The sequence below is a fragment of the Sus scrofa genome, chromosome 10, assembly GCF_054392235.1.
Source record: "Sus scrofa isolate SSC_HxYL_T2T_F1_AM1 chromosome 10, Sscrofa_HxYL_maternal_Yorkshire_Landrace_v2.0, whole genome shotgun sequence".
Lineage (NCBI taxonomy): Eukaryota > Metazoa > Chordata > Mammalia > Artiodactyla > Suidae > Sus > Sus scrofa.
The window spans coordinates 26,459,746-26,913,130 of NC_139392.1; the positions used below are offsets into that span (position 1 = coordinate 26,459,746).

Here is a 453,385-nt window from a genome sequence, read left to right on the forward strand (position 1 = left end):
GGGACGTCAGGAGTGGACAGCAGGTGGCCTCAGGCTCAGGCCATCCACTTCTTACCTGCTTTGTTCTCCCCTCCAGGAAATCGCCAGGCGCTGTCCTCTTTGAGGGGCCAGCCCCCAGAGCCCCCGCTTTGACAGGGGTTGGGGTGCGGGGGCGGGTACTCTGCAGCCCCCTCGGGGAGCTGGCATCCCAAGGAGCAAAGGAAGCTGGCATGTGCATTAGAAAAGGGGATTCTCAGGTGTGGACAGACCCAGTCTTGGGCACATTGATTCTGAGGGAATTCCGCTCTGGCGGGGAGGGGTGGGGGGGGCTGCCCAGGAGAAACTTATGCCTCAGGATAATTGCCAGAAAAGCCCTGAGCTGCCAGCGTCAACGTGTGGCCTGGGGAACGCCCCCTCCCCACTCCCCATCAGAGTCCTTTCTGCTAAACCGAGGGGACGTGCAGGGTCCCTTCCAGGTCCGCCCCCCTGTGCTGGCCTCCGATTCTCTCTGCCTCTCTGTCCCCCTGCCCCCAGGGTTCAGGATGGGGCCAGGCCCACAGCCACTCCCTCCCGCCTCAGCCCCCCAGCTCTGCCATGAAGAAGCCGGTGAGTCAGGCTCTGAGACTGGCCCTGCCAGCTCCGTCTCCTCTAACGACATCGTCAGCAAAAGCCCAGGCCGGGCTCTGCCTAGAACCTCCCCCAGCACCACACACCCTCCAGTGGGCAGGACAGAGCGCCTAGGGAGCAGGACTGTCCTCCACCCCCGGGGGGGGCACAACCCCTTTTGACAACTGCCTGCTCCCAGGAGGGTTTGGGAAGACACCCAGCTGGGTGTGTGCTTTGGCCGCAGTGACACTTCCCTGGTGAAAGAAACAGGACATGGGCTCAGTTTCTGGGGAAAATCCCTGTCTCACTGTGGGGTGACTCTGAGGGCCCATCCCTCAGGCAGCAGAGTCCTTGTCCTCCCAGGCCCGCCTGGGGGCCCGGGGGTGATGCTGGAGGAAACCGTATGAGGCGGAGCTGGGGAGTGGATCAGAACCTGTGCATTGAAGACAAAGCCACCTGCGGGGCACTTTCGCCCGGTGATTCTGCACCACCAGCTCTTGGACCCATCTCTCCGTCTCCATCACCTCTGCTCAGGTTGCTAGCGTCCCCGCCGTTGCCATGGTAACAGCCTCCCGCCTGGTCTCCCCATGTGCCGCCTGGCAGCTCCACAGCCAAAATGATCTTATTGAAACGTAAACCAAAGTCTGTCCTACTGCCTAAAACCCTCCACGACTTCCTCGCACTGAGTAAAATCCCTCCCTCACTTCCGCCCCCAGGGCCTTGCCCTCCCCCTGACTCATCCCCCTCCCACTCCCGCTCCCCTCCCCTAGCTCTTTCAGCCCCTGGGTCACCCCCGGCTCCTTGCCTTACCCTCTGTCTGCTCTCAACATCTCCGATCTCCCGGTCCACAGACACCTGTAAACGGGGCTCCAACACAGTCATGGCTTCCACAGTCCATGTGTGTCTGTGTGCAGGTGAGCATGTGCCTGGGTGGGTCTGTGGGTGCGTGTGTGTCCTTCTACTGGATAGTTCTCTCTATCTATCCATTGGCTTCCTGTCTGCTTCATTTCTCCTCCTGGTCTGTGAAGATCTGGAGCATCCTGTCCTGCTGCCAGCTATGGCCCTGACAACAGCCAGCGCCTGCCCTGGGCTCATGGAAGGACAGAATTGGTGAATGAATCTGCCCCCCTCATGACAGAAACACTGGTGACCAAGCAGACCCCATGCTCACACTTGTATCACGTGTGTGAGGTGGACATCTCAACCTTTTGAAATCAAATCATTCTTTTTCTAGTTTGCATTTTTTTTTTTTTTGTCTTTTGTCTTTTTAGGGCCGCACCCATAGCATATGGAGGTTCCCAGGCTAGGGGTCAAATCGGAGCTGTAGCTGCCAGCCACAGCAATGCCAGATCCGAGCCACATCTGCAACCCACACCATAGCTCATGGCAACACCGGATCCTTAACGCATGGACCAAGGCCAGAGATGGAACCTGCAACCTCATGGTTCCTAATTGGAACCACTGAGCCACGACGGGAACTCCAAGTTTGCAGTATTTTGTGTTGATTCGGTGCTTTGACAACCGTACAGGACGCTATGGCTGTAAGGGGATGGTTTTGCCCTGTTTTCCCTCCCTATCGGTATTAGATACACACATGATCAAATCCTGTGCCAGATCCCTGGATGTGCCAGATCCATTCACCATAAATGGCGAATCCACAGATGAACAAGCCAGAGCCCCAGGGAGCACCCAGTTTAGACAGAGAGAGGAGGAAACCGAGCAACAGCTGAGTGCCATGATGCCGACGTGAATCAGCGAATCATTCTTTTTTTTTTTTTTTTTTTTTTTTTTTTTGTCTTTTGAGGGCTGCACCCACGGCATATGGAAGTTCCCAGGCTAGGGGTTGCATTGGAGCTGTAGCCGCCAGCCTGTGTCACAGCCACAGCAACACCAGATCCAAGCTGCGTCTGCGACCTACGTCACAACTCATGGCAACACAGGATCCTTAACCCACTGAGTGAGGCCAGGGATCGACCCACATCCTCATGGATACTAGTCGCCTTCATTAACCACTGAGTCATGACAGGAATTCCTCCACAAGTCATTCTCTCTGAGTAGAGATGGCAGTCAGACTTCACATTCGCCTCCCAGACTGCCCAGGCCAAGTGTCCAGAGAGCCATCAAAAGTTGCAACAGACACCCGATTTGGTAGACAGCATACCCTGCAAGTAATTTAAAAATCATAAGCAAAACAAGAAGGAGGCTTGGAGTTTCCGCTGTGGCTCAATGGGTTATGAATCCAACCGACATGGTATCTGTGAGGCTGCAGGTTCCATCCCTGGCCTCGCTCAGTGGGTCAAGTATCCGCCGTTGCTGTGAGCTGTGGTGTAGGTTGCAGATGCACCTCGGGTCCCGTGTTGCTGTGGCTGTGGTGTAGGCTGGCAGCTGTGGCTCCAATTCGACCCCTAGCCTGGGAACCTCCATGTGCCACGGGTGTGGCTCTAAAAAGAAAAAAATAAAAATAAAAACAGGCTCCTGCCCTGTATGGATGATCACCCAAACTTCTCTGAGTCTGGGTGCCTGGTGTAAAGTGGGGTTACTGATGCAGCGCTGGCTCCGTGTGGAAGGACTGAGCCTGTGCATAGCAAATAACTCACGTGGAGCTTAACAGCGCTTGTTAGCGCGATCGGGGAGCTGGCGTGTAAGTTATGTCCAGTCTCCCCCAGCAGAGCCCACTGCTCCCCACCTCCCCTGGGCCCCAGCAGGGAAGAGACACACAGACACAGCCTGTGCGCGCGCACACACACACACACACACACACACACACACACACACACGTGGACTATGGGAGCCAGGGCTTCGCTGAAGCCTACAGTGAACAGGGGTCCGTACACGGTGAGAACAGAGAAGTTAGAAGCAGAGGGAGGGCAGGGCAAGGAGCTGGGTGACCCAGGGGCTGCAAGCACCAAGTGAGGGCTCTTGGCATGGACGGGTATGCAGGTCAAGTTCAGAGGGGAAGCTGCGGTCCACTACTGCCCAGCAGATACGAAGTGACCCCTCCCTGCATTCTATCCTTTGGGGAACTGGTGGGAGCAGGGTGGGGAGAGGGCAGGGGTGAGGCAGCTCGAGCTAAAAGGCTCTCCCTGGCCCACCCTCTGCCAGCCCAGCACAATCCCAGCCCCATCTCAGCACGTCTCCAAGGGAGCGTCCCGGGAGTCGCCCCCTGGCCCTGCCCACCGCCCCCTGCGGGGTGGCAGCGCCCAGGCCTGACTTTGCAGGGAAACTGCTGTGGGACTGGGGCTCCCTGAAGGTGTGGCCACGTGGTCAGGTCTGTGGGAGTGCCGGGCTGCAGGGTGGGGCTGCCTGCCCCCCCCACCCTCGGGCCTGGGCGCTTTTCCTGGAAGCAGTTTTCTCCTGAGTCTTCAGTTGAGAGCAATTTAAATTCCTGTCCCTGTTGGGGTGGGGGCTGAAACAGGGAGGAGCAGGTGGGTGGGGCTGAGGCTCCAGGGAGGGGGCCAAGGAGGGGGCTGGGCGCCCAGACCTGGGCTCTGAATCACAGGCCAAGGAGAGGGGGGTGTTGGCCAGGAAGCCACGTGAGCTCAGTCTTCCCCCCCAGGACTGCCTTGCTCTGGGGGGAAATAGCGACTCAAGCCCCCAGGGATGGGGAGAAGACAGAAGGCAGGGGCCATCTAGGGGCAGGGAAGAGCCTTGGGGAGGTGGGAGAGTTTGGGACATTTGGGGAAACAGCAGGGCTTGCTCCATCTGGCTGGACAGAGGGCTGCCAGGGCTGCAAAGTGTCCCTGAGGCATCCCCCTCAGCCACCCCAGCAACAGAGGGCATCTAGGCCCAGCCCCCCCACCGCTGCCAGCCGGGGTCCATCTCTGTACAGTGGGTGACCCAGCAGCAAAGCAATGACAAGTGCTTGCCAATTCCTCCCATGGGTTACAAGATGTGCTGTGGTCACCTCAGGAAGGGGAGCCATGGCCGGTGCCCTCCCAAGCAGGGCAAAGCCCCCTCGAAGGTCCCGTCTGCTGCTCCTTCCAGAGGCCCCCCAAGGCCATCCTCCACGCCGAACATGGTACATCCCCAGGCTCCCAAGGGGACAGAGAGGCTGCCAGGAGGGGCTGCTGTTTCTGGGTGGGCAGGGGGAGGGAACAGAGCACGCCTGCCCTGGGTGGACCCTGGGACACCCCAGCCGGGTGGCAGAGCCTCTGCCATGAGGCCACATGCTGGGCAGTCATGACTCTGGAGCCAGAGACCTGGTTCAAGCCCCAGCTTTGCACCGACTGAGTGAAGAGCCCTCACACGCTGCCTGAACCAGGGAACCTTGGTTTCCTCGTCAACAGGGGACGTGGCCTTGGGACTGCAACTTAGGGACCACGGGGGTCTGGCGGGATAGAACACACAGAAAGCAGCCAGCACAGGCCCGCACAGGGACAGAGTGAGAAACAGCGAGAGCAGGAGGGGATGGGTCTGTCTCCACTCGGGCGTTTCTCCAGCTCACACGGTCTCCCCGCCGTGTCCCCCAGGGTCGGACTGATGGGCAGGCTGGACATTAGGTGGGAAACAAACCCACAGCCACGCCTGCAGCACAGACCCCAGCGGGGGGCCACCCTGCACATCTGGCCCTACCCCCACTTGGGTCTACCCCAGGCTGGCCAGGAGGAGCCCCACCCCCCCACCGGCCAGGCGGGTCCTGCCCCACCCTTTCCAGAAACCAGGCTGCAGTGTCAGGGGTGGGGCCCCACCTGGGAGCCAGTTCTGCCACCTCCATCGCAGGCCGGCCCCAGGGAGGAACAGTCAGCACCTGCAGGCTTGAGCCACCCCTGTCCCCAGCGGTCTCTCAGGGAGAAGGCCTGACCAGAAACCCAGAGAGAAGAGGGGCTTCTGGGGGCTCCGTAGACCCCACACACGGAGGGCCAGCCAGGACCCAGCACCACTGACCTGGCCTCCCTAGACCATGAGCCCTAAAAGGGGCTGGTGACAGGTTACAACCAAAACAGCAGGAACAGCGGCCAACACTCATCATGCACCCTGTGTGCCATGAGCACCGTGCTGGTCACTGCACAGAGGTGTCCCCGTTTTTTGGGGTTTTTTTTTGTTTTTTGTTTTTTGGTTTTTGGTTTTTTTTTTGGTCTTTTTGCCTTTTCTAGGGCCGCTCCCGCAGCATATGGAGGTTCCCAGGCTAGGGGTTGAATCAGAGCTGTAGCCACCGGCCTACACCAGAGTCACAGCAATGCCAGATCTGAGCCACGTCTGCAAACTTCACCACAGCTCATGCACGGCAACACCGGGTCCTTAACCCACTGAGCAAGGCCGGGGATCGAACCTGCAACCTCATGGTTCCTAGTCAGATTCCTTAACCACTGTGCCACAATGGGAACTCCCCCATTTTTCAGATAAGGGAACTCAAGCACAGCCAAGGCCAGTAACCTGCCCAAAGCTGCAGAGCTGGGATGGGTAGGGCCGGCCTTTGCTGGGAGAATGATTCAGAACCAGGCGTCTCCAGCTGGAAGCGCTGCTGGGTTCAAAGCAAGCAGACCCTGGAGAAGCCACCGTTCTCTCTTGGCTTTTCCTCCTCTGAAGTGGGCTTGAGATGGATCCAGCTCTACTCGGGACATGTGCTGGTGTGGACAGGTCCACTCAGACCCAGGGCTGCGGGGCCTGGAGGTTATCTTCCCTGAGCACGTGGTGCACAGGGACCCCACAGGTCCTTGAGTTAGGGGTGAGCCCAAGGCAGGGTGAGGAGGAGGGGGCCACAGGGGACGTTAGTGCAGTTGGGAGTAGCTGCTCAGGACGCCCAGGCCCCCTTGGCCTTCAGGGTCTGGTTCTGCTCCTGCTGTGTGGACAGCACAGGGTGAGAGCAGGCACGGAGAGCTGAGGGGAGGCAGGTGTGCCCCTGGCACCTCCTGGTCCTGAATCCATCTGAGGGTTTCTGTGCACATGTCACAGTCCCCCCGCCACCCCCCACCCCCCTGCTACGGCCACCCCCTCCGCTCCCCCCAGGGAAGGTCACAGGGAGAGCGCCGCCCTTGTCTTTGGGCTTGGAAGGGCCCCTGGACTCTGAGTCGAACCCTCTTTGCTGAGTTCACCTGCCCAGACTCTCCACTTCGGAAGGGCTCTGGGCTCCGTGCACATGGGCATCTGCTGGCCTCAGATCAGAGGCAACCCTGGGGTCACGATGCCAGGATGGGACCCTAGACTGCCTGCTGCAGTCAGAGCACAGCTGGCACTGCATGAGGACCTGAGCACAAGGTGACCCAGCCTCAGGGAGGCTCAGAGTCAGCCAGCCAGGCTGCCCTCCGCGTCCGCCCCTGCATGGGCTTTTCAAAGGTGAGACTACGTCCACTAGGGCAGAAGGATTGTCCCCAGGCCCTGTCACGGGAGAAGATGAAGGCCACAGGCCCCGAGACCACAAAGTGCTCCCCTCCTGCTGCTCCAGGGAGATGCTGAGACCCAGGAGGCAGGGCCCTGTGGGGGCTTGGTGGGGGTGGGAAAGTTCTGGCATCCGTTCTGGCCCCACACCCCTCTCTCTGGTTGGCAGGCGAGGGAGGGGCTGCAGTGCCCATCATGGGGGAGGGGCTGGGGCACTGATCCACTGCCACCTGGGAGCTCCCATGGTGAGAGCCCTCGGTGTCCTGAGGCCCTGCTTCTGCCTCCCTGCCTTTTGGGGCTAAGCAGGGGGCCCCCTGTACCCACCACGAGCCCTTGGGCTCCAGGAACACCTAGGCTGGTCTTTGGGGCCCCTTCCCTTCCCGCCCCCCACCCTGACTTTCTCCTCCTCCCTCTCTGTGGCCTGATGAGGACACTTGCCTCCAAAAAGCCCTCCTGCCTGCCAGCCCCAGGGAGTTGAGACCTTCTGTGGCTGCTGCGAGCTCCTGAGGGTGAGGCAGGGCTGTGGCATCAGAGACCCCATCCAGCCAGCCAGCCCCTGGCGTATATCTACTGAACTGAATGAATGTATGAGGACGAGGCCAAGTCGCCAGGCTCCGCTCTCCCAGCTCTCCCAGGCATCTGGGGACAGTATCCCCTTCCCTCGGCGTCACCAGCATCCACCGCAGGGCATGGCATGTGCACAGGATATAAAGTCCAGACCATTTCTCGAGTGTGCAGGGGTGACGCCCAAGGTCACTGCCGAGCAGCAGGAGGTGGAGTGACAGTGACTAGGGTTGCACAGGTCCAGGCTGCACACAGCAGGGAGCAAAGAATTGGCTCTGCCTGGAAAAGTGGGAGGCCCCCAGCCCAGTGTTCAAGCAGCCCCTTTGGGTGGACAGAGAATGGCACTTTGAGCGCCAGTCTGGAGGAGAAAGGAAGGCCAGGCACAGAGGCCACCTTGTTCCCGGGAGTGACTCATGCAGGGACCCTGCTCCTGAGAGCCCTCCCCTGGGGGTCGCAAGCTGCTGCCCGGGGCTCCCGTCATGGTCCCTCTGCTCTGAGGCCAGGCGGGTCCAGGGGCCTGAGCCCCCGGAAGGACAGGGTGTCTCTCTTTCTCTCCCTCTAAAGAGAAGTGACAGAGGCGCCATGGGTGTGTGCGTGGTGTCCTTTATTGCTGGTTGGGGCGGGCGTGTGGGGTCAGGCATGAAGGCGGTTTCCAGCTGGGCCAGCTCCTGTCTGCAGAGGCAGTCAGCCTCTGGTGGCCGGAGGACCCCAGGAGGGAGCAGGGGCTGGGGGGTGCAGGGCAGGACCCTGCAGGAAGAGGTTCAGCCTCCAAGGAGGCCACCTCTACTTCCAACGTCCAGTGACTTTGGCCTTTCCGCGGGTCTTGGAGCTGCAGGAAAATCAGGGCCCCGTCAGACAGGCTGGAGCAGGGCAGTGGGCATCCATGGTGGGGAAGCGGGGGCGCTGAGGGCCGAGGGGGGCCCCTGGACCGGTCTCCAGAGGCTGAGTAGGGCAGTAGCCTCAGGCAGGTGAGAACTCCCAGCCCCCAGGGGACAGGGGAAAGGGTGCAAGGGCTGGGGGACCGGAGGGGCAGGGGAGGGAGGGAGTTGGGTACTCACACTTTCTGGTTATCATTGATCCTGTTTCGGAGAACGTTGATCTGCAAGAAAACAGGGAAAGACAGAGCATCACTGGCATCGGCTGCCCTCGGGGCCCAGGTGGCTCCAAGTGGCCTAGAGGGGGAGGAGGGCACTCAGCAGAGGCCCTGGGGGCGCACAGGACAGCACTGAGCCAGTCCCTTTGTATCTCTGCTGCTGGCACCCCTACTGCTCCTAGGACCCCGCCCAGTTGCGCCCGCATGGTGTTGGAGGGGAGTGAAGTGGCTGCAATGCCCATGAGCACCCCCCGCACTGGAGGCCTGGCGTGTGAGTCCTGGCCCTCCCATCCGGCTCAGTACAGCTGAGCTGTTGCCCAGAGGCCGCAAGCTGGGGAGACCCCAGAGCTGGAACCCCAGGAAAGTAACCCCCAGGCTCCAGAAGCATCAGCCTGTGCGGGGCACTGAGCTGGTCAGGGGAGGCACAGGGAAGAGGGGCTGGATAGGGTGGTGGGTGACAGGGGCACAGGGCAGCCACAGTGTGGGGTCGTGGGGGAGAGGCAGGGTAGGGGCTGCGGCTGGCTCACCTCGTATTTCTGCTGCTTGAACTTCTCCTGCAGGTCAAACTTCTCCGCCTCCAGGTTGTAGATGCTTTGCCACAGCTCCTTGGCCTTCTCCCTTTACAGGCCGGGGGGTTCAGTAAGGAAAGACCCTCATCTGCCTCCTTCTGATTCTGACCCAGCTGGCAGGCCGGCCCTTCTCCTGCCTTGGTGCCCAGGACAGAGGAGGGGGCACCAGTGCTGCCAGGACAAAGTCTGGGGAACTCGGGGAAGGGGAAGCCCCAGGTGAGCCTCCCCCTCAATCCCCCCTACTTCCCCGTGCGTGGGGTGGGAAGGGGACATGGGTTCCACCTCTGCATCCTCGCAACCAGCCTGGCGCCCGTCCCTCCAGCGGCAGAGGGAAAAGCGGGGCCGCAGCGCCCCCTGGTGGCCCGTGTGAGCCATGCCCTTGGCCTGACTCCCCTCGCCGCGCGCAGGTGCAGCCCCAGCACCGGCCCCACCTGAGCTGGTCTTCGTTCAGGTGGTCGATGGCCAGCACCTTCCTCCTCTCGGCCAGAATCTTCTTCTTCTTCTCCCGCTCCGTCTGCCTCTTTCCACTCTTACGCTCCGTCTGGGGGGCGAGAAGGCGGGGATGGGCCCCTATACCTCCCATCCCAAACCCAGGGAGGAGAGCAGGCGGCAGGCAGGAGGACCCACTCCTCATCCTCTTCCCACCTCAGCACCCACAATATCTGCCACCTGGGCTCCAAGAAGCAGACCTCCCCACGCCTTCCCCCCAGCCCGGCCCCTTCCCCTCCCGGGTTCCCCCCACAACGCAGAGGGGGCTGTGAGGACTGGTACCCACCTGAGCCTGCAGAACCAGGCCACCGCGTGAGGAAGATGGGGAGAAAGAGAGATGGAGACCGCGACAGACACAGAGAAGGCAGGACGGACAGAGGCAAGAGACAGGGAAGGAGAGGGCCTTTCAGACACGTGTGGGGGCGAACTCGGTTATTGGACGTGTGTCCACATGTGGCGGGGGCTGTTGGACAGCAGGGCCCTGCTGGTACAGTCACCGTGGGGCAGAGGCTGGGGGGCTGGCCCAGTGCTGAGCTGGGGCCTTGGAAATCTAAGAAAAGGCTCTGATGCATTTACCGCACGGAGAACATCGGTTTCCCATGGCCCCTTCCTGGGGATGGAGTAGTGGGCGTGGGCACAAGTGAGCAGTCAGCCCATCTACGCATGCTCAGAGGCTCTCCAGGGCAGCTGACTGAGCCCCGCAAAGCAGGCAGGCAGGCACTGCCATCCCGCCTGACAGATGAGAGGGATGAGGCTCCGGGGTTGCCCGGGGCCACACATGGTGCTTCTGACCAGGGCACAGGGCCTGCCAGCTGCACCCAGCCACCATGGACCAGGGGTGGGAGAGACAGTGGTGTTTTGGGCTCTGCCCGAAGGTCCCCCACCCCAGCTGGCCCCTACCAGGGAAAGCCAGTGGGCTGAGAGCCAGCTTAGGGTCTGGGCAGGAGAAATGAGCCTCCCAATAGCGGCTGGGGCCATCCCTGGATGCCCCTGCAGCCCCGTGCGCTGCAGTGGACACCCCGCTCCTCACAACACCAGGAGCCCAGACAGCCCCCACCTTCTGGATGTAGCCTCCAAAATGCATCATGTTGGACAGAGCCTTCTTCTTCCGGGCCTCGTCCTCAGCCTTCCTCCGGTTCTCCTCCTCCTCCCGGCGGGCCCTCTCCTCCTGGTTTCCAGAGAGTGCGTTAGAGCTGGAAACCCTGCCTGGAGCGCAGGATGGGGCTATGGGACCCTGGTTCCCAGGGGGGCCGCTCTGGGGAGGGATGAGGCTGGGGAGCCTTCGAAAACGCTAGGAGCATCTGTGCACTTAGAACTGCAGCACTGTGACCGAGTCCTGTCTGCGAATAGAGAGGGGCCTGAGCCCCAGGGTCACTCACAGCCAGGCGGGTCTGCCGCTCCTTCTCCCGCTCTGTCCGGATGCGCTGCTGCTCCGCCCGCTCCGCCCGGCGCTTCTCCTGCAGAGGGAGTGCGTGCAGATGGGTCTCGGGGGGCAGGGCCCTGGGAAAGAGGTCACCGGGCAGCCCCAGGGCCTCTCCTCTGCCCTCCCTCCAAGGGCTTCTGCCCACAGCCAGTCCCGCGGGCGGCCAGCACAGAGGAGTGGCCCGGCCACAGAGGGGGGTCCACGCCAGGCTGCTCAGATGACCCATATCAAGCAATATTCGATGTCGGATGGACCTCAACATCTGAGAAAGTCAGGCAGGCCTCTCCCTGTCCCATGAGTGCCCCCCCACCCCCACTCTGTCCTGGCCACTGCCCTGTGCTGGAGAGAGAGGCCAAGTCCTGCTGCCACCAGAGCCCAGGGGGTGGGGGAGGAGAGAATAGGAACCCTAGTGACCTCCCAGCTCCAGTAGAGTGGTCTGGGATTCTGGGGGTCGCTGTGTCTCCCCTTCATTGGGGGGGTGCCTGGTGGGAGGGGCAGGGGTGATGACAGCTCCAGCCCTCTGTGGGGGAGAGGGGCCCTTGGGGGCTCTTGCTGGACCCTCCCCCAACTGCCCCGAGGCCTCGACACCCACGATCCTGTCTTTGAGAGAGACCAGCTCCTCCTCCTCCTTCTTGCGGTTCTCGAAATGCGCCTCGATCAGCGTCTGCAGCTCGTTCAGGTCCTTTTCCATGCGCTTCCGGTGGATGTCCTGGGGGTGGGGAGGGGGCGAGTCAGAGGGAGGGGCAGCTGGGGCACTGAACCCTGGACGCTGGAGATGCTGTGCGCCCCATCGCCCATGACCTTCCCCCAGCCCCAAAGTCGTGAGGTCCCTCCCGTGGGGGCCTGCTCTCCCGGAAGCCCCCACTCACATCGAAGTCCACTCTCTCTCCATCGGGGATCTTGGGTGGCACCAGGTTGGGCATAAACAGCCTGATGAACAGAAGGAGGCGTGAGCACCGAGCCCTCCCTGGGCCCAGGGCGTCAGTACCCGGGCAGGCACTGCCCTTTCCTCCCTGCAGAAACCTGGCCGCCACCACCACCTGCCCGGTGACATCAGCATGGTGTCCACCCAGGCATCCTCACACCCCTCAGCACACCCCTCAGCACCCCACGGTGCCCACACCTGTCCTTGCACCTCACCCTCACAATTCCCCATGGAGCGGGACCCGCTGATCTCACTCAAGAAAACCAAGGCGCAAAGTCACACAGCCAGGAAGTAGAGAGGCTGTGACAGCTGGTGAGCTTGGCTGACCCACGGCACCTCCCCCAGGGGCCCCAGAGTCCGTGGTTTGGCCCTCGCCCCTCACACACACTCGCGGTGCAACTCCAGTCCCCGGGCACTGGGCCTTGGTTTCCCGTCTGCTGGCATCATGTGGGGCAGACACTGCCATGCCACCTCACAGGACAGGGACGGGATGGATTGGTGGGCTGTTCAGGTTTCAGATGGTCCCACTGAAGCGGGGAAATGCCTGCATGTGCTGAAGCGCCCTCTGCTGGTGGGGTTGGCGCTCCCCAAAGGAAACCCCTCCTGCCCTGCCCAACACCCACAGCTCCCAGGTGGTGTCACCAGTGTGGCCCTTTGTGACGCTGAAGCCACATGCCTCAGCTGACAGACACCTCTCACTGCTTGGCCCCCTTGAATTTTCTTCCCTCTTCCCCAGGTCCCACCTCAGCCACAAGGAGGGTGTTCTAGCTCTCCTGTGGGGCGGGAGAGGATATCTGCCCAGGGCTGTGACCTGTCCATCCTTCTCTTGCAGATGACACAGTGCTGACCAGGCACAGTTAGGGATGGAGGGCGTGGGGGCACTTACGCCCCCACACCCTCCACCCACCCAACTGGGCATTGACTTGTGCAGTACACAACCTGTACAACCGCACATGGTGGTCTGTGCCTGCCATGTCCCCAGCCATGCCCACTGTGCCACAGGGCACTTCGGTCCTGTTCCAATAGCCCTCCCTCTTGGGCCCTCTGCTCCAGGGTTCCCACTCACCTGGGCTTGGGTTTGGACTCCTCCATCGGGCCATCTGGAGAGGAGAGACGCACAGGACACAGGGTCAGCCCTGGGTCTGGTCCCTCTCTGCCCTGAGGACTGGACCCCCCCCCCAGCCAGTCCCCCCAGTGCCTGCTGCAAGAGCATCCAAGGAGCCAATTCACGGGGCTGCAAACCCCACACCCTCTCAGCTGCTCCCGGGGACATGCTCAGCCCTCTTATTCACCAGTGCTGGCCTCACAGCAAGGAGGGTCCCTGCCCCAGTTCCCTCCCTGGACTCTGCCACCACTATTGTCCCTGGGCCTCCAGAGCCCAGGACCAGGAAGCCAATGCTATGACCCCAAGCCCCCTGTCTGCCTTCCTCTGGAGGCATGATCAGGACCGCCTGGGACCCCAGTGGTGACCACAGCAGGAACCCCCCCCCCCACAGTCCATCTCATCCCCCAACCCCCCACCCTCAAGTGGGTCCCCCGAACTCCAGGAGCTGTGTGTGCAGACGTGACTTGTGGCTGCTGTCCTGCCCAGTCTGGGCCCCTGGATGTCCGCCCCTCTGCCCCCCCACCCCACCGAGTGCCCCTAAACACACATGGTCACCGAGTTCTGTCCTCCCTCCCCAAGTCCCCGTGTCTCCCCACAGCTGCTGGAGGGGCTCCAGGCCTGACGCCCAGTGGTTCTCACCTTCAGCCTCTCTCCCATCCTCTTCCTGCCCAGCTTCTAAACAGAACATGAGAAATCAAGAAAGGTTTTCTATCCGACTCAAAGCCCTGCCAAGAGCCCCCTCCAGGCATCCTCCGCCACGCGTTGCCCTAAGGGGTCTGGGGTCTGGGGTCCCAAGCTGTCTGTCCCCACGCCCACCCCTGAGCCCAAGTCTGCCAGGCTGAGAGATGCACGTGGTCAGCCTTTATTGAGAGGACGCCTGAGGGCTGAGCCCCAACACAGACAGGACGTACAGATGTCCAGGCTGCAAAGCACCATCCAGGTGGATTTCTCGCTGCCCTAGGGGTGGCGCTGGGGTTCTCGCCACCCGAGCCCCAGGACAGAGCCCTCATACCCTCACCCCAGGCAGAGCCTCACCTTCGGCGTTGGCCTCCTCAGCCTCAGCCTCGCCTCCAGCCTCTTCTTCCACTGCCTCCTCCTGCTCTGGAGAAGGGAACCAGACACAGTGAACACCCAGGCCCGCTTGCACTGGCAGGCAGAGCCCAGGGTAGAGAGGTGTGGAGAGGGACCAGCAGCATCCAGGTTCCAGATGAATCTGGGGGGTGACTGATGTGATTTAAACCAGAACTATGGCCCAAGGGCCCAAGCTGGCCCCCAGACTGCTTCTATAAATAAAGTTTTATTGAAACACAGCCGCAAGCACTCAATCCCTATGGCCCAGGCTGCTTTCGTGCTGCCAGAGTTAAGTCACTACAATGGGAACTGTGGCCCCAAAGCCTAAAGCATGCACTCTCTGCTCCTTCATAAAGTCTGCTGGCCATCAGGAACATGACAGAAGCGCAGGGCTGTGATGGGTCCTGTTTGCAACTTGCCTCTCTGGGGTCTGGAGGCCTGCCCTGTACCTGGAGGCTGCTGGGAGGGCGAGAGCTCGCTGTCAGAGAGTGTTTTCTAAAGTTCAGCCCAGCTGCCCCTTGCCCTGGGCCAGCCTGCCCACCCCCCACCTCAGCCCCACAGCAGGCTGACGTCATGTCCCTTCTGCTCTATTTCCAGCCCCCAGCTGCTCTTCCGATGACTCTGTCTCCAGGCCCCTCACACCCTGGTGGCCGGGCCGAAGCGCTGTCCACGCAGAGGGCAGGGCCACCCAGAGCGCTGGGTGCGCCCTGGCAGGGGCGGCGGGGGTGGCGGGGGCAGACATCCGTCCCCTCTGGAGCCTGGATTTGGAGCCGGACGGGGATGGGCTAGCCTGGGTCCCTCCCACCGCCCAACCCAGGGGACAGCCGGGGAAGCCAGGAAAGGAGTGGCGGCCCCTCCCCTTCCCTCCACCCCCGCCCCCACTCCAGCCCAGACAATGGGGGGGGGGGGGTCACAGGGACAGGCAAAGCTGCACTACCGTCTCCATCCTGTCTCCAGGCTTCCTCTTCTGAGGTCAGGGGGGAGCAGCAGCCGCGAAGGGAGAAGCAAGACAGTTAGTCTGGACGCAGGGGGAGGCCAGAGCGGGCAGCCGTGGTGGCTTGGGTGTGGGTGGCGGAGCCCCGGGCCCTGACCCCTCTCCTCCTGGCAACTTGGGAGACCCACTGGCTCCAGAAGCTTCTCTGAGCCTCAGGGGCCTCGTCAGCAAAGCGTAAATAACCACCCCTTCTCCGCATTATCCGTGTGCCTGGCCACAGCTCACTGGATAGTGGTAACCGCCTGTCCGGCCTCTAGCCCACAGGGCCGGCCCCTCCCTCGGGGACAGAGGCCCCAGACAGCAGAGTGGGACCCCTGTGCTCCCATCTAGCCCCTCCACGTTCCTGCCCCAAGGACTCTCTCAGGGACCCGCGAAAGATCTCGATTCCAGGCGCACCGGGCGCAGGGCTGATGTGAAGGAAGCCACTGTCTAAGGCAGGCCCAGCGCGTCCCGGCCCCAGGGACACAGGCTGCATCTGGAACCGGTCTCTCCCGGAGGAAACAGAGACCCTGGGCGGGGGGGGCCCTCCCGAAGGCTTAGACCTGCTCTCTCGGTCCTGGGCAGCCGGGAACTTTGCTCCGTGGGGGCAGGTGTGGCCTGTTCATCACAAGCCATGCAGTCACTGCAGGGCCAAAACCCCCATCCCAGCAGAGAGTTCCTTTGCTAAGTCTCAGCTCAATCCTGCTGTGCATAGCAGGCTCATTGGCCCCTAATCCAGAGTCTTCGGCTCAAACCTCACCCCCCAAAACCCCTTGTCACAATCTGACAAACTCCCCAAAGTGATGGAAAACCCCTGTGCAGGAATCTCTGCAGGAAAAGTGGTACCGGCTAGATTTTTGACTCAAAAAATAGCCTCTGAGGTATTTGGTGTTTCTTGAGAATGGACTCCTGCCCCCTCACCCGCCCCCCAGGTTCTCCTGTGTCTCTGTGTCCCCTCTTTGCCAGGCATCCATGAAACAGCCTCGAATGTGCAAGAGGCCCCCACTCTCCCAGAAGACACGGGAACGAGGCAGCAGTTCCCAGCCACCCGGTTCTCCGCAACCTGGGACCCTCCTAACGTGCACACCCACATGCGGAGGTGGTATTTCTGAGAATCTGCTGAGCCTCTAAGGGTTGGGGTCCACCCTGCGCGGGATGCAGAAGCCTGAGGGCTCCAAGGGCCATGCTGGGCCGGGGGAGGCGTGGGGACAGAGCCAGGCCCCTTGACTTCCTCCATATGAGGAGCACTTCATTCATGGGAAGATGAAGAGAAGGGCTCGTCCTCTCCGGGAGAAGGGGCGCGACACTGCAGAGAGGTCGTGGTAATGATCAGAGTAGGAAGGACGAAGATCCGAGGGTCAGAGTGGACCCTCGCAAGATAAATGTCTTCACATTGACGTGAAACGTCTCAGATACCCGAACATAATCTCATTTGAAAAAGCATGAGATTGAACATTTTTAGGTGTGAACAAGGGATTATGATTTTAGAAAAGTCTTTTTTTTTTTTTTTTGTCTTTTTGCCTTTTCTAGGGTCGCTCCGTGGCATATGGAGGTTCCCAGGCTAGGGGTCTAATTGGAGCTGTAGCTGTTGGCCTACACCACAGCCACAGCAACGCAGGATCCGAGCCGAGTCTGCGACCTACACCACAGCTCACGGCAATGCTGGATCCTTAACCCACTGAGTAAGGCCAGGGATCAAACCCACAACCTCATGGTTCCTAGTCGGATTCGTTAACCACTGAGCCACAACGGGAACTCCAGAGGAGTCTTATTTTTAATTCCTACTGAATGATGTGAGCATGAGATGCTATGATGTCTTGGAATGACTTTGCTCAAAATTCCAGGCAGAGAGGGAGCTGAGGTGAGAAAAGCTGGGCCATAAGTTGATGATTGTTAAGCTGGATGACGGGTGCATTGGCGGGGAGGGAGCACATGATTTAATTTTTGCTACCTTTACATGCATTTAAAACTTTACATGGTAAAAAAGAACTAGAGAAAAAAAATAATAATTCACTGGGGAGTTCCTGTTGTGGCGCAGCAGAAACGAATCCGACTAGGAGCCATGAGGTTGTGGGTTCGATCCCTGGCCTCACTCAGTGGGTTAAGGATCCGGCATTGCCATGAGCTGTGGTGTAGGTCGCAGACGCAGCTTGGATCCTGCATTGCTGTGGCTATGGTGTAGGCCAGTGGCTACAGCTCCAATTAGACCCCTAGCCTGGGAACCTCCATATGCTGCAGGTACGACCCTAAAAAGACAAAAATACCAAAAAAAAAAGTTCATTGGAAATTAGTAATTAATTGGACTTTGCGTGAACAAGCAGGTGCACAGTAGAGACATTTAAATCTTTCACGCAAATTCCTGAGCACGAGGGTTTGGGCTGATCCCACTTAGGAGCTTCTATCAGTGGAGGGTCCTTGCTCAGCTGAGAGGGAGGGGTGGGGACAGACCATGTGTCCCCCATCCTTCCACCCAGCCACCTGCCCAAGCCCCTACCTTCTGCAGCTCCTTCTGCTCCAGGAGGAGGTGCAGCCGCAAGGGAGAAGAGAAGAGACGGTCAGTTTCAAGCCAGGTTGTCCCTCCGCCCAGTGAGTGACAGGTGAGCGCTTACCTTCCTGCTCCCTGCCAGGTGAGGGGACACGTTGTCAAGAGCACTGCACCCACATATATGCCACACACACACACACACACACACACACATGCCTTCTCCCAAAGATGACCCCCTCACTGTGTCCTGGAGCCCGCCCACAAGGCCTGGCCCGGACCAACCTCTGGTCCACGAGGCCACCCACTGTCCCAGGAGACCTGGCTCAGCCCCTGGTCCCCTGCGCTCTGCCCGCTTCTCCCCTCCCCCGCCTCCCAGCTCCCCCACTGCAGCTCCCCAGCCCCCTCCCCCTCCATGCCTGCAGGGAGGTCTCTGGGGACTCTGTCCCCCCTGGGACTCCTTCCCCTACGATATGACTGGGTGGCTGATACCGTGTCCCCACCCGCTCCCAGCCCTCAGGACAGGGCAGCGCAAGGACAGTGGCTTCCCAGGGCAGTGATGACAAGGCTCTGTGGACTTGGGGTCATCATAGAACCTCTCCGGACCATTCTGGGAGGCCCAGCTCCTGGCTCCGAGCCCTCGGCCGCTCCTCGTCCCGCAGGAGCATGGTTTTCACTGCCAATCCCCACCCAGGGCTGGAAGCAAAGGGGTGCAGCTGCCCCCAGGTCCCCTGACGTACACGGCCCCTGGGCCAGGAGGGGACGCAGCCCCGGGACCCCGGTACTCACTCCTCGTACTCGTCCACCGTCTCCTCCACGTCCGACATGGTCTCCGCTTCCCTCTGCAAGAGGAACAGTCAGGGTGGGGTGCGGTCCCCCAGCTCCGCCAGAAGAGCTGGGCCTCTGCCCACCCCCCGGGGACCCTACCGCTGTCCCTCATCAGTCAGTGACCCCAGGGATCCCTCTTCTGGGGGCAGTGCAACCACTTCCAAACACCATCACTCTCCCACCGGCTGTAAACTTAGCCCTTCCGCCTGGCCCAGCAGCCGCCACCAAGAAGCGCTGCCCGTCCGCCCCATCCACGCAGTCTCCCCGGGGAGCGACACCAGATGGCATGGAACAAACCGGGGGTGTGCCTGACACCCCGACACCCCAGACAGATGAGTCTACAGGGAACTGCTCTCAGGGAGGCAGAAAAACCAGTTCCCTTGGTGCCATTTATGACACTCTTAGAACGACGACGCTGCAGAATGGAGAGTAGGAGTTTTGGGGGGCAGGGTGCTGGTGAGAAAGGGCAACGGGGAGGCTGGCGGGGGCTCTAGAGCCCTCAGTGTCCTGACTGCCTGCACATGGGCTAAGGGGGAGAAGGTCACACACACATACACACACACCACACACTCCATATACACACACATACACACACGTGCGCAGGTGCACATACCATACACACTCACTCACACCATACACACACACTGTACACACCATATACACACACACCACACATACCATATACATACACTCACACCTTACACACCACACACCCACCATACTCACACACACACACACAGAATGCAGGCAGAACGGGGAATCCTAGTAGATGGTGGATGGTCCCCCCCACCCCCATCCCAGGGTGGCTTGGGGACCACATCACTCTCACAGCTGCATGTTAATCTGCCACCAGCTCAATAGAAATCGCACCTAATGGAATCTCTCGGGGGAGGGAGTGCACATTCTGAGACACTCGCCCCACAGGACCAGACACGGAGCCGCTGGCCCTCGTACACGGCCCAGGGAGGACGGGTCTTCCAGTGCCCTTCCTCTGTCCTAAGGAGATAGGCCTGGTCCCTGATGCCCGCCCTGGGCTCTCTGAGGACCAGGCTGTCACCTCCTGCCCCGACCAGGAGAAGAGGGAGACAGCTGGCTCCTCCAGCATTTGCCTATGACCTTGGAGAGGTCACTGACCCCCTACACATGGCTTCCCTCCTCCCCGAGGGGAGCAGGCGAGGGGTGATGTGCGGCCACCCCTGCCTCTGCCCTGCTGGCACCCAGCGCTGCAGCCACCAACTTCTGACTCTGGCTGCAGTGACAGCGGCCTGGACAGTGGTGGTCACTGCCCTCACACCTGTGCCTGCACAGCCTACTGTCATGGCCAAACCGACCCCAGGCACCCATCCGTGGGCATCCAGTGAGCCCCAGTCCTGGCTGCTGGTGTGATGTCCGCCACCAGGCAGCCCCTTTGAGGTGGAGGGGCTCTGAAGGACTTCTGCCCTGGACCCCTGTTGGGGAGACCTCTTGAGACCCAGTGCCACTGCAGCCTCAGACTGGCTGCCCTTTTGAACCTGCTCTAGGTCATCCTGTCCTACCGGGTCATTGGAGCAGGCCCGCCCCAGCCCCCACACTGGAGTCGGGGAGAAGGTGGCAGCAAGGGAGGGGCTGGCCACAGGGATCTTTGGGCTCCCCTGTGTGGGGGTGGGGGTGAGGAGAGATGTCAGGTGTGTAAGGTGTCCTGAAAAGATGTACCCCAGAGGGTCTCCAAATGGGGCCTCGGGGGAGACTGGCAGGGGACAGCCTCCGGCCCCAGGTGGGTGGAAGTCTGGCAGACAAGCACTGCCCAGAGCCCCAGTGAGTAGCCAGAACCCGTGGCCTGTTGGAATCTGTCGGAATCTGTCACCTCGAGGTGGGGGAGGTTTCCCAGGGATTGTGTGAGGCCAGCCTGAGGCCGGGGCGGATGGGGGGTGTCCTCACCACTCAGAGCCACCCGCACAGCCCTGGAGACCTCCCCCTGTTCCTGCCAGCCCCATCCATCTGGCCCCTAAAAATAGCCTGCCGACCACAAGGCTAGGGGAGGGCTTTCAGCAGACAGGACCAGCTGAGACAATGGTCCAGGGAACTGAGGAAGGGAGGGCTGGGCTGAGGCTGGACAACCAAGAGCCCTGCGGGCACGGTACCACCATCCTCTCCCTCCCCACAGACTGCTTTCTAGCCGGGCTTCCTCACACCCAAGCAATCAGGGTCACCTTCCTTGGGAAGTAAAGCAAAAACCATAGAAGGCAGAAAGAATACTTGCTATGCGGTCAGTAGATCTGGGTTTAAACCCAATTTTTAAAATGAAAAAAAGAAAGGAGTTCCTGTTGTGGCTCAGTGATAATGAACCCGACTGGGAACCATGAGGTTGCGGGTTCGATCCCTGGCCTTGCTCAGTGGGTTATAGATCCAGCATTACTGTGAGCTGTGTGTAGGCTGGCAGCTGCAGCTTCGATTCGACCTCTAGCCTGGAAACTTCCATAAGCTGCAGGTGCGGCCCTACAAAGCAACAAACAAACAAAAAACACAGTTTTTGCTGTGTGACCTTACTAAGCCACTTAACCTCTCTGATCCTCGGCTTGCCTATCTATAAAACAGAGGAGCTTCCAGTTCTGGTTTGGCAAAAATAATCTCTGAGTTTGTAAGGAATGGCGGTCCCATTCCTGGCCCTCATCCCCAGGCATTCAGCTGGACCCTTCCTAAGCCTGCAGCTGTTAGCCCACTGGCAGAGCTCAGGGACAGGGTACGGGGGAGCAGGTGTTAGGGTGGGACGGAGGGGCAGCGGGCCACTTGAGCCTCTCAGATGCGTCACCTGTCCTGAGAGAAGGAGGCCTCAGGCTGTAAGAGCCAGGTCAGAGGAGGAATCCTGGAGGTCAGAGCCCCCAGCAGCAGGGGGACAGGAATGTGCCCTCAAAGTCCCCGCACTCCTGCCACCCCTTCCCCAGCATTTCTTCCCAGAAGAGGGACTGCTTCTCTCCCCACAGGGCATGTTGGGTGGGGCAAGGGTCACACTCGCAGGGCCCCAGGAGGGGACAGCTAGACTCAGGGTCAACCCTCTAACCCTGTGAGCTGGGGTCACACCCCATGAAAGTGCCCCCAAGGGGCTGCCCCCTTGCTCAGCCCATGGCCTGTCTGGAGAGGGGCACAGTGCTGGGTCTGGGGGTGGTGGGATGAACTCCATGTCTGCATGGGGCAGGGGGTGGGGGAGGGCTCTAGGGGGTCCCTGCCGCCCCTGGACGTGCGGCCTTTCTCAGGCTCCCGACACCTCCTGATTTCTGGGAGAAGAGCATTTGGCCGCAAGGACTGTCCTGAGTGATGTACCCACAGCCTCACTCTGCTCTCTGAGGATAAGAGGACCCACTTGGGGAACCCCCACCTGGAGGGGGAAATGGGGGCCCTGCGGGTCCAGCATCACTGGATTTGATCCACCCATTCTACCAACGGGGAAACTGAGGCCCAGGGAGGAGCTGCTCACCCAAGGCTTCACCAGCACACGGTGCATTCAGGGGCAGAGCCAGGCCTCCAGCCTCTACCTGAGGGCTCTGGGGCATCCGCAATGCCTCCCCTGCAGCCTCTTCCAGCCCTGATGCCCACTCAGAGGAAACACGGGGACTCGGGACAAAGGAGCCAGGTCCCAGGACACCACCGTGCTGTCCAGAGTCTGTCCATCTTACCTGAGAACGGGGGCTGCAGCCGATCCTGTGGTGTCCGTGCCGTCTGGGGACTGGCCGAGGGCAGGGATGCAGAGGGCTTTAAGCAGGCACGCGGGACCAAGCCCTGCCGAGGGAGGAATGTGGGGCAGGAGACTCGCTGGGGGCGGGGGGGGGGGCGCAGGGGTGTGTCGGCTGCTATTTTGGCAGGTGCTGAGACAGGGCTAAAGGAACATGTCCCCCACGCCATATAAGCCCATGTGGTTGTCCGGCTGCTCAGATAAGCTATTTAAAACCAGGGCAGATAGGCAGGGGACAGGAGGGAGCAGCGTGGGACATAAACCAGCTGTCCCTCCTGAGAATCCCGATAAAGCAGATGCCAGCAGGCTGGGAAGGCAGGCTGGTAGTGGGGCAGGGGCAGAAGGTGCTCCTCGTGTCTGGGGGGCGGGGGCACACGGGTGGGGCCACAGCTCGAGCAAAGTGACACCGTGGGTCAGGACGCCATCCGGGCTGCTGGATGCTTCCAGCAGGTGAGGCGGCCTTGGGTGGGAGGCAGGCTCTGCTGGCCTCAGTGAGCACAGTGGGTCTTCACCTGGACCCCTGAGCTCGTGCCAGCTTCCTCGCTGGGCAGGGACTCAACCCACTACAGGACATCAGACACAAGGGAGAACTTCCAGCCAAGAATAAGGATTCGCCTCTGCAAAGCAGGCAGGGAGGGCGGCTAACATTCATGCTACCACGGCTTCCAAACAATGTGAGACCATGACCTCCTAGACCCCCTAGGTTATAGGGACTGCAACCTGCTAGACCTGCTAAACCCACTGAGTTATAGGGACCGTGACCTCCTAGACCCACTGGTTACAGGGACTGTGACCTCCTAGACCCGCTGGGTTATAGGGACCGTGACCTCCTAGACCCACTGGTTACAGGGACCGCGACCTCCTAGACCCACTGGTTATAGAGACTGAGACCTGCTAGACCCACTGGCTACAGGGACCGCGACCTGCTAGACCTGCTGGGTTATAGGGACCGCGACCTCCAGACCCGCTGGGTTATAGGGACCACGACCTCCTAGATCCACTGGGTTATAGGGACCGTGATCTCCTAGACCCCCTGGGTTATAGAGACTGCGACCTGCTAGACCCACTGGGTTATAGGGTCCACAAGGCCAACCTGTAGTTTGGGGGTTTGCTTGTGTGTCCACCACCCCTAGCACAGCACCCAGACATCTTAAGGCCACAGTATGGGGTGAAAGCAAAGGAGGAGGATGCGAGTCCAACTCCTCCTCCACTTCCTTGACCCTTGAAGGCCCCCATCCCACCTGACTCGCAAGAGGGCACGCCCCTCCTCTAGCCCAGCCCGCTCCTCCCCATGAGCCCCTGAACCCTGAACCCCAGATCCTGTCCGTTGGTGGTCCCCACTCTTTGTGGGCAGAGAAAGCGAGTCCACCCACCCCGCTGCATCTCCTCTCACCCAAGCCCAGCCCTCCCCCTCCCCACCAGGAACCACATGCAGGGTCCCCCACCAATGTCCTTGAAAGCGTCCCGCACTTGCTCCTCACTCTCTGGCCCTGCCACTCAGCTGAAATCATCCCTTCCATGGTCCCCAGCGGCCTCTGAGCCCAGTGGCCTGATTCCCACCTCCAGGCTTATCCCCAATCATGTGGCCCCTTCTGGCCGCCAGCAGATCCGGGGCAGGGCAGGCTGAAGCCACATGCCTGCAGCCAGCACCCTGGGGGAGGGGGAGACCCTGGGGGGCAGGGGGAGGGGGAAGGGTGAGCAACTGTCCAGAAACAGGGGGCCCCAGCTCCTGCTCTCCTACTCCCACCCCCGGGCCCAGCCTCACTTTGTGGGCCTGGAATCTCCTGGCATTTAGGAATGGCTTTTCCTAAGCCCTCCCTTAACTGGGTGACGTCGCCTGAAAGCCCAGCCGGCCTTTAAATGGGTCTCATCTGCTTGCATGAGCCTGGGAGGTTCTGGGCATCCGTGGACCAACTGTGAGCCTTTCACTGGCCGCTCAAAGGCGGGGACTGGATTCGGAGAGCGGGTGGCAGTCACTCGGCCAGGGAGTCTAGCCACCCTCAGGCAGCCACACATAGTTGTACTGTCCCCTTGAGGGGAGGGGAGAGAAAACAGATGGTGCTTGGCCAGAATGTTACTGGAAGAAGCAGATGCAAGGATGCTGCTTGCCGATTTGAGCACCCACAGGAGGACAGGCCGCTTGTGAGGTCTGGGGCCTCCAGGCAGGAAGGCGGGCAGGCAGGGCCCAGAGGGTGGGGAACCTATTCTGTCTCTGGAGGGAGCGCAGTGTCACCTCCTGGAGAGGCCTTCTCGCCCACCTTCCCACCCAGTCACTCCCAGGCCACACGCTGTCCTCACACCTGTCACCTGCTGAAATCATCCTGGGCAGGCCTCCATCTTCTGGTTTGCAGCCTGTCTCCATGACAAGAGGGCAGGACCCTCATGGGGCGGGGCAGATCATGAGTGCAAGGGAGTGGGAGTCACGGGGGCTCCCCCCACACCCTGCCCAGCAGTCATCCCTCGGAGGGCACCCCAGCGTGGCTACATGGGGGCACAAAGGGCTCCTCTGTCCGAGGGCAGCAGCTGCCAGGTCCCAGAACCTCAGACCCCCCAGGACCAGGTGGGTCCCCTCGGAGGTCCCCATGCTGGAGGGAAGGTTCCAGGGCACAGCTGTGCCTGCTGGACAAATTCACCTACCAGACTTTCCCAAGTTTAGAAGATTTCGTTGCTGGTTTGAACCCTGAGTTCCTGGCAGGGCCAGAGCCACGCAGCCCCTGTCTCTGGGTGGTGCTCGCCCCACCCCAGCTTCGTCCTCGAACCCTGGAGTGGACCCTCGTTAAAGCTTCAGCCCCGGTAGTTGGTGGGCCCCCTCTACCTCTACCATGGGGCCGGCCACAGGAGACCCATCAGCTGGAGATGGGCCAACCCGGGGTCACTGACGGGGCCCCAAAAGCCTTCTGTCCCCTGAGCCCCAGGATCCAAGACAGGAACCCTCAGACTCACATGGGCCGGATGAGGCTGGCCCTTCTGCCCGCAGGCTCGGGGGCCTGGTGATCCCCTCGGGCTGAGTTCTGAGGAGCCCAGGGGTTCCCAGGGAGCCTGGCTGGGGGCAAAGGGGACTGGGCTCTGTACCTGTGCTCCTGCAGCTGGCCCTAGGGAGCTCCCAGCTGCCACTTGGGACCAGAACTCTTAACTTCATTCTGATGATGCAAAGAAAATGTGTGCACGTGTGTGTGTATCTGTTTACAAGTGTATACACTTGTGCACACGCACAAATACCCCCAACACACACACACACATGAATCCCCACCCACACAAAGCGCTCTGACTGTCACCACACTGATGGTGAGTTCAGCTTGTCTTAGATTCTGGGTGGGCTCAGCATCCTCCTCGGTCACACCAGCCATGATGTGGGGGAGAGGATTTGGGGAGCACTGTTTGGGTGTGTGGCAGCAGGCCTGACACTGTATATGGCAGTTCTGCCCCAAGGGTCACCATGCTAGGACACCTGGGGAGCCACCCCCGAAGTGTGAGGAAGAGAAGGGGCCGCCGGGACAGGGATGATGCCCCCCACACTGCAGATGGTGCCATGAAAAAGCAAGCGTTCAGGAAGGAATCCATTTGAAGGTATTATTAGTCACTTCCACCTGAGAGTGAATGAGTTTATCAGCTCTTTCCTGAGAACAGAGGGAGGGGCACAGGAAGGCACCCAGGGCTTGGCCGGAGCAGCAGGTCAGGGTCGTGCGGGAGAACAAAGCAGGGATGAGGCCCGAGGATGACAGTGTGACGCCTCCAGCCCCGGAGAGCTGGGAGTGGCCCAGGGACGGAGGGGGTGGACCGGCCTCCGAGAGGTACATATACACCAAGACACCTGCTGGGCGCAGACCACACAAGTGACCCTGGGCTTCCCGGGGGACGGCGCCACCCTGACCCTGGAAGGGAGCCAGGAGCAGGAGCATCTCTGGACAGGACGACGTGGATGAGAGCTGTGCTATGCCCAGGCTCCACCATGCCTGCAGCAGGACAAGATCCGGGCACACCGTCCAAGGGTCCCAGGGTCCCTGGTCCCAGGTCCAGAGGCAGAAGGGGAGCAGGGCGATGAGATAGGGGTGCAGCTGCAGGGCCCTGAGCCCAGGCTCCTCACACCTGCGGGGAAGAGGGCTGTGAGAACAAGAGGGGCTCCTGGGCTGAACAGGAGGGCAGCTGTCTCCCCCAGATCTGGCTGAAGGCGGGTGGGGCGCTCACACAGCCAGGGGGAGCAGCCAGCAGAAGGTGCGGCCAGTGTTCTGGAGGTTGGGGCAAGCCTGCCTGAGAGCAGGGCTGTGCAAACGCAGGCCAGGTGGGGTGCAGGGGTGTGCGTGGGCATCTCCCCAAGGCAGCCCCCCCGCCCCGCACCTGGGCATCCAGGGAGGGATCTGTTTTCTTTCTCCACTGGGTCCTCCTGGCAGCGGCCGACTCTTTCTGTACCTCCTGGTTGTGGGCATTTGGGCAGAGACCAAGGGCTCAGGCCGACAGTGACAGGCGAGGGACTCGGGACCCCCAGGCCCCTCCCCTTCCTGGGGGAGGACCCCAGACCCTCCTCTCTGCTGCCTCCTGACCCTCAGGCTTCTCCACAGCCATCCCCACTCCCAGAATGGCTCCTCTGCCGTGATCACTCTGCCACCAAGGGCCCGTGGAGAGAGACCTCGGGAGGGACAGGGTACCTGGGGGTCCCGATCCCCAGACTCCTGGGTCCTGCTGATCCACAGGTTGAGCCTTGATGTCACAACCCCCGAGAGCTTCAAGTCTTCCTGAAAAGAGAGGTTCCATCTCTGGGTCGGACCTCAACCTCACCCACATCCAACAGCTCAGGCCACAGGGGCCAGGAAGGCCCTGCCATCCCCCAAAGCTGAGCGCACAGCTAAGAGCACCAGGCTCAGGAACAGGAGTGGTGGGGAACTCAAGGGAGCAGCAGCTTCTGCCAACATCGATGCCTGAACATACAGAGCTGCCGGCGGCAGCCATGGCCAAGGCCAGGTCCACAGCTTGGGGTTCGCAGACCCCCAGCCTCAGAGGTCTGAAGTCCTGGGTGGCCTGAGCCACTCACCTTCCGGCTGGACGTGGGTTCTTCTCGTCCCTGGCCCGCCAGCTCCTTCTCAAAGAGGTGGCGCTTTCTGGCCACATCCACGGGAGCCACCAGGAACTCAGTGCGGGTGGAGCCGGGATACTTGACAGATTCTGACCGCTGGGAGCAGAGAGCACAGGGTGCTGATCCTCCAGCACTCTGGCCATGGCCCCGCCCACCACTCTGGCCATGGCCCCGCCCCCAGCAAGGCCCGCTGCCCACCTGTATAGCTGTGTGGTATCTTTCCAGCTTCTGGCCTAAACTGACCGAACTGGCTGGGAGCCTCATGCTGGCACTGCGGGGCGGGGAGACAGGGCAAGATACATCAGGAGAGACCCCCTCCACCCCCTAGGGAGACCAGGCCTGCCCCCTCCTCACCGCACCCCTTTGGCAGAGAACATGGCCTCAATCACTGAATGAGACTAAAGTGACTTGGCCAAGGTACAGACACGCCAGGGTCTCCCTGTCATCTCTCGAGCAGCCTATCCACTAGGATGTCCCCAGGAGCAGAAGCAGCTACCCCTCCCTCCCCACCTTCCCCACCCCCACACCACACTCCAGACCAACCCCATCCTGTCCTCAGGCCACAGGACAGTGTACATATGAGATGGCCTGGTCCTGCCTGCCCTGACACCTGTGTCCCCCTTCCCGCACTGACCACCAGCCAGTGGGACACCATGCGTATCACACCCAGAGCCCTTCCACATGCTGTTCCTTCCATTCTGATGCATCCCCAGACTTCCCCCTGGAACCCTCCCTCTAGGTCAAGTCCCTGGATGGGCATCGCTGTGACCTAGCCCCCAGCTCCCGTGGGCCGAGCGGCCGCAGCCACGCAGCTCCAGCCCTCCCTCCACATTCCAACCCAGCAGCTCTGAGCAGAGGGGCTCTCACATGTCTACTGTCCAGTGTGAGCTGCGTGAGGGCAGCACACATGTGTTACCCACCCTGCCCCCGCCCCCAGCTCCACCCCAGGCCTCGCCTGGGACAGGAGGCCTCAGAGGAAGTTCAGGGGCAGATGGACGCAACATGAGGGCGTGAAATCCCCGACGGGTAAGCACCACTGCATCTCAGATCCTGTTTCAGTTCTTATAAAAAACGCACAGTCCCCCAACCACATCCACACTCCGGGGTGTAGGATGCTCGCTAAACATGCAGGCTCCCAGGCACCCGCACCCCGCCCGCCAGAGCAGAGGTGTCCCCTCCCCCCACCGCCTCCTCTGCCTCCAGAGCTCCCCCCAAGTCCCATGTGCTCCAAGCATCTCCTCTGGCCACCCCCCACCGGTCCACGTATCGGGCCTCAGCTCCTTGTGTTGACCCCTGACCTGCGGGTCAAGGCTGCCTCTGAGATGTCTCTCTTGGGGCTCATCTGAAATGAGAAGGAAGGTGCTGATGAGGGGGGGACCCCCAGGGCCCATGGCACCCTCACCCAGCTCTCAGAACACATCCTCCTGCTGAAACCACCCCCATCTCTCTCAGCCCCCAACCGACCCCCATCAAAGGCCCACCCCCACCAGGCCGGGTCAGCAGCTTCTCCTCAAACCCATAGCTCTTCTTGGGGTACCTGCAACCCCCTGCCTCCCGTCTGGCTCCCCACTGGCCCGAGCCCTGTAAGCGGGGACTGGCACTGCCATGAGCAGGCCTCCAGCCTCCCACCAGGGCTTCACACGCACAGTCCATCAAAAACACGAGTGGATGACCCAGTAAGCACGGGAACGGGGAGTGAGTTCCAGAATAAAGTGAGATGACCAGCCTGGGTCCATGGGCGAGGAGGGGCTCTCACCGCAGTCCCCCTGCACCCCTCCTGCAGCCTGGCCTTGGCCCCTGTCCACCTGATCCCACCTCATCTCCTCCTGCACCTGCGGGCATCTGAGGCCCCCTCTCTGCAGACAACCCACCCCAGCATCTAGCCCAGGTCCAAGCTGTAACGGAGGCTGGGTTCCTCCAGGGCCTCACCCGAAAGGAGATAGTCCTGGGGCTGGAGCGGCGGAGGGAGCTGCTGTAGGTGGCCCCGGTGGGCGAGGATGTGTCCACCTCATCCTCCCTGCTGGGGATCTTCACCTGGATGGGGCAGGGGAGTGTCACGCGGGAGGTCTGGGTCGCCCTGAGCCTGAGCTGCTGTAGGGGCCCCCCAGCCTGATCTGCCAAGGGCTGCAGGCAGGACGGTCCAGGCCCCCATCCACTGCCTCTTGCCCATCTGCCTCTGCCGTGGGGTTGGTGGACCAGTCCCAGGCCCCCAGGCAGGGCTTTCCAGGGGAACTTCTAGAAGGATCTGAGGCTTCCCAAGGTCTGCAGGAAGGATGAGGATGTGCTGTGGGTACCAGGTGCTCCCCATGGCACCTGGGTCCCCCATCCAACAGCAGTGGAGCAGGTAAGGATGGAAGGACTGGCCAAGGCCGGCCTAGAGGTAGGAGGACAGAAGACAGGGAGAGGGAGCCAGAGACCACCCAGGAGCAGGGAGTGGGGGCAGGGGCACCGCCCACCTGGAGAGTGATGGGTGGGAGGCGGCCAGCTACAGCCCGGGGCTCCGAGGCGGGGGATGCGGGCTGCTCCTCAGGGCGGGCCCTCCTCTGCCCCTGGGTGATGGACGGGCTCTTCCCGGAGGCTGGCTGCTCCTGGGCCTGCCCCGAGGCTGCTGCCCTGGTGGGGGCCGGCTCTGGCCCCGAGGCCAGGGGCTTCTCAAAGACCTCCGCCTTCTCAGACACGAGTCTCTTCTCCGAGCCCCGCGTCTTCCCTGGGGCGGGCAGCTTCTCTGAGATGCTTGCTTTTTCTGAGAGGGATCTCTTTCCTGAGACGGTTCTTTTCTCCAACACGGCGATCTTCTCCAACACAGACACTTTCTCAGGGCCTGGGGACCTCTCGGAGACGGAGACTTCCTCGGAGTCTGGGCTCCTTTCGGGGCACGTCTTCCCTGGAGCAGCGGGCTTCTCCGAGCCCCACTTCCTGCCGCCCGATGGCTCCTTGCCCGCGCTCTCCTCCTCCCGGGCCCCGGAGCCCCACCGCTCCCGGCTCAGTGTCCGGTGAGGCGGCAGCTCCACCTCCTTCCTGGGCACCAGGGGCCGCTGCCCGGCCTGCCCAGCGCCCTCGCTGTCCCCCTGCTCTGCCTCCAGCTGCTCCCGGACGGGAGCCTGTGCTGCTTCCACCAGCCGCTGCCTCTGTCTCCGCTCTTGCCGCGTCCTAACGACAGTGCGCACGTCCTCGTTCTCATCCTTGGAGTCTGGGGGGGGCGGCTGCTGGGGTATCTCCGCCTCCTCCACACTCGGCAGTCTGAGTCGGAAGGTGGGAGATGAGGTGAGAGCCAGTCAGAGGCCATCAGAGAAGGGAGTGACCCTGGGGTGCCCCCAACCCAGGGAAGATGCCCCTGGGGCCGCCCTCCCGGGAGGGGTCAACGAGAGAACCATGGCCTCCCCCCACCACCTTTTATCTGCTTTACATATGGGGCTTCAAAGGCTTCCTGGGGTCCATCAGGGACCCAGGACAGGGGTGCCCCCCCTCAGCACCTCTCCGGGGCCGGTGGGTCTGCATCCAGGGCCGGTGGGGCTGCCTCGTCGTCGGTGGTGGAGCTCAGGTTGCGGTGCCGCCGCCTCCGCTCCCGCTCTTGCTCCTCCTCATCCTCCAGGGTCCATTGCCTGGCCAGGCTGGAGGGGGAGGGCAGGGGGTGGTCAGTGCGGCATAGCAGAGCCCCAGCCCCCACGGCTAGGACAATCAAGACTGGTTCCCACATGGCCAATGTCCCCCCCACGGGGGGAGGACACTGGGCTGGACTTCTCCTTGGACCCCAGTATGGGATGTGGGGCCCCCTCCGAGTGGGGGAGGGATGTGGGGCCCACTCCCTGGGAGTGGGGAGGGGCAGGGACATGGGAGGGGGGCCGCTGTCCTACATGACGGAGGTGGGTGAACTTGACAAGGCCCCTTCTCTGGTCAGGGTACTCGACAGCCCTCGCAGAAATGCTGGCAGTTACTCAGGTCCCCACAGGAATTCCTAGCTCCCAAACCAGACCAGTTACACCTGGAAGCGAATCCAGCGTCACCCTCCCTCACCCCCCAGGAGCTCCTCAAGCCAATGTTGCCTTCGAGGACCAGCTCTCATGTGCCCAGGACCAAGGGGCACACCCTTCTTTGGGCTCTGCCCCCCCCCCACCTTCATCTACAGGACCCGCTGGGCACTCACAGCCCCCATCAGGCCCCCAGCCACTTCCTTCAGCATCACCCACCCAGCCACCTCCCATACAGGCACCCCTCCTGGTCACCCCCACTTCCCCGTCCACCTCCAGCTGTCCTCATCCACCTATCCTGCCACCCCCAACCCCCTTCCTGCATCCGCCTACCATCCCAACCAAAGAGCAAATGTGCTGAGGACTGGGCTGGGCCAACACCCCCCCACCACTGGGAACTGTGGGTTCACAGGCCAAGGCAGGGCCCCCGCCTGGGGCACCTGGCATCTAGCAAGAAAGAGAAGCGCGTCCCCCGGGAACCTCCCGCCAGAGCTTGGTGGTGGCCCTGCACGGGGAGGGATGGTCACTGCCAGCCAGGAGCATCAGGAGGTCCCAAAAGAGGCTGAACCTGGGCCAGACCTCGGGACAGGTGATGAGAGCGGCTGGAAGAAGCCGGCGGTGAAGAAGGAGGTTGGGGAGACGAGCAAGCCTAGAGGTCAGAGGTAGGGCTAGTTGGGGTAGAGCACAGGAGAAGCTCTGGGCTGCAAGGGGGGGGGGGGGTCCCTGGGCCTCCTGCGAACCGCCCCCCTCCCCCTCCGAACACCAGTGCTGTCTGGGGCCCAAGGCCAAAGGGTCTGGAAAAAGCCGCCTTCTCCTGTTGCTGAATCTCAGCAGGGGCTGTAAGGCCCCTCAACCCCCGCAGGGGCCAAACTTGCTGCCCAACACTATCCCTCCCACAGGGACGCACAGGCAACCCAGCCTCAGTCACCTCCTCCCCCCTCAGTTTCCTTTCCTAAAAGGAAAGGAGGAGCCACACAATGGCCCTGAGACCATTCTTCTCCCCCAGGTCCAGCATCGCATCCCCTGGCCCGATACTCACTAACACACATTTTGGAGCACGTCTCTGGCATGCAGCGCAAAGGACACCCACAAGGTGTTGGGGTAGGGGGATCAGACAGGGAGCAAGGAACCCGCAGTGAACAAACGTCAGGAATGGACAGAAGACAAGACAGGGCTGTGCTGGGGGAGGGGAGACAGAGCAGAGGCCTGGGGACCAGGGAAAGCAGGTGGGTTGTACTGCACTTGTGGGGAGTCCCTGGAGCCGCACATGGGTTATTGCATTGATAGGAGCTATTGCACTGAAACCTCTAGGCTGCAGTATAAAGAACTGCGGGGCAGGGGACAGGGGTCGGCGGTGTCAGGAGGCTCCCGCAGTTTCCCAGGTGGGAGCTAAGGCAACATGAACTGGGGTGGTGACAGACGGATGGATTCAGGACACATCGTGAAGAAAGAGCCAGCAGGGTTTGCTGCTGGGCTGGATGGGGATGAGGGGCGAGGAAACAGGAAATCAAGGAAACCTAGATTTGGGGGGTTGAGTGATTCCTGGTGCTGCTCTTGGGGGGATGGGGGCAATCAGGAAGGAACTGAGAGGTCGGGGACAGTGGGAGGGGAAGGAGGAAAGGGGAGTGAGGGGGGCACGCGGACCCCCACCAGGCCAGGGAGCTGCAAAGGCGCAGGAGGGGTTGACCCGGAGGAGGAGTTGGTCCGTCCACACCACTGGGAGGGCAGGGCCACCAGGAGGCACTTCCGGAAGGGATCAGACAAGAAAGGGGCCCTGCTGACAAGCAGCAACTGTGCTGAGAAGGCTTAGGGGGAAGAGCTGCTAAGATGGGACAGTGCCTGAGGATGACGGGGACGGGGACGCAAAGACTCTGCTTTTACAACCGGATGTAATTTACAGATAAGGAACACACGGACCTTAAGTCAGGTTTTCTTCTTAAAGAGGAGCAGAGAGGGTAAGAGAGAAGTGAAAAGAAAGTGAAGGAGTTGCCCTGCAGGGAGAGAAAAGACTCCGGACCAGGGCGCCCCCACACCCCAGAATGCACGCACACACACGCATGTGCACCCTCGGAGGGCAGGGCCCCGTGGAGTTGCCAGGTCTGTGCCTGGATAAGTCGGGGAGCCAAGGGGGAGCAGACCCTAGGCCCCCACAATGCAATCTGCCCATCGTCCATGGAAGGCAACCTCGAGGCACCTCCCACGCCGAGCCTCAGGGTGGCTCTGCGGGGGTGCGGGGAGGGACCTCAGTGCTGCCTGCTTCGCTCAGGTCCTCTCCCATCTTGGGGCGGAGGCCCCACTCCAGGGCCCCTGGTCTCGACCACAGATTTAAACCAGATTCCCTGGGACCTTCGTAACCCCTCCCTCCCTCCCACTCCACCCCTACACAATCCCTGCATAGGCGAGAGGCCCCCAGACACACCCGCAGCCGGCTGGGCCGGGGCCTCTGGGATTCCTTGGGCCTGAGCAAGCCCGTTCCCACACCGGGCACTCAGCCCTCAGGGGAGCTGCTGCTTTGTTCCCGGGACCTGCGACGTCCTGCATGGCGTGTGATCTGTCAGCACCCCAGTCTCCTGGAAGTGACTCACTCCTAGGCAGGTCCGCGCCCTGAGGGGTCTCAGGGCCAGGGCGCAGGAAGTGGGACCCCGGTATCCTGGAGTGTCCCCCAGCTTGGCACCAAGACCCCAGCACTCCCCCGAGTGATGTGGTCACCCTCCCCCACACACACCCCCAGAAAACTGTCATCTCCATCAGCCAAGAGCTGTTCTGCTCAAGATGAGGAAACGGATGGACGGATGGACAGGAAGGAGGGGCAAGGGTCGGGCTCCTGGGGAGGCAGCGAAGCCCCAGGAAGAAACAGACGATAATCAAGCATCCAAACCTGCTTACCATTCAGGAGCTCAACACACAATATTTGCTGAACATGGTGAGCAGTAAATGAATGAATAAAGGGACAAAGGAAGAAAGGAGAAATGAAGGCTTCAGCCTGTGCTTAGGACTAGGCTGGGTGCTGTTCCAAGCAGGGCACAAAACCCTTGACAAGAGGTCCTGACAAACTTTGGGGGGGGAAGGAGGGGTTATCCCCGTTCTGCAGATGAGGGCTCTGAGCCCTGTAATATGTTCCCCAGATAGAAGCTGATTGAAAAAAGGAACTACAATCCCAGGTCAGCCTCTGGAGAGCCCTTAACCACAGGCCCAAATGCTGGAAGCCCGCAGCTGAATAGAGGGAGGAAGAGGGAAGTTTGAGGGGGCCTCGGAAGATGTGCAGGCCCCCCCCAGCACAGGCCTGAGCTCATGGTACAGCCCAGGAAGAAGGTGTGGGGAGCCCCAGGGCCAGGCCAGGGGGACCCTGTAGGTCCCAGGCCCCCAGGAGCCCCAGCCACTCTCACCAGGTGATGCTGCAACCTTGGGCGGCTGCCCCACCCCCTCCCTCTCCACCACCCTTCCCTCCACATCCTGGCCCCGCTCTGGGGACACACACCCCTCCCTTTGCCTCCATGCAGGACGACCCACCTCCCCCCAAGATCCGGCCCTCACCAGCTCCATCTTCAGAAGAAGGGCCCTCCTCCTCCCTGAAAGTTCTGGAAGGCCGTCAGCCCTCTGCTCCGAGGAGAGCTGGTTCCGCCCCCTCCCACGGGCATCCTTCCTGCTGGTCCTTCCTTCTGCAGCAGCTAAGGGTAGGCTCACCCGGAGAAGTTTCCTTCCCCAGTGAAACCACGCAGTGCAGCTACTATCTATGTAGAGACCAAAGCTCAGCCGCCCTTTAAAGCAGGAAAGGTGTGAAGGCTGCCCCCTAGCGTCCTCGGAGCCCTGGGGCTCAAAGAGCAAATCTGCCAAGTTTGGAAGGAGAGAAAAAAAGCCAGCTCCAGAAAAGTGGCTCAGAAAAGCCACCGGGCTAGGAGTTGCAGCTCTGACTGGCCACCTGACCCTGGGCCAGTCTGCAGCCCCTGAGGGGGGACAGGCCTTCTGCATGACGATGGGTCACAGTGGGTGTCGGCAAGGTCCCTTCCAGCCCTGATGGTCCAGGGTAAGGTGTCAGGGAGAACCAACAGCTCGGGAGGCGGGAGAGCAGGGCAATGATTAACCCCTGTCCGCTTGGCCTGGGCGCTCCAGAGCCACCCTCACCCCCCGCAGACAGGCCCGCCCGGCCTCACCCGTCATCAGCCGGCCCAGGGAGGAGAGGGCAAGGCCGCTGAGCAGGGCACCGGGCCAGCCAGCTCACCACCGCCCCCAACCCTGGGGGCTGGAGCCCTGAATTCCTACTTGGTGCCAAGGATGGGCTGCAGGCTGGCCCTCAGCTGCCCACCCGGACCCTGTCTGGGGCCGCCCTCCTCAGCCTCCCAGGCAGGGTTGACAGTGATTCACAGCCCTGCCCTGCTGCCAGCTGAGGCTTGTTCCCCGGGATCAGGGAGGGAGGGAGAGTCCGCTCCAGGTGCCTCATCGGGGTGACTCTTGGCAACAGCTGTGTCTGCCTACAGGGCTGGGCAGGGCTGGGGCCCGAAGGGAGGCCGGGGCTCTGCGGCAGGGCTGGTCCTCCCTCGCTGCCCCAGCTGCACCCCTGCAGCCACAGGGACCCAGACCATCGGGGCAGAGGACCAGCTAAGACCAGCCCAGTTGCCACTCAGCACATACCACCTACTTGCAACCAGGCACATCTCAGACACAGAGTCACACACACCCCAGCAGACGGTGGGCTCCCGACTCAGTTGTGCCTGCTTTGTGCGTTTAACCCGATGCCCTGCATGGTGGTCTTCAATGGACTTCCAAGGCTCAGACCCCGTGTCAGAACCTTCCGCCCACCAACACAGGGCCCGCACATGCGTGCACGCACACGCACAGCCCGAACAGACACTCCTGCCTCAACCCTGGCACAATGACCCACACACAGAGTCCAAGGCCTTGACCCCAGCCCCACCCTCAGCACAGACCCTCCCTGGGTGTGTCCAGCCTCTGCCCAGCCCCAGTCCAGAGCACCAGGCTCCTCCTTTCCTGGGGGGGGGGGGCTTTCCCCTTTCTAGCACCCCCTGCCCTGGGCTCCTGAGCATGGGGGTGACTAGGTGACTATGCTTCAGAGCAGTGAGCTCTGAGGGTCCAGGGAAGACAGGGCCTGGAGACTGAACTGAGCTGCCATGGGGAGGCCAGGCGTCAGAGCCTGGGGAAGCTTTGGAGCCCTGGGGAGGGAGGGAGCAGGAGAGCGAGAGCACCTGCACCTGGACGGGGAAGGCCTTTGAGGGGCTGGTCCACAGCAGCAGAGGGGCCCGGCCTCACCAAAGACCCCAAGATTGAGCGCCACCTGAAAGGGGCCCAGGCAGTTTCTACCTGGCAGGAGCCTTCAGGGTCAAAGGAGTGGGGACCCAGCTCGATCCATCTACTGTGTGAGCCTTGGTCTCCTGAGAGCCAGTGGGGGTGGGGGAGTGGGGGGGACCCGAGGTGATAATGCTTGCTTGTGGGGGCCCCACCCGCAGGAGGGGTGCTACCTCCCAGACACCCCCCTTCTCTGACCCTGACAGGAGTCCACTGGGCAGGGATTAGACCCCCAGTCCCTGGACCCTTTGAAAGACCAGCTCACAAGTAAGGACAAGTAAGCCCAGAGGGGGACAGCAACTCTCCTGAAGTCACCCAGCCCAGACAGCACCCCAAAAGGCCACACTCGGAACCTGAGCTTCATCCGTGGGCTCTGGTCCTATTCTGCTGACCCTCCAAGGCCACGGCTGCCTGGCACTGCGCCTCCCTCCTCCTGGCCAAGGGGGCCACTCACAACTCTGGGCAGGACAGCCCTCCCCAGGCACCCTGCTTGCGTCTCAGTCCCCAAGAGAAGGCAGGAAGCGATGGGGTTGCCAGCACCCCTGGGGGGCCCCAGTTTGGCCCCCCACTCTGTCGCCCCCGAGGGCGGCCAGGGCCCCCCGAGGTCGGGAGAGGCCGAGGGCTCACCTGGACAGCGTAGCCCAGCTCTTCCTGCTGCCGGACATGCCGCCGGAGCCCGCGCCCGCCGCGTGCGTCGTGTCCGCTCGGCGCCGCCCCGTGCGCGCCCCGCCCGCCGCCGCCACCGCCGCCGCCGCCGCGGATCAGGTAGGCTCACCTGGCCTCTTATCCCACCGGCCGCGCCCCGCGCAGCCGCGCGCCGCCAGCCGCCCGGGATTGGCCTGTGGGTGGGGGCGTCGCAGATGAAGCCGCCCCGGTCCCCGCCCCGGCCGCGCGCCCAGGACCGGCCGCCGCACCGATGGACCGACCGACGGACGGATCGGCGCCCCAGCCGCGCGGGGCGGAGGCGGGGACTTCCTGCTTGGAACCAGTCGGACCAGCCCGCCAGGCCGCCCCCTCCCGCAGGTGCCACGGCCCCGGGCTGTAGCCCCGGGTCAGGCCCGCTCTCCGCCCGCAAACTGGCTTGGCCCCGGGAAGCCCGGGCGAGAAGCGGGCGGGGAGGTGGAAGCCTGGCTCAGGGCGGGACCGACCCCGGCCCACAGCCCCAGGTCCGGGGAGAAAGCAGGGCGCGCTTCCTCTGTGCTGCGCGCAAAACTGCTGGCACGCCCCGTGCAAAGCCCGCCCCTCCGCAACGGGAGCTTCGGCTGGGTCCTGCAAACACTGGAGTGCCCGCGGCTCTGTAAACGCAAAAGCGCTCTCGCTGGCTGGTCTGGACTTTGCGCTGGAGGGGCCCGGGTGTGGACCCGGCGGAGGAGGCGCGGCTTTTCCCGGAAGGGAGCAGCGAGCAGAGAGCTAGCCCTAGAGTTTTGGAGCAAGTGAGCCAGCATCAGGGACACCCCCTGGCTCCCTTGAAGGGCCGATGGGTGCCCATGCTTCCTGTCCGGGAGCTGGCCTCAGGAGGACCAGGCAGGGTCAGCAGCTGAGCAGGGAGAATCTTATCTTTCCGATGCATCAGAACTACAAGGTCAGCAGCCACGGCTCCCTGTCCCAGAGGAATGAGATGCAGCCCAGGCACCAGGAGGAGAAGCTGGGGGCGGGGAGCCGGTCTGCCAGCTTCCTGCTGGGCCTTGCTGGCCAGCCTGGCCTCCTTGTGGCAGTGAAATCTCCCAATGAAGGCCAAGCTGGCTGCTGAGTAGAGCCCAGGACACAAGCGCACACACGCACACACAAACCTAGCCTGCTAAGGCATCTCCTTCCCCAAACGCCCCCTCCTCCAGAGAGCCTTCCTTCTTGGCCAAAGGAGATGAGTGAGGTTTTATTGTTTTGGGGGTTTTTTTGTTTTGTTTTGTTTTTCTTTTTAGGGCCTCACCTGCAGCATAGGGAGGTTCCCGGGCTAGGGGTCTAATCAGAGCTGTAGCCACGGGCCTACACCACAGCCACAGCAACACTGGATCTGAGCCACATCTGCAACCTACACCACAGCTCATGGCAATGCCGGATCCTTAACCCACTGAGCAAGGCCAGGGATCGAACCTGCAACCTCATGGTTCCTAGTCGGATTCGCTAACCACTGAGCCACGATGGGAACTCCAGGAGTGAGGTTTAAGGAATGAGAGCGGACTGGGGGCCGGGAGATCACGCTTTGAGCTCTGCCATGTGTGAACCACATGACTTGGGGCAAATGACCTTCATCTGCGTAGTGGAAATAATGAGACTTTGTCCAGCTTCCTGCCAGGCTGTGGGGATCAACTGAGTCTGATGGTGAGTGTTGGTGACACTGGGGTAGGCAGTGAGACGGCTGACAAAGGCCCTGCAAAGGCCAAGGCAGGCTGTGAGCCCTTGGCTCTTCCAGGGAAAGAGAAAAAGGCAGTGGCAATAATGCATGTCCCTGGATGCTGGGCTTCTGGGCACTTCCTGGGGGACTGCTGTCACTGGGGACCAAGACAATGTTCTTCCCGTGGTTTGTCAGTGGTGACATCTCAACTGAGAAAGGAACCAGCCTAGTCCTTTGAAGCCTGGCCCCTCTAGGGACATTTCCAGAGGCCAGTGGACAATAAGGACTGTCTCTAAAACCCCAGCCTCCAAGAGATCCCGTCATGACGCAGCAGAAACGAGTCTGACGCAGAACCATGGGATTGCAGGTTCGATCCCTGGCCTCGCTCAGTGGGTTAAAGATCGGCATTGCCGTGAGCTGTGGTGTAGGTTGCAGATGCAGCTCGGATCTGGCGTTGCTGTGGCTGTGGTGTAGGCCAGTGGCTACAGCTCCGATTAGACCCCTAGCCTGGGAACCTCCGCATGCCATGGGTGCAGCCCTAAAAGACAAAAAGACAAAAAATAAAAAATAAATTAAAAAAAATAAAACCCCAGCCTCCAGCACCCTCTCCATGGCTGTAACCCCAAAGACAGGGAAGGCTGACGTGCAGATGATCTGGAAGTGAGGGAAGCATGTGGTGTTAGGACCCCAAAGTTCAAGGGCAGGCCTTGTGCACTTACTGGGCACTTTTCAGGTGCCAGGCACTGTGCTTGGTGCTGTAGGGCCACAGTTTCCTGAGGCTGCGGTAGCAAAGTCACAAACTGTGTGGCCTGAAACAACAGATTTTCTCACCGTTCTGGAGGCTGGAAGTCTGTCGGCAGAGCCATGCTCCCCCCGGAGGCTCAGAGTAGGACCTTCCTCGCAACCTCCTAGCTGCTGGTGGCGGCCAGCAGTGCTGGCATCCCCTGGCCTGCAGCTGCACTACTGCAACATCAGCCTTTGGTCCTAGGGACCCCTCCCTGTATCTCTGTGCCCTTGTCCAAAGATCCCTCTCCTTGAAAGAGCTCAGTCTTTTTTTTTTTTTTTTTTTTGGTCTTCTTGCCTTTTCTAGGGCCACACCTGCGGCATATGGAGGTTCCCAGGCTAGGAGTCAAATTGGAGCTGTAGCCGCTGGCCTACACCAGAGCCACAGCAACGCGGGATCCAAGCCACGTTTTCAACCTACACCATAGCTCACGGCAACACCAGATCCTTAACCCACTGAGCAAGGCCAGGGATCGAACCCGCAACCTCGTGGTTCCTAGTCGGATTCGTTAGCCACTGAGCCACGACGAGAGCTCCAAAAGAGCTCAGTCTTGAGCTCATCCAGTGCCACCTCATTTAACTTGATCCCGTCTGCAAAGCCCCAATTCCCCAGCAAGGACCCATTCACAGGGACCCAGGGTTAGGAATCAACCATCCCTTTGTGGGGGAACTAATTCTCCCCATGACACTTGGCATTGGCTTTCAATGACTCAGAGATCTGAGGACTCGGTTTCTGTCCCCGAGACGTCCCCATTCTGGCCGTGGAGATGCACATGTGTTGGTGCACATACACGTGTGCTCCTAATCACACGAACACACACACACACCGTGTGTAAGAGTGTGTATACAAACACTCCTAACCATACACACCCCCAAGCAGCAGCCAAGGCAGACCATGATAAAAATGGAAGTTGTGGAGTTCCCGTCATGGTGCAGCAGAAACAAATCCAACTAGGAACCATGAGGATGTGGGTTCGATCCCTGGCCTCACTCAGTGGGTTGGGGATCCGGCGTTGCCCTGAGCTGTCTTGTAGGTCGAAGACGTGGCTCAGATCTGGCATTGCTGTGGCTGTGGCGTGGGCTGGTGGCTACAGCTCCGATTAGACCCCTAGCCTGGGGACCTCCATATGCCGCGGGAGCGGCCCAAGAAATAGCAACAACAACAACAAACAACAAAAAGACAAAAAGACAAAAAAAAAAAAAAAAAAAACTAAGGGGCTACCTTTAAGTCCATAAAAGAAAGAAGGGGCTTGAGCATGGCAGCCAGGAGGGGGAGGGGCGACAGCTGGATCTCTGGGGACCAGTGGTCCAGCAGGGTGCAGGAGGGGACGGCAGAGTGACTTCCACTCTACCTTGAAGGGCCAAAGTCAGGGGGTGGAGGTCACCTTAGACGGAGGGGACTGAGCCTCAGCTGACACCTGCGGCCTGGCAGTTCTTGGGGCCGCCCGAGAGGCGGCCAGCAGGCTCCCTGGCCCCAACTCTAGAATGAGAGGGCCCGGAAGGCACGGGGGAGCTGTCCAGCAGATGCCAGATGGTGTGGTGGGAGCTCAGGGGACAGCGGGGCAGGCGGAAGAGGGGGGCTCACGAGGGCAGGGGTGCTTTTCATGGCATCCATGTGTCTCATGGCATCTCGAGGAGGGAAGGGGTGTTGTGTTCACCCCAGTCTCCCTGGCGGCGAGCGGTGTAGGTCTGGAGAAATGCACTAACTTGCTCTGGGAAGAACGGGAAACCCCAGCCAGCCCGAGCCCCACCCCAGTGTCGCCTGGGGGGCTGAGGGCTCCCAGCCTGCAGGACCCTTGTTCTCCAGGATCTGGGCCACCCTGAGGGTAGTTGCTGTGAGAGTGTATGTGGTCAACCAGCTGGTGCTGAGCAGGCGCCTTGCCCGCTGGGAGCCACAGGGAGCCCAGAGCAGCGCGAGTTCTGGCTGCCAAACCCAGAAACCACCCAGAGGGTCTCTCCAGGGAAGACAGGAGCATGAATGCTGCTATTTCCTCATTTCGTTATTTCTCAGACTAATGTCTCAACCGGGCTGAACTTTCCAACCTTCGCCTCTAACACACTTCAACGCAGAAAGCATACCTTCATGCCACGTTGACAAAAAGCTGCAAACGTAAGCGAGGCATTGTTTCTGGAGCCGTGAACACATGGTTACATTATGCAGAGAGCCAGGAGAACAAACACACAAGACTGAAGATGACTTTATCCTTTGTGGAGAGGAGCGCGCAGGGGAGGCTTTTTTTTAAAATTGATCGGAGTTCCCATCGTGGCACAGTGGTTAACGAATCCGACTAAGAACCGTGAGGTTTCTGGTTCGATCCCTGACCTTGCTCAGTGGGTTACGGATCCGGCATTGCCGTGAACTGTGGTGTAGGTCTCAGACGCGGCTCAGATCCTGCAGCTGTAGCTCCGATTGGACCCCTAGCCTGGGAACCTCCATATGCTGCAGGAGCAGCCCTGGAAAAGGCAAAAAAAAAAAAAGACAAGAAAAATAAATAAATAAATAAATAAAAAGTAAATTGAAGTGTAGGTGATTTACAATATTGTGTTAGTTTCAGGCATGCAGCACAGTAATTCAGTTCTATATATGTATGTATGAATATACACATAGGTATATGCAAATTATTATGAATAATTTATATGACATATGAATAGTTGTTATAAATAATTATAAAATAACTTATAAAATAAATATAAAATTAAATCAAGTATTTATTTATTTCCAGAATTATTTTCCACTGCAGGTTATTACCAAGATAATTGACTTGCAATGCCCTAGTTCTTAAAATCAGTGGTTGGGAATTCCCGTCATGGCTTAGGGGAAACAAATCTGACTAGCATCTATGAGGACGCAGGTTTGATCCTTAGCCTCTGCTCAGTGGGTTAAGGATCCAGCATTGCTGTGAGCTGTGGTATAGGTCACAGACGCGGCTTGGATCTGGCGTGGCTGTGGCTATGGCGTAGGCCAGTGACAGCAGCTCCTGATTCGACCCCTCGCCTGGGAATCTCCAAATTCCGCTGTGCAGCCCTAAAAAAATAAAATAAAATACATCAGTGGTTGGTGCAGTACTGTTCTTTGTATAGTTCTTTAGACGGGGCATTAAAAACTGTGAGCCTGTGCTGGTCACTTCCTCCGGGGAGAACCCACGAAGACGGGGCTTGTGACACCGGGATTCCCCTGGACAAGGACAGGTGTTTTTGAGACTCCGCAGCCAGTGCAGGAGGGAACCACCTCTCTCTTCCCTCCCCAGGAAGATGGCAGCTCTGGACTCCCCCCTGCCCCCGCTGCACAGCACAGAGGCAGCCAGCGTGGGGATCGGACATCCCTGGCCCCAGGCCAGTGGGGCTGGAAGTCACAGACTGACCTCAGTTCCTTTCCACTGCGAGGTGATAAGACCTACACCCTAAAGGATCCGAGGCAGCGGCTTTGGCTTTTCACAAACAAATAATGTTGTTAAAGATATGAATACCCAAACCGTGTTGCCACCAGTTTGTTTTTTGAAGTAAGCACGTCAAAAAAAAAAAAAAAAAAAAAAAAGCCATTAGGAGCTCCCGCTGTGGCGTCTCTGGAGCCCTGGGACGGCCCAGCACAGGGGGTTAAGGATCCGGTGTTGCCACATCTGCCACATAGATCACAGCCGTGGGTGGGATCTGATCCCTGGCCTGGGAACTCCATGTGCTGCAGGGCAGCCAAAAAAGCAAAAACAACAACAAAAACAATTACTGCCTCCTGCCCCTCCCCCACCTGGTAAGTGCAGGGTATTTTAACACTGAAATAATAAAAGGAAGACCTGCATCCTTGAACAAAGAGAAGCCTTTTCACCGAGTATGTGTGCTTTATCAAAATGTCACCACAGTGGCCCTGGTTTCCTCAGAGATCCAAGCAGGGGAATGGCATCTAGAAAATTCTAACATGAAGGACGCATGGGCATCCGTCACCCTCACAGGCAGGCAGCCCCCGCCCTGTGTGCTGTCATGGTCACACGGGAACTCCGCAGGCTCACCCTCTCCTGGATGACCCAGAGCACGTACACACACACACACACACACACACACACACACACACACACACACACAAAATGCACACCCTGCTCCTGGGTGAGGTCATTCTCCCCTGAGCCCACCCTGTGCCAACAAGTGGAACCAGGTGGGTGCCACGTCAAGGCTACAGGTGGGCCCCCTGCTCAGGCCCCCAGGCTGCTGCCTCCAGCCGGGAGACCCAAACTCTGCTCGCATCCTTTCTCAGCAGACCAGGAGTCTGCGGTTTCAGCCCCTGGCTAGGCCTGTGACCTTGAGCAAGGCACTGTCCCTCTCTGAGCTGCCAGATGCCAGCTGCAGCCCTGAGTGCCTGAGCCACTGGCTGGTGGGGGCTCGAGCTGCTGTGGTCCAGCCTGCAGGCCAGCTTGGGGGTGTGTCCGGGGAGTGGAAACCCCGCCCTCATCTCGGGTGAAGGCCACCGGCAAGCTTCAGACTTGAGAGAGCCCCAAGGGGCCAGGGGAGCAGGCTGCCACCCCCACGTGGCCCAGTGGCCTGTCCCAGGCTTCGGCAGCTTGGTCACCCACCTGGAACGGCAACTGGCCAGCGTGGAGCCCGCGGGGAGTCTGACTCACTTCGCGGGGGGCCATCAGGGCTAATGTTTAACGGGCTCCCTCCTCAGAGGGCACTCCAGTCCCTGTAGCCCTGGTCCTGGCCCTGCCCTGACCATCCTGCTGCAAGGCAGGCTCGGCCCCCCACCCTGTGGAGGTCAGGGTGGGGGGGCAGGCGGGGTGGGAGCAGGTGACAACGCTGCCCTGGCCATTGCAGGAGCACCAGGCCCCTCTCCAGCCGCTCACCCCGCTGTTGCTGAGCATTGGTTTGCGGTTTAGGGCAAACAGACGTTACCTCAGAGCCCCGTCCTGCTATTGGAGGAAAACCTCCCCTTTACCCATTGGGTCCATTTGCATCTTATTTGAATACCGTCCCCTCTGTAGGGACAGGTAAACTCCAAGGTGCCTTAGACGCTTGATCTTTGGCTGTGTCCCTTCTGGAAAGTGGGCAGGTTGGGCCCCGAGGAGGCAAGTCTGATCCCAGAAAAGGGGAACCCCCAGGGCAGGCTGAGCAGGTCCCAACTTCCAGCCTGCAGCCATCAGCCCTGTCACCCCTCCAGGACCCCACCTCCTGTGTGGATCTGGCATGACCGGCCTGTTTCCTAGGTTTTGGTGAAAGAGTATGATGTCATTCGGATCAAGCGTGTGATTAAGCAGTGATGAAGACTCTGGGCTCTGACAGACTGGCTGGGTGAGATCCCAGCCCCTTCGTTTACTCGCTGTGTGACCATGGGACAGCCACAGCCTCTGTGTGCCTCAGTGCTCCCACCTAGAAAATGGGGATGTCGTGAAGCTTAGATGAGTTCATTATGGTGAGTCGAGTGGTGCCTGGTCTAGAGTCGGCGCTGTGGATGCTGGCAGAACCCTTCGGCAGGAGTCCAGCTCGCAGCCCTGCCCTGCTCGTGTCCAGGAGGGGGTGCTGGCCCACCGTGAGGAGTGGGGAATGGGTGGGCCATGCCCCCCATCGGGGCCCTGCTGGTGGCCACAGCTAAGCCAGCCCCCCTCCGCCAGGACACGAGAACCCCTGCCCATCATCCCGCAGGACTCTGTCCGCACAGGGGGCTAGGTCTCGGCCTGCCAGGAACAGGAGGGATGGGACGTGCTGATGGAGGCCCTTGGGTGGCCTGGGCACCTTCCTAGGGGGCTGTCTTCCTGCAGGCTCTATGCCCCAGGCATTGCTCTGAGTCAAGCCCCGAGCTGGTCCCTGCCTGGGTCGGCCAGGGCGGAGCCCCCATCTGCTGGGCCCAGGTCAATAGTCAGCTGGCAGGACGGGAGCTACCTTTGCAGCTCGGGGCCAGGATCTCTCCAGTGGAGGGGGCCGAGCAGGGAGGCCACTCCTCAACCAGGGCTGGGTAGAAGAGGCCAGGATTCTGCGGCCGCCTTGGCACAAAGCCCATGCCCAAGCCCTGTGGTGTGCGGTCCTTCAGCCTTGTGCATGCTCTCACTTGCATTGGGGGGTGGTGGGGGGAGACTGTGTGTATGTATCTGTGTGCGTGTGTGTGTGTGTGTGTGTGTTGCTGTTTGTGTGGCCGTGTGTGTGGCTGTGTGAATGTGTGTGTTTGTGGCTCCGTGTGTGTGCGCATGTGTGCATGGGGCTGTGTGGCTGTGTGTGTGTGGCTGTGTGGCTGTGGCTGTGTGTGTGTGGCTGTGTGTGTGCCTGAGTCTCTGTTTGATAGGAGTTGTTTTCTTCCCACAGGTCTGCCCTTCTGCTCGCTGAGCTGTCTGGAGCAAGGCCCTGGGCAGAGCGCTGCCTCCACTAACACATCCCGAGGTGCTGGTCCCCAGGGAGCTGCCGGCACTGCTCTTTGCACCCAGCTTCTGGCATTTGTGGCATATAATGCACTGGGTGCAGGGGGCAGGACAGGGACTCACAGGCAGGTGGAAGGAGCTCTTCACGCAGCTCAGCCTCTCCTGGGCTAGACGGCCAAAGGGCCAAGGGCCAGGCCTGGGAGCAGCCACTTCCTTGTAGGCTTATCTCAGGAGTCACGTGATACTGCCCGGGACCACCAGGCCACACTCTGGCCCAGACATTGGTCTCTGCTTCACAGGAGCCGGAGTCCTCCGAGCTGTTGAGGGGGCCCCCAGGCCCCCCCCATTCCACCCCAGCAGGCTTGCATCCATCTCAGGCATGGCCCAGATGTCAGGGGGATATAGAAGGACTTGACCTAGAGGACAGACCACCGACCACCCACCTCGGGACAGAATCCACCCTGAAAGCAGTGGCCTTTTGGGAGCATGGAGGTGGATAAAGGCAGACAGGGCCAGCTCGGAACTGCCCATCGTGAGGAAGAAGCTGCCTGGTGGCCAGGCCTAGTACTGCAGGGTGTCCCCAGACAGTCAGGAATGCCAGCACCCCCACACCGGGGACAGGTGAGCCGGCTCTGCGAAGGAGGGGTATTGGGAGAGCAGCAGCTGGGCTGGGAAGGGAGAGGCCCCCTTGACGGCCGAAGCTCAGGCTGCTGAGCCGAGCGTTTGGGGTGAGCCTGTGCTGTGTGACGTCACTGGACTGGACACAAGGGGTACCCTGCACTCTGAGCCGAGCTCCTGCCCACAGCCCAGCACAGCCTCCCTCGCACACTCCCTGTCCCCCTCGGGTGCTCACAGCCAGAGCTGCAGAAACGACCAGGACACTGCTTTAATGGAGAGGCTGTGACGCCCTCAGGCACGCGACATGCTGAGTGGAGGGGGCAGCCCCTCCCGGGGCCTGGCTGCCCCACAGCGGCCAGGAGCCCCAGGGATCCCTCCCGCCAGGCGAGGTCTTGGCACACCGCTGTTCTTCCTCAGGAGTCTGTTATCTCAGCCCCGCAGGAGAGCGCTCAGGCTGGAGGGGAGACGGGGAGCAGAGCGGGACCCTCTGAAACGCAGGGGGAGATGCTGAGATGCGGGTGAGCGGGGCTGGAGGAAGAAGCGTGCAGGGAGCCCAGAGCACAGCTCGGCCAGTGGCCTGTAGGGACAGAGGGACAGACACCATCAGCTTCCCATGGCCTGAGCCCCTCACCCACGGCACACACAGCCGGGCCTTCTCAGGGCCCCCGGGGGGGCCACTGTCCTATTGGTTCCCATGAGCCTTAGCTCGCGGGGGGGGGGGGGGCCAAGACCCCTCCCACATGGTACCTCCCCAGCGGGGACTTCTCGCACCAGCCCAGGCGTCCACTCCACCTCTGAGCCCAGGCACGCCCTCCTTGCCCCTGCCACCACATGGCAGTGCTCAGCCCTTCAGAAGGCTTCCCTGACGGGCGGGGCCATCGGACAGACCCCTGGCCCTTGCATGTCCCCTCAGCATGCCCACTGAGGGCTCTCTGAGGCCTAACTTTGCCGCTCTCTCCAGCAGTTTCCTCAGAGAGAGGGTGGTCTTATGTCCTCGAATGGAAGCCCTGGTCCGGGCACTTTGCAGGATCCTGCAGGAAGCAACTAAAATGCTTCGACTTTGAAAAATCAGGGCTGGAGGTCCCTGGGGGTCGTGGAATCCAGGGTTCTAAGCTCTTGCATCAGAGTCACCAGGGACCGGCCCCACCCCAGAGTTTCAGATCCAGTGCCCCAGGGAGGGCCCAGACCCTCTGCACCCAGGTCTGATACCACCACTGATCTGATGCCACCCCAACACCCCGGAAGCAGGCATGACGAGTCCATGGCATTGGTGGAGGGAGAGCAAGACCAAGCCCCCAAGAGAGCCCCCCTCCCGGGACCACACGGCTCACCACCTCCCCACTGCCCTCTAGACTGGCAGCCCTAGGAGTGCCTGGCAGGCGCTGGTACCTCTACTGAGACGTTGGGGACTTGGCGGCATCAAACATTTTCTTCCGGCCCTCCATCCCAGACATGGCCTCGACGTTCTTTCTCCAGTCACCCACCTCCACGGGCCGCTCCTGCGGGGGCCACCCACATCAGAGACTTAGCGTGGGGTGGGGGCAGCCCAGCCTCCATGCGCAAGAGGCACTGGTAAGAGGAGGTCAGCCTCTCCCACAGTGGGACCCCTGTCTTTCTTCTCCAAGATCAGGACCCTTAGGCCTCCCCCAGGCTCCCAGGGGTTCTGGAACCTTCTGCCTGCTGGCTGGGCTCCGGGGGGGGGGCGGGCATTGCTGAGGCTGCATGGGGTGAAGTCAGGGTCTGACCTTCTCCGTATCCTCCTTCTTCACGGACTTGAGGTTGGCACGCAGGTCCATGGACACCTTGTGTTTAGAGCCCAGCAGGGCACGCAGCATGGCATCAGCCGAGACGCGGACACGCCGCAGGGGAGGGCGCTTGAACTTCCCGCGCAGATCCAGCACCTTGAGCTTCAGGTCCTTGATCTGCAGGGAGGGGGCGACTCAAGGCTCCAGGTCTCAGCCAGAGCCCCCAGTTCTCCAAGCTCCAGGCCAGACTCCCAGGGCCACCCAGACCCACCATCACCTCGCAAGCAGCGCCCTCTATTCTATTCTACCGGTGCGGGCTGAGTGCAACCCGGGCAGGGAGGCCGTGAGCTGTGACGGTGATGGCCGTGGAGGGAAAGGCAGAAGGGTTCACTTCCTCTTATTCCTGCTTCTAACCACTCCCTTCCCAGGGAGCCTTCCAGCAGCTCCCTGAGGGCACGGCCCTGGTCCAGCAGGTGGACAAAGCCCCAGGTCCAAGGCCCTGGGGGATTTCAGGGACCACTTCTGGAGGGAATTCTGGGGAGACCAGTGACCCCACAGACCATCATTCCTGTGGGGAAAGGCGGAAGGAGGGCCGTGGCCCTGGTCCCCGCCCCCATCCCCCTCTGCTTGAATAGGCGCCTGGGCACTGCCCGCTCCAGCAGCAGGAGCCCTGCCCACCGCGTTCCACCCACTGCTCTAAGACGGTCTGGGTGGGGTCGGTGGCCCCGTGTCCCACACCAAGGGAGCGCTGAGCACTGAAGTCGGACTCAGAGACCACATTGGTGCCTGGACCTCCTCTGTGTGACCCAAGCTGAGTTGCTCAGCCTCTCTGAACTTCAGTGTCCTTATCTGTCAGGTGCAGATGAAAGCACCCACTTGGTCCCCAGGCGTGCAGGGCAGATTAAAGATAAAACGCACATGGAAGCCTTTCGCAAGGCAAGAGGTGGTTACCAGGCGTACAACTGTCTTCCTGGGTAAGTGGGGCCGCTGCTTTCCCACTGAAGAGTCCAGGCAGGTGGGGGGGAGTCTGTACTGTCACCCTGTCTCTGCCCATCCCCCACCCTGGGGCCAGAGTGAGGGGCCCAGAGCATCCTGTTAAGGAGGAGGAGGGGACCTAGCCCACAGCTGCCACATCACTACCCACCGGACCTCCTAAACATCCCCCCACCCAGCCTGCTGTACCCCTTCCCCCAGACATTCCCCCTACCTAGCCTGCTGTGCCCCCTCCCCCAGCCTGCCGTGCCCCCCGCCCCCCGGGCTCACCTCCCTGGTGTTGTGCAGGCATTTGGCCTCAATGTCATATCTCTCCTCATCCACTACCTCCACCTTGGCGTGAAGTTCCCGGCACAGGTCCTGGGGAGAAGGGGGGTCAGAAAGGGAGAGGAGGGAGCCACTCAGACCCCAGGTTCCCTCTTCTGCCTCAAAGCTGGAGGTCCAGCTTCTCTCAACTCTGAGCAAAATCTGGAAGGGCTGATGGAGCCCTTCACTGGAGGGGAAGCCCTTGGTTTTCCTTTCTTTCTGTTCTTTTCTTGCTTTTTTTTTTTTTCTTTTTTTTTTTTTTGGTTTTTAGGGCCTCACCTATGCCATATGGAGGTTCCGAGGCTAGGGGTCTAATCGGAGCTGTAGCTGTCAGCCTACACCACAGCCACAGCCACAGCAATGCAGGGTCCAAGCCATGCCTGCCACCTACACCACAGCTCATGGCAAAGCCGGATCCTTAACCCACTGAGCAAGGCCAGGGATCGAACCCACAACCCCATGGACACCATATTGGGTTCTTAACCTGCTGAACCACAATCAGAGAACTCCAGAAGTTTGAGTTTTGATCTTTCCAGGACTAGTGCCCCGGCCGCAGCTCCTGGGCAGCCCCGTGCTGACCCACCAACACGCTTAGAACTTTCTGTACCAGACAGTCCCTTGTCTTCACTAATTACAGGAGGTACTCAGCACTTTATTATCAAATGGGTTTGTGGAGGTTGATTTTGCCCAACTGTAGGCTAAGGCACGAGTTGTGCACATGTGTAAGGCGGGAGAGGCTGAACTGGTGTGTGTGGCAGGTTAAGTATATTCAATTCACTTTCAACCTATGATAGTTTCACCCTATGGTGGGGGTATCCAGAGGCAGCCCCTTCATAAGTCAAAGATCTGAATTTCCTTCAGCCTCTACTCTGCAGTCACTGGCATTTAAACTCTTGTCAATGTTTTAAAAACATTAAAAGGAGTTCCCACTGTGATGCAGTGGGTTAAGGATCAGACCGCAGCAGCTCAGGTTGCCCGGGAGGCAAGGGTTTGACCCTTGGTGTGGTGCAGTGGACTAAGGCTCCAGCAGCTGTGGTGAGGTTGCAGCGGTGGCTGGGATTCAATCCCTGGCCGGGGAACTTCCATAGGCCATGGGTACCATAGAAAAGGAAAAATACAAGTTCCCATCCTGGCTCAGTGGAAACAAATCTGACCAGTATCCATGAGGACACAGGTTTGATCCCTGGCCTCGCTCAGTGGGATAAGGATCCAACATTGCCGTGAGCTCTGCTATAGGTCCCAGACACAGCTCGAATCCTGATTGCTATGGCTGTGGCGTAGGTGTAGCTCCGATTCGACCCCCGGCCTGGGAACCTCCATATGCCACAGGTGCAGCCTTAAAAAGACAAAAATTAAAAATTAAAACATTTTAAAAATAAAAACAAAAAATGAAAACATTAAAGACCTATGGTCAGCGGAGGACGGCCAAGCCCACCCACCTCCCTGCCCTGTACCATCTTGCTGGTCTGACTGGGCCCCATCCAGCTCAGCCCCACCCCAAGCAAGCCCCTTCTCCCCTGCAGCTCCCTCCCCACCTGTAAGAAGGGATCCAGTGGCCCCAACCCTCAGGGCTTGATGGGACCAGGTAAGGGAGGATAGAGCTTTGAGCCAAGTCAGGGCCCCTGCCAGCTGGTCCCCCCCCATCCCCCACCTGCAGCCCCACCCCCACACGCCCCCACACACCCACCTGCAGGGCGCTGAGGGACAGGCCTCGGGTCTGCAGCGTAGGGATGCGCTCAGCCAGGTAGCGAGCCTTCTCAGCCTCTCGCTCCTCGTGTTCCTGCTCCCAGCACTCCTTGGCCTTGGCCAGCATCAGGCTCTGGATGGGACAGAGCCAGGTGAGGGGGCCAGCCCGCAGGAAAGGCAGAGCCCAGCTGGACCGAGCTGGCCTCAGTCTTCCTCTTTCTCTCCTGTCCGTCAATCTCCTACCACTCTCTTTGCGCCCCCAGAGCTTCAAAGACTCTTAGCAAAATAAAGCTCTTCTCCCAGGCTCCCACTGGGAGATTGGGAGATTGGGAGATCGGGAGATGGGGGATTGTGCCCTGAAGCTGGTCCTGCCTCCTCCCAGGCTTTGGCCCCCTGTCACCCTCCCATGACCCTTCCCCCAACCCCCAAGGCTGCCCTGTGCCCCTCTGCCTCCCCTGGACATCTCCCCAAAACCAGGACCCAGCACACCTTCAGCAGGAGTTTGCGGGAGGCAGTGATCTTGGGTTTTCTCTGAGGGGGAAAGAAGAGGAATTGAATAAGGCAGAGGCTGCGGAACCAGAAACCCAGGCCAGGACAGAACGGTACCGGCCAGGTCACCCGCATTACCCAGAATCCTTGCCTCAGGTCCCTTCAAAGCTCATCTGGTGATTTAACCCCTCAGATTCAGACAGGCTGCCATCAGCTCCTGTGACCAAGGGGCCAAATCCTGCAAGACCCTGGGTGGTTTCACAGCCCCTGGCACCCCTTTCTTGCCAGTGAATGGGGCTGAGACCCACCTTACTGGGTCCCAAAGTGACTACAGACAGATCAGGCGAGACGGAGGATGTGCACAGGCTTCCAGAAGCAGGGACACAGTGCCCGGCTCAGCGCTCTGGGTGGCAGTGTTGTATCATGTCAGAGAAACAACCCGTGAGTTCCCTCAGGAAAGAAGCTTAGGAGTTCCCGTCATGGTGCAGCGGAAATGAACCCAACTAGTATCCATGAGGACGTGGGTTCGACCCCTGGTCCCGCTCAGTGGGTTAAGGATCCGGCATTGCCACAAGCTGACCTGGGAAATTCCATATGCCACAGGTGTGGCCACAAAAAGAAAAAAATAAAAATAAAACCTTTTTTAAGGATCTGGCGTTGCCATGAGCTGTGGTGTGGGTCACAGACGCGGCTCAGATCCCAAATTGCTGTGTCTCTGGCATAGCCGGTGGCTACAGCTCCAATTAGACCCCTAGCCTGGGAACCTTCATATGCCATGGGTATAGCCCTAGAAAAGACAAAAATAAAATAAAATAAAAACAATAAGGAGTTCCCATCGTGGCGCAGCAGAAACAAATCCGACTAGGAACCATGAGATTGCAGGTTCGATCCCTGACCTCGCTCAGTGGGTTAAGGATCCGGTGTTGCTGTGAGCTGTGGTATAGTTTGTAGATGCAGCTCGGATCTGGCGTTGCTGTGGCTGTGGTGTAGGCCGGTGGCTCCAGCTCTGATTAGACCCCTAGCCTGGGAACCTCCATATGCTGCAGGTGTGGCCCCAAAAAGACCAAAACAAAAACAAAACCCAAAAAACCAATAATAATAAAAAATAAATAATTTTTTTAAATTAAAAATTAAAAAAACTTTTTTGATGTTGACATCATCTATATAAATTATTCTCAGATATTAAAACTATTTTCTCTTCTTATTAAAAATCCTTGACATCTCTTCCTGAGTAGGTACCAGCAGGTCTTAGTCCCACGGCAGTGTCCCCAAGGGAAGCAAAGAGGGACAGCTCCACCCCTCACTCTGAGCTTGTGTGTCTCCTCCTGGACATAGGCAGTCACTTCTCGTGCCACAGGCCAGCCACCACCTGCAGCTACAGTGCTAAGCACTGGCCTGGGGCCTAGTTTGTTATTACTTTACTTTTTTATTTTTTATTTTATTTTATTTTTTGTCTCTTAGGGCTGTACCTGCAGCATATGGAGATTCCCAGGCTAGAGGTCCAATCGGAGCTACACTGCCGGCCTACGCCAGAGCCACAGCAACGCGGGATCCAAGCCACGTCTGCGACTTACACCACAACTCATAGCAATGCCAGATCCTTAACCCACTGAGCGAGGCCAGGGATCGAACCTGCGTGCTCATGGATGCCAGTCAGATTCGTTTCCGCTGAGCCACGAAGGGAACTCCGGGTCTGGTTTGTTATTCTTGTGTGTAAAGTCAAACGGATACACTTTGAGCGATTCTCATGGGAGAAAATGAATGCGCTTTAGCGCTTGGCACATGCCTCCCAGCCCACTGTGCCTGGGGTCTGTCTCTTCCTCGCCAAAAGCCTCGGGGTTTGCCATGTGTCTGTTCAGCATGATGGTGAGGAAGTGGCCTGTCACTGTAATTGTGGTCAGCCGTGTCGTGCACCCGTAGAAGTGCTTCCTTGTGGCATGGGGAGCTTTGGGGCCGGCTCTTCTGCCCAACAATCACAGGGACTCCCTTTCATGTCAGTCTCCATGCAACTTAGAAATGCATGCAGCTACTGAAAAACAGTTTACTTGACGCTTGCTAAGAATCTCTTCCAAGTGCCCCCACCATCCCTCCATCCGTGCGGCTAATACCCACCCAGACAGCCCTGGGTCCCCCACTCCCCGCCTGCAGGCCCCTACCCCAGGCCAGGCACATGGAGGCTGTGTCTACAGCAGCCTCAACAAACCTGGACGGCTCTGGGGCCAGGGCTATGCGGGGCATGGGGGCAAGGACCCTCTTGCTCCTCCCTCGATGTGCGGGTGTGGGCCCCAGGGGTAAAACAACCCAAAGACACCCCCCATCACCCTGAAAGTGTGGCTTTGCCCAGGTCCACCAGCAGCCCCAGGGCTGAACCAGCTCTCAGACCCTCGGGGAAAACTTGCTCAAGGATCAGCACAGGAGCAGCGTCCCGCCAGCTCGGCCTGGTCCTAGCCCAGGACCACCTTCCGGGGACATCATGCACCCCCCAACCTGGGCCTTGAGGGGCCCCACTTCTTGAATCTCCCCCCCCAGGTTTCTATTCTCCTGGGAGTTTGCTCAGCCCCAGGGCCCCTCCCTCAAACGCCCCCCACAATGTCACTGTCTGAAAACTTCACCAGGGAGTTCCCATCGTGGCTCAGTGGTCAACGAATCCGACTAGGAACCATGAGGTTGCGGGTTCGATCCCTGGCCTTGCTCAGTGGTTAAGGATCCGGTGCTGCTATGAACTGTGGTGTAGGTCGCAGACACGGCTCAGATCTGGTGTTGCTGTGGCTCTGGTGTAGGCCGGTGGCTACAGCTCCGATTCGACCCCTAGTCTGGGAACCTCCATATGCCGCGAGTGTGGCCCCAGAAAAGGCAAAAAGACAAAAAAAAAAAAAAAAGAATAAAAATGAAAACATCACCAGGACAGATTCCCCTTCTCGCTTACCTCACTGCAGGCGTCCATCACAGCAGGCACGGGGCAGGGAAGAGCAGAAAACAGAGTGGGTGTGAACAGTGCAGAGCATACAAGCAGCCGCGCAAAGAAATCAAGCATTACAAAAAAAAGAAAAGAAAAAAAAGAAATCAAGCCTCATGCAGTAGGAATGGGGGGGTCGCATCAGAGGACCAGCAGAATAGAATGAAACCCATAGCCCCGTGGGCTCCTGGAGGCCCTTGGTGGGGACCATCGCACACTACGGGGGGGGGGTGGGGGGGGCTGTGCAAGCTTCTGGCCCCGGGCGCGTAGGTCCCTCCCCAAAGCTTGGCTCATCTACTGGGCAGCGTTAAATCGTGGCCTCGGACGTGTGATCCACTCGATCCGAGCAGACACACTGAAGCACAGGCCAAAGGGGGCTTCCCGCTCCAAGGCTGGAAGGATGCCTGGGGACCCTGGGGAGCTCGGGGAGCCCGCACTCAACTGTCCCTGTTTAAGGATCTAGTCTCCTCCTTGGGAACTGCTTCAGGGACAGAACAGACAGGGTGAAATCTGCAGCAAAGTGTCACTCCCTCCTGGAGCCCCAGGCGGGTGGGAATTACTTACACTTCCGGCATGGTTGTCGGGGGGCGGCACCTGGGGGGCAGAAGGAAGCTTCTGTGAGGGAGGGTCACCGTTCCTGCCCCCCACACACCTGGCAGCCCAGCCAAAAAGCAGGGAGTTCCCATTGTGGCATAGCAGAAATGACGCCTTAAGGATTCGTATCCATGGAAACGTATCCTCATGGAACCTCATGGAAACCATATCTGTGAGGAGGCGGGTTCGATCCCTGGTCTCGCTCAGTGGGTTGGAGGTCTGGTGTTACCGTGAGCTCTGGTGTAGGTTGAAGACACAGCTTGGATCCCGTGTTGCTGTGGCTGTGGCCGTGGCTGTGGCCGTGACCGGCAGTTGTAGCTCTGATTCAGCCCCTGGCCTGGGAAGCTCCATGTGCCATGAGTGTGGCCCGAAGAAACAAAGGCAAAGGCAAAGAAGGCTTTTAGAATTCAAAAGCGGGGAGTTCCCTGGTGGCTCAGCAGGTTAAGGATCCGCTGTTGTCCCTGTCGTGGCTCAAGTAGCTGCTACGGCCCAGGTTTGATCCCTGGCCCTGGAACTTCCAGATGCCACAGGCAAGGCCAAAAAAAAAAAAAAAAAAAAAAAAGCAAAAATGGTCCTGCTGGGTGGACAGGTGCATAGGACACCAAAGATCTGCAAACTACAGTCCAGGGGCCAGAAATGGCCTGTTTTGGCTTAAACAATTGTAAAACAAAAAAGAATATGCAAGAGAATCTTAGGTAACCTGTAAAGCCTAGAACATTTCCTATCTGGGCCTTTCTAGAGAAAGGCAGCCGACGCCTGTGGGGAGCAGAATGGAGCCACACAGGTGTGTTTGGAGGGTGGGGGTGGGGCTCACTCTTGGGACTTTGACCTTGACCCACAGGCTGTGAACAATGGGTGGTCTTGGCAGGTCTCAGGGGTGGGGGCAGGAAGTGACTGCAGAACGGCACAACTCCAGGGGGCGCCGTTCATGTGGACAACCATGAGACCCCGCTGGGCAGTGAGGGGTCCCAGCATCAGGCAGGGATATGGGTGGGTTAAGCCAGGAGGCGGGCAAACCTATGGTCCACTCGAATTTCTCCTGACCCCCTCAGCCGGCTTTGCTCTCTGTAAAATGATGCTGGGATAACTTGTTTTCTACTTAATACTTGGCTCTTGAGGCCTTTGTTCAAACCAGATCCAGTCAGCAGAGCCTGGCCCTGGTGGCGGGGACTTAGCCCCCGGGCCCGTGTCTGCCGTGAGGACCTCTGCCTCCAGTTGGAAGCCCCCTGACTGGTGATCCTGGGGCTCCTTTTAGCCAGACACGCTGGCACCCAGACCAAGGAGAGGGTCCTGGGGCTGTGAGGGTGAGGCCTGACCCCCATCTGGCCCCGGCTGGACCAAGGGGGCGGGGCTTGTGCCAAAGATATGGGGGAGCGGGTGTGGGGCATGCAGGAGAGGGGGGCAGGTGTGCAAGGCAGGCTGGGAGCCCTGAGCTGGGTCATGAAGTGGAGGGGATGGGGTGGGGGCTGAGCGCAGGGCCCAGGAGCTTGGATTGGGTCCAGAGCCTGGCCTGGAGTGGGGGAGGGCAGACTCCACAGGACTCACCAGGGAGGCCACAGTCCCCTCCCGCCAGAGCCACCTGCCCCTGCCTCATCTCTCCCCTTCCCCGCTGTGCCCTGGAAGCCTGGGTGGGCCTTGGCCGCCCCTCCCGAACCTCCCATCAGAAACCACCCCCTCCTGGGCCAGGGAAGGGTGAGGCCTGGGAGGGGGGAGGGAAAGGGAGCGTGACCCGGAGCCTCAGCTGTCACCCTGGGGCACAGTGGGGAGGTGGAAGCCACGTACATTCCCGAGATGCTTGGCTGGAATTAGATTTTATCGCCAGCTGTTTATTCGAGGGCTGCTCCCCTCTGGAGACGTGGGGGAGGCCCAAAGAGGAAGGGTGGTTGGGAAGACCCACCCCAGGCCCCTGTCCCATCATCAACCCTGCCATGCCCGGCCCCCGGGGGCCCAGAGCTCGCCCTCGGTAAGGGCTGCATCCACGCCTCCTTGGAGAGCCCCCTGCCCATGCAGCTAGCCTGGGTCCCAGCCACGCTCAGATCCCTCCCCCTCAGACGAGGCCCCTCAACACATCCCCTGGAAGACAAGGGGGAACCAGATAAGAACTCAACTGCAGAGAAGGCAGCTCAGCGGGCCGCCCGCCCCCTGCCCCCAGCAGCCAGAAGGTGATAACCTAATGGGAACCACAGTGGAGGGGGGGGTCACTGGATTGCGCCTCCCCCCGAAGCCCCGAGTGAGTGTGTGTGAGAGTGTGAGTGTGTATGCCCATGGGTGTGAGTGTGTGCTCGGGTGAGTGTGGGGGGTGTGTGTATGTGATCATGTGTGAGCAGGGAGAGGACCTGTTGTCTTTGCACACCTGACTCTCAGGCAAGCGAATTTCCTCCCCCTGTTCCCATTCCCCGACCTTGGGCCCCACTTCAAGGGCATCCGAGTCCTCCCTTGTCTGACAGGCTTGTGCTCCCAAGGCTGAGGCTGAGGGGTCCACCCCTAACCCTGAGCACAGAATAAGCAGGCCCCCCAAGTGCTGGGGACAGTCTCACAGCCAGTAGCAGGGCTGCCTCCAGCTCCCCCCGCCATGCCCCCACCTCACTTGTGGGTTCCGGGCTTGCCTCCAACCCTGATGCTGTGCCCTCCTACCTTCCCCCCAGAGCCCCCACCTTCCCCCCCGGGACCAGGAGTGTAGGGGGGCACAGGGGGGTGGACACAGGGCTGGCGCTCTGCCAGCACCAGCTCCGTCGTCTACAAGGGTGCCAAGTGAGTCCCTCGGAAACAAAGAACAAAGAGGCAGGACGATGTCCGCGGGGGGTGGTAGGGGTGCAGCCTTCCAGCCCCCCAGGCCTGCCCCTACCTCTTTCCTTCTCCTCCACCCCAGGGGTCACTCCCCGCCCTGCTCACCAGGCTCCCCTCAACGTGCAGCTGTAACCCCTCTGCCCCCTCTGGTCCCCAGGGCACTCCTCTCCCTCCTGGGACCAGCTGGGTGGCCAGGGTAGAAACAGTCCCCTGGCTCCACCCTGGGGTTCCTGGGGCAGCAGGTGGAAAAGCCCCCTCTGGGCTCCAGCTTTTAAATGGGTTTGGGGCGGGGGGTTCCCCTCCAGCCACCTTTACAGGGGATGCTGTCCTGCAGCACAAAATGATGCAGGGCTGTCTTAGGACTGCTCGCCCCAAACCCAATCGCACAGGCAAGAGCCCTCGTCTTCCACGTCCAAGCCCTGCTCCATCCTGAACCTAGAGCCCAGCTCATCTGCCCAGGCTGCGGACACTCACCGTGCTCAGTCTCTGTGGGTCAGGCTGGCCTCGGCTCGCTGTGGACTGCAGACTGTGGGGGGCAGAGTGGTGGGGAGGCTTTGAAAACTCCAGCCCTCGGCAACTGGCTGGTAAAAATAGAACAGACCCGCCGCCCCTCCCCCGCCCCTGCCCACCACACACACACCTCATGGAGGGGACAGGGCAGCACACAGAGCGGCCAACAGGCTTGAAGACACACATGCATGTACCAGGCTCAGAAGGACGCACAGAGCCTGGGCACACAGTGGCCACCCTCCAGGAGACTGGAGCCCTGGGAATGGGGGGGACAGATAAGCAGATCAGACGGGGCTCTGAGCAGGGGTGGGGCTGGGGCACCCGGAGGCCCAGGGACAGCAGGGCTGGTGGAGGGGGGCCATCTCCCTCACCCTCCTTCTCTCACAAGGAAGCATCTGGACCCGACCCCTCAGTCTACGCTCCAAGTAGGCAAAGTCTTGCTGTGCAGGCATCTTCTGAGGCTCTGGACCTCTTGAGCCCAGACGATGCCTGGACCTGAGTGGTGACATAAAGAGTGTCACGCGGGGTCCAGGGAGGGTACTGGGGCTGAGCTGCCCTTCAAGCCCGTGGCATCTGAGGGTCCACAGATGCTCAGCGCCCTCTCCCGGTGGGTTTCGGGGGTTCCAGCGACACCCAGCCCTGTGCCAGGAACCTGGCAAGACTAACTTCCCCTCCCCCGCCCCGTCCCATCCTCTGTGTCCAGCCACAGGCCAGCGGCGCCCAGGGGCTGGTGCACCTGTCTTCTGGCTATTTTTAGGACAGTGGGTGAACACCTAATACCCACCCTGTGCTCAGAGGAAGACAATGCCTGCTATGTTAATCCAGTGGCTATTATTGTTGGTCATCTCATGGGCCAGGAGCCCAGGCTGGGGCAGGACAATCAGGACGCTGACCCCTCTCGGAAGCCAGGAGAGGCCCTGCCAGGGGCAAATGGTTGGGGAGCGCTAGCTGTGCTCCGGTCCAGTGGGAGCAGAGCTGGTCGTGGGGTGTCCTCAGGAGGTACCCAAGTGCCATGGAGGGGAAGGCCCTGCCCTCTAGACCAACAGAGGTTGCTCTAATTTGGCTCCGGTCAGGTACCTTTGGGGAACCTCCAGGTGGGGAGGAAGAACAGGGTCTGGGGGTGTGCAGGTTGGGGCACAGGATTCTGGGTGAAGAGGCTGGGATGGAAAACAGAGGCGGACGCCCGCCAAGGAGCAGCTGGGGATCAGAGGAGGACTCTGGGGGCGGGGGTGAGTCTGCTGGAGTTTATTGCCTGGGTCTATCATGTTTACAATTTACAATAGACTAGATCTGTCTTACAAAATCTTTTTTTTTTTTGTCTTTTTGTCCTTTTTTCAGACCGTACCTGCGGCATATGGAGGATCCCAGGCTAGGGATCTAATCGGAGCCATAGCCACTGGCCTACACCACAGCCACAGCAACTTGGGATCCGAGCCACGTCTGCAACCTACAACACAGCTCACGGCAACGCTGGATCCTTAACCCACTGAGGGAGGCCAGGGCTCGAACCCACAACCTCATGGTTCCTAGTTGGATTTGTTTCCGCTGTACCATGAGAGGAACTCCTGTCTTACAAAATCTTAATATGCACAAAACCAAAATGAATTTTTTGCATAGATTACCCTGCTTTGTTTTGTTTTGTTTGTCTTTTTGCCTTTTCTAGGGCCGCACCCGCAGCATGTGGAGGTTCCCAGGCTGGGGGTCTAATTGGAGTTGTAGCTGCCAGTCTACGCCACAGCCGCAGCAATGCCGGATCCGAGCCACATCTGCGACCTACACCACAGCTCACGGCAACGCTGGATCCTTAACCCACTGAGTGAGGCCAGGGATCGAACCCGCAACCTCATAGTTCTTAGTCGGATTCATTAACCACTGAGCCATGACGGGAACTCCCTACCCTGCTTTTTGAAAAGGAAAAAAACAAAGAGGTCAAGACTGACAAATAGCAGAGTGAACGATGGTCAAAACAACCCAGAAAGTAGGGGACCACACGATCCCAATCCACACGGCAAACCCTTCCCTCCAAAGGGACCAAGAGGAATCCTGGCCTCAGGGGGACTGATTCATCTTCAGCCTTCGTGGGGACCCTCGTTCCAGCCCTAGAGTCCCAACTCCGCCCACACCATCCCTCGCCCCCCGTGTTTCCGGTGTCTGGCCATCCACACCAAGGGCCCCGGGCCCGCCAGGCCCCCTGGACATGAAGGGAAGGGAAGCCTTGGCCCTCATGCCTGGGCCTCTCCAGCCTCCCCAGCTCTGTGCCCAAAGGGGCCTCACAAATAGGGCTGTTGGGCCCTGCCATCTTGGCACCTGCCCCAGCCTCCTCTCAGCTGGCCCTGGACCAGCCGATGGGCTTCAGACGGGGGGTGGGGAAAGGGAGCGTGGCGGGGCCTATGGGCCGTCACTGAGCAGTGCCCCCAGAGCAGGAAGGCAGACAGGCTGGGCCTGGTCTCTTGCCAATTTGAGCTCCTCTGCGTTGCAGACCAGAGCCTTCCCAGAGCCCCGGCTGACAGGTGTCAGCCACTGAGGGGAGGCCCTGACCCCGAACACGGCCTCCCCAGACTTAGCGCCCCTTGTCAGATACTTCCTTCCACACCCTGGGCTGGGAGCAGGAGCGACACTGGAAGCCAGTGGCCCCAGGGTGCCCTCCTGCCCCACCCCCGTGAGCCAGGTCCAGACTGCCCAGCCAAGGACTGCCCTGGCCATTTCCTGCCTTTGCCTCAATCTCTGAACCTGAACTTTAGGGGTCCCCACACACTCCGCCATCGTTTGTTCATTTCTTTTTTCAGCCACACGTGAGAGAGGCCCCACGTCCCAGGGGCTGACACAGGCCATGGTGAGCCAGGCCTGGGATCCACGGTGAGTCTGGGCCTAGGACCCATGGTGAGTCTGGGCCTGGGGATCCATGGTGAGCCGGGGCTGGGAGGGTGGTCCGGGCCCATGGACCCAGCCCCTCATACATCCTGACCCTCCCTCTCGCTCTCACGCTGGTCCCCCTCCCCAGCTGCAGACACCAAGGGGCAGAAATGATGTTTGTCCTTGTCAAAGGAACGAACCCAGTCCCAGGACAGAATCCCAGCCTGCCTGGCACCAAATCTGTGTCACCCCCCACTACCACCCTGGCATCAGTTCTGTGTGCCCAGCAACTGGTTCCACACGCCCCTCGGGCCAGCCCCCCTCTGGTGACCATGGCACAGAAAATGGCACAGCCACACCCAAGCACCAAACCAGAAACCCGGGGCCCACCCCCCCGCTATGGTCAGCTGAGCCCCAAGCTCTACCCTGCTCCTGCCCTCTCTGCTCAGGCCACCCCACCTTGCCAGCTTCATCACAGCCACTGCGGGCCCCCTTGGCTGCCTGACCATCCTCCTAAAATGAGGAGGAGGTCACTTCCCGTTTCCCCCAGCAGGGGCCTCAGGACGAAGTGCAAACCCCACAGAGGAGCCACAGCCCTTGTGACCCCCACCCCCAGCCTCCGGCCTCCACCCGCCCTCAGCTCTGGCCCCGCAATCGCAAGAGCCCGCGTCTCCCGCTCCAAGGATCTGCAGTATCTCTCCTCCTCCAGGAAGCCCGCCCTGACCACCCCGACTGCATTGGGAGCCCTGCTCCAGGCCCTGAAGTCCCCTGCGGACCTCCGTCCCTGTACTTGACCCACGGCGTGGACGCCTAGTTACTCGTCCGGAGATACCTGAATGCAGGCTCCACATCGGATCCTGTGTATTCCTCGGCGCCTCCCACAGTGCCCGACACACAGTAGGTGCTTAATCAATGCTCATGGAACAAATGAACGAACCAACAGAAACATGGAGAGGTGCTTCTGACCAAAGACAGGGCAGGACATCACCTCTCGGGGCTCAGGAGGGACCCTGTCTGTTCCTGGGGTCCTGGAATAAGGGTGGGGAGCCCACGGCCAGGGCACAAGGAAAGGGCTGGCCCAGAAGCTTCTTGTTCAAGCTCGAAGTGCCCAGGTGCCAGCTGCCTCCTCCCCCAGGGAGGTGCAGTCCCAGCCTCTCGCTGACTTTGGTATAGGTGATGAGCGGCTCTCCCCTCCAACAATGAGCTCAGATGGACACAGGAACAGCAGCTGGGCCTTTGCTCATGTGAAACTGAGCCCCTCAGAGGTCACCGTGAGCTGTGACCACACCCCCACTTCACCCCGTGTCCAGGCCGCGGCAGGAACACAGGGAGGCAGGTGCAAAGGCAGACAGAGCCCAGCCTGGGGTCCAGTGAGGGCCCGGCCCCCCACTTGCTCACTTGGCCCCACACCTCCGCCCCCTCTCCCCCCACCACTCTCAGCCCGGACCACCAGAAAACTCTAAAGAATGAGAGTTTCTTTTGGAGTTCCTACGTAGTTAAGAGAACACTAGTCTCCGTGAAAATGTGGGTTTGATCCCGGGCCTTGCTCAGGGGGTTAAGGATCCCATGTCGCTGTGGCTGTGGCACAGGATGGCAGCTGCAGCTTCCGATTGGATCCCTAGCCTGGGAACCTCCACATGATGTATATGGGCCCTAAAAAGGAAAAAAATAAAGAAGAATGCGATTTTTTTTTCTTTTTCAGCAGCCAGGGATCAAACCTACGCCACAGCAGTGTCAATGCCGAGTCCTTAACCACTACGCCACCAGGGAACTCCTATAACATTATATTTACCAAAAATATTTTATTTCTGTTATGTAGGCTTATTATATAAACCTATCTGGGCTTACATAATATGATGTAAGAAGGGCTTATAATTATGAAATAAATTAATCAATATTAAATTTTTTCCATTTCCATTTCTAAGATGGTAAATAAAAGTAATTACGGCCACCTTGCAAAAGCTTTATAGACTCCTCGGTAAAGTGTGTAAGGGGGTCCTGAGCCCCCAAAGTGTGCGAACGAGTATTCTGCTTTTAGTAAATTATTATTGTCATTATCCTGATTTATTTATTTTACCTATAACATAAAGGTTTCAAAATTATCAGTCAAAGTGAAGTATGATTTTTAATCCTGTCAAATGGCAGCCGGAAACAGGAAAAATGAAGAAATTCATTTCAGATATTAATTGGATATTAATCCAAATTATTGAGTGTGGATTGGCCATTGCTAATCTAGGAATTTTGTGGCTTTGGTGTCTCACAAAATGTCCCCGAAGTGACAAGTCAGGGAGATTTTGATAAGAAGCTGCCTGAAAGATGCGGCTTTACGTCTGTCCGTCCTTCTGGGCGACAAAACTGCACAAATTAGTTCTCAAAGCTGTAGGCGAAGTTCCGCCGATAGCCACCAGAGGGCGCTTCGGGAGCGTGAGTGTGACAGCGGTGACCCTCGGCTCTCACGTCGGCGAGGTGCTTTATGTCCCCTTTCTCCCCTTCACCCCTCCCTACCCCCGCCCCGCTGACACACAGGTGTCCCCGGTAGGGTCAGAATCCGTGGCGCCTTCCCCTCACCGGTGCCTGTCCACACAGGTGAGCGGGCTGGATCCTGGCGCTCAGGCTTAGAGAGCAGCAAACAGCCCACCTAGTAGAGACCTTGCTCTGCAGTCCTCGCGCCTCCTGGTGGCTGCTTTGACAGGGTTTTACCCTCCTTAAAGGAAGGGTCCCTGCGTCTGAAAGTCCCCCTGAGAACCTAAGAGGCTACAGGGCTTGGACCTTCCTTTGGAAACTTGAAACCCTTAACACTCACGCCCGTCATTTAGAAGTCACCCGCTTTCACACCGAGGCAGGGGAGCTCCGAGACCCTAAGAAACCCATTCAAGGGTACGCTGGGGGGGTGTTTCTGAACCAGTGTGTCCACGACTGTCCCCGAGGAGCACCTGCGGCCCCTGCTCCTCTCTGGGGTGACCCGGCGATGCTGAGACACTAGAGGGCAGTGCTGAGCAAGGCTGCAGGGGGGCCGTTCCTGTCGCCCACAAGGCAGAGGTTGAAGGAAACTCCTCCTGCTTCTGCGCTAAGGGTGTTAAGGTTCAAAAAAAAAAAAAAAAAAAAAAAAAACTAACTGGAGTTCCCATCGTGGCATAGTGGTTAACGAATCCGACTAGGAACTATGAGGTTGCAGGTTCCATCCCTGCCCTTGCTTAGTGGGTTAAGGATCCGTCATTGCCATGAGCTGTGGTGTAGGTCGCAGACGCGGCTCAAATCCCAAGTTGCTGTGGCTCTGGCGTAGGCCATTGGCTACATCTCCGATTGGACCCCTAGCCTGGGAACCTCCATATGCTGCAGGAGCGGCCCTAGAAAAGAAAAAAAAAAAAAAAAGAAGATTCCAGGTGCCTCGTGGACACCAGGTGGCCAGGCTATTTCACAGCCTGAGACAAAATAGTATTCTTTCTCACCAACACCCACCTCCGTGGACAATCACCTCACAGTAGTTCAGGGGCTCCCACCTGGGGTGAGTGGCACACGCTCCACCTCTCTGTCCCCCTCTTCCCAACCTTGATAAGTGTGAGTTCTTTGTGATTCAGACTCAGATCTACACAGATGGGAAGCCTTCAGCTCCTGCTTTGTGAATATATGAAAACGCCCGAAACAATTGTAATTAACATGGAATCACATGTGTTTTACTGTTTGCTGACATAATGTGATGGGACTTTATAGAAGCTTCATGGAAGAGGTAGCCCCTGAGCTCGTTTTTTTAGGAAATACAGAGGTCATCAGGCAACCAAGGAGAAAGGACATTAGAGACCCAAGGAGGTCCCAGCAGATGCAGCGTGGAAAATGCCTGCAGGTGGGGGAAACCTAGGCAGTTTGCTCTCACTAGAGTGTGAATGACTACCCTGGGGAGAACAGGGGGAAGTGAGCTGGGAGTGGGTGCAGCCTTGTGACGAGTCACAAAGCCTGGTCTGCACACCAGGTGCCAAGGATTCTGGGCTCCTGCATTTCACAGAGATCTGTTTAGAGGGCTGTTGGAGTTTGCATCATGGCTCAGAATTAATGAACCTGTCTGGTATCCAAGAGGACATGGGTTTGATCCCTGGCCTCATTCAGCAGGTTAAGGATCCAGCATTGCTGTGGCTATGGTGTGAGCTGGCAGCGGCTGCTCGGATTTAGCCCCTAGCCTGGGAACTTCCATATACGGCAGGTGCAGCCCTAAAAAGGCAATAAAATAAAATTAAATTAAATTAAATTAAAATAAAATAAAATAGAAAGGGCTATAAACCAGGGTAATGCAGGAAGACGTAAATTTTTTTTTCCCACACCCGTGGCACACAGAAATTCCCGGACCGGGGATTGAACCTGTGCCACAGCAGTGACCCGAGCCACAGCAGAGACATCACTGGGCCCTTAACCCGCTGGGCCTCCAGGGCATCCAGGAAGATGTGAGTTTTTAAAAGTTCATGCAGCTTGCAGAATAAAAGCTGGATCAGAGGGTGGGAGAATTGGAGAGCAAGGGATTGGTTCAGAGGCCAGAACAAAATGACAATAAATAAATAAAGCAAAATTTACACATAAATAATATAAACAACAACAACAACATAAGAAGAAGAAGGAGTGACTGCTGAGGAGGACCTGAAATCAGGCAGTGGCAGTGGCCTGGAGCAGAGGAGACGTCAATGGAAGAAAAACACACAGCCTGCGAGTTGGGAGTTATGTGTTATTTGGGGACCTTACTGAAAACTACAGTCCTGACACATCCTCTCAGCAGCTCGGAGGAACTGTTTCAGAGAAGTAGGTGGGGGTCAGAATGTACAGGAATTTATGGAGTTCCCGTCATGGAGCAGTGGTTAACGAATCCGACTAGGAACCACGAGGTTGCGGGTTTGATCCCTGGCCTTGCTCAGTGGATTAAGGATCTGGCGTTGCTGTGAGCTGTGGTGTAGGTCACAGACGTGGCTCGGATCCCGCGTTGCTGTGGCTCTGGTATAGGCCAGTGGCTATAGCTCCAATTAGACCCCTAGCCTGGGAACCTCCATATGCCCCGGGAGCGGCCCAAGAAACGGCAAAAAGACAAAAAAAAAAAAAAAAAAAAAAAGGAATGTACAGGTATTTTCATGGAAAAAAAAGCAAACTAGTAGTTAAACGTCCAAAGTGTGTCCTGCTGGTCACAAAAAAGCAGATACCTCCCGTTAATGATTTTAGTGCTTTTTATGTACGTAACAATGCAAGCATCTGGGCTCACTGAAATTATTCCTCAGATAGGCGTCTTCACCACCTAGGGCCAGTATCCTGTTTTCCTCCTTCCTGAGTCCCCTCAGGGCGCATCAGTGGCTTCAGCAGCCATTGGCTTCAGGGAGGAAATATTTGCTCATCGTAGGCAATATTCGCTGATTTGTCCATAAGGCAGAACCAACAGGCAATTGTGAGGCCATCTCCATACCTGCGGACTGAGTGGAGCGTGTTGGAGTGTGGGGCAGCAGCAGAGGCACTGAAGGAAAGAATCTAGAATGATCCTCCGTCTTCGCCGACGGGGCGGGCGTGGCACATACTTTGAAAGTAGAGGCGTGGTGCAGGGGGAAGAGCTGGTGTGGGATGAAGCTGCTGAGTTCCGAGCTGAGTAGATGGAACCTAGATGCTCAGGGGACAGACCAGTGGCAGCTGGGGGGGCTGGCTGTCCTGGGGGGGCTGGCTGTCCTGGTGCAGCGCTCGGGAGGACACAGTGCCTGGAAGGGCAGACTGGGACCCACCAGTCAATGGCAGGAGTGGCAAGGATAGCTGGGTGTGGGGTCCGGAGGAAAGGGGGGAGAGTTCCCTGGTGGCTCATCAGGTTAAGGACCTGGTGTCACTGCAGCAGCTCAGGTGGCTGCTGTGGCTCAGGTTTGATCCCTGGCCCAGGAAATTTCGCCTGCCGAGGGTGCAGCCAAAGAAGAAGAAGGAGAAAAGGGGGAGGGGAAGGAAGGATTCAGAGGAGGAGAGAAAGAGCACAGCGGGAGAGCCAGAGGAAGAGAAGACAGGGTCCTGGGAGAAGGGGACCGGCAGAGTCAATGACACCAGGCAGTAGGCACAGCAGGGGACTCAGGCATGCCACTGAGAGCAAGAGGCCTGAGGAAGGTTCCCAGATGGAGGGGACAGACATACCATCCCCCACATTTGCTCCAGAAACACTGGTGGCCAGGCTCGCACGCCCCGGCAGGAGATGGGAGATCCTGATCCAGGAAAACTGACCGTCCCGAGGAGGCATTGACATCCGGGGGCCAAGCGGGACCCAGCTTGACCATCTCGCTGTGAGGCTGGTCCCACCTGGAGTTTCCCATCAGCCTTTGAGGGCCTCCAACTCCTGCATGTAAATGGACACTGAGGAATGGCTGGATATTTCGGAACACCTCTAACTAGAAAGAGACCTCAGACATGAAAAAGGAAGCTGGAGATGGAGTTCCCCGCTTTGGTGCCTTGGGTTAAGAAGCCAACTGCAGCGGCTGCAGCTAGGATTCAATTCCTGGCCCGGAAATTTCCGCATGCCACAGGTGCGGCCATTAAAAGAAAAATAATAATAAGGTAGACAAAACACAAAATGCAAGGAACAGAACAAAACTTTATTTTATTTATTTATTTATTTATTTATTTATTGTCTTTTTGCATTTCTTGGGCCACTTCCATGGCATATGGAGGTTCCCAGGTCGAATCGGAGCTACAGCCACCGGCCTACACCAGAGCCACAGCAACATGGGATCCAAGCCCTGTCTGTGACCTACACCACAGCTCACGGTAACACCAGATCCTTAACCCACTGAGCAAAGCCAGGGATCGAACCCGCAACCTCAGGGTTCTTAGTTGGATTCGTTAACCACCGAGCCACGCACCATGGGAACTCCGGAACAGAACAAAACTTTAAAAACTGAAAGTGGCTCAGTGGAAACAAATCTGACTAGGAACCATGAGGACACAGGTTCGATCCCCAGCCTCACTCAGTGGGTTAAGTATCCGTCATTGCCGGGAGCTGAGGTGTATGTTGCAGATGCGGCTCAGATCTGGCGTTGCCGTGGCTGTGATGTAGGCTGGTGGCTACAGCTCCCATTTGACCCCTTGCCTGGGAACCGCCATATGCTGCAGGTGCAGCCCTAAAAAGACAAAAAAATAAACACAGCTTCTTAGTATATATGATTGATCCATTCACATGGGAGTCAGGGCCAACAGCCCTGGAACTGATGCCTGATGGAAGCTCATCTGACACAAATGTCTCCATGAGACGCAGGAGTGCTCAGGACACCAGGCAGCACTGCAGCCCCCACTTGGGGGCCCGTTTTGCTGAAATGACCCACAAAAAGCCCCCAAATATGCAAACAACATGGCACTAAATAGATGATGAAAAGAGGGCTGAACAGCACAAGCCTGAAACCAAATTGCAGGTGTCGCCCTGCTCAGCCTCAGCTGGGAGCAGATTTTTCACCCCCTGCACGTGTCTGCAAATAACCACCAAGACCCCACGAGTAGTGACCTGGGCGAGGGGCTTACAAATATATTTCCTCACGTGAACTGATTTGCAAATACAGATTCTGAAGATAATGAGGAGTGACTCTTTTTAAGCCCATTTTACAGAGTGAGAAACTGAGGCTCATCAGAGCAAACAGCTGCCACTCGACCAGCAAGGGGCAGAGCCCAGATTCAGGCCCCACTCACTGCAGCACCCTGTGCTCTGTCCCCAGCCTCTCATTTACAGCAAAGCACCGCCCCCTCCCCGCCCCCCGAGGTCCAGAGAGGTTGCTGAGCCACTTACACAGATAGATGTCAGGGGCAGTTTGGGGCTGAACCTTGGCCCTGGCCCAGGGCACTGTCCTGACTACCTGTATCGTGGGTTCTCCCCTCCCGTGGGGAGCAGGGACCAGGGTCTGAAGATGCCTTCTGGCAGCTGGCACTGCTCAGCTCCACACCACCATGGGTGCGTGCAGACTGGGACGGCAGGGGGCGCCCTGCCCCCAGCCCCGGGAACAATGGGGTGATTGATGCAGTGCACCCTGAAAGACAGATTGTTCCTGTCAACTGCATTCCTGGCTCCCGCCAAACACCCAGAGTGTGTGGAATTTCAAGGCAAAGCTGAGTAAATCCAGGCTGTCAGCTGGGACCCCGTGCCCTGTCCCGGGACGTCAGGCACAGCCTGGGCCCCCAGATCCCAGACCTGATTGAAGGTGGGCTCCTCTAGGGAACCAGCTCCTGGGCCCCCGGCCCCCTGAGATGGCCTCTGGCTCCCCCAGACTCTTGGACTCAACCCCAGTTCCTGTCACCTCGCCGGCACTAGGGCAAATCCCAGAGCTTCCTCTTATGCCTCTCTGAACTGTTTTCTCATCTGTAAAGTGGCAATTGTTACCCCTCCTGTTTGCGCCCAAGGCCAGCATCTCCCTCCTTTCTGGTCAAAGGAGCTTCCCCGCCCCAGCTGCACAAGGAGCCAGCGCCGCCCCCCAGTCCCCCCACCGCTGGCTCCCCAGACCTCCAGGGACCCAGGCCAGCCTCCTCCACCGCCACCACAAGGCTCTGAACTTCCGACCACCCCACAAGGCTAGGGAAGGAGGGGCCGGGTCTGGGCTGAGGGCACACAAGGGTCCCTTGTCCTGCTGGGCAGGCTGGCACCGCCTGTCCTGTGCCCAGGAGGAGTCTTCTGGGACTATTATCTTTCTGTTGTGGCTGGGGTGGCGGGGAGGAGGGTGTTTGGGGTGGCGAGATGCGGGCCGGGGCCCAGGGGCCAGCCCCAGTGGCCTCACACACCCCAGGCCACCTCCTGTGCTGGGCTAGGTTTCCGTGCCCTCCCAGCCCTAGGGTGCAGGCAGCCTGAGGGTGGAAGCACTCAGGATCCCCAGGGGGCCCCACCCCCACCCCCTGAAAACCTCAGCTCCTACCCCGTCTTCACAGGCTCCATTGCCCCCCACCCCTGCCCCGTTCCTCTGCTGCTTTATTGGGAAACTTACTGACAGTTTTTACAATGCAGGCAGCAGAGCTCCAGCCACAAGAGCCTGCAATACAATGTAGCTCTAACCTTGTCCCCCGTCACCCAGGCAACCACGTAACACTCCAGCTAAAACTACAGGTGAAAAGCCCAGACCTTGTCTCTGGACCCACCTGGCTGTGTCCCTTACTGTCCTGCCTGCTGCCCGGCCAGTTCTCAGCCCACAGACCTGGGTTCTGACCCAACATCGGAAAAACATTGTGTGATTTCGAGCAAATTACCAGAATTCTCTGGATTCTCAGTTCCTTTATCCGCCAAGTGAGGGGGGGCTCATCTCTGTTTCTGGAAGGTCACCGGGGAAGCCTGTGAAACTTGATTTCCAGCCCCAGGGCCCAGGGGTTCTCACGCTGCCTTGTGCCAATGGACGGGCTTGCCACCCCGAGAGGACAGACCTGCCACCCCCAGAGAATGGGCTTGCCACCCCCAAGAGGATGGACTTGCCACCCCCAAGAGGATGTGCTGGTCCAGCTCCTCGGTGACCGGAGACAGACAGTGATGGCCCCAAGGACATGTGATGGCCAAACTTCCCGAAGTTTCTCACACCTTGGAGCCATTGTAACTTGCCCAGTGGAACCAGCGTCAGAGAGAGGGAGGGACAGCTGGAAACCTTCAGTCATCTGGTCACCTGGGCAGGACTTAACTATCTGCCAAAGATAAACATGGCCCTGCTCCCTGGACACACGTGGCTTGATGAGAAGGGAGCCGAATACACAGAGCTTGCAGCCGCTCGGGGGGAAGTGGGCATTGCCAGCTGGTCCCCGGCTCAGGCTAGAGCCTGGCAGAGTTCAGCTCTGAACAAAGGCCTTTTGGAGGCTGCTGATGACCAAAGAGGAGGTGCATGCGCCCCAGGCGACACCCTTCCCACCAGGGCCCTCGCCAGCCACACGCGGCCCCTTCCTGGCTTCTGGCGGGATGGGCAGCTTTAGGTCCCTCAATAACCAGGGCTGGGCTGTTTTCCAGCAGAGACCCAGGCCCAGGGAGCAGCCAGCAGGCCTAGAAAGGGTTAAGTCCATAGGTTGGGCTTGGGGACCCAGCTGTTCCCATGCGTGGGTGGCATGGGCTGTTGCGTGGGGGGGGGTTACAGCCCCCACCCCACCCCCACCCTGGCTGTGGGGCCACCAGCCCTGGGAGGGGTGCTGTTTTCGGAGAAGGAAAGGAAGAGCCCGACTCTTGTGGCCAGATGCTCTGTCACGCAGCCCTGGCCTCCCACGCCGGCGCCAGGGGAGGTGGGGGGCGCCAGGAGACAGACGCCAGGATGGGCAAAGGCGGAGCTGGCCCTGTCTGTCCTGGAACTCCCCTGGGGTGGGGACTGCCCAGCAGGGAGCAGGGAGGTCAGCCTGGGAGTTCAGACCAGGATATGTGTGCCGCAGTCTCTCCCTCTGGGCTCGTGCCCTGCAGGGGGGCCTAAGGACCACCCCCCAGAACCCCAGAAGGTCCACGCTCTCCCCCTGCAACTTGTGAATATCATCTCACATGGCAAAGATGGCAAGTGAGACCACAGGAGGGCGCTTCAGGCGGGGAGATGACCCTGGGCTATGGGGGGGCGGCAGCGGGGCCGGGGGGCGGGGGGGCGTCAACATTGTCACCTGAGAAGAGATAGAGGGTTGCAGACAGAAGAGGGGCTGAGGCGACCTCAGAGGGAGTGGCCACAAGCCCAGGGAGACCCGGAGCCCCAGAAGCCAGGAGGGGCAGGACCCAGCCCAGAGGCTTGTGGGGGAGCAGCCCTGTTCCCCCCCTCTGCCGGATTTCAGCTGGAGACAGATGTGGGGCTTCTGGCCCCCAGAGATGTGAAAGGAGGGGTTTCTGATGCCTCACGTCCCCTGGATGTGTCATTTGTCCCAGCAGTCCGAGGGGGCCCTTGCTAGCTGCCTTGCCCCGCCTCCCCCCAACTCCGGGTGTCTGGTCCTGTCTCCCTGCCAAGTCTCCTTGCTTCTTCTCCCTGCTGTCTTCTCTACTCTGCTGGAGAATTTCTTTTTCATCTTGCCCGCCACAGGGAGAGAGGGCTTTTAACTGGCAGGGACGTCACTCTACCTGGGAAACCTGACAGGACACCAGAGACAATGTTTTGGCCAGGAGGCCCCACCTCCTCTGCCCCAGGGTTCCTCCCACAAGCTGAGCTGGGACCACCTGCCGGCCCCTCCCTCAGCCCAGCGCACACAGACTGCTTCCTCTATGGGCCACTTTCTGAAAAGGCAAACTCTGGGGGGCGGTGGGGGACAGGGGAGGGGGAGAGCTCCCGGCATCGCAGCCCTTGGCAGACGCCAGGCACAGAGCAGCACCCAAGATGAAAGGTAAGGGGGACATGGTGCCACCCAGAGAGAGGGACACACAAGCAGACAAGGCTTGCAGCGGTGAGTGTAAGGGGCTGAGCCTGGCCTGAGCTGGGGGCCAGGGGTGGGGGGCGATCCTGGCCCCCAGGGGGAGGGAAGAGAGTCCGAAAGGCGGTTGTCTGCTTCATTACCTATGCCGAGTGAAAAACCACCACAAACTCTCAGTGTAGACAACACACCTGCCCCATCTCACAAGTTCTAAGCATCAGGGATCCAGGCAGGCCGCCTGGACCCTCCACTTCAGGGTCTCAAAAGGCCGCAGGTCAAGATGTGGGTCGGGGGGTGGGGGGGTCTCGTCTGGAAGCTTGACGAGGAGGGACCTGCTTCCAAACTCACCTGGTTATCAGTGGGACCCAGGTCCCCAGAAGCCACCCTCAGTTCCTGCCATGTGGGCCTGTTCAACACGGCAGTTTCCTTCATCCAAAGGAGCAGGGAGAGGAGCTCCCTGGTGGCTCAGGGGGTTAAGGACCTGGCATTGTCACTGCTGTGTTGTGGGGTTGTTTTTTTTTTCCTACCGCACCCTCAGCACACGGAAGTTCCCAGGCCAGAGACTGACTCTGAGCTGCAGCTGTGATCTCTGCCACAGCTGCAGTGATACCAGATCCTAAACCCACTGAGCTGGGCTGGCGATGGAACCCGCAGCAGTCAGAGCCACTGCAGTGGAATTCTTTCTTTTTTTTTTTTTTTTTCCAGGGCCACACCTACTGCATATGGAAGTTCCCAGGCTAGGGGTCGAATCAAAGCTACAGCTACCGGCCTGTGCCCACACCACAGCCACAACAACACAGGATCTGAGCCTCATTTGCGACCTACACCCCAATGCCGGATCCTTAATCACTGAGTAAAGGCCGTGAACAAGGCCACCGAGCGCATCCACATGAATACTAGGCAGGTTCATTACCACTGAGCAGCCATGGGAACTCCTGTGGTGCAGGTTTGATTCCTGGCCTGAGAATTTCTGCATGCTGCAGGTGTGGCCAAAAAGAAAAAGAAAAAAAAAGGGAGCCAAGGAGACAGCCAGAAGGAGAGAGATAGACATGGAAATCTTACGTAGCCTTGTCACCAGGCCAGCCGGCGCTCTCTTGGGGCAGGCTCTACACAAGCCCTGCAGGGGGCTGACAACTTTGGGGGCCTGCTTAGGGTCTGCCTGCCACCGGGTCTCCCAAACTGAGCCCCAAAGGAACAGTGGGGACAGAGCAGGTCAGGCGGGAGCAGGGTTCAGGAAGGATGTGGGGTCGACTAGGGAACCGGAGCAGAGGGGCAGCCGGGCAGAGAGCAGATCTGGGGGGGACCACACGCAGCCTGCGTGCAGCTGGCGTTTAACTTTACTTGATGCCCACTTGTGTGTCCTTCTGACCTTATATTTATTTGCACAGCATTCCCGGACAGAGGGAGGACTGTGGTTCTCAGCCTCCACTTGTGAAAATCGAGACCAGGCAGCATGTGCGTGGACACGGTCCCTTGCCACGCGCTCCCTCTCCACGGAATACTTGATGAGGGCAGAATCTGACAATGAAAATCACCAGACAGGCTCCAGTCTGTGGAAGGCACGGGGACGGTGGAACGAGGTTGACCTCGTTGCCAGGATCTTGGCCTCTAGGCTCAGGGAACGCACAGATGCTCACGGTGTGTGTGTGTGTGTGTGTGTGTGTGTGTGTGTGTGCGCGCGCGCGCGCGTGCATGAAACCATTCAGCAGGCTCCACTCACCGAATCTCCCGCAGGCACCGGGGCCCCAAAGCCCAGGGCCAGCCCAGCAGCCCTGCACCCTAGAGCCTTCTTATCCCCGGCCAGGGCTGCCCACGTGCTCCTTCAGGAAGGATTCCATGCCTTTCCCAACATCACAGCAAGACACCCCCTGCAGGGGCTTTGGGAGTCAGAGCCCCAGGTGGAAACATGGGGGGGGGGGAGCACAGAGTTTAGAGGATGGAAAAGTGACGGTGGGGCGGTGGGGAGGGGGCATCTTCCAGAGCCCTCGTGGGGAGGGGGCTTGCTGGAGAAATAGGCCTTCCTGGCTGGACCTGCGGGGGCCACCCAGGCGGCGGGGAACGTCTTGGCAGGTGTTTTGGAAGTGGGATAAGCATAAACTCTGATGCCTCCACCTGGGCAAAGAGCTGAAAGCTCCCAATACCCCTTCCAGTATAAGGCGTAGGGGCCATCAGAGCCGCTTTCTGGTTCTGTTTGTCCAGCTGCGCCATCTGGATTAGCACAGAGGCCCACCTCCCTCGCTGGCCCAGGCCCTGCTCCTTGGTCCTCCTCGGGGCTGGGCTGGTAGCAGGCTCTGAGAACACAGACATGCTGTGTAACTCGCCCTTCTTTCGTGTGCGTGCATGTGCACGTGCATCCCTGGAACCTGTGACGCAGAGCAGCTCAATCTGATGACAAGGAATCTTGCCGGAGGCCCCGTGCTCCCTCTGTCCTGGCTTTGAACCAAGGGGACACCGGAAGGCAATGGGAAGAGCCTGGGCCCCTGCAGTCACCCTCTGAGCACACGGCCATCATCTGGGACTGAGGACATGGCCTAAGAGGAGGTGGGTCCAGCAGAGTCTGTCTGCAGTTTAGACCGGAGCCCCTCCCTGCAGGCGCAATACCAGTCCTGGGAACCAGCACCCTAAGTGTCACTCATCAAACGCGTTGACTACGCGCAGTTTCCTGAACAGGGGTCAGGCAGGCAAGGTCGCTTTGAGGGTTATTCCGTGGCTGGACGCACAGATACCCATAGGTCCATCGATCTCTCCCGACGGCTACCCTCAGAAGCACGCCGTCATCGTCTCCATAGTAACAGGGAGCCAGGGAGCACAGCCAGGGATTCACGCCATTGACTGAAAAAAAAAAAAAAAAAAGGCACAACCTGGAAAGTTGGGAGTGATGTTTTATTCAGCGGACATTCTGAGGACTTCAAGCCCGGGTCGCAGCATCTCAGATAACGCTGGGGAACTGTATCCAAAGAGGCAAGGGAGAGACAGTATAGATGAATTTTTGCAACAATGACCAAGGAGTAGGAACACTGTTTTTGTTTTATTTGTTTGTTTTTCTTTTTACAGCCACACCCACGGCATACGGAGGTTCCCAGGCTAAGGGTCGAATCAGAGCTACAGCTGTCAGCCTACACCACAGCCACAGCAATGTGGGATCTGAGCCGCATCTGTGATCTACACCACAGCTCACGGCAATGTGGGATCCTTAACCCACTGAGTGAGGTCAGGGATGGAACCCGCGTCCTCACAGACACTGTGTCGGGTTCTTAGCCATGACGGGAACTCCAAAAGTTTACTGTTAATAAGGGAAGACTGGACATTCCACGTTAAGGAATTCAGTGCTCTTCTCTGTGTGGGGAGATGCCAGGCCTGGGCTCACTGACGTCATTTCTTTGCTCTGCACCTCACTCTCTGGGGCCAGCGTCCTGTGCTCTCAGGTCCTGAGTCCCTGAGGGCTCACTGTCCAGGCAGTGGCAACAGGATGGCTTGATGGCTGCAACATCCTTCGGTTACGGATGTGGTGGCAATATTTTATTTTATTTATTTTATTTTATTTTATTTTATTTTATTTTATTTTATTTTATTTTATTTTATTTTATTTTATTTTATTTTATTTTTGTCTTTTTGCCTTCTCTAGGGCCGCTCCCGCGGCATATGGAGGTTCCCAGGCTAGGGGTCTCATTGGAGCTGTAGCCGCCGGCCTGCACCAGAAGTGGTGGCAATATTTTAGTTGACAACACTCATAACTGTGATTAGGGCTTAGGTTTGCAATGGCTACCTGCCAACCTGCTTGTGGGTGACACAAGGGACTGAAGCGTCTGCCCACGGTGGGCATTTCTAACCAGCTGGGTCTCACGGCCAGGTCCCTCCTCTCTCCCATGGCTCCCCAGGGCCTCTTACCTCCCCGCCCCCATCTCCCTGCCCCCAGGTCTCCCTCCTCTGTGACCACCGGCCCTTCTAAGCCAGCACACCTGCGCCTCCCCTGCTCTCCAGCGGGCCTAGCCAGGCAGCTTGAAGAATCCTCCCAAAGAACACACATAGGAGTTTCTGCCCTGACTCAGCAGAAATGAATCTGACTAGCAAAAGTTCCTGTTGTGGCTCAGCAGGTTAAGAACCTGACTAGCATCCATGAAGATGCCAGTTCGATCCCTGGCCTTGCTCAGTGGGTTAAGGATCCGGTGTTGCCGGGAGCCCTGCTGTAGGTTGTAGACTCGGCTCGGATCTGGGGTTGCTGTGGCCGTGGTGTAGGCCAGCAGCTGCAGTTCCAATTCGACCCCTTACCTGGGAATTTCCATAGGCCACAAGTACGGCCCTTAAAAGCAAAATAAAGTGAAATAAAATGCAATTTAGAAAGAAAGCAAATTAAAAAAGAAAGATACAGAGACACAGAGTTTCAAGAGCCCAGTGTTCGCTGCAACCTTAAGTACAACAGAGAAGAAACTCACAGAACATGGGGATGCAACTCATGAGGGCTGGGTTTGTCAAATAAATAATAGTCAACAGAATAACAGAGGCATGAACATATGGAATGACACGGCCTCATAGCACAACAGATGAATACATTAAAAAAATCAAAATATTGGTGTTCCCATTGTGGCTAAGTGGTTAACAAATCCGACTGGAAAACACGAGGTTGCGGGTTCGATCCCTGGCCTTGCTCAGTGGGTTAAGGATCCGGCGTTGCTGTGAGCTGGGGTGTAGGTTGTAGATGCGACTTGGATCCCGTGTTGCTGTGGCTCTGGCGTAGGCCAGAGGCTACAGCTCCGATGAGACCCCTAGCCTGGGAACCTCCATATGCTGCAGTAGCGGACCCAAGACATGGCAAAAAGACAAAAAAAAAAAAAATCGAAATATCATCGAATACACACAGTATGACCCCAAGTGTGAAAAGAATTACCTATCACGTAGAATCATTATGCATTACATACATATTTGCATAGGAATAAATGCAAAAAGACAACACCAAAATGCAACAAAGGTTATCTATTTTTTTTTTTTTTTTGTCTTTTTGTCTTTTCTAGGGCCACTCCTTGGCACATGGAGGTTCCCAGGCTAGGGGTCAAATCGGAGCTGTAGCTGCCGGCCTTCACCACAGCCACAGCAGCTCGAGATCTGAGCCGCATCTGTGACCTACACCACCGCTCACGGCAACGCCAGATCCTTAACCCACTGAGCAAGGCCAGGGATCAAACCCACAACCTCATGGTTCCGCGTCAGATTCGTTAACCACTGAGCCACAACGGGAACTCCAAAGATTATCTCTGAAAGTCGAACATGAAGGTGGTATTTTTCTCCTTCTTTCTATTTCTCTGTCCATTCACATTTTTCTTTAGTGTAATAACATAAAGGGCTGCGTGTGAGCAGCAGCTTGGCAATGGTGCCCACTGCCTAAGGAAAGAAGAGGGACCGCAGCCCATGGCTCCAGAGCAGCCTCCTCCTAGGGCTGACTTTGGCACCCCAGGGCTCTGGGCCACCTCGCCTTTTCAGCCCAGGCACCTCTGCCCAGGCCATGCCCTCCGCTGCATGGTCCCTGCTTTCTGATAGAACCCTAGCCTCCTCTGGAAGGACCTCCTACGATGTCCCGCATCTGGCCCCACCCACCCCCCCAGCTCTGTCCCCAGCACACGGCCCCTCTGTCCCCGTAGCCAACAGTGGTGCTGGGCACAGCTGCGCAGACAGAAAGCCACAAAGCCAGGAGGGGCTGACTGGGGAGCCCTGAGGGTTCTCCATCCCGTGGGCCCTGCCTCTCCCCTAAAGATGGCAGGACACTCCACTGGTGCCCCTGGGCCATGGCACCGCAGCTCCCAGCCTGGACGCTGAGAGCTGACCGGTGAGATGGGAAGGGTGAGAGAGCCAAGCCTTCTGACCCTGGGCACCATTTTCAGTGCTTAAACATTGGGAGTCCCAGCAAAGGGGGTGATTGGTCACCCGGGGGTGGGGGCACTGCCACATGGGGTCACACCTGCGGAATCCACAGCCTTGTGCTTGCGCCCAGGTCATGAGACAGACAGCATCCAGCCAGCCTAGGACCGGCATTCTGAGCGACCCACCCCACCACCTGCCACCACATCATTCCCACCGCCCCTCCCCACACATAATGGGGAGGGGGGTCCCTCCAGCCTGGGGACACTTTCCTCCCTGTGGTTAGATAGATCCACCCCTGTTTCAAGGCCTGGCTGCCATCCCCTTGCTCCAGGAAGCCTCCTCCACTGAGCCCAGAGGAGGCCCCTCCTCCACCCCACGTGCCCCCCTCACTCCCTCCTCCCCGAGAAATCATGGGACACTCAGTCACTCACTCACTCACCCAGTGAGAGGTTTGATGTGGGGTCAGGAGCACCCGCCTGGAGGGGCACAGCCAGGTTGAATCCCCGCTCCACCATCGGTTAGCTGCTGTGTGATTTCAAACACGTCACATGACCTCTCTGGGCCTCAGTTTCTTTTTTTTCTTTTTTTTTTTTTTTTGTCTTTTTGTCTTTTTTGTTGTTGTTGTTGTTGCTATTTCTTGGGCCGCTCCCGCGGCATATGGAGGTTCCCAGGCTAGGGGTCCAATCAGAGCTGTAGCCACCGGCCTATGCCAGAGCCACAGCAATGGGTGATCCCAGCCGCGTCTGCAACCTACACCACAGCTCACGGCAACGCCGGATCCTTAACCCACTGAGCAAGGCCAGGGATCGAACCCGCAACCTCATGGTTCCTAGTCGGATTCGTTAACCACTGCGCCACAACGGGAACTCCCCTCAGTTTCTTAATGTAAAATCTAACCAACGACCTCCGTGGCTGCGTACGTGATCCTGTGTGCTGACCGTGCGTCAGGCTATCGCAGTGAGCCTGCTGACCATTTGCTATCAGGCCTGTGAGGAGCCAGCCGTGTCCCAGAAACTCAGGGGCGGCAGAAACAGAGAAGGTGGCTGTCACCAGAGAGTGCGGCAATAGGAGAGCCATGGCCAAGGACAGAGAGCAGTTCCTCAGCCTGCACAGAGTGCAGAGGCTCCGCGGTGGCGGGGGGGGGGGGGGCAGCAGGGCACAAAGGCTTCTGCCAGTCCAGGACCAGGCACTTAGCGTGCAGGGGCCCCACAGGGACCGGGGTGGGGACTGTGGGGACAGATGCTGGAAAGAGCCCTGGCTTCGGAGGACTCACTAGGAGCTGAACTTCCTCCTGGGCAGCAGGGAAGCCACAAGAGGTTTTTGGTTCTTTGGCTGCACTTGAGTCATATGGAAGTTCCCCGGGCCAGCGTGCAGTATGCCACAACTGTGGCAACACCGGATTCTGAACCCCCTGTGCCAGGCCGAGGATGGAACCAATGCCTGCACAGCAACTGAAGCTGCTGCTGAGACAGTGACGGATCTTAGCCCACTGCACCACAGCGGGAACTCCTAGTGGGAGGCTTGTTTTTTGTGTTTTTTTTTTTTTGTCTTTTTTTTAGGGCTGCACCTGCAGTCTATGGAAGTTCCCAGGTGAGAGGTCAAACTGGAGCTACAGCTGCCACCCTACGCCACAGCCACAGCAACACGAGATCTGAGCTGCATCTGTGACTTACACCACAGCTCACAGCAACACTGGATCCTTAACCCACTGAGCGAGGCCAGGGATCAAACCCGTGTCCTCATGGATTTTAGTCAGACTCATTATAGCTGAGCCACAACGGGAACTCCCCGTGGGATGTTTTAATGGGGAGGATGGACGGCATCCCAAACAGACATTCGGGTGGATGGAGGCGGCTGGACCTCGCACGTGCATGGCCTCCCAGCAGCTTGGCACACAGCGAGGGCTCTGCACCCTGGGCCTGATGGGACCACTGCCAAGGTGCCTCTGCACCCCAACTTCTGGGAAAGGCCAGACCCCAGGTTCACAGACCATGGCGCCCCTCCCTCCCACTGTAGTCCCAGCTCTCAGGCTCGGCTTCTGGCTCTTTGCACTCGACTCATTGTCTGCAACACCCTGCGACGAGCTGGCTCTTGCCAAAGCTTGGGCTCCCAACCCCAGCTCACCTGAGCAGTGCCAGCCCAGCCCCCACCCGCAACCCAGCCTCAGTGGACTCCCAGGCTGCCGGGCTGGGACCTGCCCTGCTCTGCTTTCCCAGCAATGACTCAGGGAGCAGGCAGGGGTGAGGCCTGGCAACAGCCCCTCCCTGGCCTCACCGCGTCCTCAGACCCAACTGAGCAAAGTTTTTCCATCTCGTGAGTGTCTGCTGGCTGGCAGGGGCCTTTCCATGCTCTCGAGAAGGCCGTGACCCTGCTCTGTGGTCCAGCCCAGCCCTCTCGGGTGAGGCCCTGCTCCCACCTCCCAACTCAGCTAGGGTGGGAGGACAGTGTCCCCAGAAAGCAGGGCGTCCCCTTCCCCAGCAGAGACACAAAGATGCCCCAGAGGCCACGTTGCTCTTAAAAAATGAAACTCAGTGTGAGCCCCAATCCTGGCGCCCTAAGGAAGCTATAGGGCTCTTACAAATGGCAACTAGTGACAGTCCCTCTTCTAACCATGCCACTTGCAGGGTGTCCACTGAGAGCTGGCTACATCTAGTGTCCGTGCTGGGGGCTCCTCCACCCTGCAGAGGGGCTGGGACGCTCTGCGTGAGGGGAACAGCTGAAGCTGGGGAAGCATACCTGGAACCCACAGAACTGGGTGGACCCCAAAGCAGGGGTGCCAGAAGCTGGAGCCCGCCTCCCCCTACATGCCATGCCCCATGCCAGCTGTGCCCCCACTGCCCTGGCAGCCTTGCTTCTGAGACAACCCCTCTAGACGGGCCAGGACAGCACGGTGCCAGGCCAGAGCCATGCCAGCACCCTTATGCAGCTCATGCACTATGGGCACGGCGGGCACTTCCTCTCCCCTCCAGACCATGGGCTCAGGTCAGGTGTTTCTTTCTCTTGCGTCCCCAGTGCTGGCGCAGCGCTGGCTGAAAAAGGCATTCGCGTGTGTGCTGAAGGACCGTGTCCTGGGTCCCACTTCCACTTGGTCACAAACACACTCCCACTTCTGGGTCCGGACGCCTCCCCGGATTCCCACCATCAGCATCAAAGTCACCTTTGGGTCTGATGGAAGGGCAAGGAGTCTATTTGAGGCACGATGGAAAATGTAGAGCAGGGTGGAGACCCCAAGCCTCATGGAGCTCGAGCCAAGGAACCAGTGGCGGACCCCAGCCTCTCTCCACCTCCCCCACCCATGTAGAAATCAGTGCTGTCCCCCTCCACCTTCATCCCCAAAGCTCATGGCAGACACCACCAACTGATCACAGCACGCCGGGTAGGCACTAACCAGAGCTGGCACGGAAGCTGAGGCTTATGTGCCATCTTCGGGCTGGGGGTGCAACAGCCTGGGGAAATCATAAATGAGGTGTCTGGGAGTTCCCATCATGGTGCAGTGGTTGACGAATCCGACTAGGAACCATGAGGTTGCGGGTTCGGTCCCTGCCCTTGCTCAGTGGGTTAACGATCCGGCGTTGCCGTGAGCTGTGGTGTAGGTTGCAGACGCGGCTGGGATCACCCATTGCTGTGGCTCTGGCATAGGCCGGTGGCTACAGCTCTGATTGGACCCCTAGCCTGGGAACCTCCATATGCCATGGGAAGCAGCCCTCGAAAAGACAAAAATTAAATTAAATTAAAAAATAAAATAATATAAATAAATAAATGAGGTGTCTGTATAAATGCCTTTGTAATTTCTAAGTTCTTATTCAATCATGAGATACAGTTCCCTTGGGGACAAGGGACCGACGGGATGTGACTGGAGCGGAGGAGGATGCTGATGGGAAACGAACACGGTGGAAGCACTGAGACTCCAAACCATGGCAGGGGACACCCAGCCTCCCTGCTCCTGCCGGACTCGGAAGCAGCCCACCGCTACACCGGGCAGCAGGGGAGGCTGGACGTAGCTTACCCGATTAGTTGTCTCTATGTCACTCAGGGCAGCTATGTCACTGGTTTCCCCTGTGCTGAAGTTATTCCCTTTAAACCATCCAGTAAGGAAAACACAGTGTTTATTTTTAGGCCACACCCACAGCATGCGAAAGTTCCTGGGGCCGGAGATAGAACTGCACCACTGCCGTGATAACCCTGGATCCTTCACCACTAGGCCACCAGGGAACTCCAAGACTTACTGCATTCATGCACAAAGCCCAAGTGTGCAAATGGCAAAGAGATAAGCCCTGGCCAGCAAGCAGAGCTGCCTCCAGGAGCGCAGGCCGAAGGGGCATCTCTCTGGGATGTCCTGCTGTGGCTAGCAGGTTAAGGACCCGGCATAGGGTCCATGAGGATGCAGGTTTGATCCCTGGCCTCGCTCAGTGGATTAAGGATCCCGTGTTGCCTAAGTCACAGATGTGGCTCGGATCCCATGTTGCCATGGCTGCGCTGTAGGCTGGCAGCTGCAGCCACGGCTCTGATTCGACCCCTGGCTGGGGAACTTCCATGTGCTGCAGGTGCAGCCATAAAAAAACAAAAGGGGCATCTCTGGAGACTGAGCTGGCCAGGGCAACACCTCCCGTCCCGGTCTCATAGTCTCTCCCTCCTAGGACCTCTGAGGTCCTGTCCCCTGGGCTCCAGGGTCTCTCCCTCCCCAGCCTGGAAGTTTAGGGGTGGGATGCAGACTGGGAAAGTGGGGGTGAGGAAACAGATGTTCCAAACACCAGGTCTTTGTGGGCAAAGAATTTCATTCAGTGAACAGTGTGAGCGCTGCCTTTGCAGGCAGAGCGGCTGCGGGTTGGGATAGGCATGAAATGGTAATGAAATGGTAATGGCTGAACCCCCGACCACCCCCACCACCTCCAGGCCTAGCACTGCAGTGGGGAGAAGATGGGCAGGAGGGGGAAGAACTGTGCAAAGAGAGGCCTGAATGGGTGGGGGTCCCAGAAGGACCCAAGCAGCAGACGACCCCAAAGCGTGGGCCGCAGGCCCATCAGTGACCCCCGCCAAAGTGAATCCAGAGGGGAGTTGGGGTGGGGAGTTTCCTCTTCTGAGCGTCAGGCTGGCCTCCTGAGTCCTGAGGCGCTGGCTGAGCGCCCCCGGGGGTCTGCCTTCCTCCAGGCATGGCCCAAGCCCGGGGACCAAGAGTAGTCTGCAGGACAGATGGCAGGGCATGGCGGGAGGGGTCTGTGATGCCAGCTCCCGTCACCATCTCGGAGGCCAGGCAGGTGGCTGCAAGGTCTGAGCTGGTCCATCCCGAGAGTCTGCATCTACAAGGGCTGAATCTTCATCCTCAGCCCCACGTGGCCATCTGCCCTCCTCCCAGGCCCGGCAAGGCTTAGGTTCCCACGCCTCTTCCACGCGTCCATGGCTTCCACCCTGCCCGATGGGGCAGTCGGCCCGCAAAAGCTGGAGAGGCAGGGGGCTGGTGAGAAAGAACAGCAATTAGGGCAGCAGACATGAGACGGGGCGATGAGCAGCCATAGGAGCTGTTTTACACTAGAGCTGCCCTACCCGACAGCAACCACACAACACCCTGGACCAAGGGTCCCTGAGGCCTGGGGGATCCAGAGGATCAGTTCCCAGGATGTAGGTCTGCTCCCGCCGGGCCTCAGCCTCCTGCCACTGCTCCAAAGAGGAGGGACCAGGAGGGTCAATGGGTGGGCAGCACCAACCAGCAGGTGCCTAGGCTTGCAGGGGGTCCACCTGGTAAGGTGAGAGGCTGCAATACGAGGGCGGTGGGGGGAGGGGAGGGGGCAGAGGGGCAGGAGATATAGGTTTTCAGTGACAGCCAGATCCTTCCCCAACCCTGCTCCTGGTTCCCACAGGAGGGAGCAGCATCTGGGGAAGAGGGCACAGGGCCGGGAGCCAGGGCTTCTGGGTTCTATTCCTGGTTCCTCCCCTCCGGCTTTCTGACCACAAACCCGCCCCCACCCCCTGCCCTACTGCCCAAGGAGGATTAAGACATCACAAATACCTCACCGTGAGGCCATCCCCCCACCCCCTCCTCGGTCCAGAACTCAGGGGCGCTCAGGGGCAGGTGGACAGGGCCACCCCTCTAGGCATCAGTGGCCTGGCCCGCCCATCCACCACATCCCCTGGGTTTCCCAACAGCTCAGCCCTGGGACCCAAAGCTCACAGTCAAGAGTGGGCAGTGAAGCTCCCAGGCCCGGCCTAGCCAAGCCCCCACCAGGAACCCACTTTGGGAGCTAGGACTCCCCCTTCTGGTCCCAACCTGGTGGGACCCTACTAGTTGAGGGCAGCTGTCCTCCTGCATCAATTCCTCGCTCACCCTCCCAACCAGCGCCATGCCAGCAGAAGGGGCGGGGCCAGTCCATGCCCCCTCTGCCCGCCCCTGGCCCCAGAAAGCCACAGCCCAGGAGCCCTGCCCTGGTGGGTAGGGGCCAGCAGCCTGCGGAGTTGTCCTGGCCTCCTCCACCTGAGTCAGGGCAGAACCAACCTGGGGAAGGCCCCTCCTGCCCACCTTCCTCAGAAGCAGGGGTCACTTTCAGGTCCCCACGCCTGGTGCCAGGGGAAAGTCAGGCTCTCCGCCCCAGGCCCAGCCCTTCCGGGCTCGGTGGCCCTTAGGAGGGTCCAGCTGTGAGGTGGCACGCGGGTGGGAGGCCCCCATTTTCTCCGCTGAGGAAAGGAAACGGGAGGGAAGAGAGAAGGGGACCTCGGACCCCAAGGCTCACCTGACACCACCTCCGCGCTGCGTCAATGGGCCGCGTGGAGCGGAGACGTCCGTCCGCGGCTTAAGACACCAGGGTCCCGGCCCCCAGGCTCTGCCGCGCGCGCACCGTCTGGATAGCCTGCTGGTTCTTGAACTTGACCAGGCCCAGGGTGATCTGCGCGTTCCAGCCGGGGTCCTCGAGCGGGCAGCGGAAGTCGATCTCGCCGCCGCCCTCGGTCACCAGCGTGAAGTAGATGTGGCGCCCCGTGCTCTCCACGCACTCCACCGCCTTGATGCGGGCGAAACTCAGCTCCTTGGGACGGCCGCCCGCGCCCTTGGCCTCGAAGAGCTGCAGCCCGCGCTCGGTGAGCACGCAACGCTTGCGCTTCCACAACTGCAGCAGCCCGCCACTGCGCTTCTCCAGCACGCCCTCCCGGAGCACGGCCGCCGTCATGGGCGCGGGCGCGGGCGCGGGGCCGGGCCGGGCCGCCCCGCCGGTTCTCCGCACGAGCTCCCCGCCGCTGCTCCGCGCCGACCCCGCCCCGGGCCCAAGAGCCCCGGCCGCGCGCTCACCCGATCGCTGGCCCGCTCGCTCCGCCGGCCGTCTGCGCGCTGGGCGGCCGCTCCGGGGATGTGCCCTCACATGTCCCGGGCCCGCCTCCTGCGCGGCGCATTCCTGCCCGGAGGGGGGCGGGCCTGCCCTCCCTCCCCTCCCTCCCCTCCCCTCCCTCCCCCTCCCCTCCTCTCCCTTGCGCAGCCTGGCCGGCCTGGGGGCGGGGCGCGGTCATCCTGCGGGCCCTGGACGCCGGGCAAGGGGCGCAGGGACCGAGAGAGCTGCTGACCCACGGCCGGAGCCCTGGGGCCTCGCATCTGCCGCTCCTGGGACCACAGCTCCTCCAGATCTTGGACTCCGGGGGTCGCTGCTTGGGAGGAGGGGTTGCTCCGCGGTGGCACTGGTTGGGACTCGCACGGGGAGGGGTGGGGGCGCGCGCCAGACAGCTGCTGGATGCTTCCCAAACCCCCGTCCCTGCCCCCTTTCCCATCTTGGCCAGCTCCTGCCTGGCATTGCGAAATCAGAAAAATGAGGAAGATCCTGGGGTTGGGATGGGGGAAGGGGCTGGGAATCAAGCCCAAACTGGGTTCCGCCCCCAGGGGCAGATTTCTCAGTGCAGGGGCCCAAAGAGGCTGCCCGCAGCTGTCTCTGCTCCACGCCCACCCTCTTACTCCTGCCCCCATCCCAGTGCCAGCCTGGGACTGAGGAGTCTTGAGGTCCCTCAGCCTCCCTGCGGTGGAGGAGGGGGAGGAGGGACACACCCCCCCACCACCACCCACACACACACACTGGTGACCTGGCTAAGTCATTGCTGCATCCTCTTCGTCACATGGAGGGGGCCCTGGCTCAGCCCGCATAGATGTTGAGGGGCCGGGCCCAGCCCACATAGACTCCGCACCGGTGGAGTCAGCCCCAGGCCTGTGCTATTCCCCTTTGCAGATTCAGTGCTGCTCCCCCGAGCCCAGCCCCCTGGATACTGAGCTGAAGAGGGAGGGGGGAGGTAGGAAGAAGCCCCCTCCCCCATTTCTGGCTGGAGAGTATGGTGTGAAGGCCTGAGCTCTTCAGGTTTCAAATCTCAACTCTTCCTCCTGGGGGGGCCATGTCCAGCCCACCTTGGGCAACTTTTTTTTTTTTTTTTTTGGTCTTTTGTCTTTTGTCCTTTTAGGGCCGCACCCACAGCATATGGAGGTTCCCAGGCTAGGGGTCCAATCGGAGCTACAGTTGCCGGCCTACACCACAGCCACGCCAGATCGGAGCCTTGTCTGCAACCCACAGCTCACAGCAACGCTGGATCCTTAACCCACAGAGTGAGGCCAGGGATTGAACTCGAGACCTCATGGTTCCTAGTTGGATTCATTTCCGCTGCCCCACAACAGGACCTCCGGCAACTTCTTTATCCTCCAGTTTCCTCCTCCATCAGATGGGAAGATGCATTGATTCTTACATCACCGATCTCTAGGGATTAAGTTAGATAACATCGGTGAAAGGCCTAGGACACCTGCCCCCACTTTTACCGACTGTGGAGGATGGAGACAAGGCACCGGCAGATGGCCGTCCCCGGTCCTCGCCTGCCCCCGGCTCAGTCAGCTCCTGAAGGACTACCCATTTCTTGGGGACCTATTCATAGACATGCTAATAATAGATGCTGATGGGAATAATGATTTGTAATAACGATAGTAATGAGACCTCTTTGTACCCACACCCTGTGTTTCCAGCCTCCTGCCTGGTTGACATAGAGCCTAACGGGCGCTGGGAGAGCCAGGGTGGAGGGAGCGGTGCCCTCCCCACAGCAGCCAAGTCAGGAGCTGGCGGTTTCCCACCCACCACTCTGTTGCAAGACACACACACACAGACACACATGCGGCCACCTCCCTAGCTCTCAGAACACCCCTCTGGAGAGGGAGTGGTCAAGCCCTGAGAGAAGAGAGGCAGCCTCTGCAGAGGAGCGCAAAAGAGGGAGCTCCAGGGGCCACAGCCCCACCTTAGGGACCCCCAGGATCTCGCCCAGCTTCCAGCCTTGCCCTCCTCTGGCTCCTCCTCCAGCCCCAGCCCTGCCCCCACCCTTCCCTCCGTGGAGTCTCCCCAGTGCACCTGACCAGCCCCAGCCCCACCTGATCCAAAGCTGAGGAATCGGCTCCAGGGCAGCCCAGTTCCTGACCCTTTTATCCCTATCGCTTCCTCCTGCCCCGGGGCCAGGGACACACTGGTGCGTTCTCCTATTCCAGGCAAATTCACAAATGTACAGGCTTTGCAAGTGGACAGAGCGCTCTCGCATGCTTTTAGGTCTCATGACTGATAGGCATTATCATGATTATTGTGCTCATTTCCCCGATGAGAATGATGAGATCAGAGAGGTCAAGCAACCCAGATGAAGTCACACAGCTTTGTAAATGGCCAAGCAGGGATGAGAACAAATGATGCCTCAGAAGACCCAGGATTCTTTGTTGACACCACACCACCTCTGCGTAAGCATTTGGGTACACAGGGCTCATTTTGTTGGTGTTGGTGTTGTTGTTTTGTCTTTTTTGTCTTTATAGGGCCACACCCGTGGCATATGGAGGTTCCCAGGCTAGGGGTCGAATCAGAGCTACACCACAGCCTACAGCAAGGCCAGATCCAAGCCGTGTCTGTGACCTACACCATAGCTCACAGCAATGCCGGATCCTTAACCCACTGAGCAAGGCCAGGGATCGAACCCGCATCCTCATGGTTCCTAGTGGGATTCGTTTCCACTGCGCCACAACAGGAACTCCATAGGGTTCATTTTAGACATCAGCCAGCCACCCACCAGATGGAGGGATGCCAGAATTTGGGACACAGGACAATGGGCTGAACACAGAAGCACTGGTAGCAAGTGTATGTGGGAAACAGGGATTCCATGGGAGGAAATTCAGCTGGGCGTGCTCTCTTGCTGGAAAGGTCATCTCCAACTAAACATCCGGTTCCCAGCACACATCTCCTTCCGTCCTGTTTAGGTTCTGGAACCTAAGCGTTCTGTCCTCCAGCCTCATGATCTCCTGGGACAAGGGGAGACGGCTCCTTCTAAACATCTCCTCAGAACTGGTGTCTGCTGGTTACCCTCGTCTGGGAGAGGCTCGGACCCAAGTTGAATTACTTGAGCCTCAGAAGCATCCAGAGGGGCGGGGTGCTGGGGGCTAGTGCTGGTGCTCCCTCCCTGCCAGGGCCTCTGTGCCCACTCCTGGGAACAAGGCCCCTGGGTACATGGCTCCTGGGTACACGGCCCCAGGACCAGAGCTCACACTTAGCCTCCGGGGCTTGGCTGGGGGCAGTGCTGGGTCCCAGAGACACTCATTCAGTTCTTACGGATTTGTTGACCTCACCTGGCACTGCTGGACAGAGGTCCCCTGGTACGGCCCAGGGCTGGCCCCTCCCTCTGCTCCCCAACCCCTTGTAGGACGGTCTGTACTGTCGGTCCCTCTGGGACCAGCTGGAATGGGAAGAGTCCAAATGGCCCCCGGGGGGGAGCGAAGTGGAGATGCTCTGAGCCTCTGGGGGGAGGAGGGTGCCATGGCCACTCCCAGGGGGTGCCCGGGACAGGGGGCAGAAGAAGAAGGAAACAAGATGGAGAGAGGCAAGAACGGGGTCCAGGAAGGGAAGAAGTAAAATCTCTTTTGTCCTCTACAATATTCACTTCATCCCTTTTTTTTTTTTTTTTTTTGTCTTTTTGCCATTTCTTGGGCCACTCCCATGGCACATGGGGGTTCCCAGGCTAGGGGTCTAATTGGAGCTGTAGCCACTGGCCTACGCCAGAGCCACAGCAACACGGGATCCAAGCCACATCTGCGACCTACACCACAGCTCACGGCAACGCTGGATCCTTAACCCACTGAGCAAGGCCAGGGATCGAACCTGCAACCTCATGGTTCCTAGTCGGATTCATTTCTGCTGTGCCATGACGGCAACACCCTTATCTGTTTTCTTTATCCCTGTAATTACAGCACCTAGAGTGTTGCCCTGCACAGAGTAGGGCCTCAGAAAATACTCAAGGGAGTGGGTGCGATGGAAATGGAGCTGACCAATATTGGGAAGAAGGAAAGGGATAATACAAGAGATTCCCCTTCTCTCCTTGTCAGGAGTTTGTAAATGCTGCCTGGACAGAAGGAACGGATAAGGCGAGGCCTAGGTATGTTGTTTAAAATGATCATAATAGGAGTTCCCGTCGTGGTTCAGCGGTAATGAACCTGACTAGGATCCATGAGGATGCAGGTTCGATCCCTGGCCTCACTCAATAGGTTAAGGATCCAGCATCACCTATGGCTCAGATCTGTGGTTGCTGTGGCTGTGGTGTAGGCTAGCAGCTATAGCTCCAATTTGACCCCTAGCCTGGGAACTTCCATATGCTGCGGTGCAGTCTTGAAAAGACCAAAGACTGGAAAAAAAAAAAAAGAATAAAATAAAATAAAATGATCCTAATAACCACAGACGACCACAGGAGATTTTTAGGGCCATGAGGCTATCCCCTGTGACCCTGCAATGGTGGCTACACCATGTTAAATACAATGTATTACATATATTGTTTAAAATAAAATTAAGGAGTTCCCGTTGTGGCGCAGTGGTTAACGAATCCGACTAGGAACCATGAGGTTGCCGGCTCGGTCCCTGCCCTTGCTCAGTGGGTTAAGGATCCGGCGTTGCTATGAGCTGTGGTGTAGGTCGCAGATGCGGCTCGGATCCCTCATTGCTGTGGCTCTGGCGTAGGCCGGTGGCTATAGCTCCGATTCGACCCCTAGCCTGGGAACCTCTATATGTAGCAGGAACGGCCCAAGAAATAGCAAAGAGACCAAAAAAAAAAAAAAAAAAAAAAAAAAAGAAAATTAAAACAGGGCCTGGCTAGAAAGCTGGCCTCAGGATCCCCTAGGGTGGGCACCACAGCAGAGGAGCCCCTGGGAAACTAGGGAGGCACAGGCTCCCCCCATGGCCCTGGAAAGCAGGATTGGAAGCTCTTCCTGGCTGTTTGGAAGTGACTCCAGGAAGTTAGAGGCCCGTGGTATAGACAGTACCTCTCAGACTGCAAGGTCACCTTGGGGATCTTCTGAAAGCAGATTCTGATCCAGTCTAGGGTGGGGCCTGAGATTCTGCTTTTCTGGAACCTTCCACGGGACATACTTGAATAGCAAGGGTCTAGAGCGGCATTCTCAAGTGTGGCAGCAGCCTGCTAGAAAGGCAGGTGGCAGCTCCACCCCCGACCTTCCAAGCCGGAACTCCAGGTTTGGGGGCTGGCAATGTGTGTTTTAAGGAGCCTCCAGGTGATTTCAATGCACCTGAAAGTGTGGAACCACTGGTGTAGACAGAGGGAGACAGGGCACCTAGTCCAGTCCCGCCCCATCTCAGAGGCTGTCCAACTGGACAGGATTTGTCAGAATGTCTGCCAAGCTTTAGGGGCTCAGGTCTGCGTCCCTTGCAGCTAAGACAAGGGCTGTCTCCTCAGTCTGCTCCACTCTCCCGGGTCCCCCAGGTCACCTGGATGGGGCAGGAACGTGGGGCTGCTCACAGGCAGCCCTGCCAGCCCCCTTAGTCCTCAGGTCCCTCCCACCTCTCCTGGGAGGACCCCCCCGCCCCCGCTGACCTCTGCCCACGCCCCTAGGCTGTAAAGCGCTCTGTTCTAGGGCTTTGGGGTTCCTTCCAGCTCTGTTTTGCTGAAAGGAAACAGAAAACATGGATCAAGGTGTCAAGTCTCTAAGGATCTGGGGTTTCCGGGCACCATTGCGACAGAACTCAAGGGGGCAGCGGCCCTGCCGCCTCCCGCCCAGGCTTGCTCCCGGGCTGGGCGCTGGCGGTGCAAATCCCCTCCCACGCTCAGCCCTTTAATCACTTTCCAGCCCAGTAACTTTCCTGATTCACCAGGGATCCTTTTGGTCTTGAGAGCGCCTGCTGCCCCTTCTCCGTTGGGGCTGAGTCTGGGCTTGAAGGCATTTGATCCCAGCTTGGGTCTGGCAGAGGCTGGACTGTGGGCTCTGGGGTCAGGTTGGGGCCTGCAGAATTTTCCCTTTTCCCACGTCATCCTGTCGATGGGGTGCCCCTGTGCTGGGAGCAAAGGGGCTGCCCTGGCATGACCCTCGTCTTTGGGGACACTGGGACAAGGGCAAGGACATTGGAAAAAGCCTGGCCTCTGCCCAGGAACTAACTGGGGCCTCAGCCAACCTGCTCAGTGCCTGGGCAGACTGCTTCCTCCTTCCGAGCTCAACTTTCCACATAACAATGGGCTTCGAGTGCAAGTAATACTCAAATGCATTTCTGCTCAAAGAGTTCAAGACAAGAGAGTATCTTTTTTTTTTTTTTTTGTCTTTTGTCTTTTTAGGGCCGCACCCATGGCCTAAGGAGGTTCCCAGGCTAGGGGTCCAATCAGAGCTGCAGCTACACCACAGCTCATGGCCACACCGGATCCTTAACCCACTGAGTGAGGCCAGGGATCAAACCCGGGTCCTCATGGTTCCTAGTCGGGGGTTCGTTAACCACTGAGTCACAATGGGAACTTTGTCCCTTTTTTTTTTTTTTTTTTTTTTTTTAAGAGTATCTTTTGAGCACCCCTCCAGTGCCCCAACCTAGGGACAAGGCGACTTAGCCTGGTGTCTTGGCTTGAAGGCCTTTGCACCTAGACTAGAATCAGTCAGGGGTCCCCATGGCTCCTAGGAGGGACTTGGCCGAGTCCCCTCCCAGCTCTGACATTTCCTGGCTTGGGGTCGCTCGCTCCTCTTCTGCTAAAGGGCAGCCGTTCCCAGGACCTCATTCAAGTCACGTGGTGGGGGCGGGGGGGTTGCTGCAGAGAGGAAAAAGGATGGAAAACAGTGTCCCCAGCAGGTCTTCTACGTGAGGGGACCCTGCGTGAAGTCTTCCCTGCTGGCCTTTGACTTGCTGCTGTGGATCGTGTGCGCCCGTGTGTATTTTTCTGATAACTGGGACATTCCTATGCAGCGCCATTGTCAGGATCAGGCCGAGAAGCCTGTGTGCTGTCTGGCCTGGGGCTGGAGTCAAGGAGAAATTGAGGGATGGCTGAGGGCAGAGGGCTGAGGGGAGGGAGGGTAGCTCCCAGCAGAACCTTGAATCCGATCCGCAGGGAGATTCGTGGAAAGGAACATCAGAGGAAGCCCTGCTGGCTGTGGTTCACTGTCCCACCTCGAGGCAAGGAGAAGCACCCCGAGTGGCCGGCCCGAGCCCTTGACTCCCCTAGAGGAGTCAGGCTGAGATCACAGAGCCGAAGTGTCCACAGCCCAGGGGCAGGGGCCTGGCCAGGAAGGGAAAATGCCCACTAAGAGTGTTATTCGCCATTACCTCTTCTGGACTTTTCACAGCCTCTGCGACGAGTCTTCCCAGGCCCATAAATGCAGGATATCAGAGCTGGGCGGGGGCGCTGGAGCCCTGATGCGCGAGTGTGTTCTGGGTTCTGCAGCATCAGCACCTCCCCCTGGGAGCCCGCGATGGGTGCCGGGTCTCAGGCCCCACCCAGCCGCTGAACTGGAATCCACGCCTTCACCAGATTCCCCAGGAGATCCTCACGCTGAGAAGCACTTCTCTGGAATTAAATTAGGCCAGTATCTCCATTCACAAGAGAGGCTGACGCCCAGAGGGGAGGAGGCAGGCCCAGAGTCACACGGCCGGTTCCGATCTTGGCCCCGCCGCCTGTCAGTGACTTTGAATAAGTCACTTAAATATTCTCTGCATCGGAGTTCCTGTCGTGGCGCAGTGGTCGACGAATCCGAATGTGAACCATGAGGTTGGGGGTTGGATCCTTGGCCTTGCTCAGTGGGTTAAGGATCCGATGTTGCCATGAGCTGTGGTGTAGGTTGCAGACGCGGCTCGGATCCTGCATTGCTGTGGCTCTGGCATAGGCTGGTGGCTACAGCTCTGATTAGACCCCTAGCCTGGGAATCTCCATATGCCTCGGGAGCGGCCCAAGAAATAGCAAAAAGACAAAAAAAAAAAAAAAAAAAAAAAAAATTCTCTGCATCCCAGTTTCCTCTTCTAGGATAAAGACATAATATGAACTTGGTGCTGATGGAGGGGTCAAATCAGACAACACCCAGTGGGTGCCAGGTACGAAGCCTGTGCCGGGGAGTGCTGGCTACTGCTACGGCCCCAGCACAACCTTCCTGACCCACGGCAGGTTCTGCTTATGAGTGTCAGCTACATGGTGCAGGGAGCGGGGCCTGGCCCTGGCTGCCTACGTTTCTACCATGCTCTGCCATTTGACCTTGAGCCAGTTCCTAAGCTGCTCTTTGGTTCTTGGCTTTGGTTTGATCCTCTGTAAATGGCAGTGATGACAGCGCCTGCCTCAAACGCTCTTGTGAGGATTAGATGAGTTAGTGCATTTAGGGTCTTCAGAGAGGCTGGAATGAAACCTCCCAAGTGCCCAAAAGAGGGAGGGGAGGAGGGAGGGGTCGGGGAGGAAGAAAGAGGGAGGGGTCTACTCTAGGGGGCTGCTTCTGCTTTGCCGGTGACCCAGGGCAAGCCCCCAGTCTGCCCTCCCACAGGGACAGCCCCACCCCGTGAGTCCCTCTGAGAACAAGCTGGCCTGGCTGGGTCCCCTGGTGCCTCCATCCAGAACTGCTGGGAGGCAGGGCTGTCTGTCCCCCTGCTATCACTACTCCCAGCAGACTCAGGTTCTCTGAGGGATTGCCCTGGAGAGGGAGGGGCCTGTTCTGGGTGACTCTAGGGGACAGAAACAGGATGTTCCAGGAGGCTCTAGAACTGTGCAGAGTGACACCAGCTGGTGGGGTGCAGAGCTCACGGCTGGGTGGGTGGAGGTGGGCACTGGCCCCAGCCTAGCTGCCCCCTCTGGCATCAGAATCACCCAAGGGGCTTTGCAAATACAGATTCCCAGGCTCCTCCCGTCACTCTTTAGGGGTGGGGCTGAATATGCAAAGTAACACCTCCCCCTGCAGTTCCCAAGGTTAGGAGAGAAGGGGTTAGCCTGGGTGGGAGGGCAGAGGAGGGGAGAGGGGAGGGGAGAGAGGGGAGGGGGCAGGGGAGGGGGGAAGGGCAGGGGCAGGAATCACCCAGTAGCTGTGCCTGGCGGCCCCTCACTGGGTTTCCCCCTCCCCACCTCCCGGATCTGGGCCAGGAACTGCCCTGGCTCAGTTTCAGCCCATCCCAGAGGACTTCTGGGCCTCATTGGGGGGCTGCGCCCACAGCTACCTGCAGTCCTCACACCCCCTTTCCCTCTCCCTGTCCTCACCCTCACCTGGCAGTGCCCAGGGCTGGCAGAGGAGGGGGTCCCAGGGCTGGGCCTGGCCCCCGTCAGAAGGGGCTTCCCATTCCCATCCTTCCCCGAGAGCCCACAGCATGCCCCCCCTTCCCCCACAAACCGGGCTTCACTTCCCAGGTGCATCTCGTGAGGGCTCAGTGCTCACAGAGGTGAGAAGAGATCCTGGACCTCGGCCCCTCTTCCTTTGGGTCCTTTGGGTCCTTTGTTTGTCTGGCAGACAACAGGGTCCTCTAAGCATGCAGACCCTGCAAAGGAGAAATTGTCACCTGGAGTCAGAGGCAAGGACCCCTGCGCAGGAAGTGGGGTGCTGGGACCCCAGGATCAGGGTTGGGGGAGGCGGCACCCACTTCTCAGCCTTCCACAAGGTTCTGCCACCTGCCTCACCTTATCCAAGGTGCTCCCTGCCCACAGCGCCCTCGCCCCAGCCAGGCACCACTTCCTCTGGGGTCCCCCGTTACCCAGCAAGGGCTGATGCGCCCACAGCACTGAGCGTCCAAATCTGACAGCCGGTGTTTGCAGCCAAGTAGGGTTTATTTGCAGGATGCCAGGCTAGGTGGACGGGCAGCTCCCGCTCAGAAAGGTGAAGGCAGTCAGGGGAGGGTTTTTATTTACTTTTATTTTTATTTTTTATTTCTTTATTTATTTTTGTCTTTTTGCCTTTTTCTAGGGCCGCTCCTGTGGCATATGGAGGTTCCCAGGCTAGGGGTCCAATCGGAGCTACAGCTGCCGGCCCACACCATAGCTCACGGCAACGTGGGATCCTTAACCCACTGAGCAAGGCCAGGGATCAAACCCACAACCTCAAGGTTCGTAGTCGGATTCGTTAACCACTGAGCCACGTCGGGAACTCCAGGGGAGGGTTTCTAAAGGCAGAGTCAGGGGATAGGGTTAGAGGAAATCTGATCGGTTCCTGGACCTTCTGATTGGCTTGCGGTGAGGGTGAAATTTCTGGAACCTTAATCATCAACCTCTGGCTCCAGCCAGTCTGGGGTTTATGCGCTCATGGTCAGTGTGTAGCCACCATCCCCAGCGGGTGGGGGTCTTAGGTTCTGCAGAACAACTTGGATATAAGGACCGGATTGTAATCTACACCCCTTCCGGGGGCTCTGGGAGCCTATGATCTTGTCCTAATTATTAACTGCCTGAGCCTGCTCTTGGGCTCAGGGGAGGCCCGGGAGACCAGAATTTTCTCTGCAGACCAAGAAATGGGGGACACGGAGGGGCTGGAACCTGGGAAGGCCCCATGGGGTCCTGCTCGGCTGCAATCTCACCTTTTCCTTTCCTATTCTATTCTATTCTGGTCTATTCTATTCTATTCTATTCCATTCCATTCCATTCTATTCCCTCTCTCTCTCCTCTCTCTTTCTCTTCTTTTCTCCGTGTGCATGTCTTTTTAGGGCCACACCTGCAGCATATGAAAGTCCCCAGGTCAGGGGTCAGACTGGAGTTGCAGCTGGCAGCCTACATCACAGCCACAGAAATGAGGGATCCTTAACCCATTGAGTGAGGCCAGGGATCGAACCCACGTCCTCATGGATACTAGTCAGTTTTGTTACCACTGAGCCACAACAGGCACTCCCGCCCACCGTTTCTTTGATATACCTCAATCCTGAGGGGAATAGGACAGGACAAGACAGGGGATACAGCTGTGGATAGAGAGGTTAATCTTGAACTGGGCAGTGGAACTCAGTTCTAGGGGGACCCGTTTCCACGCCCTGCAGGCAGACTTCCTCTCTGCTCCTGCCCATGCTGCCCAACCCCGATGCCCTTAGGGTGCTTCTTGGCCAGCCGCCAACATCTGGGTGCAGCCTTTACCCAGTTTCACTCTCAGGAGGTGCATCTGGCCCCCTTGGCAACATGGATGCTCTGGAAAACGGTGGTCCTGAGCTTTACAGCTTGTGTAGGAGGCTGGGGGATGGCCTTGTGCTTGGGCGCCAGAGACCCCCTGAGCCACCAGCAGAGGGCAGCCTGTTTCCAGCTTTGGGGCCCAGATGTTCCATCCTGGCCACTCCCGGGGGGCGGGGAGTTCCCAGAGCAGCTGGGGGGTCCAAAAACCCTCCATCCATCTTTCTACCCATCCATCCATCCTTCCATCCATCCACCCTTCCATCCACCCATCCTTCCATCCTTCCATCCGCCCATCCTTCCATCCATCCATCCATCCATCCATCCATCCATCCTCCCATCCTTCCATCCATCCACCCATCCTTCCATCCATCCTTCCATCCTTCCATCCATCCACCCATCCATCCATCCATCCATCCACCCATCCATCCATCCATCCATCCATCCTTCCATCCATCCATCCATCCATCCTCCCATCCTTCCATCCATCCACCCATCCTTCCATCCATCCTTCCATCCTTCCATCCATCCACCCATCCATCCATCCATCCATCCATCCTTCCATCCATCCACCCATCCTTCCATCCATCCATCCATCCATCCATCTATCCACCCATCCTTCCATCCATCCATCCATCTATCTGCCCATCCTTCCATCCATCCATCCTCCCATCCTTCCATCCATCCATACATCCTTCCATCCTCCCCAGTGCACAAATTTCTGGGAGAACATCCGATTGGCCACATCCTGGGCTGGACGTATAGACATTATCAAGATGATGGAACCCATGCCCGCCGGGAGCTCAAAGCCCTGGATGTCACCTTGCCCCTCCCTACTGCTCTTCAGCACTTCTGTATATGTAGGGCCGGTTCCCAGAGTCAGGGAGGGGGGCCCCCCATCAAGGCCACGGTTGGATCTGGTCCTAAGGACACAATGCACAGACTTACCATTAAAGCATCTACTTATTGTTTTGTAAATTCACAGTGAGGGCAGAGAAGCCCAGCCCCCAAGCATCAGGCAGGCTCCTTCAGATGAAAGACACTGCCAACCATCGGATAAGCTCGATTACAAGAGGCTCCCCCTTCCATGGAGTTGGCTGAGGTGACCTGGCAGAGACTAAACCTTTGTGTCCCCCCAGAATACACCCATTGGAATCCTAACCCCCAGGGGTTTTAGGAGGTGGAGCCTTTGGGAGGTGATCAGGCCTTTAGGGAGGAATCCTCAGGAATGGGACAAGTGTCCTTGGAAAAGAAGCCAGAGGAGTTCCCGTAGTGGCTCAGTGGTCAACGAATCCGACTAGGAACCATGAGGTTGCGGGTTCGATCCCTGGCCTTGCTCAGTGGGTTAAGGATCAGGGATTGCTGTGAGCTGTGGTGTAGGTTGCAGACGTGGCTTGGATCCCATGTTGCTGTGGCTCTGGTGTAGGCCAGTGACTACAGCTCTGATTAGACCCCTAGCCCGGGAACCTCCACATGCCGCAGAAGCGGCTCAAGAAATGGCAAAAAGACAAAAAAGAAAAAAGAAAAGAAGCCAGAGAGCTCACTCACCTCCTTGGGCAGACACATGTGAGGACACTGCATCTGTGAACCTAGAGCCCGGCCCTCGCCAGACACAGAATCCACCAGCACCTTGATCTTGGACTCTGGCCTCCAGAACCATAAGAAATTCATGTCTGGTTTTTAGCTTTGTTTTGTTTTTGTCTTTCTATGGTCACACCCTAGGCGAGGGGTGGGATCAGAGCTGTAGCCACTGTCCTACACCACAGCCACAGCAACACCAGATCCGAGCCGCATCTGCAACCTACACCACAGCTCTTGGCAATGCTGGATCCTTAACCCAATGAGCAAGGCCAGGGATCGAACCTGCGTCTTCCTGGATGCTAGTCAGATTTGTTTCTGCTGAGCCACAACAGGAATTCCCCATGTCTGTTGTTTATAAGCCACTCAACTTAATGGTATTTTGTTGTAGCAGCCAGAACTGACCAAGACTTTCTGGTGCCAAGACTTTCTGGTGCCAAGAAGTGGGGGAGTTGCTGTAACAAATACCTAAAAATGTGGAAGTGGCTTTGGAACTGGGGGATAGGCAGAGGCTGAGGAGTTTTGAGATGTCTGCTAGAAAAACCCATGTTGTCGTGAACAGACCTTTCAAGGAGAGTCCCTTCTGCTAAGAGCTCAGGAAGAAGAGCTGGAGAGAAAGCCTGGTTGTCTTAGGGGAAAAGGAGGAAGAAATTCTGAGCAGACTATAGAAATATGTGTAGCCAAGGCCATTCTGAGGGCGGAAATGAGGACCACATTATTGGAAAGGAGGCAAGGGGACCCACGTTATAAAGTAGCAAAAGGGGCTCCCGTTGCGGCTCAGTCTTTTGGGGGGATTTTTTTTTGTGTGTTTTTTTTTGTTTTTTTTTTTTTTTTTTTTTTGTCTTTTTAGGGCTGCACGTGCTGCACATGGAGGTTCCCAGGCTAGGGGTCCAATAGGAGCTACAGCTGCCAGCCTACCCCACAGCCACAGCAACTCGGGATCCGAGCCACGTCTGTGACCTACACCACAGCTCACGGCAACACTGGATCCTTAACCCACTGAGCAAGGCCAGGGATCGAACCCTTGTTCTCATGGATACTATGTCCTCATAGATACTAATCAGGTTTGTTAACTGCTAAGCCACGACAAGAACTCCATTTTTTAATTAAAAAAATTTGTTTCGCCTTTTTTTTTTTTTAGGACCGTGCCTACGGCATATGGAGGTTCCCAGGCTAGGGGTCCAATCAGAGCTGTAGCTGCTGACCTACACCACAGCCACAGCGATGTCAGATCCTTAACCCACTGAGCAAGGCTAGGGATTAAACCTGAGTCCTCATGGATCCTAGTCGGGTTGTTAAGATGGGAACACCCCCTTGTGGCTCAATTGGTTAAGGTCTGATGTTATCTCTGTGAGGGTGTGGGTTCGATCCCTGGCCTCACTCAGTGGGTTAAGGATCCGGGGTTGCTGCAAGCTGCAATGTAAGTCACAGATGCAGCTCAGATCTGGAGTTACAGTGGCTGTGGCTGTGGTGTCGGCAGGCAGCTGTAGCTCCCAATCAACTGGTAGCCTGGGACCTTCCATATGTGGCAAACATGGCCCTAAAAGGATTTTTTTTTTTTAAGTAGCAAAGAACGGGAGTTCCCGTTGTGGCTCAGTGGTTAACGAATCCAACTAGGAACCGTGAGGTTGAGGGTTCGATCCCTGGCCTTGCTCAGTGGGTTAAGGATCTGGCATGGCCATGAGCTGTGGTGTACTGCAGATGCGGCTCGGATCCCGCGTTGCTCTGGCTCTGGTGTAGGCCAGTGTCTACAGCTCCAATTGGACCCCTAGCCTGGGAACCTCCATATGCCGTGGGTGCAGCCCTAGAAAAGGCAAAAAAAAAAACAAAACAAACAAAAAAAAAAGTAGCAAAGAACGAGCTGGAGTGTGTCCAGACTGGGGTGTCTCGTGAAAGGTATTTAGCTGAGATCTCTGAGCAGTGTGGAAGGAGCAGCTTGGCTCCTCCTGGCTGCCGACTGTGACACTTGAGGAGGAGGAAGTGGCCTCAGTGGAGCCAACCGGAAGCAGAACGAAATGATCTGGAAAAGTCCCAGCCTGTCCCACTGCAAAGAGAATTCAGGTGCGGTCGAGTGACCTCTGATAAGATGAGTGTAGGTCAACCGCTAAGGCAGCACCTCTTCTGTTCTCCAAGACAATGAAGGGGTGGCCAGAGGGTGACTCACACCAGGGACTCCACGCCCATCACAGGGAGCACAAGGGCCGCCTCCGCCCAGGCTTCTGACTAGGAGCTGCCACCAGGTGGCGCTGGTAGAGTGGGGGCGGCACCTGCCAGGTCGTGGGGGTGGTGGTGGGTGTGCGGGGGCACGAGGCCACGCCCATGGGTCCAGAAAGTGCAGAATCCAAATCTAGCTCTGTGGGCTGGGGATCTGCCTGGTCCTGGGCTTCCTCCAAGCTGTCACTCCTTTCCCACCTCTCCCTCCGGGGACAGGAATGTCTAGCCTAGGTGGGTCCTACTTTCATATTTTAAAAGCACAGACCGTGTTTGTTTGTATGTTTTCACAGATTCACAGCTGGAGAGGAGTTTGCCTCAGGATGCGCCAGACCTGGGGTCTGTCCTGTGGCAGATGTGGCTCACACCTCCTGAGCCCTTAAAGTAGATGCTGGATGGAGAGCTAAGACTTGGGCTGCTGGGATGGAGTGAATGAATTTCGCATGTGAAAAGGACATGAACTGGGGTGTGGGGGGCGAATGCCACCGGCTGAATGTTTCTGTTCCCCCAGATTCACATGTTGAAACCTATGCCCCCAGGGTGCGGGCATCTGGAGGTGACACCTCTGGGAGGTGATCAGGTTGTGATGGTGGAGCACCCTGGAAACCCTCTCCCCACTCTTACCATGAGGACACGTGGAGAAGCAGCAGGCCCTACCAGACACTGACCTTGGACTTGAGTTCCAGCCCCGGACTCAGAAGTAAAACTTCATGTCCACCCCCCACCGCCCGCCCCGCAGAAGTGAGCTTCCTGGATGTGATACAGAAGTTCCTCGGCTGAATTTCCCTCTCACTCTGGGGTTTTCCAAGCTGGGCAACGTGTGGGGGGGCTTGATGAGCCCCTCGAGTTCCCAGCCCTAGTTCCCACCCCAGATGTGGGAGTCGACAGGGCAGGGCAGCAGGATCAGGCCCCCCTGGGCAGTGGGCTGGGCTGGAACAGACACCAGGGGGGAAGCAGTCACTTTCTTTCCACCAAACCTCCTCTCACGGGCTGTTCCCGACAAGTCTGCTGCAGCCGGGGGGTGGCAGTGCCCCCACAGAACAGGACAGCATGGGCTTCTCTTCTGACAGCTTTATTGACGGGGCGGGGGGTCAGCTTGAGTACAGGCCACGCTGCAGCCCCCAGGCCAGGTGGCAGCGGTCCTTCCAGCCCCTGGGGCGGCCGGGCCTGGCTCCTCCCTGTCCTCCTGCTGCTCTTGACCTGGGGGACCTGGAAGGGGTGGGTGGGGTGGGGTGGCCAGAGAGGGGTCCCTGCTGCACAGTGGGGTGGCAGGGACAGGGGTGTCCAGACAAAGGCTGCATGTGCCTCCCTCCACTGCTGATGGCCAGCAGGCGTGCTAAGGACAGAGCCTGGGCCTGGCCTGCGCCCAGCCGAGCAGGAGCTGCCCGCTAGCTCAGGGCCCAGGCCTCACACCAGTGTCGCTGGGCTGTTTCATCATCAAGGCCCCCCTCAAACAGGGAGCTCGACGCCTGGGAAGGCCAGACCACATCCTGATATCAGAAGGCCCCCCTCCCCATGGAGGAGCACAGTCCTCCCAGCCCACCCCCCACTGGGACCTGCTCCCTCCCTGCTCCCCTCCTCCTGGGCCCCACTGATGACAGACACCCAGCCCAAGAGGCTGAGGACTCTCCTGGGGGGGGGGGGGTGTTGGGGGGACAAAAGTCCTGAGGCCTCCTGCTGGTCCCAGGCAAGGGGGGAGTGCCTTCGAGGAGTGGGGCCTCCAGCAGACCCCCAGATCGAGGGAAGCCAGACACCCAAGTTCAAGTCCTTAGTGATGTGTGCAGGGCTGAAGGGATGAATCCTGGAGGTGGCGAGGCTGCCGGGCGGGGGATGGTGATGAGAAGCGTGGGCATGGGCAGCGGGGCAGGTAGGGCTCACTCAGAGTGGACCAGGGCCCCGGCCCCTTGTCCAAAGCCAAAGCCCTTGGGCCCGAAGTTTTTAGCGTAGCATCCTGCAGAAAGAGGAGCAGGTGAGAACGCCACACCCCCGGCCCTCCCACACAGCTCCTCCCCGCTCCCCCCAAGGCAGGGCCTCTGGAGCAGCAAGCCCACCAGCACCCCCACCCCAATACCAAGCCCAGCAGTGAGGAGTTTCCTGGCCCCAGAGTGGAGCCAAGTACCTCCCTGTCCCAAGAGAAGCGTCAACATGTCAGAGCTTAGAACTGGGAGCGGGGAGCCTGGGCTCCACCCATCCTGCCCAGATCTGCCCCCCCGTAACTCTGGTAACACTTTCCCCCTCTGGCTGTCTCCCCAGCTGTCACACGAAAGGATCTTGCTCGATGCTCTGGAACGGATGGAGGCCCCGGAACTGGTCGACAGCTAAAGGGCGTGACTGCTTGGGCCTGGGGCCCATCAGACCTCCTGGGAACAACACCACCCACCTTTGCAGTAAATCTCGCCATCCTTGTCGGCCAGGGTGGTGGACTCCAGGCCTTTACCGCACTTGGCGCATCGGAAGCAGGACTTATGCCAGGACTGGAAGGGAAGGAAACAGCTAACGCTGCTGCCCCCAGTCCCACCCCCCTGACAATGAAGATACCTCTGGGGCCGCAGAGGAGGGAGCAGCCAGTGACCACCTCCCACCTGGGAAGGTCCTGCAGGAAGCTGACGAGCTATGGGGCAGCTGCACCACCAGGGGCAGGTGGGAGTTGGGACCACCGCCAGGGCAGCTGTTCCCCCGAGTTCGGGCCGGGCCAGGCTTGTCCTGACCTCGCTGCCCGGGTCCAGGGGGTGTGGGCATGGGCTCAGAGCCGACCTGGCAGCACTGCTCTCAGCTCTCTGCCTCCTCCCTTCCTCCCCAGAAGACCCCTGCCTCCCTGGCAGCTGGTTGTGAGGATGGGACAGATAACCACGTGCCTGGCCTGGGGGCACCTTTCATGATCAGCAGCCAGTGTCCTGTCTGCCCGAAGGCTGTCACCTGGAGAGGGCTGGCGCTGTCTCCCTCATGGGGAGCTGCGGAGGGTGTGGCAGGGGCCTGGTACACAGAGGGGCCGGCACTCTGGGGAGGAGAAAGGGCGGGGAGAAGCCTGCAGAAGCCCTTCTGGCTCTTAAGAGGCTCGTGGCACGGCCCACACCCCTGCCCTTCTCATGGAGAAGCCGGCGGGCCTGCACACGTGGTAGGACCCAGCGCAGGCCCTGGGCTCGGCGGCAGCTCCCAGCAGCACCGCGTGTGCAGACAGTCCTGCCAAACCAGGAAGGCGGGAGGCTGAGGCAGCAGGGACAAAACAAGGCCTTTTAAGGACAAAGAGACTCCCTCGCACAGGCCGGTGCCTGGGCTCGAGGGTGAGAAAGGAAACTGCAGCTCCTTAGGTTTCCTGGCAGCCAGACCGGCGCGTGTCGGCTCCCGCCTGGGGCTCCAGGGACCTCGGAATCCAGAGCGCTGAGACGGGGCCAGACCCCCACACTTCGCCTGGCACCCCCAGCAGACATCAGCTGTGGCTCCATCCTCTGTGCAGCTTGGCTGCTGCCCCGTCTCCGGGCAGGAGAAGCGACCACCGCCGCCCTCCCTCCAAACACGCTCTGGCTTCCGCTGGTGAATTTCATCTAATGTGCCCCTGCTCCTCTTACGCCTTATTCCACGGCCCCGGCCATGGATGGGGCTTCTCCTCCCTCTTCTGCCTGAAAACACCCTCTCATCCTTCACCTTAGATCCCGCCTACAGGATGGAAATACTGACTCAGGGGGTTTCTGGTAATTTCCTGTGCTCAGAGGGAGACACAGCAGCAAAAACACCAACTTCATAATATTAACAGATGTCTCCTATTTTCACATCAGGGAATCCAGGGCGAGGGTCCTCCTTTTGCTCTCACAACAACCGAATGACAACACAGCTGACTTGGGTCGACCACACCGCAGGTGCTGCGTTGGGTGTCCAGCGTTATCTCACTTAAACTCACGTGCGACATTCTAGAGGCAGCACGAGGCTCAGAGAGGGACGTGATGAGCCCAGGGCCACACAACTAGCAACCGGGTTGTCCCTGTGCAGAGTCACGACCCCCTCCCCCCAGACAGCTGTGGACATGGGCTCAGAGACGGGAAACGGCCCAAAGTCCAGTAAACACAGTGAGAGCGAGGTTTTGGGAGCCAAGCCAACGGGGCTTGACCCAGAGCCTCGCTGTTCCCGCCGGAAGATCTGGCAAATGACTCAATACTCTGGAACCTTGGCTTTTCCATCTCTAAAGCAGGGTACCAGGTCCATCTCCAGCATGAGTGAGGGCCGGTCAGAGACTCTGCTGCAGCTAAGCTCAACCCCCATGCGTTCCCCACCCTCCCCAGCCCTTCCTGGAGGCTGAAAGCCTTAGAGGCCAAGACGAATGCAGGCCCAGAAAAGCTGCAGACGGGCTCCAGGCCCCGCTGCTCCCTGGCTGGCCACGTGCCCCTCAGTCGGGCTTCACGTGAAGATCCAAAACCCTCCTCCAGCCACGCATCCTGAAGAGGCCTGTTCTGTAGCTCCCGGACTGCTGGTCTGAGGCCACAAAGCCCGGGGCACCAGCTCTCCACCCCTCCCTGCAGCCTCGGGGGTGGGGGCACTAGCCGAACATACAGGGAAGGGCAGGGGAGGCAGTTAGAAAAAGCTTGCGGAGTTCCCATCGTGGCACAGTGGTTAACGAATCCGACTAGGAACCATGAGGTTGCGGGTTCGATCCCTGGCCTTGCTCAGTGGGTTAAGGATCCGGCGTTGCCATGAGCTGTGGTGTAGTTCGCAGACATGGCTCGGATCCTGCATTACTGTGGCTCTGGCGTGGGCTGGTGGCTACAGCTCCGATTAGACCCCTAGCCTGGGAATCTCCATATGCCAAAGGAGCAGCCCTAGAAAAAGGCAAAAAGACAAAAAAAGAAAAAAGAAAAAGCTTGCAAAAACCCCCCAGGAGGCCGTGATAGGCCCCGAACCCTGGGAAGCCCTGCCCTGGGGGTACATGGGTGGGTTTCTGAGTCCATATCCTATGAAACAGAATGCACGCAGACTTTTGGTGGTTCCTAACGTGTTGGATCACAAATCCTTTTAAAAACGTGATGAATGCTAAGGATTTTCTTTCTGAAGAGACGCGATGGCACAGAACCATAGAGATGCATTGCAGGAGCCCCCAGAGGTCTGTGGGCCCCACCCCAGCAGCTCCCTACACATCGCCTGTCAGTTCCGTCGGTGGCAAGGCTGTCAGGACTGTGAGTGGCTGAGCTCCCTGGAGACCGGGTGTCCAGGGACAAGCAACGTGGGGACACACAGTTCCTTGCTCACTGTGGGCTTTGAAACGACAGGGGAGTAAAGCCCAGGGCCCATCTCCTCTGAGCAGAGCTGGGGTCCCACTTGCAAAGGTCAGACCCTGCCCTTCCCTGCCCACCAAGCAGCTGCCTTACCTTCCCGGCACCAATCACCTTCTCGGCTGCGTAGACGGCCTGGCTGCACCGCGGGCAGCGCTCGGAGCCCCCGATCTTCTGGGCAAACTTGGATGCGTTGGGGTTGGTGGTGGGCCGGTGGCCCGGGGTCCTGCTCGGGGAAGGGCGTGGAGTGAGGTGACACACACGGAGCAAAGCATGGTGTGGGCAGGACCCCACCTTCATCCCACTCAGCCAGTTACAGGGCCTAGGGGGCCTCTAGGGTCACCTCCCACTTTACAGAAGGACACACCAAAGTCAGCACAAGGTCACTTTCACTGGCACATCAGCCCTCCCTCAGCCCCCATTAGGACGTGGGAATCACGTAGCACCTCATTTGCTAAGAACTGTCATCCCGGACCCCTCACCCCTGCAGCCTCTTCTTATTCATCTATTATTAGTCTTTCCAGGAGAAATCTGCTGACTAATCACTCCCTCTGGGGCAATTACTTTGGCTGCATCCTGGGACCTCATCCTCACTTCTGTCCACCACCCCCTTCACCGGCCGGGCTGTGGGCCAAGGAGCTGGCCAGGCTGACTGCCACCACCCAGCTCCCAGCAGGCCAGCAGCCAGAGGTGCTGTGGACCAGTGACACCCTGTGTGTCTCCAGGGAAGGAAACCCACTTCCCGAGCAGGGCTGAGAGGTGGTCCAGCTCCGACACTCCCGGGCCGGGGGCGGGGGGTGCAGCAAGTCGCTGATGCTGGCTGGGTTTTCTCATCTTCGAAAGAAGAGTTGGGACCCTGGAATTCTTGGGGCCCCTCCCAGCTGTGACACCCACGAAAACACAGGCTGCACCTCCATAGCGGGAAGAGCCTGGCCAGTTTCATTCCCCCGCACCCCACTCTTCCCACGGGCCTGACCCACAGCGCATGGTCTGAGCTGCTACATGGGGGGGGGGGGCTGTACTCACTCCTCGTGCTTGATGCCCAGCGACTCCCCCTTGTCCATGCTCAGTGTGCCCGCGCCCTGTCCGTAGCCGTAGCCCTTGGGTCCATACTTCTTGCCATAACAGGACTTGCAGTAGATCTCCTCGCCGTGCACGGCTACGGTGGTACTGTCCAAATTCTTCTTACAGACCACTGTGGGGGGAAGAGGTGGGTCACAGGGAGCCCCCCCAGTGAAGCCCTCTGGGACGTGGCCGACGTGACACCCTGATCTTCCAGGAGCTGGGAATAGTGGCCAGGAAAGCAGGGAGCTGGGAGGAGGGGAGGGGTCTGGGGGATGCTGGCTGAGGCCCCGCCCCCAGGAGCCCTCAGAGCTCCTGGGTTTATGCAAGCCCCGCAGCCTAGGCTGACCCCAAGCCACAGGGAGCCTGTGGGGCCTTTACTCTGCCCTTGACAAAGAGAAAAGAGAAAGGAAGGATGAAAGTAGGGCAAGGGTTTCCTGCTGCCAGCAGTGGGATGGATCCAGAAGGGACCCCTGCTGTGAGCTTGCGGGGTTTACGGGCAAAGCAATGCGCCCGGGAAAGTCAGTATTCATTCGGTGCCCAGCTCGCAGATTGAAATGATACAGGTCTTGCTTGTCACAAGATCCGAAGCTTCTGGAGTTCCTGTGGTGGTGCAGTGGTTAACGAATCCGACTAGGAACCATGAGGTTGCAGGTTGGATCCCTGCCCTTGCTCAGTGGGTTAAGGATCCAGCATTGCCGTGAGCTGTGGTGTAGGTTGCAGATGCAGCTCGGATCCCACATTGCTGTGGCTCTGGTGTAGGCCAGTGGCTACAGCTCCGATTCGACCCCTAGCCTTGGAACCTCCATATGCCACAGGAGCGGCCCAAGAAAAGGCAAAAAGACAAAACAAAACAAAAAAAAAACAAGATCTGAAGCTTCTAACCGCAGAAATCACTCTGCCAGGAGCACTGGCGTCAGACGCCAGGAAGGCTCTCCTGCCTCCAGGACCAAGAGAGTTTGGAATGGGATAAAGCAGAAAGCCTGGGGACCTCGTGGCTCTTCCACTGATCGCAGAGGGGACTGTGCCCAGCCAGCCAGAGCAAGAAAGTTCAGAGCCCAGGGTCTCGCAGAGTCAGGCTGCAGAGCCGCGTCCCACTGCCCCCTTTCCAGCGTGCGACCCTGGGCCGGTTACGTAGCAACCAGCCCATGTCCTTACTGGAGGATGCACGTGACAGAGCTGACCCCAAAGGTGGCTATGAGACCTTACATGGGAAGTACTCAGACTGTACCCTGCTCCTGTCAGTGCCCTGGGCACACGGGGGCGGGGCAGGCTCAGAAGATCCCTCGCTTCCAACACTGGAGTATTTCTCCCAAGAGACCCGACATTCCTTTTAGGTCTCGGCCTGTAACGCTAGTTTAGTCCCTATATGGGATTCCATGTGTCCCCCCCGGACCACGTCCTCAAACACATCCTCTTGAAGGTGGACTGCTGGAGAACCCCCAGGAGGAAGTGCTCAGCTCGGCTCTGTGCAATCTGCCAGGCCCTTGCCTTTAAAAGTCAGCTGTCTCCCCCGGGGGCCCAGGCTGGAGACTTCAGACTAAATAAGGACCCTCTGGTCCTGCCCCCGAGAGCCCCACCTCTTTGCAGCACCCCATGGCCCAAATATGGACCTTCCCATTGCCTCCCCAGGGCTTGGCTCCTGGGTGGAGGGAGTGGGAACAGCAGGCTGAGGCTCCAACATTCCCTTCTAGGGTGGGAAGTCGGGAGATGACCTGGAATTGCTTCCCGCGAGACCCAAGTTGAACTGGAAATTCCAAGACCAGAGGAGAAACACAAAGTGAGACAGAGCGGCCAGGGCTCCGGGGCGGGACGACTGAGGGCTCCTTGCACTGACCCCTCCTGCAGGAAGCCAGGAGCTCAGCCCAGAGGAGAGTCTATCGCGGACACGTCCAGATGCTGCCTGCCTCGCTGCCTGAGCGGACGCAGAGACCTCTCTGTGGCTTCTGCTCTGCCTTGCTCCTCAGTGGCCCACCCTGGACCCCCTGCCTGGCCTCCACCTCCACCTCCGTCCAGCCTGCAGTCTGGGTACCTGGAGGCTCCTCCAGGAAGAGGAATTTTGAATGAAGGCCTAGGAGTTCCCTTAGTGGCTCAGTGGTTAACGAATCCAACTAGGAACCATGACGTTGTGGGTTCAATCCCTGGCCTCGCTCAGTGGGTTGAGGATCCAGTGTTGCCGTGAGCTGTGGTGTAGGTCGCAGACACGGCTCGGATCCTTTGTTGCTATGGCTGTGGCGTAGGCCGGCGGCTGCAGCTCCAATTGGACCCCTAGCCTGGGAACCTCCATATGCCACAGGTACGGCCCTAGAAAAGACAAAAAGAAAAAAAAATGAACCATTGAATGAAGGCTTAGGCAAGTTTCTACCAAATCACGCTAAGCAAAGTCCAAAAAAAAAACAAGGTGATAGATTAGCGATGTGCGTTTGTGGGGAACATGCACTCCAGAAGCACAGAAAAGAGGGGCCCCAGGGGAGGCCAGTGCCCCCTCAATCCACCCCAAGACAGAGAGCGATTCGCTGCTTCTGGAAGAAAAACCAAGGCCCATCAACAAAGGCCCCAGCTCACAGAACTGGCCAGAGCCCAGCCTGACCTCCAGCCAGGTTCTTTTCTGCCAGCCAGGCACCCCTTTCAGGTGAGACAATCATGAGACCAGGAAGGTGACAGGATGCTGGTGGGGGGTCTCCGGGGCTCTTGGGAACAGCCCCCGTCCAGCAGCCACCCCCTGGGGTGAGGCCAGACCAGCTCTGTTTCCCACAGGGCTGAGCTGCCCCAGGACAGCTGTTGCAGCTCCAAGACGGCACGTGGCCTCAGGGCAGGTCCCCAAGAGCTGAGCCCTCCTGCGTGCTGATGGGGACCGGCTGGCCCTTCTTGGGTGAGCCCAGGGCAGGGACTGCTCCCCCACTGTCTATGGCAGCAGCATCCTGGGCAACCAGGGCCCCAGAGAAGGGACACGGGTGCCAAGCTGAGCAGGACCCAGAGCCAAGCACCAGAGTGGTCAGCAGACCTTCTCTTGGGGACTCACCCGGGCCTGGCCAGCAGGGAGCTAAGGTCCCTAAAGGCACCCCGGCCCAACCCTACTGGCCTTTCTCCTCCTTAGGACGGAAGGTCCAAACTCAGGGGGACTCCGAACTCCAGCTGGACGCCAAACCCACTTCACTGAGAGAAGCCACCTCCCTCTACACATAAACAAATCTGCATGTCCAAGGCTGTGCTGGGCCCTGGGGGTCCCCAGGTTTCTAGATGCTCAGACCCTGACATGGTCTAGGCCTGGTGCCCAGAAGCCACGGGGACCCCGAGAAGCAGGACACTGTCCTACAGCCCCATCTCATCTTCTATAACTGTTTCTGATCATCCACACCCCGCCACCCCACGGTCCCAGGCCTGCTATTCCTTCCCGTGCTTTCCCTGCACACAAGTGGGGCTGCAGGCCTCCAGGCCCAGCTGGCCCCTTCCAGTCCCTGATCAAAGCAACGCTGGAGAGCACAGAGGGGTCCTTAGGGCCAGCAGCCAGTCTGGGCCTCTCCCCAGCCAGTGCCAAGCCCTTTATTCTCCCTGGAAAAATAAACAGCTTGATAATTCCTGAGTGTGGTGAACTGCTGACTACATGACGCTGCTGCTCAGCCTCTGCTGCGGGCCGGACGCCAAAGGCTCCACCAAAGCTCACTGACCACCCGCGCAGCAGACGCGGCCCTTGGTCTGTCTCCGGGGTGGACAGCAGGTTGTGGGCCCTGGCTGCTGGCGCTGGGCGGTGGCTCCCAGTGGTCACCCAGCAGCAGGTAGATCTGGCAAACATCCCAGAGCAGGTGGCCCCGCTGCCCGGATCCTGCTCTGGAGCACGATCTCCTGGAAACAGCACAGCCGGGCTCTCCCAACGCTGCGCATGTGAAGCAGGGTGGATGGGCCGATTCCCAGGCCCCCGATGGGCCAGCTGTCAGCCCGTGAGTGTCCCCTGAGCCACGCCAACTAGCTATGCATCTGTCGGCGCCGTGTGTGTGTGTGTGTGTGTGTGTGTGTGTGTGTGTGTGTGGAGGGGCTATGTTACTGAGCACTCGCAGCTGCTCTGAGCACTTGGTCTGCTGTCCGAACCCCTCTCAGGTTAATTCTCACGCCCCTGTCCCTGTGTGGTGGGCGCTGTTATCTCCCTATAACACTAGAAAATTGCCCATCATCACACAGATAAAAACAGACTCACATTCAAACCCTGACCCACTGGTTCTAAAGCCTGGGGCTAAACACATTCCCTGCCCCCGACTCTGCTGGCTCCAGGAAAACACAGCCAGACCCGGGCTCTGTCCCAGTGACCCCATCATTCAGGAATCTAGGGGGGGGCCCCTCTGGCCAGCACTTCCTGGGTGCCCTGAACACCCGCGCAGGCCAGGCAGCAGCCAGCGCAGCCTTTCCGCCTCTGCGTTCCTGGGCTGCCTGGTGCCTGGGATCCAGACTGTGACTGGAGCAGGTCACGCCCTGGGTTGTCAGGATGCTGGCAGAGATTTTCCCGCTCACCATCCTCTCACCTGGGAAGTGAGAAAGCAGATGGCTGGCCGCAGGGAGGAGGGATGGAGGGACCGAGGGTCAGGGACTCGGCTTCCCCGTGAGGCCCCTGCCTCTGCTGCCTAAAATTTTTTTAAAAAAATTTTAAATAGCGGATGTACAATATTATACAAGCTCAGGTGTACAATTCGCTATTTTTAAAGGTTACACTTCACTTATAATTATTATACAATACTGGCTCTATTCTCTGTGCTGGACAGTATGTCTTGGTGGCTGATTTACATATTTATAGGTGGTCCTGTGTACTCCTTAATCCCCTCCCCCACCCCCCCTTTCCCTCCCCGCTCCCCACGGGTAACCACTACTTTGTCCTCTGCATCTGTGATTCCTGCTGAGATTTATTTTATTTATTTATTTATTTATTTATTTTTATTTTTTGGCTTTTTAGGGCCGCACCTGCGGCATATGGAGGTTCCCACGCTAGGGGTCGAATCAGAGCTACAGCTGCCAGCCTACACCACAGCCACAGCAATGCAGGATCTGAGCCATGTCTGCGACCTACACCACAGCTCACAGCAGGGCCAGATCCTTAATCCACTGAGCAAGGCCAGGGATCGAACCCACAATCTCATGGTTCCTAGTCAGATTCATTTCCACTGCACCACGATGGGAACGCCCCTGCTGCGATTTAAACATGGGATAAGAAGCTGAAACTCTGAGCTACAAGCGTCTTCCTCTTCAGTGATGGGACTGTGGCAGAGAGAGCAGAGAAAGTGAGTGGAAAGTTTTCCTCCCGGCGTTTTCAGGGCTTGGCCCTGTGCGTCCATCCCCTCCCACCAGCTCGGGCCAGATCACCCTGTTAGAAAACAAGCTTCTGAGGGAACAAAGAGGTCCTTAAGTGTTTTCCTACCCAGCTGCACTTCAGCCAAATGTCAAGCTGTTTATATCCCACAGGGCCAGTTCTCAGGGGGTGTTGACAGGCCCGTCTGGTCCCCATGACAACAGCCGGGGCAGGGCGGGGCGGGGCGGGGACTACTCACTGCACAGGAAGCAGGATTTGTGGAAGCTGCTGCCTTCGCACTGAACCTCTTCGGCAAAGTACACCGTCTTCTGGCACACCCCACACCTCTTGCCTCCTCCCCAGTTCGGCATTCTGAAACCGGACACAGAGATGACAATGAATATTGCAGGGAGACAGATGCACAGACCACCCAGAAACGGAGCGCCAGGGACACAGGCGGAGGAGACCGCTGCGGGGGGTGGGCGGGGGCAGAGCTGGGGGCACCACCTCCTCCAACCACGACGTTCACGGAGCAACAGCGGTGGAGCCCAGCGCCAGGCACACACATAAAGGATGCGAAAGACCTATAAGATTCAGGCCTCAGCGGCACTCGCATCCACACGCACGCATCTCGCAAAGATGAACGTGGGGCAAAAGAAGCAGAGAAGCTAGAACTCCTAAAACGAAAAGTATTTGTGTCGGGTCCACAAGCAGCCAACATTTCATTTATTTTTTGCTTTTGTCTTTTTAGGGCCACACCTGCGGCATATGGAGGCTCCCAGGCTAGGGGTCAAATCAAGAGCTGTAGCCGATGGTCTATAACACAGCCACAGCAACGCCAGGTCAGAGCCGCATCTGTGACCTACACCACAGCTCACAGCAATGCCAGATCCTTAACCCACTGAGCGAGGCCAGGGATCGAACCCACACCCTCATGGACACTAGTTGGGTTTAACTGCGGAGCCACGATGGGAATTCCCAGAATTTATTATGTCAAGGGATGAACACATGGGCAGAAATGTCATAAAGAAAAGCAAGGGAACGATAACCACCAACCATTGTCTTAGATCCGTCACCTCGGAGAGAGAAAAAGTGTGGGGGCTGCCAGGGCACCGGCAAGGTATGGGCACCATGCGGGGTTCCCTTTCTAACTAGTCTTTAAACTACATACGGCGGTTTTATACACTCTTCTGGATATAACACAGAGCTCACCAAAGCATGTTATAAAGCGGAAGGCAGGCACACAGGGCACAGTTCTCAAGCTTTAAGGTCCGTTACAATGAGGGGGCATGGGGTGCTTTTGCAAAGTCAGATTTGCCAGCATCACCCAGACCCAGTGAATCATGACCTACAAGGATGAAGTTCAAGAACGTGAATTTATTTTCCTTTTTACAGCTGCACCTGCAGCATATGGAAGTTCCCAGGCTAGGGGTAGCATCAGAGCTGCCATCTGCAACCCCCTGACTCTCTAGCTGCCGGCACAACCCTGACCCCAGGAGGGTGGGCTCTGGAGCCTGTCCTAGTGTCCAGCATTTCCAAGACTTGTGCCCTGGGGTGTGGGCATCTCCTGCAGCCACAGCCCTTGCCCCCCGCTTCCCCACACCCCAAGCCCTCCTGTACTGGCCATACAGCCTGTCCCATGGACACGTGCCCTTGAACTTTGAATTTTCTCCTGTTCCTCTGACTCAGGTCAACTCAGCTCTTTTCCAGCCAGAAGAGCCACAAGCGTGGGGGGAATTTCCTCCTCCCGACCGTGGACATGGGCTCAAGAAGAGGATCCAGCCCAAGACCTGTGTGCACCTGTCTACAGGTGTTCACACAGGTGTTCCATAAATCCGATACTTTGGTGCTGAGAGCCACAGTGGGGCTGCGCCCTCCATCTCTGCAGAGCCCGGGACTAGCAGGACCCTCGGGGGTGGGGGGGTGGGCTCCAAGGGGTCTCCCATGGCTGGACTATCCCCGAGACTACAGAGATCTCCAGCATGGCTTTGTCAGGAGGAGAACTTCCCTCCTTCTGCTGTCCTCCCACGTCCTGAAACTGGGGTTCCCTCTGGCCGCACCCCAGTCCTTCTCTTCCCCCCAGTCTCCTGAGGTCCCACTGCACCTATGGTCCCTGCTGCTGAGCACGTCCATTCCTCCATCACTGACCTGAACCCCTCGTCGGAGCCCAGACTCGTGTCTCCCATTTCAGGGGAGCATCTCCACCTGGATGGCCCGTGAGCACCTGACTGCAACACCTGAACCCATTACCTTTCTCTCCAGCTTGTTCCGTCTCCTGACTTGTCCATTTCTGCTGCGGGAGCCACCGCCACTCTCTCCATCACGAAAGACTCTTACCCCAGACCTAGAACGGGGAGATACTTCCTCTCCCTCAGCGGCACCTGCTCTGCACTCCCCTTTACTGCTCCCCCCAAGCCCAGAGGAGCACCCCCAACACCCTCTGCTCCCCCCACGTCCCACCACCTGATCCGGCCTCACCAGCACCTCCACCCAGCCGGCCCCCAACAGCCCCCTTGAAGGGGGCGCCACGCTCCAGTTCCTTCTCCTCGGTAACCACCCCAGTGTTCAGCCAGGGCACAGGGCCTGGACCAAAGCCGGCCAGCCAAGGTTACAGCTCGGGAACGGGCCAGCTACGTATTTCAGGCCAACGAGACAGAAAGGAGTTCTGGGGGCTCTGGAGGAAAAAAAAAAAAAAATCCTGATCTTTGGAGAGAACATCCCGGAAGCAAGCCCCCCTCTCCTGAGTGAGGAGGGGGCACAGTGGGCCGCGGGTGGTTGTTCCAAAGGGGACAGACGTCCCAGGGTGAAGGCCAGGGCCAGGAAGACAGGGTCAGGGGAAGAAGCGGGAGAGTGGCCGTGACATCACTGAGCCCCAGGACAAGGTCAACCCCATAGCAGATGAGCCTCTGGGCTCTCCAGGTAAACAAGCCAAAAAACCAGCCAAACAAAAAACCAGCCAAAACAAACAAAAAAAAAACAAACAACAACAAAAAAAACAAGCCAAACAAAACAAGCCAAAAAAAACCCAAAAAAGTAAAAAAAATCCAAGGTAAATGTTTAGGCCAGTATTTTACACCTGCTTGTGTCATGTCCTCCTAAGCCCCCACCCTCCAGGCCTCTCCTGCTTGAAGACCCCCAGTGACTCCGGGCTCCCAGGGCTCGGTCAGGCTCACACTCTGGGGGTCTCCACAGCGGCCCCACGAACCTCAGTGCCAGCTCCCGCCACCATCCATCAGGCTTCCTCAGGGTTGGTGATTTAACCACTCCAGCCCGGGCCTGGAGCATGGAAGCTCTAGGTAGAAGCCTATGCCCAGGTGGCAGAGGGGCACTGGACGGGGCAGAGGCTGGGGCCACCGTCCTCCCCCATGGGGGTCTGGACCGTCCCCAGCTCCTCGAGCCTCTGCCCATCCCAGCCCCACCCCTGCAGACAGGACTTCTTCTCTAACTGTGCGGGGGCCCCTCTCTGCATCACCCCCTGGCGCCAGCCCCCATCCCCAGCCTCTGATGCCCTGTTACCCAGCGCCACTGCCCTGCGGAGCCAGAATCAGGATGGCAAAGCCACAGACTGAGAAGGACAGTGGCGGGGGGGTTGGGGTGGGGGGGTGCCGTCTGCCTTGCCGTCAGCCCCTCCCCTTCCTCATTGCAGAAGATTCCACTGAGCAGCCACCACTCCACCAGGTGACACAGGGGAGGTGCTCAGGGCGGGGCCAGACACCTAAGCTACCCTGAGGATTCCTATCCCCTGAGGGGGACGCTTCAGAGACAGGAGCTGCTGGGGGTGGGGTGGGGTGGGGGGGTGGAAAGAGCACTGGGGAACGTCCTGGTCACACACAGCCACACAGGGCGATGAAGTAAGTAGACGGGACCCCCGGAGCCCCTGCCCATGGCATCCAGCAGACAGCCTGCCTGCGCCTGCGGGACTCCTGTGTGCAGGACACGCGACACACCCCATCCCCCTTCTCCTGGCCTCTGGGACACACCCACGGCACAGATGAGGAAACAGGGCCGGCCGGTCACCTGCGGTCACGGGGCTGGAGGAGGCGGAACTGGGCTCCGGCCAGGTCGGCCCCCTCAGCCTCCACGCTGTTCCCACTGCATCCAGGGGGATGTCCCAGACGCCAAAGCCCCCTCCTGGCCTCGCTTTCCACCCCTGAGCCTGCCAGGGACATCCTCCAGCCCCTAGGACCTCCCCACAAGGGAGGAGGCTCCCGGAGCACGTGGTGGGGAGCCGTGCCCAGCAGTGTGTGTTTCCAGACACAAAAGACCCCTCCTCCTGGAACAGCCACCCTTGTCCCTCCTGGCTCCGCGGCGGGGACACATCCAGCAGGGACCCGGGAAACAGGAGCAGGCAGAGGATCTCCTGAGCCAGGCCGTCGGGGAGCGTGGGAGTGGGGGGGAAGGAGGGGGGGTCCTCCCTTCAGGAGCCCCAGGAAGGGACACAGGCAAGGCCTGGGGGCGAAGAGCAGCGACAGTATTCATGGACTTCACGGAGGGGAAGGTCTCAGGCAGCCCTGTGGAGGGCTCCCCCACCCCCCAAGTAAGGACCCCTCTGGGGGGCATTATGGCGGGGGGGGGGGTCAGCTGGGGGGGCCTGGCCAGCTCCTTCCCAAGGGCAGGCCTCAGCCCAGCCCCCCTTTTCATCAGGCAGATTCCAGCCAACGGGAGGCCGAACTGCCTTAAAAGGAAACCTGTCTCTCAGATCTGGACCGCCCTTGGGGACACAGGCAGAGAGAGTTCTCCGGGTCAGAGTTCAGGCGGGTCAGTTCAGAGGTCAGGGAACGGGACTCATCCCCTGCCCCAAGGGTCCCGGGCACCTGCTCGTCTTTAACCGGACCATTCACTGACTCCAAGTGGTGGATCGGAGGATGAGAGGTGTTAGGAGGTGATGGCTCAGGGTCTGGTGTGCTGGAAGGGCCACTCTCGCCCTCCTCCCCAGCCAGGCCCATCCCGAGGAGCCAAGCTTGAGAAGCAGCAGGACAAACAGGGCCCAGAACCCCTAACTTCTCCATCAGCCCAGAGAACGAGTGGGACCACAGACGTGGCATTCTTTGGGGTTTAGCCCCCGGGGACCCCGGGACGCAAGCAGACACCTGTCTTAACATCGAATGCTTCTGAGCTCTGCTCAGGGCAGCTGAGAGGCACTGCCGGCCCCCGTAGCCACATCACCACCTGAGGTGGGGTCCCTTCAGAGATCTGGGAGGTCCCACTGCACTCTGTCAATGATCTCAACAGAGAACAGGGCCTGAATTTCCTGCACAAGAGCTGGAAACCCCGGATGAGCTCTTTCCCAGGAATGTCAGGCTTCTCGGGGCTGGCTGGAAGCTAGAAGCCCAGCACCGGTCTTTTCTGACCCGCAACCAGCTCAGTCTCCGGTCCCACTTCCTGTCCAGCTGTCCCACGGGAGCCATACCCAGATCCTGTCCTGAGAGCAGAGGCCCAGCTCGGGCCCTCGGGAGCAGAGTGAGGAGCAGACACAGGGCAGAGCCCTCACGTTCACCCCATACCTTGAGAATGTTGGGCTGAGGTGGCAGGTCCCCTGGGGTCACATTTAAAGTTGAAGAGGCCAACAGGGAAGTGTTCAAACCTCCCTGCTGGCCACCAGCTCTGAAAGAGAGCATCCCCTCCTCAACAGTGCTGAGACCTGGCCATCCACCCCATCTTTATTTCTCCCATGCAAAGACCCCACATCTCCCACTCCAAAGGCTCTTGTCCCTGGAGCCAGAGAGCGACTTCCAGGCGCCGAGCTCAGGTCTCCACCCACTCAGTTCAGCAGAGACAGTCAGGTAGGTGTTTGTCTGCCTGGAATCACCTGGCTGTGTGGCACCTGGCCAGGTATCCAGGGCAGCTGTCATCCTTCCCAGCCCGTGGCTCAGCCCCCTGCTCCATGCCCCTGCGTCAGCCACAGAGAGGGACAAGGGGGACCCCCGCTCAGGGCTCTGGAGGTGACAACTGAGAGCCCAGGAAACAGTCCTTCTCTGAAGGAAGGGTCCCTGCTGGGGGATGGAGGGCCGACACGGGGGTACTGCCTCGGCCTCAGCGTCACACGATTTCTTCGGACCCTGTGTGTGACTCAGTCTCCGAGGAGCTGGCCAGCGTCACTGCACCGTGAGCCCTCCAGACCCCACGATGCCCAGAAGCTGAGGTCACTCTGGCTTCCTCTCTCCCTCTCTGTTCAAGTCCAGGTGCAGGCCCTTGTGGGACAGTGGGCTGAGCAGGTGTCGCTGACCCCTACCACCTATGACAGCAGGACACGCCACCCTCGGAGTGCAGAAATCCGATGATCAAAGAAGGTAGAAGTTGGGGTCTAGGATTTAAGTATTTCAAAACAATTATAGGAAATCCTATAGTCTCGCAAGCTTCATAGACTGACCAACAGGTCAAGTTTCTTTGCTTTTATCTGGAACCACTTCGAGGGTCACAACTGGCCATTCCACGCGGAAAGGGTCTGAAGGATTTTTCCTGGATTTTTTTGTTTGTTTGTTTGTTTGTTTTTGTTTTGTCTTTTTGCCTTTTCTAGGGCCGCTCCTGTGGCATATGGAGGTTCCCAGGCTAGGGGTCGAATCAGAGCTGTAGATGCCAGCCTACGCTAGAGCCACAGCAACGCGGGATCCGAGCCGCATCTGCAACCTACACCCCAGCTCACGGCAACACCGGATTCTTCACCCACTGAGCAAGATCAGGGAACAAATCTGCAACCTCATGGTTCCTAGTGAGATTCATTAATCACCGAGCCACAACGGGTTTTGAAAAGCAAAACCCAAACCCATGAGTACGGAGACCTTATAAAGACCGCTTTGCAGCTGCCGTCTAGGGAGGCTCCAGGCCACAGGGGCCCCCTACAGAGATGGCTGGGGGGGCGCGGCCTCGCTGGAGAGGGGGCGCTACTGCCAGGCGGGAGTGGTGCAGTGATCCTTTGTACAAGTCATACAAGTCAAGAGGCTGCCTTCTGGCCCTGGGAAGCCCGGGAGAGGCCTCCGGATCCATGCTCTTTACCATACATGGGAATTACCCAGGGCTGACGTCAGACAAATTCCTGGGTACTGAAGCCCCATCGTTGCCACAGAAACTCCTCACAACTGCAAGCCGCCAGCCACGCTGCTCCTGCTGACTTCCAGCACCTCCCCCGTCTAGCCACAGCTTGCTCTGTGTGTGTGTGTGTGTGTGTGTGTGTGTGTGTGTCTTTTCCTCAAGCGGGCTCTCTTTCAGACTTCCTTTACTTGCAAACCTGACACCAAAATTCAGACGCATGTCAGACGTGGTGAAAGCCTCTTCCCTGGGACCCCACCCCCACCCCCGGCCACGCAGCAGAAGAAAGACCTAGAAGTCGTTGGGTCTAACCTGACTCCATCCCCATTCCCACTGGCAAAGCCACATCTTCCTTAAGTAGTTTATTTATTTACTTATTTTTGTCTTTTGTCCTTTTAGGGCCGCACCCGCAGTATATGGAGGTTCCCAGGCGAGGGGTCAAATGAGAGCTGCAGCCACAGCTCACAGCCACGCCAGATCTGAGCAGAATCTGCAACCGACACCACAGCTCACAGCCACACCAGGTCCTTAACCCACCGAGCAAGGCCAGGGATCGAACCCACAACCTCATGGATCCTAGTCGGATTCGTTTCCGCTGCGCCACAACGGGAACTCCATCTTAAGTAGTTTATAAGCCTCAGTAAAGCGCTTTCATAAGTGGCGGATATTTCCTTAGCAAGTTGCCTCTGAAATAGGAAACGCAGAGGAGCGTGATAACATGGTAACTGAGTGTGGCTTTTGGAAGGTGTTTGCCTGGGTCTGAATGGCAGCTGAAACCTCTGAGCCTCAGTTTCTTTGTCTGTGAAATGGGGAGTACCCATCCCCACCCCGTACAGATAACATGAGAAGGAAGCAGGCCAGACCCTGGGGCACAGCTGGTGCGGACACCTGCCACTGTTCTCCCGGGGAAGGGCAGCTCTAACGCTGCCCAGTTTTCTGTCTCCTTCCTTATCTGCCAACAGGTCTGAGTAGTGGCAAAGGGCAACCTTTCTTCTCTCGAGCGCCTCAAAATATTTAATGCAAGATCCCTCTGTCTTCTTTAAGTCAACTTTTCATAAGAGGCCGGCTTACAAAAATATTTCAACTTTGGCAGCCTCTCAAGAAAGCCTCCCCAGTTTGCCTTCCCACCAGGAGACCCACGGTAAATAGAAAGGGTGTCACTTTTCCCCCACCTGGTCCTCAATCCCACTCACAGGGAGCAACCAGCGAGTAACCCTTGCCAGATTCACTGGCATGCATGGCAGTTCAGCCCAGAGCCCAGCCCCATCTTGTCCATTCACCAAATTTGTACGGATCACCCACCAAGTGCCAGCACACAGCCCCTGGGGCCAGGGAGGGCTCCCAAGCTCCTGAAGGGCAGATGTTTGCCATGAGAAAACACCCAGGCTGGAAGGCAGGTGCTCCTGCAGCCAGAGCCCAGCCCGGGGGGCACTGCTGGCTCCCACCCAGAAGCAGAGGAGGTGGGCCCACCCTTCAGTTTCTCCCTTGTGTCTCCCAGGACCCTCTACGGGCAGCGCTGCCCGCCCACAACACACCCTCTGCGGGATAAACTTCCTTCTCTGCCTGCCTGTCCCCCCTCCCCCCGGATTTCCTCCCTGAGGCACAAGGTCACTCCCTGGGAGACCAAGAGCGGCCACAAGGATAGTCTCTCTCGCAAGAAGTGACCCTGCCGCCCCTGCCCCCCCACCCCCGCACGCGCTTCAGCCCACCATGAACATCTGGAGGCCAGAGGTGAGCGCAGCAGTGAACACTCAGCACCTGGTCCCCAAATCCCTCAGGGAAGAAATTCCAGCCTGCCCTGAGAGGACAGCACCTCCAGCCTGCTGAGCTTCTGGGAGCAGTGGGGAGGCATGGGGTGGGGGGCTGGGGGGAGGCCAAGGAGAAGGGAGCCACTGTCCCCACTGGGTTCCACGTCTGTGCAAGGCTCTCCCAGTACCAACCCTACAGGAACTGAGCGTGAGAGGGAGGCGACCTGTTCAAGGCCACGGGTTCAGGATCAGGATCAGTTCCCCTTCCAACAACCTCTCACCGAGTGGGTTGCCGTGTTCACCAGAGCCGGGTGTACGGACCTCTGGGGGTAGGAGCCCAGGTGACGCCCTCTCAGCTGGGTGGGCCTAACCATCCACTCACGCCCAGGGGCAGGGGTGCCCCCCCTTCCGGGGAGCTGAGCCACCCAGCCTCCTGCCTAGACCCAGATTTGATTAGATCACAACTGTTTGCAGAATTTGCACAACACTCTGGGGCCTGTGAGAGCAGATAAAACGCCTGCCTCGTGGTTGCTGGTGGGGCAATGGACTGCAACTTTCTCTAAGTGTGTTCCCCACTTCAGGGACTGAGGCCACCAAGCACTGTGGCTCCCTTCAGGCTCTGCGATGGTCCCCACTCCTTTAGACGAGCCGGCGGGGGCGGGAGTGAATGGGGCGCGCGCAGTGGGAGGTGGGGGGTAACTCCATCTAGTCTTTTGAAAAGAGTGAAACCAGCACCTGCGCTGCGCAGGGCAGGGCGCAGCTGCCACGGGCGGGCCCCCGAGGCCCGACGGTCCCCACCCTGCCCGCGGGCGCGTTCCCCCAGGGCAGAAGGGCGGGGGCTGCAAGAGGCTCCCACCCCCGCCGGACAACAAGCGTCAGTGCGCGCAGAATGGCCCATTGTTCCGCCTCGGGACCCGCAGGCGGTGGGGAGCGCCGGGCCGTCCCGGGACAGGGGCACGTGGGGGCCCTTTGTGTCCGGGGAACCCGGAGCGGGGAGGAGCCCCGCGCCTCCTGGAAAGAAACCCGCGCGGCCACTTGGCCCCACTCCTCGGCCTGCGCGGGCCCCGGCCGCCCGGTGTCGCGTCTACCCTCCCCTGCAGCCTCCCGAGAGGTGGCGGGACAAGAAGGCCGGGGGCGTCCAGCGCGCGCGGAGCCGGGGCGCGCAGAGGAGCCAGGGCGCTCGGGGGTAGGGGCGGAGGTTGCAGCGGAGCCCAGCGGGGTGGCCCAGAGGGGCTCGGCGAGACCCCGCGCACTCACCTGGCGGCGGTGGTGGCTGGGCGTTCGGTAGTGGCAGCGACGGCGGGCGGCGCTCTGGAAGCGGGGCTGGGCTCGTCCGGCCCGCGCGCCGTTTTGTTCCGCTCCCGGGGGGCGTGTCCCGGCCACGCCAACCAGTGGGCTTTGCACACTGCACCACACCAGCGCCGATGTCACCACACCGGGGCTGATGTCACCGCATCGGCGCTAAGGTCTTGGCGCAACCCCCCAACCCCCCAGCGGGGTCCCCAGGCCCGGGGCGACCCGGCTGCGCCCTGGGGGACCCCCTGTGCCCCCCGCCACGGAGGAAGCCGCGTCTCGCACGTGCCCGGAACTTCTCAGGGTTTCCTGGCGGCCGGATGCGAGAGGGTGGAGACACAAGTCTGAGAGCTAAGACTTCTGATAAAACCTGCGCCACAAGAGAAGGGGCGGGCGTGGATGGCGGTGGGGACGGTGGTGGGGTCTCACTTGTTCTGGCGGCAGGGTGGCAAGGACACATCTGAGCACCAGGGTAAGAGAGGCCTGAGTTCGGATCCCGCCCCTTCCGTGTACTAGCTGTTGCCCTGGCCTAGATTCCAAATCACCCCCCACCCCCGCCCACAGGCTCCGCATCTGTGAAGGAGCTGTAATCCACAGGGAAGGGGTGTGTTTTGGGGGGGAGACGGGGCAGATCTTCTAAGCCTTCTACGCCCTCAGCAGTAGCCCTCGGTGAGTGTAACGCCCTCCTCCAGCAGCTCTTCCTTCTGGGCTTCCCCAATCTCCCCTGCTCTCCAAAGGAGGCTGCCCCACCCCTCCCCCAGAACAGCAGCTCTGAAAAGTGGGTGCCGCCCTCAGCAGCTCCCAGCCCTTCCTGTGCCTGCAGCAGCGGGCATCTCAGAGGTCAGAGCCGCCCGCTCCCTGCAGAGCTGTTCCTGGATCAGGATAGAACCTCCACCTCTGTCCTGGGCAGAACAGCCCAGAAACCTGGGGCTCTGGAGGGAGAGGGAGTCACCCCCTGGCAGAGGGGTCCTGGTGGGGGGCAGAGCGAGCCCAGCTCTAAAGGAAGGTGCCAGAGTTCCCCTCGTGGCTCAGTGGTTAACAAATCCAACTAGGAACCATGAGGTGGCAGGTTCGATCCCTGGCCTTGCTCAGTGGGTTAAGGATCTGGCATTGCCGTGAGCTGTGGTGTGGGTAGCAGACGTGGCTCAGATCCCGCGTGGCTGTGGCTCTGGTGTAGGCCAGTGGCTACAGCTCCAATGAGACCCCTAGCCTGGGAAACTCCATATGCCACGGGAGTGGCCCTAGAAATGGCAAAAAGACGAGGAAAAAAAAAAAAGAAAAGAAAAAAATAAAAGAAGGTGCCATCTGCTCCCCCAAGTCCTGTTCGGAGGAACACGGAGACCTGAGAGAGACTGAGAACTTAGGGAGACAAAGCACTTCTTTGGGTCCGCGGTGTCGTAGCTCATTCACTGCATTTCCAGGTCGAATGGCACCCTTTGCACTGGGAGCACACAGAGTGGGGTGCAAACCACACTCAGACCTCGGCGCACATTTCGCTGTGCTGTGCCTGCTCCCCGGGTGCCCTGCTGTTTGCCCTCATGGGCTCCAGTGTCTCTGAGAAGGAAGCCTCCTCCCGCCCATGGCTGTGGCCCCGGGGGCAGGTCTTGGAGGGCTGCTGGGCAGCTGGTGGCCCTTCCTCCGGGTCGCGCACAGGTGCAGCTGCCACATCTTCCAGCCTGGACAGGTGTCGAGGCCTCAGACCCTCACAGGCCTCATTTACAGCCCCAGGTGGCCGAATCATCTCTCCTCCAGGAATAAAATCAAGCATCTTAGAATCCAGAAAATGAGGTGTTTATCTGGGCTTTTCTGACTTCCTGGCCTAAGAAACAGCTTTCTTTGGGCCAGGCCCGTCATGCAAACAGGGCCTCCAAGGAGTTCCCGTCGTGACGCAGCAGAAGCGAATCCAACTAGGAACTATAAGGTTATGGGTTCGATCCCTGGCCTCGCTCAGTGGGTTGAGGATCCGGCGTTGCCGTGAGCTGTGGTGTAGATCGCAGATGCAGCTCGGATCTGGTGTTGCTATGGCTGTGGGGTAGGCCAGCAGCCGTAGCTCCGATGAGACCCCTAGCCTGGGAACCTCCATATGTCATGGGTGTGGCCCCCAAAAGACAAAAACAAACAAATAGGGCCTCCAAGATTGGGATCACTGACCGACCAGGATTTCTTGCAGATTCGGCGGTTCTCCTCTGAGCCAAGTGAGAACTAGGGGCAGAAACCAGGGGAAGTTCTGGTCCTCCGTGCGCTGAGCCAGCAGTAGATAAACAGGCACATTAAACTGTAGGACTTCGTCAGGTCAAAGGCCAGGGGCTCGCTGCCCAAAGAGGGTGGGCTCACAGGATCATCCTGCCTCCCGTCAGTTCACCGGATCCTGAGCTGGGAGCTTTGGAGTCTTGCCCAAACCTTTACAAAAGGGCAAACTCCTGCCTCTCCTTCTTGGGTCTGGGCTGGTCCTGTCTGGGTGGTGGGACTGCCGACGGAGTTCTGCAGTGAGGACAGCCAGCCTGCGCTGTGAAACAGCCTTCAGGGAGGTCCAGGAAACCGAGGTCACCCCTGGAATCTCCGGGAGGCTCTCCAGCACCTCGCTCTGAAATGCAGTGGCTGGGGACCCGTCGCGCAGCCTAAAAGGCTGCTGAGAGTGGCTGGCTCAGTGATGGTATTCGTGCAACACTAAGGCAGCAGGACCGTCCCAGACAAACCAGGCTTTGTAATCGCCTTGCGGGCTTCATTCCTCTCCCCGGTGGGGAGCACAGGGTCAGGGAATTTGCACAGAGAAAGTGAGCACCTGCAGGGCTGGGGTTCTGTGGGGAGCTGCCTGGGCGCACAGGGAACGTGCTTAGAGGAACACGCTGCCCACCGGCCCTGGGACGGTTATAGCCATTTCTCAGCTGAGATGAACCCAGGAGAGCCAGGCCCTTGGATCCCCAGAGCCATGACGCCCTGAAGGGGCTGAACTTGCGCTGTGAGCCCCAGCTCCGCCATCGAGCATGGGACACATTCTTGGCAGAGCTTCCTAGTGGCTCAGTGAGTTAAGGATCTGGCATGGTCACACCTTCGGCGTAGGTTCAAACCCTGGCTCTGGAACTTCCACATGCCTCGGGTGCGGCCCAACAATACATAAAGAAAATAAAATATATTCGTGACCCCTAGACCCGTCACAGGGAGAATTTTGTGATGCAGTTATCACATCCCTGTGTTGTGTACCAGGACCTAACTTTGTGAGTTGTGTTGTAGGTCAATTATATTTCAAACTTGTAGAAAAAGAGATCAGATTTGTGGTTAGCAGAGGAGGTGGGGAGGGGAGGGGAGAAATTGGATGAAGATAGTTAAAAGATACCAACCTCCAGTTAGATGATAATAAGTATGAGGGTTGAAATGCGTCAGTAAATCTGAGAGTTCTCAATCCATGGGAAAAAACAGGTTGGTGGGTTTTTTTTTTTTTTGTCTTTTTGCCTTTTCTAGGGCCGCTCCCGCGGTATATGGAGGTTCCCAGGCTAGGGGTCCAATTGGAGCCATAGCCACCAGCCTACGCCAGAGCCACAGCAACGCAGGATCCAAGCCACATCTGCAATCCACACCACAGCTCACCGCAACGCCGGATCCTCAACCCACTGAGCAAGGCCAGGGATCGAACCCGCAACCCCATGGTCCCCTGTTGGACTCGTTAACCACTGCACCGCGATCAGAACTCCTTGTTGTTGTTTTTTTCAATGAAGTATTTCTTTTTTTGTGTGTCTTTTTGCCTTTTCTAGGGCTGCTCCCACGGCGTATGGAAGTTCCCAGGCTAGGGGTCCAATCAGAGCTGTAGCCACCGGCCTTACACCAGAACCACAGCAACGTGGGATCCGAGCCACGTCTGCAACCTACACCACAGCTCCCCGGCAACGCCAGATCCTTAACCCACTGAGCAAGGCCAGGGACCGAACCCTCAACCTCATGGTTCCTAGTCAGATTTGTTAACCACTGCGCCTCGACAGGAACTCCAGTGATGTATTTCTATGAGAGGATGGATGCTCCCTAAACTTATTGCAATGATCATTTCATGATGTGTGTGAGTCAGATCATTATGCCGGATACCTTAAGCCCGCACAGGCTGGGTGTCAGTTACATCCCAATAAAACTGGGACTACATGATGTGAATACTGAAAAGTAACTGCTGAGCTCTGTCTGCACCGTGGGCTTAACAGTGACTCTTCTCCCCCCCCCCCCCCGCCCCTGTGACTGAAGGTTGTAGGACTGTTTTTACCCCCTCTTTTGTAGGGGAGGTGACTGCTGGGTGGTAACCGGCTTAGTGACGCATGACCATGGCTCCGGTTTTCCTCATGTGTGAAACGCTCATAAAGGTTCCCACGGAGGGTCCCAGATAGCAGAGAGGGGATACGCCCCCCTCACACACAGAGCCCCGAGGCTCCCAGGGCTCTGAAGTCTTAGGTTTTATTGCAAAAATGTAAGGTTTGCCTCCTCCTTCACAAGTACCTGAAAATCATTTACAATAAGAGAAATGGGGGTTCTGAGAAAGTGTATCTTGCCGACCTTTGTGGATCCCGGGCTATGATGGGCCCAGTGTGGGGCCTGGGGTGGTTCCAGGCCCGGATCTCCCCGCATCTCCCCGCATCTCCCAGGATCTCCCTGCATCTCCCCAGATCTCCCTGCCTCTTCCCAGATCTTCCTGCATCTCCCAGGATCTCCCTGCCTCTTCCCAGATCTCCCTGCCTCTTCCCAGATCTTCCTGCATCTCCCAGGATCTCCCTGCATCTCCCTGGATCTCCCTGCATCTCCCAGGATCTCCCTGCATCTTCCCGGATCTCCCTGCATCTTCCAGGATCTCCTTTCATCTTCCTGCTATCTCCCCAGATCCCCTTCATCTTTCTGCATCTCCCCGGATCTCCCTGCATCTCCCCGGATCTCTTCAGATCTCCCCAGATCTCCCCGGATCTGGCTCTGCCCTTCTGAGGCTGTGACAAGGGGGTGGTGGCCTGGGCCTGCACTCCTCCCTGGGGACCCCCATCCCACTGTTCCTGTCTCTGAGGAGGAGGAGTCCCAGGGCCTCTCCAGGTCTGCAGGAGAAACAAACTGGAGGGTCCCAGGCAAGAAAGGGCAGAAGGGTCCCTGTAAACGTCATGCACATAAGACACTTGGAGATGAGAGAGGGGGAGCCCAATTGGAGGCTACGGGGGGGCCCCCTGATCAGGAAACCAGTTCCCATCCTCAAGCCGCCCCTTACACTGAAGCACAGAGAATGTCCCAGGGACAGAAAATTGCTTCAGAAACCCCCGGGGAGGCCCTGGCTTGGCCCTCAGGGTGCTGCGGAGCAGGCTGAGTAACTTGGAAATGGCCACTTCCCCTTCCCCACCCCCGCCCTATAGTGGTCGAGTCACTTCCCCTGTGCCCTCTGCAGCCTCTGGCCAGCCCCTTAGAGGTGTCACTTGAGGTCCTTGTGGCCAGGCAGCTCTGGGGAGCAGGGTAGTGGGGAGGTCCCTTCAGCCTTCAGCTCCAGCCTCCCATGCACCTGATCTGCTTGCTTCCTTCTTGCTTTAAAACGTCTCCAGTCGAGGACCCTCCAACCTTCTCCACTGTCACCTGGCCAGACAGCAGATGGGTAAGCCACGACATAGACTGAAAATAACCAGGCTTTTGGCAAGACCTTGATGCCTCTGTTCCATCCGGATGGACAGAAGGAAATGAGACTCCAAGATAAAGATGAGCTCGACACAGCTTTTACACAGCGCTCACTTAACAGGAAGGCCCTGGGGGCCTGGGCTCCGAATCCTCTGTAGCTCACACCTGCCTTGCCTGGAGATGTGCTTGGTCTTAGGTTTTTTTTTTTTTTATGTTTATGTTTTCCTTTTCCTTTTTTTTTTTTTTTTTTTTTTTTTTTTTTTTTTTTTGCTTTTCAGGGCCACAGTTGTGGCATATGGACATTTCCAGGCTAGGAGTCCAATCAGATCTGAGCTGTCAGCCTATATACCACAGCCACAGCAACTCCAGATCCGAACGGCCTCTGCAACCTACACCAAAGCTCAGGGCAACGCCAGGTCCTTAACCCACTGAGCGAGGCCGGGGATCGAACCCATATCCTCGTGGATATTAGTCAGGTTTGCAACCTGCTAAGCCACAACAGGAACTCCTAATTTTCTTTTTAATGTTTTATGTGTTTGAGCACCAGAAAGTTCATTTGTTTGGTGAGCACTGGGAGCGAGGCCGCCACCTGCTGGTGAATTTGTGAATCACACTCAGGGGCCTCCCAGCCTAGGCGGACCTTCATTCCGTAACGTAGGAAAAACCCGATTTAGACAATCCCTTTTTCACTAGGATCACTTGATTCTTTAAATTCTCTTGACTCTCCCTGGAGACATCCTAGGTTCCTAGCAGAGAAGCCCAAAGTCCTGGGACACGGCTCAGAGAAAAAGGCTTTGAAGCAGGTGGAAGCTTGTTTGGCTCAGGATCCTCTTCTCTGCACCTGCGAATGATCTCTTCCCAGGACCTCCTTCCCTACCTGCCAGGCAGCGCCCACTATGCACCAGACACTGGGTGTCACAATCGGGGGTCCCCAGAGAGAGGGGGGATGTGTGCACAGGTATGGTGCAGGAGGACAGAGCCCTGGGCGTGAGGGGCTCAGGAGGGGAGCCTCCTGGCAGGAATCGGAACAGGGTTTGTGTGAGCGGTTACACGCACTAATGAGCTGGGCCGTGTGGAAGCGGAAGGAATTCCTGTTACCTGCTGCTGTGTAACCTGTCACCCAAACGCAGTAGCTTATAACCACAGTCACTTGTTTTTCTCTCTTGTGGTTCTGGGCTTACAAGCTCAGCAGGACCGGTCTTGCTCAGGGCTCCCATATGATGCAATCAGGTGACAGCTGGCTGAAGTCATCATGGAGTGATCTCTTGTCCCGTGGCAGATGCTGGCTGGCAGCTGGGACCGTGTGCAGGAACCCCAGAATGTAAGCATTCCAGGAGGCCAGGCTGGGCTACGAGGGCAAGCATCCCAGGCTGGACCTGGAGGAAGCTGCCTGGCCTTTCCCAAACCAGCCTGGGAAGGGGGGGTTAGAACTGCCCTTGCGCGCCGCTGACAGTCACAAACCCCACCCAGGTTCAGAGAAAGCAGACGCAGACCCTGCCTCTTGCTGTGCGCGTGTCGAGGTTCTAGAAGTTCTAGAGGCTTAAGGGCTAGAAATATCATTGCAGCCCTTTTTGCAAAAGACAGTTTGCCAGAAGCAGGAAGGTCACTGCGGGTGGGTCCCTTCAGCCCTGGTGCCTTCAGAGATGTGTTTCCTAAGAAAGAAAGCAGTTTACAGATGGGGCTAAGAGAACACAGGAGGCACTGAGCTGACTTCACTAAGACTTGCGAAAACATTTCTTTGAAAAGGAGGCCTCAAGAAAGGCGTGGGTGCAGGCTGCAACCCTGAGGGGGCGGCGGGAGGCTGTGGCTGTCAGCCAGAGCACTGGCCAAGGCAATGGAGCAGTGGCCACGGAGGGAGCCGGTCAAGCGAGGTCCTGCCAGGAGGGACATCCAGAGGGGGAAGAATCGGGCTGGTGTCACGGCAGCCAGTGGCCAGAGACTCTGCCCCCTCTGAGTGTAGGAGCAGCAGTGTGCTGGGCCCAGAGCAGGATGCAGGAAGCAGGAGAAGCTGTGGGGCAGCAGGAGAGACAAGCTGCATGCACTCATGTGGTAGCCCCTGGTCTGGAGTCCCTGCACAGAAGTGGAAAATGTCCTCCTGCACAGCAAGAGCGGGAGAGAAGACATTGCCCACGCAGAGAAGGCAGGTTGGCAGCATGACGGGCACGGAGGGAGATGGAGGACCACGCCAGAGCGTCAGGGCCCATGGCCTTGTGGGAGCAGGTCTGGGATGCCCAGGACCCTCCGTGTCCCCCCACCAACCTTTTGGGAAGTACGGGTGAGCGTGGGTCAGAGGCTGGACAAGCTGGGGACGGCGAGGTGAAGCCTGGCTGTGGGGGGCTGCCCCCTCAGTGGTCTCCCCTTTGGTGGCTGCCCAGCATCTTGGAATCTTCCAGAGACACCACATCCACCCCGAAACTGAAGGGAAAGAGCCAAGGTTGCTCTCTCCACGGAGTCCGGGATGCAGCCTGCGGAGGACAAGAGCAGCCCTCTCTCCAGGATGCAGGGTGTTAAACCCCATCGCCCATGTTTCCCACTTGTTTTTGAGCACTGGGGGGCCACCCTGAGCCCCCTGCTGTGGCGTGATTTACTTGAAGGAGATTACGCCGATTCTTTGTAGCCTGGGATGCATAGACCTGGTACCAATGAAAGCTTCTTTGCTGCAAAGGGTTAAAGAGAAGCATGAAGTTGTGACTTGTTTCTCTTGGGGAACTTCTTCGATCCAGTGCCTAGGATAGCGTCTGGTCATAGGAAGTGAGAAAAAAGGAAGGAAAAAAATAAAAAGGAAGGAAGGAAGAACAGTTAGATAATTTTTTAAAAAGCGTGCCTGGACGTTCCCATTGTGGTGCAGTAGAATTGACTCCAAATAGTATCCACGAGGGTGCAGGTTTGATCCCTGGCCTCGCTCAGTGGGTTAAGGATCCAGCGTTGCCATGAGCTGTGGTGTGGGTCACATATATGGCTTGGATCTGGCTTGGCTGTGTCTGTGGTATAGGCTGGCAGCTATAGTTCTGATTCGACCCCTAGCCTGGGAACCTCCATATGCCGCAGGTGTGGCCCTAAAAAGCAAAAAAAAAAAAAAAAAGCAAAAAAAAAAAAAAAAAAAAAAAAAAAAAGCTGTGCCTGGTTTCCTAGTCAACCTGATCTGGTCACTCCAGGAGAACCGGGGGGCATTACCTATAGACATAAGGTATACACTTCTTTCTTTTTTCTTCTTTTTACAGCCACACCTGCAACACAGGGACATTCCCAGGCTAGAGGTTGAATGGGAGTCATAGGTGAGACCTACACCACGGCCACAGCAACATGGGATCCTTAACCCACTGAACGAGGCCAGGGATTGAACTTGCACCCTCACAGAGACAACGTTAGGTCCTTAACCCACGGAGCCACAGTGGGAACTCCTGAGATCATTTCTTTAATTGAAAAAGTCAGCTTTCGAGAGATATAATTTGCCTACCATATAATTTGCCCATTTCAAATGTACCTTCCAATGGTTTTGAATAGATTTTTAGCATAAGCAGTTTTGCAACCAACACCGCAAGCCATGTTAGATCATTTTGTCAACCCAGTAAGAAACCCCATACCCTTTGGGGGTCACTCCCTGTTCTCACCAAGCTCCCCAGGCTCAGGCAACCACTAATCTACTTTCGGTTTGACTTGTCTGTTCTGAACATTTCATAGGAATGGTGTCATGTAACATGTGGCCTTTTGTGTCTGGCTTCCTTCACGGAACACGTGTTTCCAGGGTTTATCCACGTTGTAGCCCATGTCAGCACTCTGTTCCTTCTTACTCCTGAATCACATGGATAGATGTGCTATTTTTTTTTTTTTTGTCTTTTTTGCTATTTCTTGGGCTGCTCCCGTGGCATATGGAGGTCCCCAGGCTAGGGGTCCAATCGGAGCTGTAGCCTCCGGCCTACGCCAGAGCCACAGCAACGCGTGATCTGAGGTTCGTCTGCGACCTACACCACAGCTCACGGCAACGCCGGATCCTTAACCCATGGAGCAAGGCCAGGGATCGAACCCGCAACCTCATGGTTCCTAGTCGGATCATTAACCACTGCGCCATGATGGACACTCCATGGATAGATGTGCTATTAATCCACGCATGACTTACAGCATTTCAGGTGTTTCCATTGCTTAGTGTTTTCCCCGATGCTGCTACCGTGTTGGGTATAAGTTTTTGTGTGAATACATAGTTTTTTTCTTTTTTCATTTTTGGTGGCTCTGTGGCACATGGACTCCCCAGGCCAGGAATCAGAGCCAATAGGACCTGAGATTGATTGCAAATGGGTTAGAGGGGTGGCGTTTGTGTGCTGGAAAATGGGTGTGGATTGATTGATTGACTGATTGATATTGATTGCAAAAGGGTGGTGTTTGTGTGCTGGAAATGTTCTAAAACTGACTGTGGTTCAGAAGTTCCTGTTGTGGCTTAGCAGTAATGAGCCCGACTAATATCCGTGAGGACAAGGGTTCGATCCCTGGCCTCGCTCAGTGGGTTAAAGGATCCGGCATTGCCATGAGCTGTGGCGTGGGTCACAGACATGGCTTAGATCCTCCTTTGCTGTGGCTGTGGTGTAGGCTGGCAGCTGTAGCTCTGATTCGACCCCTAGCCTGGGCACTTCCGTATGCCATGGCGCAGCCCTAAAAAGCAAAAACAAACCAAAAATCCCACAAAGAAAACCCGGACTGTGGTGATGGTTGTATAGCTCCTTATTTTTATTATTTTTTTCTTTTTCAGCCACACCCACAGCATATGGACATTCCTGGGCCGGGGATTGAATCCAAGCAGTAGCTGCGACTTGCACCACAGCAATGCTGGATCCTTAACCCACTGCACCAGGCTGGGGATAAAGATACATGAAAAGCATATAACTGAAAAAAAATTTAGCCTCAATATATAAATGTATATATTTAAATATTTATATATTTGTATAAATATATACAAATCGAAGGAAAAAGTTGAACCATACACATGGGAAAAGATTAGGAGGCATGCCTAGAAGGCAACCCTGATGACCAAAAGACACATGAAAAGATGCTCAACCTTATTCACGGTTGGTGAAACGCAAATTAAAATGGCAATGACCGAAGTTCCCGGCATGGCTCAGCGGTTAACGAACCCGACTAAGATCCATGAGGATGAGGGGTCCATCCCTGGCCTCGCTCAGTGACTTAAGGATCCGGTGTTGCCGTGAGCTGTAGTGTAGGTCGCAGACTCGGTTCGGATCTGGCATTGCCGTGGCTGTGGCAGAAGCAGCTCGGATTTGACCCCCAGCCTAGGAATCTCCATATGTTGCAGGTGCAGCTCTAAAAAGACAAAAGATAAAAATAAATAAATAAATAAAATTTCAATGACCTACAATCTCACATCCGACAGTCTGGTTGCCAAAAAAAAAAAAAAAAAAAAAAGATCTGGCAACCCCAAGTGTTAGCATGGGTGTGGTAATGGGTCCCAGCTTTATAAGCACCAGTATCACCCCCTCAAGACACACACATGCACAATCACAGAAAGATGTGTACAGGAGGTTCCATGGCAGTGAAATTGCCGCAGCAGCAAAACGCTGAAACCATAGAATAGCTCAGCTACAGTGGAATATTACACAGCAATGAAAATGAATAAACTAAAAAACTACATTCATCAACACGGAAGATGCTGACAAATATAAAGTTATGTCAAAAAAAAGAAAGCTGTAGGGAGTTCCCATTGTGGCGCAGTGGTTAACAAATCCGACTAAGAACCATGAGGTTGCGGGTTCGGTCCCTGCCCTTGCTCAATGGGTTAATGATCTGGCATTGCCGTGAGCTGCGGTGTAGGTTGTAGACGCGACTCGGATCCCGTGTTGCTGTGGCTCTGGCGTGGGCCGGTGGCTACAGCTCCGATTCGACCCCTAGCTGGGAACCTCCATATGCCGTGGGAGTGGCCCAAAGAAATAGCAAAAAGACAAAAAAAAAAAAAATAAGAAAGAACGAAAGAAAGAACTAACGAACGAACGAACGAACGAAAGAAAGAAAGCTGTAGAAGATCATATGTGGTTAAACTAGCCTATGTGTATATAGTATATAACAGATCATGGGAATGGCTCACACCAAGGTCAGAATCATATTCCCTGCGTGGGGAGGGGAGAAATTCAGGAGGGGAGGACCTCAAACTATTCTCCCACTGCTTCACTTCTTACACTGTATGGTGTTCATAGGTGTGGTGGTTAAAATGTGTATGTTAGCTTGACTGGACCATGAAGTGCCCAGATATTTGGCCAGAGTTATTCTGGGAGGGTATTTTTGGGTTTTTTTGTTTGTTTGTTTGTTTGTTTGTTTTGTCTTTTGCCATTTTTATGGGATGCTCCCGCAGCATATGGAGGCTCCCAGGCTAGGGGTCTAATTGGAGCTACAGCTGCCGGCCTACACCAGAGCCACAGCAACTCGGGATCCGAGCCGCATCTGCAACCTACACCACAGCTCGTGGCAATGCCAGATCGTTAACCCACTGAGCAAGGGCAGGGATCGAACCCACAACCTCGTGGTTCCTAGTTGGATTCGTTAACCACTGCGCCATGACGGGAACTCCTGGGAGGGTATTTTTGGATGAGATGAACATTCAAATTAGTAGACCAAATTTAAATTAGTAAACCAAACTTCTCCCCCTGGGGTTGGTGAGCTTCATCCAATCAGTTGAAGACTCGAATAGAACAAAGAGGCAACCCTCCCCCCCAAATAGGAGTTCCCACTGTGGCCTCACTACGTTGGGTTCCCTGTAGTTAAGAATCAGACATAGGAGTTCCCGTCATGGCTCAGTGGTTAACAAATCCCACTAGGAACCATGAGGGTTCGGGTTCGATCCCTGACCTCGCTCAGTGGCTTAAGGATCCACTGTTGCCATGAGCTGTGGTGTAAGTTGCAAACGTGGCTTGGATCCTGTGTTGCTGTGGCTCTGGCGTAGGGTGGCGGCTACAGTTCCAATTGGACCCCTAGCCTGGGAACCTGCATATGCCCTGGTGCAGCCCTAAAAACAAAACAAACAAACAAGCAAACAAAAAAAACAACCTGACATAGTGTCCACAAGGATGCAGGTTTGATCCCTGGCCTTACTCAGTGGGCTAAGGGTCCAGTGCTGCTGCAAACTGTGGTATAGGTCAAAGATGAAGCTCATGTCTGGTGTTGCCATGGCTGTGGTATAGACCACAGCTGCAGCTCTGATTCAGCCCCTCGACTGGGAACTTCCATATGCCTCAGGTTCGGCCCTAAAATGAAAAAGAGAGAGAGAGAAAGCACCCCTCCTGTCTGCTGCCTTCACACTGGGACATGGGCTTCTTCCTGGGTCTCAGGCCTGCTGGCCCTCAGAGCAAAGCTCCACCACCAGCTCACTGGTCCCCAGGCCTTCAGACTCAGTCTGGAACGAGACCATTGGCTCTTCTGGGGCTGCAGCCTGCCAGCCCCCTCGGTGGGTCTCAGGGCCAGTCTGGTGTGCCTTTGATCCCTGGGGGCCATCCCAGCAAAGACCTGGAAGACTTCAATTGCCTCCCTGGGGTGTACAAAATGATGTTCAAAGTATCTAACCCCCAGATGCAAATGCTCCGGGTGCCAGCTTCTGAGAGCCACACACCAGTTTCTCATGGAAAAGGAGAGAGTAAAGCCATAATTACACATTGGTTCCCATCCAAGGGTGCGTCAGACCCACAGTAAATTGAGCTGAAAGTTCATTTTTTCCTTTCTTTCTTTTTTTGGTTGAGTGATTGAACTTGGCTGGTGGAGTGTTGCTAATGGTTCCAGGCGATCAGCATCCCTCCTCCCAGAAACTCAGTCTGGGTTTTATTCTAATTTCTTCTTGTCTCATCGCAGCAGCCCGGCTGGGGGGGCACTGAGCCGAGCCATTTCTTCCCGCCCTTCCCAGAAGGATTGCCAGCTCCCCCCCACACCCCTCCCCTTCTCCTGGGGTTTGGCCAGGTGGCGACAGGGACAAAAGCGCCAGCAGGGGTCAGCAGCGACTCACATCTGCCTGGCTCCCCCGCCCTGGCCTTCCGGCCCGCTGGTCCAGGTCCCCGGAGGCTGGAGTTTAACCTCCAAGGGGCCCTGCATCTCTGAGCATCGCCTGCCCAAGACTCCTCTCCCAAGTGGAGAGCGGAGAGTGGGGGTAGGTTCACTCAGAGTCTGGCTGACGTGGGAGGGGGCATGTGGTCAGACCTCAGGGAGGCCTGTTCACTGCCCAGTTCCACCCCCTACCCCGGGAGGCTTTGCCGTGTAATCAGATGTGTGATGCCATGCGGGGGTCGGATGTCAGAAACATCCAAGACATGGGTCGCGGATCTGCGTGGCTGAGCTTTGCTCAGAGACCCAGGACTCCTGGCTGGGCTGGGTACCCAGGCTCTCCGTGTCGGCGGTGCTCCCACCGCTGCTCGTGCTCCGGGGCGGGGGGGGGGGGGGGCAGAGGGGGGATGGGGATGGGGGGGCGGCCTCGTTCACGCCCACGCACTTGTTTGGGAATGGAATTCTCTTCTCCTCGGGAGCATCTAAGAACCACGTCTCCGTCTGCAAAGCCACACAGAGCGAGCTCTGCCCTTGTTTGCAGGCACATCCCTCATGCCGGGCCCACTGCCCATCTTCCAGCGCTGGTTCCCTATGGCCCCTCCCGTCCACATGGCTGTTTCACCCCTCCGGGCCCCTGACTTTCCTGCTTCTCCCTGGCATGGTCGGGGGAGCACCCAGGGAAGCAACCAACGGGGGGCAGGCCAGGAGGGGGGTGGTGGCTGTGGGACAGCTGTCCAGCTGGAAACAGCTCTGGGCTGGAAGAGGGTCCAGTCTGTGCTGAGACTCTGGGCCCAACACCCTCCAGGAGGCCTCCCCCACTGCCCCGCTTATGGGTAGAGGCCCTGCCTCCCGCCTGCCTGTGCAAGGGGACTTGGGCCAAGCCTGGGCACCTGGCCTGCTTTCCCAGGAATAGAGTTACAGCAGCTGATCCAGGCAGCAGGTGTGGGCTGGCGTTCCAGCTGCCGCGGGGCACATCTGTACCCAGTGAGAAGGCTGCAGCAGCTGCTCCCGCCAGTTGTACACTCGTCCCCCCAACACACCCCCAGAGGGAGGGGGTCCCCAAAGGGCCAGGAGAGAGCACTGAGGGGGTGATCAGCGTTCCCAGAGCACTCTCCCCCCAAGATTCCGAGTGGGACCCCTTGCCAAACTGCCCCCTCCTGGCCCCTGCAGCTGGGGATGGGGGCTGTGTCCTCTGGCCTTGCAGTCCAGCCCTCTGGCTGCAGCGGGCCCTGCTTCCTTCCCATGGGCTCAGCTCAGCCTCTGCAGGCTGGACTCAGAGTCCTAGCTCTCAGTGGCTCTCCCAGAAGATGGGGAAGGAAGTGCTTGGCAGGGTGGCTCTTAATACATGCAAAGGATTTCTTACCACGTGAGTGTCTCAAATTGTCACTTAAAGGGAAAGGGGGACATTTGGGGTTCAGTCTGAGCCAGGCATATGCCACAGGAGTGGCCCCAGAAAGACAAAAAAAACAAAACAAAACCCTCCATCTCCTGGTAAAACCCACATGGGACTCCCATCCCCTTCTCCCCTCGGAGGGAATTCCCTCCCATGCCCACCTCACCCACCCCACTCACTGCAACCAGAGTCACGTCTACAACCTTATCACCAGGTTCACGGGCCAACTCTCGCCGCCAACACCTCCTACCATGGCATCCCGCCCCCTGCCCCCCTGCCCCCGCCTTGGACCCCACAGCCCCCAAACCTCAGGGGCTACACCCAGCACCCATCTCCAGGCTGTGATCCCCACATGCAGGGTCCCCTTCCCGGGGCCCAGCCTGCTCCCTGGCACACCTGAAGCTCTTCTCTCTCTCTCCCACTGCATCTCAGTGTTCTTAACATCCTTCTTTTGGCCTCTCAAGACACTTCTCTTCTTCATTTTTTTTTTTTTTTTTGGTCTTTTTGCATTTTCTTGAGCTGCTCCCGCAGCATATGGAGGTTCCCAGGCTAGGGGTCTCATCGGAGCTGTAGCCACCTGCCTAAGCCAGAGCCACAGCAATGCGGGATCCGAGCCGCATCTGCAACCTACACCACAACTCACGGCAATGCCGGATCCGTAACCCACTGAGTGAGGCCAGGGATTGAACCCGCAACCTCATGGTTCCTAGTCGGATTTGTTAACTACTGCGCCCACGATGGGGACTCTTCTTCTTCATGTTTCAGGACCATTTACAGATAGAAGAAAATACTCACAAAGGATGCTAGGGGTATAGCTCACTGTTTACTCACGACACAGATCACACCTGAAGTTGGTCCCCTCATACAAACAACCACAGCAGCTCAAGCACAGGAGGAGTGAACAACGCCTTCAGTGACCTCCCCTGGGAAGGGAAGCAGGAGTGACCACTGCTACCCGTCGGAGACGTCCCAGACTGCTTTAAAGGTATATTTTCTTTCTCTTTGTTTTTTGGCTTTTTTTTTTTTTTTTTTTTTTTGCTTTTTAGGGCCGCACCCATGACATATAGAAGTTCCCGGGAGAGGGGTCCAATCGGAGCTAGAGCTGCCAGCCTACACCACAGCCACAGCAACATGGGATCCTTAACCCACTGAGTGAGGCCAGGGATCAAACCTGCATCCTCATGGTTACTAGTCAGATTCGTTTCCGCTGAGCCATGATGGGAACTCCTAAAAGGGTATTTTCATAAGATATGGTATACAGTTGTGTGGGAGCATCTTTGGGCATAAATTGGATCATAGGGTGCAAACTGTTTTGCATTTTTTTTTTTTTAGAGCTGCACCGGCGGCATATGGAAGTTCCCAGTCTAGGGGTTGAATTGGAGCTGCAGCTGCCCGCCTACGCCTACGCCACACCAGATCTGAACCATATATATGACCTACACCACAGCTCACAGCAACACCAGATCCTTTTTTTTTTTTTTTGTCTTTTTGCTATTTCTTTGGGCCACTCCCACGGCATATGGAGGTTCCCAGGCTAGGGGTCTAATCGGAGCTGTAGCCGCCAGCCTATGCCAGAGCCACAGCAACACGCGTCTGTAACCTATACCACAGCTCACGGCAACGCCGGATCGTTAACCCACTGAGCAAGGCCAGGGACCGAACCCGCAACCTCATGGTTCCTAGTTGGATTCGTTAACCACTGCACCACAACGGGAACTCCAGCAACGCCAGATCCTTACCCCACTGAGTGAGGTCAGGGATCAAACTCTTGTCCTCATGGATACTAGTCGGGTTTGTCACCACTGAGCCATAACAGGAAATCCCATGTTGCAACTTTTATTTCTCTTAATGTTCAACTCTTTTAAGATTCTGTGGTTGTGTTATAGATATAAATAGTTTGTAAGTTCTGGGTGGAAAAACAGGATTCCTTGGGGGCCTTAAGAGTCAAGCTTAGGCTCTGCCTCCTGTCACAAGGGCAAAACGTGGGATCCCTTGTTTATCACATTATTAAGAATTTGAAGATGGCGCAGTTCCCTTTGTGGCTCAGTGGTTAATGAATCCAACTCAGATCCATGAGGTTGCGGGTTCGATCCCTGGCCTCGCTCAGAGGGTTAAGGATCCAGCATTGCTGTGAGCTGTGGTATAGGTCGCAGATTCGGCTCAGATCTCACGTTGCTGTGGCTGTGGCTGTGGTGTAGGCTGGCAGCTGCAGCTCCAATTCAACCCCTAGCCTGGGAAATTCCATACGCCACGGGTGCGGCCCTAAAAAGAAAAAGCAAAAAAAAAAAAAAGAAAGAATTTGAAGATGGCAACAGCAAAGCATTAAACCAAGCAGGGGCCATGCCCAGGTCACATGCCCGTGAAGCTGGCCTGCCCGTGGGCTCTGCAGAGACTGGCGGTCCCCTGGCTGCTTTGAGTCAATGCATCCCCTGACTTGACAATGGACATTCCTGCCTCCATGTTGGACCTTGTCCCTTGATTCTGCACCCGGCCTCCAGCTGCATTCTCGTTCCAGCACAAGGAAATTCCATTGTCTCTGCCTGCCAGTCAGCACTGCCCTGAGGGCCTCCCAGAGAGTAGGGGTGCTGCCGACAATGACACCCCTGTGCCTCGGATGCAAGTCTGGTGGGAGATAAGACACCACTGAACTACCAACCAAGAGGCCTGGGTTCCATTCCAGCCCTGCCGCTGAGTTTGCTGTGTGTCCATTTGCTTGACATCTTGGCACCTTAGTTTCTGTACCTGTTGAAAGAGAGAGTGGGACTGGACAGTCTTCCAGACGAGGCCCAGCTCCGAAGGGCCACACTCAAGGGACCCTAAGAGATCTGAGTGGTAATAACTCAGATCCTACCATGTGTCACTTCCAGTACATGCTCATTAAATGCTGGGGACAGGCGTACAAGGCAGCCATTGTTGTTCCCATTTTACAGATGATGAGGAGGAGTTCCCGTCGTGGCTCAGTGTTTAATGAATCCGACTAGGAACCACGAGGTTGTGGGTTCGATCCCTGGCCTCGCTCAGTGGGTTAAGGAACCAGCATTGCCATGAGCTGTGATGTAGGTAGCAATGCGGCTCGGATCTGATGTTGCTGTGGCTCTGGGGCAGGCCATTGGCGACAGCTCCGATGAGACCCCTAGCCTGGGAACCTCCATGTGCCACAGGAGCAGCCCTGGAAAAGGCAAAAAAAAAAAAAAAAAAAAAAAAAAAAAAAAAAAAAAAAAGGAAGGGAGAGAGAGAGAGAGAGAGAGAGTCTACCAGAAATGTGTGGGGAAATAGACATAGTCCTGAACTTGGTTGTGGTGGCAGCTGCATCACAGTAGCTTTACTACGAAGCATGGAAATGCACACTTAGAATGGGTGACTGTCAGGGTATGTTGATTATACCTCCCAAAAGCTGTTCAGAGGAAAGAAATAAATGTGCTGAAGCTGGTAAATGACAGAGCCCCTGGCTGCGGCCCCGCCCCACCAATAAGCCCTTCTTTCCTCTGCGAACCCCCAGCAGCCAGACTCCCTGATGCAGATGCCTGGCTGGAGGGTGCAGGCAAGACCCTGACCTCAACTTCATCACCTATAAAACAGAGACAGGAGCGTCCCAGTGGCTCAGCAGGTTAAGGATCTGCTGTGTCACTGCAGCGGCTCGGGTAGGTCACTGCTGTCCTGTGGGTTCCATCCCTGTCCCGGGAACTTCTGCATGCAGCAGGTGCAGCCAAAAAATAAATAAAGTAAAATACAATACAATAGATAAACATGAGACCTACGAAATGCTTAGACTACAGCTGGTGTCCAGCGAGTGCTCTGGAGGCTGGACGATGGCTCTTTTCTTGGGATGACTCTCACCAGAGCCTACTGAGAAAGAGGGAGGCTGTCTCCCCAGCAGCCCCATCCCTGTCCTGTTGGCCCCTTAAAGAGGCACCTCTCTGGAAAAGCTGGCTTTGGCCAAACACAGTGACTAGCTGTCAGCACATCTCACTTCCTGGTACCAGAGAGAAAGGGAGAAACAGTGCCTTCCCCACAAGGCCGCGGCTCCCTCACTTCTCTAAAGCACCCTGCACTGCACCAGCCTTCCCCACGGACTGCTTCTCCAGGGGCCTGAGCCAGCGGGTGGGGCCGACTGCCATGCCCATGCCCCACCCAAAGCACTGGCATGAAGGCCCTGCGGGCTAAGGGAGGAAGCTAGAAAGGCCGAGCGTTGTTAGTATTCAGATTTCTATCACTCAGAAGTGAGTTTTGCACGGAGCACAGAACCAGAGTGCACGTGGTGGGATGGGGTGAGGGGAGGTGTCTTCTATTTCCAGTGGCCTTTCTCTTGATATTTGCTCAGCACTGTGTCAACCAGCTTCTCTTCTGTTCTCTCATGAGGGCTCTCCCAGGCCTTGGTAGGTGGGGGGGGGAGCCCCTGGGTGTCCCCCCGCCCTGCCTTTCGATGAGCACACGGCAAGGGCTGAGCCAAAGTGAGGACTCAGATCCTCTGACACCCAGTGTTTTTCCACTATGCTTCTGTGGATGGAGCCAGAGGCTTCCCAATGCTGTTTATTAAATGCCCGAGAAAATAAAGCCTTGCCCTGTGCTCCCCTCTGGCCAAATGGGCTGCTCTGACCACCCTGCGGGGGAGCCAGCAGGGGCAGACAGTCCTCGGGCTGCATGGGGTGTGGGAGCTCTGATGTTCAAACCCACCCCGGGCCAAACGTAAAACAAATTAGCTCTGATCCTCAGACTTCAAGCTGGCAGAGCCCCCAAGATCTCAGGCCAGGCCTGGAGATGCCACCTGCTGTGCTTGCTCGGGGCTCCTTAGGGGCTCCCTAGGCGTCTCACCTCAAGCCAGATCTGAGACTTCGTGGTGACATCAGGCTCCTGGGCTGATTTTTTTATAACCCATTTGTCACACTGACATTAATCCTCTTGTTAACAATCTCTTTCCTCAGAGCAGGCCTGGCTTTAAGCTGGGGATCGAGGAGGGCATGGGTTGAAGGGTCTCAGTGAGGTCAGCAGGGCCTGGAGGCCACCTTGAGGGGACCTAAGTCGGAGCCAGGGTCCCCCACACGCCTCCTGCATCACCTCCCTGCAGCCAAGCCCTTCTTGACTTTCCTTCTTATTGATTTTCATGTTTAAGGAAAATCCATTTGCTTGATTCAGAGCAACTGAGTCATCACTGTGTTGGGAGGAAAACCACTCACAAGGCAGGCACTTGGCAGCGGCCTCTCCTGGGCTGGGCGGGACCCTGCTTTCTGCCCAGACGGCGGCGCTGCGTCTGCGGTCCCGGGGGCCTTGCCCCGCCGCCGCCCCATTCCCACCTTTGCTCTCAGGCACCAGCACAGCCTCAGCCCTTCCCCACGACCAGACCTGGTCTGTTCATCACCCCCCCACCCCCGGCCCGTCCACCTGCTGGCGTGTTAATCTGGACACCCGCACTGTTGGAGGGCTGTGACTGGGACATTTGGGGGCAGGGGACAGGGATGAGCAGCCATTCATAAAAGGGGGGGGGGAATACTGATGGACTAGATTTAACCCTCAGAAAGCCATGGTTTTGGCCTTCTTCCCCATTCAGCACCCAGGCAGCAGCATCTTCCCAACATTATGGGTGCGGGTGGGGCCCTGAGTCCAGCCTCCCCGAGGGTCAGCAGACAGTTCAGGCCCTGATACTGGCTGGCAAGCCTGCTGTGTAATCCTCAGTTCCCTGGCTTAGGAGGGCCAAGGAGCCCAGCCAGCCCACACCCCCATGAGCCTCGAGAAAGGACAGTGCTTCTTCTTAAAGGACCAGGCTCCCCTTTGCTGGCCCAGGAGCCTGTGAAAAGCAGGAGAGGTCCCAGTTAGGGCACCGCTGAACGCCAAACTGGATGCAGGGTGCGGGGCTCAGGGATCAGGATAACAACAAATGGTTACAGAGTAGTTCCAGGCACTGTCCTGAGTGTGTCACCTATACTGTCACACTTAATAATCCTCCTGACAGTCGCGGGAGACAGCAACTATTATTACTGCATTTCATAGAGGGAGAAACTGAAGCACTCAGAGGTTCAAGAATCCGTTCAAGTTCCCAGGGCTGGTGAAGCGTAGCTCCAGGAACCCAGGCAATCTGCCTTCGAGCCCGCACTTCCAGCTGCTACACACAGGGTGAGGGGCTCATCACATGCACGGGTTCCTCTGAGACGCCCCTACCCCCACTCCGCAGAGACAACTCATTTCTTTCACAGACAAAACCATCTAAAAACCCTTTTCCCTGACAAGGTGGGATTCCTCAGTGTCACTTCTGGCCCAGTATCTGGTGTCCCTTTGTTGTTCCCTTATGGCCACCCACAGCCACTGTGACCTGAGTGACTCGATGGGCGTGGCAGGGCTCTGGACTCTTGAGTGCCGCTGCTGGCCACTGGTTGATGCCCCTGGTGAAGGGTTCTGAGACCCATGGAGCTGGCTCTTCTGAAACTAATGTTTGAGGGTGGGGGGGAGGCGGCAACATCTCTGATCGCAGACTCCAGGGTCCTTGGTGGCACTATTCCCTGTGTCCCAGAGCCCACCGTCTGACCTCTGATGTGCTCTCTTGGGATGTAGAGCTGGGGGCCTGCACTGCACAGGCAGTGCCCTAGGTTCTGGCGGAAGCCCTCCTTCCAGCCATTCTGCAGGTCTGGTCACCTCCTCTCCCCACTCCACCCCTGAGGTCCCAGAAGGAGGAGGGGCAGGAGGTGGAATGGAGTCCCATGCCTTGTATTACTGAGCACCTACTGTTTACCTGGCTCTCCTGGGGTCTCCCCTCTTCCCTGCACCCGTGTCCCAGCTCAGACAGGGGGACAGAGGAAGGAAGGGGGCAGGCAGACGGGGTGTGGGGGGGGGTGGGCTGGCCGACCCATCTGTCCCCTCTCCTAAGAACTGCTCAGCCGGCCGAGGACTTGGGTGGGGGTGGGGGCGGCCGGGCCTGGAAGTGGCGGCGGCGGCCCGGGGCCAAGGAAAGGCTCGATTGTGCGAAGGCTTCCTGCCCGCCACCCAGCTCCTCCTTTCTGAGGCCGCGGAGGCGGTACGGAAGGCGAAGGCAGGAAAGGGTTACGGGAATAGCGTTCCAGCGACAAAGTCTGGAAGGGACCGGCGCCTCCGCCCCTCTGCGGGTTAAACGGGCCCAGCGCGGGGGGTGGGGTAGCGAGGGCGCCGAGCGGCGCAGCCTCCGCCCCCCGGCCCGGGGAGGCGGCCGGCGTGTGCCCGGGGCAGCGGGTCACCAGGCTCCGCCCCGCGCCCGGCCGGGACGCACTTTGTTCGGGATGCCGCCTCCCTCCGCGTCGCGGGGCCGGGGCCGCCGGCGGCCCTAGTGCCAGCCCGCGGCTGGACGCGGACGCGGACGCCGAGACTCCGCGAGGGCCCAGCCGGCGCGGGAGCCCGAGAACTTTCTCCTCGCGCCGAGGGCTCGGCCGCCGCGGTCCGGATGCAAGGAGCCGGGGCCCGGGAGTGCCGGCGTGCCGGTGAGTTGCCTGCGCGGAGACCGGGCGGTCGCGGGGCGGGGCTGGCAGGTCCTGCGGGGCCGGGACCGAGTTCCCGGGGCGCGGGTAGGGGAGGTGAGCTCGCGCCCCCGAGAGGCTGCGCGCTGGGCGCGGAGAGGCGCTGGAGTAACAACCGGGGTGCCAGCGGCTTCTCGGGAAGGTGCGTGTCTTCATGTCCCTGTGGGGCAGCCCAGGAATTGACTCACCAGGGGCCACTCAACTCCAGCCTTTCCGAGCCTCGGTTTCCCTTGCGGTGCAGTTGAAAGTGTGTTGAGACCCCATGATCAGAGACGCCGAGGAGTCCCTGCCCACACCTCCCATCCCAGGAGAGAAGAGCTGGGCAAGTGACCTTGGCTCGCAGGTCTAGAAACCCTCGCTGGCGGGGGTGATGCGCTGAGAATCGCCCTCTTGGAGCAAGCTTCCCGGAGGACAGGGAGAGAGGGGAAGAGAACGGGTGGGCTCGGAGCTCACCTGGGGGTCCCCTTGCTGGGGCCCTCTGGTCCCTTCTATGCTCGGAGCTGATAGAAACTGGTCGGAGGATAAAGAACCGGCCAGGTCTGAAGGGGGCAGAGAGGGTAGGCGGGGTGGGAGAGGCTGACCGGTGGGCGGTGGGGGCCCTGGGCAGAGGTGACGTCCATCCGGCAGCGAGGGTTCCTTGTCCCTGAGCCCAACACAGGAAAATCAGCTGGCGAGTCAATGGGACTTTGTTAGGACAGCCCAGGGCGCAGCTGGCGCCGGCTTCTGGGAAGCGCCGGATCCCCCTGGATAACGTGCTGTTTATCCGGCTTCCTGTTTCAGTGGTTGGGACCCCATTGGCTGGTTCAAATGCAGTGAAGCCTGCGGCCTCTTGGCGCTACAGAAACCTAGGGTTTGCCTGGGTTTGCATCTTGCGTGCGGTCTCGTTCCCCTGCGTGTGTCCCGTGTGTCCCCTGCAGTCACTTGTCCTAGGGGTTGAGGAACTTCGCACAAAGACACCCCCCCACCTCCCGCCACCCACTCCTCTCCACGTGGGCCGAGCTGCCACCCTGTAGATCCCGGCTCCCTTCCAGCCAAAGACACAGATGACTCCAGCCTGCTTATGATTTGTTTTTTAATCCTGCTTTGAATTTTGGTTTGTGTGTCTTTGGGATTAAACTGAGCAATGAGACAGGGAATCGCAGTGGCTGTGGATTTCCTCCCAGGTGAGCGAGATGAGCTTTATGGGGTCCGCACTTTCCCCAGTGGTTCAGGAGGCGAGTTTTTGATCAGCTTGTGGTTCTGTGCCTGCTTGGCTCTCCCCCAGGATGCTCAGGGAGCAGATAGGTTCTCACGTCTGTCCTCCCAGGTCAGGGAAGACTGGGCAAGGCTTTTCTGGTCTGTACTGCAGCCTCGAGGGGCTGCTTCCTGAGTTTCCCAGGTTCAGCAGGAACAGCCCCTACTCTGAACTCAGGAAATGGATCTGAGCTCCCTCGGGGCAGATTTCACCTTCCGCTTTGTGTTTGTGTCTCCGAGTGAGCACCTTCCTGCCAGCTGGCTTGTTTTACCACCTGCAACAGCCAGCGCTTAGCAGGTACATTCTAAATGTTTGTGGAATTAATACAATTGGAAAAAAAAAAAACCTTAGGTACCACCCAGAGGCCTCCCATCCAATCTGGTGCCCCTTTATTCTTGTTTAGGTTTTCTTTGGGTGTTGTTTGATCTGCCCCCCGCCCCTCCCTGCCCCCAACCTTCTGCCCCCCCTCAAAACCTGGTCCCTAATGTGGTTGATTTGGGCAAGCTTTAGGCATGTAGGCTTTTCCCAGATCTCCTTGGGCAGTCCTGGCCTGTGGAAACAGAAAACAGAGAGGCTGTTTTTTCCTTCCCTTCCCAAACCTTATAGCAGCTCAGCTTTGGCCTCGGGTAGCAAAAGCTCTTGTCCGTCTTTTTAAATTGGTCTCTCTTTTCATCTTTTCATTTTCCATCAGTGACCCTTCCCTTTTCTTTTAAGGTTTGGAAATTCTTAAAGGGATTGGCCTTTAGAAAAACTAAAATGTCAAAGTCAGATGGATCGCTTCCCCTCCCAGCCCCTGCCCTGCCCTCCAGGAGGGAGGGACAGGCCTCCTGGAGGGAACAGAAGGGCACAAGGCCACGCGGCTGGGGGCTGCCGAAGCCGACCTGGGACACAGGCTTGGGACTTCCAGTCCTGGGCTCCCTCCTTGTCAAGCAGGTCGCCTCCCCACATCAGAATGCTTCTCTCCCTCGTGTTCCCCCCCATAGATCTCCGCAGATGTTCTGTGGCTGCTGGTGAGAGAGAGGAACAGAAACCAGGGGAGACAGAGCTGTCTCTGATGGAACCAACCACCAGCTCTTAGAACTAGGGATGTGTCGACACTTGGCAAACGCTTCATCTTTCGGGCCCGGAGTCCCCAAAACCATCATTAAGAGTCCTTCTCGTTTTTTTTCTCCAACTTAAAACAATAAATAAGTAAAACCCCACCAACTTTTCAAGTGGGAAACACCCCCCTAAGGAAGCCGTTTCCGGGGCTGGTCCGCCCCCCGCCCCAGGAAGGCTGACTCAGGCCTCGTTTCCTCCAAGGGGCCTGGGATCTTGCTCACCAGTTTCCTGTGACTCTTGAGATGTGAAGGGAGGCAGGATGGCTGGGACCCAGGTCACTCTGACCTGCCGGTGGGTGTGGTTCCATCCTCAAGCCAGTCCCTGCTGCCAGCACCGCCATCCCATTGCCTCTCTTTGCCGGACTTTAATGAGATGCACCAATTCGCATAAAAAATTAATGGTGCTGATGTGTGTCTGTGCCAAGGAGCGTGAATAACAAGATGTTTCCACTTCAAGGGGCCCCGAGAAGGCGCTGATGCCAGGTCCTCGGAGGCTCTGAACGCTTTCCTAAACGGGGTTGTTTGTGTTGCTCTTGGATCCTGAAACAATTGTTTATGAGCTCTTGTGGCTTCTGTGTGTGTTGGATTCCTTGGGATTTTCCATATGTAGGGTCAGGTCAGCTGTGAATAGAGAGACGTTCGCTTCTTCTTTTCCAAGGCTTTGGTTGCTTTTTCTTCCCCGATCACTCAGCCTAGAACCTTGAACACGGTGCGGCGTGGCTGTGGCGAGAGCGGGCAGCCCCGTCTCAGTCCTGATCTTGGCAGGGAGACTTTCTGACTTTCCCCACTAGGTAGATGTCTGCTGTGGGGTTTTTATACAATGCTCGTTATCATATTGAGGAAATCCCTTCTAATCCTAGTTTTCTAAGGGTCTTTTAGCATGCAAGGGTGTTGCATTTTGTCAAACGCCTTATTTTTCTGTGTCAGTTGAGGTCACCATGTGTTTGGGTCCATTGATTGTTTTTTCTTATGTTGAAGTGCCTTTGAATGCCGAGAAAAATCCATCTTTAAGCTTTTTTTTTTTTTTTTCAATGCCATGTTTCACCTCTTTTATTGAAAAAATTGAAGATATTGGCGGTCCTCCTCTATACTACAGGGAACTCTAGCCAGTCTCTTGGGATAGAACACGATGGAAGATAGCATGAGAAAAATAATGTATATACGTGTGTGTGTGTGTGTGTGTGTGTGTGTGTGTGTGACTGGGTCACTATGTGGTACAGCAGAAATTGGCACAGCATTGTAAGCCAAGTATACTTTAATTAGAAAAATAAAAAATTCGAAACCAAAAAATTTGACAAAGTGCTACCATGCTGTAGTCAGGTGGGTTGATGCATGTTTATTATAGTTTTCTTTATAGTTACTGTATTTGAACCATTCAAATGTTTTATGGTGGTAAAAGAGCTGTAACAGAAAATTGACCATTTTAATCACTTTTAAGCATATGGTTCAGTGGCATCAAGTCCATTCACATGGTCCATCTCCAGAACTTCTTCATGTTCCCAAACTAAGAGTCTGTACCCATTAAACAGCAGCTCTCCATCCTCCACCCACCCTCCCTGCCCAGCGCCGCCCCCCTCTCTCCCCTGGCCCCTGGCAGCTACCATCCTATTTTCTGTTTTCTTTTCTTTTTTTTTGCTTTTTAGGGCCACACCCATGATATATGGAAGTTCCCAGGCCAGGGGTCCAATCAGAACTGCAGCTTCCAGCCTACACCACAGCCATGGCATCGCGGGATCCGAGCCGTGTCTGCGACCGACACCACAGCCCAGGGCAACACCGGATCCCCCACCCACTGAGTGAGGCCAGGAATCAAACCCACACTCTCATGGATCCTAGTCAGTTTGTTCACTGCTGAGTCACACCAGGAACTCCCTATTTTCTGATTTCGTGACTTACAAACACTCTCCCCACCACTGCCACCATGGTGGAGACGTTCGACCAGCCCAGGTGTAGACATGAGCTTACCCAGCTGTAGACATGAACTGACTGCAGGTCCGCACGGGGCACCGAGCGTGAGCTATTTCTCTGTCTCGGGGGCTCCATCTTAACGGACTCCCCTGGGAAGCTCTGGGAAGGTGCTGGTCCCTGGGTCCAGCCCGTCAGCTCTGCCTGGTTTGGACAGCGGCTCCCTCGGTGACTCAGTGAGGCTACGAACACTCTGTGGTTGAGCTGATTTCCTCCTGGGAACCCCTGGCAGGTCGGCACTTTCAGTGGTGCAGTTCCCTCCCCATCTGGACAGTAAAACTGACCCACTTTACATCCCTCCTCTGATTTGAAAATCCATTTGTGGGCGTGCCCATCGTGGCGCAGTGACAACAACTCTGACTAGGAACCATGAGGTTGTTGGTTCGATCCCTGGCCTCGCTCAGTGGGTTAAGGATCCGGCATTGCCATGAGCTGTGGTGTAGGTTGCAGCCATAGCTCCAATTGGACCCCTAGTCTGGGAACCTCCATATGCCGAGGCCACCAAAAGCAAAACAAAACAAAACAAAACAAAAACTATTAGTAAATAGAATGAATGCCAACTTCTATAGAATTAAACTTTCAAACTTGGAAAGAACCGTAGGGGTCATGGAGCCCGTGTTTGTTTTTCGGATACTGCAGGTCCTCTAAAATGTCCCCTCCAGCGCCCTCTGGCTGGGACCCCTCTGTTGCTGGGGACGCCCTGCCAGGCTTCCTCCTGTGTTAACCTGTTGTGGTGAAGATACTGAAGGGCGACTGGCCGTTGGCACATGCACCCCTGAATATAGTTTGGGGGGGTCAGCAGTAAACGGTGCAGAGTGAGTATAGTGACCCGCACGGTGACAGCCTTTCAGCGTCTGGAAGCAGCCCTGGTTCCTTCAGCTCCTCCTCGCTGGCTGTGATCAAGCATCTGAAGGCGGATGATGTCGTAGTAAGAATTTGGACCATGAAATGGGCCAGGCTTGGAGTCAAGGTTCAGAGCTTGACTTTGCCGGTAAAATCCCGAGTGCAGAATGAGCACGTGCATGATTGAAACCCTCTTCTCCCCCGGGTTCCCGGCAGCCCGCTAACCCTAGAGACTCGGCCTGTCCCTAGAGTCTTGCTCCTACGACAGTGGCTCCTCAGCTTGCCCATCCTCCACTCGTCCCCCTCGCCCTCCTGTCCCAGCAATGGCTGTGGTCTGGCCAGTTGGGGAATCCAGTGGAGGGTGACTGGATCATGTGAGCCCGTGAAGCCTGCCTGGTACCCGGGACATCCGGGTCCGATCCCCCGGCCCCCCTCACTGTCACCCTCAGGACAAGCTGTGGTCTGTGTGCGTCCCAGTGGAGGCAGCTCTCAGTCGTGCAGGCAGGTGTCCCATGGAGCTGGCCATGGGGCAGGGACTGGGAGCTGGAGGCTTCTTACCAGGGACAGTCTGAGGGCGTCTTTGGCTTTGTCACTGTGTGTTGCCTCGAGCTCTGTCGTGTCCCCCATGTCCGGTAGGTGCGGGGCAGAGTGTCGGACCCCAGGAAGTGTCTGTGAAGCGGGTCACTGGTGCCTCTTTCCCCAGCTCACTGGTGCAGATAATTGAGTTGACTGGGCAGGCGTGTCTGGGTCCGGGTGCCGCTAAGATGCCAACTGTTCTGTCTGTTCTCCTGGCAGCAAAGGAACCAGCTGACCAGGCCCCGGGGGGAGCCCTGCCAGGACCCCCCCCCAGCAGCTGCCTGCCTGGCCCTCATCTGCACTGGTTCTCAGGGTCCCTGGCTGCTCCCCGCACCCCACACCACGTGGGCCCCCCCCCCTCGCCTCCAGGGCTGCCAGGATGTGTCCGCAAAGCCCTCCTTACTGTGGCAGGGGGTGGGGTGGGGGGGAGGTGGCAGCTGCGGGGTCAGGCCTGGCCCCTGGTTCCCCCCAGAGGGGATAGTTAAGGTGCTTCCAATATGGAAGGTTTTTTTCCCTATAATGTTCTCTTTTGAAAACAGCTCAGGTCAGTAGAGAAGGCGAGTCCAGTGAATGTCTGGACTCAGTGCTGGTAACATTTTGCCACCACGCTGTTTCTCTCCGTCTCCCCACCTGCACAGAGAAAATAAAACTTTGCAGAGTCTTTTGAAAACGGAGATACCTAACCCTGGATCCGGCATGGCCCTGAGCTGTAGTCTAGGTCACAGATGTGGCTCAGGTCTGGCATGGCTCTAGCTGTGGTGTAGACTAGCAGCCGTAGCTTGAATTCAAACCCTAGGCTGGAACTTCCATATGCTATGAGTGAGGCCGTAAAAAGCAAAAAAAAAAAAACTTAACCCCTAAACACTTCCTGAGTGTTTCCTGAGACCGAGGCCCCACGGCCCCGCAGTCACACCCAGGAGTGCACGGAGCAGAATTCTTTAACAAATGGGCCATATTCGAATTACCCAGTTGTTCCCAAATACCCACTCCTGACCTGTGCATCCCCCACCCCTGTCCCACTCCTGTCGTGGCCGGGTCAGGGGTGGGGGGGCTGAGCCACGGTTTTCTCTCCCAGAAAAAGGGAATTGAGGTCATGACCCCTTAACACTGGGACAGGGAGGCTCTGAGTGCAAAGCGCTTTGGTGTTTGTGGTTTTTATTTTGCTTTTTAGGGCCGCACCCATGGCACATGGAGGTTCCCAGGTTAGGGGTCCAATAGGAGCCACAGCTGCTGGCCTACACCACAACCACAGCAATGCCAGATTCCAGCCGCGTCTGCAACCTACACCACAGCTCATGGCAACGCCGGATCCTTAAGCCACCAAGCGAGGCCAGGGACCGAACCCGTGTCCTCATGGATGCCTGTCAGATTCGTTTCCAGGGAGGCATACGGGAACTCCAAAGTGCTTTGGTTCTTATGATTTCACGTAGGCTTCACAACCTCCTAGGGGGACAGGCACTGGTCTTGTCCCCATTTCACAGGCAAGGAAACTGAGGTTCAGGAATTATCCAAGCGGCCCTCCAGCACGAGCCTCGGTTACGGTTCCAGGCTGCGACATGCGGGGATCAGGGTAACAAGGTCTTATGTGTCCAAAAGGCCTTCCAAATGTGTGGCCCCTGTCCTTGTTCTCTCATCCTGGTCTTGTCATCAGGGCCTGCTGTGCTGTCCCCGTTTATAGATAAGGAAGGTGAGATTGGGGGCCTCCAAGTTCGGGCCTCAGGTGGTCTGAACGCTAAGTGACCGGTGCTGGCCCTCTTGAGGCAGGCTCGGTGGGCTGGCTGTCATCAGGGCGACCTGTGAATGGCAACAGAGGTTAAAGTCTCTGTGGCCCAGGGGAGGGGTGGAAGGGGGCAGGGTCTCCAGTACCCTTGTTTTATGCAGTGGCGGGGTTCAAGAGAAGTTGTCAAAATGTCCAGGAGTTCCCATTGTGGCTCAGCGGGTTAAAGACACTGGATTGTCTCTGTGAGAATGCGTGTTCGATCCCTGGCCTCTCTCAGTGGGTTAGGGATCCAGCATTGCGGAGTTCCCCTTGTGGCTCAGTGGAAACAAATCTGGCTGGTATCCATGAGGACGCAGGTTCAGTCCCTGGTCTCGCTCTGTGGGTTAAGGATCTGGCATTGCCATGAGCTGTGGTGTAGATGGCAGATGAGGCTCGGAGCTGGTGTGGCTGTGGCTGTGGCTGTGGCGGCCCTAAAAAAGAAAAAAAAGGATCCAGCATTGCCACAAGCTGCAGAGCAGGTCACAGCCACGGCATGGATCTGGCATAGCTGTGGCTTTGGGGTAGGCCGGCAGCTGCAGCTCTGATTTGACCCCTAGCCTGGGAACCTCCATATGCTCAGTTAGGGCCCTAAGAAGAACAAGAACACGTCCTAAAAGAAGAAACCCAAACTTGAGATGATAGGTGCAAAACAACCAATAAAAGGAACAGAAATCAAATACTGGCAGGTGGGGGCGGGGGGAGAAGGAGAAAGAGAAATTCGTATTTTCAGCTTTTCTGTCCGGTGACAGTAGATATTGTCTAAAGATGACAGGCAGGGAATCGCGTTCCTAGTGTACCATCCAGAGTTGAGGGGACAGCCACCCACGGAACCGGTAATAGAAGCTCATGGCCGAGGCTGGGGCTGCAAGGGCGAGCCTGCCTCTTATCACAAGGTCCTCCGTCCAGCTCGGTGGTGACCCTCCCGTAGGCGTGCACGAAAGGCAGGCTTTGAATTCATGTGTCCTGGCATCTGGACAAAGGAAGGGGACAGGACAGAGCCGGGCCTGGCCTGTGACACCGAGCCCAAACCTTGAGAGCTTCTGGGCACCCACCTGGCCAGAGCCCCAGGACCCGGCCACCCCCCACCCCCAAGTGGTAATATCTCTGTGTCAAAATTTTAGAAACATCGGAGTTCCCATCATAGCTCAGCAGTTACCAAACCCGACTAGGATCATGGGGATAAGGGTTTGATCCCTGGCCTTTCTCAACGGGTTAAAGATCCAGCGTTGTGGTCAACTGTGGTGTAGGTCACAGACGTGGCTCCGATCCTGTGTTGCTGTGGCTGTGGTGTAGGCTGGTAGCTGTAACTCTGATTCAAGCCCTAGCCTGGGAACCTCCATATGCCTTGGGGTGTGGCCCTGAAAGACCAAAAAAAAAAAAAATTTAGAAAGAAAGACCTTTCAACATCTTCGGACACTAGCAATTCATTTCTTAATCATTAAATATTGGCTATTTCTTGGTAACTCTGATCTAGGCAGAAATTATTGAAGAGGGAGAAAAAGTTTCCCTAGCAGTTATTTTCATTTTTTTTTTCAGAAAAATTTGTCAACTTGGCAGATGTATTGATTTTTTATAAACATATTTATCAGCTTTAATAGGAACAATTTCACATTCCTCTCAGCTTTATTTTCCACTGTGCAGTAGCAGTTATTTTTAAACACAGTGCATCGTTGATTCAGTGGGCATGATGTTTCGACGTGCAGACGTGGTAACCTTGGTTGATCTCAGTTTTGCATTTTTTTTATCCTGTCCTCTGGAGCCCAGGTCCTTCCCCCTGCAGCCTCTGAAAAGCACCTCCGCCCTGGGTCTCCCATCCTAGAAACAGGTTGGGGGGTTCAGAGGCGGCCCCCGAGGGGGCGCGGTGAGGGTTAGGGACACACAGCACTCTGGGGCCCCTGTGGCCTGACTCCGCAAGCGGAGCTGAGCCCGACTGGGGTCCCCCGGCCTCCTGCTGCCCCCTCCGGAGGCCTTTGTGACAGAGGCTCCTCTAGCTCAGGGATCCGCCCTGGCCCACCCACTTCCCATCCTGCATCTCATTCGCTCCCCACAGCACCCCTCCTGTGAGGTGGCAGGACCAGCGTCCTCCTTCCTCCACATGCTGGAAGCCTGACTCAGAGAGGGGAGGTCACTCACCCAAAGCCACACAGCTTTGGGGGGGTCAGGTGGGCACCCAGGGCTTCCGACTCCTGATTTTTGTCCTTTCCTATACACCCCTCCCCATGGCCTGCCCAGCACAGGTGGCCTCCGCATCTTTAACAGCTGGGGACCTAAGCTACAGCATCATCTCTGTTACACAAATGTAGCAATCGCCTTGAGTTTTTTTTTTGTTTTTTTTTTGTTTTTTTTTTGTCTTCTTAGGGCCACACCAGTGGCATATGGAGGTTCCCAGGCTAGAGGTCCATTGGGAGCTGTAGCCACCAGCCTACACCACAGCCATAGCAACGCCAGATCAAGCCTCGTCTGTGGCCTATACCACAGCTCACGGCAACGCCAGATCCTTAACCCACCGATCAAAGCCAAGGATCGAACCTGCAACCTCATGGTTCCTAGTCAGATTCGTTAACCACTGCGCCACGATGGGAACTCCTCACCTTGAGTTTCTATTACTAATTTGCTGTTGCATTTATTTTGACAAGTCCTTAAGGTTTGTCTTTCAAGAAAAGCTACTTAAAAGTAAATCACCGGTGTTATCACTCTGGCAGGTTTTACCCAGTTAGTCCAAGGAACACCGTAAAAGGGTATATTTTGAGCTCTGTTTCTTGTTTGCTCCTCGGAGTTGAAAATCAACGTTTTGCATGAATTTAGACCTGTGTTAGTCTGGAAATACATTGAGACGCATTCACTTTTTAGCTGATCTGGAGCAGATATACTGGCCCCTCCCAATGTACACATCTGTGAAGCCACATCCCTCTGTCACTGTCCATCCCCTTAGCAAGTGTCACCGCCGACGCATCTATTAAGGCCCCATCACATCTCTGAGTCATCTGCCCACTTCCTCCTGCTGGCTGTGTCCAGAAAGAAGCCAGAGGCCACTAGGGAGGCCACAGGGTTGGGTGGCTATGGGAAGAGGGTGGGACGGTCCCTGCTGAGCCAGCCACGGGGGCCACCCCGGCAACCCACGTCCAGCTACAGACAAAGGCCTCTGTGTCCAGGAGGCCGGGCGGGCAGAGGAAAGCCTGTTGACCACTCTCAGCTGGACTTGAAGCCAGAAGTGGCCAGGCTGGGTCCTGGCAGGGAGTCGGGCTCAGGGAGCACTTGTCCCTCAAGGGGAGGGGACGTTGTCTGTAAGCTGATGGCCAGGCAGCCGTGGGTGTCCCTCCCCTCCCTCCTGCCCACAGGGGCCCTTGGCCTGACTCTCCTCCACTGGTGACAGGCTACCTCCTGCTTCCTTGGTGGCTCCCAGGGCCTCTGGGGTGGGAGGTGAGGGGCCAGCCTGACCTGGGCTCCTTTGCTCCATCCCCTTACCTGTAAGACCGCGACAATGCTCCTGCCCTGGGCATCTCCTAGGGGGCCGTCCTGGAGGTGTTAGGGGCCGCCTGGATGCTGGTAGAACAGATGCTGGTCCTTGATCTGGACGCCCCGCTCTGTCCCCATGTCTCTCTGCACCTGGTCCTGGAGGTGGCCAGCTGGACTGGGGGTGGGGCGAAGCAACGAGGCTGCAAACACAGCTCCCAGCCCCGCCGACCACCCTGCTGGGTGGGTTTATCCCCAGGGGCTGTTTCCATGCCCGATGGAAATGCTTCCCCGCCAGGGTCAGATGGACGGGGTGGGCGCCGCCCTAAGGTGTAAGACCCCTCTGGGTTCCCTGGGCTGCAGTCTGCCAGTCTCTGGGGGGGGCCTGGGGGAGCAGAGGGGCCAGGGCTTGGCACCGTCAGCCTATCCTCTGGCCCAGGCTGTTTCCAGGGCATCATAAATCGCCTGGCTTCGGAAGGAGAGGCCGCAGGTGTGGCCAAGGCAGAATCGATGGGAAGGTGGGAGATTGGAAATGATGGGCTCAAGCCCTGGAGCCAAAACACAGGCTGGGGCCTGTCGCCATGGCAGCTGGACAGCAGCAGGGGTGCAGCCTGGGGGCCCCCTGGGGTGGGAGGAGGGCCTGGTCTACAAGCCAGGGCGAGCCGTGCCCAGTGGCCCGTGGACCGAGCTGTCTGCTCTGCTTCCATCTGCCTCTTTGCGGGGAGCCCGGGCTGTGCCTCAGGCCGCCCGGGATGGAGCTGCGCCTGAGCAAGGGCTCCAGTCTAGGAAGAAGCAGAAGCGAACCCGTGCCCTCCCGGCCGGAGGCCCCCACCCACGCACTCTGGGCCCTGGGCTAGCCTTTCCCCCAGCCCGGCGGGAAGGACTCCGTTTCTTCTTTTGCCCCTCATCTGTTGTATTTTAACTGAGGTGGGAGCTACACAGGGATACGCGCAAATCGGGTGCGGTCTCCTGTGGTTTTCGCAATGAATGTGCCCCTGGTGACCCCAGTCCAGACGGAGAACCCCTCCATCAGCCCACAGAGTTTCCTCCTGCGTGACCCCTGCCCCCCAGGACCCCACCCATGACCGTCGTTTCCCTGTTCTGATTTTTATCGCCGCAGATCCATGGTGCATGTTTTTGTGGGTTTTTTTTTGTCTTTTTGTGTTTTTGCCATTTCTAGGGCCACTCCCGCAGCATATGGAGGTTCCCAGGCTAGGGGTCTCATCGGAGCTGTAGCCACCGGCCTACATACACCACAGCCACAGCAACGCGGGATCCGAGCCACCTCTGCAACCTACACCGCAGCTCATGGCAATGCCGGATCCTTAACCCACTGATCGAGGCCAAGGATCGGACCCGCAATGGTCCGATCATGGTTCCTAGTCGGATTTGTTAACCACTGAGCCACGACGGGAACTCCGATGGTGCCTGTTCCTGAAGGTCACGTTCAGGGGACATATGGCGTGTTCTGATTTGTGTCTGGCTTCCATCGCCGCACGTACTGTTTGCAAGACGCCTCCGTGGTGGACCATGGCTTCCTCCTTTTCTGATGCAGGAATGAGCCAGGTTATTTTGGGGGAGCTCTTGGTGCTTCTCCTGCTCCAGGAGTTACAGCCCTGCGTCAGGAGGGTCTCTGCCGGGTCTTGAGAGTGAAGAGGGGCTGGGGGCCTTTGAGGTCTCGGCGACCCCCTCTTGGTGCCTAGACCACATCTCCCGTTCCGTTGGCTCCCTGTACGTGGCCCTGTGCTTTCTCCTTCCTTCAGGGAAAGAGAGAAGGAGAAGAAGGCTCAGGTCATTAGACGGCAGGAGGCACAGGAAGGACTCCAGCCAGAGCTGGTGGGAAGACACCACGGCTCCCAGGGGGCGTCTGATCGAGTGTCTGTAGCTCCAAGGCAGCTCTGGTCACCGGAGGGACCCCAGCACCTGCTCCAAACCCGGCCCGCCATGGGCCCTGGGAAGAGATTCCAAATGACCTCGGGATGGCAAGAGGGACGGCCGGGGACAGTCTGTTGTCACAGACTTGATCTGGGCTGTCCAGTGTGGGCCCTGGGGACACACTTGACCTGCCTTGGCCTCGGAATTCTCATTGGCCAAAGAGGTTCAGCACCGTGTGTCTGTTCGCTGGACTTGCCATGAGGACACGTCATGAACAGGGTGGCTTAAAACAGCAGATTTAGTGTCTTGGTCCAGGAGCTGGAAGGCTGAAACCAGGCGTGATCAGGGCTGCGCTCTCAGGCCCATGGTGGGGGCCCTCCCTGCTCCTCCCTGCTTCTTCCAGCTTCTGGGGGTGCCTGTATCCTTGGCATCCATAGCTGGTGGATGCTCTGCCTGAGCTCTCCTCCATCACTATCTACCTCATCTCCATCATGACCACCACCATCCTCACCACAACCATCACCACCACAACCACCATCACCACCACAATCATCACCACCACCGGCACCATCACTGTCACCACCACAATCACCACCACCATCACCGCCACCACCATCACCATCACCACCATCATCATCACCATCACCGCCACCATCACTGCCATCACCACCACCGTCACCGCCACCACCATCACCACCACCACCATCACCACCATCACCGCCATCACCACCACCACCATCACCACCATCACCACCACCATCACCATCATCACCGCCACCACTGCCACCACCACAATCATCACCACCATCACCATCACCACCACCATCACCACCACCACCACCATCACCACCATCACCACCGCCATCATCACCATCATCACCATCACCATCACCACCACCACCATCATCACTGTTATCTTCACCACCTCCCTGCATCCTCATCATCTTCCCGTGTGTGTCTGCATCCAGATTTCGCTTTCTGCTGAGGACCCTCTGATTATGAGACCAGCTGTACTCTGGTGTGACCTCTGTTAACTAATTACATCCGAGGAGCCCTCTTTCCCAGGAAGGTCACCTTCTGAGATGTGAGGGTTAGTACCTCAACTCTTTTCCTGATGACACAGCTCAGCCGCGAACATACCACCTGCCTTGTGAGACGGGACGAGACCACACGTGCCAAGTCCTTGTAGCTGTGATTTGTCAGGCCGGCGTCTGGTGATTTTGCTCGGAGGACCTACTTTAGCGTCACATGGGCCCTTGTTCAATGTCCCTCCCCTCTCTGAGTCTCCATTTCCTGATCAAATTCGGTTCCTAGGTTCTTCTCCAGATCCTCTAAGTCTTGGAAGGGCTACACGTTTTGAAAGGGCTGTGGGGTCACTGACAGCTACAGGGAAGTGGGGGGATGGCAACAGAGGATGCTCATGTGCCCGCCCCTTGTTTGGTACTCAGCCTTCTTCCTCTGGTGCCCAGACTGTGGCCCCCCTGGGCCATCAGCCCTCATCCAGTGAGTCCTGGAAGGAGGGAGGCTGGCTTTAAATAACTCTTTCCAACCAAAGGCCCCCTTCCTGTGCAGGAAACACTGCGGCCTAGGGGCAGGAAAAAGATGTTTCCGAAAGAGGCCAGAAAAGGGGGGGCTAGTGGGGATTGGGGGGCAGATGAGACCCCAGGTGCTGGAGGAGGGGCCCTGCAAAGGCAGCTGGGACAGGGTTCTGTGTGTCGCTTAGGGCCAGCTCAGAGGGCTGGCAAGTGGCTCTGCCTGGGGGCTGCATTTATGAGAATAGCCGGTGGAAAAGGCTCAGGAGGCGTTTGGGCCGGGAGATGCCATTCCAGGTTGAGTGAGGGATTGAAAGTGCCACGTTCACTGGCTCAGGATCACATATTCATTCAACAAACATCGGCCACAGCTGGGACGGTGCTGGGCCGGGGCAAGCACTCTAGGCTTAGTTCCAAAAGACAGTCCAGCAAGCAAGCCAGCGAGACAGCCCGGTTGTAATAAGAGGCGGCTCAGGGCAGTGGGGGGAGAGGAAAGAATCTCAACGCCAGGAAGCAAGTGCCGTTGGCTCCCAGGACCAGGACCGAGTCAGACAGCGCGGGTGTGAAGGGAGGAGGCAGCATTCCAGGCAGAGGCGAGAACCCCCCAGCCTCTTCACCTCTGTTCTGCCCAGACTTTGTTGACTGAGGGGCGTCTCAGGGCAGCCCTTGTCTCTATTGGGCCCCTCCTGGGAACGCCCTCTGGAGAACGGACCCCTCCTTGCTGGCCGAGAGCCCTGTCCCCGTCTCCTGTGTTGAAGATGTGTTCGGGTCTAAGAGTCATCCCCTTAAAGAGCCCTAGAAAGTCATCACTGTCCCCAGAGAAGCAGGCTTGTCTGCCACGGTCCCTGGTGTGGCAGAAGACCAGGCAAAAGCTCGGATGCTGCAGTAGGGGACAATGGCGAGTCCACCTGGGACCTGGGAGCCGTGGGCAGTCCCTTCTGTTAGAAGCTGAGGGGAGGCCATCAGCGCACCAGGCAGAGCTGCCTCTGCACTCCCAGGCCACCAGCAGTGATGCTGAAATGCCCCCCATGCACCCCAGTCACTCAACGGGGTGGGTTGTGATCCTGGAGCCTGAGGAGTCTGGCAAAGCTCAGCTTCCGCGCTCCCCTTGCTGGTCTGGGAAGAGACCACGGCTGGGCTCCTTGCTTGTCCTATGTCCCTCAGCACAGGTGGTCAGACCCATCCTGATGCTTGGCTCCCGGACATGTGAGCTACAGCGTAGGGGCCCCATCAGGGCTCGATGTCAGGACGGTCACCTGCAAGTGGCCCCCTGGGCCAGCCCAGGGAGAACCAGGTCAGAAATGGCCCAGGCTTCTCTGCTGGTGGCCAAATGCTGGGCACTTCTTCATCCTCCCGGTTTGCAGGTGGGTAAGGCAAGGACCACTGTGCCTGCGCCACTGTGCCTGGAAAGAGCGAGGGAGAGGGAAAAGCCCAGGAGTTGCTGGCCAGACCCAGTTACCTTCTGTAAGGTCGTGGACCGCCGTCCAGCACTGTCTGGTCTCGCAGGAGGAATGAGGAGGAATAGGGCACTGAGTCTGTCTGGCTGCATTCGGGGTCTGGGCTTTGCTGGAAGAGGGTGAAAGGCCTCCCTGGGGGCCGGGTGGGCATGGGGCTCTGGGGGAGGGCAGGAGGGAGGCCCCCATCCCTGAACAGGGGGAGAAGGAGATGGGACAGCTGGGTCTCTGCACTCCCACCACTTTCAGGTGACAGAGTTGGTGCAAACATGTCCCCGTGGCACCTTCACCTGTTAAGTGGGGACCATTGTAACCCGCCCGTTGGATGGGATTGAGGATGGACCAGATCCCCCGCGACATGCCCTGGGCCCGACTTCCAGTCCTGGGAAGGGGCAGCTCTTGGTCAGGCCTGGCCTCTGGAGCAGGATTCCATCCATAGCTGGGCTCTTCCTGCGGCAGGCTTCTGCAAGCCAGGGGGAAACGAGTTCTCGGTCAATGTCGCCCTCTGCCCACTGCCTCCGGCCTCGGGGAGCTCCCGGTCCAGCTGGAGAGGCTGGCCCTGGGCTCTGAGAGCCAGCCCCTGAGGGCTGCCTTGCCCCCCGGGAGGGCTGGGCGGTGAGATCCCTGGAGCAGAGAAGAGGGCTGGGAGCAAGGCTTTGGGGCAGACAATGCACAGAGGCGGCAGGTTTGCTGGGCCTGTCACTTCCCTCCTGGTGGGTTCCACATGGAAGCCCTCAGGAACACAGTGGCACCTGTCTCTCCGCTCCTCCCCTGGGCAGGGCCAGTGCCGCCCCCCAGTGGGTGCCCAGTGAATGCGGGTGGCGGGTTCTGGGAGAAAGGATGGTGTTCGCCCATGTCTGCAGGGCCCGCACCTCCCCATCACTTCCACCAGGGGGCGCAGTTGCCCAGCAGAAGCCAGGTCCCCACGCCCTTGGCTGTGCCGGCAGCCACAGCTCTGCACTGTCAGCTGGGGAGGCAACCCCCCGCCATCCCCTCCTCTCCAGGCTGGGGGAGGTTCTGGAGCTGGGGGCCCTGCACCCCAGGGACAGCCAGGCAGGTGGTCAGCCTGAGAGGTCCAGTGGCTCAAGGGGAGCAGGGCTGGACCCCTGGTTAGCTGGGCGGCATCCACACACCTCTTCCTCCTGACTCTGTCCTGCCCACCACTCCTCACCCTCCCACCAGGCAGCTGTCTCCTGAGTAGGCTTTATTTTCAGGGTGTAAAGCCCTTCAGGGATCTTGGGGGACCGAGCGTGGAGTAGGCTGCCATGCTGTTGCTAGGACAAAGGCCAGAGGGCTCCTTCTTCTGAATCTCCTCCCCTTTGGCTTCTGAGGGCCTTTGCAGGACCAGCCCCAACCCCTGTCAGCACAGCCCCTGCCCGGCCAGGACCCTGGTCCAGTGCGGATGGGCGGGGGCTCCCCTACCCACTGTCCACTTAGCCTGGGCCATCCTGAGCCAGTGACCAGCAGGCATGAGCCAGCGACCCTGCCCAGGAAAGGACACACCCAGAATGGGGCACAGGGCGCTGAGCCCTGGGTTCTGGCCCCATGGCAGGCCCTGAGCGGGGCAGGGACTTTCTGTCCTTCAGGGGCCAAGTCACCATCCTGCAAATTCTCCACAATCTAGACCTGCTGCCACAGCAGCTCTGCGGGCTCCCTCTGTGCAGGGGGCAGAGGGGCTCTGGGGTGCTGTGGGGGTCTGTGTCCTAAACCTTGAGACCAAGCGGCTGCTCCAGGCCAGCCCCGGGCACACGTGGAAGGTGGACTGGGCCGGGTCAGCATCCTCTTGCGTTCCTACCACCGCCGCCAGCCTCCTGTCTGCCCTCCCTCCAGAGGTCCTGAGGGGGGCGTCCATCCCGGGCCTGGGTGTCCATACAGCGGCTGAGCTGGGTGCAGCCTTGGTGCTCTGAACCCTCTGCTGAGACCCCAGGGCCCCAGTCTCGATCTTGGGAGCCGCCACGGTGGGTGAGCTCACGGGACTGAGAGGGCCCATAGGACACCATGCTGCCCTGAGTCCCCTCTTTGTCTCTCAGGGGCAGCGTAGGGAGCCGTCCATCAGCGATCATCCTCAATGTGGCGATTTTTTTTTTCTTTTTGCCGTTTCTTGGGCTGCTTCCGCAGCATATGGAGGTTCCCAGGCCAGGGGTCCAATTGGAGCTGCAGCCGCCAGCCTACGCCAGAGCCACAGCAACGCAGGATCTGAGCCGCATCTGCAACCTACACCACAGCTCACGGCAATGGCGGATCCTTAACCCACTGAGCAAGGCCAGGGATCGAACCCGCAACCTCATGGTTCCTAGTCAGATTCCTTAACCACTGACCAGCAATGGGAACTCCATTGTGGCGATGTTTTATATTGTGAGCGCAGTGACTCGGGGGCAGGCACAGACCTGATGTGAATCTGGGTTCTACCTTCTAGCCCGGAGCCGACCACCTGCCTCACACTCCTTGGCTGTACGTGGGGCTGTCGGGAGGCTCCCAGAATAGTTTTCCTTCTGAGTCTTTTTGCTCAGCGTGGAGGCTCCCGGACACCGAAGCTGTTGCCATCCAACTGCTGGCTCCTTGGGACCGGGCTCTGTCTCCCGTGCAGTTTGGGGTTTGCCAGAGGCAGGGGCTGTCTCCCCACACATCCTGGGCCTCTGTGAACGTGGCAGCCATCAGACCCCATCAGACTGGGAGCAAGATTTTCCACATTGGAACAGAGACACCTGAGGGTGAAAGACAACCAGGTCTGAGAATCCCTGATGCCCAGGAGGGTGGGCAGCTGATGCCTCGCACTTGGTGGCCCCAGGGCACTTGTCTAAGGCCAAGCCGGCCTGGATTACGGTGCAGAGTCCCCCCTGGCAGGAGGTGTTTCTGCAGCAGAGGCATCTGGGGTGCAGATGCAGAGTTGGCCGGGGTGGCTGGAGGCCTGGGGGCTATGGATTCCAGGCGCTGTGACTCACCCCGGTGACAGCAGCCCCGCACACATGGGACAGAGTGGATGGGCCTGGCCTGGTGGGGGGAGGGCGGTGGTGGCCTACCCCCCTGGGGCACAGCTGCAGCTCAGCAGGAAAAGGTGAAGGGATCTTGGCAGGACTGGCTGCTTATAAAACTGCCTGTGACAGCCAGTGCCAGACTCCCCTCGGGTGGGGCTTCTGCTTGAGCTGGGGGTGGGGGCAGGGCTCTGGGCTGGGGGAGGGGAACTGACCTTGGGGGGCAGGCAAGGTGGGGAGGGGGTGGCGGCGGGTCTTGTCTCTGGTGTTTTGTCCAGGGGAACCAGCACGTCCCACCAGCAAGGAAGGTGGACTCTGCTGTCACACACCTTAGTCCCAACCCTGGACCCTCAGTGCCTGGCTGAGCACGTCACAGGATCTGTGTGCGCAGCTATTTCTTCCTCTGCAAAGTGGGAGTGGGAACAGCACAGGGTGGTGGGCGGTGGATGAGGTGATGCCCAGCTTTGTAAATGGTTTGGCTAGGATGGATGGTCAGAGGATGGGGTGGCCTGTGCCCCTTGACTCAGCGGTCCTGTCCTGTGCAGGGTAGGGAAGTGACAGACCAGTTAAGAGGTGACAGGATGGGCAGAGGGTGCCCACAGCTTAGAAGCCAGTGTGAGTGGGGAGCTGCTGCCCTGGGCTCACTCCTGTGCATCCGCAGAAGCAGAAAACATTTGCCCCCGAGAGAGATCCCTCAGACTCTGACCCAGGGATGCAGCTGGATGGGAGGGGCGTCCCCTTGCCCCATGGGTGTTACTGGGAGAAGCTGGCGGGTCCCAGCCAGGGGCAATCACATGAGAGCACTCGCCCCAAGATGCTGCCTGGGGGCAGTGGGACCCCAACAGTCTGGTGTGTGGGCACACGGGGTGACCCCCAAGGCAGGATGGGATCAGGGCTTGGAATCCGACGCCCAGAGAGTGTGCTTCTGGCTTGATGGGGCCACTTGACTGTGACCGACGCCTGCTTCTGGGAGCCCCGCTTTCCTCATCTGCAGAGTGAGGGCGCTGGTTCCCCAGGAACCAGGAAAGGGGGGCCGAGGTGGCAAGCAGGGCTTTGCAGGCCGACCCGGTGTGTCTGGTCCAGCGCTGCTGTAACAGATTCCCACAAAGGTGGTGGCTTCACGCACACGGTGCGGGTCAGAGGTGGACCAGGCTAAGATCTGATGTGGGGGGCTGGGTTCCCTCGGGAGCCCCCGGGAGAGTCCATGCCCTCGCCTTGGCCAGCTTGTAGAGGCCGCTCGCACGCTTTGTCAGCGGCCCCCGCCCCTGGCCAGGCTGTCCCCACGCTGCCCTTTTCTCTGCAGCCGGGACAGGGCTGTGCTTCAGAGGGTCCCTGTGATTGGGCTGGGAGCCTGGGTGACCCAGGATCACCTCCCCATCACTAGACAGTGGTCCTGACCACATCGGCAAAGACCCTTTGCCACTTAAGGTGCTGCGTTCACATGCCCTGAGCATTTGCGGGGAGTGGGGGTTCACCTTTGGGGTCCTGTCCCCAGGGCATGGTGGCCCCTCTCACAAGGGATGTTGGGAGGGTTTGATGTGCATCAGGCGGCCGCACCTGCCAAGGGCTCAGTGCATATCTGGCCGGTGCTTCCCCATCCCTCGTAGTTATCAGCCACCTTCTGGGGGAGAAGCTGCAGCCTCCGTGTGGCTCCCCGCCCCGCCCCCCGGGCCCCGGTGTCCTCGCCAGCAGAGGGTCTTGGCAGCTCCAGCTCCAGGCCGAGGAGACAAAATGCCCCTTGTGCTGGGTGGGGGTGGCTGCCAGCAGCGGGCACAGGGCCCGGCCCCAGCTCCCTCATGGACGCAGCACTCACTGAGATCACGGGGGAACAGAAGTCCCCCTCTTCGCGGACAGCGAGGCTCCAAGCGGACCCCGCGGGCACTGAAGCCCCATCTGTGGGGAAGAAGCAGTCTCTTGTGAGCAGCCCCGCTGTTTGCAGAAGTTTTACAATCATTTTTATTAGCGGGGCCCCTGGAGACCAGCAGACAGTGGGAGGCTATCACCCGCCCCCACCTCTCTGGGGACACGGAGGCCCCCACGTCCAAGGCAGGACCCCAGGGAAGGACTTGGCCAGCGTGTCACCATCAGAGGTGCTGGACACTCCCCACCCCCATTTCACTGAACTGAACCAAACACTGACACCCACATGCCCCGCAGCCACTACTCAGACCTTCCTCCAAGAGACCAACTGGAAATGCAGCTGCCTCCCGCCTGGCGGGCTCCGTCTGGTCCTTTCAGGTCCGCTGCTCCTCCCCCCGCGCCTCTGAGCTCTCCCACCATATCCGGACCCCTCCCCGGCGCTGGGGCTCCCACCCTGCCCACAGCTCTGAGTCATCACTCTGTTCTCCAAGGACCCCTCCCCTGCCCCAAGGAAGCCCCGGGAGCTCACGTTAGAACCCCCGATCCAGGCTCACCGCCTTCAGGAAGGCCTCCCACTGGCCCACCCCACCCCCACTGTCCCCTCAGTGCCCAGGGACACTGCTCAGGGCTCACTGCCCCCACAGTCACATGTTCACCCCCTCTCTGTACTTGGGCTGTGCTCCTGGCTGTTGGACGTGTCCCACGGGGCAGGGAGAGTCCCTGCCCGGCAGCCTGTCCCTGTCCCATCCTGGCCTTCGCGGCTGGTGGACGCGTCCCATGGGGCAGAGAGAGTCCCCGCCCGGCAGCCTGTCCCTGGCCCTCGTGGGGCTTTCCCCTAACCTCCACAGACATGCACAGATCCCCCTTCCCTTGGGAACCCACCGTGTGGCACCAAGACGCCCCCACCATGGTTCCTTCCCCCTCCTAGATTTTAACAGTTTTTTTTCCTGAGTAACAAAGGTCTCGATGGGAAAATAGAACAGCGCTAAGTGGCCGCCATCCCCCTGCAGCCTCGACAGGTTAGCTCTCTGCTGGTCTCTGCCCTCTTTCCAGGCTCCCCTGTCACGGTTGGTGTCATGCTCTGCAGACAGTTTCTGTTTTTGCTCTTTTTTTTTTTTTTTTTTTGGTTTAATATTATCTCAGGCATTTTCCATACCAAGCAAAGCTCTGCACACACCATTTTTAATGTTCTTTCCTATGGCTGTACCGTAATTCGCTCAGCCGCCTAGGATCCCGAACCGCAGGGTGATGCTTCATTAGCTACTGTTCTGGAACAGTCTCCCCCCACCCCACCCCCAGCACCGGAAGGCAGAGATGACCAGCTGCTCCTCACGGGACTCTGATTAGGATCTCGAACTGGGTGGCGTTTGGAAACCAGTATCACGCCCGCCCACCCTCGGCGCTTCCTGCCGGACGATGGGAAAGCCATTGGCTGCAGGGGGAGCTGGAAAACACCCCGCTTGCTCGCTGGGATCCAGCCTCTGGGGGTGCAGGGGGGTAGCCCTGCTGGGTGTTCTGGTGGGGCCAGAGGGGCATTGATGAGTGGGGCTCCCAGCCCTCTTGGGAGAGAGGAGCTTCCAGGCCAGGGCTGGGGAGGGTGGCTGGCTGGCTCTGCCACCTGCTCAGAGAGGCGTCTCAGTGTCTGCCTGACCTAGCTCAGCCGGCAGTGAGGACCACCTGTGCCCAGGGCCCAGAGCGTGGCACCTGCAGGTCCCAGGTACTTCCTTCAAAGCCAGCGAGGCAGGGTCTCTTGAGGGCTGTGGCTCGGCCATCCAGACATCTGCTCCAGGTCTCGTGGGCACCGGGGCCTCGAGCCGTGTGCCGTGTCTGTGCGGTCCTTGTTACACTGCTGGAATGTCCTCCGTAAGGCGCACATCCCTATAAGGATCAGGCCGTGTGTCCACGATCCCTCTGTCCTCTTCCCTGAGACCCGCCAGGCTCAAGGAGCCGAGCGCCAGGATCCTGGGTCGTAGGCAGCTGGGCCGTCAGAGGGATCGTGACGGGTCCCCAGGAGAAGGGACAGGTGGGGGCTGGAGAGCTGGAAGGGGCAGCTGCTCAGAGCTTCCCCACCCATTTGGTCTGGGAAGGGACTGGTCCCAGAGCAAGCCTCTTGTGTGGCCATGTCCTGCGGGTACCTCTTGTCCCCAATTGTTTATTCCCATGGGGAGTCCTGGCGCCCTGGATCCCTCAGCGCTCAAAGCCCGCTTGCTAACAAAGCATCAGTGCCCTAGTCCACCCCCATCTCTTCCTAAGGCTGCCTCCCGAAACTGTCCTGTGCTGTTCCTGTCCCTTCTGTGTTCAGAGCAGGTGGCACATCCAGCCACATCTGGCCCCTGTGCAATTCCTGGGAGGGGCCTCTGTGGCTGTCTGCACACCCAGGACCCCAAACACGCCAGCTGTGTGACGGGCTTGGGCAGGCGTGCGTTCAATGGTGACTGGGGCAGGTAGGCTTGTGGTTTTACCACCTTGGGCCTCCGTTTTCTCATCTGTAAGTTGGGAACATTAGTCCTGGTCACTTTGTGAAGCTGTCAGGACTCAACAAGAGAATGCAAACAGCACATGCATGCGGGGCCTGGCCCCAAGCTTGTACTCAGAGAGGGGCGCCATTGCAGGGTCTGGGTCCCCAGGCTTCTCAATGGCCCCCCGTCCCCAGGGTGTCTGGTCTGAATGTCCACATGCACCGTGTGCATACACAGAAGTTTCTGGGGGGCCCTCCAGGTCATTGGGCAAGAAGGCCAGGGGGAGGGGGCCTGGGGCTGTGCAGGGCACGTTCCGCCTCAGTCCACTCCTCCCAGCTGCTCCCTGTGAGCAGGACTCCCGGAGAGAAGCATGGTTTCCCTGCACTGGGCAAACTCAGGCTGTCCCTCAGCCCCACGAACGGGACAGAGGGGGCTGCTTGTCTGAACCCTGGGAGCCCCAGCCCAGTAGCAACCCTGCAGACAGGACTTGTCTGAGCCCTGGGACTCCCCCGCCCAGCCCACCAGCATCTCTAAAGACAGGACTTGTCTGAGCCTTGAGACCCCCAGCCCAGCAGCAGCCCTGCAGACAGGACTTGTCTGAGCTCTGGCCAAAGGTGCTCACTCCATCCAAGCTGGGGCTGATGTTGGGGGGCCCTTGTAGGCATCTTTTGGGGGGCAACCTGCCCTCCACCTCCTGGTACCCAAGGGCACCGGGGGGTCAGGGAGCAGCAAGAGCCCTTTGATATGGGCGCTGGCCCCGAGGGGGTGGATCTGTGAAGGATGCTGATTCCAGGGCTAACATCACCTTTTGTTCTCAAAACGAGCTTGAGTCAGCCCCAGGGGGATGCTCAATGGGTGATCCGGCCCCAGGCTCCTCACCCAACCTTCTCCTCGCTCCCCAGGCTGGTGCAGGTGGCCTGTGATGAGGGTTTGGAAGGCATGGCTGCCTTTAAAAAATTATCTAGGAGGCAGCGGGAGGACCGGATGGGGGTCTCTTTGCTACAAAGGACCCTGCAGACCGGGCAGAACTTGAAAAGAACACGAGGACTTAGCGACGATGCGTTCGTGTTCACTTTCTGACCGTGGAGGTTGGAGGCCAGTTATGTACAAGGTACCGACCTGTAGGACGCAGCCGCTGAAGTGACCTGGCGGGGATGTGGCCTCGTGTCGGCAGTTTCATTAGGTGGTTCGGGGGAACAGTGTTCCTTGGCTACATCTTGGAATGTTTCTCTAATTTTATGATGGTTTCCAAGTTCAGAACAAATAGGAGAGTGGAAAACGAACAACAACAAACCACTGGAAAACAGCTTTCCACGGACCCGACCTGAGCTTTTTCCCTTTGGGGACTTCTCTGCTCCTTCAGGTGTATTTGCATCCTTTTGCTACTTTCTTTTTTGATTTTTCTAGGGCCGCACCTGCGGCACATAGAGGTTCCCAGGCTAGGGGTCCAATTGGAGCTGTAGCCACCAGCTTATGCCACAGCCACAGCAACACGGGATCTGAGCCACGTCTGCGACCTACACCACAGCTCACAGCAATGGTGGATCCTTAATCCACTGAGTGAGGCCAGGGATCGAACCCACAACCTCCTCGTTCCTAGTTGGGTTCGTTAACCACTGAGCCACGACGAGAACTCCCCTTTTGCTATTTTCTTCTTTTATTTTATTTTTGTCTTTTTAGGGCCGCCCCTGCAGCATATGGAGGTTCCCACGCTAGGGGTCGAATCGGAGCTGCAGCTGCCAGCCTACACCACAGCCACAGCAACACGGGATCCGAGCCACAGCTGTGACCTACACCACAGCTCACAGCAATGCCTGATCCTTAACCCACTGAGTGAGGCCAGGGATCGAACCCGCATCCTCATGGATGCTAGTCGGGTTCCTTAACCGCTGAGCCACGATGGGAACTCCCCCTTCTGCTATTTTAGGCCTGGTTTGCATTCGCACCATCTGAGTGACCGACACAGGCATTGCTGAAGAATATAAGCCTCTCAAATCTGCCACGAACTGTCAGTTGGATTCTTCCCACAGACCTAGATTAAGTCCTAAATAGGACAAGTGGCTGGTGGGGAAGGAAGGAGTGCAGGGGGCTGTGTCCTTAAGCTGCAGAAAGGGATTGTAGGATGATTCTGGCAGAAAAACTCATCCGGAGAAAGTGCAACGATGCTGGGAGCTCGGGGCGGTGCGAGGAAAGATGCTGTTATCAGGGGGCCCTCAGGGTCCAAACGGTTTGTCACCTGGGTTAGGACATCCCTCCCAGTCACCTGTTGGAGTTCCCCCTTAGCTCACCTGCCCTCCCCCCACCCTGGTTAAGACCCTGATAGAGGGCAGAGAGCCAGGCCCTGGGGGCTCTGGGCTCAGGCAACCTTAAACTAGTCTGTTGACTTCTCATCTGCAGTTGACCTGTAAAGCAAAGGGGACCTGTCATCTACCCACCTGGCTCAGGGGGTCATTGTGAAAACCAAAGGAGGCGGGAGTTCCCGTCGTGGCTCAGTGGTTAACGAATCCGACTAGGAACCATGAGGTTGCAGGTTTGATCCCTGGCCTTGCTCAGTGGGTTAAGGATCTGGCGTTGCCGTGAGCTGTGGTGTGGGTTGCAGACACAGCTCGGATCCTGTGTTGCTGTGGCTGTGGCGTAGGCCGGTGGCTACAGCTCTGATTCAACTCCTAGCCTGGGAACCTCCATATGCCATGAGAGTGGCCCTAGAAATGGCAAAAAAAAAAAAAAAAAAAAAAGACAAAAAAAAAAAACAAACAAAAAACAAAGAAGACAACTTCAGTGAAAATGTTCTAACTCTACCATAGGGTATCTGTTTTATTCATTATGATCTCTAACTTACTACGTATATTATGTCTTAGGATTTATTTATCATGAGAGAGACGCCACGGCCAACCTGGCGGGAGCTCCCGGCTCTTGTGTGTCCTGATTAAGCTGACCTGAAAAACACCAAACCAAAAAAGAGACCCTCCCTCCCCAGTGGGAGCCCGTGGCCCACCTGCGGGCCGTGCCAGGACGCCCCTTTGCAGGGCAGCAAACCCAAAGCACAAGCAGCCACCTGGGTCAGGCCTCCCCTTGCAGGCCCTGAATTCTGTCTCCTCCAGTTCCAGGGGGCAGTTGGCCACACCCCCGTCCTTGCCTCTGGCCTCCCGTCCCAGCCCGTGAGAGGCACAGGTCAACTGATGGGAAGACCTCGAGGGTCCCTCATGAGAGGAGCCGGGAGCTGAGGCTCCGAGTGACTGCGGGACATTTACCTGGTGCCTGGGGGTGGGCACAGAGCTTCCTCACCCACTTCACAACCTGGTTTCAGCTGGAGGGTGTCCCTGGGCTGGCTGAGGGCTGAGACCCAGGGGCCAGTGGCCCCTGCCCGCCCTTCCCCTGCCAGCCCGAGTGCAGGGCTGCTCTTGGGAGCCCAGGTGTGGGAGCAGCGTGGCCTCCAGGAGCTCTCCGGCTCTGGAACCCGGGCACGGTGGCCTCATTTCCACCATCAGCCCTGCGGCTTCCTCTGTTCTGCCGCCTGACCCTGGTCACCCGTTGCTAAGGCAACCAAGCTTTGAGTTTCCTGAGCTTCACAGCATCTCGGCACCCATTTCCGCTGTGTCCACCTCCCTGCCCCTCCGGGGGGAGGTTTCCAGAATTGCTCCCTCCCTGCGAGTGGCCTGGTGACAACAGTGCTGGGCTCTGGGCTCTGCCGGGGATGCTGGTGGGGCTGCTGGGAGAATCAGAGGAGATGGAGATGAGGTCGTGGACAGAGGGCTCCCCGCACAGAGCCTGCTGCAGAGCCGCTGCTGATGCCCAGACAGCCCTGTCCTTCCTGCTCTGGGCTCATCTGCCTGCCGACCCCTGTCTGCATCTACTGAGCATCTCCTGGGCCCTGGGCCGGGGTACTGGGCCTGCTGGTGGGCCTTGGCTGAAGAGCCAAGGTCCAGGCCCAGACAGAGGGGCCCCGGGGGTGAGGGCCCTGGGCCTCTGGCTATGGGACCCCGACACTGCGACTGCCCACAGTCAAGAGCTGGGGGCCTGGCCAGCCTTTCTGTTTTGCTGAGAATTGCTTCTTATAGCTGTTATTTTTCTTTTGCTGCAAATTTCCCGTCCTAATATGGTTTTGTTTATCCCACTATTAAAGTGGGATTACGTAGGAATTTACCCCAAGTCATCATCAATGTGTACGAGGATCCGGCTGCACGAATGTTATCACAGGGGGAAGGTTGCAAACGGTCTGAGTGGAAGCAACACCAGAGCCCCAGTGACATCCTCGTCCAGCCGTCAGGGGACGGGGACTGTCCGCTGTGTCCTGGGCACCCTCGGGAACGGCCAGCGATCTGTTCACTCGTCTGTCATTTCTCCAGTTCCGTTACCACCGAGTGTTTAACTTGCCTGTTGGTGGATGGGTTGGGATCCAAGAGTCAGGGAGAAAAGCCTGGGATTCTTTTTTCTTTCTTTCTTTCTTTTTTTTTTTTTTTTGGCTGCCCCAAGGTGTATGGAGTTCCCAGGCCAGGAATCCGATCCAAGCTGCAGCTGTAGCAACACCAGCTCCTTTAACCCACGGTGCCAGGCTGGGATCGAACCTGCTTCCTGGTGCTGCAGCAATGCTGCTGATCTTGTTGCGCCATAGTGGGAACTCTAAACATGGGCTTCTTAATGGGACAGGGAGGAAATGGGGAGCAGGATATTGGGATGCCCAAGCCTAGGGTGTGCAAGGTGGATTTGCAACGAGCAAGACCTGTCCAGCCTGCAGAACCATGGCTACCAAGCCAGCATCTCCTCTCCTGGAGCAGCATGGCCAGGCCAAGGTCAAGACCGGAGTCCAGGAACCTGGGTGCAGATTCCTCTTAGCTTCTGTTGCCGTCGCTGAAACGAGGCAGGTTTATTTCTTTGCAGACGAGGGACTGCTCTTTGCTCAGAGACACCCGAGGTGTGGTGTCAGCTGTGTCCTCTGGGCAACCCCTCCCAGCTGTCTGGCTCCTGCCACTCCCCCGGCCGTCCCATCTTTTCCCATCGGACCCGGGCCAGGCCTCCTGAAACCGCTGGGAAGTTCCACGGAGGGGCCCTCCCCTCCAAAGTAAATAATCAGACTTTGTTTAAAGCCCTGATGTGTTTATTTGTGTTGGTCGAGTTCAGCCTGGGTCACCCGTGCACAGGGCCTGTCCCTGGGGAGTTGGCCGTCTTGGCCGGACACCCTGACTGGCTCAGAGGACATCCAGACGGATGCAGAACCTCGAGACAGGGAAAGCCGCAGGGAGCTGGCCTAGAAGACGGCTGCTGGCCCCAGATGTATTTCCTGGTGAGAGTGTGTGTGTGCATGTGTGTGTGTGTGCACGTGTGCGTGCCCTGATGCTGTATTCACACTCTTTCAAGGGGGAGGGAGGGGAACCAGCACATCTTGGAACAAGGCCACGTGGCCGGGTGCAGCCACATGCCGGCCCTGCCCAGCCCTGTCCCTTCACAGAGCACATGTTAACCCCCACCCCTCACACACCCCTGTCCAGTGGGGTGGGGGGAAGATCCGCCCTCGGGCCCACCCAGTCTCCACACAGCCTGGTCCAGCCCACCTGCAGGCTCTGCCCAGCCATTCTAAGAGCACAGGTGCTGGGAGGGTGGACTCGGGGGCCACATTTTCTCGGGACCAGATTCGCTGCTCTTTCTAGCTGTGCAACCTTAGACAAGTCAGGTAACCTCTCTGAGACTGTGTTGCCTCATCCGTAAAATGTAAAATGCTATAAAATCCCTGGCTCTCGTGAGGATAGAGCTCATGTGGGACAAGCGTGCACAATCGCAGCAGGGACCTGGGAAAGGCTAGGAGATTCGGATGTTTCTTTCTTTCTTTTTTTTTTTCTTTTCTTTTTTTGGCCGCCCCTCCGCATACGGAAGTTCCCAGGCCAGGGATTGAATCGGAGCTGCAGCTGTGACCTACACCACAACCGCAACAATGCCAGATCCTTAACCCACTGCACAAGGCCGGGGATCCAACCCTAGTCCCTGCCACTGCAGACACACCTGTGATCCGGTTGCACCACAGCAGGAGCTCCCACGTGTTTAGTTTTATAAACAAACCTACCCAGTTGTTTCCAGAGTAGGGGTCCCTGGTGACATCCCCATCAGCAGCATAGGGTGATCCAGTTTCTCTACATCCTCACCAGCATTTGGTGTCATCATTTTTTGCAGTTTTAGCCTTCGGACGTATGTGTGGTGACATCTCACTGTGCTTTCAGTTCACATTTCCCTGATGGCTGATGATGCTGAATTTTTTCATGTACTTATTTAACCTCTGGGTAGCCTCTTTGGTGAAATGTCTCATTTCTTTTGTCCGTTTCCTGATGGAATTGTCTAGCTTTTGCCTGTTGAGTTTTGAGAGTTTTCATGGTTTCTACGGACTAATTCTTTGCTGAATGTGTAACTGGAAAACACTTTCTCCTATCCTATAGCTTGTCTTCTCATCCTTTGAATCCAGTGTCTTTTGCTGAGCAAAAGTTTAATTTCTCTGTCTTTTTTGGCAGTACCTATGGAACGAGGAAGGTCCAGGCCTAGGGATCGAACCCGTGCCACAGCAGCAACCCAAGCCACAGCAGTGACAACGCCAAATCCTCAACCTGCTGCACCACCAGAGAACTCCCAAAAGTTTAGTTTTGGTGAAGTCCATTTTATCTGCTTTTCCTCTATGGATGGTGCTTTTGTTAGCAAGTCTGAGAGCCCTTCACCCAGACAGACCTGGATCCCAAAGCAGTTTTCCTACGTTTCTTCTAACAGAAAACTAAGAAGTGTGTTACCTGTTTAAGCTCGTGATCCATTTGGAGTTAACATTTATCTAGGCCATGTAAGGTGTGAGACCAGGTTGAGGTTCATTTCTTTACCTATGGATGTCTGATTGTTCCAGCATCATTTGTAGAAAACATTCTCTTTCCTCCATTGGGTTATTATTATTATTATTATTATTATTATTATTAGCTTTTTAGGGCTGCACCAGCAGCATAAGGAGGTTCCCAGGCTAGAGGTCCAATCAGAGCTACGGCTGCCAGCCTACACCACAGCCACAGCAACACGGGATCCAAGCCATGTCTGCGACCTACACCACAGCTCAAGGCAACACCGGATCCTTAACCTACTGAGCAAGGCCAGGGATTGAACCCGAATCCTCATGGATACTAGTCAGATTCGTTTCCGCTGTGCCACGACGGGAGCGCCTCTACCTTTCTGTTCTTGATTCCTAGTTTGATTTCATGGTAGTCAGATAACACACTTTATGTAGTTTCTATTCTTTTAAATTTGTTGATGTTATGAGTCAGAGTGTGGTCTATGGTACACATTCCAAGAGCACTTGAAAATCATATATACTCTGCTGTTATTAGATGGAACGGTCTATAAATATGGATTAGGTCCTATTGATTAATAATGTTGCTGAGTTCTGTCTTTGTTGATTTTCTGTCTAGTTGTTCTACCAGTCCTTGAGAGAGGAGTGTGGAGGCCCCCAGCTGGAATTGCGGTTTGTCTATTTCTTCTTTCACGTCCATCATTTTTTTGCTCACATATTTTGCAGCTCCATGAGTTTCGTGCCTGCTCAGTTTGGATTCTGGTCTTCTTAGTGGATTGATCTTTTTATCATCACACAATCCCTTTCTGTCTCTCGTAATTTTCCTTGCTCCGAAGTCTACTTTAGCTGATATTAATATAGCCCTCCCTGTTTTCCTTTGATTAATTTTGTGTGATAAGTCTTTTCCCATTCTTTTACTTTCAACTTGTCTATTATTATTACTACATTTGGTGAGTTTCTTGTAAACATTGTTGCATGTGTTATTTATTCATTTTATTTCTTTTTTTTTTTTTTTTTGTCTTTTTGCCATTTCTTGGGCTGCTCCTGCAGCATATGGAGGTTCCCAGGCTAGGGGTCGAATTGGAGCTGTAGCCAGCCGCTGGCCTATGCCACAGCCACAGCAATGCGGGATCCAAGCCGAGTCTGCAACCTACACCGCAGCTCACGGCGACACCGGATCCTTAACTCACTGAGCAAGGGCAGGGACCGAACCCGAAACCTCATGGTTCCTAGTCGGATTTATTAACCACTGAGCCACGATGGGAACTCCTTGGCGTAGTTTTTGTAGTGGTTGCTGCAGTTATTAAATTACGCATGTATAACTTATCACCATCTACTGGTGTTTTATCACCAACTTGAGGGAAGTATAGAAACTTTACTTCTCTTAATATCCCTTTGCCTTCTTCTGCTTGTAATTGTCAAATATTTCCCTTTTTTCTTTTTTTAGGCCACACCCGTGGCATATGGAGGTTCCCAGGCTAGGGGTCTAATCGGAGCTGTAGCCATTGGTCTACACCACAGCCACAGCAACACCAGATCCGAGCCATGTCTGCGACCTACACCACAGGTCACAGCAACGCCAGATCCTTAACCCACTGAGCGAGGCCAGGATCAAACCTGCATCCTCATGGATCCTGGTCAGATTCATTTCTGCTGAGCCATGACGGGCACTCCTCAAATATTTCCTTTATATATATTTAGGACATCAGGCAGTATTATAATTTTTGCTTCAAACATCAAACATAATTTAGAAAATGCAAGAGAAAGAAGCCCTATTGCATTTGCCCACATTTTTGCTTCATAGATTTTTTTTCTTCCTTCCTGATATTCCGAGAGTTCTTCCTTTCTGTGTCTTTCCTGTTTAGAGAACTTCCTATGGCCATGCTTTTCTGCTGGCAGCTAATGCTCTTAATTTCTCTTCATCTGAGAATATTCTTGATTTTCCTTTCAATCCTGAAGGACATTTTCCCTCGGTTCTGGATTGATAATTCTTTTCTGTTAGTAATTGAAAAACGCTGTGCCAGTTCCTTCTGGCCTCCAAGGTTTCTGTTGAGAAATCCTCAACCATTTTAATTGTTTTTCCCTTACAGATAAGCTTTCCTGTTTTGCTGGCTGCATACAAGATTTTTTTCTGTCTTTAGTTTGCAAAAGGCTAATTGCAATGTGTCTTGTGAATTTCATCTTTCTTTCTTTTCTTTTCTTTTTTTTTTTTGGCCACACCCATGGCCTGCAGAAGTTCCCAGGCTAGGGTTTGAACTCACACCACAGGAGTGATAATGCTAGATCCTTAACCAACTGAGCCACCAGGGAACTCCTATGAACTTCTTTAGGTTTATCCAGTTTGGTATCGCTAAGGTTTTTTTTTTTTGGTTTTTTTTTTTTTGGATCAGAAGGTTTATGTCTCTTAGCAACTTTGGGAAGTTTCCCACCTTTATTTCTTCAGCGCTTTTTCAGCTCCATTCTCTTTCTCCTCTCTTAGCAGGACTCCCAAGACTTGAATTAGATCTTTTGGTCTCTAAAAGGGATATGCTCATTTTTTTTTCTCTGTCTGTTTTCTTGCTGTTGTTCATCCTGGTTGTTTCTATTTTTCTGTCTTCCAGTTCACTGATTCTTTGTTCTGTCTCCTGTATTCTACTGTTGAGTCCATCTACCGAGATTTATACTTCAACTGTTGTCCTTTTCAGTTTAAAACTTTCCACTCGGTTCTTCTTTGTATCTTCTGTTCTCTGTTCCTCATTGCCACTGGCCGGGGGGTGGGTGTTCCAGACCCCACACTGGTCTCCACGGACAATGAAGTGGGGGTGGGGTGGGTTGTGGCCTCACTACCAGCAGCTGGGGGTGTCCTGCTCCAACTTGGCCTGAGCTGACACTGCCCTGGCAGGCGTCTCATTGCAGCTATAGCCTAGGGGGCGAGTGTGGTCCCTGCTTAGCCTTTGCTGGTGTTCTGGGGGGGTGTCTGAAAGTGGTGTTGGCTGGAGTGGGGCAGTTATTGTCTAAAAGCTTTCTGTCCTGATAGGCCGCCTCTTTCCTGGTCCCTTGGCTGGAGAGAGCAGGCTTTTGTTGCGGCTTTTTTGTTTGTGCCCATTGGCGTCTGAGTTGCTGGCTTCTCCAGCTCCAAGTCTGGGATGTATGAAGCAAAAAGAAAACCCAGGGCCTCACCACCGTGAGAACCTCGGGAGGCTCCCTAGCCAAGCTGCTTCTCCTCTGTACCTTTCAGAGCCTCCTGTGTTTGTTTCATGAGTAACATCCAGGGTCTTTGGCTGTTTCCCTGGTTAACAGGGAGAAGTACTCCAGATTTTCCCAGAATTCCTTCTGAGCACCTGTCTCTGCCAGCCTTCAGAGATGCAGAGACAAATGAAATTATTTTCGTGCTTTCAAAGAGCTCGAAGGAGAGGAGGCGGGTGTGCCAGCAGATGAAACAGTGCATTCTAAGTGCCTCGGTGAGACCAGATGAAGTGTGCTGGGGGCTGGGGGGGAGGGGGGGTCGCCACCCCACCCGGACTGAAGTCGGGGCAGGAGTGGCTTCCTAGAGGAGGTTGTCACACTGGGGCTCAGCTGTGTAAGATAAGCAGACTTCCTGATGGACACAGTAGGGAAGGGCATGCCAGCGGGGAGAACGCGGCTACAAAGGCGTCACGGCATCACACAGCACCAGGCTCACAGTGCTCACTGCAGGCTGCTTGCTGAGGCTGGGGTACCCGGGGACAGGGAGGGAGGGCTGCCAGGAAGCCCCAGAAGCTGACAGAGGGAGGGGCTGGGATGGGACACAGAGGGCACTGGTGCCAGGCTCACCCTGAAAGGTGTGAAGCATGAAATTATACAGTCAGAGCTGTCCTCCTGGCCACTCACCCCCGAAGCGGGAGAATAACACGGGAAATGTAGGCGCCAGCAAGCTGGTTCTGCTGGACATGGTCAGTGGAGGTGGGGAGGATGCAGGGGTGGACCTGAGGGAGCCAAGGATTTGCAGGATGGGGGGCTCCTAGACTCCGCAGCCCCCGCTGAGAGAAGGAGTGACGGGCTTAGAGAGGGGAGATGAGTTCAGCTGGGGACACGTTGGGTTTGGCGTGTCTGAGCAGCAGTGAAGCAGGCAGACAGAGCCCTGCCTCCACTGGGCCAGGGCCTAGGAGGCTCCCAGGGCAGCGGGAGGGCGTGGGGGCCCCTGGTACCCATGTTTTGTTGGCGGGATGCAGCCAGAAGCCAGAGCTCAGGCCCCTGCAAGGATCACCTCCCTCCCCACATCGGGAAGAGTGGCTGGGGGGTGAGCAGGGGGCAGAGAGCAAGGCCCAAGGCCGGCAAAGGAGCCAACGGGGCTCTAGGAAGAAGTCCTCGGAGTTCCTGTTGTGGCTCAGTGGGCAAAGAGCTCAACACAGTGTCCATGAGGATGCGGGTTCAATCCCTGGCTCGCTCAGTGGATTAGAGATCTGCTCTAGGTCCCGGATGCAGCTCGGATCCCACATTGCTGTGGCTGTGGTGTAGACCAGCAGCTGTGGCTGCCATTCAACCCCTGGCCTGGGAACTTCCATATGCCGCGATGTGGCCCTAAAAAGAAAAGAAAAAAAATTTAAAGGAGGGCGTCCTCCGCCGTGTCCTGTGTCGGAAGGGGCCAGCTGACCCAGGAGAGGTGTTCTCTGCAGGGAGACCAGGAGAGCATGGGTGACCTCAGGCAAGGCACCGCGGTCCGGTCCCCGCCTGGCTTGCTGACCGCAGAGCTGCTGACCAGGGCTGAGCCCTGGACACCTGCAATGAGTTGAACCTGACCCCAGGTTCAGCTGCTGCCCTTGTGGGGCTTGAACTGACACCTGCTCCTGTCTCAAGCTCTGGTCCTTCGTTCCATCTTCCTCCCTCAGGACCCCCACCCTGAGGCCCGTGGCAGGGGCTCAGCCCGTCTGGGGATCCGCAGCTTCCTCTCTGCCCGGCTGGCTCCTTGCTGCACCCGGCTCACCCGCGTGGGGACAGTGGCCCTGACCTCGGGTGCTCGCGGGGGAGGAGACAGGGCGGGGGACCAGGCCCCACCAGGGCTTCTCAGCTCCGACACCCCAGCTGTGCTAATTGTCCCAGCCGCCAACAATCCGAGCCTGTTCCTTGGCTGCAATTAAGACAGAAAGCTCGTTATCTCCTGCTGCATTATTGGCGGACTCCGCCAAGGGGCTTTCTCTCTAGAGCAGCACCTGCCGAGGCCATTAACTCCTTCCCTGCTGCAGTCGGGAGCCTCTGGGCTGAGGAGAGCCGGACGGGAAAGCAGGTGGTGCTGATGGGAAGGACTCTGTCACAGCCCGGCTGGGTGACCTTAGACAAACAAGGGATCGTTTCTGAGCCTTGGAAACCCCTTCCTCCCCTTTCTTCTGCCCAGGAAGCTGTTCAAGCTGTCAGGTCCCTTGAGTCGTGGAGCAAAGCTCGGGTCTCTGCCGATGGGCACCAGCAGCCCTTCTGGCACCAAGGTCTGGGTTCAGGTGAGGTATGTGCGCAGCCGGCCCACCAGAGGTGCTCGTGCAGGGGGCCTGGCCGGCTGGGACCTTGAACTCCCAGAGGGACTTAGATTTAGCAGGATTTGCAGCCCACTCTGCTGTGTATCCTTCAGCAAGGCACTTAATCTCTCTGTGCTCTAGTTTCTTCCTCTGAAAAATTAGGGAATCCAGCTGGATAACCTCCAAGATCCCTTCCAGCGGAGAAATCCCATTACCCACGGCGATTTCTTCTATACGATGCAATTTGAGAAGGAAGGAAACCAGCATTTACCGAACCCCTAATAAGTGCCAGGACCTTTGCATGGATCGCTATTCCCATGCTAAATATGCGGAAATAAGGTTCAGAGAGATTGACTAAGTCGTGCAAGGCCAAACGTCCAGTACACGGAGGACTCTGGATAAAATCCATGTTGATGAGCCTGTAAAACTGTGCTCTTTCCATGACACCATGGCTTTTTAGTTTTGTTTTTGTTTTTGTTTTTTTTTTTGGTTGCAGCCACAGCGTATGGAAGTTCCCAGGCCAGGGATCGAATCCAAGCCTCAGCTGGGACCTACGCCACAGCATCAGCAACACCGGATCCTTAACCCGCTGCACTCTAGCAGGAACCCCATGACACAGTGTTTTAAGAGGGCTACCCACCTAAGTGGCTTCTTACGGGATGGAGCTGAATGCAGAGGGAGAAGGAACCTAACTTAGACAAAGGGGTCTGAATTCCGAGCCCCTAACTTCTCCAGAATCATCATATTCAGGAAAGACTGGGTGAGAAGGAGCTGTATTCCCTCCCTGGCAGCAGAGCTATGTGTGCAGACTCTGAAAGTTAAAAAAAAAAAAAAAAAAAAAAAAAATGGTTTGGGAGTTCCTGTTGTGGCTCAGCGGAAACGAATATGAGTAGCATCCATGAGGACGTAGGTTCGATCCCTGGCCTTGCTCAGTGGGTTAAGGATCCGGCGTTGCCGTGAGCTGTTGTGTAGATTGCAGATGCGGCTAGGATCCTACATTGCTGTGATTGTGGCATAAGCTGGTGGCTACCCTTCCGATTCAACCCCTACCCTGGAAACCTTCATTTGCCACTGGTGCGGCCCTAAAAAGACAAAAAAAAAAAATTAGTTTATATAATCTGCAGGCATTAGGTTCTTGTTACCATCTGGGTAAACTGAGCCAAAGATAGCATAGCTGCTAAAGGCTGGGATGAGCTTATGGGCAGCAGTGCCCGCTGGGCCCATTTCTAGAACCTCCCTCAGTCCATAGAAGCTTTCCTGGGGTTACCTACTGGTCAGCGGACAGGCTGGGACAGCTCAGATGCTCCATCGAGGTCTGGATCCCAGACCTTTTGCACAAATGGCTTATCTGCTCCTGACTCATCCGAGAAGGGCCTGGGGAGAGTCTGGAGCAGACAGGGGTGGAGGGGGTCCAGGAAGCTCTTGGCCGGCTGGCAGGGAGCCCAGAGCTTGGAGTCTACAAGGGGAGTGGGGGAAGAGCCCTTTCGTCTGCAAACTGAGGCCCTCAAAGAGTGTGAGGCGGGCCTGGAGTCCTTACTGTGGCAGCAGCTGACCGAAGGCCCAGCCCTCCCTCAGCACAGCTGATAACAGGCTGCCCCCCACCCTGGTTCCCCCGGCCCCGGGGCCCCCAGGGGCCTGCTGTCAAGCTCTGAGAAGCTCCTTGGTACCTCTTCCCTGGCGTCGAGCCCTGGGCTGCATCCCCCGGGCGTCCAGGTTCTGAATTTTTGAGGTTTCCTTGTTCACGGAGGGGCTTTTTTGTGGAACACTGGGAGCATGGGGGCAGCGCATCCAGCGGCTTTTGGTCCTGTAAGACGTCCCAGGAAGGGGTAAGGTGGCGGGGGAGTTCCCATCATGGCTCAGTGGCTAACCAACGCGACTGGTATCCATGAGGACTCGGGTTCGATCCCTGGTCTCGCTCAGTGGATTAAGGATCTGGCATTGCCGTGAGTTGTGGTGTAGGTGGCAGATGCAGCTTGGGTCCCATGTTGCTGTGGCTGTGGCTGTGGTGTAGGCCGGCAGCTACAGCTCCGATTTGACCCCTAGCCTGGGAACCTCCATATGCCACGGGCGTGGCCCTAAAAAGACACACACACACACAAAAGGTAAAATTCTGGTGTTTCAAAGGACACTCTCCAGCAAGTGAAAAGATCGCCCACAGAAGGGGGAAAATATTTGCAAATTGTGTATCTATAAGAGTCTAGTATTCAAAATATGCAAAAACCTTTATACTCCACCATAAAAAAGACAAGTCACAATTTTTAAATGAGCAAGAGATTTAAACAGACATTTCTCCCAAGAAGACACACAAATGGCCAACAAGCACATGAAAAGAGGCCCAACATCATTAGTCATCAGGGAAATACTCACGCAAACCTCAATAAGGTATTGCTTCATACCCAGTAGGATGGATATTACCAAAAAAGACAGAAAATAACAGGGGTTGACAAGACTGGGGGATAACTGGAACCCTCCCACTCTGCTGCTGAGAATGCAAAATGGTGCAGTCGCTCAGAAGACAGTTTGGCAATTGCTCAAAAACTTAGAATACCCTTTAACCCAGTAATTCTACTTCTTGATGCCCTACTCAAGAGAGCTGGGTGTCGAGAGATTGGAAATTCCCACTTCTCAGATAAGGAAAGAGACCTAGCCATCCACGCCTAGTTTCCTTATTTATAAAATCAGGATAATAGGCATTCCCGTCATGGCTCAGTGGTTAACGAATCCGACTAGGAAAAACCATGAGGTTGCGGGTTCCATCCCTGGCCTTGCTCAGTGGGTTAAGGATCCGGCACGGCCATGAGCTGTGGTCTAGTTCGCAGACGTTGCTCAGATCCCCCATTGCTGTGGCTCTGGCGTAGGCTGGCGGCTACAGCTCTGATTAGACCCCTATCCTGGGACCCTCCATATGCTGCAGGTGCAGCCGTAAAAAGACTAAATAAATAAATAAAATAAAATCAGGATAATTTTTTTTTTTGGTCTTTCTGCCTTTTCTAGGGCCGCTCCCGCGGCATATGGAGGTTCCCAGGCTAGGGGTCCAATTGGAGCCATAGCCACCAGCCTACGCCAAAGCCACAGCAACGCGGGATCCAAGCCACGTCTGCAACCTACACCACAGCTCACGGCAACGTCGGATCCTTAACCCACTGAGCAAGGCCAGGGATCGAACCCACAACCTCATGGTTCCTAGTCGGGTTCGTTAACCACTGGGCCACCATGGGAACTCCTGGGTAATAATATTTAGTACCTTTTTCGGGTTGCTGTGCTGTGAAGTGAGTTACCCTATGTAAAGCACTTAAAACAAGGAAGTAAACCTGTGTTGTTATTACCTGAACACATACCATGGGATCATCCTGGTTTGTATAGCTGCTTCCTTACAATCACCCTGTCAGGATGGCATTGGCGTTGGTGTCTCCGTTTCACACAGGAGAAGTGAGATTCGAGGTGGGGTTCGTCTGTGCCTGAGGCCACGTCCCTGCTGGACAGGTCAGATAGCCGATCCTAGAGCGGTCCTCACTGTAGGCGCCTGATCTTCTAGTTCCAGCCTGAAGTCTCCCCTGGAGTAAGGCCCTGCCTGACTGTGTGTGTGTGTGTGTGTGTGTGTGTGTGCGTGTGCACATGCTCAGGTTTCTTGAGCGACAAGTATATGAAACGAGGTCCAACAAGCTTTTTACAAACGCATAGGTGGTGGAACTGCGATGCCAAGCACGGTTTAGAACACCCCCAGCTCTTGGGAAGTTTCTGTTCATCCCACACTCTGTGGCCCCGTCAGGCCCTGCGTGGCCTTTTCGGACATAGGTGGCTGTGGTGGCAGGAGGGGCGCACGCCTGGCAAGGAGGGGCTGTGGGAGCTGCTGCCATGGGTTGGGTGGGCAGCTGGGGGCCAGGGCGGAGCGTCTGTTGGAGCTGGGACTGGGCTTCGCGCTCATCAGTGGAGTCAGCTGGGCCTCCGGCTCCCTTTTCAGCACCGCCATGGTGGGGCACACCCCCCCCCCCCCCCGCCCCAGAAGGAAGGGCAGAGGCAGGGCGGATCCTGCTGCCCAGGGCGGAGCTAGGAGTTCAGGGCCTGATGGCACCTCCGATGCTGGGACTCCCTGTGACCCGACCATGACGGAAGCCATGTCACCCTCACCTGGCCTCCCTGTACCCTTCTGCTGCTTCCTTTTTTCTGCCTCTTGGCACCATCCCTCCTGCCAACTGTCTCTTCCTTCATCTCCTCTCTTCTCCCTGGAATGTTCTTTACCTTAAGGACCATGGGGTTGAGTTCCCAGCCCTGAGACTAAGGAGCCAGCCCTTCCTCTGCCTCCTTGTAAGGCAAGGGTGTTGGATTCCAGGCTCCCCAGGGTTCCCTCCCCTTTCGGTGAACCAGAGGTCACCTGGGAAGGGGGGGAAGCAAGGCCTGGTAGGTGTCACCTTTTAGCAGCAAGTGACAGGTCGGTCCCATAAGGAGAGGTATACACGGGGCCTCTTTGTCAGGCGGTGGGGAGGGGCAGGGCTGTTTGCAGAGCCTGTCTAAGTCAGGGCCCGACCAGGGCTCCTGCACGGCTGGGTGGCCCTGGGCTCCCGCCTGGGCAGGGGCTGTGCAGGCCTGACATAAAGAGCAGGCAGCGGGGTGGCACTGGGAAAACCATCACATGCAAATGTATGCAGATGTATGCAGATCTCTGCAGCTCTGCCGCCCGCACTTTGGTCCCTGGGTAGGAGATGCACAGCCCCACCCTGGCTCCCTCCTCTCCTGGTGCCCAGTTCCTTCTGGCCTCCCTGTTCCTCCCTCTCTGCACCCAGGCCCAGCCCCTTGGGAATGACAGCACCTAGAAGTGACAAGACAGGGATTCCCCCCCACCCAGAACGGCTGGCTGCAGCCCCTGCTCAGGCCCAGAGACCTGATTGCCTACCTTCAGGACCACACAGCTCATGGTCTGGCAGGGGGAGGGCCCTGCCATGGGGGAGGCTGCCCACCCAGTGGGAAGCCACCTTTCTAGGTTTGGGCCTTTCCTGGAGCAGAGTCTGAAGAGTGCCTGGCTCAGACCCTTGCTTTGTTGCTGGTGAAACAGATCAGAGGGGGCCAGGGCTTCCCTAGAGCCCACAGCAGGGCCCCCTGTCCGCCAGGCTGGTGCTCTGCAGGCCACGCCTCACTCACTTGTTCCTTTCCTGGATGTGAGAGGCTATCACTGAGTCAGGCTCAGGAGTTGAATGTCGGCGGCCTTCCTGGAGGAGGCGGTGTCAGGATTGTGCTCTAAAGGCCGAGTCGTGAAGAGTGCCGGGATGAGGCAAGCAAATGTGAGGGTAGCTTGAGCCGGGTCTTGTGGCCCAGATGGCAAATTGGAGGCTCCCTGTGGGAGGGATGGCTGGCCTGGGGCGGTCACCTCCCATCAGAGCTGCACCTGCAGGCCAGAGGGGTCCAGTGGTGACTGGGTTCTGTTGGCACCTCTCAGAGGTGCCATTTGCAGCTTGGGGCCACATCCTCTCATCTCTTCTCATCACCTCTGGGCACAGGCCCCTCAACAAAAGACATTCCCGAGCCTAGGCAGTGGGTCTCTGGGGAGGTGGGAAGGCAGGGCTGGGCTGGGGAAAAGTCCCTGCTGCCGCCCCGGCTGTCTCAGGCCTTGGGTGCCTGGTGCCTGTCCCTGCCCCAGTCTGGCTCCCACTCAGGCCAGCTCATCCCTCAGCTGCACCAAGGCTGTCAGCAGGTGGGGGCGCCTTGGTTCCCAGGCCTCTGTCCAGTCCAAGCCTGAAACAGTTCCCCTCCCCTGGGCTGGGGGGCTGCAGGCCCCTAAATTAAGACATCAGCCCACCCTCCCAGGCCAGGAGCCGGGGGCTCCACAATATCCACCGCTGCTGTCTTTGGCTCTAATCGGCTGTTCCCCAGTCAGTCAGCGCTGGGGCAGGGGCCAGACACACATGAGTCAGAGCATTGCAGAACCAGATCCAGAACCGAGAGAGTGTCTAAATGTCCACGACCTCTGCCTACTGGCCGCTTTCTCTTCTGATGCCTCCTTTTCTCGGCAGTTCTGGCTTCCATGTGCCGGGCCCATACCGCGCTAGCCGTCATGAATGAGTTTCTCTCTGTGAAAGGACCTCTGCTGATACCCAGTGGGGGTGGGGGGAGCAGGGCCTGTGTCTGGGCTCTGAGTCTCCTCCTGCGTCAGGTCGGGGCTCCCAATGGCATCGGTGCAGGCTCCTTCCCAGCTTGGAGCCCCCTACCCCTCAGAGCACTGCCCCTCCTGCCCAGCTGCAGGCGAGTTGGGGGCTTGGGGCCAGAGGAGGCACACAGGATGGAGATGAATTATAAACAGGGGTTCAGACTTCTCTTTTGGCCCTGGGGGTCATGTAGTGGGGCCTCCCTCCCACCCCCAGAGCGGGTGGGGGAAAAGGCCAAGAGCACAAGCCACCCCGAGAAGCCAGGAGCTGAGTGCCCACCAGACAGGTCTGTCTGCAGACACTGGATGGCACTTCCCAGCCCAGGTGGCTCCGAAGACCCTTCCAGCCATCACCCCTCGGCCCCATGCTGTCATTTGGGTGGGGGCTTCTTTCTGCTGCACTGTGCACCCCAGAGCCCCCAAGGTTGGAAGGTTGGGGCGCTTGGGACAACCCACCAGAAAGGGAGAGAGGAGACGGCCACTGGGGTGGAAAGTGGTGATCTGAACCCAGGCTGCACAGTCTGGCGAGACCCAGGGATGAAGCCTTCAGGGCAGATCGTGGAGAGGTCTGTGGTCAGACTAACCCTGAGGACGGCTCAGGACCAGTAGCAGAGCTGGAGCCAGGATAGTCCAGCCTCTAGCTGAGCCCCGCGTGGAGCCCACCTTCCCCAGGAGGATGGCCGGGGCTCTGGGCTCCCAGAGGGGGCGGGGAGGGGGTGGGCATGAGGGAGGGGCCACATCCCTGAGGGAGGCTTAGAAACAGATTCTCTGTGACACATGGGTGACAGGTGAGGTGGGATGGGGGGGCAGCAGGCGGGGAGCCAGCCTGGCTGTGCAGAGCAGCGGGGCTAAGGCAGCTCCCGCCCATCCCGCCCAGCTGGGGACCCGGGAGCTGTCCAGCACAGAGCCTGCTGAAACCAGCAGGGGTCTGGCCCCGCCGGAGGCCTCAGGGGAGAAGCACGGGGATCTCCCAGGGCCCCCTGCATCCCACCACCCCCCTCTCTGCTCCAGGGATTGAGAGCTGCGTAGAGGGTCAGACCAGAGGAAGGGAACCCTGAGCAGAGAATCTTTGCATCTTCTCCGTAGGGACGGCACGGGTCGGGGAAGGAAAACAGTATGGTGTCTGGTTCTGAGCATCGTCAAGGGTGAGGTCTGTGCTCTGTTCTCACCTGTCCAGGGCCGAGCATCTAGTGCCCAGCGTCCAGTGCCGGGTATGGCCAGGGGGCTGTGAGGGGAGGCACGTGAAAGACTGCAGGACTGCTTCACGCTCTCATCTGACTCTGTCACTGGGAGGTGAGTGGCCTGGGAGTGGCCACAGGACTCACCATGTAGCCAAGGACTGTCTGCCTCTGCCACAAAGCTCGCTCACATGAGCTCAGCTGTCCGGCTCTTCTGGGCCCGGGCGAGGCACAAGGACCAGGTGAGTCGTGTAAGGCCCTCCCAGACAAATGCTCAGAACTGGATGCCCCTGTGCTCTCTGCCCAGGGAACGCCTCCTCAGTGATCCAGACTGTGGAGGCCGCGCCCAGCTTCTCTTGGCCTCCCAACACCCTGTCAAGGGCCTCCTTGAAGCCAGCCCCTCCCCCGAGTGCCAGGGCTGCCCCCACTCTCCAGGCCCTATCAGGCTTCTGATGAATCAGGGCTGCATGGGGCAGGTGAGGGCCGCTGTGGTCACGACACTGCAGGTGGCTGGGCTCTGGGAGGCTGGGGTCAGCAGCCTGGGCTTCAGGGTCCACCCTGCTCTGCCTCCGTTTCCTCAGCCGTAACATGAGGGCAGTGACGTTCTCTGCCTCCTGGTTTTGTGAGGATGGGCTGAGCTGATGAAGGGGCCACTCAGGGAGCAGGTGCTGATGGGCCGTAAACGTTATCCTTGTTATTCCTCCTCAGAATGGCAAACCTCTCCAGCCGTGGGCCCCCCACCCCTCCGGGCGGGTGGTGAGGGTCCTTTCCCGTCATCCCCATGCTGCTCCTTGTAACCATCGATCGGACCTGGTTTATTGAGCATCTGCAGACACGGGCTGGTTCTAGGCACAGGGGTGCCGTGATGAATGAATACGGCCCCGCCCCGGCAGAGCGCCAGCCTGGGGGACCAGCCTGGGGGATGGGATTGAACGGCGGAAGCAGCGGGCACATGGGTCTGGGGTGGGGTTAAAGGGAACGATCGCTGAGGAGGGGTGGGTGAAGGGGGTGAGGACAGGATGCGGTCCAGGCCTTCTGCAGCCCACCTGCTGGCAGTCCCCACCAGCCCAGCCTTTCCCAGGCTTCCCGCGCACCCGCCTGGGCCCCACCTCTCCCACCCACCTCCTCCTGCCTCAGCCTGAAGGCAACTGTCCTGGGGCTGCTTTGACCTGGAGCTTCGTGGTCCAGTCTTACTGCGCAAACCACAGCCTCTCAGATAACTGCCAATGTGCCCCAGGGGCTTCTGGTTACAGCCCATGGGGAGGATTTGAGAGGACCCTTCCTGCCGTGAGCCAGAGGCACCCAGCAGCCGGTCCAGTGGATGGGCCAGCTTCCCTCCCCTCCCTCCGCTCCTCAGGAAGCCGTGCCCAGGTCCCACCTGCTTCCTGCTCAGTGGGGACACGTTCCCGGCCTGCTTCCTTGCCAGCTGCCTCTCGTTTCCTCCCTCCTCCCTCCCACGCCCCGTGTGAGCGCATCCCTCGCTGACTCTGCTGCCTGGGCCCCTGGGAGCCCCCCACCCGCCTGGACGAGGAGCTAGGCTCAGCCCGCAGCCGGCGCCGGGCGTGGGGCGTCGACAGCTCCCCCAGAATCTACTGGTGCCAGGAGGCCAGAGCTGAATAAGACCGCTTTCTTCAGGGAGGCGGCTCTGGAGCTGAGCCCAGGAGACGTGGAGACTGAGAACCAGCTATGCAGACAGTGCTGGGTGGGGGCGGGGGGTAGTCAGGGGGCGTCCTGGAGGGACCATGTTCTAGAGGGGACTGTGTCCTGGAGGGACCGTGTCCAGGAGGGACCATTCCTGGAGGGGCCGTGTCCAGGAGGGGCCGTGTCCTGGAGGGGCCAGGTCTGAACTGAGCAGAAGGTGGAAAGAGTGAGCTAGAGGCAGGCTTGAAGCCACGTGGTGGGGGGTGATGCTAAGACGTCCAGTAAGACTTGCGGGCAAAGGTCAAGGTGGGGTAGGCTGGGAGGCGAGGCGGGGAGGTGCCAGGGGTTAAGTCCAGGGGGCCTCAGAGGCCCCCCAGGAAACTTGGTTATATCACATGGAAGAGTCGCGGTCAGACCCCTGGCTTGGCCGGGTCCTCTGGCCTCAGTGAGGCAATGGTGTGCGTGGACCAGCCAGCGTGGGGCAAGAGAACAAGGCATCCATCCTGGGGAGAAACACAAGGGACCTGAGTTAGGGCAGTGGCAAGAGGGTACAGGGGTCAGGAAAGGCTGGCAGGACCGCAGGTCTGACCAGACTTCCTTGGCCTGGAGTCGGGGACCTGCCTTCCAGAAGCTGTAGCTCTGTGACCTTGTGCCACCTTTCACACCCTTCGAACCGTAGGTTCATCGTGTGTCCAGTGCCTGCCCTGCCTGCTGGACAGGACCCAGGTGCTGGGGGTAAAAGTGGCAGCTGGGGCCGGCGTCCTGCTGTCTGTCTGTCCAGGTTGGGGCCCTGTTAGAATTTCAGTGTCTCCAGTGGCTGTGCTGGGCAGGGCTACCTGCCTGTGGCTGATCCTGGAGTGGCAGAGTCCCCCTGCCCTGGGCCCCCTGCCAAGGTCGTGGTATCCCAGTGCCTTCCTCTGAACAGGTGACCATCATTGGTCGGGATTCGAACCAGGAGCGCCCTGCCCTTCAGGAAGCGTTTCCGGAGCCTCCCATGGGGTCCGGGCTTCCGCTGGGCCCACTCAGTCCCGAGGGGTGTAGGCAGGACCTACTGGCCAGCGGCCTCCCACACGGGCTTGGCCTGACCCAGGCATCCCTGAAGCAGAACCCAAGAGGGGCTCCTGGAGGATGAGGCTTCTCACCTTGGACCACCTGTTGCCATGTTTCCTGGCCCCTGGCCTTGTCATTTTCTTGTGTCCAACCCAATCTTTCTGGCTGGAAAGGAACTTCCTTTTCTTCAGAGGCTCCGTTGTCAGTCTGCCGAGCCCATTAGCCAGCCTCCCCTTGGCCTGCACTCTGGGATACGCACCCCAGTCCACTCACCTCTGGCTGGCAGGCTCCCTACTCGGTAACCACCTCCAGTTCCCTGTCCCCACGCCCTCTCTCCGAGGCCACAGAGCACAAATCAAGTTGGCTGGGGGCTTTGCGAGGCCCTGACCCACACTGCTACAGCGGGATGGCTTTTTTGGCAGTTCTGCATCATGGCGCCATCCCCCCCAGATCCGGAACCTAGGACGCTGCTCTGAGGCTCAGGTCTGGGAGCTCGTCTGCACGCATCTGCCTCGCTAGGACAGCAAAGCCTTTCCCGTGACCCCGTTAAGAAGAGGGGGACTGGCAGGCAGACCTCCCGGCACCTTCCTCAGTGCCACTCGCGTCATTTGCTGCAAAGAGACCAGGCTAAGGGACAGAGGGAGGAGGGCTGTCTGTGTCACAAACAGGAGAGAGATTTAGTGGGTTGTAAGCGCCATAGTCATCTCCAGGGAGACCTTGAGAGGGAACAAAAATAACACTTTATTTGGAAACAATTCTGCGGCGATGCAGGCCCCTCTCAACTTCCCTCTTCCTGCTGTTCATCTTCTGTGCTCAGGAACAGAGGCTCCCTTCTGAAGTCATAGGCTGAATCCCGGGCCCCGAACCAAGGGGACGGCTCTGGCCAGGCTGTGAGCCCTGGAGGGTCTGGAGTGGGACCGCTCATCCGTGACTGTGGTCACCTCATTCCTGTAGCTCTGTGGGAACAGAGATCCCCCTGTCACCCCTAAAAGCCTTGGTACATTGAGTGAGCTCCAGGAAAGGCCCTCCGGGTGAGGGTGGCCCCGAGGCAGCCTGGCCCTCCTGTTACTTCTGCTGCGCCGGGTCCAGAATTGTCCTGCTCCTGTCCCTCCCACGTGACAGCAGCCCAGATGTCCCCTGTCATTGTCCCCTGGAGGGGGATGCAGACAGGCTGGCGTCTGCAAAAGGAAATCTAAATTTTAAAAGGGGTGGGGAGTACTAGTTGTGGCTGAGCAGGTTGAGGACCCGACATTGTCTCTGTGAGGATGTGAGTTCAATCCCTGGCTCGGCTCAGGCAGTTAAGGAGTCAGCATTGCAGCACACTGCGGTGTAGGTTGCAGATGCGGCTCGGATCTGGTGTGGCCGTGGCTGTGGTGTAAGCCGGCAGCTGTTGCTCTGATTCGACCCCTAGCCCGGGAACCTCCGTGTGCTGCAGATGCAGCCCTAAAAAGAAAAATAAAAGGGGGGATGGTAACTTGCAGTGGGGGCTCCAGGAAGAAAAAACAGGGCGTTGGTGGAAAACCTGGTGAACTCTGAATAGAGTCTGTAGCTTACTTAACAGTATGGGCTGATATCGGTTCTTCGACAAAGGCACCCGCTTGTGTAAAACTTCACCACGCAGGGCAGCCAGACTGAGAGACGCACGGGAACTCTGTACTATCTTGGCAGTTGTTCTGTCAAAATTACTTCAAGATAGAAGCTTTATTTTTTAAAAGGCGGAGGGAGGGACCAAACCGGAGATTGAAGACAGTGAGGCTGACCACGCTGGGAAGCTGATCCCTCTGTGCTGGGGGGAGAGCAGGGAGCCTCTGGATCTGGTTTACCAGAGATACCAGATTCCCCACCTGCAGTCTGGCTCTGAAGCATCATTTCCTCCCCCTCCCAGGGCCTCTACATCAGCGAGTCAGTAAACCTACTTTTCCATTTCCTTCCCTCTAAGCTCTCAGACCCCAGGGGGCTCCCTCGCAGCTTCCTGCCCGAGACAGACTGATTAAAGCCCACTGGTCACCCATCCCCATGCAGCTCCAGGAAGAGACTCAACTGCAGGGCTCTTCATTCTTTTGGCTGGAAACACATTATTTAAATAAAATCTCACTTGGAGAGGCGAGGTTAATAGCAGATCAACCTGAAGCTACAGTGGGGGGAAGGCCCCCATTCCCCCTTTCCATCTGCTCCTGGCGGCTACAGTGGGGTCTCCACCAGGCCTCTGGCCCACTGAGCCCCAAACCAGCCTGGGTGCCAGCTGCCCCCTGTCTCTGGGCAGCTGCAGATGAGCTCAGCACCTGTGAGGCTCGCCAGAGGGAAGGGCTTTGCAAAAGGAAAAACCACCCAAACCAAAGAGCTGGCACCTGCCATGATTGTCAGAGTGCTGCCCCCCGGCACGCTGGCCGCCAGGGTCTGCCCTGAATCTGTTTTCTTGCTACAATCGCAGCTTTTTCTCCCTATTCCCTCCCAGTACAGGACAAAGACCTGAACTCCATCAGACCCAAAGTAACTCCATGTTCTTGAAGCTGCAATTAATCCTTCTCCAAATTATCTTTTTTACCATGAAATTGCTTGCAGTCCTTCAGACTTGGGCCCCAGGCACAGGCCTTCAGAAACCTCCTGAGAAAAGGGCCCACATGGTGGCCGCTCTAGGCCGGGCTGCCCCAGGAGGGCCGTGCGGGGGCCTCCCGCTCACGCCACTGGCTGTCCCCAGGCCACCCACCACCTACCCCATCTCCCCAGCTAGGCTGAGGACAGGCAGAAATGGTACCAGCCTCCCTCTGATGCCTGGGCAGTCTTGAAAACGTCAGCATGGAAACCACAGAGGGATTGGGAGAATCGGGGGCTGGAGTGGGGCGAGGTACAGAGAGCGAGACAGCGGAACTCCGCCACGTCCGTGTGAGTCACCCGTCTGCCCGCCTCCCCAGTCCCCATGTGACCCTCAGAGCTGGCGAGCTGGTCCCCTCCTCAGCCAGGAACATCGCCCTCTGAGGACATGACCGGGGGGACTGGACTGAGTTACAGCAGGAGAGCTTAAGGCTAGACGTCGAGAATCAGTCCAGAACTTTATGGGCCCTGCCGGTTCACGGTGCCGCCTTCCTGGGACGCAGCCAGGAGTCTGCGAGGCTCCACTGCCTGGGTGGGGGTGATGGGGTCTGCCCTGCCCCCTGGAACACCTCTTCTGTGACCAGGGATGCCTGCCTGGCCATCCTGAGATGGTTTCCACTTGGCTGTGGAGCGTGTGGAGTGGCTGTTGTCCGTCCTTACCCTTGACCACTACGTGGCCATCCTGCCGCCTTGGCTGCTGCTGACAGAAGCCCTTGTCCTGGCTATGTTCCCTGCTTGGCGAATGGCCTGGAGGCTGCGCGTTGCTCTGTCCTCTGTGCTCCTGCGCGCATGCTCGCGCTCTCTCTCTCTCTGGGATCACACGTGCCTTGGGCAATGGGGAGGGCAGCCACCACTGAACCTGTCGGCTCCTTGTAGGAAGACTGGAAGTGCCCAGGCTGGGGCCGTAGCCTCCTCCTGGAGGGCAGACCTGAGCACTGAGTTAGGAGTGGTGTGTAGGGCCTCTAGGGTGTCCACTGGATGATCAGAACGGGCACAGGCTCCTTGTGAGCCTGCCTGAATCTGATCTTCCCAAAGGCACCCTGAGGAAGAGAGTATTTATTGCATTTCAAGGATGGACAGCTGAGGAGTTCCCGTTATGGCTCAGCGGTTAACGAACCCGACTAGGATCCATGAGGATGGGGGTTTGATCCCTGGCCTCACTCAGTGGGTTGAGGATCCAGCATTGCGTGAGCTGTGGTGTAGGTCATAGATGCGGCTGGGATCTGGCGTTGCTGTGGCTGTGGTGTAGACCCGCAGCTATAGTTCTGATTGGATCCCTAGCCTGGGAATTTCCATATGCTGCGGGTGCAGCCCTGAAAAGCCAAAAAAAAAAAGTTTGGAGAGCCGGGCCCTAGAGGAGTCGGGGGTCCCAGGTCTTAGACAGTAGGCGTGTGAGTCTGCATGGAAGCCAGCTGGACGCTGGGGCTGGGCCCTGTCCACTCCGCTGCACCGCCATTCAGTTCTGGGTCATACGGATGGTGATGAAGGTAACAAGGAACGGGTGGTCACAAAAGGCCACCACGGGAACCATGAAATGGACCATTTCACAAGCTCCCACTGCGTGCTGTTTGGTGCACATCCCGCCAGCCCTGGGAGGGGCAGGTGGCCATGCCCATCTTACAGATGAGAAAACGGAAGTCGAGGCCATTATTTGAGGGCATCACACATCAAGGAACAGGTGGAGTTGACTTCAGATCCAAGTGTAGGACCTCCAGCCCCGCTCTTTCCACTGTACGGTGGGGTCTTCCTGTCGGATTTTCCCACTCTGATATTTAGCACCTTCTCTTTGTCTAAACCCCCATCCATCCTGCTGCAGTGTAAACACAGCTATGAAAATACATCAGCTGTGTGTTTGTTTTGCCTTGTTTTTTACTGAGGGCATCCTGGCAAATACGGAGTGTGACCCAGCCCTGGGGACGTTCCACGTTCCCTTTTCTCCCGTTGCCCGCTCCCCCCCACCCCCACCCCCGCCTTGGTGCTCCCCCAGGGTGTTTCTCGACTCTCCCACCTTTCTTCATCATCCTTGCTGCTCCTTCAGACCTTGGCAGCCAATCCTGTACCTCCAGCATCTCGTTGCCAGGCAACGGGCTTCCTACCTGCCCCATTGTGTTAGAATCACCATGACAACAAGTATTGCCAAAAGAGAGAGAAGAAGAAAGTTAGGGGATGGTAGGAGGAGGTGTGAGACCCCGTGTTTCGGGACATTGGTGCAGTTGAGCTCGCCCTCAGGGTCCCCAGAGCGTGTCACAAATAGCCTGACCCAAAGTCTAGGAGACGACAAGTCAGGAAGTGACGTCTGCGTGTAGGGATGGTTATTCTCCTCAGGGATGCTCACGCGAGGGCCCAGGATAAGAGCCAAGGGCATTTTTTGTTGAGACTGAGTGGGGCGGAACCATGGTTACCTCTCTGTGGGTTCTCCTGGCCGGTCCAGCTCTGGGTGATGGCTGGTCTCGGCAGCCACTGCCTCCCTCCCCTTTGCTTTCCTGCTCCAAAGGCCTGGAGGGAGCTGGGAGGGAAGGAGGGAAGGAGGAGGGAGAGGGGACATGAGGAAGCATGGATGCCCCGGTGCCCGGGCTGGGGTTCACCCCTGGCTCTTCCAGCCACCGTCTCCAAGGGCCTGACAAGCGTCACCAGGAGGCTGGAGACCCATCAGGGACGGGAAGTCTAGATATGGTCTCAGAAAGGAGAGGACTGAGAAGAGAGGGGAGGGGACCTGGGCCAGTTAGGCCACCTGTGTGTGGAGGAAAGCCAGGCTGCTTGTCTGCACAGCCCCCTCTCCTGTGGCTGCGGTAGGGCTGGCTCGGGCTATATTTGCGGTTGAAGGTGGATGGTGCACGGGAGCCCCCTCCAGCCCAGGGCCTCGGCAAACCCACTGACCACCCCATGGCGCTGGCTCTGCCTCAGGGGTGCTGCCCCATGCTTTGAGGCTGTCCGGAGCCCCAAGGTCATTGTCATGCAGCCTGAGAGCCTGGCCCTGAGCCTCCGCTGCCTTCCAAACCCCCAGAGGAGGACGAGGCGGGCCCCACTCCCGATACTTAGTGCTCTTCGTGGAAGTTCCTCCTAGCCTCTAACTTAAATCCTCAAGGTCGCAGCAGGTGTCCGTGTTCTGTGGGAGCCAGCACGGACCTGCTGCAGAGGTGCCACCCGCGCCTTATGCCTCCAGCTTCTCGTCGCCTGCTTGGCCCAACCATTCCGAGCACTGCTAACGTTCTTGGCACATGTGGCGGAAAAAAGGGCTGGGGCTGGCCCTCCACAGAGGTCCTACCCCCCATGCTACCCTGCCCGAGGCAGCAGGCATGCGCGACCCTGACCTCTGGGAAAGCTGCAGCGAGTCAGACCCTACTGGGGGAAACAAGTTGCAAAAATCTTTCTGAACAGCAGCCTGCAGTTGGAGAGTTTTTATGATGCCGTCCTTGGACCCAGTCACCCGATTCTCAGACTGTAGCCCTAGGAGGCCTTCTGAAACTCAAGCGAAGCTGGCATGGTGTTTATCACAGCGGTACATAAAATTGGAAACGACCTAAATGACTAGTGAAGTTGGGAAGATGAGGCACTTTCGTCGCACGCCTTCCCAGAGAGTCTCTCAGCCATTAGCAAGTATGCTTTTGGCGTTCCCGTCATGGCGCGTCAGAAACGAATCCAACTAGGAACCATGAGGTTGCGGGTTCGATCCCTGACCTCGCTTAGTGGGTCAGGGGTCTGGCATTGCCATGAACTGTGGTGTAGGTCGCAGACTCACCTACAGCTCAGCGAGCTGTAGGTCAGCGAGCTGTAGGTCGCAGACTCACTGAGTTGCTGTGCTCTGGCGCAGGCCAGCAGCTGTAGCGCTGATTCAACCTCTAACCTCGGAACCTCCATATGCTGCGGGTACGGCCCTGAAAAAAAGAAAAACAAAAACAAAAGCAGGTATGCTTTTGAAAAAATGTCTGAAGGTTTTTAAATGAAAAGTAAAAATCCTTAAGATACAGTAAGGGAAAAGATATTAAATGTATAAAAAATTAATGTATGTATTATATATAGTTTCACCACAGTTTTGTGTATATGTGTGAGTGTGGATTATGAAATGCCTGGAAGAAGTCAAAACACTTAAAAAGCCTGAGAAGGCCTCTAAGGAACAGACTTTCTCTTCTTTACATTTCTTCAGATTTTTCCAAGATTTTTTCTTTACTTTTCTTTTTTTTTTTTTTTTTTTGGTCTTTTTAGGGCCACGCCCATGGCATATGGAAGTTCCCAGGCTAGGGGTCTAATCAGAGCTACAGCTGCCAGCCTATACCACAGCCACAGCTATGCAGGATCCAAGCCACGTCTTTGACCTACACCACAGCTCACAGCAATGCCAGATCCTTAACCCAATGAGCAACGCCAGGGATCGAACCCACGTCCTCATGGATGCTAGTCAGATTCGTTTCCGCTGAGCCAGGACAGGAACGCCTCCAAGTTTTTTTCTAGCGAGCATGTGTTTTATTATAAGAACTACCCTTTATTAAGCACTTTCCGTGCCAAGCATCTTTCACACTGCTTTAGATTGAAAGTTTGTTTCCCAGGTTCTTATGTTGAAGTCCTAGCCTTGAGGGCGATGGTTTGAGCAGGTGGATGATAGAGTACGTCATGAGACCCCCCCTGCCTGGCCCTCCGCGTGAGGACACAGTGAGAACCAGGAACCCAATCTCCAATCTTCTGCCACCTTGATCTTGAACTTGCAGCCTCCAGAACCGTGAGATAGAACATTCTATTGATCATAAGCTCCCCAGCTACGATATTCTATTAAAGCAGCCCAAATGGACTAAGACACACATTGCCTCATTTCATTTTTACAGCAACTCAGCAATGTGGGCACCCTTATTTTTCAGAGGAAACAACCAAAGCTTGGAGCGTGTAACTTTCCCAAAGCCACACAGTTTATAAATAACAGAACCAGCCTCCAAACAGCACTCCCAAAAGTCACCAAACATTAATGCCTTTGGACAGGGTGAGTGGCGGATCTCCGTGGCTGTGGGTTTCTGGTCTAAGCGTGCAAGTGCCAGGCAGAGGGTACCTGCGCAGAGTGCCTATGCGGGGAGTTACAGGACAGGGACAAGGGAACCCCGGGTGTGGGCAGGACTGGGGCAGTGGCTGCTGGGTCTTCCCTGAGGAGTCAGGGGGCAAGATGCGGCCCCCCTCCCTGGCCCCAGCCTAGGCCGGTCTCCTAGCCTGGGGGAGCTGGGCTCTGGGATCTGGGTCTGCCAGGGGAGGGGGCTCCTTCTGCAGCCTGGCACTCGGGCCTCAGGCAGCAGCCAGGCCTGGCCACTCCTCCATACATGACTGCCACACAAATGTGCTGCTGAAAGGGGGCCTGTTCCGGCGCAGGGACATTGAACTGCGGGAGCGGGAGCCAAGCACAGTTTAGCTTGGCTGGCAGGCGGTTGGTGGAGCCAGCATGACGGAGAACTTGGCTTTGCACCCCTGTTTCCTCTGCTGTTCTGGACAGTGAGAGGCCACGGAGCTTGACTCCTTTTTTCACGCTGGACGTGCCTGCCCCACTTTCCAGATGGTAAAGCTGAGGCCTAGGCCCTCAGGGCGATGCTTAGCCCTGGAGTCCGGTCCCACGCCCCTCTTCCTGCCTCCGTCCCTCACCCTCTGAGGTCTTTGCTCTGGTAGCCACCCAACCGAGGCCACCCGACCTGGCAGGAGGTCTGACCTGCATGGCATGCCTGGTCTCAGGGTGCCTTTGCAGTCCAGCTCTTCCAATGCCAGGCCGGGCACCAGACAGAGAAACTGGAGCCATGCAAGTGGCAGGGCCTCTGCCGGGTAGAGGGTTTGACTTAAGAGCAGCCCAGCACTCCCAGACTCTCCTACCCCAGCCTGGTGGGCTCCTGGCCTGGTGGCCCTGGAAGTACATGGGGCTTGTAGAGTGACACCCATCCATCCTGGCTGAAATGCCCTCCCTGGACAAATACTGGAGCCTCAGAGTTGAGAGAGCAGAGGAAGAAAGTCAGTGTGGGAAAGATGGAGCTGCCAGACCTGGCTGGAGGTAGGGGGGCAGCATGGCTCCAGTTTCTCTGTCTGCCATGAGCTCCTCCACCCCCAGGCCCTCTGCCATCCATCTGCCCCAGGACCCCTCTGGAAGCTGGGCTGTGGCTTGGGAAGACTGACCTGGAGGGAGTAACTAGAGAGGGACAGAGAGACAATAAGATGGGGTGCAGCACTGACTGTCTGGGGCCTGAGCCTTGCCTCCAGGCTCTCATCTGCATGGTGGGGCGTGGGGGCATGCGGCTGCCCGACCTCCCCCTGGGGGCTTCAGCAAGCTCAGAGCAGAGAGGAGCCGTGTGTGGCCACACGTGGTCCCCAGGCTGGCTCGGCTTCCTGGGAGGTGCTTGTAATCCAGCCTCCAGCCCCCTGTGATTTGTGGGGAGGTTTTAAATCACTGATTTTCATTAGCACTAAATCATTTCTCTGGGCTAATTGAAAAGGCACCAAGGATCCTAATAGCGGGGCCCTTCGTATGGATCAAATCAGTGAGAAACGCCACCAGCTGACGGACACATGCCTTCAGCTGGGCCTGGGCCCCCTCCCCGGAGCTCAGAGGCACCCCTCACTTGCGGGCCAGGGGAACAGCCCCCGAAAGGGGACCAGGAAGTCACCTGGACCCTGGGCAGGAAGCGTGGAGGTCAGACCCTGGGAAGAACTTCCAGCCCCGACAGGTGCAGGAGAGGTTCTGAGGAGGTGGGGGGTACAGTGAGCGACCTTCTGTGCTGGTGGTTTGAGGTCTCCCCCCCCCCACCTCCCCTCCATGGCTCCCGACAGACTGGACTCAGCCGGCATGGTGTGGGGTGCGGAACCCTCTTTGGGCAGCAGCGGGATGGCGTTGCCATAGGAGCACTGGGTCTGGGCAGCACAGCTGACCCAGGGAAGGGGCTGGGCTGGGCTGGCCTGAAAGGTGGGGTCTTGGCACCAGCTTGGTGACTCGCCGTAAGTGCCAGGAAACGGAGCTGTTTGCCAGTCTCCGAGATGGTCACAGCTCGTCCCACTTTCCTCTGAGAAGGCGCGGCCATCTAGCCAGAAAGAAGGCCACTCTGCAGTGTCTGAACTAAAGGAATTCCAGAGGGTGTTGGCAGAGCCCAGGCTCGGGGTGGACAGGGGAGAGGGGGCTGACGGGTTGGGTCCCCCATTTGTGGACAGTTCCCTCTCTGAGCCAGGAGCCAGCCAGGCGGGCGCTGGGCTGCAGAGCTGCAAGCACCCCCTCTTGTGCCAAGTCCAGCCAGCAGGCCCATCCCCTCTGCTTCCTGCCGGGGCTGTGCCCAGTCTGCACCTTCCCCTGGGAGCGACAGCGCCACTGGCTGCCCATCCTGTCCTCTCCACGCTGACCAGGTGAAGACTTTCTCTGTGGAGGGCCAGGCCCCGTGAACAGCCTAGCTGGTTTGCTGGAGCCCGAGGCCGGGTCTGGAGGCCAAGAGTCGGGGTGAGGGCGGGTCTGGGGGCCTCAGATCCCGTCTAATGCTGCCCCCATCTCAGATCTCCCCTCCTTTCTGTCCTGACGGAGGTTAGAGGCTGGACAAGGCAGAGAAACGTTTAATAAGTGTTTATCACGCAGCCCTGGGGACCCGGCCTCGTGTCACCTGGGCTTGGGTCCTAGGAGCAGGAGAGCCGGGTTTAGGGGAGGAGCAGTGGAGCCCTGTGCTCCACTGGGTGCAGGGACACTCCTACTGCCTTTGCTCCTTCTCCGGAGCCCCGTGGGAGCTGCGCAGGATCTGGGGCCACACAAGTGGAATGAAAGTTGTGTGCACACCACATTTCCAGGGACAGCCTGTGAGCACTGCTGGAGGGAACCTGTGGGAACCAGGACAGGGGACACAGAGGTCACCCTTCCTCTGGGTTGGACGGGAAGGGGGCTGCAGGGGAGGGATCCAAGGGACACAGAGAGACGGTGGAAAGCCGGAGCCAGAGGGGTGTGTGTGTGTGTGTGTGTGTGTGTGTGTATACACGTCTGAGCGTGTCTGTGAGTGCTGTGTGTGTGCATGTGCGAGTATCTGTGTGGCCCTGCGTAGACGTGGGTGGGCGAGAGTGGGGGGTCTCTCTATCTGTGGGGCAGCTCAGTCACCTCTCGCTGTGGCTTCAGAGGACAGAGGTCTCTGTTCCCTGAGATGATTCTGCCTCCAGGGACCAGACTGGGCCCCCAAGCAGAAGCAAGGTGTGAGCTGGCTCTGGCCACAGGAGGACCTGGTCAGGGTGTCCAGGCCAGAAAAGCGGACGTGGCAGGTGGAGTAGGAAGCCTGCCTGTCGCCCAGGGGCCTGCAGCCAGGGACCTGCCTGTGGTTTCCAGCCCCAAAGGTCATTCCGTCCAGCTTCCCGCCATTGGTAGGTCAGCCCTGAGCCATCCCTCGTCCTGCGGGGCAGGGGGGAGAGGAGGGGCCAACACAGCTTCTGGGGATCTCAGAGAAAGGGGAGCTCCCAAGGTTTACTTGGAACCGTGTCTGACCTTGTTTACCTCCAAGCCCAGTCCCATAAGCTGCCTGTCACCCGCATCCTCAGTAAGGACTGAAATGCGGGTTTCCTTCTGACCTGGAATGTGTGCCGAAAGCTGGTGGGAAGTCTGGGTAGAACAGCCAAGGGAGGTATAGATTCTGTGCTGAGCGTCTGTTTGACCTCAGAATTACTAGCACTTAATCCGTGATTTTCATGAGCCACGCACTGTCTTAGGTGATTTTTTTTTTATCTTTTTGTCTTTTTAGGGCTGCACCTGCAGCATGTGGGGGTTCCCAGGCTAGGGGCTGAATCGGAGCTGTAGCCACCAGCCTACGCCAGAGCCATGGCAACGCGGGATCCGAGCCGCATCTGCGACCCACACCGCAGCTCACGGTAACACCGGATCCTCAACCTACTGAGTGAGGCTTGGGATCAAACCCGCAACCTCACGGTTCCTAGTCGGATTCGTTAACCACTGAACCACGACGGGAACGCCTTAGGTGATTTTCTTAGAATGACTCACTTGCTTGTCGTAGGATAGGGATGAGGAGGAGCCCAGCTCTGCAGGTGAGGAAACAGGCCGAGTGACTCTCTCATGACCCCAAGCTGGACCTGCACTGGGTGGGGTGGGGGGGACTCTGGCGGTGCAGAGCCCTCAGGGCCGAGTCCTGCCGCAGGGAGCCTGCTGCTCCCTCACCCTCTTCCTGCGCGGCAGGTTCTCTCCCTGTCCGCACACCAGGGAAGTTAAATAATTTGCCCAAGTCCATGCAGCCCACAGGGGACACATGGGACCAGCATCCAGGAGTCCCACCTCCCACTTTTCCCTTTGAAAATTTCTTTTCTGGGTAGTTTTCCCTGTTTCTTTATTTGGTGCAGCATAGCCAACCTGTGGATGCCGTGGTTAAAATGTACTGACCTTTCTGAAAGGTCAGATCCCTGGCTGCTTCAGGCCCCAGGAGGAGCTGTCCTATCAGCACCAGGACCTCAGTGGCAGCGCCAGGGCGAGGAGGGCAGGCTGGACCACAGGCCTGGGGGGGCCGCCCCCTTGCTCCCCCCCCCGCCCTCATCCCGCCCCCACAGGATGCTTTCACCTCCCCCTGAGCTAGAGGGAAACACTCAAAGGCCAGCGTAAGTAAGTCCTGGCCCTGGGCTCTTTGGAGCACTGAGCCAGTAGCCTCTGTGTGTCCCCTTGGGGCCTGGGCCGAAAGGTGGGAGATTGGGAGTGGAAGGGGGTCAGCCTGGAGGCCCGGGTTCAGGCTGTGGGTGACGGCAGAGCAAGGCGCTGAGCAATGCCTGGGTTTACCAGCTGGGTGATCACGAGCGCATCCGTAGGTCTCTGCTTTGGTGCCTGTGCCTGTGACGTGGGGCTGATGATAGCACTGGCTTCACAGGGCGATTGCAGGTCCATATACACAGAGCACTGAGAATAGCGCCTGGCATGCAGTGGGCAAACACAGCTAAGGGCTGCATTTAAAATAAGATGAGGCGCCAGAGTGGGGATAAGAGAGCTGGTGGTTGGGGTGTGGCTTGGGGAGGGAGGAGCTGGCATGGTGGGGGGACCATGGCTGTGGGTGGGGGGCGCTTCAGGCTGTGTTCTGGGACTGGGACTGGGCTACCCCACCCGGGCAGCCACCAGCCTCCTGGCTGCCCTGCCATCCTCCACACGGTCCCACCCCGTGTCTGATGTATCCCCTTTCCTTCTGGAGAAGGGCAGCTGTTCTCAGCATAATTTCTGCCCTTTCTTGAGCACCTGCTGTGCCCCTGTGCTAGGTCCTCTACCTGTATTCTCTCGATCTTTACAAAATTCTAAGACTGCTCCTTGCAGATGAAGGTTCTGGGCTCAGAAAAATTAGATAACATCCAAAGCCGCACAGCACGGCATGGCAGAGCTAGGATTTGAACCTGGCCCTTCCTGACTCGAAAGCCTTTGCTCTTTGCTCACACGTGTTCCTGCCCCTTCTGCAGATGGGCCCGCGGGTGGATGGCATGGATGGTATTTCCTGTCTATGCTGAAGGTTTCTGGGCTGAGCCTGGCAGGTGCTCTTTGGCTTTGCCGGAGGCTCCCCGGCAGCCCCGCTCCATCCCTGGGCGCCTTGAGGATGGTTCTCTGTCCTTGCGATTGATCATAGCAATGACCACACCTGCTGATCATAGCAATGACCACACCTGTTGATCATAGCAATGACCACACCTGCTGATCATAGCAATGACCACACCTATTGATCATAGCAATGACCACACCTGTTGATCATAGTAATGACCACACCTGTTGAGCCCTTACCGTGTGCCAGGCACTGTTCTAAGCCCTTAACCCTGGAACTAGTTTAATCTCCAAAGCAACCCTGAGAGGCAGGTCTTGCTCTTGGCCTCATTCTGCAGCTGAGGAAGAAGAGGTTACGGAACCTGCCTGGAGTCACACCATCAGCATACGGCAGGGCCCAACTTCTGACCCAGCACGCTTTTCTCCATCCATGCAGAGTCCCTCTGAAGAGCAGGGTCTTGGTTGGAGCACTGGCAGGCAGGGGGCTTGGGGAGCAGACATCACAGCCACCTGCAACCATCCCCTGCCCCAACCCCACTGCTGCCTCCTCCTGAAGCCCTCCCAGGTCCCACTCGTCCACACACTGTGACACACACGTCCGCATGGCACTTCCTTTTGCCTCTGTTGACCCAACGCGTGTGTCACACAGTAGCTCCTTGAGAGCCGGACCTGGGCTCGCGAGCCCTGCTGCAGCACTGTGACCTGGACAAAGCTGTGTCCAGAAGAGACATAGACCGTCCTCTGTCGATGGACAGTAGGCTGCCTCCGTGTCTTGGCTACTGGACATAGTGCTGCAGTGAACATTGGGGTGCGTGTATCTTTTCCAATTATGGTTTTTGTCTTTCCCGAATATATGCCCAGGAGTGGGATCGCTGGAACATATGGTAGTTCTATTTTTAGTTTTTTGAGGCACCTCCACACTGTTCCCCATAGTGGCTGCACGGATTTACATTCCTACCCACAGTGTGGGAGGGTTCCCTTTTCTCCACACCCTCTCCGGCATTTCTTGATTGTGGATTCTGGTGATGGCCACTCTGACTGGTGTGAAGTCATACCTCACTACAGTTTTGATTTGCATCTCTCCAATAATTAGTGAGGTCGAGCATCTCTTCCTGTGCCTGTTGGCCATCTGTATGTCTTCCTTGGAGAAATGTCTGTTTAGATCTTCTGCCCATCTTCGATGAGGGGATAAAGACCATGTGATAGATACACGCGGGGGAATATTACTCAGCCGTTAAAAAGATTGAAATGATGCCATTTGCAGCAACGTGGAGGGGACCTGGAGATTCTCATACTCAGTGCAGTTAAGTCAGACAGAGAAAGACAAATACCCTATGATACCTCTTATATGTGGAACCTAAAAAAAATAAAGATACAAAAAGTAATTAATTAATTAATTTTAAAAAGATACAAATGAACTTATTTCCACAGTAGAAGCAGACTTACAGACATAGAAAACAAACGTATGGTTACCAAAAGGGGGAAGGGGAGGATAAACTAGGAGTCTTGGATTAACATATGCACAATTATATGTAAACTAGAGAAATAACAAGGACCTACTGTGCAGCAGGGAACGCCAGTCAATATTCTGTAATAACCTGATCGGGAAAAGAACCTGAGGAAGAGGCTCCCCGAGCTGCCGTGGCTGAGTTTCTCCTCTTTGGTTTCCACCTGCGAACTGGACTGGCACAGCCCCAGCCCACCTCCATCTCTGGGAAGCCTGGAGCTTCCTGGGGACAGTGTGGCTCGTGGTGGCTGGGTGGCGCACCCTCCGGGTGGCCGAGGGACCCACCCCTGGCCTCAGAGTGCTGCCCTCCAGCTCTGCGTGTCCTTGGGTGGCAGCTTCACTCGGCCTTCTCGGCCCCTCTTTCCTTCCCTCGCTGTGAGATTAGGGATGACCTGCCTGATAAGGGGGGAGGAGAGACCACAACCCGCTGAAAGGGAGGTGCTGTTACTGTTACTACCTGTGGGCAGAGGGATCTGCCAGCCCTTCTTCGACGTCTCTTGAAGGATGCTGAGCACCTGCCGGCAAACCAGGAGACTCCTTTCCTGCCAGCCTTGGGGAAACCTCGCATCCCGCAGCAGGTCTGCTTCTCTCAGGCACCCCCACCACACACACACACACACCCCGTGGTGGTCAGGCCCCTGCACCTGCTGCTCCTCCTCCAGGTGAGGGCAGTGCGGGGGGGGTGGGTGGCTGCTTTAAAGAGGTTTAAATCCTCTTCCCATCAAGCTTTTGCAGTCATGATGGAGTAAAGGCAGTATAGCCACGTGCTTCATCAGCAGAGGATGGAGAGGCCGCATCCTGGGCTTCAGCTCCCTGCTGGAAATCCCGGCCAGTCCCCAGGTCTGAGTCCAGGGGAGGTGGGGATGCACCAAGGACAGTGAAGGTGGGTCGGGCTCCTGGAGGATCCTGGGCGATGGCACCTGGGTGGGGCAGTGCTCCCAGGAGAGATGCAGGCAGAGCCAGGATGCAGTCCTCTTGCATGTGCACCTCCAGAAGGGGTGATCTGGGGCCTCACGTGGCTTTGTCCCCACACTGGGGCTGCAGGGAGATGCTGAAGTGGGTCGTGTGGCCCTGTGGCCTGTGGGGCTGCACTTGGGGGTGCTAAAGTCGCAGGTCAGTGGTCTGGAACGCTTCTCACGGGTGGTCAGCCGGTCAGTTTTGCTGGTCAGCGTGTGGCTCAACCCCATGCCAGAGGCCAAGGTCAGCCACTCAGGCCCACATGAGCAGTGACACGTGGAGTGCTGACTTGCTGAGGGAAGACTCTGCTGCAGGCCCGAGGCCAGGCCGAAGGCCGGGGTCTTGTCTTAAAGACCCCCCTTCCCCGCCCAGCTGCAGTTATTGGGCTTTAGCCCCCCTCGTTTGCAGTCTGGGCATGGAGAGGTGAAGACATTTATCCAGATGCTCATGCAGCGGGTGGCATCTGCTCCACGCCCTCTGAGTGCCTTTATGGAAGTACCTATGGGGCCATCCTGGGCACGCTGGGGCTGGGTACAGGGCAGGCAGAGGGCAGTCCGTGTCCTTTCAGTTTGTGGCTAGTGGGCGGTCAGAGGGGGACAAGACAGACAGGGAAGAAGCAGGTCAAGTGAGCCTCGACGTGCCCTGTGGGTCCAGGGGATGGGCAGCCACTGGGGGGTGAAGGAGCTGGCCGTGGTGCCCTGGTCACACGGGGCTTTGCCTCCTTCTCTGCTGCAGGAGGTGGGCTGCTCGGGCTCACGCGACGCTGGTACCAAGACAGAGACATGCACGGCAGGGGAGGGGGAGCGGTCGGGGTATTTCTGGTCCTGACGGAAGTGATTTCATCTGTCAGCAGAGCTGCCTAACTCCCAGGGTGCTTTCAAGCTTCATTCTCCAAATCCACCAATGCTCAACGGTCTACACTGGCTTCTTACCCTTTAGCTTGTAACCTGTCCACAGAGTCAACCCGGTCTGTGTCCAATAGCTCCCTGCCCAGGAGGGACAGACACACCCCAGGGTCTCGGGTGCTTGGCCATGCTCTGGTGGCCTCTCCTCTGTGCCAGTGTCCTCTGTCTCTGTCTCTACCGAGGCCAGTCCACCCTCCGGAGGCACCCTGCGTGTCCTTGGCATATAAACCTTTGCCCACTTCCGTATTCACTCCCCCTTGGGGTGCTTCTGGATGTGGGGCTGTTTCCACGGCTGTGCACGAGGCCCTGTGGTCCTGCCTTCATACAAGACTGGAAGCTGGAATTTGCTAAGAGACAGTAACGTTGATGGCAGCAAATGATAACTTAATTTACATCTCTTACCTTGTAAGGAAGCCCAATGTTGTGTTGTGTTTCGGTCAACTGTGCTTAATTATCTTGTGAATTTCTTGTCCAGTCCTTCAGCCCCTTCTTCTGCAGAGTGTTTGCTTTTTATGGATTTGGCAGGGCTCCCTGTATGTATAAAGGCACTCACTTCTTATCTCTCATAGATGTTGCACTTACATTTACCATTTATTGATGGTTCGAAGCTTGGGAAAGGGCTTTTGGGTCCATCCGGGGATTTTATTTTATTTTATTTTGTCTTTTTGCCTTTTCTAGGGCCGCTCCCGCGGCATATGAAGATTCCCAGGCTAGGGGTCGAATCGGAGCTGTAGCCACCGGCCTACGCCAGAGCCACAGCACTGCAGGATCCAAGCCGCGTCTGCAATCTACACCACAGCTCACAGGCAACGCCGGATCCTTAACCCACCGAGCAAGGCCAGGGATCGAACCCGAACCCGCAACCTCATGGTTCCTAGTCGGATTCGTTAACCACTGAGCCACGACGGGAACTCCAGGGATTTTAATTTTTATGCATTCAAATAGGTCTGTGTTTTCCTTTATGACTCAGGCCTTTGAAGTGGTGCTTGTAAGGGCCTTTCCTGCAGCAAAATTATGGAAACACCCATGTACATGTTCTACAAGTTCATTCACGATTTCATTTTCTACCTTGAACTCTTTCCTCTGGAGTTGATTGTGTGTGTCTTGGTAGCCAGCTTCAAATTCCTTTTGAGGCGTTCCCGTCGTGGCGCAGTGGTTAACGAATCCGACTAGGAACCATGAGGTTGTGGGTTCGATCCCTGGCCTTGCTCAGTAGGTTAGGGATCCAGCGTTGCCGTGAGCTGTGGTGTAGATTGCAGACGCGGCTCGGGTCCCGCATTGCTGTGGCTCTGGCGTAGGCTGGTGGTTATAGCTCCGATTAGATCCCTAGTCTGGGAACCTCCATATGCCGCGGGAGCAGCCCTAGAAGAAGCCAAAAAAAAAAAAAAAAACCAAAAAAAAATTCCTTTTGAAATGAAAGTGATTCATAGATGAGTTAATTTGTTAATTAACGTGGCAGGGAGGGGAAGCCCGGTCAAGGCTTGTGGGGGATCTTCATGGATGGGGTCTGGAAGAGAAAGATCCGGGGCTGAGGGCAGGGGGCGCTAGAGGGGTCTGCCTTTATCTCAAGGTGGAACACCTGTCTCTGAGTCGGCGGGGAGGGGGTGGGCAGAGGTCCCTTTTGCCAGGTCAGGAGGTGGGGAGGGAATGGGCTAGAAAGTGAGTCCTTGAGCCAGTGCCCACATGTCCAGTGACAGAGGGTACAGTGGGGAGGGGCCGGGAGAGATGGCATTAGTGACAGAGGCTGGTGTCAGCCAGGGGGCAGGAGCCTGGTGGGGGCCAGGGAGAGGCGGGGAAGGGGCAGGAGTTTGTGATCCATGATCCTGGTGGGTGGCCCCCCCTCTGGGCCTGGTGGGATCTGGACGATTCCACCCCCTGGAGGATCCTGCTGGAGGAGAGCCCTGCTTGGGTAGAGGTGTGCGTGGCATGAGCAGGCTGGTGCGCGGGGTGTTGAGGCTGAATGCTCTAGACTCAGAAACAAGGAAAGACTGGGGAGGGAGGGGATGTGAGAAGGGCCGATGGCCTGGGACAGAGAGGTTAACTCACCCCTCTGGACAGCGCATCCCAGCTCACAGAGCACAAGCACAGGAGCTCACAACAGCCTCTCTGAGCAAGAGGTAAAGGGATTCACCCAGAATGGACGGGTGACCGTGACTGTGACCCAGTCTGGAGCCCGGGGCCTCCTCCCCCTCCTCGTGTTCCTGCGCTTGGGATCAGCGCCTAACTGTCCCCTCTCCTCTCTCTGCAGCACAGTAGCCCCCGCGGCCAACTTGGTGACCATGGACGGGACGGCCAGTGTGAACTCCGCCAGCCGCCCCCATTATGCCTCCTCCATCCCCGTGCCTCGCGCTGCTTCCCAGACCAGAATCCAGACGCCGGCTGCCTCTCCCCGGCTGCGGCCGCGCCAGGCCGGCCTGGCCCTGAGCCCCCCGCGGGCGGCCTCCCCAAGACCCACCAGGGCCCGAGGCTCTTCCAGAGGCTCCTCTCCCAGGGCCTCCCGGGGAAGAGGTTCCCCCAGGACTGTGGGGGCAGCGAGGGAGTCAACCGAGGGTGCTGAAGGGCCAGTGGGCTCCCCGTGGAACAGCCCCAGGGCCGCCCCCAAAGCTTCCATCTCTGGCCAGGCAGGGTCCAGAAGACCCGGAGGCACACCAGGGACCCCGAGCAGGAGGCAGGCGGCCCAGGAAGGGGTTCCCCCCCGCCAGACCCGCGGCAGGAGCCCCTCCCGGACCAGTTCTCATGGAGAAACTCAAGCACCAGGGGCTCCCGAAGGTCGAAAGCCACCTAACTACTTGGGCAAAGACCAGAGAGATGCAGCCTTCAGAAGTCCCGGGGCCTCAAGGTCTTCGGAGCCTGATACGAGGGCAGCTTCCGGGCCTTCCTCCCCTGCCTGCAGCCCCGTGCAGAGCCCACGCCTGCCCCCCGGCCCGGGGGCCATCCGATTCCCTTCGGTGCACCAGCAGAGTCAGCCTGTCACAGCCACGGTGGCCCCCTTCCAGTACAGGTGAGGAGCTGGGATGCGGGTCGGGCCCATGGAGGGGCGGGGCTGGCGGAGGGACGTGGAGGTGGGCGGGGCTTGGAGAGCAAGGCTGGTAGGGAGGGGGCCCTGCCTGTCGCCATGACAACCCGTCGCTTCGCTTCCCGGATTTCTCTCCTGGATGCTGAAGCACCCAGAGGAGCGGAAGGCAGGCCAGTCTCACACATCTCACCTGGAATAGTACCGCCCTGTGAGTCATTTAGTGCATGTCCCTGGCTGTGCCTTTAGGTCACTGTCACGGAGGTCCCCCTTGCCCTCTTTGGCGCCCCCACTGATTCCCTGCGTGGGACTGTCTGCCGCCCTCTCTCTCTACTCCCATGCCACCCTGGGCACATCAGTCTGCGTGCCCGGCGTCCCAAGGTTGACCATCCATGCTGCTTACGTGGTCACATTGGGATCCGCCGTCGGCAGTGGCCGGCCTGCCATTCACACGCACATGAGTCACAAGCTGAGCAGTCCCACTTTCTTCAGGAAGCTGAGGGCACAGAAAACGCTGCCATCAACTGTGCTTTTTTAGTAAAGCTATCACTCTTTAGTGAAATGGCTGCATTGAGTAAGGGACAGTGTCATGACTGAGGATGACACGGTTTGGAGGTGCCCAAAGGCAGATCACGTGCCTTCCCCGCCACCTGACTTCCTGGGCTTTTCCTCTATGGTGACCAGAGGGCGTGGTCGCCCATGGCTGGTGGAGAGGGTCCCTGGACCCTGGGGGTCTCCAGGCTGGAGAATCTGGGGTGGGGGAGGATCTGTTCTTCTGACTTGATTCCTGGAGTCCTGGGCAACCTCACACCGCCTCCCCGACAGCTGGACCCCAGTCAAGGGCGTTAATGGTCCTCTCTACTCTGTTCGTCCGGCCTCCTTCAAAGCATTGCTTTCAGTTGCACGAACTCCACGGTCTAAAAGGACCTTGACGCATGAAAACCCATCAGGAGAAGGACCGACAGGCTGGTGAGGATCCAGAAAAGGTGTTCTAAGAATGATTAAAGGGCTGAAGCATTTGCTTTGGAAAAGGGATGCTTAGGGAGAGTCTGAGAGCTGTTTTGAAAGACTTGAAGGGCTGCCGTGTTGTCGGCTGAATTAGATTTGCTTGGTGTGGCTCCAGAGCACTGATTCAGCGTCATGGTGGTTGGAAGTTAGAGATTTCAAGCCCAGGAGGAAGAACTTTCCAGCAGCGAGAGAAGCTCATGGATTGATTATCCCTGGCTGGGCGCTCCCTGCCACTGCAGGAACTGCAGCTGACTCCACGAGCGAGAGGTTCTTCCCTGAGTGACCCCTGCTTCCCATCGCGTCCCTTCCCCCAGGCGCAGTGCCCACACAGCGTCTTACCCCAAGGAACAGCTCACTCCTTCTCCAAGACCTTCTTGACCTGGATGCGCACAATGATAAGAGGCCTGGGAGTGTCCCATTTCCAACCCGTGTCCCCTTTCCCTGTGGACTGTGTGACTTGCTTCTGCTACCTGAGTGTCTTCCTTTTTTTTTTTTTTTTTTTTTTTTTTTCCCTCTGGCCGCACCCCTGGCATAGGGTGATTCCCAGGCTAGGGGTCCAATAAGAGCTATAGCTGCCGGTCTACACCACAGCCACAGCAACACCAGATCCAAGCCATGTCTGTGACCTACACCACAGCTCCCGGCAATGCCAGATCCTTAACCCACTGAGCAAGGCCAGGGATCAAATCTGCATCCTCATGGATGCTAGTCAGATTCATTTCCACTGTGCCACGATGGGAACTCTGAGTTTCTTCATTTTGTGTTCAAGCTTTGAGGAAGAGTATCTCAGCATTCAGTTGTTTTAAGGTTTTTACAGGATCAGCCCTACAAGCCCCCAACAGATGTAGAACCTGATATTTTTCAAAGAGGACTTTTCCCTCTAAACGTTTCCTCCACTCAGCAAACATCGGGTGCCTGTTGGCGTTTGAAACAGAAGAGCGTTGCACCTGCTCAGCAGGGCTCTTCACAAGCCCAGCTCCCAGACCCTGCCCGCTTCAGGCCCTGATGGTTGCAGGTAGGGTCAGGGTTGGAGGAAGGGGAGATTGGGACCCAGGGCACCCATAGCGATGGGTGGGAGCTGTGGGCAACACTGCCAAGGCCCAGGCTGGGCCACCCCTGCAAGGAGGTCACAGATGCCTGCTTTCATGGACCTCTAGCCCCTCGGGCCCGCATCTTGGCCTCTGCAAACTCCAGCCCATCATCACGGAGGGTGAGTTTGTTAGGCTCCCTGACCAACTCCAGGCACTTCCCTTGCCCACTTCTTCAGGGAGTGAGCCCAGCAAAGCATCCTCCCAGCTGGCCCCTCCCAGGGTCCAGGGTCCCAGCCCTCTCAGCTGTTACAGCTGCCGGCCTACACCACAGCCACAGCAACGTGGGATCCGAGCCGTGTCTGCGACCTACACCACGGCTCATGGCAACGCCGGATCCTTAACCCACTGAGCGAGGCCAGGGATTGAACCCGCAACCTCCTGGTTCCTAGTCGGATTGGTTTTGGCTGCGCCACAATGGGAACTCCTGGCCATTGATTTTCTTCTCTCTGGTTCAGCCTCCAGCCAACTTGGGCATGGATGATGCCGTCTGTGTGAACAGCTGAAGGGGAGGGGGGCACACGGAGGCCTCGCCGTGTGGGGAGGTGGCAGGGAGGCGGGGAAATGCAGAGGCGAGGCCACCCTCCCCACTGTCCTGGGACTGGCGGCTCCCTGTCACTCACTTGCCCTTGTTACCATGGTAACAGCGATGATCAGAGGAACTGCAGACTAGCCCTGGTTACTGCCCGCCAGCTCTGGGTCAGGCAGTGCACAGGTCCTTATACGTATGTTATTCAGTGAGACATTTGTTCGTCGTAGAGAGTTCCCTACCCTATAGAACGCGCTGGTACTTTCTCACCAGTGTGTTGCATCCTTTGCTTCAAAAACCCAGGGCTACAAAAACCCAGGGCTACATGTGTTTCTTGCAAGAAACCACCACTTCCCGTTTTTCTTTGTCCCCTGGACATTTTGTCCCCGTAGATGGGGGCTGCCATTTAAGTGACGATGGCAGGTAGTGAGCAACCCCAGCATTCTGGGCATTCCTCTGAGTGCCCGCAGCCCGGGCTGTCCCATCCCCAGCTCAGGGGCCCACAGACCATGAGGGCTCATGGTGGCTTGGCTGGGTGTGGCTTTGAAGGGCCAGCAAGAATATCCCCTAGCCCTGGACTCTCCAGCTGCCTGGGCCTTGAAGGCCCCTCCTTGGTCCTCTGACTCCCAAGAGGAGAGATTTGCGCTGCGAGTGGACACCAGTGCAGGGCCCAGAGTCCTGGCCTCTCGGTGCTAGAAAAAGCCAAGACTGGGAGAGAGGAAGGCCGGGCCCAGTCCAGGCCAAGCCAGCCATCGATTTCTCCTCTGGTTGCCCAGCCCTCCCCCCCAAGCTGCCAACGGGTCCATTTAGCTGGAGACGGCGCGGCCGGGGGGTGGGACGGCGGGAGAGCAGGGTAATTGCCTATCTTGAAGGCTGCTGCAGCCTTTGTTCCAGGAGTGATTGCATGGTTGGGGTTGTGCTCTGAGGCCTCTGTGCCTTTGGGACCTCACCCTTCCTTCCTGCTGCCACCGCGAGCCCAGCAAGGGCTTCTCCCTTGGGAGGCTCTGTGACCCCGGCAGTGCCTGCCCACTGCCACCACCCCCATCCTTGTGGCCTGGGCTGGGAGGGGCCAGGCCCCCTGAGCTCTCCCTGGCGGGGAGTCCCTCCCTGCGTGTGCAGGGGGAAGCCTGGGGGCAAGGGTCACGGCAGGACCCTGGCTGAGGTTGGAGTCACTTGGGACCCCTCTGCCCTGAGGGTGATTCCTGTTCCTGCAGGGTGACTGGCCTCAGGTATCCCAGTGCCCACAAGGTACCCCATCCCTGCCTCTGGCCTAACTGCCCGGGCTGCTGCCCACTGGGAGCCCAGAGGAGGGGAGGGGCTCAACTCCAAGGGGAGAGGCTTCGAGGCCAGGGCGACCTCCACTGTGAGTGACCACCCCTCTCTGTCCCACAGGGTCCAGACAGACCGGGAACCTGGTCCCCTCCGCCAGGGTAGCTGGGCTCCCGAGGGCTACTCCAGCATCCCCGGCAGGACCGAGGAGAGCCTCTCGTGCATAGGTAAGTGCTCTGGGGGCAAGATCCCCTCCTGTAGGGGCGGGGGGCACTGGACCAGATCTCAGCTCACTGCCCACGCGGGAGAAGGGGTCCAGCGGGCAGACCCATCCCTTGACTAGAGGCTCCAACCTGTCCATCCCACTTTGAGCTCCTGCCACACTTGACTTGGTACAGGCTTGGTCTGCCACACCCAGGAGCATGGCACGGTCAGGACTGCAAAGCGGCCGGTGGATGCCCCGTTTCCCCAGAGCCCAGGTTGGCATCACTGAGGCCAGGACAGGCTGTAACCAGCCGGGAGCTGAGGGCCAAGAGCCAGGTCCCAGCGAAGCCCAGGCTAACAGTGAGGGCCACCTGGGAGGCAGTCCAGGGCCACCTCCCCAGGACCACTTTTAATGGGCCACTCCCATGCGGGTCACTTCCTTGTGGGCTCCTGTGGTCACAACCGACCCCTGATGCGAGTAGTCTGTTCGCTGGACCTGGGGAAGCAGCCTGGGAACCTCACCAGGAAGGCAGAGAAACGCCAGCGCAGTGGGCTTCCCGAGGGCCCTGGACCATCCAGAGGGGCTCGGTGCCCATCGTGGGATGGAGGGGTGGGGAGGGCTGAGTGTCTGGGGTGCCGGGGCTCGGGCCTTAAAGGGGTCCAGTCCTAAACTCTGAGCAGGGTTTAGGTGTCCCCGAGGGCGGTCCACCCCAGAGGTGCGAGACTGTGGGAGCAGCTCCTCCCTTTGCCCCGGGGAAGGAAAGGACTTGCTTTTGGCAGAAGCCTGCGGAGGTCCAGAGGGCTTCCCTTACAGCGCTGTCCCAGGTCCCTGCTCCAGGGGGTAAAGCCGGGGGCTTGGAGCACAGCTGACCCTGATGGCGCTGGATACCATTGGTGACCATTCTTGCCTCCTCTGTCCCCTGCAGGGCAGGTGGTTGAGTGTCCCTCTCCACCGGGGAGCTGGGACTGGTCCCCAGCAGCGGTCAGAGCGGCCGCAGCCCCCGTTCCAGGCAAGCCCTGCAGAGCGGGTCGTGGGGTTGAGACGGGGGCAGCTAGAGAGTAAGCTGTGGTCCCCACAGTAAGTGCACAGGCAGGGGACCCAGGGCACGGCAGGGGACAAAAGAAACCGCGTTCCACTGGCACTGAGAGCCCATTGGCGCTAGAGTGTGGTAACCGGGTAACTATGCGGAGCCCTGCTTTTACATCTGGAGCTCTGTCAGGGTAATAGCTTCCTTATGTGTGTACCACATCGTTAGGGCCTGGCGACCTCCCGCTCCAGGCCCTTGCTCCTCATCACCATCCTAAGAGCAGGGGCAGGGCTTCCACGGTAACGCGGTGCAGGCTTGTGGGCTCTCAGGCCGCCCGCACCAGCTCGAGCTGAAGTGTCTGGAGGAGGCAGGTGGGGCTCGCGTCGGGCGGAGTGCCGGGGGCAGGGGGGCGGCTCTGGAGGTGGGCTTCATAGAGAACAGAGCCACTTGCCCCTCCGTGTCCCCACCCCTGCTCTGGCACCTGCTGTGGTCACGAGTCCATCTTGGCCGGGACAGTCTTTGATGGGGTGGATGGGAGAGAAATTTGGGATCTGCCTGTGCTTTGTGGGGGCGGAGGCAGGGGGGTTGCTGTCCTCTGAGCCTGAAGGACGCAGAGACACAGGAAGGGAGGGGACAGCGGAAGACCCCACCCCCTCAGGGCAGGACAGGGCTCACTCACTCAGTGCGTCTTTCAGTCAATCAACAAGCCATCCAGGAGTGGTCTTTGTGGAGCAGGAGAGTTTCCATGATGCCCTGCCGCCAAGCTGGGTGCTGGGGTGGCCTTCGTTGCTCCCTCCGCCTCTACCCTGGGCAGCTTGGGGGCGGCTTGCATGTGCCCTGCCCTCCCCTCACCTACCCGCTAAGAGCCGAGCACTGGTCCCTTCTGTGACCACGCCCCTTGGTTGCCAGCAGCACAGACAGTGCCCGGGCACCATCAGGTCTCAATTTGGAAAGTGAGGGGAGCCAGGGATGGGGGGGGCGTGTGTGGGAGGCCGAGAAGGGTCACTCCGAGGTCGACACAATGCCTGAATTACTTCTTCTCTGTGGCGTGTCTGAGGGAGTGCAGTGGGCGTGGAGTGAAGAGTCTCCTCTCCTCACAGCCCACATCATGGGGAACAAGCTAGGACCCCCCCACCTCCCCCACCCCTGCCCGCCAGGTTCTCACAAGAGGCCGAGGGGCCGGCAGTTGGTCTCAGGCTGGGCTGGTTTGCTCTCCTCCTCCTTCCTTCTCTGGTGTCCAGCTGACTCCATCTTTTTTTTTTTTTTTTTTGCTTTTTTTTTTAGGGCCACACCTGCAGCATATGGAGGTTCCCAGGCTAGGGGTTGAATTGTAGCTGTAGCCACTGCCTACACCACAGCCACAGCAACACCAGACTGGAGCTGCATCTGTGACCTACACCACAGCTCATGGCAACATGGGATCTTTAACCCACTGAGTGAGGCCTGGGATCGACCCTGTGTCCTCGTGGATGCGAGCCAGATTTGTTTCTGCTGAACCACAATGGAAACTCCCAGCTGATTTAAGACACAAGGAAGGTTTTCACGGCTTGTGTGGGTTTGGAGAGGAAACTGCAGACCAGGCACATCCCCCCAGGGCAGGGGTGCTGGCCCATCCCCTGGGGAGGGTCTGCTCTGGGCTCCCAGCCGCCATGCACCCGCTGGACTCTCCGGTGGCCTTAGGCCGGATCGGAGTCCCCAAGGCTGCAGAGGACTTGGCCTCAAAGGACCCGGGGTCACAGCCCTGACAGATGGAAGCTCTGCCCAAAAGTGGCCACAAAGGGACCTTGGTGCTGTGAGTGAGCAGCTGCGCCCACCAGGGGGGTGGGGGGGGGTGGATTCTTCATCCCCCCCCCCCAGGATTCTGGGGGCCAGTCCTAGTGTGACCACCATCCTGGCCCTGAGCAGACCCCAAGTGCAGTGGGCGTCCGGGCTCCAGGGGCTGCTCGACCACACAGGTAGGAGAGGCGGGCTCCCTTCCCGGGTCCTCCTCACACTTAGGACCCAGGCCTCCTTCCTCACCCGGACCCAGTGACCCGCCCTGGGGGGGCCCCCCACATGTGTTGGGATCACATGCAGCTATCAGCAAGCCCCCAGGAGCAGCCCCATAGGAACAGGTGTGTGAAGACGCGAGCCCCATAGACCTGTGCTCAGATTCTCTTCCGCCGGCAGCCTGCTGGGTGACCTTGGGCAAGTGTGTTTCTCTGCAAAATGAACACAGTGGCAGCCTCTGCTTCAGAGAGTTTAGGAAACACCGTGCGGGATGTGTCTGAGAGGGTGCCTGGCAATAGCAGGTGCTTGGGACTGTCAGACCCCTGCCCCTGGACTCAGCGAGCCTCCGTGAGTCCTTGCTGACTGTTCCATGGAAGGAGGCATCTTACTCAGCTCAGGTGGCTTTTTTTTCATTGTTTTTTTGTTTTTTTTTGGTCTTTTTGCCTTTTTTAGGGCCACTCCCGCGACATATGGAGATTCCCAGGCTAGGGTTCGAATCGGAGCTGTAGCCACCAGCCTACACCAGAGCCACAGCAACTCAGGATCCGAGCCGCGTCTGCAACCTACATCATAGCTCAGGGCGACGCCGGATCCTTAACCCACTGAGCAAGGCCAGGGATCGAACCCACAATCTCATGGTTCCTAGTCGGATTTGTTAACCACTGCACCACAACGGGACCTCCAGTCCAGGTGGCTTTAATGCAAGTGCTGTCATAGACCAGGTGGCTTAAAGAACAGAAATGAACTTCTCCTAGTTGTGGGGGCTGGGAAGCCCAAGGTCAAGGCGCTTCGCAGTCGGCCCGACTGTGTTCTTTTTTGTCCTCAGGTGGTCGGAGCTAAACAAGCTCCCTGGTCGAGGGTGCTCATCCCCTCGCCAGTGCTCCACCCTTGTGATCTCATTATCCACCAGCACCCAACCTCCAAATACCATCACCCTGGGGACTAGACTTTTGGTTTGTGAGTTGGGGCCAGGGTCGGGGGTGGGGGTGGAGGAGTGCCGGCAAGCAGCCTATAATTCGGCCTGAGGGAGAGGGTATCGCCCTAAGATATAACAAGGCAGCATTTGACTACAACTGGTAGAGGAGAAAGTTCAAGATCGGTGTGGGATGCAGTCAGAGAAGGCTTCCTGGAGGCAGTGGCCCTGAGGCCGGGCCTTGAAGGGTGAAGGGGACTTGAATTCATACAAGAGAAGACACTGGGGAGAAGGGCAGGCCCAGCGGCAGGTGCAGGGGTAGGATTCAGCCTGGACCAGAGGGTGCAGGTAGAAGAGCCTTGGAGAGCTGGGCTCCCGGGGCGGGAGGGAGTAAAGGCCAAGTGCTATGTGGGGGTCAGATATCACAGGGTGGGGGACAGTCCTGCCCTGGGAAGCCACCCGGTCACCAAGTCAGAGCTGTGCTTCTCCGCCGGTCATCACGTGGTGCTGGCTGGGAATGAAGACGGAGGACGGTGGGGGCCCTCGGAGGTCAAGGGCAGCCTGTACAGAAGAGGCAGGGGACACCTTGCCTTGCTGTTCACTCCAGGGTTTCCCCACCCACCCCGCTGAGGAACGGAGGCCCCCGTGTTGTAGCCTTGGGGTCAGGACTCTTGGGGGAGTGGGGAGGAGAACCCAACATGGAGCTGCAGCCCAGCCCTCAAGTTGGGCCTCAGCTCCCAGGTCAGCGGCCCTCCAAGTAGGCTCCGGCCACAGCCCCTGTCCCTGTGGGGCTGCCCTTCCAGAGCACCCAGCCTTTGGCGAGAGCCTTGTCCCTCATGTGGGGACACTGGGCTTTGGGCTCTGCTCCTCCCCGTCCTGTTGATCTGGAGGCTCAGGGCAGATGCGTCCGGGCTGCAGGGAGTGCCAGGAACGTGGGCTGGAGGTAGACTCTCTCAGCTTCCCCCGCTCCCAGAAGCTCTCCCCAGGCCACTGGGCCGGAAGGCAGGCTGGGCCCCGGTCCCTGGCTCCACTCCCAGCCCCCAATGTGCTGGGCCTCCTTTTTCCCAGCACAAGCAGACAGCAAATCTCTTCTGAGCCCTCACTCCTGACCTTGGAGCCCAGAAGAACAATCCCCAACCCCGAAGCTCAGGGAGACTCCTGGGATCAGAGAGGCCGAGCCAGGGCCTTGCAGAATCCACAGAAACATCTCAGCTATGAATTTGGAAGAAAGCAGGCAGGTCAATCTAGGAGGGCTTCCTGGATGAGGCCCCAGAGCTGTGAGCCAGACCGTGCCTCCTTTTCACCTCCAGGCCTGGAGGGTGGGACTGCCAGGCACACAAGGCACCCTAATGACTTCCTGCCCCCTCTGGCTCATCCCCCGGAGAGTACGGAGTAGCAATGGGGGGGGGGGGTCCTCAGCAGTGCCTGCTCCAAGGTCATCCCCCTGAAGAACTGGAGCGTCCTCCAAGGGGCAGAGGGAGGGCCTGCTGGGCTGCAGGGAAGGGCGAGAAGAGGTGGCTGGGACCCTGTCCTGGGGCCTGGCTTCCGTTCTGCACACCAGCTGCACTGTGTCTCACTGCGGGTACCCAGAGGTCACCGCTGTTTACAGTCCGCACACATCTGCTCTGAGTCACGCATTCATTCAATCAGTCCCTCGTCATTCATCAAATATTTCTGACAGCCCACTGTGTGACAGAGCCGTGTGGGTTCTGAGAAGAGTGTGTCATCAGTGGGTCAAGCGTGGACAGAACCCTGGGAAACACATGGGGATGAAGGGTGGCAGTATTTACTGCAGTGGCAGCAGCAGGGCATTTGGAGTGAGTCGGGCAGCTGCATAGAGGAGGAGCCTTTGGTTTCACGAAGGGCAGGGAGGGCGTTCCCTTTGTGGCTCAGAGATTAACGAATCTGACTAGGATCCTTGAGGATGCGAGTTCGATCCCCGTCCTCGCTCAGAGGGTTAAGGATCCGGTGTTGCCATGAGCTGTAGTGTAGGTCGCAGATGCGGCTCGGATCCTGCGTTGCTGCGACTGTTGTGTAGGCCGGCAGCTGCAGCTCTGATTGGACCCCTAGCCTGAGAACCTCCATATGCTGCAGGTGCAGCCCTAAAAATAAAAAAATTTAAAAAAAGAAGGGCCAGCCCTTTCTCCACCCCAGCTCCTCCTCAGGTCTCCCTGTCTTGATGACGGTGCCCAGATCCTAGGGTGTCCAGGCCCCCATCCTTGGGTCAGTCTTGACCCCTCTCTTCCCCACACACCCATGTCAGTCCATCAGCAAATCCTCACAGCTCCAAAATATGCCCAGACTTGACCACTCGTCGCCAACACCAAAGTCACCACCAGTTCCAAGCGCCATCATGTCTTGCCTGGCCTTTGCCCAGGAGCCCAGCCCGGCAGCCCAGGAGGAGTCGGATCATGCCAGCCCGCTGTTCCAAGCCTGCCAGGGGCACCCATCTCACTGAGCAAAAAGGCGGAACGATGGCCTCTGAGGCTTCTGCCCACTGGCCTCCATCGTGTCCAGACCACCTGCCCCCAGCCCAGCCTTTCTCTCCAGCTGTGCCTCTGATCTCTTTGTAATTCCTCAAACACGCTGGGCACACCCTGCCTCAGGGCCTTTGCATGTGCTGCTGCCTTTGCCTGGAAGTCTCTTCCCCACATATCCAGAGAGATCATCCCTGCTCTTCTTCAGATCTTTCCTTAGACGTACTGTCTCTGTAAAGCCTTGGTCCCCACATCAAAAAGTTACCCCCTGCCCACGGCCATTTCCTGTTCCCCTTCTGCTTTGGTTTTCCTTCTTAGCACGTCTCAGTAGCTAACGTTTCTACCTGTTTATTGCCTGTCCCTCCCTTTTGAATGTAAGTCCCAGGAGAACTAGAGTTTTTGTCTGCCTGTTCCCCTGTCAGAGCCAGCAAACGAAAGTGCTGAACAGACAACAGGCTGGTTGTCTGGATGCAGACAAGACTCCACTCGGGTGTCGGCTGTCTCAGCAGCCTCCAGCCTGGCCACGTGCTTGTTTTGGATGTTCAAGAAGGCCCCGCGGAGAGGAGGAAAGATACAGGGGTGGAGGTGGGGTCGGTGACGCGGCAGAGAAAAGGACCAAAGGAAGTGAGCATCAATGGCTAGAGGGCTTTCCGCAAAGGTGCAGGTGTCGGAATCTGCTGGGGAGGTGATGAAAGAGCTTGTCATAGTGGTCTGGGCAGGGACAACTTACAGGTGGTGCTTGTCCCTCAGCTCGGCTGGTGGGCTCCAAAATATGCCAAGACTTGATCACTCCCTAGGCACGGGGTGGGTGGACTAGTGGCCAGCCCTTGTGCTCCAGATCCCAGCCGTGGGCACAGAAATCAAGAAAACCCTCCCCTCTGCTCTGCTCTGCTCTTAGCCCTCGACGGAGCCAAGTGCGGACTCACCTGCCCACTCCCCCACCTCAGATCCCCCCTTCTCCCAAGGTCACCTTTCAAGGTCAACAGGGGGCAGGGGCAGCCTAGCCCTCTTTCCCAACTTCTCCTCTCTTCCTCTCTCCCTGCCCCCAGAAATCCTTGCCCCAACTGTGGGGCAGACCCCAGACCCCCCGTGTCTGGGTGAGGGAGAGTGAGATCACACAGCGTGCCTGTCCTTGGCCAAATGCCCGCATCTTCATTCCTCAAATTGCTTTAAGTTAGCGGTCCGCAGATGTGGTCAGCTCCCTATCCCGCCCCCATACAGAGACTGCCAGTGCCTTTGGAGAGAGAGCAGTGGGGGTGATGAGGACTTTGGGGGGGGCTGGAGACTGGGGGCTTTCATGATTCAGAACCAGCCTCCTTCTGGAGCCCCCACCCCTGGAGCCAGGGCTGGGTCCATGCCGTCCCACAGACCCCTGCATCAGCACCCACTCCCTGTCCAGCCGGGCCTCTGCCTTCTCACATAGCCCCTGGGGATCTCTTCTCATTGACTAGCCCAGCCTGTCTGTCCTGCTGTCTGTCCTGCCTAAGTGGGGAGAGGGGAGGGGCAGGGAGGAGGGGCCCCAGACTGGGGACCGGACAGGAGCCTCTCTTTTTAGGAATCACTCGAGGATGCATTCTGCATATATTGGCTTTATCGACTGATGCTGGAATAGCTGTTGCCACGGCAGCCAAGCTCCCACTGCAGTAGAGGATGGTGGGAAACTCAGGGGATGTGAAAGGAATAAAAAAAGAGCCAGAGAGAGGGAGAGGCTGCATTAGGGAGCGTCTGCAAGTTCCAGGAAGCCAGGCTGACGCTTTAAAGGGACCACCACAGGACCACAGCAAGACCCGTTAGAGAGGGACAGTGGCAAAGTGAGCAGTACCGCATAGACAGGGCGGCCTGGCACTCACGGGGATCAGCACTGAATCGGCTCCTGAGACGAGCATGGACGATGTCTTCTGTCTCATAAACTGACAAGGGGTGTTTCCTGCAGGGGGCGGGTGGAGGGGGGCTGGTGCCTCTCTTCTGGAAAAGCCCCTCTTCTAGCAGGAGGTAAAGTTGAAGGAAGAGAGGTTCGGGGCTTTGGGGTGTGTGCTCTCCCGCCAGGGGAGGTGCAGGGGTGTAAAGAGAGGGGGCAGGGACTAGGCTGAACGGAGCCCAGGAGGGCATAAGATAACAGGAGGAGGATGCTGTCAGGGGGCTGGTGGGTAGTGGGCATCCAGGGACCAGGAAGTGCAGGTGGACAGACAAAAAGCGAAGTAGAGTGAGGGTCCCTCCAGACGTGGGTACCAGAGACCAGGGGCCACATGAACCCAGAGGAAATCCCTGGATTGTGTCGACAGCAGTACACACACACACACTGGCCAGCATGGGGCCCCGTGCACATTAGGCTTTTCGGCCAGGTGGCAGCCTGTTCACTCCTCCTTGTCTGCTAAGGAGGAGGCTGACTTTAGGTGCAGGAGGAGAGCAGAGAGACAACAAGCAAACTCCTGTAACCTGGGACATTAGGGAATGTGTCCCCAGGTTCTCACGCTGCTATTTTGAGGAAGGGTGAGACTCCCTTGTGATGAATGAGCTGCGTCTTGTGCAAACTGGAGAAGACCTCCCAGTAAGGGTGAGACTTGAGAATCGCTTGTGACTCTATGGAAAGTGGCCTGTGTTGGGGAGGGAGGGCGTGGTCATCCAGAGATTTGGCACTGACAGTGGGACTGAGCCCCTCCTGGAGCTGGCATCTTGCATCTGGCTTAAGCATGAGTGTCTTGTGTGCCCAGAGGGAGGCTGTCCTGACTGCCCCCCTCCCCCCCTGCCCCATACCGGGCACTCTGTGTGCTGGGGCCAAGTTCTGACATGAAGCCACGTAAATGCCTTAAACCCATCCTATTGCTTCTCACTCCCTATCTGCCATCACCAGCCCTGGGTCCCCCTGAAGCTCTCAGCCACGTTGTGCCCTCTGCCGCAGGACCTTCTAGTCAACTTGTGCCCGCTCCCTCCACTCCACTGCTCACCACCTCCTGTTCCCTGCTTCCCCGTGTGAGCCCCTTCCTGCTTATACTGCCTCCCCCTCCAGGAAGCCTCCAGGATTTCCTCTACCTCTTCTCCCACCTGCCAGCCTGACATCTTACTCCTACGCTCCCACATATTCGGAACCCAGTAATTGCCGGGCCCTGGGGTTACAGCATCAGTGAGACAGCCAGGGGCCCTGCTCTCGGGGTTCGGGGTCTCCCCCGATCGTTCCTGTAATGAGTATACACACACCTCTATCTGTCTGTCTGTGATATTGACATTGCTGTTTCCCAGGAAGAGGGTTATACTCTTCCCAGATCTTGTCTTGTTCACTTGAATGCCCTCCCAGATACTGAGTTTCCTGAGGACAGAAACTCCGGCCTTCTCTGTTTCTTCAAGGCACAGCCAAGGGTCTGTGCTTCTTAGCAAATGCCGCACTTCCAGAGAAGCTCGGGTTCAGTTCTGTGGTCAGTACGTCCTCGGCCACCATCCCTCCCTGCAGACTTTACTGTGTCTCGGCCCAGCCCTGGGATGATGGAAGGCAGAGTCCTGGGGACACTACCAGGACCCAGGAGCAGGCCTGGAGCACGACACTCAGGCCTCCAAATCCTTGTCACCAACAACGGTGGCTCTACGTAAGGTGCCCGAAAGCATGGTGCCAGCAGGGGAGGCAGACACGCGCGTGAATACCTCTGACACCAGGCAGGCTGTGATCGGGGCCAGGAGAGAGGATGAACCAGGCCCTTCGGATCTAGGGGAAGGGGGTGAGGGTGGTGAGGTGGAGGTTGGGGCGGGGAAGGCAGATAATGGGATGCTAGTGCATTCTAGCAAAGCGTTGTTGTCAGGGCTGTGCGATCCCCAGAGTGTGCCTCCACTGGGGCCGCCCCTCCGGGAGCCAGCTCTGCATTCAGAGACACCCTTCCCTCCCCCTTCTCCTGTCCCTCACTTTCCTGCTTGAGGACCATCTGCTCAGGCAACCTGGCCTTGACCTGGGAGGCCATGTTGGATGGGCAGTGTCGCCCTGTGCGAGGGACAGCCCCAGGCAAACTGCTGCCTGCTCCACTGGTCTCTAGACTCGCCTCTTTCAGCCCTCTCCATCTCTCTTCCCTGGGTGGCTGTGGGGGCTGGAGGGGGGAAGGGGAGGGAGAAGGGCTAGGAATATGTCTTTTTTTTTTTTTTTTTTTTTTTTTTGTCTTTTTGCCTTTTCTAGGACCAGTCCCGCAGCATATGGTGGGTCCCAGTCTAGGGTTCTAATCGGAGCCATAGCTGCCGGCCTACACCATAGCCACAGCAACGCGGGATCCAAGCCGCATCTGCAACCTACATCACAGCTCACCGCAACGCCAGATCCTTAACCCACTGAGCAAGGCCAGGGATCCAACCTGCAACCTCATGGTTTCTAGTCGGATTCGTTGACCACTGAGCCATGACGGGCATTCTGAATATGTCTTTTAAAAATTGCTCTGCAGCCCCCCCTGAATCTCTGGCAGGCAAGGGGCCAGTGCTCCTCAGCCTTTTCCTAATGCCCTGGGTTTGACAAAGAACTTGGGAGGTGGGGCCAAAGCCCTTTGACCCCGAAAGCTGGTATGAGAACCGCTCTGCGAGCAGACAGAGCCAGAGGTGCCATAACTTTGACAAGGTCATGTGGTTAGTTAGACCTGGAACCCAGTCTCAGGATCCCCAGCGTCAGCCCTCTGCTCCAGCGCCCTGAGGCCCCTCCCAGTCAAAGCGAGGGGTCCCCCCTCTCCCAGCCATGATCTCCACCCCTGCCCCAGACTCGGGTTGCATGTCATGTCCGCCTGCCCCGCCTCTGGAGGGCAGCCTGGAGCCTCAGGGACAGTAGGAAGGCAGGGACTCAGAGTTTCCGGGAAGTGGGGACAGGGAACGGAGACCTGGATGTGATATCACGGCTCCCAGCGTCTCCCCCAGGTCCCACGAGGCCACTCTCCCTCCCACGTCCTGAGCGGTCCAATCTCGGTCCCTTTTACCTGCACCCCCACATGGCCTCAGCAGATCCTTTCCAAGGCCTTCCCCCTGCGGGCGCGGCAGGGGGCCACCCGTGCCCTCAGAACCTGCCTGCCTTTGCGAGGAAAGCGGGAAGAAAAACGGGTCAAATTCTTCCTCTCCCCCTACCCCCTACTCATCCGCCCCTTGTCTCAGCTGCAGATACCACCCCCTCCCGCGCCAGAAATAGACTCTCTCCCCCACCTCCTGCGCTGGCGTACACTCCTCCCCTCCTCGTCGGCTCCTCCGCCATCCCCCCCACCCCCTTCCTGCGCTCGGAGCCGCTGCCCGCAGCCTCTGCTCTCGCTGGCGGCGGGCGCACGGTCAGCGGGACCCACCGGCGGGCGGCTGGGGGGCCGGGACCCGGGCGCCGGGCACCTCGGAGCGCTAGCGAGCTGCGGGGCTTCGGTTCTTCTTTGATTGATTTTTAAATTTTGATTTGTATTTTTCCCGCCCCGCCCCTTTTCCTCCGACCCCGCCCCATCGCTCCGCGGCTTCCGCGCTCTTTCCTTTTCCCCGGCTCCCTTCCTCGCGTTTCTTTCCCCTGCGCCCTCGGCTCGCCTCCGCCCCCTCCCTCGCTCCCTCCTCCTTCCTCTCCCCTTGCTCCTCGGTTTCTGCCGTCCTTTCTCTCCCCCTTCCCTCCGCTCCCCTCCCCCGCCGCCTCCTCCCTGCGCCCCCCCCCTCCCCGCCCCCGGTGCCTGCAGACGCGCGGATCGTCCATGCGCTCCTCGCGGGCAGAATGCTGGGCGGCAGCGTCAAGAGCGTGCAGCCCGAGGTGGAGCTGAGCGGCAGCGGCGGCGACGAGGGCGCGGACGAGCCTCGGGGCGCGGGCAGGAAGGCGGCGGCGGCGGACGGCAGAGGCATGCTGCCCAAGCGCGCCAAGGCGCCCGGCGGCGGCGGCATGGCCAAGGCCAGCGCGGCGGAGCTGAAGGTCTTCAAATCCGGCAGCGTGGACGGCCGAGTCCCCGGCGGGCCGCCTGCCTCCAACCTGCGCAAGCAGAAGTCGCTCACCAACCTCTCGTTCCTCACGGACTCCGAGAAAAAGATGCAGCTCTATGAGCCCGAGTGGAGCGACGACATGGCCAAGGCGCCCAAGGGCTTGGGCAAGGCGGGGTCCAAAGGCCGCGAGGCTCCGCTGATGTCCAAGACGCTGTCCAAGTCCGAGCACTCGCTCTTCCAGGCCAAGGGCGGCCCGGCCGGCGGCGCCAAGACCCCCCTGGCCCCGCTCGCGCCCAGCCTGGGGAAGCCGAGCCGGATCCCGCGCGGCCCCTACGCCGAGGTCAAGCCGCTCAGCAAGGCTCCCGAGGCGGCCGTGAGCGACGACGGCAAGTCGGACGACGAGCTGCTCTCTAGCAAAGCCAAGGCGCAGAAGGGCTCCGGGCCCGTGCCCCCTGCCAAGGGCCAGGAGGAGCGCGCCTTCCTCAAGGTGGACCCCGAGCTTGTGGTGACCGTGCTGGGAGACCTGGAGCAGCTGCTCTTCAGCCAGGTGCTGGGTGAGTCCTGCCTCCCGCCCCACCCCTGCCTTTCCCCTCGCCCTGCCCGCTGCTGCCAGGGAAGGTGTGGGGAGAGCTGCTCCCCTCCCCGCAGCCCCGCACTCCAGTCCCTGGGTCAGGCTGTGTGGGGACACAGCGCCCAGATAGATGTACAGGGCTGGCCCACTTCCAGGTGTGGTGGCTAAAGTGCGCCCTCAGCGATGTCCCCAGGCTGAGCCCAGGCCCTGGTCTGGCCTTCCGGACAATGGGGTCGGGGCTTAGCTTATCAGAAATAGAGCCCATCAGCTTCCCCAGAATATAGCAAAATCAGGGCGGGGGGTGGGGGTGTGGGGGTTGAGTGTGCTGGTGGAGACCTCAGCAGTGTTGGGGTCTGTGCTGGGCAAACAGGCATCCACAGCCCAGGGGAGGCCCGGGGAGGGTGAGAACCGATCTAGAGGACAGATGGAGGAAAGCAGATGTGAGGGCTGTTTGGCCCCGAGCAGAGCTGAGGCTCCACTTCCTCTGTGGATCCCCGATGGGAACACGAGTCGGATTTCCCGGGTGTGGGGGTTCTGGCAGGGAGACACGTCTGGGGCCAGGGGGCAGGCGAGCAGCCAGCTGCGCGCATCTGGATGAGCATCCTGTACCTCGTCCCGGCTCGGGCCCAAACCTTTACCCCACCCCCAGGTTTTTAGAGCGCGTGGAAAGGTCTGGGATCTCGCTCGGGGTTGACTGGGAAGCCTTTGCTTTTTGGCTAATGCAAGCCAAGCGGGCGGGAAGGGAGGAACAAAGCTTGCTCAGGCGGAGGAAGTGAAGAGAGCGGCCCCATTGTTCTCCGAGCCTGAAGAGTCTAAGCAAAAAACCCGGAGCGGGCCCCGGAACTGCGCTGGCTTCCCCCGGGGACCCCATGCCCTCAGAGGCAGAGGCCCGGGCAGTGCAGGACGCCGTACTGCTGTGCCTCGGGAGCCGGCTTGGGCCGTGCCAGGGCCACGAGAGGACAGCGGCGAGGCCTGGAGCCGGCCGGGCCGCTGTGGCTCCGCCGCGGACTTGTCGCGGTGGCTGGGATGTGGGTCCTCAGGCGCCGAGGGACCCGAGCTTCCCGGGTACCCGGCGGGCTGCCCGCCCCGCTGGGGGCTGGGAAGGGGCGTGTCCGGGCGCGTGTGAGGGGCGGGGCCGACGCGGGCTGTGGTCCAGTGATGGGCAGGACGAGGTGGGGCGCGTGGGAATGGGGGGGTGGGGGGACTGACTGGCGGCCTGCAGAATGCGGAGCTGGGGAGAATGGGCCTGCTGCATCCGCGGACCCTCGTGGGCAGGACGCGGGACTGCTGACCAGGGCAGGGATTTGGAGCGTTGGATTCAGAGGCTCGCGGAGGAGGCCGCTTGTGGGCTTTGCAGGGGCGATCGGGTGGACAAGGGCAAAGGGGGAGACAGCGGCCTGAAGGCCCGGCCTCTGCAAGGGCCACTGGGGATGGGGGTGGGTGCAGAAGCCAAGGCGCGGCCTCTCCCCCACCCCCACCCAGTGCTGCTCTCAAGGAGCCTACAGTCTAATGGGATGAAGGAAGCAAGAAAATGACACCAGGCATCCAGGAGGGCCGTGGAGATGCGGGGCGGCTTAGGTCTCTCCAAAGAGGTGGTAACTGAGTTGTGACTGAGGCCACTGGGCAGCGGGGAGGACAGTCCTTGAAAGGCCTTGAGGCCATGGGGTGTATGGAGGAGAGAAGACAGGGACTCTCTCTGGGGGAGCAGAAGGGAGTGTCGGGGAGCAGAGGGCACAGCTCTCCTTTCAAGGTCAGGGTATCCCCAGACCAGCACTACCCCGGGACCTGGCTGCTTGGCCCAAGCCCTCTTAGATGCTTCTAAGGAGGCAGTGACCACAGAAACCCAGAGCTGGTGGAGGGAGAGGCTGAGCTGCAGCCCCTCCCTCAAATTTCACACCCTCAGAGGAAAGGGGAGAACACGCCCCACTTCCCGGCTGATGAGGAAACGCAGGGCCAGAGCCTCCGAGGGCTTGGAGTCATCCTGCCTTAATGATGGGAAGGCTGGTTCCTCCTTAGTCGCAGCTCTGTGGGTGGGATCCTGATGGGGGGGTCAGCAGGTGAAGAGGGACCTGACTGTGGCTGTAGTCTGCTGGGCACCGGCCACCAGACCTGCTCTGATGAGCCCCCAGTGGGGCCGGTGAGAGGGGTGGAAAGTCTGGCAGACCCCGGGTGGGGCAGGCCCAGGAGGGCAGTGGGGGGCCTTGAGTGGTGGGGGAGGGGGGGGAGCGGTGCCCTCCAGGCAAAGCCCCTTTCCTGTGTGGCGCAGGGTGGGGAAGTGGGGGTAGTGGAACCCATGAAGGTGTCTGGGTGGTCCGTCCCCTCCCTAAAGACAGGGTGGCCCCTGGAATGAGGGATGGACCTCTTGGTGCCTCTGGATGGTGGCAAAAGACGCAGGTTCTGCACCTGTGAGGCTCAGAATCAAGATGTGTCACTCCCCCGCGCCATCCCAGACCCAAGAAGCTGCCCCGCCCCGATTTCTGGGGGGAGAGGGGGTGCGACAGCCCCAACTGAGTAAGAGCCTTTCTGGAGTAAAAGGGAGTGAAAGCTGATCGTGGTTTCCCAGAACTCAGCTGGAGCCCAGATGGTCCAGCAGGCACCCTGCCCTCCCTCGCTTTGGAAGCTGCCAAAGAAGGGGTCCCACGGGGGAACCCTAGAAACTGGGGACACTGAGGGGTGGGTGTCTCAGGAGGCAGATGCCCTCAGACCCTGATGGGCGGGCAAGCAGTTCGGCTCCCAGCGGAAAGGTTGCCAGCCTCTGGCCTGGGTCTGGGCTGTGGGGGCTGCCCTCCGAGTCCCTGTGCAGAAGGCCAAAGCCCTGTGACCTCCCCTGGAACTCAGGTGCCCCATTTGCAAGGACCAGCCGCTCTCGTGGTCCCCCAACCTGCAGGGATTGGGGAGGGATGCAGGTGGAGGTGGTCCGACCTTGAAAATGCTCCAGGCGGCCTGAGGGATGCTGTGCTAACTGAAAGCGGTTACACACACAAGCGCAGCCCCAGCCACTCACCTCCTCAGCCCTGGAGCTAAAGCAAAGTCAGTCTGTTGACCCCACGCCCCCCAATCCCCTGCCCCGCACATCGTGCCCCGCTTCAGCCCTCTGGGATGAGGTCAGGGCACAAAGAAGCCAGCCTGGAGTTCCTGGTCCCACTTCCTCAGAAAGTGTCTGGACCCACGTGATGGGGTTGCCATGGCAACGGTTAGGCCCTGGGAAGGGAGGCTCAGGCCAAACAGGACAAGGCAAGGGAATCAGGAAATTATCTATCTCAGCCAATGGGTTGATGTGCATTTGGGGGGGGGGATTTACTCTAGAGATTATATTCTGGGATGCTTTGAAAAGGGGAAGGGAAGAAATGGCTTCTCACAGTTTTTTCCTCTTTAATTCAGTGCAAGGGTGGGAGGGGGAGTGTCAGGTGGGTGGAAGCTTCTTCCTCCAGAACCGATGCCCAGAGCAGACAGGCATGGGTGCAGGCTCGCCCAGCACTCTTGAGCCGCAGCTCCATGCCAGGCCCCTTCTGGTGCCTCCCCGGTCCTGGAGCTGGCAGGAGAGAGAGGACACTCTGATCCAGCCTCTCTCGGGCTATGGGGTCGCAGGTGAAGGGAGGCCAGGTCTGCAGCTGCGTGTGCGTGGTGGAGGGGCAGCTGGCACAGAACCTTCCCCGATGGGAGGCCTCTGCCTCCCCAGGGTTAGTGCAGAGCTCCCCAGTTCAGGGCTAAGCTTTGGGCTCCACTGAGGCCCACCAGGTCTGGCCCTACCCTTCGGGCCTTGCTCTGCTCAGGCTGCTGGCCAAAGCTGTCCTCCAACAGAGCAACCGCCACTCTGCTGCTGAGGGTCACAGGTGGGGGATGACAGAGTTTCAGGGGGTAGCCCCGCTGCTCTGGCAGGGGGTGGGGGGGAAGCAGACATGGAGGAGAAGTGCCCAGAGCTTCTCCAGGGATAAGCCACCCAGGGAGATACCCTCAGTGTCCAGCGGTGGCTCTGCCCCAGACCCTTCTGCATGTGGGTGGGATATGCAACAGGACCAAGTCACCTGGAGTCCTGAGGTGTTTTCTCACCACTCACTCTTGTCTTCTGATATCTCCTGTGACTACAACCACCCACTCTTGTGACCTGTCCCCAGCCCAGGCTACCAACACTAGAAGCTTTCTCTTCTGTAGCCCTCCAGCCTCGCCCTGGTCCGGGCTGTCCCTCCACTCACACGCCCACAGCTCACAGCCTCTGCCCTCCAGGGCTGGGGTGCAGGCTCTGCCTGGGGGCTGGGCCTGGCTGTGCAGAGCCCCCCAGGCCACTCCTGTAGCTCAGCCTAAAGAGAAACCCCCCTCCGTGCAGAAAACCCGCCTCCCTCACCCTTCCCTGGGATTCACAGAACCACACAATGGAAATTGTCTGGTTGAGCCACCCACCTCAAGCTGCAATTACTCCCTCTGTAGCATCACAGGCAGGTGGGTGTTCTGTTTACACACTCCTGGTGACAGAGGGCTCACTACCTTATTTTCCTGGAAAGCACTCATTGCTGGAAAGCCTGTCGAGCTGAGTTTCTGTCTGCTGAGAATTTCCACCCGTGGGTCCAGACCTGCTCTCCGGATCCTTATGCGTTAGGCTGGCCTGCCTCTCAGATGCCCTTTCTTGTATCTGAGTCCGGACTCCCGTCCACACCCCATCACGTCTTTTCTCCTTTTCTGCCACCTTTCATTCTTCTCCCGTTTGTCTTTTGGAGTAAGACTTGGTAGGAGGAGGGCCCCGTGGAGACCAGCCCTCTTCCTCCCCGCCCCCGCCCTGCAGCCCCCAGCACCTGGTCCAACCTGAGCTCCCTCTGCAGCCGTCTCCCTGGGCCTGGGGGCCCTGTGACAGGCCAGCCAGCAGAGGGGAAATGGCCGCCACATGGTTCTCATTTGCGCTGGCTGACCTCCTCCCACACCCTGCTTGGATTACCCAGATGCGTTTGATGTCCCCAGAGCCCACAGCCTTCTCTCTCCTGTACAGGAAGGCCGGGGGGCCGGGCGTACTCGCTGGCCCTGCGTGGGCAGGCTCCGCTCCAGATAGCAGCCTTGGAACGCTGGGTCAGCCCGGGGCGGGCCCCACCTCCGGCACCTTCCCCCTGTGACTCCTGGGGACTGGGCCCTGAAGCGAGGGGAAACCAGAGTCCCGGGCCCACCGCTTCCCACTGACCAGCAGGCATGAGGGCGCTGCCCGGGAAGGCACCCCAGGGCTGCATCTGTGTCCAGAGCTGTGCCCAGGGCGCACGCCTGGAAGGGTGGTGGGTCCCTGCTCTTCTCTCTGATCAGCACCTGTGCCTCTGGCGGGAGAAGGGGCAGGTGGCAGGGGTGCACTCAGTAGGGGCACCACTATTGCAGGTCACAGGTTCACCCCAAGGGTTCTGGCTCCGGCAGGTCCAGGCTCTAGCTGCCCCACCGCCTGTTTGCCACACGGTTCCTCTCCAGCCAAACCTCAGCCGGCGGCCGGGCTGAGCCCTCAGATCTATTTTCGACATCCTGATGCTGCTACGTTTCAGGGCCTCCGCAGTGGGTGGTTCCTGCACAGTCTTCTAGTTTCTGGGCAGTAGCGCTCACTCTGGACTGACTTCCCAGTGCGCTTGCTCCCATGCGTCGGGGATGCGAAGCCAAGAGCAAAAGCAGACCCAGGCTGGTCCCCAGGGAAGCTGGGTCATCTTGAAGGGTGTCCAGCTGGGGTGTTGCTTTTGGGGGTGATCTGTTCATATACGTGGTGTTTCCTGGGAGAGCCAGACTGTTGACCTTGACCTTGGGCTGTGCAAGGAGGGAGTGAGTGTGGAGAGGGCCAGACAGGCGAGTGTGTGTGGAGGTGCTGGATTGGTGGGGCGCATGGGTCCAGACGTAGGTGGGGCTGGGGGCCTGGGTGTGCACAGACGGTACACAGTGGGTGGGGGTGTCACGTGGGGCAATGCCTGTAAGCGCTTGCACACTGGGCTTCCAGCAGCTATGAACATACAGAAGGTGTGTGTGTGTGTGTGTGCGTGCGTGCGCACGTGTGTGCAGGAGCGGACAAGCTTGGGAGAATCTGAAACATGACCAGGATGGAACACCTTCCCCCAAACAGACCCCAGGCAGAGCCCACAGACTTGGGGGCTCCCTGGCTCCTCTCCCAGAAAAGCACTATGAGTGCGGTTGCTCCCGGACACAGGCTCCCTCTACCCTTGGTGACCTTGGTGGCCTTCCCTTTGCGGGGAGCTGGCAGCCGCCCAAGAAGCCTGGCTTCGCTGTGCAGGACCCCTGAGCTGCCCGGGGCCACAGGCTCCAATATCCCCAAGCTGAGGAGCTGCCTCCCAGGGACCCTGGGACCCGACTCCACGGGGAAGGCAAGCCCAGAGGAAGCAGTGACCTGTGATCTGTGACCTAACGGTAATGGACACCCATCGATCACTTCGTGTGTGACATACATTGTTCTGGCTCCTCGGGTTTAGTAGGTCAGTGCCCACAATAGCCTGCAACCCTGGTGCTTGCAGTTGAGCAACGGAGGCCCTGGGTGGGTTGTCTGCCTGAGCCAGGAGTTGACCTTGACCCTGGGGTACTGTTTCCAGGAGCCTCAAGATCGCCCCCCCCCCCACCCAGTCCGCAACCCATGTTGAGTGTCACTCTATCTAACTCAGGATTGCTGACACGCAGTCTCCGTGGACAAAGCTTCCGCGCCTGGGTTCGAGGTTTTAGCCCCGCTCACCGGCTGCTGACCTGCTCCGTGAGGAGATAAGGATTCCGCTCATCCCAAGCAGGGCAGGTGCCGCCAAGAGGTTGGGATGGGCTGTGGCAGAGAGCGAGGGGCCTGGAGCCGGTCGACGTTGATGGGAGTGCGGTGCATTGGGCGGAAGGGGAAGCTGAGGACCCGTGACCTGCATTTTCAACAGCTGGGGTCCTGGCAGCAGAGACAGGGGACTGGAAGCAGAAGGAGGAGGAAATGGGGGGCACAATTGTGGGTACCATCTGTGGAGGGTTGGGGAAGGAGATGGACAGGCACATTGGGGCACTCCAGGGCTTGCACAGGGCTCTGGCAGGTGTTCAGAGGGGCGCAGTCAGGGCTGTCCCCCCAAGGCCCCCAGCAGAGTCCTGAGCCTGGAGTCGGTCCTGGGAGCTTGCTGAGGGATGACACCAGCCAGCCCAGGGCCTCTCGAGCTCCACATCTGTATGCACGAGCAAAGATGGCCCTTGCAGGCCCTGGAGTGTTCACATGGGAGGGACGGGGGATGCCTCTGTGCCCAGAGTAGTCAGTCTCTCTGCCAAGCAGCAGCTCGGATTGGGCCTGAGGAATCAATACTGCACTGCCCCGACCCTGGGGGTGCAGGGCGCCAAGCCCAAGGCAGACCCACTGCCCACAGCAGATCGGGACCTGGCGGGTACCTGGCACCCAGCACATAGACCAGTCTGAAGACGCAGTGGAGGGTTCTGATGGCACACAATTCCGCTGGCATGAAAAGAGACACACGTACGTGCAGGAGCGGGTCCCCTTTTGGGCCCAGCTTAATTGTTCCATCCAGGAAGCTGTCCTAAAGGAGTTGGGTGCTTAACGGAATCAGAAACACTGGGCATCAGGGGCGAAGGCCTCCCAGTCACATACCCTTGCTTGGATGGAGCAGGAGGACCAGCTTGGAACTCGCTGGCTGGGAGCCCCCCAAGCAGATGGTCCTGGAGGGAGTGAGGCGAGTGGGCTGCCAGAAGGCGGTCCAGGATGATGGGGTACCCCAGTGACCAGGAGCCTCATCCTGCACGTGGTTCTTCCTCCTCTTCTGTTCTTCGCGAGGCCACCAGGCTGTTCCAGCGTCTTTGCCCTGAGGGTGGCCCTGGGGCCCCGCCTCCCAGGAGGTGCTGGGAGGTTTGGCTTTGTCCTTTAGCCAGGTAATCCCAGGAGGTGCTGTCCTAGAGTAGGGCTCAGGGATGCACGGAGGGTGACATGGTGTCCGGGAGTTGCTGAGGCTCCCAGCCCAGGCTCCCCATCATCCTGCCCCGGCTGGGAGGGTGTGACAGCAGAGAAGGCCACAGTGACGCCTGGGCCAGGAGACGCCACCAGGGCGGCCTTCCCACTCAGGGCCAAGGCTCAGCCAGGGGCTACCCAATGTCTTGCCCCCCGACCTCGCCCGCCATGGGGTGGGTTCACCGCTTAGCAGGCAGCCTGGAGAGGCGGTCACTGCTTCTGCTGTAAATCTCAGGGCTCCTGAAGCCCCAGCCGAGGGGTTTGGGCTCCCGGGAAGAAGCACAGTACCCGAGATGCACCCCAGCCTTGTGCTCTGCAGATGGGCCCTTGGCCTCCCTCTCGAGGACCCCCCCGCTGGCCCCAGGCTGGCCCCCTGGGACACTCAGAGGCATGAGTCACTGGGGATGAGCAGCAACGACGAACGCTTGGTGAGCATGCAGTGTCTGCCAGCGCTGTGTGAACGCATTTCAGCCTCACAGTGAGATATTGTTCAAGGGTCTTAAGCAAACTATTTCACAATCCTGGCAGGCTCCAAGCCGGAGGGACTCCCTGTCCCGCCGGATGTTAACCCTGTGGGTGCCGAGTCCTGGAGCCTCAGGGAAGGGCCACGTGGCTGGGCGGAGGAGGACCCCTGCTTGTCTGCGGGTGTCAGGGTGGTTCATCTGTCATGGCCAGTGTGGCCTCCTGGTGCGCTGCTGTTGACAGTGACCACCCAGACGGGAGGAAGTGGAGTGGAACCGGGCGCCCCCAGCTTCCCCCAAGTCACACGGCAAGGTCACATAGAGCTGGCATTTAGCCGAGATTGATTCGGCTCATCCAGTTCGCCACCAGACTCTTCTGCCTCCCGTCCCAGCAGCCACGACTGCCCCTTTGCCCTGTAGACAACCTAACACCTTCGGGCCCATGGTCCCCAGAGCCTGGATCTGTAGGAATCAGTTCTCTGTGGCCCTCAGCCAACATCCCTCAGGGGTCGGGATGCGACCTCTGTCGCTGTCCAGTCCAGGAAGCAGACCCGCCCATGGGCAGTCTTGCTGCAGCTGTGGCCAGCGCGGTGGCAGCAACTCACCCAGAGTGGTTGGCAGGCTCCCGGGACAGGTGTCCCTGGTGGTCACGAAAGTCTGTGGCAGTGATGAGGATACCAGGCGGTCAGGAGGAGGCAGAGCCCCAGCGTCAGGCTGGGATAAGCTGACCCTAGGCCCTTCTGACCCAAACCTCTGGATCTGTCCCTGGGCACCATGGATGGTGCATGAGCCCCCACGGCCTCAGCCTCAGCCTCCTTCATGGTAGAAGAGGGGTAAGATGCCAGCTCGCAGCTCGGGGAGGGGGAAGGCACCTGGCCTGGGAATGGGCTGCAGACTCGCCCCCCCCACCAGCTGCGTCTCGGGGCCTGACCTCCCCTTCCCCCCACCCTGTCTCTAGCGCGGCCCCCCCCCCACCGGCCAGTAGTCCTGATTTCTAGATCAGATTTCCCCGAGAGCTGTGTCTGCACGGGGCGGGGGGGGGGGTAGCAGCTTCAGGGAAGATCCAGGGGCTCATGGTAACATCTGTCATTCATTTGCATGCCTGGGGCTAAATGCTGTACACCTATTAATTCATTTAACCATTAGAAACAATCTGGCAAGTAAGGTGTTTTCTCCTCACTTCACCACTGAGAAAACAGAGAGGCTAAGTAAGTTCCCCAGAGTCACACAGCCCGAAAATGGCAGAACCTGGGTACCACTGCTGCCTCCTGAACCACTAACCACTGAGCTACGAGGCCTCTCACTGGCTTTGCAGAGTCCCACGGGCATGGTAGACCCTCCGGGGGTCTAAAATAGCAAGGTCCCACTCCAAGGTCCCCCATAGGAGTTTGGTGGCACTGGGAGCTGACAGCCAGGCATGTCCCCTAAACCCCTTGGGTCCCCGCTGCCAGGCTGTGGACAGTGTGTGGGGTCTGTGGTTGATGCACGTCCAGCACAGCTGTGTCCACATCCCCACCTGCACGCCTATCCTGGCAGTTCAGGGGCCGTCACGAGGGCCACAGGAGCAGGGGCCTTCCAGCCCTGGTCGGGAGCCCTGTCTCTGGGTCCCTGACTGCGTGGTGTAAGAGGAAAACCCCAGACTTGAGTGGCACATGTGGGGTCCAGATCCACTCCGATGCTCCCCTGCCTGCTGTCCTTCGCCTCCTTGATCCCCCAACCCACGTGACAACCCCTGGGACCCACGACTCCTGGTGCCTCTGTCCCAGAGATCAGCCCATCTGCCCTGGGGCGGGAGTGGGGCTGAGAGCCTTCACAATCAGAAGTCGGCTTTGGGAGTTCCTGTCTTGACAAAGCAGAAACGAATCCAACTAGGAACCATGAGGTTGCGGGTTCGATCCCTGGCCTCACTCAGTGGATTAAGGATCTGGCATTGCCGTGAGCTGTGGTGTAGGTCGCAGATGCAGCTCGGATCTTGCGTTGCTGTGGCTGTGGTGTAGGCTGGTGGCTGTAGCTCCATTTATACCTCTGGCCTGGGAACCTCCGTATGCTGCAGGTGTGGCCCTAAAAAGACAATAGACAAAAAAAAAAAGAAGTTGGCTTTGTCAAGTTCTTAAGGTCCCTTATCAGCCAAGTGACTGTTTAGACTTGGATTAAAAAAAAAAAAAATAGCAGAAATGGTATGAAAAAAGTGGTTGAACTGTAGGTGGGTGTCGAGAAGGTGGCAGAAGGACCTTATCGTCAAGGTCATTACCCGGTCCCGGTCCTTGGCTCAAGGCCTGAGTCCTGTCCAGATCAGGGAGAAGCTGGCACCAGCCTCATTTCTGGGAGGGATGGGGAGCCAGGCCTGACCCACAGCTTTGCCCTGGCCTTGCCTGTCCCCTCTCCACCCAGGTCTTCTGAAAACGGTCCCACCCTGTCCCAGCCCCTCCATCAGCCAGCACCCCTCTGGTGGTCCTTAAAGTGTCCTCCGGGGCCCAGGCACGGAATCTGCCCCGGTGTTGGGTTATGACACCGCTGGGAGGACATCCTGGCGGGGGAAGGGCGGGATGCGGCCAGCATGTCCTGGCTCCTTCCTTGATCTCAGGGGGATCAGGTGATGGACTGCTGCTGACCTGGTACTTTCCGCCAGCCTCAGGCTGGGGGCAGGGGGAGGCCCACTGGCCTTGTCTTGGGGTGGGCTGTCCAGTGCGGATGGAAAGGGATTTGCCCCCAAGGATCCAGCCCTGCTTCTGAGTCAGAGGCGCCCAGCCTGGCTTGGGGCTGGGCAGGGGCTGGACTCCTGCCATCTTCCCACACTCGGCATAGAGATTGGGTTTCCTGCTGAAATCGTATCTCCGAATCACAATCATACAGTTCCCAGTAAGCAATGGCTTTCTGTTACTGCTTCATTATTAGCCGTCCACTCCACCGTGTGGGTCATGGAAGGAGGCATGGCCTGTCCTGTCCTGGGGAGCCCCAGTCTGATGTGGGAGACACAGGATTCTGTGCCCTTTGTCCTCAGACCCCTTCACCCTGAGCCTTAGCTCAGCCCTCACTGCCCCTGCCGCCAGCCCCCCACCCAGCGCCCCTTCCCTCCTTTTCCTGTCTTTGGGCCCCACCTCCTGGGTGCCATCCCTGGCAACCTCCCCCAGGTGACTTTCTACGTGCACCAAGCGTGTTCTCCGGAAGCATCTCCCCAGGGTACGTGTTCCTCTCCAAACACCGCCCCAACTGCAGACACAAAAATTAGACATGTCAGTTTGCGTGCCGTCTGCCTTAAATTTGCATTTGATTAGAAGACACCAGCACCCTCCCACTCACATCTCTTTCTCCCCCTCTTCCCCCCTCCTCCTGCTGCCAACCCTCCCGCTCTCGGGCTCAGGGCGTCCTCTCCCCTCTCCTGCTTTCTTTGCTTCCTGCCCTCTCTGGGCCAGCTCCGCAGACCCTGCCTGGGCACAGCCCCACTCACTGTGCCTCCAGTGCCATCAGCTCCTGGAGCTCCTTGTTCAGCCGCTGGCTGGACATTGGATGCCTATGCTGGGGGCTCGTGGAGGCAGAGGTCTGTTCCCAGGTGTCACCGACCCCACCTTGCAGAAACCTCTAGGTGCAGTTGACCTTTGAGAAGCCTCCTCTCCTCCAGCCTCATGGGACCCTCAGGGCAGGGGAGACCCCATGGGGGCAGGGGAGAGCTCTCCCCACAGAGCAAAGGGTTGCCATTGCTCCTTCCGCTGGCAGGCATGAGGGCAGCCCTCTATGGTAGGCTCTGCACTCCTGGCCCTCTCTGGAGTCTTACTGGTACAGAATCTTCATGAAGAGGCCAGAATGAGCTCTGCCTCCTGCTCCCAGCCTGACGGCAGATGCACTGAGGGCTGGCATTTCTTTTTCGCTTTTTCTTTCCTTTTTTTTTTTTTTCGCTTTTTAGGGCTGCACCCATGGCATATGGAGATTCCCAGGTTAGGGGTCCAATCGGAGCTACAGCTGCCAGCCACAGCCGGCCACAGCCACAGCAACACAGGATCCAAGCCACATCAGTGACCTACACCACAGCTGACGGCAACGCCAGATCCTTAACCCACTGAGCGAGGCCAGGGATTGAACCCACATTCTCATGGATCCTAGTCAGGTTTATTAACCACTGAGCCACAAAGGGAACTCCCGAGGCCTGGCATTTCTGCTGTCATAAGGCCATTCAGCTCTCAGTGACCCACGCCAGTGTAAAAGCTCAGAAAACCAGCCCATTGGCCTGGGGCTGCCCCCGCTGAGGTTCGGGGAGAGCAGCTTTGCTTGTCCGGTTTCTGATCACTTCAACTGTGGCCTGTGTCTCCTTTGATGCCTAACTCATGTGTAAAGCAGTGAGCAGCCAGGTGAAGGCCTCTGGTCAAGGTCAGTGCGGCCGGTGGGGAGCCGAGGTCAGGACCCAACGCGTGGGCTCTGGATGTCCACCCTCTTCTCACTCAGACTCCTTTTCCATCCTTTCAGTTCCCAGCCTCTGGGGCCTTTCCATCTGCCCACGGAGGAGCAGGGGCCACCCATGCCTTCTTTATCCCTTCCTCCTCGTGCTTCCTGTATGTCCAGGGAATTTTGTGAGCTGACACTCGCATGACCTGAACCCGCCAGAACTGGCGGGAGTCTGTTCCCACCCCGACTCCCGTCTTGCTTCCCTCCTTACCAGAAAGCGCCCTGTTATCTCAGGCGCTTTGAGAGTCGGGGGCCTAAGCCTGGAGGAGACAGGTGGCATTGCTGTGGCTCTGGTGTAGGCCAGCGGCTGCAGCTCCGATTCTTCGACCCCTAGCCTGGGAACCTCCATATGCTGCGGGAGCGGCCCTAGAAAAGGCAAAAAGACAAATAAATAAATAAATAAATAAAAAGTTGGTCTGCTGGGGCTTAGGATCGGGGAACAAGCACACCCTCCCTGTGGCGTTCAGGCCTCAGAAGGAAGCTTTTTAAAGTCAGCGAGCTGTTCCTTCTGCCCCTGGAGGCCACACAATCTCTCGGCAAACCTGGGGCAGGCAGAGCTGTGGCCGTGGGGTGGGAATCTGCCTGGTGAACGTCCAAGTGTAGGGGGTGCTGTTCCCCGAGGACGAGGATGCAGCCCTACCTGGCCTTGGATGGGTCGCTGTGACTGGCCAGAGACCCCTCCCAGCCTTGGCCTGGGGCCCCAGAAGATTCTGGGCCTGCGGGTCTTGGCGGGGCGGGGGTGGGGGCAGTTGGAGCCCAGGGGCTGAGTGTTTCCTCCTCAGTGTCCCCAGAAGGATGAGGATGGTGACGACAGGAGGCTGGGAATGAAGTCGTGCCCACTGGTGGCATTTCAGCCCCAGCACCTCCCCAACCCCCAACACCCCTACTTAGTGGCCTCAGCTGGCTTTCTACTTAGATGGACGTGAGCTGGGCTTCCACTGCTTTTGTAGCATGGTTTTTGAGAAAGAAGTGGTGTTTGCCCAGGGGCACTTGGAAAGCCTCAGCGTGGGGCACTGTGCCGTGAGCAGTGGCCACGTGTGTGCATCCTTATTCACCGCGCCGGACTTTGCTCCTGGGATCTCTCTGCGTGGTCCCCCGAGGCCCAGGCCCTGCTCCTGTGTGTGTGTCCTGCCCTGAAGGGCACCTTCTGGGGCTGAGGCTCTGGGAGATGGGGTGGGCTGGCCCCCTTTGCAGCGGCCCCTGGTCCTGACTTTCTCGCCCCTCCCCGTCCTCGCCTGCCTGGGCCCCTCCCACCAGACTCCTCCTTGGGTCCCAGTAGTCCAGGTGACACCAGCATGTCCTTCCCTGTTGTTTCTTCCTCTCTGTTGAGTGGACCCAGGCCGTGTGCTGACTAGGAGTCAAAACCTTGGAGTTCCCGTCGTGGCGCAGTGGTTAACGAACCCGACTAGGAACCATGAGGTTGCGGGTTCGGTCCCTGCCCTTGCTCAGTGGGTTAACGATCCGGCGTTGCCGTGAGCTGTGGTGTAGGTTGCAGACTCGGCTCGGATCCCGCGTTGCTGTGGCTCTGGCGTAGGCTGGTGGCTACAGCTCCGATTCGACCCCTAGCCTGGGAACCTCCATATGCCGCGAGAGCGGCCCAAGAAAATGGCAAAAAGACAAAAAAAAAAAACCTTGAATGTGGGTTCCAAGATAAAATGCAAGACCACTGCCTTAAGTGAGGCTGGTGCTGGGGGGGAGGTCCTGGCTGGAGCTGAGAGCCCACATGATGCAGGGTTAGGAGCCCAGATGCAGCTCTCACTCAGCTCCATCCGGGTACCTCACCATGCAGTGGACACCTGCCCTATAGACAGTGTCGGGGTCCTTGAGGTCACGAGGGATCTCACCACACACTGGGTACCTTCCCTACAGATAGTGTTGGGGTCCTTGAGGTCACGAGGGATCTCACCACATACTGGGTACCTTCCCTACAGATGGTGTCAGGGTCCTTGGGGTCAGGGGGGCCTCACCACATACTGGGCACCTGCCCTACAGATGGTGGTCGTGCTTTTGGTGATGATGATGGTAGAAGTGATGGTGGAAGTGGTGGTGGTGGTGGAAGTGATGGTAGTGGTGGAAGTGATGGTGATGGTGGAAGTGGTGACGGTGATGGTGGAAGTGATGGTGGTAGTGATGGTGGTGGTGGTGGAAGTGGTGATGGTGGTGGAAGTGGTGATGGTGGTAGTGGAAGTGATGGTGGTGGTGATGGCAGTCGAAGTGGTGGTGGAAGCAATGGAGCTGGTGGGGGTAGAGATGATGGTCTTGGTGATGGTGGCAGTGGTGGTAGAGAGGACGGATGCTTGTGGTGATGGTTTAGGGGGTGGTGGTGTCCTCGGTGGTGGCCACAGCTGGTATCTCACCTACAGTAAATCAGGGCACTTATGGTGCTGATGGTTCCTCCGGCCCAATGCGCCCTGTTCTAAGAGCTCGAGGTGACCTCCAAAGAGCCTACTCTTCTCACTTCCTTAGGCGGCAAGTACCACTGAGCCCAGGACCTCGCTGGGTGCTGGGGGATATAGCAGGATGTGGAAGTGGTCCCTGCCCTCAGGGTTTTTGTCACCTGCCTAAGATGTTGCCAAGCGCTCCATCTCGGTGTCCCAGCTCCCTCTGCTGTTTCCCTGTCTCCTTGTGCACTGAGCAGGGCGCTCCAGATATGCCAGGGCGCACCCTTTTCAAAGCCGACGCCCCCTTGCTGCCTCCTCCCGCCCCCGCCCCCGTCTACACCTGTCTCTGTGGGCATAGCTGAGGCTGGGCTAAGGGAGGAGTGTGGATTGGGGGGCCAGTTGTGACTCTATGACCTTGAGCAAATCACATGACCTCCTGGGCCTCGGTTTTCTCAGGTCTTGTAAACAGGGTAATGTCTTCCACCTCTAGCTCAGTGAGGAGGGGCAGTGAGATGCATGCCCCGAGGCATGGGGCACAGGCAGAGGTCTGTGTAGGCGGGTGTGCCTCCCTCCACCGCCCGCTGCCTCCCGCCTGTCGGGTCAGCAGACCTGCCCCCAAAGGGCCCCTTGTCTGCAAGTTCCCTGGGAACCACGTGGCCAGTCACAGTGGGGATGGCGGCCTTTATCTCCAGCGATAACGCCAGGCTGTCTTGAGAAAAACACTTGAGAAGGAGGCTTTTCCAGTCTGGCCCCCCCCGAGGAGCAGCTCGCTGCTCAACACCCCCAACCACCACTTTTTCTCAGGACAGAACCAAGAACGCCTCCTCCTGGAGGTCGTCACTAACTGACAACGCCAGAAATCTAAAAGCCTGTGGATTTTTAAATTTTTTATTATTATTATTATTTTTTGTCTTTTTGCATTTTTTAGGGCTGCTCCTGCGGTATATGGAGGGGCCCAGGCTAGGGGTCGAATCGGAGCTGTAGCCGCCAGCCTATGCCAGAGCCACAGCAACACAGGATCCTTAACCCACTGAGCAAGGCCAGGGATCGAACCCTCAACCTCATGGTTCCTAGTCGGATTCGTTAACCACTGAGCCATGACGGGAAGTCCTAAAAGCCTGTGGATTTTAGAGGTTTCCTCCTCTCTTGACCCTGAAGAGCAAATACATCTTCCAGCCAGTCCAGTATCTGCATGTTGAGGCTAATGTTTTTTGAAGCAGGGCTGGGTCCCAGGTACTTGATTTTCTGTTTTGGTGAGTGTGTGTTTGGTTTTTGTAAATTGCTGGTTGCAGTGTACTGAACTGATTTCCTGAGCTGCAACCTGCAATTTGAAAAGTCCTGCCCAGAAGGGAAACCGTCTTTCCAAGCACAGAAGGCCCTGGGAATGGGGGTGTCGGGGGCCCGGGGTTACCCTGACCTTGGGAACAGGGCGGGGCCCCTGTGCCAGGCACTGCTCCAGTGGCTTTATGATGACAGATCAGCTACCTCGCAGCCACGCATTGAGGCAGAGCTTGTGAGCATAGTCGTCCTGCCCCAACACAGGCCAGTGTCACTTGTTGAAGGTGACACTGCTGGTAAGTGACACAGGTTCAACAGTTGGGCAGCAGTGCTGGCTGCCAGGATGCCTCTGAAACAAGGTGGTCCCACCTGCTGTCGGGTGCTTCTGGAGGGGCATGGCGTAGAGAACCTACAGAACAGATGGGGTCCTGGGGACCCACAGCCCAGCAGATGTGGCCCTGTGGGCACATGTGGAGCCGTGGGGGGGTGCCAGGGGAGGACCACACTCTATGGGATGCAGGTTAGGCTCAACTCTGTGCCCTGGCCAATGGGCAAGCGAGACCTTTCTGAGGGGAAAAAAAAAAAAGCCTGACCCTAGTCTTTAAAAATAAAGACTGTTAATTTTAAACATAACACTCTCTGCAGGCTACAAAAAAAAAAAAAAAAAAAAAAAAAAAAAAAAAGTGAGCTTAACCAAATACTTTCACTGTTTTTTAATGATCTTATTGTTTCAGACTCTGAGAATGCAGTAAGAGTCTGAAAAATTTGTGGCAGAGCACAGTGAGTGTGTCTGCCTTTGATGGATTGCTTTTTAGATCTGAGCCCAGTGCTTCTGGCGTGTGGGCTGGGGGCTCCCAGATGGGCCTCAGCAAACGCACGAAACAGAGTGGATGCATCGGAAGAGGTGGTCGTGGGAGGCACAGGCTTATCAGATCTCGGTTCTGCTGCTTCTCTCCGGGGTGGGGGACGAGGGGGGCTGCGAAGCAGGGACGTGTCCGTTCTCCAGACTGGACCTCAGCCCCACAGGAAGTATGAGACCCTCACAGTCCCTGCTCCTTTTTACAGCCGGAGCATCAAGCCCAGTGCCATCAGCCACTCCCAACTCGACTTCCTCAGTGGAGCTCAGGGCTGAGTTCAAAGCAAGGAAACAGACAGCGGCCTCAGAGCGCCTCCGGTCCCGTGGGGAGGTCACAGGATAAAGGCTCATTAACCAGGGTTGGCTGGGCACGGACGGTGGACGTGATGCGCTGGGCACACAGGGAGGCTCCCCGCATCCATGGCCGCGCCCTGCTGCAGGATCACCGGGCAGACGGTCCCTGAACACCAAGACAAAGTTGAGGAGTTGGCTTTAGAAGCCAAAAGCACTTAGGGAGGGTTCTTAGAGGGGGAGGAGCAGGGCCTGGAGAAGCACCAACGAGGAAGGTGTCCTGATGGTCTGACCGGGGCTGGGCTGGCCTCGGAGGGAGGACGGGAAGGAGGAGCCTGAGCTGCTGTTTCTGGTCCTGGTGGGGATCCGCCACAGCCTCTCGGCCACCAGGCCAGCGGTCCATCCTCCCTTCACTTGGTTTCCTATGAGCCTTGCTTGATAGATAAGCGTGAGGGCCCTTCTCAGCTGTGGACCTGGAGCCAAGTTCAGTCGCCATGGTAACCCTCTGGCTGATAGGGACTTGGGTTGCTATGGAAACTTGTCTAAAACCAAAAAGTATTTGGGGGGAGGGGTCTCATCAGTGAGGAGGATGGGGGGACCATGGGCATCAGATCCTTCCTTCAGGGGCAGCTTCTCTTGGGCCCAGACCCGGGCCAGGGGAACAGTCATGGGCGGTACCCAGGAGGCACTCAGGGTCTCCGTGGCAAAACAGTTCCCTCCATCTCTCTGGCGAAGGTCTACCAGCCTCTTTGAGCACCAGGTTCGCTTCTGGACAAAACCGTGGAAGCAGCAATGTCCATGGACAGGGACCCCTGTCCCCGGTCCCTGCCCCATCCCTGCCCCACCACCTCCTTGCTGACCCTTCTGGCCACAAGGTCACAAGGCAGGGTGGCCAGTCTTGGCTCCCTTGGTGCCCCAGGGGAGGGAGGAACATCCTGTTCCTCGGGCACTTGGAGAGCCACACAAGGTGCCTTAACACGGGGCTGCTCAGGGGCCGGCCACATAGACACTGCTGCTGTTCCCACTAAGTCTCAGCGGAGCACGGGCGGCCCTCACGAGGGGCTTCCAGGAAGCTGAGCCAGGGGGCCTGCGTGTTTCATATCATCTCTGCCTTCAGCTCCTTCCCTGGTGGCTTTTCTCAAAGGGGGATGAGGTTTACAACAAAGCAGTAGAATCTGGGGGGGCTTCGGGAACGCAGGGGGGACCCCCACACCAATGCCTGAGTTCCCTTCTCATGTGATATAGACTCATCTCAAGCCCCATGCTGCCCCACCAGCCTGGGATCAGGGGGCCCAGGAGGTCCAGCAGAGGAGGCTGCGGGGAAGAAGTGGCTTCGGAGTTCCCGTCGTGGCGCAGTGGTTAACGAATCCGACTAGGAACCATGAGGTTGCGGGTTCAATCCCTGGCCTTGCTCAGTGGGTTAAGGCTCCGGTATTGTCGTGAGCTGTGGTGTAGGTCGCAGATGCGGCTCAGATCCTGTGTTGCTGTGGCTCTGGCGTAGGCCGGTGGCCACAGCTCCGATTCAACCCCTAGCCTGGGAACCTCCATGTGCCAAGGGAGCGGCCTGAGAAATGGCGAAAAGACAAAAAAAAAAGAAGTGGCTTCACCTAAGGGAGTGGTCAAGACCAGGATGCAGGCAGCTGCTCAAAGGGGAGTGCCTTCCCAGGCCTGGGGAGCCCCCCACCCTCATTCATTTCCTGCTGAGTGTTTTTATGCCAGAATGGGGAGTTAATAATCTTCTCATGCACAGTGTTGCTGGCACGCCACACTTCTTAAACTTTAGAATCAGGATGTGACAGAGTATCAGCCCACAAGCTCCAGCGTCCAGAAACCATCCCTTTCTTTTCTTTCTTTTTTTTTTTTTTTTTTTTTTTTGCCTTTTCTAGGGCTGCTACCATGGCATATGTAAGTTCCCAGGCTAGGGGTCTAATCAGAGCTGTAGCCGCCAGCCTGCACCACAGCCACAGTAACTCGGGATCCGAGCCGCATCTGCAACCTACACCACAGCTCACAGCAACGCCGGATCCTTAACCCACTGAGCAAGGCCAGGGATTGAACCCGCAACCTCATGGATCCTAGTTGGATTTGTTTTAACCACTGCACCACGACGGGAACTCCGAACCATCCCTTTCTTGATGGCCTTTCAGTCAACTGAATTCTGGCCCTGAGCCCCTCCCCCTGGCATGGGGAACATCGAGCATCAGAGCGGCTGGGTTCCTGCTCCGGCCCAAGTGTGCACCTGATGCGAGGATGCAGGTGGGGCCGGGAAGTGAGCGGGAGTGACCCCTAGCCCTGCAGGTCCCCTCAGCACTTGGTGCTCAGTGGTCCTTGGAGGCCAGCGGCACTCCAGGCCCACCTCCGAGGGACGTGGGTCTCTGCCAAGTCTGGGGGAGCCAGTCCTTTTCTTCTTTGCACCCCCGGGTTCCTGGTTCTGGAGGGCAGCCTCTTCTTCTGGACAAGCACCGCCTTGTTGGGGGGTGGTCCCCAAGTCCCCGGGCTCTGCTTCCTGCCCTGCCCAACCTGCATGCTTGAAGTTGGGAGTCTTGGGGCCCCGTGGCCTGCTGGAAACTGAATAGGGGGACACAGCAGATAGCCTCCAGGGAGTGTGCCCTGCCACTCAGGGCCTTGTCGTTCCCACACCAGCCTCGTGAGGGAGGTGGGACAAGTATTAATCCCCCCGTGAGGCAGCTGAGGGGCTGGGACTTTGCGGCAACGCCAGGACACGCGTCCAGGCCTCCTGGCCTTCTGTCCAGGCGGCCTCCTGTGCTCAGGCCCCACGCCGATGGCCACTGTGACATGTTGTTCCATCTTCACTGTCACTCTGGGCTGCGGGTGAACCTGCCCCCGTTTAACAGATGGGGAGGCTGAGGCACAGAAAGGTTGCTGTCTCCGCTGCAGGTCATGGGCGCGGCCAGAATTTGAACCCTGAGTCCTCACCTCTCCTCCTGCCGTGGGTTCCTTGGTGACTCGGCCACCCTACAAAGGGAGAAACCAGTGGGCAGGGAATGGCTTTATCCACAGTTTTGTTTAGCTTTCTGACTCTGTCCAGCCTCCTACCAGAGAGGCTGCCCCCCGATGTCCCCGGCTCTGTTCATCCCTGTGAGGGCCTCGCCCTTTCCCCTTCCCACTCACGCCACCGCAGCTCAGCCCCAAGGAAGCCCTCCTCCCAGCCAAAGCTGCAGCACCGCAGACAAAAGCTTGCAGGAGAAAGGGCCCTGCCCAACAACACCCCCTAGCCCCACCCCCGCCATCCCCAGGGGAGGAGCTGGGGGCGGCCCCTCCTCTCCATCTGCTTCCCAGGCGTGGATGCCTGGGAGGGGAGGCTGCTGTGGAGGCCACAGTCCCAGAAGGTGGGCAGGTTGCTGGGGGTCTGGGATGCCTGGTCCACAACACAGCCTCTGCACAGGAAGAGGGGGCCACCACCTGGCCCTGGGCACCCATTTCTTCCTAAAGCCTGGAGGTGGGGGGCATTTGCAGCTCTCCCCCAGGCCTGGGTGCTGGGAGCAGGAGAGAACCAGCCCTGAGGGGACCTCTGTGTACCTGGGGGCATGAGGCAGCCCCCACCCCATGAAGGGAAAGGAAGCTCAGCCCTGACCTGTCCGCCTGGCTGAGTCCCCAGGGCAGCCCCTTCCTTCTTCAGCACCTGCCCCCCGCCAACCTCAGAATGGCCGTCTGTGCTCTCTGGGCACTGACCACGGACCACATACTATTCTAAGCATTTTTTTGTGTCTTAACTCTTCATAGTAAGCTTACAAGCCGGGGGTGTTTTGTTCCCCTTCTGCCAAGGAGGAAACCAGGACAGGGAGGTTGAGTAACTTGCCTGAAGTCACCCAGCTGGGCAGCGGTGGGAGAGGGTTTTGAACAGGTGTCTGGTGCTGGGGTGTGGGGCACGGAGGGGGTGGGTGGGCTCGGGCTCGGGCCGGGCGCTGCTGTGTGGGTCATACTCTGCCTCCAGGATTTGGGCTCTTCTGCACCAAGAATCATTTTTGCTCCCCCACAAATTTGTCACCCCCACTGATGACTTGTGTCAGCCGCAGTCACGGCTATTCAGCTGTACTCTAACTTGCGACCCAGCACTGTAGTTTTATTCCAATGCTGTCATCCAATGTATTTAGCTGGGCCCTTTGCCCAGGGGGATGTGGAGGTGCTGCTGGTCTTGGTCTTTGGGGACAGAGAAGAGAGGAATGGGGGTGGCCCGTCCCAGGTGTGAAGCGCTGTGTCTCTCCCCCTCCCCCCACCCAGCCTTGACCTTGACCGCATTCTTGGTTGTCACTCAGAGTCTTGTTGCTTTTTTCTTTTCTTGCTTTTTAGGGCCGCACCTGCAGCATATGGAGGTTCCCAGGCTAGGGGTCTGATCAGAGCTGTAGCCACCAGCCTACACCACAGCCACAGCCACAGCCACACCAGATCCGAGCCCTGTCTGCGACCTACACCACAGCTCACGGCCTCGCTGGATCCTTAACCCACTGAGCAGGGCCAGGGATCGAACCTGCAACCTCATGGTTCCTAGTTGGATTTGTTTCCACTGCGCCACGACAGGAACTCCAGAGTCTTGTTGCTTTTACCTCTGAAGTATCTCTGCCTGCCCCAGGCTCCTGATTCACACCATTACTCCATCAACTACACCCCTGCCCCCACCCTCTTCCTCCCTAGTTGTGGTCCTGGGGCTGCCTTCCTGTGGTACCACTGATGCCCTGGTGCTCCTCAGCCCAGGGGGCCCTTCAGTGGCTCTGATTTCTCCTCCCAACACCGAGGCCTCCACAGTCACACCTTCCTACCCCACTTCCCCTGCTCTCCTCTCTGCTCCCGTCTGCCAGCCTTTCCCTAGGGGGCTTCTCTGAGACTCGCTAATTGGCTCTGCTTAAAAATACAAGACCCTGTGGTCAAATGAATCTGAGAAAGTCTGGGTTGAGCAAGGTTAAACCCGTTTCTTTATTGTGGGACTTTTCAGGGCCTCACCGGCCTCGGGACTCCCCAGGAACGGGCTATCGGGATGCAGAATTCCCAGTGTGTGTTCATTCCCAGGGTCCTGTGTTCATGGGGGGTTCTGTAGAGCCAGTGGTCCAGGTGGGCCCTGTGCACTTCTCAGAGCCTGTGCCCTCCTTCTGGTCTCTGTATCTTGGATGAAGCCTGGAAGCACCTAGGGCCTCCGTCGTCCCCTGTGCAAACCCTTCCCACTCTCCCCGACTCCCCCCAGCCACAGCCCTCTGCTGGGGTCCTTGGACCCTGCATGGAAGTCTTCTGATAGTGCCCATCAGGTGAAACTTTATTTTCACCCTCTGGCAGTGCCGCACCCCCACCCCTGCCCCATCTCCCCCTGGTCGCCCTCTTAGTCCCTCGCTGGCAGGGCTGTGTTCTCATTACTTTATTCCCCTTAGAATTGTAGCTGTTTTGTTTTGTTTTGTTTTTTTAGGGCCATACCTGCAGCACATGGAAGTTCCCAGGCTAGGGGTCAAATCAGAGCTGCAGCCGCAAGCCAACACCACAGCCACAGCAATGCAGGATCTGAGCTGCCTCTGCGATCTACATCACAGCTCATGGCAACACTGGATCCTTAACCCCCTGAGCGAGGCCAGGGATCGAACTCGCCTACTCATGGATACGAATCGGGTTCTTAACCTCCTGAGTCACAACAAGAACTCTGTGCTGCCTTTTATCTTTGAAGAAGCTTTTAAATTTTAGGATAGTTTCAGATTTACCAAAAACTTGCAAGGATGTTGGAGTTGTCGGGACCCGCCGGTTGCTAATGTCTTTGTTACTGTGATTCATTTGTTGCAATTAATGAACCAATACTGATACATGATTGCTAACTAAGGATTTCCTTAGTTTTCAACCCAATGTCCCTCTTCGGCTCCGAGAGCTCATCCAGGGACCACATGACATTTAGTGGACATGTCCCTTTAGGCTCTTCATAGCTGTGGCATGTCTCAGATTTCTTGTTTTTGATGACCTTGACAGTTTTTTGTTTTGTTTTGTTTTGTTTTTGTCTTTTTGCCATTTCTTGGGCCACTCTCGCCGCATGTGGAGTTCCCAGGCTAGGGGTCTAATTGGAGTTGTAGCCACTGGCCTACACCACAGCTCACGGCAACGCCGGATCCCTAACCTACTGAGCAAGGCCAGGGATCGAACCCACAACCTCATGGTTCCTAGTTGGATTCGTTAACCACTGTGCCATGATGGGAACTCCGACCTTGACAGTTTTAAAGAGCACTAGTCAGGTGTTTTGGAGGGAGCCTTTCAGTATGGGTTTGGTTTGTCTGATGGTTTTCTCAAAGTTAGGCAGGGGTTTTGGGGTTTGCGGAATGAAGGCCAGAGGTCAAGGGTCATTCCCACGACATCAGGTGAAGGGTGTTTATTTCCAACATGACTTCTTCTTGTTGACCTGGATCATCTGGCTGACGTAGTGTTTGTCCCGTGTCCCCACTGCAGAGTCCCTCTTTCCTGGTGTACTCTTTCTAAGGAAGCCCCTCCCCAGGGCAGCTGCATTCAAGGAGTAGGGGGAAGTAATTTCCACCTCCTGGAGTGGAGGGAGGAAGGTGAATAAATCCGAAATCTCCTGACTGGGAGATTCCTGGAGTCTGCATTTGTTTACTAAGATCGGTGTGCACTCATGGGTGTTTTCTCATGCTCTGAGTTATACTCTAATACATTTTTAAAATTTGGCTCAAACCCTTTTCAGCATTGGCTGTCGTGGGAATATTTTCAGTTGGTACCTGGTTGGGTTTTTTTTTTTTTTTTCCCTTGCTTTTCTGCCCAAGATGTTCTAGATTCATCTTGCATATTCTCTGTGCCAGTCCAAGAGTGAGCCATTTCTCCAAGGAGCCCTCTTTTTTTTTTTTTTTTTGCTTTTTAGGGCCACACCTGTGGCATATGGAGGTTCCCAGGCTAGGGGTCCAATCAGAGCTGTAGCCACCAGCCTACGCCACATCCACAGCAATGCGGGATCTGAGCCACATCTGCACCTACACGCACAGCTCACAGCAATGCTGGATCCCCAACCTGTTGAGCAAGGCAGGGATCGAACCCAGATCCTCACAGATCCTAGTTGGGTTCGCTAACCGCTGAGCTGCAAAGGGAACTCCCAGAGGCCTTTTCCTTTGATTGGGGGATGGTGTTAGAAACCAAGGTCTGAGTGCTGGTGTGCTTGCTGATACTGGGGTGTCACTGCTTCTAGCCCCTCAGTGGATGGAGCTAGGACATATGTGTGTATGCTAACCTGCTATATACACATGCCTATAATTATACTGAGTATAATTAGAGGAATAAACATTAGTTAACATGGATATCTCCAACTCCAGTCTTGTCCCACGTGATTCATTCCAACCTTCCTTTTATGCAGCTTTTTCAAACCATTTTTTCTGAATCACAGTCTTCAAGGCAAAACTGCATTCCAAAGGCAGTGTAGGCGTTCCTGGTGTGGCTCAGCATGAATGAACCCGACTAGTATCCATGAGGATGTGGGTTCCATCCCTGGCCTTGCTCAGTGGGTTAAGGATCCGGTGTTGCCGTGAGCTGCGTGAGCCTCCATATGCCTCGCGTGTGGCCTTAAAAAAAAAAAAAAAAAAAGAGGTTCTGTAGCAAGGGTGCAGGTGTTTCTTAAATTTCATTGAATTTAAAGAAACCCATGATGGAAGAGAATGTGAATATATATGCAACTGAATCACCTTGCTGTACAGCAAAAATTAACACAACATTGTAAATCACCTATATTTCAACAAATTTAAAAAGAAAGAAACCCAGAAGTTCCTGCTGTGGCACAGTGGGTTAAGAATCCAACTGCAGTGGCTCAGGTGCTGTGGAGTCCAGGGCCCAGTGCAGTGGGTTAAAGGATCTGGGGTTGCCACAGCTGCGGGGTAGGTCTCAGCTGTGGCTCAGATTCAGTCCCTGTCCTGGGAACATCCATATGTCACCAGTGCAGCCATTTAAAAAAAAAAAGGAAGGGAGTTCCCGTCATGGCTCAGCAGTAATAAATCCACCTAGTATCTATGAGGACACAGGTTCGATCCCTGGCCTCACTCAGTGGGTTAAGGATCTGGCATTGCTGTGAGCTGTGGTTAGGTTGCAGAGGCGGCTCAGATTCTGTGTTGTTGTGGCTGTGGTGTAGGCCGGCAGCTGCAGCTCTGATTTGGCCCCTAGCCTGGGAATTTCCATATGCTGCAGGAGCGGCCCTAAAAATACAAAATACAAAAAAAAAAAAAAAAAAAAAGAAAGAAAGAAAGAAAAGAAAAGAGGGAGGGAGGAAGGAAGGCAGACCTGCCCCATCACAACTATGCAGCTCTTACGGCGCTGGGAGCATGCCACTTCCCCAGGTGGCTGTGGGCAAAATAGCTCTCACCTTCCCCCAGGTGGTTCTCTGTGTGAAGCAGCCCATAATCCTCGAAAGGTTTCTGTTACCCCATGTTTGGGTGTTTCTGCTCATTTCCTCCTGTATCTGCCTCCCAGAACACCTGATACTTCCTGGTGTGAGGCCAAACTGTCTGCAATCCATTACTGCCTGCGGCAGACTCTTTAGTGACAGCCCTGCCTGTCCCCCTTGGCCCAGCAACCAGTACATCCTTCCCCTGCGGTGACAATCACGGCATGCATGTGTCTCTCAACAGAGTCCACGAAGCTTGAAAAGCCTTCTAGATCACTTTCCAGATGACGAACAGGTCCAGGAAACAGCCAGCTAGTGGCAGAGCACAAGCCCTTCTGCACCCTTCAAATCCACTCGTCCCCGGCCCATCCTGCTGAACACCCAGCACCGTCTCTCGTAGGGATGCCCCAGCTGCAGGTCTATCAGCCACAGGAATCGAACTCCCGGGCACACTCGTGGCTTGCTTTCTGCGGGACGGCCCTGGGGAGAGTGCCTGAGACTTTTCTGCAGATCTGCAGAACAGGGCAGCTTTGGCATTCTGAGTTTGATTTCCTGAGGCTCCAGAGGGTGTGGAAAGGTGCAGACCTGACAAGTCCCAGGTGATGGCTCTCCTGCCCGCCCCCCACCCCGGGGGCAGGGGGAGGCAGTCACTTTTCCATAAGCAAAGCCAGGGCTGTCTCCAGCACCTGCTCCATCCCTGCCCCTCCCCCCAGCACCCCAGCACTCACTCCTCTCAGGCTGCCATCTTCCCTGCTCTGCAGTCTTGCTTGTCCAGATCAGCCTTTCCCTGAAGTCCCATCAAATCATTCATCACTTTAAGTCAAGGTGTTTGGGGAGCAGTCTGATTAAACTACAGGACAAGATACTTTCAAAATTCAGAGAATTTGGTGTTTTTTGTTTTTTGTTTTTCCTCTGCTGGAGTGACAATGCCAGCTCTCTAACCCACTGAGCCGCAAGGGAACTCTGAAAAGTCAGCTTTGTGAACGCATCTTGAATATCCGGGCTGCATCTCCTGCCTCCACTGCCTTCTGGTTAACTGCGCTTAGCCTTGGTCTCTAGTGCGTCCCAGGCTTTTCTAACCACATTGCTTTAAGATGAACTGAAAACCTTGTGATTTTATTGCAAGGTTGCAATTGCTTGCGTCTGACTCCTACCCCCCCCCATCCACTCGCTTATTTCAGGAGCCTCTTCTGCAAGGGGGCTTTTCTCTGGCTGCTCATCTTGCCACCTTTGCCTCCTAAAGAGCCTGGAATTGCTTTCTAGCCTCCATCTCGCCTTTTCTTTCTGGAGAATGGCCCAGCCTGCAGCCCGCCTCCCGGCCAGCCTCCCCTTCCTTCCCAACCTCTGCAGGGAGAGCCAGGGCACGAGGAGGCTGGCGCCTGCTGCTCTTGTAAAAAGCTCTGGCAGCGGCTGCTTTGTCACTCGCTTCAGAAGCTCCTTTCCCACGTGAAAGGTATTTTGTGCTTCTGTGCAGTTACCCATTAATGGAACCCTTTCGGCTCCTGCAGCCTTCATCCTAGCTGCCCTTCCTTTTGGGGAAGGTCTCCTTTGCCAGTATGCATAGTATTGTATGCATTACCCTACCGACTAGCTAATGACCCTCGCGCTCAGAATTTTACTGTCAGATCTAATTCTCCCTGATGGAATCGAGGCAGCTGCCATAGGACGGTTTTGTAGATTTTGCTTTTTTTAAACAAATGGTGCTGGGTGGAGGGTGGTCAGGATATGTGTTTCCTAAAGTCACTCAACCTGGCAGATGCCCACACGGTTCTGGGGAGGAGTGGAGATGCTTGAGTTTTGTTTTTGTTTTTTTTTTTCTTTCTCTTTAGGGCCACACCTGTGGCATATGGAGGTTCCCAGGCTAGGGGTCCAATCAGAGCTGCAGCTGCCGGCCTACACCATGGCCACAGCAACATCAGATCCGAGCCACATCTGCAACCTACACCACAGCTCACGGCAACGCCAGATCCTTAGCCCACTGAGCGAGGCCAGGGATCGAACCCACAACCTCATGCTTCCCAGTTGGATTTGTTTTCACTGTGCCACGATGGGAACTCCGAGATGTGTGTGTTGTGCCCTGGCACTTTGCTCCCTTGAGGGGCAGGGTTGGTAAGAGTGTGAAACTGAGGACCTTCTGAGATCCCTGGGTTCGTAACCAAAGTGGACCAAAGTGGGTAGGCCCTCTCATGTACTGTAATAATAATAATAGGAGTTCCCATCGTGGCTCAGTGGTTAACGAATCTGACTAGGAACCATGAGGTTGTGGGTTTGATCGCTGGCTTCGCTCAGTGGGTTAAGGATCCGATGTTGTTGTGAGCTGTGGTGTAGAGTTGTAGATGTGGCTCAGATCCCGTTGCTGTGGCTGTGGTGTAGGCCGGCGGCTACAGCTCCGATTGGACCCCTAGACTGGGAACCTCCATATACCGCCGGAGCGGCCCTAGAAATGGCAAAAAAAAAAAAAGAGGGGGAAAGGGCAGGGGTGCGGGTTAGAGCCGGGCTTCCTGATGTGTGTGGGTCTGGGGCTCTGGGACTCGGGTGGCACCTGAGAAGGAGTCCCGGCAGGCTGGGTGCATGGGACAGGTGTCCCTCTGCCCCAGAGGAAGGGGGGGGCCATGTGGCTCGTGGGCCCTGGATGCCGCAGAATCAAGGAGAAGCTCTGGGGATGGGGGGGGGTGTGCAGCGAGTGTCAGCAGGTTATTTGAAGTGACGCTGTTACCCTGAATAAAGGGTTTCCACGTGGCATGTGGGTGCCTTGGAATCAGACCAGAGCTGCAGCGTAGCCGTCCTGCCCAGCGGTCAGAGCCAGGCCCCTCTCCTCAGGGCAGGAGGCTCTGTGACCACTGCTCTTGCCCCATGGAAGGTAATTATCTGAATAATTAGTCCAATTCATCTCTAGCGGTGAATTATTCTGCCTGATAATCATCCTCAGAAGCAAAGAACTCCTGACGGACTCTGGCTGATGGTGACGGGTCAAGTGTCTTTTTATGTCTCTCCCCTGCCCCTGACTTGACAGACTGAAATCCTCCAACTTTGGTAAATTCTGTCTCCGTCAGCGAGGAGGTGGCTGGGGAGCAGCAGAGGCTGGGCTCGGGGCCCTAGAGGTGCTGCCCGCTCCCCCCACCCTGTGTTTAGGGCCTGGGTTGGTCCAGCGGGTCCAGAACTGGGTGTGAAGTTGGTTGGTGGGATCAACCAGCGGATGAACCTCTACCAGGGAGGGGGGGCTTCTGAGACGGTCCCCAGCACACCCACTGATCCAGGGCGTTCTCAGAGAGTCTGAAGGCCAAGGGACTGACCTTGTGGGATTTAATTGTTGAACTCTGAGTGGAGGTTGATGGTGAGATCCAGGGAGGGGAGCTCAGCCCTTTCTGACCAGAATCCCGGAATCCCCACCCAGATTCCGAAAGGGCTCTGGGTGGTGATGGGAGCCCTGATGGGACCCCCAGAGCACCTGCAGTGGGGGGGGGAGTCTGCACACACACACACACCCCAGCCAGGGACTGTCTGCAGTCCCCAAGGGGCCTGTCTGAGCTGCAGTGCTGGGCCCGGTCAGTCTCAGGTTCCTCTCCCCAGAAAGAGGGACATGGCAGATGGGTACAAGATCTTATGTAACTTTCAGGGGAGTCTGGACCTTCTGTGACCTCGTGAGCAACTCCAGATGTAACAATCCATGGACCGTGCCCTTGAGGGACCTAGGATCTTGGGGGCGGAGAGTGGGGCCCTCCTTGTTAGACAAGCCAGCTTGCACCATTGACGTTGATGGCCAGATGGTTGGGGTGGGCCGTTCTACGTGTTAATGATGCTTTGCAGCATCTCTGGCTTCTACCCACCAGATGCCGGGAGCACCTCATTTGAGGATGTGACCATCAAAAATGTCTCTGGGAGTTCCCTCTGCGGCACAGTGGGTGAAGAATCCAACTGCAGCAGGTCTGGTCACTGTGGAGATACAGGTTTGATCCCTAGCCCAACGCAGTGGGTTAAAGGATCTGGCATTGCTGCAGCTGTGGCGTAGGTTGAAGCTGCTTCTCGGATTCAGTCTCTGGCCTGAGAACGTCCCTATGCCGCTGGTGTGGCCATACAAAGAAAAGGCTCCGGGCATTCGTAGCATCACCCCCCCCCCAGTTGAGAATCTCTGCAGTAGAAGCGGGAGCTCAGCCCCAGTGGAAAATGCAGTGAAACCTGGGTCGGGGCATCAGGGAAGGCTCCCTGGAAGAAGAGGTGTGGGGACCAAACCAAGAACACAGGCTTTTGTTGGCTCAGTTGGTTCTGTTCAGCTTTCTATGGCTGGAGTCTGGCCCAGTGTGGGACACAAAGATGCACAGCCCGTGCACGGGGGGCTGAAAAAGGGGAGTGGGCAGAGAACAGAGCTCATGTGTCCCTGGTGAGGGACCTGCACTGCCTGGCCCCTGTGCCCTGGGTAAGGGACAGCACTGTGACATTTCTGCTCTGGCTCAGGAAGCTGTGGCATCCCTTGTTCTGAGAACCCTCATGAAGAGGAGCAGGCAGGCCCGCTGCCAGTAGCAAAGGAAGCCGGGGGTGGGTGGGGGTCTCATCAAGCCTTGTGCTTACTGGCCATAGCGCCCTTCCTGGTGGACCTGATTTGACCCTGGGATACATCCAAACACAGACCTCCAAAAGTCACTGTGGTCTGGGGTCTAACTGCAGAATCAGTGGGACAGATCCCCGGGAATGGAAGGCACCATCCTGCTTGGTCACAGGTCGTGGTGGCCGTGTGTTGTGTGTCTCTGAGCTGCATTTTCCTCTCATGCTTGGAGTGCGCCATGGCTGGTCTCCTCTCCCCTCCCTGCTGTCTCCTCATTTGCTCATCCCGAGATCCGATGCACCTGCATTCCGTATCCTTGAGGTGCAGCAGGGACAAGCAGCCAGGCCAGGGCACGGCTATGCAGGGAGGGCCGTGTCCAGAGCTGGGAGCCCCGGGGCGGGATGAGCCCCACGTGAGGGCTGCCCTGGAGGTTTGTGGGAACCTAAGGACCCAGCCAGCACTGGGAGTCTGGGACGGACAGTTTTATTGTCGCTTTTTTCAGTGCAGGTTAAAGAGTCACACGTCCGGTGAAATATATGTCTTCCTCTCCCCCGAGCAAATCACGGTGGCCCTGGGTAATCGAAGTTTGTAATAGCCTGGAAAATGCAGGAGAACCTTTCGAGTGTGTTTCGGAGCTCCGTTGAAAACGTTTCTTTTGCCAGGGGAGCCGTTTGGCTCTGATTTGTGTCTGACAAGGGGGAACGGAGGCGGAGGTGTCGGTCGGCCACGTGTGCACTGGATGGTCGGGCATGCGCGGGACACAGCGCCGGTCGGAGCAGGGCCGAGCTGGATGAGACACCTGCCAGGCAGAGGGCACGGCCTGTGGAGAGTCAGCCAGACGCACAGAACCAGGAGGAACGGCAGAGCTGGGGCTGCAGCCGCAGAGGGCAGAGGCCGGAACCTGGACAGTAGGAGGGATGGGGTGGGGCTGGCATGATGTCCCCCTGAAGGACATGGATTGGGTGGCTGGGTGGTGGCACAGGAGAGGGCAGGTGCCAGCTGGCACCCGGGAACACGAGGTTGCCCCCTTGCCTGCCTGTGCACCTGAGAGTCCCTTGAGGCAGGACAGGTGTGTGTGTTAGGGGGGTGACTGCACGCCCAGAGGACATGTTTGTGCAATGGGTCTCATTGAGGACCTGCCCCACACACAGGTGCCAGGCACTCGGGGATGGAGAGCTTACGGTCTCTGCCCCGGAGGCAGGCAGGCTGTGAGGAGGTATGGACGGAAGTCTGCTCTGGGCTCCAGCAGGGCCCAAGGTCAGGACAGGTGGTTCCTATCCAGGCTGAGCCTGAATTTCCTGGGACACTGCTGCTCCCTCCATCAGGTAAACACAGGTGGAGGTGCTGTTACCGAAGCAGTGTCCCGTCCAGGCAGAGGGACGAGTGCAGCGGACACCAGGAGGGGTTACTGCAAAGGTAGCACGTGCTTCTTGTCAAGACTGGCTCAGACACCATTTGTTCCACAGCTTAAAGGAGAGGTGATCACTGGGGTGACCAGGGAAGGCTTCCCGGAGGAGGTGTGACAGGACCCTGGAGCATGGGGTGGGGTCGCCCAGCGGGGAAGGACCCTAATGGGGAGCAGTAGGATGGATGGAGCCAGCAAAGGTGCAGCAATGGTGGGCAGCAGAGACCAGCCTGAGCAGGTGAAGAACATGCAGAGAGAGAGGCAGGAAGAGCAGGCTAAAGAACCACCGTCGAGGAGTTCCCGTTGTGGCGCAGTGGAAACAAATCTGACCAGAAAGCATAAGGTTGCAGGTTGGATCTCTGGCCTTGCTCAGTGGGTTAAGGATCCGGTGTTGCCGTGAGCTGTGGTGTAGATCGCAGGCACGGCTCAGATCTGGCGTTGCTGTGGCTGTGGCATAGGCTGGTGGCTATAGCTCTGATTCGACTCCTAGCCTGGGAACCTCCATATGCCACGGTGCGGCCCTAAAAAGACAAAAAAAAAGAATTACTGTCGAGTGCTTTGGACACCAGGCCCTCTGAGAGATGCTGAGGTCTCCCGTTGCAGAAGCCCAGGCTGGCCTGGATGGTGTGGCCTCTGACTCCTTGGGCTGTGGGGTGGGGGGAAGTGTCTGAAGCCACCTGAGCCACTCCAGCCTGGGCTTGGCGCACTTGGGCTAAATTCTCTCCCTAGTGCAGCCCCCAGCTTGCCTTCCTGGTGGGGGAGGGGACACACACAGACATCAATTCAGTCAAGTCTGTTCACCCTGGTCCCTGGGAGCCTGGCCCGCTGTTCCCATGGCAACCGCTAGCTGTGGGAGCACAAAGAGCTGGGGGTAGGCAGCAGCCCCGCATCATCACTGGGATCCCCCAGGTGGGCAGCGGGGGCCTAGGGAGCAGCTTGCTGTAATGGGGGGGGAGGGCAACGGGCAGGAAGCCTTGAGGGCACTGGCAGCCCACCCCCCCCTTCTCCCATCCTGCCTGCGTCTGGGGCGCGCCCTCTGCATCCTGGTCTCATTAATGATAGATGACCTGGGGAGGAGTGGGGCTCCCCAGCTCCTGGCCACACTGGGCTGGGGGTCCTCCTTTGCAAAGAGGATGTGTCCTGGACCACCAGCAGTCTGAGACAGGCCACGGATAAGCCCTGGGGTAGTGGCCTTGGTAGACGGTCAGCAGCATGTCCCCGAGAACCGTGCGTCCACTGACAAGTATTAGAAGCTGATGGGCAGGCGGGGCCTGTGCTCTGGGGCTTGCATTCTGTTAGCTGCTTATTCACTGAAGGTTTGCGCCGGGGGAGCCACAGCCACCAGAGTGGCCCCAGGCTCCGAGGAGCTGTGTGCTCATCCCGAGCAGTGGCTTCTTAGTCCAGAGCTGCAGGACTCACTCTCCTGGGGCTGCCTCCCGGATTGGCATGAGGCCTGTGTGGTGTAAGGCACCCAGTAGGTACTTGGTTAGAGTTCACTTGTTTCCTGGCTTCCTGAGGAGGAGGGGCAGCAGTTCCTGTAGTTCTGAGGGGCGAGGCCGGCCGGGCCCCTCGAGCCCACCTCCATGCCCACCTTCTTCTCTGGCGAACCTGCCTTGGAGCCTGGCCTGGTCCCAGCTCGAGACTCCCATGCTCAGGCCTCCTGCTCCGAACTGACGGGCTCAGGATGCTCCTTTGCACCCGGGTCAGAGATGAATAGCAGAGAGCGTTCAGCTTGGGGCCTCACAAGCTCTGCTTTAGCCGCTGGTTCCTGGGCTCCGGCGTTGCAGGGGGAACAGCTCAGCGTGGTCTGATGGCCTGAGCGCAGTCGTGGTCTTGGCAAGCGGGCCACACGACCTGCCCGCCAGACGCTCTAGGAAGGTTCTTCCCAGGCCAGAGGATCAGCAGGTTCCAGAACTGGGACAAAGCCCAGCAGGGAGAAAGGCTTCCCTCGAGGAAGTGCCAGGCAGGAGACGTGCCTGCCAGCAAGGCCGGGACTGGCCGCGGCCCCAGGTCCTGGAGGTGGAGAGATGCTGGCCTGGCCCGCAGCCCACTCCTGGCAGTCCTGCCGCTCATTCATTCCACAGAGCCAGGCTGGATGGGCCTCTTCCTGTGACCTATAAGGCGTCCACCCCAGCGTGTCCTCCGGGAAGAGCCTCCTGGCATGAGGCTCGTCGTTATAATTTATTTGGAAAAAGAATAGTCTCTAGACTCCGACTTGGGTTCAGATTCCCGCTGCGCCACTTACACGAGCTGTGTGACCTTAGGAAGTTACCTGGCCTCTCTGAGCCTGGCCTCTGTAACTGAGAGTAACTAGATGCGAGGCCGCGGTGCTCGAGGAGAGACTGTGAACTAGGTTTGGCGCCACACTCAGCACTCACGATACTAAGTCAATGCCAGTTCTGTTCCTCTCCTTCCTCCTCTCCAGTAGCTCCAGCCCCAGTACGTTCATTGTAGGGCCGTCTGCCCTCCTGAAAGGAAGTCTTATTTATTTGTTTGTTTATTTATTTTGCTTTTTGGGGCCGCACCCGCGGCACATGGAGGTTCCCAGGCTAGGGGTCCCATTGGAGCTGCAGCTGCCGGCCTCTGCCACAACTCACGGCAACACCGGATCCTTAACTCACTGAGAAAGGCCAGGGATTGAAGCCGCATCCTCATACATCCTGGTTGGTTAACCGTGCGGAACCACGAAAGGGACGCTGAGAAAGTCTTCTTTATTTTTTTTTTAATTTTTTCGTCTTTTTGCCTTTTCTAGGGCCACTCGCGTGGCATATGGAGGTTCCCAGGCTAGGGGTCTAATCAGAGCTGTAGCCACCGGCCTACACCACAGCCACAGCAACGCAGGATCTGAGCTGCATCTGCGACCACAGCTCATGGCAACGCCAGATCCTTAACGCACTGAGCAAGGCCAGGGATCGAACCCGCAACCTCATGCTTCCTAGTCGGATTCGTTAACCACTGAGCCATAACGGGAACTCCGAGAAAGTCTTCTTTAAAAGGAACCTCTCTGCTCGCTGCAGATGCGCCAACCCAGAGTGGGGCGGGGGAGTGCCTTGGCCTTTGTTAAGCCTGGTCCTTTCGGTGAGTAGTGGTGCCATCCTGGAGGTGATGGTGGCAGATGGGCTGTGCCCGAGGTCCTGAGGGGGGGGGTCGCAGAAGATGAGGGGATCAGTGACATAGGCGGCTTGGCAGAGGGGAACTCTCCAGGGAGGAGGCCGCAGCTCTGATGTTGGGGCAGGTGTCCTGTGGGCAGCAAGGACTGGGGGAGCGGGGAGCAGCCTCCTAGGAAGGGCCGCCCCCCCACTCCTGGGCAGCCCTGAATGGCCATTCCCTGCCCCAGCTTCCTCCCCTGGAACCCTCCCTCGGGCCAGGCCAGCTCCTCCGTGGCCCAGGCTGGCTCTGACATCCGCAGCCTCTATCCTCTTGACCAGGTCACTGCCACTCCGTTGGGCCTCAGTTTCTCCTTCTGACAAATGACCTCTGAGGCTCCCGCCAGCTCTGATTTGTGATGATTGTCAACATCCGCCCTCCTCCAGGCTGGTGGCCAGGGCTGTCCGTGCTGGGCACACAGGCTGGCCAGCCTCGGGCCAGCCATCATCCCATTTTACAGGTGAGGGTCCTGAGGCCGGAGGTGAAACCCCTGCTGAAGGTCACATGACTGGCTAGGGGTAGGACTGTCTCCGTGTCCGTGGCCTCGTCTGCTGCCCTCCCTGCCTCCCTTAGCCTGGGCTAAGGCTGCACCCCTCCTGAGCGAGGCCATGCTCTCTTGTGTGGCCAGACTCACTCCTTCCTGCCCTCTGGTTTCAGGTCAGTGGGCACCTCTTCCAGGAGTACCCCCCTCCCCCGCCCCGACCCCCCGCAGCTTCGTCGTTTTTCTAATCAGGCCCTGGGCCCCGGTGATGCCAGGCCACAGCTGTGCCTGCTGGCTCTCGGCTGCAGGCCTCCTGTGCAGAGGGCCGTGGGATGCCAGCAGCTTCTCAGGGGAAGATTGGGACCTCAAAGGCAGTGGTAGCCTGTCCATCAGACTTGTCCCCTCACCGAAGTGTAGCCACTCCCAGGGAGTCAGGACGGGCAGAATCTGCAGAAAAGACTGGAAAATCAGGAGTGGAGGGCTTGGGGGCTGGGGGTTCCTGCAGCAGGAGTCCCCAACAAGACTGGTATCTTCAGAGTCAGTGCCTCTGTCACTTGGCTACTGGTAGATCCTGGGAGGGGCACTGAGGTCAGGGACTTGGGGGTGGGGATGGAGCGTGATAGGGCAGGGTAGCGGGGGAACCCTCCCCTTGTCTGCCACTGATGCAGGGGCTGTGCTCCGGCAGCTTTTGGTCTGACCCTCTCTGGGCCCCGTCAACCTTGAGATGGGCTTCACTGGTCATTCACTGACTTGAGGTGCACCTTATGGGAAAGCCATGGAGCTGGTGCAGACCAAGCCGGCGGGCTCAGCATCCCTGCCCAGTAGGACTCCCGGGAGATGGATCTGCTCTCTCTGCTGCACGGGTCACCATGCAGGGGGATGGTGTGGCTGCCGAGCTGGAGGAGTGTGACTGGTGCGACTGAATCTTAACTTTTCTTTAATTTAGTTAACTTCACTATAAAAGATGCTTAACACCGTGAGTTGTTAGGGAAATAGAGATAAAGTCTACAGTAGGGTACCACTCCACACTCACCCGAACGACTAGAATCAGAAAGATAGTAACAGGCATTCCCGTCGTGGCTCAGTGGTTAACGAATCCGACTAGGACCCATGAGGTTGTGGGTTCGATCCCTGGCCTTGATCAGTGGGTTAAGGACCCAGCGTTGCTGTGAGCTGTGGTATATGTTGCAGACACGGCTCGGATATTGCGTTGCTGTGATTCTGGCGTAGGCCAGTGTCTACAGCTCCGATTGGACCCCTAGCCTGGGAACCTCCATATGCTGCGGGAGCGGCCCTAGAAAAGGCACAAAGACCAAAAAAAAAAAAAAAAAAAGATAGTAACAGATGTCAAAGAGGGCGTGGCGAAGTCGGAGCCCTCTAGCGCTGCTGGTGGGACGTGAGGGGTGTGGCCAAGTTGGAAAACAGCCTGTGGGTCCCCTGATGTCAAGCAGAATATGACCCCGAGTCGCCCTCCTAGGCATTTATCCAAGAGAAGTGAAAGCGTATGTCCATTTAAGAGTTGAGATATGAATGTTCCTAGCAGCTTTATCCATAAAATAGGCAAAAAGTGGAAACAACCCAAATGCCCATCAAACGATGAACAGAAAAATAAATACGATGCATGCATACCATGGAAAATTACTCGGCCGTGAAAAGGCATAAGTGCTGACACAGGATATGTGAGTGAGCCTTGAAAGGGAAAGAAGCTAATCACAGGAGTCAGCACATCTATAATCCATTTACCTGGGGCGTCCAGAGCAGGCAGATCTGGAGAGGTGGGAAGTAGACCGGGGGTTGCCGGGGTCTGGGGGCGGGCGATGGGGAGTGATTGCTGATGGGTCTGGGATTTCTTTGAGGGGCTGGTAGAAATATTCTGGAAGCAGATAGTGGCAGTGGTTTTACAACCATGCAGATGTACTAAAAACCATTGAATGCACACTTTAAAAGGGTGGCTTTTAGGCTTTGTGAGTTAGATCTCCATAAACGTACTGTGTACCGGGAGTTCCCCTCATGGCTCTGGTTAACGAACCCAACTAGTATCCATTAGGATGCGGGTTTGATCCCTGGCCTCGCTCAGTGGATTAAGGATCTGGCGTTGCCGTGAGCTGTGCTGTAGGTTGCAGATGCGGCTTGGATCTGGTGTTGCTGTGGCTGTGGTGTAGGCCAACGGCTGTAGCTCCGATTCAAGCCCTAGCCTGGGAACCTCCGTATGCCGCAGGTGCAGCCCTAAAAGGACAAACCAAAACATACCATGTACCTATATGTCTGTTTGTGCATTGTGGCTGCAATAATATTGGATAATAGCATCTCTAGGGTCCGACGGCCCAGTTCGGATCCTAGCTTTGCCAGTTAAGATTATATAGTATAGGGAGTTCCTGTCATGGAGCAGTGGAAACAAATCCAACTAGGAACCATGAGGTTTCAGGCTCGATCCCTGGCCTCGCTCAGTGGGTTAAGGATCTGGCATTGCCGTGAGCTGGGGTGTAGGTCACAGATGCAGCTCGGATCTGATGTCGCTGTGGCTCTGGCGTAGTCTGGCAGCTGTAGCTCCGATTGGACCCCTAGCCTGGGAATCTCCATATGCCTCGGGTGCGACCCTTAAAAAAAAAAAAAGGATTATATAGTATCTTTATGGCCTTCTGCAGCTTACTGAACCTCCCCGGACTCCCGTTTTCCTAACCAGGACCATCTCAAAGCGTCGTCATGATAATTAAATAGGCTACAAACCAGAAGCCCCTAGAAACATGCCTGGCAGGCACCAGAGGGGTTAGTCGAGTCAGCCAATACTAATATCACTAGTTTCACTACCAGAAATCCCCCAGGGCCCCTTCCAATTGTGGTCCACACCTGGGCCCAGCTCCAGCCCCTCCTCCTCCCTCTCCTTCCCCTCCCCCCTTCGCCTGCAGATGGTCCTGGCTAATGTGAGAACCGTTGCCATGACAACCACTCCGCTCCCTGCAGCAGTGACTTCATTGGAGCCTGGTGTCACGTGAAGGTTCTGGGCAGCATCACTGTGGAGAACATTGCCAGGAAACCCTGAGGTTTAAGGGGCAGGAGAGCAGGACCTGTCAGGGGACGGGGCCACGCCCTCCACAGCGAGGCAGGCAGAGCCTCCTCCACAGGAGGCCAGCCCTCTGCGCCCAGGCTGGAGTTCAGATTTTTAAATGAGGGTGGACTAGACGTCAGGAATCTGCTTTCTGACCCTGTAACTTAATGTTCATAGGGCAATGGGGCAGAAGACAGGAGCAGCAAACCAGCCCCCCCTGCAAACAGCCGTCTGGAGGCAGGCACCCTCCCCAGGTCCCCCAGCCCTCAGCCCTGGCTGCCCTTGACCAGCTAGTCTTCCCCAAGGCTAGATGTGAAGAAGTGGCTGGGGCAGGGAGTCCCCTTGTGGTGCAGAAGGTTAAGGGTCCAACGTTGTCACTGCTGTGGCGTGAGTTCAGTTCCTGCGGGCGCTGGCTCCTGAGGCTTTCATGCTTCCCCTCCAGGCCCTCTTCCAAAGCACGGTGAGCTGGGCTGACCAGCCGGCCAGGAGTCAGGGATCTGCCCCCTGCCCACTGCAGAGAGGGCTGGAAACTCCCCCTGAAAGGGCAGGACTGGCACAGGCGGGCAGTGGCAGGGGTACCCCTCCTCCCTCTTTATCAGCAGGCTTCTTGCCCGAGAGCATCGTGGAGCAGAAGTGAGCAGAGCAGGGATGTGAGTTCTTATCCACTCCCTGCAGGCAGCACTCTGTCTGTAGCCATTGGAGCAGAAAGGCCAGCCTGTCGCTTGAAACTCTGGCCCTGCCTCCGAGCTTGCCAGGTGGAGCCCACAAGTGCCCCGGGGCTGCCCTCACACTGCCGCTCAGCCCTGAAGCCAGGCACTGCCCCTTCTATCCTAGCAGGCAGGCTCCCTGAAGCCGGTGCTGCAAATCCTCAGCTGTTCTCCGCGTTGGGTGAGGGTCGAGGAGGATGTGGGCTCCAGGGGCAGGGCCCGGAGAAGGGGTTGTGCTAAGCAGGACACAGAGGGAGAGGGACTCTTTGGGCGCTGCCCCGCAGCTGACAGCTGCCCACCCTGCGGCACTGCGGCAGCGGCCCAGCGGCGCCCCCTGGTGGCCTATCTCTGCATTGAGCTCCCGGCGGTGCAGCCTGGGGAGCAGGAGAGGGGGACCCTCAGGTGGGAAGCCTGGGGATGCCTGAGTGGGTTTTCCCAAGCATCGGGCGTGTGCGCCAAGAGAGCAGACTTGGAGTGAAGGCCCAGGACACATCGCCCCACGGCCTCACATCAGGAAATCAAAGCCCTGGTTTCTGTGGCTGCAGCAAGGTGTGCAGATTTCTCAGATGTGACCTGCTGCATCATGTCACCACATGTGAGGCTTAGACGGTGCAGATTTTTGGGGCCCCATCTCCATCCAGCTGAGACGTAACCTCTGGGGTCGATGCCCTGGCACCTGCATCTTGAACACACACTGGGAGGGAGCAGATGCTCATACAGGCTTCTGCCAACTACAGAGCTGCACGGCCAGACTGTCAGAGCTGGTTAGCCTTGGGTATCCTTGCCTCCACTCCCATGTTTTATTGAAGGAGAACTGCAGCCCAGGGAGGGCAAGCGATTGACCCAAGGCCCCACAGCCAGCTAGCGTGTGCGCTGGGGAAAACCAAGGGCCAATTCTTCACCCGCCCCAAGTTGCCTCCTCCCCGTCCCATCCCCCACCTCACACTACTGCTGGCCCAGGGCCCATTGGTGACGTTAAAGGGTCCCTGAGCCAAGTCTTCTCACTCCATCAACATCGAAACTGTCCATGAGCTGGAAAGATCCCTGCTGGCCTTCTCACTTGCTAGTTGAGGGTGTCGGGCTTCTCCAGAGCAAGGATGGAGCCCTCGGGAGCCTGCGGGGGAGCAGGAGCCCCTGAGACTGGCAGCGTGGGATTTGTCACGCTGCAGGTCTCTCTGACAGCCGCCTCCAACAATATTGTGACTTACGTGGGGGGCGAGTGGAACGACAGAATTAGTAACAGAATAAGCCGTCCCCCGCCTGCGCGCTCCTGGGAGGGGTGCTTCTTGCATGCAGGCCTGCCAGGGTCTTCCAGGGGCCTCTGGAGGCAGCGGGTGGTGAGGAAAGGGACACAGGGAAGGGCTGGCACTGGGCTATGGGCTCTGGTCAAGGGCAGGGGAGGTTTCTGTGCAGAGTCTTCTGTCCTCTGCAGGTTTCAGCCCCTGCGCCCAGCATCATGTTGGACCATGCCTTCAGAGGCTGGAGCTCCGTGGAGCCCATCAAGGGCAAGGTCAATGGCTGTGAGCATCCTCAGAACCCACCCAGTGTGACCTCTGAGCAGGGAGTGGAGACCAACGTGTGTGGGGATGGTGGGCAGGGATGGAGCGCGGAGTGAGGTGGACGTGCAGTGCCCTCCCTGGCTGGACCTGGAAGGTCACGTCCTTGAGCAGAGGAAATGGATGGAAAGGTGTCATCCCGAGCCATGGGACTCGGTGTCAGCATAGGTGCTCATACACAGATTCCGGCGGTGATGCACTAACAGACCCCAAAGCTCTTTCCTGGTGGTGGCACTCAGCACAGTGGGGAGAGGGTGGCCCGCTGGCTGGGGCTGGGGTCCCTTTGTTAGAGAGATGTTTATGTTTGCAACTGGCTTTTATCATAGTGGTGTTTGACCTTCGGGTACTAGGAGTCCAAACTGTAACAAATCTTCGAATTTACGAAGACTTGGCCATCACTCAGGATCTCACGCGGTCAGGAAAGGTTATTTTTTCTTTGTGGGAGTTGTTGAGAGAGGGGGTGTGTGTGTTTGTGTGCCTGTCTGAGTGTGTGTCTGCAACTGTGTGTCTGTGTATGTGTGTCTGTGTGAGTGCGTCTCTGTGTGTGTCTGATGCTAACCCTGGCTCTCCCAAGTCCTTTAGCCCGGATTTATAGATGGGTCTCTTTGGTGCTATTTCAGTTTACATGGCAATCACTCTGCTGGTGACATGTCTCGGTGCCTCTCAACCCCAGCTTGACACAGAGGGGCCAGTGGAGGCCTCTGGAGCCTGACTGCCCCCCCTCCCCCAGCTGGTAAGCTGGCCCAGCCTTTCCCTGTCTGAGCTGGAGCTGTGTGCTGTTTCTCCCACTCCTGAGAAAGCATCTTGCAAGCTCTGAAATGCCAGCCTTGGAAACGTTCTTCCTCTCGGGCCGCTTCCTATTGGGTCCCACCTGGTCTAGCCACTCACAGCAGAAGCCAGACTAGCCTTAACCACCAGATGCAAATCCTCCAGGGCCCCGGCCTGGGTGAACCTGAATGTGGGGTCAGGATGTTGGTGGAGGTGGTGAAGAATTTAGCAATTATTGCAGTTTACTTCATTGTCGGCCAGTAATTAGGCTGGTCCAGGGAGCTCCCTGGTGGTCTGGTGATTTGCGCTTTCACTGCTGCGACCTGGGTTCAATCCCTGGTCTGGGACCTGAGATTCCCACACCAAGCTACTGCATGCTGAGGCCAAAAAAATAAATAAAATTAAAAATTAGAAAATTGAAAAAATAAAGCTGTGCAGAACTTGGAGAAATGTGACTGCTGGGTGACGGAGCCCCGTGTCCCCCGCACCCTCCTGCATGCCCCTAAACCTGCTCGGGTCCTGATTCTCCATGGGCGGCTCCAATCCATATCATCAGGTTTCAGACCGAAGGCCCGAGGCCCGGCACTGCACTTCCGAGGCTCGCTCATAGGGACCCAGACTGGAGATGGAACAGCAGCGCCATGTGGGTGGGATCGGGCCTGGCGACCTCTCCATGCATGAGGGCGTCCCTGCCAGAAGGCAGAGCCCGCTAAGGGGATGGCACCACCCCCTGGGTGAGAGAGCCCAGAAGCGCCCCCACCCCCCGCTCCTCCTGCCCACCCCTTCTGTACCTCCTGGCAAATAAGAGCTGCCTCATGCGTTGAACCTGCTGTGCACTGGGCACCCTGAGTTAGCTCGTCATCCTCACCAGGGCACCTGGCAGGTACTGTCATTCTGCCTGCTTCGCCAAGGGGAAGACTCAGCCAGCAGAGGCCTTGTTTCAGGTCAGACAGGCCGGGCTGGCACAGCCAGCACCTGCGCCCGCCTCTCCCAGCTCTGTGACCTGGCTACTCCATCCCCCGTGGGCCCTTTACCGTCTTGGTTCCTCGGCTGGCTCCTCGGCTGGCGGGGTCATGGACTTGCCCTCTGGAACCCAGTTCTGACTTCAGAGCAGAAAGGACCCTGTCTGCATCACCCTCCCAGGCACCGTCTGCCCTCAGCGACCCTGTGCACTGCTTTAGCCCTGCTCCTCCCGTATCTGCGGCGGGAGACACATCCTCGTGACTCTCCGTGCGCATGTGCGCAGGACTACAGAGCAGTGCACGTATGACTGTGTGAGTCTGATGTGAGGGTGTCTGCAGAACACTGCTGGCTGGACCCCAGGTGGGTGCGTGTGTCTGGAGGCGTGCGTGTGGATTTTGAGGCACTGGGTTGTAGTGGAAAGAATAGGGCTTTGGAGACACACAGACGCAGACGTGGGAGGTGCCTAGTCTTGGGCCTGTCTAGTGGTACACACACAGTGAGTGGGCATTGTTTGCATTTGCCTCTGTGTGTGTGTGTGTGTGTGTGTGCGCGCGAGTGTGCGCGCGCCCTCGCAGCTGGTTCCGGTTTCCTTGAGGGCTGGTCCTTACCCCAAAGACTCATGCTTTCTGTGGTCTTCTATATATAAACCCCGCCCCACTTGCAGTGCCCCAGTGTATGCTGGGAGGATGCTGTTTGGGGCAACTGTGTGTTACCATGGTGATGGCATCTTTGGAGCCTGGGGAGCACACATATCCTCCCCACTGCTCCATTTTCAGGGCAAGGCTTGGAGCAGCAGCCAGGACAATCTTCATGCTCCCCGCACCCCCAGACCTTATCACCCTATGATGCTGGGAGCCCCATCCCCCCTGCTTCTCTCTCCTTCTGTCTCTTTCTGTCTCCCTCTGTCTCTCTGTCTCACTTTCTCTCACACATACACACACGCACAGTTTAAATTGCCCCTATTTAGGCACAGGGTGTGCAAGAGGTAGAGCCCCAAGAGGTGGATGTCTTCTGGTCCTGGGGGCTCCTGCTGCACCCCCAAGGATGGGTCTGCCACCGGGGAATGTGGTCACAGCCAGACTTCCCTAGGAGCCCTCACCCCTAGCCCCACCTGAGCTGAGCCTTCGGGACCAGTGTGGCATGCCCGAGATGGCCACCAGAGGACACTGCTGGGGCACAGAGGGAGCTCTGGGGTGGTGCCTCTGCAGATGATCCAAGCCTGGGGCAGAGAGCAGAGCCATGCTCTGCCCCAGCTGTCTCTCCCTCTGTCCCTAGATCGTTCCCAATCTGTCCCACCCTCTGTCTCCAGATCTTTCCCAGTCTGTCCCACCCTCTGTCCCCAGATCTTTCCCAGCTTTAGCCCCAGCTCTGTCCCTGGCCCTGTCCCACTCTGTGCCAGCCTCCTCTGCATGCCCACGTGTACTGGGGACAGCAGCCTGATGCCACATGTTCTTCATTAATGTGTCTCTGTGCCTCCACCACTCCCCCCTGCCCAGCCTCCCATCCCTCCGGTGACCCGGCTGAACTGAGTCACTTCCAGGGGCTCTGTGGCTCTGATCTGGGACAAGTCCAGGAGACTCTGGGTCATCCTGCCCCCTCTCCTGCCATGGGGATAACTGGCTGTGGGGGGCTCTCTGGGAAGAGAGATGGGGAGAGGGGCCGGACTCAGGGCTCAGTACAGGAGGGTGTGAGGAGGGTGTGTCTTTTCCCGACACTTCTGGAGCGCTAAGAGCCAGGTTCCCAACACCCCCCCGCCCCCCACCCCGCTCCAGGGCCTGGAGCCTTAGAGGACACAGAGCGACCCTCCCTAGGCTGGCCACCATGTGAGTTAAGACACTTTTCTCTTAAACAGAGAAAAAGAAACATCTTTTTAATGGAACATTTACCCATCCACTCTTTTATATGTCTTTTTTTTTTTTTTTTTTTTTTTTTTTTGCGCCTCACCATGGCATGTGGAAGTTCCTGGGCTGGGGATCCAACCTACTGCAGTGACCATGCCAGCCCTTAACCCACTGTACCACAAGGGAACTCACTCCTTTTGCTTGTTTGTTTTATGTCCTTTTAGGGCCAAACCTGCAGCATATGAGGGTTCCCAGGCTAAGGGTTGAATCGGAGCGCTGTAGCTGCCAGCCTGTGCCACAACCACAGCAACCAGGATCTGAGCTGCATCTGCAACCTATACCACAGCTCGCAGCAACGCTGGATCCTTAACCCACTGAGCGAGGCCAGGGATCGAACCTGCATCCTCATGCATGCCAGTCAGATTCATTTCCGCTGAGCCACGATGGCAAGTCCCCCTCCTTTTTTTTTTTCTTTTTTTCTTTTTTTCTTTTTTTCTTTTTGCCTTTTCCAGGGCCGCTCCCACAGCATATGGAGGTTCTCAGGTTAGGGGTCTAATCGGAGCTGCAGCCACTGGCCTATACCACAGCCATAACAACGAAGGATCCGAGCCATGTCTGCGACCTACACCACAGCTCACAGCAACGTGGGATCCTCAACCCACGGAGCGAGGCCAGGGATTGAACCCGCAACCTTGTGATTCCTAGTTGGATTCCTTAACCTCTGCGCCAAGACGGGAACTCCCTCCTCCTTTTTAATATACTTTTATTGTGGTCGAATCTCCCCATTTTTTTTTTTTTCTTTTCTTTATCGGCTACCCTGCAGCATTTGGAGTTCCTGGGCCAGGGATCAGATCCAAGCTGCAATTGCAACCTGTGCCACAGCTGCAGCAATGCTGGATCCTTAACCCACTGTGCCAGGCCGGAGATTGACCCTGTGTCCCAGTGCCCCAGATGCCACCCACCCTATTGCACCACCGCGGAAAGGCCTCTCTCTGTCCTTGAAGCGCTCACGGGGCTCCTGCTCTGTGCTGTGGCCGGCTTGGTGCGGGTGGTGCTGCCTTGTGTTGTGTGGAGAGGAGTGGGGGTTTCTTCCTGGACTCGCCGTGCCCTGCGCTGCCTGTGACCCTCTCTGAAGCTTTGTTTTCTCATCTGTGAAATGGGGCAGCACACAGCTCCCCAGGTGTTGTGAGGGTCCAACTTGATGCTGCCTGCTGAGAGTTGTCACGCTCGTCCCTGAGTCCCTCTTGGTCCCCTGCTCTTTGGGACTGCTCCGTCCCTGGGGTCGTGCGTGCCTTGTTCCTCATCTCTGCCAATCCCGTGGCAAGCACCACCCTGGCTCAGAAACCCACCTCTTGGCACCGAGTCCCGTGTTTTCACACAGGCACGTTATAGCACCAAGCTTTAAAAATAAATGTACATTTTCTGACCCTGTGTTCCATGCCAAGACATCCGCACAGCCCCAAGCAGCTCACAAGGTGACCCTTGCCAGGACAAATAGGCATGGGCGGCCACAGGCGTGACACACGAAGGCTTGTCTTTGTCCCCACCAGCCAGCTGCCTGGAGCTCCCAGAATGAGACCCCTCCCACCCAGACCCCAGAAGGGAGGGGCAGGCTGGACGGGGCATGGGGCTGGTCCTCAGGAAAGGTGCCTCAGAGGTTCTGGAAGGGCCTTGGGCCTGACTGCCTCCCGCCCTGGCTGACAAGACAGAGCAGCTGGGCTGAGCTTAGTCTTGGGGAAAAAATACCTCCTGGAGGGCACCTTTCTGGGTGGGGAGGGTGCATGGGCTCTGGGCAAGAACCGCAGAGGGTCCAGACAGGAGCCTGAGGGCAGAGCTCTTGGGCGCCTCTGCCAGCATCCCTGGGTCCCCGACGCTCCCTCTCAGGGAGGCTTTGGGGGATCTGCTTCCATTCCGCGACCTGGGTCCCAAGGTCAAGGACAAGTCTTGGGGCAGGGCTGACTGAGGTTTCTGCCCAAAGCCTGTCCCATCCGTTTTCCGCCTGGACTGGTGGAGGGAGGAGAAAGTTCCTGAGCCCTTCCTTCTTGCTCGTGCCCTTGGTTTGGGGTGTTTTCAGCCTGGGAGGTGGTGGGTACATTTCTGCTCTAGTTGAGTCTTCTCCAAGCTAGCATGCGCCCCTCACCTCCTGGGGATGTGGTCGCCCTGCACCTCTTGGCCCCTCACCTCCTGGGGATGCGGTCGCCCTGCACCTCCCGGCCCCTCACCTCCTGGGGATGCGGTCGCCCTGCACCTACCTCATCCAGCTCCTCCTCTTCTCCCCCTAGACCCAGAGTCCCAGAGGAAGAGGACAGTGCAGAATGTTCTGGATCTCCGACAGAACTTGGAAGAGACCATGTCCAGCCTGCGAGGGTCCCAGGTGACTCACAGGTGAGAGCGAGCTGCCCCCTTTCCCTCCATTGTGGAGAGCAGGGCCCATGACCTTGGCCCAGGCATTCGAGGTTGGCAGCCATGCACAGACACTCACCGTGGAGGCAGAGCTCCGGGTGGGGGCTCCCGCCACATCCACACGTCGGCAGGGGCAGCATGGCCTTGCCTGGTGTCTGCTTCTGCTTGAGAATTAGATTCTGTGTAATTAGGTTGGAGCATCATTGGAAGTGGGATGGGCAGCAGAAGCCACCGCAGGGCTCAGGGTGTGCCCATCCACGCCCTCCCCGCTGCTTTGCCTCACCATCGCCAGGAGCTGTTCCCTCCCTTCCTCTTCCGCTTCTGAAGCCTCTACTGTGCCCTTCCCGACACCCAGGGTCGTTCTTGCCCCTTCAGCCGGTGGCCACACAGTGGCCTGCATTCCACGCCACGTGGACGCCCCTCCACCTGCTCCTCGAGGCACCTGGGCTCTGGCCGCCGGGCGGGGTGCTCAGCCCTCCCATGGCACCTCTCCTACACCGGCATCCTGGCCGCAGGCTCTGCGTGACTCAAAGTTTCCCCACTGGCTCCTCGGGCTGCCCGGATGAGCTCATGCTGTCAGCTCCAAGGGGGACGGAAGGCTGGGCTACACCCTGGGGGTGGAGGGGAGCAAACCGCCAGGATTGAGAAATCCTGGGGGGCGTAGAGCAGGAAGGCTGAGAGAGGGGGACAGGCAGCCTCTCCAGCTGGACTGGAAGTCGGTTCCTCCCCGCCTCCTGGGGTTGGAAAATGAGAACAAAGTTGGGATACAGGGGCAAGGGGAAAGGGCTTTTCATAGCCCAAGTGTGTGGCCAAGTGAAGTCCAGACTAAAGTTGCATACCTCCAGTGACAGAGAGCTCATCACCTCTCAGCCCTCCTCTCCTTGTGGAGGTGGCGGGGGGTGGGAGGGATGGTTATGAAGCAGAGCTGAAATCAGGCCTCAGGGGCTCCTCCACCCCCACGTCGCCTCGCCTTCATTTCTCCATCCTTCACAGCCCTGAGTGGGAATCCAAGTGGGACAGAGGTCTGGCTCGGCCTGGCTCACCATTTCAGGGTCACAGCAGATCAAATCTTGAACGTCCTCCTCCCCCAGCCAGGGAAGGCGTTGGAACAGGGCTCAGCACCAGCTCACCCACCAGCCCCGTGCCAAGAAGGTACCAAGTGCTTGGTTCCTGTGAGGGCCACGCCCAAAGTGACTCACCCACGGGCAAGAACAGAAGCAGCAGCCTGGCCTCCTGTTCCCCTGCCTCCCAGCCCCCAGCCTCCCACGTTAAGGCAGCCTGACCTCAGGCAGACTCTGCTTTCTGCTTGGCCGGGGCGGAGTGGGAAGACGGAGGCCAGAAGCCGTTTGCTTGAGGTTGACTGGCTTGCAGGGAGCGCCTCTGGCCTCTGGCTTCTCTCTCCCCTTATGGGAGGAACCCAGAGCCCTGAAGCTGGTTTTTCTGTTTACTCTGGACCCAGGGCCACTTCCTCTCTTGGCCTTTGGTTTAGATTACTCCTGGTCCACACTTTGGTAGCCAGAACAATGACTCCCTTAGTTTGTATGGCTCATTTATTGATGAAAGTGTGCTTTCTATCAGTCGGCCCTTCCTTCTGCCCTGGGAGGAGTGGACAGGATGTGTACACATCCCCTGAGTCGGAGAAAGAGCCGTGGGAGGCCGGGGGAAGGGGTCACATGCTGGAGTCACACAGACCAATCGGGGTGGCTTCTGCATCCAGCGAGCTTAGAGCCCAGCCGGCTGTGCGCAGGCGCCGTGCTGGACAAACCCAGCCTCCATCCCGGAGGAGCCTGTGGTCCAGTAAGGCTACTGCCACGCTGGAGCTCACAGGCTGAGCCTAGATTCAGTTCCTTTTTGGAAACCTTACCTCCAGCCCTGCTTCCTCTGTTTCTCTGACTGGTTCCCCCAGCAAGGAGAGAGGCTGGGCTAGCGGGCTGGGGCGGGAGAGGAAACGGAATCCCCCTGCCACTGCATCATGCCCTCTACCCCAACAGTGTCCTCCCCAGAGAGTTGCAAGGTGGAAGGGCTGAATCCAGGACCCAAGTTTGGGCTAGAATGTCCTTTGCCTACTCAAAGGGGTCTAGAGGTGCAGCTGGGAATAAAGAGAGGCAGCGAGCTGGAGTGGTACCTATAGGGCAGAACGCTGAACAGGCTGCCTGCCAGGACCAGTGGGCGAGGCAAGGGCCTGCCCCACCCCTGTGGCTTGAGCACCAGGTACCCACCTGGCACTGTGCAGACTTCGATACGGGGGGGGGGTGACACAGGCCACCACGCAGGACCAGGGGCTCGCCTTCAGGGAACCTCCATCCTCTCCCAGGGCTGCAGTAAGCAGAACAGGGTGTGACACAAGGGACAGACAGAATGGCCCAAGGGGAGAAGCTGGAGGAGAAAAACCATTTTCTCACCATTGGTAGAGACAGTTTTGGAGGATTTGGGGCCCTTTAAGGAACTTTACAAAAACAGGAATAGAAAAAGCAGTGTCCCAGACCCATCTGACCCCCTAGAGTGACTAAAAATGGATGTCTTCGCAGAGTTAAGGTTCCAGTGCTTTGCGTAACACATGTTGCCTCCCCCCCACACCCCCGTGCCCAGCTTTCTTGGCCCCCAGATCCCATGTCGAGAATCAGCTCCGTCTGGCTTTATTTAGGCCCAGCCACTGAGACCCTCCCTATGGTTGATTTGGGCTGGGTGGGATTGTGGGGTTCTGAGTGGCCTGTCCAAGTAGACCCCACTCTGCTTTCTCCTCTGCAGCCCCTGTGGCCCTGGGGAACAAAGGACACCTCGCTCTAGAGGCCCGGACCCCTGGACTCTGGCTGTCCAGCACTAAGCTGCCTCCCTGCTCTGGCCCAGTAGGGCCTGAGGCTTGGGGCTCCAATGGCCATTTCCCCATGACTTCTCCTCTGTCCACTCAAGGCTGCTCTGTCCTCTGCCGAGGTCCTGCTGCTTCTTCTGATGCCCCTGCCTTGGCTGGCACTAGGCTTAGGATACCTGCCGCACATCTCATCAAGTTCCCAAAGCTGGAGTTCCCCTTGTGGCTTAGGGGTTAGCGAACCCGACTAGTGTCCATGAGGATGCGGGTTTGATCCCTGGCCTTGCTCAGTGGGTAAAGGATCTCGCATTGCCGTGAGTTGGCATGTAGGTTGCAGACATGGCTTGGATCCCTTGTTGTAGCAGTGGCGTAGGCTGGCAGCTACAGTTACCACTGGACCCCTAGCCTGGGAACCTCCATATGCTGTGGGTGTGGCCCTAAAAGACAAAAAAAACAAAGTCAATTTCCCAAAGCTTAACCTTCGCGCTCTGTGCCCCTCTGCTGACTGCGATCCAGTTAGGGAAGCAACCAGCCCTGAACTGACAAACGAGATGGTAGACGGCCTGAACAAAACAGATGATCAAGGCCCTTCACACTCCCGCGGCTCCCCCAGCTCTCACTGGCCCCTTCCCATTTATTGAGCACCTTCTGTATACCAGGCACTGTGTTAGGTCTTGCACATGTGGTGCTTACAACTCTATGTATGATCAAGTAGCTGTTAATGCTTTTGCCCCCATTTTACAGATGAGGAGATGGAGGCTTAGTGAGGTTTCTGATTTTCTTCTGGCTTGCTGACCAGTAAAGGTAGAAAAAGATTTAAACCTGGGTCACAGTACAGAATCTGTGCCCCTGCAGTGTACCAGTTTCCTTCCCTAGTGCTAACCATCATCTTCCTTTGACAGCCTGAGCGGACGTATCCCGGGTGACCTACACGGAAAGGGAACTCAGGCTCGTGGACAGAGGTGGGGGGGCGTGAGAGCGGGTGGCCGTTTGAGGACGGGGGTCACAGTGGGTGCAGGGCTGGGGTTAACCAGTGTGCTTCTGCCCGCCCAGCTCCCTGGAGATGACCTGCTACGACAGTGACGACGCCAACCCCCGCAGCGTGTCCAGCCTGTCTAACCGCTCGTCACCCCTCTCCTGGCGCTATGGCCAGTCCAGCCCGCGGCTGCAGGCCGGGGACGCGCCGTCGGTGGGCGGGAGCTGCCGCTCCGAGGGGCCGCCCGCCTGGTACATGCACGGGGAGCGCGCGCACTACTCGCACACGATGCCCATGCGCTCCCCCAGCAAGCTCGGCCACATCTCGCGCCTGGAGCTGGTCGAGTCCCTGGACTCGGACGACGTGGACCTCAAGTCCGGCTACATGAGCGACAGCGACCTCATGGGCAAGACCATGACGGAGGACGACGACATCACCACCGGGTAGGGGCGGCTCCTGGGCAGCCAGGAGAGGCGGGGTGGACAATCCAGGTCGTGGGACGCCGGAAGGGCACATGGACCCTGGGGAGGATAAGGGGACTGCGGACAGTCTAGCGTGCGGACGCTGAAAGGGTGGGTGTCCTCTCGCCTGGGGAGGGTACTGCGCTGTGACAAGGACAGCATGCGGGGCTTCGCCTGCTGGTCTCGTAGCCGGTGATGTTGGGGGGGGGTGGGTATGGAGCCGACATCTGAGGAGCTGATTGGTCAGCGAAGATGCCCTTCTCATTGGCCCGCTTGGCTGTCATTCTCTGGCGCGCCCCGCCCTCCTCCTGGTCTTCTCTGGGAGCCGCAGGTGGCTCTGGTCTTTCAGGATCCTTGTGCTTCTCGGTGGGCGTCAGGCAGTCAGATCCCTTCCCTGTTTGAAAATGAGGGTGACAGGGCCCTGTTCCCTTGAGGGGCTGCTGGAAGTGAGGCTGAGAGCGTGTGTGTTGGAAGCGCTGGAGAGCCAAGCGCAGTAGTCGCTCTGCTTACGCCGGGTCCCAGCCCCTGGCCCCACCCCAGCTTTGGCCCCGTCTCTCCTCTGGTTTCTTCCTCGCAAGCTTCTGACAACGCAGTAATTTCCGAGTCCCAACCCCAGTGTATCAAACCTTTCTTTGCTGTCTTCCACTTTTCCTTTTCTGCCCCAGTTGACAGCGTTGGGTTTGTGGAGCCATTGGACCTAGGGGACATAGGGACAGTCTGGGAAGTGAGAAGAGGAGACAGGAGGAGGGAAGTGCTGGGGCTTAGGAGTCCAAGCCCTGAGGCTGGAGTGCTGCACTGCTCCTGGAAGCCCTGGGGCATCTCTCCCCTGAGCCACCCCAACTCCCTTCCTTGGTTTGCAGAGCCTCCAAGGGACCACGTAGTGCCTCCCCCCACCCCATCCCCCTGGAACAGTGCAAACTGGGAGAGTGGGAAGGAGCCGAGCTCCAGGCCGGCCACTGCTCTCCACCCGGAGCTGTACTGGGAGGACCGGGCGGGCCTGTCCAGCTGACAGGCTGCTCTGGAGCAAAACAACTGACTCATGAATGGGGTTGTTTACTGCCTCTCAGTCCCAGGGGCCGGCCGACCTCAGGCTTAAACCCACCAGCCGGGCTCGGCTGGAGACCAGGCAGGCATCCAGCTCCTCAGGACAGAGGCTGTGCAGGGCGGGCCGAGAGCCTCTGTGGCCGATGGCCTCTCTCTCTTCTCTGATCTCCTCTGAGGTATCAGGTCCTGCCCTCCAAGAGCACCCAGCTGGACAGGGCAGCGGCACCACCCTGGGTACCAAGGGGTCTGAAAGTCCCCTGTGTGGGAAGGCCTGGGGCTGCCTTTCAAGGGCCCCAGACCAGGCAGAGGGAGGTGAGAGCTGGCGCTGCCCCCTTCCCCAGTGGCCACACCAGAAAACTCCACGGGCAGGACTCCCACTTTTGGGGGGACCCCAGGCTGAGGTGGTGGCCGGACCTGTGGCACCTGACCGGTGTGTGAGCTGGAGCATGTCCGCCCATCCAGGCTTGGCTCTGTCTTTGCTCTTTGTAAACGCTCTGTGGAGTGTTTGCTGTCATCTGTAATTGCTGTTACTACTGCTGTTATGGTTAGAATCCCCCCAGAGCAGGCGAGGGACTCCTGCCCTCCCAGGGTCCCAGCCCTGCCCTCAGACATGGGCAGTCTAGCTGAGCACCATTAGAACCCGCAGCAGGGACAGACATGGTGGCAGCTGGCCAGTCTTGGGGACATAGATCCAGGAGGGTAGGGGTCAGGAGTGCTGGGAGGGGTGGGAAAGACACCCGATACCCACCCTCTGGACAGTGAATCAGTGCCAGAGCCGAGCATGCTAGGCTGCCAGGAACCAGCCCTAAGCCTGAGGAGCCTGGAGATCAAGGGGGGGGCTAGAGAACAGAGAGTGGGCCTGGTGATGCCTAAGGGGGCCTCCCTTCGAACCGCGGTGCTGGTTCCAAGGTCCCTTCACAGGCGTTTTTACGGTCAGTCTGCCATTAACGGCAACTCTCACCACCCCAGTTTTAAGGGGTCTCAGGCAGTAGCTCCCCCGCCAGGACCATAAACACAGCCATTCTTAAAGGGGCTTAGGAGTCGAGGGGAACCGATTTTAATCCCCAGTAATTTTAATGTAAACAGTTACTCCTCAATTATGTGTTTTCCTGGCTGAGTGTCGTGTGTTTTCACTAGAAGCCAGGCCTCCTAGGTGCCAGCAAAGCTTGAGGAAACCTGCAAACCAGGACACACGTGCCCAGCCTCCCACAGGCCTCCCAAAACCTGGATGGAAACCAGGTTTTGTCATTTTAAAAAATGTCGCCCTCTTGGGAGTTCCCGTCGTGGCTTAGTGGACACGAATCTGACTGGCATGCATGAGGATGCAGGTTCGATCCCTGGCCTTGCTCAGTGGATTAAGGATCTGGCATTGCCGTCAGCTGTGGTGGAGCTCCCACCAATGCGGCTTGGATCCCGCTTTGCTGTGGCTCTGATGTAGGTCAGCAGCTATAGCTCCGACTTGACTGATTCGACCCTTAGTCTGGGAACTTCCACAGGCCGAGGGTGCGGCCTTAAAAAAGCAAAAATTAAAAACGTCCCACTCTTGAGAAAACCGCTTTTCCTATGCCTACAACAGGAAGGGCTGTTCCCTTCTCACCGGCCAGGGACACCCAGCCACCCCCGTCAGCCACTGCCACTGGCCGCTCGCTTCCTGCCTGTCAGGGTGCCCAGCACATGGCCAGCAGGACAGGTGAGGCTGACAGACGTGGTTCCCACGCGCCATCCAGGTGAGCCACAAAGGGTGGAGGTGACCGGAGGCTTTCTGGGTGCTCTGGATTATCTGCGGGGGGCTCTCCCCAAACCGTGTTCTGTCCCCGACAGCCCTCCCCGCTCCCTGATCCCCGGCTCCTCGGTGCTCACCTGGGTGAGCGCAGCAAAGGCAGATTCTAGAATGAGGAAGAGGAATCCTCTGTAGCTGCCAGAATTGTCATATACTTACTCGGAGTTGTTTATTTCAGCAGTTGTGGTAAAATACGTGTTTGTATATGGTTCATTTCTTAACCACTTTTAGGTTGGAGAGTTCAGTGGCATTCATTACATACACGTTGTTGGCTCATGGTCCCCAGTTGTCATCTTCAGGATGTCCTCGGCTTCCCACCCTGAAACTCTGTCCCCATTAAACACTCGCTCTCCACCTCCCACTCTCCAGCCGCTGGCCCCAGTCCTTCCACTTTTTGTCTCTGAGCTTAACTAGTCTAGGGACCTCATTGACGTCGGATCACACAGTATTTATCTTGAAGAAACTGGCTGCTTTCACTCAGCGTCAGGTCCTCTAGGTTCATCTGGGTGGTAGCAGGTGTCAGAATTTCCTTCCTCACAGGTTCCGTTGTGGCGAAGCAGCAACGAATCCAACTAGTGTCCATGAGGTTGGATTTGATCCCCGGCCTCGAGGATCCGGCGTTGCCGTGAGCTGTGGTGTAGGTCGCAGACGCAGTTGGGATCCCGTGTTGCTGTGGCTGTGGGGTAGGCTGGCAGCTGTAGCTCTGATTAGACCCCTAGCCTGGGAATCTCCATATGCCGCAGGTGCGGCCCTGAAAAGCAAAAAAATCAAAAATAAAATTAAAGAATTTCTTTCCTTTTGGGGGCCCAATAACATTCCATTGTGTTTAGACCACATATTATTTATCCATTTACCCATCAACATACATTAGACATGCTTCCACCTGTCTTTTTTTTTTTTTTTTTTTTGTCTTTTGTCTTTTTAGGACCGCATCCGCAGCATATGGAGGTTCCCAGGCTAGAGGTCCATTTGGAGCTGTAGCCGCCGGCCTACACCACAGCCACAGCAATGCCAGATCTGAGCCTGACCTACACCACAGCTCACGGCAACGCCGGATCCTTAACCCACTGAGTGAGGCCAGGGATTGAACCCGCGACCTCATGGTTCCTAGTCGCATTCATTTCCGCTGCGCCATGATGGGAACTCCCCACCTTTTAACTGTGGGAAATAATCTTGGTGTGAACATGAGTGTACAAATATCTCCTTGAGAATCTACTTTCAGATCTTCTGGGTACATACCTAGAAGTGGACTTCCTGGATCACGTGGCAGTTCTATTTTTAAGTTTTTGAGGAACCAGCTTACTGTTCTCTGCCATGGCTGCACTATTTTATATTCCCACTAACAGTGCATGAGGGTTCCAGTTTCCGCAGCCTCGCCAACACTTATTTTCTATCTGTTTTCTTTTTTAAATAACAACCATCCCGATAGATATGAAGTGGTGTCTCCTTGTGTTTTAATCAGCATTTTCCTAATGCCTAAGGATGTTGAACATCTTTTCGTGTGTTTTATTAGCCATTCATATGTCTTCTTTGCAGAAATATCGATTCAAGTCCCTGGCCCGTTTTTTAACTGGGTCGTTTTGGTGTCGTTGCTGTTGAGTTGTAGGTGTTCTTGATGTAGTCTGGGTATTAATCCCTTATCAGCCATGTGACTCTGTGGGTTGCTTTTTCATTCTCTTGCTAGGGCTCTTTAATACACAAAAGTTTTTCATTCGCATAAAGTCCGATTTATCTGTTTCTTTTGTTGCCTGCACTGTGGGTGTCACAGCCAAAAAGGCATCGCCAAGTTCAATGTCATGAACCTTTGCCCTGATGTTTTCCTTTAAGAGTTTTGTAGCTGATGGGGCTTTTTAAAGATACAGATTCCAGGAGTTCCCTGGTGGCTCAGTAGGTTAGGGATCTGGCATTGTCACCACTGTAGCTCAGGTTACTGCTGTGGCTCGGGTTCGATCTCTGGCCTTGGGAACTGGACACAGGAAGCCTCTATTCCTTGAAGACTAATACATCACTGGGGGGGGAAGATGTTGAGAGGAAAAGAATATCACAGCCGTGGGCGTGGCCAAAAACAACCCCCAAAATACAGGTTCCAAGTCCCCTACCAAGGAGATTCTCTGCTACCACTGGAAGTCCTATTTTTCTGATGCTTCTCTGTGATCTGGGGCTGATCTGAATCTTATTTTTTCCATAATAACACAACAGCGTCTTTCACCCTTGATTTTTGTGGGCGCAGTGACAGGGGCTTATTCCATTCCAGACAGAATAAGATTACAAGGAAGTTTCCCCGTGTTCCCCTGAAATCTGCCTCACTTCTGCCTGTTGATTCACGTGCTGTCATCCGAGAAAACTAGGGCGACGTGTAGATCTTTGTCCAGCTATTTCAATGGGTTTGTAATGACAGCTCAGATCAGCTCTCTCTAGAGCGAAACGAAAAAGTCACAGCTCACTTCAGCACTTCCTGAAATGACCCAGTCTTCCCGACCCCATCGCCCTCATCACCTTGTCTGGAAGATCTCTGGATGTCAGTGATCCTCTTAAAACTTGGCACCTAGACTGATGGCCGGCCACCGGCGGCCCTGCCAGGGTGACAAGGCAGGGCCAGCACCGCAGACGTCCCCGGCTTGGCTGCTGACCATCCTAGGTGACAGCTCAGGGCCTTTTCACCTCTTGAAAAGAGAAAAGGAATTTGTTTTTCTAAAAATAGGAAGGTCTGGAATTTAATCTAAGCAAGAAGATAAGATGCACGGCCATCTGTGGGACGGGAAGAGTTCCTGGCAGGGTCATGCTGGCACGGGGGAGGGGGCTGCAGCCCCCCTCCTTTGACTTAGACGTGCCTCTCACTGCGTCCAGTTCTGTCTGTGTAACTGGAGGTCTGGGTGGGCTCTGTCTGAGCTTTGCAGCATGACAGGCAGGAACCCCAGCTGCGTCACCAGCAGTGCTGCATGTCACTCACCTCCAAGGGGTAGCGATCACGTGGTGTGGGGTTGTCTCAGCAGCCCTGGCAGACCCCCTGACCAGTGACCAAGGCCAAGACCGCAGTGACTTAGAGCCAGCAGGCCCCTTTGAATGAGCCCCGAGGGTGTGCTGGGGGACAGTGGGTCTCGGAGACGGTCCCCTCCTCCCTGCTTCGGGTGGGGGCTGGCCACTCCAGCCCCATCCCCTCCTCACCCCCCTCCCTCCCCCGCCTGTCCTCTTGAACTGTGCTGGGAGCTCAGGGACAGATGGGGTTCGCTTCCTCCTTGGCACTGAAGTGTCCTGACGTTGAAAAATGTCAAATAAAATAAACCGTAGGCGCCTGCCTCCTCCCAGCCCGGCTCTTGGCTTCCAGAGGCAGGAGCCCAATCCTTAAAGAGACCCTTCCTCCTTGTGGAGCAACCCGGGCCTCTGCAGCCCCCGCCTGGGAAGGGCTGTGCTCCGGGCTGGTCCAAGGATGCTCAGCCCACCAGCTTCAGGGGCAGGATCCCCTCGCAGCAGGCAGTGGGTTTGTAGTGTTTGTACAGAGGCAGGAGGCATCTTCAGTGGGAGGGACCTTCTTCTCGGCTCCTCTTTCCCTGCAGCGCCCCCCACCCCACCCCCACAGTGGGCAGTAGCACCAGGCCTGGCTTCTGCCCGGGGAGCACAGGGGTCGGGCAGAGGGATCAGGCGCCATCCTGGGGAGGATCCCGCCTTCCAGGGCAGGAAGGAAGCAGTGCCCTCCTTGACAGCTTCAGATCTGAAAGGAAGGAGGAGACCCACGGCTCCAGGGCCGGAGGGGACGTCACGCTGATGTCAGCGATGCTTGTTGCCTCTTTGGGGAGAACGTCTAAAGGTGACAGTGTGGCTCTGCAGCGTCACACTCGTGGCCCCAGCTGGTGTCCTCGGGCCTGCCTGGGCTTCTGGAGCTCCACCCTGAGCTCCCGCCAGCCTGCTGTGTGGCGCGGAGCGGGTCACCAGCCTCTCTGAGTCTCAGTCTGTTCATTTGTTGAAAGGTAGCTGGTGAGGATCAGCTTGGGAACGAGTGAGAGTGCTTTAAGCGTATAAAGAAACGTCAGTTCAGAATTTATTTATTCTGGTCTCAACTTCCTGTTCTGCTCCTTTAACTGCTGGCCTCTATCTTAAAGAGAGGCTCTTAGGGTATCAGAATGAGGTTTCTTTCATTTTTTTTTTTTTTGGTCTTTTTTTAGGGCCGCACCTGCAGCATATGGAGGTTCCCAGGCTAGGGGTCCAATTGGAGCTATAGCCGCCAGCCTATGCCACAGCCACAGCCACATCAGATCCGAGCCGTGTCTGCAACCGACACCACAGCTCATGGCAATGCTGGACCCTTAACCCACTGAGAGAGGCCAGGGATCGAACCCGCGTCCTCATGAATGCTGGTCAGGTTTGTTACCCACTGAGCCACCACGGGAACTCCCAGAAGGAGGCTTCTGAAACTTGAGATGCGTTTGTGGAGTTTGGGTTTTGACTCTGGTGGGGGATGATCTTATCTTGCTTTTTAACAGTGTCGCAATGCTTTTCGTCCCGTGGTATGCGGTATAAACAGCATAAACAGCTCCGAGGACAGGCTCGCCGCACAGCCTGCGGGGACTGGCAGTGTTGCAGCAGGGTTGGGAGTGCGGACTGAACCCTGGCTTTTGTCACCACTGTGTGTGCCTTAGGGCATCCTCGCCCCCGTGTCAGCTCCCTCGGCGGGGAAGGCAGAGACGATAGTTCCTGGTCTGTCGGGCTGGTGGGAGGACACAGATAATACGCATACTCTGTGTGTCATAAGCGGTCACTGGAGCTCAGCCATTCGGTAACTGGCAAGAGCAAGCTGGTGGCCCTAAACTGTCACATGCACGTTCTGAAAGATAAGACGGTCTTCGGAAAAGCGTGTGGTAACTGTCCTGCTTCAAGTAAGTGATGCTTCTGGGCCTCCCTGGGGGGACACACGAAGTAGTTTACCTGACCCAGCTCTACCTGTTCACGTGACACTCTTGTGTGCAAAGGGTGCCCATGTGTGGTCCGGAGACCCCGGCCGTGGGTCCAGCGTGTGGTTGTGCAGTGTAGACAAGCTAATTGCACACGGGCTCCCACAGGTAACCATGACCTCTTCCTCGCCGTGTCCTGGGGATGTCGTTGCCTCGCGCAAGCATACGTACTGTAGTGAAGTGTCCCCAGAAGCAGACCTGGCAACGAGGATTTGAGGGCGAGTGGCAAGTGGTTTACCTGGGAGGGGATTCCGCAGAGCACTAGTGGGGGTGGGGGCGTGGGTGGGGGAGAAAAGGCAGCCAGTGCAGGATACCTGTGTGCAGGTCACTGCTGTGTCACCTGAGGGTTACGTGCCCCACCCGCAGGGCTGGGAAACATGGATGTTTCTCTTTCACTCCCATCCGTTACTGGCTGAGGGCAGCTCGCGGGGGCATGGAGTCCTGGCCACTCCACCCCAGCTGAGAGTCACGGGTGCCGATAGAAGTGCTCTCTGTGTTTATGGGGACAGTCTCTGCAGAGGGGACGCAGGTGGGATAAAAATGGCATCAATTATAGAGGGAAGATGGGAAGGAAGGAGCGTGTGGAGTCAGATTCCTGGGTCTGTTGGGAGGGAGGGGGTGGCTTCAGAGAGCCGCTGGCTTTTGAAACACCCTTAAATCTTAAAATGTGATGTAAGGGTAATGCTGCTGAGCCTTCCGGGGGCTGATCAGGCTCACAGGGTCTATTCCAGCTCCACAGGGTCACTGGGAGGTTGGAGTAAGCCAGGTATCCCGGAGGGCAGCTGGATGTGTGTCAGTTGCCAAGGCAACACATGCAGGCTGGGGAGGGGCCCCTCTGGCGTGTCCTAGTAACCTACAATTGAGCTGCTGGGTTTTCCCTGAGTTTGGTGACATACAGTCTGGTTGACAGTTGAGTTGGGTGAGAGCTGAGGAGGCTGTTGAGATGGGCTTGGCATTTCCCCACCCGCCCTGCCTGTCCACTTCTCTCTCCTCCTTTTCATCCATCGTCAGCCTCCTCCTTTTCCCCACACACCTTCTGTTCTGGGATAAGCCAGCTGGTGCCTGGAAATTCCATGCAGTCTGACTTTATAGAAAAAGAACACACGTTTGAAGAGCGGGTTCAAATCCCAGCTCCGAGGCTTCAAGAAGGCTATGCATCCGTTCCAGTGGCGAGTCAGGAATGTTTGCTATGAGGACATTGTGGAGTCTGTCGTAATAATATGGTAGGAATACAGCAGGTGCTCAGCAAATGTTACCTTCCTCCCTCCTCTTGGTCAGTCCCTAGAAAACCAAAGCTCTAGAGGTCGGAAGGCCATCTGCAGAAGTGAACTTTCCTACCTGGGTGGTGATGCGCTCTTGCTTGGTGGTCACCACCAGCCCCCACCTCTTCCCCCCGCACCGAATTCATCCCGTCGTAACTTGATTGATCTCTGACTCTGGGTCATCCTGGCACTTGTGTGTGTAATTTATACCGTGCTTTTAGAATTCTCTAACATGGAGTTCCTGCTGTGGCGCAGTAGAATCGGTGGCATCTTGGGACACAGGTTCAACCCCCTGCCTGGCACAGTGGGTTAGGGATCTTTCGTTGCCACAGCTGCAGCTTAGGTATGGCTCGGATCTGATCCCCGGCCCGGGAACTCCATAAGCTGCTGGGCGCCCCAAAAAAGAAAATATATAAATAAATAAGCTTTTTAACAATTTCATAGCGCATGTGGTCTACAGAATGCTCTCATGGCATTATCTTTTTTTTTCCCCCCTAGGGCCGCTCCCGTGGCATATGGAGGTTCCCAGGATAGGGGTCTCATCAGAGCTGTAGCCACCGGTCTACACCACAGCCACAGCAATGCAGGATCTGAGCCTTGTCTGCAACCTACACCACAGCTCACGGCCACGTCGGATCCTTAACCCACTGAGAGAGGCCAGGGATCGAGCCCGTAACCTCATGGTTCCTAGTTGGATTCATTAACCACTGCGCCGCGATGGGAACTCCAATTAAATTATCTTATTTAATCTTAACAACACTGAGTTAGGTGTTCTTTCCCCAAATTTATAAGTGAGAATATTAACTTGGCTTAACTGGCTTGCTAGGAGCACACGACTTAAAAGTGGCAGCCCGGAGTTCCTTTTGTGGCTCAGTGGTTAACGAATCCAACTAGGAACCATGAGGTTGCGGGTTCGATCCCTGGCCTCGCTCAGTGAGTTAAGAAACCGTCGTGGCCGTGAGCTGTGGTGTAGATTGCAGACGCGGCTCGGATCCCTCGTTGCTGTGGCTGTGGTGTAGGCCGGTGGCTATGGCTCCGATTAGACCTCTAGCCTGGGAATCTCCATATGCCGAGGGAGTGGCCCAAGAAATGGCAAAAAGACAAAAAGATTAAAAAAAAAAAAAAGTGGCAGCCCCAGAGCAGAACCTAAGCCTCTTACCACCCCCCCACCCACTGTCTGTGCTCATTCTGGCTTGCCATGAGGCCTTTTCCCTCTATGTGCGGTGTGCCCCTGAACTTGGCAGCAGGGCGCACAGGGCTTCCACTGGGGTGGGGGCTCCCCTCAGCCCTGCAGGCCACGCTGCTGGCTGACCAGCGAGTCAGAGTTGGAGCCCCCTCCTGGCATGCCCTTGAATGACCTCTGCATCTGCAAGGAGAGGGTCGTGCTTGGCAAAGCCACAGAGCGGCTGCGGCCAGGAGCTCAGGGCCAAGGGCAGGAGGGGCAGCCCAGCCTTGTGAACACAAGGTCTTGTTGTCCTTGGCTAGCGCTGGCCGCTGGGCGATCAGATGTCCCTGGACAGACAGCAAGAGACCATTCATTGTGGCTGAGGGAAGGCCAGCAGGCTGGGCAGGGCGCATCCCCGCTGAGCTGTGCCTGGGGGTGCCCTCAAGGCTACCCCCTAAGTTGCTTTTGCCCATATGTTGGGGCCACGTTGTGCATAGGCAGAGGCATAAAGTCTGGATTTGAAAAGTAGTCAGTGGAGTTCCTATTGTGGCTCAGCAGTTAACAAACCCGACTAGCATCCATGAGGATGCAGGTTCGATCCCTGGGCCTCGCTCAGTGGGTTAAGGGTCCAGTATTGCCACGATCTGTGGTGTAGGTCGCAGACAAGGCTCAGATCCCTGGTTTCTGTGGCTGTGGTGCCGGCCGGCAGCTACAGCTCTGATTTGACCCCTAGCCTGGGAACCTCCATGTGCTGAGAGTGCAGCTCTAAAAAACAAAAAAAGAAAAACAAGCCAAAAGAGTGGGGCCCAGAGAAGCTGCAGGCACGCAGCTCCCTCCAAGACAGGTCAGAACTCACCGGATACACAGGACAGGGTCGTGGATAGAAGTGTGGACAGGCTGATGTTGGAGCTGGTGCCATGAGAACAGAGCCAGTATACCCGTGATGTACATGCCAACAAGGGGCGGGGGGCAGACAACGCTGTATGAGACCCACCCAGACACCTGTGTGATGGGCTGGGTACAGAGAAGTTGTGTAGAAGCCAGGTCCCCTGGCAGAGGGCAGGGACATGCTCACCAGGCAGGCCAGAGGGCATCCAGGAGATGGAGGGACCTGGCTCGGTCCAGAGCTGGGGGAGCGTCTCATCACCTTGCCCCCCTCCCCAGCTGTCCTTGGCCAGCTCATATTGAAAGGGGTCCCCTTGGCCTTGTCCCTTCTTTCTTACGGATAGGTGAGTTAGCCTCACTGCACTGTGACCCTGGATAGGTGACGTGGCCTCACTGTGCTGTGATCTTAGATAGATGACTTAGCTTCACTGCGCTTCGGTCTCACCAGCTCATAGGAGAGGGGTGACAGTGCCCATCTCTCACTGCTTATTCACATGGCTGCCAGGTGCTTCTGGAAGCCTGCTATGCAGCCACTTGGAGAGATACAGCAGGAGAAAACCTGTTATTCTTAAACCCTTACACAAAATAAACTGGGTAGGAGTTCCTTGGTGGCCCAGGGGTTAAAGATTCCGTGTTGTTACTGCAGTGGCTTGGGTTTGATCCCCGCTGGGGACTTTTGTATGCTGTGGGCCCAACCAAGAAAGGAAGAGAGAGATGGCCAACAAGCAGACAGGTAAATGTACAGCAGCCTGGTGGTATTTTGCACCAAGAGGGAAGGTAAGGCCAGATGGGGGCGGAGAGATGGTGGGGGCTACTGGAGAGGGTGGTCCAGGCGACAATGTGCAAAAGAGCATGTGCAAAGGCCCGGGGGAAGAATAGCACATGGTCAAAGACAGGCAGGGAGGTCAGTGTGGCCGAAGTGGAGTAACAAACGGACAGGGGTTGGAAGGGAGGTCAGGAGGTAGCCAGGGGCCGGGTGGCACAGGTGAGGGGACACTCTTGGCAAGCTCCAGGTAAAGGAGCAATGAGACCTGACAGGTATTAACACAGGGTCTGCCTGGCTGCCCTCGGGGAGCCAGGGGCACGGGGAGCGGGCCAGACGCTGCTGGATCCTCTAGGGGTAGAGGTGGCGGTGGTGAGATGAATAAAAGGAGACATGCATTTACAGCCCCCTCTCAGACCGTGAGCTGCTCTTGCTGTTTCCTCTCCGGAGATTGGAGCTCCAGCTCAGGAACGGGGCCGTGGAGGCCGCCAGTGTCCCGCAGTCACTGCTCTGCCTAAGGGAGATCTCACATGCGTGGGAACACACACACACACACACACACACACACACACACACACACACACACACACACACGCAATCGCATCTGCCCCAGGGCAGCTGGGGGTGCGGGCTGTTGTTGGAGCAGCCTCCCTGTCCTGTTCCCACCATCCCATCTGTCCTGTGCGCTCAGAACCACACAGAGAGGGGCTGAGGTTTGGGACGCAGGAGAGGATGTGGAGCGGAGGCCGGAACAGTAGCCCACTGTGTGCGACCTGGCGGTGCCTCCCCTCCGGCTGCAGGGTGGTGAGAGAGGCAGGCCTCCTCCGAGGCTGTGTAAACATTTGGGGAGCAGCCCCACAGCTGGCAGCGGACCCCGTCCTCCAGCTGCCTCCTTGGCTGCCCCAGGGATGGCTCAGCCGGACTCTGGGGCTTCGGGATCCGCCACGTGCATCTGCTGACTCTGCTCCCCATGCCCCCCACCTTCCCTCTGAGCCCCAGGTGGCCCTGGGGAGGGAGTCAGGACGTGGCAGCGCTGCCCTGGGGGTCTGGGGGCCTAGGTCTGTGGAAGGAGGGGCCCTGGGCACATCACTGCCCTTCCTGAGCCCGCCTTCCCTCTGTGAGGACGGGGGAGCTGAGCTGGAAAGCCCTCACGATTCTGGGTCTCTGACCACATGAGGTGGGTCCGTTGAGGGCTCCCCGACCCTGGGTGTCCTCTCGGGGCCTGGAGGCCAGTGAGATCAGGTACCACCTTGCTGGTCCGCAGCAGAGGGAACTCGCCTGGGTCACGCACTGGCCAAGAGGTCCGCTTGGGATGGGACAGCCCCTGGCCTGGGATCCATGTCATCACATCCCACGCCTGTGACCTGAGGCCCCGCCCTTAGGCGTCCTAAGCTTTAACATCCTAAAGCCAGTGTAACGACACCTGCCTCCCCCTAGATCACTGGGCTGTTAGGACACGAAATCCCATTTTGTGATGTGAGCATGTTACACAGAGGCCGGGAGTGATTTTTATAGGATTTTTTTTTTTTTTTCTATCAAGGTCACAATGGATGATTCCCCAGAACTTAGTGGAGTGATGGGGGGACCTGAGGTTAGGCTTGGGAAAGCTGGGATGATAGATGTCGCCAGGCCGCTCCCCAAAGACAGTGGGAGGACCCCACTGCAGCCTGGCTACCCTTCATTCGCCAGTACCCCCAGGTCTCTCCCTGCTCCCCCCCATTCTCTCATCACCTGCTCTCCCAGGTGAAAAGCTCTTGTCGTGCCTTGCCAGGATGCTGCTGGGAACAGGGACAGAGGAGCTGCAAGCCTAGCTTCCCGCATGGCCCAGAGGCTCCTCTGCCAACGGGACACTTGCAGGGCCGAGGTTTTCCTCCCTGAAGGAGTGAAGAGCTTGGCGACTGAGTGGAGTGGGTGTCTGCCCCAGGCCTAGTCTTCTGAAGGTCTCCCTTCCTGGCTCACCTGGGGACAGGGGTGTGCAGGCCCCAGACACGGGACCTCATGGAGCTTCCGGGCAAGTCTTTCTCTCTCTCTTTTTTAATGGCTGCACCCCCTGCATATGGAAATTCCCAGGCCAGGGATCCTGTAACCCGCTTTTCCGGACTGGGGATCGAACCTGCACCTCTGCAGGAACCTGAGCTGCTGCAGTCAGACTTTTAACTCACTGTGCCACAGCGAGAACTCCCATCTTCTTCTTCCTCTTTGCATCACTCTAATCAGCCCCAACAGCCTTTGAGATTCTTGTTGGGGTGCAGCTGGAGCCCCCTGCAAATTCCACAATGTGTCTGTAGGAAATGGAGCCTGGGTCCAGAGCCCTGGGGCCTGGGACCCTTCAAGGTGTGTAGCGAGGGGCGAGGGGGGGGGGTCTGGCTGGAAGAGTTGTGCGTGTTTGTCTGGGCCCTGGACACTGCCAGGGTCTTCATGCTGCAGTTTCCCCTGCAAAGACCCCTCTCATGGACCTGGCACAGGAGACACAGGATCTTGTCTCTCCTCCACCCTGCACCAGGCCACAGCTTTGCCGCCTGGGACCCAGAAGGACCAGCGCAGTCACCCCCTGCGTGCCCCCCACTATCGACAAGGCAGCTAGGTCACTGTCCCCCCACCCCCCCGCTCTGCCACACCCCCGTGATGGGCAAGGTTGGGGTTGCTGACCAGGGGGGGCTGATTTCCTGCCGTCACAAAAGCCCCCAGAGGGCACTTCTGTCCACTTACCCAGAGTGTTGTGATCTGGTGGCTGAAAATAGCAGGGGCTGATTTGCATGCTATTTACTGAAGTAGCCAGGCCTCCGGGGACCCCATCCCATCTGGTGAAAGGCCACTCCACCTCCACCAGGTAGGAAGGTGGGTCCCAAGGTGGAGGAAGGTCCATGATGGAAGAAGGAAAGAGGAACTTCCGGGCGAACCTCAGATTCTGTTGGGTTCTGGTGGCTCCGGAGCCAGTCCCAAGGAGAAGGGGATTTACACACCCTCTTGCTGGAAATTCTCTTAGCGGGTGACTCAGAAGTCTGAGCCCCTGCCCCAAGCTGAGCCCTGGCTGAGACTTGCTCTCTTTAAGGCCAGTTCCTCCTGTGGGGGTGAAATTGGAGGGGGAGGGGGGATCAGGGATAAACCCCTGTAAACCCCATGCCTTGCCCAATTCAGGCCTCCTGTCCCTCCCCCAGGCTGTGCCCAGAAAGCCGCAAGGAGGAAAACCTTATGGAAAACGCTCAGCTACATCTGGAAAGAAATATCCCCTGCTGGTGACATTCCTTTGGCTGAGACACTCCTTTTCCCCGGGATTCCACTGGCTGAGGTCCCTTCTGGTGCACGGTCACCTAGAGCTGTTCCCCAGTGACCCAGGCTGACGCCAACACAACCGCGCAGGCACATCTCCCAGAGACCCACCCGCCCTCCACTTAGGGTGGCGGTGAGGATGGGTACCTGGGTGGGGCCCTGGCCCAGGGACCCTGTCGTGGAGTGAGACAGGAGAGGCTGTGAGCCTACCTTGCTCGGATTCTCCCCAGAGCTGCTCAGCCTGGGACCTGGAGGTCTTGCCTTGCTCTCGCCACCTGAGCCCACTCTGTAAAGGATGTATTTCCCTCCATGTTAAGGGGTTGCCTGAGGGCTCAGTATTGGCGTCACTGCAGCTCTTCATTCCCTTTTGATCTCAACGCCTATTTGGAAAATTGGGTCACAGTTTGCACCCTTGGACCCCCCACAACCCAGACTGTACAGGGGTCCGGGACAGAGTTCCTCTGTGGGGTAACCCATCCCTTAGCCGTAGAGCAGGGTTCACCCCTTAGAGCTGCAGCAAAGCCTTTCCCAGGACTCCCAGCCCCACACACACCTCCCAGAAGGTGGCAGTAGGAGGGGCTCCGGAGGAGTGCCACTTGTCCTCTGCCCCAACAACTGGGAAAACTGGAGCCCGAAGCTGAAGGAGAGGAGATGAGAGGCCTCAGGAACGTGCTGGCCCAGTGCTACCCAAACTCAGAGACACTGCTGCTGTGTGGCTTTCCATCATTTTAGCTCGGTCCTTTGGGGGCTTGTACAAATCTCATGCCTGGGTTGTTTCTGTTGCTTTAAGAAATCGTGGATATTATCTGTCCATTTCTAAAGCAGTCCTCCCCGGTGGCCCCGCCCCATCACTTTGGGATTGGGACCGACCTGACACACTCAGCCCCTCCCAGGAGTGTGCAGTGAGCCGGAAGAAGCAGGGGAGGGGGCGGTACAGCCCCTTCCCCCTCACTGAGGGAGGCTTAAGTTACCAGGATTCCCCTGGGTTGGGGGAGGGCTCATTGGGAGAGCCCTCCTGCTGGATCCCACTTTCTCTTCATCTACACTACCATACTCACTCACGTCTTGGGATCCTTTTCTTCCTGATCAGTCAACTGAAATGCCTCCTAGATGAAAGGCACAGACCCCTGCTGGGTGTGACCGGTTCTGTCCTCCCCTCCGTCCCCCGACCCATGCTGGAGAAAGGCTGGCCCCCCACCTTCAATGGTCAGCACTTTTCAGGAGGCTGTCCACCCATCCTAACCCCTCCTAAAGACAATTCCTGAGCAGCCTCTGGCACTGGCACCCCATCTGACCTTCACCCCCACCCCCCCAGGCACCCTCCCCAGACCTTGTTTTAGGCGATGTGTTGATTCTGTTCTCTTGCTCGACTGATTTCAAAGCTGGGAAAGGGGCCAGGAGAGGGCTGGGAGGAAGCCCTCTGGTGTCTAGTTAGGTGTCCTGAGCTCGTGCCCACCGTGCTCACAGGCTCCCCATCCCCAGAGACCTGGGATACCCCCACCCTTCTGCCCAAAAAGCTTGAGGAAGAGCGGGGGTCTACCCACAGCCAGCGGTGCAGGGGATGACTCCCAGCCGGCGACCCAGAGGGTGGGTGTGGGTGACCTGCTGCCTGAGTTGGGGGGGGAACCCCAGCTGGCGACCCTGGGTGGGGAAGTGTGGGTGCCCCGCAGCCGGCGTCCTGGAGGGGTGTGACCGCAGCCTGCGTGGTACGTGTGTGGGGGAGTGACCCGCCGAGGCCAGGGTGGAAGATCGAGGCCCCTGCAGCCCCGCACCTCCCGGACCCCAGGCCCGGGAACTGCAGCGCCGCGGCGGCTCTTTGTCTACCTGCTCCGGGCGTTAAAGGGCCCGCTCGCAGCCGGGGCTCGGGACCCGAGGCGGCGGCGGGGAAATGGGGCTCTGTCGCTTTAAGTGCAGCTGGAGCGGTAAGTCGAGCGGGCGGGGGGGAGGAGGGAGCGGAGGGGCGAGGGCCGGTCCCGGGTCTCCGGCCGTCCGCGTGGCCACGCTCAGACCTCCGCGGGGTTCGCCCGGCTGGCGCGGCGTCCGGCGCTGGTTGCCACCAGCCGAGGGCCGCCTGCGCCAGGGAGGATGCTCCATCTGCCCTTGCCGAGGGCGGGAAGGACGGCCAATTTCCCCCGCAGGTAAGCGCCGCGGCCCCGCCGCCGGACCGCAGTCCCGGGTTGCGTCGTAGACCCCCGGCCGCCGCAGCCGCAGCCTCGCGGGGGTGGGTGTGGGGTCCGCTAGGAGGAGGGTCTGGGCCGTCCTCGCTTCTCCGAGGGGGAGGACCGCAGCGCCACCTGAGCCTCTGACTCCCGAACGTTTGTCCTGTTGGCACTGGGGTTGGAGGTGGGGGTGTGGAGGGGGGTCTCCGGAGGGGGAGGGAAGGTGGAGCGCTTGTTGTCCCCCAGGGTCGGGGACGAAACTGGATCAATAGCACAACTGGACCGAACTTCCCAGGTTCCCTGCAGTGCGGCGGGGCCCTGGGGGCGCGAACCTTGGCCACCTGGGGAATGGAAGGAGAGGGGGTTTCAGCCCCAGCCGGGATCAGCTAATTGCTCCAGCGCCAAAACCTTTGGGGATTCCTCGGGTGAAGGGAGGTGGCGGGAGGTGTAGGCTGAGACCTGAAGTAGAGACAGGGTTCCCCATGGCCGGCTGGACCCTCCTAGAGGAGCGCAGCCTGGGACCCGCTCTGGGAGGGGACAAGAGCCTGGTGATCTGCGGTGAGGAGGGCTGAGCGTAGCCGAGCACCCGGCTCCCGGTTCAGGGAAAGTATGACCTCAGCCTCGCAGGACCCTCCGAGCCCCCTGGGAAACCACGCTTCCAGGAGACGCTTAGAAAATGTCAGCGGCCTGGGAAGAGTGGCAGATTCCCTCTGGTTTTCTGGGAGCTTCCCGTCCCGGGTACATGCTCCCAGATCCACCGGGCTGAAGGAAGTTGGCGATTACTGAGCTGAGAGGGCGGCCGGATGCCTCTTACTGTGACCACTCCCGCCCCCTGGCGGGGCAGCCCTCTGCCCTGGAGCCCTCCTCCCTCTTGGCTCCAGGATGGAGCCCCATTGGGCTTTGCACACGCTGGCTCAGGGTCAGAGCCAGAGAATTGGGCGAGGCCTGATGGGCGGGCATCTCCAGCAGTGGCCACAGTGGGACAGGCAGCCACCCAGGAATGTGACTTGCACCCTCGGGGTCACTTTGCTAAGATGACTAGTGGGAGCATCCTAAGAGGAACCAGGTCAGGAGCAGAGACTGTTCTTCAGGTTAGAGGTGTATTCGGGGACCTCTGGGACTCCTTACTTCTTGTGAGGTCCTGGGCTGAGTCCCCGGCCCCCAGGGCCAGGCAGAGGGGAGAGGCCCTCAGAGCCTCTTCCTGCTCCTAGCACAGCCACCCCAACTTAGAGCCTCTGTCAGATCCTCACCCTGGGGGGCGGGGGGGGGGAACTAATTGCACTGGTTCTGGTCCTAAGTTCTCTGCTTGCCCCCCGCCCCAGCAGAAAGGGTGAAAATCCTGCATCCTTCCTTCCTACCCCCTCTTTGTTGGCTGCTCCCACCCTCCCCTGAATTGGTATTCTCCTGTCCCCTTCCTCTACCCCACCCCCCACCCCACCCCAGGAGGCTAGGGCTTTGTACTGTGAGCCGGGCTTAGCGCCCTGTCCTGGGGCCACAGCGGAGGAGGACTCACCCAGCTTCTTACCAGAATCCGCCCTCTGGGCAGGTGTGTGCCAGGGCGGGACTCCCCGCAGGTAGCCCAGGGAGGGGCAGGTCTCGTTGTGCCTCCTCATTCCCTGCCTGCAGGGGTGGGACAGGGGTGGAGCAGCGCTTTCCCGTTCCCCCAAGCCTGCTTCTTACCGGGGATTGGAGTTAGTCGTCAGGGGGCGGGAGCAGATGTTGTAAAGTGGAGGCCAGTCCGAGAATGGCCAGAAATTCCCCTATAAAACTGAACTTCCCTGATTCTAATCCACGGAGGAAGGCTTAGCCCAGGCCTTGCTCTGGGGACTGCTGAGTCCTAACTTGTAAATGATGTTTGATCAGAGACAGGTGCTTTTCCCTGCAGGCTCAGGTCCCCCAAGCTCTGAAGGAGGTGGCTGGGGAGCATGTGAGGTATCCAGGCGGTGGCTTCATTGGCCTTCCAGTGTCTCTGAGAGCAGCTTTGGGGCTCTGGGCAGATGGCTTCATTGGCCTTCCAGTGTCTCTGAGAGCAGCTTTGGGGCGCTGGGCAGATGGCTTCATTGGCCTTCCAGTGTCTCTGAGAGCAGCTTTGGGGCGCTGGGCAGATGGCTTCATTGGCCTTCCAGTGTCTCCTTGAGCAGTTTTGGGGTGCTGAGCTGTGAGCGGCCCTGGCCTTTCCTCCTGGATGCCTGGGATTATGGTACCGGCAGGGGAGGGGGCAGCTGTCTCCATCAGCACCATTCTTGCTCCCATGTCCCGTCCCTCCTGGCAACCCCTCTCTTCTCCTGCCCCAGAAAACACTGTCCTCCAGTATCTTCTGAGCAGGGAAGCCAGAAGCATCTTCCCCATCAGCCCTCCTGGACTCCCTCCTGGGAAGGGCTCTGAGCTAAAACCTGGGTACCTCTGGGGACAGGACCTGCCCACAGAGGCCCCTGGGGCAAAGGGCATGGATCTGGCACAGAATCAGCCCCTGAGAGAGGACAAGATGCCCTAGGGACTGCAGAGGCAGCGGCTGCTTCTGGTCAGAGCATTTTGCGGGGCTAGGCATGCAACCCAACAGGCAAACACACGCGTGCGTCTGAGCCTCTTCCTGCAGAGGCCTGCCCTCTGCTTGGGGAGTGTGGAGGAGGGAGGGCAGAGCGGACCGAGGTGGCCTGTATACACCTCGGAGTCAATCACCTTTTCCCACCGTGGCACGAGGCTCCAGGGCCTGTGCAGAGGCCGTGAAAGTTTGCGTGTTTAATCCCTGCAACTGCCACGAGGTGTGTGTATTGCCTGCCCAGCTCACAGGAAGAAACAGAGCCACAAGGAGGCACAGTGACTGCACTTGAGATTCCGTTTTAAGATCCCAGTCCCGGAGTTCCTGTCGTGGCGCAGTGGTTAACGAATCCGACTAGGAACCATGAGGTTGCGGGTTCTATCCCTGCCCTTGCTCAGTGGGTTGACGATCCGGTGTTGCCGTGAGCTGTGGTGTAGGTTGCAGACGCGGCTGGGATCCCGCGTTGCTGTGGCTCTGGCGTAGGCCAGTGGCTACAGCTCCGATTGGACCTCTAGCCTGGGAACCTCCATATGCCGCAGGAGCGGCCCAAGAAATAGCAAAAAGACAAAAAAAAAAAAAAAAAAAAAGATCCCAGTCCCAGGATACTTCAGCCCTGCCCTCGGGGGCAGTTCTCACTGACACTAATCGGGGCTCAGGGGACACTCCAGCTGAAGACAGCGGAGCTGAGGGCACTAGAGGCCTCCAAGTGGTTGGGGGTGTGGTGGGAACAGCGCTGGACTAGCACTTGGGCTCCACTGCTGATTTGCTCTGTGACCTCAGGGGCTGAGCCTCTGGTCTCTGCGACGATGACTGTGAGGTAATGGGCAGGGCGGAGGGCTGGCAACTCCTGAGCTTTCTGAGTGACACTTACCTGACTGAGGTCCCTCCCAGGCTGCGGGCCCCCCGCCTTGAGTCCTGAGGCCCTCAGCACCCTCCCCTCCCAGCTCGCGGGGACCCCATCAGTGTAATAGATGAAACAGGTCTGGGCTGAGAGTGTATCTTGGAGTTTTATTTCTATTCTTCCATTTCTATTCAGTCCCAATTCTTTGCTAATTAGGATAGCTTTTTTTTTTTTTTTTTTTTTTTTTTTTCTGCTTTTTAGGGCCGCACTCTCAGCATAAGGAGGTTCCCAGGCTAGGGGTCAAATCTGAGCTGCCTCTGTGACCTACACCACAGCTCATGGCAGTGCCAAATCCTTAACCCACTGAGCGAGGCTAGGGATCTAACCCACAATCTCATGGTTCCTAGTCGGATTCATTTTTGCTGTGCCACGACAGAAACTCCAGGATAGCATTTTTTAAATTTTTAAAATGTATTTTTTATTTTTTAGCCACACCTACAGCCAAAAAGTGGCTGTTCCTGGGCCAGGGATCTAACCCCAGCCATAGCAGTAACAATGCCAGATCCTTAATCTACTGATCCCCCCGGGAACTCCAAGGACCGCTTATTTATATGTCTTATTTTTCTCCTTTATTTATTAAAGCATGGTTATGTTGTGCCAATTTCTTCTGTATAGCAAAGTGATCCCGTCATACATATATATACATTTATATCCATTCTTTTTCTCATATTATTTTCCATAACGGTCTATCCCAAGAGACTAGATAGAGTTCCCTGTGCTGTACAATATACATCTACTTTTGATGGCAAGTTACATAAAAGTAGATCACTCAAAAGAACTTGATCACTTAAAAAACCAGTCCTTATTCATTCAACCTGTCCTGTGTGATCGATCACTCTGTGCCCACCCCAGGGTGGGCGCTCGAGGAACCCCTGAGGAGCTAACATCATTTATTCAGCAAACTGTGGCAAGTGCCTCTCAGATGCTGGTAGCTAGGGACCTAGTGATGCACAGTCCCCGCCCCCAGGAAGCTTAAATTCCTGTGTTGAAACAGACAAACCAGTCAGCAGACACATCTGTACATCATCTCGAATCGTGAGACACGTGAGAGGCAGTTGTGCAGGAGCACACGCTCTGTGGGGGAGCCAGGAGGCTTCACATCACTGTGGTACCCGCTCACCACTCACATCTCGGGGCATGGAAGCAGGCAGGGCGAGAGGGCTCCATGGAGGAGGTGGCCTTTTCCTTGGACCTCGAAGCTAAAATAAGAGTTTTCCAGAGGAACAGGAGCCTCTTCAAGGTGAGGGAGGAGCTTTCCTCAGTTGAGGGGCTGTGTCATCTTCCGGCTTCTCTGCCTGGACCCGCCACCAGCAGGGCATCATGGATGACACCTTCTCCTTGTTTGAGACGGAATCCTCTGAGACAACGAGATCCGTTCTTGCCTGCCCGGCCCTTCCCGGAGTCCTGCCAGAAAGCCTCTGATCTCATGGCCCAACTGGCTTGTTTCCCCTGGACTTGGATCCAGGGGCATCTCACGCTATGTTTGTGGCCAGAGTCACAGGCTGCCCTCGCCTCCAAAGCAGAGTCAAATGATGCCACCCACGTGGAGAACAAATTGATCCTCTGCCCAACATGGGAGGCTTCCGGAATTTCCTAGGACTGCAGAATCCCTAGACATTACTGAGCATAGGAAGCCTCTATGTCCTGGAGACTGACCCATCACCGGGGGTGGGGAATGATGAGAAGATAGAACATCACCAACCCTCCACCCCTACCTGCCCGCAGCAGCCTGGCCACCGGTCCTGTTAGCATGGTTAGGAGATGCTGGGTGTGACCTGTAAATTGACAGAGGCTGTAGCAAATGCATAAGCTAGTTTTCCTCCTTCCTGTATCACCATCCGAGTAGCAGTGGGTTATTGAAAAAAGAGCGGGGAAGTTCCTATCATGGTGCAGCGGTTAACGAATCTGACTAGGAACCATGAGGGTGTGGGTTCGATCCCTGGCCTTGCTCAGTGGATTAGGGATCCGTCGTTGCCGTGAGCTGTGGTGTAGATTGCAGATGCAGCTCGGATCTGGGGTGGCTGTGGCTGTGGCATAGGCTGGCGGCCACAGCTCCATCTGATTGGATCCCGAGTCTGGGAACCTCCATATGACGTGGGAGCAGCCCTAGAAAAGGCAAAAAGACAAAAAAAAAAAGAGAGAGAGAGAGAAAGAAAAAAGAGCGGAGCCAAGGGAAGCCATACCGGCCTACCTGACAGCCAAGCCAGGGTCTGTAGTTTGACCTTGTTTACCTTGAGATCGCCTTGAAATCTGGTGGTGACGGGCCCATGTGGGGGCTGCGGGCATGTTCAGGGAGGGGAGCGCCTGTCCCAGGTCACAGCCAGTAAGGGGTGAAGCAGAAATTCAAACACGGCTCTGGCTGACTCCTCAGCCTTTTGCACAGTGGACTGGACGTCAAGCTGAGGGGCTTGGTGCTTTCTGTAACCTCAGCAATGCTCGGGCCCCCTCTGGGGACAGTCGTTTTCTGTAAACGAGGGGCTGATGTGTCTGCTTCTCTGGTTGCCACGAAAGCTGCTTTCCAGCTTAGCTGTTTATACTTCCCCTGGACTCATCCATCACATGGCAGTAGTTCTGTCCAGTCAGATTCCGGGGGGGGCAGGGACTCTTAAGTGATGCTTGTGGGATTTAGTAATGGCCTTTTTTTTTTTTTTTTTTTTAAGTTTTATTAAAGTAGAGGTGATTTACTATGTTGTGGTGGGATTTTTTTTGTTGTTTTTTGTTTGTTTGTTTGTTTTTGTCTTTTTGCCTTTTCTAGGGCCGCCCCTGTGGCACATGGAGGTTCCTAGGCTAGGGGTCTAATTGGAGCTGTAGCCTCTGGCCTTCGCCAGAGCCACAGCAACACAGGATCCGAGCCGCGTCTGCAACCTACACCACAGCTCACGGCACCGCCGGATCCTTAACCCACTGAGCGAGGCCAGGGATCGAACCCACAACCTCATGCTTCCTAGTCGGATTTGTTAACCATTGAGCCACAACGGGAACGCCTACTATGTTGTGTTAATTTCTCCTGTACAGCAAAGTGATTCGGTTCCACATGTACACACTTCCATTCTCTTTCAAATCTTTTTTCCATGTAGGTTATCACAGAATATTGGGTAGCATTTTCTGTGCCACACAGCAGGTCCTTGTTGACCAGTCCAGTCCTAATAATGCTTCTTTCGATGCTGACAGCAGATTTCTAATGGGATCCCATTATGAGCTTATAAATCAGGTCAGGTGGTTTTTTGTTTTGTTTTTGTTTTGTTTTTTTTTTTTTTTTTTGTCTTTTTAGGGCCACACCCGTGGCATATAGAGGTTCCCAAACTAGGGGTCGAAACGGAGCTGTAGCTACCGGCCTATGCCAGAGACACAGCAACGTGAGATCCAAGCCATGTCTGCAGCCTACACCACAGCTCATGGCAACACCGAATCCTTAACCCACTGAGCGAGGCCAGGGATTGAACCCACAACCTCATGGATGCTGGCTGGGTTTGTTAACTGCTGAGCCACAATGGGAACTCCTATAGCAGGTCAGATTGGGGGACACCACATTTATCTTCTGCCCTGTCACTTAGCTCATGCGGGTACATAAAGTAGATGCAGGGAGTTCCCATGCGGCTCAGCAGGTTAAGAACCTAACTAGTATCCATCAGGATTTGAGTTCGATCCCTGGCCTCACTCAGTGGGTTAAGGATCTGGTGTTGTTGCAAGCTTTGGCATAGGTTGAAGATGTGGCTCAGGTCCCGTGTGGCTGTGGCTGTGGCCTAGGCTGGCAGCTGCAGCTCCAGTTCCACCCCTAGCCTGGAAACCTCTATATGCCACAGGAGCGGCCCTAAAAAGAAAAAACAAAGCAGAAGCCAATCAGGTCTCCACCACTATGTAGTGATGAATCGCCGACTGTGTCAGGAATTGCACTGATGCCTGTGAAGGGAACAGCAGACAACTTATTTCAACCCACATTGTGACAGAGTAGGATGTTGGGCTCTGATCCTCAGAGTAAAAGCTGGAAACAGGAAGCATGTGAGTCAGAAATAGATTTATGCCCAGGTCGAAGCACAGGGTATCAGGAGGGCAGTGAGTGTGGCAAAGGCATGAAAAGTTCAGGTGCAGACTGCAGGTCGTTTGGAGGGAGAATTCGAAGGAGGCAAGCTTTCAGTTATGAAGAAAGAGGGTTGTGGGGGTGGCCTGGGCCCAAGAGGCATCTTGTGAAGAACTGATGGTTGTGTGTGACCCGTGGTTGCCGTCAAGAAAGACTGAAGGCGAGGCCATTCCTTGGGGTCACTGCCATGCAGCCAGGCCCCAGTCTGCAGGCCGGGCTGGCAGGTGCCGGGTGCTGGCGCTCCTGTGGGTGTGTGTGCGTGCGTGCGTGCATGCATGCGTTGAAGTTCTTTTTCAGGCTTGGAACATTCTCCCGTGACTAATTTTAAATTCTTCTGTAAGACTATACCAGATCACCAGGCTTCGATCCCGGGGATATGCCAACCGTGTGATTTTAAGAATAGGTTTTTAACCGCTTTAAAGCAGAAGTAGCATTTCTGCCAGTGGTTAGAACAATGGCTCAGAGGTGCAAGAGAAAGACAGATCCTTGGGCCTTGGGGTTTTTTTTCTTGGGGGTTGGTTTCTGGAGCATGAGCCCCTGTACATGGAACACTCTAGAGTCTCTCTGATGCAAGGTGGAAAAGCACACTGGGTTAGAGTTCCCATCGTGGCTCAGCGGAAATGAATCCCACTAGGAACCGTGAGGTCACGGGTTCGATCCCTGGCCTCGCTCAGTGGGTTAAGGATCCCATGTTACCGTGAACTGTGGAGTAGGTTGCAGAAGCGGCTCAGATCTGGCATTGCTGTGGCTGTGGTGTAGGCCGGCAGCTGCAGCTCCAGTTTGACCCCTGGGCTGGGAACTTCCATATGCCGCGAATGCAGCCCTAAAAAGCAAAAAGAAGAAAAAAAGCAAGAAAATCGTGCTGGGATGATGAGATCTGGAGGTGGAGGCCTCTGTCTTTGCCTTTTAGGCCAGACTTACGGATCACCTTTTCCAGTGAAGCTGGCTCTCTGAATGAGGAAAATCCATAAAGACCACTATTGCCGGTGCTTCTAATGCCTCTTTTTGCAGGAGGGCTGCCCCTGCAGCCTGCAGAGGTTCCCAGACCAGGAATCAAACCCACACCACAGCAGCAGCGCCTTATCCTTAACCTGCTACACCACCAGGGAACTCCTCTAATGCGTTTTATAATTAAACCTTCGAAATATAATGATCTGTGTGTTAATTTATTAATCTCCCTCCATTTTCCTTGTCCCACTGTTGATAAGGTCTCCACCCCCACTCCCAGCTCTTATAAATTAAGTGCAGGGAGGGGACACATGTAATAAGACTGGTTTTCTGCTGTGGTTTTCAGAAGCTGCTCTCATCCTCCATAGACTATGCAACCTCGTGTTTGCATTGTCTTTCAAGTGGCTTTGTTCTGGACTCTGCACAGAAATCCCTAGCAAAGCTGCGGGCCCAGAGGATCTGCAGGTGTGGGGTGTTTAGAAAGGGAGGCAGAGTTCCCGTTGTGGCACAGCGGAAACGAATCTGACTAGGAACCATGAGGTTGAGGGTTCGATGCCTGGCCTCGCTCAGTGGGTGAAGGATCCAGCATTGCCATGAGCTGTGGTGTAAGTCGCAGACACGGCTCCGATCCTGCATTGCTGTGGCTGTGGCATAGGCTGGCAGCTGTAGCTCCAATTAGACCCCTAGCCTGGGAAACCTCAGCAGGAAACCCCAGAGCCTCCACTACGCCCCTGCCCAGGACTCAGAACCTGGCAGCCAAGTGCCAGTCCCTCCTCAGTACCAGAAACTTGCAGGATGGAGGAAATCATGCTTTGCTCAGGTCTAGCCTGGTTCAGGAGGCTTCCTGCTCTTCGAGAAACCAGCCCTGGGGATTCGCACAGATCAGTTCAGGGTGGGAGCAGCTTTGATCCCCAGAGATTCCAAAAGCCCTTGGCAAAGCCTTGTGCCTTCAGGACCCCGGGGCTGGGTGACAGTCTGCTCTGGTGAGCCCCTCGCCACCCCTTGTCTCTTACAGAGTCATCAGGGTTACCGGTAAAACAATCCATTCAAGTAAAATAACGCTGTCATGGGATGTGAGCCCAAAGTTGCAGAAATAACCTGAATTTGTCTTTCCATTATCGCCACATCTGGTCCTGAAGTTTAGCAAAGAAATCCAGAGGTGAAGCAAGGGGCAGCTATTTGGGAAGCAGGAAAGCTCAGATGTGGACCCTGAAATGGTTTTGGGCGTTAGGGCCCCATTTGCTCCCGAGCACCAACCCCCCCCCCCGCCATGCCCTTCTGCACCGCCTGCCCCTTGACTGCCTGCAGTTTGTTCCCAGATGTGTTTGTGCCCATGGAAATGGTATCGCATGGTTATCCCATACGTTGATGAAGTGTGAGAGCAAAGAGGAAGCCGTTTCTGTAAACGACATTCTTGAAGGTTCTGGGAGGCTTGGATGGGCGCGTTGTTAAGACAGTGGTTGATTTGAAAGGCTGGGGCGGTGACAAAGCTTAGGAAGGGTCCTGGCTCAGATTGCTCCGTGTCAGGAGATTCTCGCCCCACTTTCCAGCCCCTGACACGGGATCTGCGCGTGGGTCTGGCTGGAAGGGACAGGGTGGAAACAGACCCCGCTGGTTCTGGGGCCTCGATTGATGCTGAACTTCGCTGGCGCTCTCCTGCGTCGTTTTCTATGACAAGGGCTGACTCTGCGAGGATTTTACATGGCACGAGTGCTTCAAGAAGGGGTGGGGGGGGCCTTAAGTGCAGAAGAACACCCAACCCTGGGGGCCTGGGTGATGGGTATGTTGATGGCGGGGGCAGGTGGTGGACCTGATGGGGCAGGTGGACCCCGAGGTTCTGCTTCCCTTTCAGCCAGAGCAGCCCTGTGTCCCCCGCTTTATACTCAGGGACTTCTGGTGAGGGTGTTAGCGAAGGGGGCTGGCGAACCCCGGGATCAGTTCTTTTCTGTCTCTTTCTTTGGATCCACATGAGACTGAGCTGAGCTTTCCCCAGGTGAGGCTGGAACCTGTATGTCTTGTGCCCAGGTGACGTCACCCATCCATTCATTTTCAGCTCCTCCCAGGTGGTACCTGATGGACTTTAGATTCAGACCGATATGTGGTTGATGCGTGGGGGGCGGCACCACTGAGGGCTCCATCAGGGCTCTGTTCTTCCAAGTCTCGGAAGGGCTGGCAGGACTCTGGGACACAGACCCCTTTGGGGACAGGATGGGAGGGCTGGGCCTGGAGCCGCCCTGACTGCATCTGTCCCGCCTGGGATCAGAATGGAAGCGATAACGGGATATTTTTGTTGTCGTCTGTGGCCTGAAGGCTCCTTCCCCAGAAATAAAACCACTTTGATTTTGATTAACTTTCTCTTCTTTTAATTTCAGCCTTCCTTCTTTTGACGTCTTGAAGGATTAGGTCAAAAGCCCCAGATTGATGAGAAAGCCTCAGAACAGAGATTCCAACTCATAGTTGGTCGCCCAAGAAAAGCATGTTTATTCCCAAAGTAATTTCCTAGCCAGTCACTTCCTGCGTTCTCGAGGTTGCTGTCTTTTCCTGCGACAGCTGTCTCTAGATAACAAGCACTGTCCCCCGTCTGCACCTGGGGGAGGTCGGGGGAGGTGCTCAGATGGAGAACTCGGGGAGCAAGGCGGGGAAGGGGCTCCAGTACGCTTGTCCCCAGCTGATGTGCGAGCATGTTTTCAAGGCCGAACCGAAGAACTGAAGCGCCCGGAACTCTAATAGCCACTTTGCCACTGACTTGTTCTGAGATCCAGGGCAAAATTCCCAGGCTTCTCTCCACTTCTTGGAGGGAGAAGGGGCCAGGGCGGTGGAGAGGCACGCAGTGCTGAAGGATCGTGAGAGTGGGGTGTGGTGTGAGTGGAGAGTGAGCGGTCCAGGGCCTGTGAGGGAATTAGAGCCATCTGGCCTCCGGGGCTGTGACAGGCCACCCTCAGTACCCCAGGGAGCTTGCTGTATGTTTGCAAAGCACTGGGGCTACCTCAGTGGCTGATGCTGTAACAACAGCGTAGGGGCTTTGCTTTTCAGAAGTGTTTGGTATCTCTGGCATCTGCAGGTGGGGGTTTGAGAAGCTTAAGTCTTTTCAGCTCCCTGTTATTTTGTTATTCTTTCCTCCAGTTCACCCTTCATCCTTCAGTGGGCAGAATGTCATGCCTGGGGCGAGTGAGGGGTGTCTTTTTAACCTCGTCTGAGCACCTGCGTGCAGCTTGCTTCTGTGGAATTAGATCTTTGCTCCGTCTCCTTTTTGGTGAAGACTTAAGCTTCCTTTTCTTTTCCTTGCTTTTGTTCACGGCTTTGGAGGAGGTGAGAGATGGGCCTGGGGTCTTTCACATGCATTGGCTGGGCTTCCCCCCACCCCAGGCTGACCTCTGACCCGGCCACAATGTGGCATTCAGCCCTGTTCTCCCAAGTGAAAACCTTCCGCACGCCCCATAAAGATATCCCAGCCGGAGCAGGCAGCCCGTGAATGGAATGGCTCTTGATGAGACTGCGGTTAATCGTGAGAGAAAGATGAGGGCAAGAGATCTGTCTAAAGTACGGCCTGCCCCCCCACCAAACGCCCCCAGGGCCAGCCCTGACCCCGCCCCCCCGCCAGCCCTGACCCCGCCCCCCGTGGTGAGGGTGACAGCGCTCCTTCAGACCCGGATTAAAGCCGCAAGTGGACTTTCCAGCCGGTGGGCTGTCTTTGGGCAGCCGTGCCCAGGGTTCCTGGTGGGATTCATGAGTGGAAGAGCCCAAGGAGCCATTCCAGACGCAGGAGCCAGAGGGCTTCTCGGGAGCCCTTTTGAGGTCCTGAACCATGTTCTTTCTCTGGTTTTAAGGATGTAAAAATCTACAGGCTGGTTGGCGAGAGAGAAAACGTCCCAAATACCATGTGGTCCCGGTTATCACCTTAGAGCTGGGAGAAGGTAACAGATTAGAGTGTTGCCCTCCCCCCATTTTTTGCCCCCCCTTTTTTGCCTTTTTGTCTTTTTGTATTTTTAGGGCCAAACCTGCAGCATATGGAGGTTCCCAGGCAAGGGGTCCAATCGAAACTGTAGCCGTCAGCTTATGCCAGAGCCACAGCAATGCCAGATCCAAGCTGCGTCTGCGACCTACACCACAGCTCACAGCAGCACTGGATCCTTAACCCACTGAGCGAGGCCAGGGATCAAACCCACGTCCTCATGAATACTAGTCGGTTCGTTGACCGCTGAGCCACGATGAGAACTCCTTTTTTTTTTTTTTTTTTTTTTTTTTTTTTTTAAATAGCATCGCCTTTATTACTGTCTAGAAGTGTAAGGAAAGACTTAGATGTAGGAACAAGCCTTGGGTGTTTAATTGTAAGGTTGGTGGGGGAGAGGGAGACAGAGAGGCGAGGCGGGGCGAGGTCAGGGTTTGGTTTCGGCAGCAGATCGCTTTCAGGGCCTGTGTTCCGAAGGCCCGTCTGCCAGTTGTGTGAGGGCCTCCAGGTTTCCGTGGTGTGAGGAAAGCCTTCTACTGCATCCACCTCCCAGTGGTAGCTGGCAGATTTTTCCCCCATGAAGCTTTATTTTTGGAAACCACTGTAATTTACATGTTGGGACCTATTATTAACTGCTAGTTTCCTGCTGTTATTGGAAATCTTTACATTAGGAAAGAATGTATGAGTTGTTTTTGAGGGGGTAGGGAGGCTCAAATTAAACGTTACCTTTCCTAAAAAATAAACAGAGTTCCCGTTCGTGGCGCAGTGGAAACAAATCCGACTAGGAACCATGAGGTGGTGGGTTCGATCCCTGGCCTCACTCAGTGGGTTAAGGATCCAGTGTTGCCGTGAGCTGTGGTGTAGGTTGCAAATGCAGCTTGGATCCCACATTGCTGTGGCTGTGGTGTAGGCCAGCAGCTACAGCCCCGATTGGACCCCTAGCCTGGGAATCTCCGTATGCCTCGGGTGCGGCCCTAAAAAGCAAAAAAAAAAAAAAAAAAAAAAAAAGTTAACCTTTCCTAGCTTCTCAGGTCCAGGGATAGAAACCCTTATTCCCTACCCCCCATGCAAAGAAGTTTCTCTTGATTGCCTACACAGAATTATTTTCCCAACTGAAAAGCACTTACCTATGTAAGAGGTGACTCTTTCGAGGGAGAAGATGATAATGTAAGTACTTTTAAGATTGTCCCTTTGGGGAGTTCCCGTTGTGGCTCAGCAGGTTACGAATCCAACTAGTATCCATGAGGATGCAGGTTCGATCCCAGGCCTCAATCAGCGGGTTAAGGATCTGGCGGCATAGGTCGCAGATGTGGCTCGGATCTGGTGTTGCTGCAAGCTGTGGTATAGGCCAGCAGCTGCAGCTCTGATTTGATCCCTGGCCTGGAAATTTCCATATGCCTCAAGTGTGGCCCTAAAAAGCAAAAAGAAAATGAGTGTCTCTTTGGGAGCCACAGAGGTATGAGTACCGAGGGCCATCCTATGGGACAGAGTTGATGAGCCCCACGGCAGACATTATAAAGGGAGGAAGCAGAAGCAATTGCACCATATTAAGTTGCAGCCTGGAAGTGGGTGATTGGAGGAGGCCCCTATTTAATTAAATTCCACCACGTGGTGTCCGATGGGAAAACTTGGTGGCCTTACATTTGACTTCTGTCTGGAACTGGAAAGACGACCTGGTGACCCCCTTCAAAAGGACAGAGCCACCCAGATGCCATGTGCTCCACGTGGCCAGGAAAGTGCTTGTCACCCCGACTGCAGGGCCTGGAGTTCCGGGAGCGCTCGTTCGCCACTCACACTCAACTTCCCCGGAAGTTCTGTGCGGACTTTCAGAATTTAAGCTGTTTCGGGCAAGTGCCACAGAGGGCGGCTTTCATCAGTGTTATAAACACAGGGCATTGTGGTTGTTAAGGACCTCGCCAACCCTGGGACCTCAAGCCAAAGCTCCAAAACCCTTTGCCAGTTTGACAGCTCTTTTTCCACAAGGCCTGGTGGCATTCTCAGCCATATCCACTCCGGGGACGGTATTTTACCTTGAGCCCTTGATTCATTCATTCTCAAGTGTTTACCCAGCATCTCCTCTGCCCTTCTGTCTAGTTCTCTTGCCCGGTTCTGGAAGGGACAGCACCCCCAGGGCTGTGGGCAGATGGACCCAAAGGGTGCATATACAAAAGAAGATAGGGGACAACAGAGGAGCCTGAGCAGGAAAAGGAGGGACACGAGGGCAGGTGGCCACCGAGGCTGACAAAGGGGAGGATCTTAGGAGTGACTGACAAGGTTAAAGGGAGGACAAAAAGTCCTAAGTGAATTTACAGCGCCCAGATCCTGGAACCCTGGCCACAGAGATGTCAGGGAAGCCGAGGGACTGAGCCAGGTCGCCGTGAGTGGGGGTGAGTGTGAGATGAGGAGAAGCTGGTGGGTGCCTAGCTGGCAGGACACTGCAGCCTGCAGTCAGAATTCCCCCCGTCATGTCCTGAGTGATGAGACGCCAGATCGCCCGGCGTAACCCTCTCAGCTCTGTCTGCTTCCACCTTTAACCCATGGTCTGGGAGGGGACATTGTGCCACAGGATGCAGTTTTATTTGCTCCTGACCTCTTTTTTTTTTAAGGGCCGTACCCCCAGCCTATGGAGACACGGAGGTTCCCAGGCTACGGGTCCAATCAGAGCCACAGCCACAGCAACACAGGATCCTTAAGCCACCAAGCAAGGCCAGAGATTGAATGGAGTCCTCATCGTTGCTAGTCAGATTCCTTTCCGCTGTGCCACAACGCGAACTCCGCTCTCACCTTCGATTCTGACAGCAGTTCTGATGTGCGGGCATCTCCTCGCACCAGGCAGTTCTCTGACTCCACGGGGAGCTCAGTCCGGATGTTTTCTCCCTGGAGATGCATCACGTGCCCCAGGGCGAGGGCTCCGTCCTCCAGGACTGCCCTCGCCCACGTCAGACTCCAGCTGCAGCTACACCTGTCCCCTGATCTGTCACCTGCTGTCGGTTGGTGGTTCCCACAGTCGCCTCCTCGGCTTCAGTTTGTGAGAGTGGCTCACAACACTTGGAAATACTGCTTATTAAGTTACACAGCTCCTTAGCACAGGTGACAGCTGCACCAGCCACCTGCAGGGCCAGGTGTGGAAAAGGGGTGGAGCTTCCATGCTGAGCCTCACTCTCTGCACCCCAAGTGCTCACCAACCCGGGACCTCTCGAACCCCATCCTTTTAGGTTTTTGTGGAAGCTTCGCTACAGAGGCATGATTGATTAAATCATTAGCCTTTAGTTCAACCTCCAACCCTGTCCCCTCCCCCGAGGCTGGGCTGGGTGGGGGTGGGGCTGACAGTTTCTGCTCTCCCCTCATCACAAGGCTGGTTTTCCTGGCCACGGGTCCCCACCCTTAGGTGGGTTCCCAGAGTCACCTCACTCACAGAACAAAAGATGCTTTAATGCTCTTTTCACTTAGGAAATCCCTAGGACTTTTTAGGGGCTCTGTGCCAGAATTGGAGTCGAAGACCAAATATATGGATTTCTTATTAGAAATCCCAATAGAACAAATGTAACCAGTTTTTTTCAATGGGGAAACACTCCATGTCATTCACCATGTCTAATGGGCTCTGAAAATCAAATAAGCACTAAAACCCATGTGATTGGTTTGTTTCAGTAGAATATTACCAAAGTATTAAAATGGAGTATCAGTTATAATGTTTAAAAAAAAAAAGGAACAGAGGAATAACGTTGAGACAAAACTTTAGAGACATTATTAGTGCCTTTAAACATCAACAATGAGAATTCAGGAGCTCCCGTCGTGGCGCAGCGGAAACGAATCCAACTAGGAACCGTAAGGTTGCGGGATCGATCCCTGGCCTCGATCAATGGGTTAAGGATCTAGTGTTGCCGTGAGCTGTGGTGTGGGTCACAGATGCAGCTTGGATCCTATGTGGCTGTGGCTGTGGCCAGCAGCTACAGCTCCAATTCGACCCCTAACCTGGGAACCTCCATATGCCACAGGTTCAGGCCTAAAAAAAAAAAAAAAAAAGAATTCAAAGACAACTTGCTACTTAATACCTTGCCTGACTATTGCCCAGCTAATATTTTGTACAGGATACATTTCAACCATTCTCAGCATTAGAAACTATTGACACACACACAGAAATCCTTTTATCCTAGTAAAGTAAAAATTAAACCTTTTGGGAGTCCCCTTCATGGCTCAGCAGTTAACGAATCTGACTAGCATCCCACGAGGACGAAGGGTTAAGGACGTGGTGTTGCCATGAGCTGTGGTGTAGGTTGAAGACGAAGCTCGGATCTGGCGTTGCTGTGGCTATGCTGTAGGCCAGAGGCTTTAGCTCTGACTCACCCCAAGCCTGGGAACTTCCATATGCTGCAGGTGCGGCCCTAAAAAACCCAAAGAAAAACCAAAGAAATTAAACTTTCCCACAGAATAGGTGAAAAAGCTCAATATGAATGGAGTGTATACTTACTTTTAGCTTAACATAGTTTTTATCTTTGTTCTAAAGGGTCAGTAAAGACTGGTAATCAACATTGGTCCAGAGTAGGAACTCCTCTGGGTTCTGTGGCCAGATGTAGGCTAAGGAATTATTTGAATTCTTAGTTTGATTTAGATGCAATAACAGAAGAAGCCGGGTGGTGTGGATTGTGAAATCTGGCAACTAATGTGCTACCCGCATGAGTTCCTATATGACTGTAAGGTGAAGTCATTAAAGGGAACCTTGGTGCCTGAAATGGGGAAGAGGCTCCTGGAAGGGAAAGGCTTTGGGGTTTTGTTTTTAATTATGGAGGGCGGGCGGAATAGGTCCAGCATGAAAAAGTAGCCTCTAAAGAGTTAGAAGCTGCCTCTTAAAGTTAAAATGTGCCAGGAGTTCCCATCATGACTCAGTAGAAACGAATCCAACTAGTTTCCCTGAGGATGAGGGTTCGATCCCTGACCTCACTCAGTGGGTTAAGGATATGACATTGCTGTGAGCTGTGGTGTAGGTCTCGGACATAGCTCGGATCTGGCTTGCTGTGGCTGTGGTGTAGGCCAGTAGCTACAGCTCTGATTGGCTCCCCAACTTGGGAATCTGCATATGCCAAGAGCGCAGCCCTAAAATGCAACAACAAAAAAAAAGTTAAAATGTTCCAAGGAACAGACTGAAAATGAAGGGGGAAATGCACAAATGAGGATGTGATTCAGAGCCTATATAAAAGTGTTTTGATCTATAGTTTTCCAGTGTTTTTCTAGAGATTATCTAGATGATAGCACTATAATCATGTTTTCAGGCATTTGAAAGCCTCACGCCTTGTTAATTCTGGAAGAAAACCGCTCCATCAGTCCTTCCTTCGTGCCACATCCTTCTCCAAGCTGTCCACGCAGGCCCTCTGCACCTGGGGCCTCTCTGGCTGCTGTTGTCCTGGGCTGAAGCCAAATAAAGCAGACTCCCCAGAACATTCTTGGTTATAAAGCCTCAGAATCCCCACTTCCTGGCTGCTTACTTTTTCAGTGTTTTGCCCTCACCTGACGATGTATATAGAAATTCTTTGCATTTTGCCCCTGAAGAAAAATTCCTTCTCCAGACTAATAGGTTTCTCTTCCAGCTCATCCACTATTTCTTATCCTTCATCCTCTGGGGATCTGAAAAAGGGGGCACAAAGCTAATGAGAAATTCTTTTTACTTGGACCGTCTTTGTGACTGATCGGAAAATGATTCTCTCTTGGCCGCAAAAAATGTTCTTCTGGGGGTCACAGGAATGGCAGGTCTGGTGTGAGAGTAGGTTGAGGCCAGCTCTCGCAGAAGCTCTGCTGTCACCACGGCCAAACGGTTCTGTAATCAGGAACTGGCAGCTGTCCTCTTATCTCCCTGCTCCCCCCTACCCCCCAGGCCTGGTGTCCCTTTCCAGCACAGACTGCCTACCCAGACCTGGCCTTGGCACCTCCAGGTAGGTGAATGCCAGGGTAGAGAATCAGAAAGAAGAGAGCAGGAAGGAGCCAGCAGGAAGGGAGAGAATCAGAAAGAAGAGAACAGAAGTGGGCCAGGTCCCCCCAGACATTGACTGATGGTGCAGGAGTGGGTGGGCGAGGTGCCACGTGGGCTGCTGGCCGACCTGGAAGGGTCCTGGGAGGGACACATGGCAGCAGAAAAGCCCTACAGACTCCTGCTGGGGTGGCCACAGGCAGCCCAGCGGGAGGCAGGTGTCCCCACACCGTGTCCACTGCGGGCCTCCACCAGCATCTTGGTCCTCGCCTTCAGAGGTGTTTGATTTTTACCGTCATGATGGTATTTTGCAAAGCGACGTCCAAGAGATGGGCCGCATGGGGTTCCGGTGACTTTCCTCAAGGGAGGGATCCCAGGCAGGGGTTCACAGAGCCCACCCACCCAGGGCCAAGGCACCTGAGCTGCCCCTGCCCTTCCCACCCACTCTGTGGCAGGGGCAGGGGCAGGATGGGGGCGTGTTTGCCCTCCCCCTTTGTAAAAGCAGGGTCTGCCCGGCGGGCCGCCTGCATTCCCCTGGTGCCCAACCCCTCCTCTAGTTCCTGAGAAGCAGGACCTCTCGGGATGGCTGTGCTTGGGTTTCCGGGCCTTTGCAGTCCAGGCCCAGCCCCATTGCTTCCTCATGTTTCTCCATCCCCAGGCTCAGTCATCAGCTGCACTGTAAAAGCGGTGGGTGGACCAGGTTAAGTTTGACCTGGAGACCCCGTCTTGTGCGAAGGGCCCTGGAACCATGAGTGACCTTGGCCTCCAGGGCAGCACCGTCTGGAAAGCTGCCAAATAACGCAGTGCAGGAGTACCGCCAGATGGGTCCCTAGGGACCGGCGCAAACGCCCGATTTAGTTTTGCAAGTCTGCGACCAGCCGGGTCTCTCTCAGGACAAGAGTATTTATAGTCTATGCTGTGGTTAAACATGGGCGCTTTAGAGTCAGGCGCATCTTATGTTCAGCGGAGGCCAGTGGCCACCAGCTGTGGAGCCACATGCGGACATCATTTCACTTGTCCCTTTGGGGGACAGTGACACCACCTCTAACTCTATGCCTGTAGGAAGATTAATTGTAAACTCGATGGCTCTAATTCTTTCACATGCACGTGCTAAACCTGACTAAGCACAAGAAAAATACAACCTCTAGGAGTTCCCATCGTGGCTCAGCGGAATAGAGTCTGACTAGCATCCATGAGGATGCAGGTTCGATTCCTGGTCTCACTCAGTGGGTTAAGGATCCGGCATTGCCGTGAGCTGTGGTGTAGGTCGCAGGCAGGGCTCAGATCCGGCGTGGCTGTGGCTGTGGCGTAGGCTGGCAGCTTTAGGTCTGATTTGACCCCTAGCCTGGGAACCTCCATATGCTGAAGATGCAGCCCTAAAAAAGCAATAGAATGAAATAAAGAAAAAAGATGGTCCTTTCCCTGTATGTGGAAGCCCTAGGAGGAAGTTGGAAAGCAGACTTTCCAATTTAATATTTTAATAGCGCCAAAGAGGAAGCAGGTGATAACGGAGAGCCAGGGATGCTGAAGCGAACAGACTAAATGCGATACTGAGAAGCCCAAAGGGGAGAGTGACGAGCAGCTTGGGAACCTGGTCCCCAGATGAGCAGCTTTCAGGCCCAAGGTGTTTATAGATGGCTCGGCGCTGACACCAGCCGCCTGGCCCAGAGCCCTGGCCAGACATGGCTCAGAGTACGCGGAGCCTGTGACCCGGGCAGGTGCCGTCCCCTTTCCCGGCTTCTGCTACTCGCCTTGCTCTCCTGGGGCTCTTTGCCATCGGGAGATGAAGGTGGCTTGTTCACATGCAGGATGTTGTTACCATGGTGGTGAAGGAAGCGCCGGGACGCGTGCGTCCGGTTGTCCTTGCACAGGATCCCTGCTTCTAACAGAAAAGGGCTTGTGCTTCTGTCAACTGCAGACATCGTTTTCAAAGCATGGGAGTTCCCGTCGTGGTGCAACGGAAGTGAATCCAACTAGGAACCATGAGGTTGCAGGTTCGATCCCTGGCCTCCCTCAGTGGGTTAAGGATCCGGTGTTGCGGTGGCTGTGGTGTAGGCTGGAAGCTGTAGCTCCGATTCGACCCCTAGCTTGGGAGTCTTCATGGGCCATGGGTGCAGCCCTAAAAAGCCAAAAAAAAAAAAAAAAAAAAAGCAGCAAATTGTACTTCCTGTTGAAGGCCTTGCCTGACTCCACTGGAGGCCTGGCCTCGAGGGACAAGCAGTCCTTGTGCTTCTTGTTTTTCTTTTTCTTTCTTTCTTTCTTTTAATTTTTAGGCCCGCACCCACGGCATATGGAAGTTCCCAGGCTAGGGGTCGAATTGGAGATTCAGCTGCCGGCCTACACCACAGCCACAGCAACTCCAGATTCAATGGCAGATCCGCAACCCACTGAGTGAGGCCAGGGATCGAACCCGCGTCCTTGTACACACTAGTCAAGTTCATTACCACTGAACCCCCACAGAACTCCCCTTCTTGCTTTTCCTTTTTTTCTTCTTTTCCTCTCCTGCTTCCTCCCTCCCCAGCCTCCAACCTTTTATTTTCTGGAGTCAAATGCAACCAGTGATATTGTTGGTAGAAAAAAAATCGTCTTTTGCCTTGTAAACGGAGCAGGTTAGATCCGAGAGGCCCTAAAAGGGAATAAACGTAGAGATCCTTCTTAGCCCCGAGGTGCTTTTTGGAGCCAGACTTGTCAGTGGAGGAAATGATTTTTTTTTTCCGTCTCTTTTTCACTTTAATTTGGCCTAGCCTGGTGGCCAGCAAACCTTGGCCTTCTGGGCCTGTGATTTTGTTTGGCCTACAAAGCTGAGAGTGGTTTTACATTTTTAGGTGATTGGGGGGAAACATGAAAAGGAGAAGACATTTTGTGACACATGAAAATGACATGAGATTCGGATTTCATTGTCCGTAAATAAAGTTCTTTCGGGACATAGCTGCATTCGTGCATTTGCATTTGTCTGAGGCCACAGGGCTGAGTAGCTTCAGCAGCACGAATGGCCCTCGAAGGCTCACATCATAACTTGTGCGATTCTTTACAGAGGGAATTTGTCAGGTCCCGCTCCTGGCCCTTACCCAAACCTCCCCTACTTTTCATCGTCTCTTAGTGCCTTATTGGTTTAAAGACAATGAAGAAATGGAGCTCCCATCATGGCGCAGTGGAAATGAATCTGACCAGAATCCATGAGGATGCAGGTTCGAGTCCTGGCCTCGCTCAGTGAGTTAAGGATCTAGTGTTGCTATGAGCTGTGGTGTAGGTCACAGACGTGGCTCAGATCTGGGGTTGCTATGGCTGTGGTGTATGTAGGCCAGTGGCTACAGCTCTGATTCAACCCCTAGCCTGGGAACCTCCATATGCCGAGGGTGTGGCCCTAAGAAGACAAAAAAAAAAAAAGTGCACACACTGCTGTATCTTTTGCTTTCCATCAGCGGAGGATTCAGGAACTGCTGGACAGACCCCTAAGGAAGAGGCAGGGAGAAGCGGGAGATGTCTCATGAAATGTTAAATCAAATAGCATTTTTAGGAGTTCCTGTTGTGGTGCAGCAGTAATGAACCCGACTGGTATCCATGAGGACGCAGGTTCAATCCCTGGCCTCGCTCAGCGGGTTAAGGATCTATTGTTGCCGTGAGCTGTGGTGTAGGTCACAGATGTGGCTCAGATCCAACATTGTTGTGGCTGTGGTGTAGACCAGCAGGAACAGCTCTGATTCAGTCTCTATCCTGAGAACCTCCATATGCCTTGGAGCGGCCCTAAAATGCAGGAAGAAAAAAAAAAAGCATTTTCCCCCTTTCCAATCATCTATAAAGCGAGACATGTGTGTTGGTTTCAGGAGAAGGGAATATTGGTGACAGACAGCACCCTGTTGACTCTCCTTAGAGCCTCTTTCTGGCTCTGATGAAAGCCCCGCAACTCAAAGATCTTTTTTTATCACTTGACACCTTAATTTTGTGACTTTTTTCTTTTTTGGCCTGCGTCCAAGGCATACAGACATTCCCAGGCCAGGGATTGAACCTGCACCTCAGCAGTGACCCAAGCCACTGCTGTGACAACGCTGGATCTTTACCTGCTAGGCCACCAGGGAATCCTGACTTTTTCGTTTCTTGTCAAGATTTTTTTTTTTTTTTTTTGCCCAAGTTAAGACTCCAGAGGAGTTCCCTGGTGGCTCAGCAGGTTAAGGATCCAGCATTGTTACCGCTGTGACTAGGCCTGCAGTTGTGGCACAGGTTGGATCCCTGGCCTGGGAACTTCTGCATGCCAAGGGCGCAGCTGAAAAAAACAGAGAGGAAAAAAGTCAAAGTTATTCTACCAGCTGTTCAAACCTTCCAAACATTTGCCTGTTGGGTGTTGAATCCCTATTTCTATGTGCACAGGGGCGGCTGAGACCAGGGAACAGACAAGCTCAGCTCTAGGGATGAAGAGCAGAGACCAGTGCATGTTCTATTCCAGAGGGCTGCCCTTGACCCTTCCACGGGGATCCTACAGCATCTCTTAGAATCTCCCTTCTCTTCTGATTCCCAGATGTTTCTCACTCTCTGAAGGATGCATGTGTCCTCACTGGGAAACCTTTGAAAGAGAGGAACGCCCCCACTCCTCTCCATTCCTTACCCAAGAAAGTAGGAGAGGCATAGAAAGGCCTGGAAAGGGGAAAAAGAAGTCTCGGCAATGAGAGAGAAGGCACACACCCGTGGCCAGCCGACTCAGCATTCCTCACCCACAGTCGGTCCTAATTAGGGAGACTCCGGTTCAACAGCTCAACTTTCTGCTCATTTTTCTGGGCTCCGGCTCCTGCCAGCTGACACGGCAGAGCTTTAACCCACACCTCGGAAACAGCCTCTCATTCCCCTGGTGTTCTCACTGCCCTGTCTCTCGCCTCCCGCCCTGCAATTAGCCTTTCCCGCATTATGATCCCAATAAAAGAAGCCAGTCCCTCGAATCCAATCGCACCCATTTTGTTCCATAAAGTGCTGTCCAAGCTGTTGGCAGGGCTGAAACATTGTGTATCGTGTCATGAGAGGCACACAGAGAACCTGGTTGCATCGTAAAAAAGATGAGGTTTCTCCAGGATTCTATGGCTGCTAAGTCAGAGCAGCGGTAATTCCTTCCGCTGGGCTTGCCTCCTGGAAGCTTTTCTGCTGAGCCGGGCCGACCGAGTTGGATGCTGTGTTCCAGCTGTGATGCCTGTGGCATCATGATCAAAAAGTCCATGTTAGCAAATGCCCAAATTGCAAACTGCCTGAATCATGGAAGTGGTCAGTGCCCCGGTGTCTTCAAGTCGAAATGAAGAACAACCTAGGAGTTCCCGTCGTGGTGCAGGGGAAACGAATCTGATGAGGAACCATGAGGTTGCGGCTTCGATCCCTGGCCTCGCTCAGTGGGTTGAGGATCCGGCATTGCCGTGAGGTGTGGTGGAGGTCGCAGACGCAGCTCGGATCCTTTGTGGCTGTGGCTGTGGTGTAGGCTGGTGGCTGTAGCTCTGATTCGACCCCTCGCCTGGGAACCTCCATGTGGCTCCGGTGCGACCTTAGAAAGAAAAAAGAAGCAGCTAATTTTCATGATTTCATGGTTATGATCCTGGACTCAGGCTGTTACAACAAAAGCTGGGCCCCTTAAACAATAGAAATTAATAGTCTCACAGTCCTGGAGGCTCACATTCCAAAGTCAGGGAGGGTGTCATCGGGGTTGGTTTCTGATGAGAGCTGGCTTCCTGGCTTCTCTCTGTGTCCCCATGTGAGAGAAAGAGCCCCTCTCTCTCCTCCCTTCTTCTGAGGACGCCGGTCCTATTGGATGGTGGCCCCACCCTTGTGACCTCATGTAACCTTAATTACCTCCCTAAAGGTCTTATCTCCAAATGTACTCATTGGCGGTTATGACTTCAGCAGAAGGCTTTGCGGGCAGACAGAGTTCAGTCTGTGACAGCGGTCTACCGGTGGGAAACTCTTAACCTCAGGGCAGAGGTTAAATGCCAGAGTCAGAGAGACATTGCTTAAAACTGGGTGTTGGGATGATCTTTTTTTTTTTTTTTTTTTGTCTTTTTGTCTTTCCTAGGGTTGCTCCCGAGGCATATGGAGGTTCCCAGGCTAGGGGTTGAATCGGAGCTGTAGCCGCCGGCCTACGCCACAGCCACAGCAACTCGGGTTCCGAGCCGAAGGTTCGATCCCTGGCCTTGCTCAATGGGTTAAGGATCAGCATTGTCATGAGCTGTGGTGTAGGCTACAGACGCAGCTTGGTTCTGGCATTGCTGTGGCTGTGGGTTAGGCCGGCAGCTCCAGCTCCAATTCGATGCCTAGCCTGGGAACCTCCAAATGCCACAGGTGCGGCCCTAAAGAGACAAAAAAAAAATACAAATAAAAAATAAAACTGGGACCCAGCAGATGGGAGTTTTCTCACGTTCCTACTACGTCAAAAACAACAGAAGTCCTGGGAGCTCCTGCTGTGGCTCAGCAGGTTAAGAACCCAGTGTTGTTTCTGTGAGGATGCGGGTGGATCCCTGGCCTTGCTCAGTGGGTTAAGGATCTGGCTTTGGAGTTCCCGTTGTGGCCCAGTGGTTAACGAATCCGATTAGGAACCATGAGGTTGCGGGTTCGGTCCCTGCCCTTGCTCAGTGGGTTAACGATCTGGCGTTGCCGTGAGCTGTGGTGTAGGTTGCAGACTCGGCTTGGATTCCGCGTTGCTGTGGCTCTGGCGTAGGCCGGTGGCTACAGCTCCGATTCGACCCCTAGCCTGGGAACCTCCATATGCCTCGGGAGCGGCCCAAAGAAATAGCAAAAAAAGACAAAAAAGACAAAAAAAAAAAAAAGAAAGGATCTGGCTTTGCCACAAGCTACGGCATAAGTTGCAGGTGCAGTTCTGATTCATCCCCTGGACCGGGAACTTCCATGTGCAACAGGTGCCACTGTGAAAAAGGAAAAAGAAAAGGAAAGAAACAATGGAAGTCCCCTCTCAGTGGGTACAGGAGGGTGACATCACATCCAGGCCCCTGGTGTTGTAGCCTGTGTGTATCTACACCAGCCCCTTCCCTGATGCCTTGGGGAACTTGCACGCTCCCCGTGGGAGTCAGCTGAGTGACCGGAAAGAGAGAGGCTGCAGAGGGAATGGGTGCTGATGATCAGGGCACAGTAGGGCGTTGAGGTTGATGATTTTCTTGGCTTTCATGCAGCCGGGTTGGATCTCCAGGACGTATCTTCACGGTCTTCATCTTCCCTTCCCAGCTGGGTCTGGATGTTGCAGCGAACACCCTACAGCAGTGGGCTCCGAAGCTGTGGCTTTTTTCTGATTCCACCCATGTGCCAGTCTGTAGAAACTGAATCTGAACGTTAGGGTCCCAGCCCACAGCCATTCCCAGTTGGCCTCAGCAGTTGAGAGTTGAACAGAGTGGGTTCTGTGATTCAGTCACCCGGAGTTTAGAAAGTGTCTTTAACAAGTTACTGAAACCTGAGATCCCATCGTGGCGCAGCAGAAACAAATCTGACTAGGAACCATGAGGGTGTGGGTTCAATCCCTGGCCTTGCTCAGTGGGTTAAGGATCCGGCGTTGCTGTGAGCTGTGGTGTAGGTCGCAGATGCAGCTCCGATCCTGCTTTGATGTGGCTCTGGTGTAGGCTGGTAGCTACAGCTCCGATTAGACCCCTTGCCTGAGAACCTCCATATGCCACAGGTGCAGCCTAAAAAGACAAAAACAAAAACAAACAAGTTACCGAAACCATTAGTTATCTTGTGGATGGCGGGGTGGCAGTGGGGTGGGGGGTGAGCTGACTGCCAAGATGCCACGGTTCCTAATTGTCCATGGCCTCCCGTTCCCGGTCATTCTGTCACCTGGTTCTCTAGCGTTCCTTCTACTTGGTGATCTTTAGTCTTAAGATTCGGCAGGTCCTTGGCTCAAAACATTTACCTTGGCGTCCCCCGCCCACGCTCCCCCCAATCCCTCTCCCCCGTGCATTCTCCCCCACCACCACCCCCCGCCTTGTTGGCCAGACCAGGCTGGCTGCTGCAGCCCCGGCCAAACCACATGCATTGCACACAGCAGGCACTGTGCTGACGCTCGCTCCAGGGGCCGTGGCCACGCGGGGCAGTGGAGGTCACCACCGCCGGGAGAGCGTGGTTGGTGCCAGAGCATCATGTCAGTCCCCCTCTCCATGGCCTTGATTCACTTTCAAAACTGAGCCTCGAGAGGTCCTGTCATGGCTCAGTGGTTAACGAATCCAACTAGGAACCATGAGGTTGCAGGTTCGATCCCTGGCCTCACTCAATGGGTTAAGGATCCGGCATTGCCGTGAGCTGTGGTGTAGGTCGCAGACGCAGCTCGAATCCCGACTTGCTGTGGCTGTGGTGTATGTAGGCCAGTGGCTACAGCTCTGATTGGACCCCTAGCCTGGGAACCTCCATATGCCTCGGGAGTGGCCCTAGAAAAAGCAAAAAGACAAAAAAAAAAAAAAAGACGTAATTCTTTGGAGTTCCCGTCGTGGCACAGTGGTTAACGAATTGGACTAGGAACCATGAGGTTGTAAGTTCGATCCCTGGCCTTGCTCAGTGGGTAGGGGACCCGGCGTTGCCGTGAGCTGTGGTGTAGGTTGCAGACGCGGCTCAGATCCCGCATTGCTGTGGCTCTGGTGTAGGCTGGTGGCTACAGCTCAGATTAGACCCCTAGCCTGGGAATCTCCATATGCCGCGGGAGCAGCCCTTAAGAAAAAAAAAAAAAAAAAAAAAAAGTTCAGGAGTTCCTGTCATGGCTTAGCGAAAACAAATCTGACTGACATCCATGAGGACATAGGTTTGATCCCTGGCTTTGCTCAGTTGGTTCAGGATCCGGTGTTGCTCTGAGCTGTGGTGTAGGCCGGCAGTTGTAGTTCTGATTTGACCTCTAGCCTGGGAACCTCCTACATGCTGCAGGTGGGGCCCTAAAAAAACACACACACAAAAGTTCAGAACCCACTACCACTACAGCTACCATATGACCCAGCAGCCCCATTCCTGGGCATATGTCTGGAGAAGAACATAATTTGAAAGGGTGCATATGTACCCCAATGTTCACAGTAGTCAAGACATGGAAGCAACCTAAATGTCCATCAACAGAGGAATGGATAAAGAAGATGTGGTACAGATACTCAATGGAATATTAGCCATAAAAAAGAATGAAATAGGAGCTCCCGTCGTGGCGCAGCGGAAATGAATCCGACTAGGAACAATGAGGTTGCAGGTTCCATCCCTGGGCTCACTCAGTGAGTTAAGGATCCAGCATTGCCATGAGCTGTGGTGTAGGTCGCAGACACGGCTCAGATCTGGCATTTCTGTGGCTCTGGCACAGGCTGGTGGCTATAGCTCCGATTCGACCCCTAGCCTGGGAACCTCCATATGCCGTGGGTGCGGCCCTGAAAGGACAACAGACAAAAAAAAGAAAAAAAAAAAAAAAAGAATGAAATAATGCCATTTGCAGCAACGTGGATGGACCTAGAGATTCTCATACCAAGTGAAGTGAGTCAGACAGAGACAGACAGCATATGATATCACTTATATGTGGAATCTAAAAAGATACAAATGAGGAGTTCCCGTCGTGGCGCAGTGGTTAACGAATCTGACTAGGAACCATGAGGTTGCAGGTTCGATCCCTGCCCTTGCTCAAGTGGGTTAAGGATCCGGTGTTGCCATGAGCTGTGGTGTAGGTTGCAGACGCGGCTGAGATCCTGCGTTGCTGTGGCTCTGGCGTAGGCTGGTGGCTACGGCTCCGATTAGACCCCTAGCCTGGGAACCTCCATATGCCGTGGGAGCGGCCCAAGAAATAGCAAAAAGACAAAAAATAAATAAATAAATAAATAAAAAGATACAAATGAATTTATTTACAAACAAATAGATTCAGACAGAAAACAAATTGGGAGTTTGGGGTTAATAGATGCAAACTCTGGCATTTGGAGTGGATAAGCAATGAGATCCTGCTGTATAGCACAGGGAACTGTATCTAGTCACTTGTGATAGAACATGATGGAGGATAATATGAGAAAAAGCATGTGCATATGTATGACTGGATCATGTTGCTGTACAGTAGAAATTGACAGAACACTGCAAATCAACTATAATGGAAAAAATAAAAATCATGTAAACTTAAGAAAGGAAGAGAAAATGAGGGTCTCCAAACAAAATAAAACAAAAGTTTAAAAAAAAAAAAAAGTAAAGAAGAAAGAAAACAAACTTATGGTTACCAAAGGGGAGGTATATACATGTATATAATAAGCAACAAGAACCTACTGTGTAGAACATGGAACTATATTCAGTATCTTGTAATAATCTATAGAGAATGTGAAAAAAAAAGTATATAATTGAATTACTTTACACCTGAAATTAACACTACATCGTAAATCAACTACATTTATTTCAACAAAAATTTTAAAAAAATAAAAATAAAAGGAGTTCCCATCGTGGCTCAGTGGTTAACGAATCCGACTAGGAACCATGAGGTTGTGGGTTCGATCCCTGGCCTTACTCAGTGGGTTAAGGATCCGGGGTTGCCGTGAGCTGTGGGGTAGGTCACAGACTCGGCTCGGATCCGGCATTGCTGTGGCTCTGGTGTAGGCAGGCAGCTTCAGCTCCGATTAGACTCCTAGTATGGGAATCTCCATATGCCATGAATGCGGCCCTAGAAAAAGACAAAAATAAATAATTTAAAAAAAAAAAAAAAGAACCCAATACCACACTTTCATAGCAAGCAAGCGCTGAAGCACAGGCTGAATATGAGCCTGAGATACTGGAGGTCAAACCTCTTGCAAGTACCCATGCGTAACCGCTTCCACCTATAGGCTTGGTGGGTTCCCGAGGAATAACCAGTCCGTCCTCAGCAGTGAGCAGGGAAGGCTGTGTCCTGACTCGAAGAGCGGTTGTTCCAGGAAAGCTGTGGACGTTTCCAGAGCTAGATGGAGGATCAGGACGTGGATGCCAGCCCGGTGCGCTGCCGGCCCCAAGGCTCACCTCCCCCGAAGGACAGATTCGTTTTGAGTCACTTCCCGTGTTTGGTTGTGACTTGGGCTGATCCTGGACCAAGCTTGATGTGGTCCCTTCCGGTCCCCTGCCGTTCCTAGAGCTGCCTGAGTTCCAGGAGATGTGGCGCTGGCAGGCAGGCATCATCTAAAGCACTTGCCTTGCATTCTTTTTTTTTTTTTTTTTTTTTTGGCCGTACCCCCAACCTGTGGAAGCTCCCGGGCCAGGGATGGAACCTGCATCACAGCAGAAACCCAAGCCACTGCAGTGACTGCACTGGGTCCGTACCCACTGTGTCATCTGGGAACGCTCCACCTGCATCCTTAAAAGGTTCCCTTTGTCTTGGTCCACAGCCATTCCAGCCTGGGGGGACCTGAGCCAGCACATCACCCGCGCTGCCCCACACACCGGGGCTGTCAGATTGCGCTCGGCCCTGGGTCTGGTTCACGTTTGACTCGGCACCACTCGCTGTTGCCTGTGTAACTGCCTAGCCTTGGCTGCCCACCTTCAGCCCCAGCAAGGGAGACAGTATCCAGGGTGGTGTGTTGGTGACTCCCCCACCCCATGGCTTCAGTGGCGCTCCCAAGTCTGACTCCGGCTTCTGTTTTCCAGGCACTTGGGGGTTCAGTTTCTAGACGTTGGGTCCGCTGTGCGGCCAGGTAGCCTCCTGCTGTCTCAGATGGTGTTGCAGTTTTGTCGGGAGCCTTAGCCCTTCTCTTTGCAAGATGGGAGAGCAGGATGGCTGCTCAGGGTGTGACATTAGGCTTCCAATTCCGTAAACTGCCTGGGAGTAAAAATTACTCCAGGTGTTCCCGTCGTAGCGCAGCGGAAACGAAATTGACAAGCTTTCACGAGGATGCAGGTTCGATCCCTGGCCTCGCTCCGTGGGTTAAGGATCCAGCATTGCTATGGCTGTTGTGTAGGCCGGCGGGTACAGTTCCAATTCGACCCCTTGGCTGGGAACCTCCATATGCCGCAGGTGTGGTCCTAAAAAGATAAAAAAAACAAAACTATTCCAGAAGGAAAAAGAAAAAAGAAAACAACTCTCCTAAGCAGCTTATTGTAGTGCAGCTATTTCACCCTTCGGAAAAAACACAGCGTACCAAGCTCTGATCCACTAAGCACCAACATAGCCTGAGGAATGGGGTTCCTGCTGCTTCAGGCATGTGGAGATATTCTGGAGAAAAGGAAAGCCGATTTTCATGTCCGGGTCTGACTTCCAAGGGTCATGCTGGGCCAAGAACCGCTAAGGAGTCTGCCCTGTGCATCGCAGCCTGGCCCGCCCTTCCGGCCAGCACACCCCCACCCTGGGCCCTCTGGCTGCCTGCAGGCTCCCTTGGCCATTCAGGTTCGGTGGGGCACAGTCTGGGAGGGACGCCTGGGAGGGGCGGCCAGTCCCAGCCAAGAGCTCCATCAGTGTTGGTGCTTTTCCCAGAGCAGGGTGTTTTCACCCTAAACACCACCCTATGCCTGCCCAGACACAAGCAGGGCAGTGTCCAGCCAAGCTGCCCACCCCCCGTCCTTCTTTTCATCCTCCGGAGGAGGTGGGTGTACCCCTGTGCCCTTCAGGCCAGCGTAGGGGGGCAGGGATGTGGGTGAGGGAGCAGACGGGACTCAGCTGCCCTCCTTACAGCCCTAGACAGGGGACACAATGATTTCCGCCAAAGGGGTTGATTTATTGAAAGGAATGGAGTAGGGTCACCAGGCACTGCCACTTCCACCCTGACAATAAGAACGAGCTGCATACGTAACAATAACTTAGGAAAAATAGGAATCCGAGGAGGCAAAGTATTCTGGTTGAACTAGATGCCAGAAAGGGACAGGCTCTCCTAGGAGAGGCACCACGGCTGCTTTCATCAAGGGGCTCAGCCGAGGGGGCATCAGCCGGCCTGAGATGAGCATCAGGAGGGAGCTGAGCCTTGGACATGCCTTTGAAGGCATGGGAACTGGTTGCAAGGAGACTTAGTCACAGAGCAAACACAGCCCCACCCACGCCCAGTTCTTTCCCCCAGGCCCTCACTGAGTGCAAGTGGTGGCCGCCAGCTGATGACTGAGGGCAGGAGGCCAGGACAGGAGTTCCCTGGTGGCTCCATGGGTTAAGGGTCCAGCATGGTCACTGTTGTGGCCTGGGTTTGATCCCTGGCCCAGGGACTTTTGCTTGCTGCAGACATGGCCAAAAGACAAAAGAAAGAAAGTTGAGACAGATGCCCCTTCCCCAGCCTCAGGCACAGGGCAGTTGTGGACCGCCCAGCAGCACAGCACAGAGGAATCAGAGAACAGGGCAGGAGAGCAGAGGAGACCCCCACGAGGCACCAGCGCCCTTTGCTGAGTGCAGTGGCCGCCCCGCCAGCTGGCTGCTGGGCTTGAAAGCACAGAGAGATCACTGGAGTCTTGCTTGTGGTCACAGCCCAAGCCCCACAGGAAGCACGCCTGATCCCGCCTCCAAGACCTCTGGTCACCAGACTTTACACAAAGGGACCGCAGAGCCCAGCCCTAGCTGTCCTGCAGGTGAGACTGACCCAGCCTCAACCCTGGCAGCTGGGCAGGGGAAGGGACGTGGCCTCCTCTAGGTGTGCGCGCTGCCGTTCGTCACACATCTGGCATTTGGTAAAAAGTTCCGAGACTGGTGAAGAATCAGGAAAACGTAGACATGGAAAAAATAGTCAATAGAAGCGGACCAACAGCCAACCCAGAGGATGCTGTTTGCAGACAAGGGAGGTGAGAGCCTTCCAGCAAGTGTTTTTCAGGATCTGGTGGGAAAGCGGGGTTACATCCTTGACAGGTCAGAGAATTTAAGCAGGAAGTTCTCAAAAGAGAAAGTTTATCGATTCCCAGGGAAGCAGGGATTCTCTGGAAACAAACCATCAGTCGTTCTTGGAGAGCAATTAGCAGCTCTTCTAGAATCGCATCTCTGCCCTGAGTTTGCATGCTCCTGCTTTCACATACGCCGGCACTCACATCCACAGGCGTGTCCAGGCCCGACGTGTGCAGAGGCGGCTCGATCCCGTCCCTTGGGGTAGGGACAGTCCAGTGAAGGCTGAACGAACAGCAGTGTTTAAAGGCAAGACGCAGAGTTCCCTTTGTGGCGCAGTGGAAATGAATCTGACTAGGAACCGTGAGGTTGCGGGTTCGATCCCTGGCCTTGCTCAGTGGGTTGAGGATCCAGCATTGCTATGAGCTTGTGGTGTAGGTCGCAGACTCGGCTCGGATCTGGCATTGCTGTGGCTGTGGTGTAGGCCGGCAGCTACAGCTCCAATTAAACCCCTAGCCTGGGAACCTCCATGTGCCATGGGTGCAGCCCTGAAAAGCAAAAAATAAATAAATAAAAATAAAGGCAGGACGGATGCGCCATCAGAGACAGAGTTGAGTCTATGGAGACATGGGGCTGGGGTGGATTTCTTCAGACAAGGACGATTGTGGAGAGCCTTGTGGAAAACATGGTGTTTCATCTGGGCCTGGATTTCTAAGTGCAGAGCTGGGGAGGCAGGTGGGGTCCATGTCCATCCCTGACCAGTCCTGGCGATAATTCCAGGGCTCCAGAATCTTCCCCAGGACACGGATCACTACAGAGATGAGAAGAGCTGCTTTCACACGGTTCCGCCCTTCCAAAAGCAAATTAGGCGAGACCGCTGGCCACTTAGGAGGAATCCAAGGGGACAGAGGGAGGGGGCCTTTCACGCTTATCTGTGTCCTATCCGGGCAAAGTCTTACTTCTGGATTCTGTGGGAGAGATCGGCCGCCAGTTCGAGCCCTCTCCCATCAGTGGTCCCTGCTTCTGCCTCCATGTTTCACTGATGGAGGTATCTTTTTGCCGCCTTGGGTTGGAAGCTGGTTCTGGATGGTCACTCATTGTCAAATGTGCCTACAGCTGACCCTGCGCTGTCAGCGTCAGCCCAGTGGATGTTCACCACCTTGACCTTGAATGGAACCCTGGGCAGAGTTTCTAGGACTTGACTTCAGACAGTCTGGCTGCAGCGTGTGTTCTCAGCCAGCATGTTCACGGTGGTTCACGGACAGTCTCCAACAGCAGGTGTAGAGCTTCGATTTGCCTGTATCCGCAGTGAGGAGCTGACAAAGACTCCGGGCTGTGCTTTGCTGGAGGGCGATAAGGCATCTTAGATCCAGTGTTTATGTTGGAAGGAGGGAGACCCTATAGGCAGTGGGGCGGATACGAAGGCTCTCCCAGTGGTTCAAGTGTGAGGTCCTTTGGTCTAAATCAGCAAAAATGAGGAAAACGTAAAGAAAGAGATGGAGAGGCCGGTGGTGATACAGTCAGGGAGCTTGCTGAGGGAAGTCAAGAAAAAAGGGCTCCAAGACAGCTAAAGGAGTTCCCGTCATGGCGCGGTGGTTAACGAATCCGACTAGGAACCATGAGGTTGCGGGTTCGATCCCTGGCCTTGCTCAGCAGGTTAAGGATCTGGCGTTGCCGTGAGCTGTGGCATAGGTTGCAGACGCGGCTCAGATCCCGCGTTGCTGTGGCTCTGGCGTAGGCCAGTAACTATGGCTCCAATTCGACCCCTAGCCTGGGAACCTCCATATGCCGTGGGAAGCGGCCCTCGAAAGGCAAAAAGACCAAAAAGAAAAAGAAAAAAAAAAAAGACATGGCTAAGGTTTTGGCAGGGCGATGGGGAAAAGTAGGGACACTTCTAGTGGAAACAGGAAATGAGAAGTTTAAGATGCAGAGGGAGGATTGAGGGGTAGGAGGAGACTGATAAATGGGAAAATAAATATCCTGCCGAGAACATTCTTTAATATACCTTATAGCCTGTCCCAGCACTGTAATCTGTTTTCATTTTATTTTTTTATTATAGTTGATTTACAGTGCAGTTGCAAAAATTCTACTCTACAGCAAAATGACTCAGTTGTACATATATATATATATATACACACATTCTTTTTTTCTTTTTGTTTTTTTATGGCCACACCCATGGCATATGGAGGTTCCCAGGCTAGGGGTCCAATTGGAGCTGTAGCCACCGGCCTACACCACAGTCACAGCAATGCCAGATCCGAGCCAAGTCTGCGACCTACACCACAGCTCACGTCAATGCGGGATCCTTAACTTGCTGAGAGAGGCCAGGGATCGAACCCGAGTCCTCATGGATGCTAGTCGGGCTCGTTTCCACTGTACTACAACGGGAACCCCCTGCCTCCTTCTCGATGCCTTGGATCCTTGTGGGAAGCACATTTGGAGGGATGCAGAAGGAAGGCAGCAAAACCTTCTGTAGACAAGCTGAGATTCTTTGTGCCAAAGACAGCCCTGAGCCCCGAGCCCTGAGCCCTGAGCCCTGAGCCCTGCTTCCACTGTATCTGTCCCTTTGATGCCGTATTTAAGCTGTTTTCCTGCTCCCTGCTGTCCCCTGACTTGCTGGCTGGCTCCTAGGTTTGCAGACTCTTCTAAAGACTTGCTGTCCTCCCACCTCGGCAGCCCCAGGTTTCAAGAGGGCAGGGATCATGCAGTCTCTTGTCTCCCTTGATCATTGATCCCTCAAACATCTCAGTGGTTCCTTCTGCCTCTTCCTGCTTTGCTGGAAGTCCACAGCCAGTGTCCTCTCCCCTGACTGCACCCAGGGTCTGCCTGTGAGAACGTGGAATCCAAAAGAACAAGCTCTGTTAAGTGTCATTTACAGGTACTTTATGCTGTAAATATCACTGCTGTGATAAAGTTTGTCTAATACATTTCACTTCTGCCCCAAGATCACAGTGAATAAAGGGTTTGGTTGGTTTTTTTAAAAAACAAAATCACACAGACAAAGACTAGGAGAAAGAAGAGACAGGACGTTTGGGGACGCTGGGAATCAGGCTGGCAGGTGTGAACTGACTGATCCCTTGAAGCTGATTGCTGAGGCAGCAGCATGGAAGACTGTGCAGCACCCATGGCACATAGAAGTTCCCAGGCCAGGGGTTGCATCCGAGCCACAGTTGCAGCAATGCTGGATCCTTTACCCTGCTGCGCTGGGCCAGGGATTGAACCCAAGCCCAAGCCTCTGCAGTCCGATCCTTAATCCACTGTGCTACAGCGGGAGCTCCTGTTTTGGTGGTGGGTTTTTTGGTTTTTTTTTTTTTTTTTTTTTGTCTTTTGTTGTTGTTGTTGCTATTTCTTGGGCCGCTCCTGCGGCATATGGAGGTCCCCAGGCTAGGGGTTGAATCGGAGCTGTAGCCACCAGCCTACGCCAGAGCCACAGCAACGCAGGATCCGAGCCGCGTCTGCAACCTACACCACAGCTCACGGCAACGCCGGATCGTTAACCCACTGAGCAAGGGCAGGGACCGAACCCACAACCTCATGGTTCCTAGTCGGATTCGTTAACCACTGCGCCACGACGGGAACTCCTTTTTTTTTTTTTTTTTTTTTTTTGTCTTTTGTGGGTTTTTTGGTTTGATTTTGGTTTTGCTTTTTTAGGGCCTCACCTGAGGCATATGGAGTTTCCCAGGCTAGGTGTCCAATCGCAGCTGTAGCCACCGGCCTACACCACAGCCACCGCAACGCTGGATCCTTAGCCCACTGAGCGAGGCCAGGGATCGAACCCACATCCTCATGGATCCTAGTTGGTTTCGTTAACCACTGAGCCACAATGGGAACTCCTTGTTCTTTTTTTTTTTTTTAGGAAAGAAAATATGCTCCCTGCGTTGGAGATGCTTAACCCCTAAGTCATGACAATAGAAATTTTCCTTCTGTTCAGAACCTGCAAAAGAATTTTGCTCAAAACCTTTAAATCCTGTAGCCAGGCTTGCCCAATGATTTTGGGCTTGTACATTCTTACTATAGGAAAAGAGTCTCTGGCCGTGGGAGGGAATGTCTTTGGAGCCAGGAGGCTCTGAACTCTCTGGAAGATAAAGTCCTTCTGCCATCTCAGTACGAGACTGTCCTGTCCATCAAACCTGGGGCAAAGGAAGGGTCTTTGTGGGGTTAGTGGACCACAGCGGTGCTGTTTTTGCAAAATTTTCTCTGCTCCAGGGCCTTGATGAGCAATCATTAATCTCGGGAGGAAGGTTCCGTGGCGGACAGGCTTCTGTGCCTTTGACCTGAGGAAACAGACTGGGAATAGTTTGTTTGCTCGCTTGCCAGGGATCTGATCTTGACCCTAGAGAGCAGATAGGATTGTAAAGCTGGACCTGACCTTTCTCTATAACGGGGGAGGAGTGATGCTTCAGCCCAGGACTAACGGGAAAGTTACTGTATGTCCCTAGCGAGGGAAAGAGGTGGGTTGTCATTTAACAAGGGCTGTATTTTGTAGTCATGAAGTTGAGCTCCTCTGTACGGTGGCCTCATCCCCAGGCTATCCTTGCTCTTTCTCAGTGTACTTGGATTAATCCCTGCAGAGCCACCAGCCAAACGTCCAAACCGCCCACTTTCCTCTTCCCAGCAAATAAATCAGAGGGAGGCCGAAACCTGGGCCAAGCACTAGGATGACTTGTATGTCTGACTTTTGTTCCACGATGTGAAACTCAAAATAAATCACACGCAAAGCTGAGGAACAAACCCAGGGTGAACACAGATGCAAGGGTTCAGAGATTAATTCCCACAGATGCAAACGGACGCTTACAGGTGTAGTCTCTCTAAAGGTCTGTGTGCAGGAGTTCTCGTCGTGGCTCAGTGGTTAATGAATCTGACTAGGAACCATGAGGTTGCAGGTTCGATCCCTGGCCTCGCTCAGTGGGTTAAGGACCCGGCATTGCCATGAGGTGTGGTGTAGGTCTCAGATGTGGCTCGGATCTGGCGTTTCTGTGTCTGTGGCATAGGCTGGCGGCTACAGCTCCAATTAGACCCCGAGTCTGGGAACCTCCATATGCCACGGGTGCGGCCCTAGAAAAGACAAAAAAAAAAAAAAAGTCCATGTTCAGTTTGAGGCTCTAAAACCAAGCACGGAACTTACATGTGAAGACCTGTTTAGGGTCCAGAAGGAAGAAATGAACGGTGAAAGACTTGGGCATAAGACTTTCAGAGATAGACTGTTTTGGAGGAGACAGAATTTGAGCTTAACAAGTAATATGTGATCACAAGGAAACTTGGGAGAGTACGTCAGGCCAGCAGAAGGGAGATTGGTATAATCGGGAGAGGAGGCATTTGGTGTTAAGAATAAACTGCCCAGAGTTCCTGTCTTGGCTCAGCGGAAACAAATCTGGCCAACATCCATGAAGATGCAGGTTCGATCCCTGGTCTTGCCCTGTGGGTTAAGGATCCAGCATTGCTGTGAGCAGTGGTGTAGGTTGCAGGCACGGCTCCGATCTCACATTGCTGTGGCTGTGGTGTAGGCCAGCACCTATAGCTCCGATTCGACCCCTGACCTGGGAACCTCCATGGGCCACAGGTGCGGCCCTAAAAAGCCAAAAAAAAAAAAAAAAAAGAATTACCTTGTCTTTACGATATGCCTTTCTGTCAAGGAGGTAAAACCTCTTCCTTGGCCCAGTAAAGCTGGTCCCTTTCTTTTCTGAAAGAGCATGACCAAATGACAAGGAAGTTTCCATCCCACTCTGAGTTCTGGCAAACCCAGGACCAGTTGCCACACTTTGTCTGGAAGACAGCCCCCCTTCCACCGTGATGAGACTCTTGCTTCTTGCCGTGGCTTCTGTCTCATGTGCTAAGAACCTTTCCCCCTCCTCGTCCTGCAGCTGGGATGAGAGCACCTCCATCAGCAGCGGGCTCAGCGACGCCTCCGACAACCTCAGCTCCGAGGAGTTCAATGCCAGCTCCTCCCTCAACTCCCTCCCGACCACACCCACCGCGTCCCGCAGGAACTCCGCCATCGTGGTACGTGACAGGGCCCTGCCTATGCCAGGGTGGCTCCCCTACTCGGCCACCCCATGGGGCTGGGTGGGTGGGTGCCTGTGGCCAGGTCCCTCTCGAGCTGGCAGAAAGAGACTGGAAGGTGCCGGGCGGTCACCTGAGAAGTGAGCAGGCGTCTGCTCAGTGCCCGTGCCAGGGTAAGAGCCGTCCCAGGAGTTCCTGCTGTGGCTCAGTGGTTAACAAATCCGACTAGGAACCATGAGGTTGCGGGTTCAATCCCTGGCCTTGCTCAGTGGGTTAAGGATCTGGCGTTGCTGTGAGCTGTGGTGTAGGTCGCAGACGCAGCTCAGATTCCGCATTGCTGTGACTCTGGTGTAGGCCAGCGGCTACAGCTCTGATTCGACCCCTAGCCTGGGAATCTCCATATGCTGCGGGAGCTGCCCAAGAAATGGCAAAAAAAAAGACCAAAAAAAAAAAAAAAAAAGCCATCCCACCTGGAGGGGGAGAAAAGTCCAGGATTGGTGCGAGGTCCCTCTGGCAGCCCTGGTTGACCGAATCCTCTGAGAGAGTAGGGCCGCCCACTCGGCTGCCTGAACAAACCCCTCAGCCCCCCTCCCCTCCCTCTCCCCCAGGTGAGCATCCCTCTCTGCTTTTCTCTTGTTCCCAGCTGCGCACAGACTCAGAGAAGCGCTCGCTGGCTGAAAGTGGGCTGAGCTGGTTCAGTGAATCAGAGGAGAAGGCCCCCAAAAAGCTGGAATACGACAGTGGCAGCCTGAAGATGGAGCCCGGGGCATCCAAGTGGCGGCGAGAGCGGCCCGAGAGCTGTGATGACGCATCCAAGATCGGAGAACTGAAGAAGCCCGTCAGCCTGGGGCACCCCGGTTCCCTGAAGAAGGGCAAGACCCCGCCGGTGGCCGTCACCTCCCCCATCACTCACACGGCCCAGAGCGCCCTCAAGGTCGCAGGTGAGCCTGCAGTGAAGGAGGGATGGGGCCGCATCCTGCTTCTCTGGCCTGTTTCTCGCCCATTCGCTGCAGGTGGAGAGCAGGCACCTGCATGCTGCTTCCTCCCATCTTCCCCATCCCCCCAACCTGAACTGAGTGAGGAAGGGGGTGCTACTGTCTCCATCTCTGTTGTACAAACATGCGAGCCCAAGCTCCATGTGCCAGAAAGGCTGGGCCACCACCTGGTGGGGGGCAGGGCATTAAGCTCAGAGACTGGCCTGACCCCCCTCCCACGCTTCCCAGTGCGTTTCCTTTCCTCTCCCAGGACCCGGTTTGGGGGCTTCTTTTTCCAGGAATTTGTCTGCAGTGTCAGGGTTGTGCTGCTCCCAGAGCTGGGCCCTTGGTGGCCCTCGCTGGCCAGTGCGTCCCTCTAGTTGCTAACGTCCAGCAGACACAGCCAGACTTGGCTTCTCCCCTTTTCCCTCCTCGAGGGTTGTTAGAAGCCCTTCTTCCTTCCTGACAATCTCTGTGATTGCTTTTGCCTTCTCATCCAAACCGGGAGAGCCTATCCTGGGAGCAGAAGTCAAGCCAAAATCAACCAAACACTCTGGGGCCAGTCCCGCCGAGGGTCCCCACCGATGTGGCAAGGCTCCCATCCTCAGCCTGTGGGGCTTCTGGGGAGGGAGGCTCCCACTGCGCTCACTCCCACCCGCCCTCCTTCCGCAGGCAAACCCGAGGGCAAAGCCACCGACAAGGGCAAGCTGGCGGTGAAGAGCGCGGGCCTACAGCGCTCCTCCTCCGACGCCGGCCGTGACCGCCTGGGCGACGCCAAGAAGCCTCCCTCGGGCCTCGCACGCCCGTCCACTGCGGGATCCTTCGGCTACAAGAAGCCACCTCCTGCCACGGGTACCGCCACGGTTGTGCAGACCGGGGGCTCGGCCACGCTCGGCAAGGTCCAGAAGTCCTCAGGTATCCCCGTCAAGCCGGTGAACGGACGCAAGACCAGCCTGGACGTGTCCACCAGCGCGGAGCCCGGCTTCCTGGCCCCTGGTGCCCGTTCCACCATCCAGTACCGCAGCCTGCCACGGCCGGCCAAGTCCAGCTCCATGACTGTGACCGGCGGGCGGGGTGGCCCCCGGCCCGTGAGCAGCAGCATCGACCCCAGTCTCCTCAGCACCAAGCAGGGCGTCCTGACGCCTTCCAGACTGAAGGAGCCTTCCAAGGCGGCCGGTGGGCGGGCCGCTCCAGCCCCCGTCAACCAGACGGACCGCGAGAAGGAGAAGGCCAAGGCCAAAGCCGTGGCCCTAGACCCGGACAGCATCTCTCTGAAGAGTGTGGGCTCCCCGGAAAGCACACCCAAGAGCCAGGCCAGCCACCCTCCAGCCGCCAAGCTGGCAGAGCTGCCACCCACCCCCCTCAGGTACCCCGGCTGCACTGTTTCCTCCTGTCTGTCCACCTGGCATCTTCCCACTGTCCTGGCACTCCCTAGAGTAGGCGCTCCTTCACCCCTGCCTCTGGGCTGCATCCCCACCCCCTGCCCCTGGGGGCCAAGGGCCCCCGCCTCCTCCAGAGCCCGTCTCCATCTCCAGGCTCAGTTTGCTTCACACCCCCTTGTGCAGAAGTCTACCTGTCTCCCCCAGACACCTGAGCTGCCCCCTTGATAAGACAGGAAGATGCCAAGCCAGGTGTCCTGCCCCCGCATTTCATGGGGGCACTGGAAGCAGCCCCCTGCCTTGCACAGAGCCAGGAAGCTAGGGTCTGGGACCAGGGTTTCACTGAAATCCCACTGCATATTGCTTCTCCTCGTCTGTGGTCTGGAATGTTCTGTTTCGTCTCCTTCTCTTAGGGCCACAGCCAAGAGCTTTGTCAAGCCACCCTCACTCGCCAACCTCGACAAGGTCAACTCCAACAGTCTGGATCTCCCAGCATCCAGCGACGCCCACGCTCCAAAGGGCCCAGAGCTGCATGCTCCAGGCTCCACCACGGGGGCCCCCCTCTCTTCGTGCTTCACCCCCAGTCCAGCCCCCATTCTCAACATCAACTCTGCCAGCTTCTCCCAGGGCCTGGAGCTCATGACTGGGTTCAGTGTCCCCAAAGAGACCCGCATGTACCCCAAGCTCTCAGGCCTGCACAGGAGCATGGAGTCCCTACAGATGCCAATGAGCCTGCCCAGTGCCTTCCCCAGCAGCGCCCCCATCCCCACACCCCCCGTGCCCCCCTCCGCCCCTACCGAGGAGGATACCGAAGAGCCGACCTGGAGCGGAAGCCCCAGGACGGGACAGCTGGACAGGTAGGTGGGCGAGGGGCGGGGTCAAGCCTGCACCACGCGTACCTGCGTATGCCTGCCTCTGGGTCATTTTGTCAGGTGGGCTTTTTTTGTTGTTGTTTTGCCATTTCTTGGGCCGCTCTCACAGCATATGGAGGTCGAATCAGAGCTGTAGCCGCCAGCCTACACCAGAGCCACAGCAACGCAGGATCCGAACCGCGTCTGTGACCTACACCACAGCTCACGGCAACGCTGGATCCTTACCCCACTGAGCGAGGCCAGGGATCGAACCCACAACCTCATGGTTCCTAGTCGGATTTGTTAACCACTGAGCCACAACGGGAACTCCTTTTTTGTTGTTTTTAAAGTGTGATTCTCATCTCATACGTGGGGAACCGGTCCACAGAGAGGTTAAATGTCTTTTGCAAAATTCCGTGATTCATTTAACCTGCCACCCAAAGCCTCTGCCTCCTGGCCCCAGGTCATTTCCATGGCATCACACCGCAGTTTTCATCTTCCATAACACAGCCTTTAAAAAGCTGTCTCGGAGTTCCCCTGGTGGCCTAGCAGTTAAGGATCTGGCATTGACACTGCTGTGGCTCAGGTTTGACTCTGGCCCAGGAACGTGTATATGCCGTGGACAGAGGGCCCCCCCGACCCCCCCCAAAAAAGCTGTCTATGTCTTGATTCCAAATCAGAGAAAACATTAACCATCTCAGATAAGTCTCCGATTGTGAGCCCAGAGGCGGGCTGCTGCTGCCTTCCTCTTGTTTGTGGGATGAAGGGCCTTGCAATTTGACGTCCTGTGCCCGGTGTTGTATCCATCAAGCCTCGGGTCCCAATGTTTAGTTTCTGAGATGGACCCACCTGCTTCTCTTTCCCCCACAGTGCTCAGCGGGATCGGAATACTCTTCCCAAGAAGGGGCTCAGGTAACCCTGAAATGTGTTTTTCCTTATACCTGGGGCTCCGGGGCTGTCTGAAAATCCTTAACCTGACCTGTCCTGGGCCCCTGTCATGAACTTGGCACTGATCAGCTGCATCACTTACCTGAGGTCCCCAGGCACCTGCTTCCCGGCACCCCCACAGGCTCACTGTTAATTGTGTCACCTTGCAGCCAGTGTTGTCTTTTGGTGACAGAGGAGACAGGTGTGCACCTGGCTCATACACTCACCTGCACCCATCTGCAGCCTGAGGGAGAGGGGAGCAGGCTGCCTCGGCTCACTCAGATGGACACAGTTGGGCAGTCCGGTGGTTCCTGCTGCCTGGAAGCCACGAATGGATGCCTCCTCACTCTGTCCTGAGCCCCAGGGAGAAGGCCTAGCAGCTTCTCTATCACCCCAGCGCCCCCCCTTCCCACCCGGCAGCCGGGGAGGATGCTGGGTCACCGCCGCTGTCACTCCCACCTGCCTTGTCCTGCTTTCAGAACCGTGCACCAGCCAGCCCTCTGACCCAGGTTGGAGAGGCCCGGACTGAGCTCTCGGCTGTGCCCACAGGTACCAGCTGCAGTCCCAGGAGGAGGCCAAGGAGAGGCGCCACTCGCACACCATCGGGGGGCTGCCCGAACCCGACGACCAGTCAGAGCCGCCCTCCCCCCCTGCGCTGTCCATGTCCCTGAGTGCCAAGGGCCAGCTCACCAACATAGGTCAGTATCTGTGGACACCACCCGCCGTGCATGGGCTGGGGCGGGCTCGCCTGGGGGGAGGCGAGATGGCGGGGGTCGGGCTTCCTCTTGTACTTGGTTGGCACCGTGTTGGCTGGTTTGTGGCACCTCGGTTGATCCATCCAGCGTGAGACGGACAGACGGCCCAGTACGCCAAGACCCTGCACTGAGAGTTGACTCTGGGCACAGGCTGTGAGGTCCTTGTAGCCTCAGAGAGGCTGAGTGTTGATGTGGAGAAGCCGTGACTTGAGGCCCAGAGCTCAAGCCAGTGCAGGCAGAAGGGAGTGGCCACACCCGGCATCTGGCTGGCAGGGAGGACCGAGGGACAGGCGGCTGGTTGCAAAGACCGCTCCAGACCCAGGAGAGTCCGGAGTGGCCAGCCGCTCCCACTGGGCCAGGACACCCCAGCCCTGGGGGTCGAGCTGAGTGGGATGCTTGCAACCAGGGAGGGACCGTGACTCAGACCCAGAGCTGGGTTGGCCTGGCCGGAGCCCCTCGAGGGCCCTGTTGGGAGGGCGGCCTGATGCTTCCTGGCTGTGGTTGCCTCCACCTCCTCCTCCTGCGGATCTGTGCCTGTGGGACACCTGGGGGACTTGAGGAAACTGGGAGTCTTTGCTAGATAAGCCAGCGCTTCTGAAGGAAAGGCTATCTGGCCCTGCAGGGCCGCCAAAGGGAGGGCAGGGCTGGCTGGTCCTCCGTCTTGGGGACGGAGGGGGCCGGGCCGCACCGTGGTCACCACACACATTCAGAGGGCCCAGGGGTCTTGTTCTGCAGGGGCCTTTATGGAGCCCTCATGGGTGTAGACACGAGGAGCAGGGCACCCCCCCCCACCAATGCTCTCACCTGCTCCGACCTTCAGGCAGGGCACGCTGCTGGCAGAACCCGCCCTGGAAGGCGAGCTTGGTGGGAGTCCCGCCCCACTCGGCACCCGGCCTCCTTCTCTCTTGCTTCATTCGGATCTGAGTCTTGCTCTGAGCTCTCAGGCCTCCCGGCCACCAGTTGTCTATCAGGAAAACACCGCATCCCACGTCCGGCCTCTGGCACATCCCAGGGTGTGACGGCTCCGGCCACAGGCCTGAGGGAAGGGCTTTCACGGGGCCACGTTCCTGGCCCTTTGTCCAGAGCTGGGCCTTCCAGCAGGGCTTGCGCTCCCAGGGGAGACGCTCAGACCCACTGCCCCTCCCCCGCCCCCCCCATCGCCTCTGTTCCTGGCTGGGGACCGACCGCTGATGCCCCTGCCTCTTTTCCTGCCCTCTCCCCCCGTCCCCTCCCCCGCTCTGTCCTTCCAGTGAGTCCCACTGCGGCCACCACGCCAAGAATCACCCGCTCCAACAGCATCCCCACCCACGAGGCGGCCTTCGAGCTGTACAGCGGCTCCCTAATGGGGAGCACCCTGTCCCTGGCCGAGAGACCCAAGGGGATGATTCGGTCGGGATCCTTCCGGGACCCCACGGACGATGGTGAGACCTCATGCCAGCGCGGTTCACGCTCATTCCAGCTCTGCTGGGTCCCCCGGCCCGCCCACCGCTGCCGTCACCACACATGGACAATTCACAGGACATCCAGTTGGGCCATTTCAGCTCTTTCTTCCCATCCCTTTGGAGGGTCTGGGGGCCCCAAAACCTTGGGTGGCTCCGTCTAGCTCGGGGGCAGAGGGGGAACAGCATGGAGGGCTAGATGGCGCTCTGAAGCCACAGCCCTCATCCTCCCAGCTTCAGAGGACAGGGATGCAGAGGTGGCTCTTAAACCCTTAAAAGAATTAGGCATCTCATTCCTCTTTCAAGAAGGTTCCTGGGAGTTCCCCTTGTGGCCCAGCTGGTTAAGAACCTGACATAGTGTCTGCGAGGATGTAGGTTCAATCCCTGGCTTTGCTCAGTGGGTTCAGGATCCCACGTTGCTGTGGCTGTGGTGTAGGCTGACAGCTGCAGTTCCTATTCAACTCCTAGCCCGGAAAATTCCATGTGCCACAGGTGCGGCCTTAAAAAGAAAAAAAAAATGTCTATGGCGTCCCCTGGTGGCCTAGTGGTTGAGGATCTGGCGTTGTCACTGCTGTGGCTCAGGTTCCATCCCTGGCCTGGGAACTTCTGCATGCCAGGGGCACAGCCAAGAAAAAAAAACAATGTTCTGAAGACCAGCTTGAGGTTGGCCTGCTGGGTGTTGGTGCCAGAGCTGAGCCCGGCTTTCTGGGGGTTAGACGTGCGTGACTGTGGGACGCTCATCGCTCATGAGGGTTTGCCTGGCACACGGGCTCTGGTCCTCTCTGTGGGGCTGCTGTTCTGATGCCTGGAGAATCAGAAGGCGTGTTTTGCATTTGGGAGCTTTTTCGTCTGTGTGGTCCCCACTGCAAAGAGGAGGCAGGACCGAGGCTCTGTTCTGAGCAGCTCTGAGGAAAAGCTGCCTCTTCCGCAACAGAAGTGCTTTCCTGAGGGGGGAGGAAGTGACGCCTGACCAGGAGCATGTCCTTCCCCTCCCCCTTAACCCTTGTGCGCCCCCCCCCCCCCCGGAGCAAGGGAGAGCGGAGAAAGCCGGCTGGAGGAGGCTGGCTCTGCTGGACTGCGCGCGTGCACATGCGCAGCTGGGCCCCCTGTTCGTGCTCGCTCTCTGCAGAATCAGAACCCCAGTCCCGTCCTTAGGGCTCTTCCTGGACCCCTAGCCCTCTGTTAACCCTTCGTGTTCTGCTTCTCTTGCAGTTCACGGCTCAGTGCTGTCCTTGGCCTCCAGCGCCTCCTCTACCTACTCCTCAGTAAGCAAGCCCCTCCATCCCCACACTGCACCCGGGACCCTCCTGGGGGTGGGGGCTCCTGGAGCTTAGAGCACGTGGTGGGCCCTTCTGGACCTCAGTGGCCTCCCCACCACTTCCTGAGCAAGTCTGGTGCCTTCTGAGCCCCTCCTTCGAAAGCGGAGAACAGTCCTTGTAGGGCTGTTCGGTGCCAGCCAGAGGGCAGCGTCCCCAGCCAGGTGACATGAGGGGGGGGTCTCTCCAGGACTCCAGAGCCCAGCAGTGTGGGGAACCCTCCCAGTGCTCCTGGTGGCCTGGGCCGTGAGGGATGGTTGATCCTGAGGTCCGTTCTGGCCCTAACACCTACGCCTTCAAGTTGATGGCCATAAGGATGAGCTTCAGATCAGCCGGTTTCATCTGCCAGCCTTCTTGGCAACGACAAGCTCCAGGGAGGGCTTTGTTAAACCGCGGTCTGGGGTCCGAGCCCACCTGTGAGGAGGATCCAGGGCCCGGATGCAGGTCTCAGCCGCTTGGCGTGCCCCAGGCCCCCTCCCTTGAGCTCTGTGCGCTGCCTTCTCCACGGTAACCGCCTCTCTCCCCCTCTGTGCTCCCTGCTTCAGGCTGAGGAGAGGATGCAGTCCGAGGTAGGGAGCCAGCTGTTGTCTCTGCTTGTCGCCATCACCGCCCCCGTCGCCTTCCAGAGCTTACACTTCTTCCGCCACCGTCAGTTCGTATCCCCTTCCTTTCACAGCAAATCCGGAAGCTGCGGAGGGAACTGGAATCGTCCCAGGAAAAAGTGGCCACCTTGACGTCCCAGCTTTCGGCCAACGTGAGTGCCCAAAAGCAGGGCAGCTGGTTGGGCCCCAAATTAGGGACGTTCAGCCAGAGGAGAACCGGCTGCTTCGGCGTCCTGTGGGCTTTGATCCCAGGGGAACAGAGGATTTGGGGATTGGCGCGTCTTCCCCGGAGCCCCGATGTTTAGGAAGCACCATTTTTACCCCCACCCTAATTCACAGGTGTGGGTGAAGTCACGTCCAGTGGCCTTTGAGCGTCTGGGTTCTCAGTGGTTCTGGGTGGAGGTGACAGAATTAGTTATGGGTTAGTATTATCCATCCCCAGAACCCTCTGCCTCTGCCCAGGGGTACATTCGTGCCTTTGTCATACCCACGTGTCCGGACAGGCACAGGCACAGAGCTGGGTGTTGGAGCCCCGTCTGGCCCCTGTGACGGGGCGTAGGGGCCCGGCCCCACCTCCCCGGCCCCTTGGCCCTCACTTCAAGTGGGGGCCAGCATGCTTTGTGGCTGTCTTCACTGAGAAGGAGTTTCTTCTTGGTGGCCTCTCCGCCCCACGGGATGGGGAGACATGAAGCTGCCTCCCCGACGAGGCGGCAAACAGGACATAGGAGCCCTTTTCCCCCAAAGCTGTAAACAACAGCTGAGCCGGATCTGCTGGCGCTGGCTCTCCAAGTGTTTGCACAAAGTAACCATGTCTGCAGCTTCCGCAGGCCTTTCTGGCTTTCTTCTCTCCCCTTCCTCCCTGGGGGGCCCAGCTGTCAGGCCTGGTCCCCAGCCCAGACTCAGGTAGCATTTCCACTGTATTTCAGCAGCAGTTTCCTCACCACAGTGGTTCTTCTCTTTCCCCCAAACTCTCATTTGTACACTTATCAGCTTGTATGAAGTTCACCCCAAGTCCTTAAAACTACGATTGGGGACCTATAAGAATTGTAATCGAGTCAAGATACATCTTTTCTCTCCCTGTGCCCCACCCCCAAGGCTGGGAAATTGGGAGGCGGAGTGAGGGGGGCAGAGGCCCCCCCCCCCCGACTCATTTGCACTCAGCCTCCTGCTGGTGAGACTGGGCGGGAGCCCAGAGGATGGGTTCAAGGGTGACTCTCTTAGGACAGGAAGAGAACAGGCTGAACCCGCAGACCCGCTGGCCTGGATTTTGGATGCAGGCTTTGACTGAGGGTCAGAGCCCTGCCTCCAAGCCGGGGCTGCAGCGCAAGGACCCCCACTTGTTCTCAGGATCCTTGACTGCAGACCTTGTGCCCTGTTCCCCGGACTCCCCAGCTGTCCGCCCTGGGGCACCTTCCAACCCCTACCCCAGATGCCAGCCTCCTTCCAGCACCTCGGCCAAGCCCTGAGGTCATCCAGGCCCCTCTGGGGCTGGGGGTGGTGGTGGCAGCACCCCCAGAGGAGGGGGAGCCCACTCGGCAGGAGGCCAGCACGGAAAAGCCCTCAAGAAGGGGGTGACCTGAGGCCAAGAAGGCACGGACTCCCTGGACCAGAGACGCCTCCCTCAAGCTGTGTCCCCAGGGTGGTGGTTGGAAACTGGAGTTGGCCACAGGGAGGCAGAACCTCTGGGGACGGGAAGCAGTGGGGTCACAGTGTCCCTCACTTGCTGGGTCACCGTCTGCTTGGTGCCCTCACTGATGGCTGTTCCTCCTTCTGAGCACGCATCTGCCTCTCTGGTCCCAAGCCGATAGAGCTGGATGGAGCTCCAGCCCACCTTCCCCTACCTCCCCCAGGTCCCTGGGGCGGCTCTCGAGGCAGGCCCGCCACCTAGTGTCCAGACTGCAGAATTGCTCTGAATCCTCCGCCCCCCCCCCCCCCCCCCGCACCCACAGCTGCTCCAGCCCCCCAAAAGGAGCCCCAGGAAATGGTCAGGGAAGGAGCTTCAAAACACAATACGATTGAGAACCGAGGTCCCTGGGTGCAAGGGGGGCGATATGCCACACCCTTTCCATGGGGGTGGGGTGATGGAGCCCTGAGGCCAGCCCACAGGTAACAGCCACAGCCCCAGGGGGGATGGCCTTCCCTCGGAGCAGAGGGGCCATCCCACCCCCTGCCAGCCATGGGGCCAGGTCTCCAGAGCCTCCAAAGACCTGCCCCGCCCTGATGCAGTCTAGGCCACCTCACTGTTGGAGAAGCTGAGCCCCAGGAATTCCCTTCAGGCCAGAAAGGGAAATTCGTGTTCCGAAGCCACTAAGAGGCTGGCTGTCCTTGGTCAGCTCTGAGACCCAGGATGCCAGCTCTGTCCTTCCCCAGACTAGGGCAGCTGGGGAACCTCCATGGGCCTTTGTTTCAGGCCAACCTAGTGGCAGCTTTTGAGCAGAGCCTGGTGAACATGACGTCACGCCTACGGCACCTGGCAGAGACGGCCGAGGAGAAGGTGAGAGCCAGGGCAGAGGGGGGACAGGCCAGGCTCCCTCCCCTTCTGTCGCCCTGAGTCCTCCATCTGCCCAGCTGGCCGCTTCCCCACCCTTCTCTATCAGACCCAGGGGGCCCCAGGGCCCAGCCCTTGCTGGGCTTGGAGGGGATGCTCCCAACCCCAGACAGCGAGGCACCTTGGTTTCCCTCTCAGGACACTGAGCTGCTGGACCTACGAGAAACCATAGACTTTCTGAAGAAGAAGAACTCAGAGGCCCAGGCCGTCATTCAGGGAGCTCTCAACGCCTCAGAAGCCACGCCCAAAGGTAGGCCCTCTGGCCACAGGCCCAGGGGAAGGGGTGTTATTGCAGGCTTTGCTCGGTGCCCAGGGCGCCAGTCCCACATCAGATTTCTAGGAGGCGAGGGTCCTTTCATGGTCAAGGAGGAGCGGCCAGAACTCACCCCCACCAAAGCCATAGCCCAAGAGCCGTCCAAGACAGTCGTTAAAATGGCACTTGACTCTTACAAACTCAAGGTACCCTGCAGACGACCCAGCAGTCATGCTCCCGGGTGTTTGCCCAAAGGAGCGGAAATGTCACATCCCCGTAAAAACCTAGACATGGATTTTTTTTTTTTGGCTTTTTGTCTTTTCTAGGGCCACTCCCTCGGCCTATGGAGGTTCCCAGGTTAGGGTTCTAATCAGAGCTGTAGCCGCTGGCCTTTGCCACAGCCACAGCAATGTGGGATCCCAGCCGCGTCTGCGACCTACACCACAGCTCACGGCAACGTCGGATCCTTAACCCGCTGAGCGAGGCCAGGGCTCGAACCCGCAACCTCATGGTTCCTAGTCGGATGTGTGAACCACTGAGCCACGACAGGAACTCCTGGACGTGGATGTTTAGAGCAGCTTTGTTCACAGTCGTCAAAGCTCAGAAGCAGCCCGGATGTCCTTCAGTAGGTGAACGGATGGATAAACTGCCATAGCCAGGCAACGACATGTCACAGGGCATAAGGAAACGAGTCCTCAAGCTAGGAAAAGATACATGGGTAAATGTCCATCGCTAAGTGCAAGGAGCCCATCAGAAAAGGTGGTGCCTATTGTGCGGTTCCCACTGTGCGACATTCCCGAAAAGACAGGACTCCGGGGATGAAGAAAGGATTGCAGTAGTCGGGGGAGGGGAGGGACGAGCAGGCGGGACGTGGACGCTTAGGACAGGACAGGATTCTGTAGGGTATGGCCCTCACACCTTTGCCCGGGTGCTCAGAGCCCACGGGCAGGAGTGAAGCCTGGAGGCACTGGGCGATGGGCGTATGTCAGAGCAGGTCCGTCCATTGTCGACAGCGCACGTCGGGTGGGGATGTGGGTGGTGGGGGCTGTGAGTGTGTGGGAGCAGAAGCTGCCCTAAAAAGTAGTCTAAAACTAGCGCTTTCTCTCGGTTTTTTGGTTTTGTTTTGTTTTTGGGGGTTTGTTTTGTTTTGTTTTGCTTTTTAGAGCATATGGAGGTTCCCAGGCTAGGAATCGAATCAGAGCTGCAACTGCCGGCCTACACCACAGCCACAGCCATGCCAAGATCCAAGCCGCGTCTTCGACCTACACCACAGCTCACAGCAACGCCAGATCCTTAACCCACTGAGCAAGGCCGGAGATCCAACCTGCAACCTCATGGTTCCTAGTCGGATTCATTTCTGCTGCACCACAATGGGAACTCCTCAAAATATAATTTTATTTTATCTTTTTTTTAACTTTTTTTTCTTTCTTTTTTTTTTTTTTTTTTTTTTTTTTGGTCTTTTTGCCATTTCTTGGGCTGCTCCAGCGGCATATGGAGGTTCCCAGGCTAGGGGTCAAATCGGAGCTGTAGCCGCTGGCCTACGCCAGAGCCACAGCAACTCGGGATCCGAGCCGCATCTGCAACCTACACCACAGCTCACGGCAACGCCGGATCCTTAACCCACTGAGCGAGGGCAGGGATCGAACCCACAACCGCGTGGTTCTTAGTCGGATTGGTTAACCACTGCACCACGACGGGAACTCCAAAATATAATTTTAATACTTATTTGACTTCTGTAAGGTGGCCACCCAACTGGAAGTTTGTTGTATTAAATCAGTCCAGCTTGAACATCGACTAGGTATTAAGTTGAAAGAGATACTATCAGTCTTCTCCGGTGTAACAGTGATGCTGCGACCGAGTCCTTAGTCTTCAGAGGCACATCCTGAAGTGTCTGGTGGTAAAGTGTCATGCTGTTGCAACTTGTTTTCAAATTAAGAAAATGTTCTCCGGATTTCCCATCGTGGCGCAGTGGTTAACGAATCCAACTAGGAACCATGAGGTTGCGGGTTCGAGCCCTCGCCTTGCTCAGTGGGTCAAGGATCCGGCGTTGTCGTGAGCTGTGGTGTAGGTCACAGATGCGGCTCGGATCCCGCGTTGCTGTGGCTCTGGCGTAGGCCAGTGGCTACAGCTCCGATTCGACCCCTAACCTGGGAACCTCCATATGCTGTGGGAGTGGCCCTAGAAAAGACAAAAAGAAAAAAAAAAAAAGAAAGAAAGAAAATGTTCTCTGTGTGTTTGTGTGTGTGTGTGTTTGCGCCTAAGTGGAGAAGAGTGAAAATATAACAAAATATTAACAGTTGTTACTTTAGGTGGAGGCCAAGTGGGGGTCCTGGGTTGTGCTGTGCTTTAAGTGTTCCTGTGTGTTTGAAACATTTCAGAAGTGCAAGTGGGAGGGAAAGAGACTACAGCTAGACCCACCACCCTGTGCCTGGTCTAGGACAGACTCTCTCTCTGGCCACATCTCCCATCACCTTTGCCTGCTGTGCTCCAGGAGACACAGTCAGCCTTTATTGAACACCTGCAGTATGCCAGGCACAAGTCTGAGCATTTTACTGATGTTAATTTGTTTATTCTGAATAACAGCTCCATAAGATATATTGTATAGTTGAGAATAAGATCAGAGAAGACAAGCAACTTGCTCAAACACAGCTCCTTAGTGACGGGTCTGGAACATTGAGCTATTTCTAGTTTCCCTGAATACACCTGACTCTTCACATTCCTGTGTGCTGCATGGATAAGCGAATCCTGACTTTTGCTACAGTATTTCAGGTTTTCCTCCTTATTGTTGACCCAGGCTCAACTTGGTCAGGAGGACTTCTAGAAGCCTTCAAAGACAAATGCTGAAAGCAACGACACCTAATTTTATTTTGTTTGCAAATACATAATAAGTGTACATGGCACAAAATTTTAAACACACAAGAGATTTCCTAACTTTTCGAAGACTGCTTGATTCTAAAAACGTATCCCGGAGTTCCTGTCATGGCTGAGCAGTAACAAACCCGACTAGCAGCCATGAGGATGCAGGTTCAATCCCTGGCCTTGCTCAGTGGGTCGGGGACCCAGCAGCGTTGCCATGGTGTAGGTTGAAGATGCAGCTCAGATCCCGAGTTGCTCTGGCTGTGGCATAGGCTGGCAGCTGCAGCTCTGATTTGACCCCTACCCTGGGAACTTCCATATGCTGCCAGTGCTGCCTTAAAAAGAAACAGAGGAGTTCCCGTCGTGGCGCAGCAGAAACAATCCGACTAGGAACCATGAGGTTGCAGGTTCAATCCCTGGCCTCGCTCAGTGGGTTAAGGATCCGGTGCTGCCGTGAGCTGTGGTGTAGGTCACAGACACGGCTCAGATCCTGTGTTGCTGTGGCTGTGGTGTAGGCCGGCAGCTACAGCTCCGATTCAACCCTAAGCCTGGGAACCTCCATATGCCGTGAGTGCGGCCTTAAAAAGAGAAAAAAAAGAAAAGAAAAAAAAACCCACCATATCCTATGCTTTTAACAGTATTATATAGCATATTTTTAAAAGTTAATTGATAAGCTCAGAGCTAACTAGACCCTCCAAGTAACTGATGATAGATATACACACTTATTTTTGCTGCCCTTTGTTTTAATTAACTAATTTCAAATTAAATTAATTTGATCACAAAAGCAATTCATGTTCTAGAGGAAAATGTGAACTAGAGGTTGCTGAGGCACAGCCCATGGGCTTTGCTTAGACTCTGCTGCCTGTCACCTGTGGCCTCACCTGGCCTCCTGAGGGGTTCCCCGCCTCACTCTGGCCCCCCAGCCCCACTGACCTTGTCACCTGAGGGCCCTCAAGCAGAACTGGCTCCCCACAAACCTTTGCAGGGCCTTTTTTCAGCCCTACAGTCATTATCCAGTGTTTCCACCTGAAGAGCTTCCGTTCTTACAACCCTCGAATGTCTCCCCTTTATTAACCTTTTCCTTCCTTGTAACAGAAAAGGGGGACATCATTGGGACCATTACAGACCTACTTGGGGGGGGTTGAAGGCAAGGCGCTGGGCCTCGGGTCCCCGGGCCACCTAGTGTCACCAGAAAAAGCCCTGAGGACAGCAGGTCCATGTCTCCATAGGACAGTGGACGCTCCATCTGAGCTGGCTCTTGTCACACCTGCTCAAGCTAGGTTCGCTGGCTTGTGTGCTGCTCTTTCTCCTACGAGACTAGGAGCTTGTTGAGAACAAGAATCCTTTCTTGCCTGTTTTTCACCCTTAGCATTTTCTTTTTTGTCTTTTTGCCTTCCTAGGGCCACTCTCGTGGCACATGGAGGTTCCCAGGCTAGGGGTCGAATCGGAGCTGTAGCCACTGGCCTACGCCAGAGACACAGCAACGCGGGATCCGAGCCATGGCTGCAACCTACACCACAGCTCACGGCCACGCCATATCCTTAACCCACTGAGCGAGGCCAGGGATCAAACCCGCAACCTCATGGTTCCTAGTCAGATTCGTTAACCACTGAGCCACGACGGGAACTCCACCCTTAGCATTTTCTTCTGTTGAAATATGATGGCGCTCCATAAATGTTTGTTGAGAGGACGATCCAGAAGGTGAAGAATGTGGATGAGGTGGGGGCTCCCTCCTCTTCCTTCTGCGTCGAGACTTGCCTAAAGCCCGTGTCCCCTTGGCACCCACCGTGCCTGTGTTTGTCCCACTGTGCTTGGCCCCCAGAACTGCGGATCAAGAGGCAGAACTCCTCGGACAGCATCTCCAGCCTCAACAGCATCACCAGCCACTCCAGCATCGGCAGCGGCAAGGATGCTGACGCGAAGAAGAAGAAGAAAAAGAGCTGGGTAGGTAAAGCTGTGGGGGGAGCTGTGTGGACCGCCGTGGAACGCGCCACCTCAGCATAGGGAGCGGGCTTCCAGAACCCACGGCGAGAGAGTCCTGTCTGTTACCACCCCCGTCTGCCCCGAGTGGGGTCTGCGTGGTCCTCCCACCCCCCCACCCCCCACCAGCATCCCCTTTGGGTCCTGCATGGCTGCCCCCGTGACTTCTAGTGTCTGGGAGGAAGGTTGTAGGAACAAAGCCACTCACTCTAGATGCCCCCAGAGGTCATGGCTTCAGCCCTTTGCAGAGGTGTTTGTGGAACCTTCCAGATTACTTCACAAGGAGCCTCTTTATTACCTTTGGTCCAGAGGTAGTTGTTCCGTTTGTGTGTTTTCCCAGAAAACCCTAAACTGGCTTTGGCTGACCTTTCTGCCCGCCCCTCCTGCTGCCCGCGTTCAGGAGGGGGTGCCCATGGGGCACTCGCGCCCCTGGTCCCCTGCGCGACGAGCCCGCCCGCAGACCGTTGCGTAGTACAGACGGGCCAGCCGTGTGAAATGAGTGATTAAGTGTTGCTTCTTCTTTTTTTTTTTTTTTTTTCCCCCTTCAAAACGCTGACCTCAAATCCCTATTTTTTTCCAGGTCTACGAGGTAAGACACTCCTCTCCCTGTTTCTCTTTCCCGTTGCCATACCTCCCCCATCTCAGGAGCAGCTCCCTGTCCCTAAAAACAGAACGCCACCCAGGAAACTAACTGTGACCACCATGCCGAGCCCCTAACCCACGCCCCTGCATGTCCATCCACGGCCGATCCCACGAGGCCAGAGGAGTGGTCTGGCTGGGGCCGGTGGGGGGCTCTGTCTCCCCCTGGCCCCGTCCCCCACCCCCAAGTCTGCCTGTTATAAGAGGGCTCACACCGAGCCCCCGTCCCGAGAGCGAGTCCGTCTCGTTCTGTCAGAGCCTAGAAGCCACATGTGGCAGACTGGGAATGACCGTTATCTTGACCACAAGGCCACATCAGCCTGGGCCTGGACTGAAGATACAGCTCTGGAGTAAGATGAGCCAGAGATAGGGGAGGGGGAGTGACCTGAGGTCACTCCAAGACCTCCAGCCCTCTGAGCGTCATGGGGTTTCCAAAGGCATTCGGGGACTGAGATAGAAAGGGAACCAGAATTTCCATGACCAACCAGACGTGTGAGGTCCACTGAGCCCCTGTCCCAACGTCGTGCTGGGTGAGGACCGGAAACAGATCTGGGCGCTCAAGGAGCTGCAGCCTTGCCGGGAAACAAGAAGTCTTGTATGTGTAAAACCGGCGACAGTTTAGTGGTACCAGATGCTCAGTTCAGTCTTGGAGGCTCGTTCCAGAAGAAGCGCACAGAGGGCGGAGGCTAAGCGGGGGTGGGGCTGTGTCAGCCACAGAGGCCTGTGGGCTGCATTCTGCAGAGTCTGGTCAGAAGGGGGCCGCAGGCAGGGAGGATTTGAGCTCTGGGACCCCGAGGAGAGGGAAGGTCTGGACGCAGGATAACTGCGAGACCTGATTCTTAGCATGTCCCTAAGTGAGTTCCCCACCAGCCCACTGAGCTGCTCCGATTGGAGGGGCCCTACCTTTCCTCCCCACACGTCCGCCCAGGAGATGTCCTGAGCTGTCCCTCGGGACGGAGGCCAGTTTTGCTCGATCCACTGTGTCTGGAGCTCACTTGGCCACATAAGCCCTCAGCAGGTGACACGGCACAGTCCACCTGTTCCAGCAGTTCTGCTTTGGGACCACAGAGCCACACATAGCACAGTTCTCACCTAGAGTCTAGGTGATCCTCGAGGGCGGGTGCTCCCGGCAGATGGGGGTCACACACACACGCACATGCACACACACATACACACACACTTCCTGGGAGGCAGGGGCTTCACCGGGTTCAAAGGCAGGCAGGCTGAGTTCTAGCCCCGGGTCTCCATCTCTGCAGAGCACTGAGCTCCCTGGCAGTCTGAGCCGTGCCCCCTGCATTGCACGCACGCTGTGCTGTCCCTCACATCCCATCCTGGCCAGCTTGGTCCTCCCCACGTCCTGCCTGGTAGAGCCCCCGCCCTGCCCTGCAGCTCCAGGACACACCCCTGCAGAGAATCCTCAGTGCGCCCCTCCTCTCTCCCTGTCCCAGAGACCTGGTTGGCTTTGTCCCTGTAGCCTTTGACCCCTCCTTTACTCTCTGTGTCCGGCCGCCGCTCCATCTCCGTGTGTCTGCGTGCGTGTGCATGCCAAATGGATGCATGTGATGGGTGTGGGACAGAACGTGGTTTGCCTCTCCCATCCCTAACGCCCAGCCTCTCCGCCCCCGAGACCAAGCCCGTTACGGTCAGATCACAACCGCCCACGTGCTTGGACGAAATGCTGGGAAGCAGCCCTTGTGGTGGGGGTTTGAGTGGAGGTAGTGGAGAGCAGTTTCAGGCTATCTAGCCACCCTGTGATGTGCTGAGCACAGCAGGCACTGAAAGAAGCTTGGTTCATCTCCCTTCTGTCGATTCCACGGGATCCCACTGTCAGTCTCTGGTGGATGGATTCTGACCCGATGAGCCCTGCTCAGAGGTGGGTCCAGTGGCCAGTGAGCTAGGCTCCAGACTGAGCAGTGACCGGTCTGCTGGAGGAGGCGGGATAGGGCCACTGAGAGGTACAGCACGTGCCCCGGGGGCTCCCCTCCATCCTGCCCTGGGCGCGGTCCCCCCACAGGGGAGGGAGACCCGAGCCGTTCCCTTAGCTACAGCACCGAGTCCAAGCTCTCAGCCCAAATCCCTAGGCAAGTCCTTGGCCCATATTCCATGAAGCCAGTGATGCCGCAGAGCGAGGCGCACAGCCAGCAAACCCCCAGCTCTGCACTGGGCTCAGAAGCCCCTACTGGCCTCCCAGCTCCAGAGCAGAGCCCTGACGGCTCTCCCCATCTGCTTTCTTCTAGCTCCGAAGTTCCTTTAACAAAGCCTTCAGCATAAAGAAGGGGCCCAAGTCGGCGTCCTCATACTCCGACATCGAGGAGATTGCCACGCCCGACTCCTCGGCCCCCTCGTCCCCCAAGCTGCAGCACGTGTCCACGGAGACCGCCTCGCCCTCCATCAAGTCCTCCACCTCGTCCTCTGCGGGCACCGACGGCCCTGAGTAAGTGCCCCCACGGCTGGCCAGCCAATGTCCCCTCCCCAGGCTGAGAGCAGCAGGTGGACCTGAGACCTTAGACTGGTGATGGCAGCGGGAGGAGCCCTGCCCAACGCGGCTCAACGTCTGACGCCTGGCACTTCCCTGGCATCTGGCCTGACTCTCGCTTCCCTCCAGGGCCCCCACCCACTCCGCTCCCCACGCCAGGCTGTTCCACGGCAGCGAGGAGGAGGAGCCAGAGAAGAAGGAGGTGTCAGAGCTGCGCTCGGAGCTGTGGGAGAAGGAGATGAAGCTCACGGACATCCGCCTGGAAGCCCTCAACTCCGCACACCAGCTGGACCAGCTGCGGGAGACCATGCACAACATGCAGGTCAGTGCCCGGCGGTGGCGGCCGTGGCAGGATGGGGGCCATGGCAGAACGGGGCTCCAAGGCTCCCGACCGCGCCCCCACCCCCCGCTGCCCTTCCCGTCTGTTGTCGCCACAGCTGGAGGTGGACCTGCTGAAAGCCGAGAACGACCGGCTGAAGGTGGCCCCGGGCCCCGCAGCGGGCTCTGCTCCGGGGCAGGTCCCGGGATCATCAGCGCTGCCGTCCCCTCGCCGCTCCTTAGGCCTGGCGCTCTCCCACCCCTTCAGCCCGAGTCTTGCAGACACAGGTACGTGTTGGAGAGAAGGAACGGGCTCTCCTCCCATCTCCTCTCGCTCCGGGGGGGCTTCTTTGCGTCTCGGAGGTAACGGTGCCAAGACACTGAGACCTCAGTCACTGACCAGGTTGGGCTCTCCTTGTGGGAGCAGATGAAGACTCACTGGGCAAGGATAGTGGTGAAGGGGTAGGAAAGCCCAGGGTCCCCCTAAAACCGGCAGTCCTCTTCCCTGCCTCCAGACCTGTCCCCCATGGACGGCATCAGCTCCTGTGGCCCCAAAGAGGAAGTGACTCTCCGGGTGGTGGTGAGGATGGCCCCCCAGCACATCATCAAAGGGGTAAGGAACTTCTGGGGACTGTGGCAAGGTCATTGTCACCCGAGCCCAGAGGACTCACCCCCGCGGCCTTCTCAGCTCCCCCTACCTGCCGCCCTCGCCAAGGCTCACGGGCTTCTCCTCGGCCTCGCAGGACTTGAAGCAGCAGGAGTTCTTCCTGGGCTGCAGCAAGGTCAGTGGGAAAGTGGACTGGAAGCTCCTGGATGAAGCTGTCCTCCAGGTGTTCAAGGTGAGGGACACGGGAGCTCCCTGAGACCACTGGTCCTCCGACAGCACCGCCACCTGTGATGCTTTGGGCAGGAGGACGGGCGGCTCCTCCCCTTCCCCCGGACCCTGATCCCCCAACAGCACTTCCCTCGCAGCTTCTATATCTGTGTGCATCTTTTTTCTCTTCCTTCTCCCCCATCAGGACTACATTTCCAAGATGGACCCAGCGGCAACGCTGGGTCTGAGCACCGAGTCCATCCACGGCTACAGCATCAGCCACGCGAAACGCCTGCTGGACGCCGAGCCCCCAGAGCTGCCCCCCTGCCGCCGAGGGGTCAACAACATTGTGGTCTCCCTCAAAGGTCGGGCCTGGCCTCCCGGTGCAGTGATGCTGGATGGGTGGGGGGCGGGGGGGTCCGGTGGTCCATCGTGCTTTCAGTCAGCAAGAGCTGATCAAGGGGCACCAGTGGGAAGGTCACCCCAAGATGCATGAGCCCACCTGATGGGTCCCAGGGCCATGGTGGCTCCCAGGACAGTTCTGGCCAGCCCGGCCTTCCCCTCCCTGGCCCATTGCGCCCAGCCTGCCCCGCCTTCCAGAGCCAGGCCAGCAACTTTGCATGCCCCCCACCCCCGACCCCACAAGGGAGGAAAGCCCCAGGCCGGCCGAGGCTGACGCCGTGGGGGTCTGGGGTCCAGGTCTGAAGGAGAAGTGCGTGGACAGCCTGGTATTCGAGACGCTCATCCCCAAGCCCATGATGCAGCACTACATAGGCCTCCTGCTCAAGCACCGGCGCCTCGTCCTGTCCGGCCCCAGCGGCACCGGCAAAACCTACCTGACCAACCGCCTGGCCGAGTACCTGGTGGAGCGCTCGGGCCGCGAGGTCACCGAGGGCATCGTGAGCACCTTCAACATGCACCAGCAGTCCTGCAAGGTGGCCGCTCCCTGTCCCCACTGGCACTCCTCCCCACCCCCGTCTTCTCCCTCCTTGCTTCAGGAGCACTTGGCCCTGCAAGTGCCCACGGCCCCTCCGTCCCCCTTGCTCCCCACTCTGCCCTCTGCCAGCCTTGTGAGACCCTTCTTCTCTTTGGCTTCCTTCCCTCTGCCTTTCTTCCCAGGATTGCGCTCAGAATTGAGTGTCACTATGGAGTTCCTGTTGTGGCTCAGCAGTTAACAAACCCAACTAGTATCCATGAGGTTGTGGGTTTGATCCCTGTCCTTGCTCAGTGGGTTAAGGATCCGGTGTTGCCATGAGCTGGGGTGTAGGTTGCAGACTCGGCTCGGATCTGGCATTGCTGTGGCTGTGGTGTAGGCCAGCGGCTACAGCTCCCATTAGACCCCTAGCCTGGGAACCTCCATATGCCACCGGGGCAGCCCTAAGCAAAAAGACAAGAAAAAAGAGAAAAGCATGTGTTCTTGGGGGACTTAGGGGCCGCTGCTTAGGAAGGTTGCTTAGCGCCTCTAGACAGCTGATCGGCGCAGGGGCCACAGGCAGGACGTGAGGCCACAGGGATCCAGAGCCAGACCTTTGTCTTCCCTGCTGGTCCAGGGCTCCCTGCTCCCGAGCCCTGACCCACTGCCTTCTTCATTTCAGGATCTGCAGCTCTATCTTTCCAACTTGGCCAACCAGATAGATCGGGAGACAGGGATTGGGGACGTCCCCCTGGTGATCCTGCTGGATGACCTCAGCGAAGCAGGCTCCATCAGCGAGCTGGTCAACGGAGCCCTTACCTGCAAGTATCACAAATGGTAAGCTGGCATCAGGCAAGACCAGACTTATCACCTCGGGCAGAAGGAGAGAGCCGGGTCCAGGCCAAACTCCCAGCGTCCCCCTGGGAGGGGGTTCGGGCACGTGGCAGAAAGCACATGTTCTGACAAGTCTAAGAAATCTTGCGCCTCTCTCTTTCCGCAGTCCCTACATTATAGGTACCACTAATCAGCCTGTAAAAATGACACCCAATCACGGCTTGCACCTGAGCTTCAGGTAAGACCAGTGGCCTGGATGAGCCTTCCAACCCTACCCAAGTTCCTAAAGCCAGTTATCCTAGGACCTGGCCAGAGGGCAGCAGAAGGAAAGCCAAGTAGCCAGAGCCCTGTGGGCGGGGACAGAGTAGGTGTCACTGCCGTGTCAGGGATGGGGGGACCCTGGAGAGGAGGAAAAGCCTTTAAAGCTAAGATGTGCAGCAGGTGGCCGGGGTTTGGGTTCTCTGCCCGCACACCCCCAGCAGGTAAGCAGGGTTGGATGTTTATCCCAGGAGAGTCACCGGGGCCTCGGCCCTGACTTGAGCAGACCCTGGGAGGCAGGCAGGCAGGCAGGCGGAGGAAGGATGGGCCGGCAGGGGTGAGCCGACTGCCCCTCCCCGACCCCTGGCTGCAGGATGCTGACTTTCTCCAACAACGTGGAGCCCGCCAACGGCTTCCTGGTTCGCTACCTGCGGAGGAAGCTGGTGGAGTCAGACAGCGACATCAACGCCAACAGGGAGGAGCTGCTGCGGGTGCTGGACTGGGTGCCCAAGCTGTGGTACCACCTGCACACCTTCCTAGAGAAGCACAGCACCTCGGACTTCCTCATCGGTACCGCGCCGTCCCCTGCCGCGTCACACCTAGAGGCTGCTCCCTTTCCTTCTCGTGTCTTCCGAGAGCTACGGAGTCACAGGCCCTGTGGCTTCAGACTTGGGACCAAGTTGCTTAGCAAGCATCCCTGCAACTCAGCCATCAGAGCGCTGACCCCTGGCACTCACGTCCCCCACGATATCCGGGAAGGAGGGAAAGCATTTAGGAGGCAAAATAAAGCTTCCCCTTGCTCCACGCCTGCCCCCCACCTCCCACCCCCCGCCCCTGCCATCTACCTGGAGAAGCATCATTTCTTTCTTTCTTTTTTTTTTTTTTTTTTTTCTGTCTTTCTGCCGTTTCTAGGGCCGCTCCCGCGGCATTTGGAGGTTCCCAGGCTAGGTGTCCAATCGGAGCTATAGCCGCTGGCCTACGCCAGAGCCACAACAACGCAGGATCCGAGCCGCGTCTGCAACCTACACCACAGCTCACGGCAACGCCGGATCCTTAACCCACTGAGCAAGGCCAGGGATTGAACCCGCAACCTCATGGTTCCTAGTCAGATTCGTTAACCACTGCGCCATGACGGGAACTCCCATCATTTCCTTCTTTTTCTTCTTCTTTTTTTTTTGGTCTTTCTGTTTTTCTAGGGCCACATGCGCAGCATATGGAGGTTCCCAGGCTAGGGGTCCAATCAGAGCTGTAGCCAACAGCCTGCACCACAGCCACAGCAACATGGGATCCGAGCTGTATCTGCGATCTACACCACAGCTCACGGCAACGCCGGATCCTTAGCTCAGTGAGCAAGGCCAGGGATCGAACCCGCGTCCTCATCGATGCTGGTCGGGTTCTTGAACCGCTGAGCCATGATGGGAACTCCAAGAAGCATCATTTCTGAGGCTGCCAGCTGGGCGGTCAGCTGCCACCAGTCCTGACAGCACTGTCACTTGAGCCCGACTCTGTGCCTCTCTTAACCAAGTGGTTGTCAGAGCCCTCAGCCTTGTTTAAGGCGTCAGAGGGGTGGTGGTGGGAGAGCCAGGCCCTCAGCCATCCTCACAGCCCCATCCTTTTCCCCAGGGCCCTGCTTCTTTCTGTCCTGCCCCATCGGCATCGAGGACTTCCGGACCTGGTTCATCGACCTGTGGAACAACTCCATTATCCCCTACCTGCAGGAAGGGGCCAAGGATGGCATCAAGGTGAGCCCACCCTCGACTCCTCGCAGCCTGGAGAGCAGGCTCACCTAATGGAGACAGTGTTAGAATCGGGCTACAGAGGTCAGCTGGGGTCTCCTCCTGGCGGGTGGGTGAGGTGCTGGACAGGCCACTATTCAGCAAATGGCTAAATGATCACTGTCACTGGGGCCACGTGGGCAGTCCTAGGCTTCTCGGCCCTCTGTCAAACTTAAACAGCTCTCTAGGGATCAGAGCAAGTAGAGAAATAATGGAGCTGAGAATTAAGTAAAACCCTATTATAGGAGTTCCCGTCGTGGCTCAGTGGTTAACGAATCCGACTAGGAACCATGAGGTTGTGGGTTCGATCCCTGGCCTTGCTCAGTGGGTTAGGGATCTGGCGTTGCCGTGAGCTGTGGTGTAGGTGGCAGACGTGGCTCGGATCCCACATTGCTGTGGCTCTGGCATAGGCTGGCAGCTACAGCTCTGATTCGACCCCTAGCCTGGGAACCTCCATATGCCACAGGAGCGGCCCAAGAAATGGCAAAAAAGACAAAAAAAACAACAACAACAAAAAAACCGTATTATACAACCTTAGCTCATCACTAACTACTAATAAAAATATTGTTTTGGCTAAGTTATTCAACCTTTTTAATATCCTCATATATCAAAAAGGAAATAGGGAGTTCCCATCGTGGCGCAGTGGAAACAAACCTGCCTAATATCCATGAAGATGCAGGTTCGATTCCTGGCCTCGCTCAGTGGGTTAAGGATCCAGCATTGCTGTGAGCTGTGGTGTGGGTCGCAGATGCAGCTCGGATCCCATGTGGCTGTGGCTCCAATTCAACCCCTTGCCTAGGAACTTACATACACCGTGAGTGTGCACCTAAAAAGCCAAAAAAAAAAAAAAAATCTTCTAAAGGGTATTATTACTAAACTGAAAGAATTTTTTATTTAAGTAAAATTATGGGGTTGTAAGCTCTGTACATGTTAAATTCTAACACAGACTCTGCCAAGTTATCTCCAGACTGGTTTTGCATCTTCTCATTTTCTTTCTTTTCTTTTTTCTTTTCTTTTTTTTTTTTTTTTTTTTTTAGGGCCTCACATGTGACACTTGGAAGTTCCTCTAGGGGTCGCATTGGAGCTACAGCTGCTGGCCTATGCCACAGCTACGCAGGATCCAAGCTGCGTCTGTGACCTACACCACAGCTTGCGCTAACAAATTTAAATTTGTTTTGTTTTGGTTTTGGCTTTTTAGGGACGCACCCACGGCATAAGGAAGTTCCCAGGCTAGGAGTCGAATCAGAGCTGGAGTTACCAGCCTGCACCACAGCCGTAGCAATGCAGGCTACTTAACCCACTGAGCAAGGCCAGGGATGGAACCCGAACCCTCACCAATACTGCTTGGGCTCTTAACCGCTGAGCCACAACGGGAACTCCTCTTTTCCTTTTTTCCTTTTTGGCTGCCCCCAGGCATGTGGAGTTCCCAGACCAGGGATCAGATCTGAAACTGCCCTTAAGACCTGCACGCACCTGTGGCAACGCCAGATCCTTTTAACCCACTGTGCTGGGCTGGAGATTGAACCTGCGTCCTGGTGCTGCAGAAGCACTGCCAGTGCCATGGTGCCACTGCAGGAACTCCTGCACCCACTTCTTTCCTTTCCCTTTTTGAGAAACACCAAGAAAATCCCCGGCTATTAGAGCCTCGGGGCTTTACACTGAAGAAGTACAAACGCTGTCAGGAGTCTAACCTGTGGTTCCTCGCCCAGCGATCACATCTTCCTTCTCTCCAGGTTCACGGGCAGAAAGCTGCTTGGGAGGACCCGGTGGAGTGGGTCCGGGACACCCTTCCCTGGCCGTCAGCCCAACAAGACCAGTCAAAGCTGTACCATCTGCCCCCACCCACTGTCGGCCCTCACAGCATGGCCTCACCCCCCGAGGACAGGACGGTCAAGGACAGCACCCCAAGTTCCCTGGACTCAGACCCTCTGGTGAGTAGAGGTCAAAGGTCTAAGGTCAAAGGAGGAGTGTCATAGGACTGAACCCCTCCACACACATCCTGATGGGGCCTGGGGGCCGGGATGAGAATGAGGCCGGCAAGGAGCTCTGACCATTGGAACCTGGGCTAAGCTGATGGTGCCACCTGCCGGCAAGATGTGCGTTCTCAGGTAGCAAAGACCTGGGTCTCGGGCAGAGGCAGGTCAGAGCAAGGCAGGGGAGCAGCAGGATGCCTGGGCACTTGCCCCGTGTTATCCTGAAGTCCTGCAGCAATTTTAGGAGCCCCTTCGAAGGCGGGCTAAGACAGTGACAAGCTAGTGACAAGCTAGCCAGAACACTTGACAGTTGCACACAAACTTCCAAAGAGGAGAGCGAGCAAAGGACATGAATAGGCCTTTGACTAGAGGAAATGCAAAGCACCAATAAAAACAGAAGAAGACCTTCGACCTCGCTAATAACCAAGGAGATGCGTGTTGAAACGAGGAAATGACCATTTCATGTGGCACGATTGTGTGTGCGGGTGCCCCGACTCTCACAGCGCTGGTGGGTATTTGGCAGATTGTGTTAAAACACACACAGACCCCGAGATCTTGCTGCTTTACCTTTCGAGCCAGAAATTCTACTTTCACTTGAAGACATTTTATTTCAAGGTTGACTTTGTTGAAAACAGGTGTCGTCCGTGTAGAAATGCTTTTAAATCGGGAGACTGGTCCTAACCGGCGCGAGAGAAGGGGGAGGCAGGTCCAACAGAGAAGCAGCGAGGCTGACCCACTAATGGGAAGAGGCATGAAGTGTCAGGAAAGAGGCCGGAGGTGAAGACAGTGTGGATCCAGACCCTGCAGTGGCATTTGGGAGCTGGGGAGACACTGGTCCAGCAGCGCCATCTGCAGGCAGAGGCATTAACAGCTGTCCTCTGGGGCCACATGCCGCTTGGCCCAGCTGGGTCTGTGGGCTTGTAGGCACCTTGAGGCCAGAGGGGTCCTGCTCGCTGGCCTCTCCACACGTCATTCACAGCGTGCGTGGCACCCTGTCTGGCCTGACGCCCCCAAGCTCTGGTCCACATGTGCTGGCTTACGCACGGCATTGAAACAATCATCCCAGCCTTTTCCTGAACCACCGCAAACTCTGGGCTCTCCATCACTTGCAAAGCCAGGATAAGACCCATGATCTGATTTCCTTTTCTTTTTCTCTCTTTTTTCTTTTTTTTTGTTTGTTTGTTTTTTCTAGGGCCGCACCCACGGCATATGGAAGTTCCCAGGCTAGGGGTCTAATCGGTGCTGTAGCTGCTGGCCTTCACTACAGCCACAGCAACTCGGGATCTGAGCAGTATCTGTGACCTACACCACCGCTCGCAGCAACGCCAGATCTTTAACCCACTGAGCAAGGCCAGGGATCGAACCCGCAACCTCATGGTTCCTCGTCGGATTCGTTAACCACTGAGCCACAACGGGAACTCCTCTTTTTCTTTTTTTTTTTTTGATTGGCCACACCCGAAGCATGCAGAATTTCCCGGGCCTGGGATCAAACCCGTGGCAGTGACAATGCCAGATCCTTAACCCAGAACCACCAGGGAGCTCCCACAATCTGATTTTCCTCTTTCTGCCCCTCTTTAGATGGCCATGCTGCTGAAACTTCAGGAAGCTGCCAATTATATCGAGTCTCCAGACCGAGAAGGCATCCTAGACCCCAACCTCCAGGCAACGCTTTGAGGCCTGGTGGCCAATCACGCAGACAGTGGGCCACGGACACCAGCCTCGGGCCGCCTCCCTGCCCCCGCTTGCTCCAGAGCGGCCGTGAGGACAGGAGGGGGAGGCGGAAGGAGGGGCGGGTTCCCGGTGCTGCACCTTCAAGAACTCCTAGTGGGACTGGTGGGTGGAATCGGGGAACTTGCGTCCCCAGATGCATCTCCTGGCCTCTGCTCATGACTTTGGGGAAAAGATGATTCTGGGTCTTTTCCCTTGATTTCTGGTCTCAGTCACAAACTCCTGGGCTTTCTGGGGAGGGGTTCAGGAGACATAGGACCAACCTGCAGTCGTTCCTAACTGACTCTTGCAAACAGCCCTGTGGGGGTGTGGGGGCCCCCCCAGGTGGGGGCCCCCCGAACTTCCCATAGACCCTGCCCGGTTCCATCACCACTGCCAACAGCACCCACCCCCCCGGATCTCGCTGCAGCCCAGGAAAAGAAGCATGTGGTTTAAAAATGTTTAAATCAATCTTAAAAGACAAAAAGACAAAAAAAAAAAAAAAAAAAAAGACAAAGAAAAAGCAGAAGCTGGAAAGAGAATATCCAGTTGCCGAGGTGGAGAGAGTGCTGCCCCCCCCCGCCCCCTCCGCCCGATGACACAGGGGACGCCAGTGAGATGGCTGCCCATCTAAGACGTCACCAGACCACAAAGATACCATCACAGCCTTCAGAGACACACACGGCTGGCTGTCTCACACCCTCTAATTTAACACGCATGAGTCAATAAACCCTCAGTTTTTTTTATTTTTTATTTTTGCTTTCCATTCGTTTTGTTTCCCTTTTTTCCCCTCCCATCTGCTGATTTACTTTCCTTCTCATTTTCTGGTTTTTTTCCCATCGCCTCCCGTGTCCACGAGCTGCTTGCATTGTTTTCCAGGGGCTGGTTTGGCCTTTCCAAGTGGCTCTTTGGACACTGATGCCATCTGATTGGCACCAGCTAGCCACCCACCATTGCCCCTGTCTCTGGCATCCTTGGGGCTCACGTGGGACAGGAAACATCAGCTCAGCAGCAGTGGGACAAGAGGGCTCTCACTTCCCTTGTGAGAAAGCACGCACTACGCCCGGGAGCTCAACAGCCAGCCTCTGCACACAACTGCATCGTCCTGTGGTGATGGGAGGTCCACCCTGAGCTGCACCATGGGCTGGAGGAAAACCAGAAACTAGGAATATGCCTCCGTCTTGTATCCTGTTCGGCCCCTCACCGCACTATTCTGATGGCCACCACTTTGTCCAACTGAATCTAGAGTCCCGAGCTGGCCATTATGTTGGTTCTGAACAGGTGGGTGTTCATGTATGCATGGAAATCCATAGGAGATGCTCCCAGTCAGTGTATAAGGCTCAAGGACTTGGATTTGGTGGCAAAGATCTGCCTTGTGTAGGGATCCACCTCTTGCAGAAGCTGCCCCGAAGGTCCGGCAGTCTTAAATCCTCCATTGGACAAGCACTTATTGGGCACCTACTGTATACACCCACTAGGTTAAAAAAGAGAGACTTGGGCCCTTACATTCACAGCCTAGTAGGAAATGTTCTCTCCATCAAGCATGTATGTTCTGCTCTCTGGACCTTCAGGATCACCCAAGAAATGCAGCCAGAAGCCAAGGAGCCCACCAGGAAGGAGCCTGGGAGTCACTGTCGCGCACTGGGGTTGGTGCCCTGAGCGGGATCAATGAGGGACAGAACCAGTGAGGACAGCTAGGGGTCTGGCTTATCTCGTGAGGGCAGGTCCTGCCCTTTCTGAAGTCCCCATGCGACCAGCCTACCCTGCTTCCTGGGTAGGCCGCCGTCTCAGGCTCTGGAGACCGGGACGCAGGACAAGCCTGGGCCCAGGCCTTCGAGTCCAGCTTCCAACAGCACAGGGCCTTCTCAGAACCCAGCGGCGCGCTCACCCGGCTCTGTCCCACCACACCAAGGAGCTGATGCTTTGCATCCTCAGATGACAAAGGGTCCAGAAGGCAGTCCAGGCTGCTCCCTCAAAGAGCTCCTGCAGCCATCGGATGGCTCCCGGGGCGGCAGGGTCCAAGGTGCTGGCGTTAGTACCGCTGCTGGGTCTGTGAGCTGCAGTGGTCCCAACTCGGCTGCACAGTGTACAGTTCTGCGGGGAGGAGGCTGCTTGTCCAAGGCTGGTGCTGACACCTCTGCCTTAAGGTCTCTGTCTGCGGAGCGAGGAGGCCCAGAGCGGGGTTCTGCCCTGGAAGGAGGGGAAGATCGCCCGAGGGGCCTGCTTTGGGCGCAGGCCTCTCCTGACCCTTCTCGGCTCCAGCCCCGTGGCCGTCTTTGCCCTGCGGTCGGGCCCTTAGCTCTCTTCTCGGTGCTGCCCAGCCAGTGCCTTCGGTCCTGGGCGTTACTGGCTACTTGAGAAAAAGGAAAGGGGTGAACCCCTTCCTCCATCCAACTGCCTCAGACACCCCCTCCCCACCCCGGCAAAGCGATTCCTGCCTCCCTGTAACCATGGCTACCACCGAGAATTTTAGCTGGACCCTTGGCAGCGCGGCTCTGGAAGCCTGTGGCGTTACCACGTTTCCCCTCTGAGCCTGGGATCCACAGCTCTGCTTTCAGTGGACGCTGCCCTGAGCCCAGTCGTCAGTGGCTTTCCTGCAGCAAGTGTGTTCCCAACCGGCCAGGTGGCATCAGCCTCCATGTTCCCTCTGCAGCCTGGGACCCCTGGCCACCGGCCATCTCCCAGGGACCTCCGGGTCGTGGCGACTGCAGGAGGCCAACCCTCGTGGTGCTAGAACCCTGGGGACACTGGTCCAGACCTCGGAAGCCGAAACCCACGCTCCTCTCACCGCCCTGAGTGCCCAGAGCAGGCTCAAGGCGTCCTCCTACCTACGCACCTCCACCTGCTTCTCGACTCAGACCCCTGGGATCCCTCAAAAAAAGAAGCCGGGTCCCAGAGCGAAACTCAACCCCCCCAGGCGCCTTGAGAAGATCACAGGCTCTCAAGGACAGGGGTGTGTGCTGCCCCTCCCCTAGCCCCCAGGCCCCCTCCTTACCAACGCTGCAAGCAGAGGGTATGGTTCAACGCCCAGCCCCTGGGAGGTGCCTGCTCGGCCCCTTGTTTCTGGAAGAAGACCAATCCGTTTGTCCCATGTGCGTGCTGTGCTCTCAGTCCCCGCCTAGGCACTCAGAATAAAGCACTAGGTAACTGGAGGCCAACGGAGGCCCTGATGTCTGTGTGTGTCTCTCGCAAGAGCAGGTGGCTATTGCTATTTCCTATCTCCTGAGCTTCGTGGAGTATTTTTTTTTTTTAATCTCTGCTTTACGGTAGCTCTGCGGTGCTTCTCTGTCCGTGCGTGAGCCTCAGAACAGCGTCTGGTTCACATGGTCTCTGCAGGGGGAGCCGGAGGCTGGCAGGAGAGGGTTTGCTCAAGGTCCGTGGAGGGGACACCCCCATCCCCCTGCCAACAGAGTCCTTAGTGGCTGGCATACTAAGCTTTGGTTCTGGGTTACCAGCCTTCCAGCCAGCTGCTGCCAGGCTCCTTAAGGACTTCAGAAAAAAAAAGTCGTTTTTACAGTTTTCACTTCTTGCCTCCTGGTTTTCCTGGTTTGGGGTTAACCTCTCCATCTCATCACCCCTAAAGATACGCGTCACACACTTCACAGGGGCACCCCTGCAGTCTCAGAGGTCACTTCGTCTCCTGCCATTTTCCAAGAGCAGGTGGACAGCGGTGGGAACCTCACATGGTGGGCCCCCTCCCGTGTGTGTGTGGGGGGGGGCACCCACACTCAAACCTGGAGGGAGGGGTGAGGCCCTGTAAGGCAGGGTCAAGGAGGGACCGGCCTGAGACCTCAGGGATGCCTTACCGCAGGGCCTCTGGGAGAGCACGCTCCTGTCGCTGTCACGCCTTTCCCCCAGGAGTCTTTGCAGCGCTGACATCATCCGGGTCAGCAAGGGGAACTTCTCAACTTCTCACACTTTTCCCCTTTCCTCACTCCCGGGCCCTAGCTAAGCTGCAGCTGGATGGGGCTCTGTAAGCCACCCCTCACCCCCAACCATCGCTGATGGGTCAACACATGCTCTTCCAGAAGGCTCCCTCTTAGGATGATGGGTAACTAGCGTGTTCTGGTCCACTGCCCCACTGAGGTGGCTGTGAGTGAGACATGGTTTTAGGGACACTAACCTCAAAGGCGGAGCCCAAGATGATGCTTTTTTTTTTTTTTCCTTGTTTCTTTTTAGGGCTGCACCCAAAGCATGTGGAAGTTCCCAGGCTAGGGGTCAAACTGGAGCCGTAGCTGTCTGCCTACACCACAGCCACAGCCACACTGGATCCGTAACCCACTGAGTGAGGCCAGGGATCAAACCTGCATCCTCATGGATACCAGTTGGGTTCGTGACCGGCTGAGCCACAACGGGAACTCCGGAGGATGCCCTTTAGAGCTGAACCAGCGTCATATAGTCTTTGAGTCCTCAACCCACCTGCTCAGGGATACGGAGGCCCCCATCCTAGCTAGCCCTCCCATTGCCACCCCTCTGCTCCAGCTCAGCTCAGCCTGGAGCAAGCACTCCAGCCACAGATCCTGGGAGCCATGGAATAGTCTAGATGTGATACCGATAGAAATTGGGAAACTAAGGGACACCAGCACCGTTGAAAATTGAGCCTGTGTGTACCAGATTCGTCCCGTGTGATGTTCTAGCTCTCTTCCTTGATGGAGAGGTTTTTTTGGACTCTGGAGTGGTCACAGAAGTAAGTGAACACTTGGTCCCTTGTCACCTATTTCTTTTCTTTTCTTGCTGCACCCACACCTTGTGGAAGTTCCAGGGCCAGGGGATAGAATCCAGGCCACAGCAGGAACAAGAGTGGATCTTGTCCCGCTGCACCACAGCTCCACCTCTTTTATTCTTTTCTTTTTGTCTTTTTTGTCTTTTGAGGGCTGCACCCACAGCATATGGAGGGTCCCAGGCTAGGGATCTTTTATTTCTTAAAGCAGAGGTTCTCAACAGAAGCTTCCAGACCAGCAATGACAGCGGCATCCAGGAACCCACTCAACATGAAATTCTCAGACCCCAGTCCAGACACCCTGAGTCAGAAAGTGAGGAGAGGGCCCAGCAATTCATATTTTAACAAAACCCTTTTGGCAATTCTGATGCACAAGTTTGAAATTCACTGTGTTGGTATCAGCCAGGTATCAGGGCCCCCCCTAGGCCTTGAGCACCACAATTAAGGTCCTAGGTTATGAGTCAGACTGTAACATGAGTTTGAAAGCTGTCTCATGATTCTGTTTTTCCCTTTCTTTAACATGGAAAGATAGAGCTCCCATTGTGGCTCAGCGGTTAATGAACCTGACTAGCATCCATAAGGACAAGAGTTTGATCCCTGACCTCGCTCAGTGGGTTAAGGATCTGGTGTTGCCGTGAGCTGTGTTGTAGGTCACAGACACAGCTCAGATCCCACGTTGCTGTGGCTGTGGTGTAGGCTGGCAATTACAGCTCCTATTCCACCCCTAGCCTGGGACCTTCCATATGCCACGTGTGTGGCCCTAAAAAGACCAAAACGAAAGAAACAAAACAAGAAAACTGTGGAAAGAAAAGGTATGTGTGCCTTTGGGCAGACCTTAGCGGCATGTCTGCACCTCCTAGTCCAACATACGGAGGAAGATGGCATGGCTCTGAAACTCCTCCTTGGCAGGCTATAGGCTTACGGGGAGAAGGCAGAACAAGGTCTCCTCCAGGTCCTCTTCTAGATGACAGGTCTATGCTGATGAGCCTTTTGCCACTTTCGTATTAGGATGCCAAGAGTTAAAAAGTCTGATTGGGTACAGCAGGAATTGGCCCAGCACTGTGTATCAATTATACTTTGATTTTTTAAAAATTGCAACTAAAAAAAAAAAAAAACCCGATTGGTATTTCTGTGACAGCCCGTTCTCTTAGCAGCATCCCTGGCCCTTGTTTGAGTTCTAAAGAGCACTGCTGGGGTCCTAGAACCTGCCAGAACCTCCTTTCCCTCCACCAGGACTTGGCCACACAAATGCTAATAGCGATGGAATAAGATCTTAAAACAATCTGAAAGGAGCTTCCTGTCTTTCCAAACTCACAGACTCCCGCTGGTGGGGCCGTGGGGAGATGAGGCATGACTGACTGGTTTTGTTTCATTTTGTCCTTTTTCCCTTGAGGGCCCTTGTGGGCAGAGGACGAAGGGACATCTGGTAGTGGGCATCCTGAACTGGGGACCCAGGACCTGGAGAAGGACTAGAGCCAGAGGAAGGCGAGCAAACAGCTGCCCTAAAATACCCCTCGCCGCTGCCCCCGGCCTCCCACGGGATGTCCCTGCTGTGCCTCCTGGACGAAGACCAGGAGAGGGAGCTCGCCCCTCCCCGGTCTCTGGGCCACTGCGGTGCAGGCGCCTCCCACTTCCTCCTCCTTTTCTGTTTTGGTTTCTTTCAACAGAACCATCTTTTTCTTAAAGGAATTCCAACCCCTGCTGGATTCCTTTCCTTCTCCCTCCCACCCATCCTGCTTCTGGCAGTGCTGTCTGTGTGATGGTGGCTTTGTTTCCGAAGGCCCGCCGGTCCTCCGGTGGAAGGCAGGCAGGAATCTTTGCAATATATATATATTTTTTAATTTATTGGGCGCAAAGCCCCAAACCAGGATCTGTGTGTTGTGTCTGTGTGTTTCGGTTTTGTACCACGGGCCCTTCCCCTTGACACCCAGCGTGGAGAAAGCGAGCCGTTGTACACAGTTGCTGTAACCATCATCAAAGAACTGGGCCGCCCCCTCGGTGATTTGCCTGAACAAGAAATTGGCTGATCCTTAAATCCATGCCAGGGCCAGCGGAAGAAGCCTTTCTCCCGTCACTGCCAAAGGCCCCTCGTCGAGGCTCTCTGTCCACCAGGCATGTGTCTCCCCAGCCAGAGTCACCTGTTCAACGCCATTGCATTTCAATAAAGTTATCTCCTGTGTTGTCTGCTGGCACTCTCTCACTCCCTCTCTGGTGTCTGTCTCTACTGGTCTTTTGGCCTTTCCTTGCTCTGGAAGATCATTTGGCTAATCCAGAGGTGAGACCCACCTGCCTGTTGATGGCTGACCCTCCAACCCTAAGCAGGAGTCTCTGGGCCCCTTTGGTTGTGGGTATGTTTGTGTGTGGGGGGGGGAGGGTCTTGCCTGCACAGACCCAGCATCCTTCACCAGAATGCAAAACATCCAGCCCAGAAGTCCTTCCTTCATGGCCATGGTGTTAGAAAACATACCACCTTCTGGACCTGGGGGAAAAGTGAATCAACCTAGGAGAAAAGAGGCTGTTCATTCTAATGGAGTTCTGCTTCTCCTGGCCACTCAAAGAAGGAAAATGACAAATCCTACTCTTCCCCACTGTGAAACTTTGGGGTCCAAGAGGCAATCTTTCCCCTAGGAAACTGCTATGGGGACCCAACCCAGCTCTGCCCTCTATCAGGGAGGTGGCAAATAGTTCAGAGCTCTCCCTGAAATAAGCAATCAAGGAAAAGTTCCCTGGTGGCCTAGCAGGTTAAGGAGCCAGCACTGTCACTGCTGTGGCTCAGATTTTTGACCCCTGGCCCAGGAACTTTTGTATACTGCACGTACAGACAAACACGAGAGGAATCATTCTTTCAGAAGAATACTCAGATGAAGTGACCTGATCCCTGATTGTTGACAGCTTAGCATCCACGGTCTTAGAACTGGGCTAAGAGTGGCTACCTGGTCCTCTTTGCCACTTAGGAACAAGTCATGATCCCTAGAAACCATTTTAAGGCATTCAACCTGAACAGCTTATTATGAAACATCTGTCCTGTTTGGTCTGAACCTCCCACCCCAACAATGGTACCATCCTTCTACCACGGCAAGCATTGCATTCACTCTCCACCCTTTAAAGGTCCAGTGGTAACTCACCTGGAGAAAAAATTTACACTTTCTCAGCACATGGGACTTATTCTCCAATAGTCAGATAAGTACTTTCTCTGGAGGGGACAGCCTTACCGACGCAGGTCTCTCTCCTGGCCAGCGACTATCTGACCATGAGGTTAGGCTCACCTGGCTGGAAAAACCATGGACCCGGCCTCTGCAAGATGACCGCTCCCCTCTGCCCAGCCCACTTCAGATTCTTTCCCTGCCCTTTGGATTCCTGAAACTGCGATGAGTTCCCTGTGGTGGCTCAGTGGGTTAAGGACCCAACATGGTCTCTCTGAGGATGCATGTTCCATCCGGGCCTCGCTCAGTCGCTTAAGGATCTGAGATTAAGAGACTCATTAGTTGTGGGGGGAAAGAGGTCGGCTTCCAACCCCCTCCCTAAAGCCTTGTCCACTCATTCCCATCCCACCCTCTCCTAACGCAGCATCTCACCCCGAAAGGATCCGTGCAAGAGGAGGTACAGGTCTTGGCCTGAGCTGCGGCCAAGGCTGCCCACGCGCTGTCTGCGGCCGTCAGGGAGCCCGCACCTCGCGGGGGCTCACTCGACAGGCTTCCCGCTGAGGCGCTGCAGTTCTTGTCTCCACCGCAGGCGGCGCTGTCTCGGGAGGCTCATGCCGCTGCCCCGCCCCTCGCGCGCCCGCCCGGCCTGTGCGCAGGCGCGGCTTCGCGGATTGGCCGCGCGCGGGAGCCGTCCGGCGGCGGCGGGTCGGGCCGCGGGGCTGGCGCGCGGCGGGAGAAAGATGGCGGCGGCGGCGGCGGCTGGCGCGGCCTCGGGGCTGCCGGGGCCGGTGGCCCAAGGGCTGAAAGAGGCGCTGGTGGATACGCTCACCGGGATCCTGTCTCCGGTGCAGGAAGTGCGGGCGGCCGCCGAGGAGCAGATCAAAGTGCTGGAGGTGACAGAGGGTGAGTGAGGCGGGTCGTCGCGAGGGCGGCTGACCTGGGCCGCGCTGACCGCAGGCTGGGGAGGGAGGGTCCTGGGGAGGCTAGTCAGGGAGGCCGGTGGGGAAGGAGGGTTCTCCCGGGAGGGAAGGTCCCCCCGGGAGGGAGGCGCCTGGGCGGCGGCGTGGAGGGTCCTGGAGAGGCCGGCCGGGGAGGGAGGATCCGGGGCGGGAGGGTCCCGGAGGGAGGGCCCCACGGAGGGAGGGTCCAGGGAGGGAGGCTCCGGGAGGACCCTGGGCGGCGGCGCGGAGGGTCCGGGGCAGGCGCGCTGAGCGCGGGCCCGGGCTCGCTCTCGGCCGGGAGCGCGGGGCTGGGCGAGCGGGCGGCGGGGTTGAGGCCGCGGCCGTGGGCCGGAGACCTGGCGGGACCGCGCCTCCGCGCGCCTCCCCGGGAATCAGTCAGACGCCTGTGCGGCCGCCTCCCCTCCCGCGCGCTCCCCGGGGCTTTTCGGAGTGGTTGGCACTGCTCGGGGAAGCTGATCATCCTTTGTCTTTGAGTCTTTGTCCGCATCCTCCTAGTATAGGCTTGAGAATGATGGAGGAAAGAACGAGCCTCTGGCTTGAGGTCGCCTGTCAGTTCCTGCCCAGCGGGCCTTCCCCAGGCCCGGGGGAGCCTTGCTACACGGGCAGTTTGATCCTGAACCCAGAGGAGAGAAATCCTCTCGGGCTTTATGTCAGAAATGCGTCTGGTCCGTCGGGGCTCCGCTCCCCCAGCTCAGCAGGGAGGTTCCACCAGCACTCAAATTGCCGGTGGTCTGACCAGGCACTCTCAGAACCTCGCAGTGGCCCTCCTACTGGACTTAGGGTTTTTGTTGAAAAAGACTTAAAACAGCTTTCCTTTAAATGTAACGTCCTCCCACGACATGGAGCACCATTGAAAACTAAGTCACTTCTCTTGGAAATACTTAGAGATTTGGGATCCAACAGGTTAGGGACCCGGTTTTTGAAGGCCTAGTTGGAGCTGTCATTGTTCTGGAAAATGTCAGACACTGCAAGAGGAGCAACCTCGGGATAGAAGAAAGCTCTCTGGGAGCCATGCATAGGTTGATCTGTGGGAGTTATTATAGCCTCCTGGGTAAAATTCCTTTATTCACAATCTGTCTCCCTTGAGTATGAAGTGACAAAGCAGAGGAACCTCATCACATTCAAGTTATTGCTTGCATAAAGTTGAAGGTTTAGGGTATGACCTGCAAGGTTGAATCAAGTTTTTGGAGTTGAATGTGGTATTTGGGACCCTTTGGAGGTGGTTTGTGTTTCTAAATAGCCTAATTCCTTCTTTTTATTTAAAAACTGGGTGTTCCCATTGTGGTGCAGCGGAAATGAATCTAGCTAGTATCCATGAGGATGCAGGTTCGATCCCTGGCCTCTCCCAGTGGGTCAGGGATCACAGCATTGCCATGAGCTGTGGTGCAGGCCGGCAGCTGTAGCTCCGATTTGACCCCTAGCCTGGGAACCTCCATATGCTGTAGGTGTGGCCATAAAGCAAAAAAATAAAATAAAAAATAAATAAAAACTGTAGAAATTCATGCCTTTCGGTAACCTCTCTTTGAGATGGAGAATGGCGATCCATTCCTCAGATTCAGTACCTTGCTTTTCTCTGTTCCTCTTGTGGCCTTTAACAGATTGTCTTTGCCCATTAAGTCCTGGGTACCTCCTCTGTTGTAGTCCGTTTGAATCTCATGCATCTCCTTAGCGTGGTGGGCTTCTTTGCTAATCATTGCCCTCCTTTTGTGGAAATAAAGCAGCTGGCTTCCTGGCCAGGCTTAGCCAGTCGCCTGGCCCGATGAAACTGGCAGGGTGTTGCTCTGTTGGTACGCCCTGCCGGCCAAGGTCAGAAGCCATTCTTGCAAATGAATGAACCTTTTCCACTGTTTGGAGTTGCTTCACATTTGAGTTTTATCCAGTAGAAGAAACCTTGCTTTCTGGTCCTAGGAAGCACACTTCCTTCACACTTGAAGTTAACAAGACATCTGGGAGTTGGTGTCTATTACTATTTGTGTTCTTTTGATCCTTTTTTGGTTTCATGAAGCCCAAGGTTGGATGACAGCCAAATCTGCTTGTTTACAGTCCCTCTGTCCTCTCGAATAACCGTGGGGATTTTTTGGCTGCTGTTGTGGCATGTGGCAGTTCCTGGGCCAGAGATTGAACCTGTACCGCAGCTGCAGCCTGTGCTCCAGCTGTGGCAACACCAGATCCTCATCCCACTGCCCTACACAGGAACTTGCCATACTGTCTTCACGAGCCATTTCTCGTTACCTTACAGATGAGATTGGTCCCAACTGATCCTTAAGATTAACCAGTACGTTCCCTTGACAGACACGGGTGTGCTACCTCCTCAGCTGTCAGGTGCTGACCCCTGGTCTTGGAGATTATGTGGAACAATCTCTAATTTGGTTTTTTTTGGGGGAAAGACACAGGTCAGTTATCAGCTGCCTGTTCAGCGGACAGACAGGCGAGGGTGACCTACTCTGACCAGATTCTGGGGCAGAGCAGATTTTGAGAAGCAGTTATCTTAGAAATTGAGGTGCTGGAGCCCAGAGTACATCCTGGTCGGTTACTCAGTCTGCCAGCTGATGTTTTCCAAGAAATAACTTGCCTGTATGCAGTTATCATGTTTTTCAGAATGGGGCCTGTTCTCTTAAGCCCAGGAAATACGTGTATGTGAGAGACCCACCTGACTCCATTGGTGGGTCAGGTTTAAAAGGGTGAGGACAGGCGTTCCCGTCGAGGCGCAGTGGTTAATGAATCTGACTAGGAACCATGAGGTTGCGGGTTCGATCTCTGGCCTTGCTCAGTGGGTTAAGGATCCGGCGTTGCCATGAGCTGTGGTGTAGGTTGCAGATGCGGCTCAGATCCTGCGTTGCTGTGGCTCTGGTGTGGGCTGGCGGCTGCAACTCCGATTCGACCCCTGGCCTGGGAACCTCCATATGCCGCGGGAGCAGCCCAAGAAAATGGCAAAAAGACAAAAAATAAAAGGGTGAGGATAGATGGCGCTCATCAGCCTGGTGTCCCGGAATGATTTTCGTGAGTCCCTGTGTTCGTTGTTTCCCTTGTCACTCAGAAGCAGAGGGAAACCCAGCAAAGCTTTCTGAGTAGTGAAAGCCTGTTTAACAGGGCTCCTTTATTAGCGGGGCGGTGCTTCTCACCACCTTCTTCAGACGGCACTCCCCTTCTGAACCTGAGAATTTGGCTCTTCCCATGCCGAACCGTATTCCAGCGGATACTCAGGAACCCTTTCGTCTTCCTTAGGAAGATTGACCTTTTGAGTTGTATCAGCAGGGTTAACAGGAATCTGGTTCTATTTTAGTAAAGTAAAAATTAGTCTTTTAGATCTTTTAGAGTATTCTTCTAATTCCATTTTATTTATCAGGTGAGATCACATCTAGTATCTTATAGTACTTAAAAAGAAGGGAAGTTTTTGAACTGCCAGAGATCTTGTGCATCCAAGTCTAATGTCCTCTACTCAGCTCTGTCAACTCTTTTTTGTCTGACTTAGGATAAGATTGTGACTTTTGAGAATTTCAGCTCTATTTTTGGTGTACTTACGCTTGAGTTTTTTTGTATCTTAGAATGAAGTTATTTCCTCCTTTTTCCTCCTCTGTCTACTGTCTTCTGAGCAGCGTCACCTTAGCGGCGTCGTGGGTTGCTTTCCTTTATAAGCTTTCCTTCTCCAGGCCAGCATAGCATAGACTTTTCATATGGCAGGATGACTAGATTTAGACCCTGGGTCATTGTCTTCTTTCAGTTGTTTCTTTTGGTCACCAGAAATGGAGACATTTGGCCTTGGCTTAGTCTTCCCTGTCTTGCTCCCAGCAGGTATGTCACGGGACGTACATTTTTGCTTTCCTCCCACCACCATTGTTGTGAGCTGGGGCGGGGGGATTATCTCCCTCGCTTTTCCTAGGGTCCCAGGCTGCCCAGGTGTCAGTGTGGATTCCCCATATTAGGTGCCTAGAGAGATGCGCGTGCTGGCTGGAAGTTGGCTTCCTGGTTCTCATGGGCGCTTTTCTGGCTCTCTTACAGTGTAGCGTAAGCACTGTCAGCCGCGAAGGGAGCCCTCAAGGATCCAGACGCGCTCCTGGGCATGTGGCGGGCACTGAGCCCAGCGGAAGGCGGCCACGCTCGGACAAAGGCCAGTGGCAGAGTTTTCTTTTTCTTTTCAGCTGTGGTTTTGTGGTGCTTACCGACCCCCGTGAGAAAGGGGCTTCTCCAGAGCCCCACTCAGAACCCCTTCTTCCCAGAGCAGTCCTTGTGCCTGGTTCTTCCTCCCATAGCTTCCCTGGCTGTCCAGGCATTGCCGGCTCTTGTGCTGCTAGTAGACCAGCAGCATGCATTTCTTAACTTATCCTCTGCCCTCCTTGCTCTCCTTTGGATCGTCCCTTCTAAGCTGAGTTTTAGCAGCAAAATGTTTTTTGCCTAGTGAGCCAAAATGAGAGAGAGGAGCAAGGAAGACAAGAGAGGGGAGCAGAGACTACAAGGCCGGAGGGGATGGTTAAGAGAGAAGGGAGACGGTTTCTTAGAAAGGAGGTCAGGGGGTACCGCTCAGGATTGGATCGCAGGTGTAATCCAGACCACGGAGAGCCAGAGTGAGAGCCCGGAGTCACGGAGTGGGTCAGCCTTATTCGCCTTGGGGAAAGGGATGAGAGAAATTAAGTTTCCTAACGAAAAGGGCTTTAGAAAGCTCTCCTCATGCAGCCTGATTGGGGTAGTCCCCCTTGGGCTTCACTTCATAGATCGAATCTTAGTTTAAGCCGAACTGATCCTTTAAAGGGAGACACAACAAAGCAGCCAAGTGTATCTGTGCTTCTTTGTATTTTCCCTGCCTTAATCATCCGAAAGTAAGTGATTCAGCTGTTCTTTCTACTGCTTTCTAAAGAAATGATGTTAGTTTCAACAAAACTAGAAATCCACCAACACACCCTGAAATGAAGGTCCTTTTTTCTTTACAGATTACTTATTTATACTTCTTCAAAAAAATACTGTATGATCTCTGTCGAGTGAATATCTGCAAATAGGATTTTTACTTCTTCACAGAAGTCATCAATGATAAGGGCAAGGGCATTAATCAGATTTAAAGTAAGAGAACTTGAGGGTATTTTCTGGCTTTTCATTTTGTGCATTATTTTTATAGCACAGAATTCACCATCAACACCATACCACCGCTATCATACCTTGTAAGTGATTCTTCTTAGAGCTTTTAAGTAAATTAAAATTAAATTCAGGATGGAGTTCCCACTGTGGCACAGTGGTTAACGAATCCGACTGGGAACCATGAGGTTGCGGGTTTGATCCCTGGCCTCGCTCAGTGAGTTAAGGATCCGGTGTTGCTGTGGCTGTGGTGTAGGCCGGCAGCTACAGCTCCAATTCAACCCCTGGCCTGGGAACCTCCATGTGCTGCAGGTGTGGCCCTAGAAAAGACCAAAAAAAGATTAAATTCACTAAAAATAAAGTTAAATTTTATGGTATCAGACTCTTCTATGGCAACCGATATCCCTGTATTTCCAATGGGTGAATGGTCTAGGCAGACTAGGTTAAATAAAGTAATAATTCAGGAGTTCCCGTCGTGGCTCAGTGGTTAATGAATCCAACTGGGAGCCATGAGGTGCTGGGTTCGGTCCCTGGCCTTGCTCAGTGGGTTAGGGGTCCGGCATTGCCGTGAGTTGTGGTATAGGTTGAAGACTCAGCTTGGATCCTGAGTTGCTGTGGCTCTGGTGAAGGCCGGTGGCTACAGTTCCGATTGGACCCCTAGCCTGGGACCCTCCATATGCCTCGGGTGCAGCCCTAGAAAAAGACAAAAAATAATAATAATAATTGATACACTCTCTCTTCTATCTCCCTACAACCTAATACAAATGAATTCTTTGTCTTTGGATTTGGGGGCTTTCCCTTCTGTTTTAGAAATTTGTCCCTAGTGGATGGTGATGATATTCTTTGAAGATTTTCCTTCCCATTAAAGCTTTTGAGCAGAGAGTCATGTGTTTCAAAATTCCAAGCTGCTTCTTTCCTGTGTGGGGGAAATAAATGTTCAGAGAACATCTACTGCGTTGTGCTCATTGTAGGTACGAATTCCCTGGCTGACTTAGGTCTCTGGGCCCCACTTGGATCTTAATCTTGGGAGGATCGCTTCCTCTCGTCGTCCTTTGCAGCCTCAGGGATGTGTGAGGCAAGTGACTGGTGGAAGCTGGGGCGTGATCTTTGATAGGTTGCTAGACAAAGATCCAGTACTGTGATCCTCACCAGAGGGCTACCTCCTCCTGGCCCGCACATGGGACAAATGGATTCGCACTAAGCCCTTCCTTCCTTCTTTCCTTCCTTCCTTCCTTCCTCTCTCTCTCTGATTGGTAAGATGTAGAGTTATTAACATCGATCAGACACTTGTGAAGGAGGCATCGGGGCTCTGCCCTGAGAACTAAGTAGGCTCCGTTTTTATAATCCAAGAAGAAATGAGGTGGGAGAGAGATCACCTTCTTCCTCTTCTTTTGTAAAGATGTTGCAGGAAAATGGGGCGTGAGAGGATGGTTATATCCTGATCTTGGGTGAGTTCTTGGGATGGGGCCGTCAGGTGAGGGTCTTGGCCTTGCCCAGGAAAGGATTCGAGAGTGAGCCTTGGTAAAATGAAAGCAGAGTTATTCAGGGAGAGACACACCCCATAGACAGAGTGTGGGCTGTCTCAGAAGGTGAGATGAGTGGATTGGAAGTTCTCAGGTTGATGAGAAAGGACGCCTGAACTCTGGCAGGATTTGCTGTGTAATACGTCTTTGCGTTGGTGCCAGTGTGGACTGATGGGAAAGGCACGGTTTCTTTTCCCTCTGCGAGTCTCCATGTTAATCCCACAGCAGTATCTGTGCTTTCGCTGGGATGGCAGTTATTCAGATTTGTTTAGGCTTATGGTCTCCACTCAAGTTTCAAACCCTTCTCAAAAAAGTCCCACTTTATACCTCAGTATCTTTTCCACAGCTTATGAGTATCTTGTTCTCATTTTAGTTTGTCCCTATAGTGATGATCCAGAAATTGTACTCCTGGAAGGAAATTAAAAACCCACATCATAGTGGTCCATGAAAAAATTACTGAAAAAGTGCCTTAAAAAGAAAATACTGTGGGGAGTTCCCTTTGTGGCTCAGTGGTGTTCCCAGCACCATTTATTGAAGAGACTGTCTTTTCCCCATTGTATACTTTTGGCTCCTTTGTTGTGAATAAATTGACCATGAACGTGTGGGTTAATTTTTGCACTCTATTCTGTTTCATCAATCTCTGTGTCTGTTTCTGTGCTGATACGATACTGTTTTAATTACTATAGTTTTGTGATGTGGTTTAAAATCAGGAAGTGTGATGCTTCTAGCTTTGTTCTTTCTCAGGATTGCTTTGGCTCTTTGGGTGTTTTATGGTTCCACACAGATTTTAGGATTGTTTGTTCTATTTCTGGGGAAGGAGCCTTTGGAATTTGAATAGGGATTGACACAGCAATTCCAGAGCTGAGGCTCTAACCCCACTGATCTGTAGCTTCCAAGTGGGATGGTGAGCCTGTTGTGCCCTGTGCACCTGCCACAACCAGGCCGTTCTGAAAACCCATGTTCATTCTCGAGAAAGTGCCCTCCATTAGGGTAGAATGTGAGTCACAAATGAACATTTTCATTTTCTAGCAAGGTGAAAAGAAACAAGGAAAATTAATTTTTAATGCTGTAGTCACTTAACCCAATGTATGCAATGGATTATTTTGATATATAATCGATGTAAGCTTTGCTGAAATATTTTACAGTGTTTTGTTTTCATGCTACGTTTGCAGTCTGGTGTGTGTTTCACATTCACAGCATGCGGCATTTGTCACAGCCATGTCTCAGGTACTCAGTAGCCACTGTTGCTGGTAGTTGCTGGCCTGGAAAGCGAGACGTGGCACTCTTGGCCTTACAGTCTGCTTTCTCCTTCCACAAATAAATATTTGATCATTTACATCTTTGCAAGTGTAAGTTAGATATAACTGAAACTTCTTTCTTGTATTGAAATTCACTTAATATGAAATTTACCATCTTAATGTTAAGTGCACACAGTTCATGGTATTAAATACATTGATATTGTTGTATAGCCTTCACCACCAACCATCCCCATTTCAGCTTGTAAAACCGAATCTCTCTCCACCCATTAAATAATACCTCCCCAGTCCCCCCACCAGCCTCTCACAGTCACCGCTGTACTTTCTGTCTGTTAGATTTTGACTCAACGCTGAGTACCTCATAAGTGTATGCACACAGATTTTGTCTTTTTGTGACCGACTTATTCCACTTAGCACGCTCTCCTCACGGTTCATGCACTGTAGCCGTTGTTTTAGTATATTGCAGAATTTCCGTCCTCTAGAGGCCGAGTGACCTACCATTGTACTTATATACCACATCTCACTTATCCAGTCATCTGTCGGTGACCTTTGGGTGGCTGGTATGACTAATGCTGCTATCAACATGGTGTACAAATATCTCTACAAGACCCCGCTTTCAGTTCTTTGGGGTATATACCCAGAAGTGGAATTTGCTGGATCATATGATAATTCTACTTACCTTCTACTTTAAGGAACCACTGTACTGTTCTCCCAGAAGCTCTACCATTTTACATTCTAAGTAACAGTGCATAAGAGTTCCAACTTATCTGGAGTTCCCATTGTGGTGCATCGGAAACGTATCCCACTAGGAACCATGAGGTCGTGGGTTTGATCCCTGGCCTTGCTCAGTGGGTTAAGGATCCGGTGTTGCATGAGCTGTGGTGTAGGTCACAGATGCAGCTCGGATCTGGCATGGCTATGGCTATGGCTGTGGTGTAGGCGAGTGGCTCTAGCTCCAATTAGACTCCTAGCCTGGGAACTTCTGTATGCCACAGGTGTGGCCCAAAAAAGACCAAAAAAAAAAAAAAAGAGTTCCAACTTCTCCACATCCCTGCCATTGCTGGTTTTCTGGGGGTTTTTTTTGTTTTGTTTGTTTTGTCTTTTTTTTGCCATTTCTTGGGCTGGGTCTAATCGGAGCTATAGCCGCCAGCCTACGCCAGAGCCACAGCAACTCGGGATCTGAGCCACATCTGCAACCTACACCACAGCTCACGGCAACGCCGGATCCTTAACCCACTGAACAAGGCCAGAGATCGAACCCGCAACCTCATGGTTCCTAGTCAGATTCGATAACCACTGAGCCACGACGGAAACTCCTTCTGGGTTTTGATAGTAGCCATCCTAATGGGTGTGACGTGGTGTCTCAGTTCGGGTTTCATCTGCCTGATGATTAGTGATGCCGAGCATCTTTTCATGTGCCTGTTGGCCGTTTGTATGTCGTTGGAGAAGTGTCTACTTGAACTTTATGCCCATCATTTCATTAAGTCATTTGGTTGTCGAGTGGTAGGATATTTTTTATAGGACTGGATGTTAAATCGCATATTCATAGAGATTTGCACATTTTCTCCCAGTCTGTGGGTAGCCGTTTTACTTGGCTGATAGTGTCCTTTGCACAGATTTTTAGAATTCTCATGAAATCCAATTTGCCTAATTTTTCTTTTGTTGCCTGTGCCTTTGGTGTCCACATCCAAGAAATAATTTCCAAACCTAATGTCATGAAGCTTTTGTCCTAGGTTTTCATCTAAGCATTTTCCGTTTTAGGTCTTAGATCTTTAGTTTTTACATATGGTATTAGATAGGGGTCCAGTCTTTCCGCATGTGGGTATCCAGTTGTCCCAGCATCAGTTGTTGAAAAGACTATTCTTTCCTCTTTGACTGTCTTGATGCCAGTAGCACGTTATATTGACGACTAGATTGGTAGTAAGTTTTGAAATTGGGTGGTCTGAGTCCTTGAGGTCCCTTGAGCTTCCATATGAATTTTAGGATGGGTTTTTTTTCTATTTCTGCAAAAACACCATTGGGATTTTGATAGGGATTGCATCGAAGGATCTAAATTTTAATTTGGGAATAAGAGCTGCTTATTAAAAACAGTTCACTTATAGGAGTCGTAGTTTTAGGACTGAGCCTGTTCAGGCCAGATTTTCATCTCTTATCTGGTACTGTACACCTGGGCAGCTCCTGAAATCTGACCCTTTAATTTGGGGAGGGGGGTTGGATATACCAGTTTTCACTTAGATGTTACATTTACTGGTCTAAGGGGTGCACCTTTGCAGGAAAGGAGGCCATGTGGGGGCTGGAGGAAGTGGGAGGAGCAGGGACTGCCCTGCAGGCCACCGTGTCCCTTACCGGCCGTGAGCCAAGCCTTTCTGGGCAGTCTCTGGTTGCTGTCAGGGTCAGAGCCTGATAAGTCGCTGTGGCTCTCCCGGTTGCTCTTAAACTCACAGTGAACGTTCTCTTTCAGAATTTGGCGTGCACCTGGCAGAACTGACCGTAGACCCCCAGGGGGCGCTGGCCATCCGCCAGGTAAGTCCAGACTGATGGGCTCGGTTTGTAGGGGATGTCCCTTTGTTTGAATAACTTAGGACTTGGTGTCAGGCTTGGATAGACTTGACACGGAGCTCTCAGGCCGTGAATACGGCTTTGACGGGTGAAGAACAACTTTCTCTGGCCGGCCTCCTCAGCTTGCTCTCTTCACAGCTGGCATCTGTCATCCTGAAGCAGTACGTGGAAACACACTGGTGTGCCCAGTCGGAGAAGTTCAGGCCTCCCGAGACTACAGAACGGGTAAGGAGGCCACTCGAATGGCCTACCCGTGGAGGTCCGAGGGCCGTCTTGGGAGATTGGGCTGTTGGCACTCTTTGTGGGCAAAGCGCTCTCAAGAGACCGGGTGGAAAAGGCGACGGGTGGGCCGGGCGGCTGGCTTTCCCGGCAGAGGGATGGAGGTCAGAACCCGTCTCAGGCTGCCTCTCAGCTAGGAAATAGCTGGGAGGTATTTTAGCTTCTAAGCTTCAGTTTCCTAAGTATCTAAAATTCCAGCTTCAAAGAATTATTCGAGGATTAACTGAAGTAATGTTTCTATTTAGTCCTCGCTGTGCAGCCATTCTGGGCCCTAAGAAGTTCTGAGGTAGTAGGTCCGGAGTGACGCCGTCCAGTGGGACTCTGCCTTGGTGGGCTGTTGCGCACCTGTGCTGCCCCTGTCACCACCAGCCACCACGGTGGGCAGTGCTTACCCTGGGGCTGATGCAGCCGAGGACCTGAAGTTTTAATTCCCTTTAATTTTAATTAACTTAAATTTTTTTTTTTTTTTTTTTTTTTGCTATTTCTTGGGCCGCCCTTGCGGCATATGGAGGTTCCCAGGCTAGGGGTCGAATCGGAGCCATAGCCACTGGCCTACACCAGAGCCACAGCAACACAGGACTCCCTAATTAACTTAAATTTAAATGGCCACGTGTAGCTGGTGGCTCCTGCCATAGACAGCGTGAGTTTAGAGATCAAAGGTGAGCCGTCTGGGTGAGCTGCTTGCAGTTTATATTTGGGAGTTCTCCATAGATATGCAGTACCTTGTACACGTTGCTCTGCTTTGCTTTCTTTTTTGGGCGGGGTGGGGAGCGCCGCAGCCACAGCATATGGAAGTCCCAGGCTAGGGGTCAAATCATAGTTATAAATGCTGGCCTACACCACAGCCATAGCAATTCGGGATGCAAACTGAGTCTGCAACCTACACCACGGCAACGCTGGTTCCTTAACCCACCGACCAAGGCCAGGCATCCTCATGGATGCTAGTCAGGTTCATTACCACTGAGCCACAACAGAAGCTCCTTTTTTTTGCTTTTTAGGGCCATACCTGCGGCACATGGAAATTCCCAGGCTAGGGGGCGAGTCAGAGCTGTAGCTGCCGGCCTACACCACAGCCACAGCCATGGGGAATCTGAACCATGTCTGCGACCTACACCACAGCTCTCAGCAACACTGGATCCCTGATCCACTGAGTGAGTCCAGGGATCGAACCTACATCCTCATGGATACCAGTCAGATTTGTTACTGCTGTGCCACAATGGGAACATCTCCTTTTCTTTCTTAATGGAAATTCTAACACCAAACATCAGGCATTACTGCCCTCCATAATGTCTCTCTCTTTCTTTCTTTTTTACTGTTATTGGTTGACTTACAGTGCTGTGTTAGTCCCGCGTGTACAGCACAGTGAATCAGTCATTCATATACACACACCCCTTCTTTTTTCCCATGTAGGTTATGACTACGCATTGCTTTGCCAGCAGGGAGACTAGACAGGACTCCCTAGTCCCTCGCAGACTGCTCTAATGGCAGGCGGGCATTTCTCCTCTGCAGGCAAAAATCGTCATCCGGGAGCTGCTGCCCAGCGGGTTGAGAGAGTCGATAAGCAAGGTGCGCTCCAGCGTGGCCTATGCCGTGTCAGCCATCGCGCACTGGGACTGGCCTGAAGCCTGGCCCCAGCTCTTCAACCTGCTCATGGAGATGCTGGTGAGCGGAGACTTAAACGCAGTCCATGGAGCCATGCGAGTGCTGACAGGTACCAGGAGCCTTTCCCTGGCTTCGTCCTTGGGTCCTGAGTGACAGGAGTGCCTACCAGGAGCTGGGCGACAGCGTGGCGCTGAGCAGTAGGGACTGACCTGTAGAGCCCTCCCCTGACCCTGCAGTCCCCCAGGGTCTTATAGAGATGTCGTAAAGGACATAAAAACCGGGAGATGCAGGCACCAAGGCAGGATTGAAATGTGTAAGCCACAAGCTCCAGCTTTTCTTCAGTCTCAGAGAACTTTGGAGACTGACCTTGCCAGCGTCCCAGGTGACTTGAGAACACTTAGTCTGGACTGAAGCGTGTAAAGTGCTGGTAAATGGAGACCACCAAAAATGATCCCGAGAGGAGCGCGTGCGGTGGGCGAGGCAGCAGAGGAGTGAGCAGACGCTGGGCTGCAGGCAGGATTGCGCACTTAGCAACGCCCTCCTGGGGCCCTCGCCCTCTCGGAGCCTCAGGGGTCTGGGAAGTGCGGGCGGAGCAAGGCCATGCCCTCTTCTCCTTCTTCAGGTCCCTTTCCACTGCATGTTGCTTTTTGCCACATTCGTAGGGTGGATGGAAGTCCCTGGTTCCCTGGAGCAGTGGCCTCTGGCATCGGGCTCAGGGCAGGGGCACTTGTCCAGGTGGAGGTGGAGCCCAGTGAGTCTGCATGCATTTTAGTACCTGCATCAGAGCAGCTCCTGGGGCGGGTACTGAAGGTGGGCCCAGGGGCGAGACACCTCCAGGTACACCTGGCTATTGATACCTGGGCAGACGAGATGGATTCAGAATTTCCAAGGTGGCCTCGCAAAGGTTTTTACATAGTTTTGTTACAGGTTTTTCTTTTGGTTTTTTTACGGCCGCACCAGTGGCATATGGAGTTTCCCAGACTAGCTGCCAACCTACACCACAGCCTCGGCGACGCCAGATCCTAAACCCACAGAGCGAGTTCAGGGACCAAACTCGCCTCCTCGTAGACACCACATCGGGTCCTTAACCTGCTGAGCCACAATTCCTACAGATTTTCTTTCAGCATTTCCTGAAGGTTTTCGCTCCCCGTCTCCTGTGTGCTCCTACTGTTCTCTTCCCCCTTCTGACATGATTAGCCAGACTGTCCCACCCCTCCTCCCCAGGTGAGGCCCCAGGCAGTGTCTTTACCTGGGTGCTATCTGTTTGCAAACTGCCACACTTAACGTCTTTATGTAGGAATATATTTTTTTTTACAGCGCTACTTTTTTCTTTGTAGAATTCACTCGCGAGGTAACAGACACCCAGATGCCCCTCGTGGCTCCTGTCATTCTCCCAGAGATGTACAAGATCTTCACCATGGCCGAGGTAGGCAGCAGGAGGCGCTTGGGCTCTGGCCAGCCTCCCCCTCTGGTGGGAGACAGTTGTGTTTGCTGCCAATTCCCAAGCCTGAAGGCTCGAGCTGACAGAGACCTGGACGGGGTCACCTGGAGCCCTTTCCCTTGTATCTGCGGGGACTGCCCCTGAGGGAGGGCGCAGTAGCTGGAGGTCTCCTCTGAGCACCGCGCCTTCGTGCTGCCTCAGCCTCGCTGAGTCCCCCACCCCAGCTCCCAGTCCATCACTGCGCTGACCGGACAGGCCCTCGCTTTCCCATCGAGGCGGCAGGTTACTGACACCTCTTAGGGGTGACGTTTTACCCTCCTACTCCTCTCTGTCCCCAGCCGAGGGCTGTGTTTTTCAAGAAATACACTGACCATGGGGTGGGGGTGGGGGTTCCAGCAGAACCCAGCTTGATATTTTTAGTCCCATTCGCCTGCAGAAACCTGTAGATAAGGCTGATCTAAGAGGTTCTAACAGCCTGCCGCCTTTTATTCCCTAAATTATAAAAGTCTGTCTCTCAGACGTCAGTGGATGACGTTTCCCATCTCTCAGGAATCCATTCTCACATCAGGATTGCAGTTAGCTTTTTTCTTCTAGTCAGACACACACACACACCCGTCTCACGGCTGTGCTGGAACTTGTTTCCCAGGTGTACGGGATTCGAACCCGGTCCCGAGCCGTGGAGATCTTCACCACTTGTGCCCATATGATCTGCAACATGGAGGAGCTGGAGAAGGTGAGCAGGTGGCCTGCCTGGAGGCCCGGTGCAGCGGCGCCCGGTGGGCCGCAGCCTGCAGCATGCGTGCTTTAGAGTTCTGATTCCAGTTCTTGCTTGCTTGGTTACAGTTTAGTTTCCTCTCACTGGAACCTTATCCTTCTTGCACCTCATCCTGCATCCTTGTCACAGTAGTCGCCCAGAACTTGCTACTCTTACCACCCTCTGGTGAACACTTGAGACTCAGAAGTAGCTTTGAAAAGTGGCTCTCATGTAATAGCTTTCGAGAAGCTCCTGGTGAGGACCTGCAGGTGTCAGGTGAGGGAGCGGGTCGTGAGGCCACCTCCAGCAGCTGGCCACGCCCTCTTGCCTGGGCCCGAGCCTGAGGAGACCTGCCCACTGTGTGGGCTCTTAGCTCAGGGGTAGACCTGTGCCCCCAAGGCCCTGATGAGGGTGTGCCCGGTGCCAACTCTGGTTCCCCTGCCCAGGGTGCCGCCAAGGTGCTGATCCTCCCTGTGGTGCAGCAGTTCACAGAGGCCTTTGTCCAGGCCCTCCAGATCCCCGACGGCCCCACGTCCGACAGCGGGTTTAAGATGGAAGTCCTGAAGGTAAACACACACTGCTGTGGAGAGGCTTGGAGTTGAAGGGGGGCCTCGAGTGGGTGGTTTTTCTTCCATAGCACTTGTGACTCTCGGGGTTTTTCTCTTTAACTTCTCAGGCAGTGACAGCCCTGGTGAAAAACTTCCCAAAGCACATGGTGGCCTCCATGCAGCAAATTCTGCCTATTGTGTGGAACACCCTAACAGAAAGTGCGGCTTTATATCCTTTCCAGAAAGTTTAAGGGACCTGCCACCACTGGTAGTTGGGAAGCTGGTGTTGGGTGCTTCCACCTGTTTTAAAGTATCTGCTCTTAGCGTTGGAGTGTGTAGCGTTCCCTTGTAGAATGTATATAAAGCAGACTCCAGATTCTGTTTCTTTACTCTGCGTCATACTTATGTGAGGACGGAGGTCAATTACACAGAGGAAGTAGAAGACCCTGTGGATTCGGACGGTATGTGGTTTCTTTGGTCTTAGCTGGCGTCCTACTTTCTGAGCAGAGGGAGCTAGCGAGGGAAAGACAGAGAAAAGGCAGGAGCTTAGAGGCTTCCCGGTCTTGAGTGCGTGTTCCAGTTGAGGTTCCTTTCAGGGTGGTTGATGTGGGGAAGTGCAGAATTGAAAGTTGCTGGTCTGTTTCTAAGAGGCGTTTGCATAAATCTCAAAATCATGGGATTTCTGAGTAGAAAATATCGTCAGCGGGTCTTACTGTTTCACTTGAAAAACCAAGTTCCTTTCGTTTGACTCCTCAGCCCTCTCTTCCGTTCCCGGGGGAATAATAATTAGCAAGTACTTTCAATATCCATTAACTTACAGAGAGCAAGCAGCGTAGTTCATTTCCAGGCTCTGTGCCTTCCTTGTGCTTTCTGGTCATTAACCTCCTCTCTTGTGTATTTCCTGTAGGTGAAGTCCTGGGCTTCGAAAATCTCGTTTTCAGCATTTTTGAATTTGTGCACGCTCTCCTAGAAAACAGCAAATTCAAAAGCACTGTTAGGAAAGCCCTGCCCGAGCTGATTTACTACGTCATCCTGTACATGCAGATCACCGAGGAGCAGGTAAAGCGCCTTCGGAAGGCACTTGGCAGCTCGTTCTGGGAAGTGCAACTTGAATGTGAGATCGAGGTCAAAAGAGCGATTCATTCCTAGAAACAGACCTTGTAGGAAAGTTGTAGGAAAGCTTTGATGTCATGTTATTGCCAGATCCCTGGGTGATGGGCTTTATCACCTCCTACATTAGGTCATTGAACTTTTAGAATCCTTCTGGTTTTAGGACCACTAAGCAAAGACTCTGATATCCAGAAGAACCCGTCCTTTCTCTGAAAGGAGAATAGTGAAATACAGAGTTCAGACCATGGCCCTGGCTGGTGCATCATTAGACCGGAAATGAGCGTTGAAAAGATAAGACCTGTCTTAACTGAATAGCACAAGAATTGACTTAATTACCCCCTCAGACCCAATGTGCTGAGAACATGGATCCATCAGAGTAGCAGCTGGCAGGCGGCCTGCGTCCACAGTAGCAGGTGAGCAGCGGCCTTGGCCGCTCACCTTGGTGTAAAGGCTTGGCTTCTCTGCACCAGAGAGAGTAGAGTTCTGTTCAGGATGAAAACAGGAGGTTGAACTTGGCACGTGTGGCTGCACGGAGGGCACGTGTGTGCACCAGATAGGCAGCCGCATGGAGACCTCACGCCATCGTCGTCCTTCCAGATTAAAGTGTGGACGGCCAACCCCCAGCAGTTCGTCGAGGATGAAGATGACGACACCTTCTCCTACACGGTTAGGATCGCAGCTCAGGACCTGTTGCTGGTGAGAGGCTTACCTTACTTCTGCCGGGTAATCCCAAACTTGAACTTCCCCGCTGCTTTCTCGACACTGAGCCCACGCTGAGCGGTGTTGTTGGGTGACTTTATCTTGGGCTTTGGGTGGATGACAAGAGCATCTCGAAAGACGTTTGAGACTCGGGAATTCTGTTTTGGTTTTTTGCTTTTTGGGGGTTTGCCTTTTTGCCTTTTCTAGGGCCACTCCCGCTGCATATGGAGATTCCCAGGCTAGGGGTTTAATCGGAGCCGTAGCCACCGGCCTACGCCAGAGCCACAGCAACGTGGGATCCGAGCTGTGTCTGCGACCTACACCACAGCTCACAGCAACGCCAGATCCTTAACCCACTGAGCAAGGCCAGGGATCAAACTCGCAACCTCATGGTTCCTAATCAGATTCATTAACCACTGCGCCACGACAGGAACTCCGAGACTCGGGAATTCTGAAGTCATGGTTTCCAGTTCCGATTTACATGTAATGTTAGATGTAAAAACTGTGCAGAGGATCGTGTTCTAGCGAGTAAGGGTGGTCGAATCAGTCTTTTCAGTTTAATTCACTCCAGGAAAAGTCTAGCACAAACTGAGGTTGACAAATGTTTTTTAAAAAGCGTGTGTGTGTGTATAAGTATGTATGTGTAGAGTTCCCACTGTGGCTCAGCGGGTTAAGAACCCGACTAGTATCCATGAGATTCGATCCCTGGCCTTGCTCAGTGAGTTAAGGATCCAGCCTTGCCCTGAGCTGTGGTGTGGTTTGCAGGCACGGCTCGGATCTGATGTTGCTGTAGCTGTGGCGTAGGCCGGCAGCTGCAGCTCCAGTTCAACCCCTAGCCTGGGGACAGGTGCAGCCCTAAAATTTTAGACTGTGTATCTTGCTGGGAGACAAACATCCAGACGTCTGCTCCTTTTTCTCTGGCTCTGCCTGGAACATCGACGTGTTTGTGAGGGGCTGTACTTGCTACCTGTTGGGTGCACAGCTCGTGCTTGCACTTGCTGAACGTGTCTCGGTAGCCCTGGTATTTCTAAGGCACCTACGAAAGACCACCCAAGTTTCAGTTAGTAGATCAGCCTCTTCTTTCCACAGTCAGGCTCCCAGGAGTAAATGTCCAGTCCCCTGCCATCCACAGCTGAATCTGTCATTGATCCCTTAGGCTCTGCTGAATATAGCTTTACAGTGCTTGGCCACTGAGGAGATATAGGTACTGCTGAAATTAAATTCATTTGAGACTTTTTTTTTTTTTTTTTTTTTTTTTGTCTTTTTGGTATTTCTTTGGGCTGCTCCCGCGGCATATGGAGGTTCCCAGGCTAGGGGTCGAATCGGAGCTGTAGCCACCGGCCTACGCCAGAGCCACAGCAACGTGGGATCCGAGCCGCATCTGCAACCTACACCACAGCTCACGGCAACGCCGGATCATTAACCCACTGAGAAAGGGCAGGGACCAAACCCGCAACCTCGTGGTTCCTAGTCGGATTCGTTAACCACTGCGCCACAACAGGAACTCCTCATTTGAGACCTTTTTTTCCCTTTTCTTTTTTTTCTTTTTATGGCTCTACCCATGGTATATGAAAGTTCCCAGGCTAGGGGTCAATCGAAACCGCATCTGCAACCTACACCACAGCTCACGGCAACACCGGATCATTAACCCACTGAGAAAGGGCAGGGACCAAACCCGCAACCTCGTGGTTCCTAGTCGGATTCGTTAACCACTGCGCCACAACAGGAACTCCTCATTTGAGACCTTTTTTTCCCTTTTCTTTTTTTTCTTTTTATGGCTCTACCCATGGTATATGAAAGTTCCCAGGCTAGGGGTCAATCGAAACCGCATCTGCAACCTACACCACAGCTCACGGCAACGCCGGATCATTAACCCACTGAGAAAGGGCAGGGACCAAACCCGCAACCTCGTGGTTCCTAGTCGGATTCGTTAACCACTGCGCCACAACAGGAACTCCTCATTTGAGACCTTTTTTTCCCTTTTCTTTTTTTTCTTTTTATGGCTCTACCCATGGTATATGAAAGTTCCCAGGCTAGGGGTCAATCGAAACCGCATCTGCAACCTACACCATAGCCACAGCAACGCCAGATCTTTAACCCACTGAGCAAGACCAGGGATTGAACCTGCATCTTCATGGATGCTAGTCGGGTTCTTAACCCAATAAGCCACAATGGGAACTCCTCAAGACCTTTTTTTGTTGCTTCTTTTTCCAGTCACACCTGCAGCATCTTGAAGTTCCTGGGCCAGGGATTGAACCCAAGCCACCTTGAAGATAACGCATCTTTAACCCTCAGTGCCACAGTAGGAAGTCCTCATCTTGAGACCTTGGTACAATTGGAGGGTTTTTTTTGTTTTGTTTTTTTGGGGGTTCTTTTTGCTTTTTAGGGCCACACTCAAGGCATATGGAAGTTCCCAGGCTAGGGGTTGAATCGGAGCTGCAGCTGCCAGCCTACACCACAGCCACAGCAACTCGGGATCCGAGCCACATCTGCAACCTACACCACAGCTCACGGCAACGCCAGATCCTCAACCCACTGAGTGAGGTCAGGGATCAAACCCACATCTTCATGGATGCTAGTTGGATTCGTTTCTGTTGAACCACAGTGGGAACTCCTAGAGGTTGTATTTTTAATGGGCTCAGTCAGGTTGAGTATGTGCATGTGAAAGAATTAGAGCCATTCAGTGTGCAGTTAAATTTGCACTTTTCAGTGAAAGTGGATTTAATTTGCACGAGAACATTTTGCTCCTCCTGTCTCTCCTTAGGCTGTGGCCACTGATTTCCAGAATGAGAGTGCGGCAGCCCTGGCCGCTGCAGCCACACGGCATCTGCAAGAAGCTGAGCAGAGCAAAAACAGCGGCACGGAGCACTGGTAGGAGGGAGCAGCGGGCGCTTAGGCTAGGGACACGCTCTGGGCCTCAGGCCTCAGGCAAATAGGTCCTTGCTTTGAATCATCTGTCTTAAAGCAGTTTCTCTCATCCTTAAGATGCTTTTATTTTACCACTTTTTTAAGAGCCTAGAAAGGAAGGACTGGTGCTTTGTTTTTAATTAGAAAAATTTATTATTAAATGACGCTGTTGGCAGCTATAGCTTCGGATTGGAAGAGCAGCTAAATGGCCTTCGGGTCAGACTGCCGAGACGCCCTTTCCTGAATTTTCCTCCACAGATGTTTATCTTTTGGGCAGTGCGGCTTGTTTTACCAGGTTGTGGTACCCTTTGCACAGGTGGAAGATCCACGAGGCGTGCATGCTCGCGCTCGGCTCAGTGAAGTCCATCATCACTGACAGTGTGAAAAACAGCAGGGTCAACTTCCACATACACGGGTTCCTGACCAACGTCGTCCTGGCAGACCTCAACCTCTCAGGTGTGTGTTAGCCCGGTGCCGGCTTCTGGAGGGTCTGTGACCTGTCTGTGGCTCTGTCGTCCACGTAGATGGGTATCCCTTTGCGGAAGATTCTTCCCCTCCAGACACAGCCCTCACCAACCAGGAGACCAGGACTGCCTCCTTTCCAGCTCTTCCCCGCTCTTCAGGTTTCCCTCCACATCCGTCTGCACTCACAGTCAGGGCTGGGTTTTGGCATCTGAACAGAATGCAGATTGGGCTGCTGGGCGTGACTTGCAGAGTCCCTGACACCCTCAGGCAGCTGTGTCTGGCTTATCCTTTCTGTTTGCCTTTCTGTCATTTTTCTAAAACTATTTATTCTTTCTTTCTTTTTTTTTTTTTTGTTTTTTTTATAATGGCCACACCCACAGCATGTGGAAGTTCCTGGGCCAGGGATTGAATCCGAGCTGCAGCCTCAAACTACACCACAGCTGTGGCAGTGCCAAATCCTTTAACCCACTGCACCAGGCCGGGGATCAAACCCACACCTCTGTAGTGACCCAGCCTGTTGCAGTTGGATTCTTAATTTACTGCACCACGGTAGGAACTCCTTTCTTTCTAATTAAAGTGTTCCAGGAGTTCCCTGGTGATCCAGTGGTTAAGGACTCACTGCTGTGGCTTGGGCTTGATCCCTGGCCTGGAAACTTCTGCATGCCACAGGCATGGCCAAAAATAAATTAAAAAATTAAACATTCTATTCTCATATGCATGTTAGCCACTAGCATTAAAAAAAAAAATAGCTTTGGTGTTCCCGTCTTGGTGCGGTGGAAACGAATCCGACTAGGAACCATTGGGTTTCGGGTTCGATCCCTGGCCTCGCTCAGTGGGTTAAGGATCCGGCAATGCCGTGAGCTGTGGTGTAGGTCACAGATGCGGCTCAGATCTGGCGTTGCTATGGCTGTGGTGTAGGCCGGCAGCAACAGCTCCGATTAGACCCCCTAGCCTGGGAACCTCCATGTGCCGTGGGTGTGGCCCCAAAAAGAAAAAAAAAAAAATCACGGAATTAAAATGGTTGAGGATCCCAGGCTCATATGCGCTGGGATATACTCTTCTTTACTCTGCATTTATCATGTGCTACATTATGTTGTAGTTGGTGAGTGTGTTTTCTTTCTCCTACTAGGATGTAAGACTTTGACACTAGAAATCATGTTGGGTGCCTTCTTTTCCCCACAGTGCCTGGCACCTAATGGACAGTGCCTGTCGTATCAAAGTGTTGGCGTTTCTCAAACCCATCAATGTGTCTTCTGTAGAATTTGCTCTAGCAAAGCTTTTCTAAACAAGTCATGCTCAAACTTTTTGATCTCAGGACTCCTTTACACTTTAAAAAACTATCAGTGATCCCAAAAGGGATTTTTTGGTGAGTCACAGGTAACAGTATTAGAAATTAAAGCTGTCAAGAGTTCCCAGTATGGCTCAGTGGCAGCTAACCAAGCTACTATCCATGAGGACACAGGTTTAATCCCTGGCCTCACTCAGTGGGTTAAGGATCTGGCATTGTCATGAGCTGTGGTGTAGGCTGGCAGCTACAGCTCTGACTGGACTCCTAGCCTGGAAACTTCCATGTGCCGCAGTTGCAGCCCTAAAAGAAAAAAAGAAAGAAAGAAAGAAATTAAAGCTGTAAGTCTACGAAACACCAGCAGTGCAAGCATCCGTTCCATTAGCTGTCAGCGCCATGCTGTCACACATCATAAAACCTTGGGAAAACTCCACTGTGTACTCAGCAAGGAATGAGAGTGAAAAAGACAAATCACGTCTTGATGTTGCTGTGAAAATAGTTTTTTTAACTTGTATGACTTTCAGGAGTCCCTGGACTGTATACTTGGAGAATTAGGATTAGGAGGTGATTATTTGGCCCAGTTTGTTAGGTTCTGTTGAATAGTTCCCATCAACTAAATGGTTATTGTGCAGGTAACTAAGTTAAGCACTATGACAGCTGAATAAGTATAGTCTCTGTCCTCAAGCATCTTTTAGGAGGCAGGGCCTAGTCATCCTTACACCAGTAGCTGGGATATCTACCTGTTTATCTGCATATATACACACACTGTGTATACATGTCTGTGTGTGTGTACATATAAAATATTAGAAAGCTAATAAAGACATAGGATTACTTCAGCCCAAGAGATCGGTTATGGGATGCACTGAGAGCTGAATGTGTTAGCTTATAAACAAAGCAGGGAAATGACCGAGTCAGATGGCGACTCCCCGGGGAGGGTGTGTGCCTGAGTTTAGAAGGAAAACGTAAAGGGAAATCAGAGGTGATGCTAGAGTCCCCAATCTTAGGGGGTCTTGAATGCCATGCTGTTTAAGGTGGGCTTTGTTTGTGAGGCTATGGAAGTTATTGACATTTTAAAGAAAGGAGTGGCAGAACTATAATTCATAATACGCCAGCAGTGGTATTATAATTTATAACACTCCAGCTGGAAGTGGAGAAGTCATTTAGAGGCTTCTTCGTCTGGAGTATTCTGAATGCACTTTGCAGCGGCGAAGAGCCGAACTGGGAAATGTTCTATGCCGTAGGTCACACGCCCGCTTTTATCTTTTAAGATCATGCTTTTTCTCTCTGTTAAGTTGTGTGAATTGTGTGGTACCCAGTTAGTACACAGGCTGGGAGTGGGGGTGGGTGGGCATGTGGGTGGACTGTGTGGTACTCAGTTAGTACACAGGCTGAGGAGTCGGGGTCGGTGGGCGAGTAGCAGGAGCTTTGATTGTCCAGCCCCTAATTGCTGTCTCTTCCTCCCAGTGTCTCCTTTCCTCTTGGGCCGGGCCCTTTGGGCTGCCAGTCGGTTCACTGTTGCTATGTCCCCTGAATTGATCCAGCAGTTTCTTCAGGCAACAGTTAGTGGTCTTCATGAGACACAACCCCCGTCAGTTCGAATTTCTGCTGTGAGAGCCATCTGGGGGTGAGTACTATACCTTAGGACAATAAGAACTATTTTAAGAGAAAACTACTCAAAATAGAAGTCCCAGACAGCAGCTATCCAGTGGATTATGGTGCAGAACAGGAGTTCCCGTCGTGGCGCAGTGGTTAACGAATCCAACTAGGAACCACAAGGTTACGGGTTCGATCCCTGGCCTTGCTCAGTGGGTTAAGGATCCGGCATTGCCGTGAGCTGTGGTGTAGGTTGCAGACGCAGCTTGGATCCCGTGTTGCTGTGGCTGTGGTGTAGGCCGGTGGCTGCAGCTCCAATTCAACCCCTAGCCTGGCAACCTCCATATTGCTGTGGGAGCGGCCCTAGAAAAAGACAAAAAAAAAAAAGAAAAGATCTGCAGAACAGATGTTGAAAGGACAGGGAAAGAGACCATTCCAGGAACATGGCTTCTGCGAGTTCCAGATGTGTCCTGTCCCCTTTCACTCCTCATTCCATTTAGTTCACTCCAGCTCTGGAATCATCGAGGCCAACCGCCTTTCTTACAAAGGTGTGGAACCTGAGGCTCCGAGGAGTAGTAACTTGCCTAGGGCTTGCACAGCAGTCAATCAGAGAAGCAGGGGTAGAGCTCAGGTCATTTGGTTGACTGAGTGCTTCTGTGTTGCAAACCAAATTTAGGATAATGTGACCTGGAAACACTGCCATTAATTTCCCACTTTTACCTCTCTTTTTCACAAGTAATGTAGTAGTGGCTCCCCGGTTGTTTATTTAGATTCCTTCCCAGACCAAAGGGAGCATTGTTGTTTTAAGGAGTATGTTACGTCCAAACTTAGGGGACTCAGTTAAGTCCCCCCAAATTGCAAAAACACTAAAAACACAGAGTTCATCTTCCACCTGCCTATGCTACCTTCTTACCTTTTGAAGCAGAGGCTGAGATGCCAGGCATTGTTACGTATTTTTAGGAAGTGGGAGGGTGGATGTCAGCAGGATGTCTGAATAAGCTGTCCCTCACTCTTATCCCTCCCTCAACAATTTGGGGTCTGTAAGAAGGAGGAGATTGTCACACCCAGTGCCATCCAGGAACAAGGAGAACTGTTTCAAGAAGACAGGCCCACATCCCCGTGGCTGACTTGCCAACCGTAGTCCTGGCTGTAGCCTGTTTGTAGCCCCTGAATCCCTGTCAGCAGCACTGCACACCCAGGGATTCAGGGGCTCTCACCCCTGGGCAGGTATCACCCCTGTGTGCCAGGTAATGGGAGCACAGACCCAGGCCCCAGCTGTGGATCTCGAAGTGGCCCATGAGCTAGCTCCAGCCCTCTCAGCTGTGGTCCAGGAGACCCTGAGACTACGTGGATGAGAGAGGCTTTGTCAAAGTGCAGGGTCAAGTGGAGAAGTTCCAGCAACCACTGGAGCAAAAACGGTCCAAGATCGGACACTTTGAAGAGGTTGGCCAGTACAGACAGGAGGAGGTGACTGCCACCTCAGATGTGCAGACAGTGATGCAGAACATGAAACATCAGGGAAGTGTGACATCACCAAAAAAAAAAAAAAAGATGATTTTCTAGGAACCAGCTCCAAAGTCAGGAGATCTGTGGTTTCCCCAACAAAGAATTCCAAACAGCCGTTTTAAGGAGCTCCACTACAAGAAAGCCCAGAAAGACAAACAAAATGAGAAGGTCAGTGGAGAGAGAAAAATGTAAAAAGAGCCAAAAGAATTCTGGAGCTGGAGGATGGAGAATGAAGTGGAAAATGCTGTAGAGACCATCAGTGGCAGGATGGGCTGAGCAGAGGGAAGAGTGAAATGTGAAGATTAGGACCTTTGAAATTATCCAGTCAGAGGAGGACAGAGATCAGTGGCTGAAAAAGAATGAAGAAGAGGTGAACAGCTATGGGATACCCACTAGGAGACACAGTCTACAAATTGTTGAAGTCCTAGGAGAAGAGGAGAGGGGCAGAAAGCTTTTTAAAGAAAACGTACCTAAAATAAGAGAATTTTAAAGGCAGCATGGGGCAGGGGGCGGGGACTTTCTGTCATGAGGCCACCAGCAGATTTCTTAGCGGACACTTTGCTGAAAGAAAAAACTGCCAACCAAGAGTACTTTATGCAGCAAAGTTGTCCTTCAGAAGAGGACAAGATAAAGATTTTCCCAGACAAAGCTGAAGGAGTTCTTCAGCCCTAGACCTGCCTTATAAGAAATGCCAAACGGAGTTCTTCCAGCTGAAATGAGAGGACTTTTTTGTTTTGTTTTGTTTTGTTTATTTATTTGTTTTTTTGTCTTTTTAGGGCCACACCCATGGCATGTGGAGGTTCCCAGGCTAGGGGTCGAATCGGAGCTGTAGCCACCAGCCTCCGCCACAGCCACAGCAATGCCAGATCCGACCCACGTCTGTGACCTACACCACAGCTCACGGCAACGCCAGATCCTTAACGCACTGAGCGAGGCCAGGGATCGAAGCCGCAGCTCATGGTTCCTAGTTGGATTCATTTCCGCTGCGCCACAACGGGAACTCCGAAACAACGCTTATTAATAACCTGAATATGTGCCACACACTGGTACAGGTAAGAATGTAATCAGTTCATAATACTCAATGCTGTAATCTGGTGGTGTGCCAACCACCTAACTCAGGATAGTTTGAAGGATGAAAGTGTTAAAAAAAAAAAAAACTAGCTAAATAATTTGTGATTATTATAATGTATACACAGTATAAAAAGAGTGAAGTCATGACATCAGAAACATTAAAGGAAGAGAATGAAGGGGTAGAGTTTTTGTATGCAGTCAAAGTTAAGTTGTCAGCAGGAAACAGACTATATTATATCTAAATTATTTTACAGTAGCCGCAAAGCAAAAATCGATGACAGACACACGAAAGAGAAAGGAGTGAGAGTATTCCACCCTGGAAAGTCCCAGTTCAGGGAGGAAGACAGGAAGGGAGGAACAAGGGCCTCGAAAGAGCCAGATAGCAATTAATTAATGGCCCTAATAAAGTGAGCTGACCCATCAAAAATTGCTTTAAATATAAATGGATTAAATTCTCCAGTTAAAAGAGTAACCGAAAGGATTTTAAATTCTTTGAAAAAGACCCCCGTCTGTGCTGCCTGAGGAGACTACAGGTTTTAGGACACACTTAGGTTCAAAGTGAAGAGATGAAAAAAGATATTCCATGTAAGTAGAAACCAAAAGAGAGTGAGGGTAGCTATGCTTTTATCAGACGAAATAGACTTTAATTCAGAAATTTTAATGAGAAACTAAGGTTATTATTATGATAAGGGGATTAATTCATTAAAAAGATATAATAATTATAAATATATTGGAGTTCCCATCGTGGCTCAGCAGTTCACAAGCCCAGCTAGCATCCATGAGGATACAGGTTCGATCCCTGGCCTCACTCAGTGGGTTAAGGATCCAGCATTGCCGTGAGCTGTGGTGTGGGTGGCAGACACAGCTCAGATCCCGTGTTGCCGTGAGCTGTGGCATAGGCTGGCAGCTACAGCTCCGATTTGACCCCTAGCCTGGGAACTTCCATATGCCACAGGCAAATAAATAAATAAATATATGTGCACCTGTCATCAGAGCACCTGAATATAATAAGCAAATAAGAATATCTGAAAGGAAAAAGAGACAACAATACAATAACAGTAGGAAACTTTTACTGCATTTTCAATAATAGATAGCTCATCCAAACAGAAAATCAATAAGGAAATGTTGGACCTAAACTATACTTTGGAACCAAATGGACCCAATAGACATAGAGAACATTTTCTCCAATAGCAGCAGAACACCCATCCTTCCCAAGCATACATGAAACATTCACCAGGGCTGGTTATAAAGCAAGCAGAAAGCATTAGTGAATTTAAGAAGATTAAAATCATACCAAGGGGAGTTCCCGTCGTGGCGCAGTGGTTAACGAATCCGACTAGGAACCATGAGGTTGCGGGTTCGATCCCTGCCCTTGCTCAGTGGGTTAAGGATCTGGTGTTGCTGTCAGCTGTGGTGCAGGTCGCAGACGCGGCTTGAATCCCGCGTTGCTGTGGCTCTGGTGTATGCTGGCGGCTACAGCTCCGATTAGACCCCTAGCCTGGGAACCTCCCATATACCGCAGGAGGGGCCCAAGAAATGGCAAAAAGACAAAAAAAATAATAATAATAAAATAAATAAAATAAAATCTTTTCTGACCATATTGGGATGAAACTAGAAATCAGGTACAGTAGAAAAACTGGAAAAATCACACATGTGTGGAAATTAAATAGCACACCCTGAACAACCAGTGGGTAAAAGAAGACATCCAAAGAGAAATCTAAAAATGTCTTGAAACAGGGAGTTCCCGTCATGGCTCAATGGTAATGAACCAGACTAGGATCCATGAGGACATGGGTTCCATCCCTGGCCTCACTTAGTGGGTTAAGGATCTGGCATTGCCTTGAGCTGCGGTGTAGGTCGCTGACGTGGCTCAGATCCCATGTTGCTGTGGCTGTGGCATAGGCCAGCATCTGGAGCTCCAATTCTACCCCTGGCCTGGGAACTTAAATATCCCACGGGTGTGGCCCTAAAGAGACAAAAAAATGAAAATAAAAATGTCTTGAAACATATGAAAATGGAAATAGAACACACCAAAACTTATGGGTGGGGCCAGAGTTCCCACTGTAGCGAAGCAGGATTGGTGGCATCTCTGAAGTGCCAGGATGCAGGTTTGATCCCTGGCCCAGCACACTGGGTTAAAGGATCTGGCATTGCCAACCATGTAGGTGGCAGCTGTAGCTCAGATCTGTTCCCTGGCCCAGGAACTCCATATGCCAAGGGACAGCCAAAAAAGAGGGAGGGGGGACTTAAGGGATTGTAGCAAACGGAGTTCTAAGAAGAGTTTATAGACGAAAACATATATATAAGAAAAAGAGGAGTTCCTGCTGTGGCACAGTGGGTTAATGATCCAGCTCGTCTCTTTGGCAGTGCCAGATCAGTCCGTGGCCTGGCAGAGCAGGTTGAGGATGCGACATTGCCACAGCTGTGTCGTAGGTCACAGACGCAACTTGCATTCAGTCCCTGACCTGGGAACTTCCATATGCCACAGGTGCAGCTGACAAAAGAACAAAAGAAAAGAAAGATTTCAAACAACCTAACTTTATTCCTCAAGAACTAGAAAAAGAACAACTAAGCCCAAAGGTAGCAATAGGAAGATCTGAGCAGAAACAAAATAAACTGGTAGGAACCAGAAAAATACGAGAAAAGTTTAATGAAACTAGCTGCTAGTTTTTTAAAAAATAAACAAAATTGACCAACTTTAGCTAGACTAGAAAGACAAAAAGAGAAAACTCAAATACAAAATTGGAAATGAAAGAAGAGACTTCACACATGATACCACAGAAATACAAAGTATCCTAAGTCTGCCATGAACAAGTTTATGCCAATAAATTTGACACCCTAGAAGAAATGCACGAATCCCTAGAAACATACAGCCTGCCAAAACTGAATCATGAAGAAATTAGAAACTTGAACAGATTAATAACTAATAAGGACATTGAATGAGCAGACAAAAATCTTCCATAAGAAGAGTTCCCATTGTGGCTTTGCAGGTTAAGAACCCAACTAGTCCATGAGGATGCCAGATCCTCAGTGGGTTAAGGATCTGGCATTGCTACAAGCCACAGCATAGGTCGCAGATGCAGCTCGGATTTGGTGTGGCTATGGCATAGGTTGGTGGCTGCATCCAAATTGACCACTAGCCAGGGAGCTTCCATATGCCGTGTGCACGGCCCTAAAAAAAAACCCAACACCTTCTGTAAGGGAAAAGCCCAGGACCAGATAGATTCACTGGTAAATTCTATCAAACATTTGAATAAGAATTAATACCAGTGCTTCTCAAATTCTTCCCAAAAAACTTAAGAGGAGGGAATATTTCCAAACTCATTTTACTGGGTCAGTAGTACCCTGATAATAACACACAAGAATATTACAGGAAAAGAAAACTCCAGGCTAATATGCTTAATGACTCTAGATGCAAAATTCTTAACACAGTTCTAGCAAACTGAATTTAACAGAACAGTGAAAGGAACACACACCATGATCAAGTGGGATTTATCCCTGGGAGGCACAGATGACTCAACATACAGAAATGAATTAATGTAATTCACCAGTTAATAGAATGAAAAGGAAAAATCATATGAGTACCTCAATAGATGCAGAAAAAGCATTTGACAAAATTTAATACCCATTCATGACAAAAAGTTTTCCATGAAGTGGGTGTAAAAAGAGCCTATCACAGTAGAGGCCATATTGACGACCCCCAGTCAACATACTCAACAGGGAAAGGCTGAAAGATTTTCCTCTGAGATCAAGAATAAGACAAGGGTGGAGTTCCCACTGTGGCACACTCTCTGGAGCAGCTCAGGTCACTACTGAGGCACAGGTTTGATCCCTTGCCCAGCAGCAGTGGGTTAAGGATCCAGTGTTGCCGAACCTTCAGGGTAGGTTGCAACTGCAGCTCAGATTCAGTGCCTGGGTATGGCCCCAAAAGAAGTTTAAAACAGAATAAAAAAAGGAGTTCCTGCTGTGGCACAACAGGATTGGTGGCATCTTGGGAGCACTAGGATACAGGTTCAATTCCTGGCCTGGCACAGTGGGTTAAGGATCTAGCATTGCTGTAGCTGCAGCTTAGGTCACAACTGCAACTGAGATCTTATCCTTGGCCCAGGAACTCCATGTGCCACAGAGCAGCCAAAAAAGAAAAACGACAAGGGTGCCCGCTCTCACCATTCCTGTTCAACGTAGTTCTGAAAATCCCAGCCATAGCAACTAGGAAAGAAAAGAAGTAATAGTAAACTATCAGAAAGGGAAATTTAAAACACCGTCTCAGTTACAATTACATCAAGAACAATAAAATACCTAAGAATAAATTTAATCGAGGTGGTAAGAGATCTGTACACAGAAAACTGTAAGACATTGAGGAAAGAAACTGAAGATGATGCAAATAGATGTTTTGTGCTCATGGATTGGAATAATGAATGTTAATAAAAGGTTTATACTTCACAGAGCAATCTATAGATTCAGCACAATCCTCATCAAAATTCCAGGGGCATTTTGCACAGAAATAGAACAGGCAATCCTAAAATATGCGTAGGATCAGAAGAGATGCTGAACAGCCAAAGCAATCTCAAGAAAGAAGAACAAAGCTGGTAGCGTCACACTTCCTGCTTTTAAACTGTATTACGAAGCTTCAGTAATCCAAGCAGTATGGTGTTGGCATTAAAAACAGATACAAAGATCAACGGAGCAGAATAGAGACCCCAGCAATAAACCCACATTTACATAGTCAGTTTAAGACAAAGGAGCCAGGAATATGCCACAGGGAAATGACAGTCTTTTCAATGATGGGGTTGGGAAAACTCATCTTGTACGGAAGTCAACTCAAAATAAATTAAAGACTTGAACATAAGACCTGAAACCATAAGGCTCCTGGAAGAAAACATAGAAGTTAAGCTTCTTTTTTTTTTTTTGCCTTTTTGTCTTTTTGTTGTTGTTGTTGTTGCTATTTCTTGGGCCGCTCCCGCGGCATATGGAGGTTCCCAGGCTAGGGGTCGAATTGGAGCTGTAGCCACCGGCCTACACCAGAGCCACAGCAACGCAGGATCCGAGCCGCGTCTGCAACCTACACCACAGCTCACGGCAACGCCGGATCGTTAACCCACTGAGCAAGGGCAGGGACCGAACCCGCAACCTCATGGTTCCTAGTCGGATTCGTTAACCACTGCGCCACGACGGGAACTCCTAAGCTTCTTAACATTTGTCTTGGCAGTGGTTTTTCGGATTTGACATCAAGAAGAGGAGCAACAAAAGAAAAAGAAAAAGAAAAAGGCGGTGGGGTGGGGTGGGGCGATTTCTAAAAAAAAGCACAGCAAAAGAAACCATCAGCCAAATGAAAAAACAACCTACTGAGTAGGATAAAATATTTGTAAGCCATTAATTAATGGACCGAAAAACAAAAAGTCTGGACAAATCTGAGGTCTGAACCCACAGGTTTTACGAGTCACTGTAGACCTTTAAACCCAGCAGCGGACACAAATAGTGTGGTTATAAGTTATAGTTTCAGTGTGGTTCCTGAGAACCTGGGGAGGGTCTTGTTTCTGCACTAGGTTCTTTTAACATGCAGAATGTTTTTATTGACTTTTCTTGCTGTTCTGATGATAACTAACGATAATATATTTTTAATAATTGTATCCCCATTGGACATATGGTAAGCAGTACCTGGTGAATATATATCATTGAATAAGAGGTGAATAGGTAGAACTCTGGTAGAAAACAAACTTTTAAACCCTAAAAATAGTACACGGATTTTGTAAGCAAGCATAAGATGTTGATGCAAATTGATCTCGTTTTAGGATGCAAAAAAAACTCCAAAAAGTACAAAATATGTTAAAAAAAAAAAAAAATAGCCTCCTGCTAAGTAACAGTTGTTTTGGAGCAGATGTTAAAAACACTATTTGAAAAATAACAAGAATATATATATGTATTTTAGGAATGTGACTAAAACAGTAGTCTGAGGAATCATAAAGCATTTGACTTAGTATCTTAGTAACGTGGATATAACTGCATGACTGGGATTTGCTTCAAAACAGAATGGAGGAATGACAGAAATTTTAAAGGAGGCAGTAAAGACCAAGGCAGAACTAAATTAGAAAACATAGAAATGATGGTGCTGATAGTTCTTTAAAAAGCCACAGAAAGGTGGGAGTTCCCGCTCTGGTGCAACAGGATCAGCGGCATCTTGGGAAGACTAGGACGTAGGTTCAATCCCTGGCCCAGCAATGTGGATTAAGGACCCGGCGTTGCCACAGGTGTGGCTGAGGTCTGATCCCTGGCCTGGGTACTCCGCATGCCGCAGGGCAGCCAAAAAAAAAAAGAAGAAAGAGAAAGCCACAGAAATGTGAAAACTCAGCTTGCTCTAGAAGTGCTTTCTAAAACCACACGTGTAAAGGCTGCACATGTAGCAGTGGCTGCAAAGACTGCGGACTGCGGGGCCCGGCTTGTGAGTGGGTCTCGCTTCTCTCCAGGTACTGTGACCAGCTGAAGGTCTCGGAGAGCACCCACGTGCTACAGCCCTTCCTCCCCAGCATCCTGGAGGGCCTGATTCACCTGGCAGCCCAGTTCAGCTCCGAGGTGCTCAACCTCGTGATGGAGACCCTGTGCATCGTGTGCACGGTGGACCCGGAGTTCACGGCGAGCATGGAAAGCAAGATCTGCCCCTTCACCATCGCCATCTTCCTGAAGTACAGTAACGGTATGCGGCGGGGGGCAGGGGGGGTCAGGATGCCTCCTGGGTCTCAAGTTTCTAGACCTTAGAAGCAGAGGGTGTGGCCTCGAGTTAGCAAAGGGGCGAGGGGGCAGGGTTGCCCTGGATCTGTAGCAGCACTGAAGAGTAGAGGACCATCAGAATTCCTCTTGTGGCTCAGTGGTAAACAAATCTGACTGGGAACCATGAGGCTGCGGGTTCAATCCCTGGCCTTGCTCACTGGGTTAAGGATCCAGCGTTGCCGTGAGCTGTGGTGTAGGTCGCAGTTGCGCTCGGATCCCGTGTTGCTGTGGCTGTGGTGTAGGCCAGCAGCTATAGGTCCGATTTGGCCCCTAGCCTGGGAACCTCCATATGCCACAGGTGTGGCCCTAGAAAATACAGGAAAAAAAAAAAAAAAAGGAGTAGAGGACCATCCCTGTAACTGACTCTAAGAACCAGGGAGCGAGGCTAAGAACCAGCGGAGGTATGGTTCGGCACAGCCACTGCGGAAGGGAAGGTGAGCAGCTAAATCTGAAGCTTCCTGATGGAAGAGGCCTTGAACTATACTTAGAAAATTGAGGAAAGAGGCATGCAAAGGTTTAGGAATAAGGTGTTCATCGCAGGTTTATCATAGCAAAAATCTGGAAATAATAAAAAGAGATTCATTAATTATATCCACAAAATGAAATACTATGCAACCATTAATAATCAGACCTCAAAGGAATAATTAAAGCCATGAGGAAGCGCTCACATTGTAATAATATGAATAGGTTGATTCCAAATGCTTAGAATATAAATCTGGGAAGTTCCCCTTGTGGCAAAGGAGAAATGAATCTGACTAGTAACCATGAGGATGCAGGTTCGATCCCTGGCCTTGCTCGGTGGGTTGGGGATCTGGTGTTGCCGTGAGCTGTGGTGTAGGTCAAAGACGTGGCTCGGGTCTGGTGTTGCTGTGGTTGTGGCGTAGGCTGGCAGCTGTAGCTCCAGTTCAGCCCCTAGCCTGGGAACTTCCATATGCCGTAGGTGCAGCCTAAAAAAACAAAGAAAGAAGAAGAAAAACTACCAGAAGAAAACACACCAGAATGTTAAGGGTAGTTGTCTCTGGGTAGTGGAGTTAAAGGTGTAATCTTTTCTATGATACTTTTCTGCATTTTAAGTTTTTCTGTAGTGGGTGTGTATTAGTAGTAGTTTATTATCAGAAACGGTATTGAGGGTATTTGTTTCTGAGAGGGAGGATTGAGACTAGGAGGGCTGTACAGGGGTAGGGGCTGGTCATGTAATGTGACATCGGACTAAGCTCAACGAAATGTGAAATGTGTCCTGAGGAGGTTTCCACGCTAGTCTTTTTATTCTCTCCGCCTTTCACCCCATATGCCACCAAGTGGCTGTATTGTAATTTATTTATCCATTCTGTTCATGGATATCTAGGTTTTTACAGTTTTTCCTGTTACAGACAATGCTGCAGTAATCCTTTTTTTTTTTTTTTTTTTTTTTTTGGCCCTGCCCATGGCATGCAGAAGTTTCCAGGCCAGGGATGGAATCCATGCCACAGCAGCGACAGCTGCTTTTAAGGCCAGATCCTTAACCCTCTAGGCCACCAGGGAAACTCCTGCAGTTGATCTCTTAACATCTGTTTATTTTTGTTTTGGGGCTGAGTCTGCGGCATATGGAGGTTCCCAGGCTAGGGGTTGAATCAGAGCTGCAGCTGCCAGCCTACACCACAGCCACACAGAAATACCAGATCTGAGCTGCGTCTGCGACCTACACCACAGCTCACGGCAACGCCGGATCCTTAATGCAGCAAGTGAGGCCAAACCCACATCCTCGTGGATACTAGTCGAGCTCGTTACTGCTGAGCCACAACAGGAACTTCCTAACATCTGTCTTAGTGCCCTGCACATCGCATGTATTTTTTTTGTGCTACTTAGAGAAGGGTATTTATATATTTTTTCAATGGGTAAAGCAGGTCAAGCCGAAGTTCCATTTCTTCACAAGGTTCTGCCTTTGGAAGATGTTACCTTTTGCCTTCCACTGGCTGGGAGGTCTATCACGACCCCCTCAGAGGGGGTGTGCCATGTGTGCAGCCCTCTGCCACCCTCCAGAACCTGGGGGAGAGGTTTGGGCAGCTCCCACCTGCAGCATATGGAAGTTCCCGGGCCAGGGATTGAATCCGAGCCGATTGGATCTTTTAAACCCACTATTCTGGGCTGGGGATCGAACTCATGCCTCCACATCGACCCAAGCTGCTGCAGTTGGACTCTTAACCCACTGTGCCACAGCGAGAACGTCCAGCTTTGCCTTGTTAACAAAGTATTCCCCCCTTAAACATTTGGTTTTATAATCCATCCAGGTTTCACAGGAATACAGGCATTGAAGATTTGTCCCAGAAAAAGAGCCAGAGTTTGTTTTAGGAGTAGCTGACTTGTCCCTGACCTCCGCCCCCAGGCCTTGAGCCGCTTTCCTGCCTTTCACCTTCCTCAGCAAGCCCGCCAGGCCCTGACCCGTGATACAGTCAGGAGTCGGGGCGCACGTCGATCACAGAGGGTAGGGCCCCCGCAGGCAGCGTTAAGCCAGCAGCACACCCTAAGCAGACCCTCAGGCAGGGGCTCTGTGTTGCCTTGTCCGCCTCAGATCCTGTGGTCGCCTCGCTGGCTCAAGACATCTTCAAGGAGCTGTCCCAGATCGAAGCCTGTCAGGGCCTGATGCAGATGAGGCTGATTCCCACCCTGGTCAGCATCATGCAGGCCCCCGCCGACAAGATCCCCACAGGGCTCTGTGCCGTAAGTGGGGGGGGCGGGGGGGGGGCAAACTCCGCCTCACTCAGGTTCACCCAGGGGGAGAGTGAGTGATCCGGAGGCTCTCAGAGGGGGCTCTGGCTCGAGAGGCCCCTCGCTGGTTGCACTGAGCTGTCCCCACTGACCCCATCCACTGCTGCCCCATGGCTTCTTAGAAACCTCTCTGCTGCCTTTGCCTTTCAGAAACTTGCCGTTCATCCCTGAGCTTGCTCTGTGTGCTTAGGTGGCTCCTGGCCAAGAAAGCGTCTTGTTGTTGGGACCCCACCCCACCCCGGAGGCTGCCCTGACTTGTCTCTCGTCTCCCTGCAGACGGCCATTGATATCCTGACCACGGTTGTGCGGAACACGAAGCCACCCCTCTCCCAGCTGCTCATTTGCCAGGCTTTCCCCGCCGTGGCCCAGTGCACCCTCCACACAGACGACAATGCCACCATGCAGGTACCTCCACGCTGGGGTCTGAGCCTGAGCCTGAGCTGCGGTGAGCTTGCAGCAGCTGAGACATCTGACTCCATCTATGCTTTTACGATCGAAGTGTCCCGGGCCTATATTTACCCAGAGGACCCAGGGGGGTCGAGACTGCTAAAGCCACCCGTCCTGTTCGCCTTAGAGGCATGGGTGCTGGCATCCTGCTGGCTGTGCTTGGCGTGCCTGTGGTGGAACAGATGGCGGACGTGGACTCGGGGCCCTGAGACGGTCCTTCCTGCCTATTTCTTCTTTTAATCAAGTCAGCAAACAGACTCTCTAGGCACACAGGGTCTGTGTAGGTCTGTCTGTATTCTGGTAAAGACCTGCAGAGCCCCCAGTTACTGCTACATCTTAAGATACATTTTTTTTTCAGCACCAGAGGGAGATCCTTATGGTTGAAACTCGGTTTGCTAGTCCACTGTCCCTTTGATAGGAAATAGGCACTTTCGAGGCGGCTGACGAAGTGAAGTGGGGACAGAGGGGTGTGTTCCGACTCCAGTGGGGCGAGCCCTCCCTGGACCCTGTGGCTCCCCATTCTGGAGCCCGGCCGCGAGAATAACGTGGCCGCTGCAGACAGAGGGCCTGTGGGCCTCGGCGCCTGTGGCTAACCTTGCTCCCTCTTGTCTCCCAGAACGGTGGAGAGTGCTTGCGGGCCTACGTGTCAGTGACGCTGGAGCAGGTGGCCCAGTGGCACGACGAGCAGGGCCACAATGGGCTGTGGTACGTGATGCAGGTGGTGAGCCAGCTCCTGGACCCCCGCACCTCGGAGTTCACTGCGGCCTTCGTGGGCCGCCTGGTGTCCACCCTCATCTCCAAGGCGGGGCGGGAGCTGGGGGAGAACCTGGACCAGATCCTCCGGGCCATCCTCAGCAAGATGCAGCAGGCAGAGACGCTCAGCGTCATGCAGGTAGGGGCACGGGCCCAAGCTCACCGCTCGCTGGCCAGGAAGTGGCCACGTTTCCCTCTCCCTCGGCCAGCCAGCCCACGGCCTCCCGCCTGCTGTGTCCCTGAGGCAGGTATCCTTGTCTTGTCCCCTCCCAGTCCCTGATCATGGTGTTCGCCCACCTGGTGCACACCCAGCTGGAACCCCTCCTGGAATTCCTGTGCAGCCTCCCGGGGCCGACTGGCAAGCCTGCCCTGGAGTTCGTGATGGCCGAGTGGACCAGCCGGCAGCACCTCTTCTACGGGCAGTACGAGGGCAAAGTCAGGTGGGGCCTGTCCCCTTCCCCAGGCCTCTGCCCCACAGGTCTCTACCCCTCTGTCCTGACGTGCCCAGCTGTTCCTTCTGCCCTCTGGGGCTTTATTGCTGAGTTGTGGCCCAGTTGCTGCCCTCTTGAGATTCCCAGAAGACCGCTGGCGCAGGTGGGCCGTTTGGTTCTCTGCTGGCTGGAGACCCTCCTCTGCCCAGACTCTGCCCAGCAAGTTCTGCTGGCGGCTTCTCCGCTCTTAACTCTCTATCCTGGACGCTGATCTTCTGGTTCCCGTCACCCCACGCCTTAGCGACACGAAGCCCCCTCTCAGCTGCAGTCTCTTCTGGGCCCTAGTTAGTTGTGAAGCGCTCAGTGTCTTGGGACATGGGCTCCCCGCATGGCTGACCTGCCCTTTCTGGCTCCTCCTCGCCAGCTCCGTGGCACTGTGCAAGCTGCTGCAGCACGGCATCAACGCGAACGACAAGCGGCTGCAGGACATCCGCGTGAAGGGGGAGGAGATCTACGGCCTGGACGAGGGCGTCCGCACCCGCTCCAAAGCAGCCAAGAGTAGGCCACACGCCCCAGGACCACTGGGCCAGATGGTGTCCTGAACCTTGATTGTTGGGCTTCCCTTAGGGCCCGTGGGTTAAGGATCCTGCCTTGTCCCTGCTATGGCGTGGGCCCAAGAGCTTCCGCATGCCACAGGCATGGCCAAAAAACCCCAGACTCAATGCCGGGTTTCATAAGCAACAGCAGAAAACTCTAGGAACAAGAGGGATCAGAACCCATGGTTCCTTCCTGCTGCTGAAAATGGACCAAAACATTCCCAGGTTCAAGGCTCCCCAGCTTCCAGCTTCATGCCAGGGTTCGGGTGCCCATTTTTGGCAAGTCATCCTTACTGGTTGTCTCTGGCCCGTGACTCCAGGGCTTCACAGGGCAGGGTGCAGAGCTGTTGCTCTCTAGCAGCAGACGTCTAATCACCTGTGCGATTATCACACTGTGGGGGCTGGCGTTTCTGCCTCCACAGGCCCCCAGAGGCCAAGCTGTGTTCCTGACAAAGCCCGTCTCCTTTAGGTCCCGAACTCCTGACAGGGAGCAGGTTGAAGTTACTTAGCTGATGGTACTTTAGGGCTCCATGTTGTCTGGGGGTGGAAAGCCCTGGGGGTAGAGGGGCAGTCCTGCCCAAGGCCTGGGTGCTGTCAGGAGGGAGCGACCATGGCAGTCTGATGCGGGGCCTCTTCCTAGACCCTGAGCGCTGGACAAACATTCCTTTGCTGGTCAAGATCCTGAAGCTGATTATCAACGAGCTGTCCAACCTCCTGGAGGCCAGTGCTGCCCGCCAGGCCGCCCCTGCAGAGTGGAGCCAAGGTGCCCAGGCCCACCTCCCCCGAGACGGAATCCGGGCACAGCAAGTTACACACGTTCAGAGTAGCGATCGGGTGGATCGAGTCCCCGAGGTCCTTCACACACGTTCCTGCACACCTGCCCCGGGGGCCAGCCTTGTGGGAGCACAGAGCCCATTTCCAGGGTCTGCCTCGCAGCGCCTCGGGCAGCGGGTGGGGTGCGCAGCCAGGGGTGCACCTTCCTGGCCTGGCGCTTCTCCAGGGCCTCCCGCCTTTTCTGTCCCCACCAGCAGGTGCAGGTCTTCCCCTCAGATGTGTTGGGAGGGTCTGACCATCCTCCTTCTCTTCCGCTGGGGCCTCAGGCCTCCGTGCGGGAATGCGCGGGGCTCATCAGTCCTGGCAGGTTTGCACGGGGGCGGGGCACGTGTGCTCCAGCAGCTTCTCACCTCCAAGCAGATGACGCCAACGACATGTGGGAGGACCAGGAGGAGGACGACGAGGAGGAGGACGGCCTAGCTGGCCACCTCTTATCTGACATCCTTGCCACAGGTAAACATGGTATGCATCCCTGGGCGCCCGGCCTGGTGAGGGCTGTGTCCTGCCCTGGCCCGTGCCCTGACCCCCCGTGCCGCTGTCTCTGGCAGAGGAGGACTACTATGAGGATGATGAGGACGATGACCCTGACGCCCTGAAGGACCCCCTCTATCAGATTGATCTGGAGGTGAGCCTGTCCCGAGAGGGCATCTTGAGGTGACAGCGTCTCGAGCCGCAGAAGCGGGAATACAGGCTCAGCAGGCCAGGGCCACGGCTCTGTGCCCGCGCTGCCACCCAGCTCCCTGGGGGTGGGGGCACACATGAGGTTCCATCTTGGGAAATCTGGGGCATTTATTTCAGGGGGGTTTCCACTGTCCCCGGGGGGCTGGCGCTGGTCTGAAGCCAGGCTTTGGGGCACCACGCGGGTGAGTGCCAGGAGCCCCCAGCAACACCGCTGCCCTCCGTCCCCCACAGGCATATCTCACAGACTTCCTCTGCCAGTTCGCTCAGCAGCCCTGCTACGTTATGTTCTCGGGCCACCTTAACGACAACGAGAGGCGGGTTCTACAGACCATTGGCATCTAGAAGTCCCTCCTGGCCCGGCCACGATCCGTTTTGCAGCCCTCACTGGCCTTGAGGTGCACTTTCATCTCAGCCTGGAGCGGCCTCCTGACTCAGCCTGCGGTCCCTGCAGAGTGACACGGACAGTCCAGACCACACTCACCTGTGCTGTCGCTAGGAACGCCGGAACGAGGGACCTTTCCCCAAGAACCCTGAGGACACCTGTCTCTAGAACCTCTTCCTCCCCAGCTGTGCCCCCATCCCTGTCCCCAGAGTCCTCTGCTGGCCCGTCCAGAAACGCAGGGCCCGGAAGGACGGTGTGCTGTGGATGATCTTCCCGCCTCAGGGGCCCAGAAGTCAGACCGTTTGTGTTCCAGACAGACCTGTGTGCTTTCAGAGGACATCGGATGTGATCGGACGGGAGTGCCCTTGAGAGAGGATGGTGCCCTCTGCCCTCCCAGAGGCAAGACCGGGTCTCGGGGGAGCAAGAAGAGGCAGCCCCGGGGACCGCCTGCTCCCTCGACGACACTAAGACTCCCGGCGAAGGACGTCACCTCGGTTCTGCCTCATCGCATGACACAGCCCCTCCCCTGAAGCTCCTCCTCTGTCCACCTGCACGCACACGAGAGAGCCAGACAGATGGCAACCTGTTTTCCCTTTTTTAGGAAAAAAAAAAATGGAGGAAAAACAGATTTTTTTTAAAAAGTCCACCTGACCCAACTATATTTAATATGCCCGTCCCCACACGTCACCACGCAGCCTGACATTCAGGGGTCCCCTCCCTCGGGAATGCTCTAAAGTGGTTCAGTTGTAGCCCTCAAATTTGCAATGTGTATTTTTCTAGGAGAGTAAAGCAATCTTTACAAATGAACTTAGTCTGCATGGTATGAGGTGTCTCGGCACCTCTGCTTTCCGTTCCTTCTGGAAGGAAAATTCAAGCGGAGAGGACTAGGTAGAGCCTCCTGTGTAGACACCACCCTCCTGTGCTTTAGCGAACCTGGTGCAAACGATGCCTAGAGAAATGACACCATCCAATCGGGTATCATGAAGGGAGGCCCCTTCATGGGGAATTTAGTCTGTCATGGGTTCAGAGAGTGAACAAGGATGAAAAATCACTGGGAGGAAGGCCAACAGCCCGGCGTCCCTTTGGGGTAGCGCCCACTTCTAATAGTGACAAGCTATTTCTTCAGGTCGGTGGCCTCCCTGGCAGGAAATGGCCTACACAGCGAGCTTTACTCTGTTCCCAAGGAGGAGCCCCTGTGGACCCTGCTTCCGCAGGACTTGTGGGAGCCTTGGTCCCAGAGTTGCCCCTCTGCGAGGGGGGCCCGAGGGCACGTCCACAGGGCCCCTGCCCACGGCTTTCTCCAGGACAGGGGCTGCTTTCAAGGTAGTGCCCACGGGGTGCAGTGTTCCAGGTCCCACAGGGCCAGGTCACCCCTGGCTCGGCACAAAGGGCGGCCTTGTGCCAGCAGCGCAGGACTGCTGAGTTGGGGAAGCCGGGGCTCCCACGCAGACTGGCCTGCTCCTCAGAAACCTTGTCTGTGTCACCTGCCACAGTGACCCTTGGGCCAGGGTCACTCCCTGCTCTCCTTGTGCTGGTCTTGCAGGAGACTGACCACCCCCTGCCCCACGGACCTCGGCCGTGGCTGAGTGCGGGGGAGGGTCTCCACCCCCTCGTCAGGAGGACCTCCTCAGTTCCAAGGTCACTTTCCCACTCAACCCTTACACGAGGATCCGGGCGACGCGGGCCCACGAGGAAGAGGGTTCAGAGTCGACGTCTGCTGTCGGAGCAGGCAGTGGGGAAGACCTGCTGGAGGCCACTTCAACTCCAGCTCCTCCCCTGGGTCCTGCCTTTTTGGCCAAACAGAACGAGTTTCCTGTAGAAGGGTCAGGCTCCCTAGTTAGGAGTTGGGTTTGAGCTAGGACCCTTGCAGATCGGCGCTCCCTGGTGGTGCCGTGTCACCGCTGTGGTTCAGGGTCAGGCAGAGAACAAACATCCTGTGCCTTGGGTGTGGGAAAGAGGACAGTTGGGGACTAGTAAGAGCACCTGGCAGTCCTGAGATTCTTTATGTCCCCAGACCCTGGGGGGCAGCAGCTGGGATACCAGAAGTGACGGGAGGGGAGTGGATGAGCTCAGGTCACAGACCCCCAGCGGCATCAATTGGGCATCGCGAGCCCACGGTGACAGCGTAATGGACGGGGTTTCCCAGGTGTTCATCGCGGGCTTCAGAATGAGGATGTCAGTTTGGCCTCGGTGTCACAGACTAGGTGGCATCTGGGCAGGGTAAAATCAGAAGTGGGCAAACTGGCCACCGGCTAGCAGACGTGATTAACCTATTGTGGGTGGTTTATGACGTGCCCAGGCCAGGGCTCTCGCCATCCTCGGCCCCTCCTTTGAAAAGGATATGAGGCCATGTACAGAAGAAATGGCTCCTGGACAAGGGAGAGATGCTGATCAAAGCTTCAGATGAGGGGAGATCTGGGAAGGATGGTAATCCAGGATCCAGGCGAACATCTGCAAGCTGTGAACGTGGGCAGGTCCTCTGGGGCTGTTTTCAGAAGTGTGGGTGGACAGGAGTGTCTGGAGAGGGAGCACAGCACCCGCCTGTGTGCCAGGAGCTGCTCACGCATCCACGGAAGCACAGCGGAGGCCGAGGCAGTGGGCCTGCGGCGCTCTGTTCTGTTCTGGGGCCCGAGAGAGAAGAGGCCCCTGGCAGGAGGAGGGGGACACGCCATGTGGAGGATGGGCCCTGTCCAGGAAGGAAGCGGAGGGCAGGGTGATGGCACCCACCGCTCCGGAAGCTTGAAGGCTTGTCCAGTGAAAGGCGCTAGCCAGGCGGACCCGTGGCCACCAAGGGGATGGTAACACAAAGCCCATTTCTGGCTTCTCTCTGTTCTGTTCCAGCAAATCTCAGGCTTCTTGAACGTGCAAGGCTGTTGGTGCTGCCCCCAGGAGCCAGTCTCGCAGGGGGTCAGAAACTACAGTGTGCGTGGGGCTGTGTTCTGGGCTTAGCCCCCGCCGCCAGTAAAAGGGTGTGTGGGGTCAGTGGCGGGCAGAGATTGTGGCAGTGCTAAAGGCCCTGCTGCTCTACGTGTCACTTGCTCATCTCCTTAGACCTTCTGCAGTGGCCCCTTGCACGTGGCGGGGGAGGGGGCAGGGGCAGCCCTGGTACACGCAGTTCTCTGTACCCGGGGATCCAGCCACCCACAGATGGTATAGTCCGGTCATATTTACCAGTGGAAAAACCTGTGTGTCAGTGGACCTGCGTTGTTGAAGCTCTGACAACCCCACAAAGCAGGTGGTTGTGTTCGCTCATCTACAGGCTGATGAGGCTGAGGGGCAGAGATGCTAAACATCCCCAGCTGAAGGTCACCCAGCGAGAGTGGCCTAATCCGCGGGGGGGGCACTTCCTGCCTCCCTGTGTCCCCCATTTGCCAGGAGATGGGGGTGGGGTGGGACATTCCAGAGAAAGGAGAACGTCAGAAAAAAACCGCAGTGGAATGGAATTGCGATTGCAGAGCTTAGGAGCAGTTAAGAGTACTGGCACTTGTGGCACATGGGACACAGCCAGGAATGAGCTGGAAGTGCCAGGAAAAACCAGCTGGTTGAAGGTCCTGCGAGACCTTTTCTTCGGGGGTGGAAGACCCCTCGGAGGTCTACGTGGAGAAGGGATGTGATGAGAGTCCAGTGACCAGAGGGTGACTTGGGAGCCGGGAGCAGGGTGCACGCTGGTCTGGCAGCAGCAGCCACAGTGGGGGACCGGGAGGGAGCCTGGACCAGGATGGTAACAGGAGGGGGTAGAGCAGAGGCGGGCAGACAGCCGCCAAGGGACAGCGCCCAGGATGGCGGCCCTGAGGGGTAGGTGCTGCTGAGGGTCCCTGCCCATCCGTGGAATCGTGGAAGCGCCCAGCTGGAGGCTGGACGCTGAACTGGCATCATCCGTCCTGGCAGGTGCCCATTCCCACTGGACCCATTGCTCATTGGGATTCCAGTAGCCAAACAGCCAAAAGTAACTGTTAACAATAAAGTTCCAGGAGTTCCCTTTGTGGCTCAGTGGTTAACGAATCCTACTAGGAACCATGAGGTTGCAGGTTCGATCCCTGGCCTTGCTCAGTGGGTTAAGGATCCGGCATTGCCGTGAGCTGTGGTGTAGGATGCCGATGTGGCTCGGATCTGGCGTTGCTGCGGCTGTGGGGTAGGCCGGCAGCTACAGCTCCGATTAGACCCCTAGCCTGGGAACCTCTATATGCCATGGGTGCAGCCCTAAAAGGACAAAAGACAAAAAAAAAAAAAAAAAACAATAAAATTCCAGAGTTTGTGAGTTATTTACCATTCTCTGATGGACTGTACAGGTTCAACATCATCCATGCAAAGGACCTCATGATCCAGTTCTTTTTTTTTGAGTAAGTGAGAAAGGGTGGCATTCCTGTTGTGGTCCTGAAATTCCAGGTCACACTAGGTCTTGCTGTGGTCCACCCACAACAGGGGACTGGCCAGGGCTCCAGTCCTCTAATACCTACCTCGGGGCTGTGGTGATGAGTAAAGAGGAAGGAATTAAAGAGCCTCGGGTCTGGAGAGTCCTCACTGTCACCCTCCAGTCGCTGGGAGCTGTTTGGCAGCCTCTGTGACTCACTCAGTGGGCTAGAGTGACTCAGTTCAGCTTCAGATGCCACTGCTGACGGGCGTCTCGGGGAGCCTGGGGTGGGTGGGGGCGGCTCCACGAGGACTCTGCAGCACCCGCCAGGCAGAGCTTTCCGTGGTTATCTGTGTGACATTAGAAGGGATCCATGCATTCATTTGCTTTCACTAGGCTCCAATTATTCCAAGAACACAGCCCAGTTCTTCACACATTTCCTCGCCTTCATTGCTTCCGCAGGAAGAAAGCAGAACAGTTAGGATAACCTGCTTCTGGGTCCTCTGCTGGAAGCCTGTGTGAACTGAGATTAGGCCCAGGGTCTTGGAGGAAGAGAGGGAGACAGAAAAGGGGAGGGGTGCCAGAAGACAAGGGACAGCAGGGGGGCCTGGGGGTGGTGAGACCCCTGTCCTGATCTCGGCGGGGCACCTGGAGATGAGAGGCCTGGACACGGGGCCACATAAGCCAAGGCCACTGGATTCACAGCCCCTGGGCTGGAATCAGCAGAGCCCGAATGGACAAGGCTGCAGCCCCCCCCCACCCCGTGTTTTGCACTGTGCAAGGCCCCAGAACCTGATCCTGGCAGAGGGAGCAAACCATAGTGACAACAGACTGCACACACCCCCACCCCGCAGCTGGCAGGATGCTCAGTAGGATCTAATTTGATTACAAGAAAACGAACTGGCATTTCTCACACATCTGGCTTTAGGCTGCATTCCTCCCTGGCGTGGCTGCCGCGCCGCCCCCAGCCCTGCCCACTGAGTCAGGACAGGCATTAGGGCCAGTCCGCCGGGCCTGCCAGGGACCTGCTGCGTGACATGAGTCAGGAGAGCAAAGGACCAGAGCATATCTGCCAGCTCGCCTGGGGCTCTAGTGGCTTTGACTGAACCCTAGTCCATTTACAAGTGAGGAAGCCCAGGCCAGAGGGGAAGGGGGCGTGGGCTCTCCCGGTTGGCAGAGCCAGGCCTGCCCTGGCTGGCATTCAGAGCACAGACTGCATCCTGCACCCAGCTCAGCCGTTCATCTGCTGGGCAACTCTGGGTGCGCTGCTTAAATGACCCAGGAAAGTGAACAGTGGTCGTGTGTTTCCTGGGGTGACTGTGCAGGGCTGCCTCGTGGGAAGGCCAGTGCGATTCTCGCCGCTTGACCTGCCCTCAGGGAGCTGGGCTCAAGGGGAGTGACAGGCGGTTCCCGTCTGTGCAGGTGGCTGGCACAGCACTGGGCTGAAACACACCCCGGGTGCAAAGGGTCAGTGGAAGGCTGAAGCCTGTGTCCCCAAACCCTTCCCAGGAGAGGGAGTGGGGACAGACAGAGCTGTAAACAGAGCCTTCTTCCTCTCTTACCCTCCAGATCCCAAAATAACACTCATCTGTCCCCACCCTGCCCAGCGGGCAGAGCTGCAGACTGAGTAAGATGCCATTTAAAGATAACCCGGCTCTTCCCCACCCCCGCCCCTGTCTGCCCCACTGGCTGGGCTGGGCTCCTGGGGCCAGGCCCCAGCTGAACTGAGACACTGCTGCTCCCCCACCAGAGCCAGCTGGCCCCCTGAGGCCCTGGGACTCTGTGAAAAAGCAGAAGCCTGACCTTCTGGGAGAGAAAGCCCTGCAGAGGCATTGATAAGATCCCTCTGGAGAAGGAGGTGGAGCGGCAGGGAGCTGATTCCCCACTGTCCCCTCCCCTAGACCCCGCCCACCAAGAGGACAAACACAGGAGACAGCCTTTTTTTTTGGCTTCTTAGGGCTGTACCTGAGGCATATGGAGGTTCCCAGGCTAGGGGTCCAATCAGAGCTACAGCTGCCCACCTACACCTCAGCCACAGCAACACGGGATCCGAGCCGCATCTGCGACCTACATCACCGCTCATGGCCACACGGGATCCTTAACCCACTGAGCGAGGCCAGGGATCGAACCGGCAACCTCATGGTTCCTAGTCAGATTCATTTCTGCTGCACCACGACAGGAACTCAAAGGAGAAAGCCTTTTGTTTACAGCAAGAGAGATTCAGGCTAGACACCAGGAAAAAGTTCCTGATGAAGGAGAAATGTTTGTTTACTCTGGGGCAGTGGGAGCCAGGAGATCCTGTTGCTTTTTTTTTTTTTTGGCCATGCCCCTGGCAGGCAAAATTCCTGGGCCAGGGATCGAACCCAGGCCACAGTGGTGACACCACCAGCTCCTTAACCTGTTGAGCCACCAGGGAGCTCTGAGATCCCGGTCCTTCGGTGTGGTGAGATCACATCACACAGAGGACAGGGTGTGGTAACCTATCTGGAGGGGGACGGGGGTCCCCTTGGGGTGCTGCTGAAGGGACGACCAGTGGCCAAGAGGACGAGGGAAGGTGGTTACTCTGATCTCAGAATGGCCTGGCAGCCGGGTGGGCAGACCCTGGGGCATGCGGGGGCCTGGGCAGGCTGCTCTGATTTGAAGAGGAGCATCAAAGAGGCTGGAGGAGGCCTGGGCTGGTCACTGGTCGCAGCAGGAATGACTCAGCAGAGCACTCCCACACCGCCCAGGCCAGGCCCAAACCGGGTCACAGGCACAGCCAGCGCCCCCCCCTCCACCTGCTCCCTACCCCCACCCCAGACCTACCTTCCTTCCCACACATCCTGTGGGGCTGAGGGTAGGGCACCAGCGATTCCTGAGGACGCGCTCCATGCCAGGCCCAGCACGGGCACTTCTGACCTGTTTGAGGAGAGGCAGGAGGCGGCTTTGAAGTCACAAAAGTCCCATTCCAAATCCTGGCCCTGGGAGCTGGAATTAACTTCCTCCAACCCAACTCCATCTGCACAGTGGGGCCAACTCACTTGCAGAGTTATAGCTGCTAGTGTTATTGTCATCACAGTCCAGGCCCCCAGGGAGAGTGTGCCATGTCCGTGTGGCCGTGTTCGGGGCCAGCGCCGGAACTGCTGTCCTCTTTTCGATGATAGCCATTCTGATGGGTGTGAGGCGACATCTCTTTGGGGTTTTGGTGGCATTTCTGGGATGATTAGTGACGCCCAGCATCTTTTCATCTGTCTGTGTGTCTTCTTTGGAAAAATGTCTATTCAGATTCTCTGCCCTTTTCTCTTTTGTCCCCGCCCACAGCATGTGGAAATTCCAGGGCCATAGCAGGGACCTGAGCCACAGCAGTGACAACCCTGGACCCTTAGCCCACTGAGCCACCAGGAAGCTCCCTAGATCCTCTGCCCATTTCTTTCTTTCTTTCTTTCTTTCTGTCTGTCTGTCTGTCTGTCTGTCTTTCTTTCTGTCTTTCTTTCTTTCTTTCTTTCTGTCTTTTTAGGGCCACACCCACAGCAGACGGAGGTTCCCAGGCTAGGGGTTGAATCGGAGCTGTAGTCACTGGTCTCACCACAGCCACAGCAGCCCCAGATCCGAGCTGTATCTGAGACCCACTACAGCTCATGGCAATGCTGGATCCTTAACCCACCGAGTTGAGGCCAGGGATCAAACCCACATCCTCATGGAGACTAGTCAAGTTTGTTACCACTGAGCCACAACGGGAACTCCCTTCTGCCCATTTCTAATCAGATTGTTTGTTTGACGTTGAATCGTATGTGCTCTTTATGTATTTTGGATATTAGCCTCGTATAGCATATATCGTTTGCAGATAGCTTCTCTCATGAGGTGGGGGAAGTCACTTGGATTTAGCATGCCTCCGCCACTCACTGCCTCTGTCACCTGGACACTTTAATAACTTCCTTGAGTCCTAGTTTCTCTGTCTATAAAAGGGACTGGCAACACCAGTGAACCTGGTTTAGCTCATGGGATTGTGGGGAACCGCAAATGAGGGACATGTCCAAGCACCCTGAGGGCTAAGGGAGGCTATGGATTTTCTCCCCAGAAAATTTTGGTCCCCTGCATGTTCCCGGTCCGTGTGGCCCTGCAGTAGGGGCCTGGCCACCAACACACAGTACAAACTTAGCAGGAGACTGAAAGAGGTCTCGCTGTAAGGAACTCTGGCCCTTGCTCTGCCCTGCTTTCCTGCAGCATCTCTGCGGGGCTGCTCTAGAAGAAAGGGGTTTTCACTCTCAAGGCCGTCTGACTGGATGGGTCCCAGGTGGCCCCAGCGCCCAGCCACCCGGAAGCGTGAGGCCATAGGCTGGCGCATGCCAGCGCTGACCACTCGGAGGGGGAAGGGGCCGCTCAGGGAGCCAATGCAGCTGGCAGGGTCCAGGCCTGTGGGCTCGACGGGGACAAAGCTGCTCTGAGCCGCCTCTCAATGGGCGCCTGTGTTCCGCGGTGGGGGCAGGGTGCTCCGGGCCTCCTCCTGCTCCTCCCCGCCGCCGCAGGACGTCTTCGGCTGGACACTGGGGCAGAAGAGGTCCCGCACAGGGAAGGTCCGGGTCGGCCCCTGTGCCTGGGCTTTCGGAGATGGCACCAGGATCAGGGCTTCTGGGGCCCAGAACGCTGATTGGGCCGAGGCAGGGGGCGGGCCCAGGCCCGGCGGGCCCCCACTGTGCCCAGCCGCTTGGTCGCGGGAGCCCGCGCGGGGCGTGGCCAGGGGCGTGGCCGGCGTGGACCCCGGACGGGCGGGGCGCGGGGACAGATCACCGAGGACCAGCCGAGCCCGCCCCGAGGAGGCGGGGAGGAGCCGGGCGGGCGCGCTGGCCCCGCGGAGCTGGGCGGCCGGCGTTGTCCTGCGCGCCCGGCGGCCGCTCCACGCGCCCCGCTATGCCGCCCGCGGGGCTCCGCGGGGCCGCGCCGCTCGCGGTGATCGCGCTCCTGGTGCTGGGGGCGCCCCTGGGTAAGGGCCGGGGGCCACGGGCGTGGCGCGCGCGGGGGAGGCCCTGGAGGAGGCGGTGCCCGGGCGTGGCGGGGTCCGTGGGAGGGGAGGGCAAGAGTGGGCTGACCCCGGGGGGGCCGCTCCAGGCAGAGGCCTCTGGGCTCAGGGACCAGGGCAGACCTTCGGGTGGTGAGAGTAGGGCGCGCGGGAGGGGGGCAGCCAGAGACCCGGCCCGGTGGCCACTGGGCACCCGCACCCCTGTCTGCAGCGCTAGCCGGCGAGGACTGCCTCTGGTACGTGGATCGGAATGGCTCCTGGCAGCCGGGCTTTAACTGCGAGTTCTCAACCTTCTGCTGCGGGACCTGCTACCAGCGCTACTGCTGCAGAGACCCGACCTTGCTCATCACCGAGAGGCAGCAGAAGCACTGCCTGGCCTTCAGGTGGGCTCCTCCCCTCCTTGTCCACCTCCACATTCTTAGCCCAGACCCAGGCTCCGGCTAGGGGACAAGGCGAATCTTGAGTGTCCAGCTTGGGAATTCCAGGAGGGGCCGTTAGTAAACACGTCAAGTGCTGGTGGGGCTGAGCCCTCCCCTTGGCCCTGCCCTGGCTGCAGAGGGAGGGTGCAGGGTCAGCGCCAGGGCCGGTGTCGTTCTGCCAGGAAGGCAGGAGACCCAGTCTCATGCCTCACTAGCTGCGTGGTCTTGCAGAAGACACGTCCTGGGTGGGTCACTTTCCTCTTCATTGAAACCAGGCCGGGACGGGGGGCGGGGGGTGCCACAGTTAGTAGTTTTCCAGCGTCTTTTTGAAGGGGCCTGCTGACATATAAAACAGGTACAAGAAGACCGATTGCAGTGGGATTTTAAAAAACAGCTCTGGATCATTGCCCAGGGGACTTGCAGGGCTCACGGTCAGAAGTCTAACCGGTTAAGTTGCTGCCGTAGGGCGCCCACTGCAAATCCCCAGAGGCCACTCGCTGGCCAGCAGGCGCCTGGCCTTCCGGGAAGCGTGGTTCCCTAAGATCCCCTGCGGGGTTCCGCAGAGCCCACCAGGAACCCCAAATCTCAGCTCTCTGTGGCCCCCTGCTGGCCAGGAGTCCAAGCACAGCTTTCAGGTCACCCTGTGAGGACTTTCTGCTTGAGGCTTGGAAGGTGAGGCACGCTTCTCTGTCTAAAGCCCCAAGACCATAGCAGGCATCGCTTCTGCCGTGATCCTCTTCGTGGCTGTGGTCGCCACCACCATCTGCTGCTTCCTCTGCTCCTGCTGCTACCTGTACCGCCGGCGCCAGCAGCTGCAGAGCCCTTTTGAAGGTAGGTGCGGGGCTGGGCAGGTGCGCCCCAGACAGGCCTGCTGAGCCCCCGGGTGGACACTGGAGCTCCAGGAGACGTGATTCTGTCGCATGTGTCCTGGACTCACCACCTGCCAGCTTGTCACCCATACACAGGAACGTGCAGGGGCACGTGTGAACACTGTACCCGTGTGTGCCTGTGTTGTCTGGAGGCAGCGAGTGTGTGCACAGGCTTGTGGGACTCTCAGGAAGCGTGTGTGCGGGGGCTGGAGTGTGAGCGCGTGGATGGGCTGGGTGTGCAAAGGGCGTGTGGCTGCGCCTATGCCTAAACCTGCTGGGCAGGGGTCCATGCCAGAGGCCCCCTGGGGGCAGGCTTGCTAAGCTGCAGGATTCCAGCCCCCAGCTGCCGTCTCCTTGCCCAGATAGCACCTTCCCCAGGCTGTGCCCCCAGCCCTCGAGGTCCCCAAACCCCAGCTGAGGGGAGCAAAGTGCTGACTGCAATTGACCCTCTGGGCTACCTGCAGGCAACCCGCTGGCTCTGCTCAGCAAGGTCTCGGAGCAGAGTTGGCTGGGCCGGCCCTGCTTCCCATGGAGGTGGCATTCTAAGTGTGGCTCCTTGTCCCCCACCCAGGCCAGGAGATTCCAATGACAGGCATCCCAGTGCAACCAGTGTACCCGTACCCCCAGGACCCCAAAGCCGGCCCTGTACCCCCCCAGCCTGGCTTCATGTACCCGCCTAGTGCTCCTGCGCCCCAGTATCCGCTCTACCCGGCGGGGCCCCCTGTCTACAACCCTGCAGGTAAGCCAGCCTGAGCTCTCGCCCCACGCCCGCACCTCTCTGTCTCGCGTGCCTGCCCCAGACTTCCAGGCCTACCCTCCTGTGCACCCTGACCCCCGCCCTGTCTCCTTGGCTTGCAGCTCCACCCCCCTACGTGCCCCCCCAGCCCTCCTACCCAGGAGCCTGAAGAGCCGGCCGTGGTGTCTCTGCCATCCCTCAGGGGCGCCTCCCTCTGGACCTCCGTGTGGCCCGGGGGGCGGGCAGGGTCCTCTTCTTGCCGGGCCCCAGACCGAGCCACACCCTGAGACCTTCTGGGAACAGAGCCCCAGGAGGAGGAAAGGAGCTGAGCTGGAACTTGGCCGTGAATAGGGGCGGGTCGGGGGCTTGACGTGCGTTCACCGTTTTAACTGGGGCGATGGAAGGACGGGAAAGCCTGGGTCACAGCCCCTGCTTTCCTCCTCCTACCAGGATGTCGGTGGCCGGCCAGAAGGCGGGGCCCCTCCTGCCTGCCCACATGGCTGGGGTGGGGCTGGGGGGACTCCACCAACGGGGGATGGAAGCCCTCCTCCTGGCCGCCCTTCCCCCCAGGGCTAAGGCCTGCTGGATTAAAGCTGTCAACTTGGGACTCACGCGGTCGCATCATTGGGCTGTCCGCACCTGCCTCAGCATGGCTGGCAGCTCCGTGACCCCAAAGCAGGGGAGGGCTGGTGCCAGGCAGGGCTGGAGCACGGGCAGAACTACCCAGCCTGGGGGCTCCTTGGGCCGCCTCCCAGAGCCAGGGAGGTGGGTCTCGCCACACCTGGAAGAAGGTGCTTGTTTGCCTTGCGGATTCCACTCGAGGGGCCAGGTCTGTGAGGCACTGCCAGCTGCCCAAAGGCACCTTCTCCTGTCCCATACACTTGGATTCACCCTTGGGCCCCAACATCATCGGACCTTGAGTGTATCTCCCAAGGTCACCAGGTCTCAGCTTCCCCATCTGTTGAATGGGCACACTGCCTCAGGGCAGTCATGCCGGTGAACCATGTACAGGGAACTTGGTCGGCTGAGCCGTAACAGGTCAGGGGTTCCAGGACCCGCAGCTGAGAGGAGCTGGACTGGGTAGGTGCTCTGTCAGCCGCCTTGCACTATCAGGAAGCCCAGGACACCAGGCCCCCAGGCTCAGTTCGGTGCCTCCACTGGGCCTGGCAGGTGCCCCCTGCCCCCTTGGCCTCACCCTCTGAGGATGCCAGCCTGGTGACAAATCCAGGAAAGGGAGTTTTATTTATTTCCCTATTTCTTGGCCAAACCATGGCATACGGAAGTTCCCTAGAGAGGGATGGAATCCGAGCTGCAGCTGGGGCCTACGCCCCAGCAGCAGCAACACTGGATCCTTAACCTGATGTGCCACAGTGGGAACTCCCATATCGTTTTTAATTCAAGTGGAAAAGTGCCAAGTCAGCTTGGAAAACCACTCGACTGGCCACCTGCCCCTTTCCAAGCCCCCCTGCTCAGTCCCCTTCCAGCCATCTGCTGGTGCTCCAGCCCCACTGCAGCCTGCCTTGCCCGCTCCGTCTCCTCAGACTTCTGGGCCCCTGCAGCCTTGGCTCTATGGCCATCGTGCCTTCTGGGGCTCTTGTCACACAGCCCAGAGCCAGGAGCTCCTGGGCCAGATGCTTGGGGCCAGTGTTAGACCTCTGCTCCTGGACCTGACCCAGAAGGGACAGCCAGTGCTCCTGGGTCCAGAGCCGGGACCATGGCTGCAAGTCCACCTTCTCCCTGAAAGTGGGGACGAGAGGAGGGAGGGGGCCATGAGTCTTCTGGCTTCTAGTCTGCAGGTTCTCCTGGAAGAGGGGGTCTCCAGGTTATCTCGGGGTGGGAGGCAGAGGAGGTTTGCTGGAAAACGTTTCCGAGTTTCCCTTAAGGGGTAAGTGAACACAAGGCCATGCCAGTCAGAATGAATTATCCTTAAATCCACAGCCTGAGGCCAAGTACAAAAGGCTCTGCAGTCTGGGGCGGAGGCTTTATCTCCATCTTTCTCCATTGGTGCTGCCTCTCCGAGGCCGAAAGCCCCCTTTCCAACACTGCCAATCAAGTCAGTCTGCAAAAGCCTGAAAATAAGAGAATTCTAGGAAAAGGGGGAAAAGGAGTGATGCTTTCACGTGCTGGGAGCGGAGAGGAGGCCCCCTCACATTCTCTAGTTTTTAAAACAGGGCAACAGCCTGTCTGTCGTGTCTCCGGTACCCCCAGCTCATCTGCTCATCACCAGGGGGTGGGACACAGCCGTTCCTGAGAAGTCACCCTATGAGGCAGTGCGACTCCCAAGGATTGGGTCTGCAGTGGTGAAAATGGGGTTCTGCCAGGCTAGGAGGGAGCAGGGAGGACCCCCAGGGTAGGTCTGGGAAGCAGAGATGGAGGAGGAGTGTTTTACATGGTGGCCTGTGTTATGGGGGCAGCGGGGTCTGCTCGGGTGGTGGGGAGGCTGAGCCAGGAGGAGAAGGCAGGAAGAGGGCTAGGATCGAGGAACCTGGAAATACAGTGGGACCAGGAGCCAGAGGTTAGTGAGAAAGGGGAGCGCTGGGGTGATGGAGGCCAGGAGCTGGGGAGAATGGAGGCTGCTGGGAAAGTGAGGCCCGGCCTGTGGGAGAAAGGAGGGGGAGAGAGGCCTGGAGGAGGCCACGGGGTGGGAGGGGGTGCCCAGCCAGAGAGGGCAGGTATACGCCAGCAGGGGGCAAGGGGGCAGAGGGGGACCCCTTCCCAGGTCAGGTGCCTGTCTCAGGCAACAACACCCCTTCCCCTCAACCCAGACAGGGCAGCCCACTAGGCTGGATGATTTTGGTGGGTGACTCGCCTTTGGTTTTGTTGTTTTTTTTTTTGGCCACACCCGGGCATGCGGAAGTTCCTGGATCCACCCTGAGCTACAGCTGTAATCAGAGCCACCGCAGTGACAACGCCAGATCCTGAACTCGCTGAGCTGGAGTGAACTCCCTGAGCTGGAGTGAACTCCCAGCAGATCTTGATGTTTCTTAGAGGAGCCATCAGAGTGGCCTTGATCCAGAACCCCACCCCCACCCCGACCCCAGCCCAGGCCCCTGCCCCCGCACTGCACGGACCTCCTGCGACAGGAAGTGGGGACAGTTGGCCCCGCAGCCTGGGCTCCTCCAGGGCTTGAGTGCCAGCCCAGACGGGCGGGTGGGGGAGGACACTTTTCCTGCGGTCCCGGGCGAGGCAGGGGAGCCGGCTGCTGCCGCTGGAGGGCCCTGGGTAGCCTCCTGGCCCAGGTCCACAGGAAACCTGGCTTTGAATCCAGATCTATCAGCTGTCAAGTCATTTGCTTTGCCAGGCGAACTCTCCTCTTAATTCAGCTGATCACTAAAAGCCCGTGGCTCCAGGACGACCTGCCCCCAGGCCTCCCCGCGGGGAAGGCCACCTGGGGTCCTGCTGCCCACAATCCAGGCTCCGAAAGCCGCGCTCTGGAGGCCGGGGATCGCGGTGTCCGCCAGGTGGCGCTGCGCCCCCGCCCCTGGCTCAAAAGGGATGACGTCATGGAAGGGCGGAGCCCACCGGGGAGGGGAGGCAGCGGAGGGCGGTGCCCCTTGCTGCCTGGGAACAGCCCAGGGTGGTTTTCAGTAGGACAATCTTTTTTTTTCGGCCTGTTTTTTTTTTGGGGGGGGGCTCACCCTCGGCGTATGGAGGTTCCTAGGCTAGGGGACAAACTGGAGCTGTAGCCGCTGGCCTTCACCACAGCCACAGCCACTCTGGATCCTTAACCCACTGAGCCAGGCCAGGGATCCAACCGCAGCCTCATGGATACTAGCCGGGTTCCTTATCGCTGAGCCACAACAGGAAGTCCCACAGTCCACCAATCTTGATTTAAGCATGCCGCGTCCTAAAGCGACAGGGCCTGTTGGAGCTCTAAGATGGGGCCCTTTGAGCCAGTCAAGCCAGAAAGATGCCTTTGATGTATTCGCGGTGGAGGGCGCAGGGGCAGGGAGTGAAATCAGGGACCAGGGCTGACGGGGCGCATGCGTGTGATGTGGCCCCTGTTCCTGGTGGTCCTTTCATTTCTCTGCCTTCAGGATTTAGGGCTGCTGAGAGGAGCAGGACCCCAGCCCGCAGTTAGGACCAGTTACAGATGGAGCAGTCCCAACATGCCTAATAGAGCTATTCTAGCGGCCTGTGCTCCACTCTGCCTGCTGCCCCGACAGCAGCTCTGCCTTCCTGCTGACCCCAGACAGCTGGGCTGAGGCCCGGGCCTGGACAGCCAGGTCGGCGGGGAGCCAGCCCCTCTGTTTCAGTCTTTCCCCCAAGCTGTGCTCTCTATGGCTAATGGAAGCTTGTGTTGTGGCCAGCTCACGGTGTCATGGCAGGGAACCTGAGTTTCCAGAGCCCTCCAGGGAGCACAGGTGAGCCTCGGGACCTTCGGGACATCACAGAAGTGGGCATGGCCACTCACAGCTAAAGGCTTGTATATATTATCAAAATCTCATGGAAAAACAGATACACAGCCATTTATACAACAGCAGGTGGGTGTGAGGAAATGTCTGCTTTGGCCTCAAACCTTCAGGTCCAGCCGCTGTCTATCCTCTCCTCCCATCTGGAGCCCACTCCCCACCAGGCCCGGTGCCCCTGCCATGGCCTCTCATTAGCCCAGAGCGGGCTGGGGGTATCCTCAGCCCCTCCTCCCTCTCCCCTAGGGCCCCTGCCCCTCGCAGAGACCCACCAGCCCAGCAGCCTTGCCCCATGGGCTCCTCAGAGGCCTGAATCCTGGCCCTGGAGGGCAGTGGGGCCGGGGGGGTCGCATGGTCCCTGGGGGACACCTTTCCCGGATCCCAGGCCTTTGGCAGCTTGCCAGCCAGCCACATAGGCCCCAGGCGGGCCCTCTTCTCGGTCACGTGCTAAAAGGACTCTTCTTGTCCAGAAACCTCAGCTCCAGGCTTAAAAGACATTTGAGGAGAGCCTCAGAGACAAGAAAAAGAAAGCGAGGAGAGCATCCTTCGCAGAGCTGGCCCAGGCCTCCAGCTCTCCCAGGCAGAGCAGGTCAGCCGGCGCGGTGGGCGGGGTCTGTGCGGCCCTGGGAGGCGGGGCCTGGGCGGGCGTGGCGGGGGCGGTCGGCGCCTGCGGTGGGATCCTACTGAAGTAGCTTGGGCACCTGTACCTGTTGGGGCAAAGCAGAGACGGTTTAGAGGAGGTCGCCGGGCAGGGGCCCCTGGAATTCCTCTCACCTCCCGTCCCTCTGGTCTCCCGAACAAATGCGGTGTCGACAGAGGATGCCTGTTCCCTTTTCAAAAACTGGATGCCATTAAATGACCCTGGCATTACTGGCGAGGTGGTGGAGATGGAGCCCGGCCAGGCTGAGGACCACGACTCTGCCACCCGGGGAGGCAGAGCCTTAGAAGCAGGATCTCCTGGGATCTTTGGGATAAACTGGTCCTGAGAGGGAGTTAGGGACACAAAGACCATTTTTGTTTGGGGAACGGGTGAGGGAAGACCTGGAGAGCCTGAAGCTGCTCCACCATTTCTGGGAGAAACGGGTTTCCTGGAACCCAGGGGTGGCCAGCCTGGGGCGCAGGCGGCTGAGATGAGGCAGGTTCTTCCCCCCCCCCCGTTCCCAGTCGGGCCCCCTGCTGAGCCCCCAGCTGCTGACCTTCTTGAGCTGCTTGAGGTTGCTGGAGCGGATGGCGGCCAGCAGCTGGTCCCGGGAGTTCTTCTCCTGGGCAGGGAGAAGCCTGTCGCCCATCTTCCGCTGGGTGGCTGGTGAGAGCGAGTTCTTCAGGTTCTCCATGATGAGTGGGGGGGCCAGGGGTGGCGGGGGTGGGGGGGGCGCAGCTGGGGCACCCCCTTTCCCTGGAGAGTTCTTGGGGGCGGCCTTGGGGGATGGCTGCGGGGAGGGTTTCGGGGAGCCTTTGGCGGGGGCCCCAGCCTTGGGCACCTGCAGCAGCGCCTTCTCCCCGCGGGCCTCCTGCGCCTGCCGCTGCTCCTGCAGCCGCTTCTGCCGCTGCCGGTCCATGTTGCGGCTGAGCAGGTTGGTGACGGTCATGCGGGGCCCGGCCAGCTCAAAGTGGTAGCCCAGCTTGAGCAGCGTGGTATTCTCCTTGAGCAGCTTGGCCATCTCCATCTCCGTCTTGCCGCCGCAGATGTGGCGCTGGTTGTGGAAGCGGAGCTCGGTCAGCGAGCTGTTCTGGAGGAGCGCCCGGAAGATGGCCAGGATGCCCTTGCTCGTGATGTGGTTGGAGTCCAGGTTCAGGCTGGTGATGGTCTTGTTGGCCTTGAGCATGATGGCGATGGCGAAGGCCACGTGGTCGTCGGCCCGCGTGTTGGCCAAGGCGAAGACCTTGACGGCGGTGTTGAACTCCAGCGCCTCGGCGAAGCGCACCAGGATTTCGGTGGTGATGCAGTCTGAGTTGTTGACATTGACCTCGGTCACCTCCGGGTCGTTGTTCCTCACCCGCTCCAGGGGCTCGTCAAAGATGCTGGGGGCCGCTTCCTCCCCGGCCTGGGCAGGCACGTCAGCCGGCTTTGGGGGTGCCCCGGGGGCTGGGGGCTCCGGTGCTGGGGTCTTGCTCTCCTCTCGGGGTGCCTTTGCATGCGGGGGCTCCTCCTTTTTGGCCTTCTCCTCCTCCGTCCTGGCGCCCGTGTCCCCACTCCGTCTCTTCACCTCCTGGCGCTCTGTCCGGGCGTCTGTCCCTCTCGCCACCTCCTGGCCCTCGGTCCGGGCGTCCGCATCCTTCCCACGCCCCTTCACCTTCGCCACCTCCTCTCTCCTGCTGGCCTCCTTCTTCTCCTCTCCTTTCTTGCCTTTGTCCCTGCTTGCACCGGGGCTCCTGTCACGCCCCTGCCTCTCCTCGTCCTTCCTGGGGGCGGCTGTCCCCTCCTGTGCCCGCCCTTCCTTCCCGGCCTCCTTCCTGTCCACGGCGGCCCTGACCCGTCCCTTCTCAAGGCCCCTGATGAGTTTCTCCTCCTTGGGCCTCTCTGTACTTTTGCCATCGGCTTCCTCCTTGTCTCTCGAGAAGCTTTTCTTCAAGACGCCCTTTCTTGGCTCCTTCGCCAGGTCTGAGTCCCGTCGGGGGCCCAGGGGCTTCTTGCTGGCATCTCTGCACCTCTCCTCTCCGTTCTTGGCGTCTGCCTTGGTCTCGCCTTGCTTGCCCTCCTGAGAATTCAGAAAAGAAAAATAAACATGAAGAGCTGGCTGTGGAGGGAGACAGAATGGACTTGGGGGCACTTAGGTGACCTCCTGGAACCTCAGGACGGGCCCGGGGTTGGAGGGTGGGGTGGGTGGGTGGCAAGGTGAGCTGTGGGGAGACTTGCAGACCCTCAGGGTCCTTAGGCCCCAGGAACCTGGGGCAGGGGCTGTGGCTGCTCCTCCCCAGAAGATTCTCAGACCCCAAATGTCCTTCCTCTGTTGTGGGTGAGGAGGAAGGAGGTCCCCGCTGAGTCCTTTTTTTTTGTCCTTTTGCCTTTTCTTGAGCCGCTCCCGCAGCATATGGAGGTTCCCAGGCTGGGGTCCAATCGGATCTGTAGCCACCGGCCTATGCCACAGCCACAGCAATGCCAGATCCGAGCCACATCTGCAACCCACAGCACAGCTCACAGCAATGCTGAATCCTTAGCCCACAGCACAGCTCACAGCAATGCTGAATCCTTAGCCCACAGCACAGCTCACAGCAATGCTGAATCCTTAACCCACAGCACAGCTCACAGCAATGCTGAATCCTTAGCCCACTAAGCAAGGCCAGGGAACGAACCCGCAACCTCATGGTTCCTAGTCGGATTCAATGACCACTTCGCCAAGAGGGGAAATACCCCCGCTGAGTCTTGATGGAAAAGAGGCAAAAGGAAACATCCCTAACACTCCGTTGAAAATTTTGAATTTTCTTTCATCTTTTTTTTTTTTTTTTGCATTGTGTTTGATCTTTTACAACATTCATTAAAACATGGGTTTTCGGAGTTCCCGTCGTGGCACAATGGAAACGAATCAGATAGGAACCATGAGGTTGCGGGTTCAGTCCCTGGCCTTGCTCAGTGGGTTAAGGATCGGCGTTGCCACGAGCTGTGGTGTAGGCCGGTGTCTACAGCTCCAATTAGACCCCTAGCCTAGAAACCTCCATATGCCAAGGGTGCGGCCCTGAAAAGCAAACAAAACAACAACAAAAAAACCACGGGTTTGGAGTTCCCGTCATGGCTCAGTGGTTAACGAATCCAACTAGGAACCATGAGGTTGCGGGTTCGGTCCCTGCCCTTGCTCAGTGGGTTTGGGGATCTGGTACTGCCGTGAGCTGTGGTGTAGGTTGCAGACGTGGCTCGGATCCTGCGTTGCTGTGGCTCTGGCATAGGCTGGTGGCTATAGCTCCAACTGGACCCCTAGCCTGGGAACTCCATATGCCGCGAGAGTGGCCCAATAAATGGCAAAAAGACAACAACAACAGAAAAAAAAAACATGGGTTTTCTTGCTGTCTGTGCACAGCCCTGCCCTGGCCCCCGGGGTATGGCAGCAGCTCTCAGATACTGGGCTTTTATAGCCAATACCTTTTCAAAGGAAAAGTTTGGAGGTACCAGCAAAGGACTGCTTACATTTTATTTTACCAACTGGGGGTGATTAGACCTTCTCTCTACCATCCTCACTTCACAGAAAAAAGACAGAGCCAACAATGAAGAAGGAAGGCAGACCTAAGAGAATAAAGATGTTGCCTTTACGCCAAGTGCATGCTTTTTTTTTTGCCATTTTTTGGACCACTCCCGTGGCATATGGAGATTCCCAGGCTAGGGGTCGAATCGAAGCTGTAGCTGCTGGCCTATACCACAGCCACAGCCATGCCAGATCCAAGCTGCGTCTGCAACCTACACCACAGCTCACAACAATGCCGGATCCTTAACCCACTGAGCAAGGCCAGGGATCGAATCAGCAACCTCGTGGTTCCCAGTTGGATTCATTAACCACTGAGCCACAGCAGGAACTTCGCAAATGCATGCTTTTTGAAAAAGCCACGTGCTTTTCCTTATTTTTCAGTAAGCACTTTGCTAAGGACCTGCCCTCTCTGTGAGGAGGCTGGGGTCTGCCAGGGGAGCCGACTTCAGGATCGCTCTGCTGGGACTGGGAGTGGGTGCTGCACCCTGTGCTGAGATTGCTGGGGGCCGGGGGGGGGGGGGCGTGTCACTGTGCTGAGCTAGAGGCCAAAATTCAAGGCAAAATCTGCAACTTAGCCTGGGAGCCACCAATGCAGCTGAATTGCCTAAGATGAGACCCTAGATCTAGCAGTCGGACTCTGATGGACCCCAGACCAGTTGGGCCCCCAGGGAGGCTGCCCTGTCCTTCTGAAGGTTCTGAACAGGATGAGATGGCCTGACCCCTGGAAGGTGAGCAGGGTAATGGGGACAGAAGCCCACGCTTGGCCAGCGTGGCCCTTCCTCACCCACCGCCTCCTGGAGGGAGTGGGCTACTGGCTGGCCCTGCAGCAACAGTGTGTACCTGGGACGAGAGCATAGGTGGGGACCAGCCCCAGGGTTTATTTAGCTGCGGGGGTCCTCAGCTCCTCTGTGCGAGTCCCATCAGGCAGCCAAGGAGCACGGGCCCTGCTGAGACAGAGCCTCAGGGTGCACCCCTTCCCCCTCCCGTGGGCCGGGCCACGCTGGGGACTCATGGGGCCGGAGTGATGGGCACAGGGTGGGGACCTCCCACTCTGGTCCCCAGAACCGGGTATGTCCCTGTTATTGTCTTCAAGTCCCCTTCAAAGAGATGAAACCCCAGGGCTTCCCGTCGTGGCGCAGTGGTTAACAAATCCGACTAGGAACCATGCGGATGTGGGTTCGGTCCCTGGCCTTGCTCAGTGGGTTGAGGATCCGGCGTTGCCGTGAGCTGTGGTGTAGGTCACAGACGTGGCTCGGATCTAGTATTGCTGTGGCTCTGGTGTAGCCTGGCGGCTATGGCTCTGGTAGGCTGGCGGCTATGGCTCTGATTGGACCCCTAGCCTGGGAACCTCCATATGCCATGGGAGCGGCCCTAGAAAAGGCAAAAAGACAAAAAAAAAAAAAAAAGATGAAACCCCAAAGTCTCTGGCCGGGTCTCCTTGTGATGGCCCTTCCACCACCTTGACCAGCCTGGGCTGCTCACTCCCTGCTGGAGAAGCAATGTTGCCCATGCCTCAACCCGTCACCACGTGTAACCTGTTCCCCATGCAAATAAGTTATCCTGCCCAAGACCCAGCAGAAGATCAAGCTGGGTCTCCACTCAGTTTGTGGGGTATAAAGACTATTGTAGAGTGAGTTGGGCACTCTTTTTTAACCAGCATGCAAGGTACTTTCACTTTAAGAAATGTGTAACCCGTCCACTGTTCCAGTGCTTCGTTAGGGTGAGATGGGACCAAGGAACCTGATGGTATCAACTTTTCAGAGCATCCTCTGGGGCTGGGCAGGAGGGGAGGGGACTGCCTTGATGGGAAAAGACCTGCCCTCAGTCTGGCCAGGGCAGCCCTGCCCCTACCCCCCACCTCCAGCCCACCAGGCTAAGAAGGCTTCCACCAGACTCCGTCCCCTGTCCACTCTGGGACCTGGGACCACAGCCCTGGCTGCAGGCAGAGGGCAGGCAGGCCCACCCTACCCCTTCGCTCTCTCGACCTGCTATGCACACTGCGCACGGCCCCCACTGCTGCCACTCAGCTGACCTTGCCCAGTGTTCAGAGAACCCGCATTTCAGCCCAGCGCACCAGCGGGCCCCCAGTCCACGGAGCACTCCCCCCCACTTCCCTGCTGAAGGCAGAGGCGCCATCTGCAGCTCCTCCTCCCCCAGCCCAGCCCCCTTCAGGACCGTTCTCCCACTTTCCAAGCCTCTCCTGGTCCAGCCCCTCCCCCTTGTCCTCATCAGGCATTTCCTCATGCCCAGAGCCCCCCCCACCCTGAATCCTAGGGGCTCGCCTGCTCCAGAGGGGGTGCACCAGCCCTTTAAAAAGAACCTAATGAAAAACAGGCTTGGGGGGGGCGGGGAACGGGTGCTGATTAATCATCCTTTCCTCCAAATAGCCAGGAATGAGTGGGGCTGGGGCCTCGCAGCGCAGGCAGCTGAGAGCTCAGATGTTGCCTTAAAAGGAGAAGCAGCCCGCGGCCTCCCAGGGCTGGGATTTCCACGGAGCCAAGCTCCTCGGCACAAAGCAGAGCTGCCTCCTGGCTCGTCGGAGACTTCTGCCTCTAGAACTTGGTGTGCATCCTGGTGACCTCCAGAGGTGACTTTCTGCCTGCGGTCCTGTCTCCGGGCCCCGGGACTAGGAGGGTTTCGGGGGATGGAACTAGGACTCTCCATGCAGCGAAGGTCCGCCGGCTGCTGGAGGAGACGCAGCAGCAATAGGTTTTTCCTTTGGGAAAAGCTTTGGGGTTGGGCTGCTCCTCATGGAGCCAGGGGTATGGAAAGGGTAACCTCAGAACGCCTCTAAGGACCTATGATGTGTGCCAGGGACCTAGCAGTCGGGGTCCAGGTCAGAGTGCCTCTGGCCCCCACTCCTCCAGGGCCGTGGCCTCATGCAGTCGCTCTGGGGGTGGGTCCCCGCGAAACGTCTTGGGTTGGTCCAGACGCAGCCTCTCTCCCCACCTCGGGCCACCTGCCACGTCCTCTGGAAGCCTGGTCTGATTGGGCAAGAAACAGGGAAGAGAAAATTGCACCACTTTCACTGCCAAAGCAGGAGAGGAAATGCCTGTCTATCAGGATGTCCCTGAAAATGAGAGCTTGCCAAGGGCTAGGGCCACCCGTGGTGCTGCCCCTGGCCCGGCCCCCCGATGAGCTCCTTGTGCAGCTGTGTGTGGTGGAGCCAAGACTCAGACCAGGGGGCTGGGGCAGGAGGCAGCCAGCCACGTGCTGGGGGCTCTCCTGGGAGGTGCTTCTGCCATGAAGACAGGCAGGAGGGCTCGTCTCGGGCTTGTCCCCGCCTCGAGGTGCCTGATCCCTCACTCGGAATCTCAGCGTCGTTTCCCTGGGTGAGATTAAGCACATGGCCCATAGTCACGAGACCTGCGTTTTGTACTTTTCCATGAAAAGGGAAGTGGCCGGGTCCCAAACCCTGGAGCCCGCTGGGCGGAGCAGGAAGCTGGGAAATCTTCCCCAACCCCAGCCAGTCCCCCGATGATGCAGGCAGGGTAGAGGGGGCGCTCACCCACCAATGGTGATGGCTGGCACGGGGCACCCACAAGGGCCCAAATGCCCCAGGGCCCCGCCTCTTGCACCCTCGCCTCTCCTTAGGATACAGAACCCCACGGGGGGGGGGGGACGAGGCCACGGGCTGACATCCTAGTCACGTGGCAGAGGTCGTCCCCTCTCCTTCAGCTGACAGACCCTCAGGCTGGCCTCAGAGTCACTGCATCCCCCTGAAAAGCCCCCTCTCAGTCTTCCCCACATGGAGCTCCTCAGTTCCGGCCCAGGCATGGTTCAGGGACAGAGTGCCCCCGGAAGCTCCCTGGTCTGGTCCTCCCCAGGTCACCCTGTGCCCTCCCCGACCCTTTCGAGTCCCCAGTGTGGAAGCCATTGACGGTCCCCACTGGTCCCTTGCAGGACAAGTCAGGGGTCCCCCCCCACAGCTCTGAGCTCCAAGTGGGCTCAGAGGAAACCGAGACCTGAGTGGTGGCCTGGAGAGGCCACAGGGAAAGAGGTGGCAGGGGCTTCGACATCCCCTCGCTCCTGCCTGAAACTGGGTCTAGTTAGTCCCTCAAGAAACAGGGGCTAGGAGTTCCCGTCGTGGCGCAGTGGTTAAAGAATCTGACTAGGAACCATGAGGTTGCAGGTTCGATCCCTGGCCTTGCTCAGTGGGTTAAGGATCCGGTGTTGCCATGAGCTGTGGTGTAGGTTGCAGATGCGCTCGGATCCCATGTTTCCGCGGCTGTGGCATAGGCCGGTGGCTACAGTTCTGATTGGACCCCTAGCCTGGGAACCTCCATATGCTGCAGGAGTGGCCCTAGAAAAGGCAAAAAAGAAAAGAAAAGAAAAGAAACAGGAGCTGGAAATGGAGTTGGCGCTGGCTGTGGGGCAGCGCATGTGCTCTGAGACCTGCAATGCTCCGACCCCTGCAGCTCCCAGCACAAGGGCCCCTGCAGAGTCAGTGCCTGTCACCAAGTGTGCCATCCACAAACAGTCCCCATGGGAACACCAGGCAGGACTATGTCCCCTGGGAGGCCCTCCCTGCTCCCAGCCCTGTGTGAGTGCTGATCCACACCTGAGAACTTGTCTTGTCCAGAGGCACCAGGCTGTCACAGTCACCTGGGGCAGCCCACCTGAGCCTGTGCCTGATGCTGGGAGGGGAGGCTCTGGCCTGGCTAGGGGACCACAAATCTGGGAAGGCAAGGTGCCCACTGTCCTGCCTGAAGAGGGAGGACACTAGAGGGAGGGGAAGCTGGGGTGCCCTCACCTGCTCTGGTGTCAAGGGTTGGGTCTTTGTTCTTTTTTTTTTTTTTTTTTTTTTTGGTCTTTTTACGGCCACACCCACAGCATATGGAGGTTCCCAGGCTAGGGGTCCAATCGGAGCTGTAGCCACCAGTCTATGACACAGCCATAGCAACGCCAGATCCGAGCCACATCTGCAACCTACACCACAGCTCACGGCAATGCCAGATCCTTAACCCACTGAGCGAGGCCAGGGATCGAACCCACAACCTCATGGTTCCTAGTTGGATTTGTTTCCACTGCGCCAGGATGGGAACTCCAGGTCTCTGTTCTGATGTCTCTTGACGCTGTACTTCTGGGCCAGACCCCAGGATGGAGGTTCAGACCCTAGAATCCAACTGTTTATGAATGTCTCAGCTTTTGAGCCCCAAAGCACCCCAAAACTCCTCCTCTCTGCCCACCGTCTCGCCTACCCATCTGGGTGGATGGGTCCCCCAAGTCCATGGCTCAAATCAGAAGCCCTGGTGAGAAGGGGGTGGGAGGCAGCCTGGACCCCTCTACCCCTCCCAGGGGATTTGGGGGGAAGCTGTGAGCTCAGTCTCCTTTTCACAAGACAGCTTTACCCGCATCTACAGGCAGGCGAGTCCATAGCTACACACCCACTTCTCCCAGCCTCCCCTGCTCCTCTGGGCCAGGCTGTCACCTCTCCCTGCAACTGCCTTCTCACTGGCCTGCCCGCCCAGGACAGCCTTCCTGCTGCGCGTTGGGACTTGCCAGCAAACAGGTCCACCCACTCACTCCCTTTCCTGAGAGGCGCTGGTGGCTCCTTGGTCCTGGGAGCCTAGAAAGCGCTTTCCCCTTTTTCCTGGTAAATCCTTACCCTGCAGAGGCCCCAGCTCAGATCTTTAATTCAGCTGGGTTTTATTTTGGAAGATGATATGAACTTTTCCCCTAAAACCAATATCTGTTTTTGTTTTTTTTTTGCCGAAAGGTGCAGGGGTATGATATGGGATCTTGGTTCCCAGCCCAGGGACTGAACCTGGGCTGCAGCAGTGAAAGCGCCCTGTCCTAACCACTACACCACCAGGGAGCTACCCGAATTACCCGGAATTACTTCTGTAATCAGGAAAAAAGCAAAAGTTGTTCCATGAAAAAAAAAAAAAAAAAAAGGAAGAGTTCCCATTGTGGCTCAGGGCTTAATGAACCTGACTAGTGTCCATGAGGATGCAGGTTCGATCCCTGGCCTCGCTCAGTGGGTTAGGGATCCGGAGTTGCTGTGAGCTGCGGTGCAGGTTGCAGATGTGGCTCAGCCTGCTTTGCTGTGGCTGTGGTGTAGGCTGCAGCTATAGCTCAGATATGACCCCTAGCCTGGGAACCTCCATATGTGGCCCTAAAAAGAAAGAGAAAAAAAGAAATTTGTCTTTAAATAGTTCAGTTTCATGCAAAAAAAGGAAAAAAACAAAAACAAAAGGAAAAACCAAGACCCCTAAGGCCAACGGCAGGGAGGAGGGAGAGGACGGGGTCAGAGAAAGGGGTGGTGACACCCCTTTGCGCAGCCACTGGGCGGGACTTGCTGCGGAGCCCAGCTTGGCTCTGTTCCAGTGATAACAGAGTCGGCAGAGCCCAGGGATAGATATTAGGGCTGTGCAGAAGGACCGCAGGGGCTCGGACCCCGCCTCCGACTCCAATGTAAACAGATGCCGCTGTTCGCCTTCACCTCCCAGGATGACCTCAGAGTTGGGGGTTGGGGGGGCGAACCTGGGACATGAGACACTCATGCTGTCCAGTGTGAGACTCGGTCACCTCTGCATCTGCTTTGCCCCCGGTCTATTCCCTGGGATGGAGGGCAATTGCCGTCTGGAAAAGTGGGTGATGTGCAGACTTGGACGGCTGGGCCCCCACACTGGACGTTTCCCCAAAGTTTGCCCTTGACTTTTTGGGAAGAGACCTGAAATGTTAACCAGGGGAAGGCGGCCACTGCGGCAGAGCTGTGGCTCTTGCCTGCTGCCGGGGGTCCCCAGGGACCACAAGAAGCAGGGCAAGAAGGGAAGGGCCCGACTGCTGTCCCCGAGGGCCTGCATTTCCCTCCTGGAGCCATGTGGTCACGGCTGTACAGGGCCTGCACTGGCCAGCCCCATGCGGGGAGTCCAGTGGCCGTGAAGGCGCCACCCCAGGGCTGAAGGGTCACTAGAATCTGCTCGGCTGGCTCCGAAGCCTCCGCCACAGACCCAAGTCTTTGGCCGACGGGTCTGGTGACTCACACTGGGCAGCTTGTAGCAAACCCCATTTTTGGAGAAACTGAAAACCCCTTTTGTAGAAACAAACAAGTCCCTTTGGCACCCAGCTCCCCAAAGTGCCCGGCTGGCCCTGGGCTCCCGCACCCCGTCCCAGGCAGACACGGCGGCAAGTCTGGAAAACATTGGGAAGCTACTTAGATGGAAGAAGCCTTTGTCCCCGAGCGCCAGGTCCCAGGGGTGGCCAGAGGGACACGCCGTCCTCTTAGTCTCCCCCCCGTCCTGCCCGCCCATGCTGGATGGAGGCCTGGACTCACTCTGCCCGTGTGGCCTCAGGCTCTGTGTCACCACCTTGCGAGGCTAAGTGATTCCTGAGCAGGGCCCCAGGCTGCAGTATCGCACTGGGTCCTAAAGATTCTGGAGCCAGTCCTGGGCCGAAAAGGGAGGCATGAGCGAAGACCTCCAGCATCCTCGGGGTGGGCTCAGGACGGTGGCACCATCTCACCCACGTCCTGACACGCCTCACACCACCCACTGCAACGCTGTGCTGGGCTGAGCTGGTCCCCTGTCCTTCTTCTCTCTCCAGGCCCCCTACAGGCTGCAGCCAGAGCCACCTCCTCGGCAATGTCACCTGGTCATTTCGGGATGAAGCCCAGACCTCTCAGCTGGCATGCAGCTCTTGGTGACCTGGCTGGAGCCCATGTCTGAGCCCGTCCCCTCCTGCCTGCACTCAGGCCACCCTGTGCCCGGCTGCATTTGGGTGCCGTTCCTGCCATCCAGGGTGTCCTGTGTCCACCCCCCAACCCCGGCTCTGGCGTCCCCAGATGCTCAACTTCCCTCATCCATCTCTTTCTCCCTCCTTCCTCCTTTTTAACTTTTTATTAAGGGAACTGCAGGTGCACAAAACTGGAGCATGGCGACCTCTGGGCGCCCAGTCAGTGACGCCACCCCACCTGTGTTCCTCCCACCCCCGGATTATTCTGAGGCAAATTCCAGGTACATGGTTTCATGCACCAAAAAAATCAGTGCGACCACTAAAAGACAGAAACTTTGTTGGAGTTCCCATTGTGGCTCAGTGGTTAACGAATCCGACTAGGAATCATGAGGTTGCGGGTTCGATCCCTGGCCTTGCTCAGTGGGTTAAGGATCCAGCGTTGCTGTGAGCTGTGGTGTAGGTTGCAGACTTGGCTTGGATCTGGCGTTGCTGTGGCTCTGGTGAAGGCTGGTGGCTACAGCTCCGATTGGACCCCCTAGCCTGGGAACCTCCATATGCCGCAGGAGCGGCCCAAGAAATGGCAAAAAAAGACAAAAAAAAAAAAAGAAAGAAAAAAGAAACTTTGTAAGAAGAGCTACTATACCAACTTCTTACCCCAAATGGTAATAATAGGAGTTTCTTCTCGTGGCCCATGGTAAACATGCAGCCCATGGGCCTCTGGGGGGCCCTCAGGCACAGCCCCTCCACATGCCCTTCAGCTCTCTCCGCCCTGTCCCCACGGCCTGGGGGTGGAGGACCAGCCCTCTGTTTCCATCCCCAGCACCTGGCCTGGCAGAGTCCTTTGCATTTAAATATTTGCTGGGATGAAATGAAAATGTTTCAGCCAGACCTACTACGTTTCTGTGTTTCAAAGTCCCCACCACGTGGGGCCAGGGACAGCTCAGTTCTTCCTGAGAAAGCCAAGCCTTTGGTTTTTTTTCTAAGCTGGCTCTGTCTCCAGGGTCACAGCAACAAGGCCCTCCTGGCTCTGTCCCCGGGGTCTCTGTCCCCAGGGACAAGCCCCTCCTGGTCCTGTCCCCAGGGTGATAGTAACAAGCCCCTTCTGGCCCTGTCCCCAGAGTCTCTGTCCCCAAGATCATAGGAACCAGCCCCTCCCCTTCTGCCAGATGCTCTCTTTCCCCCACCACCCCACCCCCCGCAGGCTGAGCCCACCATCCCAGTCTGACCAGCGTTATTCATGATGGGCAAAAGTTGGAAATGACCCAAATATCCATCCACAGCTGAATGGAGAGACACAATGTGGAGCTCCCATTCAAATTAGTATTATTCAGCCATAAAAAAAAATGAAGTGCATGCTCTAACATGGACGAACTTTGAAAACACGACCAGTGGAAGGACCCAGACTCCAAAGGCCACGCACTGTGTGATTCCATTTATGCCAAACGTCTGAACAGGACAACCACAGAGGCAGAGAGTGGATGAACGGCTGCCAGGGCCTGGGGGGCAGGGAGCTGCTAGTGGGTGTGGGGTTTATTTTGGCGGTGATGAAAATATCCTGGGGAGAGCCCTATTGTGGCGCAGCGGAAACGAATCCAACTAGGAACCGTGAGGTGGTGGGTTCGATCCCTGGCCTCGCTCAGTGGGTTAAGCCTCCAGCATTGCTGTGAGCTGTGCTGTAGGTTGTAGACGTGTGACTTGGATCTGCCGTTGCAGTGGCTGTGGTGTAGGCTGGTGGCTGTAGCTCCAATTGGACCACTAGTCTGGGAACCTCCAAATGCCACGAGTATGGCCCTAAAAAGCAAAAAGAAAAGAAAAAAAGAAGAAAATATCCTGGAATTGGATAGCTGAATTGGTTGCACAACTTTGTGAATTACTTTTAAAAAAATGCTGAATTGCACAATTGGAAGGGGTGAATTTCATGGCATGTGAATTATATCTCAATAAAAAAGGTAACGATAATTAAAAGAGGTCTTTTTTTTTTTTTTTTTTTTGCTTTTTAGGGCCACAGCCTAGGGGTCAAATCGGAGCTGCAGCTGCCAACCTATGCCACAGCTACAGCCATGCTGGATCCTTAACCCACTGAGCGAGGCCAGGGATCGAACCCGCCACCTCATGGTTCCTCGTCAGATTCGTTTCTGCTGCACCACAATGGGAACTCTGGAGACATTTTACACTCTTTCTTCCTGCTGAGTCTCAGGGGTCTGTAATGAACCTCACTCAGAGCCTGTCTCAGGGCCCTCGTGGGGCGGGGTCACTGTCCTGGATGGTGCAGATTCAGGGTGGCCCCACCTCCCTGTTTATTCCTGTCTGTGATGAGCAATAGAAGCCCTAAATCATCGGGATTCATGTACTCCATAAAGACCCTTAGTGATGCAGTGTCACCGGGCTGGAGGAGAACCTCGGGGGGTGGGCGATCAAGGCCTCCATCTGTGTGGGCAGAAGCCACCAGAGACCCCCTGGGGTCGGGGGGCCAGGCCAGAGCCTGCCTCCGATTGCAAGACAGAGACAGGGTCAGGTTTGCTGTGGCCAGACAGCCCCAGTGCCTGCCCTGGAGGCGACGGCGGGGGGGGGGGGCGGGGGAGGGTTGGGGAGCAGGTGCACCCCCAATTCAGGGAGGCCAGAAGGGAAACTGAGGGACAGATTCTTTTTCTGTTGTTTGTTTGTTTGTTTTGGCTGTGCCTGTGGCATGCAGAAGTCTCCAGGCCAGGGACTGAACCTGAGCCACAGTGGTGACCATGCCAAGTTCTTAACTGCTAGGTCACCAAAGAGCTCCCAGATTCTTTTTCTGTTAACCCGGAGGCGGAAGGAGGAGTTTGAGACAGTCCAGTCACCAGCTGGGCGAGCTCCCTAAGCCCCATTTCCTTTGTCTGTGAGGAAGGCTGAAGCCTGTCTATCCTGTCCATACTGCAGGGCCGGCGGGAGGAGAAAGGCCATGTGTTCGGGAGCTCAGAAACCCAGACAGGACAGCCGTGTTAGGTTCCCTCATGGAGCCTGGACCAGCCAGGGCCACAGGCATCCCAGGACAGCGCACCCAGGGCCATGGGGCTGACACACCCTCCCCTCTGCATCTCTGGGGGGAGGGCACCAGTACTTCTGGGCCTTTGGAGCAGAGCCTCAGAAGCAGGAGGATGGACCAGCGAACCTTCACACCCTTCCCACACCTGAGCTTTTCCAAGGCTGCAGCCTGGATTCTCTCTCTCTCTCTCTCTCTTTTTTTTTTTTTTTTTTTTGGTCTTTTTGCCTTTTCTAGGGCCGCTTCCCGCGGCATGTGGAGGTTCCCAGGCTAGGAGTCTAATTGGAGCTGTAGCCACCGGCCTACACCAGAGCCGCAGCAACGCGGGATCCAAGCCACATCTGCAACCTACACTACAGCTCACAGCAATGCCGGATCCTTAACCCACTGAGCAAGGCCAGGGATCAAACCCGCAACCTCATGGTTCCTAGTCGGATTCGTTAACCACTGAGCCATGATGGGAACTCCCGGATTCTCTTTTTAAGCAGGAACAACTCTTTCCTCCCAGGACCAGGAAAGCCAGAGGTAGCTGCTCCATCAGGCACCCATGGATGCACAGCCTGGGGGTGGAGGGCTGACCCAACAGACATGCCAACATTCGGAGCTCCAGCCTGGAGCAACAGCACGTGTGGCCTCACACCCCTGGCTGGGAGTGACCACCCGCCCCTTCCCTCCGGGTCCAGGGAGACTCTGCTTGCCTCGCCGAGCTCTGTTTTGCCCATCTGGCCTGAGGCTCAGCTGGGAACAGCGTGTCAACGGGTCTGTTTATCATCGTGTTTGGCTCAGTCTCTCTGGGGACCAGTGCCAAAGGCCAAGGGTAGGAGCCTGTGTCTGGGGATCCGCTTGGAACTTGGAAAGTATATTTGTGGAAACCACATCCATGTCCAAATATAGGCAAATGGCTGGACCCAGCCATACAATGCATAGGACGCCCCTGAAAACGCGGTTTAGGAAGAACTTCTAGTGACGTGGGAAGTAGCTACTGTGATATGACGAGCAAATAAGCATAGGGAGCAGGAGACATGGATGCAGGCAAAGAAAAAAAAAAAAAAAAAAAAAAAGAGGAGTTCCAGTCATAGCGCAGTGGAACCAAATCCAACTAGGAACCATGAGGTGGCGGATTCGATCCCTGGCCTCGCTCAGTGGGTTAAGGATCTGGCATAGCTGTGGCTGTGGCGTAGGACAGCAGCAGCAGCTCCAATTTGACCCCTAGCCTGGGAACCTCCACATGCTGTGGGTGTGGCCCTAGAAAAGGCAAAAAGACCAAAAAAAAAAGAAAAGAAAGATGACAATGGCTGATACCTTTTGCTAATAAGACAGATAACCATTGGTTATTTCCCCCTATGTATTGATATTGTCTATAATGAATTTTTATATTACAATTATAAATTAAATATTATTTTTTGAGGAAATAGAACCACTCTATCCTCCTGCCTTTCAGGCAGGGTTCCAGGGCCGGGAGGGAACAGTGTCTGGCCCACCTGAAAGCACTCTGCCCTTTGGCTCACTGGAGGCTTCGGCATCCCGGGGCAGTACGAGCCACAAATACTTATTGAGCCACGTTTTGCTAAATAACATATGCAGGGACAGGCACGTGCAAGAGACCCTGCCACTAAGGTAGGCGCCATAACCCATCTTGGGGACACTTGGTACCAGCTAAATGGACTGAGGGCAGCCTTGTCCACCAGGCATCCAGGAGATGCTCTAAGGAACCGACTGCGATCAGAGGTGGGCGCTGGCCTGGCTCCTCCAGACAAGGAGAGAAAGTGGAACAGGTGAGAGTGGGTCCCCGAGACTCGTTCTGCCCGGAATGACTTCGCAGGGGCTGCAGCCTCTCTCAGCGCGGAGGCCCGGCACTGGCCTGAGCGCTCGTTTCATTGGCTCTTCACAGAAACTGGAAAAAAGGAACCACTGCCAAACCTCCCTCCACTTGAGGGTTTGGACAAGGTCCTATTTTCCAACAGTGTCCACAGAGTATAGATGAATTGATAACTTCTGCAGAGCCAGTCAAGAATGATAAGAATGGCATTTGCAAATTATTCACCCCATATTCATTCAACGTTCAGATGTTTACGGAGCCAGGCTCTGCGGCCGCTTCTGGGGCGGGGGGACTGGGAGAGTCTGCCTTGCCCCCAAGATGTTTGGGGAAACCCGGCAGGGGAACATGGAGTCCCGTGGGGAAACGTGGGGCAGGGGGCTGCAGGGGGGCTTGGTGGACATGGAGGACTGGCCTGGAGAACAGGACGGCCTGGCTGTCCCTTGAGCCAGCCTCCAGGGAGAAGGATTAGCCAGGTGGGGTGGGTGAGCATCCCCCAGCCCTGCCGAGGAGGAGCGGACGCTGGATGTGGAACCCGCTGCAGGCCCTGGCACAGGTCTGTGGCAGGGTCACACTTTTGTTTTATAACAAGACTCCAGCAGCTGTGAGGGAGGACAGAGCCACAGGCAGAAAGGGGGGCAGGGGCAGGCATCCTGCTCACTGATGAGTGACCTGAGTGACAGGGGAGTGGACAGAAGGAGAGGCAGAAGCGTCAAGGTTCTGTCCCCAAGAGAACTGGGGACGCAGCTGGAGAGGTTAGGCAGCCCCGGTGCTCTGGGAGGGGGGCAGGCTGGGGTTAAGGGGGGATTTATTTTTGGACTGGCTGAGTGTGAGACACTTGAGGAGCCTGACAGGCCAGCAGATGGTCTAGACTCGGAATGGAGACCTAGGCCCCAGGGAGCCAGCGGGCAAAGGAGGGTAGCTGCTGCCTTGCCAGCTGGGTGGGTCCAGGCAGATCCTGAACAGAGCAGCATCTGGGCACCAGGGCAGGCGTGAGAAAAGGGAGCCAGCGGAGGAAGCGCAGGGCCCCCTGCACTAGCCACAGAAGGTGCTCCCACACCTCCCCAGGCTGTCCTGCCGTGGTGACATGACGGTGCCCGGAGTTGGGGGGTGGGGGGCGCAGAGCCAGGGGACAGACGCAGCTGCCTGCGATTTTGCTGTGATGGACAGGAGAGGGGGAGGGGCTGGAGAGAGAGCTGTGGGGAGGGAGGAGGTGGGAGACAGAGATACAGACAGAGACAGAGAGAGACAGACAGGCAGAGACAGAGATGGAGACAGAGACAGAGAGAGATTGACCAAGAGAAGAGAGGCTTTCCAGGAGGAAAGGCAGGCGGGGCCCCGGGGCTGAGGAGCCACATCTTCCTGGAGATGGGAACGAAGAGGGGAGCCGCCGTCTAAGATGTCAGGTGGCAGCAGGGCAACGTGGAGGTGTTCTCACCTGAAGGCTTCAGGTTTCTCAGTGCAACGTGATGCTGGGTCACCCGCTGAGGATGAAGAGAGCTGGGGCAGGAGGGCTCCCGGAGAACGACTAACTTGTGGCGTCAGAGAGGGACGTGCAGAGGTTTCTCCGGCAGCCTCAAGGGCCTGGCTGAGGTCACAGGATGTCCCCCACCGTGGCCAAGGCACAGCAGCCTGGGGGAGGGGCGGGTGTGCTGAGGTTAGCCTGCAGGAGGGCGGGGGAGGGGGAAGGAAACTTGGGGAGCCCAAGTGTGAGAACGGAGGGGGGTGATGCTGAGAAGGACCTCGTAAGAAATAAGCTAAGCAGATAAGTACAGCCAAAAAGGGCCTGAGTGTTGAGGAGTCCATCCACGTCGGGGGTAAGTCAGGCCAAGGACGGGAAGGGTCAGAGTCCCGAGGGAGAGAAACCTGCCCTGCAGGATATAGACAGGATGAGTCCTAGGATATGACGGCGCCCAGATCGAGGGACTCCAGCAGTGACGGTGACAGTGGCGGGCGAGCCCTTGAGTAAATGCTGACTGTTTGCAAACCACCTTCAGACCTTCTTCTAACTTTTGTGGTGAATCCTCGTAGAAACGCCAAATTAGGTAGGATCGCCTCTACTGACAGGTGAAGAAATGGAAACTTCATTGTCCACATCCCTGCAATTCCCCTCCTCAGCACTTCCCCAACAGAAGTGAAATCATGGAGGGCCCTGCAGATCGTCCAAAATACTTGATTTTTTTTTTTTTTTTTTTTTTGTCTTTTCTAGGGCTGCTCCTGTGGCATATGGAGATTCCCAGGCTAGGGGTCTAATCGGAGTTGTAGCCACTGGCCTATGCCAGAGCCACAGCAACGAGGGATCCAAGCCAAGTCTGCAACCTACACCACAGCTCACGGCAATGCCGGAACCTTAACCCACTGAGCAAGGCCAGAGATCGAACCCTCAACCTCATGGTTCCTAGTCGGATTCGCTAACCACTGAGCCACGACGGGAACTCCCAAAATATTTGGAAAAGCATTGTTTGTAATCTCCCCCAACTGAAAACAACTCAAAAGGTCCATTAACGGTGAAACGATAAATAAATTACGGCGTATTCATTCAACGTGACACTATATGCTGGTGAAAGGTTAAAAAAAAAAAAAAAAAGCTACGGACAAAGTCTGAATCGCACAAACATAAAGACGAAAGAAAGCATGGCGTTCCCGTGGTGGCTCAGTGGGTGAAGAACGCAACATAGTGTCCATGAGGAGGCGGGTTCGATCCCTGGCCTCGCTCAGTGGGTTAAGGATCGGGTGTTGCCAGGAGCTGTGGTGTAGGCTCAGATCTGGCATGGTGGTGGCGGTGGCATTGGCTGGCAGCTGCGGCACTGATCTGACCCCTGGTCTGGGAACCTCCATATGCCGCAGGTATGGCCCTAAGGTACACACACTTGTAGGACTTTAAGCATATAATGTAACACAGACGAGACAAGCCGCGGGGAGGAAGTGGAGGTGGCGACGCTCTACTTCTTGTTCACTTTGTGAGAATTTGGGAAACTCTATGTTTTGTCTACTTTTCTGTACGTGTTTTATGTTTCCATAAAAACATGCTAGAAAAAAAATCCATGATTGGCAGGTGCAATGAGGTATGAACAAGACATTAAGAAAAAAAACAGAGGAGTTGCCAAGGGTTAAGGATCCAGCATTGCCTCTGCAGTGGCTTGGGTGGCTGCTGTGGCTCGAGTTCAATCCCCAGCCTGGCGCAGCGGGTTGAGGATCCAGAGATCCCCAGCTTGGGAACTTCCACTTGCTGACGGTGGGACCAAAAGAACACGGATAAAGGAGAGGAAGGCTTACAGGCTCTGTGCCCACTGAGGCTGTGTGGCTGGTGAACCATCAAAGCCAGGAAGGAGCCTGGGACCCAAGCTTGGCCAGCAACCCAGTGCCTGTCCCATCAGCCAGCCGCTGGGCACAGTGGCCTTGGGGAAGGAAGATCCATGCCACGGGAGTGACAATCTATTGGTCTTGGAGTGGCTGGCCATTGCTGCTGACGGTTCACAGGCCAGGGGGCAGGCCTGGCGGGTTTGGTGTTTGTCCACCTCACCCACGAAGCACTGAGCATTTCTCTTGGGATGTGAGGCGTAACCTCTGACCTCTGACCACTGAGTCTGGGCTCCTCCTACCAGTCCTGCCTCTGCTTGGCTGAGCAGAGCTGCACCAGGCACAGGGCCACACGTGAGAAGCCCAGCTCCTCTTCCGTCCCCATGCTCACTATCGTGACTCCTCTGAGCCCCTCCGAGTGGGAGGTGACTCCGCCACAGTGCATCAGTGCATCAGCACCCTCGAGGTCTCCATTGGTACGGGCCCTCCCCATCAGCACAGAAACATGCGGCAAAAGCCCATCTTTTACCAAGTCCTCCCCGGCCCATGCTGACCACCAGCTGTCTTTGCTTCACGTTAAAACAAAACTCAGCAAAAAGAGAGACGGGTCTGTTCCCGCGTCTGGCGTCCACTCCACCATGGCCACAGCCAGCTGGCTCTTGTCCAGTCCCGGCGGCTCCCACCTTTCCAGTTGACTACAGCCACGCTCTGTTCCCATCTCATTAACTCTGTCCTCCCCTCCTGCCTCCCCTCCTCCCTCAGGCTCCTTCGGGGCCCCTTCCCCTCCTCCAGAGCCCAGGATGGGTGGAAACACAGGCCTTGGCCCTGGCTCTTTGCCCACCTCGCTCCGTAAGTGCTTCTTGCAGGCTCAGGAGTCTCGGTGTCATCTCTACACTTATGCACCCAAAGGGTACCTCTCCATGAACTCCAGACTCACCTGGAGACCTAATGCTCCACTTAGCTCCCCGAGAGCCCTCGTGGCCTCAAAACCCTTCCTCAGGTCAGTCATCAGCAGCAGGTCACTGATTAGGTGGGACGGTCACCCCCACGCCTCTCTTCCAGAGTCTGGCTGCCCTTCAGCTCCCACCTGACCCCCTGCAGCGCCTTGTCCTGGTCCTGTCTCCTGCGCTCAGCGCACGCAGCTGGTGAGTAAGATAGCCTCAAAAAATCGGGAATCAGATCACACATCTCCCCGCCTCAAATGCCCAACACTGCCCACCCCATTTGGAGTAAAACTCCAAGTTACCGCTGCTGCCCTATAAGGCTCCCATCACCTGAACCTCCCCCATCACCTGAACCTCCATCACCTGAACCTCCTCCATCACCTGAACCTCCCCCATCACCTGAACCTCCCCCATCACCTGAACCTCCCCCATCACCTGAACCTCCTCCATCACCTGAACCTCCATCACCTGAACCTCCTCCATCACCTGAACCTCCATCACCTGAACCTCCTCCATCACCTGAACCTCCCCCATCGCCTGAACCTCCTCCATCACCTGAACCTCCATCACCTGAACCTCCTCCATCACCTGAACCTCCTCCATCACCTGAACCTCCCCCATCACCTGAACCTCCCCCATCACCTGAACCTCCCCCATCACCTGAACCTCCTCCATCACCTGAACCTCCATCACCTGAACCTCCTCCATCACCTGAACCTCCATCACCTGAACCTCCTCCATCACCTGAACCTCCCCCATCGCCTGAACCTCCTCCATCACCTGAACCTCCATCACCTGAACCTCCTCCATCACCTGAACCTCCTCCATCACCTGAACCTCCATCACCTGAACCTCCTCCATCACCTGAACCTCCATCACCTGAACCTCCTCCATCACCTGAACCTCCATCACCTGAACCTCCTCCATCACCTGAACCTCCCCCATCGCCTGAACCTCCTCCATCACCTGAACCTCCATCACCTGAACCTCCTCCATCACCTGAACCTCCTCCATCACCTGAACCTCCCCCATCACCTGAACCTCCCCCATCACCTGAACCTCCCCCATCACCTGAACCTCCTCCATCACCTGAACCTCCATCACCTGAACCTCCTCCATCACCTGAACCTCCATCACCTGAACCTCCTCCATCACCTGAACCTCCCCCATCGCCTGAACCTCCTCCATCACCTGAACCTCCATCACCTGAACCTCCTCCATCACCTGAACCTCCTCCATCACCTGAACCTCCATCACCTGAACCTCCTCCATCACCTGAACCTCCATCACCTGAACCTCCTCCATCACCTGAACCTCCCCCATCGCCTGAACCTCCTCCATCACCTGAACTGCCCCCATCACCTGAACCTCCCCCATCACCTGAACCTCCTCCATCACCTGAACCTCCATCACCTGAACCTCCTCCATCACCTGAACCTCCTCCATCACCTGAACCGCCCCCATCACCTGAACCCTCGCCCATCACCTGAACCCAGCCTACTCATGGCCTCATCCCACTCCCCCCACCCCTGCTCTAATTACTGGCCAGGCTGGCCCTCTGACGTGCTAGCCCTGCCCCTGCCTCTGGCCCTGTGTCACCTTGTGTCAGCCTTCCCTCTGCTCTGAATGCTCCTCCTCTGGACCCTCCTGTGGCTGATGGGCAGTGCCTTCCCTGACCCCCGGTAGGAAAAATCTCCCCGCAGGGGTGGTTGGTCATACACGCTTTCCTGAAACCACACTGTTCTCCTTTATAACAAAGAGCTGTTACATGTGCAGCATGCATGTGTTGTGTACAATCTAGGGATGTGTGTCTGTTGTACACTTGAACGTGAGCTCAGGGGCCAAGGGCCTCTCTGTCTCACTCACTGTTCTCTCCCAGAGTTTAGAAAGTGTCTATGGGGAACTCACTAAATAGCTGGAGCATTGAATGACCATGAAACCTGTCTCCCTCCTAAACACAAAACGCGATCCAGGAATCCTGCTTAAAAAGAGTGAAGAGTGTGGGAGCAGGTGGAGCAGGTGGATAAAGCTCCCGCCTCAGCCCCAGGCCTCCAACCCACACCCACCACTGCCTTAGCTGTGCCATTCTGCCTAACGCGCACCTCTGGCCTATGCAGCCAGCAGTATTTTGCCTGGAAGAGGGGCATCTCAGGCTCAGAGAGGCAAAGGGACAGATGCATTCCGGCCACATGGCCAGCAACCAGAGGGGCAGGATCTGAGCCCAGGTCCAGCTGCTTCTAAGGACCCTGCTCTAATCTCTGCTCTGCACCCAATGCCTTCTGGGCCCGGGTGTCCCACCCTTCAGGGCAGGAGGGGGTCCTGCTGGGAAGCCAAGGCTGCAGGGGCTGCAGTCCCCCTGAGGGAGGCAGGAGGGGGACGGGGACAGGGCAGGAGGCCTTTCTATTCCCAGCTGTTTGGCAGCACCTGGCCCTCTGCAGTGAGAGACACAGGCGTGTTCACCTGGCCTGACACCTCTGCCTCCCCCTCCGTTGGGTCAACCTGTGACTCAGCCCTTGAGCCCGGGTGTAAAATAATTAGGCAGAGGCTCCGGGAAACTGGGTGGGGATGGGGGGTGGGGGGGCAGGAAGTAAGGAAACACCCTGCCTCCTCCAGTGGGCTCCAGGCCACCCTCCTGATCTGCCAGCCCCTCCCTCCCACCTCCTGAAGGATTTCAGAAAAGGGGGATCTGGCACAAACCCAGGCATGGGGTCTGCAGGATTTGGGGGGGGAGGAGGAGGTGAAGCCCCCTCTGCGCCTTCCAGCACCTCGTCCAATTTAGCATCACAGCAACCCTCCTGGTCACCCCGCAGGTGAAGCAGTTCACCCAGGAAGCCCCTTAATGAGCCAAAGGTCCACAGGGACCGTGAACTTTTTCCTTCCTGGGGGCGGGGTGGAGGGCGGGAACTCTCCTCAAGGCTCCTCTGGATGCCAGGGGCCCTCCCCTCACCCTGCGGCCCCTCCTTCCTGGTTGGGTTCTGCCTGCGCAGAGGCCTGTAAACAAGCTCAGCTGGCCTGGAAAGGCTGTTCCTGTTTATCCGACTTGGCAGGCCCAGAGGATCAACTTCTCCCCGCCGCCCCACCTGCTTCACCGTCGTGGTGCTTTGTAGCCACCCCTGCCAGGCCCTGCTCCATGCACAGACGTCACAGGTCAAGCCCAGTGCCCTGAACCCTCCCTGAGCACCTGGGTCCAGCTGGGGGGCGGAGGGGGGGGCAATGGGTGGTCGGCGGGCAGCCGTCAGTCCGACAGACACTCCAGCCTCTGGGGTGGAGGTCCAGATGTGCCCCTTCCTGCCTCGCCTGGGGACCCCAAGCCCCAGCCTGCCAGACCCCCGCCCATCTGCACTCCCCCACCCCAACGTGGCTGAGCCCCTTGTGGGGATGGCTCCCCGTGGTCCTGCCCCATCCTCCTGCGGCCCCAGCAGGAGGAGGCCAGCAGCTAGGGGCAGCCGGAGGGTGGAGCAGAGCAGGTGCTTCACCTGCTCAGAATGGGATATGTTATAAACTCTATGCAGACAAGGGGGTGGGGGGATGTGCTTGGGCTGTGGGATGGAAGTCCTGTGAAATCAGATTGTTATGATCATTATACAACTACAGATGTGATAAATTCATTTGAGTAATAAAAAATAAATAAAAATTAAAAAATTAGAAAAAACCCCTATGCAGACAAAAGAGCCTTTATAAGAGCGACAACCATAATTCAAACCAGCACACAAGGATCCCACCACCGAATTTAAGAAACGGTCAACTGCCTTTTCAAACTGGACGAAAAGAGCTTTCAGATCCAGGTGAGATCTTGAATTTGTCTAGTTGCTGCCTCCCCCGGTCAACGGCCTCCATCACCTCTGCTGCCCCCTCCACCGGCCTCCGGGGCTATTTTGGTTGTGTAACGGGCATAGGGGTTAATCTCCTTAAGCAAGGAGCCATGTGCCCAGCGCATGCCCAGGGCCCAGCCCTGGGGAAAGGGCCATCTGGGGGCCAAGTTGTACCCCCATTCCTGCAGGGGCAACAGCTGGGAGCTGGGCTGGAGGGAGGGGCTGCTGAGGCCTGGGGGCAGCGCCAGAGGCGAGCTTGGAGGCTGGGGCCACCGGCTTGGCTCGTGGGGCATTTCTGGTTGGTTTCTCCAGTTTGCCCCAGGGAGGAGCCCGAAAGCTGCCCCCGCTCCTGGCTGGGAGCCTTGCGAATCCCAGCCCCCGTAAGGCCAGGGAGAAGGACGGGGGAGGCAGCGGGAAGGAAAGAGAACACGAGGGCTGACCCCTTGGGATCCGGTTCCTGAAATCTGAGCCAGGACGAGGGTTTCACTGAACCCTTGGCTACACACCTGCCCGGGCCACTCCACCTGGGCGGGGGCAGCAGGAAGGCACACGCCCGCACATGCCCCTTTAGGGGGAGGGGTGCCAGGGGTCAGAGCCCCATCCCTGCCCCATTCTGAGCCCCTGCTCACCAGGCTGAGCCAGCATTTGTCCTACAGACCCACACAAGCTGCACAGAAAGCAGACAATGTGACCTGAGGACAGGATGGGACCAGGTGCCTGACCCTGCCCGGGGCGGGGTGGGGGTGGTCAGGGAAGACTCCCTGGAGGAAGTGGTGCCTGAGACCCAAGGACAGAGGAGAGTTGACCTGGAGGAAGCAGGGGGTGGGGCTGGAGGAGCGTTCATCAAAGAGGTGGGGGAGAAGCAGAGTGGCCCCCCCCACCCCCGAGGGGCCCACCAGCCTACCACCCTGCTCAGTGGCCCAGTATGAACTTGGAGAAGAGCCAGGGCTCGGGACCTGAACCGGGCCTGCCTTCCACTCTCGGCCTCCCTCTTTTAAAAAAAAAAGCAGCCAACATTTTATGATGGAAAATGTCAAACATACATGAGAGATGAGTCTGAGCCTCCCTGTGGACTCGCCACCCAGCTTCTCATCAGCAGCTCTTGGCCAGTGGACAGTCTTGTTTCATCTATACCCCACCCCCCACCACACACAGTATTTTAAAGCAAATTCCCTAATCCTATCAGGTTTTGCTCCATAAGCACTTCAGTATTCCTGTCTAAAAGATGTAGGCTCCTTTAGTCCACGGGACTGTTATACTCCGTGTAGAAGCACTTCCAGGCTGCCCTGCCTGCCTGCCATGTCCCAGGCCCTCAGTGGCTTCTGGGCTCCCTGACCCAGCGAGTCCATGATCAGAGCTGGCGTCTACCATGTGCTGAGGACCTGCAGAGCTAGCTGAGGGCGAAGGCCCCTTCTGGCTCGGCACCAGCCCCACGAGAGGGCACAGGCGTCCCTGCCCCCATGGTGGGGGTGGGAGGCCGAGACAGGCTCCAGGGAGGGGCGCTGGCTCCCAGACCAGGTGTTCCGGGCACTGAAAGCCAGCTTCGTACCAGACTTGTGTTTTGCTAAGGGTCCGACAAAGCCTTGTGCTGGGGTTCGTTCCCACGTCCTGGATCACACAGATGACTCTGCCCCTAGCCAGGAGCTGCCATGCCATGTGGGCTCCAGCCTGGGCGAGGAAGCCGAGGGGGCCGGCAGCCTCCCTGTGTCCCCGATCAGGCTCTGCCCACGGAGACAAGCTAACTGGCTGAGCCGGATGGAGGCCTATGAGGGTGAAAGGCCCTGAGGCCCTCACACTAAAGAGCTCACTCTGCAATCAGCAGTGTCCGGTTTGCCTTTAGCCCGAGAACTTTTGCAGCCGTGGGTTCAAAGCCTGAGGACTGGGATTGAGAGTCCAGCGGATGAGCACAGAGGCACCGGCTACGGTGCATCTCGTTTCCTTCCCTCGGTGTCCTGACAGCTGGTGTCTTGAGGCACCAGCCTTCCAGCAAGTCCCACGTCCTCTCACTCCCATCAGGGTGTCAGTGTTTGTCCAGCACATCACGGCCGCATCTGGACCTTCCCACAGGCTAACAGTCGGGTCCGCTCGGACCCCAGTATGTTGGCGAAGCTTTACGATATTTTATTTTTTGGCCACACCCACGTCATGTGGAAGTTCCCCGGGCCAGAAATCGGCCCATGCCATAGCAGTGACAAGGCCAGATCCTTAACCGCTGGGCCAAGGGAGAGCTCCTGGTGAGGCTTTGAACACAGGCCAGGGTGGCTGGGGCAGAGCTGGGACACCACCTCCTCCGCGTCTCCCTCCTCACGCTCAAAGCCCTGCCTGCCCACCGGTGGGCTCTGTGGCTAGTGTCCCAGCCGGACACCTCATGGGAGTTTCAGGGGATCACACTGCCTCTCATTTCCTCTGAGAACAAACCTGTCACAGGAGTAAAACAAAGGACAACGGAGACCAAGCTTTTCCTGCGTGGATTCACGATGCACGGATGGTGTGTGGAGGGGTGGGCTGCACGTGCCAGCCTCCCCTCCAGTTACCCCTGACTCCAGACAGAGGGTTCTACAAAGTTGGCTCTCACAAGGCCAGGCTACTTTGTCCCAGGAAGAGCCACCTATGAATAGGCGGCAGAGACCCAGGAAAACAGAAAGCTGTTCTGCTCAAACCCATCCCAGATGGGGGCAGATGCTTCCAAAACTGTCACCCCTGCCCCTCCCCTGTCCTCTCCTGGTGGCAAAACACTGGGTGGCTGGGAAATAGCTTCACCCCCCAGCCAAGGACTCTTACCACCAAAGGGGGTGCCCACTCAGAGGCTCCCCCAGAAAGCGCAGCACCCCCCTGCCCCCGTCCCCCCAGGAGAGAGATGGGAGCTGTGCTGAAGGTGCCGACCCACCTCGCAGAGCCTGGCCCATCCCTGCCCACCCTGGGAAGCCTGTCTGCCCAGCCTCAGGTGGTCCACGCAGCGGGGCACCCAGAGGGCTGGAGAGCGAGCTGTTGCCACAAGGAGGAGGCTGGCAAGAGCCTGCGAGCACCATCCTCTTCCTGCGTCTCCTTACAGGAGGGTGGATGTGTGGAGGGAGCAAACCAGGGGTGGGGGGCCAGGGTGGAGCCCCCCGCACCAAGACCCCCTTCAGCTCCCAGACGACTGGCCACCCTTCGAGATACTGTGGCTGCTGGGCCCCCAACACATCCAACCTCTGCGTCGCGAAACAGCAGTCAGGGGGGCAGGAGCTCATGCTGCCAGTTCAGTCCACTGACTGTCAGTGGACAGTCAATTCTGAAACTCTACTCAAGACAGAGCATCCCGGTCTCAGCGACAGGGTGTCCCCTCCCCCCTCCCCCCTCCCCCTTCCCCCTCTGCTCCCCCTCACTCACATCCACGGACATCTCCCTCTGGATCAGTTTCTTGGTCTCCTTTTCACAGAAGTTGAGCATGGCCTCCCGGTTGTACGTGCCCGTGGACGGCTTCTCCGTCTGGTTTCTCTGTCGCAGCCCCAAGGGGACGCTCCCGTCGGGATCCGCCACGTCCAGCTCCTTCTCCAGCTCTTCCATCTCCTCGGGAGACAGGGTGGACAGCAGGCTGTCGATATCGGGGTCCTCGCTTACCTGCCGGCGGTACTTGGCTACCTTCGACATGTTGGCAGAGTGGGCTGCGGGGCACCTGCTGGGCCAGGACAGGGTGCGAGCCGATCTGGACGGAGCTGAGTGGGCTTGGGAGCAGACCCCAGCTGGTCGAGGACCGCGGCCCCCCCCTGCCCTGCCTGCCACCGGCGCTGAAGTGTGAACTGGGTGCAGCAGCCTCCCGGCCCAGGGCTAGTGGACCCGGCTGGTCCAACCAGCAGCCAATAAGGCCCGACGACGGCCGGGCCCAGGAGGAGAAGCCAATCCCCAGGCGGGGGCGGGCCGGCCTCGCTGTCAGAGCTGTTTGAAACTTGAGGACATTCCAGGGAATCTTGGAGCGCTGTGTGACCAAATTTAGTACGGAGCATTTAGCCTTTTAAAGACAAGGGGTCCACGCAGTGAGAAAAAGATACAAAAATGCAGAGGCAGAAGAGGG

At 56.7% G+C, this 453,385-nt stretch overlaps 9 protein-coding genes and 5 long non-coding RNA genes across 45 annotated transcripts; 7 read left to right on the forward strand and 7 right to left on the reverse strand.

Annotated features, from left to right (window-relative positions):
- Positions 1–8,054: 8,054 nt before the first annotated feature.
- TNNT2 (troponin T2, cardiac type) lies at positions 8,055–22,108 on the reverse strand. 6 transcript variants are annotated; one of them, NM_001353839.1, is made up of 17 exons: positions 22,073–22,108; positions 18,384–18,436; positions 17,722–17,732; positions 17,607–17,621; positions 15,077–15,106; positions 14,104–14,169; positions 13,708–13,743; positions 13,030–13,063; positions 11,908–11,968; positions 11,631–11,747; positions 10,995–11,072; positions 10,673–10,783; positions 9,902–9,907; positions 9,558–9,667; positions 9,085–9,175; positions 8,523–8,563; positions 8,055–8,293 (listed from the first exon to the last, which is right to left on the reverse strand). In NM_001353839.1, exons 2-17 carry the CDS (start codon positions 18,419–18,421, stop codon positions 8,248–8,250), a joined length of 891 nt encoding a protein of 296 aa, NP_001340768.1. In that variant the 5' UTR covers positions 18,422–18,436; positions 22,073–22,108; the 3' UTR covers positions 8,055–8,247. The 6 variants fall into 6 exon arrangements, with proteins under 6 accessions (NP_001340768.1, NP_001340774.1, NP_001340771.1 ...); NM_001353845.1 differs by lacking the exon at positions 15,077–15,106; NM_001353842.1 differs by lacking the exon at positions 9,902–9,907.
- A 3,576-nt stretch (positions 22,109–25,684) lies between these two features.
- LAD1 (ladinin 1) lies at positions 25,685–37,152 on the reverse strand. Of its 2 annotated transcripts, XM_003357674.5 has the most exons (10): positions 37,093–37,152; positions 30,670–30,807; positions 29,653–30,436; positions 29,126–29,230; positions 28,495–28,538; positions 27,395–27,467; positions 27,155–27,292; positions 26,772–26,858; positions 26,464–26,538; positions 25,685–26,214 (listed from the first exon to the last, which is right to left on the reverse strand). In XM_003357674.5, the coding sequence occupies exons 1-10, from the start codon at positions 37,128–37,130 to the stop codon at positions 26,209–26,211; spliced, it is 1,488 nt and encodes a 495-aa protein (XP_003357722.3). In that variant the 5' UTR covers positions 37,131–37,152; the 3' UTR covers positions 25,685–26,208. The 2 variants fall into 2 exon arrangements, with proteins under 2 accessions (XP_003357722.3, XP_005668054.3); XM_005667997.4 differs by lacking the exon at positions 26,464–26,538.
- Positions 37,153–46,774: 9,622 nt separating this feature from the next.
- On the reverse strand, positions 46,775–58,846 carry TNNI1 (troponin I1, slow skeletal type). Of its 6 annotated transcripts, none has more exons than XM_084978900.1 (9): positions 58,727–58,846; positions 58,561–58,612; positions 55,266–55,299; positions 51,750–51,791; positions 51,262–51,393; positions 49,539–49,628; positions 48,276–48,452; positions 47,920–48,029; positions 46,775–47,107 (listed from the first exon to the last, which is right to left on the reverse strand). In XM_084978900.1, the coding sequence occupies exons 5-8, from the start codon at positions 51,385–51,387 to the stop codon at positions 47,922–47,924; spliced, it is 501 nt and encodes a 166-aa protein (XP_084835026.1). In that variant the 5' UTR covers positions 51,388–51,393; positions 51,750–51,791; positions 55,266–55,299; positions 58,561–58,612; positions 58,727–58,846; the 3' UTR covers positions 46,775–47,107; positions 47,920–47,921.
- A 712-nt stretch (positions 58,847–59,558) lies between these two features.
- Positions 59,559–63,400, forward strand: LOC106505119 (uncharacterized). Of its 3 annotated transcripts, none has more exons than XR_002336149.2 (3): positions 59,559–59,669; positions 61,383–61,476; positions 62,000–63,400. It is a non-coding gene; the product is annotated as an uncharacterized LOC106505119 (long non-coding RNA). The 3 variants fall into 3 exon arrangements; XR_014818207.1 differs by having other exon boundaries at positions 62,003–63,400; XR_014818208.1 differs by having other exon boundaries at positions 61,383–61,452.
- A 19,963-nt stretch (positions 63,401–83,363) lies between these two features.
- PHLDA3 (pleckstrin homology like domain family A member 3) lies at positions 83,364–85,955 on the reverse strand. The gene is made up of 2 exons (XM_003357675.6): positions 85,329–85,955; positions 83,364–84,058 (listed from the first exon to the last, which is right to left on the reverse strand). The coding sequence occupies exon 1, from the start codon at positions 85,758–85,760 to the stop codon at positions 85,389–85,391; it is 372 nt and encodes a 123-aa protein (XP_003357723.1). The 5' UTR covers positions 85,761–85,955; the 3' UTR covers positions 83,364–84,058; positions 85,329–85,388.
- A 15,817-nt stretch (positions 85,956–101,772) lies between these two features.
- Positions 101,773–122,407, reverse strand: CSRP1 (cysteine and glycine rich protein 1). 2 transcript variants are annotated; one of them, XM_003357676.5, is made up of 6 exons: positions 122,340–122,407; positions 112,568–112,680; positions 107,001–107,169; positions 106,071–106,200; positions 103,097–103,190; positions 101,773–102,667 (listed from the first exon to the last, which is right to left on the reverse strand). In XM_003357676.5, exons 2-6 carry the CDS (start codon positions 112,677–112,679, stop codon positions 102,591–102,593), a joined length of 582 nt encoding a protein of 193 aa, XP_003357724.1. In that variant the 5' UTR covers position 112,680; positions 122,340–122,407; the 3' UTR covers positions 101,773–102,590. The 2 variants fall into 2 exon arrangements, with proteins under 2 accessions (XP_003357724.1, XP_084835537.1); XM_084979411.1 differs by lacking the exon at positions 122,340–122,407 and adding an exon at positions 114,559–114,634.
- Positions 122,408–144,631: 22,224 nt separating this feature from the next.
- Positions 144,632–363,858, forward strand: NAV1 (neuron navigator 1). 7 transcript variants are annotated; one of them, XR_014817546.1, is made up of 33 exons: positions 144,632–144,848; positions 208,934–209,686; positions 213,716–213,819; positions 225,855–226,643; positions 273,390–273,492; positions 277,370–277,735; positions 332,971–333,109; positions 333,753–334,050; positions 334,756–335,449; positions 335,876–336,319; positions 337,184–337,225; positions 337,790–337,938; positions 339,246–339,416; positions 340,647–340,699; positions 341,296–341,319; positions 341,427–341,504; positions 343,763–343,846; positions 344,039–344,150; positions 348,832–348,953; positions 351,866–352,062; positions 352,234–352,426; positions 352,542–352,710; positions 352,938–353,035; positions 353,166–353,261; positions 353,442–353,601; positions 353,936–354,171; positions 354,832–354,986; positions 355,150–355,221; positions 355,615–355,811; positions 356,865–356,983; positions 358,750–358,947; positions 360,568–361,977; positions 362,268–363,858. XR_014817546.1 is itself a non-coding variant. In XM_021064511.2 (32 exons), exons 2-32 carry the CDS (start codon positions 208,965–208,967, stop codon positions 360,661–360,663), a joined length of 6,480 nt encoding a protein of 2,159 aa, XP_020920170.1. In that variant the 5' UTR covers positions 144,632–144,848; positions 208,934–208,964; the 3' UTR covers positions 360,664–363,858. The 7 variants fall into 7 exon arrangements, 6 of the variants coding, with proteins under 6 accessions (XP_020920170.1, XP_020920172.1, XP_020920175.1 ...); XM_021064511.2 differs by having other exon boundaries at positions 360,568–363,858; XM_021064513.2 differs by lacking the exon at positions 341,296–341,319 and having other exon boundaries at positions 360,568–363,858.
- LOC146398870 (uncharacterized) lies at positions 260,515–268,732 on the forward strand. Its single transcript, XR_014817575.1, has 2 exons — positions 260,515–260,768; positions 264,675–268,732. It is a non-coding gene; the product is annotated as an uncharacterized LOC146398870 (long non-coding RNA).
- LOC146398871 (uncharacterized) lies at positions 308,969–315,433 on the forward strand. Its single transcript, XR_014817574.1, has 3 exons — positions 308,969–313,382; positions 313,423–314,667; positions 314,714–315,433. It is a non-coding gene; the product is annotated as an uncharacterized LOC146398871 (long non-coding RNA).
- Positions 363,859–369,292: 5,434 nt separating the features above from the next.
- IPO9 (importin 9) lies at positions 369,293–409,624 on the forward strand. Of its 12 annotated transcripts, none has more exons than XR_014817553.1 (26): positions 369,293–369,462; positions 373,521–373,629; positions 374,629–374,671; positions 379,826–379,887; positions 380,062–380,148; positions 381,712–381,913; positions 383,142–383,230; positions 383,892–383,978; positions 384,446–384,565; positions 384,676–384,776; positions 384,950–385,008; positions 385,455–385,606; positions 386,255–386,353; positions 389,121–389,227; positions 389,580–389,719; positions 392,478–392,637; positions 401,648–401,874; positions 404,497–404,645; positions 404,970–405,098; positions 405,757–406,032; positions 406,167–406,333; positions 406,749–406,882; positions 407,561–407,683; positions 408,021–408,216; positions 408,303–408,379; positions 408,667–409,624. XR_014817553.1 is itself a non-coding variant. In XM_084979417.1 (26 exons), the coding sequence occupies exons 6-26, from the start codon at positions 381,853–381,855 to the stop codon at positions 408,775–408,777; spliced, it is 2,670 nt and encodes an 889-aa protein (XP_084835543.1). In that variant the 5' UTR covers positions 369,293–369,462; positions 373,521–373,629; positions 374,629–374,671; positions 379,826–379,887; positions 380,062–380,148; positions 381,712–381,852; the 3' UTR covers positions 408,778–409,624. The 12 variants fall into 12 exon arrangements, 6 of the variants coding, with proteins under 6 accessions (XP_084835543.1, XP_084835544.1, XP_084835542.1 ...); XR_014817552.1 differs by having other exon boundaries at positions 408,021–408,207; XM_084979417.1 differs by having other exon boundaries at positions 408,115–408,216.
- A 136-nt stretch (positions 409,625–409,760) lies between these two features.
- On the reverse strand, positions 409,761–416,318 carry LOC110255659 (uncharacterized). The gene is made up of 3 exons (XR_002336278.2): positions 416,189–416,318; positions 415,974–416,066; positions 409,761–413,518 (listed from the first exon to the last, which is right to left on the reverse strand). It is a non-coding gene; the product is annotated as an uncharacterized LOC110255659 (long non-coding RNA).
- A 1,618-nt stretch (positions 416,319–417,936) lies between these two features.
- SHISA4 (shisa family member 4) lies at positions 417,937–420,795 on the forward strand. The gene is made up of 5 exons (XM_021064525.2): positions 417,937–418,128; positions 418,376–418,547; positions 419,281–419,414; positions 420,024–420,191; positions 420,311–420,795. The coding sequence occupies exons 1-5, from the start codon at positions 418,056–418,058 to the stop codon at positions 420,355–420,357; spliced, it is 594 nt and encodes a 197-aa protein (XP_020920184.2). The 5' UTR covers positions 417,937–418,055; the 3' UTR covers positions 420,358–420,795.
- A 3,803-nt stretch (positions 420,796–424,598) lies between these two features.
- Positions 424,599–453,115, reverse strand: LMOD1 (leiomodin 1). The gene is made up of 3 exons (XM_021064524.2): positions 452,704–453,115; positions 425,794–427,296; positions 424,599–425,304 (listed from the first exon to the last, which is right to left on the reverse strand). Exons 1-3 carry the CDS (start codon positions 452,962–452,964, stop codon positions 425,278–425,280), a joined length of 1,791 nt encoding a protein of 596 aa, XP_020920183.1. The 5' UTR covers positions 452,965–453,115; the 3' UTR covers positions 424,599–425,277.
- Positions 431,248–438,275, forward strand: LOC110255662 (uncharacterized). Its single transcript, XR_002336279.2, has 2 exons — positions 431,248–431,359; positions 436,321–438,275. It is a non-coding gene; the product is annotated as an uncharacterized LOC110255662 (long non-coding RNA).
- Positions 453,116–453,385: the final 270 nt, after the last annotated feature.

What these genes read in the sequence shown, in the direction of transcription:
- TNNT2 (NM_001353839.1), bottom strand. Translation starts at nt 18,421, where the DNA reads ATGTCGGACGTGGAGGAGACGGTGGACGAGTACGAGGA. An exon ending in GAGTCCAAACCCAAGCCCAG is followed by an intron (nt 11,969 to 13,029) that starts GTGAGTGGGAAC and finishes TCTGTTCATCAG; the next exon opens with GCTGTTTATGCCCAACCTGG. An exon ending in TCAAGCAGCAGAAATACGAG is followed by an intron (nt 8,564 to 9,084) that starts GTGAGCCAGCCG and finishes GTTTTCTTGCAG; the next exon opens with ATCAACGTTCTCCGAAACAG.
- LAD1 (XM_003357674.5), bottom strand. Translation starts at nt 37,130, where the DNA reads ATGTCCGGCAGCAGGAAGAGCTGGGCTACGCTGTCCAG. An exon ending in CCAGGACTATCTCCTTTCGG is followed by an intron (nt 28,539 to 29,125) that starts GTGAGGCCCTGG and finishes TTCTCATTTCAG; the next exon opens with ATGAGCCCCAAGAGAGACAT. An exon ending in CTGGGGATCGGGACCCCCAG is followed by an intron (nt 26,539 to 26,771) that starts GTACCCTGTCCC and finishes GCCCACAACCAG; the next exon opens with GAGGTACAGAAAGAGTCGGC.
- TNNI1 (XM_084978896.1), bottom strand. Translation starts at nt 54,783, where the DNA reads ATGCTTGATTTCTTTGCGCGGCTGCTTGTATGCTCTGCACTGTTCACA. An exon ending in TGTCCCTCAGCGCCCTGCAG is followed by an intron (nt 49,629 to 51,261) that starts GTGGGTGTGTGG and finishes CCTTCTCCCCAG; the next exon opens with GACCTGTGCCGGGAACTTCA. An exon ending in GCCTGCACAACACCAGGGAG is followed by an intron (nt 48,453 to 49,538) that starts GTGAGCCCGGGG and finishes CCCTCCCTGCAG; the next exon opens with ATCAAGGACCTGAAGCTCAA.
- PHLDA3 (XM_003357675.6), bottom strand. Translation starts at nt 85,760, where the DNA reads ATGACGGCGGCCGTGCTCCGGGAGGGCGTGCTGGAGAAGCGCAGTGGC.
- CSRP1 (XM_084979411.1), bottom strand. Translation starts at nt 114,629, where the DNA reads ATGGAGAGAGTGGCGGTGGCTCCCGCAGCAGAAATGGACAAGTCAGGA. An exon ending in CAAATCCTGCTTCCTGTGCA is followed by an intron (nt 107,170 to 112,567) that starts GTGAGTAGTCCC and finishes TTCCCCCCACAG; the next exon opens with TGGTCTGTAAGAAGAATTTG. An exon ending in TGGCGAGATTTACTGCAAAG is followed by an intron (nt 102,668 to 103,096) that starts GTGGGTGGTGTT and finishes CTCTTTCTGCAG; the next exon opens with GATGCTACGCTAAAAACTTC.
- NAV1 (XM_021064511.2), top strand. Translation starts at nt 208,965, where the DNA reads ATGGACGGGACGGCCAGTGTGAACTCCGCCAGCCGCCCCCATTATGCC. An exon ending in GCAGGAACTCCGCCATCGTG is followed by an intron (nt 333,110 to 333,752) that starts GTACGTGACAGG and finishes TCTTGTTCCCAG; the next exon opens with CTGCGCACAGACTCAGAGAA. An exon ending in AGAAGAAGAAAAAGAGCTGG is followed by an intron (nt 348,954 to 351,865) that starts GTAGGTAAAGCT and finishes GCTTTCTTCTAG; the next exon opens with CTCCGAAGTTCCTTTAACAA.
- IPO9 (XM_021064519.2), top strand. Translation starts at nt 369,300, where the DNA reads ATGGCGGCGGCGGCGGCGGCTGGCGCGGCCTCGGGGCTGCCGGGGCCG. An exon ending in AGCCATGCGAGTGCTGACAG is followed by an intron (nt 381,914 to 383,141) that starts GTACCAGGAGCC and finishes TTTTCTTTGTAG; the next exon opens with AATTCACTCGCGAGGTAACA. An exon ending in CTAACAGAAAGTGCGGCTTT is followed by an intron (nt 384,777 to 384,949) that starts ATATCCTTTCCA and finishes TCTGCGTCATAC; the next exon opens with TTATGTGAGGACGGAGGTCA.
- SHISA4 (XM_021064525.2), top strand. Translation starts at nt 418,056, where the DNA reads ATGCCGCCCGCGGGGCTCCGCGGGGCCGCGCCGCTCGCGGTGATCGCG. An exon ending in AAGCACTGCCTGGCCTTCAG is followed by an intron (nt 418,548 to 419,280) that starts GTGGGCTCCTCC and finishes CTCTGTCTAAAG; the next exon opens with CCCCAAGACCATAGCAGGCA. An exon ending in CCCTGTCTACAACCCTGCAG is followed by an intron (nt 420,192 to 420,310) that starts GTAAGCCAGCCT and finishes CTTGGCTTGCAG; the next exon opens with CTCCACCCCCCTACGTGCCC.
- LMOD1 (XM_021064524.2), bottom strand. Translation starts at nt 452,964, where the DNA reads ATGTCGAAGGTAGCCAAGTACCGCCGGCAGGTAAGCGAGGACCCCGAT. An exon ending in AGAGGGAGATGTCCGTGGAT is followed by an intron (nt 427,297 to 452,703) that starts GTGAGTGAGGGG and finishes CTGAATTCTCAG; the next exon opens with GAGGGCAAGCAAGGCGAGAC. An exon ending in ACCTCAAGCAGCTCAAGAAG is followed by an intron (nt 425,305 to 425,793) that starts GTCAGCAGCTGG and finishes TTGCCCCAACAG; the next exon opens with GTACAGGTGCCCAAGCTACT.